The 576,716-nt window shown below is 40.5% G+C and overlaps 6 protein-coding genes, 1 non-coding gene and 4 pseudogenes across 28 annotated transcripts; 5 read left to right on the top strand and 6 right to left on the bottom strand.

Moving 5' to 3' along the window:
* Nucleotides 1-66,597: 66,597 nt before the first annotated feature.
* Nucleotides 66,598-93,822, bottom strand: LOC101595082 (F-box/WD repeat-containing protein 12-like). Of its 4 annotated transcripts, XM_045130883.1 has the most exons (11): nt 93,715-93,785; nt 91,209-91,279; nt 89,696-89,733; nt 82,240-82,397; nt 81,703-81,821; nt 77,226-77,435; nt 71,550-71,708; nt 69,516-69,726; nt 68,108-68,286; nt 67,901-68,028; nt 66,598-67,059 (listed from the first exon to the last, which is right to left on the bottom strand). In XM_045130883.1, the coding sequence occupies exons 4-11, from the start codon at nt 82,292-82,294 to the stop codon at nt 66,951-66,953; spliced, it is 1,170 nt and encodes a 389-aa protein (XP_044986818.1). In that variant the 5' UTR covers nt 82,295-82,397; nt 89,696-89,733; nt 91,209-91,279; nt 93,715-93,785; the 3' UTR covers nt 66,598-66,950. The 4 variants fall into 4 exon arrangements, with proteins under 4 accessions (XP_044986818.1, XP_044986817.1, XP_044986819.1 ...); XM_045130882.1 differs by lacking the exon at nt 91,209-91,279 and having other exon boundaries at nt 93,715-93,822; XM_045130884.1 differs by lacking the exons at nt 89,696-89,733; nt 91,209-91,279 and having other exon boundaries at nt 93,715-93,806.
* A 24,254-nt stretch (nt 93,823-118,076) lies between these two features.
* LOC101594789 (zinc finger protein 420-like) lies at nt 118,077-138,016 on the top strand. Its single transcript, XM_045130624.1, is given in 6 exon segments — nt 118,077-118,556; nt 118,643-118,867; nt 136,502-136,764; nt 136,849-137,186; nt 137,189-137,337; nt 137,420-138,016. Coding segments are annotated over 6 exon segments (2,052 nt in total).
* A 74,902-nt stretch (nt 138,017-212,918) lies between these two features.
* LOC123453643 lies at nt 212,919-215,194 on the bottom strand (annotated as a pseudogene).
* A 27,166-nt stretch (nt 215,195-242,360) lies between these two features.
* Nucleotides 242,361-378,424, top strand: Golm1 (golgi membrane protein 1). 15 transcript variants are annotated; one of them, XR_006632917.1, is made up of 11 exons: nt 284,319-284,494; nt 287,620-287,769; nt 288,589-288,768; nt 333,750-333,804; nt 343,604-343,706; nt 350,734-350,863; nt 368,841-368,985; nt 369,410-369,525; nt 372,680-372,790; nt 374,173-374,251; nt 376,708-376,762. XR_006632917.1 is itself a non-coding variant. In XM_045131188.1 (11 exons), exons 1-10 carry the CDS (start codon nt 284,444-284,446, stop codon nt 374,208-374,210), a joined length of 1,182 nt encoding a protein of 393 aa, XP_044987123.1. In that variant the 5' UTR covers nt 284,321-284,443; the 3' UTR covers nt 374,211-374,251; nt 376,708-378,424. The 15 variants fall into 15 exon arrangements, 13 of the variants coding, with proteins under 13 accessions (XP_044987124.1, XP_044987130.1, XP_044987122.1 ...); XM_045131188.1 differs by lacking the exon at nt 369,410-369,525 and adding an exon at nt 369,804-370,022 and having other exon boundaries at nt 284,321-284,494; nt 376,708-378,424; XM_045131186.1 differs by lacking the exon at nt 369,410-369,525 and adding an exon at nt 369,804-370,055 and having other exon boundaries at nt 284,322-284,494; nt 376,708-378,424.
* On the top strand, nt 260,305-260,512 carry LOC101606998 (annotated as a pseudogene).
* On the bottom strand, nt 280,273-281,624 carry LOC101606712 (annotated as a pseudogene).
* Nucleotides 307,487-307,884, bottom strand: LOC101606415 (annotated as a pseudogene).
* Nucleotides 378,425-381,662: 3,238 nt separating the features above from the next.
* Nucleotides 381,663-518,205, bottom strand: Naa35 (N-alpha-acetyltransferase 35, NatC auxiliary subunit). 5 transcript variants are annotated; one of them, XM_045131360.1, is made up of 23 exons: nt 517,969-518,205; nt 517,185-517,313; nt 487,478-487,511; nt 476,355-476,469; nt 474,557-474,631; nt 472,809-472,976; nt 457,131-457,197; nt 457,002-457,045; nt 450,602-450,652; nt 446,802-446,885; nt 445,887-446,001; nt 437,188-437,366; nt 417,140-417,199; nt 413,889-413,995; nt 392,799-392,865; nt 390,680-390,778; nt 388,827-389,005; nt 387,758-387,894; nt 386,884-386,951; nt 385,971-386,111; nt 385,470-385,592; nt 382,955-383,035; nt 381,663-382,014 (listed from the first exon to the last, which is right to left on the bottom strand). In XM_045131360.1, the coding sequence occupies exons 2-23, from the start codon at nt 517,306-517,308 to the stop codon at nt 381,955-381,957; spliced, it is 2,178 nt and encodes a 725-aa protein (XP_044987295.1). In that variant the 5' UTR covers nt 517,309-517,313; nt 517,969-518,205; the 3' UTR covers nt 381,663-381,954. The 5 variants fall into 5 exon arrangements, with proteins under 5 accessions (XP_044987295.1, XP_044987296.1, XP_044987298.1 ...); XM_045131361.1 differs by having other exon boundaries at nt 518,157-518,201; XM_045131363.1 differs by having other exon boundaries at nt 518,163-518,199.
* LOC123453813 lies at nt 508,159-508,265 on the bottom strand. Its single transcript, XR_006632991.1, has one exon. It is a non-coding gene; the product is annotated as a U6 spliceosomal RNA (small nuclear RNA).
* Nucleotides 509,611-509,955, top strand: LOC101605645 (non-histone chromosomal protein HMG-17-like). The gene has a single exon (XM_045131365.1). The coding sequence runs from the start codon at nt 509,611-509,613 to the stop codon at nt 509,881-509,883; it is 273 nt and encodes a 90-aa protein (XP_044987300.1). The 3' UTR covers nt 509,884-509,955.
* A 5,947-nt stretch (nt 518,206-524,152) lies between the features above and the next one.
* On the top strand, nt 524,153-525,328 carry LOC123453742 (pleckstrin homology domain-containing family F member 2-like). The gene is made up of 2 exons (XM_045131552.1): nt 524,153-524,325; nt 524,501-525,328. Exons 1-2 carry the CDS (start codon nt 524,159-524,161, stop codon nt 525,078-525,080), a joined length of 747 nt encoding a protein of 248 aa, XP_044987487.1. The 5' UTR covers nt 524,153-524,158; the 3' UTR covers nt 525,081-525,328.
* Nucleotides 525,329-576,716: the final 51,388 nt, after the last annotated feature.

Raw genomic sequence — 576,716 nt, 5'->3', positions numbered from 1 at the left:
AGAATGGATGTACCAGGGCCTCCAGCCATTGTAAATGAACTCCAGACACATGCACCACTTTGGGCATCTAGCTTAAGTGGGTACTGGGGAATTGAATCTCAAACCAGGATCCTTAGGCTTCAGAGGCAAGCACTTAACCACTAAGCCATCTCTCCAGCCCAGTACTGAGATTTTCTCATAACTGCTTGGATCTCCATACTTGCTATAGGTCTATTTAAGTGGTTATTCTCATCTTAGTTTAATTTTGATAGGTCATACAACTCAAGAAAATCATTTGTTTCTTTCAGATTTTCAAACTTAGTGGAGTATACATTCTTAAAGTATGTCTTCATGATTTTCTGAATTTCTCGGGTATCTGTTGTAATAGTGCCTTTTTCATCTCTAATTTTATTACTTTGTGTCACTTCTCTATTTTGTTCAGATTTGGTAAGGGCTTATCAATCTTGTTTATCCTTTCAAAGAACCAGCTCTTTGTTTCATCGATTCTTTGGATTTTTTTTTTTTTTTTTTTTTTTGGTTTCTATTCCATTAATTTCTGCCTTACTCTTTATTATTTCTTCCTGTCTAATGACTTTTGGTTTGCCTTGTTCTTCTTTTTCCAAGGCCTTAAGGTTTAGTTAAGTTGTTTATAAGGTTAATAACTTCTGGGAGGTGAAATGAATTGAAATTGTACACTTAAAAATACCATGTTAGACTTCTGGTTAAGATGGCAGCATAGGGACAATGTCAAAGCAGCCTAGGGGATAAAAAGCAAAATAAAATAAAATAAACCAGCAAAATACATTCTTCTACTAAAAAGTGAAGTGTATAAGAAATTTAAAAGGCAGTAGAGAAGTATGAGAGATCCAGAGCATCCAGAGCACACATAGGCAGGCAGAAGCAGCTCCAGCAGCAGTAGCACCAGGTCCACAGGGCCACAGATGCCAGGCTCAGCTTGGGCCACAGGAAAATCCAGGTGAGGGGATTTTTTTACCCACATCGGAGCTCTTCCTAAACTCAAGAAACATGGAGAACCGCAGTGAAAAATAGAAGAGCAGATCACAAGGTAGAGGATCATGTGGACCAGTGACAGAACTAGAGCCACAATCAACAGCCTCCCCTCCACCACCACCAGTGCAAGAGCCAGAAAGCACCAGAGACCAGCAGAAGGGAGACCCCAGCACCAGTGACCAGAGAAGTGATCCAACGTCCCAGCCAGCCTACCTGAACCAACAGTGCACCAAAGAGAGACCCAAGCAGAAGCGCAGTATAACTGAGATCAAAATCATCACAAAAGGTAACGGAATTACACCAGGTCAGTACCTGCCAAATAAACCTGGTATGTAGGCCTGAACCAGAAGTGCTAATTGCACATTCCATATCAGGATAAATTATATGTTAAATCTGATGGATGGTCAGATTTGCCATATCTTAAGTAATATATGTTTTGGTCTTGTTATTTCTTCTTGATTGATAGTGGCTTTGTTTCCTCTTCTTTTATACATTAGGAAAGGATCTCACTTGGTCACAAGCTGACTTGGAACCATCAACAGACCAGAAATCTTAACATCCTTGTTGTCAGGATTAAAGGTGTGAGGCACCACACATGCTAAGGAACAGTTAGAGGATCTGGATATCATAATACTTACTCTTGCATAAATACCTGTGCTGTTTTTCATTGAAAGTGTACATTGTTTAGTTAAATTTTAGAATCTGCCTTTATTTTTTTCCATTCAGCCTACTTGAATAATCTCATAGCAGCCAAACCCAACACCACCTAGGGTCACTTTTCTAGATACTCTGAGGACCTTAAGCTCCTACTATGAAGATATATAACATCAGATTGATTGATACATCTAATAATATTGTAGCTAACTAGAAAATCCAACCATTAGTATAAATCAAGATGCAAAAATATATACATTACAACACAAAAAACCCACTAAAAATCAAGACAATATAAACCCACCAAAAAGTGTTAATGCATCAGATGACTTCTCGTGAGAATGAGATAAAGGAAATGCCTGAGAAATATTTCAAAAGAATGATTATAAATATGCTCAAAGAAGTCAAAGAACAAATCAAAGGAATCAAAGAGGAAATCAAAGAAGACACAGGGAACCAATTTAATTAAATAAAAACAAGACATAAATAAGGAAATAGAAATAATAAAGAAAAACCAGTCAGAATTACTAGCAATGAAGAACACAGTTAATGAAGTAAACGAACCATGTAGACAATCTCACCAGTAGAATGGATGAAGGAGAGGACAAAATATCTAAGCAAGAAGACCAGGTGGCAGATCTAATACAGTTCAACAAAGAAAAAGACAAACTAATAGGAAAGTATGAATGGGAATTTCAACATATTTGGGACACTATGAAAAGATCAAACATAAGAATTCAGGGCATAGTAGAAGGAGAAGAATTTCACTCCAAAGGCATAGGAGGCATCTTCAACAAAATCATAGAAGAAAACTTCCCCCAAATTGAGAGAGAGGTGACAATGCAGATACAGGAATCCTTTTTCTTTTTCTTTTTCTTTTTTTTTTTTTATTTTCATTAACATTTTCATGATTATAAAATATATCCCAAAGTAATTCCCTCCCTCCCCTCCCCCACACTTTCCCATTTGAAATTCCATTCTCCATCATATTACCTGCCCATTACAATCATTGTAGTTACATATATACAATATCAACCTATTAAGTATCCTCCTCCTTTCCTTTCTCTACAATTTATGTCTCATTTTTACCCTATTGACCTCTGCTACTAAGTATTTTCATTCTCATGCAGAAGCCCAATTATCTGTAGCTAGGATCCACATATGAGGGAGAACATGTGGCGCTTGGCTTTCTGGGCCTGGGTTACCTCACATACTATAACCCTTTCCAGGTCCATCCATTTTTCTGCTAATTTCATCACTTCATTTTTCTTTACTGCTGAGTAGAACTCCCTAGTATAAATGTGCCACATCTTCATTATCCACTCATCTGTTGAGGGACATCTAGACTGGTTCCATTTCCAGGCAATTATAAATTGAGCAGCAATAAACATGGTTGAGCATGTACTTAAAGGAAATGAGATGAGTCCTTTGCATATATGCCTAGGAGTGCTATAGCTGGGTCATATGGTAGATCAATCTCTAGCTGTTTTAGGAACCTCCACACTGTTTTCCACAATGGCTGGACCAGATTGCATTCCCACCAGCAGTTAGAAGGGTTCCTTTTTTTCCACATCCCCACCAACATTTATGGTCATTTGTTTTCATGATGGTGGCCAATCTGACAGGAGTGAGATGGAATCTCAATGTAGTTTTAATCTGCATTTCCCTGATGACTACTGATGTAGAACATTTTTTTAGATGCTTATATGCCATTCATATTTCTTCCTTTGAGAACTCTCTATTTAGCTCCATAGCCCATTTTTTTGAATGGCTTGTTTGATCCCTTATTATTTAACTTTTTGAGTTCTTTGTATATCCTAGATATTAATCCTCTATCACATATTTAGGTGGCGAAGATTTTTTCCCATTCTGTAGGTTGCCTCTTTGCTTTTTTCACTGTCTCCTTTGCAGTGCAAAATCTTTGTAATTTCATGAGGTCCCATTGGTTAATTTGTGGTTTTATTGCCTGAGCAATTGGGGTTGTATTCAGAAAGTCTTTGCCAAGACCAATATGTTGAAGGGTTTCCCCTACTTTTTCCTCTAGCAGTTTCAGAGTTTCAGGTCTGATGTTAAGGTCTTTAATCCATTTGGACTTAATTCTTGTGCATGGCGAGAGAGAAGAATCTATTTTCATCCTTCTGTAGATATATATCCAGTTTTCAAAACACCATTTGCGGAAGAGTCTGTCTCTTCTCCAATGAGTATTTTTGGCATTTTTATCGAATATCAGGTGGCTATAGATACATGGGCTTACATCTGGGACCTCTATTCTGTTACACTGATCTACATGTCTGTTTTTGTGCCAATACCATGCTGTTTTTGTTACTATGGCTCTGTAGTATTGGTTAAAATCAGGTATGGTGATACCACCAGCTTCATATTAGTTGCTCAGTATTAAATTAGGTATTCGAGGTTTTTTGTGATTACAAATGAATTTTTGGGTTGTATTTTCTATTTCCATGAAGAAAGCCTTTGGAATTTTGATAGGGATTGCATTAAATGTGTAGATTGATTTGGGTAAGGTTGCCATTTTCACAAGATTGATTCTTCCAATCCAGGAACAAGGAAGGTTTCTCCACTTTCTAGTGTCTTCTGCAATTTCTCGCTTGAGTGTTTTAAAGTTCTCATTGTAGAGATTCTTTACTTCCTAGGTTAGGTTTATTCCAAGGTACTTTATTTTTTTTTTTTTTGATGCAATTGTGAATGGGAGTGATTCTCTGATTTCATCCTTTGTGTTTGTTGTTAGCATACATGAAGGCTACTGATTTCTGTGTATTTATTTTGTATCCTGCTACATGGCTGTAGGTTTTGATCAGCTCTAACTGTTTGCTAGTAGAGTCTTTACGGTCCTTTATGTATAGAATCATGGCATCTGCAAATAATGATAACTTGATCTCTTCCTTTCCAATTTGTATCCCTTTGATGTGTGTCTCTTGCCTTATTGCTATGGCTAAGACTTCCAAAACTACATTAAATAAAAGTGGGGACAGTGGACACCCTTGTCTTGTTCCTGATTTTAGTGGAAAAGCTTCCAGTTTTTCCCCATTTAGTAATATATTGGCTGTAGGCTTGTCATAAATAGCCTTTATTATATTGAGATATGTTCCTTCTATTCTCAGTCTCTGTAAGACTTTATCATGAAGGGATGTTGGATTTTGTCAAATGCTTTCTCTGTGTCTAATGAGATGATCATGTGATTTTTGTCCTTCAACCCATTTATATAATGTATTCCATTTATAGATTTGCGTATGTTGAACCATCCCTGCATCTCTGGGATAAAGGCTACTTGGTCAGGGTGAATGATCATTTTGATATATTCTTGTATTCTGTTTGCCAATATTTTGTTGAGAATTTTTGCATCTTTGTTCATGAGGGAAATTGGTTTGTAATTTTCTTTTTTTGTTCTATCATTGCCTGGTTTTGGTATCAGGGTGATGCTGGCCTCATAGAAGGAGTTTGGTGGAATTCCTTCTTTTTCTATTTCCTGGAAAAGCTTAAGAAGCAATGGTGTTAGCTCTTCCTTAAAATTCTGGTAAAATTCAGCAGTGAATCCATCTGGGCCTGGGCTTTTTTTAGTTGGGAGATTATTGATAACGGTTCAGATCTCCATGTTTGTTATCGGTCTATTTAAGTGATTAATCTCATTTTGATTTAATTTAGGTAGGTCATATAGATCAAGGAAAGCATCCATTTCTTTCATATTTTCATACTTTGTGGAGTATATGCTTTTATAGTATGTCCCTATGATTTTTTGAATTTCTCTGGAATCTGTTGTGATGTTACCTTGTTCATCCCTTGCGGCGAACCCCCTGACCAGCAGGAGAAGAACGACCAGCAAACGAAGATCCTTCTTGATCACACTTTATTGGAGAGCCTCTTGGTTAACAGGAAAGCTGATGGCGAGGGGCAAGGGGTGCAGGAGTGTAGCTGCTTTTATAGGGCAGAATACTATGGGGCGCCTGCTGATTGGCTGCCATAGGCTCACCCGCCCAAACAGGAGCCACGGGATAGGCTCAGGACAAGGTGCTGCCCAAATAAGGAATTGTTTACCTCAAGACTGGCAGGAAGCTAGCGCCATAAATGGCGTCTGCATTGGCTCCCTACAGATCCCCCTTTTTTATTAACTTATGGCATAGCTCAGAAAAATAGCCACCTTCCCGATCAGGTCCGCACCTCATGATGTGTTGACCGATCAAGGGAAGAAGTTCAACCTCCCCTTCCTCAGTGCAATGGGACAGGTCCCCTGAGAGTGCAAAGGCGGCGGTCAAACGAAAGCTACCAGATCCCTGCCCATCCTCGTGCAATGGGTACTCTGAGACCCTGAGGGTGCAAGGGCCAGGGGAGCTATTTGCCTTTTAAAGCTGACAGCCAAATTTGGGGGGAGGAACCACTTTCCAAGGCAGCGAGCACTTGAGAAATGACCATCTTGTCTCTCTTGGTCTGGGTTCGCAGGCGGCAAATCAACCAGAGGCAAAGTACGCATCCTCCCAGGCAGCACACTAGGAACATTCCCACTCCTACCCCTTCCTTAAAATGACAGATAGCAGGAAGCATTGGTGTAATTACTAAAAGAGAAGTTACTAAGAACGAACAGAAACGGTGGATGAACACACACCGGCGCAGGGGCAAAGGAAGTATTCCTCCCACAGCCATGTCCAATGTCATTAACACCCTCTTCCACTTGATTCTCCATATGGAGGGTCCCGGGCACATTATTGCAAGCTACAAGTCCTCCTTGTAACAGTACAAAGGGTGTAAAGTCCGTGCAGCTGCCATTTTTCCCACACAAAATCCACTTTGAAAATGGAGTTGTAAAGAAGCGAGGGAAGACCGTGGCAGAATGGAGCACTGGCATAGGTTTGGGAAAGGTTGACAGAATACCCCAACGTGGCTCTCCTTCAATGGATTCCAGGCACAGGAGGAAGATTATCCACAAGACCTTCATCATCTCCGCCCTGATGGACATCACTGTCTCCTGGACCCTCCTCCGGAGATCGCTTGACTGTCCTCACCAGCCGGGCTGGAACCCAATGAGAGGAATCCTGTTCCTGTGGAAAAACACAAACAGCTCCCCTGGATCTTATTACAACAAGATCCGGTCCTTTCTATTTATTATCTAAGACATCCTTCCACATCACCATCTCACTGGATGATTGAATCACATGTTGACTGTGCCTGTCAGCTGCAGATTTATTATTATTATCCAAGATTAAAAAATTAAGGGTAAAAAGGGCTAAAGACACTCTTTCCTTGGGAGTTGCATTTTCCGCTATACCCCCTTTTTGTTTAAATAAAAGAGCTTTTAGACTTTTATTGGCTCTTTCTACTATACCTTGACCTTGTGGGTTGTAAGGAAGGCCAGTGGTATGAGCAACCTGCATTTGGGCACAGAAGGCTCGAAAGCCACCAGATGAGTACGCTGGGCCATTATCAGTTTTTAGGCGGTGTGGCTTTCCCCAAGCAGCCCAGGCCTCTAGGCAGTGAGTTTTGACATGAGAGACCTTCTCACCTGCCAATGGTGAGGCAAAAATAATACCTGAGCATGTGTCCACTGAGACATGTAGGTATTTTACTTTCCCAAACTCTGGAAGATGTGTTACATCCATTTGCCAAAGGTCTCCAGGACGTAGGCCCCAGGGGTTAACGCCCACATGTGGGGAGGGTAGAAAGGTGACACAAGACTGACAAGATTTTACAATGTCTAGTGTTTCATTTTTAGAAATAGAAAATTTCTTTCTCAAGGTGTTTGTAGGAACATGATATAGTCTATGGAATTCAGTAGCTGAAGCTTTTGTATCTTCCAGAGAAATCATGGTGAGCCTAGTGGCCCGGTCCACAAGATCATTAGCCTGTGATAAGGGGCCAGGCAGCAGTGAATGCGCCCGAATATGAGTTACATAAAAAGGGCAAGTTCGCTGCAAAATTAAAGACTGAAGTTGTAAAAGAATATTAGACACTAGACTAGACCGAAGCGGCAATCTCTAGGCCAGCAACCGCATTAGCTACATATAGGGAATCCGTGAACAAGTTAAAAGAAGTAGAGAATGTCCAAAAGACCTCCAAAACAATTAGGCATTCAACAATTTGAGGGGAATCAGGTCTAAACATTCTTACAACAGGCTCCGAGCCCTGTACCAAGTAGGCCCCACAACCAGACTTTGAACCATCAGTAAAGATGGCAGGGGCTGATGTAATAGGCTCTTGAGCAGTCATTTTAGGAAAATACACCAAATTATTTTCAACAAAAGACAAAATAGGGCTCTTTGGATAATGATTATCTATGACATTTGGGAAAGCGCACATGAGAATGCTCCAATCATCCACAGTGCCAGACAAAACTTCTACCTGTTCCTTAGTATAGGGGATGATGAGTTTGTCAGGCAGCTTTGCAAAGTGTAATAAACAATACTTAAGCCCCAAACAAGCCTGTCGGGCTACCAGCTGTGGAAAATATTGGAGAGTGCGGGCTCCCAAGGAGTTTTTCTTTTCCTTTTTTTTTTTTTTTCTTTCTCTTGAAGCCATAATAGAAGCCCCTCCTAGCGGAGGCCAGCCGCGACCAGGTTTTTGTTTTAATGAAGCGGCATGTGTCCCCAGGGGAGGTTTTTGTTTTAATGAAGTGGCATGTGTCCCCAGGGGAGTTATGGGGTGGGGGTGTGGAAGGCTCTATCGACTGTAAAGGACCACACCCTTGGCCTTGAGGCCCCTTTGTTAGCAGAGGGTGCCTAGGCGGGGACCTATATTGTTTCCTTTTATAACAGGCGGTGGCCTCCTTTAGTCCTTTCTCTTCCCCTTTAAATAATTTTTCTTCTTCCTCCTCTGTAGAATCGGAGCTAGCCTCCTCATCTGTGTTAAGTACATTTAAATGTGTAAGCTCCTCAATGGGAGGATAGAGCCTGTTAAAGGCTCCTTTTTCCCCCTCAGGGTGGGGGCAATTATAGATTTCACCTGTTTCTCTGAGCTCATCTTGTAAACCTTTTTCTTTGTTTAATCCCTTCTTTTTTATTTTTTTTCTTTTTCTAGGCCTAGTTTTTGACTCCCCCTTTGAATCTGACTCAGAAAGGCTATCCTGATGTCTTGCGAGAATTTTTCGTCCCCTTCTCATAAGTTCCATGTGGTTTTTTTGAGAATTGCCCATGTTGCGCTCACAGCAAACGATAAGGACAATAAACCACACAGGAATGAAAATAAGAAGGATCAGGTAGGGATCTAAGTGAAAAAACATTATGACTGGGGATGACTTACCGACGTCTTCCTTACCGACGTCTTCCTCTCCGTGTGTCAAGTTCTGGATCCTCTTCGGCCCCTCGCCTTGTGACCACAAAGCACCCGGCGTCCCGGGTTTCGGCACCACTTTGCGGCGAACCCCCTGACCAGCAGGAGAAGAACGACCAGCAAACGAAGATCCTTCTTGATCACACTTTATTGGAGAGCCTCTTGGTTAACAGGAAAGCTGATGGCGAGGGGCAAGGGGTGCAGGAGTGTAGCTGCTTTTATAGGGCAGAATACTATGGGGCGCCTGCTGATTGGCTGCCATAGGCTCACCCGCCCAAACAGGAGCCACGGGATAGGCTCAGGACAAGGTGCTGCCCAAATAAGGAATTGTTTACCTCAAGACTGGCAGGAAGCTAGCGCCATAAATGGCGTCTGCATTGGCTCCCTACAATCCCTGAATTTATTAATTTGTGTCTCTTCACTCTTTCTTTTGGTCAGATTTGCTAAGGGTTTATGTCTTGTTTATCCTTTCAAAGAACCAACTCTTTGTTTCATCAATTCTTTGGATTGTTCTTTTTGTTTCTATTTCATTAATTTCTGCCCTAATCTTTATTATTTCTTCCCATCTACTGATTTTTGGTTTGCCTTGTTCTTCTTTTTCCAAGGCTTTAAGGTGAATTTAGGTCGTTTACTTGCAACCTTTCTAATTTCTTAATATAGGCACTTAAGGCTATAAATTTACCTCTTAGAACTGCCTTCATTGTGTCCCAGAGATTTTGGTATGTTGTGTTCTCATTATCATTGACTCTATAAAGTTTTTGATTTCCTTTTTGATTTCTTCATTGACCCATTCATCATTTAGTAGTGTATTGTTTAGTTTCCATGATTTTGTGTATGCTCTATAGCCTTTCTTGCTACTGATTTTTAGTTTAATTCCATTGTGGTCAGATAGAATGCAAGGAATTATTTCAGTTTTCCTGAATTTGTTAAGATTTGCTTTGTGTCCTAATATATGGTCTATTTTAGAGAATGTTCCATGTGCTACTGAAAAGAATGTACATTCTGCCGCCTTCGGATGAAATGTCCTGTATATATCTGTTAAGTCCATTCCTTCTATGACCTCATTTAGTCCAGATGCCTCTCTGTTTATTTTTTCCTGGGATGACATGTCAGTTGATGAGAGTGGGGTGTTAAAGTCACCCACCACCACTGTGTTTGGTGTTATCTGTGACCTTAGTTTTAAGAGCATTTGTTGACGAATTTGGGAGCCCCCATGTTAGGTGCACATATGTTTAGGATTGTAATGTCCTCATGTTGGAGTGTGCTCTTAATCAATATAAAGTGACCTTCCTTATCTTTCTTGACTAACGTTGGACTAAAGTCTACCCTGTCTGATATTAGGATAACAACCCCTGCTTGTATTCTAGGCCCATTTGCTTGAAACACCATCTTCCAACCTTTCACCCTAAGGTAATGTCTATCCTTTGTAGAAAGGTGAGTTTCTTGGAGACAACAAATTGTAGGATCCTGCTTTTTAACCCAGTCTGCAAATCTATGTCTTTTTGTTGGGGCATTGAGGCCGTTGATATTAAGAGATATTATTGAAAGGTGTGTATTTATGTTTGCCTTTTTTTTTTTTTTTTGGTGGTTCTGGTTCTACCTTGCTCTCTTCTGTTAACTAGTATTTGAGTATTGCTTGTTTTTTCTAGGTTACTTATATGTATGCTTTTCCTTTTCTTCAGCATGGAGGATTCTATCAAGTATTTTCTGTAGAGCTGGTTTTGTCTTCAAATACTCCTTTAACCTGCTTTTGTCATAGAATGTCCTTATTTCTCTGTCTATTTGAATGGATAACTTTGCAGGATAAAGTAACCTTGTTTGACAGTTGTTATCTTTCAGAACTTGGAATATATCACCCCATGCCCTTATGGCTTTAAAAGTTTGTGTTGAATAATCTGCTGTAATCCTGATGGGCTTGCTTTTGTAGGTAACTTGATTCTTCTCTCTAACTGCTTTCAATATTTTTTCTTTGGTGTGTGTGTGTTTGGAAGTTTGATTATAATATGGCGAGGACAGGTTCTTTCCAGGTTTTGTCTGGCTGGGGTTCTAAAGGCTTCCTTTATCTGTATTGGCACCTCTTTCCCATTTTGGGGGAAATTTTCTTCTATGACTTTATTGGAGACACCTACTATAACTTTTGAGTGAAATTCTTCTCCTTCTACTATGCCCTGAATTCTAATATTTGATCTTTTCATAGTGTCCCGAATATCTTGAAATTCCCACTCATACTTTTCTATAAGTTTGTCTTTCTCTTTGTTGGCCTGTATTAGATCTGCCACCTGGTCTTCTTGCTTAGATATTTTGTCCTCTCCTTCATCCATCCTACTGGTGAGATTTTCTACAGAGTTTTTTATTTCATTAACTGTGTTCTTCATTGCTAGTAATTCTGACTGGTTTTTCTTTATTATTTCTATTTCCTTATTTATGTCTTGTATTGCCTTCTTTATTTCATGGAATTGGTGTCCTGCATCTTCTTTGAATCCTTTGATTTCCTCTTTAAGTTCCTCTTTGACTCCTTTGATTTGTTCTCTGACTTCTTTGAACATATTTACAATGATTCTTTTGAAATCTTTCTCAGGCATTTCCTCTAACTCGTTCTCACTGGAGGTAATTTCTGATGCATTAATACTTTTAGGTGGATTTATATTGTCTTGCTTTTTAGTGTTTCTTGTGTTTTAATGTATATATATTTTGCATCTTGGATTAAGTTAATGCTTGGATTTTCTAGCTAGCTGGGTATTCTTAGCTGTACCAATTGATTTGATGTTATATATTTTCAGGGTAGGAGCTTAAGGTGTTAGATGTGGCTCTTAAGACTCTCAGAGTATCTACAAAGGTGCTCCTAGGGGTTGAGTTTCCCTGCTATGGGAGTATTCAAGTAGGCTGAGTGGAATAAAACACCAGTAGATTCTAAAAGTTAACTAAACACTGTACCCATTCAGTCAAATACAGCCCCAAGTATGTATGCCAGAGAAGTTATTATAACAACCAGATCTTCTATCAACACAGAGCTTAAGATTTCTGGTCTATTGAGGGATGCCAGTCAGCTTGTGACCAAGTGAGACCCTTCCCTGGTGCGAACCCAGTTACCTTGGATGATTTTGTTCTCAGTCAAGTTGCTGCCTGGTTCATCGGGCTGCTGTTCTGATTTCTGGAGCTGGGCACTGGCTTTTCCTGCGGGGCAAACTGAGCCTGGTAACTGTGGCCCTACAGATCAGCACCCCCGCTGCTGGAACTGCTGCTGCTTCTGGGTCTGCTGTTGTTGCCACTCCTGGTTCTGCTGCAGCTGATGCTCCTGGGTCTGCTGCTGCTGGGGCCACTGGTACCAATTCCGGAGCTGCTGATGTTCCTGCCGAACTCTGCTCCTGCTTGGGTCCCGCTTTCGGCTCAAGTTGGCGTGGCGGGTCCTGGGACGCTGCTCTGTTCACTGGAGCAGGGCTCAGGTGGTGGGGGAGGGGAGGGAGCCTCAACTGCTCTGGTTCTCTCGCTGCTCCACGTGTGCTTCTACCTCGCAGTCTGCTCCTCCGCTGCTCACTGCTGCTCTCCCTTCACGTTTCCTGAGTTGCGGAGAGTGCAGTGTGAGGGCAAACTCCCGCACCTGGCTTTTCCTGCATCTGGAGCCAAGTCTGGCGGCTTTCTGGTGCGCTGCGGTTAGCGGAGCTGCCTGGGGCCGCTTTTGCCAGCCTGTGCGGGCTCTGGATGCTCTGGATCTCTCCCACTTCTCTGCTGCCTCTTCAGTTTCCTATACACCTCACTTTTTAGTAAAAGTGTGTATTTTGCTGAGGTTTTTTGGTCTTTTTTGCCCCCAGGCTGCTTTGGCGTGGTACCTACGCCACCATCTTAACAGGAAGTTCCTTTTTTTTTTAATTTAATTTATTAGTTTTCTTTTCAGCAAATACAGGCAGTTTGGTACCATTGTTTAGAATCATCCATGACCTACCGCCCCCAATGGCCCCACCATGTTGATATAAATGGGTCATGTACTTTGGAGATAGCCCACAGTTATTGGTATGATAAATGTCTCTGCATATCATGACCCAATATGTGACTCTGACATTCTATCTGCCCCCTCTTCTGCAAAATGTCCCTGAGCCATGTTGGGTTCATTTTTGGCCTGCTTCATTGGTGAGGTGTTGGGGGCCTCTGAGGCTCTGGCTCTCTGATTTGTTAGAACTGGATTTTTCTCTGTGTTGGTCTCCTTCCCCTTTGTGCTGGTATCCGGTTCATCAGGAAAGCAGCACCCTTGAAGTTTTGCCAAATTTCCTTAGTTTCAGTTGGGCCCCTTTTGAGGTATGATGGGGCAGCTCTCTCCTTAGGATCTGCATTTATCTGAAAAAGAGAAGCATATTCAGATACAGGAATCCTTTAGAACACCAGCCACACAAAACCTGGAAAGAAACTCTCCTCGCCATATTATAACCAAACTACCAAACACACAATCCAAAGAAAAAATATTGAAAGCAGATAGAGAGAAAAATCAAGTTATCTACAAAGGCAAGCCTATCAGGATTACAGCAAATTACTCAACACAAACTTTAAAAGCCAGAAGTGCTTGGAGTGATGTATTCCAAATTATGAAAGATAACAACTGTCAACCAAGGTTACTTTATCTTGCAAAGCCATCCACTCAAATAGATGGAGAAATATGGACATTCCATGACAAAAGCAAGCTAAATGAGTATTTGAAGACAAAACCAGCTCTACAGAAAATACTTCAAAGAATCCTCCATGCCGAAAAGAAGGAAAAGCACACATACAAGAAACCTGGGAAAAACAAGCACTAGTTAACACAAGAGAGCAAAGGTAGAACCGGAACCACACACACACACACACACACAAAGGCAAACATAAACACTTACCTTTCAGTAATATCTCTTCATATCAACGGCCTCAATGCCCCAACCAAAAGACATAGGTTTGCAGACAGAATTAAAAAGCGGGATCCTACAATTTGTTGCCTCCAAGAAACTCACCTTTCTACAAAGGATAGACATTATCAAAGGGTGAAAGGTTGGAAAATGGTGTTTCAAGCAAATGGGCCTAGAAAACAAGCAGGGGTTGCTATCCTAATATCGGACAAGGTAGACTTTGGTCCAATGTTAGTCAAGAAAGACAAGGAAGGTCACTTTATATTGATTAAGAGCACACTTGAACAGGGGGACATTACAATCCTAAACATTTATGCACCTAACATGGGGGCTCCCAAATTCATCAAACACATACTATTATAACTAATGTCACAGATAACAGCAAGCAGTGTGGTGGTGGGTGACTTTAACACCCCACTTTCATCAATTGAAAGGTCATCACAGGAAAAAATAAACAGAGAGGCATATGGACGAAATAAGGTCATAAAGGGAATGGACCTAACATATATATACAGGACATTTCATCCAAAGGCTGAACAATATACATTCTTTTCAGCAGGACATGGAACATTCTCTAAAATAGACCATATATTAGCACACAAAGCAAATCTTAACAATTTCAGGAAAATTGAAATATTTCCATGCATTCTATCTGACCAGAATAGAATCAAACTATAAATCAATAGCGAGAAAGGCTATAGAGCATACACAAAATCATGGAAACTAAACAATACACTACTAAATGATGAATGGGTCAATGAAGAAATCAAGAAGGAAATAAAAAAATTTACATAGTCAAATAATGAGAACACAACATACCAAAATCTTTGGGATACAATGAAGGCAGTGCTAAGAGGTAAATTTATAGCTTTAAGTGCCTATATTAAGAAATTAGAAAGGTCACCAGTAAATGACCTAATGCTTCACATTAAAGCCTTGGAAAAAGAAGAACAAGGCAAAACAAAAATCAGTAGGTGGGAAGAAATAATAAAGATTAGGGCAGAAATTAATGAAATAGAAACAACAACAACAAAAAATCAAAAGAATTACTGAAATAAAGAGTTGGTTCTTTGAAAGGACAAACAAGATTGATAAACCCTTAGCAAATCTGACCAAAAGAAAGAGAGAAGAGACACAAGTTAATAAAATTAGAGATGAAAAAGGTAACATCACAACAGATGCTAGAGAAATTCAAAAAATCATAGGGACATACTATAAAAGCATATACTCCACAAAGTATGAAAATCTGAAAGAAATGGATGCTTTCCTTGATTTATATGACCTACCTAAATTAAATCAAAATGATATTAATCACATAAATAGACCTATAATAAGCATGGAGGTCTGAACAGTTATCAAAAATATCCCAGCTTTAAAAAGCCCAGGCCCAGCTGGATTCACTGCTGAATTTTACCAGACCTTTAAGGAAGGGCTAACACCATTACTTCTTAAGCTTTACCAGGAAATAGAAAAAGAAGGAATTCTAACAAACTCCTTCTATGAAGCCAGCATCATCCTGATACCAAAACCAGGCAAAGATAGAACACAAAAAGAAAATTACAGACCAGTCTCCCTCATGAACATTGCTGTAAAAATTCTGAACAAAATATTGGCAAGGAGAATACAAGAACATATTAGAAAGATCATGCACGCTGACCAAGTAGGCTTTATCCCAAAGATGGAGGGATGGTTCAATATACACAAATCAATAAATGTAACATATAAATGGATTGAAGGATAAAAATCACATGACCATCTCATTAGACATACAGAATGCATTTGACAAAATCCAACATCCCTTCATGATAAAAGTCCTACAGAGCCTGGGAATAGAAGGAACATATCTCAATATAATAAAGGCTATTTATGACAAGCATATAGCCAACATATTACTAAATGGGGAAAAACTGGAAGCTTTTCCACTAAAATCAGGAACAAGTCAAGGGTGTCCACTGTCCCCACTTTTATTTAAGGTAGTTTTGGAAGTCTTAGCCATAGCAATAAGGCAAGAGACACACATAAAAAGGATACAAATTGGAAAGGAAGAGATCAAGTTATCATTTGCAGATGACATGATTTTATACATAAAGGACCCTAAAGACTCTACTAGCAAACAGTTAGAGCTGATAAAACCTACAGCCATGTGGCAGGATACAAAATAAATACACAGAAATCAGTAGCCTTCATGTATGCTAACAACAAACACACAGAGGATGAAATGAGAGAATCAATCCCCATTCACAATTGCATCAAAAAAAATAAAGTTTCAACTTCTGGTTAAGATGGTGGTATAGGTACCATGCCAAAGCAGCCTGGGGGGAAAAGAGCAAAAAAACTCAGCAAAATACACACTTTTCTAAAAAGTGAGGTGTATAGGAAATTGAAGCAGCAGCGGAGAAGTAGAAGAGATCCAGAGCATCCAGAGCCTGCACAGGCTGGCAAAAGTGGCCACGGCAGCTCCGTCAACTGCTGCAGTGGCAGTGCACCAGAAAGCCACCAGGCTTGGCTCCAGCAGCAGGAAAAGCCAGGTGCAGGAGCTTCCACTAACACCAGTGCTCTCCAGAACTCAGGAAATGTGAAGGGAGAGCGGCAGTGAGAAACAGAGGAGCAGACCACGAGGTAGAAGAACACCTGGAACAGTGAGAGAACCAGAGCAGCTGTGGCACCCGCCCCTCCCCCACTGCCTGATCCCAGCTCCAGTGAACAGAGCAGCGGTCCCGGGACTGGCCACGCCAACTTGGGCCGACAGCGGAACCCAAGCAAGAGCAGAGTCCGGAGAAACATCAGCGGCTCCAGCACTGGTAGCAACGGCCCAGGCAGCAGCAGGAGTGGCAGCAGCAGCAGACCCAGCAGCAGCAGACCCAGGAGCAACAGCAGTGGCAGACCCAGCAGCAGCAGCTTCAGAAGCAGCAGTGGCTCCAGAAGTGGCAGCTACAGCAGCAGCAGCACCGGTGGGCCCAGCAGCAGCAGCTTCAGCTGCTGAGAGACCCAGCAGAGGCACCTTTACCAACAGCAGTTCCAGCAGCAGGGGTGCTGATCTGTAGGGCCACAGTTACCAGGCTCAGTTTGCCCCACAGGAAAAGCCAGTGCCCAGCTCCAGAAATCAGAACAGCAGCCCGATGAACCAGGCAGCAACTTGACTGAGACCAAAATCATCCAAGGTAACTGGGTTCACACCAGGGAAGGGTCTCACTTGGTCACAAGCTGACTTGCATCCCTCAACAGACCAGAAATCTTAACCTCTATGTTGGTAGAGGATCTGGTTGTTATAATAACTACTCTGGCATACATACTTGGGGCTGTATTTGACTGAATGGGTACAGTGTTTAGTTAACTTTTAGACTCTACCTGTATTTTATTCCACTCAGCCTACTCGAATACTCCCATAGCAGGGAAACTCAACCCCTAGGAGCACCTTTGTAGATACTCTGAGAGTCTTAAGAGCCACATCTAACACCTTAAGCTCCTACCCGGAAAAAATATGACATCAAATCAATTGATACAGCTAAAAATACCCAGCTAGCTAGAAAATCCAACCATTAACTTAATCCAAGATGCAAAATATATATGCATTATAACACAACAAACATTAAAAGCAAGACGATATAAATCCACCTAAAAGTATTAATGCATCAGAAATTACCTCCAGTGAAAACGAGTTAGAGGAAATGCCTGAGAAAGATTTCAAAAGAATCATTGTAAATATGTTCAAAGAATCAGAGAACAAATCAAAGGAGTCAAAGAGGAACTTAAAGATGAAATCAAAGGAATCAAAGAAGATGCAGGACACCAATTTCATGAAATAAAGAAGGCAATACAAGACATAAATAAGGAAATAGAAATAATAAAGAAAAACCAGTCAGAATTACTAGCAATGAAGAACACAGTTAATGAAATAAAAAACTCTGTAGAAATTCTCACTAGTAGGATGGATGAAGGAGAGGACAGAATATCTAAGCAGAAGACCAGGGGGCAGATCAACAAAGAGATAGACAAACTTATAGAAAAGTTTGAGTGGGAATTTCATGATATTCAGGACGCCGTGAAAAGATCAAATATTAGAATTCAGGGCATAGTAGAAGGAGAAGAAATCCACTCCAAAGGCATAGTAGGCATCTTCAACAAAATCATAGAAGAAAATTTCCCCCAAATTGGGAAAGAGGTGCCAATACAGATAAAGGAAGCCTTTAGAACCCCAGCCAGACAAAACCTGGAAAGAACCTGTCCTCGCCATATTATAATCAAACTTCCAAACACACACACACCAAAGAAACAATATTGAAAGCTGTTAGAGAGAAGAATCAAGTTACCTACAAAAGCAAGCCCATCAGGATTACAGCAGATTATTCAACACAAACTTTTAAAGCCAGAGAGCTTCGAGTGATATATTCCAAGTTCTGAAAGATAACAACTGTCAACCAAGGCTACTTTATCCTGCAAAGTTATCTATTCAAATAAATGGAGAAATAAGGACATTCCATGACAAAAGCAGGTTAAAGGAGTATTTGAAGACAAAACCAGCTCCACAGAAAATGCTTGTAGAATCCTTCATGCTGAAGAAAAGGAAAAGCACACATATAAGGAACCTAGAAAAAACAAGCAATACTCAAATAGTAGTTAACACAAGAGAGCATAGGTTGAAACAAAACCACCAAAAAAAAAAAAGGCAAACACAAATACACACCTTTCAATAATATCTGTTAATATCAACAGCCTCAATGCCCCAACTAAAAGACATAGATTTGCACACTGGGTTAAAAAGCAGGATCCTACAATTTGTTGTCTCCAAGAAACTCACCTTTCTACAAAGGATAGACATTACCTTAGGGTGAAAGGTTGGAAGTCGGTGTTTCAAGCAAATGAGCCTAGAAAACAAGCAGGGTTGCTATCCTAATATCGGACAGGGTAGACTTTAGTCCAACGTTAGTCAAGAAAGATAAGGAAGGTCAGTTTATATTGATTAAGGGCACACTCCAACAGGAGGACATTCAAATCCTAAACATATGTGCACCTAACATGGGGGCTCCCAAATTCGTCAAACAAACACTATTAGAACTAAGGTCACAGATAACACCAAGCACATTGGTGGTGGGTGACTTTAACACCGCACTCTCATCAATTGACAGATCATCCCAGGAAATAATAAACAGAGAGGCATCTGCACTAAATGAAGTCATAGAAGGAATGGACCTAACAGATATATACAGGACATTTCATCCAAAGGCTGCAGAATATACATTCTTTTCCGCCGCACATGGAACATTCTCTAAAATAGACCATATATTAGGACACAAAGCAAATCTTAACAAATTCAGGAAAATTGAAATATTTCCATGCATTCTATCTGACCACAATGGAATTAAACTAAAAACAGTAGCAAGAAAGGCTCTAGAGCATACACAAAATCATGGAAACTAAATAATACACTACTAAATAATAAATGGGTCAATGAAGAAATCAAGAAGGAAATCAAAAAATTTATAGAGTCAAACGATAATGAGAACACAACATATCAGAATGTCTGGGACACAATGAAGGCAGTTCTAAGAGGTAAATTTATAGCCTTAAGTGCCTATATTAAGAAATTAGAAAGGTCACAAGTAAACTACCTAATGCTTCACTTTAAAGCCTTGGAAAAAGAAGAACAAAGCAAACCAAAAATCAGTAGGAGGAAAGAAATAATAAAGATTAGGGCAGAAATTAATGAAATACAAACAAACAAACAAGAAAAAACTATCCCAAGAATTAATGAAACAAAGAGTTGGTTCTTTGAAAGGACAAACAAGATTGATAAACCCTTAGCATATCTGACCAAAAGAAAGAGAGAAGAAACACAAATTAATAAAATCAGAGATGAACAAGGTAACATCACAACAGATTCCAGAGAAATTCAAAAAAATCATATGGACATACTATAAAAGCATATACTCCACAAAGTATGAAAGTATGAAAGAAATGGATGCTTTCCTTGATTTATATGACCTACCTAAATTAAATAAAAATGAGATTAATCACTTCAATAGACCTATAACAAACATGGAGATCCAAACAGTTATCAATAAGATCCCAACTAAAAAAAGTCCAGGCCCAGATCGATTCACTGCTGAATTTTACCAGACCTTTAAGGAAGAGCTAACACCATTGCTTCTTAAGCTTTTCCAGGAAATAGAAAAAGAAGGAATTCTACCAAACTCCTTCTATGAGGCCAGCATCACCCTGATACCAAAACCAGGCAACAATAGGGAAAAAAAATAAAATAAAATTATAGACCAATCTCCCTCATGAACATAGATGCAAAAATTCTCAACAAAATATTGGCAAACAGAATACAAGAGCATATCAAAAATGTCATTCACCCTGACCAAGTAGGCTTTATCCCAGAGATGCAGGGATGGTTCAATATACGCAAATCTATAAATGTAATACATTATATAAATGGGTTGAAGGACAAAAATCACAAAAAATCACATGATCATCTCATTGGACGCAGAGAAAGCATTTGACAAAATCCAACATCCCTTCATGATAAAGTCCTACAGAGACTGGGAATAGAAGGAATATATCTCAATATAATAAAAGCTATTTATGACAAGCCTACAGCCAACATATTACTAAATGGGGAAAAACTGGAAGCTTTTCCACTAAATTCACGAATAAGACAAGGGTGTCCACTGTCTCCACTTTTATTTAATATAGTTTTGCAAGTCTTAGCCATAGCAATAAGGCAAGAGACACACATCAAAGGGATATAAATCGGAAAGGAAGAGATCAAGTTATCACTATTTGCAGATGATATGATTCTATACATAAAGCACCCTAAAAACTCTACTAGCAAACTGTTAGAGCTGATCAAAACCTACAGCCATGTAGCAGGATACAAAATAAATATACAGAAATCAGTAGCCTTCATATATGCTAACAACAAACACACAGAGGATGAAATCAGAGAATCACTCCCACTCACAATTGCATCAAAGAAAATAAAGTACCTTGGAATATACCTAACCAAGGAAGTAAAGAATCTCTATAATGAGAACTTTGAAACACTCAAGCGAGAAATTGCAGAAGACACTAGAAGGTGGAAAAACTTACCCTGTTCCTGGAATGGAAGAATCAATCTTGTGAAAATGGCAACCTTACCAATAGCAATCTACACATTTAATGCAATTCCTATCAAAATTCCAAAGGCATTCTTCATGGAAATAGAAAAAACAATCCAAAAATCCATTTGGAATCACAAAAAACCTCAAATATCTAAAATAATACTGAGCAACAAAAATAAGGCTGCTGGTGTCACCATACCTGATTTTAACCTATACTACAGAGCCATAGTAACAAAAACAGTGTGGTACTGGCACAAAAACAGACAGGTAGATCAGTGGAACAGAATAGAGGACCCAGATGTAAGTCCAGATAGCTATAGCCACCTGATATTTGATAAAAATGCCAAAAATACTCACTGGAGAAAGGACAGCCTCTTCAGCAAATGGTGTTGGGAAATCTGGATGTATATCTGTAAAAGGATGATAATTGATTCTCTCTCTCCATGCACAAGAATTAAGTCCAAATGGATTAAAGACCTTAACATCAGACCTGAAACTCTGAAACTGCTAGAGGAAAAAGTAGGGGAAACTCTTCAATATATTGGTCTTGGCAAAGACTTTCTGAATACAACCCCAATTGCTCAGGCAATAAAACCACAGATTAATATCTGGGACCTCATGAAATTACAAAGATTTTGCACTGCAAAGGAGACAGTGAAAAAAGCAAAGAGGCAACCTACAGAATGTGAAAAAAATCTTCGCCAACTATATATCTGATAGAGGATTAATATCTAGGATACACAAAGAACTCAAAAAGTTAAATAATAAGGAATCAAACAAGCCAATCAAAAAATGGTCTATGGAGCTAAATAGAGCATTCTCAAATGAAGAAATATGAATGGCATATAAGCATCTAAAAAAATGTTCCACATCACTAGTCATCAGGGAAATGAAGATTAAACTACATTGAGATTCCATCTCACTCCTGTCAGATTGGCTACCATCATGAAAACAAATGATCATAAATGGGGCCGGGATGTGGAAAAAGAGGAACCCTTCTGCATTGCTAGTGGGAATGCAATCTGGTCCAACTATTGTGGAAATCAGTGTGGAGGTTCCTAAAACAGCTAAAGATTGATCTACCATATGACCCAGCCATACCACTCCTAGGCATATATACTAAGGACTCATCTCATTTCCATAGAAGTATGTGCTCAACCATGTTTATTGCTCCTCAATTTACAATAGCTGGAAAATGAAACTAGCCTAGATGTTCCTTAACTGATGATTGGATATTGAAGATGTGGCACGTTTATACAATGGAGTTTTACTCAGTGGTAAAGAAAATGAAGTTATGAAATTAGCAGAAAAATGGATGGATCTGGAAAGGATTATACTAAGGGAGGTAACACAGGCCCAGAAAGCCAAGCGCCACATGTTCTCCCTCATATGTGGATCCTAGCTACAGATGATTGGGCTTCTGCGTGAGAAGGAAAAATCTCAGTAGCAGAGGCCAATAAGTTAAAAAGGAGATATAAAGGGAAGAGAAAGGAAGGGAAGAAGTTACTTAATAGCTTGGTATTGTAAATATATATAACTACAATGATTGAGATAGCGAGGTAATATGATGGAGAATGGAATTTCAAAGTGGAACGTGTGGGGGGGATGGTATTACCTTGGGATATTTTTTATAATCATGGAAAATGTTAATAAAAATTGTGAAAAGAAATAAAAAAGAACATCAAATTACTCTTTAATTCTACCTTGATCAAACTCTGGATATTAGTAGCAGAATGCAGCCAGCCCTCTTGCTACTAGCCTAGCTCCAACAAAGTTCTGTTGGACTTTCCTTCCCTTTAAAAGTTTATAGTCAAAGCATCCAAATACAATTCTCTTCACTTAGCATTTTCAAACTCTCATCAGAATAGTCCATAAAACTTAGATCACTGTTCTGGAAGGCATCTTCAGTTGCAAGTACCCTGGTCTGTCCCATTACTCCAGCATAAAAGTTCCAAAAGACCAAAATCCACATGGTCAGATTCATAGAAGCAATATTACAGCACTTCTGATACCAATTTCTGTTGTAGTCATTTCCACAATGATTGGATGAACTTTCAAACCAGACACAGTTTATAGGAGGAAGGTATTTATTTGAAACTTACATATCCAGGGGAAGTTCCACTGATGGCAGGAAAAGCTGGCCCCATTTCAGAGATTTAAGCAGAGACAGCCAAACAGCAAGCAACAGGGAACCAGCAGCAAGCAGCTAGAACTCTTGCTGCTCTCTGCATACCTTTTGGTTAGAAATCAGATTCACCCCCAGTTGCACTTTTGGGCTAGACCTTAGGATCCATCTCCAGTGATACCTCTTCCAGTTGGAAATCCAACTTACATACATTAGTAAAACTCCTGAGTTAGCTGGGCTTGGTGGCGCATGCCTTTAAGCCCAGCACTCAGGAGGTAGAGGTTGGAGTCTTGACATGAGTTCAAGGCCATCCTGAGACTCCACAGTGAATTCCAGGTCAGCCTTATCTAGAGTGAGACCCTACCTCGAAAAACCAAAAAACAAAACAAAACAACAACAACAAAAAAAACTACTGAGTCTATGGAGGGATATACATTCAAACTACCATAGTAGGAATGTACATCTTTTGAAGTGAACCTGTACAGATTTAGTTGTCTTAGTTTGATTGATTTACTCTTAGTGTCCCAGACTTCAGGTTTAATATTTACTCTCATTAGAGATAAGCATAATGTTGATCCTGGTACCATGTGAATGGAAGTTCCTACTTTAGTGAGATCTTACCTTAATAGCAGGTAGAGAGATTTTGACATAAGTAGAAAGGCATGGGAGAAAGGTAATTCTCCCCAGTTACAACTGAGAGGTATAGAGAAATATCTGGTCATGGGCTTGGCTGGAAATACCTACAATAGCCACTGTTTTGGAAGAGAGCTGGAAAGAGTAAGAGATTGACATTAATATTGAGGCGCTAGTGGCTAAAAAGTGTCATTGTTTAGTTGTTATAGTTAGAGTTATCTGGGGCTACTGGAAGGTGATGAAGGCCTGAGTTGTTGGATCCAGAGGGGAAGCTTCAGGCCACTTTAGTCCATGTAGGCCACTTGTGGCATGACCTCTGGCCTCAGGGATTTTTTTTGTCTCTGGGAACAGACAGTTTTCCAGTGGTCTCCTTGGCATAAAAGACAAGGCCCAGGTGGAGGTCCCCTCCAGGGACAGTTTTTCTTGAAGTATCCCAACTGTCCACACTGGTAGCTGGTCCCAGGAGCATCCTTTTGGGTTGGATTCCTTATAAAAGCATTATTAGAGTCTTTTTTCTCTATATCAGCCTCTAGATACCTGTTATAAAAGACTGTGGTGGCTGGCTCAATTAGATTACCCAGAGTACTCTCAGCCTCTACTGCCATTTATTGTAGTTTTTTCTCAATATCTGGGGCTGACTGAATTAAAAATCAGTCTTCAATTACTAGATCTCTGGCTGGAGAATCAGGAGAGAGGTTGAAGGTTGGTATGTTTTTGACAAAGCAGCTCATATCCTCAACAAATTCAGTGGGAGGTTTGTCTGGCTCTTGTATGACTAATGACAATTTGGAATATTCAAGAGGCTTGGAGTGGGGCTTATATAGCCTTTCTCCAGTCATAGCTGTAAATAGGGCGGGGTCAACTCTACAAGTCTGACAAAGGTTTGAATTTCTCTTACTGCAAAAAAAATTCACACAAAAGAAAAATCTGATATTTTCCATTTTATTTTTATTTTGTTTTGTTTTCTTTGTTTTTTTGAGGTAAGGTCTCTCTCTAACCCAGGCAGAACTGGAATTAACTTTGTAGTCTCAGGGTGGCTTTGAACTCACGGTTATCCTTCTATCTGTGTCTCATGAGAGTTCTGGGAATAAAGACATGGCCACCCTGCTCAGCTTGATATTTTCCATTTTCACAACAATACTGATCTAATTGTAAGATAGTATTATAATTAGTACTTCCCTCAGGAGGCCATGTTTTCCCATTGTCTATATTGGAGATTGGCCAGACAGTATGGCAGAATCTTAGCTGTGTTTTCTTTAGGCTCCATGGGTCAAAGGAGTCCCAAAGTTTTAGGATGACTCTAATGCTGTTCATGTGGCTGAGTACTTATTACCCATACTGAAAAGAAAAGGGAGGACCATGACAAATGACTTTATTAATCAATTGATTTTGCTTTTAGTTACCCAGGAATGGCTAGAAGCAGTTGTGGATCTCAGAAACAGTAGAGCTTGAGGTCATTTTTTTTTCAGATGGAATGACCATTGTTAAAACATGAGGCTGAATCCTGGAGCAGGGAATTTGGATTGAGAGTTAATTTACTTAAACACAATGAACTTGAGATATCAAAACTGAGACAATTATGTAAAATACTGAATAAAACTATTTGACTATATACAGCTTAAGAACAGAGTAGAACCTGGTTGAACTAAAACAGTTTGGTTTTCATACAACAAAATGCATTTGGAAAGAATAAAACATAGCTGGGCAAACAATGTTCATGTTTTATTTTGAAATAGAAACATACAACAATTAAACTAATGCATATTATAGACACCCAGGTTAACAAAAAGCAATTTATGTTTTATTCATGACAGTTGAAAATAGATAAAGCTTAGGCAAGCTATATCAACATGTCAGTACATAACAGGACAATAGTCACAATGACTGCAATTAAATTTAAATCTAGTAATGATCATTTGATAGGATTAATATGAAAAAGATGGGAAACACCTTTAAAGCTATAGTGCTCTCAGAAATGATAACCTTATGAAAGTAAATTAAGTACTAATGTAAACCTTAAGGTTCAGTTCCCCCAGTAGTTACCCTTGACAGATAGAGGAACATAGATAACTTGGTTGAGCACTTAAAAACAGTTTTATAAGTATTATCATGAACAAAGTTGGCATCAGTGAGCTGAAGGTTTAACCTGGACATTTTTTTAGGCATGATGACATAAATTTATAACCTAAATGACATATCTTGTAAAGAGTTAGGATTACTTGTTTTAAATAATATCTAGACAAGTCCATGGTTGTCATATATATTTTTTTAGGGAGATTCTAACCTGAATAAGTACTTTAAGACTACCCATTTTGTCTTTCTGTCTAGAAAAAAATCCTATCAGATAGAGATTACTTTTAAGTGACTAAGGACAAGAGAGAAAGTATACATTAGTATTTTCCTTGTGCTATTTGTTTTCTGCTTTTGTTATCTTCATCTACCAGAGGGCCAATCTGGTCTATGAGGAGCCACTGGGAAACAAGTATTGATTGAAATATACTTAGATCTGAGACAGGGCAACTCTTTTGTGAACTCACAGTTGGCTTGTAACATTTTCAAGCAGCACATAGCAATATACTAATTGTAATCAAGGGCAAGAAGAAAAGACAGAACAGGGAACTAAGCATCTTAGCAAGTTAAATATGAGGCATTTGACTAGGAGAGATTGAAAAGTGGTTAGTCTCTTATAATAAGTTATTTAAATGGTAGAATAACCAAGATTATAAGCTTTTTCTAGGCTTGAACTATAAAAGTATCTCAATACCTCATGTAGGCCCCACATTGCCTGGCTTCATGTAGGGCTGGCATCTGGCATGTAACTGACTCCTACATAGGCCTGGCACAGGAGCTTGGACCCTATCTTGAGGGAGTGATACAAGATGCCTCTTTGTACCCCTACCTTCTGGCCTGATGAAACTTCTAGCACAATCAAAGACCCCAGGGGAAAAGCCTTAATCAGACTTACGTAGAATTACTGATACCCTGACATTTCTTTGCCCTGTTTTGAGAATGTATTTTGCTCTTGCCCAGAGAGGAAAAAAAATTGAACATGACTTCTGTTTTTATGATGTATCAAGCTAACAAGTCTAATCTAGTTAGACATGCCTAGAAAGAAGCTGAATTTGGACTGTCATTAAGCCTGTGGCCCCACATGGAAATTCTGGAGTATGGAAACAGGTGTGAACACTTGAATTTTAACAGTCATGGATGGGGCTCATCTGGGTTTATTTGAAGCTGGTAAGATCTGGGTTTAGCCTGAAAATCTCAACTCCCTCTAAAAAGAAATTGATTTTAAGTAAATTTTGGTCTTTCTAGGTTTCTCTTGTAATTTTTTTTATTTTTTGAGGTAGGGTGTCACTCTAGCCCAGGCTGACCTGGAATTCACTATGTAATCTCAGGGTGGCCTCACTCTTGTAATTTTTATGTGCAGCATACTTATACCTTTTAACTCATTTTTAACCTTCTAATCTAAGTACCACTAAAAAAATTTATCAAACATATTATAACATCCAACATTGAAAATATCCCTTATTATCTTATTATAACCCACCAAAAACATAATCACCTCTCTTAGAGAATCATTGAGAGAAACCATACCTAATTGGTTTAGCCATTTTATCTCATCAATTAACACAGAAACAAGCTTATTGGTGTAATGCAGCTTCAAAGGCTTAACCATTCTACCATTGGAAATCTACAGAGAAACAACATCTTTAGCAGAAAAACTTAGAATTAAGTCTTTTAAGTTATTAAAGTTTCCCTCATATTTATATCACAAAAGCTTTATATTTTAAACTAAATCTATGAAAAATAACAACCAGACATGATTTATATTATTTCCCTAGCATATACATACAGGCTACATTACTTCTTGGTTTGAGAATAAATTTTATGAAACACATTTTTTTTTAAATTTTATTTACTTATTTGAGAGTGACAGGAAGAGAGGGAGAGAAAGACAGTTAGAGAGAGAATGAGCGTGCCAGGGCTTCCAGCCACTGCAAACAAACTCCAGATGCATGCGCCTCCTGGAGCATCTGGCTAACGTGGGTCCTGGGGAATCAAGCCTCGAACCGGGGTCCTTAGGCTTCACAGGCAAGCGCTTAACAACTAAGCCATCTCTCCAGCCCTGAAACACATTTTTAAAAGCATTACAACATTTTAAATTCTAAATATTAGAGTACAATATAATGCTTGTATTTAGGAAGGTATATTAATAAAAGACTTTAAAAAATATTTATTTGCGCTGGGCGTGGTGGCACATGCCTTTAATCCCAGCACTTGGGAGGCAGAGGTAGGAGGAACGCTGTGAGTTTGAGGCCACCCTGAGACACCATAGTGAATTCCAGGTCAGCCTGAGCTAGAGTGAGACCCTACCTCGAAAACCAAAAAAAAAAAAAAAAAAAAAAATTTATTTGCAAGCAGAGACAGAAGAAAGACAGAGAGGAAAAGGGAGAGAGAGAGAAAAAAAAAATGGGCATGCGAGCACCTCCAGTCACTACAAACAAACTCCAGATTCATGTGTCACTTTGTGCATCTGGCTTTACATGGGTACTGGGGAATCAAACCCTGGTCATTAGGTTTTGCAGACAAGAACCTTAACTGCTGAGCCATCACTTCAGCCCAACAACAGACTTTTTTTGTAAATAATTTTAAAAGCATAAAAACAGGTTAAAAATCATAATATATAAATGAGCATTTAAATCTCTAATCTTTGTCAAAGAAAGATCACATCTAAACAATTTAGAAAGAAAGTTATTTTGTTTCTTATCTTCCACTGTAGAAGCGACAGCTAGCTAAGTTGTTAGTAACCACTGGCTGAGTCCCTACTCAGGGCAGGGCAGTGAGGACAAGCATACCAGAGAGTGAGGTCAGAGCCAAATGGATCTGATCCCTAATCCAGGATAGGACTAAGTGGGGGGAACACCTGTTGTAGCAAAAGTAATGTCCAGCCTCTGCTCATGTCATCCTTTTCCCTGCCATCATAAAGCTTTCACTCAAGACTATCAGCCAAAATAAATCCGTTCCTCCCAGCAGCTGCTTTTGGTTGGGTGCTTTGTCTTAGCAACTGGGCTATAAGAAGTTTGTATGAGAGGCTGGATGTGTTCTTCCCATGCACTGAGAACTTGAGCAGCAATGAAATTTAGAAGACATGAACTGGTGTAAGCAGATAGATGTGGCACAGAAATTAAAGTTTTGGGCCAGCAGCCAGGTTCAGCTGCAGTTGTGTGAAGGTTACTACCACTGAGATTGAGCCTGCTGTTCTGCATTAGGACTGCAGAAAGAATGCTGATTCTTTTGAAAGTAGGGAGCCTGGTGGAAAAATGCTGAAAGTATTTTTCTGCTCTTCAAGTTGGCTTTATTCCCTCATGGATTTACAATTTTGTGGTGAGGCCCACCTGGTACTGTTTTTGGAAGTATAACAAGTGCAGGGCGATTTTGGTTTGTAGTACAATTCTTTTGGAGATGGTCATTGGATGGCATGAGGCAGGGTTGTTGGGAATCCCTACATGGAAGTCCCATGGAGCCAAGGCATGAATGAATTGTGGGCTGCAATGGTGAAGCCAAGATTTTGGAGTTGCCAGGACTATAGAATGGTCACCAAGGAGAGCTCCTATCTAGTTCAGAATATAATTTTCCCTGGGATGTGGCCAGCCAAGTTGGACAGACATAGTTGGAAACCCAGAGACTTCATCACTGGTTACAGATGTCAGACTTGGAGCTACAGGACTTGATGTTTGTCCTGCTTGTCTTGATCCTGGATTTGTTCAGTATTTTTTTGATATGCACAATGTCATCTTTTGCAGCATGAACTGATGACTCTGTGCCATTATATGTATTTTACTCATTTTTTTAAATTTATTTTTTATTTATTTCTTAGAGACAAAGAGAGGAAGAGAGAGATAGAGAGTGAGAATGGCACAACAGTGCCTCTAGCCATTGCAAACAAGCTCCAGATGCACCACCATGTGCATCTGGCTTATATGGGACCTGGAGAATCAAAACTGGGCCCTTAGGCTTTACAAGTCTAAGGCCTAAGGCCTTTGTCTCAACTGCTAAGCCATCATGCCAGCCCCGTTGCACTCATTTTTAAAAACATTTTTATTGACTACTTCTATAATTATAGATAATAAACCATTATAATTCTTTGCCTCCCCCATTTTCCCATTCATAAATCCATTCTCCATCATATCCCCTCCCTCTCTCAGTTAGTCTATCATTTATTTTGATGTCACAATCCTCCTATTATAAGGGTTTTGTGAAGGTAGTGCTAGGCACTGTGAGGTCATAGATATCCAGGACAATTTCTGTCTGAACTATTGCATTATAAGCAATATGTTGCAGTCAGGTTCGCATGGATGGTAGAAATCACCCACCCAAGAGAAGCTTGTGGGAAAAAGAGGTTTATTTTGGCTTATAGGTTCAAAGGGGAAGCTCCATGATGGCAGGGAAAATGGTGGCATGTGCAGAGGGTGGGCATCACCCCCGGCTAACATAAGGTGAACAACAGGGACAGGAGAATGAAGTGGGCCTCCAATTTTAGAGCAGTTGGTTTCCCCATAACAGACATGCCACCATAACACCCATTTGGTCATTTGGCCTGGCTGGCCAAACTTAAGGCTTTTCACCACTGATGACTTCTCTCTCCCATAGAGCTGTATGCAGCATAGCTTTTCCCAGCTTTCTATTAGCTGGTCTATAGGGAGGAGGTTTTCAACTCAGCTCAAGGTCTCAGTGACCCTGAAGCCCAAGCATGTGCAGTCTCATGTTTTAATTTTACAGCAATAGCACATCATACAGAATCCACTAATTTGTCATTCTAGAATAATATCCTTAGACTTGTGAGGCAAGTAGGGCAATTTTATTCCATTTGGCAAGTAAAGAAGCTGAGTCATTTCTAGCAGAAGACAAAGCTACTTTCTGCATGCTATTTTTCTAACACTTTCCCCATTGTTGAGTCAGTCAGGACACTTGGGGTTTCACAGGTAAGTCAAACTCTACCAAGCTTAAGCAAAGGATCAAACTGCCCAGTAAGCATTTCTGTTAATGTTCACACCCTTATATTAATGCTACTCTCACTTTTGGTAGAGAATATTCTCTTCTCAGATGGCAGTGACCTTGGGATGACTCAGAAGATATCATGGTGATGGAAGGAAATGACTGCTGTGCTCAGTACTGCAGTATCTGTATCACACCTTCTAAGGCTCAGGGTCTAATGTGGAAGAGGTGGCAGAAAGAATGTAAGAGGAAAGGAAGGGCAGGACTCCATACAACATGCTCCCTCTTGACACAAAATGGTGTGGATATCCATGGCCTCAGAGTGCCTGACACTACTTGCATAAGACTATCATAAGAGGAGGAAAAGATCATGACATCAAAATAAAAGAGAGACTGATTGAGATGGGGAGGGGGTATGATGGAGAATGGAGTTTCAAAGGGGAAAGTTGGGGGAGGAAGGGTATTACCATGGGTAGTTTTTATAATCATGGAAGTTGTTAATAAAAAATAAATTTAAAAAAAATTGAAAAGAAAAAGAAAAAGAAGGTTTAATGGAAGACTGACGGCAATATGTCTGGCAACCTCTGAGACAACTGAGACTAGCACTTAAAAGGCATTAGAGACTCCTACTTCTGCTTAGAACTTAGAAAGCCACAGGAAAATATCTTTCTTACCTCAACAATAAAACAAAATTCAGATAACCTACATTACCACACTTAAAAAATTAATAGCTTTAGCCCATTAGAAATCTACTAAAGCTAAAATACAAGAACATACATACACATGATTTAATATGGGCAGTTTGAGAGCTTAGAGCTTAGGATACTTAGATGTCCCAAATATACAGGAAAACTACAGTTGCCAAACCATTTCTACAGATTTTAATGGAACTTTCTCAAATAGAGTGTGAGAATGTCAAGAGCTGAAAGAAACAGACACTCAGAGACAGCTAAAAATAAAATGTGAGGCTCAGAGTTTAAAGGCACTTGCTCACAAAGCCTAATGACCCATGTTCAATTATCCATTACCTATGTAAAGCCAGTTGTACAAAGTGGTGCATGCATCTGGACTTTGTTTGCAGGAGGCCCTGGTATACCCATTCTATCTCTCTCTCTGTCACATAAATAAATAAATAAAATATTTTTTAAAAATTCTTTAAAAAACTGAGAGAAAACCCACAGGAATTCTGGTATTATACTGAGAGAAAACCTGCTGATACTTGCATATCAATGTTTATTGATGTGCTACTCACAATAGCTAAGAAATAGAATCAGTACAGGTGCCCATCAACAGATAAACTGATATAGAAAATATGACAAAAAAACACCTCAAATAGCCAAAACAATTTCAAGCAACAAAAATTAAGGCTGGTGGTATCACCATACCTGATTTTAAGCTATATTACAAATCCATAGTAACAAAAGCAGTCATGTAGATCAGTCATAGAATAGAAGACCCAGATGTTAATCCAGGAAGCTACAGCCATCTGATTTTTTACAAAAATTCATTGGAGAAATGACAGCCTCTTCAACAACTGCTGCTGGGAAAGCTGGATCTCTCTGTATAGAAGGATAAAAATAGATCTTTTTCTCTCTATGCATAAGAATCAAGTCCAAATGTACCAGAGATCTTAATATCAGACCTGAAACTCTGAAACTGCTAGAGGAAAAACTGGGGGAAATCTTTCAAGATATTGGCATAGACAATGACTTTCTGAATATAACCCCAGTTGCTCAAGAAATAAAAACCACTAATCAACCACTGGGATATCACGAAATTACAAAGCTTTTGTGCAGCAAAGGACACTGTAACTAGAACAAAGAGACAACCTACAGAATGGGAGAAAACCTTTGCCAGCTGTACATCTGACAAAGGATTAATATCCAAAATATAAACAGAACTCAAAAAAAAAACAAAACACCTAAGCAGTATGAAATCAAACAACCCATTTAAAAAATGGGCTATGGAACTAAATAGAGAATTCTCAAAGGAAGAAATATATATGGCATATAAACATCTGAAAACATGTTCTAACCAGGCATGGTGGCACATACCTTTATTCCCAGCACTTGAGAGGCAGAGGTAGGAGGATCACCATGACTTCGAGGCCACCCTGAGACTACATAGTGCATTCCAGGTCAGCCTGGGCTAGAATGAGACCCTACCTCAAAAAAAATAAAAAAAAGTGTTCCACATCCTTAGCCATCAGGGAAATGCAAATTAAAACCACATTGAGATTCTATCTCACTCCTGTCAGAATGGCTATCATCAAGAAAAAAAACGACAATAAATGGTGGCAAGAATGCAGAAAAAGGAGAACCCAGGCTGGAGAGATGGCTTAGCAGTTAAGGCATTTTTCTGAAAAGCCAAAGGACCCTGGTTTGATTCTCCAGGACCCACATAAGCCAGATGCACAAGGTGGCACATGAGTCTGGAGTTTGTATGCAGTGGCTGGAGGCCCTGGAGCACCCATTCTCTCCCCCACCCCAGCTCTCTCTCAAATAAATAAATAATAAATTATTTTTAAAAAGAAAAGAAAGGAGAACCTTTCTACACTGTTGGTGGGAATGTAGTCTGGTACAGCCATTGTGGAAGTCAGTGTGGAGGTTCCTGAAACAGCTCAAAATAGATTTACCATATGACCAATTCCTAGGCATATATCTGAAGGACTCTTCTCACTTCCCTAGAGATACTTGCTGCTCTATTCACAATAGCCAGGAAATGAAACCAGCCTAGATGTCCTTCAACAGATGAATGAATAATAAAGATGTGGTACATTTACACAATGGAGTTCTATTCAGTGGTAAAGAAAAATGAAATTATGAAATTTGCAGGGAAATGGATGGATCTAGTAAGGATTATACTAAGTGAGGTAACCCAGGCCCAGAAAGCCAAACATTGCATGTTTTCTCTCATATGTGGATGCTGGAGGCTCTGGTGTGCCCATTCTTTCTTCCTCTATTTCCTTGAAAAAAAAAAAAAATACTGTTTAAAGAAAAAAAATAGATGAAATTGGAGATCACTGTGTTAAGCAAAAGAAGTCAAAGGGATAAATGCCACATTTTCTTTCACATTCACTATCTAGATTTGTGTATGTGTTGAAAAAGCAATGAGAGGCCTGGAGAGATGGCTTAGTGGTTAAACGCTTGCCTGTGAAGCCTAAGGATCCCAGTTTAAGGCTTGATTTCCCCAGGACCCACATTAGCCAGATGCACAAGGGGGCCCACACGTCTGGAGTTTGTTAGCAGTGGCTGGAAGCCCTGGCGCACCCATTCTCTCTCTCTCTCTCTCTTTCTTCCTCTCTCTCTCTCTCTCTCTCTCTCTGTGTGTGTGTGTGTGTGTGTTTCTTTCTCTCTCTGTCACACTCAAATAAATAAATAAAAATGAACAAAAAAATTGAAAAAAGAGAAAAAGCAATGAGAGGAAGAGATCTAATGTTGAAGAGACCATAATGAATACATGTGACATGAAAATAGAAGTAGATTCTGTTTTTAGGAGAGGAAAGGAACCAGAAAGAGGAGGCCAAGGGGGATGATGTAGGGCAGTAGAAGGGGGAAATGAAGAATAAAGTATGATTAAATTGTGTGTGTGTGTGTGTGTGTGTATATATATATATATATATATAAAACCATATATATATATGGTTTTATATATATATATATATATATATGTTTATATATATATATATATATATATATATATATATATATATATATATGGTTAAAGGCTTGAAAAACTTGTTGGCATGGGTTCCATTCCCAAGCAACTCAGGTAAGCCAGACACAAAAAGTGGTGCAAGAGTCTGGCCTTCACTTGTAGTGGCAAGAGACCCAGGGTTCCTCTATGTAGCCAAGAATGTCTTCCCAAGTGCTGGGATTCTAGGTATACACCACTATGTCTGGTTATGAAAGCAATTTTAATTATAATGGTAACATCTAAATGGTCATAATAAAATATTCATGGATAAATTAAGAAGGAAAAACCTTGTACACTAAAAGCCAAGGGACACTATTGAAAAGATTAATACCAACAAGTGTTATTATTATTGATTTTCTGAGGTAGGGTCTCAGTCTAGCCCAGGCTGACCTGGAATTCACTATGTAGTCTCAGGCTGGCCTCAAATGCTCAATGATCCTCCTAATTTGGCCTCCTAAATGCTGGGATTAAAGGCATGTGCCACCACACCCAGCAGGATAATCATTATTTAATGGATACAATGTTTGGGTTTAGGAAGATAAAAAGGAGGGCTGGAGAGATGGCCAAATGGTTAAGGCACTTGCCTGCAAAGCCTCAAGACTCATGTTTGATACCCCAGTACTCACATTGAGCCAGATTCACAAAGTAGCACATTCACCTGGAGCACATCTGCAGCAGCTAGAGGCCCACAACTCAATCTGTCGATTGATCTATCTATCCGTCTCCTTGCAAATAATAAAATATATTTTTTAAAAAGAAGATAAAAAGGGTGTGGTATGGTGGCACACACTGTTAGTAACTGGCACTCAGGAGGCTAAAGTAGAAGTATCACTGTGAATTTGAGGCCACCTGGGACTACAGAGTGAGCTCCAGGTCAGTTTGGGATATAAGTAATGTGTTCATGGATTAGAGAACTTAATATTACTAACCTATCATTAGTACCAATGACAATTTACAGAATTAATATATTCCCTTTGAAAACCTCATTGATTTTTTTTTTTCAGAAATAGAAAAATCCATCCTTAAATTCACATGGAAAGAAAAGAAAAAGAAATGTTGACCAAGTATGGTGGCATACACCTTTAATTCCAGCACTCAGAAGGCAGAGGTAGGAGGATTGCTGTTAATCAGAGGCCAACCTGGGACTACTGAGTTCCAGGCCATCCTAGACTTCTTCTAAAATAATAAATACATAAATAAATAAATGTTATGTTACATATATTTAACACAGTAATAATAAGATAGTATGTTGTGGACACTGAAAAACAACTAGGATGTTCCTTATAAAACTAAGTATAAATTCATTACAAAGAAGAACATCCACATAAATTCCTATATGTATCTTCATACTAAATAAAATTTTGAAATGACTCAACATGTGGGACTAGTAGTGGGGTTGCTGAAATGAATCTAACCATATGGATTTTGTTCTTTTGAACTTGTGTACTAGAGGAATGGAAAACTTGATTCTTGCAACTGAAGATACCTTCTGGAGCAGAAGCCAAGAATTATGGACTATTCTGATGAGAGTTTGAAAATGCTAAGTGCAGAAAGAACTGTATTTAGAGGCTTGGCTTACGAACTTTCTAAGAGGAAGGAAAAACTGATGAAAATCTTGTTGGATCTGGGCTTCCTGTGTTCTGATGCCCAGGTCCAGACAGTTTGATCAAGATTAAATCTGTAATGGACTGATATGCTTGGCTAAAGATATGGGACTGACAGATACAAGATTTAAAATTGGAATTAAAATTAAAATTTAATTTAAAAATAAAATTACTGGCATGGAGACTGCTTGCTGATGCTCCTATTGTCAAACACAGTAGCCTACTGCTTTACATTAAAACAATGGAAAGAATCCTTGAGGTGATTCGCACCCCAGAAAGACTGAATGGTAGGAATGCAAAGTCTTTTGAAAGGAGATATCTGTAAGGAAGAAACCTCTTCTTCAAAGTCACTTGTTGGGCTTTGAGAGGCCCAGATATGAGGCCTAGTGGAACTTCCTGAGCCTAGCTAAAGTTTGGCAATCTGTCTCTGGCCAGCTATGACTCAGCAGGGTGCCAAATTGCCTCTGGCCTGATACTTCTGCAAAAAAAAGTTAGAGTTCCCTCGCGCTTAGAACCAATCATTTCAAGAGTTGCGATATGCTATTGGCCCTTACACCTCATCCTTTCCTGAGATCCCTGCCTTCATTCTCAATGCTACATAAATACCTGCCTTTTACAATAAAGTGAGATCCTGCTTCAACAAGTCTCCCGACTCAGTGTGGGTTTTCTCCAGTGCTTAGGAGAGGGACTAGGTCATCAACACTCACCATCCCACTCAGCCCCAAGGAGAGACCAGCAGGACTGGCTCTTCTACAGCCCTACCTGCTGGAGGACCTGGCAGACTGGTGCCCAATATGGGGTGTCTCTCCGATGGAAGAACACTGACGAGCCAATTGATCTGTGGGTGAGTGTACCCTCATAAATTATGGGGCAGTCCTCGTCCAACCCAAATCCCTCATGCTGGCCTGAGCCCTTGTATCTGTCCCTGGACCCCTTTGGAAGCACACCTTGGCCCTCTAAGGAGGGGTTCCATTAGGCCAAGGATTGCAAATCCAAGTTCAGCCTTCAGGGTGAACCTTTAAACTCCCCCAGGGGCTATTTCCAGCCCCATTACACACTGGACCATGCCCCTGATTCCGGGACTAAGGCCAAAAATGACACTGGGTCCAACTGCACTGTCTCTCTCAAGGAAACAATTTGGCTGATAAAATGGCTTCTGTGCCTCAGTGTAATACTAATTAGAAAGGAGGAAGTCCCTCCTTCATGGCAGTTAGTCCCTGGTCCACCTTTACTTGGTGTGGATGGACAGTCAATGTCCTGGGAAATGGTCACTGGCAGCCCTGGACTGATCCTGACAGTAACCTTGGGGAGGTGTGCCCTCTGGTAGTGTCCAGCCTAACAGCCAACCTCCTAGGTCAGGATATACTTGGAGAAGCTGAGGCTTTTATCACCACTGAAACTACAGAAAGAAATCCTCAAGGGCTCTGCCCTAATCATCTTTGGCAAATTGATGTCACACACTATTCTCCATTAGGAAAGCTTAAATATATTTTTCTTTCAGTCAATACCTTTTCCCATGCCTGCTTGGCATTGGCACATGCCAGGGAAAAATCTAAACATGCTATTAGGCATATGCTGCAATGCTTTGCCACACTTGGATTACCTGATCAGATCAAAACTGATAATGGGCCCTGCTTTGTAAGCAAGGCTTTTGTAAATTTTCTCCAGACCTGGAGAATCTCACACTCCACAGACATCCCATATAACCCCCAGGGTCAAGCAATCATTGAAAGATATAATCAGACTCTCAAGTCTCAATTACAGCAACAAAAGGGGATATCCTTACCCCCACACAACCACCTAAAAAAGGCATTATTTACTCTAAATATTTTAAATTTTTCTAAAGATAAACAATTATTTCCTTTTCAAAAACATTGGTCCTCATCCATTACCTACAGTTCTATCTGGGTAAGATGGAGGGACCCATTGACTGGGATGGGGAAACTGGCTATAAAGCCCATAAGCCCGCCCCCAACAATACACTCCCTCCAGGGGTATGTAGGGGTTGGATTTGGAATTCCAGTCTAAAGATGTGCAAAGTGCTTGAGCTTTGCCTGGAGTTCCTGATGTGTGCTTGCCTGTGCTGGTGTGGTTGCTTTTGTCTTCTCTCTCTCTGGTTGATCCTGAGAAAGAAAGCCATCTTCTTCTGCCATTATGGAACTTCCCCTGTATCTGAAAGCTTCAGTAGGTCTCTTCTTCCTCCCATAATCTGTGTCTGGTCTAGAGGTCATCCCAGCAACATGAAGCTGTCTACTACAGGGGGCTTGAGGTAGAGTCTCACTGTAGCCCAGGTTGACCTAGAATTCACTATTGTGGTGGTTTGATTCAGGTGTCCCCCATAAACTTAGGTGTTGTGAATGCTAGCTCCCCAGCTGATGGAGATTTGGGAATTAATGCCTCCTGGAGGGAGTGTATTGTTGGGGGCGGGCTTATGGGCTTTATAGCCAGTTTCCCCATCCCAGTGTTTGGCACACCCTCCTGTTGCTGTGGTCCATCTTCTGTTGGCCAGGGGGTGATGTCCACCCTCTGCTCATGCCATCGTTTTCCCCTGCCATCGTGGAGCTTCCCCTCGAGCCTGTAAGCCAAAATAAATCTCTTTTTCCCAGAAGCTGCTCTTGGTTGGGTGATTTCTACCAGCAATGCGAACCGGACTGTAACAACTATGTAGTCTCAGGCTAGCCTTGAACTCACAGCAATCCTCCTACCTCAGCCTCTTCAGTGCTGGGATTAAAGGCATGCACCATCATGCCCAGCAATTAGGTGTGCTACTTATGAGATGGCATGTTATGCAAGGCAGGTACAGTATACACAAGACTCCTGTAGACTGTAAGTTTGCTTGTATTTCAAAATAATATATTTTTGAAACCTTTTAAGAGGTAGAAAAATAACTCAACTGCTTAAGAAAAATACACAGCTAATTTGCTACTTAATGGAGAAAAAAGAAAGGCTTACCTCAAAAATTAGTAACAAATCAAGGATGTCAATTCCTATAGTCTGAATGTCTGTTCTGTAACTCATATTGCAGAAACTTAATCCAAATGCAACAGTGTTGGGAGGTGAGCCTGTAAGCCAAAATAAACCTTTTTTTCCCCACAAGCTCTCTTGGTCAAGTGTTTTCTGCAAGTAATGTGAACCTGACTGCAACAGTAAGATTGGTACTGAGAACAGGGTCATGGCTGCTAGAAATCTGACTCTGGGTTTTGGCCTTTTTGAGCTGATTTTTTGTTGTTTTGTTTTGTTTTTTTGAGGTAGGGTCTCACTCTAGTCCAGGCTGACCTGGAATTCACTATGGAGTCTCAGGGTGGCCTTGAACTCAGGGCAATCCTCCTACCCCTGCCTCCCGAGTGCTGGGATTAAAGGCGTACACCACCATGCCCGGCTATTGAGCTGATTTTTGAGAGGAATGTGAAAGGATTTGTAATCTTGGCCTAAGAGATGCCTTGCAGTGCTGTAAATACGGCTTGATGGACCATTCTGGTTAGAGTTGAAAGACCTGAATGTAGTAAGAACTATGGAGGTTTGGCTTGAGGGTGACAAAGAACTGTGTAGGAATAGGCTAGAAGCAGTTTGTGAGAGGCTTACTGTTACACCCTTGTTCTGAGAATTTGTGCAGGGTTGCATTGTGTAGAAATGGCATGGTGTGAGCACAGGGATATGGCACAGAAATGAAATTTTTTTATTATTAACATGTTTCATATTGATACATCATGTGTTGGTTCCCTCTTTTCCCTTGTCCCTGCCCCCATTCCATTGGGGAAAACTCCTCAGTGGGGTTGCAGGTATTCCCCATGGGTTTGTGGCTTATGCATTGTGGGAGCAGCAGTCAGTTATTTTGGGGGAGAGGAAATTCCTCTGGGTATGATGTCTCAACCTATGGTTCTTACAGTCTTTTTGTCCCCTCTCCCACAAAATTCCCTGAGCCATGGTGGGTGAGTTTTAAGTCTACTTCAGTGATGAGCTCTTAGGAGCATCTGGATCTCTACTTTTGTAGGTGTTGAGTATTCTCAGGGTCTGTCTCCTACACCCTGGTGCTGATTATCACGTACAGCACTGGAAGCAACACTCTTGCTCATCTCCCCAATTCCTCTGTGGTTTTAGCTGTGGCTTGGCTGAAGTGCAAGGGGTAGTTTCACTACCTTATGAAAAAGAACAGATTTTCCAATAGTGAAGTCAGCTTAGTTTGAATGGGAAAAGCATTGTGAATTTAGGGAGAATTTGATGTTTGCAGCACCTCTTTTAGCCAAAGACTAGGAGAGCTTGACACTGGAGAACAGAATCTTTGTCTCTGTAGAATTCTGATCTAGTTCCCAATTCCAGATATGGGTTCCTTTACATGGAGCAAATCTCTTAGCTAATCAGAAAGCTATTGGTTACTAACTGAGGCTGTGTACCACTATTGCACTAGCATGTACATAGTGTTGGGATGTTTGCTTCTGAACAGCTCAGACATCTGGTTGCTCACACTGTTGTTAGCCACTTTCCCCCAGTAGTACATGTAGATTTTCCAGCACTGGACAGGCTGTCTGGGGACTGGCTTCTGAATTCCAGCCAGGTCTCTCTGTGCTCTGTGTCAGCAGCATATAGTGTCTTCAGCAATAGGGTCTTAGCTTTTGCCTCAGGTAGGTAATCAAGTGCTTTGACACAAAGCTGTCTTGTTTTGTGGACCTCATAGGTCTCTCTGATCAACTGCTCAATGTTGATAACAACCAATCTCTGGTACTGGGAGTTACAGGCTAGAGACAGAAAAATTTTTTAAGTGTAGGCTTCATCCCATCATCGACCAGAGCCCTACTTTACAGGTGTTCCCCCCTTACTCCTTTTAAGGGTTTTATCTTTTAGGCTATCTCAAAGGATAAAGGTCTCTATGGTACCAGCTCATTTTGGATTTAAGTTTGTGTTTGTTTCGCCCCTCCCCTTTCCCTCTACCCTTCCATACATATTGTCTGGACTTTGAGTTGCCATCAGATATGTCAGCAACTTGAGCAGATCCAGGTTTGGAACCACAGATCAGTGATACCATACGGCGTTTTTCTTTCTGTACTTGTGTGAGTTCATGGAGTTGATCTGTTCCAAGTATGTCCATTTTTTTTCTACAAATCTTATCATTATTCTTATGCTGAGTAGAATTCCATTGTGTAAATATACCATAACTTCATTATCCAATCATCCAATGATGAGCATCTGGGTTGATTCCAATGTTTAGCTATAATGAATTGAGCAGCTATAAACATGGTTGGACATATCTCTGCATTCTTTATTTTTCATGTATTTAAATAGTTTCCAAATTTTTTTCTTGTTTTATTTTGGTGTGGTTAGAAGTGATACTCAATATTTCAATTTTCTTTTTAAATTATTGACATTTGTTTTGTGGCTTACCACACAATGTATTCTGCAAAATGTTCCATGTCCTGATGAGCAGCTTATTGGATGAGATTTCTGCAAGTGTGTTGGGTCTGCTTGGTTCAGGAAAATTTAACTCTTGATTTTTGTTGACATTTAATCTGGGATGTAAAAGTCATCCTATTATTGCAGAATCTATCTCTCCCTTTGTTTATATATTTGGGTGTTCTAACATTGAACTTATATGTAGATCATAATTATTTTCTCTTGCTAATTTGACCCTTTTGTGATTATATAATGACCTTATATCTTTTCCTTCTTCTGATTTTTTTTTTTTTAATCTAAATCAAACAAACTACTTCTGCTTTCTTTTGGGTTTCTACTCACAGGGGATTTTTTTTCCCATCCTTCCCCTTTCAGCTTGAAGATAAAATGGGTTTAAGAAGTACATAGTTAGATATTATGCTTTACTTATCACCTTAGGTGCTCTACTGAACTTGAGAAGTTTAAAAGGCCAGGTTTTATTATTTACATTTTGTTACTTGTGTTGAACTTTTACAGAAGTTTCTATCCCCCCTTCTGTGATCTTTCTTGGTAATTTGACTTCCTTCAGTAGAATGTTTAGATTGTTTTAATGTGTCTATTAGATTATTTTATGATTACCATGAGGTCTTCGAAAGGATTACAAAAGAACCCAATTATAAGAAACAAATACCAATAAAAATTCTCCACTTGTTCTCTATGCTTCGTATCTTAACTTCCCCCATCTCATTTTACATTTTTGTATATTACCTAACACAATTAGTGTAGTTATTTCAGTTTTCATACTAAAGATATGGTTTATAGCATGTTTTTAAGATTAGATTCTTCAGCAGAGGCTAGTAAGTTAAAAAGGAGACATAAAGAGAAAGGAAGGGAGGAGGGTACTTAGTAGGTTGATATTATATACATGTAAGTACAATGATTGTGATGGGGAGGTAATATGATGGAGAATGGAATTTCAAAGGGGAAAGTGTGTGGGGGGGAGGGAATTGCCATGGTATATACTTTTTATAATCATGGAAAATGCTAATAAAAATTTAAAAAAAATAAAATAACAATTAGAAAAAAATAAAAAAGATTAGATTCTTCTGACTTTGTTTAAACATAATTCCCAATAATTTTTATGTTCTCTGGTGCTTCTAACATCTCTTTCAACTTAAAGAACTTTTTAGCAGTGTGATGGCACATGTTGACAGGAAACTGCTGAAGAGGCAGGGACAAGAGGGTCAGGAATGACAGGCCAGCCTGGGTTAAACATTTTATGCACACAAAGTAATGCTGCGCTGCTCTCAGTTTTGGTTAAAGAAGCTTCTCTTTTCAGATGGAAGTAGGTAATTCAAAACTCACTAAAGTGCTGAGAAGAGATAGTGGAGCATCTATTACACCCTCAAACCCTCCCAAGGCTCAGGGACCATTGTGGAAGAGATGGTGGAAAGAATGTAAGAGCCAAAGGAAGGGAAGCAGTGGTTACAATGCTATATTCCAGACATAAAGTAGCTGTGGTATTCATGACCCCACAGTGGCTGCTACCTATTGCACAAGACTTGCATAGTAGGAAGGGTAAAAATAATGGCATCAAAATAAGAGACTAATTGAAAAGAAGGAATTCAGCCGGGCATGGTGGCATACGCCTTTAATCACAGCACTCAGGAGGCAGAGGCAGGAGGATCACTGTGAGTTCGAGGCAACCCTGAGACTACATAGTGAATTCCAGGTCAGCCTGAACTAGATAGAGTGAAATCCTATCTCAAAAAAAAAAAAAAAAAAAAAAAAAAGAAAGAAAAAGAAAAAGGAATTCAGTGGGAGATTCAAAAGGGGAAAAGGGAAGGTATTATCATTATAGTTTATTGTCTGTATGAAAAAAGGAAGCAAATTAAAAAATTAAAAGAACATTTCAACATTATTTTAAGGATAGAGCTGGTAGTGATTCTCTCAATGTTTGTGTCTAAGGATATTTTTTTATTTCTAAAAGATAGCTGTGTGTAGTAGTTTTCCTGTTTGAATTTTTTCCTTCAGCCGTGTGAAAATCTCTCCCTCCTTTCTCCCTCTGTAAAATTTAAGCATTCTTCTGTGAACACCCTAGGTATTATTTTCCTCATGGGTGTGGGGGGGGCGCGGGGGGTGTTGGGTTTGGAGGCAAAGTTTTACTCTAGTCCATGTAGACCTGGAACTGAAGGCCCAGGCTGACCTTGAGCCTACAGCAATCCTACATCAGCCTCCTGAATGCTGGGGCTTTAAGGTGCAAACCACTATGCCTGGCTCCTCTTGATGTTTTGATAATTGCACCCTTTGTCTTCAACCCTGGACGGCTTGATTACAGCATGCCTTAGGGAAGATCTGATTGAATTTGTATGGTAATCTTTAATCATCCATCCTTACTAGGACACTATGTTTGGCAAGTTTGCTGTCATCTCTTTAAGCTCACCCAAATCAGATGTTACATAGTTGTTTTCTGATGCCTACTTTTCCTTAGTTAGACCATGGTTTTCACTAACCATGTTATGTGATGCCATCTGCATGTGTAAGAATTGGACACTTATCTTCATGAACTGGTTTTGTGCCTATCCTTCAAAGAATTATTTGAGACTGTTCATACTCTCAGCACTAGAGATTACATGTTCAGTATAGTTTGGCTGCAAGTCTGATTGGTGTGTTAATTTCAGCAGTACAGGCTACCCTAAGTTAATGCATCATTCAGAATTAACTGAAGGAGCACCTGCAAAAAGCAATTCACCCTAAACCTCTAGGAGCATAAGCAAGCTCAGTTAACCCAGTCACTGACCTATGATAAGGTACCATTCAGATTTCCTTGCTAGACATTTTATTTTACTTGATAAAGATGCAGGGAGGGAGAATAGGCCCTCCAGCTGCTGCAAACTCGATGCATATGCCACCTTGTGCATCTGGCTTACATGAGTCCTGGGGCTCTGAACTGGGGTCCTTTTGTCTTTGCAGGCACCTAGGCCATCTCTCCAACCTCCTTGCTAGGTCTTATATGGAAGAAATAACCATGAGTCCTAAGAAACAACTTGAAGCCTACCTCCTTTTTTCCTCCCCCAAACTACTACTATCTCCATCTTGTGCGGTCTGGAATTGAGTTGGGGTGGCAAGCCCATAGCCACCCACCAGTACTGCAATGCTGAGTCACAATCTGAGCCTACTGATAACACAGCAAAACCAGTACAAGGGCACACCATGGCAAAAGCTATGGGTTTCCTGATGCTGTGGAGCAGACATGGCCCAAGACTGACAACAGCCACAGGTGATGCCATAAGTCTGAGGATTTAGGTTTCTCCACCTGGCACTAAAGCATGTAAAGAGGATCTAATTGGGGAAGTGGCTATTTGAACACATCCAATGTTGCCTTTCACCAGCCCAGGACTAAGTACCAAGGCCAAATCCTATGCTCACTTTACTGACTTACCTTTCCACAATCCCCAAGCTACCCCACCCATGAAGTTTTGCTCTGCACTGTGCTACAAGTTTGGGTAATGGGTCGTAGATACAGTCCCTTGACCCACCAAGGCAAGTGTCAAACTGAGCAACATGTGTCTCATGGGCTCAGAACACATCAGTCTCAGGTGTGCTTCCCAGGCCTACACTGCAGCTACCAGAAGACTCAAGCATAAGATCATCCCTATGGTGCAGCCTACCTGGTATGAAGATTTGGAGCATCTGCTCAAAAATCACTGGCCTAGGGACAGAGGTACTTAGATTCTGCTTCATGAGGACATCACAGGAACACTATGTGCAGTTTCAAGGGAAAGTCCTGTACTTGTGTTCTGTCCCACCCTCCAATTACCTGAGGCTGGGGCAGTCCAGACAACATGGATCTAGCAGCTGTATGTGACACTGGCCTCTGTAGACATGGACAGTTTGTCTGCTGGTGTTTCAAGTCTAAGGTACACTTGGTTCCTTGCACTCCCTCAAGCAAGTATCTCCACACATCTTTGGTAACATTCCCTTAGGAGGTATGAACAGGTATCTAATTCATCACAGATAAGAGTGTCACACCAAGGTCTGATGAGTTTATTGAGGTGAGGGATTACTAGAGCATGGATGACTGCAAAAGCCTAAACAGCATGGGTGACAACTCATTGATGAAATACCGTATTTCCAATGTTTCTAAGCTTAGCTTAGCTGGAGTATAATCAATGTATCTATAAGAAATATATACACTTATCACTTTCAGTGAAGGGATGAATATTTTACTTCCCTCTTCTGAAACTGCAACAAGGAAGATTCCTTTTAACAATTTATAGTACCTAATAGATAACAAGAATTCCATAGGAACTGACTATGGGCCTGACCTCTTTTACCTTATCTTGGTTAATCTTACTTGACAGAAAGGAATGTTTTGGGCTGGAGAGATGGCTTAGTTAAGGTGCTTGCCTGCCAAGCCAAAGGACCTAGGTTCAATTCCCAGAACCCAAGTAAGCCAGATGCACCACATGGTGCATGCAACTGGAGTTCATTTACAGTGGCTGGAGGCCCTGGCACACCCATTCTTTCTCTGCCTCTCTATCTCCAACAAATAAAAATATTTTATAATGCCTTGGCCTTGTACTCAGACAAAATCTCCCCACTACGAGGGAAAAGTTCAAATGAGATTGTAAGATATAAAACCCTAGCACAGTGCTTGGGGCCTGTCCTGGCATTAGCTAGCAGAGGTCCACACGTGAAATTAAAGGTTCTCTTCCTCTCTCTGAAGTGGGTCTTGCTAACTTATTACTCTCACTGACTTATCTCCTATAACAGTTCATTCCTGCTCACTGCATGACAGGTAGTGGTCAGCCTTTTACTGCTTCTATATCCTTAGGCGCAGAACCTCCTTTAAATTCCAGGAGCTTCCTGAATCTTGACAATTTCCTCTTTCCATAAGAGGGACCCCACTCCTGGTACCACTTTACTGTTGCAGTCTGGTTCACATTGCTGGTTCACATCACCCAACCAAGAGCAGCTTCTGGGAAAAAGAGGTTTATTTGGCTTACAGGCTCGAGGGGAAGCTCCACGATGGCAGGGGAAAACGATGGCATGAGCAGAGGGTGGACATCACCCCCTGGCCAACATAAGGTCGACAACAGTGTGTGCCAAACACTGGCATGGGGAAACTGGCTATAAAGCCCTTAAGCCCGCCCCCAACAATAAACTCCCTCCAGGAGGTATTAATTCCCAAATATCCATCAGCTGGGAACCTAGCATTCAGAACACCTAAGTTTATGCGGGACACCTGAATCAAACCACCACAGAGGGAATACTTCCACTTGAAGGAAATTGCTACACATGCTGCAAAGCTCTCCTTTATTCAACTCTCTTGTGGTAAAAATCACCAAGGGCGGACTGACCTGGTTTCCTACCTCTTGTGAAGGTGTTTCAGTGACTAGCTATTCATGTCTGTATGGGGAGTCAATTTCTGAACCATCTTATATACCTATTATCTTGCTCCTTCCTACCCTTTTCTGAGTGCACTGGTTCTTGAACTTGCCTACATACCTAATTTTCTTGCTAGTTTAAAGCATTTTTAGGCAATAGCTGTCAAACAGGGTGACCAACTCAGATTTCCAAAGGTTTTAACTGCTTCTTAGATCCACAGATGGATGTCTCTGATGCCCAAACTAAGCTTGATCCTAGGTTGTCTGCCACTCTTCAGACCCAGTTTTCTGGTGTCTTTAGCATCAGCCTCTCCTCAACATGCTACAACTCATGCTCTGGGACCTACATGAAATGCGAGATCCATTATCTTATCAAAGGCTTCTTCCTAGGTGACAGCCTATGAGCACCTTCACTGTTCCCTTGGGGTTAACCCAAGAATTTCTACCTATGTCCTCTAAGACACGTGACTTAAGTTTTCTCTGCAAGAAATACCACCATTCATTGTAGGGTGGTCCATTTTTCTCATATGTTCTCAAATGTTTAAGAGCAAAGGGCTGGTATTGGCTCAATAGCTAATGTCTGAATTCTTAAGGTGGCATTACTGACCTCAGACACTAACTAGAGCTTTGCTCATTATAAACATGCTCAAACACAACACAGTGCAGCACAAAGCAATTTCTCCAGAAACTGAAGGAATTTAGTAGATTATGCAGGTTATACTATACCCCTAGGGAAACAATATGCTAAACTCTGCCCCAGAACTACCCCCATGCAGCTAGGAGTATCTTTCTGAAGATAATTCCAACTGACATGTAAAGCAGTCTCACTAGGTGTGTCACTTTCCACAAGTTCCTATCTATCTATCTATCTATCTATCTATCTATCTATCTATCTATCTATCTATCTATCTATCTATCTATCCATCCATCCATCCATCCATCCATCCATCCATCCATCCATCTAAGAAAAAACAAGATGAGCCAGTTATAACAGCAACATTGACAAAGGTGACCCTGAGAATAGAAACCATGTGCTAGGAATCTCATAAAAAAAAAATCTAGAAACAGGGAGCCAGGCATGGTGGCACACATCTTTAACCCCAGCATTTGGGAGGCAGAGGGATCACTGTGAATGAGGCCACCCTGAGAACACATATTGAATCCAGGTCAGCCTGGACTAGAGTGAGACACTTTGACAAAACAAGAAAAAAATAATCTAGAAAACTGGGACTAGAAGGCTCTTACCTGCAAAACCTAAGGATGGGGGTTTGAGTGCCCAGCACCCACAAAAGCCAGACATATGAAATGGGCATGAATTTTGTCTGGAGTCCTTTTATAGCAGCTACAGGACCTTGTGCACCCATCATCTCTACTTGCAAATACCTCCCAGCCTTTCCCTTAATGGTGGAAAGCAAAGTAGAAAACACAAAATAGTGAGAACACAGAATTACAAGATGGGGTGGAGAATGAGGAATGTGAACCAAGTATGTTAATAAGATGGTCAAACTAACTTATTGATACAAAATTAGAGTAATTATGGACTCTTTACAAATCACTCTTGGGCTGGAGAGATGACTGAGCAGCTAAGGTATTTGCCTACAAAGCCTAAGGATCCATGTTTGACTCTACAATTCCAACATAAGCCAGGAACACAAGGTGAGGCAACCATCTGGAGTTCAATTGCAGTGGATGAGGCCCTGGCACACCAATTCTCTGTCCCCCCTCTAAAGGAAATTGCAAATACTAACATGGTAGGATGGTAGAGGACAAGAATCTCACTATTTTTAAAGGAAAGACATCATGATGGGAAAACAGAGTTTCTCAATCTTTTCACCCTGAAAGTTTTAGAACACATTACTATTTTAAATAGTAAAGAATAAAAGTAAAACCACCCTGATCCAGACTTATCATGAGGGATATTTTTGCAAAGTAGTATTTACTAAAGTAACCTCAACAATCATTCCAATAAACTGTTAGCAAAGGTAACTATACAACGTTACATAAGTGTTTACAAAACTGGGAGGGTGGGGCTGTAAAGATGGCTAAGTGGCCAAGGCACTTGCCTGCAAAACTTAAAACTTACGTTCGAATTTCCAGGTCCCACAAAGCTAGATGCACACTAATGAAAGCATGCAATGGTGCACACAGGGCCCATGCATCTGGAGTTCATTCAGTGGCCGAAGGCCCTGGCACACCCATTCTCTCTCTCTCAAAAAAAAAAAAAAAAAAAATTCGAAGGGCGGATATTGAATTAGCTTTCTAAATGACTTGACAATGGATGTTTAATGGTGCACTTATAATCCAGCAGTTGGAAACTGAGGATAGGATCTCAAGGCAGCCTGACCTACAATGAGACCCCATTCTCAAAAGGATCAAGGGCTCAAAATGTAGCTGAGTGCCACAATGCTTGCATGCCCAAGGGAAGAATGGGAAGAACTAGGAGGGGGGTGGAGGGATGGGGTAGACAGCACCAAAAAAAAAGGAACAAGTATTAAATTATTATTTTTATTGAGTTATATAAATACAACAAATTACAGTAATCATTCTGCTAAGCAACTATTTTCATTTTTATCGACTCTCTAGTCTTTCCATAAACAAACTCATAGGCAACCAAACACTTAAACCTCCCACATCATACAATGTCCCAAATTTTAAATGCAGAAGACAAAAACAAATTTATATAATACTGTGGGAAAAGGTAGCAAATATCTATACTTTTATTAAATGCTTCCTTTCAGGCATAATGCAGATAGATGCTAGACAGACAAGTAGTGGATAGCCTCCAAATGACAGAAAAGGAAAAGTGAGCCAAACATGATCTAACTATGATTTACAAAACCCCCAGTGACCCTACTGAGACAACACAGAGTAACCAAAAGGATACAGAACTCTGGATAGCTCAGATTTTCAGTAGTTGACTGGTAGTAACTGATGTTGGCACTGTGCTGTTGTCTTACGAATTACCGTCAATACTGCTGTCCTGCCTACAATGTTACTACTTATAAGAAAGCCTGCAGAAAGAATTCTGCTTACACCAAAGCAAGGCAACAAGGATACAGGGTACTGTAGAATAATAAGGCCCTAAGAAAGGCAGCAGGTCGTATAGTTACCTCCTTGTGGGCAAAATCCCTGCCCTAAAACTATGCAACCTACTACCTCTTCCTAGGAACCCATTTCATTTTTGCTGGTCTTCTAGTTGGTACTTGCACTTCAAAACACCTGTTAAATTAACTCTAAGTTTTGTTTCAAATTAACCAACTAAAATTCTTTCATTGATGCTCTTAAAAAAAAAAAATCTCAAGTTACAATGTAATACCACTACATCAGACAACACAAACAGTAGTCTTAACAGTCTCACCGCACACTTTTATTAAAAATAAAATTATCAGGGCTGGAGAGATGGCTTAGTGGTTAAGGTGCTTTGCCTGCAAAGGCAAAGGAACCAGGTTGGATTCCCCAGGACACACATAAGTCAGCTAAACAAGGTGGCACATGCTTCTTTCTGGAGTTTGTTTGCAGTGGCTGGAGGACCTGTAGCACCTATTCTCTCTCTCAAATAAAAAATTAAAAAAAAAAACACATAAAAGTATCAAAATTCAAATGCTGGGTTGGAGAACTGGCACAGAGCTTATGGTGCTTGCCTGGAAAGCCTAATGAGCAGGGTCCCAATCCTCAGTACCTACATAAAGCCAGAGGCACAAAATAGTGTATGCATCTAGAGTCATTTGCAGTGACTACAGGCCCTGGTGTGACCATTTCTATTTCTCTCTCTCTGCTTGTAAATAAATAAACTCAAATGTCAAAAATTTTATAAAACAGCTTCTCTTGATAAGATGGGAAATTAGGTGACATTAACATATAAATCCTGCTTTATGATCTATCAACTACAACAAATAAACGTACTGCCTGTCCCAGGCACAGGTGGCATGTTTCTGAGTTATAGCTATCATCTACTTTACCCCTTAAGTTATTTCAACTTAATTCTGGTCACAATTCTTGCCACCGTTAAAGACAAGCTTTTAAATAAAGTTACATTTGCCATAAAGCCACTTTTAAGTAGCATTACAAAAAATACCACTTCCCCACAATTCTTCCCACTTACTACTTGACTAATAAGGATGTGATGGCCCTGTGCTAATTGCACAATAAGACATATTGTGAAATTTCATTTCCTCAGGAAAAAAATTTAAAAATATATAAAATGTATTTACAACAGTATAATAATGTTACATGGAGTTAACGCATGCCTTTAATCCTAGCACTCTGGAGGCAGTATGTTTGAGGTCAGTCGGGGCTACAGTGAGATATCCTACTTGAGAACAAAAAACTAAGCCAAGAGTCTCCCCAAAATTTCTTTTCTTTGGCACATTAAAAAAACTCCCCAATGTTTATATGTTCAGTTTAAAACAAAGACAAAATACTCTATGCAACTGTCCATCTATGTCAAGTATGTTACTACACTTGATTTTAGCTAAAAGGCCAGGAAGTGATATATCAGGTGTGGTAGAAATAAAAGCTTTAAGTTTGACTCAGGATAAATCACTTTTACTGTAATCCCATTAAATACTGGAATTCAGGACAAATGGGAAATTTTATGAAGAGGTGACCTCTTCTTTACCTCCACATTCTGCACCCTCCCCCCCCCCCAATAATGGTTTAAACAGCAACACTTAAAAACTTTTGGTTTTGGCCAAGGGAACAAACCTGAAAATGAGCCTTTAATGGTATTAACATTCAAGTAGTCTTTTCTAATACTGTTCTCATATTTTCTTCTTCCTCTTTTTTTTTTTTTGTTTTTCGAGGTTGGGTTTCACTCTAGTCCAGGCTGACCTGGAATTCACTATGTAGTCTCAGGGCAGCCTTGAACTCAATGATCCTACCTCTGCCTCCCAAGTGCTGGGATTAAAGGCATGCACCACCACGCCCGGCTGTTCTCATATTTTCTTTTTTTCATATTTTCTTAAAAGCTACAAATTATGGACTTCCCCACTTGAGTTCTGGGCATTTCCTTTTGAAAAATGACCACTTCAGGTTTTTAAGTTTAAGAGCTGAGATCTTAGCAGCTTAACAAGGAGCAAGGTTAGAACTCATTTCATCTGTTGCTGACTAGGAAAGTAGCTTGAGTCTACTCAAAATCCAAGCTGCTAATTACAATTTAGGACAGTAGTGTCCTTTCAGTTGGTATGTCCCCTTACCACCCAAGATACATACCAGGACACATCCCTAGACATGTGTACCAGAATGCAAAATAAATTAAAAAAAATCTAGTCTTCAAATAATATTTAATTAAAGGTACTTACTTTATCCACTCAACTTTCACTAAAGCTTTTGTGGAAATATGTGGAAATTAAAAATGTTACATCAGTGTCTACTGTATTTTATTTGGGAAAAAAAAACCAGAAAACGGTAAATGTGAATAATAAACTTCACCTGAGTTTTATATCCCCGAGATAAAAATAAAATAATGCAGCAAGTCTACTCCTCAGGGAAGGCAATAGATTGTATAGTTATCTCCTGAACAGGGTAACATCACTACCCCACAACTATACAATCTACTACCTCACTCTGATAGAGCAATCTTTTCTTCTGGAATGGACAATTTCTTTCAAAAAAAAAAAAAAACTTATCAGCATCAATCAAAAAAATATAGTTACTCTATCAGATATAACGCAGTAAGAAAAAATATCCCCACACCAGATCATCTACTTGATAGTTTTTTATAAATCTCTAAAAATCTTGCAGACCTAAGTATCTTCTCAGAAGTTTAAACAGCATACAATTGGCTTTCTAGAGATCACCAGAATGCAGACTTTCCCATCACCTTAGGAAAGACAGTAGATTGTATAGTTATCTCCCAGTGGTGGGTGTGACCCTAAAACTATACAACCTACTACCTCATCCCATGGTGAAGATTGAATATCCATTCAGGGTAAATGTTGAAGAACCACAGCTGAGCACATGAAGCCTTTTTTCTCAGTAATCCTGGTTTCCTGTATAATGGAGAAAAACAGAGCATAAGACTCATTCCCTTAATTTGAACATGAAGCTTAACATTTTGTTACATGGGTGATCTATGTTGTACTTTTGCTATTATTTAATGAAATGTTTGGTTATCAAAACTCCCAATACAGTAAATTACAACATTCAGAAATCATTTTCTTCCCACAGATAAAGTAACCCAATTCCAAAATTCCCAAACTTCTGAGCAACAATATGAATTCACAAGGAACAAATTTCATACCTGACCTCATGTAATGTATCCAAAACACGGTAGCAGGGGCTGGAAGGTTTGCCTGCAAAGTCTAACAACCTAAGTTCAAGTCCCCAGTAGCCAAGTAAAGCCAGATGCACAGTGGTGCAACCATCTGGAGTTCATCTGCAGCAGCTGGTGGCCTTAACTGCTAAGCCATCTCTCCAGCCCAAAGGTCAACAATTTTAACATCAATGAAGCTATGGCTCATAAATAAAAAGTAGCCAACAAATACATAGAAAGATGCTCAACATTATGGAAATACTGATCTAAACCACAACAAAGACCATGTGATATCCATTAGGCTACTAATTAAAACATTAGCAACTATTAGAAAGAATGTGCAGAAACTGGAGCATTAGACTGCTATTAAGAAAAATGAAATGTTGCATCTTTGAAAAAGTTTAGTAATGCGCCAAAAAAGTTAACAATATCCATATGGTGTAACAAATACGAAACTTGTTTTTGTCTCTCCTTAGGGGGCCCGGCATACTACTCCTAAAATTCTTCCAATCGATGAATAATATGTTTTAATGTCAGAGATTAGTGTTCTCTAGATACTTCAGGATGGGAGGCCACAAAGGTCACCATAAAGACCATATTAAAGGATCAGAATTTCAGCCCCAATTAGGCAAGGAGACTGAAAAATTAATCACAAATGGCCACTGGTGTTAACCAATAAAGTATCCCTTTAAAAACCTTGAATGACATCATTTAGAAATCTTTTGAGTCAGGCAACATCCTCATGCACAACCCCATATCCAGAGACATAACCTCCACCTGGACCTCCCTGTGTCATTTAAAAAATAACCAGTAACTGTAGTCTAAAAACTGTCTTCCTCACTTCTGTGTGAACCCTAATTTAAAAATTCTGGTGGAACTTAAAAAAACTCAAAAGTAGCTTCTGAATTGAGAAGTTTTATGGCATCAGCATTAATAAAACTAAATAGTAGGAAACATTGGTGTTCATAGTTGGAGAATTGGTTGTTGGTGTCAAAAAACAAAGCTGAGTCGGTCAGGGCTGGTTTTTGATGAGTAGCAAGAGGGCCCCATATGACCCAACAATTTCATTCCTAAGCACATACCCAAGAAAACAGAACAGAAAAATCCCATACACAAATTCTACAGCAGCAGTGAGTCAACAAAAAACAAAGTTTAAATCCTAACCCTGATCTTTCACTGCAACTAAGATCTCATATGACTAACTCTTTCCTACCTGGACAAAATAATCAATAAGGTAAGGACCTTAATCTGTAGGTAAGGCCACAAGACTTCTATCATTTTTTTCTAAAATCTTTTTACTTATTTGCAAGCAGAGATGAGGGGGTAGGAGGAAAAAAGGAAGGGATGTGCCAGGGTCTCCTGCCACTACAAGTGAACTCCAGATAAATGTATGCGCTAGGTGTAATAATTCTCCCCAAATCTGAGGAAATAGCACTGGATCTACAAACACTATTTCTAGTCTACCAAATCATGCCATGAGCTTATAGACCGGTGTCCCTAAAGTCAAACCTTTAGAGCCAGAATCCCCCCTCCAGATCAAACATTGTCCTTTGTTCCAACACTCAACCTCCAACAAACTTTCTCATTTAAAACATGTTGGGTGGGTGGGGAGGGGGCTGGATAGATTGCTTAGTGGTTAAGGCACTTACCTGCAAAGCCAAAGGACCCAGGTTCAGTTCCCCAGGATCCACACAAGCCAGATGCACAAGGTGACGTATGCATCTGGAGGTTGTTCGCATGACTACAGGCCCTGATGTTCCCATTCCCCCCAAAAATAAAAAAAGTGAAATATATTTAAATAAAATTATGTTTGTGGGGAGCTGCGGTGTTGGTTCAGTTGATAAAGTGTTTGCCATGCAAGTGTGAGAGGACTCTTAGGACCCCAAGCACCTATGTAAATACTAAGTATGGTGGTGCATGCATATTAATCCCAGCTCTTGGGAGGAGGAGGAGGCCAGCAGATCCTCAAAGCAAGCTAAATCTAACTAATGAGTTCTAGGCAGTGAAACTACATCTCAAAAATTAAGGTGGAGCCAAATGTGGTGGTGCATGCCTTTAATCCCAGCACTCAGGAGGCAGAGGTAGAAGGATCACTGTGAGTTCGAGACTACCCTGAGATTATATAATGAATTACAGGTCAGCCTGAGCTAAAGTGAAACCCTGCAAGGGGGGGGGGGGATTAAGGTAGACAGCAATGGCAGAAGATACCCGAAGTTGACTCCTCGTGTGCACACACATACACAGCAAAGAAGGAAAAATATTTAGGGCTGGGATGTAGCTTATAATGGTAGAGTTCTTGCCTAGCATACACAAGACTGGATTTGATACCTTAACACTGCACAAAACAAGATATAAATTCTTAAAACATTCTAACATATATATATATTTTCCTTTTTTGAAGTGCAGGGAAAGAAACCCAAGGCTTCCACAGACTAGGCAAGTGCTCTGAACTACTTGCCCAACTCTAAAATACATTAATTTTCAATTTGTTTTCTTTTCCTCCCCCCCCCCCTTTTTTGGGAGGTAGGGTCTCACTCTAGCCCAGGCTGACCTGGAATTCACTATGTAGTCTCAGGGTGGCCTCACCTCACAGCAATCTCCTACCTCTGTCTCCTGAGTGCTGGGATTTACAGGTAATTCTTTTTTGGCAATGGGTTTCGGTTCAAGCAGCTACTTAGTGACTATATTCTTTGGTGTAAATTTAGTTCTTTGATTTCATATATACCTCTGTATCTTGAATTAGGGACCAAGGAGGATAGCTTAGTCAATAAAGTACTTGCCTCCCAAACATGAGCTCATTCCCAGAACCCACACAAAACTGCTGGGCATAGTTGCTAGTGATTGATTGTAATCCTAGTGCTAGAGAGACAGACAGGAGAATCCCTGGAGCTCAATGGCCAGCCTAACTGGTGAGTTCCAAACTACTGAGATCCTGCCACAAAAAAAAGGGTGCACCACTCAGAAGTATGAGGTAGAAGTAACATCTTGAGTTCAAGGCCAGACTGGGATAGAGTAAGACCCAGCCTCAAACAAAAAACTCAGGCTGAAGAGATGGCTTAGTTAAGGCCTGCAAAGCCAAAGGACCTCAGTTTGATTCCCCAGGACCCAAGCCACGTAAGCCAGATGCACAAGGAGGCCCATGCATCTGGAGTTTGCTTGCAGTAGCTTAAGGCTCTAGCATGTCCATCCTCTCTCAAATAAAGTTAAAAAAAAAAAAAAACTCCAATTAGGCTTTTGCTTCCTTTGATAAAACACATGCAGTATTTCTAGCAATGGTAAATGCTCTATGTGCAGTTGACAAGACAGTAAGCTTTCTCTAATCAAAGTTAACCCTATTCAAAGACCTCATTCTTATCCTATTAAAAATGCCACACTTGGGCTGAAGAGATGGCTTAATGGTTAAGGTGCTTGCCAGCAAAGCCAAAGGACCCAGGTTCAATTCCCTAGGACCCACATAAGCCACATAGGTACCTAAGGTGGTACATGCATCTGGAATGTCTGCAGTGACTGGAGGCTCTGGCATGTCCATCCCCTCTCTTTCTCTCTCTCAAATAAAAATATTTCCTTAAAAAAATGCTACACTAATCCTGAGTTTCATATCAAGGTTTAAATAGCCAAATATTAGGCCAGATTTCTCAAAAAGAACTATTTCTTTTCATTCACTCTTAAGACACACAGCAGATACTAAGATATTCTTTGATTAAATCAGCATACATAAACTTTGAAAACTGTTGAAAAGGTAACTAATGCCAAGTCAATTCTCAGTGTTCCTTTTTAAGTTTTCCAATAGTTAAATCTAGGCCAATTCATCTCTTACCAGTTTTCTACTACTCATGCATCCCTAAATACACTCTGATGTAAACCCTAAATGTGTGTGTGTGTGTGTACACATTTAGGGTGAAGGCAGTAAATTCAACTTGGGTGATTTTTCTAAATTATTAGATTATTTCTCAACTCTAAAATCTGCGTTCCTCTCCTTCCCTAGGCTAAAAAGCTGTTTAGTCAATACACCCTCAAGTTTAAAATTAAAGGTAGGTTCTCATTATTTATACTGTACAATTTGTTAAAATTAACTCTCTTTTGTAGACAACTGAGACTATAGCATGAGTGCATTCACTAAGAAAAAAGTTCCTTCCTAGGTACTGGACAATCATACTTACAATTGGACAAGTAAAAACAAGGATGGGAAAGTGAGGTGAGGGGCAGGTTCTTTTGCTTCCTAGGAGACTAGCAAAGGACTACTTAAATGCTTCCAAATCATATTCATCATCCTTACAATAAATTATCTAAAATGTCTCAAAATATTCCTAGCAGACTGGGCTAGTGAGACCCTACCTCAAAAAATAAATTTCCTAACAAAAATAACAAAGGTACAGCTACCACAGAGAGAAATCAAATCTTGTATATGAAATGAACTTATGTTGTCACCTCATAAAATTTCCTCACATGAGATAAGCATGTGAAGAAAACATCTGTGGCCATCTAAACTGTAGATATCCAGCTAGTAAAATCTAATTTTTGAAATGCAGCCAAATAATCCACCAAAATTTTATTATTCATTTGGAAGTGGCCATATATCAATACTAAGCACCTGAATATGAGCAGCACAGACATGTGCTGTAACTGCAAAATATGTTCTGGGTTCAGTAAGTACAAAAAGAATGGCTCTCACTCTATCTAGTTATTTAATGAGTGGTTATGGAATGCATACAACACCCATTTGGGCCAAGATCATGTAAGGACCAGGAGGTCTCCCTTTTTCTAGTCCTGAGGTCATAGGAGGCAGTGTTGACAATTCAACTCACTGGGGATCCAGATACTTCTATTCCTATCCACACATTGGCAATTAATACTATGAAAGAATAGATACTTAACAAGTGAAGGAGACCATATTTCAATGGCTGTAACTATAGAACTGTAGTTTTATTCATTTGTTTTGTTTTTGGTTTTTCTAGGTAGGGTTTCACTCTAGCTTAGGATGACCTGGAATTCACTATGTAGTCTCAGGGTGGTCTTGAACTCATGGTGATGTCTCTCTGCCTTCCAAGTGCTGGGATTAAAGGCATGTTCTACCACACCCAGCTGTTTTTTTTTTTTTTTTAAATGAAGAGACAATTGGCCTGCCAGGGTCTCTAGCCACTGCAATCTAACTTCCGTCCCATGTGTCACCTTGTGCATCTGGCTTAAGTGGGACCTGGCAAGTTGGACGTGGGTCCTTAGGCTTCACAGGCAAGTGCCTTAACCACTAAGACCCCTCTCCAGCCCTGTAGAGGGTTTTAAAAATTAGTTTTGTTTTGTTTTTGAGACAAAGGAGAGAGACAGAGAGAAAAATTGGTGCTCCAAGGCCTCAGCCACTGCAATCCTACTCCAGAAACTTGTGTTCTAGTGCACAGTGCAACCTTGTGCTTGCACCTTTGTGCATCTGGTGTACAAGGGATCTGGAGAGTCCAACATGGGTCCTTTGGTTTCACAGGCAAGTGCCTTAACCGCTAAGCCATCTCTCCAGCCCAGTTTAGTGTTCTTCCCACTGTGAATCAAAGCATTATCTACAAGGTTGGCATCATCCAGGATATTGTACTCTAAAACCAATTACTAATGCTGTGGAAGGGAAGCAGGAGACATATACAGGAATCTTAAGAAACAAATCACACTGATCAACCTTACATTTAACCAAACTCACAGCATTTTTTTTTGAAGTTTTAACAGTATTATTTTTTAATATTTTATTGATTTGAGGGAAAGAGGCACATCTTAAGAGCATGGGCACACACAAGGGCCTCTAGCCTAGATGAACTCCAGGGGCATGCCCCACTCTGCATCTGGCTTACATGGGCACTGGAGAATCGAACCTGAGTCCTTAATCTTCACAGGCAAGTACCTTAACCACTAAACTAACTCTCCATCCTCCCAAATAGTATTTTTAACTGTTCTATATTCACCGAATACCTTGTAAATAAAACCATAGTGCAGTAAAGCAAAAAAAAAAAAAAAACAAAAAAAAAACCAAACAAACAAACAGAAAAACCCACTGGGAGTAAAACAATTGTTTTGTTCCTAGACATGCTTGAAATTTGATATTCAAGTTTCTTTTACCGGAAGCCTTTTCAGGCCAACAAAAATGAGAATGCTAAATGTTAAACTGTAGGGAGTGAGTGACAAGGCGGCCAAATTTACTAGTTAAAAGAAACTTAACCTTAATTGGCTTTACTTCAAGATTTCAACTACTCCCTTAAGGTTGTTTCTTCCTTCTTGCCAACTGCCTTTTTTTGTTGTTTTAAGGTAGGGTTTCACTGCAGCTCAGGCTGACCTGGAATTCACTATGAAGTCGTTAGGGTGGCTTTGAACTCATGGCGATCCTCCTACCCCTGCCTCCCAAGTGTTGGAATTAAAGGCATGCGCCACCACACCCGGCTTCTCATTTTTTTTTAAATCAAAAAGTTGAAAAGTACAATATCCACCACCTAACACAGAACCAACGTGCTGGCCAAGGACATAAAGGTTACCACACAGCTTACACTAAGACGCGACGAGTAGTTTATCCGCCAGGCTTGAAGCGGCACTCGGTTCCAAGGGTCTGCAGCCTCCAGCCAAAAAGCCATCATTGTTTCCGGTGACAGCGAAGAGCAAATCTCTACCATCTCTACCTCCACTGCCAGGATACGGCTTCCTCCCAGCCTCGCGCTCCCTCCACCCCCCCTCACCCCCCCCCCAGCCAAGGACGGCCGTGGCGGCGAACCTGCAGCCACAGCGGTCGCTCCAGGCCTGTAGGCCACACTTGGCCAGCGGAGCCCGGGCAGGGAGCCCAGCGACTTCTCCCGCCGTCCAGCCCCATCCCTCCTCCCACACTTCCTACCTCCCCCCCTTCATCCCAACCCCCAAAGCCAAGGTCTCCCCGGCCCACAAACCTGATGGCGGAAGTGACGTCATAAAAGGTGGCAACGCCTGTAACCAGTTACGCCACAGCAGGAAGCAGGGCCGGCCAACCGGCGCTAGCCAAGGGGCAGGACTTCCGCCCGCCCCAAGTTTGATTGAGGCCGGGGAAGGGCGGGGGAAGGAATGTGAAGAATGACCCCTCCCCCGCCCAGCCAGTGAGGAGCTGGGCAGGAAGCAGAGGGGGCTGGGGCAGGGCCACGGCGGCCACGCGGCACCCCTCCCCCGCCTGCGTCCCTGGAGCCCGCAGCCTTCGCTCGCCATCCTCCGGATGGCCCCCAGTTCGCGGAGACCAGGCAACGCTCGTAGTCAGGGGTGCAGAGCGCCAGCCACAACTCTGCTCTCCTGCACGCTTGCCGCCACCTGGAGCCTGAGAAAAAAATGGCGAAGGCCCCGCGCTCACGGTTTCGCCGTCCGTACCCACCTCGGGCTCGCAGAGGAATCCCGCCAACTTCGCGAGGACGGTCTGGCCATAGCAACCGCTGGGCCTGTGCAGCCGTCCTTGGAAAGCAGCACGCGAAAACAAGGATGGAAGCGCGGGCGAGGGGGCAAGCGCCGCCACGGCGGCCTGAGGAAGACGGCGCGGGCGCCGAGAGTCCGATGTGGAGGCGGGCGCCACGAGAAGCGCGTTTGCCCATTGGTGGAAGCCTCTTGACTGACTTGCGCCTCACCCTTTCGCCTCAGCCGACTTAGGCTCGCCCAGAGCCTACTGGAGGGTGGCAACTGAACCCGCCTCACTGCTGGGCGGTTGCTTCGAAGAAGGTGGGGCCGCCCCCGTGACCTGGTTCTCCTTGCCTATTGGATATAGAAGAGAGTGGCGAGGCTGTTCCTTTTGGCCCCTCCGCGCGTGATGGATAGGTCGTGTCACGTGGCCGCTGTTACCGTGTCCTGTGAAGATAGGCAACTGCTACTTTGGCCTCACGTGTGCCCATAGTGCTTCCGGGTCACTCTGGCATGCTTGTCCCTCACCTCCCTGTTAAGACTTTTGGTAGGCTCTTGGTCATTCCTGTTTGTGCCTTAGTTACATCTGTCATGTGACTAATGTGTAACTATTCGCTTTTATTATTTTTCCAACTCATACTTTGAAGATTTTTTGTTTAAAAACTTTTTTAAGGCATTCCTTAATTTTCCCAATTTAAAAGTTTCTTTGTTCTCAATACAACTTTCTATACTAGAGAATCCAGAATCACTGGCTAAAGTACCTTTTATAGGCTCTACCACTTCTCAGTCTATGGTTGTTAGCTCCAAGACCTGGGCTCCAGCTCTGTTTTTACTATTTAGTTTGTACACAAAAAATAAAAGGGAGCTCTCATCTGTAATGGAACTTTAGTGATGGATTTATATTTATCCTTTTAGCACTCATAAATAGCAAAAGAATTGAGAACATAGGGATTACTTTCTGAGCTAGAAACTAAAAGAGAAAATGAGCTTAATGGATGGATAGAATTTTACAAAAGGCTTCATTCATCTCTGGGGGTATATTGTGAGAAACAGGATTGTAAGTAAGATGTATGATATGATCCCATAAACTAAACAAGTTAGCTCTGAAATTGCCATCCATGGAGCTGGAGTTGTAGCTCTGTTAGTAGAGTGCTGCCCTCATATACTAGAATCCCTGAGTTTAATCCCCAGCACCACATAAAACCAGGCCTTGTCATCTGACTCTGTAATTGCAGCACTCAGGAAGTGAAGGCAGGTGAATCAGGAATTCAGTGTCTTCTAAACAATGCATACTGAGAGGCAAGTCAGAATTACATGAGATTCTTGTCTCCAAAAAGAGAGGAGGAAGAGAGAGAAATAAAGAGGAAAAAAAAAAAGTAAATTATCATCCTTAGTACCTCAAACTTACAATGTATGACCTTGAACCTCTTGAGTACTGGGATTACAGACATGAGACACCTGGCCCATTAAGAAGCACAGTTAGTCTTTATACAGTTCTAGACTTCTCCCAATATATATTGCTTTCATAATCAAGAGGGAAAATGAAACAGTGCCAGAAACACTTGTTTCCTAAAACCCAGTCTCCTTTTTTTGGGGGGTAGTAAATAAAAATTCAGATTTTAGTTCATTACAGACCGTAATTGTCTCTTTGAATGTAGCCATGGGACTTAAGAACCGGCAGGCTAAATGGATGGAGTTTCTGGGTTGTGTCTTCCAGGAGAAAGGCTTGCTTTCTCATCTTTCCCTGGAAGTTTCCAGGGTCTAAAAGTCAAGTCCCATACATAGCAAGTAGGAAACAGTGTTGGGCCCAGGAAGATAACTGTATGTGTGCTAAGTCTGAAGACTAGCAAATTCTAGCAACTGAGGTTCCTAGAGTAGCCAAGCTCTTGTCCCTAGGCTTTAACCATTTCAAAATCCCTATCTGCTTCTTAAATGTAACCTTAAGACCAAGTCCCTCCACCTTTCTCAATTAGGCAAATAAATCAGTATCCTTTGTAATCAAAACGAGGATAGACCATATGCACTTTTAGAAATGTCCCTGGCCTTCACATTCATCACATGACATGTGGACCACCAGTTTACTTCTTGGTCTCCCTACTATTCATAGGTTAGACTCTGTCCTAAAGTATAATTTAAATGTGTCAATTTGATTGAACCACAGGGTACTCAGGTATCTGGTTAAACATTTCTGGGTATGCCTCAGAAGATATTTCTAGGAAAAGATTAGCATCTAAATTGGCACTCAGTAAAACAGATGGACTTCACTTTAAGTGAACCTCAAGAGCCTGAAAAGAACAGAAAAATGGAAGGCTCTGCCTGTATGACTACCACATAGACCTTCTCTTGCTCTCTGGCACTCAGACATTCAAATTGTCATCTTTTCTGCATTTCCAGCTTGAAATTGTAAAATTGTAGGACTTACTCAAAGTTTGTGTAATCACTTGAACCAATAATGCACATGCTCTTTGGCTTATGGTGGAGTTTTGGTGCAGCAAGCTAATTGAGACAGTGGCTCATGCTTATAATCCAAGCACTTGAGAGGTGAGTTCCAGGACAGCAACGACTTCAGACAGATGCTGCCTCAAACAAACAAAAATAGCAATTTTTTGTATGAACACAGAGTCTCTTTTTTCCTTCTAGAAAAGGCTTTTTCCTCCACAAAGTTTCTGAGAAAAGCTATTCTTACAGCTTCTACTTTTATGGTGAATGGGATTTTGTCTTAGCTATATTACTGCTGGGACAAAATACTTGGCAAAAATCAGTGTAAGGGAGACAGGGCTTGTATCAGTTTGTAAACTGTAGTTCCAGGTTACAATCCACCATGGCAGTGAAGGCATGGCAGCAGGAGCTTGAGACAGCTAGCTGGTCACAATTTACACTCAGGAAGCAGAGAACAAAAAATGCTGCCACTCAGCCAGCTTTCCTTTTTATTCTGTCCAAGACCTTGGCTCATTACCCACAGTTATGGTGGATTTTCATTCTCAACCTATTCAAGGTAATCCCTTACAGATTGTTTGAAAGCTAAAATCACCGGTGATTCAAGGTCAAATTGACAATATCACAATATGTATCACAGATACATTTCACTTTTAGAAATTTTAGAAATGATACATTGACATTAACATATGGATAACATTTTCACCAATGCTGAAATTTTGCTTCAAAATTCTTCCTTTGTTACTAAAACATATTGTTTTAAAAGTTATGTAAACATCACTATTATTTTTAGAACTTGTACTTGTTATTTTTAAATCCTGCACATACCTTCACCTACAGGGTAATGCTTCATCATGGTAGTCATCATTGTCATTATTTCTTTTCTTTGTGATAGTAGGGATTGAATGTAGGGCCTCAGTACTCTACCAGAGCTACAACCACTCCCAGCACTCATTTTATTTATTTGTGTGTGTGTGCGTGCGTGTGCATGCTGACCTGGAACCCATGGTGGCCTCAAACTCATGTGCTGATCCTTCTACCTCAGATCCTTAATGCTGGGACTAAAGGGGTGCACCACTATACCAAGCTCTTTTTTTTTTTTTTTTCTTTTTGGAAGGTGGGGGGAAAAATAGGACCTCACTGTGTTGCTCGGGCTGGCCTTGAATTTACTCTGTAGTGAAGAGGCTGGTCTTGAATTTGTGATCCTCCTGCCCCAGAGTTCTGGGTAGCTAGGGCTCCAGGTCTCACCACCAGGCCCAGCTCACTTGGCTTGGTTGTACAATGCTTTGAGGAAGGGTCAGAGCTCCACTTGCTTCTGCAGTATTCTGCAGTCTTCTGTGTCCCTCCCCTCTGGTTCAGGTACATCTGTGCCCACTGAATGCTGTGGAAGCAAGCTTCAGAGCTTGCAGCTGGAGGATGTGGGAGTGTGGCATATTCTCCAGAGTGCAGACCACTATATCCCAGAGACCATAGTATCCTGGCAAGGACACATACCTTCATTAATATTAACTACTCAGTCTTCATACTACAAATTTCTGTGTTCCCAATGTAGGCTTTTCTTACCAAGCTGCCATATAGCCCTAGGGCAAGGATCCCTAGAACTACACATGTTCTTGGGTAGAACTATCAGTTCCAAATAAGCATCACTCTAATGTCAGAGCCAACACAACTCTTTCCCAAAAAGGGTGGCTCTGGATTTCTTCACCCTCTTCCACTGGAGACTTCTGAACTGTACCTGTGTTCAGGGGCTCAGGCCTCTCAGGAGGAACTGTAAAGGCAAAGACTGGTCAAATCTCTTTATTTTCTTACTGATTTGCCATCTCTTTCACCATGTCTTCAGCAAAAATCTCCTGCATCATCTGAATGTGGCAGATCTTATCTTTCTTGCTGTGCCCTGGTATTTGTCAGCTCATTTCTCATTGGTCTCAGTTCCCTCTCCCACTGCTGTCCAGGAATGCTTCAGTTCTGATTACTCTCACTACTCAACACCACATGACAGAAAACATCACACAACGCCCTCATGGAATTAGGAGGGGACACTACCACAACAGCTTCAAGAACAGTGACTCCACCTGCCCTTGGCCATAGCCAGGTAGAACATAGCTTCTATGGATAAAATTGCTCATGATGGGGCTGATATAAGAAAATAAGATGAGGCTGGAGAAATGGCTTAGCAGTTAAGGTGCTTGCCTGTGAAGCCTAAGGACCCAGGTTCGATTCCCCAGTACCCACATAAGACACATGTGCACAAGATGGCACATGTGTCTGGAGTCCATCTACAGTGGCTAGAGGCCCTGGTGTGCCCATTCCCCCTCCCTCTCTCTCAATAATAATAATAATAATAAGTATAAAATTAAATTTTTTAAAAAAGAAATAGGATGCACTGGGACATGGAGAGTACTAGACTAAAGGTTGTAACCTTATATTCTACCTTGAGGAATTTTCTCTCTTCATTTTAAAGAATTTCCCACTATGTGAATCTTGGTTGGAGCACCTCCAATTGAAGCTGAAGGATCAAGGCTCTTCCTCTCTCCACATGGCCTCAAGAGATAGTGTGGGCTCATAACTGAGGTACAGCAAATTGTTCAAGTGTATGCACATGTACTCATACCACACAGCAGTTTGAATCTCCCTCAGAAGCAGCTGGGAGTGTTTTCTATATGGCTGTAGTGCCTATTTGGTGAGGGTAGAGCCTAAAGATTTGAAATGGTGATGACACCTGAGCCAGACCCAGAATAAGCCTGCCTTCTCTCCTGCTGCCTGTCTAAGGCCTTGACTCCATCTTGGTTGTCTAGCCTTCTCATTGGAAGTGGGCTACCCCAATGCTGTCCAATAAGTCCTTTGTTCATTTTCATTTAGGAAGAATCAACATCTGTTGCCTATGATTAAGAATGCTGAGTGACATACCCACTAAACCAGCCATGGTTTTCATGTTGACCAACTCGATATATCAATAACTAAGAATAAAAAATGGCAGCTCTAGAGTTGGTAAGAGGGTCCCACAGAATTCATCACAGTGACAGCAAGAACTATGTATTAATGTGGGTCTACAGCATATAACACAGCCTAGGAAAATGAAAATACTTAGTTTATTACATACTTGGGATAAAAAAATTATGTATTATTATTATTATTATTATTATTATTATTTTTCATTTTTCGAGGTGGGGTCTCACTCTAGCCCAGGCTGACCTGGAATTCACTACGGAGTCTCAGGGTGGCCTCGAACTCACAGCGTTCCTCCTACCTCTGCCTCCCAAGTGCTGGGATTAAAGGCATGTGCCATCACGCCCAGCAAAAAAATTATGTTTTAATCCTGATACTTTCAGTATGGGATTTCTAGCACCAAAAGACATGCTCAATTCCGGGGTGTCATCAATAATCTGAAATTAATTAATTAATTTATTTATTTATTTATTTTGGTTTTTCGAGGTAGGGTCTCACTCTGGCCCAGGCTGTCCTGGAATTCACTATGTAGTCTCAGGGTGGCCTCGAACTCATGGTGATCCTCCTACCTCTGCTTCCCGAGTGCTGGGATTAAAGGTGTGCACCTCCACGCCTGGCTAATAATCTGAAATTTATTGTACAAATGGTTCAGCAGATGGAAAATGGGCAAATGATAATGAATCACTGTTCTTTTGCACTTCATTATCAAAAATAGACAACAGAAGCTGAGCATGAAGACACAATTTAGTTCCAGCATTAGAAAGTCTGAGGTAGAAAGATAACAGTGAGACCAAGACCAGCCTGGGGCTACAGAATCGTATCCAAGTCGGCCTGGGTGACAGTGAGACCCTACCTTGAAAAATACCCAAAATAAGAAATAAATAGGCAACAGAAACTTCTTAATTAGCTTGTTGTGAAGATTTAAAGGTAAAATCACACAGCATAGTATGCTTGGTACATAGTAGGCATCAGAGAATTACCAATTCCTCTTCCAAAGTTGATTAACATCATTCAACTTTCATATGCATGCAAACTCTACCCAAGTGAGTACATCTTCAGCTGGTAGATTTTTTTTCTTTTGTTTTTGTTTTTGTTTTTTGATGTACGGTCTCACTCTAGCCTAGGCTGATCTGGAATTCACTCTATTCTCAGGGTGGCCTCAAATTTATGGTGATCCTCCTACCTCTGCCTCCCAAGTGCTGGGACTAAAGGCATGCACCACCACGCCTGGCTGGTAGAATTTCTTTTAGCAAAGCTGAACTCTGTAGTAATATGACCTCAGAATACTTGTTCTGGTGCTTCTGGCTTCTACACCCACAATGCTCATGCTGTCACTTTTCACATGGGTAAATCCACTGTAAAGAGAAGGGATGTGCCAGGGATTAATAGCAGATAAGAACAAACGTCTAAGTAAAAGCTTTTACAAGAACACAGAGCTCAGCCTTCTCCCATCCAACCAAGCCCAGCCAACCTCTGCCATCCCCTGTTTTAGTCTTTAATGTGTGGATCTAAATGAATATGTTATGATTGGAAAACCTCAGCACGTTCTTAAGTGGGAGATCATTTCAAAGTCCCAGCAGTAGCTGTCTGAATCACAATTCTAGCTGTTTTTAGAAGCTTCTGATAGAGGAATGGTTCACTTAATCCAGGCAAATCTGGATCATCTCCCTAGAATTTAGAATTAACTGTCATCTCATGGTCAGTCTCACTTCTCCACTGATGAAGGGGATGTAAGAGGACCCAGGTGCAGTCATTTTCCATAAGGTCAGTCAACATCATGTGTTCTCTGTGAAACTTTGGACAAACTTCCACATCTCTCAGCCTGTTGCATCTGTAAGATGTGGGTGATGCCAAATGCCAAATGCATGTTTGTGTATTACAAGAAACAGCATATATAATGTCCAGCCACAGAGAACCATCTGTTTTGTTGTTTTTTTTTAAACAGGAGAGGGTGTGACCAGTGGCTTACGTTGGGGCCCACTTAGTAAGACTGGGCTTGTGACTCTAAGTCCTTGAGGCCAGAAATTTAAGACCAGCCTGGTCAACATAGCAAGGCCTTGTTTCAAAACACACACACACGGGGGGGGGGCGGGGGGGAGGGGGGTAGGAGAGGGGAGTGGGAAGAAACACTACACAAACAAAAACCAACCACTACTTTGCTACTTGAGCAGCAAATGAAGAAAAATCGTCAATTACCGAGCCCATCTGTGGGATCCACCAAGCAAATGGTAGCAGCTCTTGAGGACAGGAAATTCACTTTTCTTATTCCACACATAGACACGCAAAGAGAGGTCTAAGGAAGAGGTGATGACTCTGTCCTGGTCCTTGGAATGAAGTCAAATGAGGTGTGGATGTGGACTCTCAAGGGTAGGGAGCATATAAGGGCAGTGGTGCTGCGCTTACCACCCACATGGATGTTATGGGCTTCTGGTGATCCTGGAAAGCCACCAGCTGCAGGCCATGTGTGGTGAACAGAACCAGCTTTGACCCAGAGGCAAGGAGAATCACCTGGGATCCGTGGCCCTGCATGAGCTGTGGTGGAACCATGGTATCTGGCAAGAGGAAACTGACCAGCTGCTGTGCTTTGGGGATAAAAACACACAGATTTCATCTCTGGAACATACATGTGCCACACCCGTGATGACATGGTACACTGAAAAGAACAACAGCTTTATAGTTAGACCCATACTTGACCCTGACCCATCAGTGTTTCCTAGATCCCAAGTCCATCAGCAATCAAGCACTATGATACCACCTGCACCAGGGCTGAAATGATTCAGTGCACTATGTGCATGAAATGACTAGCACCCTACCTGGTACACAGAACCATTCAGGGAGAGGGGTTCTGTTCCTTCTTCCCTTTCTCATAGAAGGATGGGATAAGAAATGGCCACATGACATATAACATTTTCCAAAAACTATTGTCTATCATTGCCCTTTGTATTGTATAGCTTCCTTTTGACCCAAAATAAAATTACCTCTTAGGAAGCATTCACATGTTTTCTTGTATTAGACTCATCCTGTTTCCCTTTTTCCTCAGCTACTAGGAAGCTCAGATTGAAATTTATGGTCAAATGATATGAAAACAAATGAACATAATACAAAGGACAAAGTGTTAAGGATTAGAGAAGGCCTGCCAGAGTAACATGGGATTTAGGAAGGAGAGGAAGGCCTGGCTGTGGGTTGTACTTTCCTACTAAGCTAGGTGCTCCTTGGGGAAGAAATATTTGCAGTTTTTACTCATATTTGCATTCAGTGCAGAGAACAGAACCTTTTAGTCAGACAAAGAGGTAGGAATGAGTGGAAGCAGGGAGATTGGAGAGAAGGGGGATATCAGGGCATGGACAGAATTTACTGTCTGAACCCCAGGGCCACACAAAAGACCCTCCATGAAACAAGTGTTTCATCACTCAACGAGTGCATAATTGGTAGGACACTATAACCTTATGTTTCCCTTCAAGGCAAGAAAGTGTCCGAAGGGGATGTAAAAAAAAAAATCCTTGGGGCTGGAGAGATGGCTTATCAGTTAAGGCACTTGCCTGCAAAGCCAAAGGACCCAAATTAGATTTCCCAGACACACATAAGCTAGATGCACAAGGAGGTGCATGTGTCTGTAGTTTGTTTGAGGTAGATGAAGGCGCTGGCAAGCCCATTCTCTATCAGCCACTTTTTTTTCTCTCTCTCTCTCAATTAAATTAAATTAAATTAAATTAAATTAAATTAAATTAAATTAAAAAGAAAACACCCATTCTTGAAATATCAGACTGCAATGGTAGTGACCCACACACTGGCCAGCATGGGGAAACCTTACCCAGGAGGTTCACTCTATCCCTGGACTTCTCTGCCTTTAACTCGAAGGTGGTAATAACCAGCTGTGTGCTGAAGTCACTTCTGTGCATCACCATCAGCCTGGCTGCCTCAGCAGGGGCCCAGCAGGCTCTGCAGCTCAGCCTGATGGGGAGGGTAGTGAAGATAGGAGGTTTGTCTTCTGATGGATACAGCAAAGACCGAGTGTAGTACACCTGAGGAAACATACCTGCATGGTCACAATGCATGTGAGGGAGGGACATCTCCAACTCTGAGAGCTCAGAAAACCCTTCACCCCTAAGCTGACTCCTGCCTCTGGCAGGGCCTGACCAGGCAAGTTGGATGTGCTCACACATCCACACCCATGTACTGGGCCCTTCAGGGCAGCCCAGGATACCTGGGAAGTCCCTCTTCTGGCCCCTGGGTGGTTCAAAGGCTTTTCAAGGCTAAGTGCTAGCCATGTGTGGCCTAGCTGGAAACATTCTGGTGTGCCATTCCCTGTAAGGCTAGTGTAATGGATGAACAAAGAGTATCTGTTTTTTATCAGCTGTGGTCAGGGTTGTTCTGATGTTTCACAAGTCCCTCGGAATATTCCTTTCCTGTCCCTTTATGCCTCTCCTAAACCCCACCCTGCTTTTGCAGTGGCCCCATCCCATGGCATCTCAGTACAATTACCTTTTTCTTTTCTCTTGCCAAAGTTTTATTTATATGTAATCATGATCTCAGGAGAAATTCACAAAATGAAACAATAATCTCCAAAAAAGAGAATGAAGTTTCAGAATTCATCTCCCAGATTTGAAGCCACTAAGGTTACAGACACCAGAGGTAGCATGATATTAATAAAACAGTCTAAAAGTAAAACAATAAGACTGAATACAGAGCCCAGTGATATACACTCAAGTATGTGGTATAATGATGTTTGCTGACTATATCAAACAATTCAATGAGAATAGAATTATTTCTAAAGCAAATGATGCTTGAACAAGTGTACATCTATATCAACAAAAACTGTGATCTGGAATTGTAGCTTCATGGTAGTTAACATACCTGGGATGTGCAAGGCCATGGGTTTTCCATATTAGTAAAACAACAACCCCAGAAAATGCAAAGATCTTGTAATACACTACACTATCAAACATTGGACACTATAGGTATTACTATAACAACCTGGAGCTGTTAATCCTCAGGAGGGTAATGTTATTCCATAATGATGACGCATACATATGCAGGTGAGTTCACTGCTTCACACTCTGCTTGGCTATGACATCTACTTGATACTTTTGGTCATCTGTACATTTAAGCTGTGGCATCATTCAGATGTATAAGAAAAGGATATCTACATTCTACTTTCCTGCACTTTTGCTTATGCACAATTACTTTTATCTGACCACTGGCATCCCTAGCTACCAGACCCCAGGCTCAAGGTCTCTTCCCACACTGACAGCTCTTGTTCTTTCCCTGCTCTTCCATTCCACAAGACCACTGCTTTTTACTGCGGTCTGACTTCCAGTTCAGACACTGAACAGGCGCTTCATCTCTGGAAATTGACTGAACATCTCTGTGCCTGTGAGTTGTCAGAACTCTGACTCACAAGGTGTCCCTTCTGACCATGCTATATGACACACTTCACAGCTGTGCCATGTCACCTGATAGGTACCAGATATTCTGTTAGCATCTCCACTTGGCCTCTCTGCACACCTTCATCCTCACCGGGTCCTCAGTCTACCAAATGGCTCTTGAGCACTTCCACTGGGGTGTTTGTAAAACCCCAAACCTGTTCAAAACTGACCTCTGCCTTTGTCAGCAGTGGATTGGCCCTCCAACTCACAGGCAGCACAGCAGCCGATAAAGAGCAGAGTTGGTGTGAGACAGAGCTTTTTGCAGGAGGGAGAAACACTCTAGGAGCCAGTAACTAAGGCCTTCTCCTTCCCTCCTCCCAGATTTGATTCTAAGTAAGAAGGACTTGAGAACCTGCTTCATAGTCTCCAGACCCTCTAGCCTCCTCCCACAGAGCTAGGTTCAGGTTCCTAGCACTTACCTTTGGGCCCAAGTCTGAACCTTGTGCAGCTGCGCACACCCACTGTTGGTCTGGAGAGCAGTCGAGACTCACAGAAGTGTGAGGAAATGCAGTCACTTTGGAGACCACCTGCAGCTGAGGCACCATCAGTGAATAGAGGTCCCCTTCAGCACAGGCTGCCTGGAACAGAAAGGATGTGACAGTGGGAAGTACCATCATCTTCTGAAATAGCCGTGTCCTTCTCTGAAGGAGGGGTACAACTGCTTAACTGATGTACCCACCAACTGCAGTTGTCAAATGAACAGAAAGCTCAGTAATAGGGCACTGGCCTAGTACATACAAACAAGGAGGAGAGACTGAATCCCAGCACCACAAAAAGCAAACATGACTATTCAAACAGAGGTTAATAGAGATCAAATCCAGGTTCTCATAAATGCTAGGCAAGGACTGGGAAGATTGCTTAGTAGTTAAACACATTCATTGCAAAGTGACTGCCTAGGTTTGATTCCCTCATACCCATGTAAAACCAGATGCAGAGAGTGGCACATATGCATGGAATTCATTTGCAGAGGCAAGGCATCCAGGTGTACCCATTCTCTCTCTCTCTCAAAATAAAAAGTAAAAAAAAAAAAAAAAAAAAAATTAAAGAGAAATTCTAGGCAAGTGCTCCACCATTCTGTATCACTCCTAGCCCTCATCCCAATTTTGATCTCATGGCCTTGACAGGATTTTAATTCTTTTCTCTTCCCCTTCTCCTTTTCTGAGATAGGATCTCATTGTGTATGGAGCCCATGCTGGCTTCACAAGGAGCATCCTCCTCCTTCATCCTCCCAAGAACTGGGAGTACAGGCATGTACCTCCACACCTAGCTTGGCTGACAGGTTTTAAGCACCACCTCTGTCTCTTCCCCTTCTCTTTTCTATTAGAGAAAGCTCATAAAGCTCTTGGCACTCTCCCGAAATTCAAGTCACTTAAGCCCTAGTCCCAGCACAACATGGTAACTATGGTTTACTGCCTGCCACTCCTCGCCACTGATCAAGGCAGCCACTCCTCCTGGTTTTTCCAATCCAGCCTCTGATACACTTGTCAGCCTTCCCCAGTCATATGTCCTGACATCCAAACCAAATTTAGGGTCAAGGTTAAATCTTCTCCCACAGGGCAATCCCCAGACATATCCACTATGTATGGTTCATACTGCTAGCAGCAATCACCCAACCAAGAGCAGCTTGTGAGGAAAAAAGTTTATTTTGGTTTACAGGCTCCAGGGGAAGCTCGAGGAGAAGCTCACAGATGGCAGTGGAAAATGATGGAATGAGCAGAGAGTGGACATCACCTCCTGGCCAACATCAGGTGGATGACAAGAACAGGAGAGTGTGCCAAACACTGGCCAAGGGGAAACTGGCTATATTGCCCATAAGTCTGTCCCCAACAATACACTGCCTCCAACAGGCATTAATTCCCAAATCTCAGCTGGAAACCTAGCAGTGAGAATACCTAAGTTTCTCATGGGGACACCTGAATCAAACTACCACAAAGACTGTGGGCGTTTTCTCTGTTCTTACTGGAGATACAACTAGACATTATTGCATGCATTCCTGATGTGTGAGTTTACTATTAAATTGTTCAATAAGTTTTCCTAGACAGTTGAGTCATCTTAGAACTTCTTTTTTTTTCTAAAAAAAAAAAATTATTTTATTTATTTATTTAAGAGAGTGTGTGTGTATATGTCAGTGTCAGGGCTTCCTTCCACTGCAAACCCAAACATATGGGCCACTTTGTGCAACTGGCTTTACATGGGTACTGAGGAATTGAATCCAGGCTTGTCAGGCAAGCAAGTACCTTTAACCACTGACTATCTCTGCAGCCCCATCTTAGAACTTCTTAATCCTTGTAATGTAAATGTCCCATAGTTTATTTGTACATACATTTAATGGCCCACATGGCATAGCTGTTGCTATTTTGTTGGTCAGTGTACAGGAAATGGTAAATTTTCTGTTCTTCTGAAACTTCAGCTATGATCATTTTCTTTCTGTCTGAGGTCCCCTTCATTTTTTTTTTAGGTAGGGTCTCAAGTGACCCCAGGCTGACCTGGAATTCAGTATGTAGTCTCAGGGTGGCCTCAAAATCATGTGATCCACCTACCTCTGCCTCCTGAGAGCTGGGATTAAAGGGGTGTGTCACATACACAGCCCCTTTGTAGAGTTTTAAATATTTTATTTATTTAACTTGAGTGATGGGGGGCAGATAGAGAGAGAACAGGTGCATCAGGGCCTCCAGCCACTGTAAATGAACTCCAGATGCATGTGCTATCTTGTGCATCTGACTTACATGGGTACTGGGGAATCGAACCTGGGTCCTTAGGCCTCACAGGCAAGTACCTTAACTGCTAAGCCATCTCCCCAGCCCTCCTTCTTATTTTTTTTAAGTGGCGATACAACCTCCATTTTTGGCTGAATAAAGTTTTTATATGTTTTTAAACAATGTTTTACAGTACAGATTGTTTCAAGAAAATTTCAGGGCTGGAGAGATGGCCCAGTGGTTGAGGTACTCGCCTGCAAAGTCTAAGGACCTGAGTTCTATTCCCCAGTACCCACATAAAGCCAGATGCACAATGTGGCACATGTGTCTGGCACTGATCTGCAGTGGCTAGAGGCCCCTGGCATGCCTATTCTTTATCTCTCTCTCTCCCTGCCTCTTTCTCTCACTCCCTCTTAAATAAATAATCAAATAAATAAAAATAATAATTTTAAAAAGAAAATTTCAGTGCCAGGGGTGCAACCAATGAGAGGCCCTTGATGCTCCCAAAACATTACAGGCTATTTTTTTTTTTCTTTTTTGGTTTTTATTTATTTATTTTGGATTTTCGAGGTAGGGTCTCACTCTAGCCCGGGCTGACCTGGAATTCACTATGGAGTCTCAGGGTGGCCTCGAACTCATGGCAATCCTCCTACCTCTGCCTCCCGAGTGCTGGGATTAAAGGCATGCGCCACCATGCCCAGCTTCATTACAGGCTATTGACAAGATTCTTGGTTGCCCACCAGAACTAGATGATAAGACTCTACTGCTGAAGACTCCACATGCTTGGATTGAAGGTCACTGAGAAATCAAGCTGGAGCTGAGCTGGAAGCCTCTTCCCTATTGACTAGCTATTAGAATGCTGGAAAGAGCTAAGCAGCCTGTTGAGGAAGAAGTCATTCACAGTATTAACCAGCAGTGGACCCTAGAAGCTTTATTGGTAACAAGCTAGGCCAAATGTACCAACTGGTGCAATGGTGACATATCTGTTATGGGGGAAACCAACTGCTCACTCATTAATGCCTGGTACTAAAAACCTAATGAAAAACTTATGGCTGGGAAGTCATAAGTCCTGGAAGAAAACTACTACTATTATCTGGCTACAGGGGTACATTATGCCCACCAAACTGTTTATGTTAATACTATTCTCACTTTTAGTTAGAGAAACTTCTTTTAAGATAGTGGTGACCACTGAAAAGACTCAAAACTCACTAAAGTGCTGAGAAGAAATGACAGTGGCGTGTTCTGTACTGAGACATCACTAACACATCCTTCAAAGACTATTGTGGAGGAGGTGGCAAACAGAATGTAAGAGATGTAGCTCAACTGGTAGAATGCTTGCCTGGCATGTGCAAAGCCCTAGTTTTCATCCCACAAACTGAGTAAACAAGGCATTATAGTGCCATAATCCCAGCACACCTGAGGTGCAGGCAGAAGGATTCAAAGGTCAAAGTCATCCCTGGCTACACAGTGAGCTGAAGGTGGGTCTGAGATATGAGACCCTGTCTCAATAAAAAGAAAAGTGCCATACATGGTGATGTAAGCCTTTAATGCCAGCACTCCAGAGGCAGAGGTAGGAAAATCAATGTGAGTTCAAAGGCCATCCTGGCACTACAGAGTGAGTTCCAGGTCATCCTGAGCTAAAGTAAGACCCTAACTTGAAAAAACAAAAACAAAAACAGAAAAATAAGAAACAGCACAATGCTCCAGTCCAGTCCAGACCCACTACAGTCACTATGTGAACTCAAGTCCTCTGCACAGCTACTATTAAACCACTGGGTTCTTAATTTTTTTTTTTTTTTACTTTTTTATTTATTTGAGAGTGGCAGACAGAGAGAAAGAGACGGGGGGGGGGTGGTGGTGAGGGAGAGGGAATAGGTGCACCAGGGCCTCCAGCCACTGCAAACAAACTCCAGATGCATGCACCCCCTTGTGCATCTGGCTAACGTGGGTCCTGGGGAATCGAGCCTCGAAGCCTCCTTAGGCTTCATAGGCGAGCGCTTAACCGCTAAGCCATCTCTCCAGCCCAGGTTCTTAATTTTTCTTAAGCAGTTCTTCATTCTAAAATTTCCACTTGGTTCTTTTCTGAATCTGTTAGTTTACATTTTTACAGATTTCTCTGTTTGTACTTCTCTGAACAGGACAACAACCAATGTTCAGTGGCTCTGTCTAAAAGCCTGTGGCTTTCTTTACATTGTCTGTCTATCCTGCCAGTTCCAGATGCTATGATCTCATCTTTTCTCATGCAGTTTTAAGTGTGTGTTCAATGCTATATTTGAAAATAGAAACATGAGAAAAGAGGTACTGTTAACTGTCAGGAAAGGATTACTACTTACCCTACCAAGTGTCCCTCAGGTTGCAACAATGCTCAAGCCCACCCACTACCTGAGAATCTACAGGGTCCATCTTTGGATGTCCTGCATTCCAACTTTGTCCCTAAGCTGTCAAAGGTCTGCCAAGCTTCATAGAATAAATGCCTCCAGGGCAAAAACAGTTCCCAGTGATGAGCTCACCACCTTGACTTTTGAATCTCTTGGTTTAAAGTCTAGAGACTGTTCACTCTTGTTTGGGTTTTTGTTGTTGTTTTCTTTCCTCCCCCACACTTTTTTTTTTTTTTTTTTTTGAAATAGGTTCTTGCTCTAGCCTAGGCTGACCTGGAATTCACTCTGTAGTTTCAGGGTAGCCTCAAAACCACTGCAATCATCCTCCTACCTGGGCCTCCAAAGTGCTAAGATTAAAGGTGTGTACTACCATGCCCAGCCTGTTTTTTTGTTTTGTTTTGTTTTTGTTCTTTCAAGGAAGGGTCTTACTCTAGCTCAGGCTGACCTGGAATTCACTATGTAGTCTCATGGTGGCCTTGAACTCATGGCAATCCTCCTACCTCTTCCTCCCAAGTACTGGAATTAAAGGCATATGGCATGGTTTTATTTTTTTAAGACACTCTCACCAAGTTGCCAGGATAGTCTTGAACTGTCTCACCCTTTGAAGGAGCTGGGATTACAGATATATGTCACCATGCTGGCTCTTATCATTTATTTCTGAATGGAACCCTAGCAAAGTCTTGAAAACAGGGAATGAGGTTAAGAATGCAGGCAGGAAGAAAAACTGCAGACAGAAGAAAGACGAGGGCACAAATAAGCAGACAAGAATGCAAGGGCACATGACTATAAAACTCTAAATAGAGTTAATGGGTGGAATATCACCACAAAATGAGAGGTTACAAAGATAGGCTGATACTACTTGTAGAACTGAAGGGTAGAGGAGCCTACAGTCCACATGGTGGTCAAGGAGGAGTCAGAGTAGCAGGGTCTGACATGCACAAGGCCTGGCTTCAGGCTCCACACATCAGTTACCCAAGAGGTGGCTAGGCCCTGAGAAAGCTCCTGGAGCTAGGTCACTTACCAGCAGGAAGGGGCTCTCTCTGTCGCCACAGGTCTCCATTGAAGAAGAATAGGTTGGTAGGTGGAAGGATCCCAGCTCATACCCATTCTCTGCTTTCCACACCTTGATCAACCCCTGGTTGTCCACGGTAACAACCAGTTGTAGCTCAGGATAAGCCACCAAATTCACCAGAGGAGCAGGCTGAACAGAGCTGGACCACAGCTCTGTGTCCTGAAAACAACAAAAGTGATAAGTGTTACAGGAGTCTATTTACATATTACTTTCATGCATTCAACCTGCACACATTTGCCAGTGCCTTTTCTGTGCCAGACTTCACAGTACACACAGAGAACACAGGTGGGAAAGACATGGCCCTGTACTACCCAACTGTATGGATAGCAATAAAGACAGGTATGCCCCTCTCTATCACACCCTTACATAAGGCACTTAAATTCCCTATGTGAGAGCAGAGACCTCATCACTCCTCATCTCCCAAAGGGTACAACATGCAAATACTGTTATATTGGGAACTAAGTTTCAACATGAAGTTTGGTGGGCACAAGATTTTGCAAACAGTAGCATCTTTAATGACTGAATCATTTTATTTATTTTTGTGTGTTTGTGTGTCTGTGTACACACACATGCATGTGTGCACATGTGCACACCAGGGTCTTTTTTTTTTTTTTTTTTTTTTTGGTTTTTCGAGGTATGGTCTTGCTCTAGCTCAGGCTGACCTGGAATTCACTATGGAGTCTCAGGGTGGCTTCAAACTCACGGTGATCCTCCTACCCCTACCTCCCAAGTGCTGGGATTAAAGGCATGCACCACCATGGCCAGCTCCACACCAGGGTCTTTTGGTGCTGCAAATGGACTCCAGACACATGTGCCACTCTTTGTCTGGTTTTGGGTAGGTAAATTGGGAATTGAACCCAGGCCAACAGGCTTTGCAAACCTGGGCCATTAACTGTTGGGCCATTTTCCCAGCCCCTAACAAGTAAGTTTTTAAGAAAGAAAATAAAGTTGAAGATTTGCTCATGAAAGATATTCAGGTTGGATATTCAGGTTGGTAAGCTAGGCAGAGTGGCATGAAGGTTTCCCACACTAGGAACACAAGGGAGGTTTTGGCACACTATGCCTGTAGTCATACCAGTTGACTGTCTAGTTTTGTATGTTTGCTTAAACAAACAAACGAAAATATTTAGTAACATGAAAGATACAGTAATTCCACAAATAAAGTTTTATTGGAATATGATTACTCTGATTTTGTTGTTTTTTTGTTTTGTTTTGTTTGTTTTTTGAGGTAGGGTCTTGCTCTGGCCCAAGTAGACCTGGAATTCACTATGTAGTCTCAGGGTGGCCTTGACTTGAACTCACAGTGATCCTCCTATCTGGGATTAAAGGTGTGTACCACCACACCTGGCTTTTTTTTTTTTTGGTTTTATGAGGTAGGGTCTCACTCTGGTCCAGGCTGACCTGGAATTAACTCTGTAGTCTCAGGCTGGCCTTGAACTCACAGGGATCCTCCTACCTCTGCCTCCCAAGTGCTGGGATTAAAGGCATGCGCCACCACACCCGGCTTATTTTTGAGGCAGAAGTTTTACTTTAGCTCAGGCTGGCCTGACATGAGTCAGATGCATGGCTTTCAGATTTTTCTGTTTGTTTGTTTTGTTTTGTTTTTTTGAGGTAGGGTCTTGCTCTAGCCCAGGATGGCCTGGAATTCACTATGGAGTTTCAGGGTGGCCTTGAATTGAACTCACAGCCATTCTCCTACTTTTGCCTCTTGAGTTGTGGGATTAAAGGCCTGTGTCACCACACCCAGCAGCGACAGAATGGGCATGCCAGGGCCTCCAGCCACTGCAAATGCAAGCCAGAGACATGAACCACTCTGTGCATCTGGCTTTATATGGATACTAGGGAATCATTAAACTTTACTGAGCAATTTCTCCAGCCCTCGGTTTTTTGGTTTGTTTGTTGTTTTTTTTTTTTTTTTTTTTTTTGATTTTTCGAGGTGGGGTCTCACTCTAGCCAGGGCTGACCTGGAATTCACTATGGAGTCTCAGGGTGGCCTCCAACTCACTGCGATCCTCCTACCTCTGCCTCCCAAGTGCTGGGATTAAAGGCGTGTGCCACCACACCCAGCAGTTTTATTTTTTTTAAACTATTGTCTAAGACTGCTTTTGTGTCACAACAGACTTAAATAGTAATGACAGTGATTCTGGCCTGCTAAACCTAAAACATTTACTATCAAGTCCTTTAAAGAAAAAGCTTGCTAGGTACTCTCTTTGTTCAAATAAGACTTGTTCCTCTTTTTTTGGTTCTTCAAGATAGAGTCCCGCTTTAGGCCAGGTTGACCTGGAATTCACTATGTAGTCTCAGAGTAGCCTGAAATTCACAGCAAGCCTCCTACCTCTGCCTCTCAAGTGCTGGGATTAAAGGTGTGTGCCACTAAACCTGGTGACTTTCTCCTTTTGACAACTAAGGAAAGCCCCAGCTCTCAAGTCTTTTTAGACTTTTTAGACTCCTAAACATTCAAGCCTACCCATGGCCACTTACTATAGCCTATAGTCAGCTCTCTCCCTAGGGGAATGATCCCACAGGGAGTCAAGGTGATGCTGGGACACAGGCTCACAAGGTCTCTTGGAACACTAGTCCAGTGTTTCCTTTCTCCCTGCTATGGTTATCTGCTGTACTAGAGTATACTTGCAATGAACCTATCACTTGTCAGAGGCAACATCCACTTCCAGCAAACCTGGTGAACAGTGGGCAAAGAGTACCCACTTGCCAAGATATTACTTACATAACAAAGTAAAGCAGTAAGACTGGGGGGGGGGGGTGTAGATCAATGGCACAGCACTTTGCCTAGTACTAGCAAAACTCTGGGTTTAATTCCTTGCACTGTAAAAAATAAAATAATCCGGGCATGTTGGCACATGCCTTTAATCCCAGCATTTGGGAGGCAGAGGTAGGAAGATTGCATGAGTTCGAGGCCACCATGAGACTCCATAGTGAATTCCAGGTCAGCCTGGGCTACAGTGAGACCCTACCTCGAAAAACCAAAAAATAAATAAATAAAATAAAATAAAAACAAAGTAAGGCACTAAAGGTGCCTTTTATTGGTTAGAGGATTCAAAATTGTGAAATAGGGCTGGGGAAGTGGCTCAGGAGTAATGGTCTAGCATGCATCCAACCTTAGGTTTGATTGTCTACAGTGCATAAATCAGGTGTGGTGGCACATGCCTATAATCCCAGCATTTAGGAGGTAGAGGCAAAAGGATCAGAAGTTCAAGGTCATTTTCAGCTACAAAGTAAGTTCAAAACCCTCCTGGGATACTTAAGACCTTATATCAAAAAACAAAAAAAGTGACATTATCTACAGATTCTAGGAAAATACCCATTATAGGAGATTGTGCTCCATCTATTTGTGGTCCCAGGCAGAAATGGGTTTGCAGAGACCATGTGGTTCAAGTTTTAGAGACATCTTCCCTTCTCAAGCCTTAGTTTATATTTTTATTAAGTTAGCATAATAACAATGGATACCCTAGCTAGCTATAATATAGCTCAGTGGAATACTGCTTGCTTAGCGTGTGCAATGCTGAAGATTCTATCCCCAGTACCACAAAAAGAGAGAGAAAAAGAGAAAATGTGTGTATTGTCATTCATGTGGTCCAAATCAAGTACAAAGAACTTATGAACTTATTGTGGAAAAGAAGCTAGATGAAAAAAGGAATCTGGGTTTGGATACTCACACCTGTAATCCCAGTGCACTCAGGAAGCTAAGGTAGGAAGAGCAGGGGGATCACTGTGAGTGATATCTCAAAAAAGCATATGTAAAACTGAAATTGAAAACTATGTTAACTATAAGCACTAACAAAGTTTAAAATTATAATCAAATTATCAAGATTTTCAGCACAGGGGAAACCTAAAAGCTGTAATCATCTTGTTAAAACCACCCAGTGAGCCAACACCAGTCCCACTGTGGAGGACCAACCACATGACTGAGTGTGATGAAAGTGAAGAATGAGATAGCAGCTGTCATCCCAGGCACATTCCAAAACATCTTCAACACTATTACCAAAGTACGGTTCCAAAAAAGAAGCATAGCCAAAAGCCAAAAATGTGCCTTTGAGATTGGTCATACTCAAGTTTCAAGTCCATCCCAGGCAGTAACATTGTAACCTAGACAGCTTTCTGCAAAGCTCAGATTCTTATCTACAAAATGGGACTTCCACACCCCATCACAGAAATTTTTTAATTTATTTTTATTAGTTATGGATATATTTTGTATGTAAACAACACATGTTTGTACCATCCTTTCCCTCATCCCTGCCACTTTCCCAAAGGGGCCCTCCTCTTTGGGAATGCAGGTCATCCCCATGGGGATTGTGTGTTGCATCACAGAAATTTTGCAAGATAATGAAATGAGATTATGAAGTCAAAGGGCCTTTCTATGACCAAGGAAAATCTCATCCTGACCTTCTCTACCCAGGGGCCAGCTCACCTCACGTAAATCCCAGGCACGCACAGTACCATCTGAGGACACAGTACAAACCACAGATTTTGCCCTTCCATCAAAGCAATATTCATTGGATGAGATGTAGGCCAGCTGATCTACCTGTCCTATAAGAGAACAGAGACATAAATGGCCTGAGATTTGACAGCTCAAGGTCATAGAAAGGGTTTTCAGGATACCTGTTCCTCTTTCTTGGTCTTGGGAACACAACGGGCATTTACACAAAGGGCAGTACAACAGGAAACAGCTGGGCTTCACAGTTATGATCAGGTTCTACCTTCAGAACCACTCACCCACCAGCCACATGTCCTTGTTTCAGTATACTTTGAAAAAGATGTAACATTCCCTTCCTCATGGGATTAGAGTGAGGACCAAGTGACAATACAGGACAATTCAGCATGATCCATACTCAAGTGGCACTCACTTTCCAGGTCATTTGCTAGAATACCAAATCTCATAAAACTTTACCAGAGAGAGAATGGGAAGAGGGAGTAGACTGAGTTGCAACATTCCCCACCTCCGTACCTGTGTGTCCAGGAATAGCTTTGCAGATGAAGTCCTGTGGCCGCCCAGATTCCATTCGGAACTCTAGCTCAGACCGGCAGAAATAGTACTGTTTCCATGTCTGTGTGCCCACAACCACTGGGGAGGCTTTGCAAGACCAGCGTCTCAAACATAGCTGCCTGAAGAACAGATCCACAGTTCCAGCAGGATACAGTAATCTCAAATTCTGTAGCCCAACAAGCCTAGCTCTGAATCCTAGCCTTACTACTCTAAATTCAGCTGGGCATGGGGGCATAGGCCTTTAATTCCAGTGCTTGGGAAGCAGAGGTAGGAGGATCGCCATGAGTTCGAGGCCATCCTGATAGTGAATACCAGGTCAGTCTGAGCTAGAGTGAGACCCTGCTTCAAACAAACAAACAAACAAGAAACCCAACAACAACAACAAAACCCTCTAAACTCACTGTTTCTCAACTTCTTTTCCTGTAAAATGGGGATAATAACAGCAAATGAGTGCTAACATGTCAGGCATTCAGTGTTTTTATATATCTAATCCATCTCCACAACCACCTATGAAGAAGGATCATATTAGAGGTTAAACAAATTGATACATGAGCCTACTTTTTAAATATAAATTTTATTTATTTGAAAGAGAGAGAGAAAGAGAAAGAGGCATATATATAGAGAGAGAGAATGGGCATGCCCTGGCCTCTAGCCTCTGAAAACCAATTCCAGATGAATGTGTCCCCTTGTGCATCTGACTCATGTGGGTCCTGGGGAATCAAACAGGGGTCCTCAGGCTTCACAGGCAAATGCTTTAACCACTAAGCCATCTCCCCAGTCCTGAACCCAGTTTTTGATGAATTATTTTTTTCTGATGTGCTTTTATGAACATGCATAGAAAGTGCTATTTATTTTAGCTGGACGTTGTAGAGTATGAATACAATCCAGTACTCAGGTGGCTAAGGAAAGAGAATTGCTATTCTGAGGCTAGTTTAGTCCTTCTGAGTAGTCTTTGTAGCAAATTTGGGAAACAATGGGAGATAAGAAGAAAGTCTATAATGGAGGGTAGAGGTAGAAGCTAGGGAAATGTCTTGTTTGGGCTCAAGTGATCCTTTTGAGAGGGTAATAAGGCTGTAGGCTCTTGTCTATTATACCACATCTGAAGAGCCTACTTCTTTTTAGGTCTTAACTCTTTTTGTCAAGCTGCCTATTTGTCCCTTCAGTTTTATCAGTCCATCATGTCCTTTGTTGCTCTGCTGTAAAGACCTATATAGCCATGACATCTTCTGGTTAGACTGACCCATTTATCAGATAACACTCTTCTTTACCCTATGAACATTTATCAGATGACACTATTCTTTAGTGGTCTTCTTTACTGGCAGGAACATTTATCAGATAACACTCTTTACCAGTAGGAACATTTATCAGATAGCACTCTTCTTTACCAGTAGGAAGATTTATCAGGTAGCACTCTTGGCAGGTTGTGCTCACCAGTGGTGGCCACTCATTCTTATTTAAGCCAGAGTGGTTTACTAATCCTAGATCTTGCTGTTTTTTTTAGAAGCTCTGGAAATTGTCAGGTCTCTGATCCCCTACAGGATTCAGGTTACAGATGCATAAGACGACACTCAGTTATGTGTGTCCTGAGGACTGAACTCAAGAGTCTTTCAAGTCTCCTCAGGCCCTCATGTTTGCACAGGAAGTGCTTTTGACTACTGAACCATCTCTCCAGCCCCACTCAGCTCTTTTTGTTGTTGTTGTTACTTATCATGGCATATCTTTCCCCATTCTTTCATTGCTAACATAGCTACATCTTTGAATCTAAAGTATATCTCAGGACAGGGATGTAGCTCAATGGTAGAGTGCCTAACTTGCAATGTAAAGTAGTACTAGGACTAGTACCTCATAGCAAAAACAAAGCAAAACAGAGTTGGAGAGATTGCTTAGTGGTTAAGCACTTGCCTGTGAATCCTAAGAACCCTGGTTCGAGGCTCGATTCCCCAGTATCCCCGGTTTGAGGCTTGATTCTCCAGTACCCATGTAAAAGCCAGATGCACAAGGTGGCGCATGCATCTGGAGTTCATTTGCAGTGGCTGGAGGCCCTGGTGCGCCCATTTTCTCTCTCTGCCTCTTTCTTTCTTGGTCTGTCTTTCTTAAATAAATAAATAATGATAATAAAAACAAAAACAAAGCAAAGCAAAACAAAATGTGTCATGTGAGAAAAAATGTGTCTCATGAAGGCGGCACTAAATTAGACCATTTTTATTAACAAATTTTGTCAATCTCATTAGTATTTTTTTTCTTTTGTCAAGGTAGGGTCTCACTTTAGCCCAGGATGACCTGGAATTCACTATGTACTTTCAGAGTGGCCTGGAACTCACAGTGATCCATCTACCTCTGCCTCCCAAGTGCTGGGATTAAAGGTGTGTGTCACCACGCCTGGCCAATCTCAGTCCTTTCATTAGATTATGAAATTCATAACGTAGCTACTGATAAGATATATCTATGGTACTCTGCTTTTTGTAAAGGTTTTATACCTCTCCATTCCTCCAATTTCTTCATTACTGCCTTTTTGTGTTAAATATTTTCTAGTGTACTATTTCAATTTCTATTCTTCAACCATATTTTTTTGTTCATTTTTACTTATTTATTTGAGAGTAACAGAGAGAGAGAGAGAGAGAAAGAGGTAGACAGAGAGAGAGAGAGAGAGAGAGAGAGAGAGAGAGAGAGAAAATGGGCATGCCAGGGCCTCCAGCCATTGCAAATGAACTCCAGATGCATGTGCCCCCTTGTGTATCTGAATGTGGGTCCTGGGGAACTGAGCCTCGAACTAGGGTCCTTAGGCTTCACAGGCAAGTGCTTAACTGCTAAGCCATCTTTCCAGCCCCTCAACCATATTTTTTAAAGTTACCTTTCTAGTGGTTGCCTGGAGATTACAAGTTGAATCTTAAAAATGTTTAATTAACTTATTTGAGACAGGGAAATATAGAGAATTGGTGCACTAAGGCCTCTGGCCACTGCAAATGAACTCCAGATGCATGTGAACTTGTGTCCTGCGGCTTTGCAAGCAAGTGCCATAACCACTAAGCCATCTCTCTAGTCCAAAATTTAAATCTTAATGGATAACAAGCCAGTTTCAATTAATAACTTTTTTGTTTGATTTTGTTTTATAAGCCAGATGCACAGGGTAGCACATGCATTTGGAGTTCATAAACCACCACACCCAGCTTAATTAACACCAAGTTAATTTCAATAGTGTATTCATTTGTTCCTATGTAGGTCTATTTCCTTTCTAACTCCTTTATGCTATTATTGTCATAAACTATATCCTCATAAATTGTATGTCCATCAAAAGAGACTTGTAAACCAGATATGGTGGTACACAACTGTAATTCCAGAATTTGGAAAGCTGAGGCAGGAGGATTGCTGAGTTTGAGGACTGGGCTTAGTAGCAAAATCTTATCTTCAAAGAAAAAAAAGCAATGATGAGGCCTTGGGATAGATAGACTCCAACACAAGAAAGAGAATGAGATAGGGAACAGGAAAGGGACACACACAGAGAGATTTATACTTACTGCTTTATGCAGTAGGACAAAAATGTTACCAAAAAAAAAATTTATTCGGCTGGAGAGATGGCTTAGCAGTTAAGGCACTTGACTGCAAAGCCAAAGGACCCAGGTTCTATTCCCCAGGACCCATGTAAGCCAGATGCACAATGTGGTGCAAGTGTCTGGAGTTCATTTGCAGTGGCTGAAGGCCCTGGCATGCCCATTCGCTCTCTATCTGCCACTTTCTTTTTCTCTATCAAATAAGTTAATTAATTAAATTAAAAAAAATTGGCCAGGAGTGGTGGCGCACACCTTTAAAAAAGAAAAAAAAAATTTATATTACTGCTTACTCATTCACTTCTTTACTTTTAATGGTGTTATTTCTTCATGTGGACTCAAGCTCTGTCTATATTCTAGAAGTAACAACTTATGGTGCTATGGGAGTTGAGTGTAAGGAGGGTGGACATCTAGCTGGAGAAGGATGAGGAGGCCTTATGGAGTGAGGCTTTTGTATTTACAGTATGCCAGAGCTAATGCAACATGCCGCGGTTGTGCTCCAGCGTGCATTTTAGGAGGAGAATGAGGTCAGCTAGAAAATAACTGGCTCACAGTGCTATGGTTTTAACAATACAAATTGTCTCTACCATCATAATTTGTACATCTATTGAGCACCTACATGTCAGGCTCTGTTCCAGGCAATAGAGAGCTTCCAACACACTAAGTAGTTTAGTTACTACAAGGAGTAAGACCTTAATATGCTAACTATCTGGTCTTTCTACCACAAACAGCATAGTGATAGTCTTGGACAGAAAAGGTCTTTCGGTTTTTTTTGTTTGGCCTCACACAAAGTAGCAGACAACATTTAAAAACCATGAGACTTTACAAAAGAAAAAAGGAAGGAAGGAAGGAAGGTAGATAGGTCAGTCAAGGAAAGAAGGAATTGAGGGAGGAAAAAATATAATCATAGCTGAGGAAGTAGTTTAGTTAGTGGAATGCTTGCCTAACATGCACCAACCCTCAGTTTAATTCCCAGGATTGCATAAAATGGGCAAGGTGGGGCTGGAGAGATGGCTTAGCAGTTAAGCACTTGCCTGTGAAGACTAAGGACCTCTGTTCGAGGCTCAGTTCCCCAGGACCCAAGTAAGTCAGATGCACAAGGTGGCACACGCATCTGGAGTTCGTTTGCAGTGGCTGGAGGCACTGGTGCGCCCATTCTCTCTCTCTCTTTCTCTCTCTCTCTGTCTCTCTCTGCTTCTTTGTCTGTCGCTCTCAAATAAATAAATAAAAATAAAAATAAATGGGCAGGGTGGCATATGTCTATAATACTAGCACTCAGAAGGTAGAGGCAAAAGGATTAGGAATTCAAGGTCATCTTTGGCTACTAAGGAGCTTCAGGCCAGCCTGAACCATGTGAGATATATATTTAAAAAAAAGAACCTCAGGGCTGGAGAGATGGCTCAACGGTTAAGATGATCCAAGTTCAGTGCTCCAGTACCCATGTAAAGCCAGATGCACAAAGTGGTACATGAATCTGGAGTTTATTTGCAGCAGCTAGAGGCCCTGGCATGCCCATTCTCTCTCTCTGGCAGGCAGCACATGCCTTTAATCCCAGCACTCAGGAGGCCAAGGTAGGAAGATTGCTATGAGTTCAAGGCCAGCCTGAGACTACATAGTGAATTCCAGGTCAGCCTAAGCTAGACCAAGATCTTACCTCAAAATACAAAATACACATACACAAAAAGAAAGAAGAAAGCAAAAGACAATCACAAAGGATGACTATATGCTAGAATATTTATCACAAATACTATGGAATTGTATAAATTGAAAATCCATCAGTGATTTGCCTCAGACATCTGAAGACCCGACCTAAAGAACTTAGTCTGTGAATGTTGTTTCAGCCACAAACCAATTCATTTTGCTGTTTAAATTCAAAATAAAAGGAAACATATGAAAGAAAAAAAAAAACCTAGACAGACGACATGGTAACATATGACAGTCTGTGGAGGTTGGATAATATGTAGATAATTTTTTCTAACTTCTGAACTTATATGTAAAACACATATGCATGTGTTTTCTCAGAGGGAAAAATACTACCCTTACTTCTGAGAAAAAGATGGAACCAAATGTGTTGGGCCTCTTTGCTGCAAGGGCTGCCAAATCAGTTCACTCATTCAAGTTTTTTGAGAAATATATATGGCAGCACATAATCTTGTCCACTTACCTGCAAAAAAAATCATTTTTCAGAACTAAATGTTAAGTCTAGACTATGTCACCCAAATTGTAAAGATAAAGAATGAATTCCAATGAAAGTCCTCTGGCTTGAAAACTAAGATTATCTTTCTAATTAATGTAGTAGTAAAAAGCTAATAAAAAGTAATAGAAGAATGCTGTATAATACTGAAAACTAAATATTGTAAAACTGTCACTCTTGAATTCTAAAAGTATTTCAAGGCCTACTTTCCTTAAAAATTAAAACAAAGATTTCTCCCATCTTCTGAAGAAGCTTCATGTTTGAGCAAGTGTTTTCTATCATGAGGGACTAAATGGTTAACTTCTGGCTGAAAGTAAGGTGGTCTTATATTCAGCAAGTAGTGAAAAATCTCATAAGACTTTAATTTTCCCATTTCTGTTATAATGTTTGGTGTGCATGTGTGTGGGTACACATCTGTGTGTGGGTGCATATGCATATGTGTTTATAGAGGCCAGAAGTAAATGTCGGGTGTCTTTCTTAATGGCTCTCCACCTTATTTTTTGAGACAAACTCTCTCACTGAATCTGAAATTCACTGATTCAACTAGACCAGCTAGCCAGCAAGCCCCAGAGTTCCTCCTAACTCTTCCTTCCCAGCACTAGGATTACAGGCCTGTGCCATTATGCCTGACTGTTTTTTGGGTTTTTTTTAACTTTTTTTTTTTGTTTATTTATTTATTTGAGTGTGACAGAGAGAGAAAGAGATACCAAGAGAGAAAGAGACAGAGTGAGAGAGAAAATGGGTGCGCCAGGGCTTCCAACCACTGCTAACAAACACCAGACACGTGCTCCCCCTTGTGCATCTGGCTAACATGGGTCCTAGGGAATCAAGCCTCGAACCAGGGTCCTTAGGCTTCACAGGCAAGCGCTTAACTGCTAAGACATCTCTCCAGCCCAATGCCTGACTTTTATATAAGGCCTAGAGATCCAAACTCAGGTCCTCATGCTTATGTAGCCAGCTCTTTACTCAGTCATCTCCCCAGCTCTCTGATAGTTATATCTTAGTAAAAAAGGAAAAATGTAAGGTTCCATAGGAAAAATGAATTAGCAGCAAAATTTTAGTAATTTAATGATTAAAATATTTTATATTTTCAAATGTGAATGTGTTGTTTTTATATTCTATACAATCTAACATACATACTTATATTGCTATGCTATTTTACCAGGGTAGAATTAAACATCATTTCAGTTGGGCAGAGTGGTACATTCCTGTAATCACAGCACTCAGGAGGGTGAGGCAGGAGGATTAAAATCTCAAGTAGCATGAGATATAAAGCAAGTTTAAGACTAGTCTAGATACATAAGTGGGACCCTATTTCAAAGAAGCAAAATAAAAAGAAAGGGAGGGAGAGAGGGAAGAAGAGAGGGAGGAAAGAAGAAGAGAGACAAGGAGGAAAGAAAGGACAGAGAAAAAGGAAAAAGAGAAGACAGGAAGAAGAAAAGTAATTTGATAATACTTTGTTTATCTTCTGTGAGCCAGCTGTATTCATCTACTGTACATCTCTGCCTTGAATGTGGTATCATCTCCCATCTGAAAGTCTTATGTAACTAAGCAAAGATAAATTTGCTTGTAGGGACCAAGGATAATCTTCTGTATACACTCAACAGAGCTAGAAATGTGACTAACACTTAGAAGCCTTTTCCAGGGCACCCATCACTCTTGCTCATCCTTCACTCACCTCCACAGTTCCTTGGTCCTAGAAACCTCATTCCAGACCTAGAACAAGTAGGGAGAAAAGACAGTATCTAGTCAGTCAACAGGCACCTAGTACCAAGCCTGGCAAGACATTTGGAAGGGACAAAGAGCAAAACTAGCTCTGGTCCCTGCACTTAGAACACTCAACCTGGAGTACTGGAAATTACTAGGCAAATAAAAACACTTAAATGAGTAAGAAAAGTGATTACTGACCAAGTTTTAAAGGAAAATGATTGAAGCAATGTAGGTAAAGACAGAACATATGTGCAAATATGATTCTTAAATGAAGCTGAGTAATTTGTCTCAATTAGAACAGTAGGCTCTGGTTAGAGAAAAATAGGAAAAAAGAGTTGATGGTGGTGGTTTCAACCAACTCCCAAAAGCTCTAATAGAAAAAAAAAAAAAATGTGAGAAGCTATTGAGAATCTTGAATATGGGAGCAACATGGTCAAAATGTGGTAGAAAGATCACTTTGGTTAATGTGAGAAGGATCAGAAAAGTTTTCAGATATTTTAAATGAATGCTGCAGCAATAAGACGTCCAGGGGTATCAAGATGATAGAATGGGAACAGACTCCAGTGGAGGGTACTATACAGGCTCTCACAGCTGCCATCTGCAGAAGTACCTGCAAGAAGCTCAGAATGTCCTGGTATGGTGGCACATGCCTCTGATCTGGCACTTGGGAAATAGAGGCTAGAAGATCAGGAGTTCAATATCAGCCTCAGCTACATAGAAAGTTCAAGGTATGCCTGAGTAACATGAGTAAGAAATCAGTAAGCTCAGGATGGCTCTCATGAGGGATAGGAATCAAGGTACCGTACCTCTCTCTGTCTCAGGCCCAGTCCTGCCTCCTGTACTTTCTGACTTCAGCTAAGCTGCCTTGGGCACTAGAGCCTAGCCAACGTCAGTGGGCAACTCTCTAAGACCTTAGTTGGCCCATCCCCTCTGTAGCAATGTGTATTTCCAAACTCTAGCAGGACCAACCACAACTTTCTCTGAGGCCAGTTCACATACTTGCTAGATCAAACATTTCTCAACCTTAAGGTTTTCTTTGCTGAATGTGATAGCACATGCCCATAATCCTAGTACTTGGGAGGTGAAGGCAGGAGGATCTGGGGTTCAAAGACATTCTCAGCTATGTAGCTCATTCTTGGTTAGCATGGAATACATGCAACTTTGTCTCCAACAGCAACAACAAAAAAAGTCAGGCAGGAGAAGATGGCTTAGCAGTTAAGATGTTTGCCTGCAAAGCCAAAGGACTCCAGTTTGATTCCCCAGGACCCATGTAAGCCAGATGCACAAGGGGTTTCATGCATCTGGAATTCAGAATTCATTTGCAGTGGCTGGAGGACCTGGTGTATGCATTCTCTTACTCTCTCTTTCCCCCCTAAGATAAATAAATAAAATATAAAAAAGTCTTTTTTAGCATATTACTAGTTCAAAGCTAACAGAGAACTATAATGCATAATACTCACTACAAAACAAATGCTACCTACCTCTGAGGATCTTTCTTTTAGATACTGGCTTTCACAGTGACCTGTAGCAGATTACTCTCACTTCCTTTTACCTATGGGTAAATTATGACCACAAAAAGTTGGTGCTACCAAAAGGTATAAGGCACTTTTTTTTTTTCAAACTCTAGGTTACCCCTCACTTAATTCTGATCCAGCCAAGTACATGACTCTGTGGTCACCTTGGACACCATGTGATACCTTTACAGTTACTGTTATAGACTTGGAGTCCTGAGGTGCTTGATGATTAACTACCACTGGCTGACAAGCATCCAGGAGAGACTGGAACCCCTTCCTGACCTTCCCATCAGTGATTATGTGCTGTTAAATGAAGCATTGGCCCAATGTTAAATTTAAAAGTAAAACAGAAGTACAGATGGTTCCATAAAGGAAACCCATTTATCCAGGCACTTTACAAACTGCCAGGTCTTTAGCAGTCTATGGTACCCAGAGTAGACCCTCCAACCATAATTTTCAATAGGTCTTGGGTCTGCAGGGGTAAGACAAGAAGGTATGGATTACTGGGAATGAGGTTGGGGGAAAAGGTTTTAAAAGATACTTTAATAAAGACAAAAAGTGCCTTATATTTGTTAAATTTGTTAACTCATGTTTAGAGGAAGAAGGCATTTACTTGTTCAGTTTGTGTCTACAGCAAATGAGCTTTCAGGGAAAAATATTATTCTTGGTATATAAACCAACAGTTCCATTTCAAGGTTATCTTCCATTTTTCTACACCCTCTATTTCCTTTCCTCCGCTACTTCCTAATGGCCGACAAAAAGAACAAGTTTCAGATCATACTTCAAGTTGTATAGGTGACAGCAAGTTGTATCTTGCTGAAACTTAATGAACTTGAGAAGTTCCTTCACCATGGAAAGAACAAAACAAAACAAGTTCAAGAAGTGTACAAGGATAGCAAGGAGGAGAGCTCCCAGCATTCAGGAGGCTAAGGCAGGACTGTCACAAATTTGAGGCCAAAGTGGACTATGCATTGAGTTCCAGGCCAGCCTAATCTACAAACTGAGATCCTGTCATAAACAAGTTTGCAACTAAACAAAAACACCAGGTAGAAAAAAACTGGTTTAAACTATGGCAGCAACAAAAATCAATAATGGCAGACTTGGGAATGTAGCAGCGAGCAGAGTGCTTGCCTAACATACATGATTCCCTAAGTTTGATCTCCAACACTTCATAAACTGCTCATAAATTCAGCACTTGAGAGGTGGAGGCGATGACATGTTTGGCTATTTAGTTTGCAGCCAACCTGAGCTATATGTGACCCTGTTTCAACAACAACAACAAAACCAAGTAAGTAAAGGCCATGGTGCCCATCAATCCAAACAACAACAACAAAAAGAAACTAAATAAAGTAAATAAGTAAATAAAACAAACAATAAAGTATGTATTGGTACCCAGGCAGTCAGATGCCTTTTTCTCCAGTAACCAGTGAGAAAAACATATATAAACATATATATCTATATGCACATATAGATACAGATTTTTTGACAATTTTATATATGTATGTAACATTTTGATAATATCCACCTCCATGACCTTTCTTGTTTCCCTCCTACTCCTGCATAGTCACCCTCTCATGTCTTTTTTTTAGTGACCTAATGAGCTTAATTAGGATTGCTTACATGAAAATGGGTGAGGGGTTATTTACGAGAGAATGGGCAGCAAATTACCAGTGGCTACATCACTGAAGAAAATGTCTGTTTATCCCACACAGAAATTGTGTTTTTATGCCCATGGTCTGATTAGAAGCCTGAAGAATTAAGTGATGAGGAATGGGAAGATATTTAGTGATAGATTTTGCTTGCCTAACATTCTCAAGGCCCTACATTAATTCTCACTCAATAACATGCAATGGGTGTGTGTGTGTGTGTATTGACCTCCAACACTTCATAAACTGCTCATAGACTCAGCACTTGAAAGGTGGAGGCAATATATATGTGTATGTGTGATGACATAATTGAAGCCCCAACCTATCAGATGAGTTTGTAAAAGCAGATCACGTTACGTTTAAAGATTTGAAGACTGAAAAGGGGCATAATGACTGCAACTCAGAGGTTCTGACTAAATTTGACAAGACTGGAATGAATATATTGATATTGTTTTGTGTAACTTTTGTAATTGTAAAAGTTTGAAACTGTGAAAATAAAGTGTACCATAACCAAAACACATGATATTCCAATAAGGATGATGAATATTAATATTTTTGTTAAATGACGTTTTAAGTTCTTAAATTCATTTGCTCAACAAATGTTTATCGAAGGGACACTAAATTTCAAGGAATATACTGGGTGTCAGAGATAAGACCCTAAAAGACAAAATCAAATCCCTCTTCAGTCAAGAATATAACAGGGAAAAGTTAGACAAATACACTGACAGGAGGCCCAGCGGGGAGCCGGCGGAGCGCCGCCAGCGCTGGCCAGAGGACTCAGCTGGCCCAGGAGCTCGCGGCCCCCAGGCTCCGGGCACAGGGCTCACCTTGTTCACCTGCGCGGCGCACAGCAGGTCGCGCGCCTCCAGGAAGGAGAAGACGTGCAGCAGCTCGTGCGGGCCCAGCTGCCTGGCCATGTCCCTGCGCCCGCTACCCGGCACGCCAGGCACTTCCGGCCCGCCCCGCTATCCCCGCCCAGCCGCTCCAATCTCCGGCTACTTCCGCCCCGCGCCGGGGCTGGCGGACTTCTCATACCCTGCTCCCTCCCACTCTTGCTGGCCATCAGCTTGCCTTGCCTACCTATCACAATCACCCTGACCTTGATCCTGACCTCCATTGTCCTCTGTACAACTGGCCTTGGCCGCGACCCTCTCCCCACCTCCTCACCATCTTCAACCTGGCATTGGCACTGACTGTCCCTCTCCTTAACCACCGACCGTACCCTGCTTTAGATTTTGTTTCTCTTCCTTTCATTGACTTTCTTCTCAGCCCTAAACAAGCATTTTTTTTTCTCCCCTCCCAGTGGCATTCCCTTTGTCAATTGACCCTAACCCTCAGTGTCACCCACCCTTGCTTGTGCCTGGCCCTAGTTTTTGCCCTGTTCCTTATCACTTGCTCTCACCCTCAACCTGAACTTGAGTCCAACCCTACCCCTCCTCCAACTTAGCTTTAACCTCATCTCGTTTCCAGTGCTCAATCTAACATGTACAGTGACTTCTCTCTTACCTTGGAACTGGCCTACATGCTGGTCTTGACACTCACCTTGGACTTTAACTTTGTCTTGGTATTTGCACTATCGGGTTCAGATTAGATTTAGTTTAGAACGAAGATCATGGTGAGGCCAAGATTAAGTTGTAGGCTGAGGTCATTGTCAATATTGAGTTATGATCCGGGACAAAGTGAGGAAGGACAGAATCAGAGTAAGGGTGAGTGACAGTCCAGGGCAAAATCTGTTACTAGTAAAGTATCAAGGTGATAGAGGCCAGAGCTATGGTCACTGTCAGAATCATGTTCAAGGTTAAAATCAGTGTGAAGGAAGTTTTATGGTTAGAGTTAAGTTCAAGATCAAGTTAATGTCAAGGTAAGTATGGGGTCATGATCAGGATTAGAGTCCTGGAAAGGGTCAGGGTCAACTTCAGAAGTTTGTGGTCAAAGCCACGTTCAAGGATAGGGTGAGTCAGAATGATTATCATTGTCAGAGTGAGGTAAGGTTCAGAGTTAGATCCAGGCTGACTATATATCTAGAGTGAACATGAAGTTGATCAGGATAAGGGCTAGTGTCAGATTCAGAGTCAAGATTAATATGAGAATGTAAGGGTTAACTTCAGGATAGGATTCAGGTCAGAGTGAGCATGATGATATATTATCAAGTTCAAAGTCAATGTCAAAAGTCAGTTCTAGGGCTGGAGAGATGGCTTAGCAGTTAAGTGCTTACATGTGAAGCCTAAGGACTCTGGTTCGAGGCTCAATTCCCCAGGACCCACGTTATACTCATGCACAAGGGGCGCACACATCTGGAGTTCTTTTTCAGTGGCTGGAGGCCCTGGCACGCCCATTCTCTCTCTCTCTCTTTCTCTCTCTGTCTGTCGCTCTCAAATAGGTAAAAATAAACAAACAAACAAAAAAGTCATTTCTAGCTGGGCATGGTGGCATATTGCCTTTAATTCCAGCACTTGGGAAGCAGGGGTAGGTGGATTGCTGTGAGTTTGAGGCCACCATGAGACTACATTAGTGAATTCCAGGTAAGCCTAGGATAGAGAGCAAGACTCTAGCTCGAGAAAAAAAAAAAAAAAAAAAAATCGTTCTATTGCTGCCTTAACAAATCACCACAAATTTGGTGCCTTAAAAGAACATATAATTATCATCATTCTGTAGGTCAGAAATCTGGTTTGAGTCTCATGGGGCCTAAATCAAGCTGTATGTTAGGCTGTATTTCTTACTGTAGACTCTAGGTGTTGTGGACTTCTCTGGAAATATCACTCCAGTGGCAGCATGTGTGAAAATAAACGAGTTTATTTCCCAGAGACCTAAGTTGGGATTACTCCCCAAAGTAACTTTGGCCATAAACTGAGAGTTTACTTTCATTTTATAGTGTTCATAGACAAGTGGAGAGGTGAGTGAGCAAGCCGGCAGCTGGTTTATAGAAGCAGAACATGACAGTTAGCTTGTGCAGCCTATGTGATTCAAAACAATTTTCAAAACATATCTATGACATGCATATGGATCACGTAGTCAGGTCACCCTAACCATGAGCTCTGTTTCACTCTATTTTAGTCTAAATTGTCCTTCTCTCTTATTGTCCCTCTGGGTCCTCCCTAGACAATTCTGTCTTTAGGATTCCTTCAGCTACTGACAGAGATAAGTTCAGCTCCTCAGCAGTTAACTCTTACAGTAATTTAGTGCATCAGTCCAGCTTTCAGCTTCTTTCCCACTACATAGGAAAGAACAATGTCTAGTTAAGGATAAGTCTAGCTGGGCGTATTGGTGCACGCCTTTAATCCCAGCACTTGGGAGGCAGAGGTAGGAGGACCACTGTGAGTTCTAGGCCACCCTGAGACTACAGAATGAATTCCAGGTCAGCTAAGCTAGAGTGAGACCCTACCTTGAACCTCCTACCCTCACACACACAAAATAAGGTCAGAGTAGGCCACTGTACAACCAGTTGAGTATGTCAAGTTGATGGTCAGGTTCTGAATCTAGTCCAATCTCAGGATAGATTCTGAGGGTACTGTGGATACTGTCGGTGTTTATATTCATTGTCCACTTGATAGGACCTAGAATCACCTATGAGGGAATTATCTTGATTAGTTTAATTAAGGTGGGAAGATCCACCTTAACCGTGGGCACAGTCCTGAACTGTATGAAAAGGAGATGGCTGTGACAATAATTGATAGAAACAACTGAAGGGATTAAAGGTTTGTTTAGGCTTACAATTTCGGATGGTTTGAATTGCATGTTATTAATATAGTTATGTGATCTGTCTACTTGATTCTCAGCTAATGGCAGTTTGTGTGGATGATCCTTGCTGGAGGCGGTGTGTTGTTGGGGGTGTGCTTAACAGTGGTAAAGCCAGTTTTCCCTTGCTAGAATTGGCTCATTCTTATGCTGTAGTGTTGCACCTGCTGTGGTAGAGGTGATGTCCAGCCTCTGCTCATACTGTTTTCCTCTCCATCATGGAGTTTCTCCTCTAGACTGTAAATCAAAGTAAAATAAAATAAAAATAAAAACAATTGCTTTTGGTTGGGTGCTTTTCCCCAGAAACAAGAAAGGAACTGCAACTCACCTCTCTTAAAAAAAAAAAAAAAAAAAAAAAAAAAAAGAATAGGGATTGATGCTTGATTTGAGTAAAGCCTTGGATGGGAATGGGGCAGAAAAAAAAGGTGGGGATTCTTCATCCTGTATTTGCACTACAGAAGCATTATATATTCCACTGAATAAGACAGAAGCTCAAGGGACTGAGAGGAACCCAGAGAGCAACCACAGGGGATTTTCTCTTTAGAGAAAAAATAACAAAAACACACCATAACAGTTGCCATATTTCTGCCCCACATTGCCACATAGAATCTTAACATATAGAAAATACCTGCACATTACCATCTGTTCAGTTTGCCTTTGATGTCTAAGCCATTTTGGGGTTCTACAGTTTTCTGTTCATCTGTTCATCAGTGCAATGCATTCAAGGCCACATTTGTTTTAAATGTATTTATTTATTTGAGAGAGAGAATGGGCATGCCAGGGTCTTCAGCTGCTACAAACAAACTCCAGACACGTGCATTCCCTTATGTGTATGTGCAACATTACACTCTTGTGTCACTGTGCATCTGGCTTATGTGGGACCTGGAGATCCGAACATGTTCTTTGGCTTTGCAAGTAAGCCATCTCTCTAACCCCATATTTGTTTTAAAAATTGTTTCTCCTCTGCTTTTTTCCCAAACTTTTCCAATTCATATTCAGATTCTCTCTCTCTCTCTCCTGTATATTAAGGTAAGGAAATAAAAGCTGTAGATTCTGGTTCCATGTGATTGGTGTCCAATAGAAAGAAATATCTCTTGCTGGAAATTAGATTGCTTGGGGGATAATGGGTTCCTTGTGGGAGTAAGCCATTGGGAGAATTCTAACACTTGTTAAGATTAAATGGCAAATGCCTCTGTTGGTTGGGATATAAACTAACAATGCCATAGGATTATCCACTAGGGAAAGATTGGATTCTTATTAGAAAACAGGATCTATCTACTCCCTGAGTGTGGTATAGTGGGAGACAGGGAAACAAAGCAGTTGGAGTCTGTGATGATACATCTCTGGTTGTCAACTAGATAGGATTTAGACTCACCATGGAAACAAATCTCTGGGAATGACTGAAGGATTCCATAGATTATCTTCATTGAGGTTGGAGGACCTACTCTAACTGTGGGTGGCACCATTCCATGGTCAGGGGTCTAGGACTGAAAGAAAAGGAGAAAGTGAACTGAGCATCAGCATTCATTGGTCTCTGCTTCTTCACTGTGGACTGAATGTGACCAAAGCCAGGCCTTTGCCACCATGACTCCCACTCCATGATGTAATCTCAAACTGTAAGTCATAATAAACATTTCCTTTCTTAAGATGTTTGTCAGATGTTTGGTAACAGCAAGAAGAAAGTAACAAATACGGGTAATAAACATCTAATTAGGAATTTTGAATTCAAGGACACAATCACTCAGTGGTGCAAGATGAAAGCAAATCAGCCAAGGGAATGACTTGGTTAGGTGAGATAATGCATGTAAAGAAGGATGGTATTGTATCTCCTAGGGTAGCTTACTGAGATAGCAGAGGTCAGTAAATGATGTGTTGGACATATGAAAGTGGAAACAAAAACAGGACACAGAGGGTATCGTATCTCCAGAACGTAAGTGAATGATTTCAGCTGTTACTTGCAAAGTGGAGCCAGCTGCTGAAAAAAGGAAGGAGGTATCAAGATTCTGGTTTAAGGGGTTATAGGAGAAAGGAGGTGCATGTCTACCATAATGGCATGGAAAGGAGAGCCTATAGTCCTAATTTGTGTATGAGAGAGACACCTAGCATTAGCTGTCCTATATCCATTACTTTATACCATACTCTGTGGCTTCTATCCAAAGTGTCCATTCATCTGTTCACCTGCTGTTGTGGCCAGCATAGGCTGCAATAATTCCCTGATATACATGTATCTTGCTAAAAAGGGGACTAGGAAATAAGGAACATGACTTGCCACACCAACTCCAGTGGAGTCTGTGTGACTTGTTCACCAGGTCAAGGCGAAAGCTTCAAGGAAGAAAGCCTCCTGGAAGAACATGCATTCTCCAGGCTTGTAGTCCTTTTGCTGCTCTCTAATAGCTGTTCTCTTCATTACTACTGTTCTGTTCCTGACATATGACAGCAGCATGATGTTCTTTCACCATTTAGTAAAAATTAGATATGGAGAAAGTTTTCATAAAATTGAGTTACCTGATGGTGTGATGAATCCTCCAAAGACCCCGATATTGTTTCAAGCCACAGTCAGAATTCTGAGGACCAGAACCAATCGATGAAACATCACCTTATACAGGAGTGTATAGGAATGGGGATATACTAGTAAACAATGGTGGGAAGCATGTTTCTTGGTATTCTTTAACTTTTGTGGACAGACTTGCTAGGTTGAGGCCACTTTTGTGCTTGCTTACATTTTTATGGCATAGTTCAAGGATATATATATATATATATATATATATATATATATGTATGTATATATATATGTATATATATAATATTAGAGTTACGAAGTTGCCCTGTTAGAACTTTTGTTTAAAATACTTGATGCTTGAAGCAGGCTAAAAACCAAACATCATTTGTAACCACTGACTGTCTAACCCTGATTTTGGTGAGATATTAACTATTAAATTTGTGATTGTAATCTTTACTCTATGTATTTGTGCCTCTCCTGGAACAGGTTCATAGAAATTGTACCGCTTAAATAAACAAAGGCTAAGCTTATGCAGCCAGAATTGTATATAACCTGATGCTGTACTTCAGTAAAACACACTCAGATACATCAACCTGTGTGTGTGTGTGTCTGTTTGTCACTTCGCCAACTCCTTGCCCACCTCCCAAGGCCTTGTTTTCCCTTGGACTGGTGGTCCCGGTTTTGCCACTCCGCAGCAATGACTAGTTCCTTTGTCCCAACAGAAAGAAGCTTCCCTCCATTCTCTGCTTTTCCCAAACAAGATTTCCAACCTGGAAAAGCAGGAATGTGGTTTTTATCTAAGGGAAGTTGAAACAGATAGAGGAATCATATAAAAGTCCCTTTATAACTGGGCATGGTGGCACATGCCTTTAATCCCAGCACTCAGGAGGCAGAGGTAGGAGGATTATCGTGAGCCACCCTGAGACTACATAGTGAGTTCCAGGTCAGCCTGGGCAAGAGTGAGACCCTACCTCAAAAACAAAAACAAACAAAAAAAACCCCAAATGTCCCTTTATGGTAAATGCTATTAAAGTCTGAGAGCCATAAGAATCAACTCAGAAGGTTAAATGGCCAATGATAATAGTACCAAGGCTCAAACGTATATACGATGCTCAGAATGACCATGTGAAGTCAGTGGTTACCACAGAGATGAGTCAGCACCTGGGAATAATGAACGTTTTAAAATGTCAAAAGATAGAAGTTGTAATTCCAAAGCAACCAGAATTTCTTCCTTGGTATCTTATGTGGTTAACTAGCAGGCAGTACTGACTGACTAGGCCCATTATTGCTTCATGCCAATTGGGTGGGCACAGCAAGATTCTGAGAAGCATATTAAATATGGCTATCTGCAAGCCTCTCATCTGAAGCCTCCGTTTTTAAAAAAAAAAAAATATATATATGTGTGTGTATATATATATATATATATATATATATATATATATATATATATATAATTTATTTATTTATTTGAGAGAGAAAAGCGTGAAGAGAGAGAGAGGGAGAGGGAGGGAGGGAGAGAGAGAGAGAGAGAGAGAGAGAGAGAGAGAGAGAGAGAGAGAGAAGAATGGGCACACCAGGCCTTCCAGCCATTGCAAATGAACTCCAGATGAATATGCCACTTTGTGCATCTAGCTTACATTGGTACTATGGAATCTAACCTGGGTCCTTAGGCTTCACAGGAGAGTGCCTTAACTGCTTGAGCCAAGAGGCCTCTGGTTTTGAGACTGTGTCTACCCACTCATCTATCAGAGATTACAGACTTGGGAACCAATAGAAGGGACAGAAGGGATCACATTGGAAAGCTCAGGTCAATCAGGAAGCAAATACCTTTGAATGTTCTTTTTCTTTAGCTTCTCACAAAGCTAAGAGCATAATTAATGAGGTGCTGGAATTCATTTCTCTTGCTTCTTTTTCTAAGAGGCTTGAATATTCATCATCCAAGAATAATTTGTTTCAATTAATAGATTCCTTAATTTTATTACTTTTGTAAAATTTAGAGGCAAACAGAGCAATATAGGTGTTCCAGGGCCTCTTGCCACTGCAAACAAACTCCAGATGCATGTGCCACTTTGTGCATCTTGCTTTGCATGGGTACTGGGGAATCACACCTAGGCTCTCAGGCTTTGTAAGCAAGTCCTTTAACCACTGAGACATCTCTCCAGCATGTTTTTAAAATTTTTATTAATTTTATACATGGTACTTTCAACTTTACCTTCTTTGAGAAAAACACAAAGAAAATCTTTTAAAAATATGTCATGGTAAAGCCGGGCGTGGTGGTGCACACCTTTAATCCCAGCACTTGGGAGGCAGAGGTAGGAGGATCGCTGTGAGCTCAAGGCCACCCTGAGACTCCATAGTGAATTCCAAGTCAGCCTGGGCTAGAGTGAGACCTTACCTCGAAAAAAAAAAAAAAAAAAAGTCATGGTTGATATTATATATATGTAAGTACAATGATTGAGATGGGGAAGTAATATGATGGAGAATAGAATTTCAAAGGGGAAAGGGGGGCAGGGAGGGAATTACCATAGGATATTTTTTTATAATCATGGAAAATACTAATAAAAATTTTTAAAAAATATGTCATATATAACAGGCTATTATAATTATTCCTTCACCCTAACTCCTATTACCCTGGGGGCCCTCCTCAGTGGGGTTATGGTAATCACTGTGGGGTTATGGAGGTCTCAGTCAGTCCCTATGAGTAGTGGGGGACCATGCCTCAAGGTATTTCTGCCTGCTTTGTGACTCTTACAATCTTCCTGCTCCTTTTTCCACAATATTTCCTGAGCTATGGCAAGCCTATTGGTAGTCTGACTTAGTGTTGATTTATTTGTAGTCTCTGGATTTCTGCTTTCATAGGTCTTGATTATTCTAAGTATCTAACACTATCAACCTGGGGCTACTTGTCAGGCCAGCAGTAAGAGCAGTATTTTCTCTGCAATTTCTCCTGGGCCCTGGCAGATGTGGTAAAGGTGGAAAGTCTCATGGTGGGTAGTTGGTTGTCTTATTGATGGATATAGGCTCTCCTCTGCTTTCTCTGCCATCTGTAAAATAAAACAGATTCTGCAACCAAGAATGAGAGCAATTTGGGCTAATGGGGGCATATATGTTTAGATTTTTGGTGTGCCAGCCCACTCTTTCCTGACCATGGAATTCTGACTTGTTTTACAGTACCAGATGTGAGTTCTCCACCCCAAACTGAGCAGGCCTTATATCCAGAGAAAAATTAGTTACCTATAGAGGCTACATGCTACTCTTGCATGTGTGTGCACTTCTTTTCCAATTGGTCTTCTAGGTCCCCTGCTTATCCATGCTGTGGGTGACTATGTATGCCCAATTCACTTTGAAACATGTGTTTAAAGAACAGGAAAATTGCCGGGCGTGGTGGCGCACGCCTTTAATCCCAGCACTCGGGAGGCAGAGGTAGGAAGATCACTGTGAGTTCAAGGCCACCCTGAGACTACAGAGTTAATTCCAGGTCAGCCTGGACCAGAGTGAGACCCTACCTCGAAAAAACCAAAAAAAAAAAAAAAAAAAGAACAGGAAAATGGATGGTTTTGTCTCTGACATTTAAAACGCTTAGAAACTATTTCCATTGTGAAAAAACGTTAACCAGGGAACTGAAAATTATGTTTATTGGAACCATTATAAAAATGAAGGCACAACAACAACAAAAGAAAATTTAGGTCACAAGACACCTACACACACACACACACAAAACAGTATTCTTCACATAATGGAGAGAATGTTAGAACCAGTTTACCTGCAGACAGAAAGTGGTAGGAACCATTAAATGAGGTTTTGTCTTGATTGTGTGTGTGTTTCTTGTATTATAATGTAGATATTTTTGAAACTTGAGTTAATTTGATGCTTGGGTTTTCTAATTATCTGTGGGGTTCTTATCCATGTAAATCCAATTTTATGTATCTTCAGGGTGGGAGTTTAAGGTGCCAAATGTAGCTCTTGTACTCCAAGAAAACAGAAGTAACCTTACGTGTTAAGTTTGCCTGTTATTCAAGTATTCTAGTAGACTGGGTAGAACAAATTACTGGGAAATTATAAAATTCATGTGAACAATATACAAATTCAATCCAAACCAGCACAGAGTATTTATGCAAGACCAAGGATTAAAACAAACAGAAGATCTAATAAAGCCAAAGTCCTTAATGGGGTAGTCCTTAATGGTGTGTGATGCCCTGTCAACTGGGAGATTGAGAATTCTGGTCTGAAATGGGTTTCAGGTCAACCTGGGGCCAAGTTAGTCCCTGCCCCCAATAATGACAGAAGAAAATGACAAAGTCCTTATGAATCAGGAAATGTCAAAGGCAACAATAGTAAATCCTTTGGGGTTTACTAAAATATAAATATATAATATATATTAAATATAAATATATAAAATATATAAAAATATAGCTTACTTGAGAATGGTAAAGCCAACCAAGAATATGTAATTCATAACCTGCCCTGACATGGAATGAGAGATTAGCACTTCCAATACAGGCCTATGTGCCTGCTTTTGTGTCAGTAGGCCCTGTTACCTTTTGGGATGGCTTCCAATCTCACCAATATGGAGTGCCCACCTTGATCTCTTTGTGTTGCATTGTAGATCTGGTGGTTTGATGAGCTGTGCTGGATGACCTGTGGTGGTAGGCTTAAGGAGTTCTCTGGTTGTGGTTTGCTGTGGTACTGATGGTTGAGTGATAGAAGACAGTCTAGGGTGTCTAGAGTTGTACTGGAGCTGCTTAGCTGGTCCCATTTGTGTTCTCCTTCAGGGGCTGCTCAACTTGTCCCTGCTGTCTTACCTTCAGGTTTCTTGACTATGCAAGTAAGCTAATGTGAGTAGAAAATCCCTCTACCTGGTTTCTGCTCCTGCAGCTCTGCACCAGCCAGCCAGCCAGCCAGGCATGTAGACCTGGGCTGCTGGATCCTTAGAAGGATTCTGGCCAGTTTCCTTCTTTTTGGAAGATTTTAGTCTCTCCTGCTTCTCTGCTATGGTGAATAATCAAATGAAGTTTTAAAATGACTAAAGTTTTAAATGCATCCTGTCAGGGGCCTTCCAAGTTTTATTCATTTTCATTCCAGGCACCCCACCAAAAGTCTCCTTTATGTGTATGGTCTGTAGTCATCAGTCTGTCAGTCTGTGACAATGGTGAGAAATGGTAGAATCACTAGGAAAAGGGAGCCAATGAAAAGAAAGTAGATGTTTTGGACTGTACCCTTAAAGATAAATGTTGGAATCTTGGCCCTGCCTTGTTTTTTTCTCTTCCATTTAATTCATCCATTTGTTTGTAGCCTTCCAGTATGCCCAGTTCAGACTATGGACAGATATGCCACATCAATACTGACCAGGCCCCACTAGAACCTCTGTTGCTGCATTCTAAACAACACAAAACAAACACTCTAAACAATACAACACAACACAAAAAGATTATCCTGAGATGGGCATACACCAGCACAAAATAACACAAGAACCAAGGCAAGATATCCCTAACAAGAATACCTAGTCCAATAGTGGAAGCCACTAATGAAAACTACTTAGAGGAAACCCCAAACAAATAATTTCAAAATGAAATTGAAACAAGCATATTCAATAAACTTAATGAGGCCACAAACAAACAGCTGAATTAAATGGAAGAGAATAAACAAAAGAACTCAATAGATAGCCAAATGAACTTGAAGAGGTCATTATTATTTTTTTAAAGTATTTTCATTTATTATTTATTTATGAGAGAGAGAGAGATACAGAAATAGGCAGGAAGAGAGAAAGAGAATGGGTGTGCCAGGGCCTCCAGCCACTGCAAATGAACTCTAGATGCATGCACCCCCTTGTGCATCTGGCTTACATGGGTCCTGGGGAGTCAAACCTGGGTCCTTTGGCTTTTCAGGCAAGTGATTTAACTGCTAAGCCATCTCTCCAGCCCTAAGATCATTATTATTGCATGAATGGATTCCAAGAGAGACAATCATTGAAATGCAATGACAAAGTCAAACCAAAAAATAAGAATGGAATTCAATAAAAAGATGGATATGCAGAATTTTTAAAGATTTAAAATATAACTCAATTGAAAGGTTCCCAGGAAGGCTTCACTAGCAATAACAATAAACAATGAAGTCAAAACACCCTATAACTGAATGAGACTGAAAACATAACATACCAAAACTGGTGAAACACAATGAAGGTAGTCCTAAGAGGGAAGGAAGGTTATAGCACTAAATGCCTACATTAAAATAATGGAGACTCACAAATGAATAACTTAATGACCCATATAAATCTTTTGGAAAAAGAAGAACAATCTAAATCTAAAATGACCAGACAGAAAGAAATAATCAAGATCATAACAGAAATCAACTAATTAAAAATGAAGAAAACAATATAAAAATTAAGAAAAGGCTCTTGATAAAATAAATCCATGGTCCAAGTGACTAAAAGAGAAAACAATAAGACTAGAGATGAAAAAACAAGTTATTAAAAGAGACAGCAATGAAATTGGAATCTTTACATTATAAGAAACATAAAAAAACAAGACCATAATATTCCACCAAAAATTATACACCCATCAGAAATGACCTCCAGTGAGACTTATCTAGATGAAATGCCTGACAAAGTATTCAAAAGAATCATAACTATTTTCAAAGGAATCAAAGAAGAAAACAAACTCGTGAAGGAAAATACAAGAACACTCCTTAATGAAATAAGGACATAGATACAAGACATAAGTAAGGGAATAAATATACTGAAGAAATACCAATAAGAAATGCTATAAATGCAAAACACAGCAAGTCAAATAGAAAACTGTAGAAAGTCTCATAAATAGAATGGATAAAGAAGAAGATAGACTATCTCATAGAAGAGTGCATTTTACTATGGTTTTATTTATTTATTTACTTGGCTTTTTCTCCCCTAGGCTGCTTTGGCATGGTTCCTATGCTGCCATCTTAACTGGAAGTCCCAGAATATCTAAATTAGAAGATAAGGTAGTAGATTTACGGTCAAACAAAGAGAAAGTCAAATTAATAGGAAAGTATGAATGGAAATTTCAAGACATTCAGGACACTATGAAAAGATCAAAAGTAAGAGTTCAGGGTATAGTAGATGGAGAAGAGTTTCACTCTTAAGGCATAATAGGTATTTTCAACAAAATCAAAGAAGAAAATTTCTCACAAATAAGGAAAGAGTTGACAACTATCTCTATATAGTAAGCATCTAGAACACCAAACAGACAAAACTATAAAAGAACCACATCTCATCATATTATAATTAAACTGTTAAACACAAACCAAAGAAAATAAATTGAAAGAAGTTACAGAGAAGCATTAAGTGACATACAAAGGCAAGCCCATCAGAATAACTGCAGATTACTCAACTCAAACTTTAAAAGCCACAAGGGCTTGGAATGACGAGTTCTAAGTTCTGAACAATAACAACTAGCAACCAGGATTACTATATCCAGCATAGCTGTCCATCAAAATTGACAGAAAAATAAGAAATTTCCACACCCAAAACAGGCTAAAAGAATATATAATCACTAAACCAAGTACACAGAAAATATTTAAAACTCTTAAGGTCAGTGACCACAATGCCCAAACCAAAATATACAGGCTTGAAAACTGGATCAAAAAGCAGGATCCTTCTGTTTGTTGCCCGCAAGAAACTCACCTCTCCATAAAAGATGGACACTATGGGTAAAAGGACACAAATGGTATTTCAAGCAGTTGAGTCTAGGGGAAAAGCAGGTGTTGTTATCTTAATATCTAACAGGATAGATTTCAAACCAACATTAGTTTAAAAAGATAAATGTTACTTTATCTAGGTTGTTACTTTATCTAGGTTAAAGGAACAATTCAACAAGTGGACACTACAATTCTAAAAATATATACACCTAACATGGGGGTTCCAAATTTCATTAAATAAACACTATTATATGGTCACAGATAACACCAAACAGAATTGTACTGAGTGACTTCAATACCTCATTCTTATCAATTGACAGGTCATTCTGGCAAAAAGGAAAAAAAAGAGAGAGGGAGAAGATGGATTAAATGACATCACAGAACAAGTGGACCTAACAGATAGCTATGGAACTTCCATCCAAATACTGCAGAATAAAAATTCCTTCCAGCAGCACACGGATCTTTCTCTAACATAAACTACATATTTATGCACAAAACAGCTTCAGCAGCAGCAGCAGCGGTTCCAGCAGTAGAAGTGATGGTTTGCAGGGCCATAGTTGCCAGTCTTGGTTTGCCTTGCAGGAAAAGCCAGTGGCTAGCTCCAGAAAACAGAACAGTGGTCCAGCAACCCAGCCAGCCTACTTCACTGAGACCAAAATCATCCAAAAAGGTAACTGGGATTGTACTAGGGAAGGGCCTCACTTGGTCACAAGCTGACTTGGAACCCTCAACAACCTCTTTGTTGATAGAGGATCTGGTTGTTATATTACCTACTCTTGCAAAAATACTCCATGCTGTTTTTGATTGAATGTGTACAGTGTCTAGTTAAATTTTAGAATCTACCTGCATTTTTTCCACTCAGCCTACTTGAATACTCCAATAGAAGGCAAATTCAACCCCTAGGAACACTTTTCTGTTAAAAGCCACACCTAAAATCTTAATTTCCTACCCTGAAGATATATACCATCAGATCAATTGATACAGCTAAGAATACCCAGCTAACTAGAAAATCCAAGCATTAGCTTAGTCCAAGATGCAAAAATATATACATTATAACACAAGAAACACCAAAAATCAAGACAACATAAATCCACTTAACAGTATTAATGCATCAGAAATGACCTCCAGTGAGAACGAGTTAGAGGAAATGCCTGAGAAAGATTTCAAAAGAATGATTGTAAATATGTTCAAAGAAGTCAAAGGAGAAAACAAAGGAATCAAAGAGGAAATCAAAGGAATCAAAGAAGATGCAGGATACCAATTTCATGAAATAAAGAAGGCAATACAAGACACAAATAAGGAAATAGAAATAATAAAGAAAAATCAGGAGCCCTCCTTCTGGCACCCGTGCGGCAGCCTGGGCAGCAGGCGGCACTGGGCGGGAACCCCAAAGCGGGTGCCAGCACCGTGGGCCCAGGAGCCCAGGGCCATTGCCTGGAGCTCAGTGACCACTTCCGCCCCTCACCGCCCCTCAGGAGGCTGGCTTAGCGCACTGCGGCGACCTCTCCGCCGCTGGGGCCTCCTCCCCCTCCCCCTCCTCCTCCTCCTCGCTGGGCTGTGAGCACGCTGCAGCTGGAGAAGCGGCATGGATGGAGGACTTTTCTCGCATCCAAGGGGTGCTCCGCACCAGTTGCAGCCTGCTGCCGCCCCGGCCCGCGCTGGGTGATGGAGCTGGGACTGACAGAAGTGTGAAGCGCTACTGGCCGGGTTCCCAAGAGTGGGGGCACATGGTCTGGAGACCACAAACCCCCTTCCCCAGTGGCAGAGGGAGCCCTACATCTCCCCCCCACCCGCCCCGCCTCTGGGGCACCAGCTTCGGCTCCATTGTTCCCGCCTGGGCTGGAGGCGCCCTGCTCCCAGCGCCCCAGACCAGCCGATTGTCGGTCGCGCACGCGCGCGCGCGCCGGGGGGGGGGGGGAGCGAATCCTTGCGAGCCCATCCCCCGTTAGGACCCAAAAGGTGTTCGGCCAGGGACGACCAGACTAGAACGGAACACACCGGCAGCTGCCTGTGCACCCGAGCCATGGCGAGCTCTCCTGAGACGGAACCGCAGGGCCAAGTGAGATCCATCTAAGTATGCCAGCTGTGTACATACCAAGAGCTGAGGGCATAGACAAAGGTTAGTTAGGCACAGAGTCTGCTCTGAAGAAAGGTGCAGTTTCATGGGGAGAGAAGATGGAAGACATAAATGGCAATCAGGTGCTGAGATTACAGCCATGGGCTATCATCTCTCTTAAAATATTTGCTTTGCTTTATGGTGGGAATTCACAAAATATATAGAAACTACAGACCTACAAAGAAGGAAGAACACTCCTTGTATTCTCATCATCCAGAAGTAATCACAATTGACTTTGAATCTATTCTGGGTTTTCTTCTTGCCTTTGTATTTTAAAAATGGGATTTGGACTGAAGAGATGGCTTAGTGGTTAAGGCACTTGAATGCAAAGCCTAAGGACCCAGGTTCATTTCCCCAGAACTCACCTAAGCCAGATACACATGGAGGCACATGCATCTGGAGTTCATTTACAGTGGCTTGAGGCCCTGGCATGTCATTCTTTCTCACTCACTGGCTCTCTGTCAAATAAATAAATATTTTTAAATGGGGAAAAAAAGAAAGAAAAACCAGTCAGAATTACTAGCAAGGAAGAACACAGTTAACGAAATAAAAATCTCTGTAGAAAATCTCACCAGTAGAAGGGATGAAGGAAAGGACAGAATATCTAAGCTAGAAGACCAGATGGCAGATCTAATACAGTCCAACAAAGAGAAAAGACAAACTAATAGAAAAGTATGAATGGATGGGGAGGTAATATGATGGAGAATGGAATTTCGAATGGGAAAGTGGGGGGGGGGGAGGGAGGGAGTTACCATGGGATATATTTTGTAATCATGGAAAATGCTAATAAAAATTAAAAAATAAAAAAAAATTTAAAAAGCAAAAAAAAAAAAAAGTATGAATGGGATTTCAAGATATTCAGGACACTATGAAAAGATCAAACATAAGAATTCAGGGCATAGTAGAAGAAGAATTTTGCTCCAAAGGCATAGTAGGCATCTTCAACAAAATCAGAGAGGAAAACTTCCCCCAAATAGGGAAAGAGGTGCCAATGCAGATACAGGAAACTTTTAGAACCCCAGCAAGACAAAACCTGGAAATAACCTCTCCTCACCTATTATAATCAAACTACCAAACACACAACCCAAAGTACAAATATTGAAAGCAGTTAGAGAGAAAAATCAATTTATCTACAAAGACAAGCCCATCAGGATTACAGCAGATTATTCAACACAAACTTTAAAAGCCAGAAGGGCTTGGAGTAATGTATTCCAAATTCTGAAAGATAACAACTGTCAACCAAGGTTACCTTATCCTGCAACGATATCCATTCAAATAGATGGAAAAATAAGGACATTCCATGACAAAATCAGGCTAAATGAGTATTTGAAGAAAAAACCAGCTCTACAGAAAATACTTGAAAGAATCCTCCATGCTGAATAGAAGGAAAAGCACACATATAAGGAACCTGGAAGAAACAAGGTTAACACAAGAGACAAAGGTAGAACCAGAACCACAAAAAAAAAAAAAAAAAAAAAAAGGCAAACATGAAAACACACCTTTCAATAATCTCTCTTAATATCAAGGGCCTCAATGCCCAACCAAAAGACATACGTTTGCAGACTAGGTTAAAAAGGAGGATCCTACAATTTGTTGTCTCCAAGCAACTCACCTTACCACAAAGTATGGACATTATCTTAGGGTGAAAGGTTGGAAAATGGTGTTTCAAGCAAATGGGCCTAGAAAATAAGCAGGGGTTGCTATCCTAATATCAGACAGGGTAGACTTCAGTCCACCATTAGTCAAGAAACATAAGGAAGGTCACTTTATAGTGATTATGGGCACACTCCAACAGGAGGACATTACAATCCTAAACATATATGCACCTAACATGGGGGCTCCCAAATTCGTCAAACAAACACTATTAGAACTAAGGTCACAGATAAAACCAAACACAGTGGTAGTCAGTGACTTCAACACACCACTCTCATCAATTGACAGATCATCAGAGGAAAAAATAAACAGAGAAGCATCTGAACTAAATGATGTCATAGAAGGAATGGACCTAACAGATATATATAGGACATTTCATCCAAATGCTCCAGAATATACCTTCTTTTCAGCAGAACATGGAACATTCTCTAAAATAGACCATATATTAGGACACAAAGCAAATCTTCTTTTTTATTTTTTTTTCCATTCTTTCTTTTTCTTTTTACAATTTTTATTAACATTTTCCATGATTATAAAACATATCCCATGGTAATACCCTCTCTCGCCCCCTCCCCCACACACGTCCCTTTGAAATTCCATTCTCCATCATATTACCTCCCCATTTCAACCATTGTAGTTACATATATACAATATAAACCTATTAAGTACCCTCCTCCCTTCTTTTCTCTTCCCTTTATAACTCCTTTTAAACGTACTGACCTCTGCTACTAAGTATTTTCCTTCTCACGCAGAAGCCCAGTCATCTGTAGCTAGGATCCACATATGAGGGAGAACATGTGGCGCTTGGCTTTCTGGGCCTGGGCTACCTCACTTAGTATAATCCTTTCCAGATCCATCCATTTTTCTGCAAATTTCATAACTTCATTTTTCTTTATTGCTGAGTAGAACTCCATTGTATAAATGTGCCACATCTTCATTATCCACTCATCAGTTGAGGCACATCTAGGCTGGTTCCATTTCCCAGCTATTATAAATTGAGCAGCAATAAACATGGTTGACCATGTACTTCTAAGGAAATGAGATGAGTCCTTAGGATGTATACCTAGGAATGCTATAGCTGGGTCATATGGTAGATCAATCTTTAGCTGTTTTAGGAACCTCCACACTGATTTCCACAATGGCTGGACCAGATTGCATTCCCACCAGCAATGTAGAAGAGTTCCTCTTTTTCCACATCCCCGCCAACATTTATGATCATTTGTTTTCATGATGGTAGCCAATCTAACAGGAGTCAGATGGAATCTCCATGTAGTTTTAATCTGCATTTCCCTGAGGACTAGTGATGTAGAGCATTTTTTTAAATGCTTACATGCCATTCGTATTTCTTCCTTTGAGAATGCTCTATTTAGCTCCATAGCCCATTTTTTGATTCCTTATTATTTAACTTTTTGCGTTATTTGTATATCCTAGATATTAATACTCTATCAAATGTATAGCTGGCAAAGATTTTTTTCCCATTATGTAGGTTGCCTCTTTGATTTATTCACTGTGTTCTATGCAGTGCAAAATCTTTGTAATTTCATGAGATCCCAGTGATTAATCTGTGGTTTTATTGCCTGAGCAATTGGGGTTGTAGTCAGAAAGTCTTTGCAAAGACCAGTATGTTGAAGGGTTTCCCCTACTTTTTTCTCTAGCAGTTTCAGAGTTTCAGGTCTGATGTTAAGGTCTTTAATCCATTTGGACTTAATTTTTGTGCATGGAGAGAGAGAAGAATCTATTTTTATCCTTCTACAGATATATATCCAGTTTTCCCAACACCATTTGATAAAGAGACTGTCTTTTCTCCAGTGAATATTTTTGGCATTTTTATGAAATATCAGGTGGCTATAGCTACTTGGACTTATATCTGGGTCCTCTATCTGTTCCATTGATCTACATGTCTGTTTTTGTGCCACTACCATGCTGTTTTTGTTACTATGGCTCTGTAGTATAGGTTAAAATCAGGTATGTTGATACCTCCCACCTTATTTTTGTTGCTCAGTACTATTTTTAGATATTTGAGGTTTTTTGTGATTCCAAATGAATTTTTGAATTGTTTTTTCTATTTCCATGAAGAATGCCTTTGGAATTTTGATAGGGATTTCATTAAATGTGCAGATTGCTTTTAGTAAGATTGCCATTTTCACAATATTGATTCTTCCAATCCAGTAACAAGGGATGTTTCTCCACTTTCTAGTATCGTCTGCAATTTCTAGCTTGAGAGTTTTAAAGTTCTCATTGTAGAGATTCTATACTTTCTTGGTTAGGTTTATTCCAAGGCACTTTATTTATTTATTTATTTATTTATTTATTTATTTATTTATTTTGATACATTTGTGAATGGGAGTGATTCTCTGATTTTATCCTTTGTGTGTTTGTTGTCAGCATATCTGAAAGCTACTGATTTTTGTGTATTTATTTTTTATACTGCTACATGGCTGTAGGTTTTGATCAGCTCTAACAGTTTGCTAGTAGAGTCTTTAGGGTCCTTTATGTATAGAATCATGTCATATGAAAATAATAATAACTTGATCTCTTCCTTTCCAATTTGTATCCCTTTTATGTGTGACTCTTGCCTTATTGCTATGGCTAAGACTTCCAAAACTACATTAAATAAAAGTGGGGACAGTGGACACCCTTGTCTTGTTCCTGATTTTAGTGGAAAAGCTTCCAGTTTTTCCCCATTTAGTAATATGTTGGCGGTAGGCTTGTCATAAATAGCCTTTATTATATTGAGATATGTTCCTTCTATTCCCAGTCTCTGTAGGACTTTTATCATGAAGGGATGTTGAATTTTGTTGATGCTTTCTCTGCATGTAATGAGATGATCATGTGATTTTTGTCCTTCAACCTATTTATATAATGTATTACATTTATTGATTTGTGTGTATTGAACCATCCCTGCATCTCTGGGATAAAGCCTACTTGGTCAGGAGGAATGATATTTCTGATATATTCTTGTATTCTGTTTGCCAATATTTTGTTGAGAATTTTTGCATCTATGTTCATGAGGGGGATTGGTCTGTAATTTTCTTTTTCTGTTCTATCTTTGCCTGCTTTTGGTATCAGGGTGATGCTGGCCTCATAGAAGGAGTTTGATAGGATTCCTTCATTTTCTATTTCCTGGAAAAGCTTAAGAAGCAATGGTGTTAGCTCTTCCTTAAAGGTCTGGTGAAATTCAGCAGTGAATTCATCTGGGCCTGGGCTTTTTTTTTTTTTTTTTTTAATTTTTTTATTTATTTATTTGAGAGCAACAGACACAGAGAGAAACACAGAAAGAGGTAGAGAGAGAGAATGGGCGTGCCAGGGCTTCCAGCCTCTGCAAACGAACTCCAGATGCATGTGCCCCCTTGTGCATCTGGCTAACGTGGGATCTGGGGAACCGAGCCTCGAACCAGGGTCCTTAGGCTTCACAGGCAAGCGCTTAACCACTAAGCCATCTCTCCAGCCCTGGGCTTTTTTTAGTTAGGAGATTATTGATAACTGTTTGGATCTCCATGCTTGTTATAGGTCTATTTAAGCGATTAATCTCATATTGATTTAATTTAGATAGGTCATATAAATCAAGGAAATCATCCATTTCTTTCATATTTTCATAGTTTGTGGAGTATATGCTTTTATAGTATGTCCCTATGATTTTTTGAATTTCTCTGAAATCTGATGTGATGTTACCTATTTCATCTCTAATTTTATTAATTTGTGTCTCTTCTCTCTTTCTTTTGGTCAGATTTGCTAAGGGTTTATCAATCTTGTTTGTTCTTTCAAAGAACCAACTCTTTGTTTCATTAATTTTTTGGATTTTTTTTTTGTTTCTATTTTATTAATTTCTGCCCTAATCTTTATTATTTCTTCCCATCTACTGAATTTGGTTTTGCCTTGTACTTCTTTTTCCAAGGCTTTAAAGTGAAGCATTAGGTTGTTTACTTGCGACCTTTCTAATTTCTTAATATAGACACTTAAAGCTATAAATTTACCTCTTAGGATTACCTTCATTGTGTCCAAGAGATTTTGGTATGCTGTGTTCTCATTATCGTTAGACTCTATGAATTTTTTGATTTCCTTCTTGATTTCTTCATTGACCCATTCATCATTTAGTAGGGCATTGTTTAGTTTCCATGATTTTGTGTATGCTCTATAGCCTTTCTTGCTACGGATTTGTAGTTTAATTCCATTGTGGTCAGATAGAATGCAAGAAATTATTTCAATTTTCCTGAATTTGTTAAGATTTCTTTGTGTCCTAATATGTGGTCTATTTTAGAGAATGTTCCATGTGCTGCTGAAAGGAATGTATATTCTGCAGCATTTGGATGAAATGTCCTGTATGTATCTGTTAGGTCCATTCCTTCTATGACCTCATTTAGTCCAGATGCCTCTCTGTTTATTTTTTCCCGGGTTGACCTGTCAATTGATGAGAGTGGGGTATTAAAGTCACCCACCACCACTGTGTTTGGTGTTATCTGAGACCTTAGTTCGAATAGTGTTTGTTTGATGAATTTGGGAGCCCCCATGTTAGGTGCATATATGTTTAGGATTGTAATGTCCTCCTGTTGGAGTGTGCCCTTAATCAATATAAAGTGGTTTTCCTTATGTTTCTTGACTAATGTTGGACTGAAGTCTACCTTGTCATATATTAGGATAGCAACCCCTGCTTGTTTTCTAGGCCCATTTGCTTGAAACACCGTTTTCCAACCTTTCACCCTAAGATAATGTCTATTCTTTGTAGAAAGATGAGTTTCTTGGAGACAAAAAATTTTAGGATCCTGCTTTTTAACCCAGTCTGCAAACCTATATCTTTTGGTTGGGGCATTGAGGCCATTGATAATAAGAGATATTATTGAAAGGTGTGTTTGTATGTTTTTTTATTGTGTGTGTATCTGGTTCTACCTTTGCTCTCTTGTGTTAACTAGTGGTTGAGTATTGCTTGTTTTTTCCAGGTTCTTTATATGTGTACTTTTCCTTTTCTTCAGCATGGAGGATTCTTTCAAGTATTTTCTGTAGAGCGTGTTTTGTCTTCAAGTACTCCTTTAACCTGCTTTTGTCATGGAATGTCCTTATTTCTCAGTCTATTTGAATGGATAGCTTTGCGGGATAAAGTAACCTTGGCTGACAGTTGTTATATTTCAGAACTTGGAATACATCACTCCAAGCCCTTCTGGCTTTTAAAGTATGTGTTGAATAATCTGCTGTAATCCTGATGGGCTTGCCTTTGTAGGTAAATTTATTTTTCTGTCTAACTTCTTTCAATATTTTTTTCTTTGGTTTGTAGTTTGATTATAATATGGTGAGGAGTGGTTCTTTCCAGTTTTTGTCTGGCTGGAGTTCTAAAGGCTTCCGGCATCTGCATTGGCACCTCTTTCCCAATTTTGGGGAAGTTTTCTTCTATGATTTTTTTGAAGACATCTACTATGCCTTTGGAGTGGAATTCTTCTTCTACTATGCCCTGAATTCTTATATTTGATCTTTTCATAGTGTTCCAAATATCTTGAAATTCCCACTTATACTTTTCTATAAGTTTGTCCTTCTCTTTGCTGGACTGTATTAGATCTGCCACCTGGTCTTCTAGCTTAGATATTCTGTCCTCTTCTTCATCCCTTCTACTGGTGAGATTTTCTACAGAGTTTTTTATTTCATTAACTGTGTTCTTCACTGCTAGTAATTCTGACTGGCTTTTCTTTATTATTTCTATTTCCTTATTTATGTCTTGTATTGCCTTCTTTCTTTCATGGAATTGGTGTCCTGCATCTTCTTTGAATCCTTTGATTTCCTCTTTAAGTTCCTCTTTGACTCCTTTGATTTGTTCTTTGACTTCTTTGAACATATTTACAATGATTCTTTTGAAATCTTTCTCAGGCATTTCCTCTTACTCATTCTCACTGGAGGTCATTTCTGATGCATTAATACTTTTAGGTGGATTTGTATTGTCTTGCTTTTTAGTGTTTCTTGTGTTATAATGTATATATTTTTGAATCTTGGATTAAATTAATTGTTGGATTTTTTAGCTAGCTGGGTATTCTTAGCTGTATCAATTGATCTGATGTTATATATCTTCAGGGTAGGAGCTTAAGTGATTAGGTGTGGCTCTTTAGACTCTCATAGTATCTACAAAGGTGTTCCTAGGGGTTGAGTCTGTCTGCTATGGGAGTATTCAGGTAGGCTGAATGGAATAAAATATAGGTAGATTCTAAAATTTAACTAAACACTGTACACATTCAAACAAAAGCAGCACCGAGTATTTATGTAACAGTAGGTATTATAACAACCAGATCCTCTGTCAACAAAGAGGTTAAGCTTTCTGGTCTGTTGAGGGATCCACGTCAGCATGTGACCAAGTGAGAACCTCCCCTGTTACTATCCCAGTTACTTTTTTGATGATTTTTGTCTCAGTCAAGTTGCTGGCTGGGTCTTTGGGCCACTGTTCTGATATCTGGAGCTGGGCACTGGCTTTTTCTGCAGGGCAAACTGCACCTGGCAACTGGTTCTGCAGATCAGCAGCCCCGGTGCTGGAACCACTACTGCTGCTGCTGAAGCTGCTGCTGCTGGATCCTTTGCCACTGCTGGATCCACCACTGCTGCCTCTGAAGCTACCACTGCTGGAACTGCCGTTGCTACCACTGAAGCTGCCGCTGCTGCTGAAGCTGCCACTGCTGGATCTGCTGCTGCTTGGGCCGCTGTTGCTGGTGCTGGAGCTGCTGCTGCTGCTGCTCGGTCTGCTCCTGCTTGGGTCCTGCTGTCAGCTCAAGTTGGTGTGGTTGGGTCCTGGGACTGCTGCTCTTTTCACTGGAGCTGGGCACAGGCAGTGGGGGAGGGGAGGGAGCCAATACTGATCTAGTTCTCTCACTGTTCCATGTGTTCTTCTACCTTGTGATCTGCTCCTCTGTTGTTCACTGCCACTCTCCCTTCACGTTTCTAGAGTTTGCAGAAAGCTCCAGTTGTGTGGAAGCTCCCCTCACCTGGTTTTTCCTGTGGCTCAGACCAAGCCTGGCGGCTTTCTAGTGTGACGCCGCTGCTGCTGCTGCAGGACCTGCCGGAGCCACTTTGGCTGGCCTGTGCGGGCTCTGGATGCTCTGGATCTCTTCTACTTCTCCGCTGCTGTTTCAACTTCCTATACACCTCACTTTTTAGTAAAAGTGTGTATTTTGCTGAGTTTTTTTGGTCTTTTTCCCCCCTAGACTGCTTTGGCATGGTACCTACGCTGCCATCTTAACCCTGTCATCCTATATGTTTATTCTGGGTAAATAGCATAAGTAAAATATGATCTACTCTTTCTTTCAAAAACTTATTTCAGGCTCTTGGCAGCTGTCGCGCGGTGCTGTGTGTGGGTGTGTGAGAGCGGCCCAGCCAGACCCCGTGGGGTGCAAAGAGGACCGATGTAGGAACACGTCTGGCGCCCTGCCAATGTGTGTGTGGGGGGGGGGAGAAGGGAGGTAGTGAAAGGAAGACCACAAGAGGAAGTACGCGCGTGTGGTGCACTTGAAGAGGTTTCTTATTTGCATGGATCACTGATTGAGTAATAGATGGCTTTACCTCGGCTCACAGGAGCCTTGTGCTCCATTTCAAATGTCACTAAGCAAGATAATTATAATGAAGAAGTGGCGGACTTAAAGCTGAAGCAATCCAAACTACATGAACAAGTCCTAGGTTTGGGCCTGACATGGAAGAAGATACTAACATTTTTGAACGAGAAACTGGACAAGAGTGAAATGCAATGTATAAATGAAGATTTGAAGGATATATTACAAGCTGCAAAACAAATCATTGGAACAGATGATGGCAAAGAAGCAATTGAAAGTGGGGCTTCATTTCTCTTTATGACATTTCACTTGATGGACTTTGTTGGCCAAGTAGAGACAAAGGCTATTAAAAAGATGTTTGGTCCATTTCCGTCTTCATCTGCCACTGTAGCTTGTGATGCTACTAATCGAATTATCTCTCACTTTAGTCAAGATGACCTGACTGCTTTTGTCCAGCTGACAGAAAACCAATGTAATGATAGAGTAATTTTTGGTAAAACTTCGCATTTTCATTTGACATGCATGACTTGGACCACTTTGATGAATTGCCAATAAATGGTGAAACCCAGAAAACTATAAGTCTGGACTACGAGAAGTTCCTAAATGAACATCTTCAGGAGCATTGCCCCACAGAACTCAAGAAAACAAATGGTTCCTTTTTGTGGTGTGAAGTTGAAAAGTATTTAAATTCAACTTTGAAGGAAATGACTGAAGCACCAAGAATAGAAGATCTGTGCTGTACCTTACATGATATGCTTGCTTCTGTTAGAAGTGGTGATGAGCTTCAGGATGAGGTATAGTTGAAGTTGTTGGAGTTTTATATGAATGTATTCTATGTCAGTGAAATAGCTTTTTGACAAACATGAATTTTTTATTTCAGTGTCATGGATTGAAACCAAAACATGAAATGTACTAAGCATGTCATTTAACACTAAGGTACATCTCCATTCCAAAGTAGCTATTTTAGACAAGATTTTAGCACAGAAAGTACTCCCTTAATATTATGCCAAGATACTTAATTACATAGCCTGGTAGTTTTGCATAGCAGGCACATGTGCTTTTCCATTGAGAACTTTACAGGAGGACTGAGAATAGTAATGAGTATTATATGTAGTTGTACAAATACTAAAATGAAAGCAACTACTATAGACAATTAATATATACTCTAAAAAGTAAATAGGTAGCACATATGATGCAACACACTGAAGTAGAAACTGGAAATTTATATAGAAAATTTCCACTAACTGTAGTGAAATAAACTGAAAGCACAAACATGGATATCCTCCACCATCTCATAATGAGTATTTGTCATTATTCACTGACAGGAAAGGCAAAACACTGAGGCAATTAACCACTCAAAATTGTACTGTCCAAAACATTGGCAGCACATGGGCTATTCACTGACACAGTAAGCCATCTATTAAGATCATGTTGGAAACCACACATTTCTGACAGATCATGTAAGCTTCAGAGTAGCTTCTATACACATTAACAAAGTGCAGACCTTGTTATTTGGTGGTTATCTCCCTGCATGCCCTTCTTCTGTTGCCTATTCCTGTATCTGCTTCCTCCTCCTTTCCTCTTTGCCCTTCCACATCTATTGAAATATACCATTTACTTTCATATCCTGATTTATCTCTTGAATTCTCCATATGAGAGGAAATGTGATGCTTATTTTTGTGAGGGTGGTTTATTTTACTTAACCTTGATAATCTGTAGTTCCATCTTATTATGTTATTCTTGCAAATAACATAATTTTTTTATGACTCAAGAGAACTGCATTGTGGCTATCTGTATGTGACATGTTCTTTATCCATTCATCTGATGATGGGCACCTGTACTGATTCCATAACTTGACTATTGTGAGTAGAGGAGTAATAAACATGAGAGTGCAGAGATTTCCATTGTAAGCTGTCTAAACCTAGAATAGGTATTGCTAGATCATGGAGAAATTCTTTTTTTTCTCTCTATTTTTTTTTAAATTTTTTTTGGTTCATTATTTATTTATTTATTTATTTGAGAGCGACAGACATAGAGAGAAAGACACATAGAGGGAAAGAGAGAGAATGGGCGCGCCAGGGCTTCCAGCCATGGCAAACGAACGCCAGACGCGTGCGCCCCCTTGTGCATCTGGCTAACGTGGGACCTGGGGAACCGAGCCTGGAACCAGGGTCCTTAGGCTTCACAGGCAAGCACTTAACCGCTAAGCCATCTCTCCAGCCCTATTTTTTTTTTTTTATTAACAACTTCCATGAGTATAAACAATATCCCATGGTAGTACCCTCCTTTTCCCCACTTTCCCTTTTGAGGGGAAATTCTTTTTTTAATTGATTCAGAAATTTCCATACTGATTTCCCTAATGTCTGTACCAATTTAATTATTGTTTCCAGCAGTGTTTAAGGGCTCTCCTCCCCCATGAATATTTGGTGGTTTTCTTGTGTTTTCATGACTGCAGTGAGATGGAATCATGGCTTACTTCTTGTTTGCACTGCCCTGATGTCTAAAGATGTTGAACATATTTTCATTCATGTATTAAGTCATTTGTGCATCTTAATTTTCAAGTATCTGCTCAGCTTATTTGTTCATTTGTGGATTGGGATATTCTTTTGATGGGTAACTTTTTGAGTTCTTTTTATATTCTGGAATTACTCCTCTCATATGAATAGCTGATAAAGACTCTTCTATTTTGCCTCAGCATACTGTCGATTGTTTTCTATGCTGTTCAGAAACCTTGATTTTATGCAATCTCATTTGTTAATTCTTGTGATTATTTCCTGAGCTACTGGGATATTTATTTTTGGACCTGAGGATTAAATTTTAATCTTTATTTTAAAAAAAGTTATTTCAAAAAGCCTTCTGAAAAAATGGTCATATTAAAAGTCTTATGACAGGACAGTAAAAGTTTTTATTGGTAGTTATGAGATTAACTGACTGAAAAAGATAAGATGGAGAGAAAACTATATGTGAGATGTTAAATGTTTGATTAAAAATATGGTTACAGAGTGGTTGCATAGATTGTAAAGTTAAAGTATGTAGATGGAGATATGAGTAAGCTTAAACAGAAGGTTAAAGACAAAGAACTTAATCATATTAGAGACTTCTTTTTTAATTTTTTTGTTCATTTTTATCTATTTGAGAGTGACAGAGAGAGAGAGAGAGAGGGAGAGGGAGAGGCAGATAGAGAGAGACAGAGAGTTGGCATGCCAGGGCCTCCAGACACTGCAAACGAACTCCAGATGTGTGTGCCCCCTTGTGCATCTGGCTAACATGGGTCCTGGGGAAATGAGCCTCTAACCGGCGTCCTAAGGCTTCACAGGCAAGCTCTTAACTGGTAAGCCATCTCTCCAGCCCATATTACAGACTTCTTGAGATATAAAGTGACTATTATCATAGGGCTTACATCAGAATAACAAAGTATGGCCCTGGCTGGTAGCAGGTTGCTATGGTATTCAGGTTGTAAACTTAACTTTAACTCATTGATGTTAAAATGGTCATAATAATGGTTATGAAAGACTGAATTTCCAACCAAGTTAACTAGGTTCCTCTATTTGTCAACCTTTTAACTAAATCTTAAGGTTAAAATTGTCACATTAATAGTTAATTCTCTACCAAGATTACTTATCTAAAACCCTGCCTCAAAAAAAAAAATCTTACAGAGAAACTATTTACTCTGTTTTTCCTATTTTATAAGGTAAATAGACCACATTTGAAACATTAAACAATATCTATCTGCCACACACTTGGAAACTACTTACTTCATGGTGAACAGTAAAAAGAAATTCTAAACAAAGTTATGTTCTGACTTAAGATATAATCTCTAAATTCCTCCAACAATCAGTCCTACTACTTTAATTTTAATTTACATCATTACTGAACAAGTTTACTAAATTCTCACAGGCAGAATTATAAAGTTGATTAAGGTTTAAATAGTTATAGATTGTGTCATAAAATTTTGTGCATGTTAAGAGAATAAAATTATTTCTTTTTATCACAGCAGTTAATGGTGCTTCTTTACAAAGCCAGATGCACATAATGGAGCATACATTTGGAAATTGTTTGCAATAACAAGTGGCTCTGACATGCTCATTCCCTCTTTTCCATGAGACTTGTGTCCCTTTCTATTAGAACATGGCAGTTTAATCCAGATCCTCTGTTCTTTGGGTATGTTAACTATAGCTAAATTAATTTCAGAAACTGTCTTATAGATTGGATTGACATCTTATTTAGCTTTTAAGAGTGATAAATCTTCTCAAAAAATGTATGTATATAAAAGTATCCCAATTCTGATAAGCTTACAATATTAGAAAATTTCACATTTTCATACTTAAGCCAAAAATGTTACTACATAATATAGATTTCTTGTTTATTTTCAATTCTGTTGGCAGATCTTTTGTTCATAGTTTACACTCTGTAGCCTCATGTGCCTTAGATATGTAAACTCTACTTTTTGTTAACACTGCCACCTCAACGGACACTCTCAAACTTAAACTCTCTTGTGTTCCTACTCTTCCCCTGATCCCAAAATGCCCCTCTGCCTTCTCTTGCCCCAAACCCTCTATCTCTCACCTCTGAATGCTCATCCTCCCTTTACACCTGGCTTTTTTATGTCATAGCTGTTGACAAGAATAACAAGCTCCTTTATTTTCCCTTCTGTCTTCTCACAGGGTGCACAGAGCCCATCTCCCTCACCTATAACAGGTGTCTGTCAGCAATTGTCCTGAAGCCAGCTCAATACAGGGATGGTATGAGAGAAGTCTCTGCCTCACTCAGGACCAAGTAATAACAACATGCTACACTGACGCTATTGATCTCACCATCCTGCCACCTCTAGACACCATGAAACTGCCTCCTTGTCACCTGCACTGAAGAGACATCCATTGACCACATTATCTAGCCACCCCCCTCCCCATGAGAACTCATCTCTCTTATGGTCAGTATAAAAAAAATTAACCTTCGCCTCTTATCATTAACAAAAGGCTGGAATGTTAGGCCAGGGCAAACTGGAGTCACCAAGGACAGCAGGAGGGCAACAGAGATGCAAGGAAGTGGGTCATCCACATTCCTTAAGGAACCACCCAGCCATCATCCCTTCCTTGCCTAACAATGACCCAGTTCTAGGTTTCCTGCCCCCTTATCTCTCAGTACACCAGGTTACTATTCTGGTGTCACACTCTGGGTATATTAGATCTCCCCTAAAGAAACCTTTTCTTTACTTCTCCCTTTGTCACCTTCCCCCAGCTGAAGATCTCTATATAGTCCACGATCTGTAATTCCAAATTGACTGCTCTACTGTTGAGAGTCAGTCCTGGCAGCTCATGTTTTTCCCAAATAAAAGCTTCCATCTTTGCCTCAGAGTAGTCTCAATGGTCTTGGTCACTCCTCAACCTTACAGTGGTGTCTCATAATTTGTCAGGTATTTTAAAAATATTGTAATATCCTGTAACTTAAAAGGAGAAGGCAACTGGCCTGAGTTGTAGGCCAGCCTGCCTCAAGACAGAAACAAAAATTTGCCTCAGTTACTCCTAATAAAAACATATCCAAGTGTGTTAGAGGTATTGATGACATAAAATTGTTTTAATCTAGACTACTTGCTTGTTAATGAATAATAGGATTAATCAATTTGATATAGTTCCTCTCAATAGGCTTATAAGAAATATGTTACTTATGGGGTGACATGAGTTAATTGAAGAAACTAGGAAGGAATTTTTCGATGTTGGACATAGAATGCTCATTAAAAATGCTTTGAGTGGTACTTGCATCAGAATGTTAATGTATATTGAAAAAGATGTGCATAATCCCAGCACTCGGGAGGCAGAGGTAGGAGGATTGCCATGAGTTCGAGGCCACCCTGAGACTCCATAGTGAATTCCAGGTCAGCCTTGGCAAGAATGAGACCCTACCTCGAAAAACTAAAAAAAAGAAAAAAAAGAAAAAAAAAAGAAAGAAAGAAAAAGATGTGCATGTATAGTAAAGAATTTTCAGACTAAACCTAAACACCATGCCTAAAGTTAAAGATTTTTCAACTGTGGGCTGGAGAGATGGCTTAGTGGTTAGGCACTTGCCTATGAAGCCTAAGGACCCCGGTTCGAGGCTCGGTTCCCCAGGTCCCACGTTAGCCAGATGCACAAGGGGGCGTACGCGTATGGAGTTCGTTTGCAGTAGCTGGAAGCCCTGGCGTGCCCATTCTCTCTCTCTCCCTCTATCTGTCTTTCTCTCTGTGTCTGTCACTCTCAAATAAATAAAAAAATAATAAAAGTGAACAAAAATTATTAAAAAAAAGATTTTTCAACTGTTTACAGACTCTTAAGGAACTCATGGGTAAAACATAAAATTGTTTTATGTTAATAAAAGTTCCTATGGTACATAAAATCAATGGCTATCAAGATTAAGCTAAAATCATTGGTTGTCAAATAGTATTTTTTCTTTCAAAATGGATTTGCCAAGGGTTGTATTAGAGCTTAACTGTTTTGGCTCAACAATGACCAGATTCTGCTCTACTGTATGTAAAGTGACTGTCTCATTTCTGGCTTCTCAAGTCCAGTGTTTCTAACAAAATTAACTCTTAGGACATATTCCCTACATTAGAGTATAATCTAATGCTCAAACAATGGTGCTCATCTACTTCAAGCTCTGTGATTCTATTTCCAATGTTCTCGAGGTAATTGGTACCCACATAGGTACCTGAACAATTGATACTCACACAGGTACCTGAACTAATCAAAGATGTTTACAAACACAGGTGCTAAGAGTTTATACAGTTTTACTTATCCTTTTATGACAATTTCTAGGTTAAGCTAATTGGTTTATTTGTTTGTAAATTAATTTGTATTTTTTTCAAGACTGATAACAGATTCTGCATGAATTTATAGCTATTTAAAGTCTAAAATTTGCCTACTTTCTATGACTTATATATAGCTTACCGTTACAAGACAACAAAATTTTAAGTTATTTGAGAGTGACAAGACAGACAGACAGAAGGAGGCAGATATATATATAGAGAGAATGGGCATGCCAGAGCCTCCAGCCACTGCAAACAAACTCCAGATGCATTCGGCCCCTTGTGCATCTGGCTTATGTGGGTCCTGGGGAACCGAGCCTCAAACCAGGGTCCTTATGCTTCACAGGCAAATGCTTAACTGCTAAGCCATCTCTCCAGCCCTCTTGTGCCATTCTTTAACTAAATCCATTTCAGTAATCAAATGTGTTCCATATGTACATACATCCAGGCTGGTGTAACTTCCTTTCTAAGTATATTAATAACCTATGTAGAAACCAAGTCCATTTGGAATCATTGGAGCTAAAAAGGACAATATTTTGTCCTGTGCTCCCACTTCACTGGAGATGATGGGAAACTTCTGCAATGGCCCCCTGGTAAGTCACCTGTCTTTCCGATCAGGGAGGATATGGAGACCTGAACAAAATCAATTGTTATACAGTGTAAAACAGGAGAGTCAACAATTGAGGAGCAATTTGTCCTCCTGGCTTCCCAAAGAAGGGAAAGCTACTTGGCCAGCACAGCCCTGACTCATCTTAACACACAGAAAACACCAACAAGCTATAGGGCTACACCTGGGCCTCTAAAGTCTCCTTTGGAGAGCCATTAGTGACCTCCAAAAATAACCCTTGATTAAATTTTGGCTATCTGCTTGCTCTTAAACATTCAGAGAGAAATGTATAACCAAAGATAAGGAGATACCTCAAACATATGAATGGCCTATTAAGTAATACAATAAGAGCTTTCCAAGTGGGGAACAAAACAAGACCTTAAGACATGTTGTCCCCATCTCTAATAGTTCTAATTCTATAATAAGAAAAAACAACCATAGATGTCAAAAGAGTTATTTCAAAGATGACTCTGACTAAAGGTTGCTTAATTCAAAAGACTTCCTTATACTGGAAACAATGGCAAATTGCTTCTAACTTATGCCAGGACATCCTTAAGTAAGCTCTGAGAACAAAAATATATTTGCACATCCTTTAATAGCACCCAATGGCTCTATGGTACCAATCTTTGGCCCTTGCTGGCCCATGGATGAATTTTAAAAGGTACACTCTGGAAGTATATTATCAAGATTAAATGTTCTATATATGTTTCTGATAACTCTGCTAATATCTCATGTGTTTTATATGCCATGTGGAAACAGATTCAGGCTATGTCAAATACTACTGTGCCATCCAATGAGCAGTTCTGGAAGCAAATGTAAGCCCACTCATGCTCAGATAGTCCTGAGACAATCCAACTCTCTCTACCTGGGTTTCCTTGACCACAAGAAAGATATCCCTGAAGGCAACTGTCGGGACCCGCAGGGGAGCTACAGCTGCTCTTTGACTTCCGGAGCTACAGGTTGTCTTTAATCTCTTATCCTACAGCCTAGGTGAGAAGGCAGCCCAGGTGAAATAACACCAGACATCATTTAACATAAGGCATAGGCACCTGATAGAGGGGCGTTAACACATGGCCCTGGGCACGAGGGCATTGTCTTCTTTTTAAAATTTTTATTTATTTATTTATTTATTTGAGAGTGACAGACACAGAGAGAAAGACAGACAGAGGGAGAGAGAGAATGGGCGCGCCAGGGCCTCCAGCTTCTGCAAACGAACTCCAGACGCGTGCACCCCCTTGTGCATCTGGCTAACGTGGGACCTGGGAAACCGAGCCTCGAACCGGGGTCCTTAGGCTTCACAGGCAAGCGCTTAACCGCTAAGCCATCTCTCCAGCCCGACGAGGGCATTGTCTTCTGTATATAAGCCTGTGTCTGCCTGAATAAACCAGAGCCTTGATCAGAACTTGTCTTTGTTCCATTCCTGTGTTCTTGTCTCAGATTCATTCCCACTCCCTTCTTCAGGGTCTGTTTTGACCTTCATGCTGCAGGCCAGCACATCATGGCACCTGAACAGGGACCTGAATACAAGGGACTCAGTGAGGAATGCCAACATCAACTCAGGATCCGTGGAAGAAAGAAAAGAAAGAAAGAAAGAAAAAATTTAAAAGAGGACTGTAGTAGCCCACTCAGTCTTCTGGAATAAGGTAAATTGGCGCAGTTATGGGACAAGCAAAAAGTAAAAAGGAGCTAGTTGCTGAAGTAAAAGATATATTTTACAAACACAAGGAATTGGGATTACATCAAGTTCTTTAAGCAAATTTTTTGATTTCGTCAATAAAATGATCTCTTCCTTTCCAATTTGTATCCCTTTTATGTGTGTCTCTTGCCTTATTGCTATGGCTAAGACTTCCAAAACTACATTAAATAAAAGTGGGGACAGTGGACACCCTTGTCTTGTTCCTGATTTTAGTGGAAAAGCTTCCAGTTTTTCCCCATTTAGTAATATGTTGGCTGTAGGCTTGTCATAAATAGCCTTTATTATATTGAGATATGTTCCTTCTATTCCCAGTCTCTGTAGGACTTTTATCATGAAGGGATGTTGGATTTTGTCAAATGCTTTCTCTGCATCTAATGAGATGATCATGTGATTTTTGTCCTTCAACCCGTTTATGTAATGTATTACATTTATAGATTTGCGTATGTTGAACCATCCCTGCATCTCTGGGATAAAGCCTACTTGGTCAGGGGGAATGATCTTTTTGATATACTCTTGTATTCTGTTTACCAATATTTTGTTGAGAATTTTTGCATCTATGTTCATGAGGGAGATTGGTCTGTAATTTTCTTTTTTTGTTCTATCTTTGCCTGGTTTTGGTATCAGGGTGATGCTGGCCTCATAGAAGGAGTTTGGTAGAATTCCTTCTTTTTCTATTTCCTGGAAAAGCTTAAGAAGCAATGGTGTTAGCTCTTCCTTAAAAGTCTGGTAAAATTCAGCAGTGAATCCATCCGGGCCTGGGCTTTTTTTAGTTGGGAGATTATTGATAACTGTTCGGATCTCCATGTTTGTTATAGGTCTATTTAAGTGATTAATCTCATTTTGATTTAATTTAGGTAGGTCATATAGATCAAGGAAATCATCCATTTCTTTCAGATTTTCATACTTTGTGGAGTATATGCTTTTATAGTATGTCCCTATGATTTTTTGAATTTCTCTGGAATCTGTTGTGATGTTACCTTGTTCATCTCTGATTTTATTAATTTGTGTGTCTTCTCTCTTTCTTTTGGTCAGATTTGCTAAGGGTTTATCAATCTTGTTTATCCTTTCAAAGAACCAACTCTTTGTTTCATTAATTCTTTGGATTGTTCTTTTTGTTTGTATCTCATTAATTTCTGCCCTAATCTTTATTATTTCTTCCCGTCTACTAATTTTTGGTTTGCCTTGTTCTTCTTTTTCCAAGGCTTTAAGGCGAAGCATTAGGTCGTTTACTTGTGACCTTTCTAATTTCTTCATATATGCACTTAAGGCTATAAATTTACCTCTTAGAACTGCCTTCATTGTGTCCCAGAGATTTTGGTATGTTGTGTTCTCATTATCATTTGACTCTATAAATTTTTTGATTTCCTTTTTGATTTCTTCATTGACCCACTCATCATTTAGTAGTGTATTGTTTAGTTTCCATGATTTTGTGTATGCTCTATAGCCTTTCTTGCTACTGATTTGTAGTTTAATTCCATTGTGGTCAGATAGAATGCAAGGAATTATTTCAATTTTCCTGAATTTGTTAAGATTTGCTTTGTGTCCTAATATATGGTCTATTTTAGAGAATGTTCCATGTGCTGCTGAAAAGAATGTATATTCTGCAGCCTTTGCATGAAATGTCCTGTATATATCTGTTAGGTCCATTCCTTCTATGACCTCATTTAGTCCAGATGCCTCTCTGTTTATTCTTTCCCTGGATGACCTGTCAATTGATGAGAGTGGGGTGTCAAAGTCACCCACCACCACTGTGTTTGGTGTTATCTGTGACCTTAGTTCTAATAGTGTTTGTTTGATGAATTTGGGAGCCCCCATGTTAGGTGCATATATGTTTAGGATTGTAATGTCCTCCTGTTGGAGTGTGCCCATAATCAATATAAAGTGACCTTCCTTATCTTTCTGGACTAACGTTGGACTAAAGTCTACCCTGTCTGATATTAGGATAGCAACCCCTGCTTGTTTTCTAGGCCCATTTGCTTGAAACACCGTCTTCCAACCTTTCACCCTAAGATAATCTATCCTTTGTAGAAAGGTGAGTTTCTTGGAGACAACAAATTGTAGGATCCTGCTTTTTAACCCAGTCTGCAAATCTATGTCTTTTTGTTGGGGCATTGAGACCATTGATATTAAGAGATATTATTGAAAGGTGTGTATTTATGTTTGCCATTTGTGTGTGTGTGTGTGTGTGTGTGTGTGTGTGTGTGTGTGTGTGTGTGTGTGTTACTGGTTCTACCTGTGCTCTCTTCTGTTAACTGGTATTTGAGTATAGCTTGTTTATTCTAGGTTCCTTATATGTGTGCTTTTCCTTTTGTTCAGCATGGAGGATTCTATCAAGTATTTTCTGTAGAGCTGGTTTTGTCTTCAAATACTCCTTTAACCTGCTTTTGTCATGGAATGTCTTTATTTCTCCATCTATTTGAATGGATAACTTTGCAGGATAAAGTAACCTTGGTTGACAGTTGTTATCTTTCAGAACTTGGAATATATCACTCCAAGCCCTTCTGGCTTTAAAAGTTTGTGTTGAATAATCTGCTGTAATCCTGATGGGCTTGCTTTTGTAGGTAACTTGATTTTTCTCTCTAACTGCTTTCAATATTTTTTCTTTGGTTTGTGTGTTTGGAAGTTTGATTATAATATGGCGAGGAGAGGTTCTTTCTGGGTTTTGTCTGGCTGGGGTTCTAAAGGCTTCCTGTATCTGTATTGGCACCTCTTTCCCAATTTGGGGAAAATTTTCCTCTATGATTTTGTTGAAGATGCCTACTATGCCTCTGGAGTGGAGTTCTTCTCCTTCTACTATCCCCTGAAATCTTATATTGGATCTTTTCATAGTGTCCCGAATATCTTGAAATTCCCACTCATACTTTTCTATAAGTTTGTCTTTCTCTTTGTTGGACTGCATTAGGTCTGCCACCTGATCTTCTAGCTTAGATATTCTGTCCTCTCCCTCATCCATCCTACTGGTGAGATTTTCTACAGAGTTTTTTATTTCATTAACTGTGTTCTTCATTGCTAGTAATTCTGACTGGTTTTTCTTTATTATTTCTATTTCCCTATTTATGTCTTGTATTGCCTTCTTTATTTCATTAAATTGGTGTCCTGCATCTTCTTTGATTTCTTTGATTTCCTCTTTGGTTTCCTCTTTGATTTGTTCTTTGATTGTTTTCATGTGTTCTTTGACCTCTTTGAACATATTTATAATTATTCTTTTGAACTCTTTCTCAGGCATTTCCTCTAACTCTTTCTCACTGGAGGACATTTCTGATGCATTAATACTTTTAGGTGGATTTATATCGTCTTGCTTTTTAGTGTTTCTTGTGTTATAATGTATATATTTTTGCATCTTGGATTAAGTTAATGCTTGGATTTTCTAGCTAGCTGTGTATTCTTAGCTGTATCAATTGATTTGATGTAATATATTTTCAGGGTAGGACCTTAAGGTATTAGGTGTGGCTCTTAAGACTCTCAGAGTATCTACAAAGTTGTTCTTATGGGTTGAGTTTCCCTGCTTTAGGAGTATTCAAGCAGGCTGAGTGGAATAAAATACAGGTAGATTCTAAAATTTAACTAAACACTGTACACATTCAATCAAAAACAGCCCTGAGTATGTATGCAAGAGTAGTTATTATAATGACCAGATCCTCTATCAACAAAGAGGTTTAGATTTCTGGTCTGTTGAGGGATCCAAGTCAGCTTGTGACCAAGTGAGACCCTTCCCTGGTGCAATCCCAGTTACCTTGGGTGATTTTGGTCTCAGTCAAGTTACTGCCTGGGTCGTCGGGCTGCTGTTCTGATTTCTGGAGCTGGGCACTTGCTTTTCCTATGGGGCAAACCGAGTCGCTGCTGCTGCCTCTGCTGCTGCCGTAGCTGCCACCACCGGAGCCACCACTGCTTCTGAAGCTGCCGCTGCCGTGTCCACCGCCGCTGCTCCCCCCGAAGCCGCTTCTGCGGGATCTGCGCCACTGCCACTCCTGGGTCCGCTGCTGCTGGGGCCGCTGGTACCGGTGCTGGAGCCGCTGAAGTTGCTGCCGAACTCTGTTCCTGCTTGGGTCCCGCTGTCAGCCCAAGTTGGCGTGGCCGGGTCCCGGGCCGCTGCTGTGTTCGCTGGAGCTGGGTTCAGGCGTTGGGGGAGGGGAGGGAGCCGCGGCTGCTCTGGATCTCTCACTGCTCCACGTGTTCTTCTACCTCGCGGTCTTCTCCTCCGCTGCTCGCTGCCGCTCTCCCCTCACGTTTCCCGAGTTGCGGAGAGCGCAGTGTGAGGGGAAAATCCCGCACCTGGCTTTTCCTGCGGCTCGAGCCGAGAGTCTGGCGGCTTTCTGCTGCGCTGCGACTGCGGCGGTTGGCCGAGCTGCCGGAGCCGCTTTTCTGCCTGTGCAGGCTCTGGATGCTCTATAACTCTTCTACTTCTCCGCTGCCGCCTCAATTTCCTATACACTTCACTTTTTAGTAAAAGTGTGTATTTTGCTGAGTTTTTTTGGTCTTTTTCCCCCCTACGCTGCTTTGGCGTGGTACCTACGCCGCCATCTTAACCGGAAGTCCAGTAACTGAATTTTAACAGGGTGAGCAAATGATGAGGCAATATACTTCCTTTAATTTTAAAGACATAAAAGAATTAAAAACAGCTTGTGCACAGTATGGACATATGTCACCATATACTATGTCAATTATAGAAGCATTGGCAGGGAAAATTCTAACAGCAGATGATTGGAAATCTATAGGCAAAGCTTGTTTATCAGGAGGAGAATATTTAATTTGGAAAGTAGAATTCTATGACTTATGCAAAAAGACTGCAATGTTGAATCAACAGGCAGGGAATGGTGATTGGAATGTTGATACGCTTACTGGGGAAGGAAATTATGCTGGGAATGACAATCAAATTGTATATCCCTGTGCTGTTTATCAACAAATTGCAGCAGCTCGTAAAGCATGGTTTAATCTTCCTTGAAAAGGAGAAGCTGCAAGTGTGGGGGTGGGGAGGGAGGGAATTACCATGGGATATATTTTATAATCATGGAAAATGTTAATAAAAATTAAAACAAAAAAAGGAGAAGCTGCGGGGGAGAATTTAACTAAGGTTATTCAGGGTCCTGATGAGAATTATGCTGATTTTGTAGATAGATTGATAAAAATGGCAGGGAGAGTATTTGGAGATGCTGGCACTGGTATGGACTTTGTAAAACAGCTTGCTTATGAAAATGCAAATAGTGCTTGCAAAGCAGCTATATGGCCTGGCTTTTACAGATGGATCTTCTGGCCTAGCTGCTTATTCTTTAAATGGACAAACATACTTTTAATACTCCTTATAAATCTGTGCAATTTGTAGAACTGGCAGCCTTTAAAGCTTTATTGCAACATGGTACTACTATATCTGTTAATATTTACACTGATAGCCAATATATTGTCCACTCAGTTCCTTATTTAGAAACCTGTAGTAGAATAAGTCCTTCTTCTACTGTTTACAATTTGTTTGCACAGGTTCAGCTTTTGATTTTCCAGCGCTCAGCACCTTTCTATGTAGGACACCTTCATGCTCATTCTGGCCTCCCCAGACCCTTAGCTCTGGGAAATGCTATTACAGACAAGGATACTAGAATTTTTTTTTTCCCTGTGGAAGAAGCTATTAACACTCATAAGCTTCATCATCTTAATGCTAATACTCTACATCTTAAATATAAAATTACATGTGAACAAGCACGACAGATAGTTAAAAATTGTCAACAGTTTCTCACAGTTTTACCTGTGCCACACCATGGTGTCAATCCTCAAGGTTTGACTCCTGGACATTTATGGCATGTGGATATAATTCATGTTCCTGAGTTTGGATAAATGAAATTTGTACATGTTTCCATTGACACTTATTCTGGTTTCATTTGTGCTTCTGCTCAAACAGGAGAAGCTACTAAACATATTATTGCTCATTGTCTTCATTCTTTTAATATTTTAGGAGTACCTAAACAACTAAAAACAGATAATGGTCCAGGATATACAAGTTCAGGATTTAAGCACTTTTGTTCTTCTTTTAATATTGAGCATATTACTGGAATTTCTTATAACCCCCAAGGGCAAGGTATCATTGAATGAACAAATGGAACATTAAAAATCTGGTTACAAAAAACTAAAAAGGGGGAAATGGCACAGGGATCAGTAACAAAATGGTTAAATCATACTTTATTTATTTTAAATTTTTTACTTTTGGATGCAAAAGGGTTTTCTGCTGCTGACCGTTTTTGGCATGCACAAACCAAGACTAATTATGCTAAAGTAATGTGGAAAGATCCACTGACTAACAAATCGAGTGGACTCGACCCTGTATTAATATGGGGATGAGGATCTGTTTGTATTTTTTCACAGAAAGAAAATGGAGCCAGATGGTGGCCAGAACGTTTGGTCCAGTATGCAGACCACGAGATCAAACAAGAGGACACTGCTGATCCTGATGATATGGTGTCATGTACATCTTGCTTACAGTGAAGTCTACTGGACTGTCCTCAGGATAGTGGTGGTCAGACAATGGACATCAGCAAACTTACATGTGGAAAATTGCTGCTGCTATGGGAGGTATCAAGGTTACATCTGCCAGCAATAATTCAAATAGTCTTCCGAAGGGAACTGTTATGGCCTACGTTACACCACCTTATGCCCTGATGTTAGGAAATGTATTACTTGGTATCATGGGTCTGAGGAATGTTTAATGTTACCTGTGATAATTGTAGTCTGTCCAATTGTGTTTCTCATGATTCTGAAACTGTAATGATTGTCAAACAACCTGCATTTGTTATGATTCCTGTTAATCTTTCAAAGCCTTGGTATTCTGACAAGAGGATTCAAAGTCTAGAGGATGTTAAAAATAGTTTAAGGCTTCTATTACTACTTAAAACACATCCTTGGCTCCCTCAGACCTTATACTAATTCTCTCTGAATTTATTTGGCTGGTAGCCAGAGATGGGTAAGATCAGGGGAGGAGGCATCCAACCTAAGACAGAGCACATATTGAAAGATAATACATTTGTCCAATGTTGGACTCCCCTCCTTTAGGAACTGCATAGGATTCAGACCTATGCATATCTGCTCACAATAAAGTGAGTACGATATGGGCACCAACATGGGTGTGAGGTAAAGCACCACAAGGGAAGGTCCCTTTCTGACTGATTCTGAATTCCCTGAGAGAAAAACCTGACTTTCAAGGAGGTTGGTGCCACACCTATTATGATCACATAGGCCCTGCCTCCCCTCCCCAAAAGGTATCAAGGGCCAATATTGGAGGACCAAAAAATGACAGCCTGTGTGAGGAGTCAGGTCAATACTCCCCCTGTTGGTAAAAGCCCACTGCTGAATAGCAGATCTCCCCCTCTTTTGTACAAAAGAAGGAAAGAGATGTTGGGAGCCACAGCTGCTCTTTGACCTTGGGAGCTAAGGATGTCCTTCTGTCCCTGTCAAAGAGAGGCACAGTCACTTCTTTTAATAAATAAAGAAGGGGGAGATGTCGGGAGCCGCAGGGGAGCTGAAGCTGCTCTTTGACTTCCGGAGATACAGGTGGTCTTTAATCTCTTATCCTACAGCCTAGGTGAGAAGGCAGTCCAGGTGAAATAATGCCAGGCATCATTTAACATAAGGCATAGGCACCTGATAGAGGGGCGTTACCACATGGCCCTGGGCACAAGGGCATTATATTCTGTATATAAGCCTGTGTCTGCCTGAATAAACCTGAGTCTTGATCAGAACGTGTCTTGGCTCCATTCCTTGTGTTCTTGTCTCAGATCCATTCCCACTCCCTCCTTCAGGGTCTGTTTCGACCTTCGTGCTGCAGGCCAGCACAGGCAACCAGTTTGCTGTGTGCTCACTTCTTATTAACTCCTTACTTTTATTCTTTCTCCCCAATATTCCCTTCCAAGACTATCTCCCTGCACTCCATCAGTACACTTCCAGGGTCTGTTAGAATAGTTCCCCTCTCTGGGAGAGACTCTAACTGTCAAAACTTCATGTTCCATTCATCAGGAAATAGTTAACCATCTGATTTCATTGCCCACTTGTCCCCTAACAGCAGTTAGAGTGTCTTCTCATGAGAGGTAGAAATGAAGGGGGTTTAGAGATAGGGTGACTGGACCCATGAATGTAAAAAGGGCAGGAAAGTTTTTCCTATTTCTTTCCCAGTTCCAAAGAACTGTTTTTTTGTTTTTTTTTTTTTTTTTTTAATTCCTGAGCCCCTTGGGGACCTGATCTCTGCCAGCCTGCATCACTGCTATCATGTGTGCTGCATCCCTGGCTCTGCCAAAGACAGGCCTCGCTCTGTTTTATACCAGTCAATGCATGTCCCTTTGCCTGTCCAGCTCCAAGATGACTAGAGCTGAATGCCTCCTCAATATTTCCATAACCAGGAACACTTGTGTCAAGACACCCACTCTCCTGTGGTGCAAAGGGGTAACCACACCATGCAAAATATTTCCTCTCCCTCTTATTCTTCCCCAGTCTTCATTGTTCCACCAGTGTATCTCTATGAGAAAGAAAAGGCAGTTTACAAACTCCACCCATGTCAACCGAGATTTTCATCCCCCTGCTGGTGGCCCTCAGCGTGATGCTATCCCTGGGTGCCTCCAGTGACCAACAGCCTTGAATCTCTCCAGAGACAATTGTATTTTCTCATGGATGTGGTGCTTTAAAACCATCTAGCCTTAGAACTCATTACTGCTGAACATGGAGGGACATTTAGTATGAATGCCACTTAAAATATTTCCTGTCATTAAACAATCCTGGATAATTTCGTTATTCCCCACATGTTTTCCACTATGAGCTCATCATTGGAGGTTGTTTTCTGTTATAAACAATATAAGTTACTTTTTTATAATTTTTGGAGATGTATTTCAATGCACATTTCTCCGATTGATTACACTATTACACCAGTCTCTGTCACTCACCAACCTCTCATTGAACTGGAAATGGTTTTAACAAAAATAAAAATTCTTGAATTCTTTAAATGAAGAAATCAAAAGTTTCACTTTTATAGCTGGGGTACAGAACAGCTGTCAAAGGTGCTTGATTGCAAAGCCTGCTGACCTGGGTCCAATTCCCTAGAACCTACATAAAGCCAGACAGTATATGCATCTGTGATCCCAACACTGATGACAATAGGAAGTAGAATAAGGAGAATCTGAAGCTTGTAGACAAGCTAGTCAGGCATTTGTTTACAGTCTAGTGTTGATTTGAAGCATATGTATTTATCCCAACATCTGAGATGCCATTCTATAGAGAAGCCCTATAAATGTAAGGAATGTGGGAAAGCCTCCAGGAGAGCCTCTCACTTAACCCAGCATCAGAGTACTCACACTGGTGAGAAACCCCATGAGTGTAAACAGTGTGGGAAAGCCTTCAGTCGTGATTCTCAGCTAAGTCTTCATCAGAGACTTCATACTGGTGAGAAACCTTATGCATGCAAGGAATGTGGGAAGGCATTTACTCAAAGCTTCCAACTCATTTTACATCATAGAATTCATACTGGTGAAAAACCCTATTAATGTGAAGACTATGGGAAAGCCTTTATTCAAAGTTCACAATTTAGCCGACATCAAAAAGTCCATACTGGTGAGAAACCTTACAAATGTAAAGAATGTGGGAAGGCTTTTACTCAGAACTCACAACTTAATCTACACTAGAGATTTCATACTGGACAGAATCTCTATGAATGCAAAGAATGTAGGAAAGTCTTTACACAGCTTTCACAACTTATTTTGCATAGAAGAATTCATACTGGTGAGAAACCCTATGAATGCAAGGAATGTGGGAAGGCTTTTATTTGTGGTTCACAGCTTTCCCAGAATCAGAAGATTCATAATAGGGAGAAGCCATATGAGTGTAAGGAATGTGGAAAGTCTTTTATTCAAGGCTCACTACTTATGCAACATCAAAGGATTCATACTGGTGAAAAACCCTACAAATGTGAAGAATATGGGAAAGCCTTTATCTGTGGATCCCAACTTACTCAACATCAAAGAATTCATACTAATGAAAAGCCTTATGAATGTAAAGAATGTGGGAAAACATTCAGCATGGCTCACAACTTACTCAACACCAGAGAATTCATACTGGTGAGAAACCCTATCATTGTAATGAATGTGGAAAGGCCTTTAATCGCGGCTCACTCCTTACTCAACACCAGAAGATTCACACTGGTGAGAAACCCTATGAATGTAGAGTGTGGAAAAAATTTTAGTTGGGGCTCAGAACTTACTCAACATGAGAGAATACACACTGGTGAAAAACCCTATGAATGTAAGGAATGTGGGAAATCTTTTATTCGTGGCTCACAGCTTACTCAGCATCAAAGAATCCATAGTGGTGAGAAACCTTATGAATGTAAAGAATGCAGAATGGCCTTTACTCAGAGTTCACATCTTTCTCAACATCAAAGACTTCACATTGGTGAGAAAGCCTATGTATGTAATCAGTGTGGGAAAGCCTTTGCTCGTGGCTTACTGCTTATACAGCATCAGAGAATTCATACTGGTGAGAAACCATATCATTGTAAGGAATGTGGGAAGGCCTTTATTCATAGTTCACAGCTCACACAACATCAGCGAATTCACACTGGAGGGAAGCCCTATGAATGCAAGGAATGTGGGAAGACCTTTGGTCATGGCTCTCAACTTAGTCTACATCAGAGAATCCATACTGGTGAGAAGCCCTATGAATGCAAAGAATGTAGAAAGGCTTTTACTCAGAGCTCACACCTTTCTAGACACCAGTGAATTCATACTGGTGAAAAACCTTATCAGTGTAAGGAATGTGAGAAAGCATTTACTTGTGGTTCGCAACTAACACAACATCAGAGAATTCATATCAGTGAGAAATCTTTTGTCTATAAGGAATGTTGAATAGACAATCATAATTCACAGATTTTTTTATATGAATTATCAATAAAATAAAAAGCTTTTTGTAGTCATCTATCATCAAGAAGTGTTACAGATGTGAATATGGGGCACATTTGTCTCATAAGGTCCAGCACCAGTGAATTTACATAGGAGAATAGAAACATTAATTCATATGGGAAACCTTTCATTACAAGAATCCTACTAAACTTCAACAAGTTAAAGAAGAAAATTATTGTTAACACAGTAAATATAGAAAGGCCTTTGCAGTAGAAAATGTCTCTGTCAACAGTATGGTTACACCAGAATGTTTCCTTTGTGACATTTATCCTAAGTATCCTGTCCTTTGGCTTAATCATTTGTAAGATAGCCTTATGAGTAATGGCTTTTCTTGTAGGATTTTTGGAAATGTTATGTTATTACACATAAAAGAACTTAGAACAGTGCTGTGAGCATAGCATATCACAAATATTATATACTATTTTCATTGTTATTTTAAAGTATTTGTATGAATGGTGAGTACTTATGAATACAGTTGATGTTAAGAAATCTTCCACTAACATTTGTCCCAGGTTATTCAGTTGGTAGGGTACTGTACTATAATGAATCTGAGAAAGCTTTTATTCAAATCTCATCTGAATTTTTAAAGGGAAATATGTGCTATATATGTGCTGTCATATTAAGCAGTGGCATAATGAGCACCACTGTGACAGAATATAGGAGAGGTGTAAGGGGCTACAAAGCCCAAAAATTTATATGTTCTAGCATCTCTGACCTCAAAAATAGTATTTAGAAATGATGGACAAAATTGCCAAAATAAATGTCAGAAATGTTAAAAAAACAAACAACAACAACAACAAAAAAAAAAACAGAAATAAAGCTGAGTGTGTTAGCTCACGCCTTTAATCCCAGCACTCAGGAGGCAGAGGTAGGAGGATCATCATGAGTTCAATGCCACCCTGAGACTACATAGTGAGTTCCAGGTCAGCTTAGTCTAGAGTGAGACCATACCTCTAAAAAATAAAGAAAGAAAGAAATAAAAGAAATAAACACAAACACCATCATAGTTGGAGACATCAATACTCCACCAACATCAATAGATCATCCAAGCAGAAAATCAACAGGGAAATAATAGAGCTCAACACTCTTTGGCATTAAGAATTCTTACAATTGGGGCTGGAGAGATGGCTTAGCTGTTAAGCACTTGCCTGTGAAGCCTAAGGACCCCGGTTCGAGGCTCGGTTCCCCAGGTCCCACGTTAGCCAGATGCACAAGGGGGCACACACGTCTGGAGTTCGTTTGCAGAGGCTGGAAGCCCTGGCGTGCCCATTCTCTCTCTCTCCCTCTACCTGTCTTTCTCTCTGTGTCTGTCTCTCTCAAATAAATAAATAAAATAAAATAAATTATTTAAAAAAAAAAAAAGAATTCTTACAATTGAAGTGAGGGCCAAGATGGCAACCACCTAGCTGAACTGCAAATCCCAGGGAAAGAAAGGCAAGACATTAAGGGTTCACTGGGTTTTGGGGAGATGAGCAATCTCCAGTAGATTGTCAGTGGGAAGGCATGGGGGGTACGGAATCGCGGATCCCTTCACAGGCGGGTAGCCCACCCTTCCCCCAAAATACCTGCCGTGTCCATCACTGCCATCGCTGCTGCCACGTGCCAATTGATCCCTGCGTGCAGAAGCTTAGACTGCTCCACACACTCACCCACATACTGCTCCAGCCACCATGCATTCAGTGACTCCTGGCAATAACAGGGAATCCCTGATTCTCTCAGGAGTGGGTAGCCCACCCCTCCCCGTATCCACAGCACAGCTGCGTGCAGATTGCATGTGGAAGTTTAGACTGCTCTGCCCACTTGCTCACTTACTGCTCCTGCCACTGCATGTTCAGCAAGCCCAGTCCCACAACAACTGCCACACAAGCTCAGACTGTGTCTCTCACTTGCGCCAGCTCAGGTGCCATCCCCTAACTGTCTGCCACACTGGCCATCCACCATTGTCCTGTGGTAGGGGAGTGCAGACTGCTTCTGAGTCCCAGTGTTCCCAGCCAGAGTTTGAGCTGCTACAGTGCACATATATATATTGCTATTTTGCTAGAAATTAACAACAAAACACCCACCAAGAAACCCAAAAGCACCTGGAAACTGAACAGCACACTTTTAAACAATAAATGAATAGTGAATGAAATAAAAAATGAGATTACAAAAGTTCTGGAATTGAATGACAATGAAAACACATCGTACCAAAACTTATGGGATGCAATAAAGGTGGTCCACAGGGGAAAATTCATAGCATTCAATGCCTTCATCAAAAAGACAGAAAGAAATAAAAAACCTAACCATGCACCTAAAGGCACTGGAAAAAACAAGAAAAATTCAATCCAAAGAGCTCCACAATGAAAGAAATAATTAAAATCAGAGCAGAAATTAATGAATTGGAAACCAAGGAAACAATTAAGACAATTGACAAAACAGAGAGATGGTTCTTTGAAAAAATAAACAAGATTGACAACCCCCTGGCCAATTTGATCAAGCAAAAAAAGGAGAACCTTCAAATTAACAAAATTCAAAATGAAAAAGGAGAGATCACCCATGTGTAAAGGCAGTTCTCAATTTCCACAACTCTCTCAAAGGACTTTGGGTACAAATACTGTTTGCATAAGTACACTTACTGTACATAAAGGCAGGGATTTTGCTCAGTGTAAAATTAAGATTAACAAAGCCTAAAGCATGCGTGTCTGACCTTGGGTAAAATTCTAGCTCCAATCATTACCTTACTAGCGTCACAGTGTAAACAATGTCTTAGACAACATGGCCTATGGGAAAAGTGAGCCATGTATGTCTAATCACACTTGCATTATGATGAACTATAAAATGTAATCTCATGCTTTTACGTTGGTATTGGTAAGCCAAACTCTAGTTCTCATGCTTGCAAACATTTTTACCCACTGTGGTGTTTTGATTCAGGTGTCTCCCATAAGCTTAAATATTCTGAATACTAGGTCCCCAGCTGATAACAATTTGAGAATTAAAGCCTCCTGGAGGCAGTGTATTGTTAGGGGCAGGCTTATGGGTATTATAGCCAGCTTCCTCTTGCCAGCATTTGGTATTCTCCTATCACTGTTGTCCATCTGATGTTAGCCAGGAGGTGATGTCTGCCCTCTGCCATACCATCATTTTCCCCTGCCATCATGGAGCTTCCTCTCGAGCCTGTAAACCAAAATAAACCCTTTCCTCCCACAAGCTGCTCTTGGATGGGTGATTTCTACCAGCAATGTAAAGTTGACTGCAATAGTAAAATTGGCACAGTGAGGTGGGTTCTTTGCTGCTACAAACCTGACTGTTTGGCTTTTGGCCTTTGGGGACTGATTTACCGGAGGAATGCGGAAAGCTTAGAAACCATGACCTAAGAGACACTTTGCAATGTTATAAATACAGTTTGATAGACTACTATGGTCAGAGTTGAAAGACATAAATGCTGTAAGAATTATGGACTGTGAAGTTTGACTTATGAGGGTGAGAAAGAGCTTTGCCTGGACTGGGCTAGAAGCAGTTTGTGTGAGAGGTTTGCTGTTATGCCATGTCCTGAGAACTTATGAGGGGTGCACTGCATAAAAACAGACTGGTGTGAGCAAAGGGATAGTGCACAGAAAGAAATCTTTGGGCTGAAACTTCTGCCCATTCAGCTGCAATTGTATGAGAGATTACAACCACTGAGAGTGACCTGTATTGCTATCTTTTGAAAGGGCTTGAATGCTGAAGGAGTGTCCTGTTCTTCAAAGTCTGCTTTATTGCCCTGTGGATTAACAAATTGGTAGCCCACCTGGTACTATGAAGTATAATAAGTGCAGGAAAGAGAAAGTCAAAAAAAAAAAAAAAGGAGAGATCACAACAGACATAAGTGAACTTGGGAGAATCATCAGGACTTATTTCAAAAACCTCTACTGTACAAAACTGGATAATATGGAGGACACGGATAAATTCCTGGATGCGTGCCATCTATCAAAGCTAAACTCAAAGCAGATTAATCACCTCAATGAACCCATCACACTCATAGAGATTGAAAAAGTAATTTAAAAAAAAAATCCCCACAAAGGAGAGTCCAGGACCAGATGGCTTCTCAGCAGAATTCTATCAAACTTTCATGGAAGACCTCAAACCAATCTTCCTCATACTGTGCCACACAATTGGAGAACAGGGAAAGTTACTCAACTCCTTTTATGAAGCTAGTATCACCCTAATTCCAAAACCAGGCAGAGATGCCACAAGAAAAGAAAACTACCAGCCTATTTCCCTGATGAACTTAGATGCAAAGATCCTGAACAAAATCCTCGCAAACCGAATCCAACAACACATCAAAAGCATTGTCCATCTTGACCAAGTGGGATTCATCCCAAGGACACAGGGGTGGTTCAACATACAGAAATCTGTCAATGTAATACACCACATAAACAAGGTTAAACATAAAAACCACATGATCATTTCAATAAATGCAGAAAAGGCCTTTGACCAGATACAACATCACTTCATGATCTGATCAAAACATTGGAGATAATTGGCATAGTTGGTGCATATCTTAACATAATAAAGGCAATATACAAAGTTCCAAAGGCCCAAATAATTATTAATGGAGAGAGACTGGAGGAATTCCCATTGAGATCAGGAACAAGACAGGGTTGTCCTCTCTCACCTCTGCTTTTCAATATAGTACTGGAAGTCCTAGCTCAAGCAATAAGACAGGAGAAGAAAATAAAAGGGATAAAATTTGGAAAGGAAGAAGTTAAGTTAGCTCTATTCACTGATGACATGACTGTATATGTAAGAGACCCAAGAGACTCCATCCCAAAACTCCTGAAGGTGATTAACTCCTATAGCAAAGTAGCAGGATACAAAATCAATGCACAAAAATTAGTAGCCTTTCTATATGCAAATGACAAAGTTACAGAGAAAGCTATAAGGGACATAGTCCCATTTTCTTTTTTTCTCTTTATTTAATTTAATTTAATTTTTATTAACATTTTACATGATTATAAAAAAAAAACCATGGTAATACCCTCCCCCCCCAACTTTCCCCTTTGACATTCCATAGTCCCATTTTCAATAGCAACAAAAATAAAATAAAATTCCTTGGAATAATGTTAACCAAGGATTTGAAAGATCTATACAATGAAAACATAAAAACACTCAAAAAAGAAATTTAGGAGGACAGTTGACAATCCTACCAAAGGCGATATAGAGAATTAATGCAATTCCAATTAAAATCCCTACAGTATTCTTCACAGAGATACAAAAAAAATGATCTCAAATTTCATATATCCAAACATATCCTCAGCAAAAGAAATACTTCTGATATATTCTTGTATTCTGTTTGCCAATAGTTTGTTGAGAATTTTTGCACCTATGTTCATGACGGAAATTGGTCTATAATTTTCTTTTTTTGTTCTGTCTTTGCCTGGTTTTGGTATCAGGGTGATGCTGGCTTCGTAAATGGAGTTTGGTAGGATTCCTTTTTTTTTCTATTTTATGGAAAACCTTAAGAAGCAATGGCGTTAGTTCTTCCTGTAGATCTTCTAAAATTCAGCAGTGAATCCATCTGGGCCTGGACATTTTAACCAGAAGTGACGCCTCTCTGCTTATTTTTTCCCAGGATGATCTCTTCTGGTTTTGTCTTCAAATACTCCTTTAGGCTGCTTTTGTGATGAAATGTCCTTATTTCTCCGTCTATTTGAATGGATAGCTTTGTAGGATAAAATAACCTTGGTTGACAGTTGGTATCTTTCAGAACTTGGAATACATGACTCCAAGCCCTTCTGGCTTTTAAAGTTTGTGTTGTAGGTAACTTGATTTTTCTCTCTAATTGCTTTCAATATTTTTTCTTTGGGTTGTATGTTTGGTAATTTGATTATAATATGGCGAGGAGAAGTTCTTTCCAGGTTTTGTCTGGCTGGGGTTCTAAAGGCTTCCTGTATCTGCATTGGCACCTCTTTCCCAATTTGGGGGAAGTTTCTTCTATGATTTTGTTGAAGATGCCTACTATGCCTTTGGAGTGAAAGTCTTCTCCTTCTACTATGCCCTGAATTCTTATGTTTGATCCTTTCATAGTGTCCCAAACATCTTGAAATTCCCCTTCATACTTTTCTATTAGTTTGTCTTTCTCTTTGTTGGACTGTATTAGATCTACCACCTGGCCTTCTAGCTTAGATATTCTGTCCTCTCCTTCATCCATTCTACTGGTGAGATTTTTACAGAGTTTTTTAGTTCATTAACTGTGTTCTTCATTGCTAGTAATTCTGACTGGTTTTTCTTTATTATTTCTATTTCCTTATTTATATCTTGTATTGACTTCATTATTTCATGATATTGGTGTCCTGTGTCTTCTGTTTCCTTTGATCTTGCTCTTTGATTCCTTTGATTTCTTCTTTGACTTCTTTGAACATGTTTTCAATCATTCTCTTGAAATCTTTCTTAGGCATTTCCTCTAACTCATTCTCACTGCAGGTCATTTCTGATGCATTAATTCTTTTTGATGTATTTATATTGTCCCGCTTTTTAGTGTTTCTTGTGTTATAATGTATATATTTTTGCATCTTGGATTAAGTTAATGCTTGAATTTTCTAGTTAGCTGGGTATTCTTAGTTGTATCAATTGATCTGATGTTATATATCTTCAGGGTGGGAGTTTAAGGTGTTAGGTGTGGCTCTTAAGACTTTCAGAGTATCTACAAAGGTGTTCCTAGGGGTTGGGCTTGCCTGCTATGGGAGTATTCGAGTAGGCTGAGTGGAATAAAATACAAATAGATTCTAAAATATAGTTAAACAATGTACACATTCAATGCAAAACAGCAGTGAGTATTTATGCAAGAGTATGTATTATAACAACCAAATTCTCTATCAATAAAGAGGTTAAGATTTCTGGTCTGCTGAGGGTTCCAAGTCAGCTTGTGACCCAGTGAGACCCTTCCCTGGTGCAATCCCTGTTCCCTTTTTGGATGATTTTTCTCTCAGTTATGCATCCCTCTTTGGTGCCCTGTGGGTTCAAGTAGGCTGGCTGGATCACTGGACTGCTGTTCTGTTTTCTGGGGCTGGGCACTGGCTTTTCCTGTGGGGCAAACCAAGCCTGGCAGCTGTGGCCCCACAGACCTGGCACTGCCACTGTTGGAGCTGTAGCTACTGGAGCTGCTGCTGCTGGATCCACTGCTGCTGGAGCCACCACTGTTGCTGGAGCCGCCACTGCTGCTGCTCCTGGAGCTGGAGCTGCCACTGCCAGAGCCACTGCTCCTGCCTCTGGAGCTGGTGCTGACAATGCCAGAACTGGAGCCGGAGCCACTGCTTCCACTGCCGCTGCTGGTTTTGGAGCTGGAGCCAAAGCCACTGCTGCTGGCGTTGGATTTGGAGCTGCTGCTGCCAGAGCCTCTTAGGTCTGCCTGTGTGGGATCTGGATGCCCTGGATCTCTCCTACTTCTCTACTGCAGTTTAAATTTCTTATACACCTCACTTTTTAGTAAAACTGTGTATTTTTCTGGGTATTCTTTGGCTTTTTCTCCCCAGGGCTGCTTTGGTGTGGTTCCTAAGCCCCCATCTTAACTGGAAGCCCTTTTCATTTTTTTTTCTTCATTCCTAATCTTAATGTTGATTAGAGACTTCTCTATCTTGGTTTTGATTCATTTTCCCAGCGTGTTTTTTTTTTTTTTTTTTGATGAATCAGCTGTTTGTTGCATCAATTCTTAAAATTGTTTTCTCCATTTCTAATTCCCTGATATTGCTTATTGTTTTCTGTCTGGTGGTTTTAATTCTTTATTTTAAAGCCATCAGATAGATCACTAAGTTATTTATTTTAGATTTCTCTATTTTTCTAATGTAGTCACTTAAATGTATAAACTTCCCTCTTAGTACTGCTATTATTATGTGCCATAAATTTGATGTGCTGTGTTTTCATTGTTATTAAGTTCTAGGAATTTTTTGATTTCCTTTTTGATTTCTTCAATGATCCATTCATTGTTCAGTCATGTGTTGCTCAGTCTGAAGGAGTTGGTATATTTTCTGTTGTTTCTCTTGTTGATTGGTAGCTTTATTCCATTGTGGTCAGATATAATACAGGCAGTCATGTCAATTTTTCTGAATATGTAGATACTTGCTCTATGTCCTAATATTTTAGAGAAAGTTCCATAGAATGCTGAGAAGAATGCATATTCTTTAGAGTTTGGGTGGGATGTTCTGTAGATGTCTGTTAGGTCCAGTTGATCTATGATGTGGTTTAGCTCCATTATATATGTATTTTCTGTTTATATTGTAGTGAGTCCCAGACCAGAAATGAACAAAAGACCACCCAGATAAAAATTTAAAAGGAGGGCTGGAAGGCTGGCATAGTGACTAAGGCATTTGCCTGCAAATACAAAGGACCCAGTTTCAATTCCCCAGGACCCACATTAGCCAGATGCACAAGGGGGCACATGTATCTAGAGTTTGTTTGCATTGCTGGAGGCCCTGGCGTGCCCATTCTCTCTCTCTCTCCCTCTTTCTCTGTTAAATAAATAAATAAATATTTAAAAGAAAAGTCTTTATTAAGCCAGCCAGTGTTTGCCCCCTCACAGCAAGAAAGAGAACAGCCCCATCATTCTCTTACAGTGAGTTTTTAAAGGCAAAACCCACATTCCTTTACAATGATCTGAAAAACTCCCAGCCACCCCCTCCACACACAATTATCTTTAGCAAGAGCAAGCAAGCATGATTACAATATCAGAACTTTGAAGTTAGCACCAGGTATGAAGCAGATACCAAATATCAGGCTATCTTGACCTCAGAGTGAGAGCAAACATGAGATGCCTTATTGGGATCACATCCTCATTCTTATAATTAATGCTCTGTGTTAGTCTTTAATCTCTTATAGCTCCTTGATAATGTCAAGATGACTGAGTGTCCTAAGATGGCTTCCCTTAGGTCTTCACCAGAGGTTGTTTTATTCCTCACTGGGTTGAGTAACTGAGTCAAATCTTAGACTCATCAGTTACCATAGCTTAAAACTTGGTCCCAAGAACCATTAATTTTATTGAGGAACTTCTCTGACAAACTTGACTAGAACACTTAAAATGCAGGGGCCTACAATTGATCCTAAAAGTAACAGAATTATGAGTCCAGAGATGGAAATAATCAGTGGTGAATGAGGGTGACCAAGAAAACAAATTTTCATACAAGGAAATAGGAAGCGCTGGTTTATGGAAGCAGGACATGACATTTAGCTTATGTAGTCTATATGATTTAAAACAATTTTTCAAAACATACCTATGAACCATAATGCATATGAATCATGTAGTTGGGTCACCCTAACCATGAGTGGTCTTCTTTCTCTGTTTAGATTACACTTGATTTAAAGTCTATTTTGTTAGGTATTAGTATAGACACATATGCTTGTCTTCTATTTCATTTGCTTGGAATATGTTTCTCATCCACCTGTTAACCTGGGTCTTTTGATTGGAAAGTTTTGTTTTGGTTTTTTAGTTCTCCTAGGTAGGGTCTTGCTCTAGCCCAGGCTTCTTGGAATTCACAATGTAGTCTCAAGTTGGCCTCAAACTCATGGTGATCCTCTTACCTCTGCCTCTCCAGTGTTGTGATTAAAGACATGCACCACCATGCTTGGCTTGGTTGAAAAGTTGAGCCCAGTGATATTCCAGATTTATAATTTATAGGTGTGATTTAGTCCCTGTCAAGTTGAAGACTTTTTGGAATTTGTAGTTTTCTTGATCTTCAATTACTTTGACATCTATTCTAGGTTAAAAATTGTTTTTCCCAGGCTGGAGGATTTCTTAGTTGTTAAGACCCTTGCCTGAAAAGCCTATGGTTCCATGTTCAACACTCCAGATCCCACTAAACCAGATGCATAAGGTGACACAAGCATACAAGGTCACACATGCACACAAGATGGTGCACATGTTTGGAGTTTGACTGCAATGGCTGTAGGCCCTTACACACCAATTCCCCCCCTCACACACACACAAGCACACACACACACACACACACACACACACACACACACTATCTGGTCAGTGTGTGAGAGAGGGACTTGTTAAGATTCCCTGATAAACAAATCAACAACTCATGATCTGATTGGTTACAAACTAATGATCTGTCTTATGCTCTGACTCCCCATTGCTTTGACTACATGAATCTGAATAAAAAGTGTGGGGCTCAAGAGATGGCTTAGTGGTTTACGTGCTTTCCTGCAAAGCCTAAGGACCCAGATTCAATTCCAAAGAACACACATAAGTCAGATGCACAAAATGGCACATGTGCCTGGAGTTTGTTTGCAGTGGCTAGAGGCCCTGTTGCACTGATTCTCTCCCTCTCTCTCTCTCTTCCTCTCTCTCTCTCTCTCTTTTGCTTCCCCTCTCTCAAATAAATAAATAAATAAATAAATAAATAAATAAATAAATAAATAAAATATATTTTAAAACTGTGAGCAGTCAGTTGGGGAGTGCCCAAACACATCTCCCTGACCATCCATTAAATCATATTTTTGCATGTTGTGTGTTCATTTCACATGTATCCGAACACTGCTGGACAGTGTACACAAATGGCAGCCAAATAGGGACATTATAACTCAGGAGGTGTGAAAAACCAAGGAAATCCAGGAATAAGAAAATTATAAATAAAACAAAGGGGAGCTCCACAGCAGAACAATAAGTAAAATGGGGAACTTTCCTCACATTCTTGGGGAGTGAAGTTCAATCAGTGTAACATAGGAATAATTTTTTTTCACAGAACAGAAGGAATAAATTAAGGTTTTTCAACATTTAGAAAAGTCCTCAGGCTGGAGAGATGGCTTAGTGGTTAAAATGCTTGCCTGTGAAGCCAAAGGATCTAGGTTTGATTGCCCAGGACCCAAGTAAGCCAGATGCACAAGGTGGCACAAGTATATGGAATTTATTTGCAGTGGATAAAGGCCCTGGCATTCCCATTCTCTTTCTCTATCTGCCTCTTTCTCTTTCTGTGTGTCAAACAAATAAAATAAAATAAAAAGTTTTAAAAAAAAACCTTAAGGGTGCAAATCTCAAGAAGAATACATATATATGTGTATATATATATGTATATATATATATATATATGTATATATATATATATGTATATATATATATATATTCTTCTTGATATATATAAAATAAGAACTAAATAAATACATATATTATATATATGTATGTATTTAGTTATTTTTAAGGTAAGTTCTCACTCTAGTCCAGGCTGTCTCAGGGTAACCTCAAACTCATGGTGATCCTCCTACCTTTGCTTCTCAAGTGCTTATATTAAAGGCATGTGCCACCATGTCTGATGTTTGGAGGAATAATTATTTTTTAATATGTATTTTTTTATTACTAGATATGGACATATTTTGTATGTAAACATCACATGTTGGTACTATCCTTTCCCTCCTCGCCTCCTCCCTGCCCCTTTTCTGAAGAGGCCTTTCTCATTGGTGATGCAGGTCAACCCCATGGGGATTGTGGGTCATGCATTATGGGGCAGCAGTCAGTTATGGGGGAGAGGCAATGTCTCTGTGCCAAATGGCCCAACTTATGGATCTAACAATCTTTCTGCCTCCTCTTCCACAAGATTCCTGAGCCATGCTGGGAAGTCTACTTCAGTGATGGGCACTTAGAAGCATCAAGATGTCTTGTTTGGTAGGTGTTGAGTGTCCTCAGTGTCTTTCTCCATCACCCTTGTGCTGATATAAGCTTAACTAAGAATGCAGCATTCTTGCTCATTTCCCCAATTCCTCTGTGGTTCCAGCTGGGGCCAGAGTGGAGCCTACTGGGTCATTTATCTCAAGTCCAGTCCAAAGAAGAGTGAAGTCAGCACCAATTAAATGGGATAAACCTTATTAATTTAGAGAGAATTACAAGGGTTTAGACACTTTTATAGTGTAAGGTTAGTGGGAACTTAACAATGGAAAACAGAATCATTATATGTATATGATTCTGACTTGTTTCCCAGTTCCAGATATGGTTACCTTTCTACTGAGTGGATCTATTAGCCAATCCAAGAGCAGTTGGTTACCCACCATGGCTGTGTGCCACTTGTGTGAGCATCACATCAGGTTGTTTGTTTCTGCATCACTTAGACTTTGAGTTATTTGGGCAGATGTTGGCCACTTTCCCCGGTAGCTCATGTCGTGCCGTCAAGCACTAGATGGGCTACTTATCTGAAGACTGGCTCTCCTCTGGATTGCAATCAGGTGTCTACATGATCCATGCTGACAGTGATTGGCGTCTTCAGCAGTAGAGTTAACCTCTGGTGGGTAACCAAATGCTCTAGCCACTCTCCTTCTCTTAAAAGAACAGCTAGAAACATCACGGGAAAGATACTCTTAAAGCAGAGCATCCTGGATTCAAAATATCGACTTTCACTTGATTACCTACCTGAGGCAAAAGGTAAGACCCTATTGCTGAAGACACCATAAGTTGCCAATATAGAATATTGCATGCCCTGGATGGAATCCTGAAGAAAGCCAATCCCCAGACAAAGTGTTACATGAGCTACTGCAGGAAAGTGGCCAACAGTGGTCTGAGCAACCAGAGGTCAAAGCTTCTCAGGAGAAAACACCCTGACAGGATGTACATGCCAGTGCAATAGTGTGCACACAGCCTTGGTGGGTAACCAATAGCTTTCTGATTGGCTAAGAGTTGTACTCATTGTAAAAGAAGCAGTATCTGGAATTGGGAACCAGATCAGAAGCCTATGGAGACAAAGTTTATGCTCTCCAGTGTCAAGCACTCACTATAGACTTTGGCAAAAGAGGGGTTACATACATCAAATTCTCCCCAAATTAATAATTCTTTTTTTGTTTGTTTATTCATTTTTTCAAATTTTTATTAACAGCTTCCATGATTATAAAAAAATATCCCATGGTAATACCCTCCCTCCCCCTACTTTCCCCTTTGAAACTCTATTATCCATCATACCCCCCCCATCTCAATCAGTCCCTCTTTTATTTTGATGTCATCATCTTTTCCTCCTATTATGATGGTCTTGTGCAGGTCGTGTCAGGCACTGTGAGGTCATGGATATCCAGGCCATTTTGTGTCTGGGGGGGGAGCATGTTGTAAGGAGTCCTACCCTTCCTTTGGCTCTTACATTCTTTCCACTTCCTCTTCCACAATAGACCCTGACCCTTGGAAGTTGTGATAGAGATATTTCAGTACTGAGTACTCCAGTCACTTCTTTCCAGCACCGTGATGCCTTCTGAGTTCTCCAGTGTCAAACTGTCACTAGCCTTTGGCTAAAAAAGAGGTTACATACATTAAATCCTCTCTAAATTAATAACTATTATCCCATTTAAACTATGCTGACTTCACTATCCATTGGAGAATCTGTTCTTCTTTGGCAGAATATGGTGAGACTGGAGAAGATAAACCACTCCCCACACTTCAGCCAAGTCACAGCTGAAACCACAGAGGAACTGGGAGATGAGCACAAGTGCTGCTTCCATGCTAAACCTGAAAATCAATGCCAGGGTGCAGGAGACAGATCCTGTGGATACTCAACACCTACTGAAGTAGAGATTCAGAGGCTCCTAAGAGCTCATCACTGAAGTAGATTTAAAACTCACCCACAATGGCTTGGGGAATTTTGAGGAAGAAGGGGCTGAAAGCTTGTAAAGCTACAGGTTGAGACATCATGCCCAGAGGCATTCCCTTCCCCCCCAAATTAACTGACTGCTGCCTCCACAATGCATAAACCATAACTCCTTAGGGAATACCTGCAACCCCACTGAGAAAGGTCCCCAGCAGAATGGGGGCAGGGACAAGGAAAAAGAGGGTAGCAGCATATGATGTATCTATACAAAATATGTTGTTAATAAAAAAAAGTTAAAAATGGCCTTCTTCTAAATTTCTCTTCTTGTTATGAGTCTGATACATCTTTAAATATAGATTATCACTAGGTTCTTGAGTTTCCCTATTTTTCAAGGGCAAAATAGATAAATTGAATAAAAATTATAAAGTACTATCTAAAATGTTTAAAAGGTATTTCCAACTGTAGGGACTTCTTCCTCTCTGCTGTTTAGCTATCAAAAACAAATGGAAAATTATATGATATAGATATACATAAGTAACTTTACCAGTGATTTTTTATGTTATTGAGTCCTTATATTTCAAGACATAAAGTTGCAATGTAATTTTCTTAAGGTATACCTAGGATTTATGTATTTATGTCATATGTGCTCATGAAATTTTTATATTTGTTTTTGTATGTCTTATGAAAAAAAGAGAATAGCAACATAAAATTCAAAATATGTAGAACTTGTGTTCACTTATTTTTTATTTTTAAATTTGCTCTAATCCCTCCCCCTTCCCCCAGCTGCCATTGAGTTGCAGAGACTTTGAACTTGGACTTTTGGGAAATGTTGAAGCTACTGGGACTTTTGGGGATGGAATGAATGCACTTTGCATTATGAGCTGACCTTGATTGAGCCTTTGGGGACCAGCACTGTAGCATTGTGATATGGATATGAAATGTACTATTAGGTGTTGAAGAGTTAATATCCAGTCAATAACATACTATTGAGAGGTAAGTAGATACCAAGAGCCAGAGTGATGGATTTTAAAATGGGAGCCTAATTGGAGAAAGTAGATCACTAAGACATGCCCTTCAAAGTTATATATTGTCCCCAGCCCCTTGTTCTCTCTTCTATTAATTACTGGTTGACATGTATGGTAAGATCAACTTTACTCCCCCACATCCACTCCATCACAATGTCATGGGCTTACAGGAACTAAGTGACCATGTACTGAAACTTCTGAAACCATGAGTTAAAATAAACCTTTCCAACTTTTAATTTGTTATAGTCAGGTATTTTGCTACAGTATTGAAAAGTCAGCATTATGTTAGGCCTACTGTTTTGGCATGATGATCTTGCAATTGGGTAGGGGATTAAATGTTCATTTGATTAAATCACTAAACATCACTGTAATAGTTTGTCAGTTTATAGAAACCCAAACTGAATAGCAGTAATATGCTGACTACAGGAAATTAGTACAATTCAGAAGTTTATTCTATTTCCATAATTGTATTTTTAACAGTGAAAGGGAAGGAAATTCAGAGATATTCTATAGCCTTTGGGTCTTGCTTAAAGTTGCCTCCATAGCTGAGTAAAAAATGTTCCTGAGACATTTGCCTTCAAAACCAAAGGATCTTGGTTCAATTTCCCAGTACTCATGTAAGCCAGATACACAAGGTGGTACATGCATCTGGAATCCATTTGTAGTGGCTGGAGGCCCTGGTGCATCCATTCTCTGTCTATCTGCCACTCTCTCTCTTTCAAGTAAATAGACAAAAAATAAATAAAATATTTAAAAAATGTTCCTTAGGACTGAGGACATGGCTGAGTGAGTAAAACACTTCCCATGCAAGTGTGAGGTCTGTGTTCAGATCCCAGCACCCATATAAATGCCAGGTGAGTGTGTGGCCCACATATAATCCAGAACTTGTGAGACAGGGTATCCCTGGGGCAAAGTAGTCAAATCAATGAGGTTTGGGTTCAAGTGAGAGACCTTTTCTTAGCAAATAAAATAAAGGGGGAGCAGGCACCTTCTTGTTTCTGGGACAAACTATTCAACCAGAAGCAGCTTGTGGCAGGAAAGGGTTTTTTCAGGCTTATCATTTCAGGGAAAGTTTCATCATGGAGAAGGCCTGGTAATCAGCTCACATCTTTATATACATCAGTGGCTGGGTACGAAAAGCAGTTTGAGTGAACTAGCTCTGAATATCTAGTGGGCTGGACTAATAAATCTCCAAGCCCTCCCGCTAGTGCAATAGCTCTTCCAGCAAGGTTCCACCTCTAAAATTTTCCACCAGCTGGAAACCATGTGGGAGGAGGCTTAATCACCAACACTTGAGGCTTTATGGGACATTTTACCTTCAAACCACCACAAAGGGTCAATTGAGAAAGACACCTGACTTCAATCTCTGGACTCCACATGCATGCGTACTCCCATGTGAACATATATGTGAACACTCATACACATATGCATGCACACCACCCATATACACATGAAAAAGTCCCTAAAATTTTATGGAAATTGGAGATACTTAAGAGATCTTTAACCTGCCTAGTTCAGTTTTTTAAAAATACTTTATTTCTTTATTTATTTGAAAGAGAAAGAGAAGAAAAAGCAAAGAGAAAGAGAGAATGGATGTGCCAGGGCCTCCAGCCACTGAAAATGAACTCCATGAGCCCCCTTGTGCATCTGGCTAACATGGGTCCTGGGGAATTGAGCCTCAAACTGGTGTCCTTAGGCTTCATAGGCAAGCACTTAACCGCTAAGCCATCTATCCAGCCCTAGATGCAGTCTTAAGAAGGGGTGACCATGACACAAGTGATATGTGATTTTCATGTATAGTGAACACCTCTGGTGCCTCAAACAGACAGAAATAAACTTAGAAAGCATTGCTGAAATGAGAGGAGCTTTGGTGTTGTTTGGATCAATCTGAATTAAGCCCCTGGCAGTGCTGAATCACCAAAGGTGAGATGAGCATGTTTACCATAAGGGACAGCATAAGCAAAACAATGCTCATAACAGTATGACTCATGTAGATTTTTGTACTACTAATTAATCATGGTGTTTCCCAGAAGTAAAATAGATAACAAAAACCTACTAAGTTCCTGTTTGATTTGTATAAACAGAAAAGTTCCAGAGCAAAGGAACAAAAGGCCACTTTGAATTATAGCAACCAAGAATTAAGGCTGCTTATCCAATTTCCAGATTTGAGCCAGTTTACAGATGTTGAGCCCCTTGATTGAAGGGGGTAGCTGGGTCCCCTTTAGGAATGACCTTCCTATAGACTCCCAAAATTTCAATATTAAGCTTAGTCCCATTCTTCCTCCAGAGGGACCTAAGGCTTTTTGCTAGGGTAACTGTTCACTGGGAAAAAAGAAATAATCAGACCTTTTGAAGCCTACTGGACACTGGTTCTGAATTGACATTGATTCCAGGAGACCCCAAACAGTATTGTAGTCCTCCAGTTAAAATAGATGCTTATGGAGGTCAGTTGTTCAATGGAGTTTTGGCAAATGTCAGACTAACAGTGGGTCTAGTGGGTCCTTGAACTCATCCTCGGTTATTTCCCCAGCGCTAGAATGTATGATTGGGATAGACATACTTAGGAGTTGGAAAAACCCCACATTTGTTTTCTGACTTGTGAAATGAGGGTGGTTATGGTTGAAAAAGCCAAATGAAAGCCATTGGAACTCCCACTACAAGCAGAATTGGTGAACCAAAAATAGTATTGCATTCCTGGAGGAACTGCAGAAATTAATGCCACTATAAAGGACTTGAAGGATGCAAGGGTTGTTATTCCCACTGTGTCCCCTTTTAACTCTCCTGTTGGGCTTGTTCATAAGACTTATGGACTCTGGAGAATGACGGTGGATTATCGGAAACTTAATCAGGTGGTGACTCCAATTGCAGCTGCTGTTCCAGATTTACACATCCTCTGGTACCTGGTATGCAGCTATTGATCTTGTGAATGCTTTATTCTCCATACTGGTCCATAAAATCCACCAGAAGCAATTTGCCTTCAGCTGGCAAGGTCAGAAGTACACCTTTACTGTTTTACCTTAAGGTTATATTAACTCTCTAGCCCTGTGTCATAGCTTAGTTTGCAGGGATCCTGATCACCTGTGCCTTCCACAAGGTGTCATATTGGTCCATTGTACTGATGACATTATACTGATTGCATCAAATGAGCAGGAGGTGGCAGCTACTCTGGAGTTGCTGGTACATAATATGCACATCAGGGAATGTGAAATAAATCCATTCAAATTTCAAGGACCTTCCACCTCAGTGAAATTTCTAGGAGTTCAGTGGTGTGGGACATGCAGAGATATTCTTTCTCAGGTGAAGGATAAGTTGTTGCACCTGATCTCTCCTACCACTAAGAAAGAAGCACAACATGTAATGGGACCGATTTGAATTTTGGAGGCAGCACATTCCTCACCTGGGTGTGTTACTCCATCCCATATACCAAGTGACTCAGAGAGCTTCTACTTTTCAGTGGGGCCCAGAACAAGAGAAGTCTCTTTAACAAGTCCAGGCTGCTGTGCAGGCTGCTCTGCCACTTGGGTCATCTGAGTCAGCAGATCCAATGGTACTTGAGGTGCTGGTGGCAGATAGGGATGCCATTTGGAGACTTTGGCAGGCACCCATAGGTGAATCACAGCAGAGGCCGTTGAGTTCTGGAGCAAGGCCCTGCCATCATCTGCAGACAATTACTCTCCCTTTGACAGACAGTCTTTGGCCTGATATTGGGCCTGAGTGGAAACTGAGTACATGACATGGGCCATCAAGGTACTGTGTGACATGTGCTGCCCATTATTAGCTGAGTGTTATCTCATCCACCAGGCCATAAAGTTGGACATGCTCAGCAGTAGTCCCTCATCAAGTGAAAGTTTATATATATATAAAATTTTATATATATATATATATATATATATATATATAAAATTGGACTTGAGCAGACCCTGAAGGTACAAGTAAGTTACATGAGTAAGTTGTCCAAATGCCTATGTTGCTACTCTTGTTGCAATGTCTTTTGCCCCCAAGCATGCACCTATGGCATCATGAGGTGTGCCCTATGATCAACTGACTGAAGAGGAAAAAGACTATGGCATGGGTTATAGACAGTTCAGCACATTATGCAGACATCTCCCAGAAGTGGGCAGCTGCAGCATTACAGCCCCTTTCTGGGATAACTCTGAAGGACTATGGTGAAGGGAAGTCTTCACAATGGGTAGAACTTCAGGCAGTGCATGTGGTTGTGCATTTTGCTTGGAAGGAAAAATGGCCATATGTGTGGTTACACACTGATTCATGGGCTGTGAACAATGGTTTGGCTGGATGGTCTGGGAACTGGAAGGAGCACACTCGGAAAATTAGTGGGGAGGACATTTTTGGAAAGTATATGTAGACAGACCTTTCTGAATGAACAAAGGTTATATGGATACTTGTGTCCCATGTTAATGTTCATCAGAAAGTGACCTCATCAGAGGATGACTTTAATAATCAAGTCTATAAGCTGACCTATTCAATAGATAATGGTCAATGTCAATGTCTTTCCTCAGCCATCCCTGTCATTGTCACCATGAACAAAGTAGCTATGGTGGCAGGGATACAGGTTATGCAAGAGCCCAACAACATGGACTTCCATTAACTAAGGCTGTTCTAGCTACAGCTGCTTTTGAGTGCCAAACCTGCCAGCAACAGATACCAACTCTGAACCCCTGATATGATAGTATTCCTTGGGGTGACCAGCCAGCAACTTGATGGCAGGGTGACTACACTGGACTACTTCCATCATGGAGAGCAGCATTTTGTCCTCCACAATGGAGATAATAAAAAGTATGTCTGGAGTGCAGGAGATCCTTTGGGGTGTCTCTTGGTGTTACCACGCCCTGTTATCAAAGCCAATGGACAACTACAACAACCTAATCAAGGCAGTGTGATAAATGGCCCAGAGCCTTTATGAATGAAGGTATGGGTTACCTCTCCAGGTAAAGAACCAAGACCTGCAGAGGTTCTTTCTGAAGGTGGAAGAAATACAGAATGGGTAGTAGTAGGTAATTACAAATAGCAGCTAGGGCCACATGACCAGTTACAAAAACAAGCACTGTATTTGCCATGACTGCTTCTGTCTTACTTTGTTAAGAGTGTTTGTACATATGTACACAATGTTAAAATGGTTTTTTCTTCCTCTATTTCTCTATTAGGTAATTAATATTGATGAAGATTATATCACTAGTTAACTGCTGTTGGAGTTATGTTTAACATATTATATTAGAGACTAGGCATTCCTCAAGATACCTTTTTTGTGTTGGGTAAAGATTGTATGTTGTATGTGATATAATTATATCATGTTAGGTGGAATTATGAACTTGTTACTATCTTCATTTGAAAATTAAGTATGATGGAAGGCGATATGGCTTGGGGTTATTGACAAGAGTTGGACTTTGTGATAGTTAAGTTTTGCTGTCAACTTGATCTGTTTAGGAATCCACAGACATTCCTCTTGAGTGGGTCCCTGAGGTTGCTTCCAGGAAGGATTAACTGAGGGAGGAAGTCTTTCCCGGAGAGTGAGCCCTTCCCTGAGAGTGGACAACCCTTCTCAGAGGGGTGCTTTATCTAAGGAAGCTCTGGGAGAAAAGCCCTCCCTCCCACCTTGCTGCCAGGTCTGCTTGCTGCCTTCCAGTGCAGACTGAAGACCAGCATCTCTTCAGGAAGCCTTCTGGGGTTCAGCGCTGGATTGGGACTGCTGAGGCATCCAGCCACATGGACTGAGCAGCTACCAGGTTCCCTGACTCTCAGGCCTACAAACTGTTATTGTTGGACTGCTGTAAGATAATCCAATAAATTCCCTTTTGATACAATTCATTCTGTTGTTTCTGTTTCTCTAGAGAACCCTGACTAATACAATGTCATTTATAGCTTTCACTTTATACCCTTGGAAAGTGCCTTCAGATATAATTGCAAACACTCTACCCTTCCAAATGTGTACTCCCTTTCCCTAATAATGAAGTTTTTAAGTGGTTGGCACAGGAAAGCAGTGCTGTGGAAATCATGTGAAGTGAAAAATTAGAACTAGTGGGACTTGTTAATGGACTTTTCAGTGACAATAGTCTTATCCCTGGTCTGTGGATATGGTGTATACTATGTACATTGAAAGGCACAAGATGTCAAGTCATTGCCAAAGTACTGGTTAAGATTTTGGTACTTTTGAGCTGGGTGTGGTGGCACTTGCCTTTAATCCTAGCACTCAGGAAGCAGGGGTAGAAGGATCACCAGGAGTTTGAGACCACCCTGAGACTACATAGTGAATTCCAGGTCAGCCTGAGCCAGAGTGAAACCCTATCTCTTAAAACAAAAACAAACAAACGAAAAACAAAAAACAAAAACAAAAACAAAACAAAACAGATTTTAGTTCTTTTGCAAAGTTGTTCCAAAGTACTATAGGTCTGATACTTTCTTTATAACACACAACTTTTATGTTTGACATTCCTGTCCTGTGTCAGAGTTGTGCTTTCTGTTGTTTTCAGGTCTATCAAAACTAATGCTTTTCTTTCCTATTGCTGCAATAATTTGATTGTTCTATTCTTTGAGAAGAAACTGTAGCTACTCTTGGATTTGAGGTAGAGAAGATCTGCCTGTTAGCATGTAGCTCTTAGTTTAGAGTATTCATTTCCAAACTTTTGTTGATTACTGATGTGTAATCCCAGAAGGAGTATATATTACAAAAGAGAATAATGGAGGAGAGTCCTATGAAGGAGACAAGCATGGTTTCAAGGAATGAATGCTGCAAAATGGGACACAGTGTTCTTGAAGAAGGTTCAGAGTGTGAAGTTACATAAGGGATGAGTGGTCTATCTTATCAACCTGTGAAGAGGTGGTTAAGTGCTTGCCTATGAAGCCTAAGGACCCAGTTCGAGGCTTGATTCCCTGGGACCCACATTAGCCAGATGCATAGGGAGCGCATGCATCTGGAGTTTGTTTGCAGTGGCTGGAGGCCCTGGCTCTTGCTCTCTCTCTCTCTCTCTCTCTCTCTCTGCCTCTTTCTCTCTCTGTCTGTCACTCTCAAATAAATAAATAAAAATAAACACAAATTTTTTAAAAAAGATTTGTTTAAAAAATAATATGTAGCATATCAAGCAGAGAAGGGAGTTGGCAGGTGCTGGGTGGGATGCAGCAGGAGAGGGAAATAGGGTAGGGATTCTAGCTAAGGAAACAAAAGGAGCATGACATGAGAGGAAGGCTTGTAGGTGAGAGAGGTGAATGGAAACTGTAAGCTGGGCCATAGAATTTGTGTCCATAGGTCAGTGAGACATTGTGGATTAGACTTGTTTTATAAAAAATGGGGGCTGATCAGAGATTGCTTAGTGGTTAAGGTGCTTGCCTGTGAAGCCTAAGGACCCAGGTCTGACTCCCCAGAACCCATGTAAGCCAGATTCATCAGGTGATGCATACACACAAGTGGCACATGTGAACAAAGAGGCACACACATCTGAAGTTTGTTTGCAGTGGCTAAGTCCCTGGTGCATCAATTATTTCTCATTCTTATAAAAAACAAAGAATGGATCAGAGAAGTAGAAACCTTGCTTTCACTTTGGTTTTATCTCCCAACTTGCTTCCTATGTATGAGTTTGTATCCTACTTCTATCTTCCTCAGATAACTGACCCTGGGTAAGGAGCTCATTTTATTGACCTCAGCAATGAGACTCACTCTTTCATTGGCCTCCAGAGCTTTTTGCAGCCTGTTCTAGTAGCCTTGAAGGAAAATGGCCAACTGCAATGACTTGGCAAGACCATGTGCTTGACTTTAACAAGCAAATATACATTATGCACCTTGAAATTTCAACTAAGGATTCTAGGCTAGATCAGTATATACCCAGATGGACAAAGATTAGACATGCAAGGCAATTTAAAGTTGGAAAACAAAGGGGAAGGAGAAAAATCAACTCCTACCAAATCAGAGAGCCAGAGACCCAGAGACCCAGAGGCCCCCAACACCTCAGCACTGAAGCAGACCAAAAATGAACCCAACATGGCTCAGGGAAATTTTGCGGAAGAGGGGGCGGAAAGAATGTCAGAGTCACATGTTGGGTCATGATTTGCAGAGACATTTATCATACCAATAACTGGGGGCTAACTCCACAATGCACGACCCATTTTCATTAACAAGGAGGGTCTAATGGGAGGGGGTAGATCACAGATGAGCCTAAATAATGGTACCAAACTGCCTGTATTTACTGAAAAGAAAACTAATAAATTAAATTTAAAAAAAATAAAGTTGGAAAACAGGTGGGCAGTGGTTTCTTATTTGGCAACCTGAGAAAAGATGGGTCTTACATCAGCTGCAAGACAAAAAGAACTCAGAACTAATCCAGGAACTGGGAGCCAACTGTGCTTGTGAAGAAAAAGTACCAGGTCCTCTGTGAGCAGAGTTTCCAGGAAGCAGGGGTACTCCCGTCTGCTATGGGAGAGGTCTCTTCCATCCCCAGAGAGGTGGAGGACTGTCATCATCTGCCACAGAGGTCACTGTTCAACAAGCGTTCACACCCTCCACTACTTGCTCATGGCAAATATCTTTTACTTCAGAAGCTGACCTTTTCCATGAGACTTTCTTTGCACACTGGCACATTACTAAGGTGTGATGAGGCTTAAGAAGAGAATACCCTGGATAACTGCTTCCTGAAGGTCTAAAGAGAACAGATACATGGAACCATCAAGCCCCAACCTGCAGCCTACAGCCATGCTCTGCTGCTGAGCAGCTTGAAGCAGCGGCACCTAGCTGATCCCAGATAGAGGACTGAGCCAGAGTTAGCCTGTAGGTGTGTGAGCATGAGAACAAGTGCTTGTGGCTGAGGGCCATGGAGTGTTGGTATGTCTTGTTATGAAGCCCTGTTGACTTGGTAGTTGACTTGTGCCTGCTGTACTGGGTTAAAGTAAGGATTAATTGCAGAGAGGTATGGAAAGTGTGTTAAGCAGGACCTTGACTTAAGGTGAATAATGATGATCCATTATCATCAATCTCAAATTAAACTTGGCTCACACTCTTTCTCAGAACCAAAACTCTTGGGAAACTGAGAAAGAAGATGTTGAGTTAATGTGTATGGAAGGATTAGGTTTTGCCAATGAGGTCTCATACTTAGAATTTGAGAAAGGAAGGAGAGTATGAAGGAAGAGGGAGGGTGAGAAAAAGTAAGGAAGGTAATAGCATGTTTTAGGAGCTTCCATCCATAGTTTGCCAGTGTACATCTTTTTTTTTTTTAATCAAGCCAGACTTCTTGCTCATATTTAGAAATATGGAGACAGACTTTATTTTCTTCCCTTCCAGGAGGCTAGCTGGGGCACTTGAGCTCTGGTTTCTTCCTGTTGGCCTGCTGGGTCCTAATGGGAATGCTCAGAAAAGTGGACTAAGGGCCAAACGTTGGAATTAGAAGGAAGGAAGCAAGATAGAAAAGAGGGCTGATTTGCTACACCCTTTTGCTGGCATGTCACAGGAGCAAGGCTTTCCTGTGGACTTTCTGGGGGTACCCCCAAGGAAGTACCTTCTTTGCCGTGCCTGTCTTCCCCAGAGTGAGGAATCCTCAGGTCCCCAGTATTTGTTTGTGTCTGCAGGATTTCCCTGGCTGTTGGCTGAGTCATAGTGGATAGAATTAAGGTCTGGAGATGTGAGTGGGTTGGGCTTACAGGAGGCAGAGACATCAGCTCTGGCCTGGCTCTCTGCTCTTGAGTCTAAAAGAAATAAAGACATGTACAGATTGCCGCCAACAGGAATGATTTCTCACTGATGCCACCATCAAATTTCTGGGCAGCAGGACATGCTATTCTTTCCATAAAGTGATTTTGGCCACATTACTTGAGAAAAAATGCCTACCTATAAGACAAATTTCCTTATTCATTCAATTGTTTAAACAAATTGTATAATTTTTACATAATGTTTTTCCTGATCCGAAAGCATCTCAATTATTTCCTTTTAAGATGTATGTGCATGCCTGTGAAAATGTGTGTGCAAGTGTGTATGAGTATGTGCATCTGTGTGTGTGCATGTGTGCTCATGGGGGCTGGTGACAGGAGGCCAAGCAGTTGGTGATCCAGAGTGTTCCTCCCTGGCTAAGACAGAATCTCATCTTCAGTGAAATTTTTGTTTTTTGTTTTTAGTTCATCTGAACATTTTATTTTTTTTCTCAATTTTTATTAACATCTTCCATGACTATAAAAAATATCCCATGGTAATACCCTCCCTCTCCCCACTTTCCCCTCTGAAATTCTATTCTCCATCATATCCTCTTCCCATCTCAATCAGTCTCTTTTATTTTGATGTCATGATCTTTTCCTCCTCTTATGATGGTCTTGTGTAGGTAGTGTCAGGCACTGTGAGGTCATGGTTATCCATGCCATTTTATGTCTGGAGGGAGCACATTGTAGGGAATCCTACCATTCCTCTGGCTCTTACATTCTTTCCTCCACCTCTTCCACATTAGATCCTGAGCCTTGGAAGGTGTGATCGAGATGTTACTCAGTACTCCAGTCATTTCTTTCCAGCACCATGATACCTTCTGAGTCATCCCAAGGTCACTGCCATCTGAAGAGAAGATTCTCTACTAAAAGTGAGAATAGCATTAATATAAGGGTATGAATATTAAGAGAAGTGCTTACTGGGCAGTTTGATAAGCATAGTATATACATTTATCCAGACATCAGTAGACGTTACACCCCTAGGGCTCATGACTACCCCTGTTTTAGGTTCTCAGTATCAGCAATGTATTCCTTCCCATGGGGTGGTCCTCCAGTCCAATTACAGGACAGTTGGTTTCCCCCATAACAAACATGCCACTATTGCACCCATTGGCTCATTTGGCCTGGCTGGCCAAATATAAGGCTTGCAGTGTCTGCTGTTGCGTATCTTCACTGGTGATATCTCTTTCTCCCATTGAACTGCATGTAGAATGGCTTCTTCCAGCTTTCTCTCAGCTGGTCTACATGGACGAGGTTATCAGCTTGGTTCCAGCAGGATTTCTCAGTGGCCTTACAGCCCAAGTATGTGGAGTCTTCAGCAATAGGGTCTTACCAACTATTCCTGGTGGGAAACCAAGGGCCTCAACAATGGCCTATAATGTTTTGGGGGCATCAGGGACCTCCCTGGCCAACAACTCACTGGAAGGTATCCCATCCCTGGCATTCAGTGCAATTTTTGATGTTGGGACTTCCTTAGAAGACTTTGTTTTTCTTCTTGGAAACAGATTTGAGTTTTACCAGTTAAGTGTGTCAAACCACTTCAGACAGCCTATCACCAAGCTGATGGGGCAGCAACCATTCTCTGGTCTCCAAACCAGATTCTGATTTTATTCAGTATGGCAGAGAATCCCAGGAGAGGTAGTGATTGGCCTAGGCCTCCACGATAATCCTATTCCTCCTACAGACTTCCCTTTTAGTTAGATGTAAACATCAATCCAGTCTGGACAATCAACGCTATGGGGAAGATTACTGTAAGTGCTTCTGGAAAATGCTTCTTCCTTTAAGAGGATAGGAGGAACATGAAAGCAGGGCCTTGTTAGTACCTGGAAAATTGGATGCTTTCTTTCTTTGGAAGTAGCTGTGATACCTGGAGTTGTGGCAGCCATCTTGAGGACATGAAGTCCAACAGGAAACAAGTTGAGAAGAGCAGGTCCTGGTCGAGTGGACATTGGCACCAACCCAGTCCTGGACTTCCTAGTCTTCATTGATTAGGCTATGCCAAGAAAAAACTTTTATTATTTGCAACTTAATGTATCCTGACATTTACAAATATTTCATTGTTCCTTAATTTTCTTTTTTTTAATTTAAAATTTTATTCATTTGTAAGTACAGAGAGACAGAAGGAAGAGAGAATAGGCACACTAGGACTTCTAGACACTGCAAATGAATTCCAGACACATGCACTACTTTGTGCATCTGGCTTTATATGACTACTAGGGAACTGAACCCAGGTTGTTAGGCTTTGTAAGCAAGTGCCTTAACTGCTGAGCCATCTCTCCAGACCTTGTTCCTTAATTTTCAGTGTTCAATTGCTTGTTGGGAAGCATTTCCTCTCTATCTGTTCTGCCTCTGCATATCTTGTAAGCAGAGATAGTGATGATTTTTATTCAAGCTATTTTGCTAACAATGCTTATATATGAACCACCTTGGGACCAGAAGGATATTGTTTTCTTGACGGGCATATTTGTTTGCAAACCACCTTAGGGTTGAGACTTCTCCATGATGTAGCTGACAGGGTACCTGTCAGCTGTCCAGGGGCTTCCTGAGTTACCCATGTTCCTAGATATAAGCCCAATAAAGTCACTGGTTCACCAAGATGGGCTTTGAGAGAATCCTTTAATTAGTCTTGAGAAGTCTGGAGGCCTTCTAAATTTTGATCCCTTGGAAGTGATTATATGAATAAAGAAATAATTTGGCTACTAAAGAACTACTAATTTCCAGGCATTATTGTGGTGTGCTTATAACCCTAGTACACAGGTAGCCGAGGCAGAAGGATTGCCAGCCCAGGATACCTAGTGAGATCCTGTGGTAGTTTGAATATTACAGTCTAAGTGTATGGCCCAATAGATTCAGGTGTTTTATTAAAATTGAGCTTGCAACTTCATTCACCCCCCAGCAAGCAGATTCCTGCTAGAGGGAATGATTCAATGCGTCCAGCTTTAAGGTGTGTTTGGAGGTGGTTTTTCAGTCCAGCTGTACTAGGTGTGTTCAGAGCAGTTTGAGCTCTGGTGGTTTGTGTTTCCTGGTGATATTTATCTCTGCTTGGATCTATAAAAGTGAGCCAGCTTCTGCTATTGATGATGTTCCCCTGGAATTTGTAAGCCTTAAATAAACCCCTTCCTCCTATAAGCTGTGTCTGGTTGGATGTTTATCTCAGCAACATGGAACTGATGGCAGCAGACCCTGTCTCAAAATAATTAAACAAAAAGAACCCTTAAATTAACAGTGCATTAAAAATAAATTTATTTATCTCTTACTGATATGATCAATAGAATGGTATAGAAGTGATGCTACTGCTATGATTTTAGGGACCACAGAGCCTCTATTTTATTGCCTAGTGTATTAGTTAGGATAGGCCAGGGTATGCTACAGTAAAAAAACAATCTCAACAATATCATTGCCCACAAAATTCCATTTCTCTCCATGTTACTTGTTTATTGAGGTTAATAGAGTTTCATTGTCATCATCTGACACTTAGGGTGATGGAGTGGAGGGAGGCAAGCACAGGTGGGGAGAAGGAAGATCATGGAGCCCAGGAACCCATGTACAAATATGGATCTTAGATTAAAAACCATGAAGCAGAATTTTTAAAATGTGCTCTTCTAGAATGATTAAAAGTGAAGACAGTGGCACGAAGTAAAGGCGGGGGGGGGGGGGGGAAGAGCGCTTACCACTGCAAGGACCCAAGACTGTTGCTGCCACAGTTCTGGAGAGAGAAAATGGGAACCATCTTTCCATGGGTCAGACAAGATACAGAAATTGAACCAGTACACCTGGATACACCTACCCCAGGTGTCCTAGCCAACCAGCCTGGGTTTAGAAAAGAACTCCACCCACACCCAAGTAGGGTGAATGCTCAAGAGAGATGTAACTGGGTGGAATGAGTAAACAATAAATCCCGTGACTGAAACAGGCAGAGCAAGCGAAGATAGATTAGGCCAGCTGGGATAGGCATAGAGAGGGTGTGATGTCCTAAGCTCCCTCCCTTTAAGGGCCATCCTGGTCCTGCCTACTTAAACTAACTGCTTACAAAGGAGCCCTCCCCTGACATTTTCCTTCTCCCAAGAAGACACTCTAACTGATGTTAGAGGAAAGAGGATGATGTTGTCAGATCTTGAACTATATCCTGCTGAATGTAGTCTGAAATATCACAGTTAAGAGTTTCTCTTGGAGAGGTTAAACTATTCTAAAGAACTAATGGGGAAATTATCAGTCAAACACCACATCACTTAGATATTTTTGGCCTGGTACAAAAATCATAAGTGTTGGGGCCTATCTCAGAGGCTGAGGCACGAGGTAGAGAGGCTGAGGCACAAGGTAGAGGGAGTAGGTAGCCCTGTCAGATGTGGTGAGTGTTTTGCTCTCAACAGGTTTTCAAGTGGACTCATAAGATGGAGTTGGTTTGCTGTACCTGAGTGTGAGTTGCCTCTAAGTGATCAAAGGTAAATTTAAACAGCAGTTGAGTATACAAGGGCCAAAGATTAACAAAATAACTATGAAATTGGTATGATCTTTTTGCACCATGAAAAACTCAAGATCAGCTCCCAGTATTGTTCACTGAATGGCACAGTAGCATCCAACATGGTCTGAACCTGTTTATGCAGGTCTTGTAAAGCAAATGAGACATTAACAGAGTTATCAGTAATGTATATACAGCATTCAACCTTGATAATGGCATACATGCCACCTTGGGATGCAGTGAGTAGGTCTAGCACCATGCAATTCTGTACAATGGCTTTCCTCATCATTAAACATTAGAATTAAGAAGGGAGATTCCCTCAGTTGTGTCATTAAAAGCCTTTTGGGTATACTTTGTGAGTTTATATGTGCCAGATGACATCTTCTAATCCAATAGATAGGATAAAGACTGAGACTAAATGATCATACTATTGAAAAACACTTAGTTCATCAGTGTTTTAAAACCTATATATTGGCTGGGTGCACTAAGCTTTTTACTTGCTGTCCTTGCATCCAGGGAAATCCCAGAGTGCAACTTCCAATTCATCCTGGAGGTAGCCAGGACCAAAGGTTGGTACCACAGAACCACTGGGTGCTATTAGATGCTGCTCAGCATATGTTTGGCCTTGGGGCCCATTCTGTAGCAGACCATTCTGATGGTTGAAGGGTAATGATGTTCTGGCACAAGTCACAAAGATCCTATCCTAGAAAATGAACACTACTGGCATATTTTGAGAGTATGGATTTTTTTTTGTTCCCAGCATAAGGGATCTTGTTCACATATATGATCTTTATTCAGAGTCATCCACATATATGTATCACAGGTTTGAAAAATAACCCCTGATATCTATGATTATTCTCCCTTATCATGAAGTTAGAACTGTCAGAGAGGAAACCAACATACTTTATTAGGACTTAGAACTGTCAGAGAGGAAACCAACATAATTTATTAGGACTTATTAGTCTCCTCTTTTGAGAAGTTCTTTGTGTGTCCTGGTTCATTCCTGGTAGAGTTGATAGGTCATTGAGTAACCTGGGTTGAGGTAGGAAAGCTAGCTCTTTCCTGGTTAATCTGTATTTGTAATTGGTTCCAATCATTTCCTTGGAGAGGAGATATCTACCATGGAAGTTCAGAAGGCTGGATGTAGGCAAGAGCCCACAAATCCAGCAATCAGTCTGATTACTATCCTGTGCATACTCTTGGGCCCATACAATGAATGGGTTTTCATCATGTGTATAGGCAGAGGATGCTTTCAGGTGAGCAGAAAAGCATAATTATCCATTAGTGGCTCATTTTGTGTTTTGAGATACATTGTGTTTGGTTATACTTCTCTCTGTAAGTGTTCAAGACTAAGCAGGTAGTCAAAATTAATTCAAGATGTAATTTTTGTTGGGGGAGCAGTCCCTGATGGCTCTCCAAAGGGGACTTTAGGGACCTGGAGTTAGCTCTATGGCTCTTCCAATATTGATGTTGTCTGTTAGGATGAGTCAGGGCTCTATACTGTATACTGTATACTGGACAAGTAGCTTTCCCTTCTTTGGGAAGGCAGGAGGACTTATTTTTCCTCAGTTGTAACTCTCTTGTTTCGGACTGCACACTGACATTTTTGTTCCTGGGTCTCCGTGTCTTTCCTGATCAGGAAGACGGGTGACTTACCAGGAGCCAGTGTAGAAGTGTTCCATCATCTCCAGTGGCCTCATGACTTGGGAGTAGGGGCCAAAATATTGGCTTTTTTTTTTTTTTTAGTTCTTGTGAATCCAGTTGGCTTTGGCTTCTACATAGGCTATTACAACACTTATAAAGGAAGTTACACCAACCTTGATGGACATAAATATATAGTACATCTGATTAGTGAAACAGGTCTAGTTAAAGCATGGCACAAAAGCTCAAAGTAATTTTGCCCAACCTTTAAGTTTAGTTGTCCTGTGGGAGCATAGGCCATATCTGAAGCATAGAAAGCAGGTACATCTTATCCTTTAAGCAACTAATAGCTATAAATACAGACAGAACATGTTACCAGTCCTGAAACAATATTTTTATCAACAAATCCAAATCAAATAAATTTACCTAGAAATTGCCAGGTAAAAGACAAATAAGACAGTATAAAGTCTTGGCACCTGTGATTGAAAACATCTAGATACCTGGGTGGGTAGCAACTACCCAAGGAACATTGGAAACAGAACCACAGAGTTGGAAATTATTTTTCTCAGATGAGGACTATTTGAGCATAACGTTGTATTCTGGAGCAGGGAATATGTCTTATGAGTTAATTTACTAATATGCAAGGAACTTGAGATACCAGAAATGATACAATAACTTAACTACTTGACGGTACCTAAAATAGTAGAATCTTGCCATTGTTGAACCAAAACAGCTGAGCTATAATACAAACCTTGACAACTCTGTTTTGGAAAAGAAAACACTGACAACCATTTTTTAGCTTAATAGGAATTTTTATTTATTTATTTATTTGACAGAGGGAGAGAGCAAAAGAGGAGAGGGAAGTAAGGGAGAGAGAGAGAAATAAAGAGAGAGTGAGAGAGAGAGAGAATGGGCATGCCAGGGCCTCTAGCCACTGAAAACTACATATGCATGTGCCATCTTGTGCATCTGGCTTATGAGGGTACTGGAGAATTGAATCTGGGTCCTTAGGCTTTACAGGCAAGTGCCTTAACTATTAAGCCATTTCTCCAGCCCCAATAATAGGAATTTTCATTAACCTAAAGCAATTTTGTATCTTACCCATGACAAAATGACTAAAGCTTAGGCTAACTATCCCAACATATTAAAAGTTACAGTGACTGAAATTAAATCACTTAAACCTAAGTGATTAAACCTAGTGATAACCATTTGATAAAATTACCATAAATAAATATGGAGCTATCTTTTTTCTCTATTGCTTTTTTTATTGACAACTTCTATACTTACAGACAATAAACCATGACATTTCCCTCCCCTCCCCAACTTCCCCTTCACAACTTGGATCTCCATAATATCCCCTCCCTCTCTCCATAGACTCTCTTTTATTTTGATGTCATCATCTCTTTCTCCTATGACGAAGGTCTTCTGGGGGGTATATGTAGGCACTGTGAGGTTATGGATATCAAGTCCAATTTCTGTTTGGGAAGCTGCACTGTAAGGAGCAGCACCCTTCCTTTGGCTTTTACATTCTTTTTTCCACCTCTTCCACAATGGACCCTGAGCATAAGAGGGTGTGATAGAGATATTTGGGCACATCTCTGTCCCTTCTTCTCAGCACTATGTTGCCTTTTGGGTCATCTCAGTGGTAGTCACCATCTGAAAAGAGAAGCTTCTCTAAACAGAAGTGAGAATGGCATTAATATATGAATATGAACATTAAGTGTAGTGCTTTCAGGGCAGTTTGGTGAGAATAATATATACATTTAGCCAGACAAGAGCAGGTCTTATACCCCTAAGGCTCATGACCTCCTCTGCCATAGGATTTTGATTAGGTTTCTAGTACCAGGCATGTATTCCTTCCCATAGAGTGGGCCTTCAGTCCAATTAGGGAACAGTTGGTTTCCCCCAGAGCAGATATGCCACTATTGCACTCATTCAATCATTTGGCCTGTCTGGCCAAATGTGAGGCTTCCAGTGTCCACTGTTTTCACGGCATATGACATCTGTCTCCCATAGGGCTGCATACAGTGCAGCTTTTTCCGGCTTTCAGTTGACTGGTCTACAGGGAGGTTTTCTGCTCAGCACCAGCTTGATTTCTCAGTAACCTTGCTGCTCAGGTATGTGAAGTCTTCAACAATAGGGTCTTACCATCTGTTTCTCAAGGGAAACCAAGAGCCTTGGCAATAGCCTGTAATGTTTTGGGTCCTCTATTCTGTTCCATTGATCTATATGTCTGTCTTTGTGCCAATGCCATGCTGTTGTTGTTACTATAGCTTTGTAATATAGGTAAAAATCAGGATTGGTGATACCACCTGCTTTATTTTTGTTGCTCAAAATTGTTTTGGCTATTTGAGGTTTTATTTACTTCCAAATGAATTTTAATATTGTTTTTTCTATTTCTGTGAAGAATGCCATTGGAATTTTAATGGGGATTGTATTAAATATGTAGATTGCTTTTGGTAAGATAGACATTTTCACAATATTGATTCTTCCAATCCAAAACATGGGATGTCTTTCCATTTCCTTGTGTCTTCTGCAATTTCTTGCTTGAGTGTTTTAAAGTTCTCATTGTAGAGATCATTCACTTCCTTGGTTAAGTTTATTCCCAGGTACTTTATTAATTTTTTGAGGCAATTGTGAATGGGAGAGATTCCCTGATTTCATTCACTGCATGTTTGTTGTTAGGATATAGGAAAACTGATGTGTATTTATTTTGTATCCTGCTATGTTGCTAAAAGTGTTTACTAGCTCTAACAGTTTGCTGGTAGAGTCTTTAGAGTCCTTTATGTATAGAATCATATCACCTGCAAATAATGATAATTTGATCTCTTCCTTTCCAATTTTTATCCCTCTTATGAGTATCTGTTGCCTTATTGCTATAGCTAAGACCTCTAGTACTATATTAAATAAAATTGTGGACAGTGAACATCCTTGTCTTGTTCCTGAATTTATGAAAAGCTTCAAAGTTTTCCCCATTTGGTATTATGTTGGCTGTAGGTTTGTCATCAATAGCATTTATTATGTTGAGATATGTTCCTTCTATTCCCAGGTTCTGAAATACTTTAACCATGAAAGGATGTTGGATTTTGTCAAATGCCTTTTCTGCATCTATTGAGACAATCATGTGATTTTTGCCCTTCAGATCATTTATATAATGTATTACATTTATTGATTTGCATATGTTGAACCATCCCTGCACTTCTGCAATAATGCCTACTTAGTTGGGGTGAATAATCTTTCTGTTATAGTCTTCTATTGTTTGCCAATATTTTGTTCAGAATTTTTGCTTATTTTTGTTCATGAGGGAGATTGGTCTGTAATTTTATCTTTTTGTTCTGTATTTGTCTGGTTTTGGTATCAGGGTGATGCTAGCTTCATATGAGGAGTTTGGTAGAATTCATTCCTTTTCTATTTTATGGAAAATTTTGAGAAGCAGTACTGTTAGTTCTCCCATGGTGGTCTGGGAAAACTCACCAGTGAATCCAGCTGGGCCTGGACTTTTAGTTGAAAGACTTATTATCACTGCTTATATTTCTGTACTTGTTATAGGTCTATTTAGATGGTTTATCTCATTGTGATTTAATTTTGGTAGGTCATATGAATCAAGGGAAATCATCCATTTCTTTCAGTTTTTCAAACTTAGAGGCATATATATTATTAAAGTATTCTTTATGAATTTCTGAATTTCTTTCGTATCTGTTGTAATGGTACCTTTTATGTCTCCAATTTTATTAATTTTTTTCTTTTCTCTCTTCTGGTCAGATTCACTAAGGGTTTATTAATTTTGTTTATCCTTTAAAAGAACCAACTATTTGTTTCATTGATTCTTTGGATCATTTTTTGGGGGGTTTCTATTTCATTAATTTCTGCCTTAATCTTTATCATTTCTTTCCACCTACTGATTTTTGGTTTGCCTTGCTCTTCTTTTTCCAAGGCCTTAAGGTGAAGTATTAAATTCATTACTTGTAAACTCTCTAATTTTTTTTATTTTCCAATAAAAAATTTTATGTTTATTTAACTGGTGATTTATTTTTGTCTAATATGAATACAGTATTTAGGAAATACTCAGATCAAAGTGTGCTTCCATGTTCAGTTGAGCCTCACCTTAAATCCTAATGTTCCTGGAAAGTGAAAGTAAACAACAGAAACATTTATTGTGTGGCAGGAAGAGTTCAAACCACATCACAAACCCTATGCTAGTTTAAGTTTTGGCAAAGTATGATTGGAGATGGAGCTCATGCTTTGTAGCAGTCTTAGCTTGGTGATTTGATTAGCTTTGAAATAACTCATCATTTTACATGGATGAGGTTTTTAAATATGCTGTTGATAATATTTTTAAGAACTGTGGTGGTTTATGTTATCATCTTGACAGGATCTAGAATCACCTGGGAGGAATTACACAGGTAAGGTTTGCCCCTGTGTTTGCCTCTGAGGGCTTATTTTGATAAAGATAATTAAGGTGGAAAGACAACCTTAACTGGACACAGCACCATTCCTTGGGCTGGGATCTGGGTTATATAAAAAGTAGACAGCTTGCTGAATAGCAGCACTCATTCCCCTCTGCTTTTTCAGTGTGGTGTATGTAACTGCTTAAAGCTCCATGCCTTCCACACCATGCTGGACTGTAACCTGGAACTGTAAGCTGAAAGAAATACTTTCTCCCTTAAGATGAGTTTCTCAGACACTTTGTCAAACAATGGGGAGTTGACTCATACAAATATTATAAGCATATGGCCACATGCAAAATAAATAAGTCCTAAGTTACAGCTTGATAAACTTTCGTAAGCTGACATATATAGGTAATTGCATCTTCATCTAGATATAGAACAACGTCAGCATCAAAGAGTACCCTCAGCACATATTTTAAAGTACTCCCCAGGGGCTGGAGAAATGGCTTAGTGGTTAAGCACTTGCATGTGAAGCTGATGGACCCCAGTTAGAGGCTTGGCTCCCCAGGACCCACTTTAGCCAGATGCACAAGGGGCACACGCATCTGGAGTTCGTTTGCAGTGGTTGGAGGCCCTGGCGCGCCCATTCTCTCTCTCTCTCTCTCTCTCTCTCTCTCTCTCTCTCTCTCTCTCCCCCTCTTTCTCTCTCTGTCACTCTCAAATAAATAAATAAAAATAAAATATTTAATAAAAAAAAAGTACTCCCCAATCCAGAGAGTCACCATTACCCTGACTTCAAACAGAATAGGTTAGTCTTGCTTAATTTTGTAATAATAATAAAAAAAAAACTCAGCTTTGCTTCTTATGCACAGTATTATGTTTGGAGACTCATACATAATCTGAGAGTTTTTAAATATATGAATTTTTTTATTGACAACTTCTATAATTACAATCAATGAACCATGGCATTTCCTTCTCCTCCCTGGCTTTCCCCTTCATAACTCTGCTCTCCATCATATACAATCCCTCTCTCCATTAGTCTCTCTTTTAATTTTATGTCATCATCTTTTTCTCCTATTTTAAGGGTCTTGTGTAGGTATTGCTAGGCACTGCAAGGTGTTGGATATCGAGGCCAATTTCTGTCTGGATAGTTGTATGTAGGGAGTGGTACCCTTCCTTTGGCTCTTACATTCTTTCTGCCACCTTTTCCACAATGGACCCTGAGCCTTGGAGGGTGTGAGATGTTTCAGTGCTAGACCCTGTTTGATCCCTTCTTCTCAGCACTATGATGCATTTTGGGTCATCCCAATGTTCATTGCCATGTGAAAAGAGAAGCTTCTCTAACCAGAATGCCTAACGTTGGACTGAAGTCTACCTTGTCATATATTAGGATAGCAACCCCTGCTTGTTTTCTAAGCCCATTTGCTTGAAACGCTGTTTTCCAACCTTTCACCCTAAGATAATGTCTGTCCTTTGTAGAAAGGTGAGTTTCTTGGAGATAACAAATTGTAGGATCTTGCTTTTTAACCCAGTCTGCAAACCTATGCCTTTTGGTTGGGGCATTGAGGCCATTGATATTAAGAGATATTATTGAAAGGTGTGTATTTATGTTTGCCTTTTTTTTTTTTTTTTTTTTTGTAGTTCTGGTTCTACCTTTGCTCTCTTCTGTTAACTAGTATTTGGGTATTGTTTGTTTCTTCCAGGTTCCTTATATGTGTTCTTTTCCTTCTCTTCAGCATGGAGGATTCTATCAAGTATTTTCTGTAGAGCTGGTTTTGTCTTCAAATACTCTTTTGCCCTGCTATTATCACGGAATGTCCTTATTTCTCCGTCTATTTGAATGGATAGCTTTGCAGGATAAAGTAACCTTGGTTGACAGTTGTTATCTTTCAGAACTTGGAATACATCACTCTAAACCCTTCTGGCTTTTAAACTTTGTGTTGAGTAATCTGCTGTAATCCTGATAGGCTTGCCTTTGTAGGTAATTTATGGTTATCCTTTTAACTCTAATGTTTCCAATTGATTTTGGCTTCTACATATGGTTATTAATCACTCAGAGAGACTGTACATCCCTGTTTAGCAGAATAGATTAGTTAGAAAGAGTGCAGAACATATCTGGTTAGCAAAGCAGATCTGCTTAGAAAAGACACAATAGTCTAAAATTGTTTTGATTAATATTTAAAGTTTAGTTGTCAGAAAGCATACACATTCCATCTTCTAATTATCTGTAAGTTATAAGTATAAGCAGAACATTTTAGTATCCCTGATAACATTTCATTAATTATTTTATCAATAACTTTTTTGTTTGCTTTTTGTTTTTCAAGGTAGGGTTTCACTCTAGCTCAGGCTGACCTGGAATTCACCCTGAGACCAGGGTGGCACACTTTAAGCCATTTTATTTAATCTAGAAATTGTATGCCAGGAGAAAACAAAACAGTATAAAAAATTGGTATCTGAGTGACATCAAAATAAAAAAGAGACTGATTGAGAGGGGATATGATGAAGAATGGCGTTTCAAAGTGGGGGGAGGGAGGGCATTACCATGGGATATTTTTTATAATCATTGTTGCAGTCCGGTTCACATTGCTGGTAGAAATAACCCAACCAAGAGTAGCTTCTGGGAAAAAGAGATTTATTTTGGCTTACAGGCTCGAGGGGAAGCTTCACGATGGCAAGGGGAAACGATGGCATGAGCAGAAGGTGGACATCACCCCCTGGCCAACATAAGATGGACCACAGCAACAGGAGGGTGTGCCAAATGCTGGCAAGGGGAAACTGGCTTTAATACCCATAAGCCCGCCCCCAACAATACACTCCCTCCAGGAGGCATTAATTCCCAAATATCCATCAGCTGGGAACCTAGCGTTCAGAACACCTAAGTTTATGGGGGACACCTGAATCAAACCACCACAATCATGGAAGTTGTTAATAAAAAAATTGAGAAAGAAAATTTGTATCTGTGTTTGAAAACAAGTTTGGTTAGTCTGTATACCAATATAAGTACAAATTACCCCCCAGACTGGAAGCAGAACAGCAATTTAAGATTATTTTTCTAGGGTAGGAAACATGTCTTAAGTATCATTATCTCTATAAGCAATGAACCTAAGAGTGAGACAATTAAGTGAAACTGACTGAGACTGATTATACATAGCTTAAGAATAAAATAAAACCTGGTCATTGTTGAGTCAAGCAAGCCTGATTTTAACATACATTAGAGACAATATGACAGACCCAATAACTTCTTAAATAAGTACCTTTTACCACTGAACAATTTTCAGGCTTAACTAAAGAAATATTTATGCCAGGCATGGTGGCTCACGCCTGTAATCCCAGCACTTGGGAGGCAGAGGTAGGAGGATTGCTGTGAGTTCGAGGCCACCCTGAGACTACATAGTGAATTCCAGGTCAGCCTGGCCCAGAGTGAGACCCTACCTCGAAAAGCCAAAAAAAAAAAAAAAAGAGTATGACTATTACATGAAGCTTAGACAGACTATATTAACGTTATTGTTATGCAGTGGATTTTTCCTAAGACATGGGAGCTTCCTCAGTTTTCCTTAGAACAAAATCACAGTAAGTCACTTTTTATAAGACTTAGGTTAAAACCTCGGTGATAATCACCCAGCAAAACTTGCATTAACAAGACAAGAACTATCTTAAAATTACAGAGTTTTAGCCAGGCATGGTGATGTATGCTTATTGATAGCCAAACATCTTTGACTTTGAATAAACCAAATTACAATATTCTGATATCTGGAAAAGTCTGATAGTAACAAAAAGTACAATTCACATAATTAAGGTTCATGAGCTACAAAGAGTAAACTATGAACAAAAGATCTGTTAAGAGAATTGAAAATAAACAAGAAATCTATATTATGTAGTAACATTTTTGGCTTAAATATGAAGACATGAAAATTTTTACATTATTTTTCAGTTTTTACTTTTTTTTTTTTTTTTTTTTTTGGTTTTTCGAGGTAGGGTCTCACTCTACTTCAGGCTGACCTGGAAATCACTCTGTAGTCTCAGGATGGCCTCAAACTCATGGCATTCCTCTTACCTCTGCCACCCAAGTGCTGGGATTAAAGGCATGCGCCACCACGCCTGGCTAAATTTTACAATTTTTAAAGCTTATCAGAATTAGGAAAGAGAGAGAGAGAGGAGATTTAGCACTTTTAAAAGCTAAATGAGCTAAAAAAGATGTCCACCCAATCTATAAGACAGTGTCTGAAATTAATTCAGTGATATCTAACATACCCAAGGAATAGAGGAACTAAACTAAACTATCATGATCTAATAAAAAAAGAGACATGTCTAATGGAAAAGAGAGGAAATGGGCATACCACAGCCACTTGCCACTGCAAACAATTTCCAAATGTATGTTCCACTATGTGCATCTGGCTTTTAAAATATGCATCTTTAACTGTTGAGCCAAAAAGAACTCTTTTTGGCCTATGATCTTAATTACTTTTAGTGTTCCTTCTGGGGAACACCCAACAGTAAAAGTTGGTTATGCCATCTAGTAAAGTGGGCTTGGTGGAAAACATCCCCCACAATGAAATGGCACTGCTCAGAACATAAATCATTCTGCAGCTTAGGGCTGTGAGCCACATACAAACTCTACACACACATTCATTTTAAGTCCACTTTTCATATAGACTCTAGGCAACCATTTCCCCTTCATACATTCATTCATTAATTTATTTATTTAGAAGCTATGCATTTTCATTTTAAATTTCTATTCTATTTACAACTCTGGAGATCAAAATCAAACCTTGTTACCAGGCATGGGATCAGGAGAGGCTGAGGGGGCTGGAGGAGCCAGTGGAGCCAGAGGAGCTGTTGGAACAAGGTCATCTATGGTATCTGCCTCAAAAGCAGAGGAAGAGGATGAGTATGAGGGAGGGTTGAATGAGAATGCATTCCTGAGACCTTGGCTAGACGGACCTGGTGAGAAGAGCAGGTAGAGCAGAGAGAAAGCCATGCAAGCAGAGTGAAAAATGTTTGCATGTAGGGTATTTTGGATAATTTGCCTATACTTTGGCAGAAGTTTTTTAAATCAGTGAAAATTTGGAAATCAAAAGTACCATTCTCAGGCCATTTGGACCCATTGTCCAGATTATATTGTGGCCAGGAAGAGTTGCAGAGAAAGATAAGATATCGTCCAAGACTCATAGAGGCTTTAACCTCTTACGGAGACAGGAAAAGAACAAAACAAAGGTGAGAGAAAGGAACCAGGGCTTAAGATGTGTTTACACAGAACACCAGTATGAGCCCCCTTGCCAGTCAGGTTGAATGTGGCCTGTACATTCCACGTGGGCAGAGGCAATACAGGTTGCAAACTGTCAGCTTTTGAGCCTGTTAGTGGGCAAGGCAGGCAACTACGCTCATGATGGTGAAAGTGGCTGGCAGTGAAAGATGAGACCTCAGGAGGGTGAGGAAGAGTGTAACAACATGGTGCAACTGAACCAAAAGGTGCCCCTTAGGGTACAGTAGACCCAAAAGCAAGAGATCTGAGGTGTCGAGAGTGTATCTTTCTCGAGACCTGGGGTTAGGGCCCAGAAGCAGCCAAGTGTTATATCCTGGCATGCCAGCATGGCTTCCAAGAGGAGGGATCAAACCCAAGAGCAGGCCAACCTGAGAGGGACACTTAGGAAGAAGGAGGAAGTATATAAGGAAGGGGAAAAGAGCAAGGCCAAATTGTGGTGGGTGTGAAAGCCAGTACCAGGCAGAGATGTTCCGAAGCCTATAGAGGTTAAAATGGCAGCTCAGTGTCTTCTCAGAGGAAAGGAGGTCTGGCCACCCAAGAAGAAAACTGGAAGCCCCCTATCTGAGTCATGAACACCAGATGTAAGGTTTGGGAGTATGCAAGACCTTAAAAAACACTCTGAGGCAAAGATGAAAGCTTTTATTCAGGAAAAATACAAGCTGCCAGGGCTGGCTCTCAAGAACGGAGCACAGCCAGCCTGAGATTCCAGATAGTGCACTCTATAGGAATTCTTCAGTTGGGGGAAGGTGATGAAGGGAAAAAAACTCCTTTGTTCTTTTTAAATAGCTAGGATGTGTGACCAGAACAGTGAGCAGGTGACTTACGAGATAAGGGGGCAGGAAACCATGACCTGGGGCATTGTTAGGCAAGGAAGAAATAAGGACTAGGTGGTTCCTTGAGGAATGTGGATAAGTCTTTCACCATTTTGACTCCATTTTGAAAGCCTGTCCCAGCCTAACACTCCACATTAAGGAGTCAATCAACCTCTCAAGAGCCTACAAGAAGCAGATCACAATAACTAAACTCAAAGAAGGCACAAAAAACTACAAAGTCCAAGAAAACACCAAACCACATGAACCACCACAATATGGCAGGGATTAAGTCAAACCTCACAGTTATTACCCTAAACATTAATGACCTTAATTCATCCATCAAGAGACATAAGCTAACAGGGTGGATCAGAAAATTAAACCCCACAATCTGCTGTCTTCAAGAAACCCAGCTCACCACTAAAGACAGACACCTCCTTAGGGTGAAAGGGTGGAAAATGATATTCCAACCAAACAGAAATAAGAAACAAATAGGTGTTGTTATACTAATATCAGATAAAATAGACTTCAATCCAAAAGTAATCAAAAATACAAATAAAGCCACTTCTTACTTATCAAGGGAATGATCCAACAAGAGGATATCACAATCATCAATCTTTATGCACCAAACACAGGTGCACCACAATTCATGAAACAAAACCAACTTGACAACAAAACAGAAATAAACACAAACACCATAATAGTGGGAGACTTCAATACTCCACTATCAGTAACAGATCATCTAAACATAAAGTCAACAGGGAAGTAAGAGTTCAACAACACCACAGATCAATTAGACCTAATGGACATCTACAGCACATTCTACCCAAAATGTACATAATTCACATTCTTCTCAGCAGAACACAGAATCTTCTCTAAAATAGATCATATACGGGGCCATAAAGCCTGCATCCATATATTTAGGAAAGTCAACATAATTTCCTGCATGATATCAGATCACAATGCTGCAATGCTACAAATTAACAACAAGAGATGTGCCAGGAATACCACCAGCTCCTGGAAACTGAACAACACACTTTTAAACAATAAATGGGTAGTGGATGAGATAAAAAATGAAACTGCAAAATTTCTAAAATTGAACGACAATGAGAGCATGTAGTAGCAAAACTTATGGGACACAATGAAGGCAGTCCTTAGGGGAAAATTCATAGCACTAAATGCCTTCATAACAAAGACAGAGAGATCCCAAATCAATAACCTAACCATTCACCTAGAGGCATTGGAAAAATAAGGAAAATCCAACCCTAAGAGCTCCAGGTGGAAAGAAATAATCAAGATCAGAGCAGAAATTAATCAACTGGAAACTACGAAAACAATTAAGAAAATTGATGAAACAAAGAGCTGGTTCTTTGAAAAAATAAACAAGATTAATAAACTCATGGCCAGCTTGATCAAACAAAGAAAAGAGACACTTCAAATTAACAAAATTAGAAATGACAAAGGAGAGATCTCAACAGACAAGTGAAATTGAAAGAATCATCAGGACTTATTTCAAAAACCTCTACTCAACAAAATTGGATAATCTGGAGGAAATGGATGAAATCCTGGACACATATCACCTACCAAAGCTAAGTTCAGAGAAGATAAATCTCCTAAACAAACCTATCCCACCTATCAAGATTGAAAAGGAAATCAAAAACCTCCCCCTGCAAAAAAGTCCAGGACCATTCTCAAGCAGCTTTTGGCACCTTCAGCCTCAGAGTGGAATCTTTCAAAGACAGGAGCCCCATGTTCAGGAACGGGGGGGAAAAGGAACTTTGCCAATGATAGTGAACACAGCAAAAGCAAATAATAATAATAATAATAAAGAGAAATAAAAAAAAAAAAAAAAAAAAAAAAAAAAAAGTCCAGGACCAGATGGTGTCTCAGCTGAATTCTATCAAACCTTCATGGAAGAACTGAAACCAGTCTTACTCAAAATGTGCCACATAATTGGAGAACAGGGAAAGCTCCCCAACTCCTTTTATGAAGCTAGTATCACCCTAATCCTAAAACCAGACAGAGATGCTACAAGAAAATAAAACTACCGGCCTATTTCCTTGATGAACTTAGATGCAAAGATCCTGAACAAAATCCTCGCAAACCAATTTCATCAATACATCATAAGCATTATCCACCTTAATCAAGTAAGCTTTATCTGAGGAATGCAGGGGTGGCTCAACATACAGAAATCTGTCAATGTAATACACCACATAAATAAGCTTAAACACAAGAAACACACCATCATTTCAATAGATGCAAAGTAGCAGGATATAAAATTAACACAGAGAAGTTAGTGGTCTTCTGATATATCAACAACGAACTTGCTGAAGATGAAATCAGGGAAACACATTTAATGCAATCCCCATCAAATTTCCAATGACATTCTTCATCCAAACAGAAAAAACAATCCTAAACCTCCTGTCTGTAGACCAGCTGGCAGAAAGCTGGAAAAAGCTACACTGCATGCAGATCCATGGGAGAGAGAGAAGTCATAAGTGCAGGTAAACAAACAACAGTGGACACTGCAAGCCTTAAGTTGGGCCAACTAGGCCAAATGAGCCAACAGGTGAAACAGCGTTCTGCCTGTTATGGGGGAAACAAATTGCTCTCTAATTGGACTGAAGGCCTACTCCACAGGAGGGAGTACATGCCTGATACTTAAAACCTATGATGGGGGAAATCATGAGCCCTGTGGGTGTAACACGTGCTGGTGTCTGGCTAAATGCATATATTATGCTCACCAAAATGCAGGGTAAGAACTTTTCTTAATGCGATTCCCATCTCTTTTCAGATGGTGGATGACTCTAAAGGTACCAGAGTGTTGAGACGAAGTGACAGAAGATTTCTCAGGACTGAAACATCTCTATCACAACTTCCAAGGCTCAGGGTACATTGCAGAAGAAATGACAGGAAGAATGTAAGAGCCAAAGGAAGAGTAGGACTCCTTACAATGCACTCTTACAGACACAAAATGGCCTGGATATCCATGACCTTGTGGTACCTATCACTACCTACACAAGACCAGTATAATAGGAAGAAAAGATGATGACATCAAAGTAAAAGAAATACTGACTGAGAGGAGGAGGGGATATGATGAAGAATAGAGTTGTGAAGGGAAAGTGGGGGAAGGAAGGAATTAACATGGTTTACTGTCTATAGTTATGGAAGTTGTCAACTAAAAAATCCTAAAATTCATTTTGAAGCAATAATAAATAACATAATGTGAATAGTAATAACAACAAATTAATTAATAATAAAATAATAAATAATAGTAAAATCCTAAAATTCATTTGGAAGCAAAAACAGCATGAATAGTCAAAGTAATTCTGAGCAGCAAAGATAAGACTGCTGTATCATTGTACCTGATTTAAAGATATGTTACAAAGTCATAATAATAAAAAACAGCATGATACTGGCACAAATACAAACATGTAGATCAATGGAAGAGAATAGAGGACCCAAATGTAAACCCCAGCATCCCCAGCCATCTGCTATTTTTGAAAACAAAATGCCAAAAATGGGCTGGAGAGATGCCTTAGCAGTTAAGGCCCTTGCCTATGAAGCCTAAGGACCCATGTTCAACTCCCTAGATCCCATGTAAGCCAGACACACAAGGTGATGCATGTGCAAGGGTTCACATGTGGAGTTTGATTACAGTGGCTGGTATGCCAAGTTTCTCTCTCTCTCTCTCTCTCTCTCTCTCTCTCTCTCTCTCTCACACACACACACGTACACACACACACACACACACACACACACACACACACACCTCAGTCTGTGGGGCTTGCCTCAAAAAAATGCCAAAAATGCTCACTGAAGATAGCCTTTTTAACAAATGGTGCTGGGAAAGCTAGATATTTATATGTTGAAGGCTGAAAATAGATCCTTAACACTCCCATGCACAAATCCAAATGGGTCAAAAAACCTTAATATCAGACCTGAAAATCTGCAACTGCTAGAGGAAAAGGTAGGGGAAACATTTCAACATATTGGCATAGGCAACACTTTCTTTTGTTTTATTTTTGTTGTTATTTTTTAAAGCTTTTTATTAACAATTTACATAATTATAGACAATATGCCATGATAACTCCCTCCCCCTCCCACTTTCCTTTACAAATTCACTCTCCATCATATCCCCTGCCTCTCTTTTGTTTTGATATCATCTTTTCCTCCTATTTTGAGGGTCTTATGAAGATAGAACTAGGCAATGCAAAGTCATGGATATCAGGGCCAATTTCTATCTGGAAGATTGCATTATAAGCAGGCCCACCCTTCCTTTGGTTCTTGTCGGGCACAGGTAAGGGCTCTGGGCCACAGGAGGTCGCAGGTGGCATAGACCCTAATAATTTCAGGTCCCAAGGCCAGCAGGAGTGGGGCCAATCCCTCTCCAAGGATGCAGTGAGCCTTCCTTGGCCCCCTCCTTGCTACAGGAACTCTGTTACTTGTGGCCACTGCCTCATCAAATTTCTCAGACAACAAATAACTAATATTGTTAAGGTTGCTACCAATCAGGTCCTCATACACCATCTAGCTCTATCTGGACCTGTGATAGACTACAGAGAGCTCACTCAATGTGATGAAATTGCCCCACTATAAAAACAAAGGGGGAGCTGTTGGGCATAGATAAGGGCCCTGGTCAACTGAGGATTAAAGTGGGCCTGAGCTTCCAGGCATTACTAAGGGCCCTGGGCCACAGGAGGTCACAGCTGGCCTAGTCCCCAATAACTTCAGGTCCCAAGATGCAGTGAGCCTGGACCCTGATAACCTTGGGCTCCAGGACCTGCAGGAGAGAGGCTTCTCCCTACTCCATCCCAGGGCACTTAGATGTCCTGATAAGACTTAGGTTTTGCTTTCCCCAGAGCCTTGTGACCTCTTGCCTGGCATGTCCCTATATGTTAATGAAGTATTTGCCAGTAGACTTCACACTGCCAATCCCCCTGTGACCTGTATCCTATACCTTTACCTGCCACTACTTAGATTTTGTGACTCTTTCCTGCTCACCTGTGACATCACTACATGCTAATTAGGCATCAGCAGGACCTTTGAACTAACCAATCCCCTTATGACCCTGTGGTAGTTTGAATAGATGGCCCCCAATATATTCAGTGGGTTTTATTTGTTTGTTTGCTTGCTTTTTTTGTAGTTTGTAGTCTGCATCTGCAGCCATCAGGCTGGAGGTGGTGTCACTGGGCTGATCTTAAGGTGTGGTAATGGGTTTTAATGGGTAATGAGATTTCAATCTAAAGATATGCAAAGTGCCTAGCTGGAGTTTCTGGAGTGTGCTGTGCTGTGCTGTGTGGTTTTTGGCCTTTTGGTTTGTGCTTTTCTCTCTATGTTTGGTTTGGTGAAAGCAGACAGTTTCTTCTGCCATTATGAAACTTACTCTAGATCTGTAAGCTTCAATAAATCCCTTCCTTCATAACTGTGCCTGATGTGGAAGTTTATCTCAGTGAACCAGAAGCTGTCTGCTACAGACCCATACCTCGTCCCACTCTTTCAAAAATGCTTACTAACCCATTCCCCTGGCAAATAAATGAGCTATTCTCTGAAGCTGTCTCCTGGGTGTTTCTTCCCATAGCACTCAGGGCCGCTCAAGACCCTGCTCTGCAGTTGCCTGGATGCTCCTGGAGACTGGTGTGCAGTGGCCTCAGGATGGCCAGAAACCACAAGTTCTTACATTCTTTCTTCCACTTCTTCAACAATGGTTCCTGAGCCTTAGAGGGTATAATAGTTTTGGTGTGAAGCACTTCTCTGTCTCTTCTTCTCAACATTATAGTGACTTTTGGGTCATCCCAGTAGTCACCACCATCTGAAAAGAGAAGCTTCTCTAACCAAAAGCAAGTGTAGCATTAATATATGAATATGAATTTTAAGAAAAGTGCTTACAGAGCAGTTTGGTGAGCATAATATATGCATTTAGCCAGACTCCAGCAGGCTTTACATGAAGGGTTTTGCTCTAGCCTAGGCTGACCTGGAATTCACTGTGTAGTCAGGCTGGCCTCAAACTCACAATGATTTTCCTACCTCAGCCTCCTGAGTGCTGGGATTCAAGACATATGTCACCATGCCCAACCTAAAGAGCTTTTGTACAACAAAGGATCCTGGAGGAGAGCAAAAAAGAAATCTACAGGATGGGAGAAAATGTTTTCCAGCTATATATCTTAGAGGATTAATATATAGGATATACAAAGAACTCAAAAAACTAAAGGATAAGAAATCAAATAACCTTATCCAAAAATAAGCTATGGAAATTAATAGAGTTCTCAAAAGAAGAAATATAGATGGCCAATAAACATCTAAAAACATGTTCTACATTCTTATCCATCAGGTAAATGTAAATTAACATTACTTTGAGATTCCATCTCACTCCTGTCAAAATGGCTATCAAGAAAAAAAATGAAAGAAATTAAAGAAGACATAAGAAGATGTAAAGATTGCAAATGCCATTGATTGGAAGAACTGATGGTAAAACCCTACTGCTGTAGGCTCCACATGCTTGGGCTATAGGTCATTGGGAAATCAAACTGGAGCTGACCTGAAAACCTCCTCCCTGTAGAACCACTGACAAGAAGCATGATAAAACTATTCTCTATGCTGCCCTATGAGAGAGGGAAATCATCAGTGGTGATAAACAGTAGTGAACATTGCAAACCTTAAGATTGGCCAGCCTAAAAGTGCTACATGAGCTACTGTACACACCACATGATGTCACTTATCTGTGGTTCCTAACCTGGACCTGCTCAAATTGCTGACATACCTGATAGGAAACTTAAGGCCCAAACAATATGGATGGAAGGACTTGGGTAGGGGGATAAGAGTGTGGAAAACAAACACTAAATTAAATCCAAAATGAGCTGGTACCATAGAAACCTTTATCCTTGGTGATAACCTAAAAGATAAACCCTCAAGAGGAGTAAAAGGGGAGCACCTGAAAAGTAGAGCTCTGGTAAGGGTGGGATGAAGCCTAAGCTTAAAAGAAAAAAAAAAAAAAACTTTTTTCTGTCTCCGACCTGTAGCAGACTGGTTGCTACCCACATTGAGCTGTTGATTGGAGAGACGTATGAGGTCCCCAAATCAAGACAGCTTTCTGTCAAAGCATTTGATTACCTGCCTTAGGCAAAAGCTAAGACCCTATTGTTGAAGACACCATATGCTGCTGACACAGAGCATTCAGAGACCTGGCTGGAATTCAGAAGAAAGACCCAGTCCCCAGAAAGTTAGCTTGTCTTGTGTAGGAAAGTGCTACATGAGCTAACTGGGAGAAAATGGCCAACAACAGTCTGAGTAACCAGAGTTCTAAGATACCAAGATGCAAACACCCTGACATGAAGTGCACACCAGTGTAATAGTGGCACACAGCCTCAGTAAGTAACCAGCAGCTTTCTGGTTGGCTAAGAGATCTGCTCAGTGTAAAGATATCATATCTGGATTTGGGAACCAGATCAGAATCCTATGGAGACAAAGATTATGTTCTCCAGGGTCAAGCTCTCACTAGTCTTTGGATAAAAGAGGAGTTACATACATCAAATTCTTCCTAAATTAATAATACTTATACCATTAAAACTATGCTGACTTCACTTTCTGTTGGAGATTCTGTTCATAATTTTCAGAAGGTAGCAAGACTGGAGGAGGAGATAAATTGCCTGTCTCACTTCAGCCAAACCACAGCTGAATCCACAAGGGACTTGGGGAGATGAGAAAGAATGCTGTTTCCATGCTGTTCCTGATAATCAGCACCAGGGTATAGGAGACAGACCCTGAGGATACTCAACACCTTTCAAAGCAGAGATCCAGAGGCTCCTAAGAGCTCATCAATGAAGTAGACTTAAAACTCACCTTCCACAGCCCAAGGAATTTTTCAAAAGAGGGGGTGGAAAGAATGTAAGAGCAATAGGTTGATACATCATGCCCAGAGGCATTTCCTCCTCCCCAAAATAAGTGACTATTGCTCCTACAATGCATAAATCACAACCCCATGGGAAATACCTGCAACCCCACTTAGGACCTGTCTACAACAGAATGAATGCAGGGATTAGGAAAAAGAGGGTACCAATACATGATGTATCCATATGAAACATCTTGTTAATAAAAATTTAAAAAGATTGGCCAGCCTAATTCTGTGCCTAGGATTTACCAACATGAGTTCATGGTTTTAAGGTTAAGCTGTTTCTGTCTTCTATCTGAACTGTCCCCTCTCCCCCTTTATTGGTGGGTTTATCTTGTAGAATGCTAGCCAGAATGAGGGTTTCTATGGAATAGATTCATGTTGTCTTTACTTTTGTGTAATTTCCTCCCCACCATCCCTCCCCACTCCAACCCCCACCCCTATTGTTCTGACCCTCCTCTAACTTGTCAGGTAATTCTTCCTCTCCTCATTCCTTATTTCTTCTCTCTCAGTCTCATTGTAGTTTTATGCCGATAATCCTGATGCTTACCACCATTTATGCTTATCTCCAATTGATCCCAGTTAGGAATCGCAGATCCACAGATGAGACAGTACATGTGGCATTTGTCTTTCTGTGCCTGTGTAACTTCACTTAGAATGATTTTTTCCAATTCCATTCATTTTTATGCAAATTTTGTCACTTTATCTTTCCTTAACATTACGTAGAATCCCATTGTGTATCTGTACCACATCCTTGTTACCTATTCATCATTTGATGGGCATCTGAGCTGATTCCAGCTCCTAGCTATGTGAATAGAGCCCCACAAACATGGCTGACCAAGTATCTGTGTAGCAAAGAGTGGAACCTTTAGAGTAAATGTCCAGGAATAGTATAACTTGATTTTTAGGGTATATGCCCAGGAGTGGTGAGCTATTGGCCAGGCAGACTTATGAGGTCCCCAAAACAATGTAGGCCACTGCCAAAACATTTAATTAGCTGCCAAAACTAAAAAATAAGACCCTATTGCTGAAAACACCATAGGCTGTGGCCAGAGGATATCAGAATATCATTCTGGAACCAAAAGGGTTCCACCTAGATCCCTTATAGTGCTGGAAATCCCTATGAGAGCCACTGGAGGAAAACAGTCACCAACAGCATAAATAAGTAGGGGACCCTACAGACTACAAAATCAACCATCCAATCAAGAAGTGCACACTTGAACAATAGTGGCACACAGCCCCTGTGGGTAACCAACTGTCATCTGATTGGACATGAGACACACTCAGTGGGAAAGAACTCATATCTAGTATTGGAAACTAAGTCAGATTCAGAAAGAAGTCCCTATGGATCTCTGGAGAAGAAGAATGGGCTTACACATCAAAAAAAAAAAATCTTTCTAATGTTTACCCAAGCTGTTCTCACTCTTGTTTGGAGAATCTGCTTTATTTTACAGATAGCAGAGAAAATGGAGAATTAAGATCCTTCAATAAGACAAGAATATAGTCAACTGTCCACCACAAGATGTTCTACCTCTACAACATCTGCCAAGGGTCAGAAGAAATCACAGAGGAAGAGGCAACATGAATACTGCTTTTACTGCTAGCCTGACAACCAGTTCTAGGGTAAGGGTGACAGATATGGTGATCAATCAAAACCTATCAAAGCAGAAATCCAGGGGCTACAGAGAACTCAACACTAAATCAGTCTGCCATAGCTCAGGAACATTGAAGAAGAGGAGACAAAAGGTTGTAAGAGCCACAGAGTGGGTAGGGAATACCCTGAGGCATGGTTCTTCCTCCTATGGGGACTGACTGAGGTCTTTGTGCCCCACAGTAAATATCATAACTTCACTGAAGAGGGCACTCCAGGGTAATGGGAGCTGGGGAAAGGGGACATAGGAGTATAACCTGTTCTAATTTATATAAAATAATATTAAAAAATTAAATTAGCTTTTAGTTTTTTTGAGGTAGAGTCTTGCTGTAGCCCAGGATGGCCTGGAATTCACTATGTAGTCTCAGATGAGCCTCTAACTCACAGTGATCCTCCTACCTCAGCATTCTAAGTGCTGGAATAAAAGGCATGCACCACCATGCCCAGCTATAAAACTAAACTTAAAATTTTTTTAAAAGGAAAGCAGATGACAATAAATTCTGGGAAGGCTATTGAAAAAGAGGAACCCATTTGCATTGGTGGGAACATAAACTGGTACAACCATTGTGGAAATCAGTGTGAAGTTTCTTGACACAGCTAAAGATTAATTTACTATATGACTCAACTATACCACGTCTTGGCATATACCTTAACTCTACTCACTACCTTAGAGAGTCTTGCTCATCCATGTTGATTGCTGCTCTATTCACAATAGGTAGGAAATGGAACCAGCCTAGATGTTCTCCAACTAAGGACTAGATAATTAAGATGTGACACATTATACAGTGGAGTTCTACTCAGTGGTAAAGAAAAGATGATTTTATAATCATGGAAAATGTTAATAAAAATTGTGAAAAAAAAAGAAGTAAGTAAAAGAGCTGGACAGATGGCTTAGCAGTTAAAGTGCTTGCCTGGAAAGCCAAAGGACCCAGGTTTGACTCCCCAGGACCCACGTAAGCCAAATGCACAAGGGGGTGCATGCATCAGGAGTTCATTTGCAGTGGCTAGAAGCCCTGGTGCACTCATTTTCTCCCCCCCCCACCTGCCTATTTCTGTATCTCTCTCAAATAAAAAAATAAAAATAAAATATTTTTTAAAAGATTTTTATTTATTTATTTGAGAGTGCCAGAGAGAGAGAGAAAGAGGCAGATAGAGACTGAGAGAGAGAATGGGTGTGCCAGGGATTCCAGCCTCTGCAAACAAATTCCAGACGTGTGTGCCCCCTTGTACATCTGGCTAAGGTGGGTCCTGGGGAATTAAGCCTTGAACCAGGGTCCTTAGGTTTCAAAGGCAAGCACTTAACCACTACACCATCTCTCCAGCCCCAAAATAAAATATTTTTTTTAAAAGTAAATTAAAAATGTTTGGCAAATTACAAAAAAAAGAAAAGATGAAATTATGAAATTTGCAGGGACATGGATTGATCTGGAAAGGATTATAATCAGTGAGTTAATCCAGGCCTAGAAAGTCAAATGCTGCATGTTCTCTTTTATGTCAATCCTAGCTACAAATGTTTATATTGCATGTGAGTTGGAGTAAAAGTCAGTAGTAGAATACAGACAGCTAGAAAGGGACTATAATGGAGGGAGGAGAGGGGACATCATAACAGGAGGGTATTGTAACTATGTTAGTAGAGTGTCAATATAACTTGGGGTGGAATGGTCTAAGTGGGATCAGAGTAAAGGAAGGGTGGAGTAAAGGAAGGGTCATTGTGTCAGCTTCACATTTAGGGAATTAACTTTCAAACCAGGCACAGTTTATGGGAGGAACGGGTTTATTTTAGGTGTGCAGATCTAGGGCAAGTTATCTAATTGCAGAAAAAACTATCTCCCCTTCACAGATCCAAGCAGAGAAATACAATCAAACAGCCAGCACCACAAGCAAGCAAGCATGAAACTACAACAGCAAGAACCCCAGAACTCACAATTACCTGCCTACCTTTGGATAGAAACTCACATCCATCCCCAGTGATATCTTAGGACTGGACCCCAAGATATGTCCACAGTAACACCTCTTCCAGCCAGGTAGCTGAAAATCCAAGTTATAGGTTTTAAAAAAACAGCTGAGTCTCGGGCTGGAGAGATGGCTTAGCGGTTAAGCACTTGCCTGTGAAGCCTAAGGACCCCGGTTCAAGGCTCCATTCCCCAGGTCCCAGATTAGCCAGATGCACAAGGGGGTGTACACATCTGGAATTCGTCTGCAGTGGCTGGAGGCGCTGGCGTGCCCATTCTCTCCCTCCCCCCCCCACCTCTTTCTCTGTCTGTCGCTCTCAAATAAGTAAATAAAAATAAACCAAAAAAAAAAAATTAAAAACAAAAAACCCAGCTGAGTCTATTGGTAGATATACACTCAAACTACCACAAGGGTTAATCAAAATTTAAGATGTTATAAATAAGCCATATTAAAACCTACTTATTTTTTAGCCAACAATATGTATGTTTAAAAAAAGGGAGTATGGGCAGAAGTACCTTATGTACATGGATAATGGTATAGCCCCAAACCATACATAGTTATGAGGAAAATTTCAGTGTCAAGGGTGGTATACCTTCCAGTGAGTTGTTGGTCAGGGAGGCCCTTGATGCCCACAAAACATTATAGGATATTGCCAAGGCTCTTGGTTGCCCACCATAAGTAGATGATATGACCCTTTTGCTTGGGCTGCAGATCATTGAGAAATCAAGCTGTAGCTGAACTGGAAGCTTCTTTCTTTCTTTTCTTTTTTTTTAAATTGTTTATTTTTATTTATTTGAGAGCAACAAAGAGAGAAAGAGTGAGAGAGGGAGATTGGGTGAGCTAGGGCTCCCAGGAACTGCAAACAAACTCCAGATGCCTGCGCCCCCTTGTGCACCTGGCTAACATGGGTCCTGGGGAATCAAACCTGATTCCTTCTGCTTTGCAGGAAAGTGCCTTAACCTTTGTGCCATCTCTCCAGCTCAAAACCCAAATCTTTGAATGAATTCTCATAGCAAAATATGAAATGCATCGTGATCTATTGTCTTATTGGTTATATGTATCCCTCATACTTATCTACAAACTTCATCACCAATCACCTTTGTATTCTGTGACAAAATAGAATCTGAGACAAATTCATGCTATTTCATATAAATCTCTCACTTACACTTCTCAAACAATATGACCTGCACTACTTCCAAGCATGAATAAATTAAATGTAGTAATATAATATAATATTTGATTCAGGCTCCTACTACATATATGCTGGTTTCCCTCCCAACCACTTTAATTGTCCTCTGACTCTCCTCTTCCTGAGCATCTCTGTGGCTAAGACTCACCATTCGAAAGCCCCCTGAAACCATGATCCATCTAGTGGTTCACGGGATTTCCACTGTTGATTCACTCAGACTTGTCTTGCTTTCCTGACTCATTCTACATCAAAAGATTTACCAGAGTTCAATAAACTTAGGAGTAGTCTAATTGGTGAGACACTCACTATATGCCACTTCTGTGCTTCAACTGTGTCTGTGATCATTCCTCCTGAGGCATTTCTGTCCTGTGATCAATCTCTCTTGCCCTACTTATATAGTCAACTTAGACTTGAACTACAAATTAAGATTTTTAAATTATACTCCACTCTAGTCATTGATCCACTCAGTATCATATGTTCAGTGTTGACCACAAGTCCCTCTATAACTTGCTACAGAGGTTAATCATTTCTCATTTTTTTAAAATTTTTATTAACATTTTCCATGATTAAAAAATATACCCCATGGTAATTCCATCCCTCCCCACCCCCACACTTTCCCATTTGAAATTCCATTCTCCATCATATTACCTCCCCATTACAATCATTGTAATTACATATATACAATATCAACCTATTAAGTATCCTCCTCCCTTCCTTTCTCTACCCTTTATGCCTCCTTTTTACCTTACTGGCCTCTGCTACTAAGTATTTTCATTCTCACGCAGAAACCCAATCATCTGTAGCTAGGATCCACATATGAGAGAGAACATGTGGCGCTTGGCTTTCTGGGCCTGGGTTACCTCACTTAGTATAATACTTTCCAGGTCCATCCATTTTTCTGCAAATTTCATAACTTCATTTTTCTCTACTTCTGAGTAGAACTCCATTGTATAAATGTGCCACATCTTCATTATCCACTCATCTGTTGAGGGACATCTAGGCTGGTTCCATTTCCCAGCTATTATAAATTGAGCAGCAATAAACATGGTTGAGCATATACTTCTAAGGAAATGAGATGAATCCTTTGGATATATGACTACGAGTGCTATAGCTGGGTCATATGGTAGATCAATCTCTAGCTGTTTTAGGAACCTCCACACTGATTTCCACAACGGCTGGACCAGATTACATTCCCACCAGCAGTGTAGAAGGGTTCCTCTTTTCCACATCCCCACCAATGTTTATGATCATTTCTTTTCATGATGGTGGCCAATCTGACAGGAGTGAGATGGTATCTCAATGTAGTTTTAATCTGCATTTTCCTGATGGCTAGTGACGTGGAATATTTTTTTAGATGCTTATATGCCATTCATATTTCTTCCTTTGAGAACTCTCTATTTAGCTCCATAGGCCATTTTTTTGATTGGTTTGTTTGATTCCTTATTATTTAACTTTTTGAGTTCTTTGTATATCCTAGATATTAATCCTCTATCAGATATATAGCTGGCGAAGATTTTTTCCCATTCTGTAGGTTGCCTCTTTGCTTTTTTCACTGTGTCCTTTGCAGTGCAAAATCTTTGTAATTTCATGAGGTCCCAGTGGTTAATCTGTGGTTTTATTGCCTGAGCAATTGGGGTTGTATTCAGAAAGTCTTTGCCAAGACCAATATGTTGAAGGGTTTCACCTACTTTTTCCTCTAGCAGTTTCAGAGTTTCCGGTCTGATGTTAAGGTCTTTAATCCATTTGGACTTAATTCTTGTGCATGGCGAGAGAGAAGAATCTATTTTCATCTTTCTGCAGATATATATCCAGTTGTCAAAATACCATTTGCTGAAGAGGCTGTCTCTTCTCCAATGAGTATTTTTGGCATTTTTATCAAATATCAGGTGGCTATAGCTACTTGGGCTTACATCTGGGTCCTCTATTCTGTTCCACTGATCTACATGTCTGTTTTTGTGCCAGTACCATGTTGTTTTTGTTACTATGGCTCTGTAGTATAGGTTAAAATCAGGTATGGTGATACCACCAGCCTCATATTTGGTGCTCAGTATTATTTTAGATATTCGAGGTTTTTTGTGATTCCAAATGAATTTTTGGATTGTTTTTTCTATTTCCATGAAGAAAGCCTTTGGAATTTTGATAAGGATTGCATTAAATGTGTAGATTGCTTTAGGTAAGATTGCCATTTTCACAATATTGATTCTTCCAATCCAGGAAGAAGGGATGTTTCTCCACTTTCTAGTGTCTTCTGCAATTTCTTGCTTGAGTGTTTTAAAGTTCTCATTGTAGAGATTCTTTACTTCCTTCGTTAGGTTTATTCCAAGGTACTTTATTTTTATTGATGCAATTGTGAATGGGAGTGATTCTCTGATTTCATCCTCTATGTGTTTGTTGTTAGCATATATGAAGGCTACTGATTTCTGTATATTTATTTTGTATCCTGCTACATGGCTGTAGGTTTTGATCAGCTCTAACAGTTTGCTAGTAGAGTCTTTAGGGTCCTTTATGCATAGAATCATGTCATCTGCAAATAATGATAACTTGATCTCTTCATTTCCAATTTGTATCCCTTTTATGTGTGTCTCTTGCCTTATTGCTATGGCTAAGACTTCCAAAACTATATTAAATAAAAGTAGGGACAGTGGACACCCTTGTCTTGTTCCTGATTTTAGTGGAAAAGCTTCCAGTTTTTCCCCATTTAGTAATATGTTGGCTGTAGGCTTGTCATAAATAGTCTTTATTATATTGAGATATGTTCCTTCTATTCCTAGTCTCTGTAGGACTTTTATCATGAAGGGATGTTGGATTTTGTCAAATTCTTTCTCTGCGTCTAATGAGATGATCATGTGATATTTGTCCTTCAACCCATTTATGTAATGTATTACATTTATACATTTGCGTATGTTGAGCCATCCCTGCATCTCTGGGATAAAGCCTACTTGGTCAGGGTGAATGATCTTTTTGATATACTCTTATATTCTGTTTGCCAATATTTTGTTGAGAATTTTTGCATCTATGTTCATGAGGGAGATTGGTCTGTAATTTTCTTTTTTTGTTCTATCTTTGCCTGGTTTTGGTATCAGGGTGATGCTGGCCTCATAGAAGGAGTTTGGTAGAATTTCTTCTTTTTCTATTACTTGAAAAAGATTAAGAAGCAATGGTGTTAGCTCTTCCTTAAAAGTCTGGTATAATTCAGCAGTGAGTCCATCTGGGCCTGGGCTTTTTTTAGTTTGGAGATTATTGATAACTGTTCGGATCTCCATGTTTGTTATAGGTCTATTGAAGTGATTAATCTCATTTTGATTTAATTTAGGTAGGTCATATAGATCAAGGAAATCATCCATTTCTTTCAGATTTTCATAGTTTGTGGAGTATATGCTTTTATATTATGTCCCTATGATTTCTTGAATTTCTCTGGAATCTGTTGTGATGTTACCTTGTTCATCTCTGATTTTATTAATTTGTGTTTCTTCTCTCTTTCTTTTGGTCAGATATGCTAAGGGTTTATCAATCTTGTTTGTCCTTTCAAAGAACCAACTCTTTGTTTCATTAATTCTTGGGATAGTTTTTTCTTGTTTGTTTGTATTTCATTAATTTCTGCCCTAATCTTTATTATTTCTTTCCTCCTACTGATTTTTGGTTTGCTCTGTTCTTCTTTTTCCAAGGCTTTAAAGTGAAGCATTAGGTAGTTTACATGTAACCTTTCTAATTTCTTAATATAGGCACTTAAGGCTATAAATTTACCTCTTAGAACTGCCTTCATTGTGTCCCAGACATTCTGATATGTTGTGTTCTCATTATCGTTTGACTCTATAAATTTTTTGATTTCCTTCTTGATTTCTTCATTGACCCATTTATCATTTAGTAGTGTATTGTTTAGTTTCCATGATTTTGTGTATGCTCTATAGCCTTTCTTGCTACTGATTTGTAGTTTAATTCCATTGTGGTCAGATAGAATGCATGGAAATATTTCAATTTTCCTGAATTTGTTAAGATTTGCTTTGTGTGCTAATATATGGTCTATTTTAGAGAATGTTCCATGTGCTGCGGAAAAGAATGTATATTCTGCAGCCTTTGGATGAAATGTCCTGTATATATCTGTTAGGTCCATTCCTTCTATGACTTCATTTAGTGCAGATGCCTCTCTGTTTATTACTTCCTGGGATGATCTGTCAATTGATGAGAGTGGGGTGTTAAAGTCACCCACCACCACTGTGCTTGGTGTTATCTGTGACCTTAGTTCTAATAGTGTTTGTTTGACGAATTTGGGAGCCCCCATGTTAGGTGCACATATGTTTAGGATTGTAATGTCCTCCTGTTGGAGTGTGCCCTTAATCAATATAAAGTGACCTTCCTTATCTTTCTTGACTAACGTTGGACTAAAATCTACCCTGTCCGATATTAGGATAGCAACCCCTGCTTATTTTCTAGGCCCATTTGCTTGAAACACCGTCTTCCAACCTTTCACCCTAAGGTAATGTCTATCCTTTGTAGAAAGGTGAGTTTCTTGGAGACATCAAATTTTAGGATCTTGCTTTTGAACCCAGTCTGCAAATCTATGTCTTTTCATTGGGGCATTGAGGTCGTTGATATTAAGAGATATTATTGAAAGGTGTGTATTTATGTTTGCCTTTTTTTTTTTTTTTTTTTTTTTTTGTGGTTCTTGTTCTACCTGGGCTCTCTTCTGTTAACTAGTATTTGAGTATTGCTTGTTTTCTCTAGGTTACTTATATGTGTGCTTTTCCTTTTCTTCAGCATGGAGGATTCTATCAAGTATTTTCTGTAGAGCTGGTTTTGTCTTCAAATACTCCTTTAACCTGCTTTTGTCATGGAATGTCCTTATTTCTCCGTCTATTTGAATGGATAACTTTGCAGGATAAAGTAACCTTGGTTGATGGTTGTTATCTTTTAGAACTTGGAATATATCACCCCAAGCCCTTCTGGCTTTAAAAGTTTGTGTTGAATAATCTGCTGTAATCCTGGTGGGCTTGCTTTTGTAGGTAACTTGTTTTTTCTCTCTAACTGCTTTCAATATTTTTTCTTTGGTGTGTGTGTTTGGAAGTTTGATTATAATATGGCGAGGAGAGGTTCTTTCCAGATTATTTCTGGCTGGGGATCTAAAGGCTTCCTGTATCTGTACTGGCACCTCTTTCCCAATTTGGGGGAAATTTTCTTCTATGATTTTGTTGAAGACACCTACTATGCCTTTGGAGTGAAATTCTTCTCCTTCTACTATGCCCTGAATTCTAATATTTGATCTTTTCATAGTGTCCCGAATATCTTGAAATTCCTACTCATACTTTTCTATAAGTTTGTCTTTTCTTTGTTGGCCTGTATTAGATCTGCCACCTGGTCTTCTAGCTTAGATATTCTGTCCTCTCCTTCATCCATTCTACTGGTGAGATTTTCTACAGAGTTTTTTATTTCATTAACTGCGTTCTTCATTGCCAATAAATCTGACTGGTTTTTGTTTATTATTTCTATTTCCTTATTTATGTCTTGTATTGCCTTCTTTATTTCATGAAATGGTGTCCTGCATATTCTTTGATTCCTTTGATTTCCTCTTTAAGTTCCTCTTTGATTCCTTTGATTTGTTCCCTGACTTCTTTGAACATATTTACAATCATTCTTTTGAAATCTTTTTCAGGCATTTCCTCTAACTCGTTCTCACTGGAGGTCATTTCCGATGCATTAATATTTTTAGGTGGATTTATATCGTCTTGCTTTTTAGTGTTTCTTGTGTTATAATGTATATATTTTTGCATCTTGGATTAAGTTAATGCTTGGATTTTCTAGCTAGCTGGGTATTCTTAGCTGTATCAATTGATTTGATGTTATATATATTCAGGGTAGGAGCTGAAGGTATTAGATGTGGCTCTTAAGATTCTGAGAGTATCTACAAAGGTGCTCCTAGGGGTTGAGTTTCCCTGCTATGGGAGTATTCAAGTAGGCTGAGTGGAATAAAACACCGGTAGATTCTAAAAGTTAACTAAACACTGTACCCATTCAGTCAAAAACAGCCCCAAGTATGTATGCCAGAGTAGTTATTATAACAACCAGATCCTCTATCAACACAGAGCTTAAGATTTCTGGTCTTCAAATGAGAAAGTGCGGGGGTGGGGAGGGAGGGAATTACCATGGGATATATTTTATAATCATGGAAAATGTTAATAAAAATTAAAAAAAAAAAAAGATTTCTGGTCTATTGAGGGATCCCAGTCAGCTTGTGACCAAGTGAGACGCTTCCCTGGTGCAAACCCAGAGTTACCTTTGATGATTTTGGTCTCAGTCAAGTTGCTGCCTGGGTCGTTGGGCTGCTGTTCTGATTTCTGGAGCTGGGCACTGGCTTGTCCTGCGGGGCAAACCAAGCCTGGCAACTGTGGCCCTGCAGATCAGCACCCCCGCTGCTGGAACTGCTGCTGCTTCTGGGTTTGCTGTTGTTGCTGCTCCTGGGTCTGCTACTGGCCTGCTGGTACTGGTTCTGGAGCTGCTGATGTTGCTGCCGGACTCTGCTCCTGCTTGGGTCCCGCTGTCTGCTCAAGTTGGCATGGCCGGGTCCCAGGATGCTGCTCTGTTCACTGGAGCTGGGCTCAGGCGGTGGGGGAGGGGAGGGAGCCACAGATGCTCTGGTTCGCTCGCTGTTCCACGTGTTCTTCTACCTTGTGGTCTGCTCCTCCGCTGCTCACTGCCGCTCTCCCTTCATGTTTCCTGAGTTGCAGAAAGCGCGGTGTGAGGGGAAGCTCCCGCACCTGGCTTTTCCTGTGACTGGAGCCGAGTCTGGCAGTTTTCTGGTGCACCCTGCAGCCGCCGCAGTTGGCAGAGCTGCCGGGCCACTTTGCCGGACTGTGCGGGCTCTGGATGCTCTGGTTCTCTTCTACTCTCCACTGCCACTTCAGTTTCCTATACACCTCACTTTTTAGTAAAAGTGTGTATTTTGCTGAGGTTTTTTGGTCTTTTTTTCCATCCAGGCTGCTTTGGCGTGGTACCTACACCACCATCTTAACCGGAAGTCCTCTGGAAGCCTCTTTCTTATTTACTAGCTGTCAGAAAGCTTGAAAGAACTATGCTTCATGCAACCTTTTGAGAGAGAGAAGTCATCAACAGTGTGAAACAGCAGTGGACATTGCAAGCCTTAAGATTGGCCAGCCAGACCAAATGTGCCAACTGGTGCAATCGTGGCATGTCTTTTATGGGTGAAACCAACCACTCTCTAAATTGTACTGGAGGCCCACTCCATGGTAGGGAATACAGATCTGATACTAAAACTTAGTTAAAAGATTATGGCAGGGGAGGCCATGAGCCCTAGTTGTCTGGCTAAATGTATATATCATGCCTACCAAACTGCCCTCTAAATACTTTTTAATGTTTATACCTATATGTTAATGCCACTCTCAATTTTGGTTAAAGAAGCTTCTCTTTGTAGATAGTGATGACCGTTGAGGTCACTCAAAATCAACGAAGTGTTGAGAAGAAGTGAAAGTTGCTGGAGATGGTAAGCATGCCATTTCAGGATCATGAGGAATTGAGCGCTGAAGAGCTGCATGACACAGTTCCAGCCCAGCTGTCTCTTCCTTGGAGTTCAGTGTGGCCCCTCTATAGAAACAACTTTGGCTCTCTATGCTACAGATATCTATGGTTTTCTGTATAATGTTTGTCTTTTTCTGTCTTTCACTTGGTGCACCAATCTCTAAGTTTATTTTTCCAGCCAAAATTGATGTTAATGAAGTGTTGGTCAATGTATCTGAAAGAAGCTCTGCCATAGAACTGAAAAATAAGAGAATGGGTCAGAAATAATTGTTTTCCTTAAAGGCCTTAAAGGAAGTCAGGCATAGAGTACAGTACACTTAGAAGGGAACAATGAATCTCCTGGAACAATGTAAAAATTGTTCTATGGCTAATTTTTCTGAATGGTGGCAATTGCAGAAACTAGGGCCAAGAATCCTACAGGAAATTCAACAGAAAGAGTTCAACTGAGGGGACCAAAGTCTAAGTATTGAAGAGACATGAAAAGGAAAATTCAAAATAAATGATTGGGGGTAAATGGGTTTATTGGATCAGTGATTAATGGTGGGAACCCCCATTTTGTGGTTGTTTTGTCTCTCACCATTAATAGAGTAATTGAAAGTAGGAGCTCAGGAAATCACAAGTGCTTGATCACACATAAATGGGGAAAATGTGAAAATAGTTAATCATGATAGGAGCCTGACAACATTACTTGAGGTAAATAATTATGGGATTGTTTGATGTAAAAAATATAGCAAAAAGTTTCTATTAAAGGGAAGAGAAAGTAAAGGAGGAGGGTACTTAATAGGTTGATATTGTATATATGTAAGTACAATGATTGAGATGGGGAGGTAATATGATGGAGAATGGAATTTCAAAGAGGAAAGTGTCAGGGGGGAGGGAGGGAATTCCCATGGGATATTTTTCTTATAATCATTGAAAATGTTAATAAAAATTTAAAAATAAAAAAAGAAAGTTTCTATGAATTCTGTGGAACTGTACCTTTCTTGAATTTTGCTCTTACATGACATAATCAGAAAATAAAAGACTGAGGCAAAGAGCTGTGGCAGCAGAGAAGCAGGGAATAGCAGAGAGAAAGAGAAAAAAAGAGAAAAAGAAAAAAGAAAACAAAAAGAGAAACAGAGAAGCAAAGAGAGAAAGAGATGGAGAAACTCAGCTGCCTTCAGCATTAGCCTGTCAGCTTGCACCAGAACTTGACTTTGAATTGTTATTGCGATCCTCCCTTTCACACCTCTCTTCAGGGACCCTCCTTCAAACCAGGGCTGGACCCCAGCAGAAAGTGGAGTGTTTAGCACAGAGACATCTCTATTACACCCTCCAAGTCTCAGGATCCATTGTGGAAGAGGTGACAGAAAGAATGTAAGAGCCAAAGGAAGAGTAGGACTGCTTACAATGTAATCTTCCAGATACAAAATGACCTTGATATTCTTGACCTCACAGTGCCTGACACTACCTACAAAAGATCTGAATAATGGGAGGAAAATATAATAATATCAATGTAGAACAGAGACTAATTGGAAAGAAGAAAGGATTCAATGACCGGTGGATTTGAAAAGGGGAGAAAGGGGGTGGGAGTGGGAGTGGGAATTGTCATGGCTTCAGTACCAGGTATGCATTCCCTTCTGTGTAGTGGGCCTCCAGTCCAATTAGAGAGTAGTTGGTTTCCCCCATAACAGACATGGCACTATTACAACAGTTGCCACATTTGACCTGGCTTGCTAATCTTAAGGCTTGCAGGGTCCTCTGCTGTTTAACATCATGACTTCTCTCTCCTAAAACGCTACATGAAGTATAGCTCTTTCCAGCTTTCTGACAGTCAACATGTAAGAGGTTTACAGCTAAGCTCCAGCTTGATTTCTCAGTAAGAAATGCCTAATGAGGACCCATTCATTTCATTTTCTAGTCTCTTATTAATGGCCTTCCTTCTGCACCTTTTTTTTTCCCCCAGTACCACAAAAGTAGTGAAAGAAGTATCTCATTGCAGAAGAAAATCTTAAGATGGTTCTTTCTAATCCTTACCCACAAAGGTGAGCAATGTTTAGGACAGGAGGCATAGTGGCGCACTCCTCTAAGGGTTTAGATCCATCTCAAGGGTTAGGGTTATGAATTACAATATTGCGGAGAAAGGCTTGGTGAATCTATGTTTCATTTCCATCACATCCTTCCAGTTACCAGGAGTCCTTAGTCCAAAGAGGACCCTTCCTGAAGTTTATTTGTCTCATGCATTTTAATTCTAGGCCTGGCTCTCATGTTCCTCTTTCAGATTTCTGACTTCATAAAAATATTTACTCTCTGGACATATATCTGATTTCAGTAGTACCTGAGACCTCAAAGTGCTGGGCTTATGCAGGGTACTGCATTCCACAGCCAAGGGCCAAGGCAGGTTTCCAGAGAGTTCCATAAGGTATATTTTTAGCACTTCCTGCCAGCACCATAAATGACTTTTCTACCATTCTACACACCATAATGATGTCTTCCCCTTTATTTTAGATTTAAAGAAAGATTCTTTTGCAATGAAGATTCAACAGAGAGGTCCAGAGATGGATTTCAGAGAAAATATTCCTTAAGAATGCTTTCTACCTTTAGCAGGTGAGGGCAGTTACCCTTATTTCTAAGCCCCAAAATTGCAGTTATTCGTGTGTCAAGTTCTGAGTTTGAGAGAAAGGAACTGAGATATGATTTTCTTTGGGCCTATAAGAACTTTTATTTTAATGATAGTATAGACTGGCAGGATCTGAAGGCACAGAAAGAGGGGGGTGCAGGTTTGGCCAAGAAGTTTTGAAACTGTGCATAAGAGAGTAGGAGCTATAGAAAGAGGAAAGGGAAACTTCCCTGCATGATGTGACGGGAGAATTTTCTAGAAGCTCATGAATGGAGAGGAGCAGTAAACCATGACAGATCCTGTCTCAAGACAAGGAAAGGACCAACCCAAAGCATTTCCCTCTAACTTCTACATGAGTTCTGTGGCACATGTACACTTACACACACACACACACACACACACACTCACAAATACATATGAGAGAGAGAAGAAAAGAAAGAGGCATATTGTTGAAAAATGTAGAACTTACTAATTTATCCTGAAGTTGACAGTTAAGTAATATTAAGTATATTCATATTGCTGTACAACAGATCTCAAAGAATGTTTATTTCCTCTTATAAAATGGAAACTCTTGGGCTGGAGAGATGGCGTAGCGGTTAAGCGCTTGCCTGTGAAGCCTAAGGACCCCGGTTCGAGGCTCGGTTCCCCAGGTCCCACGTTAGCCAGATGCACAAGGGGGCGTACGCGTCTGGAGTTCGTTTGCAGAGGCTGGAAGCCCTGGTGCGCCCATTCTCTCTCTCTCCCTCTACCTGTCTTTCTCTCTGTGTCTGTTGCTCTCAAATAAATAAATAAATAATTTAAAAAAAAATGGAAACTCTTCATCCATTACACATCTATTTTCCTGCCTCTGTAGCTCCTAGAAACCACTATTATGTTTTTACTTAATTTTAAAAAATATTCCTATGTTTAATTATTTTTTGGGAGAAAGAGAGAGAGTCAGAAAGAGAGAAAGAGAAGAAGAAAGAGTAAGAACAGGGGCATACTAGGGCTTCCAGCCACTGCAAACAAACTCCAGATGCATGTGTCATTATGTGTATCTGGTTTATATAGGTTCTGCGGAATTGAACTTGGGTCCTTAGGCTTTGTAGACAAGCACCTTAACTACTAAACCATCTCTCAAGCTCCACTTTAATTTTAACTAGAAAAATGAGAGAGTATATTTTCATGTTAAATACTTCATTACATCTAAAACATCTCATCAGGTTAGGGTATGGCTTGGAAGAGTACTTGCCTAGCATGGACAGAGCCCTGGGCTTTATCTCCAACACTACATGAAATCCAGTGTCATAGCATACACATGTAATCCTAGTACTGGGAAGGTAAAGGCAGGAGGATTAGAAGTTCAAGGTTTTCCTTGGCACTACAACTTTCCTCCCACCCATCTCATCAATATTTTATTTATTTATTCATTCATTCATTTGAGAGAGAAAAGGAGACAAATAGAAAGAGAATGGGGGCACCAGGGCCTCTAGCCACTACAAACAAACTCCAGATGCATGCATCACCCAGTGCATCTGCCTTACATGGGTATGAGGGAATAGAACCTGGGACCTTAGGCTTTGCAGGGAAGCTTCTTAATTGCTAAGCTATCTCTCCAGCCAATATTGTATTTTTAATTGCACATTGAAATGATATTTTGTGTTTTGTTTTGTTTTGTTTTTTGTTGTTTGGTTTTTGTTTTTGTTTTTCGAGGTAGGGTCTCACTCTGGCTCAGGCTGACCTGGAATTCACTACGTAGTCTCAGGGTGGCCTCGAACTCACGGCGATCCTCCTACCTCTGCCTCCTGAGTGCTGGGATTAAAGGCGTGAACCACCACGCCCGGCTTGAAATGATATTTTGAATATCGTAGGTTAAATAAAATGCAATATTAAAAAATAATTCCTTGCCAGGCATGGTGGCACATGCCTTTAACCCCAGCACTTGGGAGAGGCCACTCAGACTACACAGTGAATTCTAAGTCAGCTTGAGCTAGAGTGAGACCCTATCTTGAAAAACCAAATAATAAAATAAAAATAATTCCTACATACATCCAAGCAGGCAGCATGCTAGGATTCAGTCATATGTTGGTTATAAATTACCTGGCAAACAGAAGGCACTTTACAGGTACTGATTTTCTGTTTCTCTTATTTCTAGTTTTATTGATTTCCCTTGACAGTTCTGACTTTTCCCTTCTTTGAACTTCCACAAATTCTATGAACCTTTGGAGCATTAATGAGAATTAGTTGCCACTTTCCACTGCAGAAACTACAGTTTTTTTTTCTTTTGTTTTTTTGTTCTTTTGTGTTTTTTTTTAGCTCAGAGGATGGCTGTACAAATCAGATTATTCCCAGTGGAAGTATTACCAGGACATGGAATCACCTGTTCCTTACAGGTCCAGCAGAGTGCAACACATGTGCCACACTTATTCTTTCCACCTACTAACATTTGCACTAATTTTAGTTCTCTGCAGTGTCTACACTTTCTAGGTTGATTGAATTCAATCAATTTGATCTTATTATTTCTCACTATTTCTTCTCTGACACCCTGCTAACTATCCAATCAGTTCCCTTTATCCTTAAGATTGAATTAGAGTTTGATTCTTTTTTTAAAAAAATATTTTATTTATTAGAGACACACAGAAAGTAAGAATAGGCATGCCAGGGCCTCCAGCCACTGCAAACGAACTCCAAACACATGCATCACCTTATGCATCTGGCTTACATGGGACCTGGATAATTGAACCTGGGTCCTTAGGATTCGCAAGCATGTGCCTTAACTGCTAAGCCATCTCTCCAGCCCTAGAGTTTGCTTCTTTTGTTTGTAACTTCTCCTAATATTAACTTCTCCATAAATGTTTGTTCATCCCATATAGGGCACAAAGGCCAAAATAAAATCCCACCGAAGTCCAACTTGATGAGCCAATGAGTTTATTGGGCTTACTTACAGAGCATGAGTTAGGAGTTACTTACAGGAGTATGGGTGACCCATGACAGCTGCATCACCATAAAGTCCCACCCCATAATGAATGACAATTTCATGGAAGCTGCATAGAGTCCCACTTTCAGTTAACCTTCCACTTCTATATACTCTAGAGATGGAGCCACAGAAAAGAGATCTCTCAGAAAAACAAAACTGTCTTTGAGCTGCCCTTCAAGGTAGAATGGAAATGGAGAATAACACATCTCAGAGAGGCTCTTGTCTTTTTATTACAGAAAGTACATCTGTTTATTTTCAAAGATGTAGGTAAAAAGTTCAAGTAGCAGGTGACTAATTATAGAACTTAAAAAGACATATCTATCTACTGTCAAGGTTGTAGGTAAAGACTTTGGATAGTAGATAATTAGTTAGGAAGCTTGAAGACAATAAGTACATCTGGAGATTTCTTGTAAAAGCTAATCACCAAAGTAGTTTATACTTGAAAGAGAGTATGGACTTAAGAATTCTGCCTGGGGCTGGAGAGATGGCTTAGCGGTTAAGTGCTTGCCTGTGAAGCCTAAGGACCCCGGTTCGAGGCTCGGTTCCCCAGGTCCCACGTTAGCCAGATGCACAAGGGGGCACATGCATCTGGAGTTCGTTTGCAGAGGCTGGAAGCCCTGGCACGCCCATTCTCTCTCTCTTCCTCTATCTGTCTTTCTCTCTGTGTCTGTCGCTCTCAAATAAATAAATAAATAATTTTTAAAAAATTATTTAAAAAAAAAAGAAATATGTCGTCTGAATTTAAAAAAAAAAAAAAAAGAATTCTGCCTGTACTGCATGCAAAGGTGGCAGAGAAAAGTTACAGCCAATGTGTCAGCACTTTAAGTAGAATAGAAGAGCATGGAATATATAAAGACAGCATATGTAACATTAACAAAATGTATCTACTGTATTAGCACTGTGCCTGTAAAGCAGGTATGGAGTGGGTTAAAAGTTCAACTTTAGGGCTGGAAAGATGGCTTAGCACTTAAGGTGCTTGCCTACAAAGCCAAAGGACCCAAGTTTGATTCTCCAGGACCCACATAAGCCAGATGCACAAGGTGGTGCATGCATCTGAAACTCGTTTACAGTGGCTAGAAGCCCTGGAGTACCCATATTTACTCTTTCTATCTGCCTCTTTTTCTCTCTCCCTCAAATAAATACATAAAAATAAAAATAAAAAGTTCAACATTAAATGTCAGCCCTCTATTATCTCCTAAGTTCACATACAACTGGAAGAAGGCAAAAAGGAGCAGTGAGTGGGAACATAGGTGAAAATCATGTGACCTTCTCTTTTGCCATCTAATGAGTATCAGTAGCTATATTACCACTACCATAGACTTAGCTGCTTCTACATGTGCTATTCAATTAACTGCCAAGGCTACTAGGCCAAGGTAATTTCTACTTCAAGATGTGATGAAGTGAACTTGTTATATCTGGAATTAAAAGGCCATACTACCACAGCAGCCAACAACCCAGATCAGAATTGCACCAATGTTGCTCAACTATGCATTACATTTGTTTCTAGTATATTCTAGGCTCTGGAATAGAACTAAAAACTGAAGAGCAAAACTGGCAGACACAGCAACCAGCAACATAGCCATATGCACCAAAACAGAAGGGTACTGCCACTAAAATGAGTGCATATGGGCTGGAGAGATGGCTTAGTAGTTAAGGTTCTTACCTGCAAAGCCAAATGAACTAAATCCAATTCTCCAGGACCCATATAAGCCAGATGTACAAGGTTGCACATGTGTCTGGAGTTCATTTGCAGTGACTGGAGGCCTTGGTGGGCCCATTCTCTCTCTCTATCTCTCTCTCTCTCTCTCTCAAATAAATAAAAGTAATTAAAAAAATGAATGCATAGCCATTGTCTGCAATTGTGGGATATCATGATATCCTGGAATAACATATAATCTACTGATAGAACCAAAGAGCAAGATAGGCTTCTTTTGCAAGTAATTAGGGACGCAGGGCCAGATGGACATAGGTGCTGACCTGCCCTGGCAAGGCTAGAAGGCAACTCCAGGTTGATACAAGATGGTGATCAGGAACAGCTTTCTGATTCAACCTCCATGAATATTTTTGAGGGCTGTCTTTATTCCTGCCTATGGGCTCTTTCCAAATCTGTGCTCTCCTTCCTGACCCAAAAACCAGTGAAGGATCTCCATATATATTTGTACTTGGCCAATGAAGCTCATCCCAACTGGATGCCTAATTCACATCTCCAAGGTTGTAAGAAAACTTTGATCTAAGTAGCCATTGCATACTACCCTCTTGGGACCTCTTTCTGTTTCTACCTCCTTCTAAGGGACCTTAAAAGGAAGAAATCTTGTTTCTCTCTTGGGCTTGACTTTCTGCTTTCAGACCCCTACTGTGAAGTAACTTGCATTATTAGAGGTTTCTACCTAAAAGGATGATTTGTTTTCTTTTCTCTGTTGAATATCCTCTCCTTTCACTCCCCTCAATAAGTAAATAAATTAATTAATAACCAGGAGTGGAGATGCATCCACTCAGCACTCAGGAGGCAGAGATAGGAGGATTTCCATGAACTTAAGGCCAGCCTGGGACTACAGAGTGAGTTATAGGTCAGCCTGGGCTAGAGTGAAACCCTACCTTGAAAACAAACAAATAAAGCTTAACAATTAATTTACATGGCTTAAAGGAATTTGTAAATATGATTAAGTTGAAGATTACAAGGTTATCCTGGTTTATTTGAGTGAGACCAACTAATAAATCACAAGGTTCCTTAACAGTGGCTACCCTTTCCCAGCGGATGAAAGAGATGGGTGCTGGATGTCTCAGCAGTCCCAATTTGGCACTGAAGGCCTGGAGCTGTCCTGGAGAGCCTCTGCTCTTCAGTCCATGCTGGTCTTTGGTCCACAATGAAATGCAGCAAAATAGCAAGCAGCAAGCAGCACTGGCAGCCAGGTGGGAGGGGAGGAGAATGCCCTTCTTTCCAGAGCTTCTTTTGATAAAGCCTCCTCTCCAAGAGGGGCTGACTGTAAGACCCCCAAAATGAGGACCCCATGTTCTGCCCAGATATGGCGACACACCAAATCACTCACAAGAAGCGATCTTGATGCAAACTGCAAGAGGATTTTATTCCAAGCGCCCTGGGGCCCACAGTCGTACACCGCACAGGGGTAGAGGACGGCAGAGCCCCGAATGCAGGAATGGGACAGTTTTTATAGGGTTTCTAACAAAGCCTGTGCATTAGACCAATCATTTTTTTAATATCAGGAGCCCGTGGGGTGTGAGCCAGTCAGTTTGTGCCACCCCATAGTTTCTAAGCCAATTAGTTTAATTTGTTCAAGCCCCTCGTGGACCAATCATTCTCTTATGACCTTGGTGGTCAGCATTTGCGCAGGTCCTTGGGTGGAAGTAGCAGAGTGTGGTACCAGTCTCCTATGACCTTGAAGGTCAGCATTTGCGCAGGTCCTTAGGTGGGGGTAGCAGAGTGTGGTATCAGCCTCCTATGACCTTGGTGGTCTGAGGCAGGCTGCTACAGCTTATGGTGTGAACTACTAAGGCTTACAGTGTGGGCTATTAAGGCTTATGGTGCAGGCTATTTACAGAAACCAAATAAGTGGTTCACTTCATTACTTATTTCCCATCCTTGAGGGCTATCTCATGCCCTTTTTACCTAGTTTTATATTAGGAGCGGGCTCTGATATAATGAGAAGAGGGATTCTTTACTTGCTTTCAACAGAGAGTAAAGCCTGGAGTTTGAGGTATGCAGGGGCCCGCTTAAGCTCCCTTTGGAGCGTGATAGTGTAGGAAAAAACCCCCACAGGGGGTCCCCACGCTCTGCCCGGATAAGGCGACACCCCAAATCACTCACTCACGAGAAGCGGTCTTGATGCAAACTGCAAGAGGATTTTATTCCAAGCGCGCTGGGGCCCACAGTCGTACACCGCACAGGGGTAGAGGACTGCAGAGCCCTGAATGCAGAAACAGGACAGTTTTTATAGGGTTTCTAACAAAGCCTGTGCCTTAGACCAATCATTTTCTAATATTAGGAGCCCTGCAGGGTGTTAGCCAGTCAGTTGGTGCCACCCCATAGTTTCTAAGCCAATTAGTTTATGACCTTGGTGGTCAGCGTTTGCGCAGGTCCTTGGGTGGGAGTAGCAGAGTGTGGTATCAGTCTCCTGTGACCTTGGAGGTCAGCACTTGTGCAATTCCTTAGGTGGGGGTAACAGAGTATGGTATCAGCCTCCTATGACCTTGGTGGTCTGAGGCAGTCTGCTACAGCCTATGGTGCGAGTTACTAAGGCTTACAGTGTAGGCTACTAAGGCTTACAGTGTGGGCTATTAAGGCTTATGGTGCAGGCTATTTACAGAAACCAAATAAGTGGTTCACTTTATTACTCATTTCCCATCCTTGAGGGCTATCTCATGCCCTTTTACCTAGTTTTATATTAGGAGTGGGCTCTGATATAATGAGAAGAGGGATTCTTTACTTGCTTCTGACAGAGAGTAAAACCTGGAGTTTGAGGTATGCAGGTGGCCCGCTTAAGCTCCCTTTGGAGCGTGATAGTATTTCTGAGCTTCTGAATTCTTGGGCCTTTCATTTCCCACTTTTTCTCTTGTCAATAGTTCTAATCCTAGAACTTAGAAAGACTAGACATAATCTTCCTCTCTGCTGCCTTGAAGGCCCTTATATTGTTGTCTAAGTACCATGATCTGGACCGCACTCACTTGTTCTCTAACAAAAGTAAAAATCTTATTAAGTATGCAAGGCCCAACTGAAAGCATCAGGAGCAAAACCATTAGGGGTCCCATCAGGGTGGAAAGCAGAGTAGTTATCCAGGAGGACTTGTTAAACCATCCCTTAAACCATCCTTGGTTAGTTTCCCTCTCCCTTTGACGCTTTTTTAGTCTTTCCCTGAGCTTGCTCATGGAGTCTCTGATAGCTCCTGAGTGGTCTACATAAAAGTAATATTTTTTTTAAGGCTGCACATAATCCGTCTTCTTTTAGGAACAGTAAGTCTAATCCCCTCCAGTTTTGTAAGACCACTTCAGATAAGGAGGTCAGGGACTCCTCTAGATTACTAACAGATTTCTCTAAAGCTTGGAGATCCTCATTTATGACAGCATGTAGTTCATCAAGCCCTCTTTCTAATTGTTGTGGTCCCGTGACCAGGGCTGTGGTCCCCGTCCCCACACCGGCGGCTATCCCTAAGCCAAGTATGACTGCTAGGGTAAGGGTTACAGGCTCCCTTTTGGATCGGGTGGGATGGTAGTCATATTCATCAATGACTACTTCCTCAGGATGGTAGTAAACCCGGGGGACAAGCTGGACCATAATACAGAAATTTTTGGATGGGTTAAAAACTGAAGTAGAAACACAGGGAGTCAGCCCAGTATCATATGCCCACCACCTGTTATACCCTGGCACTAAATATTGGTTGTCTGAAGTCTGTCTATAGGTCAGAGTAACATTACAAAGGTGTTGGTGGGATGGGGGGCCTTTTTTTTTATATATGTCCCCCTTCCTGAGACCTCAGGGATAGTCAACTTGTTTTTGGTCCCCCATGAACACCGGCTATCATGTTCTTTAGTTATATTAAACACTCCCATAGTCGCCATCCCCTCATAGTAGGGTGGTCCTGAGGATAAACAAAGCCAGCAAGTAGAGGTAATGTTGGGGTTGGTGGCGTTTATGGCGAGGAAGGCCCCTTGGATTAGGCTAAAGAGCCTCTGTCCTGTCCCATGTGGGGCTTCTGAGAGTGGGCTAGTCAAAGGGGTTCTAGCAGTTATTATGTGATGGGTCTTAGTTGCCACTGTGGGTGGGAGCTTGGGTAATGTCATTTTAGGGGGTCCCTGTTTTACTAGAACTTTATTAGGTCTTACTGGTCTTGGGGTGGGAGGCTTTATCTTAAGTTGTATAGTAAAAGGTTAGGCCCGTATCCCATCCTGTCATATAAAACCTGAGTCCCCAAGTTTTTTCTTTTATCCAGTCTCTGGACTCTCGACCTTGGGGGGTGAAAGAGATGCTGAGAGGAACTGCTTTTTTTCCCATATAATCCTTCCTGCACAGTAATCAGGTCCCAGGAGGAAGCTGGGTGCCAGTAGGTATTACCTGTAGTTTCACAACCCCAGTGTTTACAGTAGAACTCTTTTGTCCCTCCATAACTTCGTTTAGAAGTTCGGGGGCAGACATAAAATGGGGTATGCTGCATCTTACGTTGGGTTGGCCCAGAGCTGCACCCCGGGTTGTCTGCCATATATTGACCTTGGGAGATGACCCCTTGTGTGAGTGCCTGCTTTGCCACATGAGAGTGGACTTCTCTAGAGACCTTCTTTGGGGTGAGCTCTGGGATATCCCAAAATTTTATCCCGGCTACCAGGGCACACATGTCTGGGGTCAGGACAGGCCATCAAGTCCAGGGGGGCGCTTCCCTAGTTGTAGTCTATATTATATCCCCCATTTGAGAAAGCACTTGTCAAGTCAACTTTTGGGGGGCATGGGGATTGGAGGCATCACCTAGCTGGAGAAGGAGAAGCCACACGGCGAAGCCTGAGTTTAAGGGGATTGTCTGTCCTCTCGGCTTGCCATTCGGGGCCCGGTGGCGGAGCAGGCTTGACGTGAGATGCATGGATCCAGGCGGGTATTTCTTCAACTTTTACGGCCGTTGGAGTAGTCAGTAGGACGAGGTAGGGGCCCTTCCACCGAGTCTCAAGGTTTCCTGCGCGGTGACGTCTGACAAAGACCGAATCTCCCACCTGGAAGCGATGTGGGACCTGTAAGTCTCCTTCTCCTGAGTAAGCCTCCCGGAGTCGCTTCCACGCTCGTTGTCTCACCCACTCGAGCGCCTTGAGCCTAGAGAACAGAGGCTGGGAAAGTGGCACATCAATACTATGTATAGAGGTTATTTCTGCCAGTGGAGGAGGCCCCCCATATAGCAATTCATAGGGGGTCAGTCCAAATTGTCCAGGTGTGTTTCTAACCCTAAAGAGCACAAAGGGTAGGAGAGCTATCCAATCATTAGCGCCAGTCTCTGTGGTCAATTTGGTGAGGGTCTCTTTAATGGTTCTATTTATCCTTTCTACCTGTCCTGAGCTTTGGGGTCTGTATGCACAATGTAATTTCTAATCAATCCCCAATACTTTGGCCAGTCCCTGACTTACCTGGGCAACAAAGGCTGGACCGTTGTCTGATCCTATTACCTTGGGTATCCCAAATCTTGGGAAAATTTTTTCCAGTATTTTCTTAGCCATCACAGTTGAGGTTTTTTTTCTTGGTAGGATAAGCCTCTACCCATCCTGAAAAAGTGTCTACAAAAACTAGTAAATACTTATTACCATACTTAGTCGGTTTTACCTTGGTGAAGTCCACTTCCCAGTGAGCACCTGGGCTGTCTCCCCTTAGCCTCTTCCCAGGAGGCATTCTTGAGGGATTAGTATTGACCATCTGGCAAGGTACACAATGCTTGACTACTAAGCCAGCTATCTCTGGCAACCTCAGAATATGGTAAGGAGACGTCTGTAGCAGTTTTTGTAGATGTTTGGCTCCCAGATGGGTTAGGTGGTGTATTTGTTGAACGTACTGTAGTCCCTTTGCTTGAGGTAGAATCTCTTTTCCCTCTGAGGTAAAACAGGCCCCCTTTGGAGTTTCAGAGAACTGGCCCAACTTTCTGACTTCTTGCCAGTCACTTGGGGTATATCGTTGCTCACTTTTTTGGTTCTTTGGTTTCTCAATTATGGGCAGAAGGTTGACCCCCTGGGCAGCCTGCTTGGCTGCTTGGTCAGCCATCTGGTTTTCTTTTGAGATAAAATCTTTGACTTTTTGGTGGCCAGGGCAATGCATAATGGCCAGTCTTTTGGGTAGATGTAGGGCTTCTAGCAAACTTAGAATTTTTTCTTTGTTTTTAATTTCTTTCCCTGCTGAGGTTAGTAGCCCTCTCTGTTTGTAGATGGCCCCGTGTATGTGTGCAGTAGCAAAAGCATACCTGCTGTCCGTGTAGATGTTTATAGACTTTCCTTCAGCTAGTCGTAAGGCCTGTGTGAGGGCCATGAGCTCAGCTTTTTGTGCTGAAGTTCCTTCTGGCAGACTGCTGGCCCAGACTGTTTGTGTGTTCCGTCTACTATCGCCGCCCCAGCCATCCTCTTACCTTCTACAATGTAACTTCTTCCATCTGTGAACCAGGTTAATGTTCCTCTGGTCAGTGGGACATCTGTAAGATTCTTTCGGATCCCAGTTTCCTCAATCAGCAGTTGATGACAGTCATGAGTCACTGTCTCATCAGTTTCTTCAGGCAGAAGGGTAGCGGGGTTGAGGATGGCAGGAGAGGTAAACGTTATCCTGTCGGTGAGGAGCAGGCTCTACCGGGGATGAGTATAATCGATACTCATCATCTAGCTGGAGGGTCAACACGGTGATGGGTTGACCTCCAGCAGACACTTCTGGTTTTTCTGATTTGAAAGAAATTTGAACACCCATCTTGGTTAATAAGTCCCTTCCAAGGAGGGGCGCTGGACATTCAGGAATGACTAAGAATGAGTGGGTTACCCGTCCCACTCCCAGGTCAACGGTTCTTCGGGTAGTCCATGAATATTGCCGTTGTCCAGTAGCACCCAGAACCCAGGATTTTTTATCTTTTAGCCCTCCCATTGGTTCCAAAAGCACTGAATGTTCAGCGCCAGTGTCCACGAGAAATCTGACTGGCTTCCCCTCCACCTTTAGAGTTACCCTGGGCTCGGGGAGGGGCTCCGAGCCCTGTCCTCCCTAGATTTCATCTTCTCCAAGGGTTAGGACCCTAGGTCTTTTGCTGTTCTTCTTAGGGCAGTCTCTTGCCCAGTGTCCTTTCTCCTTGCAATAGGCACATCGATCTCTATCAAGTTGGGTCCTGTTGCCCAGGTTCCCTATCTGCCTAGGGCCTGTTCTAAACTTGTGAAAATTTCTCTTCCTTTTCCCTTTTTCTCTACCATTGTGGCCAGGATCCTGGTCAGATTTTTCTCTTGTCGTCTATTGCGCCTATCCTTTCTTTTTTCTCTTTCTCATGTCTCTCTTTACGTTCTTCTCTCTCTCTTTCTCTCCTTTGCTCCTTTTTCTCTTCTGTCTCCCTTTTGTAATATACCTTTTCTGCCTCTTTTACTAAATCACGTAGCTCAACTTCCTGTAATCCCTCCAATCTCTGAAGTTTCCTTCTGATATCAGGAGCTGACTGTCCTATGAAAGCTAATGTTACTGAGCCTTTTTGAATCTCAGAGGTGGGGTCAAAGGGTGTGAACCTCCTAAATGCTTTCATGAGCCTCTCAAGAAACATTGAGGGAGACTCCGTTGGCCCCTGCATCACCTCTCTTACCTTGGCCAAATTGGTGGGCCTTCTGGAGGCACCTCGGAGACCCGCCACCAGAGCCTGGCGATAGATTTTTAAGCTCTCCCTACCTTCAGCCGTATTGTGGTCCCAAACAGGGCGAGTCAGAGGGAACCCCATGTCTATCTCATGCTGCAGCTGCGTGGGCCACCCGTTGGCCCCAGGGACATTTTTTTGGCCTCTATTAAAATTCTCTCTCGTTCCTCGGTTGTGAAGAGAGTCTGCAACAGCTGTTGGCAATCATCCCAGGTGGGCTGATGAGAAAACATAAGAGATTCTATCAGCCTCGTGAAGCGTTGGGGTTCCTCTGAAAAAAGGGGGATGGTTAGCTTTCCAGTTATAAAGATCTGCAGAGGAAAAAGGCCAATATTGGAGGGGTTGTAGTTGGCCCCCCAGCATGGGAGGATCTGCCTCGTGTAGCGGCAGTGTTACAATTCCATTTGCTCCCTCTGGGGTAGCATCTCTCTGGCTCTGCGTCCTTGCAGTTGGCCCTCCCATTTCTAGGAGCTCAGGAGGGGCAGGCTGAGTCTCCGGCTAAGCCCGGACAAGCTTGGGGGGGGAGGCTCTGGGAGGAAGGGGGGCAGAGGCTTGGGAAGGGTGGAGGGCGGAGTTTCAGGAGGGGCAAGGGGCGGAGCAGTCACGCCGGAGCGTGGAGCTTCGGGAGGGGCGAGAGGCGGAGGCATGGGAGGGGCAAGAGGCGGAGGTGTGGGAAGGGTGGAGGGCGGAACTTCGGGAGGGGCGAGGGGCGGAGCAGTCACGCCAGAGTGTGGAGCTTCGGGAGGGGCGAGAAGCCCTCTCTCAGCTCCCGGGACTAGATAAGGGGTGGGGAGGGGCAGGCTGAGTCTCCGGCCAAGCTGGAGGAGGTTCCTCGATCTCAGGGTAGATGCGAGGGGGAGGAGAGGGTTTGTTTTTTTTTTTTTTTTTTCATTTTGCATTCTCAAGACTCAGGACTCTGGAGCTTGAGTTCCTGGGTTTATTCAGCCACGGCCTGACCCACGGCGGGGGGTTGTCCATCAAATCCTTCCAGGTGAGGATATAAGCCTCTTGGTTGGGACGGGAGCCTGGTCCACTCTGAAAAAAAAATATCTTTAACAGCCAGAATAGTCTCAGAATTAAAGGTTCCTTCTGGTGGCCATCCGACCTCATAAGTTGGCCACTCAGAGGCACAAAACATTTGCCAGGGTCTCCTTCTAACCTCAACTGACAAATTATGGGCCCTAGTTTTAACTTCAGTCCAGTGGTCAAGAGTCAAGCTAAGGGGCGTCGTCACCGTCTGTCCCATCTTAGAACTATAGACAAAGACACAAAGAACAACAACAACAACACACACAACTGAAACCAACAAATCCAGATACCAGCGACCCGTCCGCGTCTTCCACAAGCAGGCAAAAGAATCGGACGGCCGCGGAGGAGGAAGCCTCCGCTCTAATAACAGCACCCGGTCTTCTGACTGGGTATAAGAGACTGCCAGGCGTCCCTGGGTCTCCTCACCTCCCAGGGCGTCCCCCAGGGTGGCAGCCTGTGATCCTCCTAGCACGTCTGCTGATCACGGTCCTCTGGTCCTTTACGGCCCTAGAGGACGGCTGCAAATCAGACTGAGCCAAAAGCGCGCGTCCCAGAAACCAGAGGCTCAGAACACAAACACCGGCCGGCACAAAGCGCGCGTCCCAGAAACCAGATACTCAGAACACAAACACCGGCCGGCACACACTCACTCCAGAAGGGGCCCCCTTACCTCCAAGTCAGTTCTCGGGTGTGTGTGGGGGCCTTCACATCCCGGGCGAGCCCCCAATGTAGGAAAAAACCCCCACAGGGGGTCCCCACGCTCTGCCCGGATAAGGCGACACCCCAAATCACTCACTCACGAGAAGCGGTCTTGATGCAAACTGCAAGAGGATTTTATTCCAAGCGCGCTGGGGCCCACAGTCGTACACCGCACAGGGGTAGAGGACTGCAGAGCCCTGAATGCAGAAACAGGACAGTTTTTATAGGGTTTCTAACAAAGCCTGTGCCTTAGACCAATCATTTTCTAATATTAGGAGCCCTGCAGGGTGTTAGCCAGTCAGTTGGTGCCACCCCATAGTTTCTAAGCCAATTAGTTTATGACCTTGGTGGTCAGCGTTTGCGCAGGTCCTTGGGTGGGAGTAGCAGAGTGTGGTATCAGTCTCCTGTGACCTTGGAGGTCAGCACTTGTGCAATTCCTTAGGTGGGGGTAACAGAGTATGGTATCAGCCTCCTATGACCTTGGTGGTCTGAGGCAGTCTGCTACAGCCTATGGTGCGAGTTACTAAGGCTTACAGTGTAGGCTACTAAGGCTTACAGTGTGGGCTATTAAGGCTTATGGTGCAGGCTATTTACAGAAACCAAATAAGTGGTTCACTTTATTACTCATTTCCCATCCTTGAGGGCTATCTCATGCCCTTTTACCTAGTTTTATATTAGGAGTGGGCTCTGATACAATGAGAAGAGGGATTCTTTACTTGCTTCTGACAGAGAGTAAAACCTGGAGTTTGAGGTATGCAGGTGGCCCGCTTAAGCTCCCTTTGGAGCGTGATAGTATTTCTGAGCTTCTGAATTCTTGGGCCTTTCAATAGTATTTCTGGGTTTCTGAATTCTTGGGCCTTTCATGACCACCCTGGGGGAAGGGCTCTCCCTGGGGGAAGGATTCCTCGTTTAGTTAATCCTCCCTGGAAGCAACCTCAGAGACCCACTTATGAGGAATGTCTGTGGTTTCCTAAACAAATCAAGTTGACACAAACTTAACCATCAAAGTCACCCCTCATCAACCTTACACCAAACCCTATTTCCTTACATCATACTTAATTTCCAAATGAAGATAGTATGAGGTCATAAGTCCATCTAACATTTTATATAAGTATCCCTCGTACAACCAGAAATGCACAATCTCCTCCCACCCCCTTCCAGAGCAAGGTTCCATAAGAAACACTCAGTCTCTAATATAATAAGTTAAATATAAATTCAACAGTTGTCTAACTAATGATATGATCTTAATCAGTATTAATTACCTAATACAGAAATAGTGGAAGAACAAAATTATCTTAATATTGGTATAGGTATGTACAAACATTCTTAAGGTAAAACAGAAACACTCGTGGCAATTACAGTCCATGTTTTTTTGTAAGTAGTAATGAGGCTTTAGCTGGTATTTGTAGCTGCTTTCTTCTACTACCCATTCTGTGTTATCTCCACCATCAGCAAGCACCTCAGCATGCCTTGGTTCTTTACCTGGAGGAGTGACCCATAATACCTTCATTCCTGAAGGATCTGGGCCATTTATCACACTGCCTTGATTGAGTTGTTGCAGTTGTCCATTGACTTTGATAACAGGGCATGGTAATACCAAGAGATGCCCTAAAGGATCTCCTGCACCCCAGGCATACTCTTCCTTGCCTCCATTGTGAAGGAACAGTCCAATTGCCCTCTGGCAGTCTGGATCAATCACCCCTGCTACCACTGTAACTCCTGTTCACTCAAGGTCCTCAGGATCCCAAAGTGGCCAGGGGGAAGTCTTAGCTTCCAGTTAAATGGAATGTTCTTAGTGCCTCCTGGCAAAAGCAACCCCCCCCCCAACCAAGACCTCTAGATCACCAGAGCATAAGGTTGCAGGAACTAGAAGCAAAAAATTGGCTAATGGGTCACTTAGGGTGATAGTAAATCAGACCATTCCCATTTCTACCCCTTGATTCCTGGACCTGTGAATCCAGGCTATAGAAGAAACAGCACCATATATAGAACACTGATTCAGAGCATATACAGCCTGCTGGAGAACAATTCCCCAGCCCTCCAAGCTATTGCCACCTAGTTGGCACAGTAACTTTCTTTAAAAGGCCATTCCACCATTCTATCAAGCCAGCTGCTTCAGGGTGGTGGGGCACATGGTAAGACCAGTGAATTCCATGATCATGAGTCCCGTATCATACTTCCTTCCTGTGAAGTGAATTCCTTGGTCAGAAGCAATGCTGTGTGGAATACCATGATGGTAGATAAGGCATTCTATAAGCCCATGGAAGGTAGTTTTGGCAGAAGCCATACATGCAGGAAAAGCAAATGCATACCCAGAAAAAGTGTCTATTCCAGTAAGGACAAAATGCTGCCCTTTCCATGATGGAAGAGGTCCAATGTAGTCAACTGTTGGGCCCTGAAAGGCCCAGGCATGAGGCCTAGTGGAACTTCCTGAGCCTAGCTAAAGTTTGGCGACCTGACTCTGGCCAGCTAGGACTCAGCAAGACGCCTAATGGCTTCTGGCCTGCCACCTCTGCGTGGCAATTGAAATTACCATTTCAATAGTCACAGTTCACTATTGGCCCTTACCTCTGCCCCCATCCTAAAATCCCCACCTTCATCCCCAACATGATATAGGCAACTGCTCAGAGTAATAAAGCGAGTTGTTTCTGCATGGAAAAGACTCTCGACTCAGTGTGGTTTTTCTCCGGTGGCCAGGAGAGAGTCGTCCTATGCTCATCATCCCCTCAACCCTAGGGAGGAACCAGCAGGCCTGGTCCTTCCCTCGGCACTACCTGACCGGGAAGGAGCCCGGCATCTGGCGCCTAATATGCAGCTCTGGGACCCCGACAGACTAGTGCACCCCATGAGAGGCAGTCATTGAGGAGGTAATCAGTGTGTGCGGGTGAGCGTACCCTCATGAGCTATGAGGCAGTCTTCATATTTAGTACACGAAACTTTGCTTCTATAACCTGTACTTACTTGTCGATATCTCTTCATTCCTTTTCTCTTTCCCTTCACCTTTGGTTCGCCGGCGGCTTTTGTATTTCTAAAGTCTTATGTTTCTCTCTTTCTCTCTATGCTTGGGCCTGTGAAGGCAGGCCAGCCTTTTCTGCCATTATGGAACTTCCCCTGGATCTGTAAGCTTCAGTAAATATCCCTTCCTCCATAACTGTACCTGGTCTGGAATTTATCTCACAAACCTAAAGCTGTCTGATAAACTGAGATGAACCTGACCATGTGGATGTTGATCTTTTGGAAACTTTGCTTTTAAAAAAAATAGACATGGGCTTGATATTTACAACTAAAGGTGTCTTCTGGAGTGGCAAGCCAAATTTTATGGACTATTCAGATAAAAGTTTAAAAATACTAAGTACAGACAACATTAAACTTCAATGCTTAACTTATAAGCTTTTCACCCTGAGATGACAGAGTTAATTCCAGGTCAGCCTGGACCAGAGTGAGACCCTACCTCGAAAAACCAAAAAAAAACAAAACAAAACTTATAAGCTTTCTAAGAGGAAAGAAAGACTACAGGGAACTTCATTGGAACTGGGCTACTGGCATAAGGGCTGGCTGTGTCCTGTTGCCCAGACCCAGAGACTTTAATCAAGGTTAAATTTGTAATAGCCCAATATGCTTAGCTAGGGATATTAGATTTAAAAATTTAAGATTTGTTTTTTCTTTGTATTGGTTTTTTGAGGTAGGATTTCACTCTAGCCCAGGCTGACCTGAAATTCCCAATGAAGCCTTAGGGTGGCCTAAAAGTCATGGCAATCCTCCTACCTCCACCTCCCAAGTGCTGGTATTAAAGGCGTACACCACCACGCCCGGCTGGGACTTAAGATTTTAAGCTAAAAAAACCTCAAACAAGTTAAAATTACAAGCACTGAGACAAATTTTAGGTTATGATGGTTCAATTTACATTGTTTTAGTCTTTCCTTACTATGCCTTATACCAGTTAAAAAATGTTTACTCTGTGCCTTTATATATTAGAAGTGTTTAACTTGTTTAATTTTACAAATCTCAATATCTTAAATTGGTCTGTGGGGACCTTTAAAATTAAATTTAGTACAATTTCTAATATATGATAGTTATAAATATATTGGGAGCCAGGGGAAAAATTTGGTAATTTAAATAGATGGCCTCCCTCCTGGCAGCTTGTGCCTGACTCCTCCCCTACTGGGAAATGGCAGGCAATCCACCTCCTGAGAGACTGCCACGTGGCCCCCTTGGACTGACCCAAATGGGGACAGGGGAGACATCCACCATCTCGTGGTGACTGGGCTCACTGACCTTTTCTGGCACCTACTGGGCATTGACAGAAACCGGAAAAAAAAATCTAAACATACCATTAGTTATATGCTTCAATGTTTCGCCACTCTTGGGCTGCCTGATCAAATTAAAACAGATAATGGCCCCTACTTCATCAGCAAGGCCTTTGTAGATTTTCTCCAGACCTGGAAAAATCTCACATTCCACAGGCATCCTATATAACCCCCGGCAGGCTATTATTAAAAGATATAATCATGGGCTTAGCGGTTAAGCGCTTACCTGTAAAGCCTAAGGACCCAGGTTCGAGGCTCGACTCCCCAGGACCCACATTAGCCAAATACACAAGGGGGCACATGCGTCTGGAATTCGTTTGCAGTGGCTAAAGGCCCTGACATGCCCATTCTCTCTTCCTCTATCTGCCTCTTTCTCTGTAGCTCTCAAATAAATAAATAAAAATATTTTTTAAAAAAGAATATATTCAAACTCTCAAGTCTCAATTACAAAAACAAAAGGGGGAATCCTTACCCCCACACGACCAACTAAAAAGGGCCTTATTTACCCTAAATATTTTAATTTTTTCTAGCAATTTATAATGTGTGATGGTTATAAATCTATTAGACTCCAAAGGCAAAGTATGGTAACTTAAATAAATGGACCCCAATATATTCAATTGTTTATCTTAAGGTGTTATGGTGGGTTTCAGATTTCAATCTAAAGATATACAAAGTGTGCCTAGCAGGAGTTTCTGAAGTGTTCTGTGGCTTTTGACTTTAATATTATACTTTTAATGTCTAACTATTCTTCATACTCACAGCTTTAAAGTAGTTCCTAAGAAAGTTCAAACTGTATCTCCTTTTAAGATCTTGGGCTTGACCCTTATCATAGATACATACCTAGATACCTGTTAGATGCTCTATGTACTAAAATTAAAAGTTAAAACTCGTTTGGAATGTCATGTAGATTTTCGATGGATTTGTGTTACCTCTAAAAAATATATATAATAACAACTAACAGCATTGGGAAAATACATTTAAGAGATATTTGGCACAATGATAGTATTTCCTTAGATCTAATTCAGTTATATTCAGAGATGTTGTCTTTACAAAATAATCAACTTATTTTTGATACAGCTAAAGCTGCTGATGACTTAATATCTGCTTTTAAGTCTGCCTTGCCTAGATGGAATTCTCTCACTTCTTAGAAAGCTTTGCTGCTACAGGTGTTTGTCTTTTACTCATTCTGTGTCTGCTGCCCATACTCGTTAAAAGCCTTTTAAGATCCTTTATGGCTATCCATATAGAAATACATGGGATACAGCTATGGACCCGACCCCGGCTTCCTGAGACATTATCTTAAAGCCCCTGCAGAGGCTGGTAGTCAAAGACGGGTAAGATTCTCTCGAGTTAGGTCAACCTAAGACAGGGCATGAATGATGGAATTCATGTACCAATGACGGGTAAGACCTGAATATCTTAGAGAACAACCTAAGACAGACAGTCTTTCTGCACCGAGGCCTGGAGGGGCCCGGCTCATAAAAAAATAATAAATAAAAAAGGGGGAATTGTCGGGAGCCATTTTGGCTGGACTTGTATCCATAGCTCTGGGCTTTCGGCAGCAACACTTTAGCAAAACTATAGCAAGGCTTTAGCAAAACTATAGCACTTACAGTAAGCAAGATTATGTATATTCAATGTCAAGAAGCCATTATGGCAGCAAGACATTAGCAACTAAATGTAAGCAAGATTATGTATATTCAGTGTTGAAAGCCATTTGGCTGGCCTTAATAGTCTTTTGTACTGAGAAGTAATTAAAATACAAAAACTCTGTAACAGAAAGGAGTTGTTTGTTTGTTTGTTTTTTTTGATAAAAACTTGTGTGAAGCTCATAAAATTTTTGTCCATGGGAAAACTTTATAAAAAGAAAAAGACCCATTTGGGTACCAGTGAGAGACCTAAAATATTTGTCCCAACAAGGGGACACTGACAATCACTTTTCTAGGGAGTGTCCCGCCCCTGAGGACTGTTCCTAAAATGGTCCTACACCCTGCTAAACTAAACTCCCTCCCTTGCGGAGGATTGCTGGCTGTGCCTCTGATCTGGGCCTCTCTGGCTGCTTACAGTACAATTGCCCGTACGACCTTAAAAAACTGCTCAGCCACCTTCCCGATCCCCATCCAGCTTTTACCAATGTTTCCTCTGGGCATTTGGACCCCGCCTTCCCCTAATAATTCCAGTATAGATGTGAGATACTTTCACCCTCCCTTCTGTAATTTTAACAAAACTGAGCCCAGTGCTCAATGCTACCTGCCTTCTGGAATGGTTTATGTTTGCGGAGGTGAGATGGCCTATGACTTTCTGCCCAGCAATTGGAAGGGCCTTTATGCCCCAGCCACCTTAATCCCAGATGTAGATATCATTTCTGGAAGCTAGATTCCCTGGCTAAGGTAGTCCTACAAAACAGGAGAGGACTAGACCTACTAACGGCCGAAAAGGGAGGTTTATGTTTGTTTTTACAGGAAAAAATGCCGCTTTTACGCCAATAAATTGGGGATCGTCCAGGACAAGATTAAGAGGCTCCAGGAGGACTTGGAGAGGAGGCAATGGGACCTGCAGGACAACCTGCTATGGACGGGCCTACATGACTTCTCACCCTACCTCCTCCCTCTACTTGGACCCCTCCCCCTCCTTCCCCTTCTCCTCCTCACTGTCGGGCCTTGTGTAATTAACAAAATTACACAATTTATTCACCAGCGGCTAGAGGCAATAAAACTTCATCAGGTCGAGATATCACAGGCTGGCAACTCAGGAATTAAGTTCCTCAGATAACCCACTGCCACCTCCCCTGCCCTCCATATGACCAATGACGGGTAAGATCACCAGAGGGGACAACCTAAGACAGGCCATGGAGTGGGTTCTCAGTAAGCTAAACACCTGGTACTCAGTGACGGGTAAGATCCCCAGAGGGGGACAACCTAAGACAGGGCCACGGTGACCAATGCTCTTACAAAAACAAAAGGGGGAGATGTTGGGCCCTGAAAGGCCCAGGCATGAGGCCTAGTGGAACTTCCTGAGCCTAGTGTCACAAGCACTCTCAAAGATGATTGGTTGAGAGGATTCCGCCGGCGAAGGTCAATGATACTCAGACACTGGTATACTCGCAAAGGAGTTTACTGGGATGAAAGTCACACACAAGCAAGTCCAAACTATCACAAATAATATTATAGCTAATACAATATATAACCAAGGTATATTCATCGCTACTAACACAGGAATATTTCTAACGAGTCTAACATGTATACAACCTGACAACGCGAGATTTGAGCTGCGATGCTTTACGATGTTTTACGGCCTGACAACGCGAAGTTCGAGCTGCAAAGTTTTTTCCAGTTCGCTGCGCTTCCAGCCAAGTCTTGGTCCGCTGGCGTAAACTAGTGCTTTAGCTTACGGATGATCATTCAGACAGCGTTCGGACAGAGTGTCGGGCTGATGAATTTGGATCGGTGATGTACTCGCGGGGGTCTTAGTCAGGACTGCTGAGTAGCCTTTCAGTCAGTCATAGTGTCGGGGAGACTGAGACAATGGTTGCTGAGCAGCTGGGGTTTTTATACCTTTCAATGCTTATCTAATAGTTTCACACACACATCTGCTAATCTCTACTATGTACTGCACACAGAGTTTAGCTTACAAGCTTTGACTTTGCATTTTTTACTCTCACAAAACTTGTTTATCCTAAACTGGCCCTGGACCATATGCTGGTCCTTACATGCTCATAACACCTAGCTAAAGTTTGGCGACCTGTCTCTGGCCAGCTATAACTCAGCAAGATGCCTAATGGCTTCTGGCCTGCTACCTCCGCACGGCAATTGTAATTATCATTTCAATAGCTAAAGTTTACTATTGGCCCCTACCTCTTCCCCCATCCTAAAATCCCTGCCTTTGTCCCCAACATGAGATAGGCAACTGCTCAGAGTAATAAAGAGAGTTGTTTCTGCATGGAAAAGACTCCCAACTCTGTGGTTTTTCTCTGGTGGCCAGGAGAGGTTTCTGAGTTGTCTGACGCTCATCATCCCCTCAACCCCTAGGGAGGAACCAGCAGGCCTGGTCCTTCCCTCGGCACTACCTGACCAGGAAGGAGCCCAGCAGTCAACTTGCCACAAAGTTGCTGGCTGGTCACCCTGAGGAATGCTACCATATCAGGGGCTCAGAGTTGGTTTCTGCTACTGGCAAAGTTGGCACTCAGCATTAGCCATAGCCAGGTCAGCCTTAGTTGGTGGAAGTCCATATTGTTGGGTCCATGCATGGCCTGCATCTCTGCCACCATGGCCACTTTGTTCATGGGCCTATTGGGCAATGACAGGAGTGGCTGAGGAAATAAGTTGACCACTATCCACAGAATGGGTCAGCTTATCTACTTGATAAGTCATCCTCCAATAAGGTCACCTACTGATGAACATTAACATGGGACACATGTATCTTTATATCCTTTGCCCATTCAGGAAGTTCTCTCCACATACACCTTCCCCAAATGTCCTTCTCACCACTTTTTCAATTGTTCTTCTTTCAAGTCCTGGACCATTCAGCCAAGCAATTGGCCACAGCCCATGAATCAGTGTATAGCCACACATCTGGCCATTTTTACTTACAAGCAAAATTCACAACCATGTGTAGTGCCATAGTTCTACCCATTGTGAAGATTTCCCTTCACCACAGTCCTTCAGAGTTGTTCCAGAAAGGAGTTGTAATGCTGCACCTGTCCACTTCTGCACGGTGCCTTCATAACATGCTGAACTATCTATAAACCATGCCCTAGTCTTCTCCTCTTCAGTCAGTTGATCATAGGGCACACCCCATGATGCCATAGGTGTATGCTTAGGGGCAAAAGGCATTGTAACAGGAGTAGCAACCATAGGCATTTGGGCAATTTCTTCATGTAACTTGTACCTTCAGGGTCTGCTTGAGCCCAATCATGGATATACCACTTCCACTTGATGGACTGCTGCTGTGCACATCCAACTTTATGGCCTTGCTGGTCTGATAACACCCAGCTCATAATGGGGAGCTCCAGTTGCATAGTAACTTGATGGCCCATTGTCAAGGGTTCAGTTTCTACTAAGGCCCAATAGCAGGCCAAGAGCTGTCTCTCAAAGGGAGAATAATTGTCTGCAGATGATGGCAGGGCCTTGCTCCAGAATCCCAAGGGCCTCTGCTGTGATTCATCTGTAGGGGCCTGCCAAAGGCTCCAAAAAGCATTCCTGTCCAACACTAACACCTCAAGTACCATGAGATCTGCTGGATTATATTCCCCAAGGGCAGAGCAGCCTGGACCTGTTGAAGTACCTTCTCTTATTTTGGGCCCCACTGAAAACTAGTAGCTTTCCAAGTCACTTGGTATATGGGTCAAAGTAACACACCCAAGTGAGGAATGTGCTGTCTCCAAAATCCAAATAGGCCCACTAGATGTTGTGTTTCTTTCTTAGTGGTAGGAAGGGCCAATGCAACAATTTATCCTTCACCTTAGAAGGAATATTCCTGCATGCCCCACACCACTGACCTAGAAATTTCACTAAGGTAGAAGGTCCTTGAATTTTGGATGGATTTATTTCCCATACCCTGATGCACATATGCTGTACCAGAAACTCCAGAGGTTGCCACCTCCTGCTCATTTGATCCAATCAGCATAATGTTATCGATATAATGGGCCAATGAGACAACTTGTGGAAGTAATGTGCAATCAAGATCCCTGCGAATGCAGCTATGACACAGGGCTGGAGAGTTAATATAACATTGAGGTAAAACAGTAAAGGTGTATTGCTGACCTTGCTAGCTAAAAGCAAATTGCTTCTGGTGGTCCTTATGGATAGGAATGGAGAAGAAGGCATTCACAAGATCAATAACTGCATACCCAGTACCAGGAGATAAATTAATCTGCTCAAGTAAAGAAACCACATCTAGTACAGCTTCTGGAATTGGAGTCACCACCTGATTAAGTTTCCAATAATCCACTGTCATTCTCCAGGATCCACCTGTCTTCTGAACATGACAAATAGAGTTAACAGGAGAAAGGTGGGAACCACCACTCCTGCATCCTTCAAGTCCTTTATAGTGGCACTAATTTCTGCAATCCCTCCAGGGATGTGATACTGTTTTTGGTTCCCTATTTTCCCTGGTGGAGAGAACTCCAGTGGCTTCCATTTGGCCTTTCCAACCATAATAGCCCTCACTCCACAATTCAGCGAACTCATGAGGGGGTTCTGCCAAATCCTAAGTATATCTATCCCATTATGCATTCTGGGACTGGAGAAATTACCACAGTGTGAGTTCTGGGGCCCACTGGACCCACTGTCAGTTTAATATTTACCAAAAATCCACTGATCACCTGACTTCCATAAGCACCTATTTTAACTGAAGGGCCATGGTGCTGTTTGGGGTCTCCTGGAATCAATGTCAGTACAGAGCCAGTGTCCAGTAAGCCCTGAAAGTTCTGATTATTTCCTTTTCCCCAGTGTACAGTTACCCTAGCAAAAGGCCACAGGTCCCTTGAGGAATGACAGGACTAAGCTTAACATTGAAACTTTTGGGGATTGTGGGAGGGCCTTTCCATATGGGGACCTGGCCACCCCTTCAATCAAGGGGCTCAGGATTTGTAAACTGGCTCAAGTCTCAAAACTGGTTAAGAGGCCTTGATTCTCTGATACTATAATTCAAAGTGGCCTTTTATTCCTTTGCTCTATAACTTTTCTGCTTATACAGATCAAGCAGGAATTTAGTGGGCTTTTTATCTATTTCACTTTGTGGAACACCATGATTAATTAGCCAGTACCAAAGGTCTACACAAGTCATACTGTTACAAGCATTATTTTGCCTATGCTGCCCATTACAGTAAACATGCTCACCTTGCCTTTGATGATTCAGCGCTGCTACTTGGGACTTGATACTCCGAGATCCAGTTATACCCATTGCATCTAATCACCTAATGCAGCAACTACAATTCCAACTGTGACGGCTTATTTATATAAAAGACCAATGATGGAGGACTTTAATTATGCTGGTGCTCCCCTCACAAATCTGTTTCTTATAGTGAAGGACACATCTTCTGGACACTCCCATTGTGGGGGCAAAGATGAGTTTGCATGGCAAATCTATACCAGTATTCCAAATTCTCTGAGCCATTTAATCCCTTCATCAACATTAATCCAAGGGATATCAGGCAGCTCGAGTTCATTCACAGTAAGCCATATTTGGATCCATATTTCAGCCAGCCAGTCCAACGCAGTGTTAAATCTAAAATCTCTGCTCAGTGGGCCCATTTCAATAAATTCAGCCTGAAATAATCTTATATTCCTTCCACCATTATTCCACACCCTTAAAATCCATTCCCACAGGGCTGGAGAGATGGCTTAGCGGTTAAGCACTTGCCTGTGAAGCCTACGGACCCCGGTTCGAGGCTCGATTCCCCAGGACCCACGTTAGCCAGATACATAAGGGGGCGCATGCATCTGGAGTTCCTTTGCAGTGCCTGGAGGCCCTGCCGCACCCATCCTCTCTCTCTATCTGCCTCTTTCTCTGTCACTCTCAAATAAATAAATAAATGTAACAAAAAAAATTAAAAAAAATCCATTCCCACACATATTCCCCATGCTCCTGCCTGTACAAGTCGGAAAGCTCCTGAAGTTCTTTAGAGGTGCACCTCACCTCCTCTTGAGTCACACTTTCTAGCTCACCTTTAGGGGCATGCCAGAACTTCTGCCTCATTATAAGTCTGGAGGCAAATATGGGTGGGCACTGAAAAGTATCAGCACCTCCTGCAGGGAGGGTCAAAGCTGGTTCCTTATACAAAGCAAGAATAATTCTCGGGCTGGAGAGATGGCTTAGTGGTTAAGTGCATGCCTGTGAAGCCTAAGGACCCCGGTTCGAGGCTCGGTTCCCCAGGTCCCATGTTAGCCAGATGCACAAGGGGGCGCATGCGTCTGGAGTTCGTTTGCAGAGGCTGGAAGCCCTGGCACACCCATTCTCTCTCTCTCCCTCTATCTGTCTTTCTCTCTGTGTCTGTCGCTCTCAAATAAATAAATAAATAAATTTTTTAAAAAAGAATAATTCTCCCAAGCAAGTGTAAAGAGGGCAAGACTTGAGGGTGTGGGAGTGGGGATGCAACTTCCCCTAAAGAGGATAGGCCACATTCTCATGAGAAACAACTTCTTCAGAATCTGACAGGCTCAATTCCCCAGGACCCACGTTAGCCAGATGCACAAGGGAGCACATGCATCTGGAATTTGCTTGCAGTGGCTGGAGGCCCTGGTGCACCCATTCTCTCTCTCTCTCTCTCTCTCTCTCTCTCTCTCTCTCTGCCTTTCTCACTCTCAAAGAAATAAAAATAAACAAAATATTAACAAAAAAATAAACTGTGCTGATAGTTCCTCTTTTGTTTGGGCTTTAAACAAATAAGACATTGTTTATGAACACCTTTTGGTTTCTTTATTATTCCAAATAGTCCAACAAGTCTCTCTTAAAGCTTTTGTTGGCATTTGATTTATTTCAAGTTTTTTTTTTTTTTTTTTTTTTTTTTTTTTTGTCTTTAAAACTTAGATTTGGGCTGGAGAGATGGCTTAGCGGTTAAGCACTTGCCTGTGAAGCCTAAGGACCCTGGTTCGAGGCTTGATTCCCCAGGACCCATGTTAGCCAGATGCACAAGGGGGTGCACACATCTGGAGTTCGTTTGCAGTGGCTGGAAGCCCTGGCACACCCATTCTTTCTCTCTACCTGCCTCTTCTCTGTCACTCTCAAATAAATAAATAAAAATAACAAAAAAAAATTAAAAAAATAAAATAAAATAAAAGTTAGATTTAACTAAAGCATATGGTAAGCTAAAATTGTATGTAAACAAAACCATATTTTGTTACATGATCTTATAAATATAATTACAGAGTTTATGTTCTAGATCCACTTCAACTTATGTAAAGGATTTTTAAGAACATCAAAATTCTCTCTAAGGTGATGACTTAGAATTTGCCAGGTATTTTAAAAGATTGTAATGTCCTGTTACTTAAAAGGAGGAGGCAACTGGCCCAACTTCTAGGCCAGCCTGCCTCAAGATAGAAACAAAATTTGCCTTAGTTACTTCTAATAAAAACATTTCCAAATATGTGAGAGCTGTTGATAAAGATGATCCCCAAACTGGTTGTCATGTTTTGCCTATGTTATGCCCAGTTCTCGGCAACCCCAGTGACCACCAAGGAGAACCGATCATGTATGTAAGAGCAAGGAGCTTTTAATTCAGGCTTAAGCTCAGTCTCTTGACTTCACCAACGCAGTGGATCCATACAAGAGCACTGAGTAGTGGGAGGGTAGGGTTTTTATAGGGATTTGAACATAGGAAAAGGGGATGGGTACATGATTGGTTGATTTAAGCAGTGTACTCTTCTGATGGCTTAGGATTTTGGCGGGCAAAGTTGGCAGGCTGGAGCTAGGGGAATTGAGCTCATCTATGACTATGGGAATGTCTCATGACTTCAGGAATGTATGGGATAATCAGCTTAACTGTTAAGCCTACCCTTACAGCAAGGTCTGCAGGCTGGAGCTAGGGGAATTGAAATTATATTATGGCATAATCAGTTTCCAGTAACTATTAAACCCACCCTTAGATCTTGCCAGGAAGCAGAAACTTAGGCCTACTAAGGACTCTGAAGCCTGTTATGGCATCCATCTGGTTCCTGAGTCCTTCGGCCTATATTCATAGAAAGTGTATTTCATGGAGTTTATATCTCAAATCAATGGGTTATATTAAAACCTGAAGGTATATATACTGGTATTATAAATCAAGTCTGGACTTCCGGTTAAGATGGCAGCATAGGTACCATGCCAAAGCAGCCTAGAGGGGAAAAAAGACCAAAAAAACTCAGCAAAATACAAACTTTTACTAAAAAGTGAGGTGTATAGGAAATTGAAGTGGCAGTGGAGAAGTAGAAGAGATCCAGAGCATCCAGAGCCTGCACAGGCTGGCAAAAGTGGCTCCGGCAGCTCGGCCAACCGCCACAGCAGCGGCGCACCAGAAAGCCACCAGGCTTGGCTCCAGCTGCAGGAAAAGCAAGGTGCGGGAGCTTCCCCTCACACTGCGCTCTCCGCAACTCAGGAAATGTGAAGGGAGAGCAGCAGTGAGCAACGGAGGAGCAGACTGCGAGGTAGAAGAATACGTGGAACAGCGAGAGAACCAGAGCAGCTGCAGCTCCCTCCCCTCCCCCACTGCCTGAGCCCAACTCCGGCGAACAGAGCAGCAGTTCTGGAACCCAGACACGCCAACTTGAGCCGACAGCGGGACCCAAGAAGGAGCAGAGTTTGGCAGCAACATCGGCAGCTCCGGAACCGGTACCAGCAGCCCCAGCAGCAGCAGACCCAGGAGCGTCAGCAGCGGCAGACCCAGGAGCGGCAACAACAGCAGACCCAGCAGCAGTTCCAGCAGTGGGGGTGCTGATCTGCAGGGCCACAGTTGCCAGGCTTGGTTTGCCCCGCAGGAAAAGCCAGTGCCCAGCTCCAGAAATCAGAATAGCAGCTCGACGACCCAGGCAGCAACTTGACAGAGACCAAAATCATCCAAGGTAACTGGGATTGCACCAGGGAAGGGTCTCACTTGGTTGCAAGCTGACTTGGATCCCTCAACAGACCAGAAATCTTAACCTCTTTGTTGAGAGAGGATCTGGTCATTATAATAACTACCCTTGCGTACATACTCAGGGCTGTTTTTGATTGAATGTGTACAGTGTTTAGTTAAATTTTAGAATCTACCTGTATTTTATTCCACTCAGCCTGCTTGAATACTCCCATAGCAGGGAAACTCAACCCCTAAGAACATCTTTGTAGATACTCTGAGAGTTTTAAGAGCCACACCTAACACCTTAAGCTCCTACCCTGAAAATATATAACATCAAATCAATTGATACAGCTAAGAATACCCAGCTAGCTAGAAAATCCAAGCACTAACTTAATCAAAGATGCAAAAATATATGCATTATAACACAAGAAACACTAAAAAGCAAGACGATATAAATCCACCTAAAAGTATTGATGCATCAGAAATGTCCTCCAGTGAGAATGAGTTAGAGGAAATGCCTGAGAAAGAGTTCAAAAGAATGATTATAAATATGTTCAAAGAGGTCAAAGAACAAATCAAAAGAATCAAAGAAGAAATCAAAGAGGAAATCAAAGGAATCAAAGAAGATGCAGGACACCATTTCATGAAATAAAGAAGGCAATACAAGACATAAATAAGGAAATAGAAATAATAAACAAAAACCAGTCAGAATTATTAGCAATGAAGAACACAGTTAATGAAATAAAAAACTCTGTAGAAAATCTCACCAGTAGGATGGATGAGGGAGAGGACAGAATATCTAAGCTAGAAGACCAGGTGGCAGATCTAATACAGTCCAACAAAGAGAAAGACAAACTTATAGAAAAGTATGAGTGGGAATTTCAAGATATTTGGGACACTATGAAAAGATCCAATATAAGAATTCAGGGCATAGTAGAAGGAGAAGAATTCCACTCCAAAGGCAGAGTAGGCGTCTTCAACAAAATCATAGAAGAAAATATCCCCCAAATTGGGAAAGAGGTGCCAATACAGATACAGGAAGCCTTTAGAACCCCAGCCAGACAAAACCCAGAAAGAACCTCTCCTTGCCATATTATAATTAAACTTCCAAACACACACACCAAAGAAAAAATATTGAAAGCAGTTAGAGAGAAAAATCAAGTTACCTACAAAAGCAAGCCCATCAGGATTACAGCAGATTATTCAACACAAACTTTAAAAGCCAGAAGGGTTTGGAGTGATAATATTCCAAGTTCTGAAAGATAACAACTGTCAACAAAGGTTACTTTATCCTGTAAAGTTATCCATTCAAATAGACTGAGAAATAAGGACATTCCATGACAAAAGCAGGTTAAAGGAGTATTTGAAGACAAATCAGCTCTACAGAAAATACTTGATAGAATCCTCCATGCTGAAGAAAAGGAAAAGCACACATATAAGGAACCTAGAAAAAACAAGCAATACTCAAATACTAGTTAACAGAAGAGGAGAGCACAGGTAGAACTGGAACCATAAATCAAGTTTGGTTGTCAGGTAGAGTTTTTTTGGTAACATAAATACTATAGAAGGCTTTTTCTTGACAAATTTCCAATACTAAAATGGATTACTCGTTGAAGCCAGACTACTTGCTTCTTTGTCAGTAGAAAATAAGATTGCTCAATTTGGTGTAGTTTTTCTTAATAGTATTATAAGAAAGATAATTAATTATGGGTTGAGATGAGATTATTACAAGAACTGGGAAGATATTTTTCAATTTTTGACATAGAATGCTTGTTAAAAAAGCTTTTGCAATGGAACTTAGATCAGAATGTTAAAGTATATGGATGAAGATGTGTATATGTAGAAAGGAGGTATGAGATCTCAAAACACCAAATTTTGCCTGAAATTAATTTACTTTAGAAGGGACAGAAAGATACTTTTCAGGCTAAACCTAAACACTATGCCCAAAGTGATATTTTCAACTGTTTACACACTTTTAAGGATGCTCTAATATTTTTACATAAGGACATAGACTTAATGTAAATTCAGCTTACATTAGACACAGGTGATGTCCTATGCTAGGTGGATCACAAAGTCATAAGTATAGATGTAATTCATATTCTTTGGAAGTCTAACTGGGTTAGACATAAACAAGACCCTATCACCTTATGTATTACAAGTGGGAAAAATAAATTTCCTAGGTAAAAACAAACAACTTCCAAGTAAGACAAGGAATGTTAGGATGTTTAGTTGTCTTCTCTGTTGTTCCATTTTGCTCTTGCTTATTGTTATATGCTATTTCAAATCATGGCAAACTGGACTCTGGAAAAAGGAATGACATGCCCTTTATCTCAGACCTCATGCAAGTTTAAGCCATGTGTCCCCCTGACCCTGTCCAGAGACAAAATGGCCAATTGTCTTTGACAAGAAAAAAGAAATGACAAATGGCCTATCACTTTGTTTCTCTTTATAAGTTTTCTCTTTTGAATGCCTAAAGTCACAAATATTATATGAAATTTCTCAGCAGACAAAAAGTGAAATAGGGCTGGGTGTGGTCGTGCATGCCTTTAATCCCAGCACTCAGGAGGCAGATGTCGGAGAATCACCATGAGTTTCAGGCCACCCTGAGACTACATAATTCCAGGTCAGCCTGATCTAGACTGAAACCCTATCTTAAAAAACAAATTAAAAAAGTAAAATAGGTAAACTGAGTCAATGTACTTGGTCAATTTACAAACTCTTTACCTAAGGCAAACATCAGACTTACCTAAAATGTATATCAGGATATAAGCAGATGATTTAAAAAAGGCATAAAGAAAATGATGGCTTAAGGATTAAGATGCTTATCTGGGAAGCCTAAAGACCTAGATTCAATTCCCAAGCACCCCCATTCTTATTGCTAAACCTGAATTTGATTTAAAGTAGGTTCTCTGATATCCTTTCTCAAGACAGTCTTCTATACCCATCAGCCCACATGGGAGGATTGTCAGCAACTCTTGCAGACCCTCTTCACCACCACAGAGGAACATAAAAGAATCTGAAGGGGACGCTGGGCATGGTGGCGCATGCCTTTAATTCCAGCACTCAGGAGGCAGAGGTAGGAGAATTGCTGTGAGTTCAAGTCCACCCTGAGGCTTCATAGTGAATTTCAGGTCATCCTGGGCTAGAGTGAGACCCTACCTCGAAAAACAAAACAAAACAAAACAAAACAAAAAGAATCTGAAGGGAAGCCAATAAACTAGTGCTGGGAGCCAATGGCCACCTCACAGAGAATCCTAATGTTGATGAGGTCTTCTCTTCAGCTACCAGACTGGGATCTCAACACTGCTGAAGGTAGGGCTCCCCTTAACCTCTTTTGCCGGACTCTGATGGGTGGTCTCCAGGTAGCTACTTGATCGGCACCCTACAAATTTGTCTAAGGTGAATGAAGTGACCCAAGGGCCCACAGACTACCCTGCTGCTTTCCTAGAAAGGCTGCAAGGAAGCATATAGGATATACCCCCCATAGATCCTGAGGCCCCTGAGAATACGTGAACTATGAACTATTATGTTTGTAACTCACTGTGCACCAGACATTAGAAAGGGGATTCAGAGAATAGAAGGCTTTGAGGTAAACTTTTTTCAGAGTTGATAGATATTGCTGCCAGGGTATATAATAATAGAGACACTCCAGAAGATAGAAAGGCTAAGAAAATGGCTAAGGTTATGGTGGCTACCTTCCAAAAGGCATAAGGCCCTTTGAGACAGCCCTTTTACTTTGCTCAGTATGATTCCACCCGAAAGGCAAATATATACTGTGCTGGACCTAAAAGTTGCTTTCTTTGGTATCCCATTGGCAAAGGGAAGTCAACCTTTTTTTTTTTTTTTTCTTGCCTTTGAATGGACAGACCTGGAACAAGGCACCAGTGGGCAACTAACCTGGACCAGGCTTCCACAGGGACTTAAAAATTCCACAACCCTTTTTTTTTTTAATTTTTATTTATTTATTTATTAGAGAGCGACAGACACAGAGAGAAAGACAGATAGAGGGAGAGAGAGAGAATGGGCACGCCAGGGCTTCCAGCCTCTGCAAACGAACTCCAGACGCGTGCGCCCCCTTCCACAACCCTTTTTGTTTTGTTTTTTTTTTTTGGTTTTTTCGAGGTAGGGTCTCACTCTGGTCCAGGCTGACCTGGAATTAACTCTGTAGTCTCAGGGTGGCCTTGAACTCATGGCGATCCTCCTACCTCTGCCTCCCGAGTGCTAGGATTAAAGGCATGCGCCACCACGCCCGGCACAACCCTTTTTGATGAGGCTTTTCATAGACACTTTCACAAGGAAACACCTGAGGCAACTCTCTTATGCTACATGGATGACCTCCTCCTAGCTAGCTGCAAAAATGGAGGAGGAATGCCTCTCTGCCACAGAGTATCTCCTGAACAAATTATAACATCTGGGCTATCGTGTATCAGCCAGGAAGGTTCAACTGTGTGTGTGTTAGGCAACCAATTTAGGACATGACTCCAAGAAGGTAAGAGTATGCTGTCAGCCTCTAGGATTCAAGCCATCATTCAAATCCCCACTAAAAGACAGATCCTACATTTCCTCACAGCTGTAGGGTATTGCAGAATTTGGATCCCAAGGTTTGCTGAATTAGCCAAGCCACTATATGAGGCCATGAGAGAAAGATTTGAATTGGACTGAAAATGAGAAACAAGCATTCTAAGAACTAAAGTCAGCTCTGACATCAGCCCCTGCCCTGGCACTTCCAGACTTAACCAAGCTCTTTCACTTGTACATGAATAAAAAGGGGACAGGCCAGGTATGGTGGTGCACACCTTTAATCCCAGCACTTGGGAGGCAGAGGTAGGAGGATTGCCGTGAGTTCAAGGCCACCCTGAGACTACATAGTGAATTCCAGGTCAGCCTGACCTAAAGTGAAACCCAGCCTCAGAAAAAAAAAGGGGGGGGGCAGTCAGGGGAATCCTAACTTAAAGACTGGGGCCATGACATTGCCCAGTGGCCTACATGTCCAAAAAGCTAGACTCAGTAGCCACTGGTTGGCCCCCTTGTCTCTGGGCTATTGCTGTAGCTACTGCTATTCTGACAGAATGCTGACAAATTAAACTTGGGCTAGACTTTATCAATATGGTCCCACATATGATAGAGACTCTTTTAAAGAGCCCCCCAGACTGATGGCTCTCAAAATCTCACATTACCCACTATCAGGCCTTGCTCTTAGATCAACCAAGGATACAGCTTTGCCAAATTAAGGCTTTGAACCCAGCCTCCCTGATGCCAGAAACTGATGAGACATCAATTCCTCTGCATGACTGCCTAGAGATCACCTCCACCTTCTATGAACTCTGCCCAGACCTGACAGATGTGCCTTGGCTGGACCCTGATCTGGTGATGTATTCTGATGGCAGCAGCTTTGTTGTGGATGGAATCAATTATGTAGGGGCAGCTGTAATTTCTTTGGAAAAAACCTTTTGGGCTGAGACCCTACCTTGGGGTATATCAGCTCAGAAAGCTGAATTGATAGCACTGACCAAGGCAGCTCTGATATTGGGAAAAGACAAAACAGTAAATATCTACCCAGACAGCCATTATACCTTTGCCATGGCACATGTACATAGGGCCATCTACTTGGAGTGAGGGCTATTAGCAAGCAGAAGGTAAAGACATTAAAAATAAAAACTGAAATTTGCATTTATTGGCTGCCACTTGGGCACCTGCTAAAGTAGCCATAATCCATTGTCTGGGTCAACCCAAATAGTGACTAAGAAAGTGTTAGAGGAGATAATTCCCCTGCTATGGGTTGTGTCTCAGGATAAGATCAGATAATGGGCCTGCCTTTCTTTCAAAAATCACTAGGGAGCCAGGCGTGGTGGCACACGCCTTTAATCCCAGCAATTGGGAGGCAGAGGTAGGAGGATCACTGTGAGTTTGAGGTCACCCTGAGACTACATAGTGAATTCCAGGTCAGCCTGAGCTAGAGTGAGACCCTACCTTGAAAAACAAAACAAAACAAAACAAAACAAAACAAAACAAAACAAATCACTAGGGAATTAACCTAGCCATTGGGGATTAACTGGAAGTTACATTGTGCCTAAGATCCCCAAGGTTCAGGACAGGTAGAAAGGATAAATCAGACCTTGAAGGACACTTTAACTAAATTAACCCTAGAGAAGGATGGGTGGGACTCCTTCCCTTCCACCCTGTTAAGGGCCAAGTGTACCCCTTATGTAAAAGGAATTACTCCATTTAAAATTATGTATGGAACCTCTACCCCCATTCTGCTCAGGGCGGGTCTTGAACACATAACTGACTTTACTAATGAACGGATTCTTTCTATACAAGCCTTACAAAGAGTCCAAGAGTCCATTGGTCCAGCAATCAAGGCTGCTTTTCAGACACACCCTGTTTGCCCCCATCCTTTTCAGCTTGGCAACAGAGTTCAGATCAAGAGATACTGTATTGGGATATTGGAACCAAGGGCCTATGTATGGCTTTAGGTAAAACTTCTTGCTTTTATGCCAATCAGTCAGAAATAACTGAAATACACTGGCTTTAGTTAGAGAAAATCTCAAAGAAAGAGAACTTCAAAGATGGGCCACTAGTAATTGGTTATGTTTTGTTGGTCTCCATGGCTAACTTCCCTTGTCTCTTCTATTGCTGGCCCCCTGATACTACTGCTCTTAGGCCTTACCATAGGAGCCTGCATTATTAATGCTCTAAGTAGATATATAAAGAAAAGAATAAATTCTGTTAAACTGGTATTTCAGACACAATACACCCCCTTAGGTGAAAACTCCCTAGACACTGTTATTCATGAATCAAAGATCTGACTTAGTGTCATATAAGAGGAGGAAATGGAAAATGGAATGTAAAAGGAAGGGGATGATCCCTCTGTGCAATGTGCCATGACTCCCTGTATCTCTTTGTTTCTAGAGATCTTTGTGATTACATAGCATAGAATGTTTCTTGCCTCAGTTCCGCCTATGTGACCTATGTAACCTTGTGACTTCTTGTAATATCCCCCCTTTGTTTAACAGTATGCAACTTTGTGGTTTAACTCCTGATCCTGTTTTTATTATAAACATCATGTGGTTATTTCCAACAAAAGCTGACACTCCCAACAGATCAGGGTTGCATCTTGACATCTCAAACTCTGAGATGCAGACCTGCTGCACCAGATTTCCTCTTTTTCTTTCTTTCTATCCAATAAAACGTGGCCTCACATTCCGTGAGTCAATGGTCTTACTTGTGTGACACTGGACTCCATAACAATCTAAACAACACCCTTCGTAAACTTGTTTACAAAAGAAAAAATTTTAAACTTTCAGACTTATAAATTACAATCTTTGAGCAATGTTGTGAAAAGGAAGATGTCCTTAGCAAACTTGAGAGATTTACTATAAGAGCTGTCAAAATCCTATACAATCCTATATAGGTAAAAACATTTACTTACTACCCTTCCTTCATAAGCCCACACCTTTACTCTCAGGTGTGCATTATTCTTTCCTGGATAACCTTTCTTTTCCTTTTTTTTTTTTTTTCTTTTTTTTGAGGTAGGGTCTCACTCTATCCCAGGGTGATCTGGCATTCACTAGGTAGTCTCAGGGTGGTCTCTAGGCAATCCTCCTACTTCTGACTCCCGAGTGCTGGAATTAAAGGCATGTGGCCCAACTCTTTCATCAATTTTTAAAAATTGTTTTCTTCTTTTAACTTTTTATTTATTTGAGAGCAACAGAGAGAGAAAGAGAGAGAATGGGTGCGCCAGGGCTTCCAGCCACTGCAAACGAAGTCCAGACGCGTGCGCCCCCTTGTGCATCTGGCTAATGTGGGTCCTGGGGAACTGAGCCTCGAACCAGGGTTCCTGGGCTTCACACGCAAGCGCTTAACCGCTAAGCCATCTCTCCAGCCCTAAAAATTGTTTTCTTAACTTCTAATTCATTTCCTGTTCTGATCATGATTTTCTTTATATCTGGCACTATTGGGTTTGGATTCTTCTTGCTTTTCCAATGCCTTCCACTGGATGGTTAAGTTATTGATTTGATCTGTCTGTTTTTGTAATGTGGCCACTTAATGCTATAAAATTCTTTAATGACTGCCTTCATTGTGTCCCTTTGTGTCCCAAGTTCTGATATGTTGTATTTTCATTGTCATTCAGCTCTAGAAAAGTTTTAATTTCTTTTTGATTTTATTGACTACCCATGCATTGTTTAATAATGAGTTGTTCAGTCTCCAGGTATTGGATTTTCTGTTGTTTCCCTTGTTTTTAATCTCTAGCTTTATTGCATTGTGGTCTGATATAATGCATGGAGTTATTTCAATTATTCTGAGTATGCTATCTTTTTTTAAGAATAAAGTTTATTTCACAGTAAGAGGTAATAGCTAGAGAACAGATTCCTTGCAGAGAAGGGGATTCCAATTTAATTTTTTTTCTTTATAAACACAATTACATCAATTTAAGTTTTTAAAACTTTTTTTATTGACAGCTTCTATAATTATAGACAATAAACCATGATAATTCCTTCCCCTCCCCTACTATTCCCTTACAAATTCATTCTCCATCATATCCCCTCTCAATCAGTCTTTTATTTTGATGTTATCATCTTCTCCTCCTAGTATAGTGGTCTTGTGTAGGTGGTATAGACACTGTGAAGTCATGGATATCCAGGACATTTTGTGTCTGGAAGATTGCATTGTAAAGGGTCCTATACTTCCTTTGGCTCTTACATTCTTTCTGCCACCTCTTCTGTAATGGACCCTGAGCCTTGGATGGTGTGATAGAGATGTTTCAGTGCTGAACATTACTCCATCACATCTTCTCAGCACTATGATGTCTTTTGAGTTATCCCAGTGGTCATCACCATCTGAAAAGAGAAGTTTCTCTAGCCAAAAGTGAGAGTAGCATTAATATATGGGTATGAATGGTAAGAAAAGTACTTACAGTGCAGTTTGGCGAGGATAATATATGCATTTAGCCAGACAAGAGCAGGCTTTATACCCCTAGGGCTCATGACCTGCCCCATCATAGGCTTTTGACTAGGTCTTCAGTACTAGGCATGTATTTCCGCCCATGGAATGGGCCTCCAGTCCAATTAGAGCTATTGGTTTCCCCATAACAGACATGCCACTATTGAACTATTAGCTCATTTGGACTGGCTGGACAAACTTAAGGCTTGCAGTGCCCACTGCTGTTTATTTCCACTGATGACGTCTGTCTCCCATAGGGCTACATGCTTTTCCCAGCTTTCTGTCAGCTGGTCTACAGAGAGGTAGTTTTTCAGCTCAGCTCCAACTTGATTTCTCAGTGACCTTGCAGCCCAAGCATGTGGAGTCTTCAGCCAAAGGGTCTTACCATCTATTCCTGGTGGGAAAACAAGAGCCTTGGCAATGGCTTGTAATGTTTTGGGGCATCAGGGACCTCTCTGGTCAACAACTCCCTGGAAAGTATCCCATCCTTGGCACTGAAATTTTTCTAGTAACAATTTATGGCTTCTTGGTGCCTGGACTTACATCTGGGTCTTTATTCTGTTCCAATGGTCTACATGTTTTGAATTATAATGTCCTCCTGTTGGAGTGTTCCTTTCATCAATATAAAGTGATCGTCTTTATCTTTCTTAACTAATGTTGGTTTGAAGTCTATCCTGTCAGATATTAGGATACCAACACCTGCTTGTTTTCTAGGCCCGTTTGTTGAAACATCATTTTCCATCCTTTCACCCTAAGATAGTTTCTATCTTTTATGGAGAAGTGAGTTTCTTAGAGGCAACAAACAGAAGGATCTTGCCTCTCCTTAAAAGACAGGTGACACATTTATACAATGGAGTTCTACTCAGCGGTAAAGAAAAATGAAGTTATGAAATTTGCAGAAAAATGGATGGACCTGGAAAGGATTATACTAAGTGAGTTAACCCAGGCCCAGAAAGCCAAGCACCACATGTTCTCTCTCATATGTGGATCCTAGCTACAGATGACTGGGCTTCTGTGTAAGAATGAAAATACTTAGTAGCAGAGGCCAGTAAGTTAAAAAGGAGACATAAAGGGAAAAGAAAGGAAGGGAGGAGAATACTTAATAGGTTGATATTGTATGTATGTAAGTACAATGATTGTGATGGGGAGGTAATATGATGGAGAATGGAATTTCAAAGGAGAAAGTGTGTGGGGGGGATTAACATGGGATTTTTTTTATAATCATGGAAAATGCTAATAAAAATTTTAAAAAAGAGATTTGAACACCAATAAAAAAAAATAAAGATAAAATAAAAAGACAGGTGAAGGCCATGTGTCAGAATTCAAAACAGACTCAAGTGACTCAGAGGAACACTGGTATTGGGAAAGCATTGTGGAACCTTACTTCCCTGAGAGGCTGCCACAAAATGAATGAGCTCCAGGATAACTGCTAGAAAATTTAAAGTCATGATTCTTGACCCTAATACCATTTGCTAGACATTTGTTATTGGCAAAGCAGATAGAACATTCAGATCCAGTATCCCACGTTCTGACTTCTAAAACTGAACATTAGTATCTGCTTGCTTTAATCCTTTTAACAGACAAGTTCATTTGTGTGACCAGGGTTGAGAACAATTGAAGAATCGTCTGCTTTTCAAGGCTTCTTAGCCTCGCTGTCTGGGAAAGGAAAGATAAAGAAGGTCATTTTGTATTAATTAAAGGAAAAATTCAACAGGAGGACATTACAATTCTAAGCATATATACATCTAACAAGAATGTTCCCAATTTCATCAAACAATATTAGACTTAAGGTCATATATAACCCCAAGCACAATTGCAGTGGGTGACTTCAATACTCTACTCTCATCAATTGACAGGTCATCCTGGAAAAAAAAAAAAATAAACAGACAGACATCTGAATTAATTGATGTCATGAAACAAATGGACCTAACAGATACCTACAGAAAATTCCATCCAAATGCAGCAGAGTACACATTCTTTTCAGCATCACATGGAACATTCTCCAAACTTGACCATATATTATATTAGGACACAAAGCAAATTTTAACAAATACAGGAAAATTGAGATAATTCATTGTACTCTATCTGATCATAATGGATTAAACTACTAATCAACAACCAGAAAAAATATAGTGCATGCCAAAATCATGTAAACTAAACAGTTCACTGCTGAATGATGAATGTACCTTCATCTGTGGAGAGTCCTTGAAGATGCTCCTGTCAGGTGCCTAGGCACTGCTGCTCTGGTGCATTTACAGAACTAAGGCTTCATTGGTAACAGAAGTGGGGAGGTGGTCAATAGGTAACCCTGGAGTTTTTGTAAAAGACCATTTAGTGAGGACAGTGCTCCTAGTCCTGCTTTTCCGGTCCTCTACTCAGGGCAGTTTTTGTGCTGTTGTTTGTGGAATTGGGGGTAGGATTTAAGGCCTTGCCCATGGTAGGCCAGCACTTTGCCACAGAGCTCCATCCCTGGCGCTCTCTCATCATTTTTTAAAATAAAATATTTCATTTATTTCAGAGAGAGAAGGGGAGGGACAGAGATGAAAAGGGAGAGGGAGAAAGAGAAAGAGAGAGAAAGAGAAAATGGGCATACCAAGGCTTCCAGCCTCTGCAAACAAACTCCAGACAATATGTGCCACTGTGCAGCTGGCTTATGTGGGTTCTGGGGAATCAAACCTGGGTACTTGGGCTTCTCTGGCAAGCGCCTTAACAGCTAAGCCAACTCTCCAGACCGCTCATCAGTTTTGACTGTGCTGCGGCCGGGGAGACGGGGGAGGAGGAGGCTGGGGTTCAAAACATTCAGGGGTTGGGATGCAAGGCTTCCCCTCGCAGCCTCCTCAGAGGCGGGCCCGCCGCGTGCGCCGGAAGTCCGCCCGCCGCTGGGACCCCAGGCGCGGCCTGGGACTTCGGCCCGCGCCCCCTGGTGGGATCTCGCGGCCAGCCGAGGGGGACGCGGGGCGCCGGCGGGAGAGGACGGCCGCGGTGCCCAGGAAGCAGGTGAGTGCCCGCCGCGTCCCCAGCCTGAGCCCCAGCGGCAGGCTGGCCTGCCCGCCGGCCGCCGCGCCTGCGAGCTCCATCCCGCGCCAGCGCGCGAACGCCGGCGCTAGTGGCGCCTCAGCGGCCGCGGCTCGCGGGCGTCGGCGGGCGGCCGGGGTCTCCGCCGTTTCCGCTCGCCCCGCGCGGCCTCGCGGGGCCCAAGCAGCAGTCCCGCTTCTCAGGGATGCTCTGGTGTCCAGTGCATACCACCTTGGCTATTGGGCTGCAACCTCACTTTGTCTGGGTTGTGAAAACAGTCGCCAGCGGTTTGATACTCTTTCACGTCACATTTACTATTTTCAAAAATATTTATTTTAATTTTCAAATTTGTTTGCAAGCAGAGAGAGCTCAAAGACAGAATGGGTGCGCCATGGCCTCCAGCCGCTGCAACTCCAGATGCTTGCACTTCTTTGTGCGTCTGACTTGACTTGAGTACTAGGGAATGGAACCGCGGTTTTTAGGCTTTGCAGGCCAGTGCTTTAACCACGAAGCCATTTCTCCAGGCCGGTTCTTTTAAAGTAAAAAAAAAAAAAAAGGAAAACCCAATTTTGAAGTGTTTTTGTTTTGTTTTGTTTTTTTAGTTATGTACACAGTGTGTATACAGCCAGGTTGGTACCATCGTTAGCCTCCTCCCTTTCCTCCTCCTCAGAAGGGACCCTCCTCATTGGGGAATGTGGGTCGTGCATAGTGGGGTTAGCCATCAGTTATGGGTAAAATGTGGCTCTAACAATCTTTACGCCACCTCTTCCGTAAATTTCCCTGAGCCATGATGTATTTATTTTAGGTCTACTTCAGTGATACCGTCTTGGGGAGGCTCTGTGTTTCTGGATATCTGGTTTGGTAGGAGCCAAGTGTTCTCTGTGTCTGTCTCCTTCACTTTTGTTCTGGTACCAGGTTCACCAAGAAAGCAGCACTCTTGCTCATTTCCCCAAATTGTCTATGGTTTCAGCTGGGGCCCTGGTGAGGTGCGATGGGCTGATTTCTCTTCTCAGGTTCTCTGCATCCATCTGAAAAGAGAAGCCGATTCTCCAAGGAGAGTTAAGTCAGCACCAGATAAGTGGGATTGTTGTGCCAAGACCCCTGACCAGGAGCCAAGTCCCCCAGTCATCCAGGAGTCACCCAGAGAACTGCCACAGAAGCTCAAATGCAAAAGCAACAGGTTTCTTTATTGCAAGCCTAGGCCTGGGCTCCATCCCCACAATCCGGCACAGTGGTAGTGAGGGAGAGAGCCCCTTTGTTTTGGGGGAAGGGGTTAATATAGGAATTCGAACAAAAAAGTAGGGCATAGATACATGATTGGTTGATTTAAACAGTTCTGATTGCCTTGGTTTTCAGAGGGCAAAGTTGTGGGCAGGAGCTAGGGGCACTCCAGGCAGATGAAGTCATCTCCATTGTCCTTGAAGTGGAGATTCCTCAGTTTCTTATCTAAGCAGGTGGTAAGCAGGTGGTCGGAGACCCCCCCACCCCCACCCCCCGCAGTGGAGTGTTTCTGCAATGTCCTTGAAGTGGAGATTCCTCAGAAACGTTAGGGGGAAAGGCAGCAATTAAGCAAGCAAAGTCAGCACATTAGCCAGCTAGTTCCCTATCTAAGTCAGGCCTGGGCCTTTTTTTTATTTTTTATTTTTTAAATGGTTATATTTGGTCTCACAGGATAGAGCTTAAGAAGGCAAAATGAGTTAGCCATTTTCAGATGTCTTAATGTCCAGTCTAAAAATCCAAACTCAAGCCTTTTGGGACTTGAGGTTTCCTTTTTCTGATTGGGGTCTCCACATCCTACAGCACACCTTGAGAATCATTCTTAGAGGGGAGGGAATAAGATGTATAGCAGCTTAATGAATTATTGAGCAGCATTTGAATGACTGACTTGGTAGCCATCAAATTAACTCAAATTTGGACAATTGAACTTGGGAGGTCGTGAGACCTGGGAAGCAGTAAAACTGGGGCAGTCCTGTTGGGTCTACCTTCCAGTTCCTATTTGTTGTACAAAACAATGAAGCTCTTGATGTTATAATTTTACTTTGTACATACAAAACTAGTAACTTACTAAGACTTACTGTTCCTACATCAGACATTTCTGAAGGTGTCTTTCGACAAGAAGAATTTTTTAAGATGTTTGAAGAAGTTAGCTTTTAGAACATATGGTCCTTCTTTGGAGAAATTGTCAGTTTTTTCAAGACGAGGTCTCGCTCTAGTCCAGGCTGACCTGGAATTTATTATGTAGTCTCTGGGTTGCCTTGAACTCATGGCGATTCTCCTACCTCTGCTTCTCCAGTGCTGAGATTAAAAAGGTTTCATTGGTTGTGCTCACATACACAAAGGACATGAAAATAGAAGGGGAGTAGTTGGAAAGAAGAAAGGGATCAGCAGAAGTGGGAGAAGAACAAGACAGGATGATGGGTGAGAATGATCAAAATACATTATATACATGTATGTAATGTCAGAATAAAACCTATTATGTATAATTCACATATAATGCATGCTAGTAAAAATTTAACAAAAGTTGGTTTTGTAATGAAGTGAAGAAAGTAAAGGAAGAAATGACTTGGAGAGGAGGGCCGGGTTGCTATGACTTGACCATTATGAGCTAAGGGTGCCATCTACTTTCCAGTTGCTAGCTGCAAGTCTAGTTACTGCTGCAAATGGAAAGATTTTGCATTTGTTTGTCCTGTAGGGATAGGGCAGAAACAGGGAACACCTCTGACCCTGTAGGGCTCAGGACTACCTGTAGTAGTTCTGTGTTTATATGGCCGTGTTCCTCAGTGACCTTGTATGGCCGGTTTGCTTTGTACATCAGAAGCACTTAAGGCAGAAGCTGTGGTGGGGGGGGGACAAGTCTTCTATGGGGACCATTTGGAAGGATGGAGAATGAGTTTCAACAGGTGTTTCTGAGCACTGTTAGAGCTTGAAGATGGTCTGGGCCCTGAAGTGTCCTGGGGTGGCAAAGGGAGGGGAGGAAGGATGAGACAGAATTTTTTTTTTTCTCCTTTAAACAACTTATGTTATTGTTAGTGGCTTTTTTTTTTCTTTAGAAAATAAAAACAACTTAATGGATTCATTTCTTTTAAGACCTAATTTAAGAAATAGCATCTGTGGTGGTTTGATTCAGGTGTCCCACATAAACTTAGGCGTTCTGACTGCTAGGTTCCCAGCTGATGGAGATTTGGGAATTAACGCCTTCTGGAGGGAATTTGTTGTTGGGGGTGGGCTTATGTATTATAGCCAGTTTCCCTATGCCAGTGTGTGGCACACACTCCTGTTGCTATTGTCCACCTTATGTTGGCCAGGGGGTGATGTCCACCCTCTGCTCATACCATCGTTTGCCCCGGCCATCATGGAGCTTCCTCTTGAGCCTGTAAGCCAAAATAAACCTTCCTCTCCCCCCAGAAGCTACTCTTGGTTGGGTGATTTTTACCAGCAGTGCAAACCGGACTGCAACAGTAAAGTGGAACTGAGGAGTGGGATTGCTGCTGGACACCTGACTGTTTGGCTTTGGCCTTTTGGAGCTGTCTCAAGAGGAATGTGGAAGGATTTGAAACCTTGGCCTAAGAGATGCCTTGCGGTGCTGTAAGTATGGCTTGATTGACTATTCTGGTCAGAGCTGCAAGACCTGAATACAGTAAGAACTGTGGACTGTGAGGTTAGGCTTATGAGGGTGAGAAAGAGCTTTGCTTGGACTAGGCCAGTAGTATGTGTAAGAAGCTTGTTCTTTTGCCTGTGTCCTGAGAGGTTGTGCAGGGTTGCTTTGCATAGAAACGAACTAGAGTGAGCAGAGGGATATGGCACAGAAAGAAAAATCTTTGGGTGAACTGTTGCCCGTTCAGCTGCAATTGAGAGATTACAACCTTTGAGACTGGGCTAGCTCACCTGTACTGGGGTAACAGGAAGAATGTAGACTCGTTTGAAGGGACTTGAGTGCTCAAGAAGTGTCCTGTTCTTCAAAGACTGCTTTATTTCCCCTTGGATTAACAAATGGGCACCCTACCTGGTATTGTGGAGTATAAGAAATGCAGGAAAGAGAGGGTCATTGAGTTTGCAGCATGGTCTTGTTTTTTGGAAATGGCCATGGGCAGTGTGAAGCAGGTTTGCTGGATGCCTGCATGGAGACCCTGTGGGGTCGTGAGGATGAACCGTGAATTGCAGTGGAGACCCAGTGGAGCTGCCAGGACTACGGGATGGCTGCTAAGGAAAGCTGCCAGCCACAATGAAGTTTTCCAGGACTGTGAGTAGCCTAGCTGGAGGGGCGGAATTGTAATACCAGAGATTTGTTGCTGGTTAGAATTATCGGACTTGGAGATTTGTCACTGGCTAGAGTTGCTGGACTTGAAGCTGCAGAGTTCGATGTTTGCCCTAGTTGTTTTAAATCTTGTATTGGTTGAATGTTTCTTTGCTATGCCCAATGCCATCTTTTGCAGTGTGAATGTTTATTTTGTGCCATTATGGGTTTTTTGAGGTGACTTTTTGGTATTATGGCTCAGTTAAAAGATCTTGGATTATGGGGATGTTTGAAAATCATTGGGATTGGTAAAAACTATGGAGACTTTTAAAGTTGAACTGAGTGCATTGTATTTTACATCATGTATGGATATCAGTTTATGGGGGCCAGGGGCAGAATGTGGTGGTTTGATTCAGGTGTCCCCCATAAACTTAGGTGTTCTGACTGCTAGGTTTCCAGCTGATGGAGATTTGGGAAGTAACGCCTCCTGGAGGGAGTGTATTGTTGGGGGTGGGCTTATGGATGTTATAGTCAGTTTCCCAATCCCAGTGTTTGGCACACTCTCCTGTTGCTGTGGTCTATCTTAAGTTGGCCAGGGGTTGATGTCCACCCTCTGCTCATACCACCATTTTCCTCTGCCATCATAAACCTTCCCCTTGAGCCTATAAGCCAAAATAAACCTCTTTTTCCCATAAGCTGCTCTTAGTTGGGTGATTTCTACCAGCATTGAGAACCTGACCACAACATCATCTTTTTAAATATCTTAATTATTTATTTGAGAGAGTGAGGAAGTGACAGACACACAGAGAGAATCGGTGTGCTAGGGCTTTGGCCACTGCAAACAAAATCCAGACACATGTGCTACCTTTTACATCTGGCTTACGTGGGTACTGGGGAATCAAACCTGGGTCCTTACCCTTAGCAGGCAAATGCCTTAATTGCTCAAACATCTCTCCAGCCCAGAAATAACATCTCTTTTTAAAAAAGGGATTTATTGAGGTTGGGAGTTGGCTTAGTAGATAAATCACTAGCTGCCTAAGTGAGTACCTGAGGTGACATTCCCAGAACCTATGTACAACCTGGACTTGCTACCTGGTGTTTGTAATTGCTGCATGTCTGTGGGGAGAAGGGCAGTAAAGACAGGAAAATCTGCAGGAAGCTCATGGGCCAGATAGCCTGCAAAATGGAGCAGTGAAGCAAGCATGAGAGACCTTACCTCAAAATGAAGTGAGGTAGGTGAGGACCAACACCCCAAAGTTGTCACATGACTTCCACATGCATGCTTTTTTGCAAGTGTGCTTCTGTATTCCACTCATATTAACATGCATACACACCAATAAATAATAAGTAAAGTACTTGTTTGGGAAAAGGAAAAAAAATTACAAATTTTTATAGATATCTGCAAAAAATAGAAGTAATTTTAAAAAAATGTTTTATTTATTTACAGTCACAGAGAGACAGAGATAGGAGAGAGTGAGAGAGAGAGAGAATGGGTACATCAGGGTCTCTAGCCACTTCAAACGAACTCTAGATACATGCGCCACTTTGTGCATCTGCCTTTATGTGGGCACTAGGGAACTGAACCTGGGTTGTTTTGCTTTGCATGCTTAACCGCTTAACCTTAACCACTGAGCCATCTCTCCAGCCCTAGAAATAATTTTTAAAAACCTTTTATTGACAATTTTTATATATGTGTATAATGTATTTTGATCATAATCCCCTTCCATTACCTTCTGTTGTCTGCTCTCCTCCTTCTTTTGAATTCTGTGTTATGTGCAACTAGATCCTCATCTAATTTATTTTTTTGCTAGGCAGAGTCTCACTCTAGCTCAGGATGACTTGGAACTCACTTTGTAGTCTAGGCTGGCCTGAAAACTCACTGTGAACCCCCTACTTCAGCCTCCCAAATGCTGGGATTAAATTCTATAAAACCATGTCTGGGTCTTACAATTCTATTTGACGTTGTTTTTTTGTTTGTTTGTTTTTGTTTTTGCCCTCCTCCATCATCCATGAGAAAATGTTGCAGGTTTTGTACAGGTGACAACAGTCACTGTGAGGTCACATCATATCCTGAAGACATCATTCAAATCCTAGTCTTCTGGCTCTTACATTCTTTCCACCCTGTCTTCCTCATTGTTCTCTGAGCCTTGGAGGGCATTATAGAGACGTCTCATTTAGCGCTGAGCACTCAGCAGTCATTTATTCACAGCACTTTGGCAATTTTTGAGTCTCCCCAGTATTCATGACATCTGCAAAAAGAAGTTTCTTGCTCTGGAGAGAGACTTCCAGATATGGCTTAAGAGCAGTTCCTGTACAAGCATGTGGCCCTGAGACTGCCAGAGTTTATATCTCCAGAACCCAAATAAATAGCTGGACATGGCCAAACATATCTTAGTCCTGTGGGGAGCACAGACCCAAGAATCTCTGGGTGTCTTTATTTTCTCAATTTTTATTAACATTTTCCATGATTATAAAAAATATCCCATGGTAATACCCTCTTTCCTCCCTCCCACTTTCCTCTTTGAAATTCCATTCTCCATCATATCCCTTCCCCCTCTCAATCAGTCTCTCTTTTATTTTGATGTCATCATCTTCTCCTCCTCTTTTTTATTTTTTTTTAAATATTTTTTTTGTTCATTTTTTATTTATTTATTTGAGAGCGACAGACACAGGGAGAAAGACAGATAGAGGGAGAGAGATAGAATGGGCGCGCCAGGACTTCCAGCCACTGCAAACGAACTCCAGATGCGTGCACCCCCTTGTGCATCTGGCTAACGTGGGACCTGGGGAACCGAGCCTTGAACCGGGGTCCTTAGGCTTCACAGGCAAGCACTTAACCGCTAAGCCATCTCTCCAGCCCTTCTCCTCCTCTTATGATGGTCTTATGTAGGTAGTGTCAGGCATTGTGAGGTCATGGATATATAGGCCATTTGGTGTCTGGGGGGAGCACGTAAGGAATCCTACCCTTCCTTTGGCTCTTACATTCTTTTTGCCACCTTTTCCGCAATGGACCCTGAGCCTTGGAAGGTGTGATAGAGATATTTCAGTGCTGAGCACTCCTGTCACTTCTTCCCAGCACCATGATGCCTTCTGAGTCATCCCAAGGTCACTGCCATCTGGAAAGAGAAGATTCTCTACCAAAAGTGAGAGTAGCATTAATATAAGGGTATGATCATTAAGAGAAGTGCTTACTGGGCAGTTTGATAAGCATAGTATATACATTTAGCCAGATAGAAGCAGACGTTATCCCCCTAGGGATCATGACTACCCCAGTTTTAAGTTTTCAGTATCAGGGATGTATTTCCTCCCATGGAGTAGGCCTCCAGTCCAATTAGAGGGCAGTTGGTTTCCACCTTGACAGATGTGCCACAATTGCACCCATTGGCTCATTTGGCCTGGCTGGCCAAATATAAGGCTTGCAGTGTCCGCTGTTGATATCTTCACTGGTGATTTCTCTTTCTGCCATTGAACTGCATGCAGAATGGCTTCTTCCAGCTTTCTGTCAGCTGGTCTACATGGAGGAGGTTATTAGCAGGATTTCTCAGTGGCCTTGCAGCCCAAGTATGTGTAGTCTTCAGCAATAGGGTCTTACCATCTATTCCTGGTGGGAAACCAAGGGCCTCGGCAATGGCCTACAATGTTTTGGGGGCATCAGGGACCTCCCTGGCCAACAACTCACTGGACGGTATCCCATCCCTGGCATTGAAAATTTTCTAGCACCAATCTACGGCTCATGAGTGTTCCCTTGTTCAAGAAAGGAGATTTCCATATGATTTATTTATATCCTCTTAGATTTTCCTTAAGTTTTTAATCCTTCTCATTACCAAATAAAGTTGGCCTTCCCATTTGTGGTTGTTACTTCTGTATCAATTACATGATATTGTAATCTGAAGACCCAGTTGAAGTAGAATATTTGAAATATTTGTTCTCTTAATTTTGAGTATTGTGGGCCTGTTTCTTGGCTCCTTGCTTGCATCATGACAATTTTTAGAGTACCTTAAATCAAGCTGACTTAGTACGGAGCATGTCTTCTGTCAGTTGTGCCATTGTGCTGCCTTTGTAACGTGAGTGTTTCATTCACTAAAGTCCACAAAGATCGAACCTTTTGAATTTCCTCTTGTATTTTACTTTGGTCATCACAGGATTCTATTTTTTTAAATTTGATTTTGCAGTCCCACACATTCTGACTTCAAATTTTGTACTTGCTTAACCAACCATTTTCCTGATATTTTTGGGTGACATAATAGTCTCTTTGCAAAACTCGTAAAAATCTGTTATGTGCTACATGGCATCTGGCAAGGCAAGTGCATATCTTACGGCTTTACATTAAATGTGTCTGCAAAATGTAGAGAAGACTTTTTAGAATTGGTCTTAATGTATTTTATTGCAACATATCTTGCAAAATGGTATATCAGATGAATAAATTTAGGACCTCTAGGAGAAAGAAATAATGAGCCAACAACTTGAGGAAAGCTACTTCCACATTCAGTAGATATTTTTTTTAACCACTCACAGCAATGTTTCCGGAATTCTGTGTCACTTTTTTGATCAAGCAGAGGCCAGCAAACTTTGAAAATTTCTCTGGTGAGAGATGCATCTAGCGTTTGAAACAAAAAATAAACTATATGAAAGGCATCATGGTTCATCCTGTCAAACATGTTCACGTGGAGGTGCTGGTACGATAGGATCTTCCCGCCCCGTGTTGGTGGTTGAGCCGGGCGCCAGGCCCAACGCCCACAGGTACATGCAAGTATGTGCAGTCTCGGAGGCGGTGACCCAGGCCGAGCTCATGTCGGCCCTCCGCCCCGCAGGGCCGCCGTGGACCGAAGCCAAGCTGGCGCTGGGACCCCAGTTGAGCGGCCCTCCCTCCCCGGGGTCGCCTGCTGTGTGCCCGCCTGGGTCCATTCCATGGTGAAAGGCTGAGTGGCGGAGGGGAATATGAAGCCTCGCGCCACAAAGAGCATGCCCAGCCCCAGGAGAAGCCACCACAGACCCTTGTTTGGATTTTGTATTAAAAACATGTTCACTGAAGAAAATGAAACTTAAGAGTAACGGGGGAAGCTTTATTCCTTTCTTCCTTTATATACTTCCATTCTCATTATATGATATTTACATGTATCCTTAGACTTCCTCTGCATTTTCCTTTCCTTTTTTAAAAAAGTTTTCCTTTAGGATGCTATCCCAGTGCGACTGCCCAATGAGGTCCATCTTATTTTTTAAAAGAATATATTTATTTATTTGCAAGCATAGAGAGAGACAAAGGCAGAATGGACGCAACAGGGCTTCTTGCCACTGTGAATGAACTCTAGATGCATGTGCCTTTTTGTGTATCTGGCTTTATGTGGGTGCTGGGGAGTTGTACCAAGGTATTTAGGCTTTGCAGGCAACTGCCTTGTGGTGGTTTGATTCAGGTGTCCCACATAAACTTGGGTGTTTTGAATGCTAGGTCCCTAGCTGATGGCAGTTTGGCAATTAAAGCCTCCTGGAGGCAGTGTATTATTGGGGGTGAGCTTATGGGTGTCATAGCCAGCCGCCATTTGCCAATGTTTGGCATACACTACTGTTGCTATTGTCTATGTGATATTGGCCAGGAGGAGATGTCCACCCTTTGCTCATGACATAAATTTCCCCTGCCATCATGAAGCTTTCCCTCAAGTCTGTAAGCCCAAATAAACCCATTTTTTCCTACATGCTCCTCTTTGTTGGGTGTTTTCAGGCAGCAGTGAAAACTGATTACAACAGTGAACTTGGTACCGAGAAGTGGGATCTTTGCTGCTAGATACCTGAATGTGTGGCTTTTGGCTTTTTGGGGCTGATTTTTGAGGAAGGAATGTGGAAGAATTTGAAATAATGGCCTAAGAGATGCCTTGCAATGCTGTAAGTACAGCTTGATGGATTATTCTGGTCAGAGTTGAAACACCTAAATGCAGTAAAAACTATGGACTGTGAGGTTTGACTTATAAAGGTGAGAAACAGTTTTGACTGGACTGGGCTACAAGCAGTTTGGGTGAGAGGTTTGCTATTATACCTGTGTCCTGAGAACTTGTGCAGGACTGCTTTGCATAAAAATGGACCGGTATGAGCCGATGGATATGGTACAGAAAAAAGTGAAGTCTTTGGACCAAAACTGCTGCGTGTTCAGCTGCAATTGTTTGAGAGATTACAACCATTCAAATTTGGGCTAGCTGACCTGCATTGGGACAACAGGAAGAATATAGGTTCTTTGGAAGAGGCCTGAATGCTGAAGGAGTGCCCTGTTCTTCAAAGTCAGCTTCATTCCCCCTGGATTAACAAGTTGGCAGCCCATCTGGTATTATGGAGTATAACAAGTACAGGAAAGTGAGGGTCATTGAAATCAAAACATGATTTTGTATTTTGGAAATTTCCATGGGCCTTGTGAAGCAGGCTTGTCAGATTACCTTCATGGAGATCATATAAAGCCAGAAGGATGAACTGTGGGTTGCAACAGAGACCCAATGGAGATGCCCAGACTATGGGATGGCTGCCAAGAAGAGCTGCTGGTACTGGATGAAGTTTTCCAGGACTGTGAGTAGCCTAACTGAAGGGGTAAATTGGAACTCCAGAGACTTGTCATCAGTTAGAATTATCAGACTTGGAGACTTATGACTGACTAGAGTTGTTGGACTTGGAACTAGAGTTTGATGTTTGCCCTGTTTAAATCTTATATTGGCTGAATATTTCTTTGTTATACCCAGTGCCATCTTTTGCAGTGTTAATGTTTATTCTGTGCCATTATGGGTTTTGGGGGGATTTTTTTTTTTTTTTTGTATTATGGCTCAGTTAAAAAACCTTGGATTATGAGGATGGTTGAACATCATTAGGATTGATGATAGAGACTTAGAAGTTGGACTGAATGCATTGCATTTTACATCATGGATAGTTATCAGTTTATGGGGCCAGGGGTGGAATGTGGTTATTTGATTCAGGTGTCTCCAATAAACTTAGGTATTCTGAATACCATGTTCCCAGCTGATGGCAATTTGAGAATTAAAGCCTCCTGGAGGCATTGTATTGTTGGGGGTGGGCTTATAGGTGTTATAGCCAGCTTCCTCTTGCCAGTGTTTGGTACACTCTCCTGTTGCTGTTGTCCATCTGATCTTGGCCAGGAGTTGATGTTCACCCTCTGCTCATGACATAATTTCCCTGTGCTATCATGGAGCTTCCCATCTAGTCTGTGAGCCAAAATAAACCCTCTGTTTCCCATAAGCTACTATTGGTCAGGTGTTTTCTGCCTGCAATGCAAACCTGAATGCAATATACCTGAACCACTGTGCCATCTCTCTAGCCATTCCTCTGCATTTTAATTGTACAGAAAAATACATTCATGTATTGGATGTGTTATAAAGTTTTTTTTTTCAAAACTATTCACTAATTACTTTTTTCACTTCACTTTTGTGTATTACTTGTTACCCATAACTGTTGTGCCAAGACCCCTGACCAGGAGCCAAGTCCCCTAGTCATCCAGGAGTCACCCAGAGAACCGCACAGAAGCCGAGACACTCGAATGCAAAAGCAACAGGTTTCTTTATTGCAAGCCTAGGCCTGGGCTCCGTCCCCACAGTCCGGCACAGTGGTAGTGAGGGAGAGAGCCCCTTTCTTTTGGGGGAAGGGGTTCATATAGGAATTCGAACAAAGAAGTAGGGCATAGATACATGATTGGTTGATTTAAACAGTTCTGATTGGCTTGGGTTTTCAGCAGGCAAAGTTGTGGGCAGGAGCTAGGGGAACTCTAGGTAGATGAAGTCATCTCCATTGCCCTTGAAGTGGAGATTCCTCAGTTTCTTAAGTTTCTTATCTAAGCAAGTGGTCGGACCTCCCCCCCAGTGGAGTGTTTCTGCAATGTCCTTGAAGTGGAGATTTTTAGGGGGAAAGGCAGCAATTAAGCAAGCAAAGTTTACAGAAGCAAAAGGTCAGCACATTGGCTGGCTAGTTCTCTATCTAAGTCAGGCCTGGGCCTTATTTTAAAAAAATGGTTATATTTGGTCTCACAATAACAACTGTTGCATAGCTTAATGCCATGATTTTACTGTTGCTGATGATCAGTCTTGTGAATTGATGTGCTCTTGATGAATTGAAGGGACAGAATTAAAATATATATATATTTATTTAGCTTGTGTATGTATATAATGTGTGTTATAATGTGTGTGTAATGCAGTGTGTGTGTGGTGTATGCATATGTATATGTCCATGTAGCTCCCCATGTGCTTGCCTGGGGCATGGTGCACTTGCCTGCAATGGTTGGATTGGAATGTTGGCTGTCCTGCTCTATTGTTCTTCAGTTCATTCCTTTTTTTTTTTATCAAGACAACCTCAGAAAACTTGTAATGGCACAGAATAAACATTCACACTGCAAAATATAACACTGGTGTATGGGGGGGGGAGAACTGGAGAGAAGGGACCCAGGTTCAGTTCCCCAGGACCCATGTAAAGCCAGATGCACAAAGGTGGCACAAGTGTCTGTAGTTTGTTTGCAGCAGTTTGAAGGCCCTGGCATGCCCATTCTCTCTCTCTAATAAATAAAAATCTTTAAAAAAATGGCATTAGGCATAGCAAAGAAATATTCAATAAATACAAGATTTAAAACATCAAGGCCAAACAAATATCAAACTCTGTAGTACCAAGTCCAACAACTCTAATCAGTGACAAATCTCCAAGTTCAATAATTCTTTTTTTTGGGGGGGGGGGTTTCGAGGTAGGGTCTCACTCTGGTCGAGACTGACCTGGAATTAATTCTGTCATCTCAGGGTGGCCTTGAACTCATGGCAATCCTCCTACCTCTGCCTCCTGAGTGCTGGGATTAAAGGCGTTTGCCACCACGCCCAGCTCTAAATCCAATAATTCTAACTGGCAACAAGTCTCTGGAGTTCCAATTATGCCCCTCCAGCTAGGCTACTCACGGTCCTGGAAAACTTCACTGGGGCTTGCTGCTTTCCTTAGCAGCCATCTCGTGGTTCTGGCATCTCCACTGGGTTTGCACTGCAATCCACAGTTCATCCTCACAGCTCCATTGGTTCTCCGTGCAGGCATCCAGCAAATCTGCTTCACACTGCCCATGGCCATTTCCAAAACACAAGAACCATGTTGCAAACTCTATGACCCTCTCTTTCCTGCATTTCTTATACTCCATACCAGGTAGGGTGTCAATTTGTTAATCCAGGGGAGAACAAAGCAGATTTTGAAGAACAGGATGCTCCTTGAGCACTCAGACCTCTTCAAAAGAGTCTACGTGTGTCATGTTTCCCCAATCTCAAAGGCTGTAATCTCTCATATAATTGCAGCTGAACAGGCAGCAGTTTAAGCCCAAAGATTTCATTTCTGTGCCATATCCCTTGGCTCACACCAGTCCATTTCTACACAAAGCAATCCTGCCCAAGTTCTTAGGACATGAGCATAACAGCAAGCCTCTCACACAAGCTGCTAGCCCAGTGCAGGCAAAGCTCTTTCTCATCTTCATAAGCCAAACCTCACAGTCCTTAGTTCTTACTGCATTCAGGTCTTTCAACTCTGACCAGAATAGTCATCAAGCTGTACTTACAGCTCTGCAAGGTATCTCTTAGGCCAAGGTTTCAAATCCTTCCACATTCCTCTTGCAAAGCAGTTGTAAAAGGCCAAAAGCCACACAGGTATCTAGCAGCAATGATGCCACTCTCAGTAACAACTTTACTGTTGCAGTCAGGTTTGCATTGCTGCCAGAAAATACCTGACCAAGAGCAGCTTGTGGGAAAAAAGGTTTATTTTGCTTTATAAATTTGAGGGGAAGCTCCACGATGGCAGATCAAAACAATGGCATGAGCAGAGGGTGGTCATCACCTCCTGGCCAACATCAGACAGAAAATATCAGCAAGAGAGTGTGCTGAATACTGGCAAGGGGAAACTGGCTATAGTACCCATAAGCCTGCCCCCAACAATCCACTGCCTCCAGGAGGTATTAATTCCCAAATCTCCATCATCTGGGAATCTAGCATTCAGAACACCTAAGTTTACGGGGGACACCTGAATCACACCACAACATGCCTCTCCCCCCTCCCCCCCCCGAAGGACTCTCCTTCCCTGGGAACCTCACAGGGAGCTTACCCAGCCATGGAGGCTTTCATATGTTGTGGGTGAAGCTACAGAAAGGTGGCTCAATCCAGCCTCCCAGGTAACAGTGAAGGCCCCCACACCAGGCTTGCCATCAGTACCCAGGACCTCAGATTCCAGGAGGAAGTAAAAAATGGAAGCAAGTTTCAAATTGGGCCTGAATTCAGGGTGCGGTGAGGCCTCCTTCTCCCAGAGCTCCCAGTTTTACCTCTGAGCCAATTAAGTGCATCCCTCCCAGGGAGCATCCATAAATTGCTCATGCAGTGGTAACATGAGATGAAACTTCTAGACCCTCAGCCCAGCTTCCTGAGCCAGTATGTGGGGTGGATCCTGAGGCACTTCTGGGAACATTCTTTTCATTCTGCCATGGTCCATCGTGGATCAAGATTCATGTGCTGCTAAAATGACTGTGAACCAGGAGACATGGGGTGGATTTAGTTGGGTCTGGTGCCAAGAAGGTCCAGGGCTTTCCGGAGGAGACTTCATTTGCGATGGCTCTGAGGACTCTGGATTGCCTTACAGGGACAGGAGGAACAGGGACTTGCTTCTTCCCTTATCCCTGAGCTTCCAGAAGGCAGGGGTCAGGGCTTCCCATAAGCTGAGTTCACAGAAAGAGGAGGTGGAAAACTATCTCCCAGAAACATGGGCAGCCATTGATTGGCTGCGAATCTGCCACCTGAACACATGTCACACTTGGTGATACCCTGTGGTTGGGCCTGGAGTTCCTGGTGAGATGTCTGCAAAAGCAAATCCTAGGCATCCCTCAAGGCCTGGAAGGTGTCAGTGTCCATCACTCAGCTCCTCTGTCCTCATCTTCTCACCAACCAGGTCCACGACTACCTGCGTAGTAAGCTCTGCTCCCTGTATGAGAGCGACTGCCTCATTCCTTTTTTTTTTGAGCCAGAATTTCTTATTGATCCCAGAGCATGCTGTTTTTTTCTATGAGCACTGGTGGTTCTCAGGTCTCTGCTGCACTATAGTACTGGGGTTACAGATATGCATGGACATGCACAGCTGTTTTTATGGGTCTTAGGGATTGAATTTGACTGGTCTCTCAGACCTCCTCAGGTCTTACTCTTAACCACTGAGCCATCTCTCCAGCTGAGAAAGGACAGTTTTTTTGTTTTTTTTTTTGAGGTAGGGTCTCACTGTAGCCCAGGCTGACCTAGAATTTACTATGGAGTTTCAGGCTGGCTTCAAATTCACGGTGATCCTCTTACCTCTGCCTTCTGAGTGCTAGTATTAAAGGTGTGTGCTGCCATGCCTTGTGGGCCATAATTTCAACACACTAATCAAATAATGGACTTTAAACTGTGACTGAAATAGAAGGCCAGAGAAGCTGGGAGAAAAAAAAAACAAAAAACAAACAAAAAACCCCAAAGCAAATCCAACCTGTAAAGGTATGGACATACAAATATTTGTCTAACAATGACTAAGCAACTCAATTTCTCTGACTGCTTTTTAAAGCAAAGTAGCCCAGTCAGAACCAGATTTAGCCTTTCCCTCACCAGGAGTGTTCTGCTGTACTTTATTGGGCTTGCTATGAACTTCTGGGAAATTCTTCTGTTTTTGTGTTCCAATTGTCAGTGTCTGTGTGCTGGTATGAGCCCACCTTGGCCTCTGTTTTTTTTTTTTTTTGTTTTTTTATTGTTTGAGGTAGGGTTTCACTATAGCCCAGGCTGCCCTGGAATTCACTATGAAGTCTCAGAGTAGCTTTGAACTTGAACTCCTGGCAATCCTACCTCTGCCTCCCAAGTGCCGGGATTTAAGGTGTACACCCCTGTGCCTGGCTGCCTCCAGCTTAAAATATATATATTGCTTCTATACTTACAGACAACAAACCATGGTATTTCCCTCCCCTCCCCCACTTTCCCCTTCATAGCTCTGCTGTCTGTTATATCCCCTCCCTCTCGCCATTAGTCTCTCTTTTAATTTGATGTCATCCTCTTTTTCTCCTATTATGAGGGTCTTGTTTAGGTATTGCTAGGCACTGTGAGGTCATGGATATCGAGGCCAATTTCTGTCCAGACAGTTGTATGTAAGGAGTGGTACCCTTCCTTTGGCTCTTACATTCTTTCTGCCACCTCTTTCGTAATGGACCCTAAGCCTTGGAGGGTGTGAGATGTTTCATTGTGGACACTCCTCCCTTCCTTTTCAGCACTATGTTGCCTTTTGGGTCATCCCAGTGGTCATTGCCGTCTGAAAAAAGAAGCTTTTTTAACTAGAAGTGAGAATAACATTAATATAAGAGCAGGGGCTAAGGGATCAAACTGAGGTGCTCCAGCTTGGGTTGCAAGTATTTTATCCATTGAGCCATCTCAATGACTGCTATTTTTAAAGTTTCAATTTCTAGACATTTTAAACTTTCAAAATAGGTTTTAATTGTGGGTTGGGAAAGTGAAAAGAGGGCATTCATTGTACTTCCTGGTAAATTAGTAGAGCATTAAGCAGACTACAGTGGACTTAATCATTATCTTCCCATGATTAAGGAAGAGCACTATTAGATAGTAACTGTTAAAACCACCCAGTGCCAGGTCTGTGGTGTAACTCGTTACTTCAACCTTGTAGCTGGAGTACACCTGTAAAAGATGCTTAAAGGCATGAACATGTCTGTGTCAATAAACCTTTGCATTTTACAGACAGTGACCAATATGGGCTCCAGACTGTAGTTTGTCCCAATTTACAGACATCTTGGGGTAGAATGTAATGATTTTGAAACTTCAAACCATCTGATGACTGGGGATCATGTTCTTCAGACTTGGGTGCTGGGTAGGGCATGTTCAGGTCTGTTTACTGATTGCATTGACTCTGAAATTCCTTTTGTGTAGTTAGCTCTGTTGGTTTGAGTTTAGGTGGGGCCATTCCAGTGGAAGGGACAGAGATGTGGCCACACTTCTATTTGCAAAAGCTGTGTTGTTTCTGCCTTGCTGACATTGGTCATCTGATCTTGCTCACATATACTTATGATAAAAAATTCTGTGTGAAAAGGAGAATTTTAAAAACTAAAAATAGTTAAAGGGTTAGAGGAACTGACATATTTGTTAGAGTATCCATTTTTATATACTTTTGCTTTAAAAAAAAAAAAAAAAAACAACCTTTGACCCCCCCCCCAACACAAAAGACCTTTAAGTAAAGGTCTCTATCTCACTATGTCCTTGGTGCTGAGAATCTCTCCCTGTCTTCATCAGTCTTGCCCTTCCCTCCAGATGTGACAGTAGTTTCCATAGTCCTGGAAGGCTCTAGGCTTGAAGGCTCAATGTTTGCCCTTATTCCTTAGGGTTACTTTCTCCCTTGGACATTCCTGATTTTAAAGTACCCTGGGGTCCCAGCAGTTGGGAGGCTGAGGTTGGAGGATCACTGGGAGTTCATGGCTATCCTGAGTGAATTCCAGGTCAGCCTAGACCAGAGCGAGACCTTGTTTCAAAAAATCAAAAATGGAGTCGCACATTGGAGGCCGGCGGGCACTCAGGTTCTGCTGGTGCTCTGGGCAGCAGAGCGGCATGGAGGTGGGCGCGGCGGAGACCCGCGAGGACGGTGCCGGGGACCGGAGGAGGGGCTTGGGCGCGGCTGGGCGGCCTGAGAAGACCGGGATGAACGACCGCAGAGCGGCACCAACGGGCTCCCGAAGCCGTCGTACTGGCTGCACCTGTGGCTCTTCGTGCTGTTAGACCTGGCGCTGTTCGTGTTCGTGTACCTCCTGCCCTGATTGGTTTGACATGAGGTCAAGAGTTTGGCTACTGGAGTAAAATCTGAAAACTACTACAAACTTCCTGAATAAAGAAGAGAATTGTCCAGCAGCAGAACTTCATGCCTTTTACTTCTTCACAAGTTTTGTTAACTCATTCAGAGAACTCTTCAAAATATAGTGATCATACTCATTCATAGCAAAGTTCTTAAAACTAGATCAACTGGTTCCTGTTTAAAAACTTTACCACTTAGTGGCTTTACTTTATAGGAGCTTCAAATAAAAGCATTTGTACATAAAGGTTTAGTATATTCATTAAGATATACAGTAATGAGAGCCAAGTGTGGTGGTACACGCCTTTAATCCCAGCACTCGGGAGGCTGAGGTAGGATGATCACCGTGAGTCAGAGGCAACCTTGAGACTACATAGTGAATTCCAGGTCAGCCTGGGATAGAGTGAGCCCCTACCTTGAAAAACCAAAAACGAGAGAGAGAGAGAGAGAGAGAGAGAAAGAAAGAAAAGAAAAGAAAAGAAATACAGTAATTGTGAGGTTAAGCCTTTAATGGTCACCTAGGTTTAATGTGCATATCATAAACTATAATGAAGGTATTCATTTTAAATTTTAAATTACTCAAAAGGGTTATAAGACACAGTGTTTGGTTAAATAGAGGCTATAGTATAACACAAAAGCTCTACAGAAAATACAGTCTACTGCATTATCAGGTTGGTATAATCATAGAGAAAGTAGGTAATAATCAGCTAGAAAAGTCCTTGTACTGGCTCTTACCCCTTATTTTCTTTTAAACTTAGGCTTCCTAAAATAGTCTGGTATGTTTTAAATCTGATTTTTTTTTTTAAATCACCATTGAGTACATTTGTAGTCAAGCTATACTTTCTTTATAATGCCTGTAACTTAAATAATTTAGCAAAAACAGTATGAAATGTACTCACTCAGTAGATATTGGACCATTCATTGCAGCCAGGCATTTTGGACACAGCAAACATTCTTACTGGAGGAAGCTCACTTTCTTGATTGCTATCCTATTTTTTTTTTGAAATTTTATTTATCCGTTTTGAGAGAGCAAGCGAGACCGAGAGAGGGAGAGGGAGAGGGAGGGGGGGGAGAGAGAGAGAGAGAGAGAGAGAGAGAGAGAGAATGGGCATGCCAAGGCCTCCAGGTACTGCAAACAAACTCCAGATGCATGCCCCTCCTTGTGCATCTGGCTTATGTGGGTCCTGGAGAATTGAACCAGGATCCTTTGGCTTTGCAGGCAGATGCCTTAACCGCTAAGCCATCTCTCAAGCCAGATTACTATTCTTTTTAAACAAATGTTATTTAACAATCTATATTGTATGTTTGGCCAGCTAACATTTGAAGTAGGAATCAAGTCGGTTTTCTGCTTTCAGACTTATAGTATACTCATGTACTGGCTTATATTTGCTGGACTGCCATTTTCAGTCAGATTGTCTTCCAGGGAAGCTCCAGCAATTATCTGGTCTCTGCCCCTCACTCCCACTGGACTGGCCTTATAGGTATGCATGGCCATACTCATCTTTTTACATAGGTTCTGGGGATTAAACTCAGTGTCAGGCCCTCATGTTTATGTAGCAAGTTAAACTTGCTTGCTGAGCCATCTCCCCAGCCTCAGTAAGGCTTTTTTTTTTTTTTTTTTTTTTTTTTGAGGCACAGTCTCACTCTAGCCTAAACTAAACTGGAATTTACTCTGTAGCACAGGCTGGTCATGAACTTACCTACTGCAGCCTCCAAAGTATATACTACTATGCCTAGAAATCCCAAGGAAAAGTTTTTAAAAACCTCTTTGGGTTTTGGCATTTCACAATTGTGAATAAAGGATTAAATATAGAGATAAGAATTGGATGTGTAAGGGTGTTCATACCTTGTTGGGAATAAGCTTGTAGGCCCTGTCTGTTCGTGGTAGTGTCAATTGTGGTGTAGCAGGAGAGAGCCCAGAACTGCCTCCAGCAGCCCAAGGCTTTCTCTCCCTTATCTTTTCATCTTTCAGGACTTACAGTTTAGTGAAACTGTAGAAAAGAATTTCAATGTATGAAGAAGATTAGAAATTTATTTAAAAGACTTAAAATATTTTTGCTTGTTTATTTTTGATTTTTCAAGATAGGGTCTTGCTCTAGCCCAGGCTGTCCTGGAATTCACTATGTAATCTCAGGGTGGCCTCGAACTCGCAGCAATCCTCCTACCTCTGCCTTCCAAGTGCTGGGATTAAAGGCATGTGCCACCACACCCAGCTTTAAAAATATTTTTTAAATGTTTACTTTATTTTACTTATTTGAGACAGAGAAAGAGGCAAATATATATGGAGAGAATGGGTGCCAGGCTTTCAGCACTGCAAATGAACTCCAGATGCATGCACCACCATGTGCATTTGGCTTATCTGGATTCTAGGGAATCAAACCTGGGTCCTTTGGCTTTGCAGGCAAGTTCCTTAACTGCTAAGGTATCTCTCTAGCCCCCAAATATTTTAGTTTATTTTCTTATTACAGCACATGTGAGAGAAAGAGACAGATAGAGAGAAAGGGTGTGCCACGGCCTCTAGCCACTGAAAATGAACTCCAGATGCATATGCCACCTTGTACATCTCTGGCTTACATGGGTACTGGGGAATCGAACCTGGGTACTTAGGCTTCCCAGGCAAGTGCCTTAACTACTAAGCCGTGTGTCCAGCTCTAATAAGCATTTTAAAAAATTATTTTTATTTATTTATTAGAGGGGAGAAGAGAGAACGGGCATGCCAGAGCCTCTAGCCAGTGCAAATGAACTCCAGATGCATGCACCATCATGTGCATCTGGCTTACATGGTATTGCAGTCAAGTTCACATTGCTAGCAGAAAACACCTAACCAAGAGCAGCTTCTAGGAAAAAAGGTTTATTTTGGCTTACAAACTCTAGGGGAAGCTCTAATATGGCAGGGGGAAATGATGGCATGAGCAGAAGGTGGACATCACCTCCTGACCAACATCAGGTAGACAATAGCAACAGGAGAGTGTGCCAAACACTGGCAAGAGGAAGCTAGTTATAACACCCATAAGTCTGCCCCCAACAATATACTTCTACCAGGAGGTGTTATTTCCCAAATTTCCATCAGCTGGGAACCTAGCATTCAGAATACCTAAGTTTATGGGGGACACCTGAATCAAATAGCCACACATAGGCTCTGGGGAACTGAACCTAGGTCCTTAGGCTTCACAGGTCAATGCCTTAACCATTAAGCCATCTCTCTAGCCCTCTACAAAACATTTTAAACATAGATTTAAGCTAGGGGTTAGTAGAAAGATAAGTACTCAGAGAAAGAATAAGTTATATCCCAAAACATGAGTGTTGGCTTCTCAAAGGAGAGTCACACTTAAGTGTCTTAGCTGTAACTATGGACCATTTTAGTGGCTCCAAGGTACAACTTAGAAGGTTGTGAAGAAACTTTTTCCCCCTCTGGTTTTGATAAATGAGATCATAAAATTATAATGTGTCTAGGGTTGCTCAGACATTTACCAGTCTGACACGAATATATTAGTAAAATTTAGAGGCATTTATTTCTGGCCAGGACTACACTTCGAGCTGGGAACTCAAGAGAGCAGTTACATCTGGTCAGGGGTTATAAGGACAGATTGCTAAACAAATCTACATGACCACAGTCATGAGCCTAGTTACAAAGGTGAAGGGAAAGAAAAAGGTTAGTGGTTACCTCATTCAAGCAGGTGGCCTGTATTCTGCATACCAAAGGTAACATTTGCAAGGTACTGCATCCTGCATGCCACAGGTAACGTATGCAAGGCACCACATCCTGCATTCCAGATGTAACATTTGCAAGGTACTACATCCTGCATACCAAATGTAACATTTGCAAGACACTTCGTCCTCAATGCTACAGGTAACATTTCTTTATGTTTTTCCTTATCCATCACATTTCATTATTCCCTTTATCCATCACAAAAATGGCTCTGGATGGGACTATACTCTGGTAAAACCATTGTCCACAAGGGTTGCATAATGGGTTAAGGCCTGCCTTTTATTATAAATGCTTTAAAAAAATTTTTTTTATGAGCTTCCCAGAAAGTTGCAGGTTTACAGATGGGAAGGAAGAAAGACCATATATGCCTAGGCCCTTAAGCATAGTTCATTGCTATTTCAGTATTATTTGAAAATATCTCCATCTAAAAGAAATATGATCTCTATGTTGGCAACTTTTCAGCAAAATTAATTGTGCTAGAATTCTTGACTCAGTGAGTAGCTTCCACCAGATTCTGTTGTGAGGGACTCCTTCCCTTCCCATGTGTCCATAGTTTTCTTTTTCTTCCCATTCTGCCTTAGCAGGAGATTGTTTCTTAGATCCTGTCCACAATGATGTCTTACTCAGACCTTTAACAAATGGAACAAACCAAAACATGGTGCCACAAAGATGTATTAAGAGATACCATGTTTGCAAAACATGTGTAAATGATGAATTTTGTTTGAATCTCACATGCATCAGGAAACATCTAGGGTAACATCTAAAAGCACAAACAGGAGACTGGTGACTGCATGTTTGAATCATCACATGGGGAGATTAGACATGTGAATATCTGGGCCTCACCATTGATAAATAAATCATCCATTGATTTAGTAATTTAGGGGTATTCTAGTGACTCTGGTGTCCCTGAGGTTTGAGGGCCACTAACACATGTAAGGTTCAGGATTGACCAAGACCACGGAGACCACTCTGAGGCAAAGATGGAAGCTTTTATTTGGGGAAACCGTGAGCTGTCAGGACTGACTCAAGAGCAGATCAGTCAATTTGGGATTACAGGCTATATAGAGCTCTTCAGTTGGGGGAAGGTGAGGAATGGGGAAGTAAAAAAAAAAATTTCTTTAGGGGAGATCTAAGATAGCCAGGGTGTGACACCAGAACAGTAGCCAGGTGACCTGATAGATAAGGGGGCAGGAAACCTATAACTGGGGGTATTGTTAGGCAAGGAAGGGATAATAGCTGGGTGGTTCTCTGAAGAATGTGGATGACCCACTCCCTGGTATCTGTTGCCATCTTGCTGTCTTTGGTGACTCCATTTTAGGAAACCCATCTTGACCTAACAACACAGAAGGATCCAGCCATTAGAAAACACTGTCTCTTTGATTTGGAATAGGAAATAGGAAATGAAAGTGAGACAGTTTAGGAGTAACAGGTCCACCAAAAGTGAAAGTGAGCAATATTTTTGAGCCTGTCCTTGCAGTCTCCACTTTGCTAGAGTTCAGAAAAAGACCTGGCTTCTCCTTATATCTTACTGCCTAAGGTAATTCTCTAGATATGGTTTTCCTTAAACTCATTCTTCATCCCTCCCTAGAAAGAAATTCCCCTTTCCTGGAGGATTAAGGTTCCTAGATAGATTAAACTTGATCTCCTACTTAGAAGCCTGGTTAGTTCAGCCTCCATTCAGAAATTACGAAAGATCCCAGAGTTGGCTTCTGTAAGGTTCAGGAGTGACCAAGACCACAGAGACCACTCTGTGGCAAAGATGGAAGCTTTTATTTGGGGAAAACACAGGCTGCTGGGACTGACTCTCAAGAGCGGAGCAGTCAACTTTGAGATTACAGGTAGTGGGCTATATAGAGTTCTTCAGTTGGGGAAAGGTGAGGAAAGGAAATAGCTAGAGTGTGAGACCAGGTGGGAGATAAGGAGGCAGGAAACCTAGACCTGGAGCATTGTTAGGCAAGGAAGGGAGGATGGCTGGGCAGTTCCTTGAGGAATGTGGATGACCCACTGCCTTATGTCTTTGTTGCCCTCCTGCTGTCCTTGGTGACTCCATTTTGTCCTGACCTAATATTCCAGCCTTTTGTTAATAAGAGATGAAGGTTAATTTTTTCACACGTCAGGGCAATGAGTTCTTATGGGAGAGACTGGATAATATAGTCAGTAGGTCTCTCTTCAGGGCAGGTGAGGAGGAGGTGGTTTCATGGTGGCTAGAGGTGACAGAGTGGTAGGATTGATAGTGCCAGTGTAGCATGTTGTTACAACTTGGTCCTGAGCTAAGCAGAGATTACTCTCATACCATCCCTGTATTGAGCTGGCTTCACGGCAGTTGCTGTCAGACACCTGTTATAGAGAAGGTGAGGAAGATGGGCTCTGTGCACCCTGTGAGAAGACAGAAGGAAGAATAAAGGAGTTTGTTACTCTTGTCAGCAGCTATGACATCAAAATAACAGGTATAAAGGGAGGATGAGCATTCAGAGGTGAGAGATAGAGGGCTTGGGGCAAGAAAGAAAGCAGGGGTACTGTGGGATCAGGGGAAGGGTAAGAACAGAAGAGAGTTTGACAGTGTCTGTTGGGGTGGCAGTGTACTTATCCCTGGATGAGATAGGGTAAGGGCAAAGGAAGGAGGGAGCGGAGGAATAGCTCTAATTCTGGCTAAGGCAAGTGGGAGGAGCTGGGGTCAGGCTAGGTGAAGTTAATCAGGGACAGGCAGAGGCAGAAGACTTGAGTTAATGTTAGAGTCTAATATTATAAATCATCAGACAGGGGAACCTATTCGTCTGACTCATTGTTTATTATTGTAGTTATATTTTTTTCATTGATTGATTAAGATCATGTTGGCTATCAGAATTAACTGTATATTTTGGGAGGTCAATAATGGTACTGTAGGAGAGACTTTTAGGCACTTGTTCGTAGGAGTTCTATGACTCTCAGCATTGTCATCTGCTAGGATAAGTCAAGGCTGTGCTGACCAAGTGGCCCTCCCTCTTTTGGGAAGCCTGGAGGACTGATTTTCCTCTGATGTTACTCTCCTGTTGCAGATACACTGACTTAATTTCTGGGTCTCCACATCTTCTCTGATCAAGAAGACAGGTAACTTACCAGAGGCTAGAAGTTCAAGTGTCCCATCATCTCCTGTGCCCTTTTGACCTGGGAGCAGGAACCAAAATACTGGCTATCCTTTTAACTCCAATGTTTCCAATTGATTTTGGCTTCCACATATGGTTGTAAATAACTCAGACAGACTGTATATATCTGATTAGCAAAACAGACTAGTAAAAAGGGTGCAGAACATATCTGGTTAGCAAAGCAGATCTGGTTAGAGAATGACACAATAGTTTAAAATCATTTTGATTAATATTTAAATTTAGTTGTCAGGTGACAGTGTAAGCTATATCTGGGACATAAAAAGCATACACATTCTATCTTAAGTATCTGTCAGTTATAAATATAGGTAGAACATCTTAGTAGCCCTGAAAACAATATTTTATCACTTATTTTATCAGTAACTTTAAGGCAACTGATTTGATCTAAACTTATCATCTGTGTTTGAAAACAACTTTGGCTAGTCTGTATATCAATGTAAGTACCAATTACTCCCCAAAGTGGAAGTAGAATAGCAATTTAAGATTATTTTTCTAGGGCAGGAAACATGTTTTAAATATCAATATATCTATAAGCAACGAATTTAAGATATCAGAAATGAGACAGTTAATTAAGTGAAATCTTGACTGAGACTGATGATGCATAGCTCAAGATTAAAATAAAACTTGGTCATTGTTGAGTTACATTAGAGACAATATGACAGACACAAAGTAATTTCTTATATAAGTACCCTTTAAGACGAGCGTGGTGGCACACGCCTTTAATCCCAGCACTTGGGAGGCAGAGGTAGGAGGATTGCCGAGAGATCGAGGCCACACTGAGAATACATAGTGATTTCCAGGTCAGCCTGAGCTAGAGTAAGACCCTACCTTAGAAAAACAAAAAATAAATAAATGAATAAATAAATAAATATAAGTACCCTTTACCATTGAACAATGTTTTTTCATTTAATTTTTATTAACATTTTCCATGATTATAAAAAAATCCCATGGTAATGACCTCCTTCCCCCCCCCCAATTTTTTTTTTAATTTTTAAATTTTTATTAGCATTTTCCATGATTATAAAAAATATTCCTGGTAATTACCTCCCTCCCCCTGACACTTTGCCCTTTGAAATTCCATTCTCCATATTACCTCCCCATCTCAATCATTGTACTTACATATATACAATATCAACCTATTAAGTACCTTCCTCCCTTCCTTTCTCTTCCCTTTATATTTCCTTATTAACTTACTGGCCTCTGCTACTGAGGTTTTTCATTCTGACGCAGAAGCCCAGTCATCTGTAGCTAGGATCCACATATGAGGGAGAACATGTGGCGCTTGACTTTCTGGGCCTGGGTTACCTCACTTAGTATAATCCTTTCCAGGACCATCCATTTTTCTGCAAATTTCATAATTTCATTTTTCTTTACCGCTGAGTAGAACTCCATTGTATAAATGTGCCACATCTTCATTATCCACTCATCAGTTGAGGGACATCTAGGCTGGTTCCATTTCCCAGCTATTAATAAATTGAGCAGCAATAAACATGGTTGAGCATATACTTCTAAGGAAATGAGATGAGTCCTTTGGTATATGCCTAGGAGTGCTATAGCTGGGTCATATGATAAATCAACCTTTAGATGTTTTAGGAACCTATACACTGATTTCCACAACGGCTGGACCAGATTACATTCCCACCAGCAGTGTAGAAGGGTTCCTCTTTTTCCACATCCCTGCCTACTTGGTCAGGGTGAATGATCTTTTTTTTTTTTTTTAATTTTTATTAACATTTTCCATGATTATAAAATATATCCCATGGTAATTCCATCCCTCCCCACCCCCACACTTTCCTATTTGAAATTCCATTCTCCATCATATTACCTCCCCATTACAATCATTGTAATTACATATATATAATATCAACCTATTAAGTATCCTCCTCCCATTCTCTATCCTTTATGTCTCCTTTTTAACTTACTGGCCTCTGCTACTAAGTATTTTCATTCTCACGCAGAAGCCCAGTCATCTGTAGCTAGGATCCACATATGAGAGAGAACATGTGGCACTTGGCGTTCTGGGCCTGGGTTACCTCACTTAGTATAATCCTTTCCAGGTCCATCCATTTTTCTGCAAATTTCATAACTTCATTTTTCTTTACCGCTGAGTAGAACTCCATTGTATAAATGTGCTACATCTTCATTATCCACTCATCATTTGAGGGACATCTAGGCTGGTTCCATTTCCCAGCGATTATAAATTGAGCAGCAATAAACATGGTTGAGCACGTACTTCTAAGGAAATGAGATGAGTCCTTTGGATATATGCCTAGGAGTGCTATAGCTGGGTCATATGGTAGATCAATCTTTAGGTGTTTTAGGAACCTCCACACTGTTTTCCACAATGGCTGGACCAGATTGCATTCCTACCAGCAGTGCAGAAGGGTTCCTTTTTTTCCACATCCCCGCCAACATTTATGATCATTTGTTTTCATGATGGTGGCCAATCTGACAGGAGTGAGATGGAATCTCAGTGTAGTTTTAATCTGCTTTTCCCTATAACTAGTGACATAGAACATTTTTTTAGATGCTTATATGCCATCCGTATTTCTTCCTTTGAGAACTCTCTATTTAGCTCCATAGCCCATTTTTTGATTGGCTTGTTTGATTCCTTATTATTTAACTTTTTGAGTTCTTTGTATATCCTAGATATTAATCCTCTATCAGATATATAGCTGGTGAAGATTTTTTCCCATTCTGTAGGTTGCCTCTTTGCTTTTTTCACTGTGTCCTTTGCGGTGCAAAATCTTTGTAATTTCATTAGGTCCCAGTGGTTAATCTGTGGTTTTATTGCCTGAGCAATTGGGGTTGTATTCAGAAAGTCTTTGCCAAGACCAATATGTTGAAGGGATTCCCCTACTTTTTCCTCTAGCAGTTTCAGAGTTTCCGGTCTGATGTTAAGGTCTTTAATCCATTTGGACTTAATTCTTGTGCATGGCGAGAGAGAAGAATCTATTTTCATCTTTCTGCAGATATATATCCAGTTGTCAAAACACCATTTGCTCAAGAGGCTGTCTCTTCTTCAATGAGTACTTTTGGCATTTTTATCGAATATCAGGTGGCTATAGCTACTTGGGCTTACATCTGGGTCCTCTATTCTGTTCCACTGATCTGCATGTCTGTTCTTGTGCCAGTACCATGCTGTTTTTGTTACTATGGCTCTGTAGTATAGGTTAAAATCAGGTATGGTGATACCACCAGCCTCTTTTTTGTTGCTCAGTATTATTTTATATATTTGAGGTTTTTTGTGATACCAAATGAATTTTTGGATTGTTTTTTCTATTTCCATGAAGAAAGCCTTTGGAATTTTGATAGGGATTGCATTAAATGTGTAGATTACTTTAGGTAAGATTGCCATTTTCACAATATTGATTCTTCCAATCCAGGAACTAAGGATGTTTCTCCACTTTCTAGTGTCTTCTACAATTTCTCGCTTGAGTGTTTTAAAGTTCTCATTGTATAGATTCTTTACTTCCTTCGTTAGGTTTATTCCAAGGTACTTTATTTTTATTGATGCAATTGTGAATGGGAGTGATTCTCTGATTTCATCCTCTATGTGTTTGTTGTTAGCATATATGAAGGCTACTGATTTCTGTGTATTTATTTTGTATCCTGCTACATTGCTGTAGGTTTTGATCAGCTCTAACAGAATGCTAGTAGAGTCTTTAGGGTCCTTTATGTATAGAATCATGTCATCTGCAAATAATGATAACTTGATTTCTTCCTTTCCAATTTGTATCCCTTTTATGTGTGTCTCTTGCCTTATTGCTATGGCTAAGACTTCCAAAACTATGTTAAATAAAAGTGGGGACAGTGGACACCCTTGTCTTGTTCCTGATTTTAGTGGAAAAGCTTCCAGTTTTTCCCCATTTAGTAATATGTTGGCTGTAGGCTTGTCATAAATAGCCTTTATTATATTGAGATATGTTCCTTCTATTCCCAGTCTCTGTAGGACTTTTATCATGAAGGGATGTTGGATTTTGTCAAATGCTTTCTCTGCATCTAATGAGATGATCATGTGATATTTGTCCTTCAACCCGTTTATGTAATGTATTACATTTATAGATTTGCGTATGTTGAACCATCCCTGCATCTCTGGGATAAAGCCTACTTGGTCAGGGGGAATGATCTTTTTGATATACTCTTGTATTCTGTTTGCCAATATTTTGTTGAGAATTTTTGCATCTATGTTCATGAGGGAGATTGGTCTGTAATTTTCTTTTTTTGTTCTATCTTTGCCTGGTTTTGGTATCAGGGTGATGCTGGCCTCATAGAAGGAGTTTGGTTGAATTCCTTCTTTTTCTATTTCCTGGAAAAGCTTAAGAAGCAATGGTGTTAGCTCTTCCTTAAAAGTCTGGTAAAATTCAGCAGTGAATCCATCTGGGCCTGGGCTTTTTTTAGTTGGGAGATTATTGATAAATGTTCGGATCTCCATGTTTGTTATAGGTCTATTTAAGTGATTAATCTCATTTTGATTTAATTTAGGTAGGTCATATGGTCAAGGAAGTCATCCATTTCTTTCAGATTTTCATACTTTGTGGAGTATATGCTTTTATAGTGTGTCCCTATGATTTTTTGAATTTCTCTGGAATCTGTTGTGATGTTACCTTGTTCATCTCTGATTTTATTAATTTGTGTCTCTTCTCTCTTTCTTTTGGTCAGATTTGCTAAGGGTTTATCAATCTTGTTTATCCTTTCATAGAACCAACTCTTTGTTTCATTAATTCTTTGGATTGGTTTTTTTTTATTGTTTCAATTTCATTAATTTCTGCCCTAATCTTTATTATTTTGTTCCGCCTAATGATTTTTGCTTTGACTTGTTCTTCTTTTTAAAGGCTTTAAGGTGAAGCATTAGGTTGTTTACTTGCGACCTTTCTAATTTCTTTCTTTTTTTTTTAAAAAAAAACATTTTGTTCATTTTTTTTTTATTTATTTGAGGGCAACAGACAGACAGAGAAAGAGGCAGAAAGAGAGAGAATGGGTGTGCTAGGGCCTCCAGCCACTGCAAACGAACTCCAGATGCCTGCGCCCCCTTGTGCATCTGGCTAACATGGGTTCTGGGGAATCAAGACTTGAACTGGGGTCCTTAGGCTTCACAGGCAAGCGCTTAACCACTAAGCCATCTCTCCAGCCCTCTAATTTCTTTTCTTTTTTTTTTTTTAATTTTTATTAACATTTTCCATGATTATAAAATATATCCCATGGTAATTCCCTCCCTCCCCACCCCCACATTTTCCCATTTTAAATTCCATTCTCCATCATATTACCTCCCCATTACAATCATTGTAATTACATATATATAATATCAACCTATTAAGTATCCTCCTCCCTTCCTTTCTCCACCCTTTATGTCTCCTTTCTACCTTACTGGCCTCTGCTACTAAGTATTTTCTTTCTCTCGCAGAAGCCCAGTCATCTGTAGTTAGGATCCACATATGAGAGAGAACATGTGACGCTTGGCTTTCTGGGCCTGGGTTACCTGACTTAGTATAATACTTTCCAGGTCCATCCATTTTTCTGCAAATTTCATAACTTCATTTTTTTTTACCGCTGAGTAGAACTCCATTGTATAAATGTACCACATCTTCATTATCCACTCATCTGTTGAGGGACATCTAGGCTGGTTCCATTTCCCAGCTATTATAAATTGAGCAGCAATAAACATGGTTGAGCATGTACTTCTAAGGAAATGAGATGAGTCCTTTGGATATATGGCTAGGAGTGCTATAGCTGGGTCATATGGTAGATCAATCTCTAGCTGTTTTAGGAACCTCCACACTGTTTTCCACAATGGCTGGACCAGATTGCATTCCCACCAGCAGTGCAGAAGGGTTCCTTTTTTTCCACATCCCCGCCAGCATTTATACTTATATGCCATTTGTATTTCTTCCTTTGAGAACTCTCTATTTAGCTCCATAGCCCATATTTTGATTGGCTTGTTTGATTCCTTATTATTTAACTTTTTGTGTTCTTTGTATATCCTAGATATTAATCCTCTATCAGATAGATAGCTGGCAAAGATTTTTTCCCATTCTGTTTTTGTTACTATGGCTCTGTAGTATAGGTTAAAATCAGGTATGGTGATACCACCAGCCTCTTTTTTGTTGCTCAGTATTATTTTAGATATTCGAGGTTTTTTGTGATTCCAAATGAATTTTTGGATTGTTTTTTCTATTTCCATGAAGAAAGCCTTTGGAATTTTGATAGGGATTGCATTAAATGTGTAGATTCTCATTGTATAGATTCTTTACTTCCTTGGTTAGGTTTATTCCAAGGTATTTTATTTTTTTTTGATGCAATTGTGAATGGGAGTGATTCTCTGATTTCATCCTCTGTGTGTTTGTTGTTAGCATATATGAAGGCTACTGATTTCTGTGTATTTATTTTGTATCCTGCTACATGGCTGTAGGTTTTGATCAGCTCTAACAGCTTGCTAGTAGAGTCTTTAGGGTCCTTTATGTATGATCATCTCATTAGATGCAGAGAAAGCATTTGACAAAACCCAACATCCCTTCATGATAAAAGTCCTACAGAGACTGGTAATAGAAGGAACATATCTCAATATAATAAAAGCTATTTATGAGAAGCCTACAGCCAACATATTACTAAATGGGGAAAACTGGAAGCTTTTCCACTAAAATCAGGAACAAGACAAGGGTGTCCACTGTTTCCACTTTTATTTAATATATTTCTGGAAGTCTTAGCCATAGCAATAAGGCAAGAGACACACATAAAAGGGATACAAATTGGAAAGGATGAGATCAAGTTATCATTATTTGCAGATCACATGATTCTATACATAAAGGACCCTAAAGACTCTACTAGCAAACTGTTAGAGTTGATCAAACCTACAGCCATATAGCAGGATACAAAATAAATACACAGAAATTATTAGCCTTCATATATGCTAACAACAAACACACAGAGGATGAAATCAGTGAATCGCTCCCATTCGCAATTGCATCAAAAAAATAAAATAAAATAAACTACCTTGGAATAACATAACCAAGGAAGTAAAGAATCTCTACAATGAGAATTTTAAAACACTGAAGCGAGAAATTGCAGAAGACACTAGAAAGTGGAGAAACATCCCCTGTTCCTGGATTGGAAGAATCAATGTTGTGAAAAGGACAATCTTACCAAAAGCAATCTACACATCTAATTCAGTCCCTATCAAAATTCCAAGGCATTCTTCATGGAAATAGAGAAAACAATCCAAAAATTCATTTGGAACCAAAAAAAAAAAAAAACCTCGAATATCTAAAATAATACTGAGCGACAAAAAGAGGCTGGTGGTATCACCATACCTGATTTTAACCTATACTACAGAGCCATAGTAACAAAAACAGCGTTGTACTGGCACGAAAACAGACATGTAGATCAATGGAACAGAATAGGGGACCCAGATGTAAGTCCAGATAGCTATTGCCACCTGATATTCGATAAAAATGCCAAAATACTCCCTGGAGAAAAGACACCCTCTTCAGCAAATGGTGTTGGGAAAACTGGATATATAGTTGTAGAAGGATAAAAATAGATTCTTCACTCTCTCCATGTACAAGAATTAAGTCCAAATGGATTAAAGACCTTAACATCAGACCTGAAACTCTGAAACTACTAGAGGAAAAAGTAGGGGAAACCCTCCAACATATTGGTCTTGGCAAAGACTTCCTGAATACAACCCCAGTGAAAAAAGCAAAGAGGCAACCTACAGAATGGGAAAAAATCTTCGCCAGCTATATATCTGATAGAGGATTACTATCTAGGATATACAAAGAACTCAAAAAGTTAAATAATAAGGAATCAAACAAGCCAATCAAAAAATGGGCTGTGGAGCTAAATAGAGAGTTCTCAAAGGAAGAAATACGAATGGCATATAAGCATCTAAAAACATGTTCTACATCACTAGTCATCAGGGAAATGCAGATTAAAACTACATTGAGATTCCATCTCACTCCTGTTAGATTGACCACCATCATGAAAACAAATGATCATAAATGTTGGCGGGGATGAGGAAAATCAGGAACCCTTCTTCACTGCTGGTGGGCATGCAATGTGGTCCAGCGATTGTGGAAATCAGTGTGGAGGTTCCTAAAACAGCTAAAGATTGATCTACCATATGACCCAGCTATAGCACTGCTAGGCATATATCTGAAGGAATCATCTCATTTCCTTAGAAGTATGTGCTCAACCATGTTTATTGCTGCTCAATTTATAATAGCTGAGAAATGGAACCAGCCTAGATGTCCTTCAACTGATGAGTGGATAATGAAGATGTGGCACATTTATACAATGTAGTTCTACTCAGTGGTAAAGAAAAATGAAGTTAGAATGTGAGAATGAAAATATTTCGTAGCAGAGGCCAGTAAGTTAAAAAGGAGACATAAAGGTAAGAGAAAGGAAGGGAGGAGGGTACTTAATAGCTTGATATTGTATATATGTAAGTACAATGATTGTTATGGGGAGGTAATATGATGGAGAATGGAATTTCAAAGGAGAAAGTGTTGGGGGGGGAGGGAACTAACATGGCAAATTTATGTGTAGTCATGGAAAATGCTAATAAAAATTTAAAAAAAATAAAAACTTAAAATAAAAAGAACCTCAAAAAACACTAAGAAAGAACAAAAGGCATGTGCCACCACACCTGGCTTAAGGAGCTGTTTTTAACACACACACACACACAAAAGATATTATTGAAAGGTGTGTATTTATGTTTGCCATTTTTTTTTTTTTGTTGTTGTTCCAGTTCTACCTTTGCTCTCTTGTGTTAACTAGTATTTGAGTATAGCTTGTTTTTTCTAGGTTCCTTATATGTGTGCTTTTCCTCTTCTTCAGCATGGAGGATTCTATCAAGTATTTTCTGTAGATCTGGTTTTGTCTTCAAATACTCCTTTAACCTGCTTTTGTCATGGTATGTCCTTATTTCTCCATCTATTTGAATGTATGCTTAGCAGAATAAAGTAACCTTGGCTGGCAGATGTTATCTCTTAGAACTTGGAATATATCACTCCAAGCCCTTCTGGCTTTAAAAGTTTGTGTTGAATAATCTGCTGTAATCCTGATGGGCTTGCTTTTGTAGGTAACTTGATTTTTCTCTCTAACTGCTTTCAATATTTTTCTTTGGTGTTTGTGTTTGGAAGTTTGAATATAATATGGCGAGGAGAAGTTCTTTACAGGTTTTGTCTGGCTGGGGTTCTAAAGGCTTCCTGTATCTGCATTGGCACCTCTTTCCCAATTTGGGGGAAATTTACTTCTATAATTTTGTTGAAGATGCCTACTATGCCTCTGGAGTGGAGTTCTTCTCCTTCTACTATGCCCAGAATTCTTATATTGGATCTTTTCATAGTGTCCCAAATATCCTGAAATTCCCACTCATACTTTTCTATATTTTGTCTTTCTCTTTGTTGGACTGTATTAGATCTGCCACCTGGTCTTCTAGCTTAGGTATTCTGTCCTCTCCTTCATCCATCCTACTGGTGAGATTTTCTACAGAGTTTTTTTATTTCATTAACTGTGTTCTTCATTGCTAGTAATTCTGACTGGTTTTTCTTTATTATTTCTATTTCCTTATTTATGTCTTGTATTGCCTTCTTTATTTCATTAAATTGGTGTCCTGCATCGTCTTTGATTCCTTTGATTTCCTCTTTGATTTCTTTTTTGATTCTTTTGATTTGTTCTTTGACCTCTTTGAACATATTTACAATCATTCTTTTGAAATCTTTCTCAGGAATTTCCTCTAACTCGTTCTCACTGGAGGTCATTTCTGATGCATTAATACTTTTAGGTGGATTTATATTGTCTTGCTTTTTAGTGATTCTTGTATTATAATGTATATATTTTTGCATCTTGGATTAAGTTAGTGCTTGGATTTTCTAGCTAGCTGGGTATTCTTAGCTGTATCAATTGATTTGATGTTATATATCTTCAATGTAGGAGCCTAAGGTCTTAGGTGTGGCTCTTAAGACTCTCAGAGTTATCTATAAAGGTGTTCCTAGGGGTTGTGTTTCCCTGCTATGGGGTATTCAAGTAGGCTGAGTGGAATATAATACAGGTAGATTCCAAAATTTAACTAAACACTATACACATTCAATCAAAAACAGCCCCAAGTATGTATGCAAGAGTAGTTATTATAATGACCAGATCCTCTATCAACAAAGAGATTAAGATTTCTGGTCTGTTGAGGATCCAAGTCAGCTTGTGACCAAGTGAGACCCTTCCCTGGTACAATTCCAGTTACCTTGCATGATTTTGGTCTCAGTCAAGTTGCTGGCTGGTTCTGCTGCTGCTGAGGCCGCTTTTACAGGTGTCGGCGCCGCTGATGTTGCTGCTGGACTCTGCTCCTGCTTGGGTCCCCTTGTGGGCTCAAGTTGGCATGGCTGGGTCCCAGACCGCTGCTCTGTTCGTTGGAGCTGCGCTCAGGCGGTGGGGGAGGGCAGTCATTTGCAGCTGTTCTAGTTCTTTCGCTGTTCCATGTGTTCTTCTACCTCGTGGTCTGCTCCTCCATTGCTCACAGCCACTCTTCCTTCACGTTTCCTGAGTTGTAGAGAGCTCTGGTGTGGGTGGAAGCTTCCGGCACCTGGCTTTTCCTGCGACTCCAGCAGAGCCTGGCAGCTTTCTGGTGCGCTGCTGCTGCTGCCGCTTTTGGCGGAGTTGGTGGGCCCGCTTTTGCCGGCCTGTGCAGGCTCTGGATGTTCTGGGTATCTTCTACTTCTCCGCTGCCGCTTCAATTTCCTATACACCTCACTTTTTAGTAAATGTGTATATTTTTTTTGAGTTTTTTTGGTCTTTTTCCCCCCTAGGCTGCTTTGGCGTGGTACCTATGCCACCCTCTTAACCGGACGTCCACCATTGAATAATCTTAAGGCTTAACTAAAGAAATATTTATGACTGTTACATGAAGCTTAGACAAACTATATTAACATTGTTTGTATGCAGTGGATTTTCTTTTTTTTTTGTGCTGGGTAGAGACAAGAAAGTTTATACTTCCAATTTACTTTCGTCAGTAACATCAATTAATGAGCACTTTCTCAATAAAATAACATCTTCTGTTGACAGTCACAATCACAAGGTACATTGTTTTCATTCATTCCTGTGGATAACCATTACATTAAGCACAGTGCTTTACAAAGCTGCTGAAATTCACATGGCTGCTTAAAATGAATTGTAAGATATTTATTTTCAGTTCTGGTGAGATTAGATTTTAAAAAATTAATGTTTGGTTAAGAATTTATTCTATGTAAATTTGTTCTTCATGCTACAATACAACCCTTCAAAATTTATCAAGTACATGTCAGTATTCACCCTCAAAACATTTGAATTTAAGAATTGACCTATAGCTGCAGCTTCTAAACTCCTGTAAGGCAGCATCAATACCTGAAAGAGAACACTATTAACTGTAGTATAAATTCCCCTCTTAATGAAAATTTAAAGCAAATTAAAGAAGATTACCAAATTACTAAACCTCAGTAGAATCCATTACTTAATATGCCTACTTCTTAACTTTCTAAACTTGTTTTTTTTTAAAAAAACTTGTTTTTAATAGAATCAATATCTGAACACTGCATCAAAGCAACTTTTCCCCCTGTTTTGTAAAAGCTTACCCTAACAGTTCTCATGTCATCTGGAATTGAGAATCATTGTTCTACCAGAATAGCAAAGCAAAAAACATAAGTAAAAACTTAAAAGCACAGTGTAAGAAAAGTTCGGGGGAATGGAGAATGAGATATAAAAATCAAAAGGGCTCACTCAATTTTTTGAACATCTTTCACCTTTTGCAAGGTCCAAAGCCCAAATATTAACATATATTACAGTCTACAGATGTCATTACCATATCAACTAACAATACCCAAGGCTGGGGTGAAGACAGTAGAGTGCTTATAGCAGCCAAGTGGCCCAGGGCTCCATCCCCAGTTCCACTAAAATAAAATCCACCAGAGAGTAAATCCTGGAAAGAGCCTGACGAGTTCTCTAAAATCATCTGGTATACTAGGGGGGGAAGACTAACTTCAGGCCCATGGGAATGAGCACTCATATTCTAGGAGTCAACCTCCTGTGAGCCTGTTTGTATTGTTTTTGCTCAAAATTTTAAAGACATAACAATACAAAATATGAGAGTCAAACAAAAAGGAGCTAGTCTTCAAGGAAAATTTGTTATCTATCAGCTTTTACTAGAAAAGTCCTTTATGTGGAGTTACTGAAAGAGAATTCTTAAAAAAGAAAAAAGTTGGGCTGGAGAGATGGCTTAGCAGTTAAATGCTTGCCTGTGAAACATGAGGACCCCAGTTCGAGGCTCAATTCTCCAGGACCCACGTTAGCCAGATGCACAAGGGGGTGCACGTGTCTGGAGTTCAGTCTGCAGTGGCTGGAGGCTCTGGTGCGCCCATTCTCTCTCTATCTGCCTCTTTCTCTCTCTCTCTCTGTCGCTCTCAAATAAGTAAAAATTTAAAAAAAATTTAAAAAATTAAAGAAAAAAAGAAAGTTATTTCAGATAAATTCTATGATAGGTGTGATGCAGTAAAGACTAGCATAGCAAGTTATTTTAAATATCCTGACTGTATAAATTAGACATTTTGGAATGCTTTAACTTCTGTGAAAATGTAGGTTCAATCTAATTGTATACCAATTTTTACACTTATCATAGACCCTATATTGTTCTGGAGGTTAGCTTTTCATCATGCAAAAATGAGAATAAACTTACAGCTACCTATCAAATGAAGGAGCTGTGAAATTATTCCTCTAATATTGCTTTGAAAATATACCTCTAGGTTGTTAAAAGAAGTTCTAACTCTTCCAAATGTATTGTTAAGCTGGGATTTTTCAGTCATCATCTACGGTTGGCATGATTGTCACTCCTGTTCTTATCTGACCCCAACCAATTAAACGCTAATGTTTCTCAACTCTTCGGCTAAGGGCAATTTTTTCTCCTACTTCTGTGCACACAGGATTAGTCAAAACAATTTTGCCCAAGTCAGTCTTCACAGCACTAACTCTCCCTCCTGTTGACAAGGATCCAATGTTGACCATAAGCACTTCATTCTTAGACAGCTTTTGGACCTTTGCTGCTTTCTTGTCCCCTTCATTGCACACATCTAGAAGGCGTCTCAGTAGGAAATAGGAAATTCCTAACTCAGTGAATATTTCAGGTAAAGCTCCAACAGCACCAAGCACTTGTCCCACCATTCTGTCAGCCCGGCACAGAGGAGGGTCAACTTTTGTTCCAACTCCAATAAGACCTCCTGGAGCAGCATACTGAAGATCATTATGCTCCGCAAAAAGTGATACAATTTTGGAAAAGATTGGTTTACACATGTTTCCCTTTACTATCTTTGGAAACAATACTGGGTCTCACTTCTATCTCCTGGCCCACCTGTAATACTCCTTTTAGAATATTACCACCAGCCACACCACCCTTAAGGTCATCAACTTCACAGCCAGGTTTGTTGACATCAAATGACCTAATAACAATGAGTCGAGGTTCTGAAGTAAAGTCTCTTGGGGGTACTGGAATTTTCTTTACTATGTACTCACAGACAATTTCAATATTGTATTTAAGTTGAGCAGAAATTGGAATAATTGGAGCTCCTTCTGCCACTGTTCCTTGTACAAATGCAAGAATCTGTTCATATTGTTCGTTAGCCTGACTTTCTTTTACCAAATCAATTTTATTCTGTAGTATCAAAATATGCTTGAATTTCATGATTTCTATTGCAGCTAGGTGTTCTGAAGTCTGAGGCTGAGAGCAAGATTCATTACCAGCTATTAATAGAAGAGCTGCATCCATCACTGCTGCACCGTTCAGCATCGTAGCCATTGAAATATCATGGCCAGGACAGTCAACAAAGGAAACATGCCTGGCTAATTTGAAGTTTCCTTTAGTTCCTGCAATATCTGTAGGAAACTCATCATGTGTACCACTTCCACAAGACCTATAACATTCTGGTTGAGGACAGCTTGGGTCATCAAGTTTATAAATCTTAGCGTTAGCATATCCAAGCTTGATTGTAATGTTCCTTTCAAGTTCAGTTTTGAATCTGACCGTGTGAACGCCAGAAATGGCTTTTACAACAGTAGATTTCGCATGCGCTATGTGACCAATTGTATCTATATTAATCATAGCTTGTCTGCTGATAACTTCATGTGAAAGTGGCGTTAACTTCGTAATGTCAAAAGTAGCAAAATCCTGTCGTGAAAGGTGTGGCTGCCCAAGAGTCATTCCAACCTTACCCCCTGCCATCTTGCCCCCTGGATTTTTTTTTTAAACATTGGGAGCTTTTTCAGTTTTTCTAAGAACAATATCACAATAAGTCACTTTTTATAAGACTTAGATTATAACCTCAGTGATAATCATCTAGCAAAACCAGCATGAACAAGACAAGAACCATCTTAAAATTACAGAGTTTTAGCCAGTCATGATGATGCATGCTTTTTGATAGCTAAACATCATGGACTTTGTATAAACCCAATTACAATATTCTAATATTTTGACATCTGGAAAAGTCTGATATCAACAAAGTAGAGTCTATATATTTAAGGCACATGAGGCTACAGAGAGTAAACTATGAACAAAACATCTGCTGACAGAATTTAAAATGAATCTATACTATGTAGTTATATTTTTTTGGCTTAAATATGAAGTCAGGAAATATTTTATAATTTTTAAAGTTCATCAGAAGTGAGATACCTTTATATAATACATACATATATTTTTTATGAGGAGATTTAGTTCTTTTAAAAGCTAACTAAGATGAATATCAATGCATAAATTAATTTTCAAAATTAATTTAGCTATATTTAACATACCCAAAGAACAGAGGAACTAGATTAAGCTGCCATGATCTAATAAAAAAAGGAGACAAGTCGCTTGGAAAATAGAGGGAATGGGCATGCCAGAGCCACTTGCCATTGCAAACAATTTCCAACCATATGCTCCACTATGTGCACCTAGCTTTGCAAATAAGCACCTCTAACTGCTGAGCCAAAAAAAGAAATATTTTTAATCTCTTAACATACACAAAATTTTATGATACAATCTTGAACTATTTGAACCTTAACCAACTCTATAATTCTGTCTGTGGTACTTTGGTAAACTTGTTTAGTAATAACATAAGTTAAAATTGAAAATTTAAGACTAATTGTTGGAGGAATTGAAGAATTAAATTTAAAATCACATCATAACTTTTAGATTCTTTTTTTACTGTTTACCATGAAGTAAACAGTTTTTTATGTATGTGACAGATAAATACTGTTTAATGTTTTAAATGTGGTCTATTTACCTTACAAAATAGGAAAAAAGAGTAACTAGTTACTCTGTGAGATTTTTGTTTTAGATATAATCACCTTAGGAGATAATTAAATATTAATGAGTCAATTTTAACCTTAAGATTTAGCTACATGTATATACTATGCTTATCAAACTGCCCAGTAAGCACTTCTGTTAATGTTCACACCCTTATATTAATGCTACTCTCACTTTTGGTAGAGAATCTTCTCTTTTCAGATGGCAGTGACCTTGGGACGACTCAGAAGGTATCATGGTGATGGAAAGAAATGACCGCAGTGCTCAGTACTGCAATATCTCTATCACACCTTCCAAGGCTCAGGGTCTAATGCAGAAGAGGTGGCGAAAAGAATATAAGAGCCAAAGGAAGGGCAGGACTCCATACAACATGCTCCTTCCAGACACAAAGTGGCCTGGATATCCATGGCCTCACAGTGCCTGACACTACCTGCATAAGACCATCATAAGAGGAGGAAAAGATCATGACAACATAAGTAAAAGAGAGACTGATTGAGATGGGGAGGGGGGTATGATGGAGAATGGAGTTTCAAAGGGGAAAGTTGGGGGAGGGAGAGTATTACCATGGGATATTTTTTATAATCATGGAAGTTGTTAATAAAAACAAAAAAGAATAAAAGATTGCTATTATAAAAAACAGATATAGTTCAAAGGTTGACAAATAGAGGAACCTAGTTAACTTGGTTGGAAATTCAGTCATAACCATTATTATGACCAGATTAACATTAATGAATTAAAGTTAAATTTACAACCTGAATACCATAGCAACCTGCTACCAGCCAAGGCCATACTTTGTTAGTCTGATGTAAGCCCTAGGCTAATAGTCATTTTACATTTTAAGAAGTCTGTAATCTGATTAAGTACTTTGTCTTTAACCTTCTATTTAAGCTTACTCATATCTTCATCTACATACTTTACAAATACCTTCATCTACATAGTTTACATTACAATCCATGTAACCTTTGTAACAATCTTTTTCATCAAACATTTAACATCCAACATATAAAGTTTTTTCTCCAGTTTATCTTCTTTAGTCAGTTCATCTCATAACTATCAACAAAAACTTTTATTGTCCTTACCATAAGACTTTTACTATAACCATTTTTTTTTTCTTCAAAAGGCCTTTTGAAATAACTTTTTGAAAGAGTAGAACAGATTTGACTTATTCTATTTACCAAGAATAAACATATAGATCTTGGAACTTTGTTTCTTATAACTTTCCTGAAACACATTTTTAAAAAAATACACCTGGAATTCACTATGTATTCTAAAGGTGGCCTCGAACTCTTGGTGATACTTCTATCTCTGCTTCCCAAGTGCTGGGTGTTATGAGCATGTAAGGGCCAGCATATGGTCCAGGGCCAGTTTAGATAAATAAGTTTTTTTTTTTTGTGAGAGTAAAAATGCAAAGTCAAACCTTGTAAGCAAAAACTAAGACTAAGCTGTGTGCGGTGACATAGTAGAGATTAGCAGGTGTGTGTGTGGAACTCTAGATAAGTAGTGGAAAGTATAAAAACCCCAGCTGCTCAGCAACCATTGTCTCAGTCTTCCCGACACTATGACTGACTGAAAGGTTGCTCAGCAGTCCGGACCGAGACCTCCGCGAGACGCATCACTGATCCGAATTCATCTGCCTGACATGCTGTCTGAACGATCAAGACTCGGCTTGAAACACCGCGAACCGAGAAAATACCGCGAACTGAGAGAAGAAAAGTCGCAGCACGGACCTCGCGTTACTAGGTCGTAAAGCGTCCGAGATGTCGCAACCCAAGTCTCGCGTTACTACAACCCAAGTCTCGCGTTATCAGGTTGTATACATGTTAGACTCGTTAGAAATATTCTTGTGTTAGTAGTGATGAATATGATTTGGTTATATATTATATTAGCTATAATATTAGTTGTGATAGTTTGGACTTGCTTGTGTGTGACTTTCATCCCGGTAAACTCCTTTGCAAGTATACCAGTGTCTCCGTATCATTGACCTTCGTGGGCGGAATCCTCTCAACCAATCATCTTTGAGAGTGCTTGCGACACTGGGATTAAAGGTATTCACCACCATACCCAGCAATTTCAGTTCTTTGAATTCATAAGGCAGGAGCCTGGAAGCCACTGACTCAGTGGAAGTTTTATGTGACCATGACGGTCTGGTACCCTAACTCCTGGCTTAAAACCCAGTCAATAGCTGATAAAGGCTTTAGGCTCTCAAGAAAACCCAGATTTCCTTGTCATCTTAGTGCATGGTCCAGTAACATGGCTTCATCACACTCAGTTCTCATATTGGAAGTTTATCCTTTACTGTGGGTGATTTTGCCTCCTGTTTATGTTCTCTACACATTCTCTCTCTCACACACACACATGCACACACAATTTTTTTTTTAAAGGTGATGAGAGGATCAAATTTGCTCCAGTTTACAGCCAAGCCAAAGTTTCAGTTTCCTGGAGAGGCAGGCAAGATTTCTGGGAAAACTGTGAACAAAGGGCTGTTAATCAACAGTGAAGATAGCTGCCCAGCGGCCTGAGTCAGCCTGCAATACCCCTAGACTATGACCAAAAAAAGGACTTGCTGAGATAGTGGGCTCCAGGGCTTGAGTCTGTTCTTGCCAAGTCTCTGAAACATGTTTAAACATGCCCAAGGATGGTAAAATCTGGGCCACAGCCAATCAAAGGTGTACAAATGTAACTGCTGCTTGCTCAGCCAATCACATTAGAAGATGACCTAACCCTCCTAGAATTCCCCTAGCTGTGCTTAAAAGGGGCCTGCATGCTCCTCTCTGGGTCACTATTTTGTATGAATGGTTGACCCCACATGCTGGCTGATTCTGCAGAATAAATGCTCTTTGTTTTTATATATTATTTGAGTCTGGGGTCTTTCTTCAGCAATTCTTTGACACTTACATTGAGAGAAAGAAGGAGACATTGTGGCCCATATGATCTATGTCAGGGCATTGTAGCCTATTTGCAGCAGTTCTGCAGAATTTGTAGTGTTTCTGAGCAGTAGTAAGTTAGTAGTAGTTAGTCTGTGCAGCACTTGTGGCCACTGGCTGACAGCTGAAAACATGAATTAGTCATATTTCCTTTTTCATCTTCTTTTAATTTTTTTTTTTTTTTTTTTTCATTTTTGGAGGTAGGGTCTCACTCTGGTTTAGGCTGACCTGGAAATAACTATGTAGTCTCAGAGTAGCCTCTAACTCACAGTGATCCTCCTGTCTCTGCCTCCCCAGTGCTAGGATTAAAGGCATGCACCACCACGCCTGGCCTTGTTTATTTATTTTTTAAATTTATTTATTTGAGAGCAACAGAGAGAGAAAGAGGGAGGGAGGGAGAGAGAGAGAGAATGGGTACCCCAGGGCCTCTAGCCACTGCAAACAAACTCCAGACATGTTTGCCCCTCCTAGTGGTCCCTTGTGCAACTGGCTAATGTGGGTCGTGGGGAATTGAGCTTTGAACCAGGGTCCTTAGGCTTCACAGGCAAGTGCTTAACTGCCAAGCCATCTCTCCAGCTCTTCTTTTTTTTTTTTTTTATCTTGAGAACCGAAGCTGCAGAGGAAGCATGTATGGTCACTGTACTTGGGCATACACCTGTGGTCATGCTAGGTGTTGTTTTGAAGATGAGGTTACTAGTTTGCTCACTCACTGACCATACTCCCTCACTTGCAGCTAATTAGGATAAGGGAACTACCTTTTGATGGCATGTTAGAATGCAGTCTTGAGAAGCAGCTGTCAGCTAGCATAATCCCAGGGTAAGACGTACATCTTGCAATGAGTCCCTGGTACCCTTTGTCCTCTACCATCCTTTATCTTCCCCTTCTTGATTCCCCTTTTCTTTCCTCTTCTCTCTCCTTCCTCTTCTCTTTCCTCTTACCTTCTCATTTCTTTCCTCTAGTTCCTCTCACCTTCCTTCCTTTTCATTATCATTTCCTCCTCTGCTTTGCCTCCCCCCTCACTGGCCATACTTAACAGAGAAGACATTCTTTGTAAAGGGCTTTAGTTTTAGTGTATGTGACATGTACCCGGAGCTGGCCAGATCTGATTTTGAGTTGAAGCAAAAAAGAAATTTGATAGCTCCATTCCTCTAAGCTGTTCCTTGTAGACTCCAACTCTCACTGGGGCATTGCTTTTGCTAACCCTGCCTTGAGGTCACAGTGCAGTTACCCAAACAAGGCCACTAAAATCAGAGAAATGAATGTTTGAGGGACACAGTGCTTCCCCCCCACCCCCAGAGAGTGAATACGTTATTTCCAATTTGAGGATTTTAAAGGGGAACTAATGTCCCATCCTCCCACCCTGTTGCTTTTGACCAGATAACACACCTCCTATCCTTGCTGTTGTGTGAAGGAATTGTTTCTGCTTCTCCCAGAAGTGCCTTGCTGGGAACTGAGACTGCCCATTATGTACACAGGAACATTCCAGTTGGCTTTCCAAAGTATGTTTCTGCTTTGCCCCAAAAAGGCTTTAATAAGGTGGTGGTTGTATTTTGGTCAGACAGTGTAAATAAAACTCCTTCCTTGATAAGATCAAATAAAGGCCTCTCAGGGAATCCTGAGAGAAGGAGTGTTCTGGCATGATGTAGAGATGTTTGCTGTTTCTGTTTATTGAAATGAATAATTCTCAAACTATTGAGGAGCTGAACATTACAGTTGCAACCATTTTTCAGACAGAGAGTCTGAAGTCTTAACCGAAATAATCGCTTGTTGGAAGACTCTAGCTTATCTGGGGTGAGTTTCTGGACAATGTCCATCTGGAAGCCTGTGCTGGGGCACTGGCCATACCATCCACCCATGAGAACTGACACCCAGTATTCATGGTGACTTTATATGTCAAGGAGTATGTCAGTCATAAGGTTACCTTCCTGTGGATTGTGAAGATGGCTGTGGCCTGCTTTGGGAATGACAGTCTTTGTGTGGAAGCTGATTCACTTGTCTTTATTTGGCAGATACTCGGATCAGATTTTAAGATGATGGGATTAGGGAATGGGCGCCGCAGCATGAAGTCTTCACCTCTTATCCTGGCTGCCCTGGTTGCCTGCATCATAGTCTTGGGCTTCAACTACTGGATTGCAAGTACCAGAAGCATGGCCCTCCAGGTATCTTCCTCATGTATACAGGAAATTATCAAGTGTGTAAAGGAGTGTGTGATAGTCCTAGGGGTGTTCTGTATTTATTTATTTACTGTCAGTGAAAGCTCTGCATGTGGTGCACACACTGTAATGAGAGTTTAGGGCTCTGTATACCTCCTAATAATCCAACCCCAACCCTGAGCCTGACTCTCTACTTCAGTGCTTTTTACTGTGACAGTTTAGACTTGCTGCTGAAACTTCTGTCTCTGCTTCTCTGCTGAGCATTTGGGGTGGACTAGGTAGGTAGCCAGCAGAGATAGACTGAATATAGCCTGATCCCAGCCCTTCAGTTCATGGGGGAAACCAAAGAGCAGTACTGGCAGTATGTTGGGATGATAGGTGTGATTAGTGTTTTGAAAATATACTAATTGTTTTCATCCCTGAGGATAATACGAGTTTTAGCTTTCCTATACATCATGCCATTCTGGGTGAGAACCAAGGTGAGTAGTAGTGCCAACATATCTTTTCTTGACCAGGGCTCCTCTGAGGGCCTTATGCACCTCTAGGCCATAATTTCAACCACATCAGTCTTTGGTTTACTTCAGTCTTTTCCTAGTCAAGAATCTGCTTATTCCCCCCCCCCCCCCAAAAAAAAAAGAAAGAAAGAAAGAAAAGAATCTGCTAACTAATTTAGCAAGAATCCCTCTCAGGGATGAGTCATTTTGGTAATCATCCACCTGTGGACTCCCTGCTTGGGTGCAGTCTCTGGCTCTGTGTTCTTTGTTGAGGGATCTGGACGTGTCTGGGAATAGTGACATTGGCCCTCAGGCTGTGATCTCCTTGTAGACACGAGTTGTGGAGCTGGAAGGCCGGGTCCGCATGGCAGCTGCAGAGAGAGGTGCTGTGGAGCTAAAAAAGAATGAGTTCCAGGGAGAGCTGGAGAAGCAGCGAGAGCAGCTCGACAGAATTCGGTCCAGCCACAGCTTCCAGCTTGAGAGTGTCAACAAGTTATACCAGGATGAAAAGGCAAGGTCTGCTATTTCTTTACTGTGCTCTTGTGAATGACAGTTTCTGCCTGGTCATATTCATGGTGTAGATTTGTGTAATTACATGAAATGAGCATGTTGGACCAGCTTTGGGTATCCACTTAACCCCCATACTACTGTATATCCCTGGCTGGGTCTGTGAAACTTTTGCACTAGCAGTGGTACAAAAATGGAAAAGAACCAGAATGGATGGATTTTTCTTGCTGCTGGCTTCCCCACTATGTTCTCCTCTGCCAGGCTATGCCAGGTGTTTCTGTCTCACAGAATTCAGATTTGTGTCTTCAAACATCTCACAGAGGGGAGCAGGTGTACATCTCTAGATAAGCATTAGCAACCAAGTAGAGGACCAAGAGCATTGACTTTTAAGTTTAAAACCATATCTTACACAGATTAAGAAGGGTTCTACTATCTCATCTTGATTTGCTTTCTCTGAGGATTATATGATTCTTGCTAGTTAAATTATGTAACAGAAATTAGTATTCACTCTAATGTGCATCAAAATCAATGGCCATTTATTACTCAGACTGGTTTTACTCGGTCTAATGCATGTTTCTCTTCTTGGGGAACAGTTGACTTATTGGAAGGAGGTTCTGTTTTGGGATCCAATATCTCAAATGTGGACTTAGTTTTTTTTTTTTTTAAACAAATTTAGAAGTTTTCTTTCTTTCTTTTCTTTTTTTTAGAAGTTTTCTTTTTCTTTCATTAAATACTTTACATTTCATGCTTGCCTGTAATGCACTACCATGAGCAAGATAAGGAAACTCTACTGTAGAATGTGCAAACAGTAGCAGCAAGTGTGCACACTGAAGTGTAATAGAGACACTGCAGTTAGTATAGAAGGTCCTTACTTTTGTACTCTAGAGAAAGAAAGTGGCCTTTGCAAGAAGACTCAGCCTTAAGAAGCTGGAGATTAGATATGGGAATGTAGAAAAATACTGGAATAATGTTATTTAATTAGTGTAGAAAGCAAAGCTGTGAGCAACACTGCCAACAACCTAAGCAGAAGTGGCTAATTTCCTCTAAGATGGCTGCATCATGACAAGAGGTCAAGCTTCATGACAGCTGGCATGAGCTGGAGTCCAGAGTCAGAACTGCATCCAGACAGGATGATTTCAGGTTTCAAGCTGTTCTACCTACCAGAATCCAAACTAGAGCTATGGTCAACACACCTCTCTCTATATTCTATACCTCTATGCCATTGGAGATCTGAAGGTGCAAGGGATTCTCAAAATCACAAGGTGTGACACTGTGGTGGCCTTGGAGGATGATTGAGCCTTCACATGGTTGGGGGCCAGGGCCAGGTGTGGAGTGGCCAGCCTGAAGCACTGTCAGTGCCCCCTCATTAATCTTCAGGAAGAATAGTTGGCCAAGGCCATAGAAATCACCTTAAGATTTGGGGGGTGGGAGGGAAATGAACACAAGAGCTATGTCGGCTGGAGAGATGGCTTAGCAGTTAAGCACTTGCCTGTGAAGCCTAAGGATACCGGTTCAAGGCTTAGCTCCCCAGGACCCAGGTTAGCCAGATGCACAAGGGGGCTATGCGTCTGGAGTTCATTTGCAGTGGCTGGAAGCCCTGGCGTGCCCATTCTCTCTCTCTCTCTCTTCCCCGTCCTTCTCTCTGTCGCTCTCAAATAAATAAATTAAAATAAACAAAAAAAAATTAAAAAAAAGAGCTATGTGCTTAGTGTACAGTGTCACCCTCCCTCAAAGGAATAAATGTTGTGAACGTCAACCAGTCTCAATTTTCTTTTCTCCTCTTACACATCTTCTAGAATGGATGAAAGACAACTTTCAGGACACAGCAACTAGTCTACTTTCTTGTCAATGCATTTTGCATAATTCCAAATGAAAACAAAAAAGCTACAGATGTAGGAATGATCATTCATTTACTGTAGCGACCTATTTAATAATAAGGATGAACTCTCTCAGGTAGAAATATTAAAAATTAGGATAAAATCTATGTCTGAATATGTCTTAGCCACCCTTTAACCCAGTCAGTCCCAGTGGCCCACCCACCACCAACAGTGGTTCCAAAACTATAAATCCACACGACACCAAGAGGCTACGACATCTGCATGAGAGTATGATTAGTTCTTCTTACAAAGTTGCTTGCTCTTTCATACAATGGACTAATAATACTGTGTCTCACTGTAGTCTTCTATTTGAGGGCTGTCATGATAACTCCCCAGAGCAGATGCTCTCCCGCTTGCTGTAAGAGGGATCTTGCCCCCTGGACTTCATAGTCAGCTTTGGAAAATGTCAGCTCCTAGCACCAAAGGGTTTAATCTGAAGATCATCATTAATGAAGGAGAAAGATGAGGTTTGCATACATGTCCCCTTAGAGATGTTAAGATTTGGAGACATAAATATATTTAGAAAAAGAAAAGTTATAGTAGCAGAGGCCAGTAAGTTGAAAAGGAGACATAAAGGGTGGAGAAAGGAAGGGAGGAGGATACTTAATAGGTTGATATTGTATATATGTAATTACAATGATTGTAATGGGGAGGTAATATGATGGAGAATGGAATTTCAAATGGGAAAGTGTGGGGGTGGGGAGGGATGGAATTACCATGGGATATATTTTATAATCATGGAAAATGTTAATAAAAATTAAAAAAAAAAAAAAAAGAAAAAGAAAAGTTAGAGGTGTTTTGTTTTATTGTTTTTCCTGATGTCTTAATTCAGTGATAAATGTACCTTTATCATATTAAACACGCCAGGTTCCTATCACTCACTGATCACATATAAACATTGGTGATGTGTTCACTTTGCTCATTTCTTAAAGTATTTGGGTCTTCATTTTATAACGTTATGCTACGGCAAACTTAGTTTTTATTTTTTTTTGCCTTTTTAAATATATATATATTTTTTAATGTTTTAAATTTTTATTAGCATTTTCCATGATTATAAAAAAAAATCCTATGGTAATTCGCTCCCTCCCCACCCACACACTTCCCCTTTGAAATTTCATTCTCCATCATATTACGTCCCCATCACAATCGTTGTACTTACATATATACAATATCAACCTATTAAGGACCCTCCTCCCTTCCTTTCTCTTCCCTTTATGTCCCCATTTTAGCTTACTGGAATCACTACTAAGTATTTTCATTATCACGCAGAAGCCCAATCATCTATATGAGAGAGAACATGTGGCTCTTGGCTTTCTGGGCCTGGGTTACCTCACTTAGTATAATCCTTTCCAGGTCCATCCATTTTTCTGCAAATTTCATAACTTCATTTTTCTTTACCGCTGAGTAGAACTCCATTGTATAAATGTGCCACATCTTCATTATCCACTCATCAGTTGAGGGACATCTAGTCTGGTTCCATTTCCCAGCTATTATAAATTGAGCAGCAATAAACATGGTTGAGCATGTACTTCTAAGGAAATGAGATGAGTCCTTTGGATATATGCCTAGGAGTGCTATAGCTGGGTCATATGGTAGATCAATCTTTAGGTGTTTTAGGAACCTCCACACTGATTTCCACAATGGCTGAATCAGATTGCATTCCCACCAGCAGTGTAGAAGGGTTCCTCTTTTTCCATATCCCTGCCAACATTTATGATCATTTCTTTTCATGATGGTGGCCAATCTGACAGGAGTGAGATGGTATCTCAATGTAGTTTTAATCTGCATTTTCCTAATGGCTAGTGACGTGGAACATTTTCTTAGATGCTTATATGCCATTCATATTTCTTCCTTTGAGAATGCTCTATTTAGCTCCATAGCCCATTTTTTTAATTTATTTATTTATTTTTTTAATTTTTATTAACATTTTCCATGATTATAAAATATATCCCATGGTAATTCCCTCCCTCCCCACCCCACACTTTCCCATTTGAAATTCCATTCTCCATCATATTACCTCCCCATTACAATCATTGTAATTACATATATACAATATCAACCTATTAAGTATCCTCCTCCCTTCCTTATGTCTCCTTTTCAACTTACTGGCCTCTGCTACTAAGTATTTTCATTCTCACGCAGAAGCCCAGTCATCTGTAGCTAGGATCCACATATGAGAGAGAACATGTGGCACTTGGCGTTCTGGGCCTGGGTTACCTCACTTAGTATAATCCTTTCCAGGTCCATCCATTTTTCTGCAAATTTCATAACTTCATTTTTCTTTACCGCTGAGTAGAACTCCATTGTATAAATGTGCCACATCTTCATTATCCACTCATCTGTTGAGGGACATCTAGGCTGGTTCCATTTCTCAGCTATTATAGATTGAGCAGCAATAAACATGGTTGAGCATGTACTTCTAAGGAAATGAGATGAGTCCTTTGGATATATGCCTAGGAGTGCTATAGCTGGGTCATATGGTAGATCAATCTCTAGCTGTTTTAGGAACCTCCACACTGTTTTCCACAATGGCTGGACCAGATTGCATTCCCACCAGCAGTGCAGAAGGGTTCCTTTTTTTCCACATCCCCGCCAACATTTATGATCATTTGTTTTCATGATGGTGGCCAATCTGACAGGAGTGAGATGGAATCTCAGTGTAGTTTTAATCTGCATTTCCCTGATGACTAGTGACGTAGAACATTTTTTTAGATGCTTATATGCCATTCGTATTTCTTCCTTTGAGAACTCTCTATTTAGCTCCATAGCCCATTTTTTGATTGGCTTGTTTGATTCCTTATTATTTAACTTTTTGAGTTCTTTGTATATCCTAGATATTAATCTTCTATCAGATATATAGCTGGCGAAGATTTTTTCCCATTCTGTAAGTTGCCTCTTTGCTTTTTTCACTGTGTCTTTTGCAGTGCAAAATCTTCATAATTTCATGAGGTCCCAGTGATTAATCTGTGGTTTTATTGCCTGAGCAATTGGGGTTGTATTCAGAAAGTCTTTGCCAAGACCAATATATTGAAGGGTTTCCCCTACTTTTTCCTCTAGCAGTTTCAGAGTTTCAGGTCTGATGTTAGGGTCTTTAATGCATTTGGACTTAATTCTTGTGTATAGAGAGAGAGAAGAATCTATTTTCATCCTTCTACAGATATATATCCAGTTTTCCCAACACCATTTGCTGAAGAGGCTGTCTCTTCTCCAATGAGTATTATTGGCATTTTTATCGAATATCAGGTGTCTATAGCTACTTGGGCTTACATCTGGGTCCTCTATTCTGTTCCACTGATCTAAATTTCTGTTTTTGTGCCAGTACCATGCTGTTTTTGTTACTATGACTCTGTAGTATAGGTTAAAATCAGGTACGGTGATACCACCAGCCTTATTTTTGGTGCTCAGTATTATTTTATATATTCGAGTTTTTTTCTGATTCCAAATGAATTTTTCCATGAAGAATGCTTTTGGAATTTTGATAGGGATTGCATTAAATGTGTAGATTGCTTTAGGTAAGATTGCCATTTTCACAATATTGATTCCTCCATTCCAGGAAATTTCTAGTGTCTTCTTCAATTTCTCGCTTGAGTGTTTTAAAGTTCTCATTGTAGAGATTCTTTACTTCCTTCATTAGGTTTATTCCAAGGTACTTTATTATTATTTTTTTTTGATGCAATTGTGAATGGGAGTGATTCTCTGATTTCATCCTCTGTATGTTTGTTGTTAGCATATATGAAGGCTACTGACTTCTGTTTATTTATTTTGTATCCTGCTACATGGCTGTAGGTTTTGATCAGCTCTAACAGTTTGCTAGTAGAGTCTTTAGGGTCCTTTATGTAAAGAATCATGTCATCTGCAAATAATGATAACTTGATCTCTTCCTTTTCAATTTGTATCCCTTTTATGTGTGTCTCTTGCCTTATTGCTATGGCTAGGACTTCCAAAACTATATTAGATAAGAGTGGGGACAGTGGACACCCTTGTCTTGTTCCTGATTTTAGTGGAAAAGCTTCCAGTTTTTCCCCATTTAGTAATATGTTGGCTGTAGGCTTGTCATAAATAGCTTTTATTATATTGAGATATGTTTCTTCTATTCCCAGTCTCTGTAGGACTTATATCATGAAGGGACGTTGGGTTTTGTCAAATGCTTTCTCTGCGTCTAATGAGATGATCATGTGATTTTTGTCCTTCACCCCATTTATATAATGTATTACCTTTATAGATTTGCGTATGTTGAACCATCCCTGCATCTCTGGGATAAAGCTTACTTGATCAGGGGGAATGATCTTTCTGATATACTCTTGTATTCTGTTTGCCAATATTTTGTTGAGAATTTTTGCATCTATGTTCATGAGGGGGATTGGTCTGTAATTTTCTTTTTCTGTTCTATCTTTGCCTGGTTTTGGTATCAGGGTGATGCTGGCCTCATACAAGGAGTTTGATAGGATTCCTTTGTTTTCTATTTCCTGGAAAAGCTTAAGAAGCAATGGTGTTAGCTCTTCCTTAAAGATCTGGTAAAATTCAGCTGTGAATCCATCTGGGCCTGGCCTTTTTTTAGTTGGGAGATTATTGATAACTGTTCGGATCTCCATATTTCTTATAGGTCTATTGAAGTGATCAATCTCATTTTGATTTACTTTAGGTAGGTCATATAAATCAAGGAAATCATCCATTTCTTTCAGATTTTCATACTTCGTGGAGTATATGCTTTTATAGTATGTCTCTACGATTTTTTGAATTTCTCTGGAATCTGTTGTGATTTTACCTTGTTCATCTGTGATTTTATTAATTTGTGTCTCTTCTCTCTTTCTTTTGGTCAGATTTGCTAAGGGTTTATCAATCTTGTTTATCCTTTCAAAGAACCAAGTCTTTGTTTCATTAATTCTTTGGATTGTTTTTTTTTTTTTTTGTTTCTATTTCATTAATTTCTGCCCTAATCTTTATTATTTCGTTCCACCTAATGATTTTTGGTTTGCCTTTTCTTCTTTTTATGAGGCTTTAAGGTGAAGCATTAGGTCGTTTACTTGTGACCTTTCTAATTTCTTAATACAGGCACTTAAGGATATAAATTTATCTCTTAGAACTGCCTTCATTGTGTCCCAGAGATTTTGATATGTTGTGTTTTCATTATCATTTGACTCTATAAATTTTTTGATTTCCTTCTTGATTTCTTCATTGACCCATTCATCATTTGGTAGTGTATTATTTAGTTTCCATGATTTTGTGTATGCTCTATTGCCTTTCTTGCTACTGATTTGTAGTTTAATTCCATTGTGGTCAGACAGAAGGCAAGGAATTATTTCAGTTTTCCTGAATTTGTTAAGATTTGCTTTGTGTCCTAATATATGGTCTATTTTAGAGAATGTTCCATGTGCTGCTGAAAAGAATGTATATTCTGCAGCCTTTGGATGAAATGTCCTGTATATATCTGTTAAGTCCATTCCTTCTATGACCTCATTTAGTCCAGATGCCTCTCTGTTTATTTTTTCCCAGGATGACCTGTCAATTATGAGAGTGGGGTGTTAAAGTCACCTACCACCACTGTGTTTGGTGTTATCTGTGACCTTAGTTCTAATAGTGTTTGTTTGACAAATTTGGGAGTCCCCATGTTAGGTGCATATATGTTTAGGATTGTAATGTCCTCCTGTTGGAGTGTGCTCTTAATCAAAATGAAGTGACCTTCCTTATCTTTCTTGACTAACGTTGGACTGTATTTTACCTTGTCAGATATTAGGATAGCAACCCCTGCTTGTTTTCTAGGCCCATTTGCTTGAAACACAGTTTTCCCACCTTTCACCCTAAGATAATGTCTATCCTTTGTAGAAAGGTGAGTTTCTTGGGGACAACAAATTGTAGGATCCTTCTTTTTAACCCAGTCTGCAAACCTATGTTGCCACTGCTGGAGCCACCATTGCTGCTGAAGCTGCTGCTGCTGGGTTCACTGCTGCTGCTGCCATTGAAGCTGCTGCTGCGGGATCTGCCGCTGCTTCAGCTCCTGGGTCTGCTGCTGTTGGGGCCGCTGTTACCAGTGCCGGAGCCACTGATGTTGCTGCCAAACTCTGCTCCTGCTTGGGTCCCGCTGTTGGCTCAAGTTGGCATGGCTGGGTCCTGGGATGCTGCTCTGTTCGCTGGAGCTGGGCTCAGGCGGTGGGGAGGGGAAGGAGCCGCTGCTGCTCTGGTTCTCTCACTGCTCCACGTGTTCTTCTACCTCATGATCTGCTCCTCCATTGCTCACTGCCACTCTCCCTTCATGTGTCCTGAGTTGCGGAGAGTTCTGGTGTGAGTGGAAGCTCCCGCACCTGTTTTTTCCTGTGGCTAGAGCCAAGTCTGGCGGCTTTCTGGTGCACCGCCACCACCTCCGTTGGTGGAGCTGCCGAGGCCGATTTTGCCAGCCTGTGCGGGCTCTGGATGTTCTGGCTCTCTTCTACTTCTCCTCTGCTGCTTCAATTTCCTATACACTTCACTTTTTAGTAAAAGTGTGTATTTTGCTGAGATTTTTTGTTCTTTCCCCCCCCCTAGGTTGGTTTGGTGTGGTACCTATGCTGCCATCTTAACCGGAAGTCAAAAATAATGTTTTTATAAAAGGAAAAAGAGGGCTGGGGGAATGGCTCAGCAATTAAGGCACTTGACTGAAAAACCTAATGACCCAGGTTCGATTCCCTAGTACCCATGTAAAGCTTTGTTTTTTGTTTTTGTTTTTGCTTTTCGAGGTAGGGTCTCACTCTAGCTCAGGCTGACCTGGAATTCACTAGTTTCAGGGTGGCCTCAAACTCATGGCAATCCTCCTACCTCTGTCTCCTGAGGTCTGGATTAAAGGTATGTGCCATCATGTCTAGCTTAATTTTTTTTTTCTTTTAGAGAGAGAGAATTGGCACACCAGAACCTCAGCCACTACAATTAAACTCCAGACACTTGCACCACCTAGTGGGCATGTGCAACCTTGCACTTCCCTCATCTTTGTGCATCTGGCTTACATAGGATCTGAAGGGTCAAACATGGGTCTTTAGGTTTCATAGGCAAGTGCCTTAACCACTAAGACATCACTCCAGCTCCCCACTAGACTTTTATTTTTATTTTTTTATTTAAAAATTATTTATTTATTTATTTGAGAGCAACAGACACAGAGAACGACAGATAGAGGGAGAGAGAGAGAATGGGTGCACCAGGGCTTCCAGCCTCTGCAAACAAACTCCAGACACGTGCGCCCCCTTGTGCATCTGGCTAACGTGGGACCTGGGGAACCGAGCCTCGAACTGGGGTCCTTAGGCTTCACAGGCAAGCGCTTAACTGCTAAGCCATCTCTCCATCCCCCACTAGACTTTTTTAACCTTTATTTATTTTATCCATATTTACTCAGGTCCTCTGTCATTCTCTCACTTGCTTTTTATAGCTAGTTTTTCTCTTGAGGTGTTCTATTTCATCGGTCTAATTTGTTCATTTTAGCACTTACACCTTCCTTAAACCCCAGTTTGTTTATCTACCTCACAGAGGAGCCCTTCCTTATTTTGATTTTTTCTCTTTGGAATAACTGTTGCAGTGAGCTGCTCTGAATTAATCCCAGGCACTAAATATTTTTACTATTTTTTTTTTTTTTTTTGAGGTAGGGTCTCCCTCTAACCCAGGCTGACCTGGAATTCACTATAGTCTCAGGATGTCCTTGAACTCAAGTTGAATCAAGTTACCTACAAAGGCAAGCCCATCAGGATTACAGCAGATTATTCAACACAAACATTAAAAGCCAGAAGGGCCTGGAGTGATATATTCCAAGTTCTGAAAGATAACACCTGTCAACCAAGGTTACTTTATCCTGCAAAGCTATCCATTCAAATAGACGGAAAAGTAAAGATATTCCATGAAAAAAGCAGGTTAAAGGAGTATTTGAAGACAAAACCAGCTCTACAGAAAATACTTGATAGAATCCTTCATGCTGAAGAAAAGGAAAAGCACACATTTAAGGAACCTGGAAAAAACAAGCAATACTCAAATACTAGTTAACACAAGAGAGCACAGGTAGAACCGGAATCACACACACACAAAAAAAATTGGCAAACATAAATACACACCTTTCAATAATATCTCTTAATATCAAAGGCCTCAATGCCCCAACGAAAAGACATAGGTTTGCAGACTGGGTTAAAAAGCAGGATCCTACAATTTGTTGTCTCCTAGAAACTCACCTTTCTACAAAGGATAGACATTACCTTAGGGTGAAAGGTTGGAAGACGGTGTTTCAAGCAAATGGGCCTAGAAAACAAGCAGGGGTTGCTATCCTAATATCAGACAGGGTAGACTTTAGTCCGACGTTAGTCAAGAAAGATAGGGAAGGTCACTTCATGTTGATTAAGAGCACACTCCAACAGATCATTACAATCCCAAACATAGATGCACCTAACATGGGGCTCCTAAATTTGTCAAACAAACACTATTAGAACTAAGGTCACAGATAACACCAAACACAGTGGTGGTAGGTGACTTTAACATCCCATTCTCATCAATTGACAGGTCATCCTGGGAAAAAGTAAACAGAGAGGCATCTGGACTAAATGAGGTCATAGAAGGAATGGACCTAACAGATATATACAGGACATTTCATCCAAAGGCTGCAGAATATACATTCTTTTCAGCAGCACATGGAACATTCTCTAAAATAGACCATATATTAGGACATGTGGTGGTTTGATTCAGGTGTCCCCCATAAACTTAGGTGTTCTGAATGCTAGGTTCCCAGCTGATGGAAGTTTGGGAATTAATGCCTCCTGGAGGGAGTGTATTGTTGGGGGTGGGCTTATGGGCTTTATAGCCAGTTTCCCCATCCCAGTGTTTGGCACACCCTCCTGTTGCTGTGTTCCATCTTATGTTGGCCAGGGGGTGATGTCCACCCTCTGTTCATGCCATCGTTTCCCCCTGCCATCGTGGAGCTTCCCCTCAACCCTGTAAGCCAAAATAAACCTTTTTTTTTTTTTTTTTTTTTTTTTTCCCAGAAGCTACTCTTGGTTGGGTGATTTCTACCAGCAATGCGAACCAGACTGCAACAGGACACAAAGCAAATCTAAACAAATTCAGGAGAACTGAAATAATTCCTTGCTTTCTATCTGACCACAATGGAATTAAACTACAAATCAGTAGCAAGAAAGGCTATAGAGCATACACAAAATCATGGAGACTAAATATTACACTACCAAATGATGAATGGGTCAATGAAGAAATCAAGAAGGAAATCAAAAAATTTAGAGTCAAACGATAATGAGAACACAACATATCAAAATCTCTGGGACACAATGAAGGCAGTTCTAAGAGGTAAATTTATAGCCATAAGTGCCTATATTAAGAAATTAGAGGGCTGGAGAGATGGCTTAGTGGTTAAACGCTTGCCTGTGAACCCTAAGGACCCCGGTTCAAGGCTCGGTTCCCCAGGTCCCACGTTAGCCAGATGCACAAGGGGGCGCACGCGTCTGGTGTTCGTTTGCAGAGGCTGGAAGCCCTGGTGCGCCCATTCTCTCTCTCTCCCTCTACCTGTCTTTCTCTGTGTCTGTTGCTCTCAAATAAATAAATTAATTAATTAAAAAAAATTAGAAAGGTCATTATTTCTGTTTTATTGTCAAGTAAGTTTTGTTTTATGAACTGTGGTGCCCCTGTGTTTGGTGCATACAGATTTATGATTGTAATATCCTCTTGATGGATTGTTCCCTTTATAAGTAGGAAGTAGCCTTCTTTGTCTTTTTGGATTGTTTTTGGTTTGAAGTCAATTTTATCTGATATTAATATAGCTACCCCTGCTTGTTTCCTATTCCCATTTACTTGGAATATTGTTTTCTACCCTTTCACCCTGAGGAGGTTTCTGTCCTTAGTGGTAAGGTGGGTTTCTTGAAGGCAGCAGATTCAGGGGTCTAATTTTTTGATCCACCCTGTTAGCTTGTGTCTCTTGATGGGTGAATTAAGGCCATTAATATTTAGGGTGATGACTGTGAGATTTGATTTGATTCCTGTCATGTTGTGGTGGTAGAGGTGTGTTGGAATTTCCATGGAATTTTAATTTTTTTCTGTCTACTGTGGATTTGGTTGCTGTGATCTGCTTCTTGTAGGCATTTGTGTTTGGTTATTTGTTTCTTCTCTGTGGAGAATTTCCTGGAATACTTTCTGTAGGTTTGGTTTTGTGTTCATATAATTGTAAAGCTGAGTTTTGTCATGGAAAGTTTTCCTTTCACCATCTATTATAAGGGAGACTATTGCTGGGTAGAGTAGTTTGGTTTGGAAGCCATAGTTTCTTAGAGTTTGGAGAGTTTCATTCCAGGCCCTTCTAGCTTTCAGAGTTTCCACTGAGAAGTCTGAAGTAATTCTGATGGGGTTTCTTTTGAAAGTGGTGTGCTGTTTTTCCCTAGCTGCTTTTAGGATTTTTTCTTTGGTGTCAGTGTTTAGAGTCTTAATGATAATATGTCTTGGGGAGTTTCTCCTTTGGTCTAGTCGGTTAGCGGTTCTATTTGCTTCTTGTATCTTGATGGGCCTTTTTTTTTTAAGAGACAGGGGAAGTTTTCTTCAATTATTGTGTTAAATAAGTTCTCCATGCCTTTGGACTGAAATTCTTCTCCTTCTGGTATTCCAATGATTCTGATATTAGGACGTTTAAGTGTATCCCACAATTCTCTCATGTTCTGTTCACAGGAACTTTTGAACTTACTGAAATTTTTGGACTCTCGAACTGTTTCTTCCATCCTGTCTTCCAGATCAGAATTTCTATGTTCCACTTCGCTGACTCTATTCTTGAGAGCCTCTAGCAAGTTTTGGACTCGTTCAATTAAGTTTGCATTTTCTACTACTTTCCTGTGTATCACTTCCATCGCTTTGTCCAGCTCCCTTTTCGTCTCATTTTCTGATTTTCTTGATGATTCTTAGAATTCATCCTTGCATTTCTTTATGTTTTCATTTAGTGTGGCCAGCTGATTTTTAAGGTCCTCTTTTTTTTCACTCTCCCTCACTCTCTTAGCTCTCTTTGAATTCCTTCCAGTGTCTTATCATATTGCTCTAGCTTAGGGATGGTAGCATCCAAACGATTATCTGTCCGTTGTAGCTTTTCTGCCAGTTCTAGCAGGGTTGCATTGTTCATTGCTTACACTTGATGTTCTGATCCTAAACACTCTTCTATGTTTTGGTTAGATGTAATCCTTGTTGGACTGGGTGATCTGTCTGGATTTTCTGAAAGAAATGGATGCTTTCCTTGATTTATATGACCTACCTAAAGTAAATCAAAATGAGATTAATCACTTCAATAGACCTATAACAAATATGGAGATCCGATCAGTTATCAATAATCTCCCAACTAAAAAAAGCCCAGGCCCAGATGGATTCACTGCTGAATTTTACCAGGCCTTTAAGGAAGAGCTAACACCATTGCTTCTTAAGCTTTTCCAGGAAATAGAAAACAAAGGAATCCTATCAAACTCCTTCTATGAGGCCAGCATCACCCTGATACCAAAACCAGGCAAAGATAGAACAGGAAAAGAAAATTACAGACCAATCCCCCTCATGAACATAGATGCAAAAATTCTCAACAAAATATTGGCAAACAGAATACAAGAGTATATCAGAAAGATCATTCACCCTGACCAAGTAGGATTTATCCCAGAGATGCAGGGATGGTTCAACATATGCAAATCTATAAAGGTAATACATTATATAAATGGGGTGAAGGACAAAAATCACATGATCATCTCATTAGACGCAGAGAAAGCATTTGACAAAACCCAACATCCCTTCATGATAAAAGTCCTACAGAGACTGGGAATAGAAGGAACATATCTCAATATAATAAAAGCTATTTATGACAAGCCTACAGCCAACATATTACTAAATGGGGAAAAACTGGAAGCTTTTCCACTAAAATCAGGAACAGGACAAGGGTGTCCACTGTCCCCACTTTTATTTAATATAGTTTTGGAAGTCTTAGCCATAGCAATAAGGCAAGAGACACACATAAAAGGGATACAAATTGAAAAGGAAGAGATCAAGTTATCATTATTTGCAGATGACATGATTCTATACATAAAGGACCCTAAAGACTCTACTAGCAAACTGTTAGAGCTGATCAAATCCTACAGCCATGTAGCAGGATACAAAATAAATAAACAGAAGTCAGTAGCCTTCATATATGCTAACAACAAATACACAGAGGATGAAATCAGAGAATCACTCCCATTCACAATTGCATCAAAAAAAAAATAAAGTACCTTAGAATAAACCTAATGAAGGAAGTAAAGAATCTCTACAATGAGAACTTTAAAACACTCATGCAAGAAACTGCAGAAGACACTAGAAAGTGGAGAAACATCCCTTGTTCCTGGATTGGAAGAATCAATATTGTGAAAATGGCAATCTTACCTAAAGCATTCTACATATTTAATGCCATCCCTATCAAAATTCCAAAGTTATTCTTCATGGAATTAGAAAAAACAATCCAATAGTTCATTTGGAATCACAAAAAAACCTTGAATATCTATAAAATAATACTGAGCAACAAAAATAAGGCTGGTGGTATCACCATACCTGATTTTAACCTATACTACAGAGCCATAGTAACAAAAACAGCGTGGTACTGGCACAAAAACAGACATGTAGATCAGTGGAACAGAATAGAGGACCCAGATGTAAGCCCAAGTAGCTATAGCCACCTGATATTTGGTAAAAAAAAAAATGCAAAAGTACTCATTGGAGAAGAGACAGCCTCTTCAGCAAATGGTGTTGGGAAAACTGGATATATATCTGCAGAAGGATGAAAATAGATTCTTCTCTCTCTCCATGCACAAGAATTAAGTCCAAATGGATTAAAGACCTTAACACCAGACCTGAAACTCTGAAACTGCTAGAGGAAAAAGTAGGGGAAACCCTTCAACATACTGGTCTTGGCAAAGACTTTCTGAATACAACCCCAATTGCTCAGGCAATAAAACCACAGATTAATCACTGGGACCTCATGAAATTACGAAGATTTTGCTCTGCAAAGGACACAGTAAAAAAAGCAAAGAGGCAACCTACAGAATGGGAAAAAAATCTTCGCCAGCTATATATCTGATAGAAGATTAATATCTAGGATATACAAAGAACTCAAAAAGTTAAATAATAAGGAATCAAACAAGCCAATCAAAAAATGGGATATGGAGCTAAATAGGGCATTCTCAAAGGAAGAAATATGAATGGCACATAAGCACCTAAAAAAATGTTCTACATCAGTAGTCATCAGGGAAATGCAGATTAAAACTACATTGAGATACCATCTCACTCCTTTCAGGTTGGCCACCATCATGAAAAGAAATGATCATAAACATTGGTGGGGATGTGGAAAAAGAGGAACCCTTATACACTGCTGGTGGGAATGTAATCTGGTCCAGCCGTTGTGGAAATCAGTGTATAGGTTCCTAAAACATCTAAAGGTTGATTTACCATATGACCCAGCTATAGCACTCGTAGTCATATATCCAAAGGACTCATCTCATTTCCTTAGAAGTATATGCTCAACCATGTTTATTGCTGCTCAATTTATAATAGCTGGGAAATGGAACCAGCCTAGATGTCCCTCAACTGATGATTGGATAATGAAGATGTGGCACATTTATACAATGGAGTTCTACTCAGCGGTAAAGTAATGTGAAGTTATGAAATTTGCAGAAAAATGGATGGGCCTGGAAAGGATTATAGTAAATGAGGTAACCCAGACCCAGAAGCCAAGCACCACATGTTCTCCCTCATATGTGGATCCTAGCTACAGATGATTGGGCTTCTGCGTGAGAATGAAAATACTTAGTAGCAGAGGCCAGTAAGTTGAAAAGGAGACATAAAGGGTGGAGAAAGGAAGGGAGGAGGGTACTTAATAGGTTGATATTGTATATATGTAATTACAATGATTGTAATGGGGAGGTAATATGATGGAGAATGGAATTTCAAATGGGAAAGTGTGGGGGTGGGGAGGGATGGAATTACCATGGGATATATTTTATAACCATGGAAAATGTTAATAAAAATTAAAAAAAAAAGGAGATATAAAGGGAAGAGAAAGGAAGGCGGGAGGGTACTTAATAGTTTGGTATTGTATATATGTAAGTACAATGATTGAGGTGGGGAGGTAATATGATTGAGAATGGAATTTCAAAGGGAAAATGCCAGGGGGGAAGGTGGGAATTACCAGGGGATTTTTTTTTATAATCATGGATATGTTAATAAAAATTTAAAAATTCAAAAAAAATTATTTTTATTATCACGTATGGTGGTGCATGCCTTTAATCCCAGCACTTGGCAGGCAGAGGTAAAAGAAATGCTGTGAGTTTGAGGCCAGTCTGAGACTACGTAGTTAATTCCAGGTCAGCCTGGGTTAGAGTGAGTCTGTACCCTTCCCCTCAAAATTAATTAATTAATTCGCAAGCAGAAAGAGGAGAAAGAGATATGGAGAGGGAGAGAGTGTATGTAAACATTGGTATGCCAGGGCCTCTTGCTGCTGCAAACTAACTCCATATGCATGTTGCACTCTGCATCAAACCCAAGTTGCCAGGGTTTGTAAGCAAGCAACTTTAACTGCCTAGTCATCTCTCCAGTTTTTAAATTTTTATTTATTTATTATTTTGTATGTGTATGTGAGCTTAGTGTGTGTTATTTGTGTGTACATGTAAGAACTATTCATGCATGTGTTTCCACATGTATGTTGGAGTCCAGGGATTAAATTTTGGGTGTTTTCTTCAGTTGCTCTTTACCTTATTTGTTGATACTGGATCTCACTGAACCTAGAGCTCACCCGTTCAGCTAGACTGTGTATCTAGCAAACCCTAGGCATCTTCCTGCCTCCTCAGAATTGGAATTACAGACGTGCATCACCACACTTAGTTTTTTATGCTGGTGCCAATGACCCCAAATAAGGTCTTTATTCATTTTTGACAATTTTTTTAAAAAAATTAGTTTTTTATGAGAGAGAGAGAGAAAACTGGTGTGCCAGGGCCTCTGTCACATTTACCATCTTGTACCCATTTGTGACTTTGCACACTTGTGTTACCTGTGCATCTGGTTTGTATGGGACCTGGAGAGTCTAATGTGGGTTCTTAGGCTTCTCAAGCAAGTGCTTAAGTGTTAAGCCAGCCTTTATTCTTTTTTTTTTTTTTTTTTTTTTGTTTGTTGTTTTTGGTTTTTTGAGGTAGGGCCTCACTGTAGCCCAGGCTGACCTGGAATTCACTATGGAGTCTCAGGGTGACCTTGAACTCACAGTGACCCTCCTACCTCTGCCTCTCGAGTGCTGGGATTAAAGGCATGCACCACCACGCCTGGCTCTCTTTATTCATTTTTTAATGGTAGGAAAAGGCTTTAATAAAGCTTACAGTTAGTTTCAGTGGGAAGAGGCCATCATGGCAGGGAAAGCATAGCCAGAGCAGGGGGCCAGAGTCATATCATCACATTAGCAGGAAGGAAGGGAGAGAAAGACAGGATGAGAGTCACACAAACAAAGAGAGAGCAACAGCAAACAGGGTGGGATTGTAATACTTTGAGATCTGTCCCCAGCGACACTTTCTCTAGCTAGCTTTTACCTCCTAAACATTTCACAACCTGCCCTTTCTTTTTTTTTAAGTATTTTTTTTTTAGCCGGGCATGGTGGCACATGCCTTTAATCCCAGCACTTGGGAGGCAGAGGTAGGAGGGTCACTGTGAGTTCAAGGCCACCCTGAGACTCCATAGTGAATTCCAGGTCAGCCTGGGCTAGAGTGAGACCCTACCTTGAAAAACCAAAGAAACAAAACTAGTTTTATTTTTATTTATTTATTTGAGAGAGAGAAGGAGACAGAGTTTGGTGCTTTGATTCAGGTGTATCCCATAAACATAGATGTTTTGAATGCTAGGTTCCCAGCTGATGGAAATTTGGGAATTAATGCCTTCGAAAGGCAGTGTTTTGTTGGCAGCAGGCTTATGGGTGTTATAGCCAGTCTACCCTTGCCAGGATTTGGCACTCTCTTGTTGTTATTGTCTACCTTATGTTGGCCAGAGGGTGATGTCCACCCTCTGCTCATGCCATTGTTTTCCCTGCTATCATGGAGCTTCCCCTTGAGCCAGTAAGCCAAAATAAACCTTTTTATTCCCGCAAGCTGCTCTTGGTTGGGTGATTTCTATCAGCAATGCAAATCTGACTGCAACATAGAGGGAAGGAGGGAGGGAAGAAGGGAGGGAGGGAGGAAGGGAGAGAGAATGGACATGCTAGGGCCTCCAGCCACTGCAGATGAAGTCCAGATGCATGCACCACCTTGTGCATCTTATTTACATGGGTCCTGGGGAATTGAACCGAGGTCCTTTGGCCTTGTAGGCAAATGCCTTAACCACTAAGCCATCTCTTCAGCCTCTGCCTTTTCTTTTTTTTTCTTTTCTTTTAGACAAAATCTAGTCTGGAACTCACTATGTAGCCCACTGTGGTCTCAAAACTCATAGCAACCCCACTGCTTCAGTCTTCCAAGTTCTGAGATTACAGGCTCATATGACCACTCTCTCAGGCTATTTTCTTTTTATAGATACATATATGCTTACATACATGTTTGGGGGATTAGCTGTCTATTTCTTTAAATTATTTATTTATTTTTTTGTATTTGAGATAGGAAGGGAGAGACAGTAAGAGAGAGTAAGAGAAAATGGGCATGCAAAGGCCTCTAGCCACTGCACACAAACTCTATACACATGTGCCACCTTGTTTATCTGGCTTACACTGGACCTGGAGAATTGAACCTGGATCTGTAGGCTTCACAGGCAAACTCTTTAACTGCTAAGCTATCTCTCCAGCCTTGCTGGAGAATTTTTTTTTTATTTATACTGTTTTATTGTATTCTGCAGCCAGTGTATACAAAATAGCTATAACGTTGTGAAGTAGAAATTCATGAAAACTCAGAGGTAGATGTTAAAGACTGACAAGTAGAAAACGGCATCTTATGGCATGTGTTACAGGGAAGCTTTTATACAGGCTTCAATTTAGTTTTCTTGAATATTCACTGGTTCATGAAAAGTAGTTTAGGAAACCTCTGAAGATTTGACTACAAGAAGGAACAGACTTTCTGGGGTCTGAAGGGTTTGTGCTTGAGGACACTCCGGTCAGCAGGGGGTCATGCTGCGCATTCTGCAGACAGAACTGTTTCAAGTCTGCAGCTGCCTGGGAGACCTTCAGGCGGTGGAGCCCAGCCTCCAGCTGGAGCTGCTGCACCACCTTCTTCATGGCGGCCACGCTGGAGGAGCCTGACATGGCGCGGGCGAGGGTCGGCAGTCGCGCCGGCGGGTGTGTGGAGCCGGGCGGAGGTGGCGGCTGAGAATTTTTATAATTGAGGAGTTTCATACATGAATATACTGAATTTGGTCATAATCCTCTCCCATCTTGGAATAGGGAAGATGGACGCTGTCTTTTGTCCATTTTTCCCATTCCACGGAACTCTTCTCCTTTTCCAACTACTTCTGTTTTGCGCTCTTTCTTTATCTCTCTCTTTTTCTTGAGGTAGGGTCTCACTCTAGCCCAGACTTACCTGGGTCTCACTCTGTAGTCTCAGCCTGGCCTCTAACTCACAGTGATCCTCCTACTTTTGCCTGCCAAGTGCTGGGATGAAAGGCTTGCACCACCATGCCTGGCCTGATGTCTTAACTTTTGCCCTCCTTCATTCTTCATGTGAAAATGTTGATGGGCTCCATATTGTGTTGGTCTTGTAAAGACAGTTGACAGCCACTATGAGGTCATGAATTCCCCAGTCACTGCATGTCCAGAGGATAGTGTTTCCCCACGTAGTTTCTAATTCCATCCATTTTCCCTGAAATTTTTATTTTATTTTTCTTTACAACTGAATTCCATTGTAAATGTGCCAAGTTTTTGTTATCGAGTCAATTGATGAACATAGGTCTTTCTGTTTGTTAGCTATTGTGAATAGAACAGCAATGAACATTGAGTGAAATATCTTTAAAAATATTTTATTTTATTTTTATTTATTAATTTATTTGACAGAGAAGGAGAGAGACAGACAGAAAGAGAGAGAAAGGGCACACCAGGGCCCCCAGCCACTGCAAACGAAATCCAGATGTGTGTGCCCCCTTGTGCATCTGGCTAATGTGGGTCCAAGGGAATTGAACCTAGGTCCTTTGGCTTTACAGGCAAGCACCTTAACTGTTAAGCCATCCCTCCAGCCCGAGTGCAGTATCTTTGTGGGAGGCTATCAAGTCCTTTGGGTATATGCCTAGGAGTGGTACCACTGGGTGTTGAAGGTTTGCACTGCTGGCAGAAAACACCTGACCAAGAGCAGCTTGGGGGGAATAAAGGTTTATTTTTCTGTCCCTCTATTTAGGCTACCCACAGTCCCAAAAAACTTCATCTGATGATGGCAGCTCTCCTCAGCAGCCATCCCATAATCCTGGCATCACCACTGGGTTTCCACTGCAACCCATGGCTCCTCAAGGACCCATCAGATCTCCATGCAGGTAATCCAACAATCCTGCTTCACACTACCCATTGGCCGTTTTGAGAACACAAGCCCATGTTACAAATTCATTGACCCTCTCTTTCCTGCATTTCTTATACTACATAATAAATAAATAAATAAAGGTATAAATAAGTAAATAAATAAGTGTATAAGGTGTAAATAAGCAAATAAATAAGTAAATAAATAAAGGTGGGGTGCTAGTTTGTTAATCCATGAGAAATAAAGCAGACTTTTAAGAATGGGACACTCAGCATTCAGTCCCTTTCAAAAGACTCTGCATTCTTTTCTGTTGTCCCAGTGCAGGTCCAGTCTCAATGGTTGTAATCTCTCAAACAAATGCAGCTGAATGGGCTAAAGTTTTGGCCCAAAGATTTCTTTCTGTGCCATGTCCCTCTGCACATACCAGTCCATTTCTACACAAAGCAGCACTGCACAAGATCTCAGGACATGGACATAACAGCAAGCCTTTCACACAAACTGCTTCTAGCCCAGTTCAGACAAAGTTCTTTCTTACCCTCATAAGCCAAACCTCACAGCCCATAGTTCTTACTGCATTCAGGTCTTTCAACTCTGACCAGAATAGTCCATCAAGCTGTACTTAAAGCACTGCAAGGCATTTCTTAGAATTTCAGTTTTATCCACTTTCCTCCTGCAAAGCAGTTACAAGAGGCCAAAGCCACAGTAAGGTTTTTAGCAGCGATGACACTATTTCTAAGTACCAACTTTATAGTTGCAGTCAGGTTTGCATTGCTAGCAGAAAACCACCACATTCAACCCCTGGCTCCCATAAACTGATAACCATCCGTGATATAAAATGCAGTGTATTCATTCCAACATTAAAATTCTCCATCATCAATCCTAATGATGTTCAAACATAATCCAAGGTTTTTTAACTGAGCCATAATACAAAAAAAAAAAAAAAAATCCCCCCAAAACTCATAATGGCACAGAATAAACATTCACATTGCAAAAGATGGCATTGGGTATAACAAAAAAATATTCAACCAATACAAGATATAAACAGAGCAAACATCAAACTCTGTAGCTCAAAGTCCAACAACTGTAGTCAGTGAGAAGTCTCCAAGTCTGATAATTCTAACTGGTGACAAGTCTTTGGAGTTCCAATTCCACTCCTTCAGTTAGGCTACTCACAGTCCTGGAAAACTTCATCCAGTGCCAGCAGTTCTCCTTGGCAGCCATCCCATAATCCCTTAGTCCTGGCATCTCCATCGGGTCTCTGCTGCAACCCACAATTCATCCTCGTAGGTCCATATGTTCTCCATACAGGTAATCTGACAAGCCTGCTTCACAATGCCCATGGCAGTTTCCAAAATACAAAATCATGTTTTGAATTCAGTGACCCTCACTTTCCTGTATTTGTTATACTCCATAATACCAGATGGGCTGCCAATTTGTTAATCCAGGAGGAATGAAGCTGATTTTGAAGAACAGGACACTCCTTCAGCATTCAGGCCTCTTCCAAAAAGCCTGTATTTTTCCCATTGTCCCAGTGCAGGTCAGCTGGTCCAATTTCTCAAACAATTGCAGCTGAACAGGTAGCAGTTTTGGCCCAACGATTTCACTTTTTTTCCTGTACCATATCCATTGGTGCCCCGGTCAGCGGGGAGTTGAACAAGGACTTGAGGAGAAGCTAACCTGGGTGAAAAGAGGGAAACAGACACAAGAAGGAGACCAAGCTAGGTATTTGTCAAGGTCTCGAGAGTTTATTCTTACATGTAGGTTTATATAGGGTTGTAGGGGGAAGGGGATGTGGCCAGGGCAAGGAGTTGTCAGGAAACCTAGAGGGGGTGTAATTAGGTGTTCACCAATTCTTGCCTCACTGGCTTACCATCCTGACTGCACCAGACTTTACATCCTGACCATAAACTGGCCTTTTGCAAAAGATAAGATTCTGTAAGTAGTCTGCTGACTGGTTCCAGAAGTACCTAACAGGAAGCTGGATGGACCAGCTTTTTGAGTAATGAGTCAGCTTATGAGCAGGCCCAGGCAAAATGGAGAGGCTTTTGCTCTATGGCTCCCTACACATTGGCTCATACTGGTCCATTTCTATGCAAAGCAGTCCTGCATAAGTTCTCGGGACACAGGTATAATAGCAAGCCTCTCATCCAAACTGCTTCTAACCCAGTCAAAAAAAAAAAAAAAAAGCCAAACCTCCCAGTCCATGGTTGTTACTGCATTTAGGTCTTTCAACTCTGACCAGAATAGTCTATCAAGCTGTACTTACAGCATTGCAAGGCATCTCTTAGGCCATTATTTTAAATTCTTCCACATTCCTTCAAAAATCAGCTCCAAAAGGCCAAAAGCCACACATTCAGGTATCCAGCAGTGACGATCCCACTTCTAAGTACTAGCTTTACTGTTGAGGTCAGTTTTCATTGCTGCCAGAAAACACCCGACCAAGAGAAGCTTGTGGGAACAAAAGGGTTTATTTTGGCTTACAGACTTGAGGGTAAGCTTCATGATGGCAGGGGAAAATTACAGCCTGAACAAAGGGTGGATATCTCCTTCTGGCCAACATCAGGTGGACAACAGCAACAGTAGTGTATGCCAAACATTGGCAAGTGGGAGCTGCCTATGACACCCATAAGCCCACCTCCAATAAACACACTGCCTCCAGGAGGATTTAATTGTGAAATTGCCATAAGCTAGGGACCTAGCATTCAGAACCCTAAGTTTATGTGGGACATCTGAATCAGACCATCACAAGGTGATTGCCTTCAGAGCCTAAATACCCTGGCTCAGTTCCCCAGTATCCACATAAAGCCAGATGCACAAAAAGGCACATGTATCTAGAGTTCATTCACAGTGGCTAGAGGCCCTGTTGTGCCATTCTCTTTTTGTCTGTCTTTCTTTAACTATGATCTGTTCCAAGTCTGTCCATTTTTCTACAGATTTCATTGTATCATTTTTTTTTCTTACTGCTGAGTAGAATTCCATTATATAAATAGACCACAAAATCCTTATCCATTCATCCAATGATAGGCATCTGGTTGATTCCAGTTCTTAGCTATAATGAAGTGAGCATGTATAAACTTGGTTGAACAATTATCTATGTAGTTATGCATGGAGCATTTAGGATAAATGCAAGTAAGGATTCCCAACTGGGTCTGTTTGTAGCTCTATGTTCATCCCTTTCAGGAACCTCCATATTGATTTCCACAGTGGCTGTACAAGTTTACATTCTCACCAGCAGTGGATGAGGGTTCATCTTTCCCCACATCCTCACCAACATTTGTTGTTAGATTTTTTTAATGATTGCCATCTTTACTGTGCTGACTTCACTCTCCATTGGAGAATCTGTTCTTTTTTCAGAAAAGTAGAAGACCAGAGATTATAAACTACCTCTTGAACTTCAGCCAAGCCACAGTTGAAGCCACAGAGGTATTAGGGAGATGAGCATGAGTGTTTATATCTGTTGTCAAGTAGGTTTTGTTTTATAAACTGTGGTGCACCTGTGTTTGGGAGCATATATATTTATGATTGTGATGTTCTCATGTTGGATCATTCCCTTGATGAGTAAGAAGTGGCCTTGTTTGTACTTTTTAAGTCTATTTAATCACATATTAATATAGCAATACCCATTTATTTCTATTTGATTGGAATATCATTTTCCATCCTTTCACTCTGAGAAGGTGTCTATCTCTAGTGGTGAGGTGGGTTTCTTGAAGACCGCTGACAGAATGTTATATATTTTTTATTCACCCTGATAGCTTGTGTGTTTTGATGGTGAGTTAAGACCATTAACATTTAAGGTTATTACTGTGAGGTTTGAATTAATCCCTGCCATGATGAGGTGTTTTATAGGATTTTGTGCTTTCTTGTGTTTTCTACTTATTTGAGCCTAGTCTATTTTTGATTATTGTGATCTTTTTATTGTCTCTTGAAATTGGTTGTTAGACTCTTCTGTGTGGCATATTCCCTGAAATATTCTTTGTAGGTTTGGCTTTGTATTCATATAATCAGAGAGTGGACTTTTTTCATTGAAATTTTTCCTTTCACCATCTATTATGAGGGATACTTTTTCTGGGTAGAGTAGCTTGGATTGGAAGCCATAGTTTTTCAGACTTTAAAGTGTTCCATTCCAGGCCCTTTTGGTTTTCAGGATTTCCATTGAGAAATTTGACATAATACTGATGGGATTGCTTTTGTATATAGTGAGTTGTTTCTCTCTTCCTGCTTTTAGTACTCTCTCTTTGTTTTCATTGTTAAGAGTTTTAACTCTAACATGCCTTGGAGAGTTTCTTCTTTGGTCCTGCCTGTTTGGTGTTCTGTGGTCTTCTTGTATCTGGATGGGCCTCTCTTTTGAGTGATTGGGAGAATTTTCTTCAATTATTTTGTTGATTATGTTCTCTGTGCTTCTGGCATAGGTTTCCTGTCCTTCTAGTATACCCATGATTCTGATGTTTGGTCATTTTAGGTTATCTCATAGTTCCCTCATATTCTGTTCACTTGATTTTTTTGAACTTAGCAGAGGTTTTGGTCTTCCAGTCAGTTTCTTCTGTCTTGTCTTCTAGGTCAGGGGTTCTGTCTTCCACATGAATAACTATGTTAGTGAGGGGTTCTAGAGAGGTTTATTTTAAATTTTTTTTGTTATTTGTTTATTTGCTTTTTGGTTTTTGAGGTAGGGTTTCACTCTAGTCCAGGCTGACTTGTAATTCACTATGGAGTCTCAGGGTGGCCTCGAACTCACAGTGATCCTCCTACCTCTATCTCCAAAGTGCTGGGATTAAAGGCGTGTGCCACCATGCCAGGCTTTTATCATTTTATCATTTTTTTTTTTTTTTTTACTAATTAGTTTTGTACTCAGTGAATACAGTCAAGTTGGTACCATTGTTAGGCTCCTACACCTCCCTGGCCCCTCCTTGTTGAGGTATATGGGTCATGCATTGTTGAGTTAGGCCACAGTTATGGGTAGAAGTAAATGTCTCTGCATATCATGACCCAACATGTGGCTCTGACATTCTTTCCGTTCCCTCTTCCGCAAAATTTCCCTGAGCCATGTTGGGTTCATCTTGGGTCTGCTTCAGTGATGAGGTCTTGGGAGTCTTTGTGTCTCTGGATATCTTATTTGGTAGGAGTTGATTGTTCTCTGTGTTGATCTTCACCCTTGTGCTGGTATCAGGTTATTGTGTTTTCATTTTGGGATTGAATTTCTTTTGATTTCTCTATGATTTAATTGGAGGCTTCCATTTTGGGGCTCGGCATCCTTGGTGGAGATCTCTCAGTTTTCTGACTTTCATGGAGTTATAGGCACCGATGTGCAGATTGTGGAGATTGCAGGTACATCAAAGGTACTTGGGGAACTAGAAGCTCTGGTCTCCTCACTCTACTTGTACATACTCTTTAGCACATAGGGATCATGGGTTAAGGAACTAGGAGCCAGGAAGCTGGAGAGCCAGATGCAAGAGTACAGGTCCTATGGTGGCCTGTTCACCCTCTGACTCAGGTAAATAGATATGTAGGTACCCAGCATACCAGAGCAAAAAGATTGCTTCCACAGCCCCACACAGGGACCAGGCCTCCACAAGCCAGGCACAGGAGGACCTACTGGGACCAGGGAACAGGGATGTGGTCTACTCACTTCATGCTGCATGCACCCTCTCGTGCAGTGTATCTGAGAATTTGGGACCCAGGGTCACTTCAATCTGGAAGGTGATGCAAGTGGCCTGCTTCTGCAGGAAGCTTGCAGGGTTCAAGAAGTCCCAAGCCAGCCCTAATTTTTATGTGTGAAGGTATTATTATTATTTTATTTTTAAGCAGAGAGACACTAAGATGGGGGCTGGGTACGCTGGAACTCTTGCCACTGCAAAAGAAGTCTAGATGTATGTGCCACTTTGTGCATCTAGCTTTATATGAGTACTGGAGTATCAAACCTCAACTGGCAGGCTTTGTACAACAAGCATTAACCACTGAGCCATTTTCCTAGCCCCAAGAATGTTAAGGCTTTTTCTGAGAATCTTTTGGCCATTCGTGTTTCTTTTTTGGGAACTGTTCATTTTATTAGCCCATTTGTTTATTAGTAGGGATTTTGTGGTCGTTGGTGTTTTTTTTTTTTTAAGTTTTTTTTTTTTTTTTAATGTATTCTAGATATCATCCCCCCATCAGGTGAATAGCTGTTCACTGTGCTGAAAGTTTCCTTTACTGTGAGGAAACTTAAATTTCATGTGGTCCCAATAGTTGATTCTTGGAACTATTTCTTGTGGGATTAAAGCCTTGTTAGAAAGTTTTTGTCGATGTCTATAACTTCCAGTATTATTGCCTATGTTTTCCTCTAGCATTTCCTGTGTTTCTGGCCTTATATAAAGTTATTTGATCCATTTTGAATTGATCTTCATGCATGATGAGAGATGTTGGTTTAATTTCATTCTTCTGCAGGTGAATAAATAGGCTGTCTTTTCCCTATTGTGTTTTGAAAATCAGGTTACTGTAACTGTGTGTTTTTATATCTGGGTTTTCCCTCCTATTCTGTTCTGTTCTATTCTAGTCTAATTATTTTATTGACCTATATGTCTGTCTTTGTGCCAGTGCTATGATACCTTTGTCATTGTAGCTCTGTAAATGGGTCTTCCAGAATTGTCATAGATAGCCAAATGCTGAACTATTTTATGTAAGAAGGATTTAATATAGGTACAGGCAGAGTTGCCCATGGACTTATGGGAAGAGCCTAGAAGGGCACTTGCAACTGGGATGGCTTCTGGTACACCACAGAAGACTGGCTCATAGGGTGAGGCCCTCTGTATGTTGTCTAGAGCAGAAAGAAGCAGGTATCTTGGCTGCAGAATCAGTTGCAGAACAGGGATACCCCACTCCTACATTTTTTTCTTTTCACTCTTTAGCTGTTGAGCATTTATTTCTTTAGTGAGTGCATCTTGTTGCCATGAGCACTCACTGAGAATAAGTCAGAAAATGAATTTTAGCTTTCTGTCTGTTGTGGTTAACTTCTCACTGCTGTGTTATAGTTACCTTCATGTTGCTGGGTCAAAGCACCTGACCAAAAGCAGCTGATGGGGGAGAGTAATTTGGTTCATGGTCTCAAGGGGAAGCTACATGATGGCAGGGGAGAGGATGATGTGAGCACAGGCTGGATATATAGCTCTGCCACAGCAGTGGAAAACAGCATCTGCAGAGTGAACCTAACTATGGTAGGGGAAATCTGGCTGTAGCACCTTTAAGCCCACCTCAACACACCTCCTCCAACAAGGTTCCACCTCCCAAATTGCCATCAGTTGGGGTCAAGCCTTCAAAACACAAGCTTATAGGGGACATTTGATTCAAACCACCAAACTGACACTTGCTTAACAGAAGGACCCAATAAAAGGCACCCAAGAGCACAGGTTGGAACAGAACCTCATTTTCCATCAAACAGGTGATACAAGGTATTTGAGTGCTGTGTAGGTCCTAGAAGGGCTACTAGCTCCATGTCTAACTTGGAAGCCTGCTGAGACGAACATTTCTCTCCCAGCTGAGGAATGCACATTATACTGGAATGAGTTGTGGCAAGTTGGGGGTATTAATTACTCTAGTGGCTGGACCTGAGTAAAGTGTGGGGTTTTGGTATGAAGAAGAGTGTTAAGTTAGTAAGGAATATGGATTTTCATCTGAAGATAGGACAAATTTTAAGCTGTGATGGCTTGTCATAGTAACATTTAAAAGTTAAATGGCAGGGTTTACCTCCACAGGTGTGGTGTGGAGACCAGTTATATGACTTGTAGCTGCAGGAGGCTCTGGTATGCCCATTCTCTCTCTCTCTCTCTCTTGCCTCTCTCTAGCTCTTAAAAATATATATATATGTAAATGAAAAAATGCAGAAAAACAAATTCAAGCTCTCATTGTAAGATTGACTAACTTGCACCTTAAGCTCAAATCCCAGCCTTCCAGCCTGTCAGAAGGTAAAGTGAGGGTACTGACTACAATAAAGAGTAGGATTAGGGCTGGAGAGATGGTTTAGCGGTTAAGCGCTTGCCTGTGAGGCCTAAGGACCCTGGTTCAAGGCTTGATTCCCCAGGACCCATGTTAGCCAGATGCACAAGGGGGCGCACGCGTCTGGAGTTGGTTTGCAGTGGCCAGAGGCCCTGGTGTGCCCATTCTCTCTCTCAATCTCTCTCTCTCTCTCTTCCCCTCTTTCTCTGTCTGTCTGTCACTCTCAAATAAACAGCAACAACAACAACAAAAAGAGTAGGATCATATGACTTGGGAAGGGGATGTGTGGGAAGAACTGGAGAATCTAGGAACTTTGAATTCTTAGAATTTGAAGAAGTTTTTTTTTTTTTTTTTTTTTGCAAAAGAATGTGACCTTCCCTCCCTTAGCAGTAGTTGCACCTTACCCCACATGGTGAGGTATTGCCTTCTCCACCCTTGCCTGAGGGAATTAATCCCTCATTGTTTGAGGAATTAGCAATGACCCTTCCTTCAGGAGGTGCTGATACTCCTCAGTGTATATAGGCTGCTAGGCCTTTATAACCAGACATAAGGCTAGGCAGGCCCCTAAAGGTGAGATAGAAAGTGTGATACAAGAAGAGGTGAGGTACACCCCTAAAGAACTTCAGGAAGTTTCTTACTTGTACAGGTAGAAGCATGGGGAATGTGTGGGGGAATGGATTTTAAGGGTGTGGGATGATGGTAGAAGGATTATAAGATTAGATCAGGCTGAATTTATTGAAATGGGCCCATTGAGTAGAGATTTTAGATTTAACACTGTAGCTCATGCAGTTGGAAGAGGTGCCAAAGAGTTTATTTGGTTGGTTGGCTGAAGTATGGATCCAAACATGGCTCACTGTGAATGGCTTAAGCTGCCTGATACCCCTTGGCTTAATGTTGATGAAAGGATTAAAAAGCTCAGAGAATTTGGAATGCTGGAGTGAATTTGCCATGCAAACTCATCTTTGCCACCACAATGGGAGTGTGCAGAAGATGTGTCCTTCACTAAAACTATAAGAAGCAGATTTGTGAAGGGAGCTCCAGCATACTTAAAGTTGCCAGTAGTCGCCATGATATGTAAAGAAGACATCACAGTGGGAGCCGCAGATGCTGCATTAGATGACTTGGTTGTAATGGGTATAACTAGATCTCTGAGTAACAAGGACCAAGTGGCAGCACTGAATCCCCAAAGGTGAAGTGAGTGTGTTTACCATAATGAACAGCATAGGCAAAATAATGCTCATAATGGTATGACTCATGAAGATCTTTGGTACTGGCTGATTAATCATGGTGTTCCTGTTATAGGAATTCATGAGTCAATGAGAATAATCAGGCAAAATCCACTTCAGAGAGAGGGAGAGAGCCTTTATTCACACATGACCTCTGCTGGCTAATGTCAAAAACCTGAAAGAAGCCCTGAACTCAGATTGTGCTGGACTTATTTATCTTTTACAATCCTTTGTCTGAGTTCTCCCATGCTTAGAGGGGGAGAGATTTACATCCATAGTGTAGGGTACTGTCAAATAAGATTAAGTATAGGCAGCTATCTCCTGAGATAAAGTAGTTATATATTGTCTAAAGAGGTCAGGCTCAGAGTCACAGAATTCTTGTTAGCTACTATTAGAGGAATATCCTCTCCCCCTCTCAGTCTATGTTTTATTTTGATGTCATCATCCTTTCCTCCAGAGGAGGTACTTAGCTCAGCTCCAGCAAGATTTCTCAGTGAGCTTGCTACCCAAGCATGTGGAGTCTTCAGCAATAAGGTCTTACCATCTATTTCTCATGGGAAACCAAGAGCCTCGGCAATGGCCTGCAATGTTTATGGGCGTCAGGGATCTCACTGGCCAACAACTCACTGGAAGGTATCTCATCCCTGGCATTGAAATTTTTCTAGTAAATAATTTATGGCCTTTGGGTGTGCCATTGTTCAAAAACATAGGTTTCTATATGACTTATTCATACCCTCTTAAAGAAGGAATTTTGTAGCATTCCTTCCTTTTCTATTTTGTGGAAAAGTTTGAGAAGCATTGGTGGACTTTTTTTGGTTGGGAATTTTTTTTTTTTTTGTAACTGGTTTGATATCCATACTTGTTATAGGTCTTCTTAAATGATTTATCTCACCTTGACTGAATTTTGGTAGGTCATCTAAATCTAGGAAATTGTGCATTTCATTCAGGTTTTCAAACCTTGTGGAATATATGTTCTCAAAGTATAATCCTCATGATTTTTTGAATTTCAGTGATATCTGTTGTAATGGTGCCTTTTTCATCTCTAATCTATTAATTTTTGTCTCTTTTGTGGTCAGATTTGCTGAGTGTTTGTCAATCTTGTCTATCCTTTCAAAGAACTGACTTTTGTTTCATGATTCTTTGAATTGTGTTTTTGGTTTCTATTTCATTAATTTCTGCCCTAATCTTTAGTATTTATTGATTCTTTCTTTCTTTCTTTCTTTCTTTCTTTCTTTCTTTCTTTCTTTCTTTTCTTTCTTTCTTTTTTTTTTGTTTGAGCAAATTTATTAGTTTTGTAATTTTTTTTTATTTTTGTAGTCAGTGAGTATGGTCAAGTTGGGACCATTTTTAGCCTCCTCTCTCCCCCCTCCACAGGGACCCTCCTTGTTGGGTTATATGGGTTGTGCATTGTGGGGTTAGCCTTTAGTTTTGGGTAGGAGGAAATGTCTCTGTGTGTCATGACCCAACGTGTGGCTCTGACATTCTTTCTACCCACTCTTCCACAAATTTCCTTGAGCCATGTTGGGTTCTATTAAGTCTGCTTCTGTGTTGAGATCTTGGGTGCCTCTGTGTCTCTGGATATCTGGTTTGGTAGAGGTTGATTGCTCTCTGGGTTTGTCTCCTTCACTGATGTGATGGTTCCTGGTTCACCAAGAAAACAGCATTCCTGCATGTTTCCCTAGTTATTCTTTGTTTCATCTGGGCCCCTTTTGAGGTGTGATGGGTGGTTCTCTCCTTAGGATCTGTGTGTATCTGAAAAAGAGAAGCAGATTCTCCAACAGAGAGTAAAGTTAGCACCAAGTAAATGTGATAACCATTGTTTTTTAGGGAGAATTTAATGGAGAGCAGGCTCCCTTTTGGATATGGTTCTGACTTGTTTCCCAGCTCCATCTATGGGTTCCATTTCGCTGAGTAGATTAGTTAGCCAAATCAAGACCAGTTGGTTTCCCACCATGGCTATGTACCACTATTGCACTTGTATGAGTATCACATCAGGTTATTTGCTTCTAAGTAGGTTAGACCATGCATTGCTTGGACAGATATTGGTCATTATCCCCCAGTTGCTCACCTTCTGGCACTAGATGTGCTAGTAGTCTAGGAACTGACTCTTCCAGCTTCCAGCCATGTCGCTCCATGATACGTGCCAACACTGTATGATGTCTTCAGCAGTAGGGTCTTGGAAGTAACCTATGGTGGGTCATCAAGTGATCTAACATAAATCTGCCTTCTTTTGGGAGACCTTGTAGGTCTCTGTGGTCAAAAGCTCATTGTGGATGGTAGCCACCTGCTGGTACCAGGAGTTATAGGTCAGGGCCCAAGAAGAGAAGGAAGGAAAGTATAGTGATATAAAAGAGATAGAGAGATGAGAGAGAAGAGGGACAGCAAGAGCAAGAGAAAGAGAGAGAGAGAGAGAGAGAGAGAGAGAGAGAAAGAAGCAGAAACAGGAGGAGATAATGGTCAGTTTTCATCGTACACTCTCCAGGGCCTTGTGAATCTGGTGTTCCCTATAAGGGCCTAGTGAAGGTTCAACCATTTGGTCAGCCTTGTAGGATGTAGAGTTTTATGGTGCCATTGCCATTTGGTCCAGATTTGTGTCCCCTGTTCCCTCCCTTACGCTTTCCTCCCTCCTCCCCTGCCTCATTGTCCGGTCCTTGAAATGCTTGGTAGGTATGCCAACAGCTTGGTTAGATTCAGGTTAGGAGCTGTAGATGAGTGAGACTACGTGGTGACTATCTTTCTGTGGTTGGGTGAGTTCACTAAGAATTATCTGTTCCAGGTTTGACCATTTTTCTTCAAATTTCACTGTCATTTTTCCTTACTGCTGTGTATAATTGCATCTTGTAGATTTAGCACATCTTAGTTATCCATTTGTCTAATGATGGACATCTGGGTTGATTCCAGCTCTTGACTATTACAAATTCAGCTGCTATGAAGATGGTTGAGCAAATCTCTCTGAGCTGAGCTGAGGTGTGGAGCTTTTAGCATACATACTCAGTAAGGGAAATAACTGGGTCTGTTGGTAACTCTATAGTCAGTTTCTTTAGTAGTCTCCATATTGCTTTCCATAGTGGTACCATCTTATATTCCCATCAACAGTGGATGAGGGTTCCTATTACTCCAAGTCCTCACAAATGTTTGCATTTGATGTTTTTGATATTTCCTGGGTAAGGTGGAATGTCATAGTTGTTTTAATTTGCATTTCCCTGATGATTAGGGATGACGAACATTTTCTTTTCTTTTTTTTTTTTTTACTTTATTTTTATTTATTTATTTGAGAGACAGAGAGAAAGAGGCAGAGAGAGGGAGAGAGAATGGGCACGCCAGGGCCTCCAGCCACTGCAAACGAACTCCAGATGCATGTGCCACCTTGTGCATCTGGCTTACATGGATCCTGGGGAATTGAACCAAGGTCCTTTGGCTCTGCAGGCAAACGCCTTAACTGCTAAGCCATCCCTCCAGCCCATGAACATTTTCTTAAGTGTGTGTTTGCCATTTGTATTTCTTCCTTTGTGAACTGCTTGTCCAGTTCCTTGCCCCATTTTGTGAGTGGGTTGTTTGACTTTTATTATTTGGCTTTTGAATTCTTTGTAGATTCTAGAGATTAGCCCTCTGTCAGATGGATATGCAGCAAATATTTTCTCCCATTTTGTGGTTAATCTATTGGGTTTGCTTATTGTATGCTTGTCTGTGAAGAAACTCTTCAGCTTCATGTGATCCCATTGATTGAGTGACTGTTCAGGGGTTTTGTTCAGGAAGTCTCTTCCCATTCCTAAATCATGGAATGTTCCTCTCAACTTTTCTTTCAGTAGTAGCTGAGTTTCTGTTCTTATATTGAGGTCTTTGATTGATTTGGACTTGGTTGTTTTACATGGAGAGATGTGTGGATCAAGGTTCAGTTTCCTGCATAAGGTTATCCAGTTTGTCCAGCACCATTTCTTGAAGATGCTGCCTTTTTTCCAGCCGATATTGTTAGGGCCTTTGTCAAATATCAAGTAGCTGTAGTTACTTGACCCAATATCTGGGTCCTCAATTCTATTCCATTGGTCTATACTCCTGTTTCTATGTCAGTACCATGTGGTTTTTATTACTGTGGCTTTGTAATATAGCTTTAGATTAGGTATGGTGATGCCTCCAGAGGTGTTTCTTTTGCTGAAGATATGCTTGGATATCTGAGGCCTTCTGCTTTTCCATATGAATTTTGAGATCATTTTTTCTATCTCTGTGAAGAACGATGTTGGGATTTTGATGGGAATTGCATTAAATCTGTAGATTGCCTTTGGAAGGATTGCCATTTTCACAATGTTAAATCTCCTATCCAGGAGCATGGGAGGTCTTTCCAATTTCTAAGTCCTCAAATTCATTTTGAGTGTTTTTATGTTTTCATTGCATAGATTTTTCACTTCCTTGGTTTAATGTTATTCCAAGGTGTTTTTTTTTTTTTTTTTGCTATTAAAAATGGGACAATGGGGCTGGAGAGATGGCTTAGTGGTTAGCCACTTACCTGTGAAGCCAAAGGACCCTGGTTCGAGGCTCGATTCCCCAGGACCCACGTTAGCCAGATGCACAAGGGGGCACATGCATCTGGAGTTCATTTGCAGTGGCTAGAGGCTCTGGCACAACCATTCTCTATCTCTATCTGCCTTTTTCTCTGTCTGTTGCTCTCAAATAAATAAATAAAAATGAACAAAAAAACCCTTTTAAAAACGGGACAATGTCCCTCATTTCTTTCTCTGTATCTTTGTCATTTGTACTGATTTTTGTGCATTGATTTTGTATCCTGCTACTTTGCTAAAGGAGTTTATCACCTTTAAGAGTTTTGGAATGGAGTCTCTTGGGTCTCTTACATATAGAATCCTGTTGTCTGTGAATAGCATTAACTTAGCTTCTTCCTTTCCAAATTGTATCCCCTTTATTTCTTTCTCCTGTCTTAATTGCTTGAGCTAGGAATTCCTGTGCTATATTGAAGAGCAGAGGTGAGAGTGGACACCCCTGTCTTGTTCCTGATCTCAGTGGGAATTCCTTTAATCTCTCTCCATTAAGTATTATTTGGGCTTTAGGAGCTTTGTATGTAGCCATTATTGTGTTATGATATAAACCAGCCATGCTGATTCTGTCCAATGTTTTGATCATGAAGTGATGTTGTATTTTGTCAAAGGCCTTTTCTGCATCTATGGAAATGATCATGTAGTTTTTGTGTTTAGCCTTGTTTATATGGTGTATTATATTGACAGATTTCCATATGTTGAACCACACCTGTGTTCCTGGGATGAAGCCCACTTGATCAAGGTGAATAATGGATTTCATGTGTTGTTGAATTGTGTTTGCGAGGATTTTGTTTGGAATCTTGGCATCTAACTTCATCAGGGAAGTAGGCCTGTAGTTTTGTTTTCTTGTGGCATCTCTGCCTGGTTTTGGTATTAGGGTGATAGTAGCTTAATAGAAGGAGTTGGGAGCGTTCCCTGTTTGCCAGTTGTGTGGCACAGTTTGAGAAATATTGGTTTCAGTTCTTCCATGACGGTTTGATAGAATTCAGCTCAGAAGCCATCTGGTCCTAGACTCTTTTTTTGGGGAGGTGTTTTATTACCTGTTCAGTTTTGATGGGTGTGATAGGTTTGTTTAGGATATTAATCTGCTCTCAGTTTGGCTTTGGTAGATGGTATGTGTCCAGGAATTTATCCATTTCTTATAAATTATCCAGTCTTGTGAGTAGAGGATTTTCAAGTAAGAACTGATGATTCTCCCAATTTCACTTATGTCTGTTGTGATCTCTCCTTTTTCATTTCTGATTTTGTTAATTTGAAGTGCCTTTTTTTCCCCTTGACCAAATTGGCCAGGGGTTTATCAATCTTGTTTATTTTTCCAAAGATCAGCTCTTCATTTCATTAATTTTCTTAGTTTCCAATTCATTAATCTCTGCTCTAATCTTGATTATTTCTTTCCAGCTGGAGCTTTTTGGGTTGGTATTTTCTTGCTTTTCCAGTGCCTTTAAGTGGATGGTTAAGTTATTGATTTGGAATCTGTCTTTGTTATGAAGGCATTTAGAGCTATGAATTTTCCTCTGTCCCATAAGTTTTGGTATGATGTGTTCTCATCCCCACTTAACTACAGTAAGACAAGATGAAAGATATTAAAGATAAAGCAAAAATATATTTTTTTAATTTATTTGAGAGCGACAGACACAGAGAGAAAGACAGATAGAGGGAGAGAGAGAGAATGGGCGCGCCAGGGCTTCCAGCCTCTGCATACGAACTCCAGACGCGTGCGCCCCCTTGTGCATCTGGCTAACATGGGTCCTGGGGAATCGAGCCTTGAACTGGGGTTCTTAGGCTTCACAGGTAAGTGCTTAACTGCTAACAAACTCCAGCCCATGATGGGCCTTTCTTTTGCTAGAGTGGGAAAGTTTTTTTTTTTTATTATTTTGTTAAATAAGTTCTCCATGCCTTTGATCTAAATTTCTTCCCCTTCTGGTGTTCCCATAATTCAAATGATAGGACGTTCAAGGATATCCCACGTTTCCCTCATGTTCTGTCCACAGAAATATTTGAACTTATTGAAACTTTTGAACTCTCAAACTGTTTCTTCTGTTTTGTCTTCCAGATCTGAGTTTTAATCCTCCACATGGCTGACTCTATTCTTTCTTTTTATTTTATTTTATTTTATTTTATTTTAATTTTTATTAACATTTTCCATGATTATAAAATATATCCCATGGTAATTCCCTCCCTCCCCACCCCCACACTTTCCCGTTTGAAATTCCATTCTCGATCATATTACCTCCCCATTACAATCATTGTAATTACATATATACAATATCAACCTATTAAGTATCCTCCTCCCTTCCTTTCTCCACCCTTTATGTCTCCTTTTCAACTTACTGGCCTCTGCTACTAAGTATTTTCATTCTTACGCAAAAGCCCAGTCATCTGTAGCTAGGATCCACATATGAGAGAGAACATGTGGCGCTTGGCTTTCTGGGCCTGGGTTACCTGACTTAGTATAATACTTTCCAGGTCCATCCATTTTTCTGCAAATTTCATAACTTCATTTTTCTTTACCGCTGAGTAGAACTCCATTGTATAAATGTACCACATCTTCATTATCCACTCATCTGTTGAGGGACATCTAGGCTGGTTCCATTTCCCAGCTATTATAAATTGAGCAGCAGTAAACATGGTTGAGCATGTACTTCTAAGGAAATGAGATGCTGACTCTATTCTTGAGAGCCTCCAGGGAGTTTTGGGTTTGTTCAATTAGGTTTGCATTTTCTACTACTTTTCTATGTATGGTTTCCATCCCTCTGTCAAGTTCCCTTTTCACATCATTTTTTGATTTTCTTGATGCTTCTTTGAATTCCTCCTTGCATTTCTTTTTTTCTTTCTTTCTTTCTTTTTTTTTTTTTTTTTTTGTTGTTGTTTTTCAAGGTAGGGTCTCACTCTCTCCCAGGCTGACCTGGAATTTACTATGGAGTCTCAGGGTGGCATCAAGCTCATGGCAATCCTCCTACCTCTGCCTTCCCTGTGTTGGGATTAAAGGTGTGTGCCACCATCCCTGGCCTCCTTGCATTTCTTTATGTCTTCATTTAGCATAGCCAGCTATTTTTTTTAGTTCCTCCCCCCCCCACCCCCGCTTTCCTTTATATCCTTTAGCTGTGATTGGACCCCTACTATTATCTATTAGGTCTAGTCTAGTGATGGCAGCCTCCACATGATTATCAGTCCCCTGTTGCTTTTCTGCTAGTTCTACCAATAGCTTGGTCAGGGTTGCATTGTTCATGACTTCATTTTGGGGTTCTGATCCTATTGTCTCTTCTATGTTTTGATTAGAGACATCCATTGTAGGACTGGGAGATCTATCTTATTGGATTTACATACATTTGATTTTTTTATGTTATTTCTTTTGCATGTGGTCTGCCCATCGCATATAAGTCTTGGGGGAGGAGTGGAGCAGAGCTGGTCTAAATTTGCCCGGTACAGGGGCAGAGCAGGTGGGAAGTTGTGTGGGAGTGGAACAGGGTGCAGCAGAGCAGGTCTGAAGTCGCATGGGGTGGGCGTGGGGCTGAGTGGGGTGGATCTGAAGTGGGGGGAATGGGGCTATGCAGAGTGGGTCTGAAGGAAGTTGCAATGGGGGGCGCAGCAGAGCGGTTCTTAAGTCGTGGCGGGCGGGGGCAGGATAGTGAGGGACCGAAGTGGGTGGGATGAGGGGGAATCTGTTAATATGTGAGGGTGGGTGTGGATCCTGACATTCCCCTGTGCCTGGCATCGCAGGTGGATCTACTGGCCTGGGTCTCCTTGCCTTCAGTTACTGCGAGAGTGGCCTGAGGCGGGGACTCTGGCTAGGCTGGCTTCTTGGTATTGGGGAATTGCTGGTTTACCGGAGAGCCTGGGAATCAACCAATTCCCTTTTTTGCCCCTCCACACCCTCTCGTTGGTGGTTTATTAGAGATTGCTCTCTCTTAAAAGTCCCAATGACCCCTTAATTCCTTGCCTCTCCTCCGTTTCGGCAGATGCCATCTTGACCGGAAGCCTCTTTCTTCCCTCTCTCTCTCTTTTTCCCTCCCTCTCTCCTTCTCTTCCTCTTTCTTTCGTTCTTGCTTTTTTCAAGGTAGCGTGTTGCTCCAGCCCTGGCTGTCCTGGAATTCACTACGGAGTCTCAGGGTCACCTCAAACTTATGGCAATCCTGCCTTTGCCTTCCAAGTTCTGGGATTAAAGAAAGGTGTGCACTTCCACACCCAGCCCCTCTACTCACTTTTGGTTTGCCTTGTTCTTCATTTTCCCAGGACTTGCGGTGAAGCATTAAGTTGTGACCTTTTTTATTTCTTAATTTGTAAACTTAAAGATATAAATTTTCCTTTTAGAACTGCCTTCATTTTTGTACCAAAGGTTTTGGTATGTGGTGTTCTCCTTAGCATTTGATTTTATGAATTTTTTGATTTCGTTTTTGATTTTTTTCATTGACCCATTCATCACTTAGTAGCATTCTGTTTAGCTTCCATGATTTTGTGGATTTTCTGTAGCTTTTCTTGCTGTTGATTTGTAGTTTAATTCCACTGTGATCAGATAGAGTGCAAGGAATCATTTCAGTTTCCCTGTATTTGTTAAGAATTGCTTTTTGTCCTAATATGTATATTTTAGAGAATTTTCCATGTGATACTGAATATAATGTGTATTCTGTAGCATTTGAATGGAATGATCTGTAGATATCTGATAGGTCCATTTATTACATGAGTTTATTTCATCCAGATACTTCTCTATAATTTTTTACTGGGGTGGCCTGCCAATTGATGAGGTCACCCACTACAGTTGTGTTTGGTGACCGTAAGTGTAATTATGTTTGTTTGATGAAATTGGGAGCCCCATATTAGGTATATATATATTGAGAATGTAATGTCTTCCTCTTGGTGTTTTCCTTTGATCAATATAAAGTCACCTTCTTTATCTTTCCTAACTAATGTTGGTTAGAAGTCTATCCTATCAGACATTAGGATCACAACACCTGCTTGTTTTCTAGCAAATGGTTGCTTGAAATATAATTTTTCTATCCTGTACTCTAACATAGTATCTCTATTTTATGGAAAAGTGTGTTTCTTGGAGGCAACAAATAGAAGGATCATGTTTTTTAACCCAGTCTGCAAGCCTGCGTCCTTTGGTTGGGGCATGGAGGCTGTTGATATTAAGAGTTGTAATTGAAATGTGTACAGTTTTTCTTTCCATTCCTCTTGTTTTGTAGTTCTTCTGGGTTTTCCATTACTCTCTTGTATTAACTATTATTTGAGTATATGGTACTATTTTTTCCTGTTTCCTTATGTATGTGTTTTTCTTTTTCTTTAGCCAAAGGATTTCTTCAAGTATTTTCTGCAGAGCTGGTTTGGTGTTTATATATTCCTTTAGCCTGTTTTTGTTGTGGATTGTCCTTATTTCTCCATCAATTTGGATTGATACTTTTTCTGGCTAATGTAATCTTCATTGGCAGTTTTTAACTTTCAGAACTTGGAATACATCATTCTAAGCCCTTCTGGCTTTTAACGTTTGTGTTGAGTAATCTGCTGTTATTCTGATGGGCTTGCCTTTGTATGAGCCTTGATTTTTTTCTCTAACTGCTTTCAGTATATTTTCTTTGGTTTGTGTATTTTGTAGTTTAATTATTGCAGTGAGAGGTTCTTTTCTGGTTTTATCTGTTTTCCATCCTGTAGGCTTCCTGTATCTGTAGGTTGGCATCACTTTCCCTATTTGGGGAAAGTTTTCTTCTATGATTTTGTTGAAAATACCTGCTATGCCCTTGGAGTAAAATTCTTCTCTTTCTCCTATTCCCTGAATTCTTATATTTGATCTCTTCATAGTATCCCTAATGTCCCAAAATTCCCATGCATGCCTTCCTGTTAGTCTGTCTCTTTGTTGGACTGTATTAGATCTACTACTTGGTCTTCTAGTTTAGACATTCAGTTCTCTCCTTGGTCCACTCTATTGGTTAGACTTTCTACAGAACATTCTATTTGACTTACTCTATTTTTCATTTCTAGTATTTCTGACTGGTATTTTTTCATTATTTCTACTTCCTTATTCATGTTTTGTATTGATGTTCTTATTTTATTAAGTTGGTTTCTTCTGTTCTATTGGGATTCCTTCAGGAGTTGGTTTGCTTTGATTCCTTTGTTTTCTCCTCGTATTTCTCTGAACATTGATATAATCAGTTTTTTTGAAATCTTTGTCAGTCATGTCATCTAAATCAGTGTCACTGGAGGTCATTTCTGATGGATTTGTAATTTTTGGTATAATTATATTGTCTTGCTTTTTTATGTTTCTTGTATTATAATGTAGAGATTTTTGCATCTTGTGTTGATTTGATGGATGGGGTTTATAATTATCTGCCATATTATATGTGTAAATCCTACTTTATGTATCTTTAGGGTAGGAGTTTAAGGTGCCAGGTGTGGCTCTTATAGTTCTCCTAGTGTAACAATAAAACTGGCCCTAGTTGTTGATTTTGCTTGCTTTACAAGTATTCTAGTAGGCTGGGTGGAGCAAAGTACTCGAAACTTCTAAAATTCAAGTGAACAATACACATACTCAGTCAAAACTAGCATAGAGTATGTATGCAAGAGTTGGGATTAAATCAAACAGATCATCTAATAAACCCAAAGTTCCTAGGGGTGGGTGTTGTCCCACACCCTGAATCCTATCAATTAAGAGACTGAAATTTCTGGTCTTCATTGGGTTCCAGGGGCCAAGTGAGACCCTGCCCCCTATAATGACAGAAGAAAAAGACAAGATACTATAAATCAGGAAACATCAAAGGCAACAAATCAACACTAAAATATAACTTTTTTGAGTATGGTAAAGCCAACCAAGAATACATCAATCAAATCTAACACATAACTTATCCTGACATGGAAGGTGAGATTAGCATTTCCAGTGTAGGCCTATATACCTGGCTTTGTGTAATTAGGCCCTGTTACCTTTTGGAATGGCTTTCAATTTCACCAATGCTGAGTGCCCACCTTGGCCCCTCTCTGTTTCACTGTTGACTTTGTTAGGCTTCTTTGGTCAGTGGATCTGGTGTTCGGATTGGCTGTGCTGGATGCTGTGCAGTTGGGGGGGGGAGGGTGTTGGTTCACTGCACTGGAAAATAGGCAATGGGAGGCTCTGCAGGATGCCTGGAGTTGTACCAGAGCTGCTCAGCTGGTCCTGTTTGTGTTCTTCAGCAGCTGCTCAGCTCTGCTCTCTTCTTCAGGTTTCTTGACTTTGTGAGGAGCTGGTATGAGTGGAAAATCATGTCACCTGGCTTCTGCCCCTGCAGTTCTCCCTTCTTTTTTCCTAACCTGCCTTCTTTCTTCTGTCTTTTAAGCCCTTGCAGAATTCCTGTCCTGGGAATTCTAGGGATGGCATGACCCAGTCTTAGACTCTGACTCCCTTCCCATGGGCCCATATACATCCTCTTGATGGGAACCCCTTCACAGACATTGCTCTCCAGAGCTGCACATGAATACATCCCAGTGAGGGAATGGTAGCACTCTGAGTACTCCCTGTAAGCTATGAGCAATATTTTTTCTGTTCAGTTATGCTATTTAGGTTGACAGGTGAGAGTAATTTTTCTCCACCTTGACATCACAGGATATTTTTGGAGGAGCTGATTTGGTTGTATACTAGCTGTTGTTGTGGTCAAATGGTGGTTTTTTGCAGTTTTGTGTAGAGTTGAGTTTCTTCTCCACATGGCCTTCCAGTGGAAGTGTGTGTGTCTGTGCATCCTGTCCACATGGCCTTCTACTGGATGTGTGTGTCTGTGCTTCTCCAGGTGGCCTTCCACTGGATGTGTGTGTCTGTGCTTCTCCAGGTGGCCTTCCACTGGATGTGTGTGTCTGTGCTTCTCCACATGGCCTTCCACTGGAAGTGTGTGTCTGTGCTTCCTCTCTACATGACCTTCTATTGCAAGTGTGTGTCTGTGCTTCTCCACATGACACGTGGTTTTACTACTCACCCCATCCACATTCCTTTATGTTGTATTATAGTAAAATATATATAACTTCTTTGATAACCATCACCACTTGCTGTCTCTAGGACTTTTGTTTTTAATCTTCCTAGAATTAAACTCAAACAATAACTGCCTCCCTCCTCTTTTGCCCCTGGAAACCACCATTTTGCTTGCTGTCAGTGGTTTTGTCTTTCTGGGTACTTTCTATAAATGGCTTCATGCAGTATTCATTTTTATGTCACTTGCATAATTCTCCCTCCCTTTCTCCATTCTTTTTTCCCTCCCTCCCTGCCATGTAGCCCAGGCTGCTCTTAAATTCACTGTTTCCCAGACTAACCCTCAAAGAGATCCTTTTGCTTCCACCTCCCAAGTGCTGGAATTACAGATGTGTACCATGAAGCTCTGCTGACATGATGATTCAGGGTTCACATCCTTATGTTGATTTATTGTCATACACTGACACACGCACACTTTCTTGGGTCTCTGCCATTTGTTAGACCTGAAGTAACTCAAGTTGCAAACTAATATTTTCCAGTGTCCTGGAGCAATTCCTCTTGGGGTTTCTTTATCTCCAGAAGTAGGTTTTGGTGTTCTAAACATTGGCCCAGCTCTTCTGTCCTTGAATGCTTCCCCTATTGATGGGCACTGTGAGCCCTGCTGCCACCTCCTGAGCTGTGTGGGTTATAGGTTGTCATCTTCATGCCTGGGTTTCTCCTTCCCCTTAGAGTTTCAGGTTTATGCTCTTTCCCTTCCCTCTCCTTTTCCCTTTACATATGCTAGGCAAGTACTGTGACACTGAGCCACACCCTTAATGCTAGCCTTTTGTTCTGGGGCTTGGTTTACTCACTTGAGCATCTCATGCACACTTATTCAGGCCTACTGAGGTATGAAATTCCTCCTTTGTGTCATCTGCCAGAGAATAATTGCTTTCTAGTGGCCTGCCTCCCCTACTTCTCACAGGTGTTGCCAGCCCACATGAAGGTGATTTATTTTCTCAATGTTTGGAACAGTGGATACATAGAGGTAGAAGGAATGCTGTACTCACTAAGTCCAGAGGTTTTCAGTTTAAAGAGCATGCAGAGGAGTGGTTCATGCAGGCAGACCTGGGTAGTGTCTAGATTCTGTCTGACTCCACTATACTCCTTTTACATTGACAAGCCTATGGGAATTTCCTTTGAGAAGAACAGTGATTTAACTGCAGATGTGACAGAGGTAGTCTATTTTCTACTTAATTGAAAATGAAATGTCCTCCACAGGCTCATGTGGAGCTGTCTGGTTGGCCCTGATAGTGGTGTTATTTTAAGAAGCTATGGAAACTTTAGGTGGTGGCACCTACCTGGAAGAAATAGGTCACTAGGGGCATGTTGGGTAGTTATTTCTTCCAAATCAAAACATTCCATACTTCAGGGAAAAGGAATGCTCAAAGGACTCAAGCTAATCTAAGAGGTAGAAGGCTCACAAAATTTGTTAACTCATGCAGCCCTTCCCAAAGGTAATATAAACAGTGGGGAGAGGAGACTCTTTAGTGAAGTTGCCTATAAGTTGAACAGGTAGCTCCAGAAATGGCAGTTTTCATAAATTGTCACCAAAGCTGGGGTGAGCTTTTTGGTTGATGCAGTGCCTTTGAGATACCTGTACTCAGCATGTGTGGAAAAAGAGATAGATAACCCTTCACCCACACTCCTGGTAAGAAATCTCCATAAACTCATTCATTCCCTGAAGTAAACTTGGGTTAAATTGTTTCTTTGTCCTATCTGTGGTAAACAGTTATTTGTCATTTTTCTCTAAAAAAAAGTCATACAGCAAAGCAGGTACATAGGGCTGTTCTTTTCCTTCTTTTCCCAACAAATTTACTTTTGTTTCTACTGGTGTGGAGAGAACTCAGGGCCTCACACATATGCTAGGCAAGTAAGTGCTCTATTTCCAAGTTACACCTTTATTTTCTCTGGTTCTCTTGTGTACACACACATGCCCACGTGCATGTATGAGTGTTCATGTGCCATAGTGCATATGTGGGGGTCAGGGGACAACCAGTGTCTGTCCTTGCCTTCCAACTTGGTTGAGACTGGGTCTCTTGTTTGCCACTGCAAATGCCAGATTAGCTGGCTTGAGAGCTTTCCTCCCATTGCCATAGGTACCTTGGGATTAGATGTGTTACTTGTGTGTGGCTCTAATGTGGGTTCTGGTCATCTGAACTCTAGTGGTCAGGATGTGCAGCAAGTACTCTTTTTTTTTTTTTTTTTTAGCATCTTTGTGTTCACTTTTTAATATATTTTACTTATTTATTTATTTGAGCAAGAAAGAGAGAGAATGGGTGCTCCAGGGCCTCTGGTCATTGCAAACAAACTCCAGATGTATGTGCCCCCTTGTGCATCTGGCTTACCTGGGGCCTGGAGAGTCAAACTGGGATCCTTTGGCTTTGCAGGCAAATGCCTTAACCGCTAAACCATCTCTCTAGCCCCAACAAGTACTTTTTTTTGTTGTGGTTGTTGTTGGTCCCCCCGCCCCCTGAGGTAGGGTCTCAGTCTCGCTCAGGCCGACCTGGAATTTACTGTGTAGCTTCAGGGTGGCCTCAAGCTCCTGGTGATCCTCCTACCTTTGCCTTCCAAGTGCTGGGATTAAAGGCGTACGCCCAGCAGCCAGAAAGTACTTTTCTTTTTTTTCTTTTTTTTAAAATATTTTTTGTTCATTTTTTTTATTTATTTATTTGAGAGCGACAGACACAGAGAGAAAGACAGAGGAAGAGGGAGAGAATGGGCGCGCCAGGGCTTCCAGCCCCTGCAAACGAACTCCAGACACGTGCGCCCCCTTGTGCATCTGGCTAACGTGGGACCTGGGGAACCGAGCCTCGAACCGAGGTCCTTAGGCTTCACAGGCAAGCGCTTAACCGCTAAGCCATCTCTCCAGCCCCAGAAAGTACTTTTAACAAGTACTATCTACTTCCACCCCACAAATCCATTTTCTGAAGGTCAAGTTACTATGTGCAGTACTTAATTTGGTGTTTATCTTTCCTGCAGGCAGCTTTAGTGAATAATATCACAACAGGTGAGAAGTTCATCAGAGATCTGCAAGGTAAGCTCCCCTCCTCAACTGGGACAGCAGCTACCTAGCAGGAAAATCCTGCCTTTATTCATATTCTTCCCAAGAGTTTTAGGTGGCTTCTCACTATAATTTTGGGTTGGGAAGTGTTAGGAGTAATTGAGCAATCTTTAATGTATTTTTTTTTTTCCTTTTTATTGACAGTTTCCATACTTACAGACAATAAACCATGATAATTCCCTCCCCTTCTCCCGCTTTTCCCTTCACAAATCCACACTCTATCATATCCCCTCCCTCTCTCCATTAGTCAGTCTCTCTTTTATTTTGATGTCATCATATTTTCCTCCTACTATGAGGGTCTTGTGAAGATAGTGCTAGTCACTGCAAGGTCATGGATATCAAGGCCAATTTCTGTCTGGTCGATTGCATTGTAAGCAGTTCTATCCTTCCTTTGGCTCTTACATTCTTTCTGGCACCTCTTCCACATGGACCCTCAGCCTTGGAAGGGGTGATAGAGATGTTTCAGTGCTGAAAATTACTCCATCACATCTTCTCAGCACTATGGTGCCTTTTGGGTCATTGCAGTGGTCACCGCCATCTGAAAAGAGAAGGTTCTCTAACCAAAAGTGAGGGTAGCATTAAGATATGGGTATGAACATTAAGTAAAGTGCTTACAGGGCAGTTTGGTGGCCATAATATATGCATTTAGCTAGACAAGAGTAAACATTACACTCCTAATGCTCATGACCTCCCCCACCAAGGCTTTTGATTAGGTTTTCAGTATCAGACATACATTTCTTCCCATAGAGTGGGTCTCCAGTCCAATTAGAGACCAGTTGTTTTCCCTCATAACAGACATGTCACTATTGCACCTGTTGGCTCACATGGACTGGCTGACCAAAGTTGAAATTTGCAGTGTACACTGTTCTCACCACTGATGGCTTCTGTCTCCCTAGCTTTCTGTCAGCTGCTCTACTGAAACAAGGTTTTCAGCTCAGCCCCAATTTGATTTCTTTATGACCTTGCAGCATAGGCATGTGCAGTATTTAGCAATAGGGTCTTACCATCTATTCCTTGTAGGAAACCAAGAGTCTTGGCAGTAGTCTGTAATAATTTGGGGCATCAAGTACTTCCCTGACCAGCAGTATAGGAAGGTATCCTGGTATACCTGGCATCGAAATTTTTCAAGTAACAGTATATGGCTTCTGGGTGTGCCATTATCCAAAAACGTAGGCTATCATGTGTCTTATTCACAATGTCCTGAATTTTGACTAATTCTCTCTCCACATTCCTTTTACTCAATCTCTTCCTCTGACCTCACTTAGGTCATTCCATCTGGAGTAACCTGTCCATCTACTTACAAATATACAGTATCATCTCCTTAAGAGATGGAGAGAGATAAGGATGGAGAGATAAACATGGAGAGAAATAAGGATCTATTTTCATCCTTCTACATATAGATACCCTGTTTTCCCTGCACCATTTGTTAAAGAGGCAGTCTTTTCACCAGTGCATGTTTTTTGCCATTTTTGTCCAAAATCAAATGGCTGTAGCAGCCTGGATTTACATTTGGGTCCTCTGTTCTGTTCCATTAATCTATATGTCTGTCTTTGTGCCAGCACCATGCTGTTTTTGTTACTATGGCTTTGTAGTATAGCTTAAAATGGGGTATGGTGATATCACCAACCTTATTTTGCTTTTTATGTTGTTGTTGTTGCTCACAATGGTTTTAGATATTTGAGGTTATTTTGTGCTTCCAAATGAATTTTAAGATTGTTTTTGTTATTTCCATGAAGAATGCCATTGGAATTTTGATGGGGATTGCATTAAATGTGTAGATTGCTTTTGGTAAGATTGACATTTTCACAGTGTTGGTTCTTCCAATCCAAGAACATGGGATACTGCCAGCTTTATTTTTGTTGTTTAAAATTGTTTTGGGTATTTGAGGTTTTTTGTTTTTCTAAATGAATTTTAGGATTGTATCTTTTATTTCTGTGAAGAATGCCATTGGTATTTTTATGAGGATTGCATTAAATATGTAGATTGCTTTTGGTAAGATTGACATTGTCACAATATTGATTCTTTCAATCCAAGAACATGGGATGTCTTTCCATTTCCTAGTGTCTTCTACAATTTCTTGCTTGAGTGTTTTAAAGTTTTCATTGTAGAGATCCTTAACTTCCTTGGTTAGATTTATTCCAAGGTACTTTATTTTCTTTGAGGCAATTGTGAATGGGAGTGGTCCCAGATGTCATCCTCCATACGTTTGTTGTAGGTATATAAGAAAACTACTGATTTCCATGTGTTTATTTTGTATCCTGCTACAATGCTAATAAGTGTTTATCAGCTCTAATAGTTTGCTGGTAGAGTCTTTTGGGTACTTTATATATAGAATCATATTATCTGAAAATAATGATAATTGGATCTCTTTCTTTCTAATTTGTATCCCTTTTATGAGTGTCTCTTTTCTTATTGCTATAGCTAAGACTTCCAGTACTATACTAAATAAGAATGGGGACAGTATACACATTTGTCTTGTTCCTGATTTTAGTGGAAAAGCTTCAAGTTTTTCCCCACTTACTATTATGTTGGCTATAGGTTTATTATGTTGAATTATGTTCCTTCTGTTCCCAGTTTCTATAGGACTTTTACCATGAAGGGATGTTGGAGTTTATCAAATGCCTTTTCTGCATCTATTGAGGTGATCATGTGATTTTTGCCCTACAACCCATTTATGTAGCATATTATATTTATTGATTTGTGTTTGTTGAACCATCCCTGCATCTCTGGGATGAAGCCTATTTGGTTGGGGTCTTTTTGATATATTTTTAAATTATGTTTGCCAGTTTTTTGTTGAGAACTTTTGCATTTATGTTCATGAGGGAGATTGGTCCGTAATTTTCTTCTTCTAGTTTTTTTTTTTTTTTTTGTACTATGTATGCTCTGTAGTTTTTTCTTGTTGCTGATTTATAGTTTAATCCCATTGTGGTCAGCTAGAGTATAAGGGATTATTTCAGTTTTCCTGCATTTATTAAGATTTGCTTTGTGTCCTAATATATAGTCTATTTTAGAGAATGTTCCATATGCTGCTGAGAAAAATGTATATTCTGCAGCATTTGGATGGAATGTTTTGTAGATATTTGTTAGGTCCATTTATTCAATGACATCATTTAATCCGGATGTCTCTGTTTATTTTTTGCAGGGATGACCTATCATTTGGTGAGAGTGTGGTATTAAAGTCATCCACTACAATTGTCTTTGGTGTTGTCTGTGACCTTAAGTCTAACAGTGTTTGTTTGATGAAATTGGGAGCCCCCATGTTAGGTGCATATAAGTTTAGGATTGTAATGTCTTCCTGTTGGAGTGTTCCTTTAATCAGTATAAAGTGACCTTCTTTACTTTCCTCACTAATGTTGGTTTGAATTCTGTCCTATCAGATATGAGGATAGCAATCTGTGGTGGTTTGATTCAGGTGTCCCCCATAAACTTAGGTGTTCTGAATGCTAGGTTCCCAGCTGATGGAGATTTGGGAATTAATGCCTCCTGGAGGGAGTGTATTGTTGGGGGCAGGCTTATGAGTATTAAAGCCAGTTTCCGCTTGCCAGTGTTTGGCACACCCTCCTGTTGCTGTGGTCCACCTTATGTTGGCGGGGGTGATGTCCACCCTCTGCTCATGCCATCGTTTTTCTCTGCCATCATGGAGCTTCCCCTCGAGCCTATAAGCCAAGATAAAACTCTTTTTCCCAGAAGCTACTCTTGGTTGGGTGATTTCTACCAGCAATGCGAACTGGACTGCAACAGTAAAGTGGTACCGAGGAGTGGGATTGCTACTAGACACCTGACTGTGGCTTTGGCCTTTTGGAGCTGGTTTTCAAGAGGAATGTGGAAGGAGTTGAATCTTGGCCTAAGAGATGCCTTGCAGTGCTGTAAGTACAGCTTGATGGACTGTTCTGGTCTGAGCTACAAGACCTGAAGGCAGTAAGAGCTATGGACTGTGAGGTTTGGCTTATGAGGGTGAGAAAGAGCTTTGCCTGGACTGGGCTAGCAGTTTGTGTGAGAAGTTTGCTCTTGTGTCCATGTCCTGAGAAGTTGTGCAGGGTTGCTTTGCGTAGAAATAAACTGGTGTGTGCAGAGAGATATGGCACAGAAAGGAAAATGTTTGGGTGAACTGTTGCCCATTCAGCTGCAACTGAGAGATTACAACTTTTGAGACTGGGCTAGCTGACCTGTGCTGGGGCAACAAAAAGAATGTAGACTCTTTAGAAGGGGCCTGAGTGCTCAAGGTGTCCTGTTCTTCAAAGTCTGCTTTAATCCCCCCTGGATTAACAAATTGACACCCTACCTGGTATTGTGGAGTATAAGAAATGCTGGAAAGAGGGTCATTGAGTTTGCAACACAGTCTTGTGTTTTGGAAATGGCCATGGGCAGTGTGAAGTGGGTTTGCTGGTTGCCTGCATAGAGACCCCATGGGGCCATGAGGATGAACCGTGGCTTGCAGTGGAGACCCAGTGGAGATGCCGGGACAATGAGATGGCTGCCAAGGAGAGCTGCCGGCTCCGATGAAGTTTTCCAGGACTGTGAGTAGCCTAGCTGGAGGGGCGGAATAGGAATGCCAGAGACTTGTTGCTGGACTTGAAGCTACAGAGTTTGATATTTGTCCTGGTTGTTTTAAGTCTTGTATTGGTTGATTGTTTCTTTGCTATGCCCAATGTCATCTTTTGCAGTGTGAATATTTATTCTGTGCCATTATGGATTTTTTGAGGTTATATTTTGGTATTATGGCTCAGTTAAAAGATCTTGAACTATGGGGATGTATGAACATCATTGGGATTGATAAAAACAATGGAGACTTTTAAAGTCAGACTGAATGCATTGTATTTTACATTATGCATGGATATCAGTTTATGGGGGCCAGGGGCGGAATGTGGTGGTTTGATTCAGGTGTTCCCCATAAACTTAGGTGTTCTGAATGCTAGGTTCCCAGCTGATGAAGATTTGGGAGTTAATGCCTCCTGGAGGGAGTGTATTGTTGGGGGCGGGCTTATGAGTATTAAAGCCAGTTTCCCCTTGTCAGTGTTTGGCACACCCTCCTGTTGCTGTGGTCCACCTTATGTTGGCCAGGGGGTGATGTCCACCTTCTGCTCATGCCATCATTTTTCCCTGCCATCGTGGAGCTTCCCCTCGAGCCTGTAAGCCAAAACAAAACTCTTTTTCTCAGAAGCTACTCTTGGTTGGGTGATTTCTACCAGCAATGCGAACTGGACTGCAACACAATCCCTGCTTATTAACTAGGCCTATTTGCTTGAAATACTATTTTCCATCCTTTCACCCTATGACAGTGTCTATCTGTTATTGAGAAATGAGTTTGCTGGAGGCAACAAACAGCAGAATCCTGCCTTTTTTTTTTTTTTTTTTTTTGGTTTTTCAAGGTAGGGTCTCTCTCTAGCCCAGGCTGACCTGGAATTCACTATGTAGTCTCAGGGTGGCCTTGAACTCACGGCGATCCTCCCACCTCTGCCTCTCATGTACTGGGATTAAAGGCATGCGCCACCACACCTGGCTCAGGATCCTGATTTGTAATTCAGTCTGCAAGTCTGTGTCATTTGGTTGGGGCATTGAGTCCATTGATATTAAGAGCTATCATTGAAAGGTATGTATTTATTCTCTCCATTCTTCTTATTTTGTAGGGTTTCCTCTTTTCCCTTTTACTCTTTTGTTTTAACTGTTATTTGAGTATGTTTTACTTTTTCCTGTTTCCTCATGTGTGTGCTTTGCTTTCTCTTCAGCATGAAGGATTCCTTCAAGTATTTTCTATAGTGCTGGGAGAGTGCAGGAACCCTGGAGTTGTACTGGAACTGCTCTGCTGGTTCTGCCTGTATTCCTTTTGGCAGCTCCTGAGCTGGTCTCTGCTCTCTCCCCTTCAGGTTTCTTGACTTTGTGAGGAGGCTGATGCAATTGGAAAAATCCCCTCATTTGGTCTCTGCTCCTGCAGCTTGCCACCTGGCCAGCAGGCACGTGGATCCAGGCTGCCTAATTTATTGTTTTTATTGAACTCAATTTCCTTAAATGGCTTTTCTTTTTCTTAAAAACAGTTACTGTGTACATTGCCATTTCAAACAGACAGAATCCAGTCTCTTGTTTATAGAAAGAAATATGGGATTAGGGTATAGTTCAGTCGTTGAGTACTTACCTAGTATTTGTAAGACCCCAAGTTCAAGTCTCAGCATCAAGTAATTGAATAAAATAAATACTTACTCAGATTGAGCATCTCTAATCCCGAAACTTGAAGCCCCAAATTCAAAACTATGTAAGTGCCAACAAAGCACTACAGGTGGAAGACCTGACCTTAGATGATGGGTCAGGGTCAAAGTGTACAAAATTATTTTAAAATGTGAATAAAATTACCTTCTAGCTAGGTATGTAAAGTATATATGTAACACACACAAATTTAATGTTTAGGCTTGAGTCCCACCCCTAAGATATCTCCTTATGTGTATGCAAATATTCTAGCATCTAGAAAGTTTCTGAAATCCCAAACACTTCCAAGCATTTCAGATAAGGGACCCTCAATCTATATAGATGATACATAGATGAGTCTTTGTACATGCATCGTATATATGTGATTTTTTTATAGTTGGATCATCCAGAATTTAGATTTTCTTCATGAAACATAAAAATTGTCCTGCCTAGTTTACTTTATTCTTGGCAGCTTAAATAAATTTTTTTCTTGTGGGGTGTGATGAAGCAGAAGGGCAGTCCTGTTTATGGTATGCTCCCCTTTTAAAGTGAGCTCTGGTCTTGGTCAGGAAGCTCTTATAAGCTATCAGTATCTCAGTTTCTACCTTTCTAAGATGAGAGAGTAGACTATGAGAGCACAGCTTAGTATGAGCCCTAGTCCCACATGGCTGATGAGCATTTGGCACAGATATAGGAGTGGAGTTGTCATTTTGTTAGTTTTGGGGGACAGTGTCTCACTGTAGGCCAGGCTGTAACTAGAACTCTCCCTGTACCCCTAGCTGGTCTCGAATTCTTCTATCTCAACTTCCTGAGATGTAGATTTAAAGACATGAGCCACTGTGTCTGGCTCAGTGATTTAAATTGAAAACTAATATTTAACTCAGTTACTGGGAAACTTAGCTATATTTGTGACACTGTACTATATTAATCTACTTAACATTAAATGACATGAAATCATAATTCCAATAAAAATTTTCTAATAAAAATGAAGCAAATGAGTTGCAATGTAACTGTAAAACATACATGGTATTTCAAAGACTTTGGACAAGGAAATAATTAAAAGTACCTCATTCAGAAATTTTACATTGGCTGGGCAGGGTGATGATACATACCTGTAATACCACTGCTTAGGAGGCTGAGGCAAGAGGATTGCAAGTTGGAAGTAACTGGGCTGCATAGCAAGTCCCTGTCTCAAGAAAAAAAATTAAAAACATTTGTTATATATTGCTATGATTTTGTTTTATTAAAATTAGTCCAACTAGTTTTATTTACTTTTAAAAACTGGTTCTCAGCAACTGTAAAATCCTCCTTATGGCCTATTCTGGTCATAGGACTAGTATATCCCAAACTAGTCCCTGAAAATACCAAGTAGGAATGTGTCAGATTTACTTTAGAGAATGCATAGTTCACAAAATTAAAGAGATTGCCTGACTGCTGGTCACATCTCAGAGATACAATATGATATGATATGTAGCTGAGACTATCACTCCCCAAGCAGAGATATGACCTTGTCTTTGCTTAGTGGGTTTTTTGTTGTTGTTGTTTCCTTGTTTTTGAGGCAGGGTCTCATGTAGCTTAAGCTGGCCACAAACTTTTTGTAGCTGGGTGACATTGAATCTTGCTTCTACTTCCTGAGTGCTGAGACTATAGGCATATACCACCCAGTTCATGCTGTGCTAGGGATTAAATTCAGGGCTTCATGCATACTATGCAAACACCCTACCAACTGAACTGCATTTTCAGCCTCTACTTAGTGTTTTTAAACAGCTTGGTGAGTATATGACATGCTTAAATTACACAGGGAGTGTGTAGTTTATCATACCTGGACACATGCATCCTTGTCAGAAAACACTATCAATTCAGTTCAGTACAATGAACACATCTCTCAGCCATAGAGGTTTGCTTGTACCCTTGTAATCCATCACAACCTGATGCAGGTTCCATTAGATCTTCTTCCTGCCCATGTAGATTAGCTTGCATTTTCAGCACTTGTATGGATATATGGAATTAGACCATAAACACCTTGTTTGTCTAGCTTCTTTCCTCTGCTTATTTGAAGAGCTCAGTCAGTCATGTTGTGTAGATACTGTTTTTATTGCTAAGTAAGTTTCCATCATCTTCCTCTTCATTTGATTATGCAACTTTTTCTTTTAAGTTGGACTTGCTGAAGAATGATTCATACATAATAAAGTTTACCCTTTGTACACTTTGATACATTTGGGCAAGTGCTTATTCTAAGACCATCAGTGTGGTCAGCATAAAGCATTAGCCCTCCAGCGGCTGTCCTTTTCCCTCTAAGTGATTTTTCAGTCCATTCCCAAGTCATTAACATGATTTTGGTCACTAGATATGTTAACATTTTCCCACTTACTTGAATTACACATAAAATATTTATTTAGCTCCCAAGTATTTCATTGTTGAAGAATGATTTGGGACTCTTTCCTTCTAAAAACTCTAATATAGGCTCAGCTTGTCAGTTGTAAATTGCCAAATTGCTGCTTGTCTGATTTGTTTTGAGACTGATCTCCCTGTGTAGCCCAAGCCAGCCTGGGACTTGGATGTAGCCAGACTGCCCTGGAACTTGTGATCTTCCTCCCTCTCAAGTGCTAGGATTACTACCTTACCCTGTTTCTAAATTGCTTTCTAAGAGGAGTGTTGCTGGTGGTGCTGTCCCCAGCAGCTGAAACTAGTCCCACTGTGTACTCCAGCCCTCATCCATTTCCTAAAGCCGTTTTTGGTGAATCCTGTCCTCCCACCTTGGCTTCAGGCATGCACTTACCTGTCCTCTATGAATACTTTTGCGATTAATCCAGGTTGTGATATATATCAGTAATTCATTTGATTTAGTTTTATTTCCCTTCAGAAAATCTTGTTCCTACCGTTCTAGTTGGTATAGATAATCCTTGGGGACACTAATGCCTGTCCAAGGTAATGTTCAGGCCCCTGTTGCTAGTATCACCCACTTTGGGACCTTTGTAACTGCTTTCCACACCACCCCAACTCTGCCCTCTGCAAACCGTTGCTCTCTGCATGCATGAATAAAGGTGTCAGGGCAACAGGGGTGGGATGGCCTTTGTTCTCAGGAAAGGCAGCTTGTGTCCTTTATAGAAAGATTGGGTGATTAAATGACCAGAGAACCTTGGAAAACAGCTTGGCTAAGTGTAAGTGACAAGAAATGAGGAGTAGCTGAAGACAGATGTTGAAATCAGTGTTTTTTGGATGAAAAGATAAGTCTACTGGGGATAAAAGATCTAGTAGTATGTGTAGCCTTTTGTGACAGCTCAGGCTTTATGATGCCTAAGAAATAAACTGGCATATAGAATTACCTAACATTTTTAAGGTTGGGGGATCAAAAGACAGGTTTAATAGACATTTAGAAAAAAAAAAAAGTGCAGGTTTCTTTTGGATTCTGATCTTGTAAAGCAGTCTCCGTGGCTGGGTGGTGGTATTGCATGTAAGGAGCTGTTTTCTTCCTTTCTCTGTCCCCTTTTTATGCCCTTTGTGCTTTGACCTAGTCTGCTCATGTCATGTGTGGCTGAGTGGCATGACAGCAGTGCACTGATCAGTGCAGTGACTTGTCCTCTTTCTGGCCCAGATCAGTTGAAGGCCTTGCAAAGGAGTTATGGCAGGCTTCAGCAGGACATCTTCCAGTTCGAGAGGAACCAGAGCAACCTGGAGAAGAAGTTCTCCTATGACTTGTGAGTGTGGCTCAGGGTCAAGTACCCACCTCCTGGGGACCAGGCTTGAGAGTTATACACCAAAGACCAAAAACAGAGCTCAGCATCCTCATTCTTCCTTTACAGAGCTAGCGTGTAGAGAGAAGGGTGGAATCATTTCTGGACTCATGTCTTTTAGAAGTAGGCATTTTACTTGGTAAGTATTAGCTGTGCTGTAGAGAGTATGGGGTATCAGACAGTAGGGCTCATCTCATAGATAATAAAGGTACATATGAGCCGGGCGTGGTGGCGCATGCCTTTAATCCCAGCACTCAGGAGGCAGAGGTAGGAGGATCACCATGAGTTTGAGGCCACCCTGAGATTACATGGTGAATTCCAGGTCAGCCTAGACTAGAGTAAGACCATACCTTGAAAAACAAAAAAAAAAAGTATATATGTATATACACATTCAGTTGACCATGAGTTGCTCAGCAAACTGTAAAACTCACGTATTTTAAACTTCTATAAAGTACAAGTACATTGCTTAATTTGGCAATCAACTCTTTAAAAACACATTCCAAAACTGTCAGGCATGAGCTAAAGCAAACTCTTAGAATAAAAGACATTTTGGTGAAGTTGATCCTGCTTGTAGCAGTACAAGACAGTAGCACTGTTCATGACTTGTTTTCTTGAGGCTTTTCTGTGTTTTTCCAAATCTCTGCAGTAGAAATGAAATACGTACAATCAAACTGACAAACTTTTAAAAAGTAGGCTAGGCCTACTGAGAAAATAGTTTAAAAAAATTACTGAGTAGAGAATAAGTTTGTATAGTCTATTTATTTTTCTACCTTTTTTTTTTCCTCATGAAAACAATCAAGAAAGAAAAGCATGGGAATTCAGAGCTACCATCCATGATAGCCCTTGAGGGCATGTTCTTTCCCTGCTGACTGTTCACGCCCAAGTTGTTTACATAATTTCAATCACCAGATATGTTAACGTTTTCTCACTTGCTAGAATTATGCATAAAAATATATTTAGTTCCAAAGTGTTTTATCATTGAAGAATGATTTGGGACTATTTTCTCCTAAAGACATTCAACTGTAGGTTCAGCTTGTTGCTAGGTCTAAATTGCCAAATTGCTTGCTTGTGATTTGAGACTGCGTCTCCCTGTGTAACCCAAGCCAGCTTGGAACATGGATGTAGTTAGACTGCCCTGGAACCTATGAACTTCCTCTCTCTCAAGTGCTAGGATTTCTACCTTGCCCTATTTCCAAATTGCTAAGAGGATTATTGCTTGTGGTGCAGTCTCCAGTGCTGAGGATAGCTGTTTCACATGTATTTTCATGAGTGCTTGTGTTGTTTTGAAACATCAACCAGTCATCTTAACTTCTTTCTGATCAATCACCTCAAAACCAAATAACTATTTTAAAAAGAATGAAGTATAGGTCCTTTAATAATGAAGTAAGTTCTGAGAAATTAATCATTAGGAAATAGCACTGTGTGGCATTGTAGAGTGTGCTTATACAAACTTAGGGTGGTTATGATCTCACAAGGCTAGTCTTACGGGAACACTTGTCCTACACGTAGTCTGTTCTTGGTTCTATCTTGTTAATGACTCTGCAGAGAATGTGAACATATAGTTAATAGGAGGAAACATGATTACAAAATATGTGTGGTTGTGTTGAGGAAATGGCTCAATGGGTAAAGTGCACATTAAGCATGAGGACCTTACCTGAGATCCCCAGTACCCATTTAAAAATACCATGAGATGGCTGGGTAGATGGCTCAGTAGTCAACAGTGCTTGCTACCTAAGCATGAGGGCCTCTTGGACCAGAGAACCAGAGGAACTTGGGCCAAGTTTGACTCCCTAGAACCCAAATAAAAAGCTAGGTGTGGCCGCACACATCTGTAATTCCAGTCTTCATAGTACCATATTACCGCTGAGGCTCACAGCAATTTCAAGTTGAAGGGGAGGTGATGAGGACATGTAATGTTCTTCACTGGCCTCTGCATGCATGAACATGAGGCATGTGCATTTGCACACACATGCATATACCACACATCACACACACACACACACACACACACACACACACACACACACACACAGTGTGCTTGCACATGCAAAAATTTTAAAAAAGCCAGGCATTGTGGCACATGCCTGTCAACCCAGTGCTGGAGAAGCAGAGGCATGAGACTCCCTAGGGCTTGTTGGCTTACTTGTGCAGCTGAACTGTACTCTTGTTCAGTGAGAGATCCTGTCTTGGAAAAATAAAGTGGATAGTGATTGAGGAAGACACCTGGCATCCACCGCTGGCTTCTGTACACATGTGCCCACATGCATATAATCACACACACTGCAAACCACACACATGCACATGGAACAGACAATAACAACATGTCTGCAGAACCTCACTCACCTGTGCTGGTGCTTTTAATGTAATGGCAGTTTTGTTCTCAAGAGACTTACGACAATGTTTAAAGACATTTTTTAAAGGTTTTTAATTTATTTTATTTATGAGAGAAAGAGAGAGGGAGGGCATATCAGGACCTCCAGTCAATGCAAAGGAACTCCAGACTCATGCACCACCTTGTGCATCTGACTTACATGGGGTCCTGGGAAACCTAACCTGGGTCATTTGGCTTTGCAGGCAAGCACCTTAACTGATAAGCCATTGCTTCAGCCCTAGAGACATTTTTTTGTTGGAATTTGTGGGGGAGAGTGCTAATGAAATCTAGCCAGGGATACTGCCAAACCTCCTATCATGTATAGTATAGCCTATACCAGTGAAGTTATCTAAAACAACTGTCTAAACATTGGCAGTACTGAGATAGAGAAACAGAGGCTGATAATCACAAAACTGTGCTTAAACAAAAATGAAATACTCCAGTCTTATGATTTCGCCTTCAAAGAAACCTTAGTGCTAATGTTTTCTCTCCATTTCACTGAAATGCAGCCCCTTCTTCCCACCTCAAGAAAAACAAACAAAAAAGTAATTGGCCTTACCTGATAAATTGATGCAAGATTTTCCCTGTAGCTGGAAGTCAGCCAGAGAGCAGTCAGGAGAAGCTCCTGATCTGGCCCAGGCAGTAATTAGGAGCTTCCCTGGGTCAAGTGTGCATGGGGATGCACTTGTTTCTCATAGCCCTGATTGGAGGTCCTTCTGGCTGACTGTATCTGTCTTATTAGTTATGCCCAAAACCCTGTGCCAGATACAGGAAGCTGTCTGAGGGGTGGGGGTTTACAGATTATTGAAAACCAGAAAGAGCTAAGTGTCTTTTACATTCTTTGGGTCATAAAATTGTTTGATAAACCTGAGAAAAGGTTAGCAAATTCATAATGTGTGTAAAATTGTGCATGAGTTTATAGGGATTCACAGGCTCCTAACACATTGTGTTGCAGTCAGGTTCAGCATTGCTGGTAGAAATCACCCAACCAAGAGAAGCTTGTGGGAAAAAGAGGTTTATTTTATTTTATTGTTTATTATTTTTATTTATTTATTTGAGAGTGACAGTGGAGAAAGGCAGATAGAGAGAGAGAGAGAATGGGCATGCCAGGGCCTCCAGCCACTGCAGAAGAACTCCAGATGTGTGTGCCCCCTTGTACATCTGGCTTACATGGGTCCTGGGGAATAGAGCCTTGAACTAGGGTCCTTAGGCTTCACAGCCAAGCGCTTAACCGGTAAGCCATCTCTCCAGCCCCAAGAGGTTTATTTTGGTTTACAGGCTTAAGGGAATACTCCACGATGGCAGGGGAAAACAATGACATCAGCAAAGGCTGGACATCACCCCTTGGCCCACATAAGGTGGACAACGGGAACAGGAGAGTGTGCCAAACACTGGTAAGGAGACATTGGCTACAATACCCATAAGCCCACCCCCCAAAATAACACTGCCTCCTGGAGGTGTTAATTCGCAAATATCCATGGGCTGGGAACCTAGCATTCAGAATACCCTAAGTTTATGGGGAAACACCTGAATCAAACCACCACATTCCGACCCTGACCCCCATAAACTGATATCCATATATAAGATGCAATGCAGTCATCCAATTTTTAAAGTCCCCATAGTTTTTATCAATTCCAATGATGTTCAAACATTCCCATAGTCAAGGTCTTTTTTAAAAATATTTTTTGTTTATTTGAGAGTGATACAGAGAGAAAGAGGCAGATAGAAAGAGACAGACAATGGGCGCGCCAAGGCCTCCAGCCACTGCAAACGAATTCCAGACGCGTGCGCCCCCTTGTGCATCTGGCTTACGTGGGTCCTGGGGAATCGAGCCTCCAACCAGGGTCCTTAGGCTTCACAGGCAAGCATTTATCCGCTAAGCCATCTCTCCAGCCCAGTTCAAGGTCTTTTAACTGAGCCATAATATCAGATTATCCTCCCCAAACCTATAATGGCACAGAATAAACACTCACACTGCAAAGGTGGCATTGGGCATAGAAAGAAATATTCAATCAATACAAGATTTAAACAGGGCAAACATCAAACTCTGTAGCTTCAAGTCCAACAATTCTAGCTAGTGAAGAGTCTCCAAATCTGATATTTCTAACCAGCAACAAGTCTCTGGAGTTCCAATTCCACTCCTCCAGCTAGGCTACTCATAGTCCTGGAAAACTTTATCCTGGGCCAGCAGCTCTCCTCAGCAGCCATCTTGTGGTACTGGCATCTCCACTGGGTCTCCACTGTAACCCATGGTTTATCCTCATGGCTCCACTGGGTCTCTATGTAGGCATACAGCAAACCTGCTTCACACTGCCCATGGCCATTTCCAAAACCCAAGACCATGCTGCAAACTCAATGACTTTCTCTTTCCTGCGTTTCTTATGCTCCACAATACCAGGTAGGGTGCCCGTTTGTTAATTCAGGGGGAAACAAAGCAGACTTTGAAAACAGGACACTCCTTGAGCACTCAGGCCCCTTCAAGAGTCTACATTCTTCCTGTTGCCCCGGTGCAGGTCAGCTGGCCCAATCTCAAAGGTTGTAATATCTCAACTGTAGCTGAATGGGCAGCAGTTCACCCCAAGATAGTTTTTTTCTGTGCCATATCCCTCTGCTTACACCAGTTCATTTCTACACAAAGCAACCCTGCACAAATTCTCAGGACATGGGCATAACAGCAAGCTTACCAAACAAACTGCCTCTAGCCCAATCCAGGCAAAGCTCTTTCTCACCTTCATAAGCCAAACCTCAAAGTCCATAGTTCTTACTGCATTCAGGACTTTCAGCTCTGACCAAAATAGCCCATCAAGTTGTACTTACAGCACTGCAAGGCATCTCTTAGGCCAAGGTTTCAAATCCTTCCATGTTCCTCTTGAAAATCAGCTCCAAAAGGCCAATGTCACACTGTCAGTTGTCTAGAAGCAATCTCACTCCTCAGTACCACTTTACTGTTGGAGTCAGGTTCACATTGCTGGTAGAAATCACTCAACTGAGAGAAGCTTGTGGGAAAAAAAAGAGGTTTATTTTGGCTTATAGGCTCAAGGGGAAGCTCCCTGGTGTCAGGGGAAAACAGTGGCATGAGCAGACAGTGGACATCACCCCCCCTGGCCCACATAAAGTGGACAACAGGAACAGGAGAGTGTGCCAATCCTGGCTCTAATACCCAGAAAGCCACTCCCAACAATACCACTGCCTCCTGGAGGTATTAATTCCCAAATCCCCATCAGCTGGGAATTTAGCATTCAGAACACCTAAATTTATGGGGGACACCTGAACCAAACCACCACACATGCCTACCCCTTCCCCCCATTGTCAAAAGCCTTTATGGAAGACAGCAAGGTGACCACAAAAGATAATGGAAAGGCCAGGCTTTCTGGTCCCTGTCCTGGAAATCATGCAGCAAATTTACTTACTTACTACTTAGTCCTTCACCTTGGCTACATGACCGCTACACTTAGCCAAACACAGCCTTGTCCGTTTTGTCCTCAGAGCACTTTGACTCAGCAAGGATATGAAGAAACAGTTGGCAAATGATGGTTTGGGGATGTGATAATGATTCTCTGACAGTCCACATCCTGGATGAGAGAATAGCCTACTTTGATGGGATCCATCAGACACAGGAATCCTTATTCATTCTCTGGTTACAAATTGCACCAGTTAGAATATCAGTGGTGTCCAAGTATTGCATGTTTCTATATTTATTATTAAGATTTCTTTACAAAGAGTATAACTAAAGAAATGGTAGCCATGAAGCAAAGTTTGTGGTGTGGTGGTGGGGGTGGTATGTTTGGCAGGTGGGGGTTATGTCTCTATGCAGCCAAGATTCTGTCAAGTCTCATGGCCCAGAACTAACGCTGGATTTTATTATGCAGACATGATTGATGATATCATTAGCCACAGTATTAAACTCAGCTTTATCCCCCTTCCACTTCCTGGGAGAGATGCAGCTAAATGTTTTAATCCCCATCCTGAAAAGTATAGCCATTCTAGCCTCCCACCCCATGAGTCTTTCTTTAGCATAATCACAGGCCTGGTTCAAATAGCTTATTGAAGAATAACCTGATATTCAGGAAACCACAAGTGTTGGAACTTGTGCCAATAGCTCTAGTGCCAAGGGGTAGGGTTGGGGTGTATACATTTCTACAGATTGTATAGTTAAAACAGTGAAATTCACCTGTTTTAGAACAATGTAACAAATCCTCTCAACTTAACTTCATTATTTTATTTTCTTTTGTTGGATACTTGGAAATAGGCACTGCTGAAGTAAAGTGCTTAAAGCAGGGAAAGGGATGTTTTGTGATGCTTATTGAAGTGAATCTCACAGTCCAGCAAGGAAGGACTGAGCGTATAGTGCCATTCTTTTCTTCCTTTTTTTTTTTTTTTTTTGAGCATTTTTAAAAAATGTTTGTTTATTTGCAAGCACAGATAGAAAGAAGAGAGAGAGTGTATGTGCCAGGGCCTATAGCTGCTATAAACAAACTCCAAATGCATGTGCTACTGTGTATATGCCTTTACAGGGATCCTAGAGAATCAAACCTGGGTCCTTAGACTTTGCAGATAAGCACCTTAACTGCTAAGCCATCTCCCCAGCCTTATCCATTCTTAATTCATTTTTCTCCAAAGGAGCCAGTGTATTAACCAGATGAAAGAGGTGAAGGAGCAGTGTGAAGAGCAGACAGAAGAGGTAACCAACAAGAGAAATGAAGCTGTCATTTCCAAAGATGCTGGTGAAAACAATGACCAAAGTCATCAGGTAATTTGGTGGCTCTTCTGCCCAGGATGTTTAGAAGGTGTTCCTACTATTTTCTCAGGCACTTTGCTCATTTTAAATATATTTATTTACTTGTTTGTAAGCACAGAGAGATAAGAGCATATGGGTGTGCCAGGGCTTCTTGCCCTTGCAAATAAACTCCACTTATTTTTATGCATTTGGCTTTAATGTGGGTACTAGAGAATAGCACCCTGGCCACAGGCTTTGCAAGCAAGTACATTTAACCACTGAGCCATTTCTCCAGCCCCATTTTATCTGCTGGTGTTCTGTGTGTATACTGTCCCTGATGGGTTTGATTACCTGAGGTATTGCAGATCAAACCTTGGGACCAGGATCCCCATACTGTTAACCAGATCTGCTGGCTCCCCCAGGCTTAGTTCCTAAGCTCAGGAATTTAAGAAATTATTTCCTTTAAAGTCACAGCCACCCTGGGATAGGTTGTTGCTTGTTTGATCTCTATAAATACTTTTGAGGACACTGAAGGCATGAAATGTTAAGTATTGTGACCAGGGTTTACCTAGTCAGCAGTAGAGCTGTTGTGAAGCCCTGGTCTCTCAGACTCTACCTCTTACACTGCTGGCCTCTCTCATGCCCCCCACATAGCCCAGGGTCAGTGGTACAGCTGCTGTGGAGCCTGGATATCTCAGACCAACTCTTGAGCCTCTCTAGTGTCCTACAAACAGCCCAGGAAATTGCTGTTCAGAGTCTTCTAAGAGATTTAAAAACAACAGCAGTTTTATTGAGATATACTTCACATATGATTCACTCACATAGTGTATACAGTTCAGTAGGTTCTGGTATAGTTGTAAAAATGTGCAACTGTCAGTATAATCAATTTTAGACATTTTACTACAAAAGAAACCTTCATTTTTCTCAGATCCTCACAGTCATAGGCACCCACTAAACTACATTTTGTAGGTATTGATTTCTCTCTTGCAGCTATTTCTGTCAGCGGGGTCACATAATGCATAGTCTGTGTGTGGCTTCTCATCCAGGTTTTATTCTTTGTCATAACATCTTTGTGGATGAATAATACAGTATTCTGTGGATAGAGTACGTTTTATTTATTTGTCAGTTGACTTTTGTTTTTGTGTGTGATTATGAATAATACTGCCAAATATTTTCATTCTTTTGATTTATTTAATTTTATTTTATATATATTATAACAGGTTAGACTCTTATCCCCTTGCCCCTGCTCCTGTTACCTTGGTGCCATCCTCACTGGGGTCATAGTATTCATTGTAGGGATCATGAAAGGCTTAGTCAGTCATTATAGGGTACTGGGTGTAGGGAGTGGAAGGGACTGTGCCTCAGGATATTCCTACTCTGTGGCTCTTACAATCTTCCACCCACTCTTCCAACTGAGCCATGGCAGGCCTGTTGGCAGTCTGAATTGGTATTGAGTTCTCAGTTACCTCTGGATTTCTGCTTTGATGAGTTTTGATTGATCACTGTGTCTGTCACTTATCACCCTGGAGTGGGTTGTCAGGCTAGCAGTAAGGCTATTGAAAGTGAGATAGCACTGCTTATCTCTTTTTCTGTGTTAATCCTTTGTATATAGGAAGGCTACTAGATTTCGGTGTATTGAATTTGCATCCTGCCCTTTTACCAAAAGAAGTTATCACCTTTAGAAGTTTATGGTTAGAATCGTTTGGATCACTTACATATAAAAACCATATTGCTGGGGACTGGAGGGATTGCTTAGTGGTTAAGGTGTTTGCCTGCAAAGCCAAAGGACCCAGGTTCGATTCCCCAGGACCCACGTTAGCCAGATGTAGAAGGGGGCACATGTGTCTAGAGTTTGTTTGCAGTGGCTGGAGGCCCTGGTGCACCCATTCTCTCTGTCTATCTGTCTCTCTCTCCCACTCTTTCTAAAAAAAAAAAAACATATTGCTGGGATTGGTGGTACTTGCCTTTAATTTCATCACTCTGGGAGGCAGAGGTAGTCAAATCACTGCAAGTTCAAGGCCTGCTTGGTGAATGCCTGCTTGGTGAATGCCAGGTCAGCATGGTATAGAGTGAGACCGTACCTCAAAACAACAACAAACCAAAAATGGGGATGGAGAAATAGCTTAGTGGTTAAGGTGTTTGCCTGCGAAGCCAAAGGACCCAGGGTTCAATTCCCAGGATCCATGTAAGCCAGATGCACAAGGTGGTGCATGCATGTGGAGTTCGTTTATAGCAGCTAAGGACCCTGATGTGCCCATTCTCCATTTACCTTTTTCTCTCTTGCAAATAAATATATAATAAATCTAAAATATTAAAAAAACAACAAAAATGAAGTTGTCATGTGCAAATAGGGCTAGTTTGAGTTCTTTCTTACCAATTTGTATCCCTTTTATTTGCTCTTCTTGTTTTAGCGCTTGAGCTAAAACTTCAAGTACTATGTTAAAAAGAAATGGTAAGAGTGACCACTCCTGTGTTATTCCAGACCTTAATCAGAATGTTTCAAAGTTTTTCTCCTTTTAGTGTAATAATAAATAGCCTTCAATGAGATATAGCCCTTATATCCCCAGTATCTCCATTGCTTTAATCATGAAGTTTTGTTTTTTTTCTAAAAAATACTTTGTCAAAGGCCTTTTCTGCATCTTTTGGAATAATCATGTAATTCTTATATCAAAGTTTATTTATGTGGTGAATTGCATTTATTGATTTCTGTATGTTTCCTACATTCCTGGGATGAAACTTATTGATCAAGATGGATGATGCTCCCCCCCACCCACCCAGTGTTCTCATGTGATTAACTTGTTGCCCTTTCCAGCATTTACCATTTTCTCTTGGTAACCCTTACAAAGTCCTATGCAGCCCTACCTGCCAGCTCCAGGGTTGCACTGCCCACTCCCACACCTGTGCTCTCTAGGAAGTATGGATGGCACTTTTGATGTGTTGTTGAACTCAGTTTGCAAGGATTTTATTGAGAAATTTTGCATCTAGATTCATCAGGATATTGGCCTATAATTTTCTTTTCTTAAATATATTTTATTTATTTATTTGTGAGAGAGAGGGAGAGAATGGGTGCACCAGGGCCTCCAGCTACTGCAAATGAACTCCAGGTGCATGTGACCCCTTATGCATCTGGCTTACCTGGGTCCTAGAGAGTCACACTGGGATCCTTTGGCTTTGCAGGCAAACGCCTTGACCGCTAAGCCATCTCTCCAGCCCCAATTTTGTTTTGTCTGTGGTTTAGGTAGTAAAGTAATGCTGGTTGCATAGGAAGAGTTTGGAAGCCTTCCCTCTTTTTTCAGTTTATGAAATAATTTTTTTAAATGTTTTACAAAGTATTTTATTTCTTAGAGAGAGACAGAAAGAGGCAGAGAGAGAAAAAGAGAGAGAATGAGCACACAGGGCTTTTCAGCTGCTGTGAATGAAGTCTAGACATGTGCGCCCCCTTGTGTGCATGTACGACATTGCATGCTTGTGTTACTTTTGCATCTGGCTATGTGGGATCTGGAGATTCAAACATGTGTTCTTAGGCTTTGCAGCCAAGTGCCTTAAATACTAAGTCAGATGGTTTTACCAGCTCTGGTTACAGTTTTTGAATGAAGGTTTGATAGAACTTGGCAGTAAATCCATGTGGGCCTGGTTTTTTGTTGTTGTTGTTTTTTGGTTTGGGATATTTTAAAATATGTTTTCAATTTTGTTACAAATGATAAGTTTGTTCAGTTAGTTTATCTCTTCTAGTTTTACTTTCTGAAGGTGATATGCATCAAGTAATTCATCTGTTTCTTCCAAGTGTTTCAGTTTGGTGGAATATAGGTTTTTGAAATATGCCCTGATGATTCTTCCAATTTCATTGTATCAGTTGCGACATCTCCATTTTAATTCTTGTCTTGCTGATTTGAGTTTTCTCTTTTTTTCCTTTGGATCATTTTGGCTGGTGGTTTATTGATCTTGCTAATATTTTAAAGAACTAGCTCTTTACTTAATCAATTTAAATTCTTGTTTTCTTAATTTTTAATTCATTGATTTCTGCTTTGATCTTGATAATTTCTTTCCATCTGGTACTTTTGGGCATGGACTGTTCTTGTCTTTCTAGCACCATCAAATTAATATTGAAGTTATTTATTTGAGATCTCTCTGTTTTTATAATGTAGGCATCTAGTGCTATCAACTCTTCTCTTAGAACTGTCTTCATTTTGTCCCATAAATTTTGGTATGTTTTACTTTCATTGTCATTCTCTTCAGTACGTTAGATTTCCTTTCCAGTTACTTCAACAACGTGTTCATTGTTTAATAATGAGTTATTCAGTCTTCAGGGATTGGCGTATTTTCTGTTGGTACTGTTGTTGATTTCTAGTTTTAATGCATTATGGTTGGATATGGTACAGGGAAGTTTGTCATTTTTTCTGAATTTGTGGGGACAAGTTTTATGTCATAATACATGGTCTGTTTTGGAGATGGTTTCATGAGCTGCTGAGGAGAATGTGTATTCAGTAGAATTAGGGTAGAATGTTCTGTAGATGTCTGTGATCTATGGTGTGCTTTACCTCCATTGTTTCTCTGTTATTTTCTGTTTCGATGATCTGTCTATTGATGGTAGTGGGGTATTAATGTCTCCTACTATTATTGTATTGGGATTTCTGTCTTATTGTCTAGTAAATTTTGCTTTATAAAATAAGGCACACCTGTGTCTGGTGTGTATAAGTTTATGATTGTAATATCATTTTTTAATTATTCATTTAATCAGTATGAAGTAGCCTTGTCTCTTTTGATTACTTTTGGTTTAGTCAATTTTGTCAGAAATCAGTATAGTCACTCCTGCTTGTTTCTTGTTTCCATTTGCTTAAAATATCTTTTTCCATCCTTTCGCCCTAAGATGGTGTTTATCTTTAATTATAAGGTGGGTTTCATGTAGACAGAAAATGGATGGATCCAACTTTCAGATCCAGCCTGTTAATCTGTGTCTTTATATCAGACACTTGAGTCCATTAATGTTCAGAGTTATAATTGTGAGATGTGAGTTAATGTTGAAAGTTTTGTGTTGTTTGGTGATTTCTTGGTCTTTGCATGCTTCATATCCCTTCTAGTTTTATTTATTATTCTTTCCTCAAGTGCCTGTTGCTTTATCTCCTAAGTGTGGCATGTTCCATGCAGTTTTCTCTGTAAGGCTGGCTTAGTGCTCATGTAATCATAAGGCTGGCTTATATCATGAAAAGTTTTCCTCTGACCTCTTTTTTTTCTTTTGTGTGTATGTATATATATATATATATATGCACACACACACACACACATACATACATATGTATATATATATTTTTAATTGACAATTTCTATACTTACAGACAGCAAACTCTCCTCCCCTCCCCCACTTTCCCCTTCATAACTCTGCTCTCTGTCATATCACCTCCCTCTCTCTCTCTCTATTAGTTTCACCTTTAATTTGATGTCATCATCTTTTTCTCTTATTATGAGGGTCTTGCATGGGTATTGCTAGGCACTGCGAGGTCTTGGATATCAAGGCCAATTTCTGTCCGGACAGTTGTATGTAGGTAAGAAGTGGTACCCTTCCTTAGGCTCTTACATTCTTCCCGCCACCTCTTCCGCAATGGACCCTGGGCCTTGGAGGTGTGAGATAGTTCAGTGCTGGATACTCCTCCATCTCTTCTTCTCAGCACTATGTTGCCTTTTGGGCCATCCCAGTGGTCATCACCATCTGAAAAGAGAAGCTGCTGTAACCAAAAGTGAGGGTAGCATTAATATATGAGTATAAACATTAAGTGTAGTGCTTTCAGAGCAAGTTGCTGAGAGTAATATATGCATTTATCCAGACAAGAGCAGGCTTTATACCCCAAAGACTCACGACCTCCTCTGCCATAGGCATTTGATTAGGTTTTCAGTACCAGGCACATATTCCCTCCCATAGAGTGGGCCTTCAGTCCAATTAGAGAGCAGTTGGTATTCCCCAGAGCAGACATGCTACTATTGCACTTATTCAGTCATTTGGCCTGCCTGGCAAAACTTGAGGTTTACAGTATCCACTGTTTTCACAATTGATTACTTCTGTCTCCCATAAGGCTGCATACAGTGCAGCTTTTCCCAGCTTTAACTTGGCTGGACTACAAGGAGGTTTTCTGCTCAGCACCAATTTGGTTTCTCAGTGACATTGCCTCTCAGGAATGTGAAGTCTTCAGCAATAGGGTCTTACCATCTCTTTCTCATGGGGAACCAAGGGCCTTGGCAATAGCTATAATGTTTTGGAGGCAACAGGTACCTCCCTGGCCAACAACTCACTGGAAGATATCCCATCCCAGGCACTGAAACTTTTCCGACCTTTCTTTTACACAGTCTCTTCCCCTGAACTTGCTTAGGCCTTTCCCCTCCCTGTAATCTGTTCTTCTACTTACATATATACAATACCATCTTCTTAAGACTTTCTGTCTCCTCCCTCCCTTACAGACTTTTTCTAGCTTATGGGCCTCTGCTACCGATTTTTGGTTCCAGATCAGACACAAGTCTATATATTTGTAGCTAGGTTCCACATATAAGAGAGAACATGTAATGTTTGGCTTTCTGGGCCTGGGTTACCTCACTTAGTATAATCCTTTCCAGATCCATTCATTTCCCTGCAAATTTCATTTCTTTTTTTTTTTAATTATTTTATTTATTTATTTATTTGAGAGCGACAGAGAGAGAAAGAGGGAGATAGAGAGAATGGGCGCGCCAGGGCCTCCAGCCACTGCAGACGAACTCCAGACGCGTGCGCCCCCCTTTGCATCTGGCTAACGTGGGTCCTGGGGAATCGAGCCACGAACCGGGGTCCTTAGGCTTCACAGGCAAGCGCTTAACCGCTAAGCCATCTCTCCAGCCCGCAAACTTCACTTCTATTCAGCAGTAATTGAATAGAATAGAAATAGAATAGAACTGAATAGAACTCTATTGTGTAGATGTACCACATCTTTATTATCCATTCATCTGTGGATGGACATCTAGGCTGGTTCCATTTCCTAGCTTTTGTGAATAGAGCAGCAATAAACATGGTTGTGCAAGTATCTCTAATGTAGTGAGAAGAGTCATTAGGATATATGCCTAGGAGTGTTATCATATGGCAAATCTATTTTTAGCGGTCTCAAGAACCTCCATACTGATTTCCACAATGGCTGTACCAGATTACATTCCCACCAACAGTGCAGAAGAGTTCTCCTTTTACCACATCTTCACCAACATTTATTGTCATTTGTTTTCTTGATGGTAGCCACTCTGATGGGAGAGAGATGGAATCTCAAGGTAGTATTAATTTGCATTTCCCTGATGGCTTAGGATGTAGAACACTTTTTTAGATGTTCATATGCCATCTGTATTTATTCGAGTAAGAACTCTCTGTTTAGTTCCATAGTCCATTTTTTTATTGTTGGCGTGTTTGATTTCTTATTGTTCTGTTTTTTGAGTTCTTTGTATATTCTGGATATTAATCCTCTGTCAAATGTGTGCCTGGCAAAGATTTTCTCCCATTCTGTAGGTTGTCTCTTTGTTCTATTCAGTGTCCTTTGCTGTACAAAAGTTTTGTAATTTCATGAAGTCCCAGTAGTTGATTAGTGGTTTTATTTTCTGAGCAATTGGGGTTATATTCAGAAAGTCATTACCTATGCCAGTATGGTGAAGGGTCTCCCCTACCTTTTCCTCTAGCAATTTCAGAGTTTCTGGTCTGATGTTAAGTCCCTGGTGCCCTTGGATTTGATTCTTGTGCATGGAGAAAGACAAGGATCTATTTTCATCTTTCTACATATAGATATCCAGTTTTCCCAGCACCACTTGAGGAAGAGGTTGTCTTTTCTCCAATTAATATTTTTGGCATTTTTGTCAAAAATCACATGGCTGTAGCTGCCTGGATTAACATCTGGGTCCTCTATTCTATTCAACAGATCTACATGTCTGACTTTGTGCCAGTACCATGCTGTTATTACAGCTTTGTAATAGCTTAAAATCAGATGTGGTGATTCCACCAGCTGTATTTTTGTTGCTCAAAATTGTTTTGGCTATTCAAGGTTTTTTTGTGCTTCCAAATGAATTTTAGGACTGTTTTCTGTATTCCCGTGAAGAATGCCATTGTAATTAAATGTGTAGATTGCTTTTGGGAAGATTGACATTTTCACAATATTGATTCTTCCATTCCAAGAACATGGAATATCTTTCCATTTTCTTGTGTCTTCTGCAATTTCTCACTTGAGTGTTTTAAAGTTCTCATTGTAGAGCTCTTTCATTTCCTTAGTTAATTTTTTTTTTTTTTTTTTTTGAGGTAGGGTCTCACTCTGGTCCAGGCTGACCTGGAATTAACTCTGTAGTCTCAGGGTGGCCTTGAACTCATGGTGATCCTCCTACCTCTGCCTCCCAAGTGCTGGGATTAAAGGCGTGTGCCACCACGCCCGGCTCCTTAGTTAATTTTATTCCAAGGTACTTTTTTTTGTTTTGTTTTGAGGCAGTTGTGAATGGGAGAAATTCCTTGATTTCATTCTCCACATGCTTATTGTTAGTATATAGGAGAGCTACTGATTTCTGTAGATTTATTTTGTATTCTGTTATATTGCTAAAAGAGTTTAGCAGCTCTAATAGTTTGCTTGTAGAGTTTTTAGGGTCTTTTATGTATAGAAGCATATCATCTGCAAATAGTGATAATTTGATCTCTTCCTTTCCAATCTGTATCTCTTTTATGACTGTCTCTTGCCTTATTGCTATAGCTAAGACTTCCAGTACTATATTAAGTAAAGGTAGGGACAGTGGACACCCTTGTTTTGTTCCTGAATTTAGAGGAAAAGCTTCGAGTTTTTGGCCATTTAGTATTATGTTGGCTTTCCTTTTTCATAAATAGCTTTTATTATGTTGATATATGTTCCTTCTATTCCCAGTTTCTGTAATACTTTTACCATGAAAGGATGTTGGATTTTGTCAAATGTCTTTTCTCCATCTATTGAGATGATTATGTGATTTTTGTCCTTCAGACCATTTATATGATGTATTACATTTATTGATTTGCATATGTTGAACCATCCCTCCATCCCTGGGATAAAGCCAACTTGGTTGGGGTGAATAATCTTTTTGATATATTCTTATATTCTGTTTGCCAATATTTTGTTGAGGATTTTTGCATGTATGTATGAGGGAGATTGGCCTGAAATTTTCTTTTTTTGTTCTGTCTTTGCCTGTTTTTGGCATGAGGATGATTCTGGCTACTTAGAAGGTGTTTGGTAGAATTCCTTCCTTTTCTATTTTATGGAAAAGTTTGAGAAGCATTGGTGTATGTTCTTCCATGAAGGTCTTGTAAAATTCATGAGTGAAGCCATCTGGGCCTGGGATTTTTTTTTGAATTTTTATTAGCATTTTCCATGATTATAAAAAAATCCCGTGTTAATTCCCTCCCCCCCCCACACTTTCTCCTTTGAAATTCCATTCTCCATCATATTACCTCCCCATAACAATCATTGTACTTACATACATACAATATCAACCTATTAAGTACCCTCCTCCCTTCCTTTCTCTTCCCTTTATGTCTCCTTTATAATTTACTGGCCTCTGATACTAAGTATTTTCATTCTCACACATAAGTCCAGTCATCTGTAGCTAGGTTTTTTTTTGTTTGTTTGTTTTTTAAGTTGGGAGAGTCTTTATAACTGCTTGGATCTCTACTTGTCATAGGTTTATTTAAATGGTTTATCTCATCTTGATTTAATTTTGGTAGGTGATATGAATCAAGGAAATCATCCATTTCTTTTAGATTTTTCAAACTTAGAGGCGTATATATTCTTAAATTATGTTCTTACAATTGTCTGAATTTTCTTGGTATCTGTTGTAATGGTACCTTTTTCATCTCTAATTCTATAATTTTTGTCCCTTCTCTGTTTCTTCCAGTCAAATATGCTAAGGGTTTATCAATCTTATCCTTTTGAAGAACCAACTCTTTGTTTTGTTGATTCTTTGGAGTGTATTTTTGGCTTCCGTTTCATTAATTTCTGCCCTAATCTTTATGATTTCCTCCAGTCTACTGATTTTTGGTTTGCCTTGTTCTTCTTTTTCCAAGGCTTTAAGGTGGAGCATTAGGTTGTTTATTTGTGAACTCTAATTTCTTAGTATACACACTTAGAACTACTGTCTGTGCTCTTCAGAGGTAGGATTTAGGTCTGGTTTTTCTTCAGTATTTCTATTTCCTTACTCATGTCTTGTAATGACCTCTTTACTTCATTAAGCTGGTTTCCTGTGTTCTCTTTCAGAAATTTGTTTTCTTCTTTAATTCCTTTATTTTATTCTTTGATTCCCTTCATTTCTTCTCTGATTTCCTTGAGCATAGATAGCATCATTTTCTTGAATCTTTGTCAGCCATTTCTTATAAAACAGTCTCATTGGTAATCATTTCTGATAGATTTATAGTTTTTGGTGGGACTGTATTGTCTTGATTCTTTGAGTTTTTTGTATTATATTGTAGTGACTTTTGCATCCTGAATTGATTTGATGCTTGGGTTTTCTACTTAACTGCAGTGTTCCCAGGCATGGCAGTCCACCTCTATATAAACTGTGGATATGAGTCAAAGGTGCCAGGTGTAGCTCTTCTCCCCCAATGAAGCCACAGAATTAATCCTAGGTGTTGAGTTTGCTTGCTAATAAGCAAGTATTCTGGTGGATTGGGTGGAATAATTTACTGGCAAATTCTAAACTTCAACTGAGTGGCATGCACAATCAATAAAAACCAGCACAAAGTATGAAATTGTGGGGATTAAAACAGATAGTCATGTAAAGCCAGAATCCCAAAGGGTGTGTGTTCTACACCCTTAATCTTTGTTTTTTGTTTTTGTTTTTCGAGGTAGGGTCTCACACTAATCCAGGCTGACATGGAATTCACTATGTAGTCTCAGGGTGGCCTTGAACTCATGGCGATCCTCCTACCTCTGCCTCCCGAGTGCTGGGATTAAAGATGTGTGCCACCATGCCCTACTACATCTTTAATCTTGTCAGCTGGGAGGTAAAGATTTCCTTTAGCCTCCTGTTTATCCTTTTTTGTCGTCTTTGATTTCATTAAGCCATCAATGGAGTATTGCTGCCTGATTCTCTGATTCCTGATTTCCTTTAGCCGTCTATTGAAACGTTCTTGTTGATTATCTTCCATTTCCTTCATCCATCCTTTGAGTTCTTTCTGTCGAATTTATTCCAACATATTGAGTCATCTTTTGATTTGTAGTTTGAGTTATTTTTGCTGACTTTCTTCTATTTACTTCAGCCATTCTTGGAGTTCCAGTTTCTTCCCATTCAACAAGCATTTCTCTGGTGATTAAAGATGTTTAGCCTCCATTTAAGTATATTCTGGCCATTTGAATTTCTTCCTTTGAGAAGTCTCTGTTCAGTTCTTTACCCTATTTCTTGACTGAACTATTTGGTTTTATTGTTTAGATTTTGAATTCCTTCTAGATTCTAGATATTAGACCTCTGTCAAAGATATATAGAGATAGTTAGGAAAGCTTTTCTGTCATTCTGTGTGTTGTCTGTTGACTCTTGTTGATATTTTGCTTGTGTATACAATAGCTTTTTAGTTTAATGAGGTCTCAGTGGTTGAGTGTGTGTCTAGTTTCCTATGCTACTGAGGTCTAATTCAGGAAGTATTTCCCTATGCCAATATTATGGAGAGTTCTCCCTATTTTTTCCTTCTAGTCATTTTGAAGTTTCAGGTTTTATAGTGAGGTCCTTAATCCATTTAGAGTTGACTCCTGTGTAGGGTGAGAGAATCTAGGTCCTACATAGCCATACACAAAAGTGACATAAGCATGCAGTGTCACACATGCAGAGAAGGGGTGCATGCATCAGGAGTTAGTTCACAGTGGCTGAAAGGCCTTGGCATGCCTGATTTCTCTCTCTCAAAAAAAAAGTGTGAAAAAAAAAAGGAACTCCTTGTGGGGATATTTTCTGGCCAGCTTGATCAATCCCCTATCAGTTGGAATTTTTCTTCAAGATGTCTTCAATGTTTCTGCTTTTCTCAATATAATCTTCCTCAGACTGAGTGCTATTGTTCCCATAGCCTGCCTCCCCCAATGCTGTGCGTATCCATTTCAGAAGTTCTGTTAGTATCTTGTGGTATCTGTGAGCTAGGAGGACTGTCACAGTGAGAGCTCCTCCTTCCAGACTTATGCTGGGCATCCAGCAGTATTTTTTCCATTTCACCATTATAAATAGAAATGGAGGCTGGAACATTGCTGCTGTTCCCATTGCTAAAGTACAGTTCTACCCAGTATCCCTGGTGTCTGAGGACAGCTGGACCAGAGGCCCACATCTGGCTGCAGCTATGTCTGGCCTGGGCATTGATATGAAGAATATGCATGCCACTGGCCAAGCACTGCACTGAGCTGAGGCCAAGCCAATCAGTGTGTGTGTGTGTGTGTGTTTTGCCTGGAACATCTTTTTCCATCCTGTCTCCCAGAGGTGGTGTTTGTCTTTAATTACAAAGTGGACTTCTTTTAGACAGGTAATGAATGGGTCCAGCTTTTGATGCAGCCTGATAACCTGTGTGTTTTTTCTTTCTTTCTTTGAGAGCAATAGATGAGACAGAGAGAGAGAAGAGGGGTGGGGAGAGGGAGAGAATGGGCGCGCCAGGGCCTCCAGCCACTGCAAATGAACTCCAGATGCATGTGCCCCCTTGTGCATCTGGCCAACATGGGTTCTGGGGAATGGACCCTCAAACTGGGGTCCTTAGGCTTCACAGGTAAGCAACTAACTGCTAAGCCATCTCTCCAGCCCTAACCTGTGTCTTTTGATGGAGGAGTTGAGTCCATTAATGTTCAGTGTTATAATTGTGTGGTGAGGGCTTTTGTGGAGTTTATTTTTTTTCTTGGTCTTTGTGCTTTAATGTCCATTCTAGTTTTGATTTTTTTTTTCTTTTTCTGTCTTCATGTTGATGTTCATTCATCTCTTGAGTATGGAATATTCCATGTACTTTACTCTATAGGGCTACTTTCATACTCATGAAATCATAAAGATAGTTTATATCATAAAGTTTTCTCTCACCTTCTGTTATGAGGGATAATTTTGCTGTATGTAATATTTTCGCTTGGTAGCCCTGTCTTTTAGGTTTTGAAATTCCAAGCTCTTCTGCCTTTAGTTTCTGAAGAGCTTTTAATACTTTTCCTGTGTTTAGTGTTTAAGTTATAGTGTGATGTGGGGAATCTCTTCTCTGGTCCTATTTGGTATTTTTGCATCTCCTATACTTGAATGGGTATGGTCCCTCTTTTGTAAGATTGGGAAAATTTTCTTCAATAATTATTTTCAATAATTCTGTTGAAAATAGTTTCTATTTTCTTGGCCTGTACTTCTTCCACTTCTTCACCATGATCCAAATACTAGGTCTTTTTAGTGTATTCCACAGTTCCCTCATGTCCACTTTTTTTTTCTTTTAAGCCATTTCAATAGACTGTCCTTTCTTTTATGAGGACGGGCGGGAGGGGGAATTGTTGTACCAGGGCCTCCAGCCACTGTAATCAAACTCCAGATGTATGTGACACATTCACTTTGTGCGTACGTGCAACCTTGCATACTTACATTGCCCTGTGTGTCTGGCTTACATGGGAACTGAAGAGTCTAACGTGGGTCCTTAGGCTTCACAGACAAATGCCTTAATCACTAATCCTTCTCTCCAGTCCCACATATTTTTTTGAACTTTGCACAATTTTTAGACTCCTGTTCTAATTCTTGTGACCCATCCTTGAGCTCAGCTATTCTGTTCTCCTCATGCTCTAGTCTGTTGCTGAGGCTTTCTTTTTCTAAATATTTAATTAAATTAATTTATTTGGGGGGGGTGAGAATGGAATGCCAGGGCCTCTAGCCACTGCAAACGAACTCCAGACACATATGCCACCATGTGCATCTGGCTTATATGGCTTCTGGAGGGTTGAACCTGGGTCCTTAGGCTTTGCAGGCAAGTGCCTTAACTGCTGAGCTCTCTCTCCAGCCCTGTTGGTGAGGCTTTCTTGGGAGCCTTTTATTAAAACATCATTTTTGTTTCTAGTTATGCTTTTCTTCAGTATCTCCATCTCTTGTGTGAATTCTGATTTTATTTCCTGATTTGACCTACTTGTCTCCTGGATTTCATTTTTGCATTGGGTCATGTCCTTGTTGAGTTTATTTCAATGACCATTGAATGACTGAAGTGAGTTCATTTATTTGTTTATTCTCCTCCATTTCAATTAGCTGTCTACTGAGTTCTTTCTGAATGTTTTCAATTTCATTGAGCCGTCTTGTAAAGGTTATCTGATGACTCTTCTATTTCACCCAGCTGTTGATGTCTACTCTTGTTGGTTTTCTTCTAATTTCTTTATCCATTTTTGTAGTTTTGTCAGTTTTCTTCTATTTCAGTGAGCCATCCTTTGCCTTGTATTTGAATATCTTTTTGTATATTAACTTCCATCTTGATCAGCCAATCTTTGGTCTGTTTCCACCCTCATTTATACTTTTTCTCCCCCTTTTTGTCATTCAAGGTGGGTTTGAATGGGAGGAATCCTTCCTAATATATTATTGTTGTATAAGGGAGGGCTGCGCTTATTGAGTAGAAGGACAGGGAGAAGGAGAATGGGCGTGCTTTTAAAAAAATGACATCATATTTGTTTCTAGTTATGTTTCTAGCCACTGTAAAAAACTCCAGATGCATGTGCCACTTTGTGCATCTGGCTTTACATGGGTACTGGTAGAGACTTTTGAGTAGCATTGGTAAGGTGTGATGGTGGGTGCCATTCTGTAGTGTGAGTAGGTTTAGTTTCTAGGGTATGCCCTGCAAACATGTTTCTCTGTACCCATACCACCTCCTTACATGGGACAAATAGCAAATATGGGCTGGAGTTGGGTATTCCTCTTTCCTCAGGTCATAACCTCTGATAACACAAGTACAGACCTTGTTGAAGGGGAACAAAAGCTCTCTTGGCCTGTATGCATATGTGTGTGTGTGTGTGTTCATATGTATGTGGGTGCATGTGCTGTGCAGGCTTGTGTGTGTGTGGAAGCCAAAGGCTAATGTTGGTGTCTTCCTCAATCAGTATGCACTGGACTTTTGAGACAGGATCTTTCATTGAACCTAGAGCTCACTGATTGGGCTGGACTAGCTAGCTGCAAGCCACAGGGAGTGTCCTGTTTACACCTCCCCAATTCTGTTACAGAAGCTGCCAGTTAAGTATTATACCTGAGTGCTAGGGATCTGAATTCAGGTCCTTCCTCATGCTTACATAGCAAGCACTTTACTAACTGTACCATTTCTCCAACTCTCCCCACCCTTATCCATAATTGGAGCTTTAGGTTTTTCCATATTGGACTCAGCAGCTGGTGAATTATATATAGTTCAAGTCTCCCGGTCCCCAATGTTGTGCTGTGGTGCTTTATGCCCAGCTGCCTCCACTTCTGTCAGCTGTAAGCTCCCCCCAGTCTGCCCCATATGCTCATTTCTCTCCCACATACAGGATGTTTTCAGTATGTCCAGTTTCCTGTGTGTTCTTTATTACAAGGATGTTTTCAGGTGTCAGTATAATTGCATGCTGCATTAGTTGCCTTCTAGGAGTTTTGGTGTGTATGTTTTTTTTTTTTTTATATTGGGTTTTGTGTTACTGTTTTCATATGTCTTAAAGTATTTTTGTTATCTATAGTTACATTCTCCCCAATATCCTCTCCCTGTCTTCCTGGGCTGACCTGGAATTCACTATGTAGTCTCAGGGTGGCCTCGAACTCACAGCGATCCTCCTACATCTTCCTCCTGTGTGCTGATATTAAAGGCATGCCTGGCTCCCAATACCCTCTCTTATCCCCTTCTCGTTCCTCTTGAATCCATCTGTGTTAGTCAGGGTTCTCTAGAGGAACAGAACTGCTAGAAGGAATTATTTTAAAGATGGAATTATTGGATTAGTTTGCAGTAGTCCAATAGCAGTTGTAGGCCCAAGAATCAAGGAACCTGGTAAGCTGCTCAGTCCATGTGGCCAGATGCCCCAGCAGTCCCAATCCAGCACTGAAGGCCTGGAGGCTTCCTGAGGAGCTGATGGGTTTAGTTGATGCTGGTCTTCAATCCACACTGGAAGGCAGCGAGCAGCACTGGCAGCCAAGTGGGAAGTAGGAAGGGGCTCTTTTCACCCAAAGCTTCCTTATATAAAGTCCCTCTCTGAGAGGGGCTGCCTGCTGTGGGGGAAGAGCTCACTCTGGGCAAAGGACTTTCTCCTCCTTCAGTTAATCCTTCTTAGAAGCAACCTCAGAGACCCATCCAAAAGGGATTTTTGTGGATTACTAAAAAGAGTTGGCAGCACCTCAACTATCACACCATCTTTTCCCCAAACAAGTCTCCCTCCTACTTGCATTTTTTTTTTCCTGTACTAAATTTATTTAGGATTACTTGCATGAACATGTGGCAGAGTTCTTTGTCAGAGCATAGGTAACATACCAGTAGCTACACTACCAGAGCAAATGACTTCCCCTCCATAAGTAATGGAAGGATGGAGTCTCATGAGCTCCTCTCATCCAAGGTGAAATGTTGATTGGACCAATCTTGTGTAGGTCAGCTGCTGTGAGCTTGTAAATGTAATGTCATGTCCAGGAAACTATATCCCTCAGCACTCTTCCCCATGTTCTGACATTTACATCCTTTCTACCCCTTCTTCCATGATTTTCCTGAGCCTTGGAGGGATGATATAAATGGACTGTTTAGGGCTAAGCACTCAACTGTCACTTATTTTCAGAGCTTGTATCTGTTACAAGTCTCTTATATTAGCCACTGTGTAATGTAAGAAAGAAAGAAAGAGAGAAAGGAAAGAAAGCAGCTCTGTAACCATTGCTGACAGCATCACTAATCTAATGAGTACAAACATTTAGAAGGCAGTTTGATATATCTGTTTTGTAAAATTAGTAGCTTCCTCCCTAGGGCCTGTAACCTCCCCAACCATGGGATTCCGATGAGGCTTACATTAGCAGGCATGAATTCCTTCCAATGGAGTAGACCTCAAATCTAATACAAAAGCAGACAGGGAGGTAACTTATAGCTGGCACTAGGGCTTTTGTTTAACAACATATGACTTCTGAGAGTCAACATATTTTTTATTTGTTTAATGACTTCTTGTTCCATTATTTAGGAGTGTATTGTTTAACTTCTATATACTTGTGGCTTTCTCAGAGTTCAATCTACAATTGATTTATAGTTTCATTCCATATGATGGGAAAATGTGCTCTCATTTGTCAGTCTGGGTCAAAGTATATTGACAATGTACACACATTGAAAGTTGGAGTCAGCAAGTCAGACTTGAAGTGTTGCCTACCATATCCTGTGTGTGAGATTGTTCCACATGCCTTTGAGAGGAGAGGGCCTGTTCTAGTGTTGTAAGGAGAGCTGTAAGATGTTTGGTCAATCAAGTTGAGTTAGTGTGGTGGATATATTTTTTTCCTTTGTTGATTTTCTGTGTTGAGAGTACTTCCTGGGAGACATAGATGTAACCTCAATCCTGCTGACTTACCCCCATGTGGCAGGGCATGGTCAGGGTAGATAGTAATGTTTCTCAGAATTTGGGGGTCTCAGGTTGTTGTAATCAGTTTCAAGTTACTGGGATGAACCTCCAGACCAGACACAGTTATGGGAGGAAAGGAAATATTTGAAGTGTACAGATCCAGGGGAAGTTCCATAATGGCTGGCCCCATTTTCCAAGTCCACAGACAAGAGAGAGAGAGAGAGAGGGAGGGGGGAGGGAGGGAGGGAGGAAGGGAAACAAACTACTACTAGCACAATCAAGCAAGCAAGTATTCTCTGAGAACCCAGGCAGAACTTAGACTGCTCTACATATACCTTAGACTGGAGTTCCAGATCTGTCTCCAAACACACCTTAGGGCTGGACTCCAGGGTCAGCCCACAGCAACACCTGCTCTAGCCAAATTACAAGGTTGAATCTCTTAGGAGACATCTACTCAAACTACCCCACAGGGTGTTATGGAATTTTGATCATAAAGCCCTACTATAGCAGTTTTTGTGTTTCTGTTACAGCTGCATACTCTCATCAAGCCTCAGCCTGGGCTACAGGAAATAGACTTGCTGCAGTCACAAGTGCCACAAGGAAAAGGACACAAGTCCCAGACACCAGCCCCAAGTTCTGATGTGGTTTTGTATTTGAAGACAAGAAAGGGAAACAGTAAGTGGAGTTTGGCAGTCACTTTCATGTCTTCTCACTTCATCTGTAACAGCAGCACATGCTGTTTGGTCCGTGCAGCTACTCTGAGGACACAGGATGGTTTAAGGTAGCCAGGGAACTCGGAAGTGTGATTGGCAGGTGGCACTTTCTATCTCAGCACCATGGGTTTTCTTTAGTACTACTGACTTGTATCCTTGTAAACTAAGTGCTTGCCTTACTCTTTGGCAAGTGTATAAGTACAAGTGCAGATTGTTTTTATTCAAGCTACCAGTGGGAATGTGAGACTGAGGGACAAGGACAGAACTCTGAGTAGTTGGTGTATCCATGTTCCCAAGGCTTGTCTTAGACAAATAACCATCAGACAGCTCAGTGCTCTGTGGTTGAATACCTTGACCCACAGTACTTTTCTTTCATTCACTCTGAGATGAGCTGCAGCAGAGGCTGACATCAAAAACAAGCTTCCAGCTGTTCCTGTGTAGTCCACCTGCATCACTACTCTTTGGGAACATTCTAGGAATTAAATGGCACCAGAATTTGGAAGTATGTTTTTCTGCTTGTTTGGTTGTTTATTGCATTTGATTTTATGGAGAGGGGGTTTCAAAGTAGGGTCTCACTCTAGCCCAGGCTGATATGGAATTCAGTTTTATTAGTCCCAAGCTGACACTGAACTCATAGCGTTCCTCCTGCCTCTACCTCCCAAGTGCTAGTTGTTGTTTTTTTTTTTAAATTTAAATAGGGTCTGATCATCTTACCTCCACCTTCCAAGTGACACAATTATTATACTCATGTAGTCACAGCTAACTATGTTCTATACACAGAAGAAACCAACAAGATCCAGATTGTCAGTGGGGAGGAGCCTTCGAAAGACAGTCTGGGGCCACCCCAACTACCAGGGCAAGAACAGGCTACTGTAAAAGACACACCTTGGATCAGAAGAGGACAACTCACTGACACCACACAGGTGCCAGCTATCCTATTGGCCAGGGCTGAAGATCAAAATTCTGAAGACCTTGAACATGACCAGCTTGTTGTCCATGGTGGGCAGGAGGAACAGCATGCTACTGAGGAAGGTGTGGGGGTACTGGGGGTGCTCTTGAGCTCCTTTCTGCCAGACACTGGCATTTCCTATCTTTCTTACACCAAACACCTCAGATTTCTTACACTAAACACCTAGAATTTCACCAAACAGTACTTCACCATTTGGCATTTCTTTTTCTGTGCATTTGTCTGTTTTCTTGAGTCAGGAAGGAAGGGTAGAGTCAACTCTTAATACTTTAGTTTTCAGAAATATATCAACACAAAGTCAGTGGGACTTTAAAAGTGTACACCTCCTTAAGACTCCTCTTAAGAGTAAACATTGCCAGCAGGTAGGTCTCTCATACCCATCTTTTGTCCTGACCTCTTGTGTTGTCTCATGCATTATAATGACTGGTGAATATATATAAGGACTGGGTGGATGGCAGTGAGTACATATTTGAACAATGAAGAAAAATAACATATGAATCCCATCTTTTGTCTAAGTGGAAATCTGAGCTTAACAGGATATCCTGGCATGTATTTTACTACCTAAAAGATGTGGAAACGTTCCACTCCCCTGAGCCAGACATACTCAACACCTGTGCTAGAGATGTTGGGGAATGTATTTGCAGTATCTGATTTTTCACTTTGGTCTTTCTTTTGAAAGAATGTGTCCTCTAAAGTTCTAGCTAAAGAGTTGCATTTTGTCAGCTTCCTGTTGATCATCACTGCTCAGGGCCCTGCTCCATACCTGCCAGCAACTAGCTGCTCATGGTGGGAGGGGAGAGGGAGGCAACCACAATCAGGTGGCCCTCAAGGATCCTGAATATTGAACAGAAAGTCTAACAGCTACAGGCTGACCTGAGCTAGTCAAGGCCTGTGTTATGCACCTGAGTCCAGATGCAGTTATAAGACCTTGTCTGAAGAATAAGCCTACAGAACATGCAGGTTTATGTAGGCAGGGAAAGCGGAGAGAGTATAGCAAGGTTTCCAGGCATCCATTTTTTTTAGCAGTTTTTTAAGAAAAAATTTTTTTATTTGCAAGCAGAGGGAGGGATGGACACACCAGGGCTGCTTGCCACTGCAAATCAACTCCAGATGTCTGTACCACTTTGGGTATCTGGGTTTATACAGGTACTAGGGAATCAAATCTAGGTTGTTAGGCTTTGTAGGCAAGCGCCTTAACCACTGACCCATCTCTCCAGCCCCAGGCATGAATTTTTGAAAAGTTTTTGTTTGCTTACCTATGTACATACATGAAATAGTAAGTCACACACACCCTTGGGCCTCTTGAATGTCATGTGCCGCCTATCACCTTTTTGGTTCTCTTCTTCCCAGGGTATTGAATGATCAATTTTGTACACATAATGTATGTAGTCTTACCTTTTGGTTCAGTTTTCCATTTCCTCTCTTGGAGTAATGAGACATTCTAAAGAAATCCTAGTTGGTACTTGTACTTCTGGTATTTATTATTTCCTCAAACAGTACAACTTTAATTTTGTTGTCTTTTTAAAAAAACAAGGTCTTGGGCTGGAGAGATGGCTTAGCGGTTAAGCGCTTGCCTATGAAGCCTAAGGACCCTGGTTCAAGGCTCGGTTCCCCAGGTCCCACGTTAGCCAGATGCACCAGGGGGCGCACGCGTCTGGAGTTCGTTTGCAGAGGCTGGAAGCCCTGGCGCGCCCATTCTCTCTCTCTCCCTCTACCTGTCTTTCTCTCTGTGTCTGTCGCTCTCAAATAAATAAATAAATAATTTAAAAAAAAAAAAAAAACAAGGTCTTCGGGATTGGTTTGTTGAAATTTGTTGGATGATAGTTTCTGTCATCATGAGTAATACTGAACTGTAGCTTCTTTTTATTGTGATGTTTTCTGATGGTTCTGTATTAGGGAAATGCTGGGTCATAACATTAATGGAGAATTGTTGAATAGAAAATTTGGGTGAGGGAAAAATAAAAAGGAAACATTCAGGGGCTGGAGCGATGATTCACTAGTTAAGCTGTTTGGTTTTAAAGCCTGAAAACTCAGGTTAGATTTCCCAGCACCCACATAAAGCCATATGTACAAAGTGGCACATCATCTGGAGTTCATTTGCAGTGGATGGAGGTCCTGGCATGCCCATTTTCTCTCTCTGCAAAAAAATCAAGAATGCATCCCAGTGCATTTACCTTTTAAAAAAAGATGTTCATTTAGTTTTCCCATTTCCAGCTTAGACTGTAGAAATTTGTTTGGGAATTTTTTTTCTTGTTTTTTATCTGTGCTAGGCATGGGAAACCAGGCCATTCATGTATATTTGGCAAGTACTCTACCACTGAGCTACAGTTTCAGTCCAGAGCCTATTTTATACAAGATTCAGTATTGAAGTGTGTAGCTATAAGAATGTTTTGGTCTATGTGTTCCATTTTCTGAGAAGCACAGCAGAGTCAGACAGAGGAAAATTACAGCAATCCCCATTATGGTGCTGATGTTCTGATGATAGAATAAAATATAGTTTGAAAGCTGGGTTTGGTGGTGCATGCCTTTAATCCCAGCACTCGGGAGGCAGAGGTAGGCAAATCACTGTTGAGTTTGAAGCCAGCTGGTGACTCCATAGGGTATTTCAGGTCAGCCTGGGCTAGAGCAAGACCCTATCCCAAAAAACCCAAATGAAATGTAGTTTGATATCCATGTGCTGATTCTACAGGGAAAAACCAGCAGAGACTGGAAGGACAGCATGACTACAACGTGGATGAAAACAAGGAGTCTGAAAGAGACAGACAGGCAGCCCTTGTAGGGAATGACCAGAGCATAAATGGTAAGAGCAGTATTAGTGGGAGTTGGGGGTCACTTCCATTTTTTTCTGCTCCTTCACACTTTCCATTTATGTTGATTCTAACATGAAGTAGTTAATCAGTTCAAGGAGACAGATTCCTATATAAGCCTTGGAAAGCAGAGGCAGTGGGGCAGAGGTCGCTATGATGCCCCAGAAAGGTGTTTATTTTCAGTGATTTAGGGAATTCTCCAACAAAATGGCTGGGTTATCCCTTTGTCTGGTCACATGTATTTATATCTGTAAGCACAGGAGGTATCCTCATTAATTTATTTGTAGGGAACCCAGAGCACACAGATTGGGCTAGTCTGCCTAGCCAGTTTGCCACAGGTATATCCCATCCTCACCTCCTGAACCTAGGTATTATAAGTGAGCCACCATGCCTGCCCAGCATTAACTTGGTACTGGGAATCCAAACTCAGGTCCTCATGCTTTCATGGCAAGTGCTTTATCACCCCAGCCCACTTCCGGTTTGAGTCTCTTGGCTAATTCCCTCTATACTGTTTTGCAACCAGCTCATGATGTGAGGCCTACACAAGTTTAGGTAGCATCGCTTTGAATGGTGCTTTCTTCCTTTCAGGCTGCTTGAACTTACATCAGTAGTGTAGCTCTATCTCATTTTGGAAAATAATTTTACAAAATCAAAAGATAGGAACATTTTTGTCTCTCTGGACTTCATCCAAAACATTTAGTAGTTTTCCTCTTGAAAAGTGAGTGCTAACAAGCTCATAACCGCTTTAAACACGCTTTAGTTTTTTTTAGTTTTTAGAGGTAGGGTTTCACTCTAGCCCAGACTGACCTAGAATGTACTCTGTAGTTCAGGGAGGTTCTAACTTGCAGTGATCCTCCTACCTCTGCCTCCAGAGTGCTAGGATTAAAGGCGTGCATCATCACACATGGCTTTAGTTTTCTTTCTGATAGCATAAAGTCATGCAAATTATAAACTTGTCATCTTTTGGTTAGATGATGTCGGCCCACTAGGTGAGCACTTTCTTGTTCCATTTTTCAGTGCAAGTTCATATACTGTAAACCAGGGGTTGTGGGGTTTTAGGCTTCAGCTTCAAGTTCCCTGCTTAATCACCCCATCTAGGGCACAGCCTCAAGTTTTGTTACCTCATACCTGTAGAAACTGAAGGAGAAAGTACCTTCATGCTTCAACAGAAATCCTCAGGGTCAAAGCCAGCTGTGCTGCTTAATTATAGCCCCTAGATGTGTTACTTTTGCCTCAATTTTGGCTTTATAAACGTCTTCCATTACCATATGAGCAATCTTTTGTATATGGATGTAGGCACATGTGTAGGCCTTTCTGCATATATATTGACATCAGTTGTTTTTCTTGATCACTCTCCATTATTATTACAATGCAGGTCTCTCACCTGAGCCCAGCGCTCACCAATTCCATTAGCCAGCTTGCCCCTGGAGATTCCTGTTTCCGCCTCTATACAGGTAGGCTGTCATGCTCATGCAGTGTTTTATGTAGGTACTGGGGATCTGAACACTTGTCCTTACCTACTGAACCTCCTCCCCAGGCAGACCCTAAAGACAACTTAAATTTTAAATAGTAAGAGGAATTTCCATCTTTCATTCAGATTCCTCACATGTTTGTTTCTTCTTAATCATAGTACACTTGGCCAAATAAAGAACTGTTTATACAATACAGGGTCTATTCGGATACAGTGATTGTCCAGCTAATGTCCTCCTGGTCTAGGATCATATACTGCATTTACTGTCATACCTCTTTCATTCACTTCACCTAGGGCCATTTCTACTTATCATCTGTGTACTCTTCTTGTTCTTTTCTCAAAGTATACTGATCCTAATTGTTTGGTGGAAAGTCCTTCAATATGAATTTGTCGGATTCAAAAGCTTGCTCTTATGTTTTTCATTTATCCAGGATTAGTTGGCAGTTACTTTCTAGAAATAGAGGTGCTGGCTTGATTTATATTTATTTATTAGTTTTTCTGAGATAGGGTTTCCCTCTTGCCTAGGCTGTCTTTGAACTCACAGCAGTCCTCCTACCTCTATTTCCTGAGTGTTGTGAATGCATTACCGCACCCAACTCTAGATTGATTTTTAAATTATATTCTTGTACTGTTTATTCTTTTTTTAAAGATACACAGTAAACACATCAGTAAGGAGAAGTTAAACAAATACAGTCAAAGTATATGCATTAACTTCACTAATTGTGTCCTATTAGTTCTTGAAGAACACATTTCATAACATCCTTTGGTTAAGCCTAGTATCCTAGTTGACTTTACAGTAAAACCTTTTATCATTTAGGCTTTATACTCAGGTGTCTTAAAGAATCTGATCTTGAAGGATCACTGTGAGTCAGAGGCCAGCCTGGGACTACAGAGTGAGTTCCAGCTCAGCCTAGGCTAAAGTGAGACCATCCCTAGAAACAACAACAAAAGATTCAAACCAAGGATCTGATATTTTGTGAGCCTTTCTGAAATATGCAAAGAAATAAATGAATGAATATGGGTGTGCTAGGGTCTCTCATCATTGCAAACAAACTCCAGATCCATATGCCACTTTGTACATCTGGCTCTACTTAGGTATAGAAGACTCAAACTTGGGCTGGCAGGCTTTACAAGTGTGTTTAGTCTCTAAGCCATCTCCTCAGCCCCAGTGTAAGTTTTTAAATGAAATGAGGTGGATAGGCAAGGTAAAGAAGATAATTGTTATTAGTTCTTTTAAGACACATACATTTTGAGTTAAAGAAATGTAACCAGCATCAATTTCAACATTAATTTGAGATTCAATCATTGAAATAGTTTAAGAACTTGCTTGTTCCAAGGTCAGTATATAAAAAATGACAGTAACCCCAAGACACAACTCAATACTACAAGGAATGTAGTAGTAGTAATTAGCTGCCTTTAAAAAAAAAAAAAAAAAAAAAAGAATGGGTACCCCAGGGCCTTTGAACACTGCAAATGAACTCCAAATGTGTACAACCCCTTGTGCACATATGCCATAGTGCCTCTGGCTTATGTGGGACCTGGAGATTCGACTATGAGTTCTTAGGCAAGCACCTTAACTGCTAGGCCATTTTGCCAGTCCGTAATCAGCTTTAAAATTTTTTGTTGTTCATTTTTATTTATTTATTTGAGAGTGAGAGAGAGAGAAAGAAACAGAGAGAGAGAGAGAGAGATTGCGAATGGGTGCATCAGGGCTTCCAGTCACTGCAAACAAACTCCAGACACATGTGCCCCCTTGTGCATCTGGCTAACGTGGGTTCTGGAGAATCGAGCCTCAAACTGGGGTCCTTAGGCTTCACAGGCAAGGGCTTAACTGCTAAGCCATCTCTCCAGCACCGTAATTAGCTTTTAAACACGCAAATTCTGTTGGCTTTAAGTTTGTATTGTGATTTTTATACTGCTGATGTCACATGTAGTCAGTCTCCTTCCTGGAAGCCAACAAGAGACATCAGCACAGCTCTGTAGAATGACATTTGTAGTAAAAGTGTGACCTAAAGTGGCAGACAGCTGTATGTACACCATTGGAGTTGTACTTACAAGGAAGTCACACAACACAAGAGGGTCAGACTACTATTTCACAGTTCTAAGCAATTGTTTATAGAGTTCTTAAGAGGTTTTAACTTTGTTTTGGGCATATTTTGAATTGTTTTGTTATCTTTAAAGCAGAGTCTCACTCTAGCCCAGGATGATCTCAAATTCATGGCACTCATTCTAGCTCAGCCTCCCCAGTGAGGACCTAAAGACATGCACCACCACACCGGCTTTGCTGTGTTTTGATTAGGAATAAAATTCCAAACTAGTGTTACTATGGCAGATAAGATCCTCTTTATTACAATTGCTAAGAACTTGCATGACATGAGACCAGCTTAGGCTGATTTCTCAAAGTGCTTAATACTGGAATATTATGTTTCTTTTGTTTAGGTCAGAAGAGCGGCATCATAGATTTACCTGATCAGCATGAAAAGCAGAATAATACACTCTAAATCAACTGAGAGTCATATACTCCCCTGCAGGCCTGAACAGAGGTCACTACAGAATATTGACATGTGATGAAGTAGACAAATGAAAATGTATATCTGAAGATGATTATTGTGGTTTTCTTTTTGTTTGTTTGTTTGTTTGTTTGGTTTTTCGAGGTAGGGTCTTGCTGTAGCCCAGGCTGACCTGAAATTCACTATGTAGTTTCAGGGGGGCCTTGAACTCATGGCGATCCTCCTACCTCTGCTTCCCCAGTGCTGGATGAAATGTGTGCACCACCATGCCCGACTTATTTTGGTGTTTTAATATGTACTTTATGTAGGACAAATAGGACTGCCTCTTAAGACAGTCTTGTGGGGAGTACTTTTAAAAATGTGTGTTAGCAGATGCTAGTCTTAAGTTACTAGACAGTGGTAATAAAATGAATGTATTTACATATAAAAAAAATGTGTGTTAGAAGATGTCAAAATTGACCAAACTTCATCAGGTCAATAATAAAAATAGAAAAGGTTTTCCTTCTGAGTGGTAACCATAGTTCTTTGTCATTCTAGATTGTAATGAAAACAAAGCAATCTACAAAGGAAAGGCCATATGATAGGGAGAAGAAAGGGGCTTCAGAGAACCCTGGTTGTCTGGGGTTCCTTGGGCTCCTCTCGTACACGTTAGGTGTGCCAGCCACTGTTTGTTTTCAACTGATATACTCATTCTTTGTCATTGACAGATCATTCTTAGTCATTGGTAGAGTTCTGACTGTTCGCATAAACACCACTAGTAACAGCAAACAAGCCTCGATACAAAACTGTTTTGCTCAAAGTTTTAAAAAGATGGCCAGGTGTAGTGGCTCATACCTGTAAACTTCAAGTCTCAGGAGGCTAGAGCAGAGAGATCCAGGCCAGATTGAGTTACAAGGAGACTGTGGAAACTTATGGCACAGGAAGCATAAGTGGGGTCTTCATCACTTTCAACCTTTGTTTAATCATCTACAGATAGATATTTACTCAGCTGAGCAGATTAGAAAATAGAATGAAGAGTTAGATATAATTCTCTACCATAAAATGAATAGGACGAAGTCAGGAAAACTGCATGCTTACAGGGCCTTTCCTAAAGTTGCCCCAGAGTATTTAGGGATACAGTTAGCATGGTAAACAAGAGAGCTTAAGACAAGCCACCATGCTCTGCAAATGCAGAATGATGTACTGATGCTGTGATGTGTGATCATTATAATCACTATTGAGTCCTTTTCAAATGTGCAAGTGTAATATTTTGATGTGTTATTAAATCCTCCAAAGTACAAGTACCACTGCTTTCATCATTTGGGCCCTTCCATACTGGGCAAATGTAGGGTGGTTTTGTAATCTCTCACCTCCTAGTCCATACCTATGTAAAGTGGGATGTGCTGTCATTGAAAGAATGTTGACTTCTCAAGAATAATGTCCTTGAACAAATCTGTGTTAGAGCTAGTATCACAAAAGCTTAACTAAAGTATAAAAAAAGAAAAACACCAAGAAAAGTTTTGTTAAAGACTGCTTGTTACTTTTCAACTAAAAAACACTGTTGTTACTTACAATTAAGCATATGTGGTGGTGTCTACCTTACTTTACATATATGTGGGCAAAGTGAAATTTTCTATCATAAGTATAAACTACTAAGAAAAAAATGATTGGAGTAGAATTCTAACAAAACAGAGCTGGTACCCAGCATGCTTTTGCACAAGAGAGGTTCAGCACCCAAGGACAGAGGTGTGTTACTTCAGTTTAAAAAAAAAAAAAAAAAGGTTGACTGCTGAAGGATACCCAGGGTTACAAATTGGAATTTTAAAGGGTAAGAAAAATGCAGTAGTTAGTTTTTGCTATAGTTCATATGCTATTTGAAAGTCAAAGATTGATAATGTTAATTTTGAAAATAACTAATTATAATCCAACAATGATAAAGCATTAAGTTAGACTTGTTATGGTTTTTGGTACTGATAGTAAATGTTTTTGTTTTTTTTTTTTTAATTGGGCAGGCCTGGTGGCACACACCTTTATTTATTTTTATTTTTTGGTTATTTTTATTTATTTATTTGAAAGCAACAGAGAGAGGGGGAGCAGAGAGCAAGAAAGAGAATGGGGAGGAGGGAGGGAATTACCATGGGATTTTTTTTTTTAAATCATGGAAAATGCTAATAAAAATTTTTAAAAAAAAGAAAGAAAGAAAGAAAGAGAATGGGCATGCCAGGGCTTCCAGCCACTGCAAATGAACTCCAGACACGTGCACCTCCTTGTGCATCTGGCTAACGTGGGTCCTGGGGAATCGAGCCTCGAACCAGGGTACTTAGGCTTCACAGGCAAGTGCTTAACCGCTAAGCCAACTCTCCAGCCCAGTAAATGAGTTCTTAAAGACATTTCCGAAAAGTGAGGTTCTCTAAAGGGTGAGTGGGACAATTTACAGGATTTGAGATGCATGGATCTAGGGAATAATTTGATTGAGCTCCTTGTTTTCAGGGAGGAGAAGTGGGGCCCAGAAGTTCTGGAGCCTCTTGCTGGTGAACTGTGTCCTCTAGACTCACATCAGGGTGTGCTGATGCTGGTGATGTGCACCCAAAGCAGGATGTGTTCATGAAACCATTTCCAACTCTGATGGTCTTCTGTTATGTCCTTTAATCTAGTCACTAGAATAAACTTTTCCACCCAGGAGAAGCAACTGTCTCAGGGTAACGAAAATAATTTTATCTCTTTTTCAACCTCCTTTTTTGTGTTCGAAGTGTTAGGTATGACATGAACTCTCTTTTCTTTCTCAGCTTTAAAGAGTCTCTGTTCAGCTCATGTTTAATTAGTGTGCAAAGAGTTGCTAAGAGATTAAGTACTCCATTACTTCAGCTACACTGTTGCCACAGCTTTTATTGTCCTTAGCTGTGTTCTCTTCATCCCCTGTTAGGTTCTTAAAGAATCAGCTTTCCCCTGGGGGATAGGGGTAGAGATTTTGCTTAAGCCTTTTATGGAAAGAAACAAGATGTGTCAGCAAAAATAAAAAATAACCATGCTATTCTACTACTTAGTGGAATAGTTCTACTAGAAGCTTGTTTTTATTGTCAAAGTAAAATAATAGTAGTGGGACCTGCAGGGTGATGATACCTGCCCTTTTCCAGAACAGAAGTATAAATTAAAATATTCCCCAGCACTCAGGAGGCAAAAGTAGTAGGATCACTGTGCGTTCGAGCCCACCCTGAGACTGAATTCCAGGTAAGCCTGGGCTAGAGTGACATCCTACCTCAAAAGACCAAAACAAAACAAAACAAAAACTCAAAAAGCTGCTCTACTATAAAACATTTAATACCTCGGAGTTATCATTTAAGAATTCTTTCCTATGATCTTATTAACTAATTAATCTAGAGCTGTGTATTTCCTTCATGTAAAAAGCAATTCTGACCTAACAATTACCTTGCTCTGGTTATTTCAGGGAGTGTCATTTACTAGTCGTGTCTTATGATCAAACCAAAATGTTTTCCTTGAAGGTTGTTTGGTGTTTGAATTTAAAACAGAAACTGTACACATTACATCTGAAACTCCAAAAGCTGATAACTGCCTGGTTAAGTGGAAGGCAGTATTAGTAAACAATGACTGTAAAATGCCCATTGTTCCTCTGCAATTACCCAATTGTTGTTTTAAAGCAATATTCCAGTGCAAATAAATGCACAGATGGGCTAGTTTTCATATCCTAAGTCACTTCATTTCTTTAAAAGCAAAAATTTGGGGCTGGGGTTGGAGAGGTGGCTTAGTGGTTAAGGCACTTGCCTGCAAAGCCAAAGGACCCAGGTTCCATTCCCCAATATCCCCGTAAGCACAAGGCGGCACATGAGTTTGGAGGCCCTGGTGTGCCCTTTCTATCTGCTTCTCCCTATATATATTCCTCTCTTGTAAATCAATAAATATATTTTTTTAAAAAAACAAAATGTATTTTGAGGTTTTTCCTCTCCTAGGTCCTAAGCTCGTAGAGATTTTGTTTATATAGCTTCTTTCCTATTGTATCAAACAAAAGTATATGGTTATATTTTTTAAAAGTCTGAAGTAATTAGAAATGATTAACCAGAAGCAGCACCACCCCCAAAATAAAAACATGCATTAAGCCCAGCATGGTGGTGCACGCCTTTAATTCCAGCACTTGGGAGGAAGAGGTCGGAGGGTCACTGTGAGTTCGAGGCCACCCTGAGGATACAGAGTGAATTCCAGGTCAGCCTGGGCTACAGTGAGACCCTACTTCAAAAAAACAAAAACAACAAAAGCATTAAAAAAAACAGACAAATCAGAGTTAAAACATATAATGCTTACACACTCCCCCCTTTTTTAACCATAAATAAACTGCCACAGTTTTTCAAAACTGGTGAATAGAGAAGACTCTCCACTTCAATACATTTCATAGTTTAAAGAGGGAAGAGAACATGTTTTATAATCTATATGCGTCCACTGTGCTATCTTTCCAGTATCACCAGGAAACTAAATTTAATCTCTTAAGTTCCAAAAGTAGCAGTTAAAGGACCGTGTGTGTGTCTAGATCCTTAAAAATATTTAGTTTCCCTTTGTGTACTAGAGATCCCTGCCCCTTGTGGGGGTGGGGGGAATCTCTTTTACATGTATCTCTCCAAGATTTACATGCTTAATAAACACAATGTTTTCGATAATTTTTGTTCTTATGGTTTGGGTTTTTTAAAGACAGGGTCTCATGGACCCCGGATTGGCTTTAAACATGCTACATTAAAATTCCTGATCCTCCTGCCTCCAAGTTTCAAGTGCTAAGATTACAAGTATGTGCCACCACACCCAGCTTGGATAATTTGTTTCTGAGCTGCTGAAATGTTAACATGCGAAGACTTCAACTGTCAACATGCACCACAGATTGGTTTTTGAACCAGCAGTACTGTACTGTTTTGTCAATAAATTTATTAACCTTTACAAACACTATCTCCACTCAATCATTCATAAAAAAATGATTTATAATTAAGTCTGTAATAAAACCATGTAATGTTCATCAATGCATTCATTAAGACAGTTTCATCCATGGAACATGAGCCACTTTAAAAAGAGCAGTTTCAATCATGTCAGGTAAAGCTGTCAAGAAAAGTATTCCTTTTAATTCCAAGAAATCCATTTAACTTCATGTTATGTGATAAGACAGGATGTTTCCCCTAAGACATATTCATCTTTGCAGTCTCTTTCAGACAAGTTTCACAACAGGAAAATACTTGTGAACTGAGAAATCAAATTCAGGAGGAACCTACAAAGAAAACCAGAAAGCCATGTATCTAGATGTGTTCAGACAATGAAATAAATTATTTTACAGTTTCATGTATTTTTAAACAAAACAGAAAATGATTAGTTTCTCATTTATGAAGGTCACCATAACACATACTGGCCAGCTATTTTCTATCTTCAGAGCAGAATTAAAAGAAAGTGGTCTTCACTTACCAGAAAGAAGCTCAGTTAGATGAAGATAAAACCAAAATTTTAATTTCAGAATCTTAGAGGGTACTATGTAATGAAGTGAGTCCTTAGCCAGGTAAAGGAGGAGAGAGGGGATAAAGAAGCAAAGTGGCACATAGTAATCACATCACCAAACTGCCTCCAAGGTGGGTCTCTTGGGGAAGAGAAATCTGTGCTAAAACATTATATAATGCTATGATATATTATAAAGAGAAGCCTGAGGACTCCCCATCTTTGGAGATTTTAAGCAAGTCTTAATGTTCAGGTATCTCACATTTCTCCTAAAAAATTTGAATAGGGGCTGGAGAGGTGGCTTAGTGGTTAAGCGCTCGCCTGTGAAGCCTAAGGACCCCGGTTCAAGGCTCGGTTCCCCAGGTCCCACGTTAGCCAGATGCACAAGGGGGCGCACGCGTCTGGAGTTCGTTTGCAGAGGCTGGAAGCCCTGGCGCGCCCATTCTCTCTCTCTCTCTCCCTCTATCTGTCTTTCTCTCTGTGTCTGTCACTCTCAAATAAATAAATAAAAAAGAACAAAAAAAAATTAAAAAAAAAATTTGAATAGTGTTTCTTTAAATTTTCTTTCTTTTCCCAAGTTATTCAGTAATGGCATGGTTTTGCCATTGAACCTCACCTCTTTTACAATGATTTATTTTTGGTTCAATGGTTTAACTTTTTCTGTAATACTTATACATCTTGCTAAAAAAGTATATGGATAATTTTTTTCCACATGTACTTACCTTGGACTCTTTTTTGTGTCCTCCTGCTAACAGCTTCATAACCACAAAGTTGGGTTTGGCAACCTTTAAAATTCTATTGACCTAAAACATGAATATTGAACTACTGTAACAAAACTTAGAGTCAAGTTCTTTAGCGACATGAACTGGAACTATGTATAATGGAAATACTGACATTTTATTAAAGACAGTTTAAAATAATAATGATTAATAATGTAACTCCACTCGTTAACTCTGAAACCTGGAAAGGGCAATGGTATCTTGCTTCCAAGAAAACAAAGTAAGACCACAAGTCCTGTAATGCACAGACTCTAAAACCCAGCATTGCTCTCCCAAGTTTTGTTACTTTGTTTTTCTTTTTCTTGGGGGGGGGGGGTGTTCAAGGTAGGGTCTTACCCTAGTCCAGACACTATGTGGTCTTAGGCTGGTCTCCAACTCACAGTGATCCTCCTAACTGCATCATAAGTGCTGGAATTAAAGGTGTGTGCCACCACACCTGGCCTCCAAGTTTGTTAATCGGTCTTTTCCTCAGTTTCTTCTTTGTGTATAAAAACGAAGGGGCTAACTTACCCTAGTAAAGATTATTCTTATTGCTAAGTGATACATGATTTTATTTGAAGCTTATAACATGCCTGGCAGATATCATCCTTTGTTATTTCTGACCTATACTTGTGTAAAGAGTTTCATTTGAACACATGTATCACAGTAAGGATGGACCGCTGGATTTCTCTGAAGAGAGCAATCCAAAAGATTCCACTGCTGCCTTCTTTCTGATGTCACTGGAAACACTTATTCCAAGGTCAACTCTACATCAGACATCCACCTACTGAGGCAAGAGCTCCATTTAAATATTTAATGGAGAAGAGGGGAAAACAACAAACAAACAAAACATCTACTGGAGGCCAGGCATGGTGGCACATACCTTTAAGCCAGCACTTGGGAGGCAGATGTAGGAGGATTGTTTTGAGTTTGAGGCCAACCTGGGACTGCGGAGTAAGAGTTTCAGGTCAGCCTGGACTAAAGTGAGATGCTACCTTAAAAAAAAAAAAAAAGTAAAAATAAAAACTATCTAATGGAGGTGAGGAGAAGTGCTAGGGAGATGATGGGTCAGTTGCTTACAAAGTCAGCCAGCTAGCCAAGATTTTAATTCCTTAGCACACATGTAAAACCAAAAGACACAAAAAATAGCACAAGCTCAACCCTGGTAAGTATGTGCACATGCACACGCACATACACATACACTTAACAATCTAAGCTGGGTGTGCTGGTGTACACTTTTAATCCTAGCACCTGAAGATGCAGAAATGCTGAGTTCAAGACCCACCTGGGACTACCAAGCTAGTTCCAGGTCAGCCTGGACTACTGTGAGCCCCTACCTTGAAAACAACAAAATAATCTCATCGAAAAAGCAGGCATGATGGCTCACACCTATAGGCATGTTTGGCAAGTGCTCAATCACTAAGCTGAAACCCCAACACCAGGCTTTGTGATTTTGACAGATTGTGCTAAATCACTGCATCATGGAAGCTATATACCCCCCCAAAACAGTATATACATTTTATAGTTAACATAAAGTAAGTGCTCCTCAATAAAATCGGTATATATACATATCAAAAGACAGTATTTATTTTTGAAGTTTATTTTCATACTTCAAAGTAAGTTTTTTTTTTAAAGCAATACACTTTAGTAATGGTCAAGTGGACTAATATTCTATAATTGGCCAAATCAAGTTTTATATTTAAAACAAAACAGTGCTGTAAGCAATACAGCAATAGACATGGATGTCCAAATACCTTTGTGGTAGGATCTAATATCTTGAAGGAATATCCTAGGAGTGGTATAGCTAGGTCCTATTGTAGTCCTGTTTTTAGTTTTTTTGAGAAACCTCCCTATTGATTTCCATAATGGCTGTAGTACGTTATACTTCCCCTCCAGAAGTGAAAAAAGGTTCCTCTTCCCCACATTCTTGGTGGTATTAGCTGTTGTTTATTTTGCTATTTTGAATGGTGTGTAAATTGAATCTCAAAAGTAGTGTTAATATGCATTTCCCTGATGCTAAAGATGTTGACTACTTTTTAAAATACCATTCTTGTTTCTTCTTTTGAGAACTGTCTGTTCATTTCATTAGCCCCTTTACTGATTGGCAATTTTATTTTTTGGCGCTTAATTTTATACTTTCTGTATTCTAGATATTATCACATTTGAAGTATAGCTAGCAAAGATTCTCTCCAATTCTGTACCTGTTTGTTCTGCTCATGTCTGGAATTCTAGTATGTAGGAAACTAAGGAAGGAGGAGTATCAGGAGTTTCGAGACCAGCCTTGGGCTACACAGTGAATTTCATGCAGACCGTTTCTCAAAAACTTTACATGGTCAAACTAGCAAAGTTATCTGAAATTCTTGGCAAAATCAACATAGGCTTCATTTATTAGTACTATCAAGTTTATTATGATGAATGTTCACCTAGTACTAAGATCACACTTCTTGCCAAGTTTGTCACTTAAGAGTTACAGTCTTACCTCATGGTCAGGGTTGGGAATATTTTCCAGTATCATTTTTGCTTGCTGAAAGTGCTTACTAGCTGCCACATATAGTTCTGGAGACTGAGGAGGAGGGCTGTATTTATTGAGGTCAGACATTTCCTAAAATGAAGGGCATGTATTAATCAAAATGTTTAATGTAAAAATCTCTAAAATACCTTTGTACTTATGATAACAATCTCCACTGACTATCCATTCATATAGTGTCGGAGGCAAATATGACTCCCTAATTTTTCCTATGAAATTCAGTTCCAAACCTTATATACCACCTTATATTAGTCTTATTAACTTAAAGAGCTGGTATTGTGATGAGTAAGTACATCAACAAAGCCAAATAATTTTCTCACCATGTAAGATGGTTATTTCTAATCACTTGTCCCATTGGCCCAACAAGTCTGACTACCTATTTCGGTACAAACATGACCACTCCAGCAAGGCTAGGACTAAAGATCAGTGACATCACTGAGTAAGTTCATTCACCTTGAACTGCAGGTAGTGCACTGGTGGTGGGGTCATTACACTGTTGAATGGAGCAAACCTGTGCTCATAGCGAACTTGTTCACTATCAAGCTCAAACTTGGGTTTACGCACTTTGCCATCCATGTCAAATGCTACCATGGTCTAAAGGGAATGAGAAAAAGAGCAAAAAGACAAAAAAAGAAAGAAAGAAAAGCCATTTGAAAACATGAACTAAAACAAATACAGAGTAGAAAAGAACTTACCTACAATCAGAAATGGAGAAAAATTGACTTCTTAGTGTTCATTTTAATGTGTGTGTTATGTCTTATACAAAACATTTTCAAGTTCCAGGGGTCAATATATTACTATTTTTCCCACAGACACATTCTTCTTTCACACTCATACACATACTTCCAAAGGAATAAATACCTATAGTTTTCACAGGGAAAGGTCTTTTCAAATATTTCCTCTTGCTTGCTCTTATTTTCATGAGCTGTATCAAATCTTTCCCATTTTTTCCAGCACAATTTAAAAGTTAACATTGCCTCCTAAAAATGCCTACTTTTTGCTTAGACCATTCATAGTAGGGTACCCCTGGTACATAATATTATCTCTTAATTTTAAAATTAAAATAAACCTAGAACCCACGACTGCCATGAAAAGCCTTTCCTGGTCACTATTTAGAAGTAAGATCTTCTGTTACTACTTGTGTCACACACAAGTCACCTGGCTTTGTTGCATGAATTAGAAACATGTCAAACAAGAACCAAAGTACTCAGACAAGTTGTTGAAAACAACTAGACTTAAAAAAGGTAACTTTGAAAGAGATGGGAAATGAAACAAAGGTAAAATAATCAAGGAAAAGTTCATTTAAATAAACTACATAGCAACAATAGAATTAAATAGCAAACAAAACTTCATTTCCACAACTTACTTTAAACATTCCAGCACACATGTTCTGGTAGGCCTGGCTCATTGTGATCTCTCGGCTCAATGGACGAGCTGTAATTAGAATAAAATTCTACCATCCTCTTTCCCCCTCACTTGCATTTTTGCAAGAACTAATCTTGAAAAAAATCTCCCAGCTTGTTTACCAAAAGCATATATTTTTATCTTATGACCAAAGTCAACTGAAAGTTAAATAATTGTGTTCCCAAAATAACTAATACTATAAAATTTTAGTAGGAAGTAATTTCAAACTTTTCTGAATTCACTGCTAAGACTTAACCTAGAACAAGCAACCCATGAATGCACTCACGCCATGACCCACCCAAACTCTTATACCCTAACGAGCAAAAGCAACAGTTTATAATGAGTGTAGCTTTAGTTGTCCCCATCCCTAACAAATAAATAGCACAGTCCCTTTGACACATCCTTCCTCATAGTTTTTAACCACACTTTAAGGACCTTCCTGCCCCCAAGGGTGACTGCACAAGTCCAGGTGGACTTCTTCCAGAGCCATAGCTTGTCAAAAGATCGATGGGCTCCCCCTGCTGCCTATTCTCTAATCTATGTTGCTTGCATACCCCATTTGGCTAGTTGCTGATCTACAATCTTCTGGTAACGTGGAATTGCAAAGACTTTTATGCAAGGAAAGGAACCAAGAATTGGAATTTCTGAGTGAATGATAAGAACCAAAATATAAAGAATAATTCATCCATTACAACTCAGAAGGAGCTCCCCACCTACTTGTCAAAAGTAAGTGCACTGTTCTTTGTTTAAAAATAGTTTGAAAAGCCAGGTGTGACAGTGCATACGTCTAATCTCAACATAGGACAAGACCTCTCTAAGTATACAACCCACAGCACCTTTCTTCTTTTTCTTTGTTTTTTTACTGCTGCGACCTTTCTGCTGCTCCTCCATTATCCTTTCCTCTGCCATCTGAGAGCCATCAGCACGACTCAGTGTTGACATCAGCCATGCATAGAGGAATTCAGAGAGATACCTTAAACAGTACAAAATACCAGTTACTGATAGCTAGTTAAATGACACAGCTTTACCAAAAACATGTATTAGGGGATGCCTTCCTATTATGCACAAAGCTCCAAATTCAATCCCCAGCACCACATAAAACAGACCCAGTGGCACACACCTATAATCCAGGCACTTGGGAGGTAGGGACAGGAGGATCAGGAATTCAAGGTCATCCTCAGTGACATAAGGAATTGCATGCAGGTGAGAGCCTTGTGCCACATGAGACCCTGTCTCAAAAAAAAAAAAAAACAAAACCAAAAAACAGCAACAAAAACAACAACAAAAAAATCACAGAGCTGGGTATGGTGGCGCACACCTTTAATCCCAGCACAGGAGAGGATCACTGTGAGTTCAAGGCCACCCTGAGACTACTTAGTGAATTCCAGGTCAGCCTGAGCTAGAGTGAGACTCTACCTCGAAAAAACAAAAACAAAGAATACCACATGTATTCCTAAGATTATCTAAGACTCTTGAGGAAGACCATCTCTCACTGACTATAAGGTGCCACACTTCAAATAATATGCTCCCAGTGCTCATCATGGAGGCCATAACTTCCCAGAAGGAAGATTGGGCTCCATTTCTTAATTTTTACTTTATCAAGTACAGGACCTAGTGCCACCAAAGTCAGAGCAAAGTGTATTCATTTTTCTCCACAGAAGCCAATAAAAGATATTCAACCAAATTCACTTGCTTTTATTAATAACTATCACAGAAATATTCAAATGGCTAGAAAATATCTGTTCAATGTTAGAGCAGTTAGCCTAGCTCTAATTCTCGACATATATTTTTCTAACTGTCCCACAACTAAAGTGAAAACGTACCACATTAAAGTTCCCCTAAGCTAAACTCCTTTCAGAGGTGCTCTCGGATCTCATCTACTCACCATCATCATGGCTCTCTTACCAATAGATGTAGTAGTATTCGTGCATGCTGTAAAGCTCCAATTCAAAGCCGCTTAGAAGATATTGTATCATAATTCGAAGGTTATGATAAAGGACCCAAGTTCCTAAACAGGCTAAGTGTTGTCTCTGGGGTTCCTGTTTCAGCAGCATTGTGTGGAGCGCTGCATCAACCTTTTCTGCCTATCAAGACAAATGTCCACGACACAACTTTAAAATATTAGCAAAAAACTTAAAGCAATCCAAAGAGTTCCTTCTTATTTGCTTTCTGGAGGGTTGAACCCCAGACCTTGCATGTCATAAACAAGCACTCTAAGAATGAGCAACATCCCCAGCCCAGTATTCAGACTTTCAAACGCAGTTTTTGGTTAGGTTGATGTGAAAAATTCTTTTCCACAAAAGTTCTTTTTTGTTTTCTTCTTAAGCTATAAAAACATAATTTTATTTTTTAGAGAAAGAGAGAATTTGTATGTAGGGCCTCAGCTACTGAAATTGAATTCCAGATGCTTACACCATCTAGTGGGCATATATGTACTTGCACCTGCCTCACCTTTGTGTCTGGCATAAGTGAGATCTAGAAAGCTGAACACAAGTCCTTAGTCTTTCCAGGCAAGCACCTTAACCTAATCCATCTCTCCAGCCCAAAAGACATCATTTTAATGACAAAACAAAAAGTGCTTCTGACCAGACGTGGTGGTACAGGTTATAAACTATACTTGTCACCAAGCTACCAGACATGGTAGTATAGGCTTACAACCTATAATGTCACATGGCAAAACAGACATGGTGGTACAGGTTATATCCTATAATGTCACCAGGCTACTACCAAGATTTAGGAGGGTTGTTTGAACAAGACCAGATCAAAACAGTGAGACACCATCTCAGGGCAAATAAAAATCCTCAAAAAACTGACTTTAGGTCTTCAGTCATATTAGTTATTAACACTGCTGAATTTACAAACTAACACTAAAATTAATGTTTTGTTTTATTTTTTGAGATATGGTCTTGCTCTACCCAGACCGACCTAGGAATTCACTATGTAGTCTCAAGGTGACCTCAAACTCAAGGCGATCAACCTCTGCCTCCTGAGTGCTGGGATTAAAGGAATGAGTCACCATGTCTGGCTAATGTATTTTTACTACAATGTAAACTTGCCATGGAACTACATACAGATCTCTATATACTATATAATTTATCCTATTGTCAAAAAATAATTTAAGGTGATTACAAACTGGATTATTGTTCTATTTTTTCTTGTGAACTATTTTTTGGTGTATAAAACTATTAAATTTTAAGTGAAAAGTAGGCTTATAGTGAAAACCTAAGTTCTCGGAACACTATTTGGGGGCTGGCTGAATAGACAAAGCATACACATGCGACTGTTGAGTTCAGATCCTCCTCACCCATGTAAAAAAAATATTGTATGTCTGTAATATCAGTGTGCTAAGGCAAGACGGAAGGCAGAGCCTGGAGAATCCTGAAGTTTGTGGGCAAGCTAGCCTGGTGAAGGAAAACAAGTGCAGCCTTAACCAAGGTGGAAGGTAAGGACTGACACCAGGCATTTTCCTCTGACCATCAAACAGCACACCTGAGGCATGTGCGTGCACAAAGATAAAAACAAAACAAACAAAAAACTCACATTGTTTTGAAGAATTATTTTTAAAAAGTTCAACTATGCAGATTGGTTTGCCTTTTTTTATTTTCCTAACAAGATTTTCTTCTGTAATCCAGGCTGGCCTTTAACTCACTATCCTCCTGCCTCAGTCTTCCAAGTATTAGGATATATTAGGCATGATCCATCTAGCAGGGCTATGAACTGCTTAAATTTAAGAAAAGCAAAAGCCATTTGACTCTTACCTCATCCTGCAAGGTAGCAAATTCTTCAAGAATGTGACCAAGTTTATCTCTCTGACGAGCCCTGTTATGCCCATGGATCTGAATAAGACTACAAAATGGCTGCAATACACAGATAAGTTGTTAATTGCCATGAGAAGTAATATTCCCAGTAGTTCTCAAAATATGGTTTAAGGAAAAATAGAAAAACAGAAGATTTCTTATACAGGTGCCTGTTTTTAGGAAATTCAATAGTAGAATTTATCAGTAAGCAGAGAAAGAGGCTGTGTGTAGATTTCAATTTTAGACATCATCATAAAGATGGAGTACCATTTCTTTTTTGTTTGAGACCACAGCCTGAGAAGGCTGACATTTCTGTGGCACTTTAAATAGGCCAGAATGCTTAACAATTATATGACTTGAATAATGGCTAATACCTATACACTAAGGTTCTTCTGCTTCTACTCTCCCTATAACAGTGTTCTAACATAAAATCTACAATATTTCATTAATCAGAAAACAAGTGAATCAAGATGCTTATTTTTTTTTTAAATATAATACTCTGTATTTTCACACTTAGATATTCTCTCATGACTTTTTGAGGCAGGGTTCACTAATTCTTCTACCCCAGCCTCCTGAGTATTGGGATTTTATTTATTTGTAGTTAGGAAGAGAGAGACCAGAGAATGAGAAAGAAAAGGGGATGCCTGGGCATCTTGCCAAGACAAAGGAACTCCAGATGTATGTGCCACTTTGAGCATCTGCCTTTAGGTGGGTACTGGGGAATTAAACTCAGAACAGCAGGCAAGTACTTTTAACCACTGAGCCATCTCCCCAGCCTGACTATGAACTTTATTTATTTATTTTTTTTTTTTCAAGGTAGGGTCTTACTCTGGCTCAGGCTGACCTGGAATTCTCTATGTAGTCTCAGGGTGGCCTCGAACTCACAGCGATCCTCCTACCTCTGCCTCCCGAGTGCTGGGATTAAAGGCGTGCACCACCACGCCTGGCAACTATGAACTTTTGATCCTCTTTAACTCCACCTCCTGAGTGCTGGACTGCTCTGTCTTTATAACACTCACAAAGCTTTAGATTTTGGACCACTTTGGATTAGAGATGCTTTTAAGACCCATCCATGGTAAATGCATATATTCCAAAATCTAAAAGAACTCAGTATCTGAAAAATTCTATTCTTAATATTATTGATGAGGGATATTAAACTTGTCTTAGCATTTTATTCTTTAATAGCATCAAAAGTTTTCAGAATAGTACAGCAATATTCTGATGAAGATAAAATGTTATAGGAATGAAATTAAGTCTTCTACTTAATTGTTCACCAAACTGTCTCCCACCCCCACCCCAACATTTAAGTAGAATTAGACTCAAAAGAATTATCTGGTGAGTTCTCTAAAGACATGTTTATATATAATTAGTTAAGAATGTCTTAATAAGAGCTGGAGAGATGGCTTAGTGGTTAAGTGCTTGCCTGTGAAGCCTCAGAACCCTGGTTTGAGGCTTGATTCCCCAGGACCCACGTTAGCCAGATGCACAAGGGGGCACACGCATCTGGAGTTCGTTTGCAGTGGCTGGAAGCCCTGGCATGCCCATTCTCTCTCTTTCTCTCTTTCTCTGTCGCTCTTTAATAAATAAGTAAATTAATTAATTAATTAATAAAGTCTTAATAATATAATCCACTACATTTGCATCTTTCCTAGTTATGTGAGATTTGAAACAAGTTTTGTTACCTGATTTAAACTAATAATTCTAATTTTAATAAAATTCTTTTCATTAAGGTAGTACTAATATAAACAGACAAATGAATATTCTTCGTAACATCAAAAAGAATGAATGTTTTATGTACATATACGAAACACTAGAGACATTGTGCCTTCCCAGATGGAGGTAATAGTGTCTCATTTCCCATAGGCTGTGCAGTAAAAGGTCATCCCAAGCTGACTTTAAATCTGATAACCTGCCAGGGAGGATATGTGCCATAAAGCCATCCACTCCAGAATTTGGAAGAAATGATAAGTTTTTATACATTCACTAAACATAAATAAATACTAGACAAATAAAAAAAGTAAATGATAAAGAAGGAATTACAAAAGATAATTAGTTGTAACAATCCAAATGTAGTTCTTACCCGAACACAGTGAGTGACAAACGAATCAATACAGTCCTTAGCCTGGTGATTATTGTATAGGCAGCACCTGTAAAATGATATTTACATCACTAAAATAAAACTACATAGCTTAGAAAAGAAGCAAGGGTTACTATAAATACCACTGACAGAGAAGAAAGAAGAATGTACAACCAACACATTCGTTCAGGAATGCTGGCATTATGTTACGTGTTTCTCTATCACTGTGCTGCTAGCATTATGTTAAGTATTTCACTATTACTGAGTTGCTAGCATTAAGTATTTCACTATAAATAAGTTGCTAGCTGAAGGGCAAACAGCCTTCCCTGAAAACTAGAGGGAACTAAAGAGTTAATAACTAAGTATAAGATTAGAAGGCTGTAAAGAACAGAGACATCCAATCCTCCTTAGCCAATTCTGCAAAAAGCCTATTCTGAGCAAGGACACACATATCTTCCATTCCTTGTCTACTTCCCTTGGACCTGCAGCTAACTCAGTCCATTTGTCTTAGGATCCTCCTTATAAGTTTGAACCCAAGTCTAACTCAATGCTTTAGTCTTCATCCCTTGGGAAGGATGCTGCCCCTCCCTGTACCTCTCAATAAACAGTCTGTCTGCAGAGATCAAGCCCAGTGTTCTCTTTGGCTTTTCTCTTACATTTGCCCAACATCTGGTGCTGTGACCAGGGCTTTCAGGTTACATACCCTCCCTTTCTCTTTTTCTCTCCTCTCTTCCTCCCTGCTAATGTTTCACTCCATCAGGAGGACAAAAACTTGCTGTGCTCACTACTCTGAACTAAACAGCCACTTGTGACCTGAAACCTGCAGTCTTTCTAGCTTGACACCTGGGGGCTTATTCCTTTTCATCTTCTTTTCACACTCTCCCACTGGACTTCTGAATTCCAGAAAAGAGGCTATCACCTCATGATCTGCTGCATCCACACCCTTATCAGATTACAGCTTCAGGACAAGGTACTCACTCTCGGTCTGTGGAGATGGCCCATTTCAGACCTTATAAACTCCAGGAGCTACCCACTTTTCTGTCTGTGGATAACTGAAGACTCTAGGAGTCTCCCACGTATTGTTCCACAGGATACACATTATGAATGTGGGGACAGGCCTTCCTAATCCTTGGGTTTCATTTTTCTTCCCTAAGTCTGGGAGATGTCCCTAGCTACTACAAACAAGTCCTTGTTCTCCAAAATGGGCTCTACATAATCTGTTCCAAAAAACGCTCCATTGGCATGTCTCAAGGCTAATTTAAAGGAGCTCAAACTTCCTGAGCTCCTAACTGCCAAGTTATTCCAACTCTCTATTCAAATTTGGCCTCAATAGTCTATAGACAATGGCCAATGCTGGCCTGAATTGGTACTTTGGATTTGAACATTTTATATATTTATATTGGTTTTGATAACTCTGTCCAAGGACATGGCAATGCAAGGTTCCCTCCCCTGCTCCTGACCCTCGTAAAACTCTATCTCTCACACATAGTTCTGTCAGCTGCCATGACTTACAGGGTCTCTCCCTCACACTCAAACTTCAAGAGATCTTTCTAAATCAAATACAAACCCTGTCTTCTCAAAGAAACTCTTGTCTTTACTGGGCCTCTTTAACTTCTGCATATGGATACCTGATTTCTCTTTCCCATCAGAGAAAAACCTGCAGGGGAGGCGGGACAATCATAGAAAACGAACAACTGCCTCACAGCTAGATAAAATAAACAAAGACAGACACCTAATGTGCTCCTTGCCTGTGGCTAATGGCTAGTTAGAAAAGAAAAGAAAAGAAAAGAAAAGAAAAGAAAAGAAAAGAAAAGAAAAGAAAAGAAAAGAAAAGAAAAGAAAAGAAAAGAAAAGAAAAGAAAAGAAAAGAAAAGAAAAGAAAAGAAAAGAAAAGAAAAGAAAAGAAAAGAAAAGAAAAGAAAAGAAATACTAGTTTCAAAATGCAAACTCAGGACAGCTACTGTCCTGTTGTTATGGTGGTTACCTGTCCCAGGCACAAACCAAAATCCCATACAGCTTCCAGTATCCACCCTATCTCTCTTCTCCTTTCACCATGATAAACTACTGGAAAATTTCAACCATTCTGGCCTCTCAAAATTCCCAGGTAGTTGGAAAAAATCTCCAACAACTAGACAGAATAATCCACCTGCCCTATTTCCAACCATAGAGAAGCCATTTTCCATATCCACTTCATCTTTAGCCCTAAGAGGGGATGAATAAACCTCCATCCATCTGTTTTCCTAAGGTACCTAGGAAGACAGACCCCACTCCCTTGTCTTGTCCTCAGAGAACTGCCCTGGGAGCCTCCAGTCAAAATGCTTATTTGCCTTCTGAACTCCCTGTTCTTCTCCAGAGAAGGTCTCCACCTGTATCTTCAGATCAGGGACTCCTGATCCTCAGACAGATGGCCAGGGCTTCTCACCCCTATATGGGTTCCCAAATTTCCAAAACTCCACTGGCCTCCCTGCTAGGTTGTCTCCTGACCAATCTTAAAACTGTGGCCTAAAAGGAGACATAAAGTCCAAGCATCTCACTTTTTACTGCAATATGGTTTGGCCACAAAAGAAATTGGCCAATGATTCCTTTTGGCTGAAAATGACACATTGGGCTTCCAAATTATTACAGCTCTTGATAACTTCATAAACTCAATCAGCAACTGGCTCTATTCTTATACCCTTGATCTCTTCTCTGTCAGTTCTGCTCTCTGACCCAGGCCTTCCTGGGGAAACAACCTTCCTTCCACATTTCCTTACCCCAAGAAGATGACCATAAGCCCTCCTTTACTATGCCACTACAAATGACAATCTCTCTCATCATAAACTGCAGTTAAGTTTGCTTAACCTGTTTCTGTTCAAAGTACAGCTATAAAACTGGCCTTTAAGAATGGCCTCTAGCCATTCTTCAGATTCCACTGGCTTCCTTGCAACTCTTATTCTACCTTCAAGTTTTCTAACATGATTTGCTTTCCCAGAGAAATCTGCCTATGATCAATAGCTGCATGGTGAGATGGAGACTGTTCTCTCCTGTGTGGAACTTCCTTTACCCACCATCAACAGTGGCCACAGAGATTATTCTTTATGGATCCGGGTAGAATGGATAGGACCTGCTCATCAACTGCATGCCTTCCCAGAGGGCATGCAGTCCTCTCTCCCATGTTAAGAGTCATCCCAAACACAAGGTAAAACTAAACTCTTCACAAAAAAAGGTCTCTTTGTGTTTCATGTTCTTTGTCATGTCAAATGCTGGCCAGCCATGTCATGTCATGTATTCTGTTTCATGTAATCTTTCTTTATGTGTGACTAAATTCATGATCACAAATTGTTCCACTGCTCATGGTCATTATGTGTTCTGATGCTTATTGATATATTTTAATATGTTAAATTACTTAAACCAGGCTTATGATATATTTCTCACTTTATCCTTGTTCATGCTTACTACATGTTTATATTCTACATTTGATCCTGCCTCTAACAATGTCTTCTGAGCCTTTATTATGACTTAAATCTTTAGAGAAATAATTAATTTGGGCCTACTGACAAAACACAAACATGAGGATATGTTTTGTATAGTTATCAATGTTAAGACATGGTATACATGCTTCCTGCTGAGTGGTATTATTGAAAAGTATTTCTACTGTTCCTAGCCTGTATCAGTCTGGATGGAGTATAATCAATGTATTTATATAAATATGTGGATGCACCCAAGACTTTCAGTAAAACAACAGATATTATACATCTTTCTTCTGAAACTACTGCAAGGAAGATTCCTTTATGATAGGTAACAAAAATTTTTTAACAATTTACAATTAAAGTTAAACAAATAGGAACTGAATCCAGGTCTGCCCTTTTTAGACAGTATGTAAGTTCCTTAAGACAGCAACCTGTCTTATTTGACAGAAAAGAACGTCCTAACCCTCACAGACCATAAATCTCTTTCCTTTGACAGTGTGAAAAATTCGAACAGAAGACGGTCAAGGATGTGGAACTCCAGCACAGTGTTTGGGAATTCCATGCATGAAGCTTCAGTGGAGACTCTCCTTGTCTCTAAAGTAGGTTCTGCCTAATTATGTGTCTTCATTCCAAGCATTTTCAGTTAAGATGGGTTAATATAAGAAGTTGTTTCTCATCAGGCATGGTGGCACATGCCTTTAATCCCAGCACTCAGGAGGCAGAGATAGGAGGATCACTGTGAGTTCGAGGCCACCCTGAGAGTACATAGTGAATTCCAGGGCAGCCTGAGCTAGAGTGAAACCCTACCTCAAAAAACCAAATTAAAAAAAAAAAGCTTGTTTCTCTGTACTTCTCGCACCTTTAATTGTTTAATTAAAACTTAACTCTATAATTAACTGGTAAATTTACTCATAGTAACATGCTTTATATTGAGACAGAAATTGGGGTTAGAAAATTTAAAAGCTCCTGACCCAAAGTTATGTCTTATATTGTAATAGATTTTTGTATTAATAATGTTCCATACTGCATAGTCTTTTGTACTGAGACTGTAGCTTTCTTACTGATTCAACACCATACTTGGCATTACAGCTTCTAACCTGTACTGAAAATCATCTCTTTCTTCTTACAAGATTGATATAAATGATCTTCTGGAGCTTTATAGTTCTACCAGTTCACCTCAGAGAGCCCTATAACAGGCTAATTCCATCTATCTAGGCTCCTTTTGATGGTTCTCCAAGGCCTAAAAGTCAACAGGAATAGATCCCCCCACCTTTCATCTTCCTACTTCAGCTTGAAAAATTTAGACTTGAACCCACCATCCATTTTCCAGAAACTTGGGGTCTCTCTCCACTGACATTAGACTTGGAGATCATTAGAATACAGACATAATTTCCTTTGTCCATTAACATTAAAAAAAATTAACATTAAAAAAATTCCCGTGATCTTAGGTCTAATCCTAAACAAAAACATAAAATACATAATATGTGCTGATAAAGGGTTGTAAAAGTATCTTTGATTAAGATAACTAAGTCATATGCAAATGCTGAGCTTGTATGTTTTCCATTTGATAAAGCCTATAGTTTGCTATCTGTTTACAATAGATTTGTTAAATGTTAAGTGTTCTACTCTTATATGTTTTCCTATTAGGTAAAACTTTTATTTGTTTGCTATGAACTTATCCCCCCCCCAAAAAAAAATTAACTGGACCTAATTATATAAAATTTATTGTGCCTATAAAATTAATTAAGCTTTAAAGTTTTTCAGCCTAACATACCTCCATTAGTTCCTCTAAAGCTAAGTCAGACCTTTTTTTTTGAACAATGAGTAGGAAATTTATTTTTTCTGAAAAGTGTGGTCTTAGAAAACAAGCTTCTACACCAGAAAGACAAGAATTGTTGGTCTAAAATGAAGACTTGTTTCTTTGTCTCTTGACCTGGGGATTTTCCCCTTTGTTCCTCTTATTGAATTCCTCCTCTCTGCATTTTCCTTAAGGACATTAGACATTAATTTCCTCCTAACCCAAGTTGTACACAGTTATGTTTTGTATTTTCCTTGAGGAAATAGTACATAATTTCCTCATAATCCAGGTTGTATGCAGTTACATTTACCTTAGGACACAGTTCACAATTTCTTTCTAACCCAGGTTATTAACATTTACATTTTGCAATCTACTTTGTCCCCAGTTTTTTTTTTTTTAATTTGATTTATTAGTTTTCTTTTCATCAAATACAGGCAGTTTGGTACCATTGTTTAGGCTCATCTATGATCTACCCCCTCCCATTTTAGACCCTCCTTGTTGATGTAAATGGGTCGTGCATTGTGGAGTTAGTCCCCAGTTATTGGTATGCTAAATGTCTCTGCAAATCATGACCCAACATGTGACTCTGACATTCTTTCCGCCCCCTCTTCTGCAAAATTTCTCTGAGCCATGTTGGGCTCATTTTTTGGTCTGCTTCAGTGCTGAGGTGTTGGGGGCCTCTGATAAGTCAGACCTTTTGATCTCTGGACCAAGCAGGCAAAAACTATAAGCTTTCTATATTAAGAACTTAACAAAAAACCCCTTTAAATCTGATAACTAAGCTTCACAATTAGCTAATTTCTTAATCTCTACCATATTTAAATTTAAAATAGTTTGATGTTTCAAATATTGCTTCAATATTAATCTCTTATACTTCCTACCTCATCTAAGCCAATCTTTATATTTCCTTGTGGAAGTCCTCCAAGACATCCAAGTTAACAATTCCTTCTTTCCTACAGACAGCACCCCTGCTTCCTTATGTTATTTTTCAACCTTACATATAATATTAATGTTACCTGTAAATGTCATGTCATAAAAAAGAAAATTCATACATACTGACCAGATCATAATAAGTAATAGATTTAATATGATTTAGGAGTTTCTTTCCTAATGGCTCAGATAATTATCACTCTCCTGAAGAGCTGTCACCTTGCCTGTTCATAAAAGCCACATGGAACCACAGGCTGCTATGTATACAAGGTATAAAATCAAATGAAGAACCAAAGGCTGAGGCTCTCAGAAGCCATACCTTGTGACAAGAACTTCAACACTGCAGCAATTATGGAGAAATAAATGGTACCAATCCAGAGCCAATATTCTGGGCAATATTAGCCTTTTTACTGGCCAATAACAGTATTTCTCTGCATATGACCTGACATTTCTGTGACCAGCTAAAATATCTATGGTTTTAAGTTAAAAAAAAAACAATCTCACAGCTCTACTACTTTTGAGTTAAGCCTATCCTGTTTCTGACATGTATTTTATTCTCCTGATTATGATAATAATCACCCTTTCTTTTGGTCTTTGCATACTCAGATGCCTCACTGATTTCCTCCAAGACAGAATACATGACTTGACTTCATAGCAGGTCACTCAATTCTTCACAGCTACTGAGTATCAGTCCCTAGACATCCAACCTCCACTGGACTGTGTGGGACACTCGGAGAGATATACTGCGCCCTCCCCTCAGCAGAAAGTACTCTAAGAGAGTTCTTCGCCCCCATTCCGGCCCACCCAGTCCTCCCCTAGATGCCCCACTCATTCCCAATTTTCCCCAATCCTTTTTATACTTCCAGAGACTGGCCTTAAGGGTTAATAACCTTCCATGAAAACTAGAGGGAACTGAAGAGTTGATAACTAACCTTAAGATTAGAAGGTGATAAAGATATCCAGTCCTCCCTAGACAATTCTGCAAAATGCCTATTCCAAGCAAGGACACAAACAACTTCCATTCCTTATCTACTTTCCTTGGACCTGCAGCTTCTTCAGTCTGGTTGTCTTAGTATTCTCCTTATAAGTCTGAACCCAAGCCTGACTCAGTGTTTTAAGCCTTCGTCCCCCCAGGAGGGCTGCTACCCCTAGCTGTACAGTCTGTCTGTAGAGATCAATTCCAGTGTTCTCTTTTGTTTTTCTCTTACACTTTCCTTACACTAGCATTAGGTTTGAAGTAGTTAGCAAATCTCTCTACTGAAGACCTGTGGAATCCATACTAATCCTGAAAGCCAAAATGTCTAAAGACTGCCTCCCTGCTATTTGGATAACCCCAGGGGAGCCAGATACCTGCTGGCTATCTCAGAAGAAAGTTCAAAGCTTCACACTTGCTAATCCTTCTCCTTCCCCCTCCCTGCTAACACAACTCCAACCTTTGGCTATAAACCCCTGGCCCAATGCTAGGGTGGGACTTTGTGTTTCTGAAGTCCCTACTGCTGAGATGTAAAGTGTCCCTGTATGGCTAGCTTCCAATAAAGCCTGATATGTTTGCCATAGAGATTCCAGGGATCTGTGGACACCAATAGCTCTTCTTTGCAGGCCAAAACCTGAGTCCTTGGGAGTTTCTAGTGCCCACCCTATTTTCTCTCTTTAGCTTGTTCCTTCCTTCCTTCTCTCCCTCCTTCCCTCCCTCCCTCCCTCCTTCTCTCTTTCTCCATGGCAAACTGCATGAGAATTACAACTCCTCAGGGCTCTCAAAACTCCCAGGTGGCTGGAGCAAATCTCCAACAGCAGTGTACGGTAATTCACCTGCCTAAAATCTTCCCCTCTCCCCTTCGGGTTTCAGCCATAGAAAGGCCATTTGCCTTATACAGCACTAGACCATCATTAGCCCAAGGAAATGGTGAGTCAGCCACTATCTGTTTTCCTAAGATTTCTGAGAGACAGACCCGAGTACCTTGTGTTGTCCTAAGAAGACAGCCCTGGGAGCCTCAGGCCAGAAACAATTACTCAAGAATACCTGAGGTCCCTGCACTTCCCATGCTCCATGGGTTCTCAAATTTCTCAAACTTCACTGGCTGTAGACTGTCTCCTGGCCGATCTTAATAAAAACTCTTAAATCGAAAAGTTGTCTTTTTGGTCCTCCATTATAAAACCAGGGATGGAGGTACCCCCAAAATGACTACTCCACTCCTCTCCTTTTCTCCCTGCCTTTTCCTTATAGGCAATACTAGCTCCATTCCCTGATAAATCAGGTTAGTGGGAACAGGTCCTTCTGATAAATCAGGTGACTGGGACTCCACTACTCTCTCATATTTATTTATTATTTGAGACGGGGGGGGGGGGGGGGCTTGCCAGGGCCTCTGGCACTGGAGATTCAAACCTGGGTCCATAGGCTTCACAGGCAAGCACCTTAATTGCTAAGCCATCTCTTCAGTCCCATTGCTCTCTCTTCATGATTCAGTTCCAGAGCAAAGACATAAAAGTCCAAATGCCTCATCTTTTTTTAAATTACAATACAGTATGGGCACAATATAAATTGGACAATAATTCTCTCTGGCCTTAAAATGAAACATTCAATTTCAGAACTTGCAACCATATTAGTAACTTCATGAACCGAAAGAGCTAATGAGTCGTCAGTTCTCCTCTCCTGCGCAGCTACTCCTCCTAGAAAAACAAACCTCACTTCACCCTGTTAAAACTCACTTCTCGGACTTCTGGTCATGATGGCATCCACCTCCTAGGGAAGGAAAGATGGAAGCAGATCCCGAGAAGAGAATCAGCCCATCGCACCTCACCAGGGCCCCAACTGAAACCAAGAGTAATTGGGGAAATGAGCAAGAGTGCTGCTTACTTGGTGAACTTGGTACCAGTACAAGGGTGAAGGAGACAGACACAGAGAACACTCAACTCCTACCAAACTAGATATCCAGAGACACAGAGGATCCCAAGATCTCATCACTGAAGTACAACTAAAATGAACCCATCACGGCTCAGGGAAATTTGTGGAAGAGAGGGTGGAAAGACTGTTAGAGCCACATGTTGGGACATTATGCACAGAGACATTGCCTCCTCCACATAACTGATGGTTAACCCCACAATGCATGACCCACATTCCCCAACTAGGAGGAACAGGGAGGAGGCTAACAATGGTACCAACATGGCTGTACACACACTGTGTACATAACTAATATTTTATAAAAAACCTCACTTCTCCCCCTCTAATCTCTGACATAAAGAGGACAGTACTGGCCATTTCTGGAACACCCAAATCTGACCACTGCAGCCCAAGGAGTAAAGCATCATCCACTAAATCTATTTCCTGGAAAATGACTGGTACTTCAACTTCATACGGTTAGACCCCAGGGGTCCTCATATCATCTCCTGACTGCAGGAGGTTCACATCTTCAGGGACTGACCAAAAGATATACTCAGCATCGTCCAATCAGTCAATTTCCTAAGGTGCTGCTGAGACTTCAATTTCATAGACACCAGGAGATACTAATGTCATCTCCCAACTATGGGAGGTTCACGTCTTCTGATCAGTACCAGAAGATACACCTACATCTCCAAATCATCAGGCCAATAGGAGATTTGTCTTTCGGACAACCTTTGTCTTGGAAACAGTCTCAGCCTCTATCTAAAAACTCCAAAATGGGCATTTCTTCCTATTCCTTTCTTTTGCCTTTCCTTCAGTCTCGCCCTATTTGCCTCTACTACTACCATTGTGATTCAGGCTTCTGACTACTCCACCCCATCCTCACACCTTCTCTTCCTTAGCAGAGCCTTTAAGACTGGAACTCTTCCCACCTTTGCTATGCTGCAGCCTTTTCTACCCCTCACTCTCAGCTCTTAAGGACATCTCCTCCCACTCTCATGTCACTCTCAGCCTTTTTTCCTAACATTTGGTACTATTACATGGTAAGATAGGAACTCTGTTCTCCAATGTGTGGGCCTGCATTTAATGAGTCATAAACAGTGGCCACATAAATTGTTTTTTGTGACATTGGATAAAATTAATAGGACCTGCCCATCAACTCCATGCCTTCCTATAGGGCAATCTTCTCAAGAAAAAAAACAATGGTGATTTTAGGGCTAGAGAGATGGCTTAGCAGTTAAGGTGTTTGCCTTCAAAGCCTAATTCATCATGTTTGACTCTCCAGGTTCCACACAGCCAGACACAAGTGACACGAGCACGCAATGTCGCACACGCACACAGGAGACACATGAGTCTAGAATTGGTTTCCCACAGGCTGAAGGTCCTGGCATGCATAATCTCTCTCTCAACAAATTAAACATTAAAAAAAGAAATGTTGAAGCCAGGCATGGTGGCTCATGCCTTTAATCCCAGTACTCAGGAGGCAGAGGTAGAAGGATCATTGAGAGTTCAAGGCCACCCTGAGAACACAGAGTGAATTCCAGGTCAGCCTGGGATAGAGAGAGACCCTACCGCAAAACAAAACAAAACAAAACAAAACAAAGAAGTGTTGATTTTAAAATCAAACCGCAAGTAACTGTTACCCTGTCTTTAACATTACTTGATGCTTTAAAAATAAAAAATCAGGGTTTAAAAATAAATTACCTATATTGCTGATATGGGAACACTGACTCACAAGAGACTTACATAACTTTAAAAATATCAAATTAGGGCTGGAGAGATGGATTAGTGGTTAAGGTGTTTGCCTGCAAAACCCAAGGACCCCAGCTCAATTCTGCAGGACCCATGTAAGCCAGATACACAAGGGGGCGCATGTATCTGGAGTTCATTTGCAGTGGATGGAGGCCCTGACACGCCAATTCTCTCACTAATTCTTTCTCTCTCAAATACATAATAAATAAAATTTTAAAAAAATATCAAATTAAGTCCTCATCATTTTGAAATATAAGTAAAATCTTAAGAAAAAAAGATGTCTCTTTCTAATCATGTTTCATATTCTCTGTCATGTCTAATGTTGGTCAACCATGTCATGCCTTGTGTTCTATGTTTCATGTAATCTATCTTTATGTGTAACTAAATTATGGTAATTGTTCTAGTGCTTATCAAGTGTTCATATGTTCATAAACATACTTTTGAGATGACAAATTGCTATAAAACAGGTTTATGACATAAAGTATTTTACTTCTGGGTTTTATGCTTATTCATGCTTACTACGACCATAAACATGTTTATACACCAAAGTGTAATCCTACTTCTAACAATGTTTTCTAAATGTTTATTATGATTCAAATCTTTAAAGAAGTAATTAATTTGGGTATACAGAAATGTCAATATGGGACTGGAGAGATAGCTTAGTAGTTAAGGTACTTGCCCACAAAGCCAAAGGATCCAGGTTCAATTCCCCAGGACCCACATAAACCAGATGCACAAGGAGGCACATGCATCTGGAATTCATTTGCAGTGGCTGAAAGCCTTTGCATGCCAATTCTCTGTCTGTCTCTCAAATAAATAAATTAATTAAAATTTAAAAAGAAATGTTGGTATGTTTTGGCTATATTTGTAACTTAATTTTATAATAATGCTTAATAATAATAATATAGAAGGGTATACATAGGTTTTCTACAATGTAAAATTTTGACTACTCAAAAGAATAAGTCATACATTGTAACTACTTTTGTCTATTTAAGCTTTATCTAAGTGTGAAACAAAAGCTAAAAATATAGGACTGATGTAAATGACCTGGACCTTTATAGTTCCATCACTCTACCTCAGAAGGTCCTATAAGAGACTAATTCTGGGTCCTTTTGATTGTTCTCCAAGGCCTAATTGTCAACAGTAGAGCCACCCCACCACCAATTTTTTTTTTCTTTCTCTGTATCTCACTTCAGCTTGAAGTAATCAAGATTCAAACTTAACACCCATCTCCCCAAAAAAGTTGGAGTCTCTCCCCACATTTAAAAGACAGATGTTAGACTAGGAGATCATTAAAATACAGTCCCAATTTCCTTTGTCCCTGGTAATATTAAAAGGGAAAAAGCCACTGCCTTCTGACCAGAATAAGGACACAGAATATATATAATGTGTGCTGATGAATTTATATTATAGTGTAAAAAGGTGTTTAAGAGCTGGCCGTGGTGGCACACACCTTTAATCTCAGCACTCGGGAGGCAGAGGTAGGAGGATTGCCATGAGTTCAAGGCCACCCTGGGCTACAGTGAGACTCTACCTCAAAAAACCAAAAAAGTAAAAAATTAAAAAAAAAAGTTTTTACATTTCTGATTGGGATACATTTTAAAGTTAAGTGAAAAGATAACATGAGCATATTATTAAATACTATTAAAATTCTGGGATCAAAATTTAAGTTTTCTTAAATATAATTCTATTCTTAAATGTTATACAGTGACCAACAATAGATCTCATAGTTATTACTCTACTCTTACTAATGTTCACAAAATGGCTCACAAACAAGAATTCTGAATTAAAGGCAACACTAAGAACTTATAATTATATTTTGTATATATATATACACACACACACATACATACATACACACACATGCTATGCTTATAATGTTTTCCATCTGATAAAGTCTTAATTTTGTTTGATAACACATCAGTTTATAATAATAGGTTTCTTAAATATTCTGCTCTTATTGGGTAAAATAATTTTTCACTATAAGCATATTCTAATGGGTACTAATTATATAAAATTTCACTGTGCCTGTAAAGTTAACAATCATAACAAATTATCAAGATTAATCAAACTTAACATTTTCAGCATAGTATACTTTCTTTTCAAAAAAACTTTACTTACTTACTTTATTTGACATAGAAAAAGAGAGAGGCAGATAGAGAATGGGTATGCCAGGGCCTTTAGCTGCTGCAAATAAATTCCAGAAGCATATGCCACCCTATAGATCTGGCTTACGTGCATCCTGGGGAAGCAAACCTGGGTCGTTTGGCTTTGCAAGCAAGTGCTTTAACTGTTAAGTCACCCCTCCAGCCCATATACTTTCACTAGTTCTTCTCGAGCTAAAACCGAGATCTATGGACCGAGTAAATAAAAACTAAGCTTTCTATATCAATGACTTACAAAACCTTTTAAGCCTGGTAAAACTTCAAAATTAGCTAATGTCTACCATATTTAACTTCTCTATTCTAAATATTACTTAAATTAGTTTCTTAAACTTCCCATCTCCACCTTACCTAAATCAAGTCTTACTTCCAGAAATCTTAATTAACTCTTCTTCCTTACTTCTATTCCTTACTTATTGCCTATGTTATTATTTTCAACCTTAGATAATAATAATACTCATGTCACCTGTAAATGCCATGACAAATACAAAAATTCATAAATAAGGGCTGGAGAGATGGCTTAGCAGTTAAGTGCTTGCCTGTAAAGCCTGAGTACCCCGGTTCAAAGCTCGATTCCCCAGGACCCACGTTAGCCAGAGACATAACATGACTGGAGTTTGTTTGCAGTGGCCGGAGGCCCTGACATGCCCATTCTCTCTCTCTCTCTCTCTCTCTCTCTCTCTCTCTCTCTCTCTGCCTCTTTCTCTGTCACTCTCAAATAAATAAAAATAAACAAAAAATTAAAAAATTCATAAATAAATATATATAATGACCAAATCATAATGGCTAATGATCTAGAAATTTCTTTCATAATGGTTCTGATAAGCACCTCTCTCCTGAAGAGCTGCCTATCTCACTGCCTATTCAAAATCATCTATAAAACAGTCTAAGAGACAGTCTCAGCTATGTGGGGGATGTTCGGCAAATGAAGAATCAAAACCCGATGTTCCAAGAAGCCATACCTATGTGACAACAATTATGCAGAAGTAAATGTTACCAGCCCAGAGCTAATAATATTTTGTGCTACTAGCCTTTTTAATAGCCAAGTAATTATTTTTCTGTGTATGACCTGATATCTCTCTGTGACCAGCTAAGATATCTGTTGCTGTAAGTTAAAAGTCTCACAGCTCTGCTCCCTTGAAGCTAAATCTATACATGTCTCTTAACATATTCGATATTCCTCTATATGATGGGGCTCCTCAATACCTACAGTTCAGCCTCCTCTTGCCTCTATTCAAACAGATTCAGTTCTTGCCTCCTTGATAACCACTATGTATTCATAGGTCCCTCTCTAGCCTCCTGTGTCTCCAGATGCAGATTTCTTTTATCCCGACAAGACACAGGCCCTAAAGCTCTCTCAACACAGCTCAATCTCTGGGGACCACTGTGTCCTGAGGCTTCTTGGTAGCACTTCCCCCAGTTTTCCATGGTCTTCTAAACTTTACATTTCTGGTATTTTATGAGACCTTTTTTATTTCCTTCAATGTATTTTTCATTTTCCAATCACATAAGTTGATCTTTTGTCTGTCTAGTTACACAGTTCATTTCAATAGCCCCAACTCCAAATGTCTTCAGAAATACTTGTTACTCTGAAACTGCCTCCTAGTATGATAGACCTCACCCCTGCCTCTCCTTCAGGAACAATACTACTACTTAATGAGCTCCTGAGACCAAACCCTTATTCCCAGATTCCATATACATATACATATACATACACACATACATATATATATATAAATATACATACACACACATATACATACATACATACATGAGTCTAGAATGAAGTAGTCAACAAATCTCTCTTCTGAGGAGTCCATCATACTTCTGCTGAATGCCAAGTCTGTCTGGAGACTGGCCCCTACCCCTTGCTATAATTAATATATATATTTCCAGGGGAACAGGATATCTGGCTGGCTATCACAGAAGGAAGGAGTTCAAAAACATTTGCTTTCTTCACACTTGCTAACCTTCTCCCTCCTTCCCTCCTCCATAGCAAACCTTCTGATATAAACCGCTGGCTCAATGCCAGGGTAGGACCTCAAATTTCCAGAGCCTAGACTGCTAAGATGTCCCTGTATGGCTTGCTTCCAATAAAGTCTTAGTTCTTTGACATAGACAATTGCTGGGCTGCCCAACACAAGATGAATTTCCATGAACCTTCATCATAACTATATGTTCATTTCCGTATAAAGCATCTTTTTAAATCTGTGTTATTGATTTATGCACATCCTATTGCTGTGTCAGTGGCACTAAAACATAGCACGCCTGAATAAAGCTTACTAAATACATATATTTTCACACATGATACATCACAGTCTTCTTATGGTAAGGAAGTTAGATGGCATGTCAAAGTGCTTGAGAACTTTTTTTCTTTTGAGGCAAGGTCTAACTCTAGTCCAGGCTGGACTCAAACTCACAGCAACCCACCTACCTCAGCTCATGACCTATCCTAACCCTATTTACCTTAAAGGCTCCATCATGCTTTCAAATACTATCATCACATTCACATTAAGGTAAGAAGTCAGCACATGAGTCTTCAGAGGACACAAGGCACAAACACTTGGTCCAAAAGAGCAGTATAGTTGGAGGAGTTAACAAATCTCTCTATGGAGAAATTCAGTAAAAATTCCACCTGCTGCCAATGAGTCTGTCCAGAGATCACAAAAATGGCCGAACGCCACCACCACTCCCCCACCGCCCTGGATTTTTGCTAGAAAGAAAGCAGCCTACTGACTTATGATCCCAGGGATACCTGTCTGGCTATCTAGGAAGAAAGGAGTTCAAAGAAGTTCATTTCTTCACTTCCTCATCCCTCTCCTACCCCTCTGTGAGCACTACCCCAACTTCTTTTTAAAGAATTTTTTAAACACTTTATTTATTTACGCATTTGAGAGAGAGAGACAAAGGCAGGGAGGGCAGGAAGGAGAGAGAGACAGAGACAGGAAGAGAAAGAAGGGGAGAATGTCTCTAGCTACTGCAGACAAACTCCAGACGCATGCACCACCTTGTGCATCTGGCTTGTGTGGGTTCTAGGGAATTGACCTCGATCCTTAGGCTTTGCAGGCAAGTGCCTTAAATACTAAGCCATCTCTCCACACCCCTACCCCAACTTTTTGATATACAACCCCTTTGGCCAAAGGCTATGCTGGCATCTCCTGTTTCTATAGTCCCGACTGCTGTGATGCAAAGTATCCTTCTACATAAGACTCACCTCCAGTTAAGCCTAATTCTTTGCCACTGACTTTTCTATTTGCGTTATAACACTTTCTTATAATAGCCACTTACAGAAAGGAGAGCTATAATAATTTGGACAATAAAAAAATAGAACCCAACTGAACAGCACGTACAAGAAACACACACTATTAGAAAGTGATAAAAAGATTTAAATATAAAGGAATTTGAACAATATAAGACAAATATTTAAGAGCAAGAAAACAGTACTGAATATTAACATAAACTGAGGTTGTATGTAAGGCTGAAAGCATTGAACATAAGGACAATGTGCAGTGATGAAAGGCAAATGGCACCAGACTAACAGCTTAAAACTGCATGCATGCATAGAAAAGGCCTTTGACAAAATACAATATCCTGTCATGATTAAAACACCAGACAGACTAGGGATGGAGGGATCATGTCTCAACATAATGAGGGCTATATATAACAGACCTAAGTTCCTTATCATACTAAATGGGAAAAAACTTGAAGCATACCCACTAAGGTCTGGAGGAAGACAGGAGCGTCCCTCTCACCACTGCTATTCAACCTGTACTTGAGTCTTAGCTCAAGCAATTAAGACAAGAGAAAGAAATAAAAGGGATAAAAATTAAAAAAGAAGCCACACTAGTTTTATGTGCAGATGATATGATTCTATATATAAGTGAACTGAAAGACTCCACCAAAAAAACCTCCTAGAGGTGATAAATTCTTTTAGCAAAGTGGCAGGAAATAAAATAAACAGGGGGAAAAAAAAGTAAAATGTAGCCTCCATCTATATCTATGACAAGCATACAGAAATCAGAGAAGCAGTCCCATTTATAATAGCCACAGAAATTTAAATATCTAGGAGTATCCCTAACCAAAGAAGTGAAAGACCTCTACAATGAAAATACTTAAAACACTGAAGAAAGAAACTGAGAAAGACAAGTCAGGTGTGGTAATGCAAGCCTTTAATCCCAGCACTCAGGAGGCTGAGATAGGATTACTGTGAGTTCAAGGCCAGCCTGAGACCACATAGTGAATTCCAGGTCAAGGTCAGCCTGGGTTAGAGTGACACCCTACCTCCATGGGGGTGGGGGAGATTGAGAAAGATATGCTCAAAATCAGAGAATTAATATCATGAAAATGGCCATCTGACCTGTGGTGGTCTGGATCAGATGTCCCCCATAAACTCATGTGTTCTGAATGTTTGGTTCCACAGATGATAATTTAAGAGGTAGAGCTTTGCTAGAGGAGTTCTGTTAGTGGGGGCAGGCTCTGGGGTGTTATAGTCAGCTTCCACTTGTCAAAGCTTGGCTTACTATCCTGCTATTTTTCACATGCTATGGCATAGGTGATGTCCAGCCTCTGCTCATGTCATGCTTTCCCCTGTCATCACAAAGCTTACCCTTCAGACTATAAGCCAAAATAAAAACTTCCCTCAAGTTAGTCATGTAGACTTTAATTCCAGTGTTTGGAAGGCAGAGGCAGGAGGATTGCAATGAGTTTGAGTCTGAGGCCATTTTGAGAGTACACAGTGAATTCCAGGTCATCCTGAGCTAGATCAAGACCCTATCTTGAAACAAAACACACACACAAATACATAAAACTTCCCTCAGAGCAACCACTTTTGGTCAGGTGTTTTGTGCCAGTATTAAGAAAGTAACTACAACACTACCAAAAGCAATATACAGAGTCAATGCAATTCCAATCAAAATTCCAGCACCATTCTTCACAGACAAAGAAAATAAAAATATTTTCAAATTCATATGGGGGCCAGGCATGGTGGCACATGCCTTTAATCCCAGCACTCAGGAGGCAGAGGTAGGAGGATCGCCATGAGTTGAAGGCCACCCTGAGACTATATAGTGAATTCCAGGTCAGTCTGGACTAGAGTAAAACCCCACCTCAAAAAAAAAAAAAAAATTCATATGGGGGCCAGGCATGGTGGCGCACACCTTTAATTCCAGCACTTTGGGAGGCAGCAGTAGGAGGAAAGCAGTGAGTTCAAGGCTACCCTGAGACTACATAGTGAATTCCAGGTCAGCCTGAGCTAGAGTGAGACCCTACCTCAAAAATCCAAAATAAAAATAATTCATATGGAAGCACAAAAGACTTAAGTTAGCCAAAATTATCCTCAGTTAAAATAATAATATTAGTGATATCAACATACCTCATTTCAAGATATTCTATATAGACATAGTAATAAAAAATAGCATAGTACTGGCACAAAAACAGACAAATAGATCAAAGGAATAAAATAGAAAATCCAGGTATAAATTCTAGTAACTAAAGCTACTCGATCTTTGACCAAAAATAAAATCATAGTAATTGATGGCTCAGAAAGATGAACACTGCCATGTCCACTCTCATATATGGTTCCTGACATGGAGCAGCTTGATTTGTTTATAAGTTATACTACACATCAGCAATAATGGCAAAGACCTAGAATGAAATTAAGAGAGCCACAGAACCTTCCCTATAAAGATAGTGGTAGACAATGAGGAGGTTCAAAATATATTAAAGAAGAAAATTAGGAGCTGCTGAGAGCTCAACAATAAAAGAAACTTAATACCCTTCAAGGTCTAGAGACATTGATGGAAGAAGTGGTGGAAAGATTTTAAGAGCCACAAGGTAAAAAGGAATATTCGGAGGCATTGTCCTCCCCCCATAGAGATTGACTGGTACATTCATGACTGTAGAGCGAGTACAGATGACCCCAATAGAGAAGGTCCTCAGAAGTACTGGGGAATGAAATATAAGAGTATAGCCCAAGGGGAATAATGATTAATATGTACATACAGTAAAATACACAATTCATTAAAAAATTAAAGCAGTGACACATATAAAGAAAAAATGACTAACAACACAAGGAAAATTCAGTGAGAACAACTTCTGATAAGTGAATTTTATTCAAAATTATTATGTGTGCCTATCAACTGATAATAAAGATCTAGTATATATACACAATATAATTCTGTTCAGTGGTAAGGAAAAGCGAAATTATGAAATTTTCAGGAAAATGGATGGATCTAGAGAAAAAAATCATACTAATAACCCAAGCTAAAAAGACAAATAACAGATGTCCTCTCTCATATGCAGATTCCATCATGGAATAGTTTGATTTGCTTATAAGTTTTAGTGAGCATCAGTATTACCAGTAAGGAAGCTAAAATGAGCCTTGGAATTAAAAGAGGGGATATTAAGACAGGCAAGTGGAGGGACAGAATACAGGGGGTGGAAGGGTCTGGAGGAGGGACTACAGTTAAGGAAGGGAGGGAAGTAAGGAGGTACACAAAACTAATGATGGTATGAATCACTACCATAGAAATTTTCCTCTTGGTTAGCTACTTAACAAGTGTAATAACTCTTTTAAAAGAGAAAAGGAAGGGGTTGAGCGTGGTGGCAGAGAAAGGAGGATCACTGTGAGTTCAAGGCCATCCTGAGACTACACAGTGAATTCCAGGCCAGCCTGGGTTAGAGTGAGACCTTACCTTAAAAAAGAGATGGGAGGATTATTAGTTTGGGCAGAAGCACCCTCAAATGGTAGAGAAAGCTTTACCCTAAAACCATGTGCTATTGCTGATAAATCCCAGTGCCAAAATTGGGTCACTCTCAGTGAGCTGTTGGTCAGAAGACCATTAGGGCCCCAAAACAATGTAAATCATTCCCAAAGCACTTAATTGCCCACCAAAAGTAAATGGTAAGACTAATACTGAAGACATCACAGACTACAGTCATAGGACATTGAGAAATCATGCTGGAACTGAGATGGAAGCCATCTCCCTGCTGACCAAGCTCTCATAGTGCTAGAAAGCACTATGCCAGATGCTAGGGGGTAATGGACCACCACAATGTGAACAAGCAGGGGATCCTGCTAGCTAGAGATCACGCTGTCAGGCAAGACGTATCTATTGCAATAATGACACAACTGCTCTCTGACTGAATGAGGCCTTGTCAGTGGGAAGGAATTAATCCTGTGTACTGAGAACCAAGTCAGAAGCTTATGGCTTGGAAGGTCATAGCCTATAGAGGGAGACTTCCACTGTTCTTTGGAGAAAATTAGAGGTAATGTCTGTCAAGCCTATTAAATGTCTACATTTATCCCCTTTGATCCATGCTGCTCTCAGTCCTGGCTAAAAAAAAATGTGCTTTTTACAGGTGATGGTGGTAAATACTGGGGAGATCTCCCCAAGGTCCATCAGGACAAGAAAAGAAAGACAACTAACTATCTAGCATGACTTGAATCATCCGTATCACATCTGCCAGGGCTTAGGAAACATTATGGAGAATTTGGCAGATTAAATATGAGTGTTGCTCTCACTGCTAGCCTGCGAACCTAGACACTAAGGAAATTCAAAACTCATCAGAGGAAAGAATTGGAGACAGGGGAGAGCTCACACTAAAGAAGACTTATAACAGTGCCCAAGGCACAGGGAACATTTCAGAAGGGGGGAGGAAAGAGACACAAAGTAGAAAGATGTACTCTGAGGCACTGTTTATTCCCTAAGAGAGACTGACTTGTGCATTCATGACCACATGGTAGTGACCAAAACCTCACTGAAGAGGACCCTCAATGGAATGGGGGCAGGGAAGAACTAGATGAGAATACAACCATTAAGCAATATGTTCATAAAGTTTTCATTTTTAGAAATGTATTTTTATAAACACAAAATAATTTCCTAAAACCTACCAAAAAATACATTTACCAAGAAATATATATATCCATATGAAGAAAACAAATGAAGGACATGCTATCTTCATACTATCTTTCCAGCCTCCTAGTACATGTTTTCAGGCAGTGAATAGCAGTTTTAACATGAGTTATTTATATGGTAATTTGATCCTAAATAATTTTCATACTTTCTTAGAGAAAAGAGTACAGAAAAGCTGTGCTTTTACAAAACCATGTCTACTAATACTTACTTGGGAGAAAGCACCGGAGGACTGACAAAAGACCGAAGAGCATCTTTCACCATGTCTTGCATGAGATGAGTGCCAAAAACCTTTTTGTTATCTACAAGGAAAGTGGTCTTAAAAAAGAATTATACATATTAATGTATGTTAGTAATGCCACCACACACACACACACACACACACACACACATCTTCTCCAAGTGAAGAACAGTAATAATGAACTACTCAAAGTAATCAATGGTGGGACTTGTCTGAATATGTCAAATGAGCTAATATGTAAGAAATTTGCAGATACAAGGTAGCCGTTACATTCATGACCCCGCAGTACATGATGCTGCCTACACAAAACCTGCATAATAGGAGGGGAAAAGATGACATGAAAATAGAAGAGGAACTAGTTGGAAAGGAGTTCAGTGGATGGGTACAGAAAAGGGGGGGACAAAAAGGGTTGTGGGAAGGGATTATAATCAGTGTACAATGGGTATATATATAGAAGTGTCAAAAAAGTTTTTAAAAAGAATTGTTTGTTGGGCTGGAGAGATGGCTTAGCAGTTAAGCGCTTGCCTGTGAAGCCTAAGGACCCCAGTTCGAGGCTCGGTTCCCCAGGTCCCACGTTAGCCAAATGCACAAGGGGCGCACGCATCTGGAGTTCGTTTGCAGTGGCTGGAAGCCCTGGCTTGCCCATTCTCTCTCTCTCCCTTTATCTGTCTTTCTCTCTGTCTGTCACTCTCAAATAAAAAAAATTAAAAAAAAAAAAGAATTGTTTGTTAATCTGTTATTTTTTAGAGAGTACCCTAGTATAGGGATCAATTCAGGGTATTAAACATGCAAATTTTTTGAAAATGAAAACAATATATTTAGAAGTCTGTATTTAATGATAATTCACACTTAATTTTCTCTCCTTAACAACTTAAGCATAATTCAGCATGTAATATACTAAACCTATTTGATTCTTTTATTTGTGTGTGTGTGTGTGTGTGTGATGTGTGAGTGCAAGTGTATGTGTTTTACAGTGCACATGCAGAGAAGTTAGATCTCACCTGTTCGCCTCATTTTAGACAGCCTTTCACACTCTGGATTCTAGCTCTGCTATTCTTTGCTACACTCACCATGAGCTTCAAGAAAGTCTCCCTCTTCCAACTCCCTGTCAGTTATCAGTGTACTGGAATTACCAAAGGCTGCCACAGCTTCCAGCTTCTTATGTAGGGCCTGGATACTGAACTCAAGGTACTCCACTTGAGCAGAAAGTGCCTTACCCACTGAGCCATCTCCCCAGCCCCTTATTTGATTTTTTAACTGTTTTTTTTTTTTTTTTTTTTTTTGAGAGTGTGAATGAGAAAAAGAGACGGAGAGAGGGAGAGAAAGAATGGGAGTGCCAGGGCCTCCAGCCACTGCAAATGAACCCCATACACATGCACCCCCTTATGCATCTGGCTTATGTGAGTCCTGGGGAACCGAACTGAGGTCCTTTGGCTTTGCAGGCAAATGCCTTAACTGCTAAGCCATCTCTCTACCCCCTTATTTGATTTAATACAATTCTAATCTTACCTTTAAATTTATATAATATAAAATTTGTGAGTTTTGTTAAGTTGTCTAAAGCTCTCACAAGTTCACAACTGCTTAATACCACAATCAAGATAACATTATAATTAAATCATCTTGCAAATATTGCATGTGATTCTTTTGAAGTAAAGAATTTACTTAATCCCCCCCAAAGCCAGAGCTTTTTACTGACATAAGATTTTTAGATTAACCAAGTTCTTTGTTCTTCTTGGTTTTGCTAAGTTATTTTGTATTTTAATCTAAAAAACTAGATATTAAATTCTGTCACATGCTTTTCCTGAATTTGATACTTTCAATCATATGGTGAATTATGCTACTGAAACAGACTTGCATTCCTTGAATAAATCCTGTTTGGTTGTGTGATGCAATTACTTCTCTCTATTCTGCTGGCTGAAGATTTTTGTGTCTGGGTTAGTAATTTCTTGTGTTGGTAATGTCTACTTAGCTTTGTTAATAAGTAAACACTAACCTCAAATAATGATTGTTCTTGCCTCTTCTATTTTCTGGAATGGACTACAGAGAATTGGCCTCGAATTTTCACTCTTAAAAGGTATTAGACTATGAATTCAGTTTATTTGACAGACCCAGGGCCATTCAAATTATGTTGTGTTGAGTAAATTTGTGTAGGCTGTCATTTAAGAAAATGGTCCATTTTGTCTGAGAATTTATGTATGAAGAGTGATATATAATATTCCCATGTTACTACTCTTTTAATGTGCGCAGGTTCTGTAGATGTGACTATTTATATCTTTTCTTTATATTCTATCTAGTTGGAACCATCAACTTACTGATCCTTCTAAACAATCAGTTTTTAGCAGCGCTGTTTTTCTCTATTACTTGTTTTAAGATTTACTGATTCAACTTTGAACTTAATATCATATTTTTCGTTTTTGCAGTATGTATATGCATATGCACATGTATGGAGGTCTAAGGACACCTTGGGGTGTTTGTCCGCTCTTCCATGTTGCTTGAGACAGGTTTCCCTTGTTTTTGCTGTTGCATGTGTGCCAGTCTAGCTGGCCTGAAAGCTTCTAGATTCTACTGTCTCTAATGCACAGTGCTATATAAGTTCTAGGGATTATAGAGAGATGTGCCACTCTGTTCAGCTTGACTGGGTGCTGGGGAAATGAACTCAGGCTGGCAGGCTTGCAAGCAAGTCCTTTTACCACTGACCCACCTCCCTAGCCCACTCCTCTTTTTCTAATATAAACATTTAATGTTATCAATTACTAAGAAGGGCTTCAATTGTAGCTCACAGATTCAGATGTTCAAATTCAGTTCAAAATGTTTTCTAATTCTAATTTGACTTGTTAGATTTATGCTGTTTAATTTCTAAACATCTGGAGCTTATTCTAGTTAACTTTCTTCTTGATTATAATTACTTTGATCCTAAAATGATCAGAAAGGCCTTGTGCATGCTCTTCACTGTTTTACAATGACTGGTTTGTTTTATGGACCAGGATATGATGATGATGAATGCCAATCTATTAGAGCATATAGCACTGGGTAGTAGTGCAGTTCAGTGATAGTGCACTTGCTTAGCCTGTGCAAAGCTATGGATTCAACTCTATCATCAAAAAAAACAAAACGAAATATAGCACTTATAACCTTTAAAATCATCTACCTTATATTCAAAACAAGGTTAATACACATAATTTAATCCTTAAAGAAATACTTTGATAGTAAGTGGAACTTACTTGTAACAGAGATCTTGAAAGAACACATGGTGACTGTTCACTAAATTCACAGAAAAAATCCTGATATACATAGAGAAAAAAAACAATGTCATTAATATAATATTAACAAAAAAAAGCCGGGAATGCTTGCAAATAAAGTGTAATTTTTAGAAACAATATACTACTAGAGTAGAAAGTTAAAGATAATTTCTATAGGAATTGTCTAATTATAGCAAAGGGGCAATGGCTAGTTTGGGAGCATAAAAAAACTAATAAATAAAGATGTTTTTATAATTAACTTGAGAGAGAAAATATGAGATTGAGAATGCCAGGACCTCCATCCACTATAAAAAACCTCCTCATACATCTGGCTTATTGAACTTGGATCCTTAAGCTTCACAGGCAAGCACCTGAACTGCTAAGCCATCTCTCCTCTAGCCACTCCCCCCCGCCCCACAAACATATTTTACACAGCTTTTTTGAAGCAAACATTTATTTGAGAGCAAGAGAGAGGGAAAAAGGGAGAGAATAGGTGTACTGGGGCCTCTAGCCACTGCAAAGAAACTCCACATGCATGTGCCACTTTGTGCATCTGTCTTTACATGGGTACTAGTGAATCAAACTTGGGTCCCTTAGGCTTCACAGTCAAGTGTCTTAACTGCTGAGCCACCTCTCCAGCTTCACACAGTTTTTTTTTTTTTTAAAGAACTGACCAAAACAAGAATTGTGTGGACATTCATGTTAGATTTGTACATTAATGAAAATAACAGCAATAGTGACTCTTAGGATAAAACGGAGTTACAGCAGGAGGGTGAAGTGAATCATCCATATTCCTCAAGAAATTGTCCAGCCATTAATCCCTCTCCTGCCTAACAAGGCCCCAGATCTACATTTACTGGCCCCCTATCTCTCACTGGATCACTTCTGGTCTCACCCTAGGGCTAATGTAAAAAACAGAGATTTAGTGCCCGAACAGAGAAATTCCTCCCCTTTCTTGCCTTCCCCCATTGAAAGCCTGTAAGGCCCACTATCTGTAACCCCAAACTGACTGCTCCATTCTTGAGAGTTAGTCCTGGCAGCTCGTGTTTTTCCCTACATAAAAACTTCCATCTTTGCCTCAGAGTGGTCTCCGTGGTCCTTGGTCACTCCTGAAACTTATAGTGATGACAAAATTTAGTTCCTATTTCCAAAAAAGTAAGTACCAGTAACCAGGTCAATGGATTCATATTACTTACTGCTATTGAACTGAATTTGGGGAAAGACCAATAGATAGGGGCTTACATATGAGGGGTGAGAAAAAGAGAAAGAGCACTGGAATGTTAACTTTTGTAGACTGAGAGACAGTGGCTATTTATCACCATCTTTTTCTGCATTTCCCAATTTTCATAGTACAGATTTTAGTATCTGGGGTTGTTAAAGATAGTTATGTGGGCTTGGGAATACATACAGTAATGAATGCTATATAGGCTGACAGAGAAAGAACAAAAAATAATAGGCCTTTGAGCTTCCTCTCCTTTTTAAAAATAGATGTTTTCTAGATGATTATCACAGTGGACAAAGCCCCTACACAGGCTATACTTCTGCAAAGCTTGCAAGGAACCTAAGGATCCTCCTGAGCACAGCTGGTGTTGCAGATGAACCTATCCATAATCCAATTCCAGCTGAGAATGGCAACACTATGCAATGTACTGAAAATGTGAGGGGAAACAGAAAAGGAAGGAGAGGGAAAAGAAAAGGAAAGAAGTAGAAGGGACGGGAGAGAAGGTAGAAGGAGAGAGAAAAGGAGAAAAGATGAAAGAAGATAATTTTTTAAATCCACTTTAAAAATAGTTTCTTTTTCTCCTTGAGCTATTGTCCCCTCTGCTTATTGAGACTCTTCAATGTTTAACAGTCAAGCATCATGTTGTGAACACGCTATACACAAACAAAAGAGAGACCCTATGGTAGTTTGAATAGATGCCCATAATATATTCAGTTTTATACTAGTTTGGATATGCAGCTACCTGGCTAGAGGAGGTGTCAGTGGTTGGATGTTAGGGTCCAGCCCTAAGGTGTGGTGATGGATTTGAAATTCCAACCTAAAGATATACAAAGTGCCTGGGGTTTCTGAAGTGTACTTTTTGTGGTGTGGCTTTTGGACTGAGAGATTTAAGATTTTAAGTTGAAAAACCTCCAGCAAACCCTAAAGATTCCATATGAGCCAGATACACAAGGGGGCACATGCATCTGGATTTCATTTGCAGTGGCTGGAGGCCCTAGCATGCCCATTTTCTCTTTCTCTCTATCTGCCTCTTTTTCTCTCTCTCTCAAATAAATAAAATATTTAAAAAATCATATTAGAAATACAAACTCTTTTGGAAAAAAGAGTTGACTGGGGGAAAAAAATCTACTTTTCAAGGTCATGATTTATTTCTTCATTGAATTAAGAATAAGGCTCTGGCTGGGCGTGGTGGCGCATACCTTTAATCCCAGCACTTGGGAGGCAGAGGTAGGTGGATCACAGTGAGTTCCAGGCCACCCTGAGAGTACGCAGTGAGTTCCAGGTCAGCCTGGACTAGAGTGAGACCCTACCTCGAAAAACGAAAAAGAATACAGCTCTGTCCTCCACACCTGGTATTGGGGTTTCAGAAGCATAAAAAAATGTGTGCAGTGTGGGGGTGCACGCATCTGGAATTTGCCTGCAGTGGCTGGAAGCCCTGGCACGCCTCTTTCTCTGTCTGTCGCTCTCAAATAAATAAATAAAAATAAACCAAAAAAAATTTTTTTAAAATGCATGCAGTGGTAATGAAATGCATGATTCAGGAGCCACTGCTGAGATGTAGGCGTGATGACCCTCATAAATAGGCTTAAAAAAGCTTTAAGTACCTTAACTGCTAAGCCATCTCGCCAGCCCTGAAAGAGCCATTAAAAGATGGAGCCGGGCGTGGTGGTGTACACCTTTAATCCCAGCAAAGGTAGGAGGATCCCTGTGAGTGAGTTCAAGGCCTCCCTGAGACTACATAGTGAATTCCAGGTCTGCCTGAGCTAGAGTGAGACCCCACCTCAGGAGAAAAAAAAAAAAAAAAAAAAAAACTTTTTTAAAAGATGGACATGAAGACCTAAAGATATATGGTATATACCAGGAGTGTGCATGGAAACTGTTGGCTAGGGATGGAAGATTTCCCTGGCTACTCAGCCAAGCTGGAGCTATGAAATTAAAAAATCCAGAGACTTTAGTCACCAGTCATACTGGGTTTAGACTACAGAAGTTTGATGTTTGCTTGAGATGGTTATAAATCTATTGGGGGCCAGGGGTGAAATGTGGTGGTCTGAATAGATGGCCCCCAATATATTCAATGTTTTATTAGTTTGTACTTTGTAGATCTGCAGCCACCTGGCTGGAGGTGTCTGTCACTAGGCAGATGTTAGGGCCCAACCCTCCTAAGGTGTGGTGATGGATTTCCAATTCCAGTCTAAAGATATACAAAGTGCCTGGAGTTCCTAAAGTGTGCAGTGTATTGTGCCTTATTTTTCCCTCTCTCTGTTTGGTCCTATAAAAGCAGGTCAACTTCTTCTGCTATGAAACTTCTCCTGAATCTGTTAATATCCCTTCCTCCCTAACTGTGCCTGGCCTGGAGGTTCATCTCAGTGACCTGAAGTTGTCTGCTACAGACTGAAGGTTTAACAGCCAGCCTTCCCAAAAAACTAGAGGAAACTAAAGAGTAATAACTAAGCTTAAGATTAGAAAGCCATAAAGAACTGGAGACATCCAGTCCCCCCTAGACAATTCTGCTAAAAAGTCTATTCTGAGCAAATAACTTTGATACCTAATCTGTTTCCCTTGAACTTGCAGCTGATTCCGTCTGTTTGCCTTGGGATACTCCTTATAAGTTTGAAACCCAGCCTGACTCAGTTGTTCAGCCTTCATCCCATGGGAAGGCCGCTGCCCTTCAGTGTACCTCTCATTAAACAGTCTGTCTGCAGATATCAAGTCCAGTGTTCTTTCTTGCCTTTCTCTTACACTTTGCTTACACAGACACCAACTCTAAGACAATCTTGATGACATATGGGCTATAAGCAGAAAATGGCAGAATTCTATACAAGAGCTCCAATAACTTCACCCTACCTCTTGTTGATTCTAAAACAGTAGATAGGCAGAAAAAGTCTTATATTTATTTAGCTATATAATTATATTCTTTAGAAAAGGACCTGAAGGACTTCCAGGTAAGATGGCGGCATAGGAGCCAAGCAAAACCAACCAAGGTAGGGATTTAAGCAAAACCACATCAAAATTACACTCTTCTTCTGAAAAGTGAAGGAGTATAGGTTATTCTTGGACACAGTGGAAAAGCCAGAGCGACCAAGATCCATCAGAAAGGAGGAAAACAGTCAGAATCCCACAAAGGCACTTGCAGCCCGCTGATTGCAAGGTCTGCACACCTGCATAGTACTGCCCTGCCAGGCATACCAAGCAGCAACGGCAGCGGCAGCAGCAGAGACCAAACGAGGGGATTTTTCAAATCTACTGGCCTTCCTGTGAAGTTAAGAAATTGAAGATCAACTAAGGAGCTACTGAAAGGGACACAGATGGAACAGCATGAACAACTCCAGAGGCCTACACTCTCCTATTTCCCAACCATCAGAACCACAAAACTCCAGCATTCAGCCTCCAGTGGCAGCATAGGCAGCACAGCTGATCAGAGCTTCAGCTCCACAGCACAACATGAAAGGATCAAAGTAGGCACTCAACAATGGTGAGATTGGAAACCACCCCAAAAGGTAATGAGGCCAACTGATAAGAAAAAAAAAACCAAAAAAACTATATAGACCTGCGTTGGAAGAGCTAATCTCTCTTCCCTTGTCAGGGCAGGTTATGGGTTATAGATTCTTGGTTAGCTCTACCATTTTCAAATAACCTATATTTTGGGGTTTGATGCTTTCATATTTATAGGTCATTGTTTTTTGCTTCTGTCATTATTGGGGGCAGGGTCTGACCCAGATCCAGGCTGACATGGAACCCAATTCAGAACAGAAATCTCTACCTTCCACCAGACAAGATTAAAGGTGCAGAACAACAAACACACTAAGGGATTTTGGCTTCATAAGACTATCATTTGTTTAAACCCCCACAATTGCATACTCTGTGCTGTTTTTTTTTAAATATTTTTTTGGTACTTTTATTTATTTGAGAGCGACAGACGGAGAGACAAAGAGGCAGATAGAGAGAATGGGCGCGCCAGGGCCTCCAGCCACTGCAAATGAACTCCACATGTGTGCGCCCCCTTGTGCATCTGGCTAACGTGGGTCCTGGGGAATCGAGCCTCAAAACAGGGTCCTTAGGCTTCACAGGCAAGCGATTAACCGCTAAGCCACCTCTCCAGCCCTCTGTGTTGTTTTTTATTGAATGTGTATATAGCTCAGTTGAAGTTTAGAATTTGCCAGTAACTTGTTCCACCCAGTCCACTAGAACACTTGCTTAGCAAGCAAATTCAACACCTAGGATTACTTCTGCGCCTGGACTGAGGTACAAGAGCTACACCTGGCACCTTAAATTCATATCCTGAAAGTATATGAAGGCAAATTGCCATATCTAAGAACACTGCAGATAAGTACAAAACACAGGCATCAAATCAATTCAGTATGCAAGTCGCAAATGTTAAAATAAAAGAAACACAAAGAATCAAGACAATACACCCCCACCAACAACTATAAATCCATCAGAAATGATCACCAATTACACTTTTCCATGAAATGACTGACAAAGATTTCAAAGAATGATTGAGTCTATCCTCAAAGAAATGAAAACAATCAAAGAAGAAACCACAGGAATGAAAGAAGAAAACAAACTCCTGAAAGAGAACACCAGAACCCAGCTTAATAAAATAAGGAGATCATTACAAGATATAGGTAAGGAAATAGAAATACTGAAGAAAACCAGGCTGAAATCCTAGCTCTAAAGAACACACAGTGCAATAAAAAACACTGTGGTTAGACTGTGTTCCATTTAAAGAAGAGGCAGGACACCAATTTAATGAAATAAAGAAGGCAATACAAGACATAAATAGGGAAATAGATATAATAAAGAAAAACCAGTGAGAATTACTAGCAATGAAGAACACAGTTAATGAAATAAAAAACTCTGTAGAAAATCTCACCAGTAGGATGGATGAGGGAGAGGACAGAATATCTAAGCTAGAAGACCAGGTGGCAGACCTAATGCAGTCCAACAAAGAGAAAGACAAACTTATAGAAAAGTATGAGTGGGAATTTCAAGATATTCGGGACACTATGAAAAGATCCAATATAAGAATTCAGGGCATAGTAGAAGGAGAGGAACTCCACACCAGAGGCATAGTAGGCATCTTCAACAAAATCATAGAGGAAAATTTCCCCCAAATTGGGAAAGAGGTGCCAATCCAGATACAGGAAGCCTTTAGAACCCCAGCGAGACAAAACCCAGAAAGAACCTCCCCTCGCCATATTATAATCAAACTTCCAAACACACAAACCAAAGAAAAATTATTGAAAGCAGTTAGAGAGAAAAATCAAGTTACCTACAAAAGCAAGCCCATCAGAGCAGATTATTCAAAACAAACTTTTAAAGCCAGAAGGGCTTGGAGTGATATATTCCAAGTTCTGAAAGATAACAACTGTCAACCAAGGTTACTTTATCCTGCAAAGCTATCCATTCAAATAGATGGAGAAATAGACATTCCATGACAAAAGCAGGTTAAAGGAGTATTTGAAGACAAAACCAGCTCTACAAAAAATACTTGATAGAATCCTCCATGCTGAACAAAAGGAAAAGCACACATATAAGGAACCTAGAAAAAACAAGCTATACTCAAATACCAGTTAACAGAAGAGAGCACAGGTAGAACCAGTAACACACACACACACACACAAAAATGGCAAACATAAATACACACCTTTCAATAATATCTCTTAATATCAACGGTCTCAATGCCCCAACGAAAAGACATAGATTTGCAGACTGGATTAAAAAGCAGGATCCTACAATTTGTTGTCTCCAAGAAACTCACCTTTCTACAAAGGATAGACATTATCTTAGGGTGAAAGGTTGGAAGACGGTGTTTCAAGCAAATGGGCCTAGAAAACAAGCAGGGGTTGCTATCCTAATATCAGACAGGGTAGACTTTAGTCCGACGTTAGTCAAGAAAGATAAGGAAGGTCACTTTACATTGATTAACGGCACACTCCAACAGGAGGACATTACAATCCTAAACATATATGCACCTAACATGGGGGCTCCCAAATTCGTCAAACAAACACTATTAGAACTAAGGTCACAGATAACACCAAACACAGTGGTGGTGGGTGACTTTAACACCCCACTCTCATCAATTGACAGGTCATCCAGGGAAAGAATAAACAGAGAGGCATCTGGACTAAATGAGGTCATAGAAGGAATGGACCTAACAGATATATACAGGACATTTCATCCAAAGGCTGCAGAATATACATTCTTTTCAGCAGCACATGGAACATTCTCTAAAATAGACCATATATTAGGACATAAAGCAAATCTTAACAAATTCAGGAAAATTGAAATAATTCCTTGCATTCTATCTGACCACAATGGAATTAAACTACAAATCAGTAGCAAGAAAGGCTATAGAGCATACACAAAATCATGGAAACTAAACAATACACTACTAAATGATGAGTGGGTCAATGAAGAAATCAAAAAGGAAATCAAAAAATTTATAGAGTCAAATAGTAATGAGAACACAACATACCAAAATCTCTGGGACACAATGAAGGCAGTTCTAAGAGGTAAATTTATAGCCTTAAGTGCCTATATTAAGAAATTAGAAAGTTCGCAAGTAAACGACCTAATGCTTCGCCTTAAAGCCTTGGAAAAAGAAGAACAAGGCAAACCAAAAATTAGTAGACGGGAAGAAATAATAAAGATTAGGGCAGAAATTAATGAAATAGAAACAAAAAGAACAATCCAAAGAATTAATGAAACAAAGAGTTGGTTCTTTGAAAGGATAAACAAGATTGATAAACCCTTAGCAAATCTGACCAAAAGAAAGAGAGAAGAGACACAAATTAATAAAATCAGAGATGAACAAGGCAACATCACAACAGATTCCAGAGAAATTCAAAAAATCATACGGACATACTACCAAAGCATATACTCTACAAAGTATGAAAATCTGAAAGAAATGGATGATTTCCTTGATCTATATGACCTACCTAAATTAAATCAAAATGAGATTAATCACTTAAATAGACCTATAACAAACATGGAGATCCGAACAGTTATCAATAATCTCCCAACTAAAAAAAGCCCAGGCCTGCATGGATTCACTGCTGAATTTTACCAGACTTTTAAGGAAGAGCTAACACCATTGCTTCTTAAGCTTTTCCAGGAAATAGAAAAAGAAGGAATTCTACCAAACTCCTTCTATGAGGCCAGCATCACTCTGATACCAAAACCAGGCAAAGATAGAACAAAAAAAGAAAATTACAGACCAATCTCCCTCATGAACATAGATGCAAAAATTCTCAACAAAATTTTGGCAAACAGAATACAAGAGTATATCAAAAAGATCATTCACCCTGACCAAGTAGGCTTTATCCCAGAGATGCAGGGATGGTTCAACATACGCAAATCTATAAATGTAATACATTACATAAATGGGTTGAAGGACAAAAATCACATGATCATCTCATTAGATGCAGAGAAAGCATTTGACAAAATCCAACATCCCTTCATGATAAAAGTCCTACAGAGACTGGGAATAGAAGGAACATATCTCAATATAATAAAGGCTATTTATGACAAGCCTACAGCCAACATATTACTAAATGGGGAAAAACTGGAAGCTTTTCCACTAAAATCAGGAACAAGACAAGGGTGTCCACTGTCCCCACTTTTATTTAATATAGTTTTGGAAGTCTTAGCCATAGCAATAAGGCAAGAGACACACATAAAAGGGATACAAATTGGAAAGGAAGAAATCAAGTTATCATTATTTGCAGATGACATGATTCTATACATAAAGGACCCTAGAGACTCTACTAGCAAGCTGTTAGAGCTGATCAAAACCTACAGCAATGTAGCAGGATACAAAATAAATACACAGAAATCAGTAGCCTTCATATATGCTAACAACAAACACACAGAGGATGAAATCAGAGAATCATTCCCATTCACAATTGCATCAAAAAAAATAAAATACCTTGGAATAAACTTAACCAAGGAAGTAAAGAATCTATACAATGAGAACTTTAAAACACTCAAGCGAGAAATTGCAGAAGACACCAGAAAGTGGAGAAACATCCCTTGTTCCTGGACTGGAAGAATCAATATTGTGAAAATGGCAATCTTACCTAAAGCAATCTACACATTTAATGCAATCCCTATCAAAATTCCAAAGGCTTTCTTCATGGAAATAGAAAAAACAATCCAAAAATTCATTTGGAATCACAAAAAACCTCGAATATCTAAAATAATACTGAGCAACAAAAAAGAGGCTGGTGGTATCACCATACCTGATTTTAACCTATACTACAGAGACATAGTAACAAAAACAGCATGGTACTGGCACAAAAACAGACATGTAGATCAGTGGAACAGAATAGAGGACCCAGATGTAAGCCCAAGTAGCTATAGCCACCTGATATTCGATAAAAATGCCAAAAGTACTCATTGAAGAAGAGACAGCCTCTTCAGCAAATGGTGTTTTGCAAACTGGATAAATATCTGCAGAAGGATGAAAATAGATTCTTCTCTCTCGCCATGCACAAGAATTAAGTCCAAATGGATTAAAGACCTTAACATCAGACCTGAAACTCTGAAACTGCTAGAGGAAAAAGTAGGGGAAACCCTTCAACATATTGGTCTTGGCAAAGACTTTCTGAATAGAGCCCCAATTGCTCAGACAATAAAACCACAGATTAACCACTGGGACCTAATGAAATTACAAAAATTTTGCACCGCAAAGGACACAGTGAAAAAAGCAAAGAGGCAACCTACAGATTGGGAAAAAATCTTCGCCAGCTATATATCTGATAGAGGATTAATATCTAGGATATACAAAGAACTCAAAAAGTTAAATAATAAGGAATCAAACAAGCCAATCAAAAAATGGGCTATGGAGCTAAATAGAGAGTTCTCAAAGGAAGAAATACGAATGGCATATAAGCATCTAAAAAAATGTTCTACGTCACTAGTCATCAGGGAAATGCAGATTAAAACTACATTGAGATTCCATCTCACTCCTGTCAGATTGGCCACCATCATGAAAACAAATGATCATAAATGTTGGCGGGGATGTGGAAAAAAAGGAACCCTTCTGCACTGCTGGTGGGAATGCAATCTGGTCCAGCCATTGTGGAAAACAGTGTGGAGGCTCCTAAAACAGCTAGAGATTGATTTACCATATGACCCAGCTATAGCGCTCCTAGGCATATATCCAAAGGACTCATCTCATTTCCTTAGAAGTACATGCTCAACCATGTTTATTGCTGCTCAATTTATAATAGCTGGGAAATGGAACCAGCCTAGATGTCCCTCAACAGATGAGTGGATAATGAAGATGTGGTACATTTATACAATGGAGTTCTACTCAGCGGTAAAGAAAAATGAAGTTATGAAATTTGCAGAAAAATGGATGAACCTGGAAAGTATTATACTAAGTCAGGTAACCCAGGCCCAGAACGCCAAGCGCCACATGTTCTCTCTCATATGTGGATCCTAGCTACAGATGACTGGGCTTCTGCGTGAGAATGAAAATACTTAGTAGCAGAGGCCAGTAAGTTGAAAAGGAGACATAAAGGGTGGAGAAAGGAAGGGAGGAGGGTACTTAATAGGTTGATATTGTATATATGTAATTACAATGATTGTAATGGGGAGGTAATATGATGGAGAATGGAATTTCAAACGGGAAAGTGTGGGGGTGGGTAGGGAGGGAATTACCATGGGATATATTTTATAATCATGAAAAATGTTAATTAAAATTAAAAAAAAAAAAAAACCACTGTGGTAAGTCTCACCAGTAGAATGGATGAAGGAGAGAACAGAGTATCTAAACCTGAAGACCAGGTGGCAGACCTAATACAGTCCAACAAGGATAAGGACAAGCTAATAGGAAGGTATAAATGGGAATTTCAGGATTTTCGGGAAACTATGAAAAGATCAAACGTAAGAATTCAGGGTATAACAGAAGGGGGAGAATTTCAATCCAGAGGCTTAGTTGGTGTTTTCAACAAAATCATGAAAGAAATTTTTTCCCCAAACTGGGAAATGCCATTGCAGATACAAGAAGCTTTCAGACCACCAAACAGACAAACCCTGGAAAAAGAAAAACAAAAACAAAAACCTCTGTTCCATATACTACACACGCAAATCAAAGAAAATATATTGAAAGCAGTTAGAGGAAAAAAGCAAGTCACCTACAAAGGCAAGCTCATCAGAATAACTGTAGATTACTCAACACAAACTTTAAGTCAGAAGGGCTTAGATGATGTATTCCAAGTTCTGAAAGATAACAGCTGTTAACCAAGATTACTTTCTCCTACAAAGCTATCTCTCCAAATTGATGGAGAAATAAGGACATTCAACAACAAAAACAGGCTAAAGGAATTTATGACAACTAAAGCAGCTCTATGAAAAACACTTGAAGGAATTCTTCATGCTGAAGAGAACGCAAAACACACACAGAAGGAAATAGGGGAAAAAAAACACTCATATAACAGTTAAAACAAGCAAGTGAAGGGAAAACAGGAAACACTATAAAAAGAGAAGAATGGCGAGAATAAATGCATACCATTCAATAATAACTTTAATATCAATGGCCTCAATGCACCAACCAAGACACAGGCTTGCAGACTAGATTAAAAGGCAGGATCCTGCCATTTGTTGCCTCTAGGAAACTCATCTCTCAACAAAAGATAGATACTGCCTTAGGGTGAAAGGATGGAAAACAGTATTTCAAGCAAATGGGCCTAGGAAATGAGCAGGGGTTGCTACCATAAAATCTGAAAGGATAGGCTTCAAACCAACATTAGTGAGGAAAGATAAAGGAGGACACTTTATACTGACTAAAGGAACATTCCAGCAGGAGGACATTACAATCCTAAACATACATACACCTGACATGGAGGCTCCCAGTTTCACCAAATAAATACAATTATACTTAAGGTCACAGATAACATCAAACACAACTGTAGTGGGAGACTTCAATTCCCCACCTTCATCAACTGACAGGTCATCCCATCAAAAAAATAAACAGAAAACTAAATTAAATGATGACACAGAACTAATTGGACCTAACAGGTATCTACTGATGGCCGAGCGTGGTGGCACACACCTTTAATCCCAGCACTTGGGAGGCAGAGGTAGAAAGATCGCCATGGGTTCAAGGCCACCCTGAGACTACATAGTGAATTCCAGGTCAGCCTGAGCTAGAGTGAGACCCTATCTCAAAAATAAATAAATAAATAAATAAAATCTTGCTAAACAGGTACCTATAGAACTTTCCATCCAGATGCTGCAGAATATACATTGTTCTCAACAGCACATGGAACATTCTCTAAAATAGGCCATATATTAGAACACAAAGCAAATCTCCATACAGGAAAACTGAAATAATCCCTTGTACTCTATCTGACCACAATGGGATTATACTGCAAATAATCAATAAGAAAAGCTACAGAGGGGCTGGAGAGATGGCTTAGCGGTTAAGCGCTTGCCTGTGAAACCTAAAGACCCCGGTTCGAGGCTCGGTTCCCCAGGTCCCACGTTAGCCAGATGCACAAGGGGGCACACGCGTCTGGAGTTCGTTTGCAGAGGCTGGAAGCCCTGGCGCGCCCATTCTCTCTCTCCCTCTATATGTCTTTCTCTCTGTGTCTGTCGCTCTCAAATAAATAAATAAAAATTTAAAAAAAAAAAAAAGCTACAGAGCATACAGGAATTCATGGAGACTAAACAATACACTTCTGAAGTATCAAAGGGTCATTGAATAAATAAAAAGGGAAATCAATAAATTCATAGAATCTTAAATGATGATGATAATACAACATACCAAACCTTTGGGACACAATGAAGGCAGTCTTGAGAGCAAAACTTATAGCTCTAAGTATCTATATGAAGAAATTTCACAGGACACAAATAAATAATTTAATGCTTCATCTAAAGGCCTTATAAATAAGAACAAGGCAAACAAAAAATCAGTAGATGGGAAGAAATAATAAAGATTAGGGGAGAAATTGATGAAAAAGAAACCAAAAGAAAAGAAATCCAAAGAATCAATGAAACAAAGAGTTGGTTCTTTGAAAGGATAAACACGATTGATAAGACCTTAGCAAATCTGATGAGAGGAAAGAGAGATGAGACAAAAATTAATAAGATAAGAAATGAAAAAGGTATAATTACAACAGTTACCAAAGAAATTCCAAAAATTGTAACAACATACTTTAAGGATATATATGCCTCTACATTTGAAAATCTAAAAAATAAAAAGGATTTCCTTAATTCAAATGACCTACCAAAATTAAGTCAAGATGAGATAAACAATTTAAATAGATCTATAACAAGTACTGAGATCCATGTAGTCATAAAAAGTCTCCCAAGTTAAAAAAAAAAAAAAAAACCTGGATATCTATATGTAGAAAGATGAAAATAGATCTTTGTCTTTCTTCATGTATAAGAATCATAAGACCTTAGTATAAGATCTGAAATTCTGAAATTGCTGGAGGAAAAAATAGGGGAATCCTTTCAACATATTCACCATAGGTAACGACTTTCTGAATATAACCCCAGTTGCTCAGAAAATAAAACCACTAATCAACCTCTGGATCTGATGAAATTACAAAACTTTGGTACAGCAAAGGACACTGTGAATCAAGGAAAGAGACAACAGAATGGGAGATCTTTGCCAGTTACACATCTGACAGAGGATTCATACCCAGAATATACAAAGAACTCAAAAAATATAACAGTAAGAAATCAAACAACCAAACTAAAAAATGGGTTATGGAGCCAAGCCAAATGAGCCAACAGGTGCAATAGTGGCATGTCTGTCATGGGGGAAACAAACCACCCTCTAATGGCCTGCTCCATGAGAGGGAATGCATCCCTGATACTGAAAACCTACAACAATGGTAGTCACGAGCCCTAGGGTTGTAATGTCTGCTGCTTTCTGGATAAATGTATATACTATGCACACCACACTGCCCAGTAAGCACTTCTCTTAATGTCCATACCCAAATATTAATGCTACTCTCACTTTTGGTTAGAGAACCTTCTCTTTTCAGATGGCAGTTACCTTGGGATAACTCAAGAAGACATCATGGTGCTGGTAAGAAGTCTCAGTATTGAAATATCTCTATCACACCTTCCAAGGCTCAGGGTCCATTGCGGAAGAGGGGGCAGAAAGAATGTAAGAGCCAAAGGAAGGGTAGGTCTTCTTAACATGTGCTCCTCCAGACACAAAATGGCCTGGCTATCCACGACCTCACAGTGCCTGACACTACCTACACAAGACCACCATAATAGGAGAAAAAGATGATGACATCAAAATAAAAGAAAGACTGATTGAGAGGGGGAGGGGATATGATAGAGAGTGGAGTTTCAAAGGGGAATGTGGGGAAAGGGAGGGAATTACCATGGGATATTGTTTACATCATGACAGTTGTCAATAAAAATAAAATAAAATATTTAAAAGAATAAAAATTTTAAATAATGGGCTATGGAAGTAAATAGAGAGTTCTCAAAGGAAGGAATACAGATGGCATATAAATATCTTAAAAAGTGTTCTACATCCTTAGCCATCAGGGAAATGCAAATTCAAACTACTTTGAGATTCCATGTCTCTCCTGACAGAATGGCTACCATGAAGAAAACGAATGACAATAAACATTGGCGAGGATGTGGAAATGGGAATGTAATCTGGTACAGCCATTGTGGAAATCAGTGTGGAAGTTCTTGAGACAGCTAAAAATAGATTTACCATATGATCCAGCTAGAGCACTCCTAGATATGTATCGTAATGACTCTTCTCACTACCTTACAGATACTTGCACAGCCATCTTTATTGCAGCTCTATTCACAATACCTAGGAAATGGAACCAGCCTAGATGTCCATCCACAGATGAATGGATAATAAAGATGTAGTACATTTATACAATGGAGTTCTATTCAGTAGTAAAGAAAATTGAAATTATGAAATTTTTAGGGAAATGGATGACTCTAGAAAGGTTTATACTAAATGAGGTAACCCCAGCCCAGAAAAACCAAATGTCACATGTTCTCTCGCATATGTGGATCCTAGCTACAAATGTATAGACTTGTGTATGATCTGGAACCAAAATCAGTAGCAGAGGCCCATAATAATAGAAAAAGGTTTTAAGAAAGGGAAGGTCTTAGGGGGATGGTATTATATATATGTAAGTAGAACAGATTACAGGGAGGGGAAAGGCCAAAGTGAGGTCAGGGAAAAAAGCTGCATAAAAGAAGGGCGGGGCAGGGGGACAACCAAAATTCAAGATATTCCGAATAAGACATATGAAAATCTATTTTCTTGAAAAATAGTACATCTAGAAGCCATAGACTGTTATTAGAAAATTTTCAGTGCGAGGGATGGGATACCTTCCAGTGAGTTGTTGGCCAGGGAGGTCTCTGTTGCCTCCAAAACATTACAGGCTATTGCCAAGGCTCTTGGTTTCCCAGGAGTAACAAATGGTAAGACCCTATTGCTGAAGACATCACATGCCTGAGTGGCAAGGTCACTGAGAAATCAAGCTGGTACTGAGCAGAAAACCTTCTCCCTTCAGCCCAGCCAACTGAAAGCTGGAAAAAGCTGCACCATATATACAGCCTTATGGGAGACAAAAGTCATCAGCAGTGAAAACAATGAACACTGGAAACCTCAGGTTTGTCTAGATAGGACAAATGACTAAACGAATGCAATAGTAGAATGTCTGCTCAGGGGGAAACCAACTGGTCTTTAATTGGACTGAAGGCCCACTCTATGGGAGGGAATATATGCCTGGTACTGAAAACCTAGTCAAAACCCTATGGCAGGGGAGGTCATGAGGCTCAGGGGTATAAAGCCTGCTCTTGTCTGGATAAATGCATATATTATTCTCACCAAATTGCCCTGGAAGCACTACACTTAAGGTTCATATTCATAAATTACTGCTATTCTCACTTCTGGTTAGGGAAGCTTCTCTTTTCAAATGGCGATGTCCACTGGGATGACCCCAAAGGCAACATAGTGCTAAAAAGAAGGAATGGAGGAGTGTCTAGCACAGAAACATCTCACACCCTCCAAGGCTCAGGGTCCATTGCCCAAGAGGTGGCAGAAAGAATGTAAGAGCCAAAGGAAGGGTACCACTCCCTACATACAACTGTCCAGAAAGAATTTGGCCCTGATATCCAAGAGCTCACAATGCCTAGCAATACCCACACAAGACCCTCGTAATAGGAGAAAAAGATGATGACATCAAATTAAAAGAGAGACTAATTAATGGACAGAGGGAGGGGATATGATGGAGAGCAGAGCTATGAAGAAGAAAGTAGGGGAGGGGAGGGGAGGGAAATACCATGGTTTGTTGTTTGTAAGTATAGAAGTTGTCAATAAAAATACACACACACACACATTAGAAAAAAAACAACGATCCTAATCTTGTGGAACAATGTCAAAGAAGCTGCAGATAATTAACATATCAGTTATCTAACATGGTCAGAACTAATTTACATTCCCAGAGGCCTGGAATGGGTCAGGGCCTGCTCAGTCATAGAGCTTGCTGAAAATGACTGGCCTATTATCACCGTCACTGGCTGTAATATAAGACCAAAGTCAGCCTTACTGGTCAAGATAATTTTAAGAAAGGAAAATGTATTTGTTTACTAAGAATAAATGAACTGGTAAAATAACAATATGTATTAAGAACATACTTGCTGAAGCTAGGAAGGTTGCTCAGTGGTTAAAGGCACTTGCTTTCAAAGCCTGCCAGCCTGGATTCAATCCTTCAACCACACACACAAAACCAGATGCAAAAATGGTGTACATACATGGCTTTTGTTTGTTTGCAGAGGCAAGAGGCATTAGTACACCTCCTCCCACACATAGAAATTAGAAATTTTTAAAATAACATATTATCAACTGTAAAGTAATAAAATTGACTGCTTATACTTTTAAGACCTTTTAATTTATCTGATGACCACAAATATATACCCACATAACAATTACTAACAGAAAAGTAGATGCAACGAAAGAACAAGAATAAAACAATTCTTCTAGTTTCAGAAGTCATCTAATTTGGTTTTAAGCCCTCTGAACCTTGGTTTATTTTGTGAGAATGGGCTAAAAATGAACTGGCTTATATGTGTGATCTTTTCTACTTTACAATTTTGTGTTTCTTGTAAGAGAATCAAGGTAAACCGTAAGAAAGCAAGCCCCCAGGCTTGGTGGTGTATTTCTATAAATTCCTAGCATTTGGGAGGTGGAGGGAGGAATAACGAACAAGAGTTTAAGGTCGCCCTGGCTACATAGTGAGTTTGCTATTAGCCTGGGCTACTTCGAAGGAAAGAAGGACAAAGACAGATGGACAACTGCTCATAACGAAAGTAACTCAGTGAGTTTAATTTAGGAACACAGGCTTAACTGAGGCTTTAATGATGAAGTATTAATGGAAGACAAGATGAAGGTATTATTTTGAGGGCATAATAGAGCTGGGCATGGTGGCACATGACTTTAATCCCAGCATTTGGGAGGCAGAGGTAGGACTGCTGTGAGTGTAGGGCCAGCCTGAGACTGCATAGTGAATTCCAGGTCAGCTTGAGCTAGAGTGAAACCCTACCATTATAAAGCCAGCATTTACCTTGAAACACGTCCCCCCACACAAAAATAGAATATAATAAAAACATAAATCTTATATCCCCCAAGACTGCTGCCTAATGCTAGGAATACTTGTGGTCTCAATGAACTAAAGTAGAGTGGTGCCTTCAGCCCAAAAGGATGGAGTCACACAAACAGGCATAAGGTTAGGAATGATGGGCCTAACATGCAAGGTAACAAGAGCCAAATGCCTAGATCTATACATACTTATGTAACACACTTTAAAATCCTAAAAAACAAGTATTATTTTGTGCATTTTGAGCCTCCTAGTGATTTTTTTCTTATATATGCCACTCTAGTCCCTTACAAGCTAAAAAGCTCCATACCTGAGCATAAAACCTAATTGTTTTACTCCTATTTTCAAACAGGTCTCATTATATATATAGCACAGACTAGCCTAACACTCATGATTCTTCTGCCTCAACCTTCCTAGTGTTGGGAATATAGGTGTGTGCCAACGTAACTAGCTTTGTTTTTCTGTAACTCAGATTAATTAAAAAAAAAAAAAAAGAAAGAAAGAAAAAGATTTAAAATGTTCAGGCCAGGCTTGGTAATGCATACCTTCAATCATAGCACTTGGGAGTCAGGGGTAGTAGAAGAATCACTGTGAATTCCAGGCCATCCTGAGACTACACAGTGAATTCCAGGTTAGCCTGGGCTAGAGCCATACCCTATCTCAAAAAGGGGGGAGACAGGGCTGGAAAGATGGCTTAGTGGTCAAGGTGCTTGCCAGCAAATCCAAAGGAGCAAGGTTCGATTCCTCAGATTCTCCAGGACCCACGTAGGCCAGATGCAAAAGGTGGCACTTGTGTCTGGAGTTTGTTTGCAGCAACCAAAGGCCCAGGTGTGCCCACCCCCCCATAAATAAATAAAAATACTTAAAAAAAAAAAAAAAGAACAAACGTTGAAACATATAATGCTCAGGGCTGGGGAGATGACTCAGGGGATAAAGTGCTTCCCCTGAAGCCTGAGTACCTAAGTTTGGAACCCCAGACACCATATAAGAGGGATGCGTCCAGGACAGGCTTTTGAAATCACAACCACTAAGGGCAAGACATAGACATGAGAACTTCTCAAAAGCACACAGACCAGCTAGCATGGCGAGGGTAGTAATGAATGAGAACAAGAGACTTAATAAGAGCATCTTAAACAAGGTAGAAAGTGAGAACTACCTGAAAGTTGTCCTCTGACCTCTACATGAGTGCTTGTACTCACAAACATGAGCAGCATGCACATGTGCACACACCTCAAAAAGCTTTTTCACTTAGCCACTTCATTTCTTAGAAATTTATTTTAAGAGGCTTAACTACTCAATATGTAGATTTACATATAAAGGTATTTGTCTTTTCTATTGTTAATAGCAATAAAACACTGAAAATGACTTAATGATTGAAATGGAAAAAAATCTGTTATAAAAGTTTACAATGAGGTATCAGTCTACAAAATAATATACAAATGTGTATACTGATTGACATGAAAGGAAGATTATCTACAACACAGATAGTAGCAATACAACAACAAGCAAAATAGGTTACTAATCACCATTATCCCATTTTTATATGTAAGGACACATATTTAACGGTGGCACAGGATTGTAATCTCTGCCATTCAGGAGGCTGAGGCAGGAAGATCCTAAACTCAAGACTGACCTAATCAATTACTGAGCCACTGAATAAAAAAATAAACTTTTTTTCCCCCCTTGATTTTGAGATTGGGTTTTGCTCTAGCCCAGGCTAACCTGGAATTCACTATGTAGTCTCAGGGTGGCCTTGAACTCACGGTGATCCTCCTACCTCTGCCTCTCAAGTGCTGGGATTAAAGGCATGCACCACCATGCCCAATTTGCTTCAAAATTTTTAAATTGACTGGGAATATAACTCACTGACAAAGCATTAATCTAGAAGTATGTATAAAGCTAAATTCAATCCCAAGAATCAGTGCTACCATGCACACACTTATAGAAAAGGTTTTGAAGTCAGAATCCAGGATCCAAGTCACATTCCTAAAATTTGGGTGAATTATTTAACATATAAACTTCAGCTTCTTAATCTCTAAAATTAATTAAACTATCAAATGCTTATGAATATATAATATAGTGAGTGCAATACAGACACAATTTTCTAGCCTCATCAGTATTAGCTATTGTTGGGACAGCCAGCCTCTCTATTCTTTATTAAATCTAAGCTATTTTCCAGAATAGAAACTTATACTTACCAAGATACAATGTAAATTTGTTAAGTTCACAACCTCACAGACAGCTTTTATTCTGTCTATTAATTTTGCAAAATAGCTGACCATTTCTTCTCTTTTAATTATTTTTGCATATCTAGGGAAGGTAGGTGGAAGTAGCCTCTGGTTAACAAGGGGCTCAAAACCCATCATAATTGGATGATCTAAGGAGAAAGAAAACAAGAAAATAAGACTTTCAAATTTTCCCTGAATTTTAAACTGAAAATGCTACTAAATATCAAAAGAAAACTCCTAGTTTCAAAGACATCTTCAAATTTTAATCACAAAATCCTATAAAATTATATAACTTACAAGTAAGCAATGTATCTATGTATACATTTTCAATGTGATTTAATAATTTCAAATCATACTTCTAGCTTCATTGTGATGGTGGTCAAGGTGTGTGGTCATGGAGAGAGATTTTTACCACAAAACAAAGCCAAAGAATGACACAATTAATACTGGATCAATATGGTCTTCCAAAAGAGAATAAGTGCTATATTAAACCAAGAAAGGCAAAATGGGAACACAAATAATGTAGGCTTCTTTTCCCCTCCACTACTGAACACACAAGTTATTTTGATTTCGCTATATAAAAATACAGAAGAACACAGCAGCTCCCAACATTTGATGAATGAATTCATTTGATACTGAGCAATAGTTCCAGAAACCCATAATTTCTCAAAGAAAATATTACAAAAAGCATAAGAATGAACTCTTTCCCATTTTCTGCTTGCTGGTAGCCTGGCTAGACGGTTAAGGGATTAGCAGGCATGGGATGATATTGGAGCTTTACCCTCCTTCAGTCAGCAGCCTGTACAACAAAAGACTGAAACAGCATGATTTTACACTGGTCAGAAAAATTAAGACTTGTATTATATTTCTGGCTCTGAAAAGAGACTCGATGTTCTGAACTGCCTAAAAGGCCATCAGTGTTTAGCTAGTAATCTAAATCTGTTTTCTAGAGCCTTAAACCTCAAATACTGTACAGCAGGATACTACACACACACACACACACACACACACACACACACACACACTGACTTATTTATTTGCAAGGAGGAGGAGAAAGAGTGAGAATATGAATGAAGGACTGAGCATGCCAGGGTCTCTTCCCAGTGCAGACAAACTCCAGATACATGCACCACTTTGTGTATCTGGCTTTTTATGGATAACGGGGAATCAAACCTGGGGCATCAGGCTTTGCAAACCAGTGCTTTTTTAAAAATTTATTTGACAGAGAAGTGGGGAGGGGGAGAAAATTAATGGGTGCACCAGGGCCTCCAGCCACTGCAAAAGAACTCTAGGTATGTGGCCCCCAACCCCATGTGCATCTGGCTAACGTGGGTCCTGGGGAATCAAACCTGTGTCCTTTGGCTTTGCAGGCAAACCCCTTAACTTTTAAGCCATCCCTCCAGCCTCAAACCAGTGCTTTTAACTGCTGAACCACTGGTTCAGCCCCAGGAGGAAGACTTTCTGGTAAAGCAAACACATAAAAAAAAAAAAAAAAAACAGATACAACACTGTATGATATGGATTCCTGAGCATATCATGTAAGAGTCAGTCCAAATATAACCTAGTTACTTACCACAGGGCAACGACCCTACGAGAAAGCAGCCTGTTCTAGAAATTACAGAAAATAGTACAAAGCCTTATAAGGATGTAGATTAGGGTAACAATCTCTTTTGCCACTGTCTCATCTCACCCAATGCCTTTTCTTAATCTAACACTGCCAGGCCAATATCATAGAACCACTCTATTCATTGGTTTTGCCTATAAGCAAACAAATCACACAATTTGTATTCTTTAACAATCTGACTCCTCTCAGTAAAATACTTCTGAAATTGACCCATTATACTGTGTGTATATAGTCACTTCTTTTGATGGCTGGAATGTGTCTGTACATACCACAATCTGCTCATCTATGTATGTGGCTTAATCTTTTCTTTCATTTATTCATTAATTATTGGTGGGGTGTCAGTGTTGGGGTTTAAACATAGGGCTCTATCACTAAGCTGTGACTCCAACCCAACTTCATTCTTAAGCAAAAACATCAAAGGATTACTGGTCTGCTTTTTTCCTTTAATTAAGGTGAACTAAGGAAACAGGCTAACTCCAGGGTTGGAACGGGGAGAAAAACAACATGAACCGGCAGTGAATACACACTCAAATGGATGGTACGAACTGCACACCTGTACAACTTGCTGAGAGGGAAATGAGAGAAATTAACCCACATAATTACCGTGTATAGCAGACAGCTTCAGGTTCAATGAGATGAACTTTCAGACCAGACACAGATGTGGAGGAAAGGATATTTATTGAAGCTTACAGATCCAGGGGAAGTTCTATTACAGCAGAAGAAAACTGGCCTGCTGTCACAGGACCAAGCAGAGTGAGAGAAGCACAAGCTAAAACATCAAAGGCCACAGCACACTTCAGGAACTCCAGCTAGGCACACTTTGCATATCTTTAGATTGAAATCTGAAACCCACCATCACACCTTAAGATCCACCCAGTGACACTGCCTCCAGCCAGGTGGCTGCAGATGCAAACTACAAACAAATAAACAACTGAATATATTGGGGGCCATCTATTCTATTCAAACCACCACACTGTGCTATCTGCTGCAGCTGCTGCAGAGCTGGAATTACTCAGGTACATGGGTTCAAGCCCAGCCCCTTCCTGACACTGTACCCAGGTGTGTGGACTTCCTCCAAATTCAGCCTGTTAGAAGCAATAGTTAGAAGCAAAAATAGGGACTGCTGGGAGCAATAGTTAGAAGTAAAAATGGGGCACTCATTCAGAAGTGACAAGACTACTATGGCAACCAGGGGCCACAACTAGAGACCTGCAGAGAGCTGATATGCAAATGAGCTATCTATCAGTAGCCAGGATGACTGAGAAAAAAAAATGGGTGTAAAGAACCCCACAAAGGCTCAGAAAATTGTCACTCAACTAAGAGGTAGACTCCACATCTCTCTGTGTTGGTACCCACCACAAGAAGCAGCAGCCTGTGGGACCTCTTGGCAGGCCGCAGGGAGTGGAGCAAGGCCCAGACCCCTGACGCCTCCCACAGGCCAAGTGACATCTCATGTGGGTGCCCGAGGGGGTTAGGCCCAGGAGGTTAGGCTAGTTGAGAGGATAAAGGAAAAAAGGAACCTGACTTAATAACATGTGTGAAGAGTGAACAGCAAGTGAATTAACAATATCCACCTCTTGACTAATGAGTTTAGCCCTCCCTACACAGCACAGGCCCCAAAGTAAAAAGGCTGGCTGATCAGGTTTTCAGTGGGCTCTCATCTTTTCCAGCTCCAGAGCTGCTCATCTCTAAGTACCTGAGGTTTCCACCTCTGCTAAGGTTTTGATCTTCCCGCCCTGGCACTAGTTGCCAGAATAGGGAAAGATATATACATGGGCCCTTACACCATATGGATATTTCCACTCCTCATCTTTTGTATCTCAGACTAACCTCCCCTGCCATTCCCTCTTCTTTGGTCCCTCATCCTTCCTGGCTTCTGGATAAATGTAGTACTTCACAAAAATGATCTCCCTAAGTCTTATTTTATTTCAATTCCTTAAGTAAAGTGGACATGAGCTTAGGTTTAGGGTTTGCATTTGAACCCCCACAGTAAGTCTGCAATGGTTAAGGTGTTGTCAACTTGATCTGTTTAGTAATCTACAGAAATCCCTTTCAGGTGTGTCTCTGAGTTGCTTCCAGGAAGGACTAATGGAAAAAGTCCTTCCCCCAGAGTGGACAGCCCCTCGCAGATGGGAAAGTTTTTACCTGCTGTGGCAGAGACAGTAATGTCCAGGTTCTGCTAATGTCTTGCTGTCCCCTGCCATCAAGAAGCTTCCCTCGATACTGTAAGCCAAAATAAGTCTTTTCCTCCCATCAGCTACTTTTGTTCGGGTGTTCTGTCCCAACAATGTGAAGGTAACTGCAACAACCACCATGCCCATTTTTATGTACTGCTGGAGACTGAACCTAGAGCTTTGTGCAGGTTAGGCAAGCACTATATAAACTGAGCTATATCCCTAGCCCTATGTTGCAGTTACTTTCTCATTGCTGAGACAAACACCTTACTAGAAGCATCTCACCAGAGGAAAGGGTTTATTTCAGGCTTACATAATCCAAGGGAAGGAATCATCATGGCAGAAGAAGCTGGCTCACTTCCATAGATGCATAGCAGAGACACACCACCAAACTCCCAAGCACAGTTAAAGTTCAAACTGCTCATTCCACACACCTAGTAGGACTGGACTGAAGATCTGCCAGCACTGATATACCCCCTGTAGCAGGGATCTGCCTGCTGGGGACTTAAGTAGGAAGTTTAATTTTAATAAAAAATGCCTGAGTTTATTCACATTCAAACTAACACCCCTAACTTTTTAGGTTTTAAGTAAAAACAATAATACTCCTGATTTCTCTTCTGCATAATATCCCATTCTTTATGGGACTTTCCCCATTTATTTTAAAATATTTTGTTTTCTTGTTTTATTCTTTCTTCTTTGCTATAGGTTTGCACTCTTGATGATACTCAGACCTGAAACTGTCATAAAAGCATTTAAGTAAAAACCAGGAATGCAAAGAATGCAAATCAAGCTTTCAGCCAAGTCATTATATCAGGGAAACTGCTGATTATCACTATATTTATATGTTTGTTGGGTTGGCTGCCTTGTCAGTTTTGTCTAGGAAGCCTTCTAAACTCTTATGTGGAATGCATGAGCTTGGATGCTCTGTTCTAGAAGTTGGGGGAGCAGGAATGTGGCAGACTAGGAGATATATATCTTACTGTTTAAAATTTCAATCAACACTCTATTAATGTACACCTTTCAACTGTATCTCTGTCTTTTCAGTCCCAAATCTATTCGTTAACCCAGAAAATAAACTATTAGCATTCAGTGAAATGAGAGAAAAATCTCTGTCTCACAGACTTTTTAGAGCCAGGTGTGGTGGTACTATACCTGTAAACTATGCTCTCAGGAGGCTGAAGCACGAAAACCACCACGAGCTAGCATGGACTACACAGCAAGACCATGTCTTAAAAAATAATAAAGAAAAGAAATAAGAGATTGTCCAACCAGTTCTTGTGTTTTCAGCTAAATCGTTATCATTTAGAGATATGCATAATATACTAAAAATGGAGCCACTCAGCATATCTTCAGTATAATCTTGGTTGCCTTTCACTTTCCCTGTGAGTGGGGGGAAAATTCAGTTATCTGGCTGTAGGTATGTCAATGTCGTCCTGTTTTCCCTCTTCTAAAATGCTGCTTCTGTTTCCTGACCTGTTTCCATTTAATTATACTACTGGTTTTTTGTTTGTTTCTTGAAACATAGCCACAATATTTAGCCCAGGCTGGCTTAAAATAAATTTATTTATATATGTGAAAACACAGAGAGAGGAAATATATAAATGTCAGGACATCTTGAACTGCAAACAAAATCCAGATGCATGTGCCACTTTATGCATCTGGCTTTATGTGGGCACTAGGGAACTGAACATGGGCCACAAGGCTTTACAAGCAAGCATTTCTAACCACCGAATCATCTCCTAAGCCCTGACCTTACAACTTCTAACAGCAATCCTCCTGTCTAGGCCTCCATATGCTGGGAATGGAAATTTTTAAATATTTTTTAAAATTTATTTATTTATTTGAGAGCGACAGACACAGAGAGAAAGATAGATAATGGGCACGCCAGGGCTTCCAGCCTCTGCAAACGAACTCCAGACGCGTGTGCCCCCTTGTGCATCTGGCTAACGTGGGACCTGGGGAACCGAGCCTCGAACCGGGGTCCTTAGGCTTCACAGGCAAGCGCTTAACCGCTAAGCCATCTCTCCAGCCCAAATTTTTAAATTTTTGTTGTTGTTTTATTTTTATTTATTTGAAAGTGACAGACAGAGAAAGAGGCATAGAGAGAGAGAGAGAGAGACAGAGAGAAAGTGGGCGCATCAGGGCCTCCAGTCACTGCAAACAAACTCCAGATGCATGTGCCACCTTGTGCATCTGGCTTACACGGGTACTGGAAAATGGAGCCTCAAACCGGGCTCCTTAAGCTTCACAGGCAAGCACTTGACGGCTAACGCTATCTCTTCAGACTGCAAATTTTTTTAATGGTTTCATTTTCTTTTTAGAGTGTCAGAGATGAAAAATCATGTTTTCAGTCCATAAACTTTTTTATCTCCACTCTTCTTCAAAGTCTGTGGCATCTGCCATTAACTTTTTTGCTTGTTTGTTTGATTTTGGTTTTTCAAGGTAAGGTACCACACTAGCCCAGGATGATCTGGAACTCACTCTGTAACCTCAGGCTGGCCTCAAACTCATAGTAATCCTCCTAGCACTGCCTCCAGATATTCCTACATCTGCTTCCTACTGCTAGGATTAAAGGCATGTGCCACCACACCCAACAGTTATGCATCTTTTTAAAAAAAAAAGAAAAAAAGGTAATCTCTCTTGGAAATTTTTGTCAGATTTGCAAACACACTCCTAAGATACTTCTAATATAAGGCAATACATATTTAAATATATTTTTATTTCTATTTGCATTCTTTTTTCATTTGTGTGTTTATATGTGCACTGTGTATAGTATGGTAGAATGGTGTGTATCTGATACATGCACATGTGTATGCAGACGTACAGGCCTTATATGCACACATGCTATTTTTCAAATATTGGCCTGAAATAAAGACAGACTAGGGTCTGGAGAAATGGCTTATGGGTTGAGGCATTTGCCTACAAAGCCAAAGGACCTAGGTTTGATTCCCCAGGACCCACATAGGCCAGATGCAGGAGGTGGCGCATGCGTCTGGAGTTTGCTTGCAGAGGCTGGATACCCTGGCGCACCCATTCTCTCTCTCCCTTTCTTTGCCTCTCTCAAATGAATAAATAAAAATAATAAAAGATTTTTTTTTAAAAAGAGAGCCTATAAAATTGTTCCCCAGGTCCCACGTTAGCCAGATGCACAAGGGGGCGCACGCGTCTGGAGTCCGTTTGCAGAGGCTGGAAGCCCTGGCGCACCCATTCTCTCTCTCTCCCTCTGTCTTTCTCCCTGTGTCTGTCGCTCTCAAATAAATTTAAAAAAAAATCCATTTAAAAAAATCATTTATTTATTTATTTGAGAGCGACAGACACAGAGAGACAGATAGAGGGAGAGAGAGAGAATGGGCGCGCCAGGGCTTCCAGCCTCTGCAAACGGACTCCAGACGCGTGGGACCTGGGGAACCGAGCCTCGAACCGGGGTCCTTAGGCTTCACAGGCAAGCGCTTAACCGCTAAGCCATCTCTCCAGCCCATAAACATATTCTTATATAGAACCAAAACCAAGATTGCAAAGTACCTAAGAGCTGTAGATATTTCACACATCTCCATTACTATAGGTTGCTATCTAAGACAATCTTTTTTAAATGCCCTACAGTTATAAAATACCACCTCATTACTTGTAAACATATTCCCCCTCTAGGAAAGAAAAAAATTAGTACAAATTCTGTATCATTATTACAAACATTATCAAGATCACAAGAATAGTGATTTCCTTTAGGTGCTAGGGACTTTGTATATGCTCTACCACTGAACTACAGCCCAACAAGAATACTAGTCTCCTAATCCAAACTACCTTTGGACTGCTCTACTACCTAATATTTGTGTAAGGAAAAGTTCATGGGATGGAGAATACTATAACTAAGCCTTAAAAAAAAGGGGGACCAGTGGAAAAAGAAAATGGTAGGAGTCAATAAAAAAAAAAAAACTAAGAAAAAACACCATTCTGTTAACAAGTCCAACAACTATGAAAGACTTACTTGAAAAAAACCTAATGATCATCTCCCAGAATTTTAAAAATAATCAGAGTTGCTGCAGTCTCTAAAATGTTAATCCAGTAACAAATTTTACAACAGCAGTACATTATTCCTTTTATATTAGGGCTTATTTTGTAAATAAAATTGGGAGTGCCAACAACATGTTAAGCACAAGATATATAAATACGAAAACAGTCTCTTCCTAAAAGTACCCAAAAATCTCATGGAAAGACAAGCAAACAATTACAATGCTATGGAGACAGAGGTAAGTATGGGTACAATGAGATCAGCCAGAACACACAGGCCTGTATAGTAGAGTCAAGGTGGACTATGTAATAGAAGTAATGGTTTCTCAAAGGAGTAGAGAAAGGAGATGATTATAAATGAAGTTATTGCTGACATCAGAATTAAAAAAAAAAATGATAGGGCATATATGCAGAGCTCAAATAGTAAGATACAAGATGTGGCCAAGTTCAACAACAGTGTTTTCAATCTACAAGAAATCTTCAAAGAAGCTTACAGTACTAAGTATTTAGAGGAAACATTCCAAGGCCTAAACAGATTGACTTAAAAGAAATTTCAGGATTGGAGAGATGGCTCAGCAGTTAAAGGTGTTTGCTTGCAAAGCATGAAAGCCGGGGTTCAATTCCCCAGTAACCACGTAAAGCCAGATGTACAAAGTGGCACATGAGTTTGAAGTCCATTTCAGGGGCAAAAGGCCCTAATGTGGCCATTTTTTCTCTCTCTCCTCCCTCTCTCTTCTTGCTCTCCCTCTGCTTACAAATAAATAAAAATAATTTTTAAAAGAAGAAATTTCAGAACAAATCAAATTATGTATTTTAGATGAGAATAAAGAAAATAAAAATAAGAGAGAAGCAAAGTGGACAATTACCTCCTTTTGTAGTGTCATTCTGAGCCTGGATTCCATGACGCAATGAGTTATGAATGACAGAAAGAAGATCTGCTGCTTGAACCATCAATTTTTGAGCTTCCGCAACAGCACTGGTCTAGCAAACAAATCACCAAAAACATTCTTACATATTCTTTCACTGAAAGATATACATTAGATAAGAAAATCCTATAAACAATAACGAAATTAAGTGCTTGCTGCAATGACACTGGTTTTCAAAATTATTTACTTACTACAGAATACCCAAATCCTGATAGGATAAAAAATATTTTCCCTCAAATCTATATCTCATAAGATCCATTAAATAATAAGAAACATTTCTGATTTATTGTACTAATCTTACTTTTTAAAATTGATAATCAGAGCTGTAGGCACCAAAGAAATGTGAAAAAAAAATTCCTACAATGCTACTAAGTCATTCAGCAAGATGGGAAGGAGGCAGGAAGGGAAGAGCCGGCTCTGTAGTCAATACCAAAGAACTATTGATGAGTTTATTAGTGACTTGTTTTAGTACAAATAAACACAAAGGAAAAAGATATTCACCATCTTGTGATTAGTTTGGGTTCTATACAAACTCAATACTTCTTTAACTGAAGCAAGATGGGCCTTGCTAATATTCTAATTTTATTATATTCTTTTTAGTCCACAAACTGACAACCAAGAAATAATTTCAGCTTGTGTTACTTTGTTTGCTAAAAACCAATATAAAACATGTTTTCACATAGAACAGATATTATAGCCTGGAATGTAAAATCCATATAACTCTTCACAAAAATATTAGTGTTACTCTGAATCAAATGCAGAGAACTGTATATCTGAGGAGCATGAGCCCTTCAACAGAAGTATCTTAAAACTGCATCCAGAAACTACCAAGATAAATGATAGTGAAAGTCTTACCTCTTTCTTAGTAAAGGCTATAAGCACTGTTAATAACACACGAGTGAATTTCACTCTGCTGAATACTGCTAAACACTGCTGGTGCTAAACAAAATAAAATAAAATAGGAAAGAACTGTAAGAAAACCTGCAAAGGCTATAAAGAAATTTCATTTAAAATACTTTAACTCATAAGTCTTTATGCTGATAACTCAAAACTAAAGTACCAGTTATAAGTTTTTTTAAAAATTTATTTATTTTCTCAAGGTAGGGTTTCACTCTAGCCCAGGCTGACCTGGAATTCACTATATAGTCTCAGGGTGGCCACAAACTGATGGTGATCCTCCTACCTCTGCCTCCCAAGTGCTGGGATTAAAGGCACGCACCACCACACCCAGCTCACTTACAGGTTTTTAAATTCCAAAAAAAATAAGCCACAGGAAAAACAAATGAAACAAAGCCTGTTCTTTTTAAATAAAAAGTAGTATTTCTACAACAGTAGGATTAGTTTTTGCTCAAAGTCAAAATTTAACATATTATTTCAAAACATCTAATTCACCTTTTGTTTTCTTATTTTATAGACAAAGAGAGAGAGAATGGGTACAACTGTGCCTCTAGCCACTGCAAATGAATTATACAAACATGTACCACTGTGCATCTGGCTTACACAGGTATTGGGGAATCGAACGAGGGCTCTTAGGCTTTGCAGGCAAGTGCCTTAACCACTAAGCCATAACTCCAACTCTAAACTAGCATTTTGAAAAGAATTATTTATGAACTGGAGAGGGTTAGTAGATAAAGTGCTTGCCATGCAAGTGTGAGGATGGAGTTCTGATCTATAGCAACCACAGAAATGCTGTACAGACAGAGCAGTACATCCAGCGTCAGCCCAATGCTCAGAATGCAGATATGGGCATCCACAGAACAAGCTGGATGGCGGGCTTAGTACAAATAGCATGCTCTGGGTTCAAATAAGAGAAACCATCTTAGGGAAATAAGTTGGAGAGTAATTGAGAAAGTCTCCCATGTCAACCTTTGACTTACACAACAACACACATATCCTTGCCTATGTCCAAACATACATGTACCCACACACATGTATGCATATATGCACAAATATCATATCACACATACACATGAAAAACAATAAAATAAAAAAGCAGAAAAGCAACAAACACACATAAAAAGATTATTTAAAAAGTGCTGTAATTTGAGTCAAAAAACTTGATTCAGGGCTGGAGAGATGGCATAGTGGTTAAGCGCTTGCCTGTGAAGCCTAAGGACCCTGGTTCGAGGCTCAGTTCCCCAGGTCCCATGTTAGCCAGATGCACAAGGGGGCGCACGCGTCTGGAGTTCGTTTGCAGAGGCTGGAAGCCCTGGCGCGCCCATTCTCTCTCTCTCCCTCTATCTGTCTTTCTCTCCGTGTCTGTCGCTCTCAAATAAAAAAAAAATAAAAAAATAAACTTGATTCATCAACCTTTTTTTTAAATTTTTTATTTATTTATTTAATTTATTTATTATTAATTTTTGTTGTTGTTTATTTATTTATTTGAGAGCAACAGACAGAGAAAGAAAGAGGCAGACAGACAGAGAGAGAGAGAATGGGTACGCCAGGGCCTCCAGCCTCTGCAAACGAACTCCAGACGCGTGCGCCCCCTTGTGCATCTGGCTAACGTGGGACCTAGGGAACCGAGCCTCGAACTGGGGTCCTTAGGCTTCACAGGCAAGCGCTTAACCGCTATGCCATCTCTCCAGCCCGATTCATCAACTTTTAATGATATGGAAGTTCTTCTTAAAACATCACCTGTGTATGGTTTGATTCAGGTGTCTCCCATAAATTTACGTGTTCTGAATGCTAGGTTCCCAGCTGATGGAGATTTGGGAATTAATGCCTCCTGGAGGCAGTATTGTTGGGGGTGGACTTATGGGTATTAAAGCCAGCTCCTCTCCTGTTCCTGTTGTCCACCTTATGTTGGCCAGGGGGTGATGCCCATCCTCTACTCATGCCATCGTTCCCCCTGCCATTGTGGAGCTTCCCCTCCAGCCTTTGTACCAAAATAAACCAATTTTTTCCACAAGCTGCTCTTGGTTGGCTGATTTTTACCAGCAATGTGAACCTGACTGCAACAGTGAAGTGATACCGAGGAGTGAGACTGCTGCTAGACACCTGTGTGGCTTTGGCCTTTTGGAGCTGACTTTCAAGAGGAATGTGGAAGGATTTGAAACCTTGGCCTAAGAGATGCCTTGCAGTGCTGTAAGTACAGCTTAATGGACTATTATCAGAGTTGAATGACCTAAATGCAGAAAAGAACTATGGACTGTGAAGTTCAGCTTATGAGGGTGACAAAGCTTTGCTCTGACTGGGCTAGAAAAAGTTTATGTGAGAAGGTTGCTATTATGCCCGTGTCCTGAGAAGTTGTGCAGGGTCACTCTGTATAGAAATGAACTGGTGTGAGCAGAGGGATGTGGCACAGAAAAAAAAAAAAAATCTTTGGATGAACTGCTGCCCATTCAGCTGTAATTAAGAGATTATAACATTTGAGATTGGGCCAGCTGACATATACTGGGGCAACAGGAAGAATGCAGACTCTTCTGAAGGGGGTGAGTGCTTAAGGAGTGTCCTGTTCTTCAACATCTGCTTTATTCCCCCCTGGATTAACAAACTGGCACCCTACCTTGTTATTGTTGAAAACAAGAAATGCAGGAAAGAGACAGTCACTGAGTTTGCAGCACAGTCTTGTGTTTTGGAAATGGCCACGGGCAATGTGAAGCAGGTTTGCTGGATGCCTGCATGGAGACTCCATGGGGCCATGAGGATGAACCATGGATTGCAGTGGAGACAGCTGCCAGCCCTGGATGCAGTTTTCTAGGACTGTGAGTAGCCTAGCTGGAGGGGCAGAACTGGAACTCCAGAGACTTGTTGCTGGTTAGAATAATCAGACTTGGAGATTTGTCACTAACAAAACAAGTTGTTGACTTGGAGCTACTGAGTTTAATGTTTGCCCTGTTTAAATCTTGTATTGGTTGAATATTCCTTTGCTATGTCCAATGCCATCTTTTGCAGTATAAATGTTTATCCTGTGCCATTATGGGTTTTTTGAGGTTACTTTTTGGTATTATGGCTCAGTTAAAAGACCTTGGATTATGGGGATGTATGGACATCATTGGAATTGATAAAAATAATGGAACTTTTAAAGTTGGGTGAATGTATTGCATTATACATCACTAATGGTTATCAGTTTATGGGGGCCAGGGACAGAATGTGGTGGTTTGATTCAGGCATCCCCCATAAATTTAGGTATTCTGAATGCTAGGTTCCCAGCTGATGGAGATCTGGAAATTAATGCCTTCTGGAAGCAGTGTATTGTTGGGAGCAAGCTGATGGGTATTAGGGCCAGCCAGTGTCTGGCACACACTCTTGTTTCTGTTGTCTACTGTATGTGGCCCAGGGGGTGATGTCCACCCTCTGCTCATGCCATCACGGAACTTCCCCTCAAGCCTGGAAGCCAAAATAAACCCCTTTTTCCCCACAAGCTGCTCTTGGTTGGATGATTTCTCCATGCGAACCTGACTGCAACAACCTGTAAATGACCTTATTTTTTCTTACCTCATAGGAATACTGAAGAGTTTTAAAATGTATTTGAAAGAGCACTACTGTTATTCTATCAAAATAAATACAAGAAAAATAACATCCCTGGCTATGTCCAATTCTAAAGAAATACTTTAAAAGGGGTTCCCATAAATTATAATGCAATTCATAAAACTACAACATTAAGATGTAGACTTCTCTGATATTATCTACCAGAAAATAAGTTTAATTACTTCTAGTTCAACTTCTGGATCTCTCTCTTCTCCTTGTCGACTTCGGGTGCTCTAAAATTAGAAAAGCAAAACAGTAAATTGAAAACATTACAATCCTATAGAAGTATGATGCTAAAAAAAAATACATTAAAAAAACACACTAAGTTAATTTACTGAGTAAAACAAATGAACCTAACAGGTATCTATGGAACATTCCATCCAAATACTTTCCTTTTAGCAGCACATGAGACATTCTCTAAAATAGACCAGATATTAGGACACAAAGCCAACTGTAACCAAAACAGGAAAAATGAAATAGTTCCTTATATTCAATCTGATCACAATGCATTAAACTATAAATCAGCAGCAAGAAAAACTATAGAGCATACACAAAATCATGGAAACTAAATATTACACTACTGAAAGATGAATGGGTCACTGACGGAGAAATTTCTTTTTAATTTTTTGTTGTTGTTTATTTATTTATTTGAGAGCAACAGACAGAGAAAGAAAGAGGCAGACAGACAGAGAGAGAAAGAATGGGTACGCCAGGGCCTCCAGTCACTGCAAACGAACTCCAGACGTGTGCGCCCCCTTGTGCATCTGGCTAATGTGGGTCCTGGGGAGTGGAGCCTCGAACCGGGGTCCTTAGGCTTCACAGGCAAGCGCTTAACCGCTAAGCCATCTCTCCAGCCCAAGAAGAAATTTTTAAAAATTCACAGAAACAAATGATATAAAAGTACAACATACCAAAATCTTTGAAGGCAGTGCTAAGAGGGAAATTTGTAGCTTTAAGTGCCTAATGTTAAGAAACTAGAAAGATCACAAGCAAACAACTTAATGCTTCACCTTGAGGCCTTGGAGAAAGAAGAACAAGGCAAACCAAAAATCAGTACACAGGAAAGATCAGAGTGGAAATTAATGAAATAGAAACCAAGAAAAAAAAATACAAATAATCAGGAAAATAAAGAGTTGGCTATTTGAAAGGATAAATAGCCAATATGACCAAAAGAAGGATAGATACAAATTAATAAAATTTAGAGATGAAAAAGGCACCCATACAACAGATACCACTGAAAGTCAGAAAATCATAAGGATATACTTTAAGAACATATATTTCACTAAGATTGAAATTCTAAAAGATATGTATGATTTCCTAAATATATATGATGTGCTAAAATTAAATCAAAATAAGAAAACCATTTAAACTGACCTATAACAAATACTGAGATGCACTTGTAAAAAAGCTCCAAACTAAAAAAAATGTTCAGGCCCAGATGGATTTCTGGTGAATTCTACCAGACCTTCACAGAAGAATTAACAGCAAATACTTCTCAGACTTTGCTTTGCTTTGCTTTGCTTTGCTTTGCTCTTCTCCCCTCCCCTCCCCTCCCCTACCCTCCCCTCCCCTCTTCCCTCCCTCTCTCTTTCTTTCTTTCTTTCTTTGTTTTTTTGTCTGTTTTTGTTTGGAGGGTATCACTCTAGCTCAGGCTGACCTGGAATTCACTATGTAGTCTCAGGGTGACCTCAAACTCACAACGATCCTCCTACTTCTGCCTCCTGAATGCTAGGATTGAACCAGATAATCTTTTCCAAAACATAGAAAAGATATCCTACCAAACTCCTTCTATGAAGACAGCATTGCACTGATACCAACACCAGTCAAAGACAGAACACGAGAAGAAAATTACAGACCAATCTCTCTCATAAACATAGATGTAAATATTCTCAACAAAATATTAGCAAACAAAATACAAGAATACATAAAAACGATCATTCACCCCAACCAGGTTAAGTACTATCCCAGAGATGCAGGGATGGTTTAACATATGCAAATCAATAAATATAATACAGTGTATAAATGGAATGAAGAACAAAACATCACATGATCAACTCAATAAATACAGAAAAGCCATTTGACAAAATCCAACATCCATTCATGGTAAAAGTTCTAAAGAAACTAGCTGGGCATGGTGGCACACACCTTTAATCCCAGCACTAGGGAGGCAGAGGTAGGAGGACTGCCGTGAGTTTGAGGCCACCCTGAGAATACAGAATTAATTCCAGGTCAGCCTGAGCTAGAGTGAGACCCTACCTTAAAAAAAAAAAAAAAAAAAAAAGTTCTAAAGAAACTAGAAATTCAAGGAACATATCTCAGCATAATAAAGTATTCATGACAAACCTATAGGCAACATTATACTAAATGGGGAAAAACCTGAAACATTCCCATTAAAATCAGGAACAAGACAAAGGTGTCCATTATCCCCACTCTTATTTAATATAGTATTGGAAGCCTTAGCTATAGCAGTAAGGCAAGAAACACAGAAGGGATACAAATTGTTAAGGAAGAGCTCAAACTAACACTACTTGCACATGATATGATTCTATACATAAATGACCCTAAAGACTCTACCAGCAAACTGTTAGAGCTGATAAACACTTTTAGCATTGTAGCAGGATACAAAATTAACACATAGAAATCAGTAGCCTTCCTAAAATATAACCATATAACATGCTGAGGATGAGATCAGGGAAACACTCCCATTCAGAATTCCCTCCATAAAAATAAAGTATCTTGGAATAAACCTAACCAGGAAGTGAAGGATCTCTACAATGAAGACTTTAAAAACACTCAAGAGAGAAATTGCAGAAGACACTAGGAAATGGAAAGACACCCCAGGTTCTTGGATTGGAAGAGTCAATATTATGAAAATGTCAGTCTTACCAAAAGCAATCTACAGATTTAATGCAATCACTATCAAAATTCCAATGGCATTCTTCACAAAAATACAAAAAAAATCCTAAAATTAATTTGGAAGCACAAAAAAACCTCAAATACCTACCCAAAACAATTCTGAGCAACAAAAATAAAGCTAAAGGTTATCACCATGCCTCATTTTAAGATATATTACAGTGCCAAAGTAACAAAAACAATATGATACTGGCACGAAAACAGATATATAGATCAACAGAACAGAATAGAGGACCCAAATATAGGCAGCTATAGGCAGCTATAGCCATCTGATTTATGACAAAAATGGCAAAAATAGTCATTGGAGAAAAGACAGCCTCTTTAACAAATGGTGCTGGAAAAACTGAAGATGGATGAAAATAGATCCTTATCTCTCTCCATACACAAGAATCAAGTCCAAATAGATCAAAGTATCAGACCTCAAACTCTGAAACTGCTAGGGGGAAAAGTAGGGGAAACACTTCAAAATATCCACATAGACAATGACTTTCTGAATATAACCCCAGTTACTCAGGAAATAAAACCACTAATCAATCAATGGGATCTCATAAAATTTTTGTACAGGAAAGGACACTGACAGAATGAGAGAAAACCTTTGCCAGCTGTACATCTGACAGAGGATTAATATCCAGAATACACAAATAATTCAAAACATAAAATAATAAGAAAGCAAACAACCCAATCAAAAAAAAAGTGAACTATGGAACTACTTAGAGTTCTCAGAAGAAATACAGACAGCCTATAAACACGTAAAAACATGTTCTACACCCACAGCCATCAGAGAAATGCAAATTGAAACTACTCTGAGATTCTACCTCACTACTGTCAGAATGACTACCATGAGGACAACAAATGACAACAAATGCTGGTGAGGATGTGGAAAAAAAGGAACCCTTCTACACTGTGACTGAGAATGTAAATTGGTACAGCCATTGTGGAAATCAAGTGTGAAGTTTGCTGAGACAGCTAAAAATAGATGTACCGTATGGCCCAGCTATACCACTCCTTGGCATATAGCCTAAGGACTCTACTCAATACCTTGGAGATAATTGCTCATCCATGTTTACTGCTGCTCTGTTCAAATGCTGGGAAATGGAACCAGTCTAGATGTCCCTGAACTTACGACTGGATAATGAAGTTGTTGTACATTATATCATGCAGTTCTATTCAGCAGTAAAGAAAAATGAAATTATGGTATTTTCATGGAAATGTATGGATCCGGAAAGGTTTATACTAAGTGAGGTAATACAAGCCCAGGAATCCAAATGCCAAATGTTCTCTCTCATATGTGGATCCTACCATTTGTATGTGAATTGGAGTAAAAGTAGCAGAGACCAGTACACTAGAAAGAGGCTATAAGCAAGGGAGGAGAGGGGAGGGCTTAAGGGGATGATAATGTATAAATGTAAGCAGATGAACAGATTACAAGGGTGTAATGGCCAGGGTAAGAGACTGAATAAAGGAAGTGTGGACGTTATGAATATGCCACATGGGAACCTACTTCTTAGGATAATGGCACTCCTAGAAACCATAGATTGTTAGGAGAAAAAATTCAGTGCCAGGAATGGGATACCTTCCAGTGAGCTGTTGGCCAGGAAGGTCTCTGATGCCCTCAACACATTATAGGCAATTGCCAAGGCTCTTGGTTTCCCACCAGAATAAATGGTAAGACTCTACTGCTGAAGACTCCATACGCTTGCGCTGCAGATCAGTGGAAATCAAGCTGGAAAAAGCTACACTGCATGCAACCCTATGGGAGGGAGAAGTTATCAATGGTGGTAAACAGTAGTGGATATTGCAAGCCTTAAGATTGTCTAGCCAGGCCCAATGTGCCAACTGGTGTAACAGTGGCACATCTATTATGGGGAAAACCAACTGCTCTCTAACTAAACTGGCAGCCAGCTCCATAGGAGGGAATACATGCCTGGTATTAAAAACCTAGCCCAAAGCCTATAGCAGGGGTGGTCATGAGCCTTAGTGGAGTAATGTCTGCTGCTGTCTGGCTGAATGCATTATCACTACCAAACTGCCCTGTAAGCACCTTTCTTAATGTTTATAAACATATAGTAACACTACTCTTACTTTTGGTTAGACAAGCTTCTTTTTTCAGATGGTGGTGACCACTGGAATGACTCAAAAAAGGTCACCATAGTGCTGGGAAGTAGGCATGGACTATTTAGCACTGAGACATCTCTACCATACTTTCCAAGGCTCAAGGTACGTTGAGGAAGAGGTAGTTTAAATAAGGTAAGCAAAAGGAAGGTTAGGACTTCTTAGGCCTAAATATCTATGACTACTCAGTGCCTGACAGTATGTACAGAAGACCTTAATGATAAGAGGAAAAGATGATGATATAAAAGAGAGACGAGTTGAGAGGTGGAGAGGATATAATGGGGAGTGCACTTGTAAGGGGGAAAGTGGGAGTGAGAGGGGATTATCATGACTTATTTTCCTTAATTATGGAATTTGTCAGTAAAATAAAAAAAGAATGTATTCACAGGGAAAAAATATCTGAAGGGGGTATTGTTCCCTCACAAATGTTATATGAAAGAAGTTCAATTTGATATAAATTATAAAGATTATAAAAGCAAGTCTTGAAGGACCAAATACAAAACAATATAACAAAGTATATACACACTATTGCTATTACCCTTTAAAGAGACCAACTGAAATTCTTGATGCTATCAAAATTAACCTTGCTTAAAAAAGAAAACAAGCCAGCATCAACTTTACAAAATCACAAACCCAGTACTCCACTAAAATGCAACAATCTTATAGTATCATAGTACAACTTCAAATACCAGGGCATCAGCATAGGATGATCTAACAAGAGATGTGGGTTCAAATCTTGAAGCTGCAACTCACCAAGAAGGTGTACACAACACAGGGTCAGCTCCATTGAACTCATGTGGACTCTAGTCTCCTGACATTAAAAGTGCAGTATATACCCTGAACTGCCTAATTAACTGATTTTTTTTGTTGTTGTTTGTTTTGCTTGTTGAGGTAGGGTCTCACTGTAGTCTAGGCTGACCTGGAATTCACTATGTAGTCTCAGGGTGGCCTTGAATTCATGGCAATCCTCCTATCGCTACCTCCCAAGTGTTGGGATTAAAGGCGTGCACCACCACGACCAGCTTGAATTGTAAAATTTAAAAGGGGAAAAAAAATAACATAAATGTTTGATGATCACCATGCTATTATCCAAGTATAAACTGATATTAGAAAAGTAAAATTTTTTATAGCCTTAACCTTTATGAGAAACAAATCATCATGGTCACATGGCTGAGCACTTTCCTCAAGGAGGTTTTACTAAATCTGAGCTATGAACATGTACTCAGTTCACCAGCTATGTTGTAGATACTGTAGCAGCTGCTAAAGATACAGAGTAGTCAAGACAGTCCACACCTCTGAGGGCCTTTAACCCCTACTGGGATTAAATACTATAGTTACAATTTAACACTAAAAGCCTACATTGGCAAAAAAAAAAAAAGAAAAAAGAAGGAAGGAAGAAAAAGAAATTAAGAAAGTTAGTATTTTTAATGCTTGAAGAAGGCATTAATCTATCAGAAACCCCTCCAAGAGCCTTCAAACCCAACATAAACAAGGCAGTTCTTGGTGGGTCTGACTAGAGTAGCTATTCTGTAATGAGAGAAGCATGTACACACATACCTTTACCCTTCTTTGCATATCATCCTCCACATCTTTCAGCATACCTAGAAAGAGAAACAGGAAATTTAAAAATAAAGCAAATTTTAAACATCAGTTATTTTTGTGAATTATCATTACAAATGGTTTTACCTGTAACTCGAAGATCTGTCACACTGTTGGCCATTTTAAATCCATATGTCATTGACTGAAAATCTTCCTGTACCCCCCAAAAAAAAGTTATTAGGCCTCTGAATAGTAACAATCATTACATTTCTTTTAAAAATCACTATTTTAGTAAGAAAAACAGAAACAGAATATAGTTCACTTGTCTCAATTTTGCTACCATATAGCTCAGCTTTCTTGTTGAAGTTACTTTTTTGTTGCTGGCACAAGGCACCTGACCAAAAGCAACTGATGGGGAGAAAGGGTTTATTTTGGCTTATAGAATCAAGGGGAAATTCCATGATGGCAGGAAAAAATGATGGTACGAGCAGAGGGTAGACACACCTCCTGACCAGTATCAGGTGGACAACAGCAACAGGAGAGTGTGCCAAACATTGGCAAGGGGACTATAATACCCTTAAGCCTATTATAATCTTTCTCCCTCCTTTCTTCCCCCCCCCCGCCCTTTTTTTTTTTTCCGAGGTAGGGTCCTGTTCTACCCTAGGCTGACTCTGTAGTCTCAGGCTGCTCTAGAACTCACAGCAATCCTCCTACCTCTGCCTCCCAGGTGCTGGGATTAAAGGTAGCTCCCTCCCTTTCCTTTCTTTGGCAGGGTTTCACTATTGCCTAAATTGAGCTAAAACTCACTCTATAGCCCAGGCTGGCCTTAAACTCATGACAATCCTCTTCCCTCAGCCTCCTGAGTACTGATTAAAGGCATGCAGCACCACATATTATGATATGTATACAATATACAGAAACCCAAATAGTTGGTAGTTATAGTGGTGGTTGTAACCATGGCAGAATTTTGAGATGTTTAACAAAAACAGTGAATAACAAACTAATGTCAGGTCTGTATTTTACAAACAGAGAGCGAGAGTAAAATATAAGAAATAAACACAAAAAATAAGAGAAAAAACATAATAAAATATAAGAAATAAAACCAAAACACAAATGATATCTTGACCCTGGTCTCAAAGAATTCAGGGTACCACACGAATCATGACTGGGTCTTCTAAAAAACTCAAGTTATATCATGGAGATGTAAATTTATCCTCTCAGTAAAATTTATACCGAATCTCTACTTGACATAACATCTCATATGCATTTATTTACTTAAATAAACTTATTATTTTGTCTCAAAGAATGTATCATCCATGAGATCAGTGCCTTGTTTAATCCACAGGGTTTAGAACAGTGCTTAGTCTAAATCTTAATTACTGCTCAATAAACACATGCTGATAGAACAATTTGCTCTATCACAGAAGTCAAAATGCAAAAGGAGGGGCTGAAGCAATGGCTCTACTGTTAAGGCACTTGCTTGTGAAGCCTAACATCCCAGTTCAACTGCCAGTACCCACGTAAAGTCAGATACACAAAGTGGCGCATGTTTTGCAGTGACAAGAGGCCCTGGCACACCCATTCTCACTCACTCTAACTCTCTCTGCTTGCAAATAAATAAATAAAAATTTGTTTTAAATGTAAGAAGAGGCCTGGGTAGATGCTCAGTGGGTAAAGTGAGCATGAGGACCTGAGTCCAAATCTCCAGCATGCACACAAACATGCTGGACTTACACCACAGCTAGATTGTAAACCCTACTGCTGAAGACAGCACAGGTTTGGGCTATAAGGCACTGAGAAATTAAGCTGGAGCTGAGCTGGAAACCTTCTCTCTGTTGACTAGCTGTCATGGTGACGGAAAGTGCTATGCAGCCTTAACCAGCAGTGGACCCAGCAAGCTTTATCACTGGCCAACCAGGTCAAATGTGTCAACTGGTACAAGGAGTGCATCTCAGTCATGGGGGAGACCAACTAACTGTTTTCTAGTAGGATTTGAGGCCTGCTCTATTTAAAGAGAATTCATACCTGATACTGAGAGTCTAGTCAAAAACCTATAGCAGAGGATGTCCTAAACTCTGGGGGAAGTTACTACTTTAGTCTGGCTAAATAGATTATGGATATGGAAGCTGTGGCAAATCAGAGAACATATGCTTTATTTACCTATTACCTACGGTAGTCATGAATGAATACAGAGGCAATGTGGTCAGGTCTCCTAATTTTTGAACAGAAAAACCTAAGGTATGCTTCCTTAAAAAAATAAATAATAAAATAAAATAAAATAAAATAAATAAAATAAAATATAAAATAAAAATATAAAACAAAATAAAGTAAAATAAAATAATAAAAACCTGGTAAGGCACAGTGGAACACCTTTACTCCTAGCACTCTGGAGGCTGAGGTAGGAAGATTACCAAGAGTTTAAGGCGAGCCTGGGGCTATACAGCAAATTCTAAATCAGCCTAGACTAAAGTAAGACCCTGACTCAGAAAGAAGATAAGAAGGGAGGGAGGAAGGAAGGGAAGCAGGAAGGGAGGAAGGGTGGAAGGGAGAGGACAGAGAAAGAGGGAGAAGCAAGAGGGAGAAGCAAGAGGGAAAAGGGTATTTTTCATTCTCCCCACTGCTATTTAACATTATACTTGGGCGGGAGAAATGGTTTAGCAGTTAAGGTGCTTGCCTGTGAAGCCTAAAGACCCAGATACGATTCTCCAGGTCCCACATATGCCAGATGCACATGGTGGTGCATGCATCTGGAATTCATTTGCAATGGCTAGAGGCACTAGCATGGCCATACTCACTCATTCTCTCACTACCACCCATCTCTCTGACTCTAATAAATAAAAAATAAAAATAAATCTTGGGTGCTAGAGAGATAGCTTAGCAGTTAAGGTGTTTGCCTACAAAGCCAAAGGATCCCAGTTTGATTCTCCAGGACCCACATAAGCCAGATACATAAGGGAGTGCATGAATCTGGAGGTTGTTTGCAGTGGCTGGAGGCCCTGTTGTGTGCCCATTCTCTCTCTCTCTCAAATAAATTAATTAATTAAAAATAAATAAATCTTTAACATAGTACTTGAAGCCTTAGTTTGAGCAATAAAATAAGACAAAGAAACAAAAGGGACACAAATCTGAAAGATATAAGTCAAAATAACCTCATTTGCAGATATGATTCTATACATAAGTGACCTGAAAGATTCCACTAAAATACTCCTAGAACTGATAAACTCTTTTAGCAAAGTAGCAGAATATAAGGTCAATCAACAAACAAAACTCAGTAGCCATTGGGACCAATGATAAATATGTGGAGAAAAAAAAAATCAGAGTGAATCTTATTTATAATAGCCATAAAAAATTAAATACCTTGGACTATCCCTAACGAAGGAAGTGAAAGATCACTACAACGAATATGTTAAAACACAGAAATTGAGGAACAAGGTTGGAGAGATGGTCCTGAGGTTAAGGTACTTGTTTACAAAGCCTAATGGTCTGGGTTTGATTCCCCAGGACCCACATAAACCCAGATGCACAAAGTGGTGCATGTGTCTTAAGTTTGCAGACAGGAAGCCCTGGTGCAACCATGCTCTATGTCTCTGTTTCTCTCCCCCTCCCCCTTTGTTCTTCTCCCTCACCACCTTTCTCAAAAAGATCTTTTAAAAAGTTAAGCCAGAGGCTTCTGGTTAAGATGGCAGCATAGGAACCACGCCAAAGCAGCCTAGGGGAATAAAGCCAAAAAAAAAAAAAAAAAAAAAAAAAAAACCAGCAAAATACACTCTTCTACTAAAAAGTTAGTTGTACAGGTGTAAGAAATTACCAATGGCAGCAGAGAAGTAGTTGAGATCCAGAGCATCCAGAGCCCACATAGGCAGGGAGAACCACCTCTAGCAGTGGCTGCACAAGGTTCACAGAGGCAACAGGTTTGTGGGGCCACAGCTGCAAGGCTTGGCTGGAGCCACAGGAAAAGCCTGGTGAGGGGGTTTTCCACTCACATTAGAGCTCCTCACAAACTCAAGAAACATGAAGGGAAGACCACAGCGACCAATGGGCGACCAAATCATGAGGTAAAGAATCATGTGGACAAGCTAGAGAACTAGAACCACCATCCACAGCCTCCCCTCCCACCACCAGAACAAGCTCTGGCAAGCACCTGGGGAAGGAGATCACAGCACACACAGTACAAGCTAAGAGAGCAGCGATCCAGTGATCCAGCCAGCCTACTTGAACCTACAGTACACCAAAGGAGGACACAAGCAGGAGCACACCACAACTGAGACCAAAACCATCCAAAAGGGTAACTGCAATTACACTTAGTACCCGCCAAATAAGTCTGGTATATAGGCCTGAACCGGAAGTGCTAATTTCATCTTGCATATCAGGATAAATTATATGTTAAATCTGATGGATGGTCAGATTTGCCATTCCTAAATAAGCTATATTTTGGGCTTGTTATTTGTTGCTTCTTGATTTATAGTGGCTTTGTTTCCTCTTCTGTTGTTAATTAGGGAAGGGTCTCACTGGGTCACAAGCTGACTTAGAACCCTCAATAAACCAGAAATCTTAAACTCCTGGTTGACAGGATTAAGGGTATAGGGCACCACACACCTAAGGGACAGTGACTTGGTTAGAAGATCTGGTTGTCATAATACCTACACTTGCATAAATACTTTGTGCTGTTTTTCATTGAATGTGTACACTGTTTAGTTAAATTTTAGAATCTGCCTGTATTCTATTCCACTCAGCCTACTTGAATACTCACAAAGCAGACAAACCCAATATCAAGGGTCACTTTTGTGGATACGCTAAAGTCTTAAGACCTGCACCTAGCACCTTAAGCTCCTGATCTGAAGATATATACCATCAGATTGACTGATACATCTTTTTTGTTGTTGTTGTTATTTTTGTTTATTCAGAGCAATACAGAGATAAAGAGGCAGCTAGAGAGAGAGAATGGGCACACCAGGGCCTCCAGCCACTGCAAAGGAAGTCCAGATGAGTGTGCCCCCTTGTGCATCTGGCTAACATGGGTTCTATAGAATCGAGCCTTGAACTGGGGTCCTTAGGTTTCACAGGCAAGCACTTAACAGCTAAACCATCTCCCCAGCCCCGATTGATACAACTAATAATACTGCAGCTAACTAGAAAATACAAGCATTAAATTAATCCACAATGTAAATATATATATATATACATTATAACACAAGAAACACCAAAACTCAAGGCAATATAAACCCACCAAAAAGTATTAATGCAGCAGAAATGACCTCCATTGAGAATGAGTTAGAGGAAATGCCTGAGAAAGATTTCAAGGGAATGATTATAAATATGCTCAAACAAGTCAAAGAAGAAATCAATGGAATGAAAGAGAAAATCAAAGGAATCAAAGAAGACACAGGAAACCAATTTAACGAAATAAACAGGTTAACACAAAGACATAGATAAGGAAATATAAATAGTAAAAAGCCAGCCAGAACTACTAGACATAAAGAACACAGTTAATTTAAAAAAAAAAAAAACTGTAGAAAATTTCAACAGTAGAATGGATGAAGGAGAGGACAGAACATATATCTAAACTAGAAGACCAGGTGCCAGATCTAATACAGTCCAACAAAGAGAAAAGCAAACTAATAGGAAAGTATGAATTTCAAGATATTCAGGACACTATGAAAAGATCAAACAGAAGAAATATGGGTATACCAGAAGGAGAAGAATTTCACTCTAAAAGCGTAGTAGGTATTTTCAACAAAATTAAAGAAGAAAACTTAACCCAAATTGGGAAAGAGGTGCTAATACAGATACAGAAATCCTTTAGAACACTAACCAGACAAAACCTGGGAAAAAAACCTCTCTTCACAATATTACAATTAAACTACCAAACATACAAACCAAAGAAAAAATATTGAAAGCAATTAGAGAGAAAAATCAAGTTACCTACAAAGGCAAGCCCATCAGGATCTCAGCAGATTACTCAACACAAACTTTAAAAGCCAGAAGGGCTTGGAGTGACGTATTCAAAGTTCTGAAAGTTAACAACTGTCAACCAAGGATACTTTATCCTGCAAAGCTATCCATTCAAATAGACAGAGAAATAAGGACATTCCATGACAAAAGCAGGCTAAAGGAATATTGGAAGACAAAACTAGCTCTACAGAAAATACTTGAAAGAATCCTCCATGGTGAAGAAAAAGAAAAGTAAACATATAAGGAACCAGGGGAAAAAAAGCCATACTCAAATACTAGCTAATACAAGAGAGCAAAGATAAAACCAGAAGAACTACAAAAAAATAGCAAAATAAATACAAACCTTTCAATAATATCTCTTAATACCAACGGCCTCAATGCCCCAACGAAACAACAAAGGTTTGTAGACTGGATTAAAGAGCAGGATCCTTCAATTTGTTGCCTCCAAGAAACCCACCTTTCTACAAAGGATGGACACTATCTTAGGATGAAAGGTTGGAAAACGGTGTTTTCTTTAAAATAGACCATATATTAGCAAATTTGACCAAAAGAAAGAGAGAAGAGACACAAATTAATAAAATTAGAGATGAAAAGGCAGCATCACAACAGATACCAGATAAATTCAAAAAATTATAGGGAGATACTATAAAAACATATACTCCACTAAGTATGAAAATCTGAAAGAAATGGGTAATTTTATTGATTTATATGACCTACCTAAATTAAATCAAGGTGAGATTAATCACTTAAATAAATCTATAACAAGTATGGAGATCCAATCAGGTATCAAAAATCTCCCAACTAAAACAAGTCCAGGCCCAGAGAGATTCACTGGTGAATTTTACCAGACATTCAGGGAAGAACTTAACACCATTCGTTGCTTCTTAAGCTTTTCCATAAAATAAAAAAGAAGGAATCCTGCCAAACACCTTCTACAAAGCTAGCATCACCCTTATACCAAAACCAAGCAAAGATAGAACAAAAAAAAAGTAAATTACAGCCCTCCCTCATGAACATAGATGAAAAAATTCTCAACAAAATATTGGCAAACAGAATGCAAGAATATATCAGAAAGATATTCACCCTGACCAAGTAGGCTTTATCCCAGAGCTGCAGGGATGGTTCAACATACACAATTCGATAAATGTAATAAATTATATAAATGGACTGAAGGACAAAAACCACATGATCATCTCATTAGATGCAGAGAAAACATTTGACAAAATCCAACATCCCTTCATGACAAAAGTCCTACAGATATGGCTGAAGACTCCACATACTTGGCCACTGAGAAATCCTGCTGGAACTGAGCTGATAACCTCCTACATGTAGAACAGCTGACAGAAGGCTGGAAGAAGCCATTCTGCATGCAGTTCAATGGGAGAGAGAAAAATCAACAGTGAAGACACTCAACAGTGGACACTGCAAGTCTTAGATTTTGCCAGCCAGGACAAATGAGCCTATGGGTGCAACAGTGGCATCTCTGTCATGGTGGAAACCAACTGCCCTCTAATTGGACTGGAGGCCCGCTCCATGGGAGGGAATACATCCCTGATACTGAAAACTTAAAACAGAGATAATCATGAGCCCTAGGGGTGTAACATCTGCTGCTGTCTGGCTAAATATATATACTATGCTTATCAAACTGCCTAGTAATGTCCATAGCCATATGTTGATGCTACTCTCACTTTTGGTAGAGAACCTTCTCTTTTCAGATGGCAGTGACCTTGAGATGATTCAGAAGGCATCATGGTGCTGGAAAGAAGTGACAGGAGTGCTCAGAACTGCAATATCTCCATCACACCTTCCAGGGCTCAGGGTCCATTGCAGAAGAAGTGGTGGAACGAATGTAAGAGCCAAAGGAAGGGTAGGACTCCTTACAACGTGCTCCCCCAGACACAAAATGGCCTGGATATCCATGACCTCTCAGTAACTGAAACTACCTACCCAAGACCATCATAATAGGAAGAAAAGATGATATCATCAAAATAGAAGAGAGACTGATTGAGATGGGGAGGGGATATGAGGGAGAATGGAGTTTCAAAGGGTAAAGTGGGGGAGGGAGTTCATGGGATATTGTTTATAATCATGTTAATAAAAAAATAATAAAAATAAGTTAAGCCAGGCATGGTGGTACATGCCATTAATCCCAGCTCTTTTGAGGCAGAGGTAGGACGATCATGGGTTTGAGGCCAGCCTGAGTCTACATAATGAATTCCAGGTCAGCCTAGGCTAGAAACAAGACCTTACCTCGAAAAACCAAAAAATAAAAAATAAATTTAAAAGTTTAAAAGAAAAGCAATTGAGAGAGACACAAGAAGGTGAAAAGACCTCCCATGTTCATGGATTGGAAGAATTCATAATGTGAAAATGACCATTCTACCAAAAGTAATATACAGATTCAATGCAATTCAAATGAAAATTCTACCACCATTCTTCATAAGGATAGAAAAAAATAGTCTCAAAATTTGTATGAATGCACAAAAAGCCTCAGACAAAAATGTTCTCAGGAAAAAGAATGCTACTGGTGATATCACCACACCTGATTTAAAGGTATATTTCAAAGCCATAATAATAACAAAAGCATGGTACTGACAAAAAACAGACATACAGATCAATGGAACAGAACAGAAGATCAGGTGTAAGTTCTAGTAACTACATGATCTTTTTTCTAAACACACACCGGAGAAAACAGCATTTTCAACAAAGGATGCAGGTTTCAACAAAACCCTGCAATGTAAAACCATAAGCTGTTGCTAGTAAATCCTAGTGCCAGAACTGGGTTACTCCCTACAGTGTAGACCATGAGGTCCCCATACCAATTCAGGCCATTTCCAGAGCACTTGGTTACTAACCAGATCTAAATAGTAAAACTACTGCTAAAGACACTACAGGCTGTTGTCATCTGACACTGAGAAATCATCCTGGAACTGAGAAGAAAGCCAACTTCTTGATAGTGCTGGAGAGTGCTATGCTAGCTGCAGGGGGACAAAAGTTCACCAAAAGAGTGAACAAACAGTGGATCCTGCAAGATATAAGATCAACCAGCCAAGCAAAGTATACATACTGATGCAATAGTGGCATACAGGCTGTGGGCCAACCAAATGATCTCTGATTGAATATGTTGGATATGAGGCCCATTCAGTGGCAGGAAATTCAGGCCAGTTATTGAGATGCAAGTCAGAAGTCTAGAGGGAAGTTCATGCCTGTTACTGAGATCCAAGTCATAGACCACTGTTCAAAAGTTATGCCCATCAAAAAGTCTTCTAAACGACTATGCTTATCCATGCTGCTCCCAATCTTGATGAGAGAATGTGATTTTTTACAGATGGTGGTCAATATCGAGGAGAGCTACCAGTTTGACAAAAAAAGAAAGCCAGGACTAGAGAGATGACTTAGTGGTTAAGGCGTTTGCCTGCAAATCCAACCCTGGTTCAATTCCCCAGGATCCACTTACGGCAGATGCACAAGGGGGCGCATGCACCTGGAGTTCGTTTGCAGTGGCTAGAGGGCCTGGCGGCACCACCCATTCTCTCTCTCTCTCAAGTAAATAAATAAATGAATTAAATTAAATTTTAAAAAGAAAGCCAACTGTCTAGCACAAGAGAAGTCACCTCGACTCATCTACCTACTTACTAGGGCCTAGGAAACATTACAAAGGAAGTAGCGAATTAAATGAGGGCTGCTCTTACTGCTAGCCTGGGAACCTACTCCAAGGAGATGGTGATAGATAAGAAAAGATTCAAAATTCATCAAAACTGACAGCCCAACACTAACATAGACTTGTAACACCCCCCTCCAAGGTTCAGGGAACATTGTGGAAGAGGGGGCAGATAGAATGTAAGAGCCACAAGGTGGGAAGGTTTATTCTGGGGCACTGTCCTCTACCCCCCCACACAGACCGACTGGTACATCATGACCCCATACTGATTACTGATAACCCACTGAAAACAGTCCCCAGTGGATTGGGAGCAGGAGACATGAAAGATAAGAGTATAACCCAATGGGAATATGACCAATGTGTTCATACAATAAAATTCTCAAATTTAAAAAAGGCATGAATTAAAAATGCAATTACAGGCAGGACATAATTTTAGACTAGCCTGATATGGTGGTGCACAACTTTAGTCCCAACACTAGGGAGGCAAAGATAGAAGATCACCATGAGTTTGAGACCACCCTGAGACTACATAGCAAATTCCAGGTCTGCCTGGGCTAGAAGCCAAACATAATAATAATTTTAAACTAAAATCTGTATTATGAAGGGAAAATACTAAGAATGACTGAGTCAAATGGCAGACATGGATACCAACAAGGCACTGGGATCAGACTAACTGAAGCTGATAGCCATGTAGTAGATGGACAAAAGAGTGACTACTTTATCTGAAGTGCTAATCAAGGCATTTGAGGGGAAAAAGTAATATATGCAACTTCTCCAACATTTCAAAGGAAAGGTACAATTATAAATATGTACAGAGGTGGATGATGATTGATGAAAGGGAGAGAAAGTGGAAATGCCAATGGGCTATATATAGTAAAAGCAGCCATGTAAAGAACATATGCTATTCGTCATGCCATTACTGTAACTACAATTAAGTTGAAGTTATTTCCAAATAAAATTTAAAAGTTATTTGAGAAGAGGTCTCTAGGGCTGGAGAGATGGCTCAGTTGTTAAAGGTGCTTGCCTGTAAAGCCTAATGAACTGGGTTTAATTCCCCAGTATCCACGTAAAGCCAGATGCATAAAATGGTGTATTCATCTGGAGTTCACCTTCAGCTGCTAAAGGCCCTGGCACACCCATTCTTCTGTCTCTCTTTTCTCTCTCTCCCTCTCTCTCTCTGTCTCTTTCTGGTTGCTATCCACCTCACATGAACTAACTGGTACATTCATGACCCCACAGTGGTTACTGATACCCTCACAAGACCAGCACAGTTCTAAGCCCATTAATATTTTAACATGAAAGACAGAGGAGTACAAAAGGAGACAACAGAATACAGGAAGTACTACCTTGAAAAAGAAAGGTCCTCACAAGATGGGGGCAGGGAAAAGGGACAAAACAAAGATAAAGGGATGGAAACACAATCAAATTAGTATATGTTCATATATTAAAGTTCTCAATTTTATACAAAGGAGAGGGAGATAATGACTATTCCCGCATTATTCACAGCACATAAATGTGTGCCTTTCCACCCTCAGTCACCTGCTAAAGTAGAGAATTTCTCACCTTACCAGTAATAGGTAAAAACACTATCTCAGAGTTTTAATTTGCATTTCTCTTATGTGAGATAAAACTCTTATGTTTAAAGGCGATTTTCTTTTCTTTTTTTGATTTTTTTTTTTTGATTTTTTGGTTTATTTATTTGAGAGCGACAGACAAAGAGAGAAAGGGACAGAAAGACATAGAGAGAGAGAATGGGCGTGACAGGGCCTCCAGCCACTGCAAACGAACTCCAGAAGTGTGCGCCCCCTTGTGCATCTGGCTAACGTGGGTCCTGGGGAACCAAGCCTCGAACCGGGGTCCTTAGGCTTCACAGGCAAGCGCTTAACCACTAAGCTGTCTCCCCAGCCCTTTTTGATTATTTTTATTTATTTATTTGAGAGCGACAGACAAAGAGGCAGAGAAAAAGAGAATGGGCGCACCAGGACCTCCTGCCACTGCAAACAAACTCCAGATGCATGCGCCAACTTGTGCATCTGGCTTACATGGGACTGGGGAATTGAGCCTCCAACCAGGGTCCTTAAGCTTCACAGGCAAGCACTTAACCACCAAGCCATCTCTCCAGCCCTAAAAGGTTATGTTATTTTCTACAAAGTATCTTTCTTAAGACATGCACCACCACACCTGGCTGACCCACTGACTTTTTTTATATCATTAGATCATGAGGCTATTTATTTATTTTTTTAAATTTATTTATTTGAGAGCGACAGACACAGAGAGAAATACAGATAGAGGGAGAGAGAGAGAATGGGCACGCCAGAGCTTCCAGCCTCTGCAAACGAACTCCAGACGCGTGCGCCCCCTTGTGTATCTGGCTAACGTGGGACCTGGGGAACCGAGCCTCGAACTGGGGTCCTTAGGCTTCACAGGCAAGCACTTAACCGCTAAGCCATCTCTCCAGCCCTACTTATCTTTAATACATTTTATTTACTTACTTGAGAGAGAGAGAAAGAGAGAGGGGGGGGGGGAGAAAGTAAGTGAGGATGGGCATGCCAGGGCCTCTAGCCATTGCAAATGAACTCCAGATGCACCACCTTGTGCATCTGGCTTTATGAGGGTCCTGGGGAATTGAACTTGGGTCCTATGGCTTTGCAGGCAAGCTTAACTACTAAGCCATCATTCCAGCCCAACCCACTGATTTTTGCTGCCCTTTAAAAAATATATTGAAGGCAGGGTGAGGTGGTGCACGCCTTTAATCCCAGCACTTGGGAGGCAGAAGTAGGAGGATTGCTGTGAGTTCAAGGCCACCCTGAGACTACAGAGTGAATTCTAGGTCAGCCTGGGATACAGTGAGACCCTACCTCGGAAAACCAAAAAAAAAAAAAGAAAAAGAAAAAATATATTGAGCTGCATGGGCCTCATCCAATGGGAGTGTAATCACAGCTACTTGGGAAGTTGAGGCAAGAGGACCACAAATTCAAAGCCTGCTGACCTAAAATGAGTTCAAAGCTACCCTGAACAACTTAGTGAGAACCTACCTCAAAATTAAAAACAGGAAGATTGCCAGGCATGGTGGTTTAATCCCAGCACTCAGGAGGCAGAGATAGGAGGATCACTGTGAGTTTGAGGCCACCCTGAGAACACATACTGAATTCCAGGTCAACCTGAGATAGTGAGACCCTACCTTGAAAAGAAAAAAAAAAAAAAACAGGAAGATGAAGGCTAGGGATATAGCTCAGTCAAATACTTGTCTAACAAGGGTTCAATCCCCAATATCAAAAACCACTGAGTATTTTTAAAAATCTTTATTCACTTCCCACTTATTAATTTAAACACTTCTTTTTAATTACATTCAAATGAATTCTACCTTACCTGAATGACACCCATTTCAAGGTACCTACTTAGCTATGTAGCTAGTGAGTATTTAAAAGGTGGACAGTATTTCATAACCAACTTACCACCTGTAAATGCAAATGTGTACAACTTAATCAGATACACATATAATTATTGCTATAGTTCATAAATCCTGGATATTAGACCAGTCTTGAGGCCCAGGATATTTACTTGGAAATAGAAATAGAGTTAAAGCCAGGTATGGTGGCACAAATCTTTAGTTTCAGCACTGGGGAGGCTAAGATAGTAGGATAATAGTGAGTTCAAGGCCCGCTTTAATTACAGCATGGGTTCTAGGTTACTCTGGGATAGAGTGACACCTTGCTTCAAAAGAGACAAAAAATAGTAACATTAAAAAGAACTTAGTTTCAAAAAGGGAGCAATGCCTCACACTTACAATCCCAGCAGTTGGGAAGCTAAGATAGGAGGAGGACTGCTGTGGGTTCCAGGCCAACCTGGGCCACAGAGTGAGTTCCAGGTTAGTCTGGACTAGAGTGAGATTCTGTCTTAAAAACAAAAATATATTGTATATATGTAAGTACAATGATTGAGATAGGGAGGTAATATGAAGAATGGAATTTCAAAGGGGAAAGTGCAGAGGGGGAAGGTATTACCATGGGATATTTTTTATAATTATGAAAAATGATTATAAAAATTGTGAAAAGAAAAAAAATTTTAAAAAATAAATAAAAATAATTTTTTAAAGCCCCACCCCCCCAAAAAAACAAAAATAAAGGGCTGGAGGGATGGCTTAGCAGTTAAGGGGCACATATAACTGGAGTTCGTTTGTAGTGGCTAGAGGCCCTGGTGTACCCTTTCTTCCTCCCCCCCCTCTTTCTCTGTCAAATAAATAAATAAAAATAAAATACTTTTAAAAATAAACAAAATGTGATTACATTTTACATTTACATTAGAATTACCAGCATCTGAAACCTTATTGCTCATTTAAATATTTATTTATAAGTGAGAAAGAATGAATGCGTGTAACAGGACTGGAGCCTCTTGCCACTGTAAATTAACTCCAGATGCATGTGCCACTTTGTGTATCTGGTTTTGTGTGATATTAGGGAATCAAACCCAGGCCAGAAGGTTTTGCAAACAAGTGTCTTTAACCACTGAGAAATCTCCCCAAGCCCCTTATGTCTTATTGTAAGTGGAAAAGTCCTCTAAAATTTCATCATCCTTTTTTCAGTAAGACAGAATAAATGAGGTGAAAATTACTATATGCTAAAATATTTTGCATTTTTCTATTTCATTAGCTTCCTCTTATACAAAGCCTGGAAGTACAGCCTTCTTATGATATGGAGTGTCGAGAACAATGGATATGCAATGCCACAGTACTTGCAGAAGAAATGTGCAAGATGAAGTGCTTTCTTGGTCACAACTGAGTTACCTTACCTGAAGTAAGTTATCAAGGGCATCACCTTTTTGTGGTTTTGTTGCTGCTTCTACTGTTTTTGTTTTATTTAGTTTAGTTTTTGGTTTTTTTGAAATTTGCCTTAGCCTCTACAGTAGCTGGGATTTATTAGTGCATGCCACTGCAAACTGTCATTCATTTAATTTTGGTCTATTTTTAAAATATTTTCATTTTTATTTATTAATTTGAGAGAGAGAGAGGAGAAAGAGGGAGATATACAATGGGCATTCAGGGCCTCCAGCCACTGCAAACAAACTCCAGAAGCGTGCACCCCCTTGTGCATCTGGCTTATGTGGGCCCAGGGGAGTTGAACCTGGGACCTTTGGCTTTGCAGAACAATGCCTTAAAGGCTAAGCCATCTCTCCAGCCCCAATTTTGATGTTTTTGAGTCAAGACCACATTCTGTAGTTCAGGCTTTCTTGAACTAACTTTGTAAACTAGGCTGGCCTTGAATGCATGGCAATCAGCCTATCTCATCCTCCTCAGTGCCTAAATTTATAGATGTAAGCCACCACACCCACCTTGCTTGCCTTATGTATTTATTTTCCCAGGCACGGTTTCCTCTGTAGCCCAGGCTAGCCTGGAATATATAACTTCTGCTTGCCAAGAGTTGGAATTACAGACCTCTGCCACACACAACATCAGTGCTGCTTTTAAAAACTGTTCTTAGGCTGGGGATAATGGCACACAGCCTTTAATCCAGCACTCGGGAGGCAGAAGTAGGAGGATTGCCGTGAGTTCAAGGCCACCTACGTAGTGAATTCCAGGTCAGCCTGAGCTGGAGTGAAATCCTACCTCAAAAAACAAAAAACAGGGCTGGAGAGATGGCTTAGCGGTTAAGCGCTTGCCTGTGAAGCCTAAGGACCCCGGTTTGAGGCTTGGTTCCCCAGGTCCCACATTAGCCAGATGCACAAGGGGGCGCACGTGTCTGGAGTTCGCTTGCAGAGGCTGGAAGCCCTGACGTGCCCATTCTCTCTCTCTCCCTCTATCTGTCTTTCTCTCTGTGTCTGTCGCTCTCAAATAAATAAATAAAAATAAAAATAAATAAAAAAAAACAAACAACAACAACAAAAAAACAAAAAGCAACAGCAGCAACAACAACAAAAGAAAAAAAAAAAGACTGTTCTTAGGTTTGTTTCATTTTGTTGTTTTTTTCCAGGTAGGATTTCACTCTAGCCCAGGCTAACATGGACCTCACTCTATATATAGTCCCAGGTTAGCCTCAAACTCAGAGTGATCCTCTTATTTCTGCTCCTGAGTGCTGGGATTAAAAGGTATGTGCTACCACATGCATCTTAAAAACTGGTCTTTAAATGCACATGACAGAAAAACATGTAACATAAAAATATTTATATATAACATGGACAGCTAATGAGCTTCAGGAAATCTTGTATGAAAATCTTACCTCTTCAAAAACAGCAGCTTTATTGACTTTTTCCCTTGCAATGTCACAGATCTTCAAGATTCCCAGAGCAAAAGCCTTCATGGCAGGATCTTCTATAAAGTCTGGATTATGAATGTAAAGGCACGTAAAAACTGTCTGTGCCAAGGAATGGCCTTCTAACCATGTTATCTATATTAAAGAAAATGTACATACTTAAGGTGATATAGAGTTAACAAAATCTAATGTGATCAATCAAGTCAAAGTCCATAGTGCCATAGACCCTAATAAGTAGACAATTCATCACAAGATTTAAAAGACAAGATTTAGAACTTAATTTCATTAACTAAAGCTTTCCAAGTATCCCTTATCCTATTCTGAAAAACTAAATGCTCTGGAACCCAAAACTTCTTGGGCTTGATGCTAGGGCTCTACATTTCATACTTCAGGATTTTAGACTAGTATGCTTGACCTGTACTCTAAATGATGAGCTGTCTATGAGAAACATTCTCCTGTATAATAATTCAGTTTGCAATATATTTGGATACCAATAAAAACTTACAACTAAGGTGTGTGCTTGAAATAACTATTGTGCAGAAGACTTTCCAGATTTAAAACCATGTTCTATTAAAGCTCAAATTCTTTATGACAAACCCCCAAAGTCTGAAAGAATATCTCCTCAACTTTGGTAAAAATCCTCCTTCTGCTTACCTTTCTGTCCCCTAGCTAACAGCACATTCCTCCCATGTGGTTTCCTACAGCCACAAACATGACTCCCTACAGTAGACACTGTTAATCTACCCTTAATATTTTCCCTTTGCCTGCAATGCTGGGAACCCTCTAGTCACATGCCTGATATTCCTTTTGTACTTTCTACCCAAGCTTAATTGTCCCCTTCTCTCTGCCCCTACAGCATCACTGTCCCTGACATATTGTCAGAATCACTTATTTCATTTATTTGCATATCTATCTTCTTTCACCCCTCCCTGCCCCTCTAGGGTAGCTATTGCTAAAAGGTAAGGAAGAGATCTTTGAGGATAAAGCATCACAATTCATACCCTGGCTAAGTCCCTTATTAGCAATATAACTAGGCAATATAAGAAAAAGCAAGTACATAAAAGCTGCAAGACCTAGGTGAAAAAAAAATATGCAAAATAACTAATGCACATGTAATTCTACCATACATTGCAATCAATATTTCCTGAATGAATAATTTTATATATTTCTTATATAAAGTCAACTTAAGTCATTTTAAAAGGGAATGATGGTCAGAAAGTGAGTGGGATAGGGGAATTATACAAAGAAAATTTTCCCATAATAAAACAACACTCTCTAGAGAAGATATGCATTTGCCTAGCTATTTTCTTTACAGAACACCAGTTTAACACAATTTATATTAAATTAGAAAACAATGTCTCCAAAACCAATCCATACCTCCCTTTGCTTCAATTATGCTTATGTTATTATATTTCCCAATTATGGAGTTATTTCTCCTGACAACTAACAAACCCAGCATTTTGGGTAGTTGACTACATTATCATCATCACTGGAACACAAAATGCTCATTCACTCAGAAAATAAGAGCTTAAGAGCAACCAGATGAAAAATGACATGCTGTTTCTTGTGGTATGATTTTGCTCACTAAACTTACGTCCATTTCAGTAGGTCTGGCATGACATATATTATACATTCAATACTGGTGAATATACTTCAAATTCAAAGATTCAAGAAGTCACAGTTTAATTAGCCAATAGTTTTATTTTAATTCTTACCAAACAGCAAAAACAAGTGTCCATTATTCCTATTAATTCAGGCAAGGTGAGGTCTTTAATTTTAATTGTGCCATCCTAAAAGGAGTGATATGACATATAAATAGAATGTTCAAGAAACACATGCTTACTATGTTATAGCAGCATTTTGAATTTCAGAAGTTAGCTTTATATAAAAAGTAATTCTAATATAATGCTAGCTTATCAGATAAAACTGTCACCAACTTAATTCTTTTTGAAATTTTTATTTATTTATTTGTGTGTACAAATGTATGTATATGTATGGGTGCATGCATGACACAGCACATGTGTAGAGGTCAGAAGACAAAGTTAAGATGCCTATGCTCTACTTTCTGTGAGACAGAGTTGCATGCCACTGAAAATAAATCATTCTCTTGGTTCTGACTCCCATTGTTGAAGGCATGCTAAGATCACAGGTGCATGCACCACCTTGTGTCCAGCTTTACATGGGTGCTAGGGAATTGAACACAGGATTGCAGCCTTTGCAAGGATCTTTAACTGCTGAGCCATCTCCCCAGCTTACCAATTTTTGTTTTTTGGTTTTTTTCAGTTTTTTGAGGTAACGTTTCATGTTTCATTCTAGTCCAGGCCAACCTGGAACTCACTATGTAGTCTCTGGGTGGCCTCGAACTCACAATGATCCTCTTGCCTCTGCCTCCCAAGTGCTGAGATTAAAGGCATGTGCCACCACACCCACCACCAGCTTAATTCTTAGGAACATACTCTATCTTCAGTGTGTGTGTGTGCATGCAAAAGCACAAGTACACAGATACATGGTCTCCATTTGTGTCTACAGGCCAAAGGAGAATGTCAGTTGTCCTTTTCTAATCCCTCATCCACATTATTTCCTTGAGATGGGGCCTCCGTCAACCAAAGTGGCTGTCCATCAGGAAATCCCAGTTTCTGTTCAACACCCACAGACTGGAATTACAGACCTGAGTGGCCACATCAAGTTTGGACATGGGTTCTAGAGAGTTCAACTTGGCAGCCCCTAGCCCAAGAGACCCTTGTGTTTAAGCAGCAAGCATTCTTAACCACTTGTCCATTTCCCCAGCTGCCCTCCTTTTGTTTTGCCCTCCTCTAACAGCCATGAAAACTTGCTGATGGGCTCCATATTGTGCAGGTAATAATAGCCTCTTTGAGGTCATGAATGTAAAATAAACTTCAATGTCCAGAACATAGCATTCCATCCTCTGCCTTCTACATTTTTTCCATGTTTTCTTCCACAACGTTCCCTGAGCTTCAGTAACACTAAGCATTCAACAATCTCTTATTCTCAGCATTTGGACGAGTTTATAACTAATTCTTATTTATATACATGTGAAGCTTTAAAACATACAGTTGGGGACTGGGAGGAGGCCACATATGCATAAGGACTTGAGAGAGTCTGAGTTCAATCCTGAACATCCACATAAAAAACTGGATGTGGCCACACATGCCTATAACCACAGTCCTATGAGGGGTGGAGATCTGATAATCACTGGGGCTCGTGGTCAGCCAATTTGACCAAAACTGGCAGCTCTGGGTTTGGCAAGATCTGTCTAAAGGAAACAAAATGGCAGAAAGGACACCCGGTGTTCTACCCTGACCGCCACATGCTTGCATTTGGGGCACGTGCGCCTCACAACAAATACATATACTATACATATACCATATCACACATGCTACATAGATGCCAAAAAGTTTTTTTAAAAAACACTCTTTATTAAGCATGTTTTAACATATGAAATAATGTCTTTTCTAAAAAGCTAAACACACATAAAAATACAATGGTGACTACCTTGATAGCTTGTTCAAAACTGAGAACTTTTCGATTAACTTGGTTTCCAATCATACCAGCATCCATCTTGGGATCCATCATTTCAATAGCAGACATGGCTTCAAAAAGACCAAATCTGCAAATAAATTAACCCCACAAGCTGTATTTGAACCCAAAGTCCCACAACAGTATAAAAAAAAAATTACAGTACTTTTACACAGTACTCTATTTCTAAGTCCTTCTAACTTGCTAACATGTATACTTCAATAAATCATCATTTAAGACAATTTGTTCATGTGCTCAGCATTCAAATTATTTTGTATGCACTGGAAGAAAAGAAGTAAAACATTTTTACATGTTCTTCAAAAGGATGTGCATTAGAAACTTTTTGGGAAAAAGATCAACTCATTGAAAATGAATATCACTTTGCATTCTTTAATTTTCTTTAATATTCCAAACATTGTAATTTATTTTTTCATTTTCTTCATAACTTATAAGAACTATAGTCTGGAACATTTGTTTACTATGCTAAAAGTTTTAGCAGTAATTTAATATAGAACAACCCAGAAATCCTGACAGTCTAGTATGGGATGCTAGTTTACCACAGAAACAGATATTTGTTACATACTGAATACTGATTAGTACATGTATTATCAATGGAGATGTAACTCAAAAACTGGGAAAAGAAAACCAATGCAAAGAATGAAAAAAGTGTGGAGTTTTAGTCAAGATGGCAGACTCATAACCACCCTAGAGCTCCAGGAGTGAAAGTAGAAAGAGTGAGAACTGAAGACAACCAAAACCTATCAACAAGACAAGACTAGATAGCTGACTCTGGCTGGGGATAAACCACCCCTCACACAGCAGCAAGGGCCCAGGTGAAACCAAAGAGGGAACTGGTGAGATGAGCAAAAGTGCTACTTCAATGGCAAGCCTAACAACCTATGCCAAGGTGATAGAGACAGACACTGAGGATACTCAACTTATTAGAGAGAAAAAAAGACAGAGACAAAGAGAGAGAGGGGGGAAGAATGGGCACACCAGGGCCTCTAGCCACTGCAAAAAAACTCCAGATGCATGTGCCACCATGCACGTCTGGCTTAGGTACTGGGGAATCGAACCTGGGTCTTTAGGGCTTCACAGGCAAGCGCCTTAACTGCAAAGCCATCTCTCCAGCCCCCCAACTTCATTTTATTAAATTATAAAGTTTTGCTTATATAAAATCCTAAGTTAAAACTTGTATTGTTACATTGTTAAATTGTATTAACAACTAAGGAATGCAAACAGACACTAACTCTACTTTACAGGCCAAGAGTAGTTTCTGTTCCCTTATTTGGGGAAATCAAACCCAGGGCCTTACACATATTAGGCAAGTACACTAACCTTACCCACACCCTTATGTTCCCTTATTTAGTAAGACATGGGAGTTTATATCCAAGAATGTTATATGCCCATGAATGTTTTTCCATGATACAATACGTTATTTTTAAATTAATGTGATTTCACAATGCTCTACAATTGCAAAAGTAACAAAATCTACTGCTGGCAAGTTAACACTGGAAACAGCTAATTAATTACCTCACAGCTGGAATATTGTATCACACTGTCAAACCTCTAACTCCATTTCAGCTTTGTTTGTTTATTTGTTTTGTTTTGTTTTTCTAAGGAGGTCACTCTAGCTCAGGCTGACCTAGAATTCACTATGGAGTCTCAGGGTGGCCTCGAACTCACAGCAATCCTACCTCTTTTCAGTTGTTTTTACTTGGGGGGGGGGTGTTAAGCAAAACTTTACAGGAAAGCTGCTTTAAAGGGCTAGAGGTAAGAATTAAGTTTATTCTTACTATCTGGGACTGGAACATCCCAACCAACTGCTTAGATGACAAGTTGAGGCAACAGAGAAAGCAGGAAAAGGCCCACACAGGAATAGACATTGAAAAAAGATGAGAAAGAGGCAGATAGAGAATAGAGAGAATGGGTTACCAGAGCCTCCAGCCACTACAAACAAACTCCAGACACATGTGCCATCTTGTATACCTAGCTTATGGGAGCACTGGGGAATCAAACCTGAGTCATTAGGCTTTGCAGGCAAGCGCCTTAACCACTAAGCCATCTCTCCAGCCTAAGACTTCATTTTTTTTTCAAGCAGACTACCATGCCAAGAATATAAAGACAACTATCTCATTACTACTTACTACAGTAAATCATTTCTATCAAATAAAAAGTAATTGAAAGACATCAAAAAGAACTTTGTGGGGGACCTGTACACTCTGGGTTGGTGAGGGGCCATTGCATGTTTGGGACCTGTGAGGTCCAGGCTAGTGAAGAGCAAGGCATGTTTGGGGCCTGTGTGCTCGAGGCTGGTAAGGTGCATGGAGTCTTTGGGGCCTATATGATCCAGGTAGGTGAGGGGTATAGAGTGTCTGAAGCCTGTGTTTTCTGGGCACCAGAATATTTGGAGCCTGTGCGCCCAATCCACACCTCCAGTGCCCTAGCAAGTACCCTCCTCTACACTGTGCCTCTGGCATTAGCAAATCTTTTGAGTCTTGGTCTGATCCTACCAAACTAGTTGCTGGCTGCCTCATTTCACCAATGCTCCTACACCAGCTAACTCCTTGGACCCAAGCTTCAGCCTAGTCCATGGAGCCCTGGGCCCCAAACACCCCACCTGCCCATTCTTCCCCACTGCTGGTATTTACCTACCTGTGCCCCCTTAGGACATCACTCCTACCCCAGACAGAGAGCACAGGAGTATCTGGTAACCAACCACCAGGGGGTACCAGTGAGTCTTCTACCACCTGCTCAGCTGGGCACAGTAGGGAAGCAGGGCCAAGTGCTACTGCCCCTGGGCACAATAGGTAAGGCATGGCTATGATCATAGGCTGAAGAGATTCCACACTTCCAACCACAGTTCTCTTATCAGCCACCAGCCCAAAACTACAGGCATATTACAACCTCCACAACATCTATGAAAACAATGGCATTCCACTCAATTCCAGTTCAAACCCAAAATAGAACACTCACTAAACATCTTACAAGAGCAAATACCTGCTTCAACCATGATAAAACAGACTTTTGCCCCAAGATGGGGAGACCTAAAACCAAGGAAAATAACAAGACAAACTGAGAGATCTCCACCAAGGTTGCCTAGTCCCACAACGGAAGTCTCCAGTGAAACCAGAGAAGACAACAGAAACTGAACACCAAAACGGAAGCACAATGAGCTTATTTACCCTGACCAAGCAAATCGCTGAAATGGAATCAAATCATCAAAAACAAATGTAATTGAGAGGAATCATCTCTTACAGCACACAGCACTCATCACTAGGCTTAACATAATGGAGGAAATCCAGAGACAAACACCTAAAAAGAGAGACAAATGAAAGTGAGTCAACAAATAAAGGATCTCAGTAACTAGCTGATTAAGCTTAATGAAGACATAATCAAATAAAGAATGAATTCCAGGAAGCAACAAGAAAATCAAACCTTGACTAAAAATTGGAATTCCACAAACAGATGGATACAATGTGGAATAACACAACAGAAAAAAAAATTCTTTTTTTTTTTTTTTGTCTCACTCTAGCCCAGGCTGACCTAGAATTAACTGTGTAGTCTCAGGGTGGCCTTGAACTCACAGCAATCCACCTATCTCTGCCTTCTGAGTGCTGGAACTAAAGGCATGTGCTACCAAGCCCAGCAAAAAAAAAAAAAAAAATTCAAAAGCTCTCTTGAAGCCCTCATGAGCAGAGTTGATCTGGTGAAGGAAAGAACCTCACATCTGGAAGATAAAACAGAAGAAATTGATTGGGAGTCCAAAACTTGGATAAATTCAAAATCATGCAACCAGAACATGAGGGATTTGTGGGATACCCTAAAATGATGAAACATCTGGATGACAGGTATACCAGAAGGGGAAGAAATTCAGGCAAAAGGCATGGATAATATATTCAACAAAATTATTGAAAAAAATGTTCCCACTCTCTCAAAACAGAAAACCCTCTAAATACAAGCAGCTAACATAACACCAAACACATTGGACCAAAGAAGAAACTATTTAAGACATATCATAGTGAAAACTAAACAATGAAACAAAAAGAGTGCTAAAAGCAGCAAGTGAGAAACAACTTAAAACACACAAAGATAATGCCATCAGAATTACCAAAGATTTTTCAATGGAAACCCTAGAAGCGAGAAGGGCTTGAAATGGAGCATTTCAAAATCTAGTAACTATGGCTTCCAAACCAAACTACTAGACCCAGTGAAAATATCTCTCACAATAGATGGTGTAAAGGAAAACCTTCTATGATAAAACCCAGCTCTATGAGTATTATGAGCACAAAGCCAAACCTACAGAGAATACGCCACACAGAACAGACAAACATCCAACCTCAAGAGCCTACAAAAGGAAGAACGCAATAACCAAAATATACAGGTCAAAGAAATCACCAAACTCCATAAAGCATCCAAAATGGCAGGGATTAAATTGAACCTCACAGTTAGGACATTAAATATTAATGGTCTTAACTCACCTATAAAAAGATACAAGTTAACAGGTGGTTAAGACAAATGGACCCTTCCATCTACTGTCTAAAAGAAACCCACCTCACCACAAAGGATAGACACTACCTCAGGTTGAAATGACAGAAAATTGTTTTCCAAGCAAATAGAAAGAAGAAACAAGTGAGTATGGCTATATTAATATCTGAAAAAACAGCCTTCAAACCAAAAGTCATCAAAAAGGACTAAGAAGGACACGTTTTACTCATCAAGGGAATGATATAACAAGGACACTGCAATCATAAATCTATACACACCAAACACTGGTACACACAGCATAACCTACTCAACAACAAACCAGAAATAAATTCCAATACCATCACAGGAGGGGATTTCAATACCCCACTATCATCAATAGTTCGTTCAAGAAAAATCAACAGGCAAATAAAATATCTCAACATGATCATAGATCAAGTAGACCTAACATAAATCTACAGAAAATTCTACCCCAATTCTGTACAGAATACACATACATTCTTTCAGCAGCCCATGGAATGTTCTCCAAAATACATCATATATTAGGGCATAAAGCATGCCTCCATAAATTCAGGATAGTTGACATTACTTCCTGCATCATATTAGACCACAATGTGTTAAAGGTAGAAATTAACAACAGAACTAGGAGAAATTACATCACCTCCTGGAGACTGAACAACACACTGTTAAACAATAAATAGGTCATGGAAGAAATCAAAAAGGAAATTATAAAATTTCTTGACCTGAATGATAGCAAAGATACATCATACCAAAACTTATGAAACACAATGAAGGCAGTCCTAAAGAAAAATTAATAGCATTAAAAGACTTCATAACAAAGATGGAGACCTCAAATTAGTAACCTAACCATCCACCTAAAGTTGTTGGTAAAAGAAGAACAATCCAACCCTAAGAGTTCCAGACAAAAAGAAATAATTAAGATCAGAACAGAAATTAATGAATTGGAAACTAAGAAAACAATTTAAAAAATGATGAATCAAAGAAAATTTTAGGGAGGGAATTACCATGGGATATATTTTGTAATAATGGAAAATGTTAATAAAAATTTTTAAAGAAAAAAAAGAAAATTTTAAAAACTGATGAGAGCCAGGCGTGGTGGCACATGCCTTTAATCCCAGCACTCGGGAGGCAGAGGTAGGAGGATCACTGTGAGTTCGAGGTCACTACATAGTGAATTCCAGGTCTGGGCTAGAGTGAAACCTCAAAAAACAAAACAAAACAAAACAAAAAACCTGATGAGAACTGGAGAGATGACTTAGCAATTAAGGGGTTTGCCTGCAAAGCCTAAGGACCCAAGTTCAATTCCCCCATACTCATGTAAACCAGATGCACAAGGTGGCACATGCATCTGGAAATTTGTTTGCAGTGGCTGGAGACACTGGCATATCCAATCTCTCTCTCTCATTCATATATATCTTTCTCTTTCAAATAAATAAATAAAGTTTCTTTTTAAAAATGATGAAACCAAGAGGTGATTTTTCACATAAATAAACAAAATTGATAATAAACACCTGAGCAACTAGGTTAAAAAAAAAAGAGGTCTCAAATTAACAAAATTAGACTTGAAAAGGGAGAGGTCACAACAGACATCAATGAAATTGGAATAATCATCTAAAACTTCTATTCCACAAAACTGGATAACCCAGAAAAAATGGATGAACTCCTAGAGCCATACCACCTACCAAAACTAAATCCAGAGAAAGTTACATAATGGTGGAAGAAGCTAGCCCCTTTTCACAGGTCCATTCAGAAAGAAAAACCACTAACATAAGCAAGCATATGGTAGGAACCTCAAGAAGAGCTCAAGAATTTTGTATATCTTTACAATGGAATCCAGATCTGCCCTCCAAAACACCTTAAGGCTGGACCACAGGATCCATCCACAGTGACACTTCCTCCAGCAAGGAGGCTAGAGATCTAAAGCTTTAAAAAATTCCTGAATCTATTGGGGAACATCCATGTAAACTAATGCACCAATGCAATGAAAGATTTTATATAATGAAAATATAAAAATACTCAAGAAGGAAATTGAGGAGGACATGAGAAGATGGAAGGAGTTTCCATGCTCCTAGATAGGTAGAATTAATATTGTGAAAATGGCAATCCTAACAAAAGCAATGTAGAGATTCAATACAATACTAATAAAATTCCCAGCATCATTTTTCACAGAGATAGAAGAAATAATCTCAGGGCTGGAGGGATAGTTAGCGGTTAAGGAATTTGCTTGCAAAGCCAAAGGACCCAGGTTCAATTCCCTAGGACCCATGTTAACCAGATGCACAAGGGGTGCACGTGTCTGGAGTTCATTTGCAATGGCTGGAGGCCCTGGCATGCCCATTCTCTCCCTCCCTCTCCTTTCTTGATCAAATAAATAAATAAATAAAAAATTTTTTCTTTTTTTCAAGGTAGGGTCTCACTCTAGCCCAGGCTGACTTGGAACTCACTATGTAGTCTCAAGGTGACCTCAAAGTCATGGTGATCCTCCTACCTCTGCCTCCCGAGTGCTGGGATTAAAGGCATGTGCCACCACGTCCAGCATAATTTTTTTTTAAAATTTTTTGTTGTTGTTTATTTTTATTTATTTGAGAGCAACAGACAGAGAAAGAAAGGGGCAGAGAGAGCTCCTAGGAGAGTGGGCGCTCCAGGGCTGCTTAGCCACTGCAGACGAACTCCAGACGCATGCGCCCCCTTGTGCATCTGGCTAACATGGGTCCTGGGGAATAAAGCCTAGAACCAGGGTCCTTAGGCGTCACAGGCAAGCGCTTAACTGCTAAGCCATCTCTCCAGCCCTTAAGTATTTTTTAAAAAAGAAAAAATAATCAAAGTTCATATGGAATGGCAAAAGGCCCCAGACATACCAAAATATCCTCAGAAAAAGAAACATTATATCCATTATATCCAATCTAAAGCTATACTACAAAGCCATAATAACAAAAACATCATGGTACTTGCATAAAAACTGATATATAGGCCAGTGGAACAGAATTTAAGACCCAGCCCTTAGAGTTCAAGCAACTACACCTACTTGATATTTAACAAGAGTCAACAATGGACACTGAAGATAGCATCTTCAATAAATAGTACTGGACAATTTGGATAACCATGTGTAGAAAAACAAAACTAGGCCCACTCTTCTCACCATGCAGAAAAATCAACAACAAATGGATTAAAGACCTCAATATGAGACTCTGAAACTCTCAAAATACTAGATGAGGACTGGAGAGATGGCTTAGCGGTTAAAGCACTTGCCTGCAAAGCCTTAAAGAAAGACCCATGTTCAATCCCTCTCCAGATCCCATGTAAGCCAGATGTACAAAGGTGAGGTTAAGTGCAAGGTTGCACATGCCCGCTAGGTGGTGCAAACTTCTGGAATTCGATTGCAGTGGCTGAGGCTCAGGCATGCCAACTCTCTCTCTCTCTCTCTCTTTAAAAAAAAAAATACACTGGGGCTGGAGAGATGGCTTAGCGGTTAAGCGCTTGCCTGTGAAGCCTAAGGACCCCGGTTCGAGGCTCAGTTCCCCAGGTCCCACGTTAGCCAGATGCACAAGAGGGCGCACGCGTCTGGAGTTCGTTTGCAGAGGCTGGAAGCCCTGGCACGCCCATTCTCTCTCTCTCTCCCTCTATCTGTCTTTCTCTCTGTGTCTGTCGCTCTCAAATAAATAAATTAAAAATTTTAAAAAAATACACTGGATGAAAAAATGGGGGGAGGTGTGGAGAGATGGCTTAGAGGTTAAGAAGTTTACCAGAAAAGCCAAAGCCAAAGGACCTGGGTGCGATTTTCCAGTACCCATGTAAAGCCACAGGCACAAGGTGGCACCTGCATCTGGAGTTTGTTTGCAGTGGCTAGGAGGCCCTGGTAGACCCATTCTCTCTAAATCTGCCTCTCTCCCTCTCTCTCTCTCTCTCTCTCTCTCTTTCTCTCTCTCTTGGGGGGGGGGGGATTAGGGTGAGTTCTCCATGATATAGGAGTGGAGAAACACTTCCTGAACATTTATCCCAGTACCCCAGTAAATAAACAACCACTCAACCAGTGAGACTTCATGAACCTAAAAAGCTTTTGTACAGATAAACATACAACAAATAGAGCCAATATCCACAGAATGGGACAAATCTTTGCCAGCTATACCACTGACAGAGACCTAATATCTATAATCTACAAAAAACTCAAAAAATTAAGCAATAAAAAACTCAAACAATCCATTCAATGTTCAACATCTTTAACCATCAGGGAAATGCAAATTAAAACAACTGTAAGATTCCACCTTACTCCAGTCAGGATGGCAATCATTAAAAAATCAAACTACGGGGCTGGAGAGATGGCTTATCGGTCAAGCGCTTGCCTGTGAAGCCTCAGGTTCACCGGTTCGAGGCTCGATTCCCCAGAACCCATGTAAGCCAGATGCACAAGGGAGCGCACATGTCTGGAATTCACACGTGTCTGGAGTTCATTTGCAGTGGCTGGAGGCCCTGGTGCACCCATTCTCTCTCTCTCTCTCTCCCTCTCCCTCTTTCTTTCTCTGTCGCTTTCAAACAAATAAATAAAAATAAACCAAAAAAAAATCAAACAATAAATGTTGGTAAAGATGTGGGGAAAGAAAAGCCCTCATTCACTGCTAGAGGGAGTACAAATTGTACAACCACTATGGAAATCAATATAGAGACTCTGGACAAAGATGAAACTAGAGCTACCAACTAACCCATCCATTTCTCTACTGGGCATCTACCCTAAAGCTCCACCCTCCACTGCAGTGGTATTTGCTCAACCATATTTATAGCTGCTGAATTCACAATAGCTAAGAACTGGAATCAACCTAGGTTGATGAATGGATAATGAAGATGTGGTACATATACACAATGGAATTCTCAGAAGTGAGGAAAACTGATATAATGAAATTTGTAGGAAAATGGAGACTTGGAACAGATCATACTAAGCAAACTAACACAAGCACAGAAGACAAATGCCACATGTTCTCCCCCATCTCTAGTTCCTAACCTGGCACAGCTTGAGTTGCAGGTATAGCTGACAAGCGACTGGAGGGGCAGATAAGAGGAATAGCAGGGTTTTAGAGGAGGGGAATGGGAGGGTGGAGGGAGATACACACAAAACCAAATCCAAAATGAATGGGTACCATAGAAGTCTTTTTCCTGCATAGTTGACTAAAAGATATAACCCTCGTTAGCAACATGGAGGGATTGTCTGGTAAAAGGGGCACTGGAGAAGTTGGGATGAAGTCTAACCCTAAAATATTTGGCCATGGATTCTAACTCCTAGTACCAGAAATTGGATGCAATCCACATTAAGTTGTTTATCAGAGAGAACTACAAGGTCCCAGAAACAAAACAGGTAAAAGACTCTATTGTTGAAGACACCACATGCTGCTGACCCAAAACATAGAGATCTGGATGAATCTAGAAGAAAGTCAGCTCCCAGATGGTTAACCTGTATAAATGTAAAACTCTGAGAGTGAGTTCTATGTATGTTTTGAAAACCTTTGAGATGATTACATTCATTGTTCTTGTTCTTGTTTTTTTTTTTTTTTTTTTATGGAGGCAGGATCTAGATAGCCCAGGCTGACCTGGAACTTACTCTGCAGCCCTAGGCTCCTACCTCAGCCTCCCAAGTGCTGGGATTAAAAGTGTGCATGGCCCACAATGACCAGCTATTTCAGATGATTCTGATGCAAAATAAAATATAAAAAGAATGAATTTCAGGTTCTCTTCCCCCAGCAAAGTGTTCAATTTTATCCTCTCACTAAGTCAAAATATCATAGTCCTAACAGTGAAACTGAGGCTAGCCCTAACCGTATGAATATTGAGGCTACCTATGGAATTTTAAATATGTCAGAATTTCAGCCAGACGTGGTGGCACACGCCTTTTATCCCAGTATTCGGGAAGCAGAGGTAGGAGGATCATTGTGTTTGAGGCCAGCCTGAGACTACATAGTGAATCACAGGTCAGCGTGGGCTAGAGCAAGACCCTACCTCAAAAACCAAACCAAAAAACTCTTTAAAAATATGTCAGAATTTCCTTTCTTTCCCATGGATTCTAAATTTGCTGCTATAAAAGCATTTAATCAGCAACTAACCTATCACTCTTGACATTTAATAACCTTTCTTCAAGAAATTCCATATTCAGTTCATCTATTCTCACAAAAAGTATCCTAATTCAGTAGTTCACTAGTTATAAGCACTAGTTATTTCACATAATAACCAGAGTCAGCTGCCCAACAGACAGCACACCCAAGTTAAAAGTATATACAATTTGGGCTGGACAGATGGCTTAGCGGTTAAGGTGTTTGCCTGCAAAACCAAAGGATCCTGGTTCAATTCTTCAGGACCCACCTAAGCCAGATGCACACGTTCATTTGCAGTGGCTGAAGGCCCTGGCATGCCCATTCACTCCCTCTTCTCTCTCTCTGCCTCTTTCTTTCTCAAATAAATAAATATATAAAATATATTTTTTAAAAGTATATATAATTCATTTTCACAGCTCTGAAATATAAATTATCCAGACTTAAAGAATACTCCACATCAGAAAAACTATTGAAATATTACAAATACTACACAACATCAAAGGACAAATTAATACTCACAGCTTATCATGAAGTAGTTCTCCCAACTTTAGTTCTGAAAGAAACAAAGAAAAATTATTTGATCATCAATTTATATTTAACTTTCAATTCTAGCAAGGGCCTTTAATCACTGAGTCATCTCCCATTCTGCAATCGATTAGTTTTTTGAGACAAGGTTTCACAGTGTATCCCTGTGTAGAGCAGGCTGATCTTGAACTTGATCCTTCTGCCTCTGTCACACAAGTACTGGGACTACAAGGTATGAGCCAACATTCCTAATTTAACAATACCAAAATGCTCTTTGGCTTTTTCACTTTGCTGACTAGTGACTAGTGACAAAACAGCAATGGTAGAAAGAGGGGAGAAAACAGCAAAGGCAGGCAAAACAGCTTCAGTGCATATCAACACTGTAACCCCAAACTAAACTAATGGTAAATTCTTCACTTCCCTTCCATATACTTGTCATTACAAGACACAAATATCTTTTTAAATCTTATTCAAGAATGTCTTCAATGACTTCTATCCATTAGAAAAGAAATACAAATCAATGTTCTAATGATACAACCCACAAGAATGAGTATAAAATTAAAAATCTCTCTGAGCCAGACGTGGTGACACACACCTTTAATCCCAGCACTTGGGAGGCAGAGGTAGGTAGATTGCCGTGAGTTCAAGGCCACTCTGAGACTACACAGTGAATTCTAGGTCAGCCTGGACTAGAGTGAGACCCTACCACCTCAGGAAAAAAAAAAAAAAAAAGTATCTCTCTGGGCTGGAGAGATGGCTTAGCAGTTAAAGCACTTGCCTGTGAAGCCAAAAGGACCCAGGTTCAGTTCCCCAGGACCCACATTTAAATTCTGGTTCATCAAATTTGTCTTCATTGGTGCTGCTGTGCATGTACCCAAGAGGGCACAGGTGGCACATGCTTCTGGAGTTCATTTACAATGGCTAAAGGCTATGGTGAGCCTATTCTCTCTCTTTCTCACACTGCTTGCAAATAAATAAGTACAATAAAATAAATTTTTAAAAATTAAACATTATCTCCTGCCATGAAACAGTAACAGCAAGAGATTACAAATGTTCCCAAGCCTCTTTAATCCATTATATTCTGATGAAACTTTGAAGAAAGCTGAACCTAAGTGATAACTAAAATATTAAGCTAACCATGTCTTTACAGTAGAAATTCTAGTTTAAATCAAACTTATATACATATATATATGTTTTTGTTTTTTGAGGTAGGGTCTCACTCTGGCCCTGGCTGACCTGTAACTCACTATGTGGTCTCAGGGTAGCCTCACATTCATGATGATCCTCCTACCTCTGCCTTCAAGTGCTGGGATTAAAGTCATGTGCCACCACGCCCAGCTCTAAATCATAACATTTTTAATCATTAGCTTATACAAGTGCAAGAATCCTCTTCCAAAGGTAAAACTTCCAATCTATGTGATTAGAGGCTATTCCATAGTCAATTTTTTTATTATTAATTCTTTCAGACAGAGGGGAGAGAAAAGAGAATTGGCATGTCAGCATTTTAGCCACTGCTATCAAACTCCAGACACTCATGCCACCTACTGGGATGTGTGACCTTGCACTTGTCTTATCTTTGTGTGTCTGGCTAACATGGGATCTGGAGAATAGAACATGGGTCCTTAGGCTTTGCAGGCAAGCGTCTTCATCTCTCCACCCCTCCATAGTGAATTTTTTAACACTATTAACTTTTGTCAATAAAGATGAATTCGCTTTCATAAAAATCTATTCAAAGCTGGACATAGTGGCTCACACCTATAATCTCACCACTCCAGAAGCTGAGGTAGGTGGATTGCCTTGAGTTTGAGACCAGCCTGGGTTATAGAATGAATTCCAGGTCAGCCTGAATTAGAGTGAGTCCCTGACTCAAAAACAATTGTTGAAGGTCATCTTTGACTATATACCAAGTTCAAAGCCAGCTTGGGCTACAAAAGACCATGTCTCAAAAATGAAACAAACATATTAACATTTGGAAGAACTACATAATTCACTTAACCAATACTTTACAAATGTCAATGCATGTTACAAAAATATAAAACTCTACACTTATATTTTGCTTTGGAAAATACACAGTAACTTTTTTGTTGGATTTTTTATTTTTTTACTTTTTTGGTGGTGTGTTTTGTTTGTTTAGGTTTTCTGAGATAGGATCTCACTTTGTAGATCAGGCAAGCCATGAATCCAGGGCAATTGTCCTGGATTCAGCCTAACACACAATATTTTTAAAGAGAATATATTGTTCTGAGTCTAAAATAACCTATCATATATTATATATACGCCATACACACACACACAGATACACACACACTGATTTGGGTAGTTGTGTATCCTGGGAAAGCACTTGTAATGGAAGTTTTATTGTCAACTTGATCTGATTAGGAATCCACAGTGTTCCTCTTGAGTGAGCCTCTAAGGTTGCTTCCAGGAAGGACTAACTGAAGGAGTAAGTCTGTCCACCAGAGTGAGTCCTACCTCCAGAGTGGGCAGTTCTTCCATTGGGGAAAGATCCCTTTCCTCCTACCTGGCTGCTGGTGAATGCCTTCACTTGCATGTGCATCTACATCCTGTCCTGCTCTCCTTCCTCAGCACTGGAACCAAATTTTCACAGCCTTCCAACATGAACTGAAGACAAGTACCTCTCCAGGACGCCTTTAGTCATTCAGTGCTGGATTGGGACCACTGAGGTATGCAGCCACATGAACTGAGCATCTAACAGGTTCCTTGACTCATAAACCTACAGACTGGTATTGGTGGACTGCCATAAGCTAATCCAATAAATTCCCTTTTTAATATAACTCATTCTAAAGGTTCTGTTTCCCTAGAGGAACCTGACTAATACAACACTCTACTACAGAGCTACATCCCCAATACTTTACAATATTTTATTTATGGTAGATTTGGGTACCAAACAGCTTCAGTCAATTTAAAGATACAAGCTTTAGAAGTTAATGACCACTCTAAGCCTTAGTTTCCTCACTTATAAAACAAAGGCTTAGAATTAGATGGCTCATAGGTCTCTCAAAACTTTAGCAATCAAATCTCTCACTGGTAATCTATGCACTGTACACTTTAACTTATTTATGAAATACAGTACAAGCACTCTCACTGCATTATCAACAACTGGAATTATCATTTATCCCTCACAATGAACAAAGTCAAAAAAAACAGTACTCATAGTCATTATCATAAAATAATTTTACCTTCACATGCCCTTTCAAATAGTCTGGGGAGGGCAGAACACACATTTTGAACTAAGGATAACACAGTGATTAATTAACTCTAAAGTTACTTTTACACTGAAGCCTTAAATGGTTCAATGCTCTATAGCTGAAATCATTCAAAACAAAGGAAAAAATCAGTTATGAAGAAAAATTGGCTCAATTTATTGTTGTAGTGACTCTAAGGTTTTTGGTATTACTGTGCTTTTTGTTTTTGTTTTTGTTTGAGGTAGGGTCTCACCCTAGCCCAGGCTGACTTGGAATTCACTATTATAGGGTAGCCTTAAACTCAGGATGATCCTCCTACCTCTGCCTCCCAAGTGATGGGATTAAAAATGTGTGCCACCATGCCAAGGGTCCAATAAACTCTCTTAATTAATTTCACACTGTTTAGGGAGATGTGGGGGATATTTGTTCTTCATTTTTTTGTTTTGTTTTGTTTTGTTTTTGATACAGGGCCTTACACTGTAAGCTAAGGCAGTCTACTATGTAAGCCTAGACTGCATTTGAAAGCCTGGAAATTCTTCTGCCTCAGCTTTCTGAGTGATAAGATTATAAACATGAGGTACCATGGCCAGCTTAATCCTTATATAAAGAATGAGTATGGGCTGAGGAGATGGCTTAGTGGTTAAGGGACTTGCCTGTAAAGCCAAAGGACCTAGGTTCAATTCCTCAGGACCCACATAAGCCTTATGCACAAGGTAGTTCATAAATTTGGAGTTCATTTGCAGTGACTGGAGACCCTGGTACGCCTGTTTCTGTCTCTCCCTGCCTATTTCTCACTTTCCCAAGTAAATAAAAGTATTTTTCAAAGAATGAATATAAACCTGTTATGAGAGAATTTAACTTAATACTGAGGGTTGGCATCTTATTAAAAATGTAATAAAGTGAGTCACGACTTTTGCATGGAGATATGGGTATACAGTAGTGCCAAGCAGCTAAAATAAGAGTAATTTTTCTTTTTTTTTTTTCTTTTTTCTTTCTTTGTTTCTTTATTTTAATTTGAGAGAGAGAATAGGCATGTCAGGGCCTGCAGCCACTACAAACGAACTCCAGATGCATGTGCCACCTTGTGCATCTGGCTTATGAGAGTCCTGGGGAATCAAACCAGGGTCTTTTGGCTTTGCAGGCAAAGGCCTTAACGGCTAAGCCATCCCTCCAACCCAATGGTCATTTTTCTAAAGACATGTGCTCTTACAGAGAAAAGTATGCACACAAGCAGCAATGCAAATGACTAGCACAGAAATAAGATCATGAGTAAACTGGTATGATAGAGACCTGAAATGATTATACCATTATAAATGGTTATATTCCCAGCCAGAGCCCCTGTAAGGACCTTCTGTAATATAGCTGAAATCCATTATTAAAATTATATTCAAGCAGAACAAATAAATTTACTTCTGGGTAAAGGTGGCCAGGAGAACATCTATAACTACCTTTAATTCCCTCAAGTTCCAATAAAACAAGAGAGATTTTTCTAAAGGACATAAATCCCAAAGAGGAGAATAAACAAAGGCAGGAATAACCATAGCAACAAAGCTGAGGAAATTTAGAAAATCATGTCGCTTATTAACAGCCCCACAAAAATTAAATTCTAAAGCAAGAGTGGAGAAAAATCTAAGGACCACCCATTCTTATTAATGGGCTCTGAAAGTGAAGGTAAAGAAAGGCTACAACATGCAGGATGACTAGTCAGATTCCCCATAGCCTAGACCAAATTTATGAAGCAGGATGACTACTACTCCAGAATTCTGGACAATGATAAAGTCTTTCTTTGGAGAGGGTAGAACAAAGTCCCCAAGAACACCAGATAATTTAAATGCCAGTATACATAACTGGCATTTATTATTAAGTGAACATGTGAAAAGCCCAGTCCTCTCATTTAGCTGTTACATATGGACAGTCAAGTCAGATCTTCAACTCCAAGGCAGATATGATACATACAAGAGAAAAAAACTAAAACTTTACACCCTAGGTTTTCCAACAATATAAAAAAAAATTGCCGGGTGTGGTGGCGCATGCCTTTAATCCCAGCACTTGGGGGGCAGAGGTAGGAGGATCGCCATAAGTTCGAGGCCACCCTGAGACTCCATAGTGAATTCCAGGTCAGCCTGGGCTAGAGTGAGACCCTACCTTGAAAAAGAAAAAAAAGAAAAAAAAAGTCGTATCACTCTATATTGGTGTTCAAAGCCAAAGACAAAGGGTCCTGATATTCAGAAATTCAGAGCTTCCAATTGGCTTTTCCATCCCCTACCCAGATTGGAGGAAAAGAAAAATTAAACAGAAATTCTAATGAACTATATTGATTCTTAAAGAGATTAAATTGTCCAAAGCTGATACCAAGTAAGAATACTCAGAAACAAAAGAGGAACAAACACATTTAGAGAAAAGAAACTTACAAATTAAAACTATCGGGGGCTGGAGAGATGGCTTAGCGGTTGAACGCTTGCCTGTGAAGCTCAAGGACCACTGTTCAAGGCTCGATTCCCCAGGACCCCCGTTAGTCAGATGCACAAGGGGGCACACGCGTCTAGAGTTCGTTTTCAGTGGCTGGAGGTCCTTAGCACGCCCATTCTCTCTGTCTCTCTGCCTCTTTCTCGCTGTCACTCTCAAATAAATTAATAAAAAATGAACAAAAAAAAATTAAAACCACAGATTAATCACTGGGACCTCATGAAAGTACATTTGGCACTGCAAAGGACACTGTGAAAAAAGCAAAGAGGCATCCTACAGAATGGGAAAACATCTTTGCCAGCTATATATCTGATAGAGGATTAATATCTCGGATATACAAAGAACTCAAAAAGTTAAATAATAAGGAATCAAACAAGCCGATCTAAAAATAGACTATGGAGCTAAATAGAGCATTCTCCAAGGAAGAAATACAAATGGCATATAAGCATCTAAAAAAATGCTCTACATCACTAGTCATCAGAGAAATGCAGATTAAAACTATATTGAGATTCCATCTCACTCCTGTCAGATTGGCCACCATCACGAGAACAAATGATCATAAATGTTGGCAGGGATGTGGAAAAAGAGGAACCCTTGTACACTGCTGGTGGGAATGCAATCTGGTCCAGTCACTGTGGAAATCAGTGTGGAGGTTCTTTTTTTTTAAATTTTTTTTTGTTCATTTTTTATTTATTTATTTGAGAGCGACAGACACAGAGAGAAAGACAGATAGAGGGGGAGAGAGAGAATGGGCGCACCAGGGCTTCCAGCCACTGCAAACGAACTCCAGACACATGCGCCCCCTTGTGCATCTGGCTAACGTGGAACCTGGGGAACCGAGCCTCAAACCGGGGTCCATAGGCTTCACAGGCGAGCGCTTAACCGCTAAGCCATCTCTCCAGCCCAGTGTGGAGGTTCTTAAAGCAGCTAAAGATTGATCTATCATATGACCCCGCTATAGCACTCCTAGGCATATATCCGAAGGACTCATCTCAATTCCTTAGAAGTACGTGCTCAACCATGTTTATTGCTGCTGAATTTATAATAGCTGGGAAATGGAACCATCCTAGATGTCCCTCAACTGATGAGTGGATAATGAAGATGTGGCACATTTATACAATGGAGTTCTACTCAGTGGTAAAGAAAAATGAAGTTATGAAATTTGCAGAAAAATGGATGGACCTGGAAAGGATTATACTAAGTGAGGTAACCCAGGCCCAGAAAGCCAAGCGCCACATGTTCTCCCTCATATGTGGATCCCAGCTACAGATGATTGGGCTTCTGTGTGAGAAGGAAAAAACTCAGTAGCAGAGGCCAGTAAGTTTAAAAGGAGATATAAAGGGGAGAGAAAGGAAGGGAGGAGGATACTTAATAGGTTGATATTGTATATATGTAAGTACAATTATTGAGATGGGGAGGTAATATGATGGAGAATGGAATTTCAAAGGCAAAAGTGTGGGGGTGGAAGGAGGGAATTACTGTGGGATATTTTTTTATAATCATGGAAAATGTTAATAAAAATTTTAAAAATTAATTAATTAGTTTGAAAAAGTACAGTAGAAAAAATGTTTATTTTTTTTTACTCCTTAGCTGAGCTGTGAATAATACTATATGTCTATAATACAGCTAAAATTATTTTTTTAAAAAGACCACAATCTATAAGTAATATATATATTGGGTTTGACAGTGAAAGGGATCATGAAATACTGATGAAAGTATGCTTCAAAGAATCATAAATACCAAAATAATCAGTTACATGAAAGGAAGTGATGATTTCTGGGCACTCTTTATTTATTTGCATTTGCATGTGCATGTGTATATGGGTACAACAGGTCCTCCTGGCACTGCAAACAAATGTCAGATGCCTATGTTATCTTTTGCACCTGGCTTTAGTATATAATTTGAGAACTGAACCCAGGCCAGCAAACTCTGCAGGCAAGAGGCTTTAACCATTGAACCAAAGTCTCTCGCTAGCCTGAGGATCACCAATTAGGCTAAACTAGATGGGCAAGCAAGCTCCAAGAATCTGTCCACCTCCACTTCACTAGCACTAAAATTACAGGTGCATACCACTATCCAGCATTTTGCATGGGTACTGAGACCTAACCTCAATCCTGGTACTTGCAGGACAAATGCTTCACTGGCTAAAACTATCTCCTCAGCCTGGTCTTTCTGTTGTTGGTTGGTTGGTTTGGTTTAGTTTGGGTATTTTTAGAAACAGGGTCTTGCTATGTAATCCAAACTGGCTTATAACCAATAAAGTTCCTGCCTCAGCCTCCTGAGATCTGGGTGTTTACAAAGTCTCAGCTGAAGCCTGAACTATAATCAAGGTTTTGAATTTTCAAGAAGAAAAAATAAATTATTACTACCAGAGGCTCAAGATCTGCCAACAATCCTTATTCCTATCTGTAGGCAAACAAAAATTGATCTAATTCTATGGCAACACTTAATTTCAAGAACTATATGTATCATAGCTGTACCACTTAAGATAGTACAAGAGCTAATTAGAACACAGTACAGCCAGGCAGAGGTAGGAGGATTGCTGTGAGTTCAAGGCCACTCTAAGACAACAGAGTGAATTCCAGGTCAGCCTGGGCTAAAGTGAGATCCTACCTCGAACAACTCCCCAGCCCCAGTACATTGGTATGTTGTCAGCCACAAAAGGACATAGCATCCTTCTCAATCCATACTCAATCTATCTCTTATTCAAGGTTCCTTCCACAAATAAACAGGGCTAATTTATGAAAGAACATGAAGCCATACCAAAGTCTCTCTCTCAACCAGTATACTCAACTATTTTCCTAGAGTCAGTTCTGACAACTCCCCAAAAGTAGGATATACACACAGATGAACAAAAGGAAATATTGGGAATAAAAGTATAGTTAAATGACATTGTATTTTTACAGACCTATCATCTTCAAATTGTGAGATAATCAACTGTGCATGAACATCATGTCTCAGGGTATTAAAAAAACATAGAATAGGGCTGGAGAGACAGCTAAAGATGGTTAATGGCTCATGCCCACATTGCTGTATGACAAAATCCTCTGACAAAAACTGTTGCCATCTTTATTAGAAGCAGCCATGACTGCATTTGAGACTCTCCAGATTGGGCCTATTGACATTTCCCCTTAGAAGAAGATCAGGGAAAGACATACCCTCACCTGAGCTCTCAAGCATGAAGTCTTGTGGCCTCACAGGAGAGGTAGAGTATATAGAGAGTAAAACACCAAGGGACTGAGAGCTCTGCCTATCCAGTCATGGGAGGTTGTTATCCATGTTGAGATGAAAGCGTTCAGTGTGACCACTTAGGGGTCTCCACACTCCTGTAAGTAACCCCTGACTCATGCTCTATCAAGAAGTCCAATAAACTCACTGGGTTGCCAATGTAAACTTTAGTAGAACTGGCATTTAGTTTGTCAGGGGTCCCCTTCCTGGGGTATTGACTTTGCAAGGAAGGGCCGTTAACTACTGAACCATCTCCCCAACCTCTGTTTACTACTTTAATACACATTGTTTAGTATGCACTCTTTTGTACTATAAATGTTCCACTGTATGTTGTAACTTGTACCTCATTGGAAAATGATTTTCTCTAAACCTAATATATAATATTTTCTTTACACTTTTCATACTACCAACCCATATACTTTACTTGTCATTAATTACTTTACCTACTCTACCCTTATCTATACCCTCTCTTCACTGCACTATTTAAATATTGATACCCTTAGCCAAAAGATAAAACAACAACAAAATCTACACTTTCTTCAACCAGTACCCTCATGCCACTGTCACCAAACCTTATAGTGGTTACAAATGAAGTACCTAACTCTTTTACAGCTAACTCTGGGACAGCTGTCAAAATAGCAGTTACTAAAGCTAACTTAAACATAAATTCAAGAGAAGACAATCCAAGAGAATGCACATAACACTGGGGACAAAGGGAAAACTCTAAAACCTGAAAGGCACATATGTCCCAACAGATGCACAAAACACAGCAAAGGAACACAAGAACAATGAGATGCCTTCCACTGCAACACCCCACAGGTTGACAACCTCTCAATACTGGATAACAGGGAGTGAGATAGCTAAAGCACCAGAAAGATTTCAGAGTTCTACTTTTAAAAGAGATCAATAATGGCTCAGTGCTTAAAGCACTTGCTTGCAAAGTCTGACAGCCTGGATTTGGTTCCCAAGTATCCAGCCAAGGAACTAACTCATTCATTCATTCATTCTCTTTGTTTCACACTCAAATAAATATTCAAAAAACAAAATTAAAAGGATCAATGACCAAATAAAGGACACATAGGATGGCAGGGAGAAGACTGGGGCGGGGGGTGGGGAGGAGAAGGAAAGCAAAAAACAAAATTTACTGAAAATACAATAATAAAACCTAATCATTTGCCTGCTGATAAAAATAAAAAGTTTAAAATAATTAAAATTGAAGGAGTGCCAGGTGTGGTGGTGCATGCCTTTAATTCCAGCACTCGGGAGGCAGAGGTAGGAGGCTCACCATGAGTTCAAGGCCACTCTGAGACTACATAGTGAATTCCAGGTCAGCCTGAGCTAGAGTGAAACCCTACCTCAACCTCCCCCCCAAAAAAGAGCGAGAAATATTTTAAGACAAGGGGCTGGGGAAGATGGCTCAATGGATATAAGTGCTGCTGTGCAAGTGTGAGGACCTGAGTTCAGATCTCCAGAACCTACATAAAAAGCCAGACACAGTAGTGTGCATCTCTAGATGGGAGGCAGAGACAGGAGAATCCTGGAACCTCTCAGGCCAGCTAGCCTTGTGAACAAAGCAGTAAACAAACAGAACCTGGCTTAAACAAGGTGGAAGGTGGGCTGGAGAGATGGCTTAGCGGTTAAGCGCTTGCCTGTGAAGCCTAAGGACCCTGGTTCGAGGCTCGGTTCCCCAGGTCCCACGTTAGCCAGATGCACAAGGGGGCGCACGCGTCTGGAGTTCGTTTGCAGAGGCTGGAAGCCCTGGCGCGCCCATTCTCTCTCTCCCTCTATCTGTCTTTCTCTCTGTGTCTGTCACTCTCAAATAAATAAATAAATAAAATTTAAAAAAAAAAAAAAAAACAAGGTGGAAGGTGATAACTGACACCCAAAGTTGTCCTCTGACCCACACATGCATGGTGTGACATGTGCATAATTATACACACATATACACACACACGATAGGAAAAAAGACAAATATTTCAAAACAAACAGTAAATGCAATTCATGACAAGTTAGCTAGTACTGCAGAAAATACTTAAAGGAACACCGTACCTAGAGGGAGAAAAAAGCTTCAATCATGAGGACACAGGAAACAATACATTTCATGAGAGGGACTCCCATGGCAGAGTAGTTACGTCCAACACAGCACACCAGCAAGCCTTCAAAAGCACAAGGAAAGGAAGAAAGAACCACCTAAAATCCAGCACAAGCACCAACCAAACCCCTGGTGGCAGCAAAGCCTGTCAGTAACAGCCTGGAGTGGAGAGTAGTCTCATCTCACCAATCTATACTGACTAGACTTACACAAAGCCACTTGTCTGTTGTCTCAAGGAAACTCACATAACTAGGGAAGACATCCAAAAACACAAGAGTCCAGGAATAGAAATCAACCTGCCAGAAAATGGGAGCCATAACAAACTATCATAGTACTTCTCTGGATAATGTATATAATGTAGATGTAGCAGACAGATTCGGGTTCACTGAGATGAACTTTCAGACCAGGCACAATTATGGAGAAAGGGATTTATTGAAGCTTACAGATCCAGGGAAAGTTCCATAATGGCAGAAGAAACTGGCCTGCCTTCACAGGTCCAAGGTGGGGGGGGGGGGGAGTACAAGCCTAAAGGTCAAAAGCTACACAGCACACTTCAGGAACTCCAGCTAGGCACACTTTGCATATCTTTAGATTGAAATCTGAAACCCACCTCCACAACTTAAGATCCACCCAGTGACATTGCCTCCAGCCAAGTAACCAGCAGATACAAACTACAAACAAACAACTGAATATATAGGGGGCCATTTATTCTATTCAAACCACCACAGTAGACTTCAAACCAAAACTAGTCAAAAGTCAAAAAGGCCACTACAATAAAAGAAACACTCATCCACAGTATAGAACTATTGTAAATATTTACACACCAAATCTTTTGGCTGTAAACTTTGTTAAAAGCAAAAACACTAAAAGTCATCAAAGACCAGCCATAGTTAACACAGTAATAGTGGAAGACTTCAATATCCTACTCTAAGTAGGTCTTCCAAACTAAAATCAGCAGAGAGGGCTGGAGAGATGGCTTAGCAATTAAGTGCTTGCCTGTGAAGCCTAAGGACCTTGGTTCTAGGCTCAATTCCCCAGGACCCACATTAGCCAGATGCACAAGGGGGCGCACGCATCTGGAGTTCGTTTGCAGTGGCTGGAGGCCCTGGGGCACCCATTCCCTCTCTCTTTCTCTCTCTTTTGCGTTCGCTTGCTCTCTCTCTCAAATAAATAAAAATTAAAAACTTAAAATTAGCAGAGAAATTCCAGAACTAAATTATACCATCAATCAAATGTATTTAATAGACATTTATAGAATATTCCACCCAACAAATAGTTCTTGGTGGTATATGGAATAAATTGATCACATTATAGGCCACAAAATAAGCATTTAACAAATACAAAAAAAAAAAAAAAAAACCTGAGATTTTTTTTTCCCCCCCTGGTTTATCCTCCCTTGCCAGCTTGGCTGGGAGGGGAGGAATTCTTCTTGGCTTGGGAAGCTTTCCTGATTTTTTTTCCTCCCACTTCCAACTATACCTTAATAAATCCTCCATAACTTAAAAAAAAAATTGAAATTTCCTACATCCTATCAGAATAAAATTAATGGAATAAAATGAGAAATCACAGTAAGACTAATCTCAGAAACACACAAGCACCTGATGCCTGAAAAGTGCACTGTTGAATAAACAGTAGGTCAATTGTTATGAGCATGTAAGGACCAGCATATGGTCCAGGGCCAGTTTAGGATAAACAAGTTTGTTGTGAGAGTAAAAATGCAAAGTCAAACCTTGTAAGCAAAACTAAGACTAAGCTGTGTGCGGTGACATAGTAGAGATTAGCAGGTGTGTGTGTGGAACTCTAGATAAGTAGTGGAAGGTATAAAAACGTCAGCTGCTCAGCAACCTTTGGCTCAGTCTTCCCGACACTATGACTGACTGAAAGGTTACTCAGCAGTCCGGACCGAGACCTCCACGAGATGCATCACCGATCCAAATTCATCTGCCCGACACGCTGTCCGAACAATCAAGACTCGGCTTGAAACACCGCGAACCGAGAAAACACCGCGAACCGAGAAAACACCGCGAACCGAGAGAAAAAGTCGAAGCACGGACCCCGCGTTGCCAGGTCGTAAAGCGTCAGAGATGTCGCAACCCAAGTCTCGCGTTACCAGGTCGTAAAGCGTCAGAGACGTCGCAACTCAAGTCTTGCGTTATCAGGTCGTATACATGTTAGACTCGTTAGAAATATTCTTGTGTTAGTAGTGATGAATATGATTTGGTTATATATTATATTAGCTATAATATTACTTGTGATAGTTTGGACTTGCTTGTGTGTGACTTTCATCCCAGTAAACTCCTTTGCAAGTATACCAGTGTCTCCGTATCACTGACCTTCGTGGGTGGAATCCTCTCAACCAGTCATCTTTGAGAGTGCTCGGGACAGTCAATGAAGAAATGAGGGAGGAAATTTTAAAATTCTTAGCATCAAATGAAAATAAGAGTACATCCTACCAGAACCTCTGGGATATAGCCAGGGTATTTCTAGTGCTCATACTAACTTTGAGAGATCTCAAATAACTCATCAATGTATAAGACTTTACAAAAACAAAAAGCCAATCCCAAATGCAGCTGATGACAAGAAAAAATAAATATGACAGAAACTAATAAAAGAGACTAAAAGAACAATAAGTTAAATCAATCAAAGATGGTACTCTTGCTTGCAAAGCCTGATGCTCCAAAGTTCAATTCCCCAGTACCCAACATAAAGCCAGATACACAAAGTGGTGAATTCATCTGGAGTTCATTTGCAGCGGCAGGAGGCCCTGGAATGCCACACTCACCCCATGTCCTCTCAAATATAATAAAAATATATAAAACAAAAAAAAGTAAACGATTAATAAGATTGACAAACCCCAGCCTACACTAACCAAAGAGAAAGACCCAAATTAATAAAATTTGCGATGAAAAGAGAAATGTTACAACAAACTGCAATAAAAACCAGAATAACATTAGGGAATACACCAAAACTTATATTCCGTAACACTGGAAAGTCTAGAAAACAATAGATAAACTTCTAAAAGTCTACCCACATAAAGAAAAAAAGCACATGACCAGACAGATTCACTGCTGAATTCTACCAAGCTTTTAAGATCTGACATCAACATTTCTTAAACTGTTCAATGAAATAAAGGGAAGGAGCACTATTAAACTCAGTATATGAAGCCACTATTGTCTTGACACCAAAACTAGATAAAAATACAAAAAGAAAGAAAGAAAGAAAACTACAGATCAATTTCTCTGATGAACATAAATGCAAAAACAAAAAAACAAAAAAACCCAACTATCAGCTAAATACTAAGCACAACCAAGTGAGGGGCTTTTTTGTTTGTTTGAAGCAGGGTCATACTATAGCCCAGGCTGGCCTCAAACTCAGCAACCCTCCTACCTCAGGCTCTCTAGTACTGGGATTAGAGGTGTGAACCACCATGCTTAGCACCAACTTTTTGTTTTGTCCCGGGGATACAAAGTTGTATTAACATACACAAATCAATAAATGTGATACACCATATTAATATCCTTAACAATAGAAATCACACGATCGGACTGCAGAGATGGCTTAAGAGGTTAAGGCGCTTGCCTGCAAAGCCTAAGGACCAATGTTTGACTCTCCAGATACCACATAGGTGGCACAAATATCTGGAGTTCGATTGCAGTGGCTGAGACCCTAGTGCACCACACTTCTCTCTCTCTCCCTCTGTCTCTCTAAAAAAAGAAAAAGAAAAAAGAAATCTCACGGTCATCACAATAGATGCCAAAAGGCAAGACAAAGTCCAATATTATTTCCTGATGAAAATTCCGAAAAAAAATAGGAATAGTCAGAACATACTTCAAAATGTAATAAAGGCTATATATATGTAACAAACCTATAGCCAATACTATACTGACTAGGGAATAAATGAGAGCATTTCCTCATCTAGAACAAGACAGGTGTCTAAGCCTCTCTCTACTCTTATTCAATATAGTGTTCAAAGTCTTTGCTAAAGCAGAAAGACAAGAGACAAATATAAAGGGATGCAAACAAATAAGAAAGTAAGAAGTCAAATTACCCCTATTTGCAAATGACATAGTCTACTCTTAAACTACTAAGGAGGCTAAGAGGATGGTTCAGTAAATAGAGCATTTGTTGCACAAACATAGTATCTGAATCCCAGCACCCAAGTCAAAAGTCGGACTCTGAAAAGTGTTCATAATCCCAGCTACACCTTTAGGTAAGAAGAGAAGTGGAGACAGAAGAATCTGCTGGAAGGATGCGGGCTAGCAATGAATGTGAGACCCTGCCTCAAAGGAAGTGGAGTCGACGTCCGAAACCCAAAAGTTGTCCTCTGACCTACACACACAGAATCATACATGTGAACAACACCTCACACCTGAGCATAAACATACACAACCACACAACACATGCACACCCCCTAGAATACTTTTAGATCTAATATTTTCAGTAAAGTTATAAAATAAACACAAAATGAACTTACTAACTGGGTGTGGTGGCACACGCCTTTAATCCCAGCACTTGGGAGGCAGAGGTACATAGACCACTGTTTTTATTTTTGTTTTTCAAGGTAGGGTCTCACTCTAGCCCAGGCTGACCTGAAGTTCACTATGTAGTCTCAGGGTGGCCTCGAACTCAGTGATCCTCCTACCTCTGCCTCCCGAGTGCTGGGATTAAAGGCGATTAAAGGCGTGCACCACCATGCCCAGCTTTGTTTGTTTGTTTTTTGGTTATTTTTTTGTTTGATAGACCACTGTTAAATGTAAGGCCACTCTGAGACTACATAGTAAATTCCAGGTCAGCCTGGACTAGGCCCACTACCTCAAAAAAACAGAAGAAAAAGAAAAAAGAAAAAAGGAAAGAACTTGGAAAGATCAGTGGCTTTTGAATATACCAATAATGAACTTCCTTAGGGAAAAAAAAAAAGTCCCATTCACAATAGCTTAAACAAATAAATAAAATTTCTAGGAATTTAACTAACCAAGAAGGTAAAAAGACCTCTATAATAAAAACTTTTAAGACCCTGAGAAAGGTCACTTAAGACAAAAGATGTCAGACTTTCCCTAGTGATGGTTCAGTGGTTAAGGCGCTTGTTTGCAAAGCCTGACAGCCAGGGTTCATAGTACACACATACAGCCATATGGACAAAGTGGTACATGCATCCGGAGTCTGTTTGCATAGGAAGAGGCCCTGGTGTACCCATTCTCTCCCTCCCCATCTCAAATACTTTCCTTAACAATGGATTGACAAAATTAAGAATAAAGAAGTGCAAAAAGTAGACACCAAAAAGAAAAAAGCATATGTGTGTGTATATACACACACACACATACATACATAAATATATATATATACACACACACACTGCTAATTACCATATGGGCTAAGAACACAGTTCACAAAATAAGAAACACAAATGACCAATAAGTACTTTAAAGTGTTCAACATCCCAAGCCACCAAGAAATGCAAATTAAAACCGCTTTGAGATACCATCTTACCACCGTCAGGATGTATCTTGTTATCACCAAGAAAACTGACAACAAATGTTGACAAGGATGTGGGGAAACAGGATCTCTTATTTACTATTGATGGGAATGCAAACTAGTATGGCCATTATGAAAATCAGTATGAAGGTAACTCAAAGAATACAACTGCCATACAACCCAGCTGTACCATTCTGGACATATATATAGCCTAAAGACTACATACACATAGAGATACCTGTGCAACCATGTTTACTGCTGCTCAATTTACTACAGCCGAGAATTAGAATCAAGTCTAGAAGATCACTGACAGCTGAACGGATAATGAAAATGTGATGCATACGTATGATGGAATTCTACTAAGCAGTACAGAAAATGAAGTTATTCAATTTGCAGGAAAACAGATGGACCAGGAAAGAATTAGATTAACTGAAGGGACCCAAATTCAGAAAGACCAAAAGGCACATTGTCTCTGATATGCAGGCTTTAGCTTGTATGTATACAGGGTAAAATGTGTGTAAAACCTATAAAGGCAAAATGATAACCAAAGCAAAGAGATGAGCTACAGCAGGAGGAGGATACTGCAGGGGGGGGGGGCTGTATTGGGTATAGGAGAGGTAGAAGAGTCAACTAAAACATAATGTATTTGAAAATAATAATCAATAATACCTATATTTCTATATGCAAACTTAAATAGTACCCAAATACCACAGGAAATATATGTAAGAATTGAAACTTGGGATTGCATGAAATAACACAATTCTACACAGCAAAGGAAACCATCAGCAGAGTGAACAAAACCTACAAAATGGAAGTCTTTACCAGCTATTCTTCACACAGGGGGTTAATATTTATAATATATAAAGAGCTGAAAAAAATTAAACACCAGAAAAGCAAAACTTGCCACTAATAACAGGGTCAATGAACTAAACAGATAGTTCTCAAAAAAGGAAACAAAAATACCCAATAAATGTTTTTGTAAGTATTCAGTATACTTAGCCATCAAGGAAATGCAAATAAAAATTACTTTGAGAGTTTAATTCATTCCAGAGGGAATTTCTATCATCAAGAAAACAAATTTCAACAAATGCCAGTGAGGATAAGGGCAAAGAAGAATGCTTATTATTGCCTATAGGAGAGTAAACTGGTGCAATAATAACAGAAATCTGTGAAGAAGGGTTTCTCAAAGATGATAAATAAATAAAACACCTAAAAATATAACTACCATATGACCTAGTTATATTTTGTACATATCCAAAGGACTCTATAAAACCACAATGACACTTACACATCCATGTAAACTGCTGTTTTATTTACAACAGTAAGAAAATGGGATCAGCCAAGATGTCCATCACAGATGAATGGATAATGAAAATGTGGTACACTTATACAACAGAACTTTATTCAGCCATAAAGTAAACTGACATTATGAAATTTACAAGAAAATGGATAGCGTTGGTAAATATTAACTAGGGTAACTGAGACTACAAAGACAAATACCTTATGTTTTCTCTCATTTGCAGATCCTAGTTTCTAAATTTTTTTTTGGTGTTGTTGCTACTGTTGTAGTTTGTTTTGTTTTGAAATATGCCCCAGCCAGTGGGGAGTTGAACAAGGACCCGAGCAGAAGCTAACCTGAGTGAAAAAAGGCTAACAGACACAAGAAGGAGACCATGCTAGGTGTTTGTCAAGGCCTCGAGATTTTATTTTTTCCACATAGGTTTATATAGAGTTGTAGCGGGAAAGGGATGTGGTCAGGACAAGGAGTTGTAGGGGGAAGGGGACGTAGTTAGGGCAAAGATCACAGAATTACTGGTTAAACCGCAATGCCTTTGTTTCTTCGTCAGGTACTGGCAGGCATACGATCCCATTGTTTATGGTAGTTGAATATTAGGTGAGGAATAAGAAACTTAACTTGCTATATGGCAGTCTTTGTTTCTGGTAGTTGCATATTAGGTGAGGAAGTAGAAAATTAACTTGCTATATGGTGGTTTCTGTAAACATGGCCGAGGTGTGGTTCATAGCTCCCAACAGAAGTAGGGTTTCATTCTATTCCAGGCTGACCTGAAATTCGCTCTGTATTCTCAGGGTAGCCTCAAACTTATGGCAATCCTCCTACCTCTGCCTCCCAAGTGCTGGGATTAAAGGGGTGCGCCACCACTCCCGGTTCCAGTTTCTAATTTTTCTATGTATGTTTTGTAGGAGTCACTGTGGAAAGAGGTCATGAAACTAGAAAAGGACTAATGACGAGGGAACAAGAAGCTTGAGGGAGGGAGGGAGTGAAAAGGATAATAGAACATATGTAACACATATGTTCACGACAGTACAGAGACTACTAGGGATGGAGCAATAGCATGAGGAAGAGGGCAGGGACATAGGAGAAAGGGAGGGTTTCAACCAAAAATTAAGTATATATGAAAATATCGACTTCTGTTTAAGATGGTGGCGCAGGTACGACGCCAAAGCAGCCTGGAGGGAAAAAAGACCAAAAAAACTCAACAAAATACACACTTTGACTAAAAAGTGAGGTGTATAGGAAATTGAAGCAGCAGCTGAGAAGTAGAAGAGATCCAGAGCATCCAGAACCCACACAGGCCGGCAAAAGCGGCCCCAGGACCACTGGCAACCGCGGGGGCAACGGGGCGCACCAGAGAGCCACCAGGCTCGAATCCAGCTGCAGGAAAAGCCAGGTGCGGGGAGCTTCCACTCACACCTGCACTCTCCGCAACTCAGGAAACGTGAAGGGAGAGTGGCAGTGAGCAACGGAAGGTAGAAGAACACATGAAGCAGAGAGAGAAAAACCGAGCAGCTGCGGCTCCCTCCCCTCCACCACCGCCTGAGTCCGGCTCCAGAGAAAAGAGCAGTGGTCCCGGGACTCAGCCACGCCAACTTGGACCGCAGGAAAAGCCAGTGCCCAGCTCAGGAATCAGAACACCAGCCCAACGACCCAGGCAGCAACTTGACTGAGACCAAAATCATCCAAGGTAACTGGGAATGCACCAGGGAAGGGTCTCACTTGGTCACAAGCTGACTTGGATCCCTCAACAGACCAGAAATCTTAACCTCTATGTTGATAGAGGATCTGGCTGTTATAATAACTACTCTGGCATACATACTTGGGGCTGTTTTGGATTGAATGGGTACAGTGTTTAGTTATATTTTAGAATCTACCTGTATTTTATACCACTCAGCCTACTTGAATACTCCCATAGCAGGGAAACTCAATCCCTAGGAGCACCTTTGTAGATACTCTGAGAGTCTTAAGAGCCACACCTAACACCTTAAGCTCCTACCCTGAAAATATATAACATCAAGTCAATTGATACAGCTAAGAATACCCAGCTAGCTAGAAAATCCAAGCATTAACTTAATCCAAGACGCAAAAATATATACATTATAACACAAGAAACACTACAAGGCAAGACGACATAAATCCACCTAAAAGTATTAATGCATCAGAAAAGACTTCCAGTGAGAACGAGTTAGAGGAAATGCCTGAGAAAGATTTCAAAAGAGTGACTGTAAATATGTTCAAAGAAGTCAGAGAACAAATCAAAGGAGTCAAAGAGGAACTTAAAGAGGAAATCAAAGGAATCAAAGAAGATGCAGGACACCAATTTCATGAAATAAAGAAGGCAATACAAGACATAAATAAGGAAATAGAAATAATAAAGAAAAAAACAGTCAGAATTACCAGCAATGAAGAATACAGTTAATGAAATAACAAACTCTGTAGAAAATCTCACCAGTAGAATTGATGAAGGAAAGGGCAGAATATCTAAGCTAGAAGACCCGGTGGCAGATCTAATACAGTCCAACAAAGAGAAAGACAAACTTATAGAAAAGTATGAGTAGGAATTTCAAGATATTCGGGACACTATGAAAAGATCAAATATAAGAATTCAGGGCATAGTAGAAGGAGAAGAATTCCACTCCAAAGGCATATTAGGCATCTTCAACAAAATCACAGAAGAAAATTTCCCCCAAATTGGGAAAGAGGTGCCAATGCAGATACAGGAAGCCTTTAGAACCCCAGCCAGACAAAACCTGGAAAGAACCTCTCCTCGCCATATTATAATCAAACTTCCAAACACACACACCAAAGAAAAAATAGTGAAAGCAGTTACAGAGAAAAATCAAGTTACCTACAAAAGCAAGCCCATCAGGATTACAGCAGACTATTCAACACAAACTTTTTTTTTCCTTTTTTTTTAAATATGGAACGCTTCACGAATTTGCGTGTCATTCTTGCGCAGGGGCCATGCTAATCTTCTCTGTATCGTTCCAATTTTAGTATATGTGCTGCCGAAGCGAGCACTCAACACAAACTTTTAAAGCCAGAAGGGCTTGGAGTGATATATTCCAAGTTCTGAAAGATAACAACTGTCAACCAAGGTTACTTTATCCTGCAAAGTTATCCATTCAAATAGACAGAGAAATAAGGACATTCCATGACAAAAGCAGGCTAAAGGAGTATTTGAAGACAAAACCAGCTGTACAGAAAATACTTGACAGAATCCTCCATGCTGAAAAAAACAAAAAGCACACATATAAGGAACCTAGAAAAAACAAGCAATACTCAAATACTAGTTAACACAAAAGAGCACAGGTAGAACCGTAATCACAAAAAAAAAAAAAAAAAGGCAAACATAAATACACACCTTTTAATATCTCTTAATATCAATGGCGTCAATGCCCCCAACGAAAAGACATAGGTTTGCAGACTGGGTTAAAAAGCAGGATCCTACAATTTTTTGTCTCCAAGAAACTCACCTTTCTACAAAGGACAGACATTATCTTAGGGTGAAAGGTTGGAAAATGGTGTTTCAAGCAAATGGGCCTAGAAAACAAGCAGGGGTTGCTATCCTAGTATCTGACAAGGTAGACTTTAGTCCAACGTTAGTCAAGAAAGATAAGGAAGGTCACGTTATATTGATTAAGGGCACACTCCAACAGGAGGACATTACAATCCTAAACATATATGCACCTAACATGGGTGCTCTCAAATTCATCAAGCAAACACTATTAGAACTAAGGTCACAGATAACACCAAACACAGTGGTGGTGGGTGACTTTAACACCCCACTCTCATCAATTGACATGTCATCCCGGGAAAAAATAAACAGAGAGGCATCTGCACTAAATGAAGTCATAGAAGGAATGGACCTAACAGATACATACAGGATATTTCATCCAAAGGCTGCAGAATATACATTCTTTTCCGCAGCACATGGAACATTCTCTAAAATAGACCATATATTAGGACACAAAGCAAATTTTACAAATTCAGGAGAATTGAAATAATTCCTTGCATTCTATCTGACCACAATGGAATTAAACTACAACTCAGTAGCAAGAAATGCTATAGAGCATACACAAAATCATGGAAACTAAACAATACACTACTAAATGATGAATGGGTCAATGAAGAAATCAAGAAGGAAATCAAAAAATTTATAGAGTCAAACGATAATGAGAACACAACATATCAAAATCTCTGGGACACAATGAAGGCAGTTCTAAGAGGTAAATTTATAGCCTTAAGTGCCTATAATAAGAAATTAGAGGAGCAGTGTGAAGAAGAAGCGAGGACGACCCCCGGACCGACCAAAGCGCATCCCCACGTTCAGCGCCTACATCCCGCCACCCCCCTCGCTGCTGCCATGCCCAAAAGAAAGGCTGAAGGAGATGCTAAAGGAGATAAAGCCAAGGTGAAGGACGAACCACAGAGAAGATCTGCAAGGTTATCTGCTAAAGCTGCTCCCCCAAAGCCAGCGCCCAAGCCTAAAAAGACCCCTGCAAAGACGGGAGAGAAGGTACCCAGAAGGAAAAAGGGAAAAGCTGACAATAGCAATGAGGGAAATAACCCTGAAGAAAATGGAGATGCCAAAACAGACCAGGCACAGAAAGCCGAAGGTGCCGGAGATGCCAAGTGAACTGTGTGCATTTTTGATAAATGTGTACTTCTGGTGACTGTACAGTTTGAAATACTATTTTTTATCAAGTTTTATAAAAATGCAGAATTTTGTTTTACTATTTTTTTTTAAAGCTATGTTGTTAACACACAGCACACTTCATTGTTTTGGGGGAAGGGGGTGAAACAAGTGTCACTAACAGAAGGTCTCCCAAGCTGCAGTGATGGGAAAACATCTTTCCCTGCTAGTTTTGAAAGATTCCCCTTGGCTCTGGGGAGGAGGGATTCCCTTGTGTTGACACAAATGCCTCATGGCATGAGAAAACTCAAGAGTCCATTTTTATGTTCTGCCCTCCACCATCAGCATAGACTTAACTCCCTTAAAACCAGAGACCTGTTGGGACCTGACCCCTTCACACTGGTTCTGTCAGTGTGTCAGATGACCTGGACTTTGCATTGACATCACTGAGATGATGGTGTTCCTCTCAAGATCTGTGGTACCTTTCCTAAAAGATTGTGGATTTTTCAGATTAATAATCCTTCCATTTTCATTTCATTTCCTAAAAGTCAGGGTCAGCTTCTGAAAAGTTGTTAAAACAACATGCTCAATGTGAAATGTCAACCCTCACTCTAAACTTCCCTGTTCGAGCATCACATGAAGACTTCATTGGATTTTATAGTGGCTTTCTGATTTTGGTAGTCCATATAAGAAGGGAGTTTGAAAATTCTTGTATACTGTTACTGAATGTCTGCCCATGTCCTGCCTGAAATACCGTAATTGTTTATGAAAAGTATCTTTAATAAAGCTGGATACAGTTTGACTTGGATAAAAAAAATAAAAAGAAAAGAAATTAGAAAGGTCACAAGTAAACGACCTAATGCTTCACCTTAAAGCCTTGGAAAAAGAAGAACAAGGCAAACCATAAATCAGTATGCGGGAAGAAATAATAAAGATTAGGGCAGAAATTAATGAAATAGAAACAAAAAAAAAATCTAAAGAATTAATGAAACAAAGAGTTGGTTCTTTGAAAGGATAAGCAAGATTGATAAACCCTTAGGAAATCTGACCAAAAGAAAGAGAGAAGAGACACAAATTAATAAAATCAGAGATGAACAAGGTAACATCACAACAGATTCCAGAGAAATTCAAAAAATCATAGGGACATACTATAAAAGCATATACTCCACAAAGTATGAAAATCTGAAAGAAATGGATGATTTCCTTGATCTATATGACCTGCCTAAATTAAATCAAAATGAGGTTAATCACTTAAATAGACTTATAACAAAATTGGTGATCTGAACAGTTATCAATAATCTCCCAACTAAAAAAAGCCCAGGCCCAGATGGATTCACTGCTGAATTTTACCAGACCTTTAAGGAAGAACTAACACCATTGCTTTTTTTTTAAAATTTTTATTTATTTGAGAGCTACAGACACAGAGAGAAAGAAAGATAGAGGGAGAGAGAGAGAATGGGCGCGCCAGGGCCTCCAGCCACTGCAAACAACTCCAGATGCATGCGCCCCCTTGTGCATCTGGCTAACGTGGGACCTGGGGAACCGAGCCTCGAACCGGGGTACTTAGGCTTCACAGGCAAGCGCTTAACCGCTAAGCCATCTCTCCAGCCCACACCATTACTTCTTAAACTTTTCCAGGAAATAGAAAACGAAGGAATCCTACCAAACTCCTTCTATGAGGCCAGCATCACCCTGATACCAAAACCAGGCAAAGATAGAACAAAAAAAAGAAAATTACAGACCAATCTCCCTCATGAACATAGATGTAAAAATTATCAACAAGATATTGGCAAACAGAATACAAGAGTATATCAGAAAGATCATTCACCCTGACCAAGTAGGCTTTATCCCAGAGATGCAGGGATGGTTCAATATACACAAATCAATAAATGTAATGCATTATATAAATGGGTTGAAGGACAAAAATCACATGATCATCTCATTAGACGCAGAGAAAGCATTTGACAAAACCCAACATCCCTTCATGATAAAAGTCCTACAGAGACTGGGAATAGAAGGAACATATCTCAATATAATAAAAGCTATTTATGACAAGCCTACAGCCAACATATTACTAAATGGGGAAAAACTGGAAGCTTTTCACTAAAATCAGGAACAAGACAAGGGTGTCCACCATCCCCACTCTTATTTAATATAGTTCTGGAAGTCTTAGCCATAGCAATAAGGCAAGAGACACACATAAAAGGGAGACAAATTGGAAAGGAAGAGATCAAGTTATCATTATTTGCAGATGACATGATTCTATACATAAAGGACCCTAAAAACTCTACTAGCAAACTGTTAGAGCTGATCAAAACCTACAGCCATGTAGCAGGATACAAAATAAATACACAGAAATCAGTGGCCTTCATATATGCTAACAACACACACACAGAGGATGAAATCAGAGAATCACTCCCATTCACAATTGCATCAAAGAAAATAAAGTACATTGGAATAAACCTAACCAAGGAAGTAAAGAATCTCTACAATGAGAACTTTAAAACACTCAAGCGAGAAATTGCAGAATACACTAGAAAGTGGAGAACCATCCCTTGTTCCTGGATTGGAAGAATCAATTGTGAAAATGGCAATCTTACCAAAATCAATCTACAAACTTAATATAATCCCTATCAAAATTCCAAAGGCTTTCTTCAGGGAAATAGAAAAACAATCCAAAAATTCATTTGGAATCACAAAAAACCTGGAATATCTAAAATAATACTGAGCAACAAAAATAAGGTGGGAAGTATCACCATACATGCCTTTAACCTATACTACAGAGCCGTAGTAACAAAAACAGCGTGGTACTGGCACAAAAACAGACATATAGATCAGTGGAACAGAATTGAGGACCCAAATGTAAGCCCAAGTAGCTATAGCCACCTGATATTCAATAAAAATGCCAAAAATACTCATTGGAGAAAAGACAGTCTCTTCAGCAAATAGTGTTGGGAAAACTGGATATATATCCGCAGAAGGATGAAAATAGATTCTTCTCTCTCGCCATGCACAAGAATTAAGTCCAAATGGACTAAAGACCTTAACATCAGACCTGAAACCCTGAAACTGCTAGAGGAAAAAGTCAGGGAAACCCTTCAACATATTGGTCTTGGCAAAGACTTTCTGAATACAACCCCAATTGCTCAGGCAATAAAACCTCAGATTAATCACTGGCACCTCATGAAATTACAAACATTTTGCACTGCAAAGGACACAGTGAAAAAAGCAAAGAGGCATCCTACAGAATGGGAAAAAATCTTCACCAGCTATATATCTGATAGAGGATTAATATCTAGGATATACAAAGAACTCAAAAAGTTAAATAATAAGGAATCAAACAAGCCAATCAAAAAATGGGCTATGGAGCTAAATAGAGCATTCTCAAAGGAAGGAACATGAATGGCATATAAGCATCTAAAAAAATGTTCTACGTCTCTAGTCATCAGGGAAATGGAGATTAAAACTACACTGAGATTCCATCTCACTCCTGTCTGATTGGCCACCATCATGAAAACAAACGATCATAAATGTTGGTGGGGATGTGGAAAAAGAGGAACCCTTCTACACTGCTGGTAGGAATACAATCTGGTCCAGCCATTGTGGAAATCAGTGTGGAGGTTCCTTAAACAGCTACAGATTGATTTACCATATGACCCAGCTATAGCACTCCTAGGCATATATTCGAAGGACTAACCTCATATCCTTAGAAGTATGTGCTCAACCATGTTTATTGCTGCTCAATTTATAATAGCTGGGAAATGGAACCAGCCTAGATGTCCCTCAACTGATGAGTGGATAATGAAGATGTGGCACATTTATACAATGGAGTTCTACTCAGTGGTAAAGAAAAATGAAGTTATGAAATTTGCAGAAAAATGGATGGACCTGGAAAGGATTATACTAAGTGAGGTAACCCAGGCCCAGAAAGCCAAGCGCCACATGTTCTCCCTCATATGTGGATCCCAGCTACAGATGATTGGGCTTCTGCGTGAGAATGAAAAAACTCAGTAGCAGAGGCCAGTAAGTTAAAAATGAGACATAAAGGGAAGAGAAAGGAAGGGAGGAGGGTACTTAATAGGTTGATATTGTATATATGTAAGTACAGTGATACTGATGGGGAGGTAATATGATGGAGAATGTTATTTCAAAGGGGAAAGTGGGTGGGTGGGAGGGAGGGAATTACCATGGGATTTTTTTTATAATCATGGAAAATGCTAAGAAAAATTTTTTTAAAAAAAGAAAATGTCATGAAGAAATATGTTACTTTGGTGGGTTTTTTGTTTATTTTGGTTTTTTTTTTTTTTTTTTTTTGAGATAGGGTCTCACTCTAGTCCAGGTTGACCTGAAACTCACTATGTAGTCTCAGGGTGGCTTCCAACTCATAGTGATCCACCTATCTCTGTCTCCCAAGTGCTGGGCATGCGCCACCACATCCGACTCAAAATTGTTACATGTATTCTAAATTAAAAAAATTTTTAAGCCAGGTGTGCATGATGATGCACACCTTTAATCTCAGCACTCAGGAGGTAGAGATAGGAGGATCTCTTAAGACATTTGAGGCCAGCCTGAGACACTACACAGTGACTGGTCTAGAGGGAGGTCCTACCTCAAAAAGACCAAAATAATAATAAAATTTTAGATATATTTTAAAAATAATAAACACTGAGGAAAATGCATGTCTACTTTACACTCAAAAGTCTTAGACAGGGCTGGAGAGATGGCTTAGCGGTTAAGCGCTTGCCTGTGAAGCCTAAGGACCCCGGTTCAAGGCTCGGTCCCCAGGTCCCACGTTAGCCAGATGCACAAGGGGGTGCACGCGTCTGGAGTTCGTTTGCAGAGGCTGGAAGCCCTGGCGCGCCCATTCTCTCTCTCTCTCCCTCTATCTGTCTTTCTCTCTGTGTCTGTTGCTCTCAAATAAATAAATAAAAAATTAAAAAAAAAAAAGTCTTAGACATCTTACTACCCATAAAACAAACTTAAACCTAGCAAAATACAAAACCCTCCCATGAAAATTGTTCTGTAGCCAGCAGAATTATTCACCGTTTCTGAAACCTAAACTCACTGAACTTGGATCAACTGGTTTATCTCAATCTGGGATAATTTCCTCTTTTCCCTTATAGAAATGTGGGCCACTCCCAACTTTCCCATTTAGGTTCATAATGACAACCATAAGATACAGATCACTTAAAATCAGCATACAAGGAACCACTTCCTCAAGGTTTTTTAATACAAAAACTATGTGGTATCACTTCTCTCTGTTGGACAGACAACTCCCAGACCAGTGTCCTTTCTATTCAATCACTAAGGCATAGTTTAAAGTGGACATGTAGTTGAAATTGAACAATTCCCTATCATGTTAATACTCGGATCCCTTCCTAACTGAAGCTGCTCCAAGTTTTTTGTTTTGTTTTGTTTCTTACTCCTCTCCTTTTAAGTATTACTTACACATATTTCACTAGTATCAGAAGACCTAACTTTCTTGGGAAAATAGAGGCCATCAGGAATGAGTTCCTTCATCACCTCTGACTAGCTGCTCATTCCTGTATCTTCAACATCCTAACCTGTTTTTTCCTATCCTGGTGTGTTCCTACCCTTTTTTCCAAAGATAATTTCTTTATTGAAGTCTTAACCCCATCCTCTCTTGGAAGTTCAAGCTCTCAAGTCTATTATTTGTTCCCTTCTCTTATCTTTTGTCTTCCCCAACCTACAAACATGCTCATTTCTCTATATATTTCTGAACATTTATTGCTGGGGTTGAGAGAAGTTGTTTGTTGGGAGTGGAACTTCCTATTTCCCAGGCTGGTCTTAACTCCTGTGATCGTCCTGCCTCAGATTCCAAAGTATGTGTCACCATGCCACCTATACCCACTTACTCAACTTACTATGCACCAGCACAACTTTGTGTGCCAGGGTTTTATAGATGACCCCTGCCTTCTCCAAATGTATATTTCAGTGGGTAAGGCACACAATAAACAAAGAATAATTAATATTATGGTTTCTGTGCTGGAAAGATTGCTTAGTGGTTAGAGAACCTGCCTGAGAAGCCTAAGGACCAAGGTTCGATTCCCAGTACCCAAGTAAGCCAGATGCACAAATGGCGCATATGTCTGCAATTCATTTGCAGTGGCTGGAGGCCCTCCTGTGCCTCTTCCTCCCTCCCCCCCCATATAGGCAAAATAAATATTTAAAAACTTAGGGTTTCTGACAAAGATAAGCACTCTTAAGAAAATAAAACATGGTGATTTAAGTGATGCAAAACAAGAATGAGGAGAAGAATCTACTCAAAATTGTCTTGAGGTCCTCATGGGAAAGGTACCAACATGTAAACACATGAAGTGAGACACTTATGTCAAGGCCTGGTGCAAAACAATGTAAAACAGAGAAAACAAACATGCAAAAAGCCCCTGGCGAGGCACGTTTGTGTGCTTAATGAGGTAAGGACCCTATGACTTAAACAGATGAAGCAATGGTACAAAAATAAAGTCTAGGGCTGGACATGGTGCTGCACGCCTTCAATCCCAACACTTGGGAGGCACAGGCAAGAGGATCACTGTGAGTTTGAGGCCACTTTGAGGCTAGAGTGAATTCCAGGTCAGTCTGGGCTTGAGTGAGACCCTACCTTGAAAAAACAAAAAAGTAAAAATTAAAATTAAAGTCTGAATGGTAGGCAGAACCAGCTTTTATAAAACCACAGGGGGAAGAAGCCTAAATTTTATTCTATATCCAATAGGATGCTACCTATTGGAAATAAGAGAGTAATAGAATATAAAATATAACTCTTTTTCTACCCTCTGAAATGCAAGTTATTTTGCTCAATGCAACCAGTTTTACCAGTTAGAAATTGTCATGTACTCTCTAACCTGTCAGAATTTAATAGACAAAAAGTGGCTTAATATCTACATTTAATGTTCTCGGAGCTCGAGAAGCTAATGTTCTACCAAAGTTATACTACCCTTTATATAAAAGTTAAAATTAAATAGGAGAGAAAACTGTATTCAACAAATTTGAGTCCAGCATGGTATCTCCTGCTTGTGATCCTAGAACTCAGGAGATACAGTCATGAGGATCAGGACTTGCAGGTCATCCTCTGCTACAGAATTCCAGGTCAACCTAGATTACATGAGACCCTGTCTCAAAAAAAAAAAAAAAAAAGCCAAAATCCCCACGAACTGGTAAATCACACTTACCTGTTGACTTATTTTCATTTATCAAGGTAAGTTTAGAAATTATAATAATGATTTTATTTTACCCTAGCACAGATTCTGAACTTGTAGCCCAAAAAATCAATTTTTCAAACTCACCTCGACAAGCTTCTTCAAAATCTTGGGTTATGTCTACCCAGTTTGTATTGTTTTTATCCATTTTTTCAGGGACACTAAGCTCCCATCCTGAATCGTCATCATCTACAGACGCTTTCATAACCATTATACCTGTAAAATTAACACTAGCATAAGAGAGAGTATAGTTTTAAGACAAGCATATTTGCAAAACTAAATACTGGGTAAAAGACTCTTTAAGAACTCTTCTGAATCTATGGATGTTACTGCAAAAACCTACCTCCATACAATTAAATCATACGTTAATTAACACTACTGTTGTCATGTACTAACAACAGACTTTCACCTGCCAGGACTCGGATTACTTTCCAACTAGTTAAGAAAACTCACAACCAACCCATGAGAAGAACCAACTCCAGAGATCTTAATTTTCAATACTGACCGTAACGATCCACTACAGAGTTCCCTCAGCTCAGAAGCCCACGGTATCTCTTCCTCTAGGCCGAGCTGGGTGGACCAGAACCCTCGGTGCAGGACCCAGACCCAAACCCAGCCTGGCCAGGGTCGATAGCTGCAAGCACGTCCACACAGGCCTACGAGGCCGGCCCGGAGCGGGACTCCGTCTAGGGAGACACCTTGCGACGTCCTCCCCCCCGCCCCGGGCGACGCTGCGCGACCCAGCCCCGGGCCCACAGGGCGCGGAAGACAGGACGCGTCTGTCGCCTCGCGTGAGGCTGTTGTCGCCCAGGAAATGCGGGCCTGGCCGGGCCTCGAAGAGCTGGGGGCATCCCGAGCTCTCGACTCCTACCTGACGCACAGCGAGGGGATCCAAGCCCTGGGTAAACTGGCGTCCCCAGGGTCCGTCACACGCGGGGGTGGGGGATATAGATCTGGAACACCCGAGTGAGGCGAGTCCCTACCTACTTCTTCCGTGGCCACCCGCGCCACCACGCACAACCTGGACCACGAAAATAGCGAAGCTACGCCACTACAGACCTCTACCTTCTCAGCACAGCCCCACCGGCCTCCCGCGCGCATGCGTACACCCGGCGCTCGCGGCCCCGCCCCCTCTCCCCTACTCCAGGCCACGCCCATCCCCTTACCCCCACTGCCTACCGGTCTAAGGCGGCCGTCTTCTCTTCTCGCGGGAATAGAACCAAAGTGAGACCGGAAGCCACGTTTCTTTCTCATCCTCAAGCCAAGTCCTAGTAGTGGGCGGGATGCGTAAAGGGGTGGAGCCTGGAGCCACAGAGCCCGCCTTCTGTGTAACAGCTTCCTAGTAGAGTCCTAGAGAGGTGAGTCAGGGGTGGAAAAAAATACTTGGAGCTTCCCAAGGGTCTTAAAGGCTGCCAATAGGAGTAAACAGCCTTTATAGTTTGTGACAGCTTCTTTGTGTCAGCGATGACACCGAATCTATAACGCCAAGCTGGCTTTTCTTCCAGACTCAGATGTTCTAGATTTTTCTTAAAATTTATTAATAAATGACCAGCTTTAAGCTGGGCGTGGTAGCGCAAGCCTTTAATCCCAGCACCCGGGAGGCAGAAGTAGGATTGCCATGAGTTCAAGGCCACCCTGAGATGACAGAGTTAATTCCAGGTCAGCCTGGACCAGAGTGAGACCCTACCTCGAAAAAAAAAAATGACCATTTATAACATAAAGTGGATACCTAGACTGACATGGATATGAAGCACATCTTGACCACTACTACATACCCATCAGAGTGGCCAGGTTTTAAAAGGCAGTGCCAAATGTTGGCAATATACACAGCAACCAGACTTCTCTTATGCAGTTGATGGGCATGCAAAACAGTACCCCATCCTGAAAACCTACCTTTCCATTCTTTTTTTCCATTTATTCATTTATTATTTACTTATTTGAGATAGAGTCTCACTCTAGAGTTAGTTTGCCTCAAACTCTCAGCCTCTCTCCCTCAGCCTTCCCAGTGAGGGTGCAAAAGACATGGGCCACCACACCTGGCATCTTTTCTTCTATGCTTCTCATATGATGCAAGGAGTACACTCCTAAATATTTACTTGGAAATGAAAATGTATCCACAGAAATGCTTGTACAATAGTAATGTTCATTGGCAGCGTTATTTATTTATTTTTGGTTTTTCAAGGTAGGGTCTCACTCTAGCTCAAGCTGATCTGGAATTCACTATGTAGCCTCAGGGTGGCCTCGAACTCGTGGTGATCCTCCTACCTCTGCCTGCCGCGTGCTGGGATTAAAGGCGTGTGCTACCACGCCCAGCTGGCAGGTTTATTTTTGATAATCGAAAACTGAAAATAAGCTGGGTGTGGTGGCGCACGCCTTTAATTTCAGCACTTGGGAGGCAGAGGTATGAAGACACTACCTCAAAAGCAAACAAATGAAAAACCCTGAAATAGCCCAAATGTCTATCAAGTGGTGGATGGATAAACAACTTGTGACGATTTGTACAATGCAATGCATGTTAATTATCAATAAGTAGGAATCAATGACTACTTGCCATACAACATGAATGAATCTCAACAAAGAGCAGAAGAAACCACACAAAAAAATTCCATTTATATAAAACTCCATAAAAGGCATCTCTTATTTATAGTGACAGAAAAGATTAACTTGAGCTGGAGAGATGGCTTAGCAGTTAAGTCACGTGACTACAAAGCCAAAAGACCCAGGTTCAACTCCCCAAGACCCATGTAAGCCAGATGCACAAGGTGGTACATGTGTCTGGAGTTGGTTTGCAGCAGCTAGAAGCCCTAACGTACCCATTCTCTCTCTGCCTTTTCTCTCTCTCTCCCTCTCTTTCTCAAATAAATAATTTTTTTAAAAAAGAAAAGATTAACTTGACTAGAACTTAGTGATTTGAGGAGATGTCTATAAGGAAAATCTCAATCAAACTAATTGTGTGTGATGAAGAAAAAAGAACGGTCCTAATGCATGGCAGGGAAGCAGTCTACAGCTGAGTTGCATTCTAAGGCCTCATGTTGATTTTATATTAAATATTTTAAAATATTTTTATATATTATCTACAAGGAGAGAGAGAATGCATATGTCAGGACCTCTAACCACTGCCACTCTGTGTATCTGACTTTACATGCATACTGGGGAATCAAACACAGGACATTAGGCTCTGCAAGCAAGTGCCTTAACTGCTGAGCCATCTTCCCTGCCTATGTTGACTTTTATTAATAAGACAGCTTTTTTAAAAGTGCATTTAAAGAGAAAAAGTTCATTTGAGAGAGAGAGAGAGAGAAAGCAGCAGAGAGAGAGAGAAAATGGGCACACCAAGGCCTCTAGCCACAACAAATAAACCCTAGACGCATGTGCCATATTGTGCATCTGGCTTACATGAGTACCAGAGAATCAAACCTGGGTCCTTAGGCTTTGCAGGGATGTATTAATCATGGTTCTCTAGAGGAACAGAACCAATAGAATGAATTGTATTAAAAAAGAACTTATTGGATTAGTTTACAACAATCTGACAATAGCAGATTACAGGCCTGACAGTCAAGGAACCTGGTAGCTCCTCAGTCCACGACAGCAGTCCCAATCTGGCATTGAAGGCCTGGAGGTATCCTGGAGAGATACCGCTCTTCATTCCACACTGGTCTTCAGACCACACTCAAAAGCAGCAAACAGCAAGCAGCAAGCAGCACTGGCAGCCAGGTAGGAGGGGAGGAGAATACCTTTCTTCCCAGAGCTTCTTTTGATATAAAGTCTCCCCTTTGAGAGGGGAAGGGCTCACCCTGAGGAAGGATTCCTCCTTAATGCTTCCCAGAAGCAACCTCAGAGATCCACTTACAAGGAGGAATGTCTGTGGATTCATAAACAAATCAAGTTGATAAAAACCATCACAAAGGAAGTGCCTTAACCACCAAACCATCTCTCCAACCCTAAAACAACTTTTTTATTTGCAGAGGGAAAAAGAGAGAATGATAATGGGTGCACCAGGGCCTCTAGCTGCTCCAAACAAGCTCTAGACGCATGGGCAGTTTTGTGTATCTGGCTTTATATGGGTGCTGAGGAATCAAGACCAGGCTGTTAGCCTTTGCAAACAAGTGCCTTAACCACAGAGCCACCTCTCCAGCCCCTTTAAAAAGTGTTTTAAAGTAAAAAAAAAAAAAAAAAAAAAAAAAAAAAAAAAAAGCTGGCCATGGTGGCTCACACCTTTAATCTCAGCCCTCAAGAGACAGAGGTAGGAGGATCATTTTGAGTTTGAGGCTACCCTGAGACTACATAGTGAATTCCAGATCAGCCTGACCTAGATTGAGACCCTACCTCAAAAAAACCAAAAAAAAAAAAAAAGAAAAACTCCAGGAAAAAATAATGGGCTAGGCAGATGGTTCAGCGGTTGAGAATGCTTGCCACTTAAGCAGAAGGGCTGCTCAAGCTGGAGACTGACAAGTTTGGCTTCCAAAATACCAGGTAACAAGCTGAGCATGGCTATATACACAGATACAACTGCAGTGGGGTGGGAAGCAGAGACCAGAAAATAGCTGGTGCTCTCTGACTTTGCACAACAGCTCCAGGTTGAGGGAGAGACCCTGTCTCAAGATAATACTCAGATCAGCTATTAAAGAAGGATATCCAACATTCTACTCTGGCCTTTGCAAGCATGCACATCTATACACATAAGTTCATACATCATACACCACACCACACCACATACACAAACTAAATTTTTTGTTTGTTTGTTTCTTCGAGGTAGGGTCTCACTCTAGCCCAGGCTGACCTGGAATTCACTATGTAATCTCAGGGTGGCCTCGAATTCACGGCGATCCACCTACCTCTGCCTCCCGAATGCTGGGATTAAAGGCATGTGCCACCACGCCCAGCACAAACTAAATTTTTGAAAATTCGTCTTGTGTATCTCACCAAATATGTTTCCTGATGGCAGGAATTCTACCTATTATTTATCAAATTATTACTTCTAGCACTTAAGGGATAGGGCTTGTACTCTCCAAGTATATTGAGCATGAAAATATATTAATTTATTCATTGCTTTTTTAAAAATTTTATTTATTTGAGAGTGATAGACAGAGAGGAAGAGGCAGATAGAGAGAGAGAGAATGGGCATGCCAAGGCCTCCAGCCACTGCAGATGAATTCCAGATGCATGTGCCCCCTTGTGCATCTGGCTAATGTGGGTCCTGGGGAAATGAGCCTCAAACTGGGGTCCTTAGGCTTCACAGGCAAGCGCTTAACTGCTAAGCCATCTCTCCAGCCCTGTTCATTGCTTTTTAAGGAATTTTATTTATTTGAGAGAGAGAGATAAAGACAGAGGGAGAGAGAATGGGCATTCCTGGGCCTCCAGCCACTGCAAACAAACTCCAGACACATGTGCCACCTTGTGTATCTGGTATATGTGGGTCCTGGGGAATTGAACCTGGGTCCTTTGACTATGCAGGCAAGTACCTTAACTGCTAAGCCATCTCTCCAGCCCAAGAGAATATATTAAGAATGTAAGGGCTGGAGAGATGGCTTAGCAGTTAAGCGCTTGCCTGTGAAGCCTAAGGACCCCAGTTCGAGGCTCGGTTCCCCAGGTCCCACGTTAGCCAGATGCACAAGGGGGCGCACGCGTCTGGAGTTCGTTTGCAGAGGCCGGAAGCCCTGGCACGCCCATTCTTTCTCTCTCCCTCTATCTGTCTTTCTGTGTCTGTTGCTCTCAAATAAATAAAAAAAAAAAGAATGTAAGTTATTGCTGGGCTTGGAATAAGATGGCAACATAGGAATCACACCAAACTAGCCTAGTGAGAAACTTAAGGAAAACCACAGTAAAATACACTCTTCTTCTGAAAAGTGAAGGTGAATAGTTGGGTTTTTTTGTTGTTGTTGTCTTTTGTTTTTTGTTTTCTGTTTTTTTACCCACAGCAGAAAAGTTGGAGACACCAAGATCCACCAGAAAGGAGGAAAGTGGCCAGGATCCCACCAAGGCTTTTGTGCCCCAATCTGCAAGATCCATGCACCTGCCCTGCTCTGCTAACCCAGAGCTGAGCTTCAGGAGCAGAGGTCAAACAATGGGATTTTCCAACTTCATCACCCTCCTTGCAAAGTCAAGAAACTTGAAGGGGAGACAGTGGAGATTAGCTAAAGAACTGTTGAAGAGGATACAGATGGTATCAGCTGAGCAGTTCCAGTTCAACTCCAGGCTTCCTGCACGCTTCCATACCCCAACCATCAGAAATGTGAACCTCCAGAGAGCACATTATGGAAGGGCATCCATCACAGCTGATCAGAGCACCAGATCCTTAACACAACACAGAGGGATCAAGGTGGGCACTCAGCATTGGTGATATTGGAAGCCACCCCAAAAGGTAATGAGGCCAACTGACAAAAAAGCAGGTACATAGACCTGCTCTGGAAATGCTAACCTCACTTTCAGGGAAGGATATGAATTACATATTATTGGTTGGCTTTACCATTCTCAATTAACCTGTATTTGGGGGTTGACTATTGTTGCCTTTGATGCATTCATATTTATAGGACATATGTCTTTTCTTTCCATCATTATTGAGGGTAGGGACTGATTCAGATCCAGGCTGATCTGGAAACCCAACTCAGAACAGAATTCTCAACCTCCCAGCTAACAGGATTAAGGGTAGAGAGCAACACACACCTTTAAAGATTTTTGCGACTCCCTGCTAGGCTGGGCCGGGGTGTGTGTCGGGGGAGGGAGAGCGCGCAGAGTCCGCGCCCGGAGCCTGCGCCCAGGAAGAGTCGGACCTTCGGCGCGGCCACCGCCGCCGCCGCCGCCGCCGCCGCCGCCGCCTGCGCCTGGCCGGCAGAGAGAAGAAGGAAACAGACAATGGGTGCACCAGGGCCTCCAGCCACTGCAAATGAACTCGATGCGTACACTCCCTTGTGCATCTGGCTTACACTCCAAACTTTGAGAGGAAAAGAATACCCAGTGTTCAATAAATACTTGTTGAATGGATTAAAAAAGTGAATGAGAGCTGGGCATGGTGGCGCACGCCTTTAATCCCAGCACTCGAGAGGAGAGGCTATTACCAAAAGATGGTGGATCGTTTGGCAAACAGTGAAGCAAATACCAGACGCATAAGTACAGTTGAAAATTGCTTTGGAGCAGCTGGTCAACCCCTCACTATACCTGGGCGGGTGCTAATTGGAGGAGTATTGACTAAGTTGTGCAGAAAGAAGCCTAAGGCAAGGCAGTTTTTCCTATTTAATGATATTCTTTTTTTTTTTTTTTTTTTGGTTTTTCGAGGTAGGGTCTCACTCTGGCCCAGGCTGACCTGGAATTCACTATGGAGTCTCAGGGTGGCCTCGAACTCATGACAATCCTCCTACCTCTGCCTCCCAAGTGCTGGGATTAAAGGCGTGTGCCACCACGCCCGGCTTTAATGATATTCTTGTATATGGCAACATTGTCATCCAAAAGAAAAAGTACAACAAACAACATATAATCCCCTTAGAGAATGTCACCATGGATTCCATCAAAGATGAAGGAGAATTAAGGAATGGGTGGCTTATCAAGACACCAACTAAATCATTCGCAGTGTATGCTGCCACCGAGAAGTCAGAATGGATGAATCACATAAATAAATGTGTTACTGATTTACTCTCCAAAAGTGGGAAGACACCTAGTAATGAGCATGCTGCTGTCTGGGTTCCTGACTCTGAAGCCACTGTGTGTATGCTCTGTCAGAAAGCAAAATTTACACCTGTTAATCGTCGTCACCATTGCCGAAAATGTGGTTTTGTTGTTTGTGGGCCTTGCTCTGAAAAGAGATTTCTTCTTCCAAGCCAGTCTTCTAAGCCTGTGCGGATTTGTGACTTCTGCTATGACCTGCTTTCCACCGGGGACATGGCCACGTGCCAGCCCACTAGATCAGACTCTTACAGTCAGTCACTGAAGTCTCCTTTAAACGATGTATCTGATGATGATGATGATGACGATGATGACAGCAGCGACTAAGAACATGTTTTGAAATATTTAATTGGGCTTGACTATTTGAGAAATCAGCTGTGGCGGAAATGTCAAATTCTTTGCTCTCAGTTACTCTAACCGCGAATTTGCCTGAGAAACTTTGAACCTATGTGCCTCTATCTCTGATAGAAAGTAGGCCCCTTGCCTTCTGCTCCTTCCTGGGCTCCAACAGAGATACATTGTTGTTGGGATAATGTTTTGGTTTCTTGTTTATTTCTAGATTATTTTCTTATAAATTGGGGAGAGATGTTTATTTAACAGATCTTGTACATTTTTTCCCTGTTAAGTGGAAAAAATATAAGCACAGAATGGGAACAAGAGTATAATGTAACTAGTTAATAGTAGCATATTTCTGCCATTCTGTGTAATGGTTAAGACACCAGTGACAATGGTTTGGAAATACCAAGTGGTGCCTTATTGTAATGACACTGTTACATGAAACAAGCCCAGACCCTCTCAGTTTTTGGTTGATTTAAAGACATCGGTGCTCTTGGTGATAAAATGAATCTTTATTAATGAGTGTAATTCAAAGAACTAAATTTAGAGGTGTCTTCATTCTGTATGAATACATGCTTTTCTTAAAATAGTTCTGGTTATATTTTTATATCTTACAGGCACCAGATCACAATGGTCACATACATGTTTAAATTAATAGGTTGCCATTTTGAAGAGTTTGGTTTGACATTTATCACTAGTTTAGAAATGGCATATTGCATTAGCTTTGACTTTCAGTAAGACTTTTTTTTTAGATGCAGATTCATCTGCTTTCACATTATTTTAGAATGAAAAAGTCTTCTTATAAAACCTTTGGAAATAAGAGTCTTTATAAAAAAAAAATCCCACAGTGGAACGTATATCTCCCAAGGCTTGAAGATTTGGAAAAAGAAATGTGTGTAAGGCAGGCCACTCCTAAGTTTTACTAGATGGCATATCTGTGGAAGTATTGTCTATTGCATTGTGAAATGACCTTGAATTTACAAATGGTGTTATATTTTATAAAGTTTTGTAAAGCCCCAAACAATTTTTATTTTTGTAAGCCAATTGTATGCTTAATCTGTTTCTGAAATCATTTAACAATGTATGGAAATAGAGTAGCCATTGGTATTTCTAAATTGTGAAGTTTAAGTGGGCCTAGTCTAGATTTTTTTGAGAAGTGGTTGTTTCTCCTCTGCTGTTGGGGGCAGGCATGAGGTTGACGGTATGTTTACTGCATACACCCAGATGTGTTTGCACTGTCTCACCACTTACTTGTATGCTGCAGTAACTAAGTCACCAGTCTACAAGTTTTAAGTTCTAAAGTTAAAAATACTCTAAGTCTGGATAACATTCTAAATGTCCTAAAAGGTTTATTGATAATGTGTGGACTGAGAATTTTTCTTATCAGATATTGGTTGAATTACTGTTCAAGTGTGAAAGTGTCTGAAATATTTATGACCCCCTGAAGGGAATGTGAGCAAAAAGCACAACAAAACTAGGGCTTGGAGTTTTGTCTCATTCTGTTCTTTGTTTTGTTTGGTTTTATATCAGGTGGACTTTTTTTTTTTTTCCTTTGGCTTATAGGCAATCTATACATATAGTCAACATAGCTGAAAGGACCGTAAAGTGAGAGAAATGCTAATGGAAACTCGCTGGTACACAGGCGCCTGGTAAATTCAGGATCCAAGGAAAATGTTCTCACAGAACACTGCTTTGTCAACCTCTCTTGACTGTTTTTACAATAAAAACTATTTTTCAACTTAAAAAAAAAAAAGATTTTTGCTTTATAAGGTTATCTGTTTGTTTTAATCCTGACACTTGCATACTCTGTGCTGCTTTTTACTGAATGAATATATTGCTTAGTTGAGATTTAGAATTTTCCAGTATATAGTTCCACCCAGCCCACTACAATACTTGAATAGCAGGCAAGCTCAACACCTAGGATTATTTCTGCAGTTGGTTTGTAGTACAAGAGCTACACTTGGCACCTTAAACTCATGTCCCAAAGGTATAATAAAGTTGGATCTCCAAATCTAAGAACACTACAGATAAATAGAAAACCCAAGCATCAATTCAGCTCAGTATACAAAAGTTGCTACATTATAATACAAGAAACACAAATAATCAAGACAATATAATCCCACCAAAAATTATAAATCCATCATAAATGCCCCCCAATGAGACTGTTCTAAATGAAATGCCTGACAAAGATTTTTTTAAAAATGATTTTATGTATTCTCAAAGAAATCAAGGGACTCAAAGAAGTAAACAAAGGAATTAAAGAAGAAAACAAACTCCTGAAAGAGAACACAGGAAACCAGCTTAATGAAATAAGGAGGTCATTATAAGACATGAGTAAGGAGGAAAACCAAACAGAAATACTAGCACTGAAAAACAAAGTCAGTCAAATAAAACACTCTGTAGAAAGTCTCAACAGTAGAATGGATGAAGGAGAGAACAGAATATCTAAACTAGAAGACCAGGTGGCAGACATAATACAGCCCAACTAAGAGAAAGACAAGCTAATAGGAAGGAATGAATGGGAGTTTCAAGATATTTGGGACACTATGAAAAGATCAAACATAAGAATGCAGGGAATAGTAGAAGGAGAAGAATTTCACTTCAAAGTCAAAGGAGGCATTTTCAACCAAATTATAGAAGAAAATTTTCTCCAATTGGGAAAGAAAAGCCAGTGCAGATAGGACTGAAAACTTTTAGAACATCAAACAGACAAAACCTGGAAAGAGCCTCTTCTTGTCATGTTATTATTAAACACACAAAACAAAGAAAACATACCAAAAGCAGTTAGAAAAAGCAAGCCACTTACAAAGCAAGCCCATCAGGATCACAGCATATTACTCAACACAAACTTTAAAAGCCAGAAAAACTTGGAATGATGTGTTCCAATTTCTAAAAGATAATAACTGTCAACCAAGATAAATTTATTGTGCAAAGCTGTCTATCCAAATTGATGGAGATAGAAGGACATTCCACAACAAAAACAGACTAAAGGAATTTATGACAACTAAACCAGCTCTATAGAAAATACTTGAAGGGCCAGGAGTGGTGGTGCATGCAAGGCAAGGTGGTGCATGCCTTTAATCCTAGTACTGGGGGGGGGGGGCAGAGGTAGGAGGATCACCATGAGTTCGAGGCCACCCTGAGACTACATAGAGAATTCAGGTCAGCCTGAGTTAAAGTGAGACCCTACCTTGAAAAAACCACACACACACACACACACACACACACACACACACACACAAAATACTTGAAGGAATCCTTCTTGCTGAGGAGAAAGCAAAACACAAACATGAGGAAACAGGAAAAAATAAACTATACTCAAATAACAGCGAAAACAAGTGAATAAAGGGAAAACAGGAAGTACTACAAAATAAGGGAGAGAATAAATGCATACCTTTCAATAATAATTGTTAATATCAATGGCCTCAATGCCCCAACCAAAACATACAGGCTTGTAGACTGGATTAAAAGGCAGGGTCCTGCCATTTGTTGCCTCCAGGAAACTCATCTCTTAATAAAAGATAGACACTGTCTTAGGGTGAAAGGATGGAAAACAGTATTTGAAGCAACTGGGCCTAGGAAACAAGCAGGTGTTGCTATCCTAATATCTGACAGGATAGACTTCAAGCCACCATTAGTGAGGAAAGATAAATAAGGTCACTTTTTGGCTGGAGAGATGGCTTGGTATTTAAGCACTTGCCTGGGAAGCCTAAGGACCTGGTTCAAGGCTGGATTCCCCAGGACCCACATTAGCCAGATGCACAATTCAGTGACTGGAAGCCCTGGCATGTCCATTCTCTCTCTCTCTCTCCACCTCTTTCACTGTCTCTCTCTGTCGCTCTCAAATAAAATAAATAAAAGAAGGTCACTTTATACTGAATAAAGGAACACTCCAACAGGAGGACATTACAGTCCTAACCATATATGCACCTAGTATGGAGGCTTCCAATTTCATCACAAAAACACTATTAGACTTAAGGTCACAGATAATACCAAACACAATTGTAGTGGGTGACTTCAATACCACTTGATAGGTCATCCTGGCAAAAAATAAGCAGAGATATCTGGATTAAATGATGTCATGGAACAAAAGGACCTAACATATCTACAGAACATTCCATCCAAATGCTGCAGAATATACATTTTTCTCAGCAGCACATGGAACATTTTCTAAAATAGACCATATATTAGGACACAAAGCAAATCTTAACAAGTACAGGAAAATTGAAATAAACCTTTGTATTCTGTCTGACCACAATGCAATCCCATTGCAAATCAACAAGAAAAGCTGCAGAGCATACACAAAGTCATGGAGACTAAGCAGTACACTATTGAATGATGAATGTGCCTTTGAAGTAATCAAGAAGGAAATCAATAAATTCATAGACTCAAATGATGATGAGAATACAACATACCAAAACCTTTGAGACACAATGACGACCATCCTAAGAGGAAAATTTATAGCTCTAATTCCCTTTATTATGAAATTACTTCACAAGTAAACAATTTACTATTTTACCCTGAGGCCTTGGAAAAAGAAGAACAAGGCAAACCAAAAATCAGTAGATGAGAAGAAATAATAAAGATTAGGGGAGAAGTTAATGAAATAGAAATCCCAAAAAAATCCAATGAATCAATGAAAGAAAGAGTCGGTTCTTTGAAAGGATAAAAAAGATTGATAAACCATTAGCTAATCTGACCAGAAGAAAGAAGAGACAAAAATGAATAAAATTAGAGATGGAAAAGGCACCATTACAAAAGATACCAAATAAATTCAGAAAATCATAAGGACATACTTTAAGAATATATATGCCTCTGGCTCTAAGTTTGAAAATCTGAAAGAAATTGATGATTTCCTGATTTATATGACCTACAAAAATTAAATCAAGATTAGGTAAACCATTTAAATAGACCTATAACACGTATGGGGATCCAAGCAGTTATAAAAAGTATCCCAACCAAGAAAAGTCTAGCCCTGGATGGTTTCACTGGTGAATTTTACCAGACCTTCATGGAAGAACTAACTCCAATGCTTCTCAAATTTTCCATAAAATATAAAAGGAAGGAATTCTACTGAACTCCTTCTATGAAGCCAGCATCACCCTAATACCAAAACCAGACAAAGACAGAAAAAAAAAAAAAATACGGACCAATCTCCCTCATGAACATATAAGCAAAAATTATGAACAAAATATTGGCAAACAGAATACAAGAGTATATCAAAAAGATCATTTACCCCAACCAAGTAAGCTTCATCCCAGAGATGCGGGGATGGTTCAACATATACAAATTGATAAATATAATACACCACACAAATAGGCTCAAGGACAAAAATCACATGATCATATCATTAGATGCAAAAAAGGCATTTGGCAAAATACAACATCCCTGTATGGTAAAAGTCCTACAGCAACTGGGAATAGAAGGAACATATCTCAACATAATAAAGGCTATTTATGACAAACCTATAGCTAACATAATAATGGGGAGAATCTTGAAGCTTTTCCACTAAAATCAGGAGTAAGACAAGGGTGTCCATTGCCCCTATTTTTATTTAATATAGTACTGGAAGTCTTAGCTGGAGCAATAAGACAAGAGACACTCAAAAAAGGGATACAAATTAGAAAGGAAGAGATCAAATTATCATTATTTGCAGATGATATGATTCTATACATAAGGACCCTAAAGACTCTACCTGCAAAGTGCTTAGAGCTGATAAAAAAATTTTAGCAATTTAGCAGGATACAAAATAAATATACAGAAATCAGTAGCTTTTCTTTATACTAATAACAAACATGCAGAGGATGAAATCAGGGAATCACTCCCATTCACAATTGCCTCAAAAAAATAAATAAATAAGGTACCTTGGAATAAATCTAACCAAGGAAGTGAAGGATCTCTACAATGAAAACTTTAAAACACTCAAGTGAGAAATTTCAGAAGACACTAGGAAATGGAAAGATATCCCATGTTCTTGGATTGGAAGAATCAATATTGTGACAATGTCAATCTTACCAAAAACAATCTACATATTTAATGCAATCCTCTTAAAAATAGCAATGCTGTTCTTCACAGAAATAGAAAATTCAATCCCAAAATTCATTTAGCAAAACAAAAAACCTTAAATAGCCAAAATAATTTTGAACAACAAAAATAAGGCTGGCAGTATCACCATATCTGGTTTTAACCTATATTACAAAGCCATAGTAACAAAAACAGCATGGTACTGGCACCAAGACAGACATGTAGATCAATAGAACATAATTGAGGGCCCAAATGTTAATCTGCACAGATATAGGCATCTGATTTTTTGACAAAAACACCAAGAAAAAAAAAATCACTGTAGATAAGACAGCTTCTTCAACAACTTGTGCTTGGAAAACTGGGTATCTATATGTAGAAGGATGAAAATAGATCCTTGTCTTTCTCCATGCACAAAAACCAAGTCCAAATGGATCAGGTACCTTAATCAGACCTGAAATTCTGAAACTGCTAGAGAAAAAAGTAGGGGAAACCCTTCATCATGTTGGCATAGGCAATGACTTTCTAAATATAATGCCAGTTGCTCAGTAAATAAAGCCACTAATCAACCACTGGGATCTCATGAAAGTACAAAGCTCTTGTATAGTAAAGGACATTGTGAATAGAGCAAAGAGACAAACTACAGGATGGAAGAAAATCTTTGGCAGCTATACATAGTACAGAGGATTAATACCCAGAATATACAAAGAACTCAAAAAACTAAACAATAAAGAAATCAACACATTTAAGAAATGGGCTGTGGAACTAAATAGAGAATTCTCAAAAGAAGAAATACAGATAGCATATAAACATCTAAAAACATGTTCTACATCCTTAGCCATCAGGGTAATGCAAATTAAAACTACTTTGAGATTCCATCTCACTCCTGTCTGAATGGCTAACATTAAGAAAACAAATGACAATAAAGGTTGGTGAGGATGTGGAAAAAGGGGAACCCTTCTACACTGTTGGTGGGAATGTAGCCTGGTACAGCCATTGTGGAAATAAGTGTGGAGATTCCTGAGACAGCTAAAAATAGATTTACCATATGACCGAGCTATAGCACTCCTAGGCATATATCCTAAGGACTTGTCTCACTACCTTAGAGATACTTGCACAACAATGTTTATTGCTGCTCTAGTCTCAATAACTAGGAAATGGAACCAGCCTAGATGCCCTTCAACAGATGAATGGATAATAAAGATGTGGTACATTTACACAATGGAGTTCTATTCAGCAGTAAAGAAAAATGAATTTATGAAATTTGCAGGGAAATTGATGGATCTATAAATAATTATACTAAGTGAGGTACCCCAACCAAGCCCAGAAAGCTAAGTGTCACATGTTTTCTCTCATATGTGGATTCTAGTTACAAATGTTCAGACCTGTGTGTGAGTTGGAGTAAAAATTGGTAGCAGAGGTCAGTAAGCTAGAAAAAGGGCTATAAGGGAGGGAGGAGACAGGTGGACTTAGGGGATGGTGCTGTATATATGTGAGTAGAAGGGCAGATTACTGCAGATGGAATGTCATAAATGAGGTCAGGGGAAGAGATTGAGTAAAAGGAATGTGGGGGGATGGGTAATCAAAATACAGGATATTGTCAGTAAGCCACATGATAATGTACTTTTTTGGATAATGGCACACCCAGAAGCCATAAAGTAGAAAAATCTTAGTGCCAGGGTGAGATATCTTCCAGTGAGTGCTGGCCAGGGAGGTACTTGATGCCCCAAAATGATTACAGGTTATTGCCAAGGCTCTTGGCTTCCCACCAGGAATAGATGATAAGACCCTATTACTGAAGACTCCCCATGCCTGAGCTGAAAGGTCACTGAGAAAGTAAACTGTGGCTAAGCTTAAACCTTCTCCTGGTAGAGCAGCTGACAGAAAGCTAGAAAAAGCTGCACTGCATGTGCCTTATGGGAGACAAAAGCCATCAGTGGTAAAAGCAGTGGACACTACAAGCCTCAGTTTTGGCCAGTTAGGCCAAATGAGCCAACGGGTGCAACAGTGTCATGTCTGTTATAAGGGAAACGACCTGCTCACTGACTGGACTTGACGCCTGCTCCACAGGAAAGAATACATGCCTGATTCTGAAAACCCATGTGGGGGAGATCATGAGCCCTTAGGGATGTAATGCCTGCTGATGTCTTGCTAAATGCACCTATCAAGCTCACCAAACTTCCCAGTAAGCACTTCTCTTAACATTCATACTCATATGTTAATGCTACTCTTACTTTTGGGTTAGGGAAGCTTTTCTTTTCAGATTGTTGTGACCTCTGGGATGACTCAAAAGGCACAATAGTGCTGAGAAGAAGTGACAGAGGAATGTTCAGCACTGAAATATTTTTACCAAACCCTCCAAAGCTCAAGGTCCATTGTAGAAGAGGTGGCAGAAAGAATCTAAGAGCCAAAGGACGGGTAGGACTGCTTACAATGCAGTGTTCCAGACACAAAATGGATATCCATGACCTCACAATGCCTGGTACACAGGACCCTTATAATAGAAGGAAAAGTTGATGACATCAAAACAAAAGAGAGACTAATTGAGAAAGAGAGGAGATATAATGGAAAGTGGATTTGTGAAGGGGAAAGTAGGGGAGGGGATTATCATGGTTTATTGTCTATAATTATGAAAGTTGTCAATAAAAACTTTTTAAAAAAGAATCTAAAGAGAAATTATAAAAACAGAAACATAGGTATTCCTTCTCTAAAACTGCTTGATCTTTTCAAAATCCAAAAGAAACCTAAAGAAGGATGAACCTAGAGTGTGCTTTATTCAGCATTGTGTATAGATTACAGAAAAAAAAAAAATTCTTTTTTTGGAAAAAGTTGGAAACAAAACTACTCAGGGACTAAAGATAAACATATTTGAAATGTGTGCTCTTTTATGTATGTTGGGAGACAGAAACTAACTCATGCCAATATAAATCTTGTTGCAAGTAGATAAGATCCTAGGGCTGGAGAGATGGCTTAGTGGTTAAGGCATTTTCCTGTGAAGCCAAAGGACCCATTCCTTGGGACCCATGTAAGCCAGATGCACAAGGTGACACATGCATCTGGAGTTTGTTTACAGTGGCTAAAGGCCCTGTCATTCCTATTCTCTCTTTCTGTCTTTCTCTTTCTCTCTCTCTCATCTGCCTCTATCTCTCAAATAAATAAAATAAAATTAAAGTTAAAATGGATAAAATCCTGTTTTCCATGTTGAAATATTATGTGGAGAGAAATTGGGCTTAATATTATCTACTAACACCAGGAAACTGTGGGACATGAGTGTGATAAAAGCTGAGCTTCAAGCTGGTTGTGGTAGCATACGTCTTTAATCCCAGCACTCAGGAGGCAGAGGCAGGAGGATCACCGTGAGTTTCAGGCCACCCTGAAACCACATGGTGCGTTTCAGGTCAGCCTGGTCTAGAGTGAAACCCTACCTTGAAAATCCAAAAACCAAAAACCAAAAACAAAAAAAAAAAAAAAGCTGAGCTTCAAGTCAAAGTGAATTTTACATTTGATGGCAGTGTTTGCTTCTACACTGAATAGATGAAGGATTTCTTTTCTTTTCTTTTTTTTTTTTTCGAGGTAGGGTCTCACTCTGGTCCAGGCTGACCTGGAATTAACTCTGTAGTCTCAGGGTGGCCTTGAACTCACGGCGATCCTCCTACCTCTGCCTCCCGAGTGCTGGGATTAAAGGCGTGCGCCACCACGCCCAGCTTCTTTTTTTTTTTAGGTATAGGGTCTTGCTTTGGCCCAAGCTGACCTGGAATTCACTATGTAGCCTCAGGCTGGCCTTGAACTCACAACAATCCTACCTCTGCCTTCTGCATGCTGAGATTAAAGGCATGTACCACCATGCCTGGCTAAAGGATTTCTTCCTTTTTTTTTTTAATTTTTTAAAAATTTATTTATTTGAGAGCAACAGACACAGAGAGAAAGACAGATAGAGGGAGAGAGAGAGAATGGGCGCGCCAGGGCTTCCAGCCTCTGCAAACGAACTCCAGGCGCGTGCGCCCCCTTGTGCATCTGGCTAACGTGGGACCTGGGGAACCGAGCCTCGAACCGGGGTCCTTAGGCTTCACAGGCAAGCGCTTAACCACTAAGCCATCTCTCCAGCCCGGATTTCTTCCTTTTTGGGGGGTTTTTTCGAGGTAGGGTCTCACTCTGGTCTAGTCTGACCTGGAATTAACTCTGTCATCTCAGGGTGGACTTGAACTCATGGCAATCCTCCTACCTCTGCCTCCCGAGTGCTGGGATTAAAGGCGTGCGCCACCACGCCCAGCTTCTTTTTTTTTTAGGTATAGGGTCTTGCTTTGGCCCAAGCTGACCTGGAATTCACTATGTAGCCTCAGGCTGGCCTTGAACTCACAACAATCCTACCTCTGCCTTCTGCATGCTGAGATTAAAGGCATGTACCACCATGCCTGGCTAAAGGATTTCTTCCTTTTTTTTTTTTTTAATTTTTTAAAAATTTATTTATTTGAGAGCAACAGACACAGAGAGAAAGACAGATAGAGGGAGAGAGAGAGAATGGGCGCGCCAGGGCTTCCAGCCTCTGCAAACGAACTCCAGGCGCGTGCGCCCCCTTGTGCATCTGGCTAACGTGGGACCTGGGGAACCGAGCCTCGAACCGGGGTCCTTAGGCTTCACAGGCAAGCGCTTAACCACTAAGCCATCTCTCCAGCCCGGATTTCTTCCTTTTTGGGGGGTTTTTTCGAGGTAGGGTCTCACTCTGGTCTAGTCTGACCTGGAATTAACTCTGTCATCTCAGGGTGGACTTGAACTCATGGCAATCCTCCTACCTCTGCCTCCCGAGTGCTGGGATTAAAGGCGCCACCATGCCCGGCAGGGATTTCTTAAAGTACACAGGCATCTAGAGAAATATTTTCAGAAAAGGAAGTAGAAAAAGTGAAAATGGGCCAGTGAATCATGAAACGGAAAAAATGTCTTTTTAAAATTAAATATTGCTACTAGCTCAACAAGTCCTACTGTATTTATGCTCTCCTTATGAAAAATCTGACATTTGCTGCCAAGTTAAGTGACTTACACCTATTATCCCAGCACTCAGGAGGCTGAAGTAGAAGAATGAGTTTGAGGCTAACCTGGGCTACAGAGTGACTTCCAGGCGAGACTGGGGTGAAGTGAGATCCTGCTTCAAAAATAAACAAAATAGTCTTACATTTACTATATCTTAGGAATACAGATAGGCATATAGCTCATACTTACAATCCCAGAATTTGAAAGGTAGAGGCAAGGGAATGAGGGGCTGAGACTAGCCTGGACTGTGTAGCAAGGATCTAACTAATTAAAAGTATATAGTAATCCAATAGTTATGGAAAAAAACTGAATTCACAGAGACATTAACTGCTAAGTATCCCCTCAATACATATGTGAAAAGTAACTTGTAAAACTTTTTTGAAATTCTTATTTTTAAAAAAATTTTTAGTTTTAGATGTGAAAAATAACATTGTAGTGATTTTTTTTTGAGACAAGGTCTAATGTAGCAGAAGATGCCTCAAACTCACTAAGTAGCCAAGGATGGCTTGAACTTCTGGTCCTCCTGCCTCAACCTCCCAAGTGCTGGGATAACAGTGCCAATATCCCAACATATAGTCTGGGAATGGAACTGAGGGCTTTGTGCATACTAGGCAAATATTCTATATCCCTAGCCCTGTAGTGATATTTTTAAAATGAAGAAATCTGTCCATTTAGAAGTGCTTATGAGTATAAAAGTGATATATAATATGGGCTTTAATATCATTCATCAAGTCTAAAGATGAAATATTACTGATGGTTTTTAAGTATGGAATGGAGTTGGGGAGAAGAGACAAAAAAGGGTAATAGGATATGAATATTATCAAATTGCAGTATGTTCATGCATTAAAATTCTCAAGGAAATTTAGGCAGAAGTATTCTGTAGAGGTTTATAATGTTGTGCCCAGAAGACATAGGTTGTTATTGGAAATTTTTTAGTGCCAGGAGTGGGATACCTTCTAGTGAGAGTTGGACACAGTGGCCCCTGATGCCTCCAAAACCTTACTTGCTATTGCCAAGGCTCTTGCTTGCCCACAAAAACTAGATGGCAAAACTCTTTTGCTGAAGACTGCATATGCTTGGCCTGCAGATCACTGAGGAAAGCAAGCTGAAACTGAACTGGAAAGCTCCTCCCTGTTAACTAGCTGTCAGGATACTGAAAAGATCTATACAACCTATTGGGGGAGAAATGCTATCAATGGTCTTAACCAGCAGTGGACCCTGCAAGCTTTATGGCTAGCCAGGCAAACCAAATGTACCAAGTGGTAAAATGGTGGCATGACTGTTATGGAGGAAACCGACTGCTCTCTGATTGGATTTGAGGCCCACTCCACAGGAGGGAATTCATGCCTGGTACTGACAACCTAATCAAAAGCCTATGGCTACAGAGGCCCTAAGTCCTACTGAGGAAACTACTACTGTTATCTGGCTAAATGCATATATTATGACCACCGAACTGCCTAAGTTTATGCCTATGCATTAATGCTATTCTCACTTTTGTTGAGAGAAGCTTCTCTTTTCAGATAATAGTGACCACCGGAGTGATTCAAATCTCACCAAAGCACCAAGAAGAAGGGACAATAAAATGTTCACCACTAAGGCTCAGAGACTCACACAAAAAGAGGTGTCGATCCCAGTATGGTGGTGCACATCTTTAATCCCAGCACTTGGGAGACAGAGATAGGAGGATTGCTATGAGTTCAAGGCCACCTTGAGATTACATAGTGAATTCCAGGTCAGCTTGGGCTAGAGTAAGACCCTACCTCAAAAAAAACCAAAAATAAATAAATACATAAAAAGAGGTGGCAGAAAGAATGTAAGAACCAAAGAATGGGGAGAAGTGTTTGCAATACTGTCATCCCGACACAAAGTGATCTTGATATTTGTGACCTCACAGTTACCAACAGAGAGAGAGGCAGATAGACACACACACACAGAGAGAGAAAGAGAATGGGCGCACCAGGGCTTCCAACCACTGCAAATGAACTCCAGACACATGTGCCCCCTTGTGCATGTGGCTAATGTGGGTCCTGGGGAATCAAGCCTTGAACCGGGGTCCTTAGGCTTCACAGGCGAACACTTAACCCCTAAGCCAGCCCAGTATATTATTTTTTAAAATATTGTTTATATTTGTGGAAGTTGTCACTAAAAAGTAAAAGAACTTAAAAATTATCAAGAAAAATAAAATTAAATTAAAATGAATGCAAGAGTTCATTATACTATTTTCTCTGTTTTTGTACATACTTAAGCTCACTCACTATGATCTTCATACACTTCTGAGTGCTTGTATTATAGGTGTGAGCCACTACACCCAGCTTAATTTTTTCACAATAAGTTTTCTAATTCCATGAAAAGATCACCCTGAGTTCAAGGTCACTCTGAGACAACATAGTGAATTCCAGGTCAGTCTGGACGAGCAAGACCCTACCTCAAAAAAACCAAAAAGAAGTTTTCTTAGACAGAAATTAATAAATTCCCTATTGGTTTTATCCCATTAAAAGAAGAAAAATGGGGCTGGAGAGGTGGTTCAGTGGTTAAGGCACTTGTCTGCAAAGCTTAATAACATGGGTTTGACTCCCCAGTACCCACATAAAGCTAGATGCACGAAGTAACACATTCATCTGGAGTTCATTAGCAACAGCTAGAGGCTCTGGTGCTTTTCTCTTTTTCATCTGGAGTTCATGAGCAACAGCCAGAGGCTCTGGTGCTTTTCTCTCTTTTTCTTCTTGCAAATAAATAAATAAATTTTAAAAATAGATATGTTATGTGGATCTTCTTGACATTCTAATTTTTAAAAAAGAAAAATGGGGTGCGGTGGGGTGGGGGAGATGGCTCAGAAGTTAAAGGTACTTGCATGCAAAGCCTTTTGTCCAAAGTTCAGTTCCCTGGCACCCATGTAAAGCCAGACAGGCATTTGTTTACAGTGGTAAGAGACCCTGGCATACCACCCCCTCCAACACACACATGCAAATAAATAAATATTTACAAAACAGATTACTCCTCTGCTGTATTACCATTGTCCTAGACATATGAGTACCATTAAACATGGCAACAGGTTATGAAATAAAGCTGGACTTAGAGGCACATGTTTATAATCCTAACAATAGGCAGAAGAATAGAAAATGCAAGGTCAACTTTTGCTACATAGCAAGAACGTGTCTTAAAAAGGTAGTTGGTATGGAAAGTAAAGGAAACTGGGAAATTGGTGAGATGGCTCAGCAGTTAAAGGCACTTGCTTGCAAAACCTGCTGGCTGGGGTTCAATTTCCTAGTCCCCAAGTAAAACCAGATGCACAAAGTGACATATGTATTTGGAATTTGTTTATAGTGACAAGAGGCCTTGATGCATCCACATACACATTCATGGTCTCTCTCTCCCTCTCTTTCTCTGCTGGCAAACAAATAAAAAATATTTTAAGGGCTGGAGAGATGGCTTAGAGGTTAAGGCACATGCCTGCGAACCCTAAGGACCCAGGTTCAATTCCCTAGGACCCATGTAAGCCAGATGCACAATGTGGCTCATGTACTTGGAGTTTGTTTGCAGTGGCTGGATGCCCTGGGGTGCCCATTCTCTCTCTCTCTTCCTATCTCTTCTTCTTTCTCTCTCTCTCTCAAATAAATAACTTAATTTTAAAACATGAAAAATATTTTTTAAAATAAAATTGTCTTTCCTTAAATGTTACAGCAAACATTCTTGAGTGATCTAAATACCTTTCTAGGATTTGTTCCAATTTTATTTTATTTTTAAAATATTTTTATTGGGCTGGAGAGAAAGCTTAGGGGTTAAGGCACTTACATGTTCGAATTCCAGGTCCCATGTAGCAAGACACAGTGATGCAAGTGTGCAATGTCACACATGCACACAGGAGGCACATGTGCCTGGAGTTCGTTCACAGTGGCTGAAAGGCCCTGGTGTGCCCATTCTCTTTCTCTCTGTCTCTCTATAACATATCTATTTTTAAAATTTATTTATTTATTTGCAAGAAGAAAAAGAGAGAAAAGCACCAGAGCCTCTGGCTGTTGCTCATGAACTCCAGATGAAAAAGAGAAAAGCACCAGAGCCTCTAGCTGTTGCTAATGAACTCCAGATGAATGTGTTACTTCATGCATCTAGCTTTATGTGGGTACTGGGGAGTCAAACCCGTGTTATTAACAAATTAATGTACATATGTACTTTGATCATAATCCCCTCCCATTACCTCCTCTTATCCCCCTTCTCCTTCTACTAAACCCTTTCTTCTTTCCAACTAGTTCCTCTTTTAATATATTTAAATGTTTTTTTATTTGAGAGAGAGAGAGAGAATGGGTGTGGCAGGGCCTTCAGCCACTGAATTTTTTTGGCTCTTTTCCATTACCCATGATAGAATGTTGACAGGCCCAATATTGTGCAGGACTTGCACAGGTAAATGATAGATGCTTTGAAGTCTGCTATTTCATGTTCAAAAAACATTTTCCAAAGCATTCCTTCCCATCCTTTGGTGCTTACATTCTTTCTTCCTCTTCTCCCCCAATGTTCCCTGAGCCTTGGAGGGTGTGATATAGGTATCTGATTTAGCAATGAGCACTTAACAGTTTCTTATTCTCAGCACATTGATGAATCTTAAGTCTCCTCCTAGTCACCACCAACTGCATAAAGAAGCTTCCATAACCAAACATGAGAGTAGCACTAATCTAAGGGCATAAACATAAATATTTAAAGGGCAATTACAACATACTATGTAGCCAAACATTTGTAGCTTCCTTTCTAGGGCTTATGACCTTCCCAGACATGAGGTTTTGACTTGCTGGCCTTGAGCTTCAGGGAAATTCTCCTTTTTCTGCATCCTATCTCACTTTCAGCATGCTGGGATGAAAGAAAAAAAGTATGCTGTATCTCTGGACTGTTTTCTTTTTACATGGGGATCTGGAGATCCAAACTCAGGTATTTATATTTGTGGGACATGCACTTTACCCACTGAGCCATCTTCCTAGTGCCACAGCTTTCAATTTTAGAAAAAATTCCTTACATTGTATCTGAGTATACCCTTCCACTTACAGAAATCTTGTTAGATTAGGACATACTGAGAATCCTATTCCCATGGACTTCTAATTTCAAACCAAAGCTGAGTGGCTGTAGTTTCATATTATAGATAACTTAGAAGAAATGAAACCTAAATTTTTCTTTCGGAGGCTTACTTATTAAACAAACCTGTAATTCTTTGTGGTTTTTATTTAAGAAAAATACTTGCTATTTTGTTTATTTTTATTTATTTATTTGACAGCAACAGAGAGAGAAAGAGGCAGAGAGAGAATGGGTGTGTCAGGGCCTCCAGCCACTGTAAACAAACTCCAGACTCATGCGCCCCTTGTGCATCTGGCTAACATGGGTCCTGGGGAATAGAGCCTCGAACTGGGGTCCTTAGGCTTCACAGGCAAGCACTTAACTGCTAAGCCATCTCTCCAGCCCCATTTGTGTTTTATTGTGTGTGTGCATGTGTTCTTAGTGGTATGTATGCATATGTTCTGTGTAGTATGTGTATATGCATGTGTCCTGTGTGGTATGTGTGCATGTGTTCTGTGTGATATGTATGAGAGAGAATGCAAGTGCGTGTGCCTTCATGTGGAGGCCAGAGATTGAGGTCAGGTATCTCCTCAAACATCCTCCACATTATGTTTTGAGACAGGGCTCCCTTATTGAACTCAGAACTTACCAACTCAGCTAGATTAGCTGTCCACTACACCCTGGGGATCCACTGTCTCCACATCCCCAACACTGAAATTACAAGCTTGCACCACCACACTTGGTATTTATCTGGTTTCTGAGGATTGAGCTCAGATCCTTAGGCTTGCATGGCAAACATTTTACCCATTGAGCAATCTCTCTCTCTGTTTTAGTTGCTTTACTGTAACAATTGACATATTTTATTTTAATTCTACCAGATTATTATTTACTTTATTATATAGTTCTGCATACTGTAAACTCCTTTTATCTCTATTTTGGCTTCTTCTGGATAGATTTTTTTTTTCTTATTCTACTTATAATCTATATTAGCTGATAGCTTGCCTCTTGGAGTGCATTTCATACCTCCTTTTCCACTTCTGCAAACTTATTGTCTACAGAGAGACTTCAAGCTAGACCCAGAGTGAAAAAGTCTGGATTCCTGAGTCACCTGCTAGAGAACAAGAATCCCATTGATCTGGGCTGCCTTTATTCCACACATGCAGAGATGGTCCAATATACACAAAACAATAAATGTCATATAAATATCATATAAATGATCTCAAGAACAGAAATCACATGAACATCTCAATAGATACAGAAAAGGCTTTTGACAAAATCTAACATTTCTTCATGATAAAAGTCCCAATGAAATTGAGAATAAAAGGAACCTAACTCAGACAACATAATTAATACCTATATATGACAAAACTATAATGGCAAAAAAATGAAAGCATACCCATTAAAATCAGGAACAATACAAAAGAAGTTTCAAGAAAAAGGCCTAGGTAAGGAATTTTTTGTTTTGTTTTGTTTTGTTTTTCAAGGTAGAGTATCACTGCAGCTCAGGCTGACCTGGAATTCACACTGTTGTCTCAGGGTGGCCTCGAACTCACAGAAATCCTCCTACCTCTGCCTCCCAAATGCTGGGATTAAAGGTATGTGCCACCATGCCTGGCTAGGATTTTTTTTTCTCAATTTTTATTAACATTTTCCATGATTATAAAAAAATATCCCATGGTAATACCCCCCCCTCCCCCACTTTCCCCTTTGAAATTCCATTCTCCATCATATCCCCACCCAATCTCAATCAGTCTCTCTTTTATTTTGATGTCATGATCTTTTTCTCCTCTTATTATGGTCTTGTGTAGGTAGTGTCAGGCACTGTGAGGTCATGGATATCATGCCATTTTGTGTTTGGAGAAGCATGTTGTAAGGAGTCCTACCCTTCCTTTGGCTCTTACATTCTTTCCACCACCTCTTCCTCATTAGACCCTGAGTCTTGGAAGGTGTGATCGAGATGTTACTCAGTACTCCAGTCACTTCTTCCCAGCACTATGATACCTTCTGAGTCATCCCAAGGTCACTGCCATCTGAAAAGAGAAGATTCTCTACCCAAAGTAAGAGTAGCATTAATATAAGAATATGAATATTAAGAAAAGTGCTAATTGGGCAGTTTGAAAAGCATAGTATATAAATTTTTCCAGACATCAATCGATATTACACCCCTAGGGCTCATGACCACCCCTGTGTTAGGTTTTCAGTATCAGGGATGTATTCCCTCCCATGGAGTGGGCCTCCAGTCCAACTGGAGGGCAGTTGGTTTCCACCATGACAGATGTGCCACTATTGCACCCGTTGGCTCATTTGGCCTGGCTGGCCAATTATAAGGCTTGCAGTGTCCACTGTTGAGTATCTTCACTGATGGTATCTCTTTATCCCATTGAACTACATGCACAATGGCTTCTTCTAGCTTTCTGTCAGCTGGTCTACATGGAGAAGGTTATCAACTCAGTTCCAGCAGGATTTCTCAGTGGCCTTGCAGCCCAAGTATGTGGAGTCTTCAGCAATAGGGTCTTTTTTTAAAAATATTTTTTTGTTCATTTTTTATTTATTTATTTGAGAGTGACAGACACAGAGAGAAAGACAGATAGAGGGAGAGGGAGAGAATGGGTGCGCCAGGACTTCCAGCCTCTGCAAACAAACTCCAGACACGTGCGCCCCCTTGTGCATCTGGCTAACGTGGGACCTGGGGAACCGAGCCTCGAACCAGGGTCCTTAGGCTTCACAGGCAAGCGCTTAACCATTAAGCCATCTCTCCAGCCCAGCAATAGGGTCTTACCATCTATTCCTGGTGGGAAACCGAGAGGCTTGGCAATGGCCTATAATGTTTTTGGGGCATCAAGGATCTCTCTGTCCAACAAGTCACTGGAGGTATCCCATCCCTGGTAGTGAAAATTTTTCTAACAATGATCTATGGCTCCTGAGTGATCTATTATCCAGAACCAGAGAATTCCAAATGATTTATTTGCATCCTCTTAGATTTTGATTAGCCTCCATCTACCTTTCCTTTATTCAGTCTCTTCCCCTGACCTCACTTTAGGCCTTTTCACCCCCGTTACTCTATTCTTCTACTTACATCTATACAATACCAACCTATTAAGTATTCTCCTCCCTTTCTCTTCCCTTTATCTCCCCTTTTTAACTTACTGGCCTCTGAGTTTCTTCATTCTCACGCAGAAGCCCAATCATCTGTAGCTAGGATCCACATATGAGGGAGAACATGTGGTGCTTGGCTTTCTGGACCTGGGTTACCTCACTTGGTATAATCCTTTCCAGATCCATCCATTTTTCTGCAAATTTCATAACTTCATTTTTCTTTACCGCTGAGTAGAACTCCATGGTATAAATGTGCCACATCTTCATTATCCACTCATCAGTTGAGGGACATCTAGGCTGGTTCCATTTCCCAGCTATTATGAATTGAGCGGCAATAAACATGGTTGACCATGTACTTCTAAGAGAATGGGATGAATCCTTAGGATATATGCCTAGGAGTGCTATAGCTGGATCATATGGTAGATCAATTTTTAGCTGTCTTAGGAACCTCCACACTGATTTCCACAATGGATGGACCAGATTGCATTCCCACCAACAGTGTAGAGGGTTCCTCTTTTACCACATCCCCACCATCATTTATGATCATTTGTTTTCATGATAGTAGCCAATTTGACAGGATGAGATGGAATCTCAATGTAGTTTTAATCTGCATTGCCCTGATGACTAAAGATGTAGAACATTTTTTTTACATGCTTATATGCCATCCATATTTCTTCTTTTGAAAACTCTCTATTTAATTCCATAGCCTATTTTTTAATTGGCTTGTTGGATTTCTTATTATTTAACTTTTTGAGTTCTTTGTATATCCTCGATATTAATCCTCTATCAGATATATAGCTGGCAAAGAATTTTCCCATTCTGTAGGTTGCCTCTTTGCTTTATTCACAGTGTCCTTTGCAGTACAAAATCTTTGTAGTTTCATGAGGTGCCAGTGGTTAATCTGTGGTTTTATTGCCTGAGCAATTAGAGTTATATTGAGAAAGTCTTTGCCCAGACCAATATGTTGAAGGGTTTCACCTACTTTTTCCTCTAGCAATTTCAGAGTTTCAGGTCTGATGTTAAGGTCTTTGGTCCATTTGGATTTAATTCTTGTGCATGGAGAGAAAGAAGAATCTATTTTCATCCTTCTACAGATATATATCCAGTTTTCCCAGCACCATTTGCTGAAGAGGCTATCTTTTCTCCAGTGAGTATTTTTGGCATCTTTATCGAATATCAGGTGGCTATAGCTACCTGGTCTTATATCTGAGTCCTCTATTCTGTTTCATTGATCTACATATCTGCTTTTGTGCCAGTACCATGCTGTTTTTGTTACTATGGCTCTGTAGTATAGGTTAAAATCAGGTATGGTGATACCTCCCACCTTATTTTTGTTGCTCAGTATTATTTTAGATATTCCAGGTTTTTTTGTGATTCCAAATGAATTTTTGGATTGTTTTTTCTATTTCCGTGAAGAATGTCTTTGGAATTTTGATAGGGATTGCATTAAATGTGTAGATTGCTTTTGGTAAGATTGCCATTTTCACAATATTGATTCTTCCAATCCAGGAACAAGGGATGTTTTTCCATTTCCTAGTGTCTGCTGCAATTTCTCGCTTGAATGTTTTAAAGTTCTCATTGTAAAGATTCTTTACTTCCTTGGTTAGGTTTATTCCAAGGTACTTTATTTTCTTTGATGTAATTGTGAATGGGAGTGATTCTCTGATTTCAGCATCTGTGTGTATGTTGTTAGCATATAGGAATGCTACTGATTTCTGTGTATTTATTTTGTATCCTGCTACATGGCTGTAGGTGTTTATCAGCTCAAACAGTTTGCTGGTAGAGTCTTTAGGGTCCTTTATGTATAGAATCATGTCATCTGCAAATAATGATAACTTGATCTCTTCCTTTCCAATTTGTATCCCTTTTATGTGTGTCTCTTGCCTTATTGCTATGGCTAAGACTTCCAGAACTATATTAAATAAGAGTGGGGATGGTGGACACCCTTGTCTTGTTCCTGATTTTAGTGAAAAGCTTCCAGTTTTTCCCCATTTAGTAATATGTTGGCTGTAGCCTTCTCATAAATAGCCTTTATTGTACTGAGATATGTTCCTTCTATTCCCAGTCTCGGTAGGACTTTTATCATGAATGGATTCTGCATTTTGTTAAATGCTTTTTCTTCCTCTAATGAAATGATCATATGATTTTTGTCCTTTAGTCCATTTACATAATGTATCACATTTATCGATTTGCATATGTTGAACCATCCTTGCATCTCTGGGATAAAGCCTACTTGGTCAGGGTGAATGATCTTTCTTATATATTCTGTTATTATTTTGTTGATAATTTTTGCATCTATGTTCATGAGGGAAATTGGTCTGTAATTTTCTTTTTTTGTTCTATCTTTGCCTGGTTTTGGTATCAGGGTGATGCTGGCTTCATAGAAGGAGTTTGGTAGAATTCCTTCTTTTTCTATGTTATGGAAAAGCTTAAGAAGCAATGGTGTTAGCGCTTCCTTTAAGGTCTGGTAAAATTCAGCAGTGCATCCATCTGGGCCTGGCCTTTTTTTAGTTGGGAGATTTTTGATAACTGTTCAGATCTCCATGCTTGTTATAGGTCTATTTAAGTGATTAATCTCATTTTGACTTAATAAAGGTAGGTCATATAAATCAAGGAAATCATGCATTCCATTCAGATTTTCCTACTTTGTGGAGTATATGCTTTTATAGTATATCCCTATGATTTTTTGAATTTCTCTGGTATCTGTTGTGATGTTACCTTTCTTCATCTCTGATTTTATTAATTTGTGTCTCTTCTCTCTTTCTCTTGGTCAGATTTGCTAAGGGTTTATCAATCTTGTTTATCCTTTCAAAGAACCAACTCTTTGTTTCATTGATTCTTTGGATTGCTTTTTTAGTTTCTATTTCATTGATTTCTGCCCTAATCTTTATTCTTTCTTCCCATCTGCTGATTTTTGGTTTGCCTTCATTAGGCCATTTACTTTGTAATTTCTTAATATAGGCACTTAAAGCTATACATTTACCTCTTATGACTGCCTTCATTGTTTCCCAGAGATTTTGGTATGTTGTGTTCTCATTATCATTTGACTCTATAAATGTTTTTATTTCCTTCTTGATTTCTTTTTTTTTTCTCTCTTTTTTTAAAAATTTAATTTATTAGTTTTCTTTTCAGCAAATACAGGCAGTTTGGTACTATTGTTTAGGCTCATCTATGATCTACCCCCTCCCACTGGACCCTCCTTGTTGATGTAAATGGGTCGTGCATTGTGGAGTTAGCCCCCAGTTATTGGTATGATAAATGTCTCTGCAAATCATGACCCAACATGTGACTCTGACATTTTTTATGCCCCCTCTTCTGCAAAATTTCCCCGAGCCATGTTGGGTTCATTTTTGGTCTGCTTCAGTGCTGAGGTGTTGGGGGCCTCTGAGGCTCTGGCTGTCTGATTTGGTAGGAGTTGATTTATCTCTGCGTTGGTCTCATTCCCCTTTGTGCTGGTATCTGGTTGACAGGAAAACATCACCCTTGCTTGTTTCGCCAGTTGTCCTTAGTTTCAGTTGGGTCCCTTTTGAGGTATGTTGGGGCAGCTCCCTCCTTAGGATCTGCATCTATCTGAAAAAGAGAAGCAGATTCTCCAATGGAGAGTAGGTTAGCACCCGGAAAATTGAGATAACACTTACTTTTTTGATAGACAGTTTGATAGGTGTAGACCCTCTTGTGATTGATGGTAGCTTGATATTATAGAGTGGGCTTGTGTTTGGGTATGGTTCTAACTTGTTTCCCAGCTCCAGCTATGGGTCTAGTACCACTGAGTGGATCAGTTAGCCAAATCCTCACTATGGCTGTGTGCCACTATTGCACTTGTGTGGGCATCACATCAGGTTATTTGTTGCTAATTAGGTTAGACAATGAGTTGCTTGGACAGATATTGGTCATTTCCCCCAGTGGCCCATGTAGCACCTTCTGGCACTAGACATGCTGACTGTCTGGGGACTGACTATCTCCTGGCTTCCAGCCATGTCATTCCATTTTACGTGTCAGCTGCGTATGGAGTCTTCAGCAATAGGATCTTATCACTGGCCTTTGGTGGGTCATCAAGTACTCTGACAGAAGTCTGTCATTGTTTTAGGAAACCTTGTAGGTTTCTCTGATCAAAAGCTCATTGTGGATGGTAGGCCCAAGCTGGAAGTGGGGGTTACAGGTCAGTGTCTACTATGAAATTGAGGAAAAACATAACTAATATATAAGAGTTAGAGAGGCGAGAGATAGAGTCCTTCTTGATTTCTTCATTGACCCATTCATCCTTTAGTAATGTGTTGTTTAATTTCCATGATTTTTTGTATGCTCTATGGCCTTTCTTGCTACTGATTTGTAGTTTGATTCCATTGTGGTCTGATAGAATGCAAGGAATTATTTCAATTTTCCTGTATTTGTTAAGATTTGCTTTGTGTCCTAATATATGGTCTATTTTAGAGAATGTTCCATGTGCTACTGAAAAGAATGTATATTCTGTGGCATTTGGATGAAATGTCCTGTATATATCTGTTAGGTCCATTCCTTCTATGACCTCATTTAGTCCTGATGCGTCTCTGTTTATTTTTTCCCGGCATGAACTATCAATTGATGAGAGTAGGGTGTTGAAGTCACCCACTACCACTGTGTTTGGTGTTTTCTGTGACCTTAGTTCTAATAGCATTTGTCTGATGAATCTGGGTTCCCCCATGTTAGGTGTATATATGTTTAAGATTGTAATGTCTTCCTGTTGGAGGGTGCCTTTAATCAATATAAAGTGACCTTCCTTATGTTTCTTAACTAATGTTGGACTGAAGTCTACCTTGTCAGATATTAGGATAGCAACCCCTGCTTGTTTTTTAGGTCCATTTGCTTGAAACACCGTTTTCCCACCTTTCACCCTAAGATAGTGTCCATCTTTTGTAGAAAGGTGTGTTTCTTGGAGTCAACAAATTGAAGGATCCTCTTTTTTTTTTTTTTTTTTTAGCTTATATTCTTTATTATGATGAACTCTCCAATGCCATTTTATTTGAAGACCATAGGATCTACAGTGCTTTATAACAAACATGCACTATTATAACCTAGCCCCTGGGAAGCTGGCCACGACTTGCCTTTCTGACCACATCCTTCTTGAGTTCATGAAAGGATCCTGCTTTTTAACCCAGTCTGCCTTTTGGTTAGGGCATTGAGGCTGTTGGTACTAAGAGATATTATTGAAAGGTGTGTATTCATTTTTGCCATTGTTTGTAGTTCTTCCGGTTTTACCTTTGTTCTCTTGTGTTAACTAGTATTTGAGTATTGTTTGTTTTTTCCTGGTTCCTTATATGTGTGGTTGTCTTTTTCTTCAGCATGGAGAATTCTTTCAATTATTTTCTGTAGAGCTGGTTTTGTCTTCAAATAGTCCTTTAGTTTGCTTTTCTCGTGGAATGTCCTCATTTCTCCGTCTATTTGAATGGATATTTTTGCAGGATAAAGTAACCTTGGTTAACAGTTGTTATCTTTCAGGACTTAGAATACATCACTCCATGCCCTTCTGGCTTTTAAAATTTGTGTTGAGTAATCTGCTGTAATCCTGATAGGCTTGCCTTTGTAGGAAACTTGATTTTTCTCTCTGACTGCTTTCAATATTTTTTTCTTTGGTTTGTGTGTTTGGTAATTTGATTATAATACGGCGAGTAGAGTTTCTTTCCAGGTTTTGGCTGGCTGGTCTTCTAAAGGATTCTTGTATTTGCATTGGCACGTCTTTCCCAATTTGTGGGATGTTTTCTTCTATGATTTTGTTGAAGACGCCTACTATGCCTTTGGAGTGAAATTCTTCTCCTTTGACTATGCCCAGAATTCTTATGTTTGATTTTTTCATAGTGTCCCAAATATCTTGAAATTCCCACTCATGCTTTTCTATTAGTTTGTCTTTCTCTTTGTTGGACTGTATTAGATCTGCCACCTGGTCTTCTAGCTTAGATATTCTGTCCTCTCCTTCATCCATTCTACTGGTATGATTTTCTACATAGTTTTTTAGTTCATTAACTGTGTTCTTCATTGCTAGTAATTCTGACTGGTTTTTCTTTATTATTTCTATTTCCTTATTTATGTCTACTATTAACCTCTTTGTTTCATTAAATTGTTGTCCTGTGTTTTCTTTGATCCCTTTGATTTCCTCTTTCATTCCTTTGATTTCTTCTTTGAGTTCTTTGAACATATTTATAATCATTCTTTTGAAATCTTTCCCAGACATTTCCTCTAACTCATTCTCAGTAGAGGTCATTTCTGATTCATTACTACTTTTTGGTGGATTCATATTGTCTTGCTTTTTAGTGTTTCTTGTGTTATAATGTATAAATTTTTGCATCCTGGATTATTTGATGATTGGATTTTCTAGTTAGCTGGATATTATTAGATGTATCAGACAATCTGATGTTACATAACTTCAGGGTAGGAGCTTAAGGCGTTCACTGTTTCTCTCATGACTCTCAGAGTATCTACAAATTGACCCTAGGTGTTGGGTTTGCCTGCTATGAGAGTATTCAAGTAGGCTGAGTGGAACAAAATACAGGCAGATTCTAAAAGTTAACTAACGAATATACACTTTCAGTGAAAAACAGCTCAGAGTATTTATCCAAAAGTAGGTATTATGACAACCAGATCCTCTAACTGTCCCTTAGGGTGTGTGGTGCCCCATCCACACCCTTAATCCTGACAACAAGGAGGTTAAGATTTCTGATGTGTTGAGGGTTCCATGTCAGCTTGTGACCAGGTGAGACCCTTCCCTGGTGGAATCCCAGTTACCTCTGCTCCTGCTTGTATCCTGCTGCGGTTCAAGTTGGTGTGGCCTGGTCTGGGACCGCTGCTCTGTTCACTGGAGCAGGGCAGTGACAGTGTGGGGGGAGGCAGGCTGCTGATGCTGCTCTAGTTCTCTCGCTGTTCTCTGTGTTCTTCTGCCTTGTGATCTGCTTCTCTGTTGTTCTCTGCTGCTTTCCCTTCATGTTTCTTGAGTTTGCAGAGAACACCAGGGTGAGTGGAAAATCCCCTCACCTGGTTTTTCCTGCAGCTCAAGCTGAGCCTGGCAGCTTTCTTTCAAGCTGCCACATTCAGGGGAACTGCCAGAGCTGCTTCTGCTGGCCCATGTGGGCTCTGGATGCTGTGGATCTCTCCTACTTCTCCACTACTGTTGCAATTTCCTATACACCTCACTTTTTAGTAAAAGTGTGTATTTTGCTGAGTTTTTTTTTTTTCTGTCTTTTTACCCCCTAGGCTGCTTTGGTGTGGTACCTGTGCCACCATCTTAACCAGAAGTCAAGGAATTTTTTTTAATTTTTATTTATTTATTTGCAATCAGAGAGAGAGAGAGAGAGAGAGAGAGAGAGAGAGAGAGAGATAAAGGGTGTACCAGGGCCTCTAGCCATTGCAAACAAACTCCAGTTGTATGTGCCACCTTGTGCATCTGGCTTACGTGGGTCCTGGGTAATCAAACCTCAGTCCTTTGGCTTTGCAGGCAAGCACTTTAACTGCTAAGCCATTTCTCCAGCCAGGATTTTTTTTTTTAAATCAACTCAGTAGCTCAGGAAATAAGAATCTTAACAAAATCCTCACAAACCTAATTCAACAACATATCAAAAGCATTATCCACCTTGATCAGTCAGGATTCATTGCAGGGATGGAAGGAAGATTAAACATACAGAAATTGGCCAACATAATACATCACATGAATAAACAATTACAAGAAACACATGATCATTTCAATAGATGCAGAGAAGGCCTTTAACAAAATACATCACTTCATGATCAAAACTCTGGAGAGAACAGGCATATGCAGTTTATATCTCAACATAATAAAAGTTATATCTAAAGCCCAAATAATACTCAATGGGGAAAAGCTCAAGAAGTTGCCATTGAAATCTGGCACAAGACAAGGGTGACCAATCTCACCACTGCTCTTCAACATAGTACTAGAAATCCTAGCCCAAGCAATAAGACAGGAGAAAAAAATAAAAGGAATACAAATTAGAAAGGAAGAAGTCAAATTAGTCCTATTTGTAGATGATAATCCTATCACTTCTATCAAACTCCAGACATGTATGCCTCCTTGTGTGCATGTGTGGCCTTGAATGCTTGTGTCACTGTACTTCTGGCTTATGTGGAACCTGAAGAGTCAAACATGGGTCCTTAGATTTCACAGGCAAATGCCTTAATCAGTAAGCCATCTCTCCAGCCCTAATTCGATCTTTTAATATGTTACTGATCAGAACAATTCTCATATCTCTCTTTCTATATATTTGATTTTGTTTTCACATTTGCTACCTATCCCTCAGTAGAATTAGGTCTTATTTGTGTAAGATTTCTATTTTTTTTTCTCTCTCTCTCTCTCTCTCTTTTGAGGTAGGGAACTGCTCTAGCCCAGGCTGAACTGAAATTCACTATGTAATCTCAGGCTGGCCTCGAACTCACAGTAATCCTCTGATCCTCCTACCTCTGTCTCCCAGTGCTGGGCTTAAAGGCATATACCACCATGCCTAACTCCTTTCTTCCTTCCTTCTTTCCTTCCCTCCCTCCCTCTCTTCTTCTTTTCTTCCCTTCTTTCTCATTTGTGTGTATATGTGGTGTGTGTATGTGTTTTTGTGGTTTTCTGAAGCAAAGCCTCACTCTTCTAGCCCAGGTTGACTTTGAACTTCCTCTGCAGCCCAGGCTGGCCTCAAATTCAAAATGATCTTCCTACCAACTAAAGGAATGCAACACTATGCCTGGCTTTTATGGAAATTTTGTCAGAGGATACTAAGTAACTTGAGTTTAAGATAGGAAGCTATTCAAAATTCAAACATTTTCTTGACTCTTCATATGGATAAAATAGTAGCTGCAAGAAAATGTTCTAATCTTATTGACTATTAAATTTAAGGTGGAATTATTATATATAGAATATACAAAAAGAAAACTTGAATTAAATTTTTTAAAATTTTATTTATTTGAGAGAGCAAGAGTGGGAAAGAGAGAGAGAGAGAGAGAGAGGGAGAGAGAGAGAGAGAGAGAGAGATATGAAATGGGCATAACAGGGCCTCCAGCTACTGCAAATGAACTCCAGATGCATGTGCTACCTTATGCATCTGGCTTACGTGGGTCCTGGGGAATCGAACCAAGGTCCTTTGGCTTTGCAGGCAAATGTATTAATCACTAAGCAATCTCTCCAGCCCTGTTGTTTTGTTTTTAATATATTATTAATTTATTATTTTTAAACCGAAGTTTTAAAATTATTTATTTATTTGAGAGACAGAGAAAAAAAATGGATGTGCCAAGGCTTCCAGCTACTGTAAATGATCTCCAGACACATGTGTTACCTTGTACATCTGGCTTATGTGGGCCCTCAGGAATTGAGCCTGGGTCCTTTGGTTTTGCAGGCAAGTGCCTTGACCACTAAACCATCTCTCCAGCCCCTTAGTTATTTATTTATGAGAGAGAGGAAGAGAGAGAGAGAAAGAGACAGACAGACAGACAGACAGACAGAGACAGAATGGGCACACCAGAGCCTCTAGCCACTGCAAATGAACTCCAGCCATATGTGCCACTTAGTGCATCTGGATTTATGTGGGTACTGGGGAATTGGACCTGGTTCCTTAGGCTTTTGCAGGCAAGTGCCTTAACTACATAGCCATCTCTTCAGCCCTTGAATTAGATATTTAAGAGCAACATAAAAGTCTATGGTATACCATAGACAGTTGTTCTTTTTTATCATTGCTTTACTGCATGAGTAAAAATGGTAGAAAATACACTTTGCATTCTAGATTCATCTCTTTTGGAATTAAAGTAGATTTGTTAAAGTAAAACAAAATATGAAAGTACATTGAGATTCCATTTCATTCCAGCCAGAATGACAATCAACAAGAAAATAAATGAGAAAAATTGCTGGTGAGGGTGTGGGGAAAGATGAACTCTTATATGCTACTGGTGGGTATGTAAAATGCTGTAGCCACTATGACAGTCAGTATAGAGATTTCTTACAAAGCTAAAAATAGCTGGGCATCACCACATGTACCTTTAAACACTAGTCCTGTACTGGTGGTGTGGTAGGAGGGAGAGAGGTGGAGACAAGCATGATTTGAGGCTCCCTGGTCAGCCAGGCAGACCAGAAAATAGCAGGTTCCAGTTCATTGAGAGACTACATCTCAAAGAAACAAGAAGAGTGAGAACAGCAAGTCCCAGTTCAGTGAGAGACTGTATCTCAAAGCAACAAGAAGAATAGGGAAGGGAGTAGGGAAAAGCTTAACCAAAACTGAGAATGTATGAAAAAGTCATATGGCTGGGTGTGGTGGCACACATCTTTAATCCCAGCACTGGAGAGGACCACTGTGAGTTCAAAGCCACCCTGAGACTACATAGTGAATTCCAGGTCAGCCTGAGCTCAGTGAAACCCTACCTTGAAAAAAAAAAAAAAAGTCATATGGAAACCTACTCCTTTGTAAGATAATTTAAAGATTATAATTTTTTAAAAGTTGGGGGCTCTAGAGACAGCTTAGCAGTAAAAGGCTACTTGCTTTCAAAACCTAACAACCTAGGTTCAATTCCCCAGTAAGCACATAAAATCACAAACAAAAAGTGGCACAAGCATCTGGCATTTGTTTACAGTGGCAAGAGATATGTGCATGCCCCCCCAACACTTCACACAAATAAATATATTTTTTAAAATTTCAGTGTCATGGGTGGATAATACTGATCCCAGAAGCCTTAGGTTATGATACAAACATTCTAGTGCCAGAGGTGAGATACCTCTTAGGAGTTGTTGGCCAGAGAGTCCTCTGAGACCCTCAAAACAATTGTCATTGCTTTTGGTTGCCTACTATAAGTAGATGGAAAGACCCTATTGCTGAAGACAGCAGATGGGTTGGGTGCAGGACACAGAGAAATCAAACTGAATCTGAGATGGAAACTTCCTGCTTGATAACTACTTTTTCATGGTGCTTGAACATGCTATATAGGCTGCTGGGAAGAAAAGGCATCTGTGGACTTCGGTGTGCTACACAAGTGACCTTCCAGGTAAGATGTACCCACTGGTGCAATAGTAGCGTGACTATAATCAGTGTAGCCAGCCACTTTCAGATTGAATTTGAGAGCTATTCCACAGGAGACAATTCATATTTGGTACTATACGCTGAAAAAGGTTGTAGTCCATGGGGAAAGCTATTTGCCAAGTGGATCTATTAAATCTTTCATATATTTATGGTTATAGTTGAGCATGGTGGCTCATGTCTATAATTCCAACACGCAGGAGGCTGAGATAGGAGGATCATTGTGAGTACCAGGCCATCCTAGGCTGCAAAGTGAATTCCAGGTCAGCCCAGGCTAGACTGAAACTCTCTTTCAAAAAACTGAAGAAGAAAAAAGCCTTTCCCATAAATGAGTGCTGCTCTCAACTTTTTCAGAGAAACCTCTTTTTTTGTAGTGATCAGTAGTCACTATAGTCTCATATTTGGTAAAAGTAATGAAGATAAGTGACAGTTGTGTGGTCAGTCCTAAACAGGCCAACTATATCCCCTCCAAGGCACTGTGAAAGAGTGTGTGGAAAGAATATAAGAGTCAGAAGATCCAGAGGAATACTGTGGAATGCTGTCATCCAAACATGGCATGACCATTGAACTCATGTACTTATGGCAGCTGTGATTATCATTTTTAAAATTTTTATTGTTTATTTTTTATTGGAGAGTGACAGGCAGAAAAAGAAGGAGAGAGAAATAATAGGTGCACCAGGGCCTCCAGCCACTGCAAACAAACTCCAGATGCATGCACCACCTTGTGCATCTGACTTACATGGGTACTGGGGAATTGAGCCTCTAACCTAGGTCCTTATGCTTCACAGGCAAGTGCTTAACCATTAAGCCATCTCTCCAGCCCGGCAGCTGTGATTATTAACTGCAAAGTTCTGTATAAGATTGGGCCCATCAGTATTACATTATGGGTGGGGGTGGAACCATATAAGCCCTGTGGATCTGGCAGTAGTTAATGGTTTCTTAAGGAGGATAAGACATTTTCTACAGTGGTATAGTCACTGGTATGTTGTCCATGCTTGGGAAGATAACTCCCCACATGTGGTCATGCAAACAACCCTAATTAGCTCAGCGAATCATTAAAAAAAAAGACATGGAAGTAAAAGTGGAACTAGTTGGGAACAAAAAAGAGGTTTTGTGGAAGTGGAAGGTGGACAAGATATGATAATGGGAATGAATATGATCAAAACACATTATATACGTGTATAAATTTGTCAAAAATAAATTAATTAAAAACAAACATACACAAAATAAAACCCTCAGGGTACTTACTAGTTACAGCTTTCTCCTCATCTTGAGCTGTCTCAGTTTTGTATTTTTGTGAAAGATTCATCCTTAGCCAACTTTAGGTTGCTGGGCTAGATTTTAGGAAGGACAGGCATTGCATCTATGTGCCATTTCACCTGTGCATCCAATTTTAAAATATAAGAGAGACTGCCTTCATACAGATACTCTGAGTTTCCCAGGAGCCAGACGTCCAGTGAGGCTCTCATCCTCCATGTGGCAGCATTCCTTGTTACTGAAAAAGGGCAATCTTCCTGTGAAAATGAAACCTATTTCACCAAGAATGGAAGCACTGAAATAGATTTATCTAAATGCTAACCTGACAAATTCTCAAACCTCAAAATACCCTTCTAACTAGCTGTACTTATGAGTGGTTATCTTTCCAGAGATGGCACACCTGCATGCTACTCACAGGGACTGCATTTCTGCCCCTTTAAGTGCCAGTTAGGCATTTCCTAGCTTTTCCTACTGTGTGCCAATGTGACTTATTTTAGCTGATGGCTTACCTACCAATGTAAGTGCATGCCATGCACTACCCATTTCTGCTTTTGCCAACTAGTTGCCTAAAGTGAGATCTTAAAAAGTTGAAGAGCCCATGGGCCCTAACTCATTTGCTGGAGAACAAACACCTGCATCCCATTGACTGAATCTACTCCATTATGTCAGCTTCATTTCACAGCTCAGGTTTCCTGCTACAATATTTTAGCCTACCTTAACACTGACATAAGAAACTAATATTCTGAAGATACTGCTAAACATGTCTGAGTGGTTCCTTTACATAGAAAAGTGTGGTTTGGGGCTGGAGGGATGGCTTAGCAGATAAGGAGCTTGCTTGTTGCCCTGGCCAGTGGGGAGTCAAACAAGGACTCGAGGGGAAGTTAACCTGAATGGGGGAAGGCAAACAGACACAAGAAGGAGACCAAGCTAGGTATTTGTCAAGGTCTCGAAGTTTATTTTTACACATAGGTTTTTATAGGGTTGTAGGGGGAAGGAGACATAATTAGGCCAGAGATCACAGGGTTACTGGCTAAATGCAATTTCTGTTTCTTTCTTTCTTTCTTTTTTTTTTTTTTTTTTTGATTTTCGAGGTAGGGTCTCACTCTGGTCCATGCTGACCTGGAATTAACTGTCATCTCAGAGTGGCCTTGAACTCATGGCAATCCTCCTACCTCTGCCTCCCGAGTACTGGGATTAAAGGTGTGCGTCACCCCGCCTGGCTTCTTTGATTCTTCATCAATTACTGGCAGCACCAGGAGAGGCTATCACCCAGGCGTAACGGCTTCTTCATTTCTGGTAATAGATCATTAGATGAGGAAATAGAAACTTAACTTGCTATGTGGCGGTTTCTGTCAACATGGCCAAGGTTTGGTTCATATCTCCCAACATCTCCTCCCTTCTTTTATACAAAAAGAGGGGAAGGCCCACTTTGCAGCAGTGGGCATTAACCAACTGGGGGAGTAGGGACCCGACTCCTCCCATGGGATGTCTTTTTCCCACAATCTTTGGCCCTTGGTACCTTTTGGTGAGGGGAGGCAGGGCCCATGTGGCCAGAGAGTGGGGCATGTTATCCCCTTAGTGATAACAGTTATGGTACCAACCTCCATGTAAGTCAGGTTTTTATCTCAGGGAATTCATAAGAGGTCAGAAAGGGACCTTCCCTTATGGTGCTTTGCCTTGCACCCATGTTGGTGCCCATATCGCACTCACTTTATTGTGAGCTGATATGCATAGGTCTGAATCCTATGCAGCTCCTGTAGGAGGGGTAGCTGTTTGGCCATGACAAGTAGACTGCAGCAATAGTGGAGGTATAGAGGAAATCAGTATAGTAAATGAGTACAGAATGAAAGATCAAGGGAGAGTGACAGCCACAGGTGGTAGGTCTTCAGTGACAATGCCTCGATCCATCAGCTCCAGTCTGCGATAATGAACCTGCAAAGGCTGCATCTTAATAGCATCAATCTGTTGATGTATAAAAGACATGATTTTATTTATAATAATAGGTCCGATTGTGAGTAGGAGGATTAAAATAAGTAGAGATCCTATTACTGATGGCAACCAGGAGAGGAAGGGGGAATTGGTCCAAAATTGAGAGGAGGAGGGACCAAATTGAGATTGTAACTCTCAACTAAGTTTTTGCAAATTTTTTATGTTTTCTTCAACGATTCTAGATTCATTGACATAGAAACAGCACTCCTCTTGGAGAGCCATACATGTTCCTCCTTTTTCTGCTGTAAGGAGATCAAGAGCACATTGATTTTGTAGGGTGACCTTGGCTAGGAAGGTGATCTGTCTCTGGAGGGATTCAAGACTATTAGTGGTGGAATCAATCATCTGTTTTAGTTTTTCAGAAAATTCTCTGGCAGAATACAAGGAGTACCCCAATGCTCTGCCTGCCACCCCTGCATAAATAATTGATGTGGTCAGGCTTACACCTACCACTAGTGGAAGGAAGGCTACTCTCTTATGAGTGGTATGGAAGAGCCAGGCAAATTCATCAGGGCTGTACATGGTGAGTTGGGGGACCATAGCTACCAGAATACAAGGTCCCGGGGTGGTGCTATTAATGTGAGTAAACAGGATTTCATTGCACCAGAAATAAATCAGTGGGGGGAGGGATATAAGTTCCGTAGTTACAGAGGTGTTTTGTGTGAAAGTTAAGTCAGAAGGTGGTGATTCATTAGTAAGGAAGCAGTGCAACATGAAAATATTATTTAGATGGTGAGAGAGTAGTGGGACTGGGGAGATAGGAGGAGTTGTCTTATAGTAAGATTGATTAAAGGAAAGGCTGAGGGTAGAGGAGGCATTTAGGGGAGTTGCAGCAAGGATTGGATGTGAAAGGGAGGCACAAAGCAAGCAAGAAGAGGCATTTACCTGGGAGGCATTAAGTAGATTGACAGCGTATTGGAGATATATTGGCCAAGAGTCCCATTTTACCTTGCCATGATTTTGGAGGGCAGAGTGGAGGTTTTGTTCATTTTCTAAAATTATTTGATTTACTTGATCCTTGGAGTCTGCAGGGACTAATTGTCTGGAGATATATATATATATATTTCACGTAGGGTAGGAGGACCAGCCATCATTATAGAGTTTGCCTGTGACTCCCTTTTCCCAGTGCTCATGCCAAGGGTCAGAGATAACAAGGATGAACTCTTTTCCTTGGAGGTGGAGAATACCCTTTTTACCATAGACTTTATGTATTCTGCAGCTCCAATATCTACAACCTCTGTAGGTGGATACATAATCTAAAAAACTGCCCTTATTGTCATAAGAAAAGCAGGTGTATGGACTATATGTAGCAGTAATTGTTTTGGGAGTGATTTTAAAGGTGAGGGCTGACCGGTATCCTGTAAGAGGGCAGCACCCAGAACCAATAAGGGTGGTAGAATCCTTTTTGATGGGGCCCTCCTTTACTTGAAATTCCCATTGAAAGATGGTAGCAGGGCTGAAGAGATGGCTTAGTGGTTAAGCGCTTGCCTGTGAAGTCAAAGGACCCCGGTTCGAGGCTCAATTCTCCAGGACCCACATTAGCCAGATGCACAAGAGGGTGCATGCATCCGGAGTTTGTTTGCAGTGGCTGGAAGCCCTGGTGTGCCCACTCTTTCTCTCTCTCTATCTGCCTCTTTCTCTCTCTGTCACTCTCAAATAAATAAATAAAAATGAACAATTAAAAAAAAGAAAGATGGTAGCAGTAGTTAAGGGGACGATGGGCAACAAGGAGCAGAGGAACAGTAGATGTTGGGGGTAGGCTGTTTTCATCTTGAATCTTGAATATTGAAAACCTGGAAGAGAAAAGAGGAAGTTGCCTCAAGAACAGGCTATTCTTGGGCGTGTTTTACTGAGAACTTATAGTTTCGTTGACTTGTGTGACTAAACGCTCTGGTAGCCATCTTGCGACATCATTTTGAGTATCAAACACACAAACTGACCCATGGCCCCAAATGAGGACAGGGTCTAGGCAATTCCATTTTAAGGTTAAAGGATCTTTCCACATAGCTTTGGCAAAGGTATTTTTTGTGTTTGTGTGCCAAAAGTGATCAGCAGCTGTCTTTCCTTGAGAGTCAAGGGTTAAAAAGTTTAAGACATTGGCCGGGCGTGGTGGTGCACGCCTTTACTCCCAGCACTTGGGAGGCAGAGGTAGGAGGATCGCCGTGAGTTCAAGGCCACCCTGAGACTACAGAGTTAATTCCAGGACAGACTGGACCACAGTGAGACCCTACCTCGAAAAACCAAAAAAAAAAAAAAAAAAAAAAAAAAAAAAAAAAAAGTTTAAGACAAACAAGGCATGATGAAGAATGTTTTGGGGGGAGCCTTTTATGGGATATAAATCCCCCATTTTTAATTTTGGAGGGTATGTTTAATAGCTTGATGGGCTCGCTCAACAATTCCTTGACCCTGGGGATTGTATGGTGTGTCTCTGTAATATGTTTAATTTGTAGTTGATAACAGAAATTTTGGAATTTTTTTCCAGTATACCCAGGACCATTATCAGTTTTAATAATTTGGGGCTCTCCCATGACACCAAGGCAATTGAGTACATGAGCAATGACATTTTTTGAAGCTTCTCCAGCATAGAAGCTGGCAAAAATGAATCCACTAAAGGTATTCACAGTAACATGGAGGTACTTAAGATTACCAAATGAGGGAACATGTGTTACATCCATTTGCCAGGTCTCATTGGGAATTAAACCTCTAGGATTCACATCTAAGTTGGGAATGGGTAGGAGGGTGACACAGTTTGTGTATTGTTTGACTATCTGGTGAGCTTGTTCCCTAGGGACTTTAAAAAGAAGACGCAAGGTTTGAGCATTAAGGTGATGTAAAGAGTGATCTGTTTTGGGGCTGGAGAGATGGCTTAGTGGTTAAGCGCTTGCCTGTGAAGCCTAAGGATCCCGGTTCGAGGCTCGATTCCCCAGTACCCACGTTAGCCAGATGCACAAGGGGCCGCACACACCTGGAGTTCCTTTGCAGTGGCTGGTGGCCCTGGTGCACCCATTCTCTCTCTTTCTCTCTCTATCTGCCTCTTTCTCTCTCAGTCTGTCATTCTCTAATAAATAAACAACAACAACAAAAAATAATGAGCTGTTTTGGCCTGGGCCACAGGATCGAGCTTAAGAAGAAAAGCAATCTGGGTGGCTTTGTCAGTTATGGCATTGCCTGTGGCTAGAGGTCCAGGGAGTCCAGAGTGAGCACGAATATGGCCTATATAAAAGGGGTATTGTCTAGAATGTATACATTGCTGGATGGAGAAAAACAGGGGTAGCATTTGTAGTGGGTTTTATGTATGGTACAGTTTCTAAAAGGGGTATGGATTGAGCAATATAAGCACTATCAGTATACAGATTAAAGGAGGTATTTGGAAGTTGTTGAAAAAACCCATAAAACAGCGAAAAGTTCCACCAGTTGAGCAGAGTGGAATGGGGATTGTAGGGAAGTGGTTTGATTGTCTATAGTGAAGGCTGCCACTCCATTAGAGGAGCCATCAGTGAAAAGTAGGGGGACATGGGGAAATGGTCGGGGAGAAGTTAATGTAGGAAAAACAAATGGCTGAAATCTCAGAAAGTGGAGAAGTTTGTTAGCAGGGTAGTGGTTATCAAGGGATCCCTGAAAAGAGGTGCAATATATTACCCATTCATCATCATTTTGTATTAACCATTGTATTTGAGAAGTGGAGTAGGGTAGAATGATTTTATCAGGGTCCTTACCAAATATTTTTCTGCTTTGATCATGTCCAATTTTTATTAACTCTCCCACCCATAAGGTGTAAGGGGTAAGGACTCAGGGTGGTGAAGTGGGTAAATGGACCCAGAAGAGGGGCCTCTCCTGCCAGAACACTCCGGTGGGTGTAAAGTCAGTGGCACAAACAACCAGGAGAAGAAGCTTTTCATAAGGGATAAAAGTGACCCTTTGGCTCAGAATTGCAGCCTCCACTATCTTTAGGGCTTCTAGGGCAGGGGCTGTTAATGAGCGGCCTGAGGCAGGATCTGGGTCTCCTTTTAGGATGTCAAACAAGGGTTTAAGCTCTCCAGTAGTTAACTTAAGATAAGGCCTGGGTCAATTGATATCTTTAGATGACTAGTTTTAAGCTGAATCTTTTGTGAAAGAATTTTGTTATGAAAGAGTTCAAAGCCTAAGAATAAGTAAGGAGGTTTTAATTGAATTTTATCAGGAGCTATCTGAAGACCAGCTCCGGTAAGGGCCCTAGAAAGCTCTTGAGAGCAAGTAAGGAGTTCAGTGGGATCAGGACCAGCCAAGAGGATGTCATCCATATAATGAATGATATACAATGAAGGCCATTTATGTCTAAATGGATCTATAATTTGGGCCACAAGTTTTTGACACAGCATAGGGCTGTAAGCCATCCCTTGGGGCAACACTTTCCATTGGAATCTCTGCATAGGGCCTCTAAAATTTACCACAGGTAAACTAAATGCAAAATGCTGATGCTATTCCAGGTGTAAGGGAATTGTAAAAAGCAATCCTTTAGGTCAATAATGATTTTACAATATCCTGCAGGAATTGCTACTGGAGTGGGGATGCCTTATTGTAGGGCCCCCATAGAAACCATGGCCTTATTAATTTCTCTAAGGTCCTGGAGCAATCTCCATTTTCCAGACTTTTTCTTTATAACAAAGATAGGAGTATTCCAAGGAGAGGTAGTAGGTTCAATATGTCCTGCAGCAAGTTGTTCCTGCACTAACTTGGTGGCTGCAGTTAATTTTTCAGAAGCCAGAGGCCATTGAGCAACCCAAACAGGTTCTGTTGTTTTCCAAGATATTTTATCTGCATGGGGGACAGGCATGTCAATAGCCATTAGGATAAATTTTCATAGCCTATTCCTGGATGATCAGTCTTTATAGTAACTGGTATTGGCTCTTTCATTCCCTGTGAATGTTTGCCCAATCCTTGTCCTGGGTGGAAGCCTTGATTAAGCATCTGGTGAACTACCAACTCATTAGGGCTACACATAATAAGTTTCATTTGAGAGAGGATGTCTTGGCCCCAGAGATTAATGGGCAGGCCTGGGACCACATAACTTTGAATGGTGCCTTGATTGCCCTCTTAATCCTCCCACTGAATAACTTCAGAACTTTGTAAGGAGTTAGAGGCCTATCTGATTCCTTTGAGATGAGTTATGGAAGCTGTGAGAGGCCAAGATGCAGGCCAATTCTTACTGGAAATAATTGTGGCATCTGCACCAGCATCTATAAGATCTTCAAAGGTTTTTCCTTTTAACTTTAATTTAAGAAGGGGTCTTGCTTGAGTGACCTCTTGTGCCCAGTAAATGTCTGATGACCCAAACCCATGGGGGCCTCTCTTTTGTTTCTGGTAGGGTGTTTTATCATTGAGGGGCAATAATATTAACTGAGCAATCCATTGGCCAGGAAAAATGGCAATAGGTCCCTGAAGGGCAGTGGCCATAAGTGTAATTTCCCCAGTATAATCATTATCAATGACTCCTGGAGAAATGGCAAGGCCCTGAATGGTTGAACTGGCACATCCCAAGATAATACCCAAAGTGTTTTCTGGCAAGGGACCAAAAACTCCTGTGGCCAGAACCTGAGTTCCCACCTCTGGTGTTAGTATTGTTCTGGAGGTGGAACAGAGGTCCAGTCCTGCACTGCCAGCAGTTGCCCGGGAGAGGGCGGAGATGTTACATTTCGGGTAGACTGGGGGACAAACATGATAGCCCCAGGGTTCTGTCTGGAGATCATCCTGGGGCCCTGGGGTAAGCCCCATGTTAAGTTTATCTGCTTTTGTGGTTAAGGGTTTCCCTGGATATCCGTTTTAGAATGGCACTCAGAGGCCCAATGTTTGCCATGCTTATAACGTGGACAGAGGGAGGAAGAAGGTGGGTATGTAGCCTTAAGGGCGGTACGTTCTCTAGAAAAATGAGCTGGCCTTTTACAATTAAAGCTAGTTTTATTGTTATTTCCCTGTGTGAAGCCCTTCAGGGCAGCTCCAATGCCTAGCCCAATGCTATGAGAGGTGGGGTCCACATCTGCACATAACTGGATAAAGTCAGAAATACTTTTACCACAGCGGGAGGGGCAGATGGCTGCCTGGCAGGCTGTATTGGCATTCTTAAAGGTGAGATATTTTATGAATTCATTATCTGTTTCTTCCCTTCCAATAAGCCATTCTGCAGCCTCAGTGAGCCGCCCAATAAAGTCGCTGTATGGCTCATTAGGCCCTTGCCTTACTTTGGTTAAGGAAGTTACAGCTGATCCTTTAGATGGAAGATTTTGCCAAGCCTTAAGGGCAGCATGTTGGATTTGTGAGAGTAACCCAGGGCAGAATTTTGCCTGGTCCTGATTAGTATCATAAGGAGCATTGCTCAAAAGTTTATCTAGTGTCCAGGACTTAGAAGAGGATCTAGTGGACACGTTGTGGTGGGCAGTGTCCCTACATCTCTCAATATAATCAGCCTGCCACAGGAGAAAGTCCTCTCATGTCAGGATGGCCTTTGCTAGCATTTTCTAATCATTTACTGAAAGCCAATTATCACTAAGGGCCTCTAGTAGGGTCATGGTAAAGGGAGCAGTAGGTCCATAAGAGGAAACAACACTTTTTAATTCCTTGATCTGTTTAAATTTTAAATGGTGATACTGCTGGGACTTAATAACAATACTTGTTCCTGTCTGGCTCACTATCATCATCTGAATAAGTGGATTGTTTAGAGTGCTTATCACCTTCAGAGCCTTCCTCCCCTGAATCTGTTTTTGCCCTGCTCGACTCAGGTGGTGAACGGGTTAAAGAATTTGCTCCTGCTTTCACTTGGGCATGTGTTATTGGAAATGCATGAACAGTCTTGGGTTGTTTGATTTTTAGCTTTGATGTGCTGCTTGGGGGCAGGAGAGGGAGAGCGGATTTCTAGGTCTAAGTCATGGAGTTGTTTAAGTAAGGTGGCCTTTTCTTTCTTAACTTCAAGGAAAGTTTTTAGTGATTGGGCTTCCCAGGAAAGTTGGCGGGCTGCCTGTAGAGTCACTGCTTCTAAATCACAATCGAGAGTTACAGGGGCACAGAACGGATGTGACTTAGGCATGTAAAGATAAGGTGGAGGGTCTGCTATGGGGGCCGTGGGAGGTGGCCAGTCAGGGTTGTGATACCTGGCACCCTCACCCTCCAGCACTGATTCCTCATCTAGGGAAAAAGAGGTATTAGGCGGAGGGCTAACTGCAGATTTGGAGAGAATAGGATCAATGGGTTTAAGGGCAGGTGGGTTATCCTCAGGCATAGGAATAATGACAGAGGGGCACTGTGAAGGGGGATCATTTGTCTTGCCTAGCGCCTTTGTCTGGGAGCCACTGCTGTGGTGCCTGCCTGGAGGGCGTGGGGGCTCAGGGGAGGGAGCTGCTGCAGCTCGGGGATCCTGATGGCTGGAAGTTAGTTCATGAATGGGAGGGGTTTGGCTATGTTTAAGGATATTTTTGAGAAAGAATTCTCCATCCCTAACAACTTTTGAAATGTCCGGTTGACACTGGTGAACCTGAAGTACATGATTTATTAAGTTCCAATATGAGAATATTTGAACTGGGACTTTTTCAGGGCCAAAAGTCCTATAGTAATCTTTTAAACAATCTCCCACTCTCCCCCATCTTTTTTCATCAATGGTACCTTCCAGGGGAAACCATGAACATAAATCTTCTAAGAAGAGGAAAAAAATGAACAAGATCTTTTTTCTTAACTTTTGCCCCACAAGTCTTGAGGGAGTCTTTAAGTCCCCAGATAAAAAGTTCCTGCTTATTTGGGGTCTGTCCCATTATAGAAAAGGAAAGAGGAGAAACGGCAAGACCAAATGGCAATGTTCCCGGTTGGAGAACCGGCATGGGGGATTCCCCAGTGAGCTTGACGCAAGCCTGACTGCAATTTTAAGAACTGGCAGCTGCTCTAAGAGCATTTACTGGCTGTTGTGTACCCAGTTTTGTTGATAGGAAGAGAGGCTAGATATGAGGTCTTTGCCAACACCCAAATGGGCTGTTGGGACTCGCACAGGAAGCTAGGGGCCTTCAGCCAATGCCAGAGGGTAGCCCTGGCCAAGAGGCTTCAGTTGCCCTGTTGCTATGTTGCAATTCCACGCGATGGCGCCAGCTGAAAGTAAAAGGAGGAAAAGAAGTGCAAAAAGAAACCCCGCAGTTCTTGTGTCTTGCAAATCTGACTAAATAGTCTTAAATGGTTTGCCTTAGAACTCGTCGCTTGTCTTACCTTAGCGGATCTGTACCACAGGCAGGCTTTATGTGGTGATCACGGTGTGGGTCTGTATTACAGGCATGGACTGCCTGCAGTGACCTCTATGTGGATCTTCACTCACCCCCTGGTGGGGTGGCAATCCATTGGTGGGGACAGCCGTCCACTTGAGTGATGTTGAGGTTTTTTCTTCGTACCTCAGGCCCCACATTCAGGCGCCACTTGCCCTGGCCAGTGGGGAGTTGAACAAGAACTCGAGGGGAAGTTGACCTTAATGGGGGAAGGCAAACAAACACAAGAATAAACACAAATAAACAGTGATTTTAAGGTTTAGGGGTTGAAAAAAAATAATAGTCTTGACTTTGACCAGGAAATTTTAAAAAGTCTCCCTTATACAAGAAAGTTGTGGTTAACATTGACACAGCTGAAAAAAGGCCAGTCTTATTTCAAAGGCCTCGGGTTCTCAGAAATATGGAGAACCTGCTTTGACTATATCATGTCAGTTGCATTCCTACATTTATTTAAGAGAATTTGAATTGACTTTATTAGCCACATAAATTAGAAAGTTCTCTCTGGCTTCTAGATTGTAATCTAATGGGTATAGCCATTCAGAAATTATTGCACCTGGACATGATGGTACATGCCTTTATGCAGTTCTAGATTCTCAGGAGACTGAGGCTGAGAGACCAGTTTTTGTTCTTGTGTTTTCTTTTAAGGAAAGGGTTTATACTGGCTTACAGTTCCAGTGGGTAGAGTCCATCATGGTGGGGAAGGCATGGTGGCCTCAGCAGGCAGCAAGAAGAGAATTAACAGCAAGTGTGGCCTGTCTATAAAACCTCATTGATCACCCCCAATGACATACTTCCTTTCAACAAGTCTCCATCTCCTAAACGTTCCACAAGCTTCCCACCTGTAGTGTACTCTGAAAACTACCAGACTGTCCAGCCAGTCAAGATAACCAACTACTTTTGGGATGGATTTGAAGTCTGTTCCATGGGAAGGAATTCATACCTGATACTGAAAACCTAGTCAAAGCCTATGGATGGGAAGGTCATAACACCTATGGGGTATGGAACTACTATTACTATTGTTTGGCTAAGTAGGAATAGTTTTACTATAATTTTATTGGAAACTTTAGTGTATGAACCTATAGTAAATTGGGCTTATTCCATTTAGGACATTCTTTTTCGTTCCTTTCCCCTGCCCCCAAACCACTGAGTGCTCTTCTCATGCCAGGAGAGTGCCTCACAATACACCTTCCCACCCTGTGGCTCTTAACTTTTTTCCAACCCCTCTTTTTCAATCCTCCCAGAGCCTTGGAGGGTATGTAAGAAATCTCCTTCACTATTGAGTTCTTGACAGCCTCTTGTTTCCCACTTTGATGAGTTTTGAGTCTCCTGGTGTCTACTACCTTATCTATAGAAAAGGTTCTCTGGCAAACAGTAAGAAAAATACTCATATTTAATCGCCACATCCTCTGCTATGTTTCCTGAGCTTTGGTGGTTGTAATGAAGATAACTTGTCCAGTGTTATGTACTTGACTTTCTCTTCTTATCATTCTGACGGGCCTTGGGGCTCCCCAGTATTTACTGTCATCTATAAGAAGCCTATTCTCCAACCAAGAATGAAAGTAGTATTAATCAAAGGGGATTAAAAATAGACATTTAGAAAGCTTTTGATGGGCATAACATTTCCATTTAGCCAAAGAACAGTGGGAGTTCCCACTAAAGTCTATGACCTTCCAAGTCATAGTCTTTTGATTCATTATTAGTACCAGTATGAATTCCCTACCAGAAGTCATAGCAGTTAGAAAACACTTATTATGTACCACTTGAGAGAAAAGTCAATAGTCTTAACCTGTAGTGTATTCTGCAAACTACCAGACTGTCCAGCCAGGCAAGATAACCAACTGCTTTCAGGATGATTTTGTAGCCTACAGGATCCACTGCTTTTTTCAGACTGTAGATGACATTTCATCCCTCAGAAACTCTCATAGTTGTCTTTGCCACTAAAACACCTGCTGGTTCCAGCTTGGTTTCTTAATATCTTGTGACTGCAGCCCATGTTGTCTTCATCAATAGGGTCTTACTATGTAGTTCTAATGGGTAACAAAGTGCTTTAGTAATGCCCTGCATTATTTTGGGGTCCTGATGGGTCTCTTTGACAAATACTTCACTGTGGAGGGAGCTGACTCATCTTGGGCACTGGGATTTATCAACAATAACATATGGTTTTAGGGTGAAGCTTTTTCCACATCAGTAGGGTACTCTCTCCCTCCCCTCTCTCTCATTTTAAGAAAATTGTATCTTTCAGTTATTTAATGAAGAAGCAAGTTTCTATAGTGCTTATTCATACCATCTTTGGTTTTGTGTATCCCCTCTCTTCCTTCTCTTCTTTCCCCTTTCTTGTTTCCCCCAGACCTTTCTATACCTTATATTCTACCCTCTACTGGCCTGTCTACTATCCCCTTCCCTAAACTGTCCCACTTTTGCTTTCTCCAAGCCTCATTCTAGCTTCCTAACCAGTACTACTGATTCTGACTACAACTTACAAACAAATGTAACATTTCCAAGTTAGGATGTGCAGAAGAAACAGAATATGCAGCATTGTCTTTCTGGGTTTAGGTGATCTTAACTTATTATAAGTCTTCCCAGATCCATCCACTTTCTGTGAATTTCCTTTTCCTTTACAGCTGAATAGAATTCACCGGATAAATATACCCCATCTTCATTATCCATTCACCAGCTGATGGGCATCTGGGATGACTCTATTTCCTAGCCATTGTGAATAGAGCAGCAACAACCATGGATGAGCAAATATCTCTATAGAAAACTGTGTAGTCTTTAGGGTATATGCTTAGGTAGGTATACTTTTAGGTCTTTGAGAAATCTCCATCTTGATTTCCATAATGCTTGTACAAGTTTACATTCCCACAAACAGCAAATAAGGGTTCCTATTTCTCTTCAGCCTTGCTGATATTTGTAATCATTTGATTTTTTTTTTTGATGATAACTATTCTGATTGAAGTGAAATGGAATCTCAAAGTTGTTTTAAAGTTTTTATTTTATTTTATTTTTACTTATTTATTTAGAGAAGGAGAGAATGGACATGCTAGGGACTCTAGTCATTGCAAACAAACTTCAGATGCATGTATCTGGCTTTAAGTGGGTAATGGGGAATCAAACTTAGGTCCTTAGGCTTTGCAGGCAAATGCCTTAACCACTAACCCATCTCCAGCCCCTCAAAGTACCTTTGATTTGTATTTTGCCTGATGGTTAAACATGTTGAACACTTGTTGAATGTTTTTGGTCATTTGTATTTCTTTGAGACTCTCTGTTCAGTTCCCTGCCCCATTTTTTGAGTGGGTTGTTTTTTTTTAATTGCTTAGTTTATTGAGTTCTTTGTATATTTTGTATATTAAACTTTTGTTTGATATCTAGATGGTAAAGATTTTCTATCATTATGTAGGCTATCTATTGACTTTGTTGATGGTTTGCTGAGCTGTACAATAAACAGCTTTTTACTTTCACTAGATCCCATTGGTTGTCTGATTTCCTGGGCTATTAGAGATTTTTTTCAGAAAATCTTTCCATATACCTTTATCTTGGAGAGTTCGCTTTACTTTTTCCTCTAGCTTTCATAGTTTCAGGTCTTATATTGAGGTCCATCATCTACTGAAGTTGATTTTTGTGTATGGTGAAAGAAGCAGGTCTACATTCTTCTACATGTAGTGATCTACTTTTCTGAGTACCATTTGTTAAAACTGATGTCTTTTTTTTTTTTTTTTTTCCAGTGTGTGTTTTTGGCCTCTTTGTCAAAGATCAGGGCAGGGGGCTTTAGTTAAATGAACTTATACCTGGATTTTCTGTTCTATTTCTTTGATCTATGTGTCTGTTTTTGTGTCAGTACCATGCTGTTTTTATAACTATATTACTTTGTAATATCTTGAAATTAGGAATAATGATACTACCAATAGTACTATTTTCACTGAGGACATTTTGGGTATCTGAAGTCTTTTTTGCTTCCATGTGAATTTTGAGATAATTTTTCTCTATTTCTATTGAGAATGGTGCTGCAATTGGAATTGATTGAAATTGAATTGACTATCTATTGCTTTTGGTAGAATAGTCATTTTTTTCACAATATTAATTCTTTCAGTCATGGGACTCTTTCTATCTTCTCATATCACTTTCATTTTCTTTCTTCAGTGCTTTAATATATTCATTGTAGTGGTCTTTTACTTTCTTGGTTAATAATTTAATTTTTGTGGCTATTGTAAATGGCCACAAATGAGGATTTCTTTGTCATTTGTACATTTGTCACTGTTATATAGGATACTGATAGTATTCATTTTATATACTGCTATGTTTATTACCTCTTAGGTTTTTTTTTTTTTTTTTTGGGAAGTCTTTAGGGTCTTTTACATACAGAATTGGGTCATCTGCAAATAAGGCTAGTTTGGCTTCTTCCTTATCAATTTGCATACCTTTTCTTTCTTTCTTTTGTCTTATTGCTCTACTTAACACTTCAAATACTGTGTTAAATAGCAGTGGGAGTGGACACTCCTGTAATATTCCACAACTTAGTGGGAACGCTTCAAGTTTTTTTTCCCTGTTTTCTATGAGATGGACTTTAGATCTGTTGTATATAGCCTTTACTATATTGAGATATAATTCTTCTATTCCTATCTCTCCAGGGACCCTTGTCTATATTTATAGAAGTTGTCCATAAATAGTTTTTAAAAAGAGTTTTGAAAAAGTCTTGATAATCAAACTCAAGAGCACATAAAGTACCAGCCACCCCAATCAAATAAGATTCATTTCAAGGATGCAGGGATGGTTCAACATGTGGCAATTGATAACCACCATATTAATAGACTTAAGGAAAGAATTTACATGATTATCTCAATAAATGCAGAAAAGCCCTTTTGGTGATTTGATTCAGGTGTCTCCCATAAACTTAGGTGTTCTGAATGCTAGGTTCCCAGCTGATGGAGATTTGGGAATTAATACCTCCTGGAGGCAGTGTACTGTTAGAAGCAGGTATATGGGTGTTATAGCCAGTTTCCCTTTGCCAGTGTTTGGTACACTCTCCTGTTGCTGTTGGCCATGGGTGATGTCCACTCTCTGCTCATACCATCATTTTCCCTGCCATCATGGAGCTTCCCCATGGAGCCTGTAAGCCAAAATAAACCTCTTTTTTCCCACAAGCTGCTCTTGGTCAGGTGATTTCTACTAGTAATGCAAATCTGACTGCAATAGGCCTTCAATAAAATATAGCATCCTTTCCTTTATTTGGTTGGGATGGCTGATTTTTTTTTTTATGTGTTCTTGAATTTGATTTGCAAGACATTTTTTATAAAAAATTATCAATTTTTTAAAAGGAATATTCTAGTAATTGGAGGAAAATTTATCAAATCATGAAGAGGTTATTCACCATACACAAACAATAAATGAACAAAATGTAAAATGGAGTTCATTTCATTAGGAACTAAATAAATACACATTAATAGTGTATTACTTAACTTATAGACAAAGACATACAGACAGGTCCAAAACATAAACCCTTTTTTACAACTCAAAACTCATTGTTCAGTATGAATTCTAACACACATGAGGATTATGATATTAAGGATAATAAAATTAATACAAGTTGGAAAGTGGAAACCCTTTAGCAAAAAAAAAAAAAAAACAACAAATTGACAATTATTACATGTATTAGGAGAGTAGTAACTCAGACAGTTCCCATGCACATTAGGTGAGAAATGTTGAAAGTACTGGTAGCCATGTACAGACAGATCCTCAACGGATTATTTATAAAGACAAAACCACTTCTGAAAATACATTACATGTCCCTTAACGGGGTTAGTGATAGTGCTGCATATCCCCGAAGCTGACACCAAGATCCTTCAAAGTATCACACAGGGGCTGGAGAGATGGCTTAGGGGTTAAGCGCTTGCCTGTGAAGCCTAAGGACCCCAGTTCGAGGCTCGGTTCCCCAGGTCCCACGTTAGCCAGATGCACAAGGGGGCGCATGCATCTGGAGTTCATTTGCAGAGGCTGGAAGCCCTGGCGTGCCCATTCTCTCTCTCTCCCTCTATCTGTCTTTCTCTCTGTGTCTGTCGCTCTCAAATAAATAAATAAATAATTAAAAAAAAAAGTATCACACAGGCCTGTAAATAGGAAACTTACAAGAATTGTTTTCAAGAGGAAAAATGTCCATTTTTGCTTTGAAAATCATGGAGAAAAGAGCTGCTGTTTCTCTCTTGGTCATATGACTTTAGGTTATTATTTTCATCATTATGTATTTCTGAATTTGAATTTTTTAATCTTTAGCAAGAGTCCTTTTCCTATTTATTTTCAATTAGCATATGAGTATTAGGTTTCATTATGGAATTTTCAAACAAAATTTGGTTTTGGTGATTTCCCTGCCTCCTCACCTCCTTTCCCTCCTTTGTAAACCCTCCGGCTCTGCGTGGCTGCTTCTCTGCTTGCATGCCACAGAGCCCAAGTTCTTACTGCTAGTAAGAAAATAGCTGGGAGTCCCGTATTAACCTCTTCCTGTCCCAGAAGTCTGTCCCCACCTGGTGCTGCTCTTACAATCTGCAGACATGGGCTTCCTGTCAAGCAGTGGCCTGAGCTCTCAGAAACACCTCTTTGCAAATCCAGGTGACACAGGCATGTGATCCTACTTTACAGATGAAAGCCTGAGGCTCTGAAGGGAAGCACTCTGCCTGCCACACTCCTAAGAAGTGTGAGGAGGTTGCCAGCGCCACAATAGCTCTGGGCACTAACTATTTAACCTGCAAATCCTGAGGATGGGAAAAGTTGGGCACAGAATTGCTCCAACAGTGTGACTAGTCCCCAGGCTCCTAGAAATCAGCACCAACTGAGGTGCTCTCCAATCCCAGGAGGTCCATGGCAGCCTTTGGGAGTATGCTAGAACTATGGTGGTTGGACTGCAGGCCTCCTCTGCCTTTCCAAGATGCCCAGAACTCACTTTTCTGTCCTGGCTCCCCATGATGGAGCTATGGCCATGACTGAGGAAGGTAGGTCATACCCTTGTTGCTTTTGCTTGTGTGCATGGTGTAGCATATACACAAGTGTGCCTACCTGTGGCAGGGAGCCCTTGCCTGAAGAACACAGGTGTCTGCTCCATCACTCTTCCACCCATTCATGTTTGAACCAGAGTTTTACTGACACCAGGAGCATGCTGCTTTTTCTCATGAGCCTGGAGAATTCCTAGATCTCTGTTCCCCTAGGTGGGGCTGGAGTGACAGGCACATGTCACCATGCTCAGCTGCTTACATGGGATCTGGAAATTGGAACTTGGCCGGTGTCAGGTCCACTCAGCTCCTCATGCTTCTGCAGGAAGCACACTTAACCTCTGAGCCATCTCTCTGGTTTTACACTCTTTTATAAGCCTGGCTTGAAACCCTCTTCGTTCACTGTGGGCTTCTCTTTTGCAGAGCATCTCCATAGCTGATGGAGACAGCGTTTAGAACCAAGGGGAATGCCTGAGTTACACAATTATCTTGAGCCCTGAACACTTCATATTCATCTTCCTTAAGTTCCAATGGTGATTTTTCCTTTGGAATCTTTTTTTAAACTGCCAACATGTGCCATGTTTTTGTTCAGCACACAAAACTAAAGGTCCCTGACTCTAGAGACTCTATCAAGGGAAGCCAAGACAAACAGAGTGGGGGTGAGGGATCCTGAGTGGGAGGCAGGCCACATGGAGGTGCTCCAGTGGCCCATGCCATCATGTGGTCGGAAGTGCTATGATTTTCCAACAGTGCACACACACCTACTTGATTAAAGCACAATAAAAACAAACTCCAGGTCCAAATAAAGATGACCTCTGCATGACCCGCCTAACTTGGGTGTGTCCACCACCTCTCCCCTCTTCTGGCCTGGAAAAGTGAAATCTATATGGTTCCCCAGGGCGCCAGCCTAGGGTGATTCAGTGCTGAGCTGGCAGGAGCGGTGTTAAGAAGCTTTCGTTTGGTTCTGTCATTGGGGACTTGAGTCAACACCACCTTTCGCTTTCTCATCTGTGCATGAAACACAAGTAAGCTGGCTTCTCAAATGGCAAGGGTGCAGTGAACTCACAGACCGTGCAAAATGTGCCATTCAAGTGCCAAGTCATAGCGGATTTGTCTGCAGGCACAGCTGACCCGTGACATAACTGTTCACGGGAAATCTAGGTCCCATTCTCTGCTCAGATGAAGAGGAGCTCAGCAGAGAGAACCACATGGACTCCAACCTGCAAAGCGGGAGGACAACGCTCAGACCCAGGTAGCCAGGACAACACACACCTACCAATATCGCAGCACCTGGGAGGTGGGGGCAGGGCAATCTCCATTACATACTAAGTTTGAGGCCATTCTGGACCTGTCTCAGACACAAGTCTAGTTATGCTAAAGGGTGACAGTGCCAGAGCGTCCAGATGTCACCAGTTTGTGTCAGCACACTGAATACACACCTACAAGTCCAACATAAACAGGACTGATTTTCTGGTATCTAACACTACAGAAACAACTCACTAGATGGGGTATGGCTCACTACAGAGCGCAAGGCCCTGGGTTTGATCCTGAGCACAAGGCAACACAACAGATATTGCCTGTCAGTGGCCCTTGAAGCAGGCGTATATGGGGAATAGAGGGGAGGTGAAAGTGGCAGCAGGAGGAAGCAAAGGGAACTCACACTCTGGAGGCCAAGCTGGCTCCACGAAAAGGCTTTGCTGAAACTAACTGCGCAATGCAATTCACGTGCTTGCCTGAGGAGACTAAGGACTTCCCAGAACCCTCATAAGCCAGACGCACAAGGCGGTACATGTGTCTGGAGTTCATCTGTAGTGGCTGGAGGCCCTGGCATGCCCATTCTCTTCTCTCTCTCCTCCTCTTTCTAATAAATAAAAAAATTAAAAATAAACAGCCCTCAGTGGGTCATACCCTCACCCCCTCAGGTCAACTCCCCAGATGTTTTGTTTTCCCTGTGCCAAGGACCAAACCCAGGACCTTAACCAGTGCTCAGTGCACTGAGCGAAACTCCCAGCCCCAAAGCAACCAGAACAACTGAAGAGCCAAACACAATCTGGCTCAACCTGGCTCAACCCAGGGCCAGTGAGAGGGCTGGCAGGGCTGTGTGTGTGGATGTGCCCCTCAAGTCAAGGGCGGAGAGTCAAAGGCACCATGTCTTAACCTTGGATTCTGGACCAGAGTCTGTGGGAGAACTGCCCAGCACTGCGAGCTCATGGGTTCAGGGTGCTGCAGTGCACCAGGCCATGCCCATCACGGTGGTCTCCAACTAAGCATGGACACCAAACTCATACAGGCCTGGCATAGGAAGACGGGTTTTCTTTTCTTCATGAATTACAAGGAAACAAACATTTACACCTGTCATGCCAAGCAAGAAAACATGGATGTGCACTGTACAATGTGTAAGGCCTAGTGGTCAATGTTGTCTCCTGTGACAGATGGGGGAGGGCAGGGACTGTTCTATCGCTGAGGGGTTTCAACAATGGCACAGGAAAAGGGAACAGACGCTTCCAGGACAGCCAGCAGGGGTTTCTGGCAGAAGCACAGCTGTCACCTCAGGGACATGAGCACACCCAGTAACAGCAAGGTCCACAGGGCCAGCTGCAGGCAGTTTCGCCAGCTTAGTGAGGAGTGGCCTCTCTGAGGCTTTAGGTACCTCTGGGTATCAGGGCCAACATGAGGCTGTTGTCAAGGACCACTCTTCAAATGTTCTTCAGAACAGAGCCACGAACAATGACCCAGGAAGAATGCTCGCATTCTTTGGGACAAATCTTTCCGTCTGGGTGAAGGAACTATGCAACTTTGAAACGCAAGGAGACAGAGTAACAGATACAGCTGGAAAAGCCAGGCATGTCCTACATTAAACACTGCATTTCCTCAGTGCCCCCAGAAGTCCAATGAGTAATCGTCCAGAGCTGGATTAAAATGGAAGTTAACACTGGG

Source organism: Jaculus jaculus, chromosome 12 (genome assembly GCF_020740685.1).
Source record: "Jaculus jaculus isolate mJacJac1 chromosome 12, mJacJac1.mat.Y.cur, whole genome shotgun sequence".
Classification (NCBI taxonomy): Eukaryota; Metazoa; Chordata; class Mammalia; order Rodentia; family Dipodidae; genus Jaculus; species Jaculus jaculus.
Note: the sequence above shows the minus strand (reverse complement) of the source record. Positions and strands in the feature narration are given on the sequence as shown.

Coding starts and splice junctions, on each gene's coding strand:
- LOC101605645 (XM_045131365.1), top strand. CDS start 509,611: ATGCCCAAAAGAAAGGCTGAAGGAGATGCTAAAGGAGATAAAGCCAAG.
- Golm1 (XM_045131185.1), top strand. CDS start 284,444: ATGTCGCAACCCAAGTCTCGCGTTACTACAACCCAAGTCTCGCGTTAT. Junction 370,056..372,679: donor ACAGCATGCTACTGAGGAAG/GTGTGGGGGTAC, acceptor CTGATTCTACAG/GGAAAAACCAGCAGAGACTG. Junction 372,791..376,707: donor GAATGACCAGAGCATAAATG/GTAAGAGCAGTA, acceptor TCTTTTGTTTAG/GTCAGAAGAGCGGCATCATA.
- LOC123453742 (XM_045131552.1), top strand. CDS start 524,159: ATGGTGGATCGTTTGGCAAACAGTGAAGCAAATACCAGACGCATAAGT. Junction 524,326..524,500: donor AAGGCAAGGCAGTTTTTCCT/ATTTAATGATAT, acceptor CACCACGCCCGG/CTTTAATGATATTCTTGTAT.
- LOC101595082 (XM_045130882.1), bottom strand. CDS start 93,804: ATGGCCAGGCAGCTGGGCCCGCACGAGCTGCTGCACGTCTTCTCCTTC. Junction 81,822..82,239: donor AGCTATTCCTGGACACACAG/GTACGGAGGTGG, acceptor GTTCTCTTATAG/GACAGGTAGATCAGCTGGCC. Junction 68,029..68,107: donor CCATAACATCCATGTGGGTG/GTAAGCGCAGCA, acceptor CTTCATTCCAAG/GACCAGGACAGAGTCATCAC.
- Naa35 (XM_045131360.1), bottom strand. CDS start 517,308: ATGGTTATGAAAGCGTCTGTAGATGATGACGATTCAGGATGGGAGCTT. Junction 446,886..450,601: donor ATCCAGAAGTTGAACTAGAA/GTAATTAAACTT, acceptor TATTTTGTTTAG/CACCAGCAGTGTTTAGCAGT. Junction 392,866..413,888: donor CCTCCGGTGCTTTCTCCCAA/GTAAGTATTAGT, acceptor ATCATTTTACAG/GTGCTGCCTATACAATAATC.